General features: G+C 40.8%; 34 protein-coding genes, 3 long non-coding RNA genes and 1 other non-coding gene across 71 annotated transcripts; 18 read left to right on the forward strand and 20 right to left on the reverse strand.

The window, feature by feature from the left end:
• Positions 1 to 5,876: 5,876 nt before the first annotated feature.
• Positions 5,877 to 14,848, forward strand: pif1 (PIF1 5'-to-3' DNA helicase homolog (S. cerevisiae)). Of its 3 annotated transcripts, none has more exons than XM_085141572.1 (13): positions 5,877 to 5,996; positions 6,224 to 6,785; positions 6,936 to 7,059; positions 7,225 to 7,350; positions 8,127 to 8,280; positions 8,779 to 8,893; positions 10,011 to 10,117; positions 10,324 to 10,463; positions 11,050 to 11,156; positions 11,243 to 11,330; positions 11,474 to 11,619; positions 14,072 to 14,263; positions 14,584 to 14,848. In XM_085141572.1, exons 2-13 carry the CDS (start codon positions 6,234 to 6,236, stop codon positions 14,629 to 14,631), a joined length of 1,899 nt encoding a protein of 632 aa, XP_084997698.1. In that variant the 5' UTR covers positions 5,877 to 5,996; positions 6,224 to 6,233; the 3' UTR covers positions 14,632 to 14,848. The 3 variants fall into 3 exon arrangements, with proteins under 3 accessions (XP_084997698.1, XP_084997699.1, XP_084997700.1); XM_085141573.1 differs by lacking the exon at positions 5,877 to 5,996 and adding an exon at positions 6,003 to 6,024; XM_085141574.1 differs by lacking the exon at positions 5,877 to 5,996 and adding an exon at positions 6,124 to 6,145.
• A 763-nt stretch (positions 14,849 to 15,611) lies between these two features.
• On the reverse strand, positions 15,612 to 18,471 carry LOC146497999 (cytochrome b-c1 complex subunit 6, mitochondrial-like). The gene is made up of 4 exons (XM_085141577.1): positions 18,312 to 18,471; positions 17,885 to 17,944; positions 16,039 to 16,200; positions 15,612 to 15,963 (listed from the first exon to the last, which is right to left on the reverse strand). Exons 1-4 carry the CDS (start codon positions 18,357 to 18,359, stop codon positions 15,931 to 15,933), a joined length of 303 nt encoding a protein of 100 aa, XP_084997703.1. The 5' UTR covers positions 18,360 to 18,471; the 3' UTR covers positions 15,612 to 15,930.
• Positions 18,472 to 18,576: 105 nt separating this feature from the next.
• Positions 18,577 to 23,584, forward strand: nsun4 (NOP2/Sun RNA methyltransferase 4). The gene is made up of 8 exons (XM_085141576.1): positions 18,577 to 18,736; positions 19,978 to 20,197; positions 20,447 to 20,594; positions 20,682 to 20,836; positions 20,963 to 21,123; positions 21,244 to 21,368; positions 21,524 to 21,656; positions 21,792 to 23,584. Exons 1-8 carry the CDS (start codon positions 18,644 to 18,646, stop codon positions 21,933 to 21,935), a joined length of 1,179 nt encoding a protein of 392 aa, XP_084997702.1. The 5' UTR covers positions 18,577 to 18,643; the 3' UTR covers positions 21,936 to 23,584.
• A 3,513-nt stretch (positions 23,585 to 27,097) lies between these two features.
• On the reverse strand, positions 27,098 to 35,574 carry dmbx1a (diencephalon/mesencephalon homeobox 1a). Its single transcript, XM_085141964.1, has 5 exons — positions 35,141 to 35,574; positions 31,773 to 31,942; positions 31,044 to 31,222; positions 30,077 to 30,470; positions 27,098 to 29,964 (listed from the first exon to the last, which is right to left on the reverse strand). Exons 2-5 carry the CDS (start codon positions 31,924 to 31,926, stop codon positions 29,525 to 29,527), a joined length of 1,167 nt encoding a protein of 388 aa, XP_084998090.1. The 5' UTR covers positions 31,927 to 31,942; positions 35,141 to 35,574; the 3' UTR covers positions 27,098 to 29,524.
• Positions 35,575 to 84,626: 49,052 nt separating this feature from the next.
• Positions 84,627 to 93,362, forward strand: gadd45aa (growth arrest and DNA-damage-inducible, alpha, a). Of its 3 annotated transcripts, none has more exons than XM_085139867.1 (4): positions 84,627 to 84,699; positions 85,830 to 85,931; positions 86,051 to 86,276; positions 86,547 to 93,362. In XM_085139867.1, the coding sequence occupies exons 2-4, from the start codon at positions 85,831 to 85,833 to the stop codon at positions 86,658 to 86,660; spliced, it is 441 nt and encodes a 146-aa protein (XP_084995993.1). In that variant the 5' UTR covers positions 84,627 to 84,699; position 85,830; the 3' UTR covers positions 86,661 to 93,362. The 3 variants fall into 3 exon arrangements, with proteins under 3 accessions (XP_084995993.1, XP_084995991.1, XP_084995992.1); XM_085139865.1 differs by lacking the exon at positions 84,627 to 84,699 and adding an exon at positions 85,120 to 85,297; XM_085139866.1 differs by lacking the exon at positions 84,627 to 84,699 and adding an exon at positions 85,311 to 85,743.
• On the reverse strand, positions 91,819 to 124,257 carry gng12a (guanine nucleotide binding protein (G protein), gamma 12a). The gene is made up of 3 exons (XM_085139868.1): positions 123,872 to 124,257; positions 94,286 to 94,394; positions 91,819 to 93,504 (listed from the first exon to the last, which is right to left on the reverse strand). The coding sequence occupies exons 2-3, from the start codon at positions 94,376 to 94,378 to the stop codon at positions 93,379 to 93,381; spliced, it is 219 nt and encodes a 72-aa protein (XP_084995994.1). The 5' UTR covers positions 94,379 to 94,394; positions 123,872 to 124,257; the 3' UTR covers positions 91,819 to 93,378.
• Positions 124,258 to 126,035: 1,778 nt separating this feature from the next.
• On the reverse strand, positions 126,036 to 146,185 carry wls (Wnt ligand secretion mediator). 2 transcript variants are annotated; one of them, XM_085139864.1, is made up of 13 exons: positions 145,889 to 146,185; positions 141,879 to 142,151; positions 138,670 to 138,794; positions 137,482 to 137,643; positions 136,752 to 136,888; positions 134,060 to 134,228; positions 133,271 to 133,414; positions 130,607 to 130,704; positions 128,782 to 128,845; positions 128,032 to 128,175; positions 127,802 to 127,885; positions 127,523 to 127,691; positions 126,036 to 126,779 (listed from the first exon to the last, which is right to left on the reverse strand). In XM_085139864.1, exons 1-13 carry the CDS (start codon positions 145,992 to 145,994, stop codon positions 126,670 to 126,672), a joined length of 1,785 nt encoding a protein of 594 aa, XP_084995990.1. In that variant the 5' UTR covers positions 145,995 to 146,185; the 3' UTR covers positions 126,036 to 126,669. The 2 variants fall into 2 exon arrangements, with proteins under 2 accessions (XP_084995990.1, XP_084995989.1); XM_085139863.1 differs by lacking the exon at positions 133,271 to 133,414 and having other exon boundaries at positions 145,889 to 146,177.
• A 2,287-nt stretch (positions 146,186 to 148,472) lies between these two features.
• Positions 148,473 to 161,495, reverse strand: scinlb (scinderin like b). Its single transcript, XM_085139862.1, has 17 exons — positions 161,303 to 161,495; positions 159,074 to 159,260; positions 157,917 to 158,071; positions 155,583 to 155,744; positions 155,299 to 155,448; positions 154,804 to 154,893; positions 154,518 to 154,650; positions 154,095 to 154,183; positions 153,776 to 153,991; positions 153,552 to 153,685; positions 153,282 to 153,372; positions 152,092 to 152,262; positions 151,832 to 152,006; positions 151,250 to 151,365; positions 149,773 to 149,850; positions 149,614 to 149,674; positions 148,473 to 149,370 (listed from the first exon to the last, which is right to left on the reverse strand). The coding sequence occupies exons 2-17, from the start codon at positions 159,252 to 159,254 to the stop codon at positions 149,210 to 149,212; spliced, it is 2,163 nt and encodes a 720-aa protein (XP_084995988.1). The 5' UTR covers positions 159,255 to 159,260; positions 161,303 to 161,495; the 3' UTR covers positions 148,473 to 149,209.
• A 4,337-nt stretch (positions 161,496 to 165,832) lies between these two features.
• ccdc18 (coiled-coil domain containing 18) lies at positions 165,833 to 187,421 on the reverse strand. Of its 6 annotated transcripts, none has more exons than XM_085139859.1 (25): positions 186,953 to 187,421; positions 186,735 to 186,826; positions 186,266 to 186,402; positions 185,943 to 186,049; positions 184,696 to 184,824; positions 184,461 to 184,557; positions 184,245 to 184,366; positions 183,810 to 184,089; positions 183,550 to 183,637; positions 182,867 to 183,084; positions 182,486 to 182,596; positions 182,265 to 182,396; positions 181,975 to 182,109; positions 181,746 to 181,823; positions 181,516 to 181,632; positions 181,254 to 181,421; positions 180,606 to 180,748; positions 180,039 to 180,202; positions 179,717 to 179,930; positions 179,489 to 179,588; positions 179,239 to 179,376; positions 176,273 to 176,401; positions 175,602 to 175,739; positions 174,370 to 174,813; positions 165,833 to 174,287 (listed from the first exon to the last, which is right to left on the reverse strand). In XM_085139859.1, exons 3-25 carry the CDS (start codon positions 186,398 to 186,400, stop codon positions 173,535 to 173,537), a joined length of 4,140 nt encoding a protein of 1,379 aa, XP_084995985.1. In that variant the 5' UTR covers positions 186,401 to 186,402; positions 186,735 to 186,826; positions 186,953 to 187,421; the 3' UTR covers positions 165,833 to 173,534. The 6 variants fall into 6 exon arrangements, with proteins under 6 accessions (XP_084995985.1, XP_084995983.1, XP_084995984.1 ...); XM_085139857.1 differs by having other exon boundaries at positions 186,266 to 186,430; XM_085139858.1 differs by having other exon boundaries at positions 186,266 to 186,430; positions 186,708 to 186,826.
• Positions 187,422 to 191,602: 4,181 nt separating this feature from the next.
• On the reverse strand, positions 191,603 to 202,428 carry mtf2 (metal response element binding transcription factor 2). 2 transcript variants are annotated; one of them, XM_085141346.1, is made up of 15 exons: positions 202,405 to 202,428; positions 200,745 to 200,949; positions 200,506 to 200,587; positions 199,227 to 199,337; positions 198,970 to 199,070; positions 198,365 to 198,543; positions 198,171 to 198,266; positions 197,763 to 197,831; positions 197,388 to 197,511; positions 196,968 to 197,035; positions 196,673 to 196,843; positions 194,260 to 194,386; positions 194,021 to 194,079; positions 193,726 to 193,827; positions 191,603 to 193,541 (listed from the first exon to the last, which is right to left on the reverse strand). In XM_085141346.1, the coding sequence occupies exons 2-15, from the start codon at positions 200,823 to 200,825 to the stop codon at positions 193,166 to 193,168; spliced, it is 1,746 nt and encodes a 581-aa protein (XP_084997472.1). In that variant the 5' UTR covers positions 200,826 to 200,949; positions 202,405 to 202,428; the 3' UTR covers positions 191,603 to 193,165. The 2 variants fall into 2 exon arrangements, with proteins under 2 accessions (XP_084997472.1, XP_084997469.1); XM_085141343.1 differs by lacking the exon at positions 202,405 to 202,428 and adding an exon at positions 201,813 to 202,019.
• dipk1aa (divergent protein kinase domain 1Aa) lies at positions 202,379 to 212,950 on the forward strand. 2 transcript variants are annotated; one of them, XM_085141347.1, is made up of 7 exons: positions 202,379 to 202,532; positions 202,651 to 202,942; positions 208,189 to 208,323; positions 208,456 to 208,563; positions 210,012 to 210,188; positions 210,275 to 210,406; positions 210,496 to 212,950. In XM_085141347.1, exons 2-7 carry the CDS (start codon positions 202,889 to 202,891, stop codon positions 211,174 to 211,176), a joined length of 1,287 nt encoding a protein of 428 aa, XP_084997473.1. In that variant the 5' UTR covers positions 202,379 to 202,532; positions 202,651 to 202,888; the 3' UTR covers positions 211,177 to 212,950. The 2 variants fall into 2 exon arrangements, with proteins under 2 accessions (XP_084997473.1, XP_084997474.1); XM_085141348.1 differs by lacking the exons at positions 202,379 to 202,532; positions 202,651 to 202,942 and adding exons at positions 202,949 to 205,954; positions 207,749 to 207,845.
• A 135-nt stretch (positions 212,951 to 213,085) lies between these two features.
• Positions 213,086 to 216,895, reverse strand: rpl5a (ribosomal protein L5a). 2 transcript variants are annotated; one of them, XM_085141350.1, is made up of 8 exons: positions 216,760 to 216,895; positions 216,377 to 216,446; positions 216,169 to 216,284; positions 215,954 to 216,088; positions 215,657 to 215,859; positions 214,019 to 214,196; positions 213,381 to 213,469; positions 213,086 to 213,246 (listed from the first exon to the last, which is right to left on the reverse strand). In XM_085141350.1, exons 1-8 carry the CDS (start codon positions 216,760 to 216,762, stop codon positions 213,144 to 213,146), a joined length of 897 nt encoding a protein of 298 aa, XP_084997476.1. In that variant the 5' UTR covers positions 216,763 to 216,895; the 3' UTR covers positions 213,086 to 213,143. The 2 variants fall into 2 exon arrangements, with proteins under 2 accessions (XP_084997476.1, XP_084997475.1); XM_085141349.1 differs by lacking the exon at positions 216,760 to 216,895 and adding an exon at positions 216,707 to 216,755.
• Positions 216,896 to 225,076: 8,181 nt separating this feature from the next.
• gfi1aa (growth factor independent 1A transcription repressor a) lies at positions 225,077 to 230,227 on the forward strand. Of its 2 annotated transcripts, XM_085142065.1 has the most exons (7): positions 225,078 to 226,497; positions 227,619 to 227,822; positions 227,954 to 228,154; positions 228,705 to 229,102; positions 229,247 to 229,384; positions 229,584 to 229,749; positions 229,840 to 230,227. In XM_085142065.1, exons 2-7 carry the CDS (start codon positions 227,711 to 227,713, stop codon positions 230,016 to 230,018), a joined length of 1,194 nt encoding a protein of 397 aa, XP_084998191.1. In that variant the 5' UTR covers positions 225,078 to 226,497; positions 227,619 to 227,710; the 3' UTR covers positions 230,019 to 230,227. The 2 variants fall into 2 exon arrangements, with proteins under 2 accessions (XP_084998190.1, XP_084998191.1); XM_085142064.1 differs by having other exon boundaries at positions 225,077 to 227,822.
• An 87-nt stretch (positions 230,228 to 230,314) lies between these two features.
• On the reverse strand, positions 230,315 to 245,272 carry rpap2 (RNA polymerase II associated protein 2). 3 transcript variants are annotated; one of them, XM_085142059.1, is made up of 12 exons: positions 245,200 to 245,272; positions 241,300 to 241,345; positions 241,059 to 241,173; positions 238,789 to 238,887; positions 238,629 to 238,694; positions 238,446 to 238,534; positions 238,306 to 238,341; positions 237,182 to 238,220; positions 236,984 to 237,087; positions 236,700 to 236,780; positions 234,651 to 234,719; positions 230,315 to 231,056 (listed from the first exon to the last, which is right to left on the reverse strand). In XM_085142059.1, the coding sequence occupies exons 4-12, from the start codon at positions 238,879 to 238,881 to the stop codon at positions 230,912 to 230,914; spliced, it is 1,722 nt and encodes a 573-aa protein (XP_084998185.1). In that variant the 5' UTR covers positions 238,882 to 238,887; positions 241,059 to 241,173; positions 241,300 to 241,345; positions 245,200 to 245,272; the 3' UTR covers positions 230,315 to 230,911. The 3 variants fall into 3 exon arrangements, with proteins under 3 accessions (XP_084998185.1, XP_084998181.1, XP_084998184.1); XM_085142055.1 differs by lacking the exon at positions 245,200 to 245,272 and adding an exon at positions 245,015 to 245,124; XM_085142058.1 differs by lacking the exon at positions 245,200 to 245,272 and adding an exon at positions 244,902 to 244,989.
• Positions 245,273 to 245,393: 121 nt separating this feature from the next.
• glmna (glomulin, FKBP associated protein a) lies at positions 245,394 to 251,707 on the forward strand. Of its 2 annotated transcripts, none has more exons than XM_085142062.1 (18): positions 245,394 to 245,511; positions 246,866 to 246,991; positions 247,075 to 247,188; positions 247,277 to 247,385; positions 247,709 to 247,997; positions 248,132 to 248,231; positions 248,342 to 248,523; positions 248,686 to 248,739; positions 248,893 to 248,923; positions 249,365 to 249,454; positions 249,548 to 249,589; positions 249,729 to 249,802; positions 249,889 to 249,973; positions 250,067 to 250,176; positions 250,727 to 250,790; positions 250,912 to 251,047; positions 251,269 to 251,339; positions 251,441 to 251,707. In XM_085142062.1, exons 1-18 carry the CDS (start codon positions 245,458 to 245,460, stop codon positions 251,528 to 251,530), a joined length of 1,821 nt encoding a protein of 606 aa, XP_084998188.1. In that variant the 5' UTR covers positions 245,394 to 245,457; the 3' UTR covers positions 251,531 to 251,707. The 2 variants fall into 2 exon arrangements, with proteins under 2 accessions (XP_084998188.1, XP_084998189.1); XM_085142063.1 differs by having other exon boundaries at positions 245,399 to 245,511; positions 246,869 to 246,991.
• An 820-nt stretch (positions 251,708 to 252,527) lies between these two features.
• cdc7 (cell division cycle 7 homolog (S. cerevisiae)) lies at positions 252,528 to 259,914 on the reverse strand. 3 transcript variants are annotated; one of them, XR_014870968.1, is made up of 13 exons: positions 259,525 to 259,904; positions 259,202 to 259,289; positions 258,420 to 258,506; positions 258,179 to 258,314; positions 257,320 to 257,413; positions 257,003 to 257,145; positions 256,432 to 256,765; positions 256,127 to 256,234; positions 255,063 to 255,220; positions 254,716 to 254,798; positions 254,279 to 254,428; positions 252,640 to 253,514; positions 252,528 to 252,604 (listed from the first exon to the last, which is right to left on the reverse strand). XR_014870968.1 is itself a non-coding variant. In XM_085142061.1 (12 exons), the coding sequence occupies exons 2-12, from the start codon at positions 259,287 to 259,289 to the stop codon at positions 253,060 to 253,062; spliced, it is 1,566 nt and encodes a 521-aa protein (XP_084998187.1). In that variant the 5' UTR covers positions 259,525 to 259,914; the 3' UTR covers positions 252,528 to 253,059. The 3 variants fall into 3 exon arrangements, 2 of the variants coding, with proteins under 2 accessions (XP_084998187.1, XP_084998186.1); XM_085142061.1 differs by having other exon boundaries at positions 252,528 to 253,514; positions 256,702 to 256,765; positions 259,525 to 259,914; XM_085142060.1 differs by having other exon boundaries at positions 252,528 to 253,514.
• Positions 259,915 to 261,035: 1,121 nt separating this feature from the next.
• hfm1 (helicase for meiosis 1) lies at positions 261,036 to 277,238 on the reverse strand. Of its 3 annotated transcripts, none has more exons than XM_085142049.1 (36): positions 276,785 to 277,238; positions 276,319 to 276,360; positions 276,159 to 276,229; positions 275,888 to 276,020; positions 275,513 to 275,664; positions 275,284 to 275,361; positions 274,766 to 274,921; positions 274,480 to 274,680; positions 274,278 to 274,366; positions 274,135 to 274,178; positions 273,122 to 273,223; positions 271,739 to 271,884; positions 271,548 to 271,642; positions 271,287 to 271,420; positions 271,136 to 271,183; positions 270,873 to 270,953; positions 270,687 to 270,778; positions 270,383 to 270,489; positions 270,197 to 270,244; positions 269,988 to 270,085; positions 269,768 to 269,902; positions 268,400 to 268,485; positions 267,449 to 267,532; positions 266,755 to 266,912; positions 266,564 to 266,667; positions 266,082 to 266,273; positions 265,868 to 265,933; positions 265,653 to 265,777; positions 263,905 to 263,987; positions 263,635 to 263,741; positions 263,406 to 263,492; positions 262,716 to 263,021; positions 262,459 to 262,540; positions 261,868 to 261,979; positions 261,447 to 261,592; positions 261,036 to 261,285 (listed from the first exon to the last, which is right to left on the reverse strand). In XM_085142049.1, the coding sequence occupies exons 1-36, from the start codon at positions 277,236 to 277,238 to the stop codon at positions 261,240 to 261,242; spliced, it is 4,290 nt and encodes a 1,429-aa protein (XP_084998175.1). In that variant the 3' UTR covers positions 261,036 to 261,239. The 3 variants fall into 3 exon arrangements, with proteins under 3 accessions (XP_084998175.1, XP_084998174.1, XP_084998176.1); XM_085142048.1 differs by having other exon boundaries at positions 261,036 to 261,288; XM_085142050.1 differs by lacking the exon at positions 263,406 to 263,492 and having other exon boundaries at positions 261,036 to 261,288.
• A 259-nt stretch (positions 277,239 to 277,497) lies between these two features.
• LOC146498015 (uncharacterized) lies at positions 277,498 to 281,207 on the reverse strand. Of its 2 annotated transcripts, none has more exons than XM_085142073.1 (4): positions 281,104 to 281,207; positions 278,414 to 278,512; positions 278,225 to 278,340; positions 277,498 to 277,875 (listed from the first exon to the last, which is right to left on the reverse strand). In XM_085142073.1, the coding sequence occupies exons 2-4, from the start codon at positions 278,482 to 278,484 to the stop codon at positions 277,505 to 277,507; spliced, it is 558 nt and encodes a 185-aa protein (XP_084998199.1). In that variant the 5' UTR covers positions 278,485 to 278,512; positions 281,104 to 281,207; the 3' UTR covers positions 277,498 to 277,504. The 2 variants fall into 2 exon arrangements, with proteins under 2 accessions (XP_084998199.1, XP_084998198.1); XM_085142072.1 differs by lacking the exon at positions 281,104 to 281,207 and adding an exon at positions 280,353 to 280,867.
• znf644a (zinc finger protein 644a) lies at positions 281,071 to 305,119 on the forward strand. 3 transcript variants are annotated; one of them, XR_014870966.1, is made up of 7 exons: positions 281,071 to 281,180; positions 284,705 to 287,147; positions 289,927 to 290,520; positions 291,006 to 291,131; positions 293,120 to 293,222; positions 293,340 to 297,867; positions 297,954 to 305,119. XR_014870966.1 is itself a non-coding variant. In XM_085142051.1 (6 exons), exons 2-6 carry the CDS (start codon positions 284,708 to 284,710, stop codon positions 293,533 to 293,535), a joined length of 3,459 nt encoding a protein of 1,152 aa, XP_084998177.1. In that variant the 5' UTR covers positions 281,120 to 281,241; positions 284,705 to 284,707; the 3' UTR covers positions 293,536 to 305,119. The 3 variants fall into 3 exon arrangements, 1 of the variants encoding a protein (XP_084998177.1); XR_014870965.1 differs by having other exon boundaries at positions 281,120 to 281,241; XM_085142051.1 differs by having other exon boundaries at positions 281,120 to 281,241; positions 293,340 to 305,119.
• Positions 294,319 to 301,509, reverse strand: LOC146498017 (uncharacterized). The gene is made up of 11 exons (XM_085142067.1): positions 301,375 to 301,509; positions 300,958 to 301,043; positions 300,146 to 300,233; positions 299,503 to 299,959; positions 299,342 to 299,405; positions 299,147 to 299,213; positions 297,577 to 297,724; positions 297,384 to 297,444; positions 297,161 to 297,291; positions 296,981 to 297,070; positions 294,319 to 294,703 (listed from the first exon to the last, which is right to left on the reverse strand). The coding sequence occupies exons 1-11, from the start codon at positions 301,458 to 301,460 to the stop codon at positions 294,683 to 294,685; spliced, it is 1,299 nt and encodes a 432-aa protein (XP_084998193.1). The 5' UTR covers positions 301,461 to 301,509; the 3' UTR covers positions 294,319 to 294,682.
• On the reverse strand, positions 304,542 to 312,513 carry LOC146498018 (volume-regulated anion channel subunit LRRC8D-like). Its single transcript, XM_085142054.1, has 2 exons — positions 312,262 to 312,513; positions 304,542 to 307,953 (listed from the first exon to the last, which is right to left on the reverse strand). The coding sequence occupies exon 2, from the start codon at positions 307,949 to 307,951 to the stop codon at positions 305,462 to 305,464; it is 2,490 nt and encodes an 829-aa protein (XP_084998180.1). The 5' UTR covers positions 307,952 to 307,953; positions 312,262 to 312,513; the 3' UTR covers positions 304,542 to 305,461.
• A 254-nt stretch (positions 312,514 to 312,767) lies between these two features.
• On the forward strand, positions 312,768 to 323,379 carry LOC146498019 (uncharacterized). The gene is made up of 2 exons (XR_014870969.1): positions 312,768 to 319,416; positions 319,451 to 323,379. It is a non-coding gene; the product is annotated as an uncharacterized LOC146498019 (long non-coding RNA).
• Positions 323,380 to 328,403: 5,024 nt separating this feature from the next.
• Positions 328,404 to 336,527, forward strand: gtf2b (general transcription factor IIB). The gene is made up of 7 exons (XM_085142069.1): positions 328,404 to 328,534; positions 331,667 to 331,779; positions 333,088 to 333,221; positions 334,111 to 334,257; positions 334,693 to 334,822; positions 335,145 to 335,426; positions 335,995 to 336,527. Exons 1-7 carry the CDS (start codon positions 328,518 to 328,520, stop codon positions 336,126 to 336,128), a joined length of 957 nt encoding a protein of 318 aa, XP_084998195.1. The 5' UTR covers positions 328,404 to 328,517; the 3' UTR covers positions 336,129 to 336,527.
• An 89-nt stretch (positions 336,528 to 336,616) lies between these two features.
• LOC146498021 (serine/threonine-protein kinase N2-like) lies at positions 336,617 to 358,863 on the reverse strand. 3 transcript variants are annotated; one of them, XR_014870967.1, is made up of 24 exons: positions 354,833 to 358,525; positions 352,324 to 352,488; positions 352,012 to 352,147; positions 348,098 to 348,252; positions 345,087 to 345,216; positions 344,812 to 344,957; positions 344,447 to 344,654; positions 343,829 to 344,014; positions 343,501 to 343,610; positions 343,263 to 343,406; positions 342,103 to 342,178; positions 341,710 to 341,866; positions 341,212 to 341,338; positions 340,646 to 340,782; positions 340,239 to 340,314; positions 339,973 to 340,064; positions 339,708 to 339,884; positions 339,556 to 339,618; positions 339,396 to 339,472; positions 339,067 to 339,209; positions 338,854 to 338,961; positions 338,693 to 338,773; positions 337,566 to 338,604; positions 336,617 to 337,457 (listed from the first exon to the last, which is right to left on the reverse strand). XR_014870967.1 is itself a non-coding variant. In XM_085142053.1 (23 exons), the coding sequence occupies exons 1-23, from the start codon at positions 358,581 to 358,583 to the stop codon at positions 338,401 to 338,403; spliced, it is 2,919 nt and encodes a 972-aa protein (XP_084998179.1). In that variant the 5' UTR covers positions 358,584 to 358,863; the 3' UTR covers positions 336,617 to 338,400. The 3 variants fall into 3 exon arrangements, 2 of the variants coding, with proteins under 2 accessions (XP_084998179.1, XP_084998178.1); XM_085142053.1 differs by lacking the exon at positions 354,833 to 358,525 and adding an exon at positions 358,563 to 358,863 and having other exon boundaries at positions 336,617 to 338,604; XM_085142052.1 differs by having other exon boundaries at positions 336,617 to 338,604.
• A 1,035-nt stretch (positions 358,864 to 359,898) lies between these two features.
• Positions 359,899 to 395,454, reverse strand: LOC146498022 (heparan sulfate 2-O-sulfotransferase 1). Its single transcript, XM_085142068.1, has 7 exons — positions 394,833 to 395,454; positions 372,755 to 373,005; positions 372,573 to 372,658; positions 372,186 to 372,324; positions 371,310 to 371,407; positions 369,334 to 369,491; positions 359,899 to 364,313 (listed from the first exon to the last, which is right to left on the reverse strand). Exons 1-7 carry the CDS (start codon positions 394,954 to 394,956, stop codon positions 364,090 to 364,092), a joined length of 1,080 nt encoding a protein of 359 aa, XP_084998194.1. The 5' UTR covers positions 394,957 to 395,454; the 3' UTR covers positions 359,899 to 364,089.
• On the forward strand, positions 369,486 to 378,395 carry LOC146498023 (uncharacterized). Its single transcript, XR_014870971.1, has 2 exons — positions 369,486 to 369,726; positions 370,574 to 378,395. It is a non-coding gene; the product is annotated as an uncharacterized LOC146498023 (long non-coding RNA).
• LOC146498024 (uncharacterized) lies at positions 379,206 to 379,922 on the forward strand. The gene is made up of 2 exons (XR_014870970.1): positions 379,206 to 379,465; positions 379,802 to 379,922. It is a non-coding gene; the product is annotated as an uncharacterized LOC146498024 (long non-coding RNA).
• Positions 395,455 to 395,724: 270 nt separating the features above from the next.
• Positions 395,725 to 403,687, forward strand: selenof (selenoprotein F). Its single transcript, XM_085142074.1, has 5 exons — positions 395,725 to 395,845; positions 398,311 to 398,478; positions 401,875 to 401,938; positions 402,382 to 402,431; positions 402,551 to 403,687. The coding sequence occupies exons 1-5, from the start codon at positions 395,798 to 395,800 to the stop codon at positions 402,680 to 402,682; spliced, it is 462 nt and encodes a 153-aa protein (XP_084998200.1). The 5' UTR covers positions 395,725 to 395,797; the 3' UTR covers positions 402,683 to 403,687.
• On the reverse strand, positions 402,690 to 408,621 carry cldn18 (claudin 18). Its single transcript, XM_085142070.1, has 5 exons — positions 408,249 to 408,621; positions 406,713 to 406,877; positions 405,219 to 405,357; positions 405,015 to 405,128; positions 402,690 to 404,849 (listed from the first exon to the last, which is right to left on the reverse strand). Exons 1-5 carry the CDS (start codon positions 408,466 to 408,468, stop codon positions 404,753 to 404,755), a joined length of 735 nt encoding a protein of 244 aa, XP_084998196.1. The 5' UTR covers positions 408,469 to 408,621; the 3' UTR covers positions 402,690 to 404,752.
• Positions 408,622 to 409,162: 541 nt separating this feature from the next.
• Positions 409,163 to 411,537, reverse strand: LOC146498027 (transcription factor Sox-14-like). Its single transcript, XM_085142071.1, has one exon. It carries the CDS (start codon positions 410,875 to 410,877, stop codon positions 410,152 to 410,154), a length of 726 nt encoding a protein of 241 aa, XP_084998197.1. The 5' UTR covers positions 410,878 to 411,537; the 3' UTR covers positions 409,163 to 410,151.
• A 9,338-nt stretch (positions 411,538 to 420,875) lies between these two features.
• trnap-ugg (transfer RNA proline (anticodon UGG)) lies at positions 420,876 to 420,947 on the reverse strand. The gene has a single exon. It is a non-coding gene; the product is annotated as a tRNA-Pro (tRNA).
• A 2,412-nt stretch (positions 420,948 to 423,359) lies between these two features.
• Positions 423,360 to 431,203, forward strand: septin2 (septin 2). 2 transcript variants are annotated; one of them, XM_085139359.1, is made up of 13 exons: positions 423,360 to 423,513; positions 424,305 to 424,347; positions 425,024 to 425,138; positions 427,196 to 427,282; positions 427,378 to 427,501; positions 427,729 to 427,863; positions 427,984 to 428,101; positions 428,362 to 428,463; positions 428,945 to 429,090; positions 429,253 to 429,375; positions 430,390 to 430,450; positions 430,841 to 430,935; positions 431,064 to 431,203. In XM_085139359.1, exons 2-12 carry the CDS (start codon positions 424,324 to 424,326, stop codon positions 430,925 to 430,927), a joined length of 1,122 nt encoding a protein of 373 aa, XP_084995485.1. In that variant the 5' UTR covers positions 423,360 to 423,513; positions 424,305 to 424,323; the 3' UTR covers positions 430,928 to 430,935; positions 431,064 to 431,203. The 2 variants fall into 2 exon arrangements, with proteins under 2 accessions (XP_084995485.1, XP_084995486.1); XM_085139360.1 differs by having other exon boundaries at positions 429,253 to 429,336.
• A 3,115-nt stretch (positions 431,204 to 434,318) lies between these two features.
• Positions 434,319 to 439,941, reverse strand: stk25b (serine/threonine kinase 25b). The gene is made up of 11 exons (XM_085139358.1): positions 439,527 to 439,941; positions 438,592 to 438,822; positions 438,437 to 438,493; positions 438,212 to 438,320; positions 436,732 to 436,889; positions 436,420 to 436,605; positions 435,860 to 436,005; positions 435,640 to 435,745; positions 435,485 to 435,556; positions 434,755 to 434,891; positions 434,319 to 434,660 (listed from the first exon to the last, which is right to left on the reverse strand). Exons 1-11 carry the CDS (start codon positions 439,554 to 439,556, stop codon positions 434,621 to 434,623), a joined length of 1,272 nt encoding a protein of 423 aa, XP_084995484.1. The 5' UTR covers positions 439,557 to 439,941; the 3' UTR covers positions 434,319 to 434,620.
• Positions 439,942 to 441,137: 1,196 nt separating this feature from the next.
• On the forward strand, positions 441,138 to 449,796 carry mffb (mitochondrial fission factor b). The gene is made up of 7 exons (XM_085139366.1): positions 441,138 to 441,285; positions 441,891 to 442,111; positions 442,202 to 442,380; positions 444,181 to 444,272; positions 444,408 to 444,578; positions 445,608 to 445,683; positions 446,092 to 449,796. Exons 2-7 carry the CDS (start codon positions 441,895 to 441,897, stop codon positions 446,221 to 446,223), a joined length of 867 nt encoding a protein of 288 aa, XP_084995492.1. The 5' UTR covers positions 441,138 to 441,285; positions 441,891 to 441,894; the 3' UTR covers positions 446,224 to 449,796.
• On the forward strand, positions 448,431 to 454,126 carry LOC146498032 (putative flap endonuclease 1 homolog). 2 transcript variants are annotated; one of them, XM_085139361.1, is made up of 11 exons: positions 448,431 to 448,564; positions 449,997 to 450,063; positions 450,888 to 450,990; positions 451,181 to 451,235; positions 451,346 to 451,407; positions 451,489 to 451,625; positions 452,862 to 452,922; positions 453,048 to 453,179; positions 453,267 to 453,412; positions 453,551 to 453,695; positions 453,805 to 454,126. In XM_085139361.1, exons 1-11 carry the CDS (start codon positions 448,483 to 448,485, stop codon positions 453,859 to 453,861), a joined length of 1,047 nt encoding a protein of 348 aa, XP_084995487.1. In that variant the 5' UTR covers positions 448,431 to 448,482; the 3' UTR covers positions 453,862 to 454,126. The 2 variants fall into 2 exon arrangements, with proteins under 2 accessions (XP_084995487.1, XP_084995488.1); XM_085139362.1 differs by having other exon boundaries at positions 453,093 to 453,179.
• A 476-nt stretch (positions 454,127 to 454,602) lies between these two features.
• On the forward strand, positions 454,603 to 463,712 carry agfg1b (ArfGAP with FG repeats 1b). 5 transcript variants are annotated; one of them, XM_085139347.1, is made up of 12 exons: positions 454,603 to 455,102; positions 458,113 to 458,206; positions 458,471 to 458,586; positions 459,252 to 459,390; positions 459,557 to 459,710; positions 459,910 to 460,020; positions 461,764 to 461,908; positions 462,148 to 462,227; positions 462,332 to 462,424; positions 462,625 to 462,783; positions 463,327 to 463,421; positions 463,542 to 463,712. In XM_085139347.1, exons 1-12 carry the CDS (start codon positions 454,603 to 454,605, stop codon positions 463,599 to 463,601), a joined length of 1,746 nt encoding a protein of 581 aa, XP_084995473.1. In that variant the 3' UTR covers positions 463,602 to 463,712. The 5 variants fall into 5 exon arrangements, with proteins under 5 accessions (XP_084995473.1, XP_084995474.1, XP_084995476.1 ...); XM_085139348.1 differs by having other exon boundaries at positions 459,913 to 460,020; XM_085139350.1 differs by lacking the exon at positions 462,625 to 462,783.
• A 1,527-nt stretch (positions 463,713 to 465,239) lies between these two features.
• fbxo36b (F-box protein 36b) lies at positions 465,240 to 469,791 on the forward strand. Of its 2 annotated transcripts, XM_085139364.1 has the most exons (5): positions 465,322 to 465,419; positions 466,113 to 466,197; positions 466,335 to 466,443; positions 467,269 to 467,441; positions 468,987 to 469,791. In XM_085139364.1, exons 2-5 carry the CDS (start codon positions 466,174 to 466,176, stop codon positions 469,479 to 469,481), a joined length of 801 nt encoding a protein of 266 aa, XP_084995490.1. In that variant the 5' UTR covers positions 465,322 to 465,419; positions 466,113 to 466,173; the 3' UTR covers positions 469,482 to 469,791. The 2 variants fall into 2 exon arrangements, with proteins under 2 accessions (XP_084995489.1, XP_084995490.1); XM_085139363.1 differs by lacking the exon at positions 466,113 to 466,197 and having other exon boundaries at positions 465,240 to 465,419.
• A 4,180-nt stretch (positions 469,792 to 473,971) lies between these two features.
• grk7a (G protein-coupled receptor kinase 7a) lies at positions 473,972 to 482,350 on the forward strand. Its single transcript, XM_085139352.1, has 4 exons — positions 473,972 to 474,752; positions 475,983 to 476,438; positions 478,522 to 478,802; positions 478,957 to 482,350. Exons 1-4 carry the CDS (start codon positions 474,156 to 474,158, stop codon positions 479,294 to 479,296), a joined length of 1,674 nt encoding a protein of 557 aa, XP_084995478.1. The 5' UTR covers positions 473,972 to 474,155; the 3' UTR covers positions 479,297 to 482,350.
• The last annotated feature ends 1,952 nt before the right edge of the window (positions 482,351 to 484,302 follow it).

Raw genomic sequence — 484,302 nt, forward strand, 5'->3', positions numbered from 1 at the left:
ACATGATCAGTGCCAATACTCAGGAAGGCTGTGGTAAATAAAACAATGTTCAGTTGGTGCTAAGGGACCCAACGTGTACCAAGAAAGTATTGCCCATGTCATTACTCCACCACCAGCAGCCTGAAGCGCTGATACAAGGCAGGATGGATCAATGCTTTTATGTTGTTTAGACCAAATTCTGACCCCACACCAGCTGAAAGTTGTAGAAAAAATTGAGACTCATCAAACCAGACTATATTTAATCTAGTCTTCTATTTAGGTGAGTCTGTGTGAAATTATAGTTTCGTGTTCTTCAGCTGACAGGAGTGGGACCTATTGTGGTCCTCTGCCTCTGCAGCATGTCTGCTTCGAGGTTTGATATGCATACAGAGATGCTCGTCTGCGTAACTTAGTTGTAACAAGTGGTTATTTGGTGGTCATTCTCCTTTAAACTCTGACATTTTAGCGCAGACCATTTTCTGTAAACCCAAAAGATAGCCGTGCGGTAAAATCCCAGCAGATGAGCAATCTCCAAAATCCAAAGACCAGCCTGTCACAGCACTGGATCTGTGACCCAGTGTTTTGTGCTTGTGGTGATATTCCTTGATTATTGTTATTCATGGTTTTGATTCTCATTATTGTTTTCTGTTTATGTTATATTCTTAGTTCTAGTCCTTAGGTTTTGTTACCTTACCTTCCCACGTTTCATGTTAAGTTACTCTTGTCTCTGTGCGTAATGTTCGCTCGGTCATCGCTGTCTCTACGTTCGTGTGTGTCCTGTTTCACTTTGATAGTTCTGTGTCCTTTGTTAAAGTTTTCAGTTTTGCTTCCCTTTGGTCTCGTCTTGTCTGATCAGTTGCAGCTGTGTTCCCCACCTGTTGGCTGTTTCCTCATTATCCTCTGTGTATATATAGTGTGTGCTCTCCTTTGCGCCCCGTCAGATTGTCTGTTCATCGTTGCCTCCTTGGTGTTTATGTCTCAAACTTCTCACTCCTGGTGCTCAGGGGTTTTTTGGGGTAATGTTTTCTACGTTCCTCATGTTGTTTTGTTAGTTTAAGTGCCTACCATGATCTGCTTTTGTTTGCATTTTGTCTTTCACTATAAATAAAACTCACTCACAGCTACTCTGCCGTCACTGCCTGCACTTGGATCTGCTCTCTTCTCTCCACACGGTCCGCCATGTCAGACTGACACAGCCAGTCTGGCACCAACAACCATATCGCAGTCACCTAAGTTACCTTTCTTCCCCCATTCTGATGCTCAGCGTAAACTTCAGAAGGCGATCTGGACCATGCCTAAATACAATGAGTTGCTTTCATGTGATTGGCTGATTATATATTTGTGTTAATGATGAAGGTGTACCTAATAAAGCACTAAACAAACTTGCCTAAATGTTTTTAGTAATTGGTTATTTTCTCTCACTGGAGCCTTTTGACATTCTCTGTCTGTGGAAATGAAAACAAACATAACGTGGAGAGCTTCGCTCACTGTGTGTCACAGTTGGTGTACAGGTTGTTTTTAATATTCTGTCTCTTAACAAAAATTATTAATAACAAAAGAGCCACATAAAAAATACATACAACAATGGTGAGAAACTACACATTATTTATATGTACCTAGTGTGGGATTGTGAAAAGGCGCAATCAAGTGTCATCAGGCATATGTTTGGGTGGATGGGCTCTTTATTTTAACAGCGTACAAGTAAGGTTTATTTCTGCCTGCTCTCTACCACTGTGGTGAAATGCCACAAAGGCAAAAAGGAAGAAGAGAAGAAACCTAGAAAGAAATAGCCTAAATATTATGTAAAAATTATGTCAAGTGTAATGCAGGCATCAGTCAGTGCAAAATCTCACATTTATCTTATGAATCACTTTTATTTGGTTTATAATCTGATACAAACACATTTCCCACAGGTCGCCACCCGTAAATGAATTATGGGATTGTGGGAGATGTGAGCTACCTACAGTTACCATTTGCCACCTAATGGCGAAAGTTAAAGGTCAGATGAAAATTGCATATAATGTCCTGGGGTTTCATCTCTTTATATAAAAGCAGACCGATCCCAGACTGCCACCTTTAATGAAAATGTGTTCTAATGCATCAACTGCTGAGGGAAAATGGGTTGAAATGCATTTAAATGATCGCATGTGCACTTAAGCTTTTAAACAGCCTCTTCTGAAATGCATATTTTCATCTCCTCATAATGCTGGGAAACCAGTACTGATGCTGCCGGCTTTCTGTTTGTCTACAATACAAAGTCTTAAAACTTGGGCCAAGTGATGTGTTATGGTCACCATAGTATCTGCAGAAACATTAGAAGCCAGTGTTTAATGTACCACCGGTGCAGATGGAGTCCATTGCCCGAAGGGAATGCAACACCTCTGATTACATTTTAAATGTTAAGCAGCTGAACTGTAAGAGAGCGCAGCCTGATGTTTTTCATAACAGGAACACTCTCACTCAAAAGAATGAGCTCTACAGTAAAACACGTTCAGAGCTTTAAATGCGGTTTGCTTTTGCTTGCAGAGCCTCTAAAATTCCTCTGACGTTATAGAGCTTAAGGTTGAAACTCTGGCTGACTATCATTTTGCCTGCAGCAAGTTGCAATTTCAATGGACATAATCCCAGCAGTGCTAAAATCAAAAGAACGTGTTCTGGTCGGGACCAGAAGCTTTACTTTTTTTTTCTCCACTCTGGAACAACATTAAATTTGGATTTTTAATATCATGCCATAAAAAGTTTGAAACAAAATGGGTGAAATGGAATTGACAGACAGAATAAATGTTAAGGGCAAATAGTGACCCCAGAAAAAAGGCTGCATTATTAGTTTGTTTGTGAAATGAATGAGTATTTATATATTAAAAAAAAAAAATTAAAAATGTTCCAGACAGACAGGGATTCAATGTAAGATGAATATATGGTACCCGTCTGCCAAGTAATTAAATAATACATTAATCATATATTTAAATACATGTCAAGGTTGAGTGTCTGACTTCTTAAAGCGATCAGATGCCCTGATATTGCCTTAAAAGCACACAGTGTTCCCTGACAGAAATATCAGGGCATTCTGTTTGAAATTCATAGAGTCTGAACTGAGGTATCAGAGTTTTATGGGAATGTGCAGACACACTGCATCTTTAAATCAAGTCTTGAATATCGTCATTTGGCTAAGCCCTTCTCGTCCTTCTTTGCCACTCTCTCTCTCTCTTTGCTCTCAGGTGAAGTTTGGGTACGGTTCTGGTTTTGTCCTGGACTTATGTGAGGTTACTGCTGTCTCTAGCTCCAGCTAGCACCGCTGCTTAACATCTATTCATTACACTGAGATTCAAAAGGCCAGGTGAAACTTCCACTATTTCCCATAATTTGACTTTGCCTTCTCGTTCTCAAGGTTTGGCTGTTTCATGTAATAAGTAAAGACTTTCCTGAAAAACTACGATGGCTGCTGTTTGTCTCGCTTACCTGGAAATTCCCTGCATGTCTACCGTCCACTGTCACTGCTTCCCGCCTCACCCACCTGAGAGTGCACAAGGTAAGTATGAGTAAATAAGAACAATAAAATCTCAATCAGACTTCCTCTCTGGTGTCCCGATGCTCGGCCTCTGCACTGTAATTTCATTCTCTGTTTGAGCTCTTTTAATAAACTTGCATTGGTCTTCAGGGTTTTGAGTTTGAGTCCATTTATTCATGCAAATATGACACTGAGATACTTCATAAAATCTTTGATATGTTAAGTAACACTGAAGACATGACAATGAAAGTTAGATGCCACATAAAGCAATGTAAAAAAAAAAAAAAAAGATAATTTGCACCATAATCACATCAATATGGATGATCACAGCTAAGTGTAAGTGAAATGTTTAGTAAGACATTTTTCATTCACTAAAGTAAGCCTTTAAAAGTCAGAAGCAAAGGAAAATGGGAAAAAATGTGCAGTGATTTATTGAAAGACGTGCAAACACACATGGAAACAAAGTAGTAGCGGCAAAGAATGGGTTTTTACGATTCTTCAACACAGCCTGAACTTGCTTGGGCAGCTTTATTGTAATTTCTCTGAGTAGTCTTCTGGAATAGTTCTGCAGGGTTCTCAAAGGACATTCAAAGCTTATCTTTGGATGTTGGCTGCCTTTGTTCCATTTACCGTCAAGATGATCCCACACTGCTTCATTAACATTGAGGTCCTGGCTCTGGGGAGGCAGGTCATTTTATGAATCACAAGTGGACTGCATCCTGCTATACCGCTTTGACTTTTCACTCATTTTCACTCACCTTTCTTAAAAGGCCGTTTCCAAAGGAAGCAACTCAGATGCACAGAGAACGAGACTGGCAGCAAAAAGATTGAAGAGTAAAACTGAGATTTAAACACACAAAGGGAATGTCTTCATTCTCTGCCAAGGACTCATTACTCCACATTTATTCTATATGCACAGCTGTTTATAGTTGTTGTTTTTTTTTTATCTTTCATATAAGTTAATAATCCTCACTGTGTTAACATTCCACATGCATGCAAACTGGTGCTCTTACTATAGTAAAGTGAGAAAGTGATATTACTATAACTAATGTGATATGATTAAATATGTGATTAATACATGAGAAAAGAAATCTGCCTCCACAATAGTCATAATGTCAAGAGAAATACTATTAATGACTAAAAGAAATCAAAAGAAGAGAAGGACATTTCTTTTTCCAGATTCAAGTACTGGTTTGTTTCATTTATTTTCCTTTTTTTAGAATTACTTTACCAAAAAAAGAAGTTTGATTATTAAAATAATTTAATGTAATGAGTTACTAACTGGCTTTGTAGAAACAGGGTTGCCTCTACACATTACAGACAACTGAGTTAAAAAAAACAAACAAACAACAACAGTTTTAAATTGTTTCTTTAAACACTTTGTTGCTTGTGCAGTGTGTTGAGGAGAACTGAGGAAACAAATCACTGTCAGTATGGACAGAGGAGGTCAGGAGAGTGTCTACATCCATCTTTAAAAGACACTGGAGGCTTTGTCGTTTGGGACTGCATTTCAGCTAGCAGTGTTAATGATCTTGTCAAAATCAATGGAATTATAAACGCAAAAAGTATGGCCATATTTTAATCCACTGTGTAATATCATCTGTAAAGTGTGTGATTAGCAAGAGTTACATTTTTCAGCACGACCGTAATCCCAAACACTGCCAATGATTCATCCATGAAAAAAAAACCCACACCTTTGACACTATCAGTCATGGCTCGGCCTCCCCAGACCTCAACATTACTGAAGCAGGATTAACAGAGCAGAACAAAAGGCAGCCAATATCCACATACTGTATTTCCACGTGTATTTCACTCAGTCATCTCTGCACCTAGTTCCCATTTCCTAGTAACATATAAAATATAAAAATATTAAGAAACGACGTGTGATTCAGGACTTTTGCACAGGACTTTGTCTTTGTGGTTTCTTGCTAACTGTAGCGTGTCTTATCACAAAAATATTTACGAATTTATACATTGAAGATGATAGTCAATCAGAATTGATCAGAATACATTAATTCCTAAGATCATTATGTGACAAACACTCCATGACTTATTTTGTCAAAGTAAAAGACAAAGAAATAAGTAAGAAAAAAGTTGAAGAGAAAAAGCAGGAACAACTGGTTGACGCATGCGCACTTAAAGGTATATAAGGTAGACTACAAATGCTTCCGAATGACTCAAAAACAATCTGTTAAATGTATTTTCTGTTGAATTTAAAGTGAGAACAGCTGCTTTGTTGAGATCTCACCGGTCGGATTTGCCTGCCTTCATAGTAATTTCCGGATAGCCATGTGTATTTCACTCAAAAGTCAACGTCACGACAACGGGCTCACTGATTGGTCGCAGGAAGCAAGGGGGCGTCATTTGTCATCTCCCATTGGTTGTAATGTTAAATCTCCTCTCTCTGATTGGCCGGGAGCATCGCTTTGCTATTGGCTGATCTCACGCACCGACAATTTGAAAATCGGTGTTTTGCGTTCAGAAGTGCAGGAGCAGTAGACACACAAAGGTTAGCACAAATGTATTTAAAAACAGCGGTAAGAGGTTGATTTAAACCCGGATCGCATATTCAGCTTTGTTGTTTGTCTAGGTTGAGTAGTACAAGCACGGCTGCTTTTGAATTCAGGCTTTCTTAAACCATAGTAGCGTTTCCTCTTTGTAAGATTCATGCACTCTGGCAGCAACAGTGTTGTTAGTTTTATTGTTAATTCATGTTAAGTATGTTTTTGTGCTCAGAGTCGCTGTGATGTTATCGGGAGAGGACGGCGCACAGCTTCAGTGCACTGTGACGGTGGAGCAGCTCAACAGCTCGGGACAGGCCACCCGGAGGAAGGTCATCCGCAAAGCCTCAGTAATTCTGGGCCGGAATGAGCACCAGGAGATCATCCTGCGAGTCCACGACGGCAAAGTGCCCCAAAGCTACCATCTGAAAGAGTTCAAACTTTTCACCAAGTTTGCCAGAGATGGGAAGTGCACCGTGAAACTGGTCCCTGAAAACATCCAGGTCCTCATGTCAAACTGTCCAACTGACCAGCTTAGCCTCTTTCTCAAAACCCTGAGCATCAAACACCAGGCATGGCAGGGCAGCAAGCCTCTGAGCAACCGAGAGAAGCTCAAGGCCGGCCTGCCCCGCAGCTTCGAGGCCATCAGCCCCCTGCAGCAAAAAGACATCCAGAAAGTCAATGAGCTGAGAAGTAAAGTGGCTCCTAACGGACTGATGGACCGCACTAATAGGATGACAGCTGCAGGTACAGGACAGCAGGTCAAACGCTCCAGGAGTGACTGTAACTTCAGCCCAGTGAGTTGTACACACAGCACTCAGGTTGCCTCACAGCAAACTGCAGGATTGTTTCCCACAGGAGGCACTGGTGTCCTGAACACATTCTCTCTGTTCACACTGTGGGTTACACTTAAACAAAGATGACAGCAGATATTGTCATTATTCCAGGTAAAGGCCAACCCGAGTAAGAAGCCAATCCTCTCCTTACCATCACGCAAGCTTAACAAAGAGCAGGCTGCTGTTCTCAGTGCAGTGCTGAGTGGCAAGAATGTCTTTTTCACCGGAAGTGCAGGTAAAAAGTGCACAAAGATAAAGCTTCACAGTGATGACACTGAGAAACTACTTGTTTTGCCTGACTCTTCTGCTAAATTACAGGCTGCATCTTGCTTATAAAATCCCTCTTGTGACATTTTCATCAACACAGCTTGGTGTAAATATTGCTCGGTTGTGTTTTCAGGTACAGGGAAGTCCTTCTTGCTCAAGAGAATCATGGGATCTCTTCCACCAAAGAGCACTTTTGCCACAGCCAGCACGGGAGTGGCTGCGTGTCACATCGGAGGAACAACGTTACACAACTTTGCTGGTCAGTCAATTATCTGAAGTGTGTTAATATAATCACTGGGACTATCTGGAGCTCAATTTATTTCCCACAGCATCAACAAGATGAAACAAATAATTGGTCAATTTACAGGTATCATTTTTTTTAAAAGCTTGTTCTAAAACTGAAATGGGAAAATTAGTTATAAGCACAAAGATAATTATTCTGCTAATCATTTTCTTGGAGTCAACTGTTAGAGCAGCTCCTTTTCTAATCAGAAGGTCTGAAGATCCATGGCTCCCTAGCCTGCATGTATTAAATTGTCCTTGGGCAAGATGCTGAACCCTGATTTGCTTCCATTGGAGTGTAGTGCTTAGCCTTAAGCAAACAAAAAAGCACTCAGATCAATGTGAGTGTGGCAAGAACACCCTTTGAATGCTCAAATTGGATACAAAATGTAGAAAAACTTTATATAAGTACAGACTGCTTAAAATTACAGGTTTTAGTGGATATAACTGATAAATATGGATAATTGTTTTAGCTGTCCTTATAATTGGCCCCTTCTTTGTTTCTTTACTCAATTAATTAAAACCACATCCTTGGACTCATTTCAATGTCTGCTTGATGCCCCGTTTCACTTTATGAATCTTTAAATCTTTGAGGCGGGCTCCTCGGATATCTTTTCACTTTTTAACAGACCTTTTTAATTAAATCTTAATATACAGTAGGATGTGAGCTGAGTATTTGCAAGGGTGTTAATCATTTTTGTTCTTCCTGGCTATCTACTTTCTTTCCATTCTCTGAATCGTTGCTCTTTCCAGGTATTGGCTCAGGCTCTGCCCCACTGGAGCAGTGCATCGAGCTGGCTCAGAGGCCCGGGGTGCTCCAGCACTGGACTAGCTGTCGACACCTTATCATTGATGAGATTTCCATGGTGGAGGCTCAGTTCTTTGACAAGCTCGAGGCAGTAGCTAGGTGAGGATGGTGATTCAAAGATGGGCACCTGGACCGAGATCTAAAATGACTTTGTAATGTTAATTTATTCCAAAATTTAAATGTACATACTAGCATAGTCCATAGCAAGTGTTTGGTTTTGTTAGAGCTGAAGTCAAGAAGATCTTTTATTTTTTTTTAAATATTATTTTACTTCTTTATTTTGATGGCAGTAACAAGTCAATTTAAATTAGATCAGCAGTATTGTAAAAATTGCCTTAAAACAATGCACACATGTGGACCAAGAATTAAATACACTAAGGAAATCTCTGAAAAACAAACACAGCATGTCAGCACAAACACATCATAAAAACTGGTGGTGTGCTGATTTGAGCTTGGTTTGGAGCCACAGGACGTGGACACTCTGGTGTCACTGATTCGACCACGAACTCCTCTCTGAATCAAAGTATTCTAGAGTCAAATCTGAAGCCATTTGTCTGACAGACAAATGCTTGGCTAAAACTCTTTGAAATCTTGCAGGTCGGTGAGGAGGTCTACCGAGCCATTTGGGGGGATCCAGCTGATCGTTTGTGGGGACTTTCTTCAGCTGCCTCCAGTTTCTAAGGGAAAAGAAAAAGCCAGCTTCTGTTTTCAGGTCAGATCATAGTGGAGCCTCTTAGAAGTTGAGGTAACGCTTTATAATACAGCTTGTAACTAAGGGTCTAACTTCCCCCTGTATTTTATTTTAAATGACAATGTAAAAATATTTACCTACAAATAAAGCAAAGACGTAGGCACATTAGAATACGACGGTAACAAGTCAGGAAAAAGCATTATTAATTATGATGCAAGTAAATTTAAGTGTGTGTAAATAATTGGATGTAATGTGCAAGTACTTTTGAAGTGTTGCATAACTTTGGGTGTTTTATAGAAAAGGAAACCCATATTATTCTGTTATTCATTTTAAGTAATTTTAAATGGGGCCTAACTTCCTGGTATTTTACAGGATAAGAGACAGTCTTTTCCTGTACACTCGTTTTGAAAGTTATGTTTGAACAGTGACTGTGAAAGGAAACGTACGCTTGCAAATTTTGATGGTATTTACTTTTTTTCTTGTAAGTTGCTAATGGAAAATGGCCCATATTGCATTTAATTTGCTAAAATAAAAGGACATTTCAATAATAGAACATCCATTATGCACATCCACATATGTGATGTAAAAAGACTGATCCACTCCACACTACGCCCGTGTCCTGAAAAGTACCGCGTATTTGTGATGCACTATAAGGAAATGTTGTTGTTTTTTTTTCTGCAAAATTATCATAAAATTGCCATAACTTAAATTTTCTTAGAGTACAGGTTGCTGTAAAAGTCTAACCCCCTTACGCGCTTATTCTAGTATTTGTAACTTGCATTGTAATTTCAAATAAAATATTGAAAATCCATTTAATTACAGAGTGATTAGGCCCTTAGTTCCAGGCCTATTATTTAAAGTAAAAGAAGTTTGGAAAGAAACTGGCTTACTTTGAAGAGCAATTTTTAAAAGATGACAATATCATATTTATTGGATTTATTTGTGTAAACTAGATGTTAAAGCTGTGATTTCTATGCATTGTTAAGCATTTATTTTTCTGATGCTGAGACTACACTGAGTTGTTGCATTTTTCAACACGTCTATTCTGTTCACGAGCCAGATTCTGTTCTGCGTATTTCCTCGAGAGCATTAATGCATTTTCGGGGAAGATGAACTTTTCTACTTTCTGACCCTTCAGGCCAGGAGTTGGCGTAAGGTGATCCAGATCAATATGGAGTTAACGGAAGTGCGGAGGCAAACAGACCAGAGCTTCATCTCCCTCCTGCAGGCAGTGAGGGTGGGGAGGTAACCCTGTTTCATTATCACATTTTGTTTTGTTCAACTAATGCAATCTCACCTGAAATTGTATTACATCATGTTGTTTCCACTTATGTACATATGTTATAAATGTCCTTGAGGCTGTTAAGGTTTTTGAATTGCTCTGATTGGGCAGGAACATTTTTAAAGGAAGATTGTGGTTTGTTTGTTTTTTGTCAATTAACACAATTCAGGGTGACGGAGGAAGTCACAACCAAGCTGATCAAAAGTGCCTACCATCAGATTGAAAGGGACGGTATCCTAGCGACCAGGCTGTGCACACACAAAGATGACGTGGATCTCACCAACGAGAACAAACTCCAGCAATTACCAGGTCTGAGTTCTTCTGATTCTGCCCACAAAAAAAAGAAACACATGTGTTACTTTGTTTGGCTTGGATCCAATTGAAAATGGACAACACATGGCAACCTTGTTATAATCCATTTCCTCTCAAGAGTGTGGTCTATCCTGCCTGGCAATTTGAGAAATGTTTTATTTATTTATTTTCCAAACTGTTTCATTAACTGACATAGACATTTCTGATCGTCTGAACAAAAAACCATAACTTTGTGAAAAGCTCAAACTCTTTTTCCTGCTGTTTCTATACATGCAAGTTGTGTTTACATGTTTGTGCCTCCCCAAAAGCCCGGTTTCACCCAAGATAAACCCCAAACAGGTGCTTTCAGTCTCAACAGGGTGCTGATTTTGTCATTTCCTGTAGTGGTGTACCAGTATTTTCATGGACACAACTATTCAGGAAACTTTGGAGTGTATTTGGCTGACAGTAGCACCAGATTTTTTTTTATGTATGTTTAAGGTCTTCCTTTTCATTTTCCCCCATCACATTTACTGTCTGTTACCACATTCCTTTAAGAAGTGCCACTAGTTTTCAGTTGAATTAATCTCTCACTGCTCCTTAGGGTCAGCGCGTCTGTTTGAGGCACTAGACAGCGACCCAGTGCTGGTCAAGACTATAGATGCTCACAGTCCTGTCGGCAGGCTGATCCAACTCAAAGTGGGAGCTCAGGTGTGTGTGTGTGTGTGTTCCCAGAGAAACCATTTTATTTTACACAAACCCTTTTTAACACCTGCTTTACTGCTTGTATTTTTAAGGTCATGCTGACAAAGAACTTGGATGTTGCTCGAGGTCTGGTGAATGGAGCACGAGGTGTCGTGGTTGATTTTGAGTCTGGAAAACATGGTCCGTATCTAATTGTGAGAATATATTTGTTAAAAATCCTATGTAAGCAATGACAAGAGATGATTTTATATTAGTTTGACTTTTGTAGAAAACACACTTGTCTACATCCTTGGCATCTTGTCCAATGCTGTTTGTTTCCACAGGACTCCCACGTGTGCGTTTCCTGTGCGGCGTCACAGAGGTGCTGAAGCCAGAGCGCTGGGTGTTTAAGTCCGGTGGTGGGATCCACCTGAGCCGACAGCAGCTGCCACTCAAATTGGCCTGGGCCATCTCCATCCACAAGAGCCAGGTCAGTAAACATTCGGTGCTCACTTCCCGATGATGACCTTATATTTTCTTTGTAGAGCACGTTGTTTGTGTTGTCATGGGGCACCAGTGTTTTATGTGGGTTTGTCTTTGATAAACTGTTTACATGATTATTTAAAAAGTTCAAATTAAAAATTTGTTCAAAGCTGTGAAGCACGGTGGTGCACTGTTGCCTCATTTTAATCTACAGCCCTGCTTGGGGTCTTTCTGTGTGTAGTTTGGATGTTTTCGGGGGTTTGCATGTCATTTGTTGTAAAAGGAAAACCAGCAAAAAAAATGCCATGATTAGGTCTAATTCCAGCATCCCTGTTGAAGCTCAGCTTAGTTCATATTATTCACTTTGAAAAATTTATTCACATTTGGATCAATTTAAAAATCAGTTAATCACAGATTCCTGTTTGTCACTATGAGCGAAGTAGAGTTCCTCTGTTTAACATGTTCTGAATGTACAGCTTGATTTCAAAGGCTTTTTATTGTCTATAGCTGACATTAGCAAACATATTGTAAAAGTAACAAGTTGTTTTGGCTTGTTGGACACACCACTAATTTTTCTTTTCACATCTTAAAATATACCAGAATAATATCTTTATAAATGTAAGATGTTTTTTAAAAAAATTTTTTTTAATTTATTTATTTTTAATTATCTCTTCATTTTCTGAGATTTTAACACAAATTTACTTGACTGGCTCTCTGTTAAAGAGTTGGCCAGACCAGGATCTGTCCTCCTCCTCTCTCTTGTTTTCTCCCTTCCTCGCTGTTCTAATGCCACCTAGAAAGCACAAAAACAACAATATCACATAGAAAGTCCCTCTGGCCATTTTAAATCTTATAATGATCGTATAACAGGCAGAGAAAATTAAGTGCAACAATTCTATTTGAGGGGAAATTGCTATAGAGGCCCAATCTAACCACAAGCTGTAACTCAACAATTGCCAATCTTCCGCTCTGCTGCACCGACACACTCAATATCCTGACCTCCATCTGAGAATCTAGCTAAAGGTAAAAGGGTGATCTCTGGATAATTGGGTTAATTGGTAATGACCAATGAGTGCAAACGGGTGATCTACAGCAGACACGTCAGGGCACAAGGATATAAAAATTAGATACCATACCAATGTCTTCATAGTGTGACCTGAATAAATTATAATTTCAGGTTGGAGGTGTATACGCTGGTCAGGTGAATCTGAAAGTTGATGCTCCTGGCCTGTCACAAATCTTATACTGTAGACTAAACAATTACCCTTTGTTTGTTTCCGTCCAGCTAACAAAAAGCTGGGATCTTGTAAAATTTTAAAATGCAATGATTTTATTCACAACAAAACAAAAATACACATCAGATGTTTAAACTGAGACATTTTACCATGTCCTGAAAAATATTAGCTCATGCTGAATTTGACGGGGGCGGCAAATGTCTCAAAAAATGGGGGCGACAAAGGCTGGAAAAGTGGTATTAAAAAGAAACCGCTCGATGAACATCAGGTCAGAAACATTATTGGGTTTTTAAAAAAACATAATAATAACAATAATAATAATAATAATAATAATACTTTTCTCTCTCCAAAGTCCGGCAGCTGGTTTTCTCAGTGTTTAGATGTTTATGGACTGTTGCTAAAAGAAGAGTGGACGCTACACTAGAGCTGTGCGATATGACCAATGCATGAAACGATACATTTTTAGACATAAGTTGTAACGGCCGCTGTTTTCTTTGTGAATATTTATTACACGGCGTGCTGCGGGGAAAAGCCTGTTCTAACGTTTGAGTCTAAGGTTTATTTTTTTGCACCTGGCGGCTCTTTTTTTTACTTCTCATCCGTAAATAATCTGCTCGTTCACGTGATTCCGTTTATTTTGAAAAGTCTTAACAGGCTCTTGAGCTTTATTGTGAAAGGTTTATGTGGAACATAAACAAGCGGACACGCGATGGTGTTACCTCGTTGTTGCTACCGTTGTTGTGCACATCCCTAGTGTGGTTATATTAAATATAAGAGAAAGAGAGAACTTTAAGAAATTAATATAGCCACCACAGTGACCATCAAAACGATGAAAGAATATTGCCGTAAACAGTTTATTTTGCGACACCACAAAACAAACGATAGCGTAAAATGAAATAATAGACGTTTTTATATCGTCATCCGACACAGCCCTACGCTACACCGTGGCAAACATGGCCCTGTCCCAACTTTGTTTTTTGTTTTAAGAGCTGTCGCTGCCATTAGATTCAAAATGAGCTAATGTTTTCTTTAAATGGTACATTGTGTTTTTATTTGCATTTTAAGCAGCAACATAACAATTTGCTAATTGGGGTTTGTAGTTGAATCCTAGAATCGAGTAGTCAGCTTTTTGGGTTTTTCAAACACTGGACTTCCATTAGTACATGTTGTTTTTATGTAACAATGATGGTTATCATGTTGTGGTTTTATGCTTTTGTTTTGAAGGGAATGACGCTGGACTGTGTGGAAATATCTTTGGCTCGTGTGTTTGAGAGTGGCCAGGCTTACGTGGCCCTGTCTCGGGCTCGGAGCCTCGAGGGTCTAAGGGTCATGGACTTTGACCCCCGCGTGGTCCGGGCAGACCCAGAAGTCCTCCTCTTCTACAGAAAACTGAGGAAGGAAAGGTTGCTCATGCAGGTGAGGGCAAATATTACCTCAGCCTGTAGAAAATGTTTATTCGTATCTCACATTTTCTTTTTTCAGTTTCTCATTTTCATTTATTTATAGTAAAAGTAGCTGCCTGGCATTGGTTTAATGTTAAGCTCTGCAGTTTCACTTCAATGTTAAGTTTATGTTAAGCAGAACAAAATGAGACCAAATGTCTCAGGTAATATTTTGGAAAGCTCCTTTTTTCCCTAGTTGGTGAGATGGATCAAACTACACTGGAGTGCTGTGGATGAAAAACTTCATTCGCCAGCTGTACTTATGATCTTCTTTGTCCTCATTTTTCTCTGCAGGCCTCCATGGATGATTTTGTTAGCAACAATAAAGAAAATGCATGGTGAGGCTGGCTCTAAATCCACTCTAATGATATGCACTATGTGCATGAGTTATTGAGCTATTTCACCATTTAACCTTATTTTCTTGAGACTTCAATCTCTACTTGGAGTCACACTGCCACCATCTGCTCATCACTATACTTTTTTTCAGAGGTTATTTTTTAAATTATTTTTTTTTTACATGTATTCAAATAAAATTTTTGCCAAATTATTTGTGTGAATTTTTTTTTTATCAGTCATAAATATTTAAGGGAGGAAAAACACTGAACTCAAACAATGACGCTCCTTGGCTTTAGAGGTCTCGAGGAGAAAATAAAATCTATAGCTGCCTTTAGTCACCGAGTGGCAGCATCCACTCCTTACATTCTCCCACCCGTTTGGGATGATGTAAGGCATAGGTGTCAAACTCTGGCCCACAGGCCAAATTTGGCGAGCAGCCTAATTACATTTGGCCCGCGAAGCCATTCCAAATTATTAGAGCTGGCCTACTGGTATTATACAGCTAATATATATATTGTTTAGTATTAAGCTTTGCTTGTTCCATATTCAGTTTTTCAGCAAAACTTGTTTGAGTCCATAAGAAACGATTCATTCTTATATCTGGAGGAAGATTTTTTTTTCAATACATATTAATGTTAGCCCGCGACCTTGTTCCAGTTTAGAATTTTGGCCCACTGTGTATTTGAGTTTGACACCCCTGATGTAAGGGAATTAACAGTGTCTGTTAAAGCTGTGGGGAGAGAAAAATGCTCTGATCTAATTAACTTTTACCTCAACTGCTTTTCAAAAATTGCAAACGTGGGACAAGTGTTCCAGTGCATGCGCCATTAAATAGAAATGCCGTCAACCAGAGACCAATTTTGTGTCGTCGTAAACATCGGTGAGACCATTTAGCGTTGGTGGCTAGATAAAACTAATTAAACCATCAGTCATGGAGCCCTCCTGAGAATGCAGATGCTCTGAAAAGAAGCAGCTCAGACTAAGTGGAATCCAAAGACAACCTTTATTTTCTGGTCAGCAGAGTGAAGTCATGACCAAACCTGAGCCGGTTTCCATTACTGTAGCAGCATATTTGCTCTAACATTCCACCTCATCACATTTTCATTACAGCCAATCCCTTCTTTACACAAATTTTTAGAGTGTATGCTCTTGATGTCGATACTGCTATCAGCTATATTAGTATGCACTGCATACAAACAGGTGTCAGGAACGTAAGTCCAAGGGAATTCAGGAAAACAACAACAGGCTTCATTTGTAGATTATTTTACATTATCAGAAATTATATCGGGTCTACTGGACGGGTTGTCATTTCACATTGTGGAACAGCTTGTGTGCGACCTGCAGAGACAGAAAGTGGCACAATGAGCATCTTCACTAGGAGAATAATCTTTCCTTTGTCTAGCGCGCACTTACACAATGGTCCCGCGCATGCAGGAAGTCAAAGAGTTCTTCTGTACACTCCTCATCAGTGTTGGACCTTGAATTGACCCGGGTTTCACAGAGCTCCAGACGCTCCTTGTAGTGCACACAGTGTTCAGTCTCCTCACACTTGGCTCTTATCGCTTCTAGAGGGTCCTAAAAAGAAAGGAGGCCATGCTATTCATCAGGAAAATGATGGCAAAAACTCTGGTAGGAAAACCACAACTCTCAAACCATGAAGGTGATTTTATAATGAAGTTAGAGGTTTAATAAGCCAGGCTTTCTGTGTGCTCAAATAAAATGGGGCGTTTTATTCAATTCAATTTTATTTATTATAGCGCCAAATCACAACAACAGTTGCTTCAAGGCGCTTCATATTGTAAGGTAGACCTACAATAAATACATACAGAGAAAAACCCAGCAATCATATGACCCCCCCCCCCCCCCCCTCCCCCCTCCCCCCTATGAGCAAGCACTGTAGCAACAGTGGATATGAAAAATTCCCTTTTAACAGGAAGAAACCTCCAGCAGAACCAGGGTCAGGGAGAGGCGGCCATCTGCTGCGACCGGTTGGGGTGAGAGAAGGAAGACAGGACAAAAGACATGCTGAGGAAGCATCATATGACTCAAAATGATCCCTATGAGTGTTCCCCTACATCAGAAGCATGATTCAAATCTATAAAAATTCAATGTAAAGCTGTTTATTATTTCTGTAGAAAAATGTTAATCAAGTGATTTACTCTACAGAGCAATAAAACAAACCTTTTAAGCTAATTATTTTAACACTTGGGTGCTCTCAGTGCTGCCGTTTGCCTCTAACATCATGGCTGCGCTCAGAAATTTTAAACTGGATCCATTTAAACATTGAAGCTTACTGTCCCACAGCCTAATGTAGAAACTGCATTATTATTTTAGCAGATCAAAGTGAAATTAATTTGAATGATTGAACAGGTATTCTGCTGTCCGTTCTGTTTTCTAGTAGGTGCAATACTAGCAGTACAAAAGAGACTTAATAGCAGATTAAAACAAAATATAAAACATTTATACATGTTTTGCATCACCAAATGAACACACGCACATGAGTCAGTGAAAATACTTCACACTGATTTTAACTCACAACTCTGAAGATCACCTCCAGACTAGGTTATATGTTTTCAGCGTAAGTTACCAGGTACACAGAGAGCTGATTTCCTAAAATATAAAACTCTGATTTTAAGCTTGAGATCCCTCACTAAGCCACTAAACTTACCTTGTTGTGCACCACTATGCTCATCTCAACAGCCATAGTTCCATTCCTAGCTCTGCCAGTAAACATGCAAGCCTCCTTGGTCATTACAGTAAAGATTTTAAGACCTATACTATATCTAGTGATGTAAAAATCTGGTATTTTGATACATTTCTTTTCCTTTCAAACACAGAAAACAAACTGATTTCTCCAATATCCATTACTGGCATTTTGTTTTCTTTAATCAACTTATTTACACTGTTCAGATCAGCTGGTTATTGGGTTTGTTGTGCATCAAACAAGTTTTGCAAGCAGGGAAGCTGCAGAGTGCCCTCTGGTGGACAAAATATTCATCAACACTTAAACCATAGAAGAAGGGTGTTTCTTTTGTTTGTCTTTTTTAAATATATAATTCGTTATATAGAAATGCTGATACCAATACACAGACACATAGGTAATATCGGCTGATAATACTGGCCCACCGATAAATCAGTCAGACTTTGTATAGTAACCCATCCACGTATGAGGGTTTTTTCAACCTTTTGTCCTACATAAAAAGCTGTTCGTGACCAGAATACATGTTGTTATAATAAGTATTAATAAATAAACAATTACCACCAACTCTTCCTCCTCTTCTTCCTCCTCCTCCTCCTCCTCAGCAGGGGCATCTTCCTCCTATTCAGAGACATTCATATCAATGTTTTAAAATCCAGTTACAACCCAGCACAGCTTACAGATTTATAGGGCTTTTTTTACGTTTTGTGTACATTTTTATTAATTACGTTAGAGAATGTCCAGATATTGTAATCACCTAATAAAACTGTGCCGTATGAAACGCACTGAATCAGTCACAGTTAAAATAAGCAGTCTCTCAGGGTAACACCGTCAGCTGCCAGCCTCGTTTAATGGCGATAATTATATTTTAAGGAGCTGACAGTAAACTCGCAGGGTACACCGCTAAACTGAGCAGCAGAGTTGGGTAACTTCGTCAAACACACACACAGACCAGTCTATAAAGACACAATACGATATTTTTCGGTACCTCATCGTCGGGGTCCCCGTGTGTGAGCATTTTTTTCTCGAAAACCATGGTTATGTCTGACAATTTTACAAAATAAAACTCGGAAAGCTGAAACTCCTCGGTTTCACTACTTCTGTTCGAGGACGCGAGGTCGGTCACACGCCGGAAACTACTAGAAGGATAACCGGATAACGTTTCCTATTGGTTGACTGAAATTATTGATGTCCATGTGAACCAATAACAGATCTCCATTTTATATAAGGCCCTACCCCATTCAAATATTCAATGCGTGCGGAACCATTGTTTAACTGTCAGCACAAAGTCGGACGGAAAAAAAGCTGGGACACGGCAAGATGGCGCTGCTCTGGGACACCAACCTGCTGTTAAGAAAAGTTAAAGATTTAAGATGTTTGACACCCAGACGACACCGAGTGAAAGAGAAATGGGTACGTGCTCAACGGGAATAACTGACGTTAATAATACCAGACGGTATTTGCATTTAGATTTCGTGTGGCTGCTAAACACAGTGGAAAAGAAAAAAAAATGGTAAACTCTGTAACATATTGTATTATTTAAATAGTTTCGTCTGTTACTGTTACTGTCTTGGAGCAACTGTAACCCACATAATTTCCTTAGGGATTAATGAAGTATTCTCACTCTGATTCTGATATTAGGTAAAGACAGAGGTTGTACAGGTCTAAAGACCTTGAAAGTTAATATTTGCCTTGACCACCTTTATTCTTCAGCACAGCAGGAACTCTCTTATTAGTGAGATTGAGATCCTAATCTTTATTCAAGCTTATTGTCATTTCTTTAAGTAATCTTCAGAAATAGTTATTTGGGCTTCTTGAAGGACATTCAGAGCTCATCTTTGGATGTTGGCTGCCCTTTGTTTTGTTATCTGTCAAGATGATCCCACACTGTTTCAGTAATGTCGAAATCCGGGCTCTGGGGAGGCCCAATCCATGACTGATAGTGTTTCACTTTGTGTTTTTGTATCCAGATTTACTTTTATTATCCTGTTGCCAGTCAGACACTTCCTAGATGTGTTGCAAAGTGGATTAAAATTTGACCATACATTTCTGTGTTTATAGTTTCATCCATTTTGACGAAATCCCCAACACCCAACATGACTTTCAGATACTGTTCACATTGTAGATAATTTGGGGGTTTTAGCCCCTTTTTTTCTCGATTTGTCCAGTTTCTTTGGTCAAATCAGTCCAAAAATGATGTTTTATGTCTATCAAACTGTTTTATCTTTGGCATTTTTTACATTCATTTTACATTCAATTAAAGAAATTGGAAGAGATGATGTGTTTTGTGACAGCCTGGTTGTAACAAAGTGCCTAAAGATACAATTTAAAACTGGTTCTTTGTTAAGTTGTTTTTTATGTATAGACACAACCCTGGTTCATCATTTGAGTTAGGAGACTGTTTGTGTTCTGAAATGATTCATAGGTCAGTGTTGAGTGGCTTTACAAAAAGAAAACATGCCTCTGAAAATGATCAGGTACATATATTTGTATACAGATGTACATTATAGGTCTACTCTAATTTTACATGTATTAAAGCCAGCTTTCCACTCTCCTGGGCATTTAAATTTTATATTGAAATTGACACAAAGAGAGCATGGATAAAAATGAATTAACATTTATATTAAATGTCCTCCTCCTTTGCTCTCTGACAGGCTGCTACACGTCCCAAGTTCCCACCGACCAGACTGGCCGTGCATCACTTTGACGCCACCTATAGCACCCCTCTGGGGCAGCTGTGGCCCTCAGTGCGACTCGCCATGCTGTCAGAGAGAAAATATGGAGCCCTGCTCAATAATTTCTCCTATAACGCTGTTCTGACAGAGCTCAAAGCTCAGGGATGCGTAGATTTCATCAGTGAAAGAGAGAAAGACGGTAGGTGTGCTAGCCTCAGTCACAGTTATGGTTATTGCTTATTACTGATGCAGGAAATGCTGTGCTGTGGCAATCTCTGATGCTCTGAAGAGTTCAGAAAATTTTATGAAGCTAGCGCTGGAGTGTGAATGATGTGATTTAAGTTCATTTAATAGACTATTTACTAAAACATTTCACTGGGAAAAGTCAATATCTTAGTAATTAACACTATTAAAAATTCACTTATATCATCTGGCATATAATTTGCAGTTCCTTCTTGCTTGGAGGAAAAATCAGAGGAACCTAGTGATGTTTCCATGAAGAGCTCTGACGTTGATGGTGAGCAGCTATCTCTAAGCCCAAACATCAAGTGTTTAGTGTTTCCGAGAGGCGATGTAACACGATTCAAGCCTGCAAGGTGAGCAATATTTCCTATCCTGCTGCTAACAACAGCATCTTCTAGCAGCGTGCAGTCTGATCCTCAGTTCTCTTTTCTCCTCTTCAGGCCAGACAAGAACGGCCTGTTGGGTTACTACCTGATGGACGCAGCATCTCTGCTGCCCTGTCTTGCACTGGATGTTCAAGAAGGTCACAGCGTGCTTGACCTCTGTGCTGCTCCAGGAGGCAAGACCCTGGCTTTGCTTCAGACCCAGGCCATCAGTAAGTCAAAGTACTTTTACCCTTTTTCAGTTTGTTTTTTGAATCTCCGGGCCAAAAGTCTTTATCACCTATTCTCTACTTGCTGTTCTGCTGTTAACCATCCACCTGTTTGTGTTGATGTCAAAGGGTTTTTGTGCATAAATGACAGCTCAGTGTCTCGAACACTACGACTGAGGAAGGTCCTCCACAGCTATGTTCCTAAGCATTTTTTGACAAATGAGAACTTGCGCATCACGTCTTTCGATGGCACCAAATGGGGGGAAATTGAAAGCAACACTTTTGACAGAGTAAGCCAGTGCCACATTGTCACAGTCATCCTTTTCACATTTTGCTCTTTGTCATTATGTTTTTATTCAAAAGCTCTCAGTTTTGTTCAGCCTTTCCTTTTTTTCCCCCTCTAAATTCAGGTCCTTGTTGACGTTCCCTGCACCACAGACAGACATTCACTCATGGAGGACGACAACAACATATTCAGTAAGAGTCGGACTGGGGAGAGACGCAGGCTCCCGCAGCTACAGCTGGAGCTGCTGCTGTAAGTTTGGAGGAAATGTGAACAAAATGGGCTTTGAGGCTGTTAAAGTTTGCATGGTTTCATATAAATATGCGCACAATTAAGCAAAATAACAGCTGGTAGTGAGAACTTTTATTTAGATGTTATGTAAATCAAACCCTCTGTGTTTTCTGCAGAGCGGGAATCCAGGCCGCTTGTCCTGGTGGGGAGATCCTCTACTCCACCTGCACGCTCTCACAGAACCAGAACCTCAGTGTGGTTGAACAGGCTATCTACCAAGCTCGAGAGAAAGATGGCATCCATCTACAGGTTAGTGAGACACTTTTTTGTATCAATAAGAAACACATCAAAGTTTTGTGAGATATAAAACGCACAGAAACTGAAATCTGACCTCGAATAACTGCCCGTTTTTCTTTTATTTCCTCATATCTCGATCACATTCAGGTTGTGGATCTGAGGCCCCTGATGCGCATGTTCGGAAACACCTTTCACTTCGCTCCGGACCTCCACCTGGGCGAGATGGTCATCCCGCACCTAGCAGCTAACTTTGGACCCATTTACATGTGCAAGCTAAAGAGGCTGACGTAGGACGTGGACTCTTGCACAAGTTCGCCTGAGACTTTCAAATACTAAGCAACTCTGCTGCCAGAGTCAGCTGGATTTGCAAACTGCTTCTGGTGGACCCGGGCTTTCATCATAACTGTTTTCTGGAGCTTTTTGAAGCCTTCTAAGCCAACCATGACTCTCAGAGACGTTTCTCCTTTTTCCTCTGTTTTCTCAGTCCTATATGATTACTAAGCCTTAACACTGGGTCACCTTTGCAGGCTACACAGCACATGTAAATAATATCAGTTTTAGATTGTGCAGGTAAAGCATGAGACAAACAGGAAAGAGATTTTTCCTCTGTGCAGATTTGGATCAGTGAATTCACCAGACACGAGGACAGGTGACTCTGAGCGCACAATATCCTAACACTTTTTTTGCAGCTTTCTAGTAGGGTCCTTATGCTTTAAAACTAGCTGCACGAGCTGAATGACCTCTTTTTAGTTTCAAAGGGACGTGAGGAGCACTTCCTAAAGTCTGACCTGCATTGACCCGTCCCTTCAGTGTCCTCATCATTCATGCTGGTCATCATGATTGATGCGGAAGCACGAAACTGCTGTTAAACGAATAATTGACTGAACTTATTGACGATGTGGATGTTTAGGTTTTTATCAGTAAACCATTCAAATTAATGTAACTTAAAGTTACATTATCACTAGAATTCACCCGAGGGCACACTGTGCACCTGAGTGTTCTTTGCACAGATCTTTTCTACTGTGACATATTAAAGAGATGAATGAATGAATGCTTTATTGGCCATATGCAGGTTGCCCCGCAGAGGAATAGGACCCCCCCGACTTACACACACAACAAAGACATCACATGGGAATGCAGTTGGAGATCGGCAGCGTTACAGAGAAAACACTGAAAAAGTACACAACAATGGGAAAAGTACAAGAGGAAAAAAATAGACCTCTACTCATGCTGGGCACCTATGGGAGGACAGTATGAGAACAGGAAACAAAAAAAACAAAACTCCTCCGCACAAAAAAGCACATAAATGTCCACATTACAACATTGGAGCAGATGTGACACACAACCAGGATATGCATATGGTAGTGTGAGAAGAAGTCAAATAGTCATTCAATAAGTTGTTAGTCAGTACTGTACATCTGCACGTTCTTATCACATTTTGAGTGTGATAAAATGTTAATATTTAAGTGGTGCTCGTCTGATAGTGATCATAAGTTACAGGCAATAACTACAAGAAAACAATGGACAAAGGATTAAGATTACAATTAGGAAGGATGTGTCATTTTCTTTAAAGGTCTCCTCCACTCATATATAGCTATTTATGAGTTGCTGTTTAATTTTTGCCCTCTAGGTGTCAACAGTAGATCAAGATTACAAGTGTCCTGTATCTTCCTTGTCCACTAGAGGACACTGAGCGTTTATATGTGGAAATGCTACTGTAATTCCACTATGTGTGTTTGTCTTGCTGTACTTTGTCAGCTGCACAGGGATGATGTTTGTGGTTTGGGAAAAAAAAAAACACAAATTTCCATCAGAATTACCTGCTCTCTTTAGCTCTGCAATGAAAATGGGCTTGTCTTGTTCTTTGCTTATTCATCAGGTTTGATGGCTTTGCCTAATAATGCGATGTATGGCTGTGTGAGAGGAGGGCATAATGACAAGGCAGGTAATGACTTCTTTGACCATTTGGCTTCTCACATCTGAATCTGCACAGCTTTCATTACTATAGCTGGATTGAGTCCGTTTTTGCATCGGCATCACTCAGAGGTGAAATGTTTCCTCTTATCACAGCCTAATGTGAGCGCAGAGGTGCCTCTTTTTCTTTTTTTTCCCATCACACCGCCGATGACCCTTTATGTTGTCCTGGCCCAGGCAATGTAGCATGAAAAAAGGTGTGTGTCTCTGTGTGTGCGTGTTTCTTAACGAGTCCACCATCCACATCCCACTGTCATTAAGCTGCTCCGGAGCTGACTCCCATCCCCGTGCCGGGATGGACGTCAGCCATGCGGCTCCCAGATGAACATTAAAGAGGCAGCAGAGAGCTAAAATGGGACGACTCGCCCTGTTTTGCCCCTCCGCTTTTTTTTATTCCACAGATGAGTGCAGATAATTTTCTGTGCGATTGTGAGTGATTACTGTATTACTGCGGTAAAAGGGGGATGTATCGGGGAATGCAGGGGGAATTAATGACACATAAAAACTATTTTTGTATTGACTGCGTTCGTCCCCAGGGCCTCGAATGCCTCCTCGCATATCTTGTGATTACCTAAACGTATTGTAAATATGTGTTTCCTATGGGCTCCTACATAAATTTACATGTTTTAACACTCAGGAGACGGCAGACTGTACTCTCTATTCTGCCTGTCTATAGACTCGACTGGCTGCCTGCTTTATTATTGAATTAGCCAATGAAGCGCTGTGCGTTTGTGTCCCTATGTGTAAGCCTGCGTTAGGGAGACATGCTGTGTATTAGAAAGATGAATATTATGGATTTAACTACACACCCACATGCTTCCGCTGTGTTTTCTAGTACAATTTCTGTTAATAAACCTGCAAAAACACTAATGGTTTGATGTTTTCACCTTGTGCCTCGCGAGCTCGGAATGAATGTTAAAACTGAGCATCTACAGCAGGTTGTTTTAATAGTTAAATTGGTGTTTGTGCCGTCAGTGGTTCAAAGTGAACTTTAAGGTGTCTGTTTGGTAAAGACGCACATGGAGGAATGTTGCAGGTTTGCTGGTTGTAGTAGTTAAGCTGCTCTTCCTGCTGTGGAGATTCCAGCCCAGAGGTGAAGTTCAGACTCGTGTCCCAGCTAGCAGCGGGGCAGAAGATCTCAGCAGTGGGGGTCTTTGTTGCAGATACATTAATGTAGACTTGAGCCCAGCAGGATGCGCTCTCTACTGTTCTCAACCACAGAGTGCACAGAAATGCTATAGAGTGTGTGTGTGTGTGTGTGTGTGTGTGTGTGCGTTTTTTGTTTTTTCTTCTTCATTTTCAGAGTGCAGCTGTTCGTCTCTTTACTGTTCAGCTCCACAGCTCGCTCATATTTACAGGCATCCAGTCGTCTATTTACATTTTATCAAAAGATCATTTGCACGTTGTGTTTTCTGATGCTTGTGTGGAAATGTTAGAAACTTGAGAGAGGTGGAGACGGACTGAGAGCAGTTGGCCTGCCTTTTTCTTTAATTTTCAGAGTTTTCCACTTTGAATAATTAATTTACTCAACGGTTACACTGGAACAGTAGATCTACAGCCACAGCAGTGAAGCAAACCTCACCAATAGACACAAGGTTTTATACACACTGAATGTACTTGTTTTATTTGTTTTCAATGTGGTAAATAAAGATACTTTTTAAAATAAATAATAAAAAGAATTTGTGATGGATTTTCTACACACGTACAGGGGTCTGTTTTCAGTGACTATAACTACTGTGTTATCTGTTGAGTTTATCATGCAAAGGTTTTATCCATCTCACGAGCCACTAATCTGTGGCTTAAATATTTCACATGGACCTTACAGTTTGATCCAACAGGCCCATACCAACACCGTACCATTTAACGGTGGGCCGTGGGTTATTTTCATAAAATGAGGTTCATATACTAGACGTGTTTTCACTGTGTAATCTAAGCATCCGTCGACAGACTCGATGCTCCGTGAAGTGGCTGGGAGAGCTCCTGTTTGGTTTAGTGACGCCCACATTGGAAATGCACCCCAAGGTTTAGACTGCAGCCAGATTAAGAAGAGAGAGAATGGGGGTTTTCTCCTCTTTAAGAAGATTACCCGGGAAGGGGCGAGATGGCAGTCAGAGTGTTTAAGAGAAAAAGGACAAGAAGAAAATGGAAGATGAAGTGGAACTAAAGGAGGGTGGCCCTGGATACACAGTTTAGCCACCTGTTGTCTGCCTCTTGATATCACTCTCCTCTTTGTTTCTCTGTCCACGTAACCCATTTCCCTCTGTTTATGTCTGTGAAAGGCGTTAGGGAAAGTGGCAACGGTTGTTTCAACTTTTCGGCAGAAAATATGAGTTAAATGACGAAGCCTTTTTTCTTTTTTTTTCCTGTGCAGCTGTGAGTCTGATTGTACTTGTGCTTCCCTCTCCCTTAAGTTCGTGCTGGTGGTTTCCAGGAGAGCTTTGATGTGTATCTGGGCAATGCACTATTAGAGGGATTTCCCCGGGTCTGACAGCTCAGAGAATATGCTGCGAAATGGCAATGCCACTGGGCTAAAAGAATGCTGGAAACAGGATTAGGATCATATTCTGGCAGACCCTGTCACCTACTCAATGGGCCGAGATTTCCAACACTGGCAGTTTTCATTCTCGCCATGGTTTAAACCTTTGAGAGAACCATGGAGAGGAGGGAGAAAAAGCACTGATTGAATGGTACACTGTGATTTTTGTGTGGGGGTCTTGCTCCGAGGGGCTCTGTGTGTGTGTGTGTGTGTGTGTGTGTGTGTGTGTGTGTGTGTGTGTGTGTGTGTGTGTGTAGCAGAAGCATATTTTCATGCTTTTTACAAACTAAAAGTTTGCAAGACTGGATGGATTTTTTTACAGATACACACACAGCACACACATCGCCATCACTTGCTTTAAGGAAAGTAAATGAGCATCTTTAACTGCCTACAAATAAGTGGCTATGGCCTCAGTGAAGCCCTGAGTGTTAGAGATGGAAGCGCCTGATCCAGCATCAAGGGCTCAACACACTTGACCCTGCAGCAGTACAATCAAGCAATCCCTGTTCAGCCCCCAGGGTGTGTGTGTGTTGGGGGAGGAATGGGTGTTAAGGGGGGGGAAAGTGAACATTTGGAACAAGACTATTGTTATGTTCTCTGGTCCAAAGCCCCATGGGAGGAAATCCTGCCATGTACCTGGACAGATTCCTCCTCTGGATAACAAGGACATTCACTTTGGATGCAGACATATCAGTCACACATCAGCGTGCCCTTGGCCGAGGACACGCGCGTGTATGTAGTGTAATAAAACACAACAAGGTTTAGGGTGAGGTGTTACACCCACATTAACGCTGCTAATCTGGTGAGATCATTATCCCCATCTGTCCAAATTTTGGGAAGCGGTCGTTCATAACTGCAGCCGAGGTGCATTAGTTATTTACACACACGTATACACACACACTGAGAGGGACATATATTCAAGGCCAATTCATTTGAGAGCAGAACAATGTCACATACAATACATGTAAAGTTTACTGTGAGAGGAGCAAGGGCGTGCTTTAGAGGATGTGGCAGAGATGCCCAGTTGCCCTGTGTGCGTGTGTGTGTGTGTGTGTGTGTGTGTGACGGAGAGAGAGAGAGAGAGAGAGTATGGTTGGGTGGGGGTCTGCGTTTTGACAAACCATGCTGTTAAAGATATAATAGCAGCATAATCACCGCCCCAGGCTGTCATTCTTCAGGATAATGGCCTGCTTATTCATTGGGGATGCCGTGTGTCCCCACGCTGCTTTTTATTTCCCAGATATTTCAGATTACATGTTTCTTTCTTTGCTCCTGTACCCTTTGTCTTGTTGCAAATTCTCATGTATTTGTATTTTTAGAGTTCTTTAAATTTGACCTTGCCTCCGCTCTTTCATCGTCCCCGTGCCTTTTCTTTGCTTTGCTCGTTCTCTCTTCTCATCATCCATGTCTTCAGACTAAACTGACATATTAAATATGTACTTGCTTATATTAATTGCAGGACTTAAAGGTCCTTCGCTCAGTCAGTAGGTTTTATGTTTTGCTTATCTGAAAAAATGGTGTAACAATATTACAAATATAAAGCTTGATCATATGCTCGTCGTATCTTTAACTTCGTGCTGTTTAATGACTTTTTTTCAAGGTTTGTCCGTGAACACCCGTCCCGTTTACATCTTCAGCAAAATCAAGAAGTCTTCATTGTAAAGATCTTCAGGCAATGTTTTTATTTGAAGTTATTTTACAACAACACAAGTTCAAGTCTACATTATTGAGAGGAGCAAAGAAAACAACACTGCTGATGGTCCGGTCGCTCTCCTCCACCTTTACATATCTATTTAGCACCGGACCAAGTAGTTTGACAGAAACAGTCGGGGAACAGCATTAGAAACAACAACAGAACTCAAATAGAGTTGAGACAGCAGAACACAGAGGACTCAGGTCGATTATTCACTGAGATGTCTTCTCCTTCTTTTGCTTTTACACCTGGATTGATTGAAAAACACGGAGGGTGGTAGTTTTCCAGAAAATTTAAATGTGCTCAGGTTCTTCTTTTAAATTCATTCTCGAAGAAGGAAAAAAAAAACTTAAAATTTTAAATATCAGTTCAATCCAGGAGTGTTAAAAAGACAACCAAGACAGGAGGGGGTGGACAGGGCTGTCGGTGAGCTCAGTAAATACAATCTTACAATCTGACAAGGAATTTTATCTGAGACAGAGTCCATTATTATTAATTATACAACATAATAGGAACTTTACTATTACTTTACCAGTAAACATTAATAGATAGACTTTTTTTGTATTTTACATATTAAAATAATGTGCTTTTTTTTTTAATTTGAAGACATTATCTTCCAAAACACATTAACGGAAAACATCAGAGACGTGTGTGATTCTCATCAAGTGCTGACGGTGTGGCTTTCAATGAAAAGCTGCATGTTTCCTCGAGAGACTATTAAGGCGGGAATAATACAAGTCAAGACGATATTTAACCGAGTCCTAATATGTTTACCATTGTTCTGTATTCACAGAAGATGAACAAGTCATTGCAAAGTCGTGCGTCTGTCTCAGTCAACAGTTTTGGCATATGGACTCTTTGAATCTAAAAATGCTGCATTAAGTGTTACACATGTTCGTAATTGCGCTCGCCCCAGCTCCCTCAGCCCAGGGCAAAATGTAATTAAAACCTCTGAGAATTTAGTCACTGAAATCATTTTCTCATTATCAAGCCAGCCTCTGTACAAAGTGGCATATTAGTGGCTATTAAACTGGTGAATTAGTCACTTTTAATTATGGTGTTGAGGACAACATGACTCGGGTTTGTTTTTATTTATGTGCTGTTGTGTTTTACGTGGTATGTACATAACCACACGGCTTCACTGAAATGTCTCTTTGCTGCACGAGTGATTCCTTCCAAAGTGCCTCATTTATTCACATTGTTCTTGTAAACATTATTTGCATTGTTATTTTTCTTGTTTTGCTTTGTTTAAGTGAGCGCATCCAGCTGTTCACACCATTTTTCATGATTCTTTTTCATTTATTTAGGAAGGTCCAGCATTGCATGACTGTTGGAAGTATTTTCATTTTATGGAGTGTTGCATCTTACAGCAGTGCTGTCCATTATCTTGGGGGTTTTCTTTTTCCAACGATACGCTGAGCTGCAACAGAAGCTATGAGGAGTCTGGCAGGTGGTCGACATGTGGTGCGTTTTGAAGAGATGTTAAATGGAGATCCATAGGTCCAAAGCATTTTGGCATGTTTTATTTACGAACATCTCTGTATGTTCTGTGCCCATCGGCTGGAGGAGTCCTTGTATGCTTCCTAAAGAGCTATCACAGCCACACGGACACGCAGTAGGGTATGGTAATGTGCAGGCTCTGGCCTAGTTTACGCCATCTTTCACCCCTTCTGATTCTCAGTTAGACATTGTGTCCAGTCCCAGTGAGGCGGCGTGCTGCTTGGCCCTCAGACGCAGGTTCTCAATGCTGGTGGTCTTGCTGTTGTGGCTGGTGAGGCCGCCTGCAGTTGATGCCTGCAGCAGCGGGCTGTTCCACACCTGCTGTGCATGATGGGACAGGGACTGATAGTAGGACTGGCAGGGCAGAGAGCCCAGTGGCGCAGGGGGCATGTTAACATTCATTCCCAGGTAGGGAAGTGAAGACGGAGCAGCGAGGTCAAAAGCGGGGTAGTGCACCAGGTTGTTGGTGGCGGCCATGTGCTGGCGGAACTGCTCCTGCAAACGAAACAGACTGAGGGGGGACGAAGAGTAAGAGTGGCTCTGAGAGAGAGGACCGGTGCTGGCCAGGCTGCTGCTGGAGGACGAAGGTGTCACTGACGGAGAGACCAGGGGGGAATCTGTACAGGGACAAGGAGGGTTAAGAAAGTTTTACATATATGCTTTAGTAGTCAGCTGATTTAATGCATTAAGTTTGCCAAGGATAAAAGGACTTGTACTTAGTATTCTTACCTGGTTTAGGGCTGAGTCTTTTACAAGCTGGAGAGTCGTCCCCAGGTGTCACTGCCCTTTCACACTTCATTTCCTCTTTCTGGGATTTGCTCTCGTCCTCCTTATCGGTGGCATTATCCTCTGTTGCCGACTCGCTGCCTGAATGTTCTGCTGACGTGACGTTCAGCTCCATGTCCAGCGGAACAGGACGAACCACAGGACCCTCTGTCTCCGGGGAGGAGGAGGAGGAGGATGAAGGTGGAAGCTGGGTATCAGAAAGGATAGTGGTGGAGGGAGGCATGTCCTCCTTCTCGCTTCCTCCTTCCCCGGACACCTCCTTCTGCTTCTGAAGCTGCTCCTTCTGGAGGCTGCGCTGCTTCTTACGAAACTTTGCTCTGCGATTTTTGAACCAAACCTGGAGGATAAAGATTATTATAGACCGTTAATAGGAAACTGGGGTAGAGACTTTAGTGCATTGCGATAACAGATCCTCTATGTTCCAGAAGTTTATTGTTTTTATTAATTTGTTGTGTTCTTTATTTTGATCTTGTTGGGGGAGGGGTGGGGGGTTAAATCGAAAAATAAAAGATAATATGCTCAAGTGCCAAAGCTTTAAATTCACAATCAAGCTTAAAAAATGTTATGCTTATTAGCTGGCAGTTTTTTACCACTTTTTTTTAGGTTGTTTTTTTTTTAGGTTGTTCAAATGAACAATCTTTTGTGGATGATAATGCAAAACTTCACAATCTACAAAAGCCATAACACTGCTTATAAATATCATTTAGATACTGTTTTTATCACTGCTAATCACGTTTTTTATTGAAGTGTTTCAAGCTGTGTTTTTGTGAAATGAAGAAGTTTTGTTTGTTTTACTTAAAACTGTCTCCCATCTTTTATAAAATCTCTATCTCTAACGTCATAAACCCAACACTAATATAAAATAATATATTTTTATATTATATTTTTATTCTTCTTAGGACGTGCCTACCTGCACACGGGCCTCGGGCAAATTGGTGCACATGGCAAGTCGCTCCCTCATCACCACATCCGGGTAATGGGTCTTCTGGAAAGTCTTCTCCAGCGCTTCCAGCTGCTGCGCAGTGAAGGCCGTGCGGCTCCGGCGCTGTTTGCGGTGCTGAGAGCCGTAGCGAGCCTCCAGGATGATGTCTTGAAATGTGCAGCCGTTGGAAGAGAAAACACACGGCAAGTTTTATTTCACTGAACAGGGTGGGTTTGTGTGGCACTTTCATACTTGGGGCAGCTTATTTGTTAATTTAATTAATTTACTTATTGCTTAAAAAAAAGCTTGAGGGCTTAGACACGTTTTTAATATTATCCACTCTCTTCTTTTGCTTTTCCCAAAAAGGAAAAATAATATTTTTGTGATGGCTAATTATAAAAAAAAAGTCTAATACGTCACTAAATGTCTTTGTGGCTTACCACAGCACATATTTCACTTTATTTTTAGTTTAGTTTATTTAGTCTGATCCCAGCTATATCCCTTCACGGTGTAAGATGATTAATCGTGAAAGCGAATATTGACACCTAATTAAAAATATTCTAGAAACAACACGCCAACATGAGAACAATCACAGACGCGAATTTTGGCTCTATGTATACTTTTTTTTTCTTTTTTCTTTTTACAAAAAACAAACAAATTCAAGCTCGTTTCTATAAACACTGTCTCCTGCTTGTGTGTGAGCGTGCACTCAATTACCAGCTAGTCTCTCGGCCAACGTAAGCGCGTGCACGGACGGCCGGTAGTCGGGCGCGTGCTGCGCCTGTTGTGCGGCCTGCTGGTGCAGGTTGTACATGGCGCTGAGGGAGTTCATGGCGTGCAGAGAGTAGCCGTTCACCCCGTAGTGCTGCATGGTGAGAGGTCGCTACCTGCGGAAGGGAAGAGAAGGATGGGCATCTGGCGTTAGGGGAGGGCGCGTGACTGCTGATTGGCAGGCAACATTGTTGAACACGTGATCTAAAACCTTTTTTTATTAGAAGAACAAATGGTTTAGAGACATCCAGTTCAGATGAACTGTGACACACACACACACAGCGTATTTATTAGTAAGTGACAGTAGGCCCACGCACTCAGGGGCCAATAGATTTTAATGTTCTCACTCAGACTAAAGTGTTATCCATTAACATCCAATTACCGCTCTATTCAATCCATTAATTATACAAAAGACTTTTAATTGGGGTAATTATCACTCTTCGCCATAATGAACCGTGACGGATGCCTTATTCATGAATTTATTCCCGGCGTTTGTGTGTTCAAGAGAACCTAAATCCCCACTGAAAACGTTGCTTTGACAGATCAACGCGCTCATGAAATGTGTTAGGACATGATACAAGCTGATTTGTTAAGAGTGTCGGTGGTAAAAGGTGCAGCCAGATAGCAGGATTATTATTATTAGTAGTAGTAGTATTAAGTCATAAATAATCCGGTTAATTTTCAAGGCTATATTTTTCTTTTTTGTCCCCATATTTAACAGCAAAGGTAGTCATTTACTGGTAGTCTTATGCTATTAATAATAAGTCTTACAGGCCTGAACACTTGCAGCTTTAAAGGCAGGAAACTCATCGAAGGGAAATCGTCCACCAGGCAGCAATTTCCAAAAACTCGATTTTGTAGTTCTCCTTCACGACCGAGATTTTCATAGATGAGACCGCTTGAGGACACGATTAGATATGTATTAACACCAAGGAGGCTGACAGAAGGGGCTATCTCCGAGGCCCAAACAGTTATTATAACTATAACAGAGGGACCACAGGGAGAAGATATAAATCTTCCTGCTGGATGACAGCTTTGTAAGTGGCTGTAAGTTCTTGCGCTTAAACGGAGAACTCAAATAATATCATCAATTAAAACTTTAAGGGCGTGATTTAATTTCTTAACTGCTTTGTTTAACTAGATGAATTTGACTTGTTCGTGTAACAAATCAGAATATGCAGTAATACTAAGGGGCCAGTAACTCAGTACATGTTAGTGTGAAGAGTTTAAATTGTTCAATGCTGTGATGGATAACAGTAATTTATGACTTTGTTGTTAATTTGATTGCGACTATGATAAACATGTGATTCATTTAATTTCAGTTAGGTAACTTCTGTTTCTCCTCATTATTATTATTATTGATAATAACATATAAACAATTTAGGATGTTGAGCCAGTTTTAGCACACACGGGTTGCCGTTGTTGTAAAGCGTTTATTTCTGTTCCTCTCTTGGCTTTTTAGTGCCGTGTGCGTGCGTGCGTGCTCTGGCGTGTGCGCGCGACGCCCGCAGTGCCCGTTCCCAGCCTATTAAGTGGCTCCGGCGGCTGATGAATGTGATCAGAGGGCAGTGGGGAATAGTTTAATTCGCGGGGACAGAAGGTGCTTCGCTAAACATTTACTTTACTCCCCCAAGTATTTGAGTTGAATGGGTACCCCCTCCCTCCCCTTCACACACACACACACACACCTCCCCTTCCCTTCTCTGGCGGCCTCTTATCCCATCGCCCCGGGGCAACGTTTTGGCTGAGATGTATGGCTGCTCCGCGGGTAAAAATATGCATGTTGATCCCCATTTGGCTCCCCGTCTAATGGAAGTGCAAATAGGTTTCGACTGCGAGGCCCTCCATTTATCATCACCGCTGACATGGACGGACGTACAGTGGGACCCAGCGCTTAGCTCTGCGGCGGAGCTCCCTCGTGTGCGCGTGCGTGCATGCGAGCGCGTTCAGGCAGACTTCGGTTCTCAGCTACCTTTTTCTGCATTGCATCTTCTGAAATTAAATGAAATTAAGCCTCTAGTCGCAAAAGATTTAAGAAAAAAATAAATAAATAATGAATCACCATCCAGCAGAGTGAGAGCAGAAAGTACATGTTTGTATTTGTTTTAACCTGCATGCCTGCAGAGATAGAATAAAACCCATCTGTCATTGGTTTTAATCCACCAAAGCTGCAAATAAGCGTAGCGTGAGCTCATCTGCATGCTTTCACTGTTTTCCCGTGTTTAGTGGGCAGGTAAACTTCTACTTTATACCCGACTTCCCGTTGTTTCCAGCTTTAAAATACTAGTTATAGCCTGTATCTCCTGTCCCTATCAGATTCTGCACAATAGCCCGTCGCTGTGAGCCGTGTCCGCGGTGTTATTGTCATTCATAAGTCTCTCGTTGCTCCAGGCGCTGGGCCCTCCTGGCTGCCCTTTCTCAGTGCTTCGATAATGAAACCGTCATTATGTAAATTGGCATGTACAGTGCAACTCTTTGATCCGACTAAATTAGGAAAAATGTTATTTGCTAACAGCCCTCCGGGGACTGAGTCGACCTGACAATCTGCTCTTTGCTGTGTCACTAGTGTAAAACTGTCAGAGGGCGAGGAACATCTGTAATTTTTCCCTGAGCTGCTGTTATGAATGATATTTGTTACGTTCAGACCAGATTTAAATTTAGGTGTTTCACTGTCTATATATATTTAATTGTCAGCATTTAATTAACATTTTAAGCCATTTTAATCACACTGAAATTAAACTTTTGTTATTTTGTTGTTGTTTTTTTAAGAAACTGTTTTTGAAATATTACGGTGGAGTTCATAAAAGTAAAAGAAGACAATAAGTGAGACGCTGTCAAAAAATGAGGAGGCCTTTAATTTTGAGGTTATATTAATTTTGCGCACAAATAAATATGTACGCATATTTTTTTCTACGTTATCCTGTTAATTGTTTTCTTATGTGAATAGTATGGGGTGTATTTTCGTTCGCATTCAGACGATTACAAAAATAAATAACTAAAACAAAATTTAAAAAAATCATCCAAAGCACTGCTTTCATTTTCATCAAGTGCAAAAATAAACATGCAATTTGCAAATAGCTAATAGCACAACAGCGTCTAATAACCTGCAGTTCGTTTCATACAAACTTTACAAACATTATAAACTTCATATGACTCGCTGCTGCTCTGTAGGAGTCTGCTGTTTTTCTTTATATATATATATATATATATATATATATATATATATATATATACAGCTAAACAGACAGACACGACTAGATAAATAAGAGGAAGTTAAAGACTTTTTTCTGTTTTGAGGTTTGTTTGTTTTTTACCTCCTGCGCCGGTAGTTTTCTTCGTTGTCACCTCCTCCACAAACAGAAAGAACCCAAGCTCCTCCGTTTCCTCTTCCTCTTCTTTTCGGATCTTTTAGTGGCTCTGTCGGGTGTGTTTTTGCCCTCTTTACCGTCCTTTTTGTCCGCCAGTGAGATGACAAGTCAGCTCAATGGAAAAAGTCCTCCCCGCGTGCTGCTTCGCTCAAAGCCCGTCCGCTCGCGCTCCTCTTGCTCTCGCGCTCGTTCTCTCTCTCTCTCTGCGTCTCGCGCACAAGTGGGAAGCCGCCATCTGCTGGAGCGCGAGATCCCTGAGCTGGGATTTTAAGTAGAGCCTCGCTGGGGTCGTACGAGCTTTCTATTGGCTCTCGGTGCTGCCAGTTAAGGGAGCGACACAGCTGAGGGTCTAGTGGCGTGTCGGTGCACTGACGTCTGGAGTTATTTTTCAAATATGATCAATTTAAGCACATTACGCCCGCTGAAATCCACCCGTGACCGTGGACACATTTTCCCCCTCTTATTCTGGAGTTGATAAACAAACCTGTAACATGACAAGTGAAGGTTTATATTGGATACTTTACGGGAATGTAGGCTATGTTGTTTTACCATCGTGATGGAGTGGTGTGAATTACATTACTCTGCGAATATTTGAGGTGTAATTTAATACAGTAATTGTTTTTTATTTTTTTATTTTATTTTATTAAGCTTAAACCTTGAATCGGTGAGTAAAGTTATTCTCCCACGACAATTCATAAGGCATACAGAAAACACAACTATGGAGAAAAAAAGAAATATATTTAGGTTTTTTTTTTCCTCAAATCTGTCTTCAGACAGATTGTCTGCACTTCGTTCACGAATCCGATTGTCTTTCGTTAGTTTTAGAGAGCACAAGCATCCGACCCATAGTTTGTTTGCTTTTCGGCTTTTTCTCCATGCCGTGGAGGAGAGAGAGACTTTAGAGAGATGGCTAATAGATGCCAGGGTGCTGCCTTTAGCCTCTCTCCCGGCCTGGAAGGATTTGGGATGGGATAGGAAAGACAAGACGCCATCTCAGCCTCCAAAAACCCCTGTCTTAAAATGACTGCGGGTAAGAGGATTAGGGCAATAATGCCCTTCTCTTCTTGAAGGGTTTTCAGAGAAGATTTCTTCTCCCGGAGCAAAACCGTTTAGGTAGCGAATTAAGGGCAGCGCAAAGTATCCTTTTAATGTAAAGCTTGCATATTTTGTTGGGAGATTCTTTGGGAAAGTGCTTGGCCTATAACGCTTTTATTTCTTCCTTTTTAAAAGAATCTCTGACCATGTTTTTCACTCTAACAAATCTGAACGGTAGACAAAAGATTTCACGGAATAAAGAATATTAATGTTAACGCGTGCTGGCACGTAGAAAACACATCTGCCTCTGAGCGCGTCACTCACAGGAGCAACCAGCGGTGTGCGCGCCTGTATCAGAAAAAGTTTGCGTGGGTCATCTGAAAGTTAAACGTGTGTGTGTGTGTGTGTGTGTGTGTGTGTGTGTGTGTGTGTGTGAGAGAGAGAGAGAGAGAGAGAGAGAGAGAGAGAGAGAGAGAGAGATATTAAGGTAAAGGTGAGGGTCCACACGTATTTTTATTTATTTATTTGAAAGCAAAAATGGCGTTAGATGTGTATAAACAAAGCCTAACAATAAAGAAATAGTGGTATGTTTCAGAAGTTATAAAATTAATAATTGTAAATCTGTCAAATAATAAAATTATTATTATTATTATTATTATTATTATTATTATTATTATTATTATTATTATTATTATGTCATCTTCCTTTTTCAGTCTTTTTTATAAAAACCTAAAACCTTTTCATGTGTTCTTCAAAGTCTTATTTTTTTCTTTCCCCTCGCCTGAAAAAAATAATAAATAAAAAATAAATGCTCGTGTGCCTCTCTGGTTGTGTCTCCTTGGTAGGCTCCTATCACTCCGGTTTTCTCCGAGGTCTGAGAAAGAAAGAGGATTAACTTGTGAACCAATGGAAATAAGAACTTAAACGGGAGGTAAATCTGGCCACTGTCTCTTTGTGAGGACCGTCTCTAAAGCAATTAAAGCGAGAAAGAGTTTCTTCTCAGCGCCTCTCCACCTAAAGCTCCTTAGAGCGGCTAGAGCTGTCCAGCGCATCTGAGGGGCTTAAACGCCATAAAACAGCTCCCCTTACCCCTGCATCCAGCCATGCACCGCTGAAAGTGAGGTGGGCGAACAATGACCTCCACACGATGAGCAACGCCAAATTTGAAAATGTTCATTTTAGATGGAGAGAAAAAAAAGAAGAAAGAAAACTCAGGATGGCTCAGGATGAGTTATTGATTTTCTTTTCGGGTTTTACCCTCCACCTTTATCACATAACATTTAGCCCATTTGCATAACTAACAAATCGAGCTTTTTATTTGACAAAGAACAAAACTATCTTTAATGCGCTCACTTCTGCCAGCTAATTAATACTCTTAATGATGTTTCTGCAACTTCATGAATACATTAGGTGTGCAATCCAGCAAGCCTCAGCCTCTCCTGCACCATTCAAGGGTATTTCAGCATCTGTTCATCCCAGAGCAATTAATCATTTTGATGTGTAGTTTAAAACCGACTTCTTGCGGGAGACCTTTTTTTTGACAAGAATAACAAAGCAATTTGCCAGGAGCCACCTCTTACACACAATATTAGGAGCACTTCCACAGTAAGAGCTGCTTTCCATATATATATAAATATATATCTTTAAAAAAAATTGATATATGAATTTAAAGAGACAGCAACAATTTTGCGGTTTATTGTCAGCACCACACCTCTGAATCCTCCTGAAATCCCTTTTATTTGTGACAAGATCTCAGGATCTCCTCTGCAAATCCCTCCTCTAAAAGTTTTCAACCTGTCAGTTTCCTCTAAAAGCTGGATAATTCCCCCTCTTTTTTCTTCTGTCCATCCCCATCTCTCTTTCTTATTGCCCTCTTTTCCTCCCTTGTCTCAATCCCTCTGTCTCATTTATTTTCCCTGCCTTCTCTGCTCTCTCCCTCTCTCTGTCTCTCTCTGGCTCGGATCCCTCTGCACAAGGGGCCCCATTGTATAGTCCTAATCCAGAGGCAACACAGCTTTAGGGACATGCAGGGATAAAAGGCCCATCAAGCCCACAACTTTATGGGGGCAAATCTCTCCCTAATCCTTTGCTTTATCTAAACAAAAGCCCCTCTGCCTTAATCCACCTATGTGTTGAAAAGAAAGAGAGGAAGACACTGGAGAGTGGCAGAGAATGGGAGAGGGGGAGAAAAAAAGAGAGAAAACAAGAGATGTTGGAGAGAGAGAGAAAAAAAATCTCACGCGCTCTCGGGTTGAACAGGAGATCACACGGAGGAGGTAGAACTTTTCAGGAAGAGGTAAGTCATACTGACAAGCTCTCACCTGCGGGTAAGCTTCAAGTGTTAAGTGCTGCCAAACTGTAGCGCATCTCTCACTTAAAGACCCCAGCTCGTGTTTTGCAGTCGAAATGAACGAGGCTGGTGTGTTCATTAAGCAGGACGTTATTTTAAGAGATGCATTTGTCAAGAAAACACGAGGATCTCTTTATGCTGACAAGTGAAGATAACACCAAAGTGGACGCGGGCACAAATGTGTTAATGCTGTGTCCAATTTGGCCATGACTGAAAATAAAAGTGTGTCGATCAATGTAAACTCACGATGAGAAAACGTTGTTTAACAGGGTTGGGCGATGTTCTAAAAAAGCCTTTCAATCAGTCTGATTAATATGTGGCTTGATTTTGAGGCTAAAGCCTGCAGCATGGGCTCACACTTAACATTAAATGTGTATTCATTAATGCAAGCACCGCTGACTGTGCAATTTAAGAGTCCCAACAGTGTTTATGGGTTAGTATTATTTGTTTACTGAGAAGCTGCCTGCATACTGTGGTTTGGTATTGTCTTGCTGAAATAAGCAAAGATGTCTGGATGGCAGCGCATTCTGGTGAAAAAGCCTTTGCATATTATTAATATTACTATTCAGCAGTCCTGCCGTGTACATTAGTGCCCACTGTCAGCCTCACCCCCACCAAGCTGGACAGTCCCTCTCCTCTTTAGCCTCGAGGACATGGCATCTAACATTTACAAAAAGGAATTTCTGATTGAATTCTTTAGACTAAATAATGATTTTCCACGTCGCCCAGAGAAGTCTTAGATTTTCATATTTTTTCATTACATGGCAGCATTTTGGCTGCTCTTTTTGTTTGTTGCTTGCTTTTTGTCTTTTTGGATGCAGTTTGCAAATCCATGGACATTTCCATAGAATCATGTTGTTTTTAATGCAGTGGTGGAAATATCCCAGTGGTTCAGTGTTGGTTTTCAGCCTCACTTTCTGAATATTTTAATGATTTCCATGTGCCAAAGAAACCCAGAATTCTTTGCAATTTTATGTTTAAAACAGTTCTTCTTAAATTGTTTCTAAATCACTGCCCATCTTGTTACCCCTGTTTCAGCTGTTTGGGAGTTTTCCTGTTCTGCTTTGGGTTATATTCTCTAACTAGCCACCTGTGTTATTTTACAGGCTAAAGAAGATCAGTTTTTAATTCTCAGTTTTTCTCAGGTGTGGCTCCTTATGATACCACCTGCTTTGCCCCAGGTTGTTCTTCCAGTAAAAGAAATGGGTCCACCTGTACAGCTATGACTTATCTAAAGCCTCTCGTGCAGCCTGAATCCCTTCACTTCCTCTCAAACATCTGTCTTTACCAAAGAAAATCTCACTGTATCGGCTCCACTTTGGACAATCAAGCTTTAATCTGGAGCTGGATTTATCTGACTGAGTGCTCACAGAGTTTAAGTCATAGCTCTGAGGGATAGGTGGTGGGAGAAGCGAGATATCGTCAGCATTTTATGGAGCAAATTGATGTTAAAATAATGAATTTTTACTTAGTGAAATTTGTTTAACTATCTTCCTTTTTTTTTTAGCTAAATCTCAATTATTTACTCTTTAAAAAGACCCTTTCAGAATAAAATGCCCCACCACTCTGTCAAAGTTGTCAAAAGCATCTCCGCTTGTCTCCCCACTTCTTTTACTTTTAGGCACATTCAGCATGGCACTCATATTACATTCATTAACACCCTCAATTACCTTCTCCTCTTCGGCTTCATTCCTTCCTAATAGAGCTAGCATACGGCTAATGAAGCAAATAGTTGGGACAATTTAGTCATTAGAGACAATTAAGACAATCCATTGCAATCCATCTCAGACCAGGAGACACGGAGAGAAGTCAGGGAGAGATCCAGCGAGCAGCCACCCAAACCAAACATCGCTCTGTGCAAGCAGTCAGCCAGTGTAGAGAAAATGCTTTAGACTGGATTGAAGTAATTTTCCCTCCGGTGGCATCGCTCGTAATACTTGAACCATTATAAGTTGGCTGAAGGCATCTTGCTTTCCTTCATGCAGGGATTACACCTGGCCTCAGGAGGAGGAAAATGGTTCCCAAAGAGGCAGGCAGACGCAGAAGGAGGCAGAAAGCAGCCTTGATGCATTCCACCACAATAAAGTATAAATCCTCTTCTTCACAGCGTATTACAGGAATGAACATAAGGGATTGTGTCATTGTTGGCCTATAATCTGGCTTTAAACTCCTTGTTTTACAAATGGTCTTCTTTAAAAAGCTCTTTCTTTTTGCCGGGCGCTTCTTTTTTTTTTCATTCTTTTCATCCCGTATTAACCTGCCGTTCCCTCATCAGCACTTTTTAATTTTTTTTGTTCCCTTGCCTGTCACGTTTGTGGATCGTCTATTATAAGAGTCTATATTTACACAATTCCCTTCTTTGATGCATACATGTAACGTGCAAATGAGCTGTCTAATTAGACACAAGGAATGTGCATCCATAATGCTCACATTGCAAAGCAAGAGTGCATTTTCCGCTTGTTACCTAGTTGTAATCGTGTCACCAAAACAGATAAAGCACATGCAGGAATGTGTGAATTTCCCAATGCTTTTCTATGTGTCCTTGCCCTCCGAGGCTAAGGGTAATGTCCTATCCTGCTTTCGATGTGGAGATGGTGGCTGTGGGTTTTTTTTTTCTGCCTGCTGAACAGGCAGTCTGCATGAAATAACTCCTGATAGAAATGTTCAAGTTGTCACCCTCTCCTGTGTCTCCAGTGCTGTCTTTACTGAGCATGACGATTGCACGTGTTACACCTGAAAAATTCAAGAAATGACACAAATCAGTTGTCGATCATTGTGAAGCACATAAAACATAACAAATGTGTATAAAGCAGAATTCAATTTATGGTTGACTTTTGGTTGTTAAAGTGATTTAATAATGCAGTAAATGAAATACAAGTTATCAGTTATTTAGCACTTATTGAGTCTATTCTGCACTGTTATAATTTATTTTTTAACAGATTATTTAAAATAAATGCACAGATAAATCATTCAGTAATAATATCTCTTTCAGTCACAACTCATGCATGCTTACTAATTCAGCTTTTTGGTTACACTTTAGGACACAAATTAAGATGCAGGATATCTAAAAGGTTTTAGTTAAAATGCACTCTTTCTCAACATTAAGCCAATAATAGCTCCTCGGGGTTTCCAGGTAGACAAGTTTAGCCCCAACACCAGACCACATTTTACTAATTTATTCACAGGATCACAAGAGGTTGCAGAAGGGCAGTCTCTCTTATAGCTGCCACCTGAGACAGCTAACACGGTAATGTCACGTGGCATTGATGAGATTCAGTCACATTTCCTATACAAACACATTTTTAAAGTGTAGGTTTACATGAGCTTTTTCCATGTAACAGAGCATCCTGTTTGTCTTGACTAACAGGGAGTATTCATGCTTCTTTTTTTTAAACAGAGAAGGACATTATTGGGTTTTTATTAACGTGAATTAGCTGCGTTGATTGAGTTTTCACAGACAGATAGATTAGAGATACAATCAGCTGAGTCTGATGGGGGATGTGGATTGAAGTGATTTATGGAATATCAATATTTTGGCAAATTCAAATATCTGAGCAGAAAATTACTTATTTTTTTCCAGACACCCAGTCAGATTTAGCAGTTTTTTACCATAGCAATAAATAAGTTCATGACTAATAAGTTCATCACTAATGAAACATTTGATTGGTCTTCGTCTCTTCTGAGAGACGTGATCTCTCGCTCTTAGAAAGTCGCAGGCAGGTTAGGGTGAGACGAGGCAGCACATCTGGCTCCAGCCTTCTGTCCTCTGGCAGCGTCTCCTGTTTCCTCCTTCCTTCCTTATTTGCTCCTTATTTGAGTCTCACAGGCCCTGTCACCCCCCCCCCCTCCTCCTCCCCCTCCTCTGCTCTCTCCATTGCCTCTGAAAGGAACCTTGCTGGGCCCAACTGCCTGTGTAACGAGCTGGGCTGGGCAGTCACAGTGGGGTATGCTATTGTGAGTGTCTATGTGTTTACATTTGTGTATATGTTTTTGCAAGGGATCACCTTGTACTTTTTTTCATGGAGCCTCCCCCATGAAAACACACTTGAAGCGGTACTGGCTGCGTCACCCTTACTTCTACTCATCTCGTGTGCAAACACACAGACACACACCATCGTCACTCTTCTCAGTGATCCTCCAGCTCCCTTCCACAGCAGGGAGCAGAGAGAGGAGGTGGAGCAGGAGGCTAATGGATATGTTTGTTTACCTATTTGTCCTTGACATGATCAATTGATCAGCAGGCTAATTCACTGCCACCATGGACTCATTACATTTCCATTTAAATTGCTAATGGATTTCTTCGAGGCTTCATCTTTGCTTCCCATTTGCCCTGCACGTGCAGAGCGTGGAGGTACGGTAGAGGTGCGCGTCTGCGGAAGAAAGCACTCACCTGCATAAATCTGTTTGTAAGCATCAAGCAAAAGTTTCACTCCAGAAGGGAAAATCCAACACGAGTCACACTTTGTATCATTTGCGTCTCTATCTCAGTAACAAGTGAAGTACGACAGGGATAATTACCTGTATCGTGGAGCTTGTTTCGGTCATTGTTAAATAGATGTCATCAAATCACACCCACTCACATAATATACACACACAATCCCCTGGGAGAGATGTGAGCTAATTCCTGGGTGTTGAAAGCCTCTGATTATGGGTGGCTGGGAAGATTACTGTTAACAATTACTGATGTGGAATTAAATAAAGCAACAGCAGGACATCCTAAGCTAAGCACTTATTAACAACATGCTCTGATAACGTGGGGTCTTCTTTAGTTTGAATGCATTTTAACAGCACATCTGGATATCTGAAGACTATGAAGTGTTTGTTTTCACATGGGTGCCAGTTCAAAAGATTAGCTTGGGAAGCATTTCCTGCATTTCTTTAATAGGAAACAAAAAGAGAAACACTGCAAAATTTTAATTTCATTCTGAACAGATGGAAAAGTTTGAATCTTTATTCCAGACAATCACAAAAGTGTAGAAATGTTATGACATGTGAATTTAGCAGAATCATCAGGGTGTCTCCTGTTTGTTCCAGTCTTTAAAATAACCCATAGATGGTTTGTTTTTGTAAAACATTGGCTTTTAGTTTTTGACTTGCTTGTGAGGGAGAAATAGATGCAAGTAATGTGCGTTTCAATCACATGATTCATACTGTAGATACATGTATCCCATTAACCATTTATTGTTAGCTTCTCACTTAGCTTGATTGATTCATTTGTTTTTTGTATTTTTGCTGCATTTTTTCTGTTTGCGTTGTTTCCATTGTCTTTTATTCCACTTTTGTTGTGTTTCTTTTTCTATTTCTGTTTTGTTTTGTGTGCTTTTATAATACTTTTTATTTGATAGTGTTTTCTTTTTTCTTTTTTTTTAACCTGTCCAGTCAAACAGTTGTGACAAGCAGAATCATGGTCTGAAGGCTTTGTTGTTTGTTGTGCTAGTGCATTTAACCTCTCAGGACCTGCGTGCCCAGAAACCAGAGTTTTTAGTAACAAGGTTTAGTAACACCTTAAATCATAGCCTCTTTGTAAGTTCATTAGCTCCAAATGACACCACAATTTAGTAAAATAACCTGGTGTTCTATTAAATAAGGCTTTAAACTAGCAATTAAGACCACAAACTCTTCAATATAGTGTTTACCGTGATAATAAATTAAGTGAGACGTAGGGTTATTTTCTCAATGAGGGGTGGCCCTCTGATGATCATGAATGCAGAGGTCGGGGATGTAAGTTCTCCATCTCATTTGTGGATTCAGGAATCCAGTTACATACAAATGCAATGTCCACTGTCTGCATGCACATCCTCAGCCATTTGAATAAGCTTTTAAAGAAAGGTACACCTCAGTGACATTATTTGCATCATTAGTTATGTTATATATAGTTATATTAGATATGTTTTTTCTACTGAGTTCAGGCTGTCTGGACAAATGGACAGATGAACAGACGGACATGTGACTGACAGGTGCTTCAGTGGGACATCTCATGGGATTCATTTGTTTCATTGGCTATAATGAGCTTTATATGATGACTCCTCACCCCTGTCAGATTCCACCACGATCAAAAAAACACACATTCATCACCATCCAATTGCACACACATACACACGCACACACACACACACACACACACACACACACACACACACACACACACACACACACACACACACACACATGCACAGCTTCAATCAATGGTCATAAATTTGATCTTTGACAAGCCTGACATTTGCGCCCACGAGGGCTTTGGTCACTCTGTTTCTCCTGACCACTCCTTATGTAACACACACTCACACACGTACAGATATTTTCTCCCTCTCTTTCTCTCTCGCTGCTTCCTTCCCCTGACACAGTTGTCAAGGACCTCTTTGACCTCTGACCCCGTCCCACTTGGCACCGTTATTGATTTTTCCTCCGACCCTCTCAATCTGGGATGAAGAAGGGTGAGAAAGGGGGAATTAGTCGCCATAGTCAGGTATAGCGGAGGGGACGCTGAGGATGAAGGAGAGCGATCGATGTGTGCTGATGGCTGAGCTTGCATTAGCAGAAACAACAGTCAGCCATGGAGAAAATCAAGAGGGCTTGAGGCAAGATGTGTGAGCAACACTGATGCGGGTGTGAGAGCGGATGGAGGAGGTTGGAGGAAAGGGAGGAGAGGTCTTGTTATGTTTCAGATGCTTGAGAATTTGCCAGAACCACAAAGCCAGGTGATATGTGAGAAACAGATCTATACCAACTCGCTACAAAATCAGAATCAGGATGCTTTAATAATCCCAGAGGAAATGATAAATCATCCCTCACGTTAACTGAACATCTACAACCTGACATTTTTATGTTCCCACACCAATAATTTGGTGACTCTTTCTCACTTCCGTCTTAAATTTCCATTAGCTGCAAATCTCTGCTCATTTGATTTCATGCAACTTACGGTACTGTGCAAGTCTTGACCCACCCTTCATTTCTTTATATTTTGCTTCTGAGGACAGTGTGAAATTATGCATGCTGGTTCATGATGCTTTTTAAAGTCCTTTGTTTATGCTTGAAATTGCTACATACATTTAAAGGTGGCCTGGTGTATAGGTTATGTGTACAGGACTATTTTAAATGTGCAAATAATTTAAAATAGTGTGACTCCAAGCACCAAGTGCACATAAGAGATTGTCTGAATATGCTTCATAAATTTTAAATAGGTAATTGTTAAAACTCATGAATAGGAATATTAGCTATAGAGAGAACAACTGTAAATGTGCCGGTTTCTGCTGTTAAGTTGGCAGCTGTGACAGGAGAGTGTCAAGGAACAGACTCACCAAAAGCTCTTGGCGTCATTTTTCAAATGCTGCTGCGGTCATACCTAAGCTGTTGAACTTCCAGATGTGCTGCATGTAAAGTTGCTTCCTATTTTCCAAAATTCATCCATTTCAAACTCCCCTTGGGTTTTCCCATAAAGCATATATTACATCTGTGGGCCTACACCTTTCCTAGAGGATCTATAAATGGAGTATGTTTGTGTTTATCAGATAAAGCCTGATTTTCAATAAGATGAAACTCCCCTCACGTTATCGTCCTTTGTCTGTGCTTGTTTTTCCCAGTTTCTCTCACGCCCACTGTTCTCTTAGTGGTGAGTAAAAAGCATTTAAAGCAATCATACCCCCCCCCCCCTTTTTTTTTTCCTTTTTTTTTTTAAACACAGCTTGCAATAATCCGTTCTCGCTCCTCCACTCTTCATGGATCAGGTTAGAGATTTCACAGCAGTGTTTGGAGGTGACACACTTATACATAATCTTTTTTTTTTCTTATTTAATTTCTCACCATCCTCTCAGCTGATTCTCCCCCGTCACTTTAGACGCAGCTGAGAGACTGATTTGGCTTCCATAATCTTTTCTTGCGTCGCCCCCTTCCTCTACTTGAGGAAACCTCGAAATATCATAAGGAGATTATTTTATTCGTAATTGATTGAGTGGCTCCTCACCAAAGACCAAGATACTTCAAAGTGTATGAATTAAGACTTGGGATGGGGTGACTGAGGCGGAGAAGGGTGCGAGGAGGCAACGTGGCTCCATTAGGCTACTGCCGGGGGTCGAGCAGCTGAGCCTCTTTGGCTGGCAAATAAGAGCTGAGTCTGATCCTGTGATGGCAGCTAATTGGCTAAAGGGAAGACCTATTGGTCAGGGGAACATTTAGATGAGGGTCTTTGGCCCCACTGGATGACTCGTTGTTCAGCTCCAACTTGGTTTACAAAGGCAGATGGAGAGGAAGTTTGTAAACTTCACCTTTAGCTACTTTCTGGTGCACAAGTTTCGATGCAGTTCTTGGTCTGTTGGCAAACATTTTCTGAGCCTTTCGCTGTCATTCAAGTTATTGGCAAGAATTAGATGATAGACACAACTGCCACTCTCCTGAGAACAACCTGGCTGTTGTAGCTTAATAAGGCTGAATTCTACTTTCCAGCATAAGATGCAATGTGGCGTTTGTTTAATCTGTGCAGAAATGAAAATGTAAAACTTGCAATGACTCTGCCATTTTGTTTTTACATTTTGACAGTACTGGCTTCATGTTTAGCTCACCTGGTTGAGCAAATGTAATCTGGCAACACAATGCTATAAAGGCACAATGTGACAGCCCAGGTTTGAGTCACTCTCTTTCCCTGCTCTCCTGTTTGGTTTTCACTGTTTTGTCAAATAAAGGTAAAACAAAAGCCCCAAAAACATTAACTGACAACACCAAGCTCGCGTTTCCTCATGTGGTCATTATAATCAGTGCTAATTCTGACAGCTAATTGAATTTAGTGATGGTGTTTTGACTAAAACGTTGTTTCGTTTTAATCATAATTTAGGCATTTGCATTTTTTTAGTTTTAGATTAAAGCAGACTAAATCTAAAGTTGATTTAGATCACTAAAATGTAAAATGTAAAAGTTTGACATGTTTTTACCAGTGAGAGTTGCTCCACACAGTTTGCAAAGTGCCAATTTTCCTTGATGTCAAATGCAAAATGTGTCCAAACATCTGCTCTTCTCTTCCACGCAAACACTGACATTTTGTCACATTTTCATAAGGCTGCATGGGAACTGGCTGAATGTCAGGGCAGGTCAAATTGTGCATGTCTAACCTTACTGCACAAGGAGATAACTTGGACTTCTAACTTGGACTTCACACTCATTTTTTTTTATTGTTATTAATCCTTTATTTATCCAGGTAAAAAAAAATCTCATTGAGATTAAAAATCTCATTTCCAAGAGAGACCTGGCATCATGGCAACAAAAGTCAAAATACACATACCACATGAGTATATAACATTTAAAACAAATACAATATCCCATACCAACATGTGAAAAATATACAATAACAGATCAAATGAAGAGTACATTAAAAACAATCACACTGAGTAAAAGAGTTATTCTCTCGTTCCTTTAAGACAGACTTAAACTCTCCCAAAGTAACAATTCTGATAATTTCAGTTCCTTCTGCAGATTATTCCAGGAAGCAGGGGCAACGTATTTAAAAGCCTTTTTCCCCAATTCTGTTCTGATTTTTAGGTCAATCAATTGTATGATATTGTGAGAACGAAGGCTGTATTGGTTGTGGTTTTTACACATATAAACACATAAATAAGATGGAACCAGCCCAAGGAGAGATTTATAGATAAAGATCAACCAATGGGAGAGTCTGCGAATATGAAAGATGGACATTTAGCAGCAGCATACAAAGAACAATGATGTACACGATTTCCATAGCCAGTAATAAAATGTAAAGCACAATGGTACACAGTATCCAACCTCTTTAGGTAGTGGGCAGGAGCATTCATAAAAAGCAGGTCACCATAATCCAATAAAGGTAAAAAAAATAAAAATAAAAAAATAAAAAAAAACTTAGTTTAAAAAACTTAAAAGTAACTTAGTTTTAGTTTTAACTTCGACACAAGCCTTTAAATGTGAGTTTTAAATGACAAATTCTGATCTAGAATGATCCCTAGATACTTGTAAGATGTGACAATTTCAATTTCAGTTCCTTGAATTGTTTTAATCTTAGGAGACGTAGCTAACAACTCTTTGCCATTTGAGAATAACATGAACTTGGATTTCTCTGGATTTAACACCAACTTAAGTTGAATTAAATGGGACTGAACGACATCAAAGGCAGACTGCAGAAATTGCAGGGTTTGTGCTACTGAAGGGGATGAACAATAAATAATTGTATCATCTGCATAAAGATGAAATGTTGCATTTGACAAATTATCACAAAGGTTGTTTATGTAAAGAGAAAATAGCAATGGCCCTAATATGTAGCCCTGCGGAACTCCTTTGGATGCTTGGAGAAAAGAGGAAGAAGCAGCATGGACACACTGTTTTCTTGCTGACAAGTAATTTGACGTCTATAAAAGCTATCCTGCAGCTCCACTCTGAAATGTGCCGGTCTCCACATGCCTTCCTGCTAGATCCAAGCTCGTCACTTGGCCGCAGAGCTACTTTCGGCCCCTGGTTGTCTCCAAAGCCAGTTCAGATATCAGATTTAGCATTATCCTGCTGCTCCCTGTCAGGGGCACACATAGATCTCATATGATCACTTATGAAACTGAAGCAAGTCTTTGGGCTGTGAAAGAGAGCGGATGACAAGAAGAGTTTCTCCATCCTCCATTTCACATCTTTTCACTCCAAATTGCCCACTTCTGTCCATTTCCACTTTCCCTTCTTTCAGCTCCCTTCTTTCCCCTTTTCCTTTCTTTTCCAATCATCCTTTTGTCCTCCAATCAGCCCATACTTCCCTATCAGTCCTGACTCAATGCCAATCTTAATCCTCTTACCTCACGGCTCCATTACCCACTTCAGCCATTTTTGCATTTACACCAAAGAAAGAGGGGCTCCTCTCTTCTTCCTCAACCCCCCCCCCCAAAAAAAAAGCTCAGACCCCCAATCCCACCAAATATAGATCCCTCCACAGACTATCTCTCCATGCATATGATTTCATTTTCAATCAATGTGATATTTCTAAATCTGAATGCGAGAGGGGGCAATGAGGCTTTGGAGGGAAGGTGGTAAAATACCGGACCTCTTTGGAAGCCTTCATCCAAAATGAAAATAGCGTAAGTCCCCAGTTCCCAGGCGGGTGTGTCCGAGCTGCAGGATTATCTCCTGTTTTGTGTTGATTTTTAATCCCTAAATGCCACTTGTGCTCCCTTCAGTGCTGGTAATGAAATGCAAATGAAGCGCTGCACTGCTCATTTTCTTTAAATGTATTTGTCACATCGTAATTGATAATATAAGCGAAGAAGAAGTCCTCCACAGGCAGTTCCTTTTATTTATGTGAAACAGGGTTTTTCATGCTTACTAAATTATCGTGCCAGCCGTTTCCTGTTTAACAAGTCCATGTATGATCTCTTCTTTTCCTCCCCTTTCTTTCCTTTCTAATTTACTGCCACTCTCTCATGGGAGAGATTAACCCCTAATCCCCTCATGTCCCATGGTTAATTGATATGATTTAACTATTACGAGGCCCTGGGTGGTTCCACACTGTTACCTCAGAGAGAGCACTCCCTGCGCTTAAAACCATGACCCTCGTTCCCCCCATCCGACCCTCCTCTCACCTCCCCCTACAGTTTCGCTTTCTCCGTTTTTTCTGTCGTTTTTTTCCCTCTCATATCTGTTTCATCTGCCATTTTGCTGCACTTTTCCTCGTGTTTTCCCTTGACACCACCCTCACTTGCTCCCAACGGTCGCCACTCAGTAGCAGTTAGCAGTGCACTCTGGGATGTGACCCTCGCCATGAGACCATAAGTTCATCTGAAACACTGCCAGGACTTAGAGTCTTAAGTGGTTTGGGACGGATTGCATTATAAGCTGGACATGCTCTAAATTAAAATTAGAAGACTTTAGAAACAGTTTTCCCTTCATCCTCTTTTTTTGTTTGTTTTTTGTTTTGCTCACTACTGCGCAGAAGATGATGTGGAAAGCTCAAACATTAAAAATAATTATCTGTACAATATTAAATGTGTGCATAGACTAATAAGCAATTAAGTGATTGCAACATGCCTGGAAAATAACTTTTTTTCCACCCACTATTTAAAAACCCTAAGCATAATGGCGTTGAGGGTACCATAGTTTTATTTTGTGAGTGTTGTGAGGATAGCTGTAGATCTTTCACTGAGAGTATGTTGTCAAAACACTTGTAAAGGCAAGAGGTCATAAAGGCAAAATGTTGAACCACTATGTACCACTGTGTATAGTGGATTTAAAACTAAACCACAGTGGAAAATCCTGGGCTTTTCAGGCATTTACTACCACAAATCCAGCGATTAGTCTGCATCTCTGTTGCTCATAATCTCCAAATCTTGTTTGTGCAGGAGCACAATGCCAGCGAAATCCCATTTTAAAAAGACATTACAGTTTTTAATGTTTAACACTGTTTGTTTTAAATAAATAATGTAATTGTCTGTTTCCTTATGACGCTGTTCATGTGCCGTGTGTCACCATTTTGGCGTTAAGCACTAATCATCCAAGGCCTCCCACAATATTACTTGAAGAGTTCATCACTGGTGAGAATTGCAAGAAAAATTTTGGTTCACCAGTGGGCTCATATTCAGGTAATTTTTCTTTTAGTAGAACCCTTCCTAAAGAACATTCATTTCAAGTAAGTGTACATGAAAATACAAAACTCTTTTTTGTAATTTGGACCTGAATAATGACTAATACCACTGTTGTTTATATTGTAAATATTAGGCCACAGGCAGAATACAAACCAACAAAGCTAGCTTAGCATAATGAATGGAAACCTACTAATTAATAAACATTTGTTAATGAATTACTAATTAACAAATTAACATAATGCTACGTTAACATGCTATGTTAATGCTAGGTACCTGTGCTCTCCTTGTTTCCCTTCTCTTTCCATTGTTGAGGCAGCTGGCTGCCCCACCCCCCTCACCCTGGTTGGTTCTGCTGGAGCTCTCTTCCTGTTACAAAGGAGTTTTTCCTTCCCACTGTTGCCAAGTGCTTGCTCACACCTAATCATCAGATTATATTATTGTACTCTTTACCTTACAATATGAAGCACCTTGAGGTCACTGAATTGAAAGTTATTGCTAATTACTTAGCTTCCGTCCTAAAATATGAACGTCATAGCTTTAGTTTCTAAAGTTTCCAGGGTTTATTAAACCTGTAGTATAATAGTTAACTTTCAGACATGCAAGATATGCAAAGTTGTATTTTCTGGTCACTCCAGGGATTAATGGTGTATTGTAGATTTTCTAGAAACTAGATGGTTTGTGACACAAAACTACTGTTTCTAATTATTTGTGAATCATGCTTATGGGCAGTGAATAAAACTGAGGTTGTGGTTGAGTCTGTTAACTGACTAGGAAAACTATGCAAAAGTCAGTGGTGTATCAGTCTATGGGGTAAAAATATATATATTTGTCTTGCATTCCTCATATACATCATTCTAGCCCTAAACCTGCACCGAGCATGTTGACTCCATTATCAGTCCAGTGCTGAAATGTTACATCTCAGCTGCAACTTTCACCGCATCTCTCTTTTTTTCTCTCATCTCTTTTTTCCTTCTTCCTCTGTTCTCGCCCATCTCCTTCCTTTTTCACTACGCACATGTGACTCATGCATATCCAACACACACACACGCACACTTTCCTGCCTACCTGCAATGAAACCTGAGAGCACGTCGGTGAAATCACTGTCATATTTCTCAGGCTGATGGAACATTCTGCCCGGGCCTGAAAACATAATAAATAGAGGGCCGCACTGTCTGCTCTCAGCTTTAGCATGTATTTGTAATGTGATCATTCTCAAAACCACAGCCTCCTCATGTGCTTTAATGCCGGGTTGAGATCACAACATCCTTCTCAAAGGGTTTAAAAGGGTTGTAATAATAATATGTGGCAAATGCATGGTCCTGTTACAATACCGCTGCATAATAAAAGAAAATAGGTTTCAAAGCTGCCTGCATTCCTAACAAAATCCATATTTTTTAGAGGGGGGTTGTGTCTTGTTTTTAGATCTGCGTTGAACTTGTTTGTCACTCAGTAAGCTCTACTGCTGAGGGAATGTGTCATCAGAGGAATCGAGGTGTTTGGGGTTTGGAGTGTTAACGTGAGGACGGCTAACAGGGATGAGTGTGTCTGTGTCCATGTGTGTACTGAGGATTATGTGTGTGCACTGCCCTGCAGTTTACCTTTTGGCTCACCTAAATGTCTGCATCCACTCATCTTTCTTCTCCTCCCACTCATCCTACTGCCCTGCTCCCCATAGCCCCTCTAAGTCACTGAGGTATTTCCACAGCACTGTGTCAGGGTTAATATTTACTCTGATCTCATGGCCCAACCGGCCCGCATACACCTCTCATACCTCATTTGCCATGTTTACAACGCTGAATGCCAAAAAAATGAAACAAAATAACATTAAACTCCTGTGAATCGTTGTTTTATTCTTATCACCAAATTTTCTGTCACAGAGGTCTTTACATTACATCCCCGAGACCTGGCGTTGTCATATGGCGAGATTACGTTTTGGCTTTTCAGCATGTTATACGATTTATATCAATCAAGGACAAATATAGCATAATGTTTTGCTGTAACATAAAACCCGTCGTCCCCATATGAGGGCATACTTCTAAATATAAAGATGATGCTTAGTTTACAGCTAGAAAACATATGTTGGAGTTTCATGAGGTTAACTGCATTAGCTGTGGTGTAGTGACGTTGATGTTGTTCATGCATCATCATAATATTAATAATAAAGGATCAGCATTGCTACTGACCAATCACGTTCTTCTTTGAACGCTCTTATGAAATAAATGGTAAGTGTTTCAAATATTTTCTTTATTAATTTATGCACTGCACCAAATATATTGGAGGTGGGGTTAAGGTGGGTTGCAAAGCAGCTTGCAGACATGCAATAACTGTTGGCTGTATAAAAGAGTGTCGACTGAGCCATGAGTTGGTGTGGGCTTGACTTCATGGTTTTCCTAAACTAAGGTTTGTTTGTTTGTTTTTTGCCCAAATTTGCCAAGTCACCAATATGTTGGTCTCTGAAATTAAATGCTATTAAATCCAAGATGATATCTGACTCAAAAATAAAATAAAATAAAATAGTGGAGTTTATGTTTAGCACAGTGAAGTTGAATTAGTGAAGGACATTGCAGTTTGGATTAGTCTTTCCACCTCCGTCTGAATAATTACTGTTATTTTTATGTACCCATCAAATGCAAAGCGATGGACTGTGGACTTTGTAGCAGAAAGTTTTATTGCCCGTGCTTCTTTATCATCTACTAAAATAGTGGCTGGTTAATGTAATGCACTGGGCAGCAAATGCTACACATTTCAGACAGAGTTTGAGGTCAGAGGCTCACAGAGGCTCACAGAGAACTAGCACATAAAGCAGGTTAAAAATGGATAAGAAAGAAGTGTGAGGGTTTTAATTGATCTAAAAATAAATGCTTCTTTATTCTGAGGGACTTTTCTTGTGTCTTGTGAAGTGTTAAAAGACAGAAGACAGTGATGACATTTTTTATTGACCTATAAATGTATAAACTTCAGCAAAATATGACATCAGTTCCACACGAACGACTCAAACTCACATCGCAGAACATCATACACGTGCATTTTTGTGTTCAGGCTCTCTGTCATGTGTACGTGTCGATGTGCATCCTTGTGAGGTGGTGTGTGTGATGTTAGAGTGTTTATCTTTTCAATGCGGCGTCTCCATGGTGCTGAGCTGTTTCGGTCAAACCTCTGGGTCATAGGGTCGTGAACCCTGGGTAAACTTAAAGCTGCTGCCTCCCAGCATGAAAGGCTCAGTCAGCCTGTTCTCCAGGTCAGCTGCGGATCAACAATAAGGATGTTCCCTGAACATTAGGGAACATATTAGAAAATGACTGCATCGCTACAAAAATGAGCTCTGCACTGCAGTAATAAGAGTGACATAGGCACAACTTACTGCTTTTGTTCCAGCTAAACCGTTATCGGAAATAGTTTAGAAGTCCTAAACTTTGATTGTTTTGTGTGTTTTTTCCAGATTCATCATTTTCTTTGCTATTACAACAGACTCTCCTATCAGACTCTTAATTTGCCCCTGGCAGCAATTTGACAGTCAATAGAGCAACGACCCTCATTAAACACCTATTTTACATCCATTTAGTATCAACAGATAGAGAAAAAAAAAACAATCAGCACAGTCTGACTGTTGATTGAGAACAATGATGATTTAGTTAAACTGAAAATCCAATGTCTGCCTCCCTCAGCCCTGTGATCAGCAAAGAAAAACACCTTATCCAGTCGATCCTACGAGGGGGGAAAAAAGAAAAAGAAAAGCCGGCTCTTTTTCTTTATCCCCAAAGCAGGATAACAGCCTGCGTTAGGGGAATATCCACGCCTGCCAATTGCAGTAATGGCCCCTAATTCCAAATTAATTCAGTCTAAATGAACTGTCAGAGGGAGATTGATTTGTTGAAGCTGCTGTCTTGATGAGTGGTGTCGTGGGAGGGGGTGATTAGGTGCTGAGGCCTGCGTCACCCTCCCACAGCCTCGGGCCATGAGGCTTAATTTTTTTTTTCCTTTTTTTTTAAGCAGACCTGGACCTGAGCTGGCAACGCCAGCTGTTTCTGGGATGACAGGTAGGGGGACATGTGGCCGCTTGGGGCCGACGTCCACTGAGCGAGTAGAAGTGGGGACCAGGGGATCAGGGGTAAATTTTCTATCTGAATTGGTTGGACAAGTTGACGCTTAGGGGGAGGTTGATGAGGTTTCTAGATAGTCTGCAATGCACCTTGGAAATACCACATCCATCCAGTCCATCTCATTTTTTATTATTTCCACACTTCTGTCTGGCGTATCGCTTTGTGTTTCAACCATAAATTGAATCCCAAACCAAAAAGTTCCTCCTGCATATAGTTCCGGGCTTTTTCCATGAAGACAACCTTATTAATGGGCTCTCTTCAAAGTTAATTAGCTGTGGAAACGAGGCCAGGGGCACTGGCGTTTCTACCCCAGAGGACTTTGCTATCCCTGCTGATTCCCGGGCTAGGCTAATTATTTCCCAATAACCTTACTTACTGGCCATGCTCCCTCCTCTGGGCCTGAGCCTAACAAGCGTCACCCTGTGAGTCGAGAGGCTGTTCTGCTTGGAAGTTTTTAGCCGCCTGCCTCCCTGCATGCCCGCCATCCGAGAGATGATTTTCTCGTCTTCCTCCTTCTGAGAGGAAGCGAGTTCAGACGCTCTGGAAGCCCCAAACATGTGGAGGCGAGAGGGTGGTGGCTTTCTAAAGGCGCTGCTGTTTGATGTCGAAAATTAAATTCCTTCAAATTCGCCATTAACGCTATTACTTAAAGTATTGGACACACTCCTAAGTATCCCAATGGCATTATGCTTGCTGTCATTAATTTCCCCCCTCCTGTAGCTCTCCCTGCAAATATCAATATATATATAAAAAAAAACCAACAGCTAACCTTATTACTCTGGCTATTTAATTTGACTGTTTATTTACTTTCTTATTTATATTTTTATTTCCTCTTCCCGCAGCCAAAGCAGAATTGTGTGCCCTCATATATCGCACGTATGAATAAATATGGGCCACATACATATTCTGAGGGCTGAAAAGCTGTTTATCATGCAAAGAGGGAACATCAGAGGCTAAGAGGGGAGGTGGCTAAAATAGGGTGAGCTATTAGAATATATTAGAATATTGGAAACTAAGTGTGAACTTATGATCCTTTGACATACTTGAAGATGAAAGGAGAGAGAAAGTAATGTTTTTAAGAGAATCGTTCGAGGTAGCGGTTGTAACCGTGTAAAATTGCATTTTTCCAGGTGAAAGTCATGATATTTATCTACTGTTTGCTATAGACTCCAATAAATCCTGACTTATATCATATCTGGTCATTTATACTATCGTTGTCTATTGATTAGTGCATGTTTTTGCTTCTGCAGGAAGTGTTTTTCTCATCTGATAGCACTGCATTAATCCACCCCACCCCAAAGCTGTCACATCCCAATCCTCACTAAGCACACGGCCTCATGGCACTGCTCTGCATGTACATGTTAATGGTCAGAGAAACATGTTTTTCTCCTTCAGCAATACTGATCATAACAGATTAGAGCTGAGGTTTCTTCATAATAACCGAAGGGTGCATGATACGTATCTTTGGTAAGTTGCTTGTTGTCAGACATAGAGCTTTAAGTGCTGCTAATTCCTCTTAGGATCCAGAACAACACAAGCTAAGAGATGTTTTGTGTGTGTGCTTTGATATGAAAAATATTTGATATGCTTTGGTGCTCCTTTAATCTCTGACTATCACGAATATCTTTGTCAGACCAAGCACAAAGTTCTCAAATATGCACCAGATACTAGAACACACAGCAGATATTCAGAGAATAACATATTGAAATGATGGAGTTATGTGTGTGAGCACAAGTAATCCTTTGAAGACCTGAAACTTTGAAGGAAGTGGGCCTTTTCCAGTGTTCATTTAAAAACATATATAAACATACAACGCATTTTATTTTAGAGAAATTAATATAGCCTTAGACACAATCAGAGCAACAATAGTGTGTTTGCAGATAACCAGAGTTTTTGTTTAGCCTCTACAATCTGTCTTCATCAAATTTACGCAATTATTTTAATATTTAATTTTTAAAAAATCCATCTTAAATATACCTGTGTGACCCTGGTGATTAAAGGCTAATTAAATAATATGAATTGTGACCTCTGTATTAGATCGGTCTTTTAGGTTCTCTTCAGTGTTATGGTTCACTATCACAATATTAACTTACTGGATTTTTAACATTTTTTGGAAGGCTTTTTTTGGCTTTATTGTGATAGGACAGTAGGGAGGGGACAGGAAAGCTGGGAGAACACAGGTCTCTGTAACAGCTTTTCAGCATATGGATCACCTGCCACCCTGTTTGTTTGACTTTGTGGATTTTGAGTTGCAGTCTCATGTCAAACCTGCTGTTAGCACAGAATTTTACATTCGCTTGTCTTTATTGTTCAGAAACACTTGGCTTAAACTTTGCTTATTGTTGCACAAAAAATGGGTTTTTTTTTATATCATCTGATTGTTTGTATGTATTTAAATAAATGTGTTTTTCCTTTGCTAGAATTAGAACAACTCTGTATATCACAGAAGGGGAGAAAAAAGGTTTATGGCATGAACATAGAACTTATCAGAGGGGTTTTTTCTGAGCATCTATAAAACTCTGATTAATGTAGGAGATGCAGCAGCAGGAAACACCGTCAGCTGCATTTAACTGCCAATAAATTAGATACATTTTTAAAACATCAAAGGCAGGGCCGTGCAGAGAGGTTTAAAGGGGCGGGTGCTCAAAGTTAAAAAGGGGCACATTGAACCAGGCTGAATAACAACAACACACATTCATCAAGAATCTAATATGGGAAGGGCAGGGCTGTGTTGATCTGAGACTGTAGACATCAAAAAGTCCATAGGAGAGATGGTAGCTGATTAAACAAGTGTCATGAGATAATAACAAAATGCAAAGGAACCATAAGGCAACAAAAAACTGTGAGAAATCATTTAGGCTCTGCCTGTGAATCACTCTTTGCTTCTCTTCTTCCTTCCATCCCATCATTTCATATATCACTCTCCATTTGCTGTCTATGTGAGAACAAGGCACAACTTGCTATTGCAATAAACTATTATTTAATTATCCACACCTAACAACTCTTGCACTTAATGTTATAGCACTGCCTTTAGTAGCCTCACACAGCTCTACTGTTTCCTCCTCATGTCCTTACCAGCCATGTCTGGACAATGTTATATCATGAGTAATATTTTTTTTAAAAATCCATCTAAATAAAACACACACATGCACGCACACACAGTGACATTTTAGACCTTCTTCAGAATACTGTATATACTATGGGCATCATGGTGCTGATCCAGAATCCTTACATTATTATTTATTACTAGAGCTACAATAATAAAGCAATGAGGAGGGGGAAGTAATAAATATGAAATAATGTATTTATGATGATTCCATTTGTTTCACTGTCCACTCTGTGCAGGGCAAAGCTTATTACATTTTTAAACTGTAGAGATACAATAATTTTACTGCTGTAAAATCCAAATTTTGTCTTATTTAAAATATAAATCTAATATAATCTTCTTCTTAATGTATGTTCTTTAAAATACAGCGTGTTTTTTAATATATTATAATTATAATACTGCATAAATATGTGGACATGCATATTAGATCGTTTTTTAGTGAAATATAATCCCTCCAGAAAGGCAGGAAAAACCCGGAAACTTACTTTAAAACTAAATATGTTCCCTAAAACGGTGACAGAGCTACAGACCCATGACAGCCTTACACAGGTAGCCAGCAGCTATGACCAGCACTACTTGTGCAGTTAATAAAAGGACAGGTAATGTTTGTCACGCTGTTGCACACGCAGCACACTCGTTTGTTTCAGTTCGTCAGTTGCAACAAGACAGCTTACCAACGTGTACGTAATAAGCTAATACTCCTGTGTGCTGCACACTACAGTGTACGCTGTACACCTACTTACTGGTTTTGTCGCATCGGTCTGTGTCTCTGAGTTAATTTGTGTTTCTCCTACAGCTCCAGACTGCTAAAAATGCGCGTGCTCTTTGTGAGCTCGTTCCCGGCTCGTAACCAGCGCGTTCTGCCGTCAAGAGCGATCATTGGTTAAATGTGATCATGTGACTGATGCAAGCCAGATCCTTTTATTTAGCAAAACTGTGATTAATAGTTAAATGTTGTTGTTGTTGAGGGGCACAGACAGGATTCCGCACGCACACACATATAAAAAATAATAATTTTTTTTTTAAAAGTTGCCTCAACAAAAGGGCACTTTGGGCACCCATCAGGAAAGGGGCGGGTGCTCAAGCCCCTCTAGCCCCCCCCTCTGCACGTGCCTGATCAAAGGTTTCTTTTTAAAATATCTGGTTCTTTTATCAGACTGAAGCAAATAAAACTCTTGAGCAGATACAGCAGATCTCGTAATTGGTCCGTGCTCTTACTTTAAAGCCAGAGGCGATCACAGTTCTGAGGTTATGACACCCAAACTTGGCCTATCGGGTCAGCTGAATATGTAATTTGTGTTAAATGACTGAAGAAAAAATTCCTATGAGCTGAATTTCCATCAATCTTAGTGTACATCTTTTTACCTGTATGGAAGCGTGTATGTTGGAATGAATGTGGGATTCTGTAGTTGACTGTGTGTCTGTATGTTGGAACATGTATGCTTATCTTTAATGTGTGGCGTCTTGATGCATCCAGGTAAGTAAATCTCCAAAAGTTGATTCTGTTCATCTGGACGTAGCGTTTTGTGGGAGAAACGTTTCGTCACTCATCCAAGTGACTTCTTCAGTCTCAGCTGGCTGCAGGTTTTCCCAAATCTTATAAACAGTACATTTGCATAATGACTCATGACTTTAATGTGTGGCATTTATTTAAACTGTGAAGCACGTTACTATGCAAATAAATGTGTTAATATTATTAATAATATTAGTGTTAAATGATCACAATTACAGCTACAACTGTTTATCCATAGAAATACAGAAGAGGCAAAAAAAAAGAACTCTTGTCTTTCACGGATTGAAAATAAAACCCACACTTGAGTTCCCCTCTGCTCCTTTTCATTGTCTGTAATCTATTTCCACCAAAGTTTTCTTTTGTCCTCCCATAATGCACCTGGGGCCATAATAGAACCCAGTCTTCTCATTTCCCCTGATGGACCGCTGCTCTGCCTGACACTGCTGTCCACACACTCGTTAACAACTTTACTCCTCCTGCTGCCCCCGGCCATGCAGCGGATGGATAGACGGCCCCAGACGTCTCCTTGTCTAACTCTCACTCCATCTCTCTGCTCATCATCCCTCTTGCCGTACTTCCCGCACCACAAAAATCACCTTCTTTCCTCTCTGACTTATCACTCCACCCTGCCATTGTTCTGCTTCCTTGAGGGTTTGTTTGTTTTTTCTTGTTGTTGTTTTTTTTCTCCACCCTCCTGACTTGTTCACAAAGTCTGAGCTGTTCTGCTTTAAGCCCATTTTTCGCCCACTCAATATAGAGTGGGAGCTCGCTGACTGCATACATCCTGCACCGTGGCAGCTTAGCCTATCAATACTATTTAAATTCTCCTCGTGGCCCCAAACAAGCCGCTGCATTATTTATCAGGCGTGTGGTCAATCGCACATTATCAACACAACATTAGTAGGTAAATGGCGTTCGTGCAGCTGTTGAGTGATGTGGAGAGCGGCACGTTTGTCACACCGGACAGTCACTACAGAAGGTTTAGTCTCTGAATCCATTAAGCAGATCTCCTTACCTGTCTATAAGATATGTTTAAATTTTCTTAATTCAGTGCAAGACAAAGAGATAGCTGCGTATATAACAAACAAGAGTCCAGCTATTAGGGAGATAAAAAGCCATCTACAACACACCCAGACACACAGCAGAGACACGGTAACACTTTTTTTTCTTTTTGCCTCAGTTTCTTTTGTTGCTCCTGACAAAATGGAACAAGCTTGTTCAATCCAAAGCAGCAGCAGCACGACCATAAGTGTAATGTACTTCTAGATGTAGGAAAGAATGGGCTGCAATAATAGCCAGGTCCTCATTTAGTGTGGAAATGTTTTCCCATCTCCTGAGTTGAAAGGGGAAATATTCATTAAGGAATAAATCAAATGAGCCATGACTGCTACAAGGTTGCAGTGAAAATTCAATTTGTATTCATAAACAGCCACGAGCAAGGAGGTGATAATTCAGAAGAGTTGGGGTTACTGAAGCTGTTTTTTCGACTTGTTATTTAAAAAGGCCCGTGTTGTGTGCGAGTGTGTGCGTCTACGTCCAGCACGTACATATGTGTTTCATGCACTCGATCCCCTCATAAACTAATGAAGTCTTTTGGATCTATTAGCAACAACCTTTCTCTTTTTTTTTTGTTCCCGAGCGTTGTTTAAAATCTAAACTCAATCACGCTAAACAAGCAGCGGAGCTAACGCCGGTTCATTAACGTAACGAGATACAGCGAGTCTTCATTAGTGACACAAACTGAACAGTGACTTCATCATTAAAACTATTGTTAAACTGGTTTAAGTGAAAGCTCATCACATACGGCTCATCGTTCATAAAAAAATAATACCAGAAAATACTGGTGAGAGTTTCGGTGTGGACTGAGTTGTCTAAGCAAGACTGTGAAGACCCTGCGTCCTCTCTGGACTCAGTTGGTGTCCCCAAAGTGACCGGCTCACGATCATCTGATTCTTTTTTCTTTTTTTTTGTAGAATCAACTTTAGCCTATTTAATGCATAATTTTAAATTCATAATCTGATTAATTGCTGAGTTACAGACACCCAAGAGTATTTGGGCAGGTTTTAATCTGCCTCACTTTAAGCCCACATACATACAGTAAGTACAGTGGTGTGAAAAAGTCATGGTTTAAACAAACCATGACATGATGTGTTGTGTTGTACTGAAAAACAAAGTCACTGACATCTATCAGTCTGGGAAGTGTTACAGACTCATTTCTAAGGCTTTGGGCCTCCAGTGAACCAGTTTATACACAAACAGAGAAAAACTGGAACAGTGATGAAGCTTCCCAGGAGTGAACGGCCAACCAAAATTCTTCCAAGAGCTAATCGACGACTCCACAAGGTTACATTAAAGAACTGCAGGCCTCACACGTCTCAGCTAAGATCATAGTTTATGATTAATAAGAAAGAGACTAGCCAAGGATGGAATCCGTGGGAGAGTTCAAGGAGAAAACCACTGCTGACCAAAAAGAACACAAAGGATCTTCTCACATTTGCCAAAAAGGGGCCCAAAAGTTCAGACAAAAGCTGAACTTTCTGGGAGGTGTGCATCCCATTACATCTGGTGTAAAAGTAACACAGCATTTCAGAAAAGGAGCATCATACCAACAGTAAAATATGGTGGTGTGATGGTCTGGGGCTGTTTTGCTGTCCAGGACCTGAAAGACTTGCTGTGATAAATGGAACCATGACTTCTGTCTACCAAAACATCCTGAAGCAAACTCAAGCTCTACGGCAGGACAATGACCCAGAACATACCTGTAAGTCTCCCTTTGAATAGCGTAAAAAAAACTAATAAAATGAAGACTTTGGAGTGACCTAGTCAAAGTCCTGACCTGAATCCGATTGAGATCCTGTGGCATGACCTTAAAAAGGTGGTTCATGCTCGAAAGCCCTCCAATGTGGCTGAATTACAACAATTCTGCAACAATGAGTGGGTCAAAATTCCCCCTACAGCGATGTGAAACACTCATTGCAAATTATTGAAAATGCTTAATTGCAGTTGTTGCCAGTAAGGCTGACCCAACCAGTTAATATCACTTTTTCAGAGAGGGTTATGCACGTTTTGGATTTTTTCCCCCCCTTCCTTAATAATAAACATTTAGAAACTGCATTTTGTGTTTACTTGTGTTATCTTTGTCAAATTTTTAATGGTTAGAGAATGTAGCAGTAGTTTTGTTATTATAAATCTATTCAGCAGGGCCTTGTAAATAAATACCCTGCAGTACTGCTCTTTTTGATTCAATTTTCCATATAAGATTCAATGGTGATTCAGAAAACACATGTATGTTTAAACCTAAAAGGAAAACCAACATAAACTATTTTAGTAAGCCACAATGTGCTGTCACAATAGCCTCAGTGCACCTTTCTTTATCTGTTCTCCAACTCTCTGGAGCTCTGCTGGAGGCCTGAACAAATTCTTCTAAAAGAGATTTACTTATTTGTTTTGATGATGGTGGTGAAGTCGACAGATCTCCTTTAAGATCTCCCACTATCACTCTTCTGCACATGTCCAAACCATCTTTGTCTCCCAAATGCTCAACCTGAGCTGTCCCTCTGATGTAATCATTTCGAATCTCATCTATGCTGGCTCCTCCCAAAAAAAATCTTAACATTTTCATCTCTGCCACCTCCAGCTCAGTTAATGACTTTTAATGACTAGCACAGTAAATTATATCAATACCATCTTCTACAACTTCTTTTCACCCTTGCTCTTGCTCTCTTGTGCACTGTCCATTGCTTGGGATTTTTAATTGATTTTCTTCATTTGGGGAGAAAGCCTGTGTTCTGTGGAGTTGCTGCAGACAAGTTTGATGATATAATGCATAGGACAAGCAAAGCATTTAATTAAATAAGTTTAAAAAATCTAACTGGTCAGTATTTTGTAAAAGAAGCATCACAGCCATCAAAGAAGATTTGGGCTTAGTATCATCTTCTAAGTATTTTTAACATTGTCATTTCATTTTTTGTGTGTGTGTTTTCAACACCTATGAAACCCAACTTACAGTTGGGAAAGATCAAAGGGGAACATCTGGTTAGTGCACAACTCTTTTTTACTTTTTATCTGCCACTGGCAAGTAAATCCCTCCAGCTTCACAAAAATCTGAAAAAACAAAACAAAACAAAAAACAACAAACATATTTAGAGCAAAGAGAAAGGAGGAGAGATAAGAGATGGAAAGAGGATGACTACTCCACTGCGCTGGAGATGCCGCCAAAATCCATTACCTAAGTGTTCTTTATCTTTTCCATATGCTTTTGTTGTCTAATCTATCTCTGCAAATCCTGGATTCAGAAAACAGGCTAATGGATCAGTTCCAAGCCCAAGCACACTACTTCAAACGTGCATAGAGAGGAACTGTTGCAGTGCCACCCAGTGGTCGGAGGGCAGAAGTGCAGGTGTGGCTGCACAGACCAATAGATGACAAATAACAGAATTAAAGGATGGCAGACAGAGTTGCTAACTCTACTGTCTGCTCTGTCAGAGCCACTGCTTTGGCCGTCACATCCTTGATCCTCTCAGCTTTCTGTCCCCGCCACCGCCCCTCCCCCCAGATCTCTTCTTTTAAGGAGGATTGGAGTTTATTCCAGACAATCCACTCCAGTTCAAGAAGTGGAACGAGGAGGACTCAGGGAAATGCGGGATCATGGATGGGCTTCCAAAGGGGAAAATCGTATCACAATAGCGCTGTGGCTCTTATCAGATTTAGAGGAACGGGTGTGGGGTTTATGAAGCCAAGAGCTCGGGCTCAGTGGTAAACTTTTAAGTTGTTGGAGGTGGTGTACTGAATATTGAAATTGGTTTGTGAGGCCCTTACAGGCTTCTAAGTTTCTCGAAAGGACGGGAAACGTAGAGGCAAATTATGCATCCCTGCGGCCTGATCGGTTTTTAGTTAACAGAGAAACAAGATGCACTCAGCTAGATTCAGACTCCACATAAACATCAGAAAAGGACACATTATTATGAATGCTTCTACAGATTTAGGTGAACATCATGCTCAGAACCATCTGCTAACTTTATGTGAAAAGCAGGAATCTTTTTTTAGAGGGTTGATACTTTTGTTTTTCTGCAGTAACATAGGCAGGACACAGGCAGTTCATGTAACCGGGAGGAAACAGGGGGAAACAGTTAATCTGGATCTGTAAGTTAGCCAAACCTACCTAATAGTACCCCTGTTTGACTCTGATTAACTTGTTTAAACCTTACAATGACAGCATAAACAACATTTTTAACCTCAGCCTTCTAGGTTAGCACTGATGGGATTTATGATTTTTCAATGCATAAATGTCTCAGGTGTAAGGTGTCAAAAGAGCCTAATGCTCTTCTTCCTGTGTTTAATATCAGTTAACTTCAGATAAATGACTTTCTGGAAAACAGCCACACTGCTGTACACTTCTTTCATGCTCCAGCCCTCCACCACACCGTCGTCACGCCGTAGGCTAAACTAGCTGGTGATCAGTCCCAGTCATTAAGCCCAGCAGCAGCAGCATGCTGTGTGAACAAACATCCCTAATCACAGCCTCTTAAAGACTCCTAATGAGCCTCTGCTAATTAGGCCTCTCTCTCCAAGTCAATCTTTTCTCTCTCTGCCCCAGTCTGTTAGCCCAGCCTCATTTGTCTGCTATAGATTAGTGGACACAGGGGCCTATGTGCGTGTGTGTGTGTGAGCATGTGTGTGTGTGTGTGTGTGTGTGTGTGTGTGTGTGTGTGTGTGTGTGTGTCACATTGGCCCACATCAAGCTATTGAAAATCATCAGTAGTTAAGGTAAGGGTTTTGGATGGAAAGTCATCAATGATTAAAGAAGATCTTTAATCTTTTTCAAGATCTATTGTCCTGAGTTCATCTAAAAGAAAATAATAGAACAGATCTTACTTTTAGGTTGTTGTTTTATGACATTGTTGTTACTTTAATTCAATCATTAGCTACATTTTTGCGCAAGGTGATTAGCTTTTATTACATAGAGAAAAGTTTAACAAACTAAAAATTTAAAACAACGTTAAAACATCCAACTTCTGTCTCTGTCTTCATGTCTCTTATTTCTTTCAGATGAGTTTCCATGGAGGACAGATTGCTGTAAATCACTTTGTCTCCTCAACATTGCTCAAACATTCTCCATATCACAATAAAGTGTTTGTTTGATTTCTTTTATTGTAATTTTTTCTGGAACCCTAAATGTGTGGAAATTGTGCAGTGGTTTAAAAAATGCCTAATTTTAAGGGAGTGAACAGTACATCTAACAATCCTACATAATATACAGGTACTTATGTCAGTCTGTGTTTCATTTGGACATTTTTCAGGAAGCTTAACTGGGTCATCAGCAGCTCTTCCTCCACAGTGGGAGCACTCACTGCAAAAGCCCTGAATTCACATTCAGACTAAACGATACAAATCCTGGCCAGAAGACACTGGAAAGAAACCTCATTTTCTAACCTGTGTACCCCATGTGTGTGTGTGTGTGTGTGTGTGTGTGTGTGTGTGTGTGTGTGTGTGTGTGTGTGTGTGTGTGTGTGTGTGTGTGTACAAAAGAACAGATCTCAGAGAATAAGTCAGAAGATGAAAATTTGCCTTGGGATGGCACTGACCTCACACACCGGTTTCTCTTTTTTTCCTGTTTCAAATCTGTGCTCTTCTGTGCTCTGCAGCAGCTTACCTGGGGCTCAATGAGACCAAAGAAGTGTGCGAACCACATACTTGGTAACAAGGCTGTAAAATATCTTTCAGAAGAGCAGGAAAAACTTTCAAGTTTCGTGAATGACGATGCTAGGTAATGCAATGAACTATCTTCCAGGGATTGCGTTGCTGTTCGTTCAGTCACACTCTGAAATTCCCTGACAGACTGTAGCTCCAAGCACATAACCCACATCAGGTTGTTTTATTTCACTATGTGTAACATATCGTTGTTATTAGAACTGATCTCCATGTGCCACTTCAAGTTGATCTAAAAGAAGTCTGAGGTGAAATCAAACAAAGTGGTGTTAACTCTGGATGATGAGCATTAAGCCATAGGTCCAGGGCAGCAGGCCGTGACAGAGCACAGATCAGCTGCTAGACCAACAGCAGAATTTGTCACCTTCTGCAGCAGCAGATCAATGATAATTACCCAGCTGACATGAGTACAGCTATACCTTTACAGGATCAGGAACAGGGGGAGTGGGAGATGAAGAAGGAAGGGCGAAGGGATGAAGGGCTCTGGGCCACACTTAGCTCTGAGCTGATCGATACCGTGTGAGATATGGCTGTGACCGGCCCCGAGGCCCGGCCTTATAGAAGCTCAACAAGCCATTACTGTCGTCTCTCACAGGGCCTGGTAGCACCACGCCAGGGGTTGTGTGGACTAATGCATTATAGCAGCCAAAAACAACTTGGCAGGCAACACGTCACCATCAAAAATGCCATTTCGGCCATTCACCTCCAACAGAAGCACTTTTACATTATGATTGCTACAAACAAGTCATTTTCCCTTGTGTACTAAATCCGTGACACAGGGTGTCACCCTGTTGGTGGCTTCCTTCAGCACCACGGACAGCACTGACTGCCCTCTGCCTATTTATAATGAGTGGTCACAGATTAGAGCGTTTTATGCATCAGACTGAAAAACAAAGGAGAGAAAGTGGTTCCTGTTATTTAATAGTGATAATGAAAATCAGCTTAAAAGGATCAAAGCACATTAAATCCAAAATAAACATGGGACGACTGAAGCTTCTGTCATGATTGAGTGTTAAGGTTAGGGAGACAAGGACAGGGAGACAAAAGGTATTCGGGCAATTTAAGCATGGATTTTGCAGCAGCTGTGGTTCAGGAGGTACAGTTGAGTTGGTCTTAAGTTAATCAGAAGGTCAGTAGTTCAATCTCAGCTCCTTTAGTCTGCATCCCAAAGTTTTTTTTGGGCAGGATACTGAACCCCAGGTTGTCCCCAGAGAGTGTGAGTTTGTGCACAAACGCCAAAGGTGCTTATCCATAGAATAAAGTGCTGCATAGATGTGTGTGTGACTGAGTGTTTCAATGGGTCTTGTAGCACTTTGAGCGCTCCATTAGAGTACTATATAAATACCATTTAACGTTCACGTAAATATCTGACCCTGTCCAACCAAGAAATTAAAAAAATAACACTTTAAGTAAACTGACATTTTAGATAAATAGTCAATTAGATTTTAAAAGTGAGATAATATTAATCAGAAATGCTAAAAGCTGTATTTCTGAACTTTTAACCTATCAAGTTTATGCTAAGCTAAGCTAATAACTTTCAACCCAACAAAAAGACACTGAAGAAACAGCTAGCAGCAAACTTTTAGAAATCACTCTGGATATTAGATTCATTTGGTGAAACTTGTTTTTAAAGTGCATTAGTTACATTTAAATTATAATGGGGGTATCTCAACCTTTTCTGAATTCCATCACTCAGGAAAATGTAAGCGATTCACTGGTATTCCGACATTTTCATCCCACTTACCTGCTGGTACACGCGAGCAGCAAGTTCATCATCATAGGAAAGACGCTGTCACATCGTAACAAATTAGGCGGACAGGGCAACAGGGCAGCAGATTGGTACATTCATCACGGGAGAAATAGATCATGTCACGGCCGTCTGTTCTGCGGAGGCCTATCTGCTGCTCCTGTGGGCCTACAGACGTGCACTACATCAAACCCAACTGTAGGAAATGAGGCCTTCATGACAAGTAATAGGTTTTACTGAGTGGATGATGAGTATGTCTAAAGTATTTCAGGACATTCTCAGCTCTGATGGCACACTTTTTTACTTTCTCGCAAAAAACCCCCACAAAGTTCCTCGTGCTCGTGAGCAGTTATCAAAGTTGTTGGGAAAGCTCGACTACGCTCAGCGAGTTATCTGTGGCTTTGAAGGAAGGCTGAAAAGTTTGGTGGTGCACGTGTTGGAGCATTCTAAGTAATTCCCATTTTAATCTGACTTTTCTGTCTTTTGAAATGTATTCTCTCGGTTTTCATTTAAGCAAAACAAAACCTATCAGCGTTCTCTAATCAAAGTCCATTATACGGAGGGGAATGGCACTGCGCTCGTCTCAGTGTTCCTACATCCTTTTGTAAAGCGCAACTGATAAATTCTCTTTTTGTAACCTCTGCAGGGTTCAGTGGCCACATTCAATGACTGTGAGAGAGAAAGAGACAGGGAGAGGAAGAGCGACAGGCAATCATTTCTCTGTGCGAGCGGCAGAGCGGGTAGGCGAGCAGATGAAAGCCCATTTTCCTCTGATTAAGTCCTCTGAAAATATTCCATTTGTCAGTGCCACAGCAGCTGAGACAGGCCCTGGCCTGCACAGCCAGCCGACTGTATCTGTTGACTATGTAGCTGCCGTGATTTACATCGCTCACTGACAACATCATCATTTCCTCCTTTAATGTCCTCCTTCACTTCTGTCTATACCTCCATCCCATCCCTCTATCCCTCCCCTTGTCCCGCCACCTTGGCCACCGCTTTCCCTCCTTCGTTCGCGGCCCCCCCATCCCATCGGCAGTGCTTAGCGCCTGCCGCCCCCTCTGCCCCCTTAACAGCCTATTTTTGTTTGATCTGCCCCCATTGCAAGGTTGACTGCTACCAAAGAGGGGAGAGCAAAGAGGGACCTGCCTCTGTCTCTGTCATAGTCATTTTCAATGTCATAAATTTCAATTTCCAATCTTTCTGCTCCCCCCGCCCTCCTCCTCCCCCCTCTCATGGCATACCCATCATGGGAATTTGTCAATTCTGTTTCTCTCTGTCTTTTCTCTCTCATTCATTCTGACTCCCTCTCTCCAAACACCTATTGGCTATTATCCTGTCTCATGTCTTCCCCAGACTTCCGCCACACAGAATGCAATTTTCTCCCAGCCGCATCTATGATGAGATCCAAATGAAAGATCATTAATATTTTGTTCAAAAAGAAATGGAGTTGTGTCTCCTATTTTAAATATTGCCATTTTCCCTCCCTGTGCTCGCCTGCCGTTGAGGTGCTCTTCTCCACCTCCAACACATAAGGGCGATGCAGATGATCACTTTTTCTTTTTTCTTTTTTCTTTTTTTTTTACTCTGCACCCTCTTTCCCAGCTGATGATTGCATATGTGAGCATGTGTGTGAGTGTGAGCATGTGTGTGTGTATCCCTCTGTAAAAGCTGCAGGAAACCCGACAGGCATAACAAAGGTATTTGCTCTTTGTCTCTCAGAAGGTCTTTAACTTGGAGACACTGACAGGAGCAAATGAAGCAGCTGTGATTGTTGCTGTGTGAGAAAAGATGGAGTGGCACCATTAGCAGTGACTGGGGTACATCTCCTTGACAGACTGTAGTGTAAAAAGGAAGAAGGGGTGGAATAAACACTTTAAGATTTTTTTGAAGGTGCTCGTGAACAGCAGAGACTTTTTTTAGTTACTTAACTGAAACTAAAATGATTAACTTACACAGAGAGCTTCAGATTAGATCGTGATTACTTTTTGTTGCGAAGCGATTGTAAGCTTTTCTTAAGAGTTCATTTCTGTGCTGCGAAAGTATCGCACTGCTTTTGCCCAAGGACTCCAAAATCTGTTCAGGAGGTGTAATATTTCTAATCTTATTTCCTGTTTAGTATTTATTTTTCCCACATATGAAATTTGGGTTGCAGCAAGTCAAGAACGGCCGATTCTTTAGAATCTTATGTTGCAGATTTATAGTGATGAGTTTTCCTCATAAAAACAATTTAATAAACAGCAGTTCAATTTAGCTAAATTTTTGTTAAAAGCACCAGCTCTCGTCTAGGTATTTATCTCAAGGTGCTTTCTGTTGTCTATAACCCAACAGTGTTATAGACCCATCCTTACCACGTAACCTGCATGTACTGCCCTCAAAACTTAACTCCACATGGTATCATTTGCCTGTTCATTCCTCCTGTGCATGTCCAGCTGTTTTTTGTTTTGTTTTTTTGCCAAAGTCTTTGAATTCATTGGTGATTGCATAAAAACCAGTGTCTATGAGGAATAATAATTATAGCATCGATACTCACAAATTTCAGTAAATTCCTAGAAGGAGCCACTTACCTAGGTTACGTCCTAGGCCTACAAAGACTCCCTGCAGAAGTCTAAATCTCCTCAGCTCTACTCTTCAGGCCAAAGACAAAGGACAGGACAAAGATACAACTGCCTTGGTGACTTCAGCATATCTTTGTGAGCTGTATTGTGCAGCCACCAGAAGAGGGATACACTGTGGTCACTGCATGGTCACCAACAATACTCTGGTAGGCTGTTGTGTTTAAGTTATGCTCAGCTGTTACTAAGGAGCTCAAATTTTCCGAAGCAAATACCGCCCACAGCAGCCTAAACCACAGATAGAACACAGGGTGGTTACATGCTTTCATGTCGTTTACTCTAAATTCTGATCCTACCATCTGATCTTTGCAATTAAACTTAAGACACATTAGACCAGGCAAAATTTGTCCAATCGGCCATTGTCCAATATTGGTGAGTCAGTGTCAATTGGGGCCTCAGTTTTCTGTTCTTAGCTGAAAGGAGTGGAACCCAGTGTGGTCTTCTCCTGCTGTAGCCCATCTGCTTCAAGGTTTAAAGTACTGTGAATTCAGAGTTGTTCTTCTGCAGTTGTAACAAAAGATCATATGAGTTGCTGTTGCCTTTCTATCACCTCAAACGAGTCTGGCTATTCTCCTCTGACAGCTGACATCAACAAGGCCTGCAGAAAGTTCCACGCACTGGATATTTTCTCTTTTTCAGACCATTCTCTGTGAACTCTAGAGATAGTTGTGTAGAAACATCCCAGTAGTTTCAGCAGTTTCTGAAATACTCAGACAAGCCTGTATGTAACTAACACCCATGCCACATTCAAAGTCTCTTAAATCACCATTCTTCCCCCTTCTGCTCAGTTTGAACTTCAGCAGGTCAGCTGAACCATTTCTACATGCCTAAATGCGCCAAGTTGCTGCAATGTGATTGGCTGAGTAGACACAAGTAGACGTAAATGAACAGTTGTAAAGGTGGTTAGTAAAAGTGTTATTAGGGTCTAATGTAACACTAAAGTTCAGTTAGCTAACACAGTGAAAATATTTTTACACAGATCAGTAGATACTTGAAAAGAGTTACTATCTTTGCCAAATTGCATTGCACAGCATTCAGCATCAAAGTCTTTGAGTAAAAAAAAACAAAACATTGAAGGACCTCAAGCTTGCTGAGCGCACAAGACCGCAAAGACAAACAGATTTCCTTTTCTGAATAGCTGTCTCTGCAGTGCGACTGCGTGACTGCAGCTTCAGATGGCTTTAAAGACAAGTTTAATGGGGCTTTTAAAGACAAGAGACTACAAATTAATAAGCAAAGAATACACATGATTTCAAAGACAGAGAGGTGGTTTTAATGGGGAATGTGCACCAGAGGAAAAAAAAGGGAACCAATAAAGTTGTGAAATGTAATTTGGAAATTAATCAGCATTCATTAGCCCACGGGGCCTTTTCTCCAAGTCTCTTTCTCTCCCCATCTCTCCGTCTTTCGGTCGCTTAATGGTCCTTCTCTTATCGAGGCATCATGGGTAGCCCGCTCACTGCTCACCCAAGCGTTGCCCATTTGCCTGCTGTCTCGCCAGCTCGCTCTCTAACCAAACTTTACCTCCTACCTGACACCTCCCTCCCTCCCCTCGCTCATTAGCATTCCATTAGCATTTCATTTGCATGATTTCAATCAGGATTCAATTCACTCCGCTCTTTTTCTGACACTGTTGTTTTCGTTCTCATTCCTTAGCACTCGTGACAAGTTCTCGATTTGTGCTGTGAGTTGTCCTCCTGAACTTTTGCTTTTCATGATTTTGTCTCATAGTCACTTTAAAGATCCATTAGGTTGGGTTTTTAGACATAAAATTATATAACCATGACATTACATTTATTTGCAAGCCAGTGGTGAAACTCTCAGGGAGTAGAATAGATCACTAGAAGGACAAATCTTCTCTACTGTACTGTATTATGACAATGTCAGTAGTCTCAATTTGAATGGAGTTGAATTCATTTCGATCTCTTGGCTGGAAAGACACAGTAATTAGCCAGTTGAGCAGAGCGGGGCGAGGTCAGGCTCAGGCAATTAAGAAAGTGACAGCCCATCCAGCTCGGTGACAGGCCGAAGCCTCACACGCAGGCGCATTCACAGAAATACAAACGTATGCACAATACAGCGTCAGTATCCATGTGATGGCACGCTTTTAAGAAAGCCTCCCACAAGCAGCCTAATTAATACAAAGTCACTGGCTCTTCTGTCCGTCTCTGAAAGAAGAGTGAAACAAATGTGAAAGCAGGCGATTCACACTGACCACTAATGAGGATCAGTATTATTATTTTTAGTTATTGCTCAGAACTTCTAAAACAATATCTCTTTCTCACATTTAAATCTGGAAAGAGCAGCGTGGATGTCCAGATGATGGTTCACTGCTTTGGCTCACTGACTTAATGGTTAATGTTATTAATTATGGTTACATGTACCTGTATTTTCCATAAAAATGCCTTGGAGTCTTTATCTGTATCCATACAATATCATTTATAAAACTGGGAAAAAAAAAAAAAGAAATACAGCAATATTTTTATTGTGCTCATGTTAAAACTCAGTTGGTTTGTTGGCCCACAATGTGAATCAAAAATGTGAAAGAGACCATAAAATGATTAGATGACTATTTTCCTTCTAAAGCTATGGTGTCACTTTGCAGCAAGCTGTTCAAAGGATTAAATCCAGTCTGGAGCCTTTCTATGTGGAGTTTGTATGTTCTATGGCTTCCTCCCACAGTCAAAATGCAATCATAAATGGTTGTTTGTCTCTATGTGTCACTGCCTTCTTTTATTGGAATTAAAGGAGTTGCCCCCTACTGGCCATTATAAAAAATGCCAGGTTAAGAAGCTCCATAATAGCTTCACTTTCTACTGGAAGTTATGTCCATCTTCTAGACATGTATCCCAAAATCATGCAAGAGATCTGCTGTTTGGATGTGACATGACAGTTTTGCACAGAGCTCATCTGTGCAGTTCAATGTGTGTGTGTGTGTGTGTGTGTGTGTGTGTGTGACATTATTCAGTACTTTCTTTGTCTCCTATCTCTGTTGCAACCCCATTGCTGCAACCCCAACTCTCAATAATGTGTGTGTGTGTGCGTGTGTGTGTGTGTGTGTGTGTGTGTGTGTGTGTGTGTGTGTGTGCACGTGTGCGTAAGACATTGTGAGGTGTTCTGATACAGCGTGAGGCAGTTATAAATGGCCATCATTTCCCAAACCACTCTGTTCTCCATTGTGGAGCGCATGTCGCCGCGGGGTGGGAGGGAGATGATGTGTGCGTGAGAGTGTGTGTAGGAGGATGTAAGGGTGTGTGAGGGGGTAATAGAGGAAGTGACGGGGCTGATAGTCCCAGAGGAAAACTGTGAGTGCGGAGAATAACAGAGATGTACCACCGTGCAGTGTGGAAAGTCGTACTGAAATCAGTGTGTGCAGAGGAAGAGACATTCGTCTACAGCATCATGAGAGGCAGAATACACATTCAGAGTCAGGACTTTTGTATCGATGTTAGGAAATACTAGAGACCCAATTTATTACAGGTCCTTTTAAGAAACTGCATTTTTATTGCATCAGTTAACCCTAAATTTCTGTTGTCCTTCAGTTTTATCCTCCTCCACAAAAGTATAAAAACTAAGGAGTTCTCCACACTATGATGCTGATACTGAAAAACATGGCCATCTCTAACAAAAACCCTACATCACCATCACCAACTCCTTGTGTGATATTTGAAATTTGAGTTTTGGATTCCCTTTAACCTAAAAAAGATTTAATTCTGGTGAAGTTATGATTTATATTATAATTGTCAGAGAGTATTCAGTATGCCTCTTTTGGTTACTTACTGTTTTACTGTTAGAGCAGATCATCTGCTGGCAGGAAGGTCAGTGGATTGATGCTTGACAGCATGTCCACATGCTGAAGTATCCTTACTGCACCCAGAGTTGCCCCTGATGTTTCCAACATACTGTGAGTGTGTGCGTGTGTGAATGTTAGAAAGCACTTAGGTATTGATTTTGACTTGCAGTACAAAACACTTTGAGTGCTCAAATGAAGAAAAAGGTACTATATAAATACCAGAACATTTACTTAGAAAATTAGTTTTCAGTTGTGTCTCATGCAAATTTTACATTCTATTTAACTCTCTGGTTATTGCCCGCCTCACCCAAATGTAATCTCCTGTGTTAATTACATGTAATATTATTTACAATGTGCATAGCAAACACACTGTGTGGTTGCTATGTTTGTCGAGTTTCCCTTTATGGTCGCTGTTTGCCTTCGGTGGGGCTATAGCTAGATGCAGCCACAACTTATGGGCACTTGCAGTTGTTCTGGTGTTGTGCTAAAAAAATAAATAAATAACAAAGCAAGCCCACTTTAATCCCTGACTATGGCTCACGGTTTTGTCTCTTTCATCTCTTTTAAACAACATCTCCTGGTGATTAATACAGGAACAGGACTGGCTTTTCCCTTCAGGCTCAAATAGTTGTTTTTGCTTGAAAGTGACATGAAATGACTCAAAAAAAAAAAAAATTAAAGCAAAACTAACGAGCCTGTTTTGAAAATGTAGAAAGTGCAGATATTTGTTTAAAAATGTTCGGAGTAAAGGTAAAAAGTTTCCTGAAAAATAAATACTAAAGTAAAGTACAGATATCTGGAAATTCTACTTAAGTACCATAACGAAGTATCTGTACTTCGTTACTTTCCACCTCTGCAAATAACAAGCTGTAACATATAATAAAGCATTGAATATAAGCTAAAATGTCTTTGTGAGAGTAATAAACTAATAAACTGTCATTTAAATGCAAAGCGCTGTATTTTTGGTGTATTCTTAGTGTTTTTGTGAAGGTTGTGTTGCAGTGTTTAGATTTTTCTGGACTTGGTGTTAATGGTTCATATCAAGCGTTACCCTCATAACAGTCTTTGCAGAGGCCAGTCGTTCGGTGCTAAACATTAGCGTATAACTGTCTTTTGTTTTATTCTTATATCCATCTTTTCTATTTCACTGGGAACTCTCTCCAGCTTTAACACACACTCTCCATCTTAACTCGTTCTTGTAACTTAAGAATCTTTTGTTAATGGTAATTTGTTTTGGCAGCCAGAAGGTTTAGGATTTAAAACCGTTAATGACATTTGGCTCTGCTTGCCCGTTTTGAGTTTATATCATCCTCTTTTCTTTTCTTGTCTTTTCAATTTTCAGTTTCCTTACACAGTGAGTCCAACTATTGTGATTAAATTGGTCTATTGAAAGCAACTTTAGGAAAGATAATAGTTGCACACAGTCAGTCCACGGATATAATTGTTTTGTAGTGAGTGTCTTCAGCTACCTAAAGTGCGACAGTTCAGTGAAATCTCCTCGTCTTTGCTCAGTGCTGCACTTTACTTTCTTCCATTTCACAGCTGAGTGTCTAATCTTTCCTTACTAGTGCTGTATGTAAAATGCAAACGAGCAGAAGCCATAGTGATTCCTGCTAAGGTTACTGCTTAAGTGCTCGCTGCTGGATTTACCAGCATGCAAACCTTCCCTTTACACTGTGGCTACTGTAATCTGCAATAAAGGTTTCTTCCTGTAAAAAATATATATATGAATAGAAGCTTTAAATTTTAGTTTTAAATTACTGTAAATCTGTATCTTTGAAAACATAATTGTTTATGCTGACCTCTCAAGCTCTCAGTTACAGTTGTGCATCTTTAATTAAAGTTTATTCAAACCAGCCTTAAAATGAAAGCTGTCTGGACTTGAGTATTTGCTTTAGCTGTTTTGATCACTGTGGCACACGGATGTATCTAAAACTTAACAACAATCACTGAGAACCACATAGCACGTTCACAAAAATCAAAGTCTAAGTGACATTTGGCTTTGCTTGCCCATTTTGAGCTTATATCATCCTCTTTTCTTTTCTCGCCTCAAAGCAACAAACTAAACACAAATGTTTTGGTGTTTTTTTAATTGAGCACATCACTACTAAATTAAATTTAAAAATATATATGTAGTGTATGATTGTACAGTATTCAATTGTAAAGGTTGAATACTGTATTTTTCCTGTATTCTTATAGCAATTTGTCACAGTGTGTGATCAGCGCTCCTTTCCTCTTGTTCTCAAAAATATCAGATCCCAGCAGCACTCAATCTTACCCTCTCCCCTCTAAAAAAGGTTAGCAATTAAATGGCAAAAACAGCAGGGGACACTGTGTGTGTACACCTATTTCAGTACATTACAAATGTCTTCCACTTATTTCAACCGGGGGCCCGATATGGTTCTGATACAAGAGACAAGTGAGGAAAAGAGAGGGTCACTTATGGAGGGGAAATAGCTGGTGTTTGACAGGAGGCCTTTCTAAATCCCACACTCATCCATCATAAGTGGCATTTGTGTACTCTGAAGGCCTGATAATAGCCTTTTGCATTTTCACACTGCGCTTTGCCTTTTGGATTTGATCGGGGAGAGAGGGAATGGATGGAAATAGGTGAGGAGGGTGGAATGGGACACACACACACACACACACATAGCAGTTTCATTCGTTCTCTTTATTTTCCAGCCCTCATCATCCCGCTCTCACTCCTTCAAGGCTGCTTCTCCTCTCTTCCCTTCTACATTTTAGGAAAATCACTCTGAATTGGAAAAGGGACCCCGGGGCCACAGGCACAGGGTCCATGTTTCTTTTTTTTCTTTCTTTCTTTCTTTGGATAATTGACTCCCGTTGCCTGGTAATTCATCGCTTGCATATGCCAGCTAATTCATCAGGAGAAGAGAAGCTGCCGACCTCACAACCTTGCAAGCCCCACAAGCCCACACACCCCGATAGCGCGCAGACACACACACACACACACTTCATATCTTAAGAGTTTTCATATCTCACCCCACCACCACCAACACCTCCCCGTTTTTGCTAAATCGCATATATGCACACAGACAAACACATCACCACCAGGGTGTGAGTTTAGCCCCGTCCGCCTCCTCCACCCGCCCCACAAGAGCCAGCAGCCTGGAATGAGAGGAGGGAGCAAGCGGCAAGTTAGTGGATGGAAAACCTGAGATGATAGATGGGGTGCATTGTGGCATTATGAATGAATTATACCTCCCAAATACCTTGAGCAGCGCAGACTGTCAGCGTGTATCTATACTAATCTGGGAGAAAATATAGCTGTTTCCACATTAAAGGCGGCCGGCAAAGAGCGAGCCACAGAATTAATTGAGCAATCAGGCCATTAGAGGGAAACATCATACTGAGCCGTGTTTCCTGATGTAGTAACATTTATCACTGCTGACCAGAAATCTGCTTTCCAGGCTGTGTTTCTTTCTTTCTTTTTTTTCTCCTCTCTTCCTTTCTCTCTCGTTCCCTCTAATGTGGCCCATCTTCAAACAGATTAGGATTATTGTGACAAGACAAAGGTATCTTTTGTCTATTTCCATAGCTGTGTCAGTGGGTGCTGCATTTATCACGGTTGTCACGCAGTCTTAAGGCCTTCAGTTTGCACACCTTGTCCCATTTTTCTCCCAGTGGTGGGTCCATGTTAAATCTGCAAAAAGAAAGTGCACGACTTGGAAATGTCCCCTGATGAATGGTAGGGTGGACTGTCAGGTACATAGGAGGATTTGTTTGCATTTTCCTCCCTGTTGAGTTTAGTTTTATGTTTATCGGGTGGATCTTAACAAAACATCGTCATGTTTTTCTGTCTTTTCTTTTTACTTTTTTTTGCTCCTGAAATGTGCTTGAATATCTCAACTCTGAAGATGAGATGAGATGTTATCGGCTGTGAGTGCTCAACAATATTTAAAATACCAGATTAATAATGTATTTTCACTGTTGGAAATTTAATACAGCTGTTTTCCAAAATGTTTTTTTCCTATCAAACTAGGTTAGATTCATATCATTATATTTAACTGTTATATTTAACAATAAATCTCCTATCCTCATATACCATCATCAAATATGTATCATTGCCGATATTAGAAAATCGTACTAGTGGTTGAAAGTACTTTTTTTAGTCTTCTTCCCAGCATTATTTATCTAAATTTGGGGTTAGCGCTGTATATGTTTAATCATTATGATATCATGTTTATGAGACAGAGCCAAGCACATGAGCTAAATTAAAATATAAACTTATTCCAAGGATACTGAACAATTTCCAGTCAGCAGATTTTACTCACAGGTTCAAAGTAGCATAGTGTGAGTTGACCCACTGTCATTTTTACATTTCTGTGCATTTATCTGAAAGGTCTGCATATAATTAACACAGCAGAACATCCGGTTTGGAGGACCATTCAATCAAAATACTCAGCTAGTACAGTAACATACTGTGTTCATCTGTGATAAGGATGATGTAGTCCTGGAAACTTTGAGGCGATGCCTTGGTGATCCAACATCTGACATCTATCCCCCTCTACTGGACAAATCAGAGAACTGCACTGCCCAGTTCAAGCTGAGTTAGAGTTTTCACTGCTTATGTTGGTGAAATACATATGTAGAATAACTTATACGTGTTTTCACCATGACGCACTGTACAGGACACTGACATTAGTTTTGTTTTGGGGGTCAAAGTAATTTGAGTACATTGAACTTATTGTCATGTTCCAGATACCAGTTCGATTTTATCAGAGTTTTATGATATGGTGTGCTATTTTGTCAGTCTTCTGTTGTCCAATTTTGGTGACCTTGTGCAAAATGTAGTCTCAGTTTTCTGTTTTAAGCTAACAGGAGTTGTCTTCCACTTCTATAGTCCACCAAGGTTCAACAGAGGTTCAGAGACGCTCTTCTGCATACCTTTGCTGTAACAAGTTTCTGAGTTCCTGTTGCCATTCTCATTTCACCTCTGACATCAACAAGGTATTTTCACCAAGAGAACTGCTGCTTACTGGACAGTTTTCTATTTCTCACACTATTCTCTGGGAAAATCCCAGCAGATCAAAAACCATCTCTAGGGTTTCTGAGATACTCAGAGCAGCCTGTCTGACACCTACAGCCATGTCACAAATAACCTTTAAATGGACCATGTCTACAGGTCTAAATGCATTGAGTTGTTGCGATATGATTGGCAGATTAGATAGTTATATTAACAAGCAGTCAAACTGGTATACCTGTGTATGACATCGGTCCCTTTTGTGGTTGATGATATCACAGGAACACTAACGGAAAATTCTTATTTCCTATATTATTGCACCTATTATGAATTTTATCTCATGCTTTTAAGCATACTGCTACAAAACCATTCAAATATTTAACAATTATCAGTATGTTTACATTACAATTGCTGTGCTCTAAAGAGCTGTGGTGATGACGTTGATCTGTGGTTTGACCTCTGACGTACCTTAGCACCAAAAAAGGTTGAAACCAGTATCCAAGTCAGGAGGCAGATATCAGTCACAGATATCAGATATCGTGCTTCATTCTTGGAGATGGTCTTCATGTGTGGCAGACAGTGATGGAAGAATGATAGATTTCTTCAGTACAAATTATTTATACTTTTTGACCTTCGTGGCTTTGAGCCATTACACTGTAGGTCAGGAAAGCCGATTAGTTTTGTATGTTTCTGCAAATAAAACATGTTTCTAGTAGAGCTGTGCGATATTTCAAATTTTGGTTTGACCAAACCAAGTAAATACAGGGCCTGCATTGCCGATACTTTTATTCTACAAAGGCAGCTTATGGCTGAGCAGTGTGCCAAGACTGATGAGATGAGTCATTATTTATTTACACATTGAGAACATATTTTAATGACTGCTAAATCACAGGGATTTTTACTTTCTTACATAATGAGTTAATTCAACAAAACACACCTTTCAGCTTTTCATGTATTGTGAAACTGTTCCTGTCTCTGTAGTACTTTGTGTCAGCTTCTGTTGTTTAAATGTGCTATAGGCTATAAATAAAATAGACATGACAATCAACACCAAAAGGTTCAGATATTTTTCAACATGCATGTGTGAAAAAATATCTCTATATATTTATATATACTGTACTTAGAGGATAGAAACAAAGAATTGATCCTATCGCTACCACTAGTATTGATCTGATATCAATACAAGCACTGGCATTGATTCTATTGATATTTGGATCGACCCCCCAACTCTTGTTTCTAGTTAAGTCTTGTTCATTGGATACACCTGATGTCTTTGTTAAGCAGTAAAGTAGCTTAACTGTTTTCTTAATGTGATAAAAAATAATAATAATAATTGCATCCTTAAATAAAAACAATAGGACAAGAATAAATTTTTAAGCTTGATACTCCAAGCAAAACACATTTAACCATAAAGTAATCGTGGACTATGGTATGTTGAGAAATGTGAAATGTGTCACAGAGCAAAGATATTTCCACAGTAATTTTTGTCTGCAGCCACCAAGGGGCAGCATAACACCCCCTACCATCTGCAGAATGGTTTCCTTTAACTTTTTTTTTTATATATATTTTCCATGTGTTGTCCAGGAGTAACTTGCCACTTATCACAATGCGACCACTGTTGTTTAAGCTACCCTGAATATATAACTGTCCAGGTATCAGTAAGTAAGCTATGTACACACTGGTAGACTGTACCAGTGTTGTGTGTATCCTGTATCCAAGTGTCAGAAAACTGCATAAGCTCTTTATCCTGCTCTTGAGAAACCTGGAAATGCTCAGTGGAGGGAGAGAAACTGGGAAACTGTGGTATGAAGAAGCCATCTGATCATCCGCTGTTTGCACAGAGGTGAGTTACTGAGATGTTGAACAATCAAAACACAAGTGCATACAGGATATGGGATATGAATAGCAGCTTTCTTTTATTAATGTAAAGTCTGTATTCAGGATAACAGCAAGGCCAAGATAAGGCTCAAAAAAGTAGATGCTGATCAGGAACATTTACATGAAACTAGGAATAAAAATGCATTCAGATAAAATAGTTTTATTTATTTAGGAAATAGATTTTAAACTACACTAACCAACAACAGAATACAAAATCACACCAAATTACCCTACTTTAACTTTAGCCACAGACAGGAATGATCTATTGTGTCATTCAGTGGTGCGTTTGGATAACCTCAGTCTCTCACTGAATGTGCTCCTGTGCCAGCACATCATGTTATGTCATTATATTATATTTAGCTTTATTCAGTGACTAATGGTTTTACTGGGACAGAAAAGACAAGACTTCCAAATATACTAACTTTTAGAATTCAAAGTATTTATACAGCGCTTTTCACAGACATAAAACTCACAAAGTACTGTTAATGACAATTAAAACACAAATATTAGAACCATATTCAAACAGAATTAAAATTAAAAAACATAAATAACAAAAGAAAATTACAACAGAACGCCTGATTAAACAGAAAGATTTAGCCTACACTGCAAAGTCTAATTAGTTCCCAGAATTTAAAAAAAAAATTACGCAAACTCATTTCCTGAAAAAAACTAAGTAAAGCGTACTTAAGACTAAGTTAGGACAACTTATTTATTGTGAGTACACAGTATTAAAAATCATTTTTCTGAGTGAGCAATACGTAATGTTATCTACTGACATAAACATTTCTTAATGGGTTAACTTAATCACATTACGTTTTATCATCCTTGAGCTTGAGCAATTTCTAGTGCAACACTTAATCAATATAAACAAGGTATGTAAGTATGATTACAAAATAATAATTAAAAATATTTCTTTTGAGGCAATTAAAAATCAGCCCAACTTTTATTTTCAGATGCAATAAAGTATATCAACCAATATGCTGTCTCAAGGAGGCTCAAACAGCGTACCTGTTTTGCATTCAGACCCAGACGCTTGGTATGTTGTAATATTTTTAAGGATGTTTTAGGCATTACTGCCTGAATGACTGTCATGGATTTGGGTGATCCAATTGTAGGTGCAGCAGAAAGTCTTTAACATTGCCCCCAACTTTCTTAATTTGAGAAGCAGTGGATGTGGTTTGGAGATGCAATAACCTTCACCCTGCAGGTGACCATCCTCACTGACTGCACCATCTATGAAGGAGAGCTCATCTCTCCTGCTGCAAGGAAACAACTACATTCTTTAGAACACCAACTTATATTTGCTCTTCTTAAAACATTTTATACATTTGCTATAAAACAGACCTCAAGATAGACAATCAAGCTGCATTATTACACTGTTACCAAAAACTGTACATGTGATATAAACAATTATGTCATCCACCCATCAATTTTCTTCCACTTTTCGGTCACAGGGGCAGAAGGGACTCCTCCTGGTGGTACATGCCTGGAACATCTCACCTGGGAGACGCCTAAAGTTAGAAGCCCGAAGCACCTCAACTGGCTCCTTTTGATGAGTAGCAGTTCTAGTCTGAGCCCCTCTTGAATGATTGAACTTCTCACCCTCTCTCTAAGGGAGAGGCCAGCCACCCTTTGGAGAAAGCTCCTTTATGCTGCTTGTATCCACGATCTTGTTCTTTTAGTCACTACCCAAAGCTTGTGACCATAGGTGTCGGTAGGGACATGGATCAACCAGTAAATTTTTTCTTCACCACAACGGACTGGTACAGCATCCACATGACTGCAGCTGTGGCCACAATCCATCTGTCAATCTCTTGTTCCCCTCTCCGCTCACTTGTGAACAAGACCCCGAGATACCTAAACTCCTCCACCTGGAGCAGCAACGATGCTCTGGTGGAGCATCGTTGCTGCTCCTAAATTTCAACATCATTAATATAAATGACACTGAAGATTACAAATATATTGAAAAACCAATGGAAAAGCTAAATTATTTTATTTTCAACTATAATACAAACCCAGATTTTAAACATTTAACAGGATATTAATCTGGTTTAAGGGTTTCTTAAATTTGGCTTTAAATTTCACAACAAAACTTGTATCTGAATACAATTTTTAATAAAATAAATACTACTGTTGTTGGTTTGGAAAAGTGATGTAAAGGTGAGCTTAGCTACTACTAGCTTACTACATTTAACTACATTTAACCAACCAAAGTTTCTCTGTAATTACATTTTAAATAATAGTGGTCATAGTAAGGTTACACTGACAATCATCTCTTTCCCATTTACAATTAGTCCAAAATGCTGCAGCCAGATTACTGACTGGAACGAAAAAGAGAGATCTGTGTTAGGAGCCATATTTGCGTGTAAAGCCTTTAAAAAGTCTTGCAACTGTATATGCAGTATGCTGTGGCCATATATTCCCTCAAGACCATTAAGGTCTGCTTCTCAGTCACTTCTGATCATCCTGTGGTCATAGCTTATTTCAAAACTCTGGGGTGACATCAGTTCTCTGTCAAGCTATATGAGAAACTGATGTCTGGAACTGTGATTGGAGGATTGGTTGCTTTCAGGTTATTTCATGTAAACATTGTGAAAGTGTGTGGCATAAACCCATTTATACTATTTTGTTTTACTGTAAAGCACTTTAGTTTAAAATTTGCTTTAGAAAAATAAATATACCTACTTACTTTTAAACTGCTGTAATATCTCAAATATTGGGAAAATTGTAGGCAACCAAATCTTATGTACTCTATTATTTTATTTTTATTTTATTTAGTTATTTATTTATTTACTTTTGTCTCTCCATGATAAAAGAAAATTCTTACTTTAGAATCAAAGCTTAAATCTAAATGAAACAGGAAGGGATGGGCAGTGCTGTTTTGCGAAGGAACCGTTGCTTTAGTAGCTCAGGTGATGTAAGTGGGTCACAAGAGTCAGCTTGCCTCCACTCGCTGGTCTTTCTCGCGCCAGTCCTTTTAGATCTCGCGCGCGGTTTCGGTATGTTTTCGCACGCTCTACTGTCGACCAATCAGAGGGCAGCTTTCCTAAGCGGCGTCCCGTTGCCATGCAGTTGTCCTGAGGTCCGCTGTGTCCTGTCCGGGAGTGAGGGTGAGTTCTGCAGCAGATTTTTCACACTGTATTTCATTAAACACTCGCTTTCAGTGATGAAGTTTTAAACTTAGCGTGCAGTTTCGTGTCGGGCTGCTCTAACGTTGCTTTACGTCATTGTATCATCATAAAATCATACCTGTGTTGGACACGGTTTGGCTTCAGTAGTGGGTCACCGGCAACATTAAGGCTAAAGCTTTGTACATACATACATACATAGCTGCAGCCAGGTTAGTGAGGAAATATGAGTGAATAGTAGTTTTGTGTAATTGTTGGGAGGTCAGCAGACAGCTGTCGTTGCGGTAGTAACCCGACAGGAGACAGACACGCCTGCTGTCCTGTGTGTCCAATCCCACAGCAGGAGAATTAGCATACCACCAATGGTGAGAGCCGGGCTTTCTCTCGGACTCTTATAATGTGAAGTTGCCAGATTTATCTCTCAGTTGCAGCACAGTGGAGTAAAGATAAAAAAAGTGTGTGAAGTCGAGAAGACACTAGGATACCTCACCAGCACTGTACTGTTTGCGCTAAAGGTGGATTTGGATTTTATGTACAACATGACATTTGAGGAACTAAGTGCGGATTACTCTCAGGAAAGGTAAATAATTTGGATTATTTGTATTTTAAAGCTTGCTGTGGTTTATGTGCAGCTGATCGCATGCATTAATTAGATAAGTGCACGATAAAGATAAATCCGGGCGGGGGGGTTGCCTGTAGCTGCTGTGTGGACGGTGTTTCTCAGCGAGCTGTCGGTGCTACAGTCCGGTGTTTTTTCAGTTAACCGCTCCGGTCGCGAGCCCCGGTCTCCACTTAGCTAACGTAGCTGCTGCTGTGTGCTTTTAGGTGACCGAAAAACACCAGACTTCTCACTGGAGAGCTAATTAAAGCTAGTCAAAGGGACTCAAACCGCAAAACTGACAAGAGTTAGCTTGTTTTTTATTTTTAGTGGTTAAACAAACTTTGCACGGCTGTCAGTTGTGCTCGAAGTCAGGGAATACCGGCTGGTTAGCTAAGAGTCCGGTTAGCTAACGCTACCCAGACAGAGTACGGTGGGGTTTTCCTTGGGTTTATGTGTGTGTGTGTTAAAACTGCTGTTGCAACGTTTGTTAAAGTCAAACTGTGTGTTGCAGAATGGACACGGTGGCCAAAGCTTTGGAGGAAGTCCTCACCTCTGCGCTGCCACAGGGAGGCATTACAGTCGGCGTCTACGAGGCTGCCAAGTCGCTTAATGTGTAAGTGCAACTTATCTGTTCTGAAGTTTGTAACAAGTTGCCCCTGTGTGAAAGCAGCCCATGCAGCATGTACATGCATGAGCTCATAGACTAACAGCGCCTCTCTCTCTTTCCCACAGAGACCCTGATAATGTGGTTCTGTGCGTCCTGGCTGCAGATGAAGAGGACGTTAAAGACGTGGCCCTGCAGATCCACTTTACTCTCATTCAGGCTTTTTGCTGCGAGAATGACATCAACATCCTGAAAGTCAACAACACCAGGCGCCTGGCACAAATATTGGGTGGTGGGGGAGGTGGAAAACAGAGCGGGGGCGAACCTTTGGACCTCCACTGTGTCCTTGTCACTGTAAGTGTCTCTTCCTCTATCTATGTGGTTTTATAGCTAAAACCATAAGAATTTTGTGCACATGCCTGAAACTCTTACTCATATGGGAAACATGTCAGTACTTGTTCTTGTGAATTTAGTAAACATGAATATGACTCCTCCCTCATGACTTCTGAGGAATCACAGTGGAGGAAAATACCTTGAATCTACCAGCACATACAGGAACTATCTGTACTTTGAAGTAAACAAATGAACAGGCATTTACATACTTTTGTTTATATATATTTTTAGAGCCCACATTCTACATCATGGAAGGACCCAGCTCTGAGCAAACTGAGCAGATTCTGCAGAGAGAGCCGCTGCATGGACCAGTGGGTACCCATCATCAACTTGCCTGAACGATGAACTTTAACCAGCGACAAAAATGTGTCCAGAGACGAATTTTATCTGCACACAAAGAGAGGTGTGAACCCTGATGGACACAGATTACCATCCAAAGATCAAATTCCAAAGCACTGCTGATTTGGGGGGGAAGAAAATTCCTGGAAGAAAAGAGGGGAAAAAAAACCTTGCTGTCTGTATGAGGTGATGTATTTAAAGGATGAGGAGGAAAAAAAGCAGGGGGTTGGATTTTCACAGGACTGTTTGGAGTTGCGTCTGTCAGCCTTGGCAATCGAGATGAGGCGGCGAGGTTCTTGTATCATCACAAGATGGAAATGGCATGCTTTTTTTTTTTTCTTCTTCTTCTTTTCTTTCTTTAAATGTGACACTGGCTGGACACAGTACAGACGGATACTATCATGTGTTTGTTTGGTAAAGGACTCTGTGACGGAGAAGTCAGAAAAGTGTGGGGAAACCAGAACGCGGAGCCGTTGAGTGGACCAAGGCCTCGGCCTCTCTCTGCAGAAACAAAGCACTCGTTGAAACACTGGACCTACTGCAGTTTCACTTGTTTGATTAAAAACTGTTAATGTTCACTTTGCTGTTGTGATAATTTATATTTAAAAAAGAGAGAAAAAAAAGGGAAGGGCTACACATCCAGTGAAGACATTCTGTGTATCTAGTGTTTCTAATACCAGCTGGCTTCTTGCCACAAGTGAAATAGTTCCTTTGTTACTATTAAATTATTTCTAATTATATTTAAGTGTATTTATGTTTCTTTTTTCTTTTTTTTATATATATAAAATATTTGTAATATCTGAATACGAGACACTTATCTGTATTGGTGTCAATAAAAGTATTTTGTTTTTGGAACAAGAACTGCGTTTGTTGATCTCTCCTTTGCATTTCTGGAAATTTTAGCAAAGCCGAGCTGAAATGGGACCTTTAGCAAGTGGATCACATGTGGATCACAGGGGTCATGTTGGCCTCAGTGCCATCTCTGAGCTGAAGAGAACAATAATCCTCGCAGCTCTCTCTGCTCCAGCTTCTGCCTCGGTCAGCAGGACCTTGCTCATTCATCCAAACAGGTTCCCGTTTCACCAATACTCTGATTTGTTGTTGGCAGTTTGCATTTTCACTAGCTGACTTCCTCAGGAGGGGGGGGGATCACGTACCACACCATTTAAAAAATTAAATAAAATATTGAGAACTATTGCAGGTCTCTTGAGGGTTTGCTCAGAATACGCTGGCTTCTCCCCTCAGGACCAATAATGTGCAGAGAGTCCTTACTGGAAACAGGAGTGGAAAAAAACTTGGAGCGTATTCTAAACAAGGTTTTGGCACGCAACCTCGTGCAAGATGATCTGGAGCGCTCCCGCCACCCCCTCACCCTTTCCCTTCCCAGCTATGTCACATGCAGGTGATCTCTCTGGAGTTGAGTTTCGATGATGTCACAGGGCTGGAGTCAGGCGGGCAATCCCCTTCTAAAAGTGCACAGTCATAATCACGAGAAGGGCAGAAGCCTGTCCTTGAGTTGCACAATCCAGTTCAGCCTTTGTGTGAATTATTTACTGCTGCTCAACTTGACTGGCTTGCTTCTCTGTAGTCAGAGTGAATTTATTAATTCTTTGCCAGTTTGGTGGGTTTTGTGCTCTTCTTAAATCTCACAGTTTGTGCTGCATATAGCAGAGGACTGGACTTGAAAACAAAACCCACTGCCTCAGTAATGCTTCAGCTGTTTTTACTACATCACCCAGAAGCCTCCACTGCACTCAGAAATGCAAAGTGCACTTAAAGCCACTCCTAAGTGCTACCTAGATCAGAATGTTCCCCTGCCCTAGAAAATTTCCCACAGGCCCTATGGTTTTACAGTTTTAGCTGGCACCGTGTGAAAGGTCGCCCGGCTTGTGACTGCAGGAAGTGACGCTGACTGATGTAACGTGGCATCTCTGTGATGGAAAGAGAAAGGTTATTTTAAGATGTGAGCAGCGGAGGGCTGATGTAAGCCCTGTAATACCACTTTTGACTTCCTTTGAAGTTTATGCTGGATGTTTTTCCCTTTTCATGATCGGCACCTGGTGGTCGTGTGCTACTGCAGGGAAAAGTTCACTGTTGTTTAAACACAGAGCAAAGTTCAGTTAGCTGCTGAGTCACTCTGAACATCGAATATTTGGCTTGTGCTGACGTAACCTAATATCCTGAGGCAGTAATATAATGACTTGAGATTTGAACGTACTGTGCGCCGTCAAGATCAATTATCATTTTAATAGGTGCATCTAGCCAAAAATCAGTGCTGTTTAACCCAGACTCAGAGAGGTGTTGGTTCTTCTTTATGGCTATGTAAGGCTTTTTGATCAGGCTGCGTTATACTGAGATGCTATCCTAATGGCAAACAAATTAATATCAACAAGAGGAATGTTATTAATGGACACACCTGTCACAACAATACATATCAGCTGCACAACTGTATGAATATGACCCGTGACACATTTATCAGCACTGTTTAAACATTGCAGGGATGTTGCACAAGACTTGATTTACTCCAGCCAGTAAAGTGCTGTCCTGCTCTAAGGATTTTGCGTCACAGGGGGACGACTATCTCCTCGAGATGAAGTGTCAGAATATAGACGGGATGGACGATTACACCCTGAGGTATTTAGGAGTTGTTTCACTAACTGTGTGGGCTCGTGGAGCTTTTAAGCTGGTGGGTGCATGACAGCCAGAGCAACAAGTGAATCGGAAAAATTAGGTCACATCTATGGAAATGGTAAATATTGATAAGGTACATTTCACCAGTCGCACCTATCAAATTTCATGCTAGTTTAAAGTTGCCCTTATGTTTCATGAGCTCAGCTATAAGCAGTGGTGGAAACTTACATGACAGTCCCAGTTACATCGGCATTACCAGTTTAAACGTGGTTTTCAAAATAAAAGCCACAGAGAATTCTAGGAATGTAACAGATGCTTTGAAGTCTGATTTATTTTCAAAAATAAAAGCTTTCTATTTCAGTTTTCCTATATTTTGTTATATAACTTTAAATGGCATCTCAATCCATCTTTTTTAGCGAAAAAGCTGTGCAGCTTTTATAGTAGCAACAACCCCACCGTAATATTTCCAGAAATTGCATACTCTAAATCACTAAAACTAATAGATCGCATCAGGAGTTTCAGCATCATCATTTTTATTGTCACATGGGGCCCTCATGAAAGTTCCTGCAGAGTTTTACACAGCTTTGGTGTCAGTATGCTGAATCATACTGACTGAGAATGCCTATTAGTTTATAAGGGCATGCTGGGCCTTTAATCATGTTTGTATATTCTAATCTTATCATTGTTAAAGAAACTGACGCTGTTATATAAATGAAGCCAATTAGAAGTTTCTGAAATGTTCCAAAGGAGGAGTGTTGATAACACGAATAATAAAGTGACTGACATACAGGCAGCACTAGCGTGAAAGTACTCTATTATTTGCAGCGCTGTTTATGGGTGAGTTGTGCATTACATGTTGTAACTCAAACAGGAAAAGTACAGATTAGCTGGCAATGGAGAGATAAACATGCAGCTGGGACTACCAGAGGAACTGAGGTGCAACTGCACTCCACACCCTCCATCATCCAGCCTCACCCTGCCCTTCCTCCCACACATCAGCACATTCCTACACACTGACACTGTAACTGCCAGGACAGATTTTCACAGTGGGGCACATGGTCAGTGAGCTACCCTGCCAGCCGCTGCCCCCCCTCTCCCAACCCTCACATTGCTGCACAATGACAAACTGGGATTACTGCAGTGGCCTTCAGGGGCATTCATGCCTACAGATGTCTGTAAAACATCTTTAATGGATGCTTTAACATGCCACCCCACCAACAAGTTTTTAATCTTATCATAGCTTTGTCAACTTGAAATGGGCCTGTTTTTATTTGTCTTATGTGTAATGTTACAATGGCAGATGCTAACTGTAATAAGGTCAGGCTTCAGAGTCCAATGGTCATCTCAAGCACGCAACGCTGGCTGTAAGTACATAAGCCTCTGCCACTTTCTGTTTGTTTTGTTTATGAGGGCCAGCCAATCAGAGGAAAGCCCACTATTTTTTTTATTTTTGTTTGTTTGTAAAAAAGCACTATTTTCAGCTGCAAATCTGCAAAGGTACTTTAGTAGAGTCGGTTAATAAAAACATGGAGTTAGAAATGAGAACAGGTCCCCTCTAAAGTTTCCATTACAAGTCTCTATTTTTAATAGTCTGTACAATACTAACGACACTCATGTTTCCTGCAGTGACATTTGATCTCTGAGGGACGAGCACCGTGAGAAAACAAGAGGAGAGTTTCGCCTGTGTAGCTTTTGAACAATAAATAATAGGTGACATTGTTTTGGGTTGTTTGTTTTTTTTCATCACTACGTGGCTGTATGTGTGAGAACTGTCACATCCAGCCCTGTATTTCTGCAGTTGTTACAATAGCTGACAATATGCCATTCCTGTATGATCTTCCCATTGTGTGGAGCAGAAAACGTAAAAAGCTCTGTACCCACCAGCTGCCATGAAACAAGGTCAGAGAGACCCAAGAGGCCACCAGCAGAGAAGAAAAACAGACTCTCAGGCTAAGCAGGCTGTGCCCCAAAATAGTTACTATCCAAGAGTGGTGGAAATCAGAGTGTTGCACTTTCTATATTTAGCTTTGCACACGGTTTTTAAACTGCCCTGGTGAGAGGCCCGAGGTCTCTTCTCTCCCAAGTAAAAAATACACACATTTCTAATGGGAGGAAGTAGCACCAGATAACACTATGGACATGAGAGGCCAGCATCGGGTTTCTATTCTGCATAAATCTCATCATGGATAGTAGCAAGGCTATGCAGCACAGCACGTTTATTGAGATATTAGTACAGTAGTGGACTGTAGGAATGCTTCACTTTATTAATTTCAGTTAAGTCTTCATACAAATGTTGGAATATTAATAAAGACAGTTATCAAAATGCAGATTTTGACAATTAAATTAATCTATAAATGGTACAATAAGGCTGTTACAGAGTCACTGTGAATGGACAGAAATTAGGACATGGCAGTGGTCATCTGAATTTTTTCCTTAGGAGGCATACAGGACTCGTTTATTGCAAGTAAGAAGAACTGACAGCTTAGACAAAAATCATAAAAAATAACAATACCATTGATAGTAACACTAGATCTTGCTGATTTGAAGACCTGAAAGTACCCTTTGGAGAAGACAACAATACCAAAACTGCTGAAAAGCGGAGCACCTGGTAAGTGAAACACAATTTTAACAAGTTCTGCTCGTGACATGTAGACAAAACCCGATGGCACAATATTGTTACAAATCGCTTTCATCCCACAGATAAAAATTGATAGAAACATCTTTAAAGAAAGTACTCCCAAGTTAGAATGTTCTTCATCATGCAAGGCAAACATAAGTAAGGCTTTAGAGTGAAGAAGATTTGAATTAATACTATCTACTCTGTCTTTTTTTTCTTTCTTATTGTAAAATTCACCATAGCAGATATTTTTCTCCCAGCAAATCACAACATACAGCACATGCCAGACCGACACCCTCCATCCCCACAAACACAAAAGTGGAAAACTAGAGCAGTTTTAAGAGAGTGGTTTAAAAAAAATAAAAAGTAAAAAGAAATCAACGCACACACATTACGCCCACCTGGTGCCAAAACACTTAAAGATAATGATGTGCACGTTCACTTGACTAAGACACTTGTGATGAGCGAGCAGGCGGGACTGACACTGAGTAAAGATCGCTAGCACGTTTTGTCGTGAGCATCCTAAAAATAACGTACCGAAAGTTTTTACAAAGGACGGTTAAAACAGTCAAATTCAGACACCATTAAAAATATTTTTAATATGCAGTGTCATTGGTTTTCTTGGTCCCGAGGTTTTCATTACACAGTGTTGCTTCATGTAAATTCATGATTATCTTTGACCAAAGGTGTTTATATGGAATGAATATCAACATGACGGTTCATTAAATCAGCTAAAGGAAACACTATACAAGGTAATTATACTGCAAGGAGATTTTACACTATCAGATTACAGCTGTAGTACCAGAGAGGAACAGACTGAACTGAGCTGGATGCAGATTATGCAGAAGCAGCTGGGGGCTGCTGCAGCTGGGATGGGTTGTAAAATACTTTGCATTACTGGAATGTAACACTAAGTGTTACTGCTCCAATCCAAAATACATCACGGTAACATCTGAGCAGAACCTGCCCCTGAATTTAGTAATCCAAACCGTACAATACCGGTGGCACCTCTTTCTGAAGCTCTCACTGTTCTCCTTGGATGACACACTTTAAAGGGTAGGAGGGACACTTTGGCTGCATGAACCCATTTAAGGCAAACCAGGGAGACGAGTAACAGTCGCTGCCCACCGGAGATGACGTTGTGCACATATCAGGAAAGACCAAAATCCATCATTGAGGATTGCAAGTGCTGTTGGGACATTTCGACAAGGATATCTGCTTTGATATTACGTACTTGGAGGCAACGTATTGTTAGTGGTTAGAGCTCAAACTGAAGAATGGGTCAATATTTTCAGTGAATAATACAGGGCTGCTGGAACAGGCACACAACACATGGTTTCTGAACACATGGTAATGATTCGATCCCAGTCCACTCCTCCAATTTCTCCCAACACAAAGAAATACAGGAACATTAATAAGCCAAAACAAACAAACACACAAAAGAAAAAAAAACAGATAAAGGCTAGGTGACATCCACTACAATATAGTGCAGGGTTTTTTTTCCTTGAAGGGGTTGTCTGAAGCAGGGATGCCCGTAAGGAGAGGGTCATTTCTGGCGTGTTCGGTGCAGTAGTTCATAAGGTCTGCAGAGGCCTTGGATACCTGTGGAAACAATAAAAAATAAATAAATAAAAAACCCCATCACATATGAATGGCGAGAGCTTTTAATGGATGTCTTTGTTGCAATGCGTAAGCACACAAAGTCAATCCATTTGTAAACACAACACATATTTATGTACTGCTCAACAATTATATGTTCAAAAGCTTTGGATCTTTAGACTGGTTTTAGAGTACGGCATCACATCTATTTGAGATGAACATGTGAAATAGGGATATCCTTAAAAACTCTAAGCACCACTGTATCTGAATATGTGACCATCGTGTCTGTCTCTGCCAGGTTTGATGGAGTAAAGACTCTGAAAAAGGAATACAAATTACTAAACAAATTGTAATTTGTATTCCACAAAGTGGCTCAAATTCACGAGTTATCTCCAATGCTATTGCTTGTGTAGAAGCAACAACTTTTAAGAGAAGCAGTCGTGTGATTGGCTGGATAATCCCATGTACACACCTCACATTTGACCAAAAACAACAACAAAAACAAACAACAATTTTTCCCCACACTCCATTCATATGTTATTCTGCAGAACATAAACATGTTTTTAAATGTGTATTTTATTTGTTAAGGTATCTCGTAACATTGAACATGAGCAGTTCACTACACTTTGAGCCATTAATTCAATTTTATTTTATTTATATAGTGACAAATCATATGTAAAGAGAACATTACACCCCCCAGAGCAAGCACCCCTGGACCATATGTTGTTGGTGGAACAGATACATAACATAGAACAGGAGAGGTGGCTTGAATGAGGCACTGTACCTTTATCCTCTCAATGCTCGCCTCTATTCTCAGCTGGTTCACCGTCCGTCGGGCATGGGCGATGTTATTGGAAGGGTGAAGCTTTGAAGACATCCTGGGCGATGCAACACTGCAAGAAAGAATGGAAGATGACTGGATGAGGAGGAAGAAACAGACAAAGAATGCAAATATGTTTTTGGTAAGAATGCACTGATGTAAGAGGCCATAGTTTTGTTTTCAGTTCCTGCACTTCTATCGAAATGATGATTCCAGTCACTTGGCACTGAACGTGTCTCAGGTGTTCATCACAAGCTATTAAATGATTTGACCTTATGTAACGCATGTAATGTGTTGCATACCAACAGCTCTATAGCACACAGACAGGCCAAACATCCACATTTCCTTTGAAATATGCAAATTTTGTTTTGCCGGTGCATACTTGCAGCAAAAGTATGTGAGCTGCGCACACTCTGCTAACTAAGACAGTTCATGAAGATCAGAAAATGCATGATGTGTGTGTTTGCACCAAAGGCTACAAAGTGTTCAGAGTTTTTCTGATAATCATTAACACACAGAGCGAACAAGCCCGGACATAATTCACAATCCAGCTCCGATGTCGCTCTTGTGCTCTCTTGCTTCCTTTTATTGCCACGTGTCTGTGTTTCCCATAAAAACAGACTTATTTCCTGTAACATCTTTGCATAACATACAGATGCCTTCTTGTGACACACCTTGCTTTGACCAAAACCTTTCTCAGCAGAGAACAGGAAGCCTAAAGTACAGCTTCTCAGAAGTTTGTGTCGAAAGTTTGTGCAAACCGTGACGTTTATTTTAAATTAACAAACAGTGTGCGTGAAATATATAAATCAATCAACCTGTATGCAGTTACAAAAAGGCAATGCTTTTTCATTCAGGCCTTTTAAAAGTTGCCTTAGAGCGTATTTTTGGTTTTTATACTCTAGTTTTAGCTAAATACCTACAGGGCTCTATTTTCTGCTTTGCAGAGATACCCTGGTGTTAAAGCACAATCTTTACTGATTTAGAAACATGCAAACAGAAAAATACAAACAAGTATATTATTATTACTATTACTACTGTGTTTATGTTTTGGTGCACAAATGCTCCAATTACGGCATCCGCTCTGAATGGGCACAGGATTGTGTAACGAGGCCTCGGTCACAGTAACTGTAAATGATACAGGAAGGTGCTGTAAACGAGACACACGTGAACTTGCAACAGCCACAGACAGTCCTAAAGCCAGTTTTAGTCCAATGCAAACATATTGCAGAAAATGTTTATTTTGTTAGACCCTGTCTACAGGATGTCGTCAGTCCAGACAGCGTCTGATGCTGTAGCCAAATCACACTGCTTTTCATTTCAGGAACAAAGAGCGAGGGAGGAATAAAGACAAAAAAACGGAAACATGAAGGGACGGAAGAGTTCTCTTGGGAAGTGCCTGATTGGAGTTTTATTTCCATCCAGTGACAAGTAAAGACTTCAAAAGAGTGAGTTTGAGAGATGACTCAAAGTGCTGAAATGTTATCGATATCTTGTGAGACATCAAAGAGTCTTGCGTCACAATATGAGAGGGTAGAGACATCCTCATCTTCCTCACAAAGGCGAGCCACCAAAAGGTGAAGAGGACAAAAAAATCCTTTTATCTAAACATGTTGAGTCAAAGTCTTTGTTTTTTTCTTCTTTTCAATGTGTGGAGGAATTTTGTGCAAGGGACATGCCCAGGCTTAGATTTTTTTTATTTTATTATTATACTGAAGGAAGCAAAGATTTCTCTTCAGGCATTTTGATCCTCACTTCTTGACCCTAAAAATCTCCACAGGTATAAAGTTCCAGACTGTACTTTTACTTCACCTGCTCCAGATGGGCTAGCATTTTCCTGCTTCCAGATAAAATATTCTGGTATCTTGGCACTATCAAGCAAAACCGACTGCATAGTGCAATATGCAAACACAGTCCAACAACTGCTGATCAAGTACTACAAAGAAATACTGCGATAGCATGAGAAATGCAAACAAGCTTCACACGGCAGGTCTGAAGTAAAAAAACAAAACAAAACTTGGACTGGTCCTTTCTCTTCCTGCAGAGAGGCTAATCATCCATGTCTTGAGTTAAAGACTGCTATTTCAGGTTCAGCAGCAATTACACATTCTGCAAAAGAGAATAAAAGGGCTCTTAATCACAGATCAGAGGTGCAAGTAAAACCAAAGCAGATTTAAAAAGGTACCACATTTTATTTTGCTGCCAGCGTGATTCAGACAAATTCATTTAAAGGGTTTAAAGGGAGATTTATTCTGAAATTTTACCAAGTTTTTCTCTTTTCTGTATAAATGATGCTGTGCTATGTTAAGTGATCGTAACTTCTCACTTTTCTATGTGCACACTGTGTCTTAAATAAGAAAACTTCCATCATTCTGCTCACAAGTATGCAGTCATTCAGGTGTGTTTTAAAGATATTTCCAGGATTGGACGTCCTAGCTAATTCACCCCAAGATCAGAAGAACTGCAAACAACCCAAGAGCTGAATCTCAAATACAAAGTCTATGTCTGAACACACCACAAGACTTCTAAATGATGTCCTTTCGATGTACAGAGTGTTGATCCTTGGCCATAATGCATGCTGTGTTTGGTGAAAACCATCAGGATAAACAACTCCTCCCAGCTGTCAAGCACGGTGGTGGAGGCATAATGATTTGTGCTTGTTTTGCAGCCACAGATCCTGGGCACCTTGAGGTCGACCATGAACTCCTCTGTCCATCAAAGTATTTTACAGAAAAATATGCATAATGACACAAAAGGATATCTGTGTAGCTTCTCAGTCATCCAGGTCATGGTAATCTAAGGAGCTTGGAAAGAAAAGAACAGTTCCTTAGAGCTTCTTCAGAACTGAAGAGGCTTCTCAGATGAAAGGTGAAATGTCTTCAAGAAACTTAAAGATGTCCAGTTGTTTTTCTTTTCAAGCTTCAAGATTACACAAAAGGATACAAAAAGAACAATTATACAATATTTCTGTAATGTTATATCTGTCTCATAGAAAAGATAGCATCCAAATTCGTTGGCCTAATGAAAGATATTGACTATAAAAATTTGTTGACGCAGAATTTTATTGTCAGCACATCATATCACATAAATGTGTTTTTGTAACTGCAATACACTGCAGGAAACTATGTGGGCAACTATGCGCCTATATTGTCTGCCAAGGCTGCACTCAATGCTAACGAAGAAGAACGTGGCGCAAACAGCAAAACAGGAGGACTGAAGAAAATAGAAATGGAGATTTTAAAAAAGCATTTCACAGAAAGTAAAGTTAAATGCAGACTGTGCAACGTGTAGCTTTGCTTCCACAACAGCACTACTGCAGCACATGAGCATTTAAAACCCCAGCACCCTGGAGCTGTGATGTCAACTCTGAATGGGTCAGTTTTAGGGAATTACACTATGAGAAACTATGATATACAACCAAATTTGTGATTAGTAACGGTCCTTTCTAATTCTGTGTTGTTCTGTTTCACTAGTACTAAGCACAGGCGTGAAGATGAGTTCGTCTTTTAATGAGGCTCATGCACCTCTCAAATGGCTGAAGTCATGACAGAGAGCGACTTTTGCATTGTTATCAGCAGCTGGGAACATCATTTAAAAAATAAGAGAAAGCCCCACTGCAGAGCTTGTCCACTGCAACTGTGAATCCATGATGAATTCATCTGTTAACGTTGGTAACTTGTTATTTTGGAGTGGAAACTAAATCTTTTGGATTTAATGTGAAAATTTATTTGAACTTATGGACGGAAGCCATTTTAGTTTCCTATTCTTAATTGTTGTTTTTTTGTTTGTTTGTTTAAATACTACTAGCACTTTAATTTGTATTACTTAATACACTGATTATTTTAAAATTAATTTCCTGAGTCGTTGTCTTAATTTGCTGTAGGACAAGACAACACAGTGATTCACAGGTGGAAGGAATAAGGTGGGGAAAGGTACCTGGAGCCTGGAAGAAGAGATCTGCTCACAGGAAGTGGAGATAAGAGTTGTTAAAATAATCGCTGCATAATCAAATAATCAAAGAAAAACTTGCAGATTAGTCGCAAAGTAATCTTTGCTTTCAGGTCTAATACCAACCCATTATTTAAATATTAGTTGCTGTCAGTAACCCTCAAGTGTAATAAGTATTTAGACTGAGACACTTTTTAAAGCTTTGGCTCTCCACATCTGAAGCCTGGCATGTGAAGGGAACTAAAGAGACCTCCACGAATGTTATTTAAGATGAAATTAAGACAGAATTGAAAGTTTACTACTTTGTGGTGATCATTTTAATCAGCATGTGTGGTAGAAGGAAGAGGCAGGACTCCCATTGGGACTCAGAAGTGATTTCTGTAGGTAAAATGAGTCAAACAGTGCAGCCCCTGTGATGTGATGCCAGCTACCACCAGCAGCAGCCTGGCTGAAACTCTATGGGAGAGCACTGTGAACATGAGTGTGTGGCATTAACCACCACCATGTACATACAGAAGCTGAGGAAAAAAAATTTACCTTCAAGGATCAGAAAAAGACCACCTCTTTTACAGCACAACACACATGCATACAAGCAGGCAGGACCACCTACTGCACAGAGCAGCATGGGCCCGCCACTCTGCTGTATCTTACACACACAAACCTACCCGCACACATGCTATTCATTAGCACGGTGTTCAAAGTACCGAGAACAGGGAACCATTATGAGTCAATGCTATTAACAGCAACACTCAGAGATGAAAAACTGTGTGTCTCACACTATTACTACACTGCAGCTTAAACCCAAAAAACCCTCTTAAAATCGGCTGACGAATACAAATAACATACATTAAAGGCTAAAAGAAGAGTCAGTCTGTGTGGTCTCTTCAGTGAGTATCTCGGGCTTTTTAGATTGGAGCAGCTTTTGTAATAAAGTAACACTGCTTTAGGGCTTAAGTACTGACAGTTGTACTTCACACTTTAACTGACATAAGGTGATGAGAGGCAGGCAAGGATCAGCCTTTTACGCATGAAAAGCTCTACATTTAGTTGACCCAAAAATAACAGATTGGTAATTGCGGTAATTGCGACAGATTGGTAATTGTATCTGCAGAAGACTGCGTTCTTCTGCAGATACACCAACTGGTACTGTCTTCGGTAAATGATCGGTAGGACCTTTTCAGAATGGGTGTTATTATTTGGGCTGTGGAGGAGCTGGAGGAAAAAATGTCACAGTAACCTAAATGCTCAAAAAACTTGGATTAGTTCACTCCTGCGCGCATGCAAATTTGATGCAAAAAACGAGTTCTCACAAAAAGAAACTAAATAAAATTCAGACATAAAAATACAGAGCTAAGCAAACCCATGCAGGCCAGGCCATCTGAGCATGGAGTTTATAGCATAGTGGTGAGAATATAGTAAAAGACTTGGAGGCAACTATGTCTTTGATGATTGAGAATGGATGTTTGTAGTGAAGGCTTTTGAGGTCCTTTTAAAGTCAGAATCCTTTAAATTTTTATCAAAGCAAGCTCAGCTTTCTGACGCCACTCCTGCAGCCACAGTGATCCATTGACTTTAAATGGTAAATGGTAAATGGCCTGTATTTTATATAGCGCTTTACTAGGACCCCAAAGCGCTTTACATATCCAGTCATCCACCCATTCACACACTGGTGATGGCAAGCTACATTGTAGCCACAGCCACCCTGGGGCGCACTGACAGAGGCGAGGCTGCCGGACACTGGCGCCACCGGGCCCTCTGACCACCACCAGTAGGCAACGGGTGAAGTGTCTTGCCCAAGGACACAACGACCGAGACTGTCCAAGCTGGGGCTCGAACCAGCAACCTTCCGATTACAAGGCAAACTCCCAACTCTTGAGCCACGTTACATTCAGTAACTGCAACTGCTCAGTGTAGTTGTTTTACCATGGGCAGATTCGACCTTCACGATACCTCCTGTATTTTTAGTCTCTGCTGATGCTAATAGAACATTTCATTCTGACACAGGGAAACACATTTCATAAATTATTTTTTTTCCTGAAAGTACAGAACATGAAGGACATTACTGAACTGTCAGATGAAGAGCTGCAACCTAATCTCAAGTAAGGAAACAAATTGTACTGTCTTGCTGCCGTGTGGGAGCTATTTGTTTGTTAAATCAGATCGATCCTGCAATTACTTCTTCGCTCATGCAACAATTTTTACTAAAGAAAAAAGAAAAGCATAGACCATGCGCTCTGATGTCGTGTTTCTGACAAATTGGCTGCACGACGAGTGCTTTCTGCAGTATTAAACTACATCTGCTGACATTATGCATGTGCAAGCTGCACATACATGATTATGCACAAGAGCCTCTTTTTTATTTGCAAAAATATAAATCACATTTGATAGGTGATTATTTTAAAACTACTTGAAAATCTACTGTCCAGACTGTAAGTGTTAGTGCTTTTCCAAATAAAGCAGTGAATTGTGAAAATGCAACATACAGACAGATGTCTGCAGCTTTGAAAAAAGTTTAAAGGACTCCAGCCACACGTCATTATACTAGCTGTTCCCCTTTCCATACACACACACACACACACACACACACTTAATCGTGCTATCTTTCTCAACTACAACCTTCCCCCTGCCAGTAGGAGTTTTCTAGTCTGCAGGCAAAGCTAAAAGTAGATCTCTCATACTTTGTGCTGCAACTCAGCACTTTTCCAGCTGAGTGAAAAACCGTCTCCTGCTGTACCTAAAACATGTCCCTCAGAGCTACTCTGCAGCCTGCTTTACTATAAACACTGCCCTGTTCTCATAAGGTAACAGTGCTTATCAACCTTACTAATACTCAGTCATCAGTCCTGATGCTGAGTAAAGCGTGATTGTGCTTATAAACTAGAAGGGAGACTCTGGCTGCAGAGTTTCTCAGTCTGTGAAAAAGAAGGGGTGAGGCACAACACAGACGTGGCGAGCTTATACTTGTTTTATACTGTGAGAACCACAAGCCTGACATCACTACTTTCCCACCAGAAAACAGAAAGAGGTACTTATTAGGCTCTGGTTTGTCTGTCAGATGCTGTTTGGCAGTTAAAACAGCAATGATTTTGTCTGCCAAAGAGACATTAGAGACTTGGGACCTTTAACACAATTTATGCAAATTAACTGCACAACAAACTTCTTCTTCAGAAATGCTCATTAGCATTACTGTGTTACTGTAACATTTTGCAGGCCCTGACAACACACAATTTTGCCATTCTTGATAAGACTTGTTATCATACGCAACAGCTGGTACACGAGCACCAGGGCATCTGCCATCCTTATTTATGAGCTTTGCTGAAACAACTCATTGAGTCAGCAAGTCGCTTTACAGAAATGTTCATTAATAATTTAGCATCGCAGGCTTAGGGTTAGGTAACTTTTTAGCCACATGCAAATGTAAAACATTTTATTTAAAAAAAGAAAAAGCTTCCTTTGTCATTGAGTTCATCATACATTCAATTGTGCCCAACATATTCATTTTTTATAAGCTCTCCATTTGTGTATGCCAAATGGTTGAAAACTACACTTCCTATAATGCCATATTCAGTTTGCCTCTCAAAGACACCCATGTTAAAATGCCCAACTCTACAGCAGAATTAAACATGTTTACAGTTTGGTATTAAGAAAGGTTTCTTTTCTTTCCCTCCTTTATTACAACTGCATGAGACTGAATTTACCTATAACTCACCTGTTGAAATTATAAAAGGCATAAACGTATTATGGGTTGCATTAATAGAGACTTTCATTGACAAGGAGTTGATATATAGGCCATAAGGTATCAGCTACGGGTTGTTTCAACTTAAGCTTCAGTCACAGGGCCAAAGGCTGATCAGTGATCATCTGGAATCCACTGGTCAGCCAACAATCTGCAGTGATTGCTTGCCAATCAGCGGGGAATGACATACCTTAGCAGCTAGAGGTGCTAGGGGGCCACCACCACTTTCTATGTCTGTGCAATTGAGGCCTAATTTGATTCACTGTAATGAACCCTTCAAGCATCTTTGCCCTTGGGTTTCTTAGAGTATTGGTAATTCTTGGACTAATAAAATGCAGGTAATCGGATTAAACAACCTGACCAGTAAGTCTTTGTTTCAGACTTGATGGGTGAAATATTTACATTTTTCTTAGTTTAGAAAAATCTTAGTTCAGCATAATAGCCGTCTTCCATTATACTAAAATTATCAAAGAGAAATTCAAACCAATGGATGACATCACATTGGTTATATCCATCTTTTATACACAGAATGCAATGGATCAATATAAAGAGAAGGATGTTAATCTAAACCTAAGCTTAACTCTAAATGCTGGTGATGCTGGTGACTTGATCAATGTTAAGAAATTAAGCATTTAAAGCACTTTGGATGTAAAAGGTCTGAACAAAAAAATAATTGAAAAAAAAATAAAAGATATGCTTAAATTGCTAAATTTGGGAGGGTGGCTGCTGCTTAGTCACTAGTGATAAATGTATATAAGGGTTCCAGGTTTAGCATTTGCACATACATTGACAAGACACAGAGCTGCAGCACCACCCCCAGAGTTGCAGGTTTGGCTGCTAAGATAAGTGAAGCTGACTGACCCCACCCAGCATACTGGCTGCACACTCTGTCCACAGGGAATACTCGGAAGTTCAGTGTTCCTTATGATTACCAAGACTAGGGATGGGTATCGTTTAGGTTTTATCTGATACCGGTGCCAAACCGGTACTTTTGAAACGGTGCCGGTGCTTAAACGGTGCTCGAACCGGTGCTCGAACCGGTGCTTAAAGAATGGAGAACACAAAATTGGTCCAAAAACCTCTCATGTTCAGCTGTTTTTTTTGTAAAAAGATAACAATGTTAGCCTTTTCTGCAGCTATAGGGCATATATGGTATCACTCTTGGCTGGAAGCAGTGCTTAAACAATGGAAAAAACAAAAACTTTGTCCAAAAACTTCTCATGTTTAACTGTTTCCCACTTTTTATTTGGTCATTTTAGCCTTTTTGGCCAGGGTGAAGGGAGCATCTGCCATCAAACAAGAAGACAGCCGCATGTAGCTATGATGATGTTTGCTAGTTGACCTTAGATACATTAATGTAATAACGTGGTTAGCCTACTCAACGTAAATTATACACGAACAACATTAAGCTACTCACGCAGAGAAGAACAGCTGCTGCTGCCATCATCATCCTCATCATTTCTGCTACACTGGCAGGGCTAGGGGCCAGGACTCTACTCTTCAGCTTTTTGGGGGATGTTGCTAACTCTTCGTCCGATAACAGGCACCACACCTGCAGTAGATGCGCTCGGTGTGAGGTCTCGCAGCAAGCTATCAAATATGGCGCATTTTTCGGCTTTTAAAAAAAACGCTATGCGTCGCCAGGTGTTTCATCGGATTTCAGGTGTTACCTCCTTTCCACAGTATCACCTTAAAGCACTTGTTGCAGGCTGCTGAGTTTGCATCTTTTGCTGTGAAGTACAGCAAGACTTTTGACCGCTTCGCCTTGGGCATTTTTAACCTGTAGCTCTGCTCTAAAAGAACGTACGTACCTGGACCCGCCTACTATCCCCGGAAACGTAAAATGATTGGCTAGAATCTAAAGTGTATCACATCTCAGGGAAAAAAAGCACCGAAATAAAGCACCGAAATGTGCGCTGCTTTTCGGTCTGGTTACTACCGTTTATGTCAGAACAGGTGCCATCATGGCACCGGATACCGGTACCCATCCCTAACCAAGACTGCTTGATTGAGATCAGCTAACAGTCATTTCTATCCCTGCGCAATCAGATAGTTTCCAGGAAAAGCAGCAGAACCGTTCAAAGATTAATGGAAAGTTGTTCACATAAGACATGTGGTGCTAAACATAACACAGTATATTTCATGATACAGTTAAGTTCAAACCCACATACTATGGCTTCTCAGAACTAACTGCACATTCCTGTAACTTCTGCTGCAGACTGACTGGATCAACTAGTCTAATCACCTTGCAGTGTCTCCACCAGCAATTCAAGCTGCGCCTTACATCCATCCATCCATCCATGTCTGCATAATAAATGTAATGAGGGCTTTTAATTAACTTAAAAGAAAAAAAAGGGTATCAAGTATATTTATCTTTGGCCAGTAAAGTTTATTTCGATTAATAGTTTCAGCCATGACAGTAGACACTGTGTTATATATACAGATACATCTGAATGCTAGCAATGCAGAAAATCCACATAATCATCACTACTTCACATTTCAGGTGTCCTGAGACATCAGCATTCAAGTGACTGCCACGAAAAGATGTAAACCTTCAAAGAAAAAGACGAACAACCTGAAAATATGATGCCTCCAGCCACAGCTGTTGCCAGTAAGGAGGCATAAATAACAATCCAGCACACCGGAGCAAACTGCAACACAGTCCCACAGTGTCTAGACAGAAGACTAGACTGGACTCATTTCTCCAGGGTTTCTAAATCCTGAATTCATGCACAATTACTCGAGGCTCATTCTTGTCCAAATAGAGTATGAATGATTCCTTGTTTCAAGCACAGACTGAATGGCTGAGACGTTTTGCTGCAGAAATTGCAACTCAGCCCAGTTTTTCTACAAAGTCAATTCAAAAGCACTAGAAGCTACAAAGGTACAAGGAAAAGCTGCACATGAAGTCAGATAAGTTGGGTACATCCATGAAACGGCAAGTAAGAGAATCAGTGTCCTTAAACATGATGTTATTTAGGTCAGGACTGTGTGAACATAGCTGCTGTACAGAGAGTGGCTGATACAGCGCACAAGAGGAGCAGCATTTGTGTCAGCGTCTCTGACTGCCTGACATAATGACAGATAACAACGATAATTGAGAGGACAAGCAGGACCGGTATGTAAAAACTAAGCAGGGCCAAGAACTCACATGACGAAAGAAGGCAATCTCAACCTAATTAGATTCCACTCCAGACACAGCTCACAGCCCAGAGAGCTGTGTTCACACACTCACTACTTGATGTGAGTGTGTGAAAAAAATATATTTTTTAAAATTACTTTTGTTCTTGTTTCCTTTTCTGTGAACTACAATTTTTCATCACGATTAAAACAATGGCCCAAATTCTGTCTTTGACTTATTTGTCTTTCTCACACACACATCACTGAGTCATGTGGCAAAATCTGGCTCCCAAACTGCTGAATGGGCTATTTTCAGCAGGCAGGGTCAGCCATGTGGTGGCCCGTGGCTATTGTTGACATCGCAAATTATCAGTTGTGCAATCCTAAATGTGGGTGTACTGTGGTTTAAAGATTAGGGCTGAATGTCGACTAAGTGTAGCATAGGCAAGTGAAGGTTTAATAGGTACCTGCAGCAGGTGTGGTGGGAGTTGTGTTTGTGAATCCCAGGATACAGAAAAAAAATCTGTGACCTCCTTAACTGCAGCAACAAACATGGGTAACATAAAACAGTATAGTGCATTGTAGCATCTCAATTCAGATCAAACAGTTCTTGGGGAACAGCTGGAGGCAAGTATCCAATGGGAATCTATCAAGGATTTTTTTCTGTTTGCATTTGCACTGCTAATAAGAAATAATGTAACATCCTTTTATTTTCTTGTGATACCCTTTCAACCAAGTCATTTTCTCTCTTTGCACTGCTTTCTTTTTGCAGTAGATGCATATTAGCAAGTTCAAGTAAAATGAAGCCCAATACAGCCTGGAGTTCACTAATGCCGGGCTCACACTGTGCGATTTTGTCAGTCGCGCGATTCAGCTCCTGCTCAAACTGTACGATTGACTCGCAGGGGTTAGAAGTTCGTAGGTCACGATGCAGGGTCTCACACTATACGACCCGATGCTCTGATGCGACCCGAGTGCTCACACTGTGCGTCCATAAAATGAAGGTTATAACAGAAATTCTGTCGCTCGCTCTCCCTCTCTGTCTTTCACTCACACAGACACGCACACCACCGCCATCAACTTTGCTAAATTGCTAATTAAAAACACTGATCAGGCAGCTGTGATTGAGCAGCAATGTAAATCCAACTATTTTCACGGTTGTTGTGGTTGTGATAATTTTGTGAGGCCGCATCGAAAAGGCTCGGATGAGCTTTCCAAAGTTCTACAAGTACCTCCATCGCTTGTGTCCAGATCACACGCTGCACTGCCGTGCTGCGCCGTCTTTTTCGCTGACATTTGTGTTTGCGCGTGCGCGGTGTGAGAAACTGCGGAGACACCCTAACGACGGTCGCGAGGATTTTCCTCAAGGATTTCAAACCTGTTTGAAACCTCACGACCAAGCGATTGATGATCGGGAGCTGGTCGTGAGGTGTTACCCCACGTATACTACACGATGCACGACGCACGATGAAGGCCAAAATCGGGCCGATCGCCAAAACGGTCGCACGACTCAAAAATCGGCTCAAAATGGGCCAAAAATCGCACAGTGTGAGCCCGGCATAACAGTAATTTCTTCTGGGTATTGTTCAACTACTTTAATATTTTACTGATATTTACACTTTTTCCATAATAAAGGATACCTGTGCTGCATTCATGTGTTCAGCCTAACACCCTACACTTAATCTGGGCTTATATATGTCACTCAAAGTTCCTGTTATCCTCAGAAAGAATAAAAACCTACCTTTTTTATGCAAACACCGAAAATTTGGGGTACTATGCCTGAAGGTTCCTGGAACTAATAAAAGTGTCGTATATTAGACAATAAGTAGAGACAGCCTTGGGCTGTAACTTCAAGCAACCTTTCATATCAAAAGTGCAGTAGATAGTGATGTGCAGTATGGGTTGAAACAGATAAAATGATTAAAGGGAAGATCCAAAAAGATCACAAGTGGCTAACATGAGGGCCTCGAGAAAGAGTCTGCAATCTGCAATACGCTGAACGTAAGAGCAAAGAATGTGAGATATTTGGTCTTTCCATTGATGTAACTATCAATTGTCTCCTTGGATTCCTTCCATAGGAGGGCCCAGAAATAATGAAACAACTATGTAAACGACTTTGTTGATGCTCAACAGCCTTTCAGACATGACTCCTGGCTTTACATGCATGATGTCAAAATGCTAAGAGCAGGACTTAAACTGACGCAGAAAGTTGCCCTAGTGATATTGTTAGCAGCTAGAGGGTATTCTAAAAATAGCCAGCAGCTCTTTGTTGCTACTGGCTGGTTGCAATTGGTTCAGGTTAAAAATGACACCCAACTGTAGCTGAATATGACCAATTTGGGCACCATCCAGATTAGCAAGGACTCGACAGCTTCCATGTAGTTGCCCGTGAGCCTCTGGTTCCCCAGTAATGGGTCATTATCGAGCCTGGAGCAGCCCAAAACAAACAGAGGCCTGTGGCAGATAATGCCCTCCGGACGTCATTGCAGACGCACAGAGAGTGACATGCAGGAGACATGGGCGACCTAGGCAAAGAGGCTGCCAGGCAGCGTCTCTCTCTGCGCTGCCCTCGGAAAACAAACAACATTGTTCTGAAAAACTGAACAAAAGAAAGCTTAGTGCAAGCCGAGTGGAGTTTGCTGGAAATGGATGCAGGAAAGGAATGAATGGCGGGGCAGAGAGTTGTGCGCTTGCGACCGAGACTGAGGGAGAGATAAGAGTTTGTATGTGTGCAGGGGAGAGAGAGTTCAGCTGGAGAAAGCAAGCTGTGCAGCTGTGTGTATGTTGCATTTGGTCCTGTGCCAAATATCTGCTGCTAGAGACTGCTATAAAACTTAAAGCTATTGTGAGTGCTTTGCCTCTCGCCTCAGTCCCCCTTGCCTCTGAAAGCTACTATTCATGACGAAGGCAGAGAGATACTACACAATGGTGCTCCATTTCTGCTCCAACACTGCCTTGCCTATATGGAACAATAAACAGACGTATTCGGCCTTTCCAGGCACCACCCCTGAGCTCAACAGACAACATTTATGTCGCTACTGCACCGATGGTGAAAAAGAAAAGGGCAAAGGTGTGTAGTTAGTTATGCCGCAGATTCTGCCCGATCCCAGCTGGAGCTGATGCAGGAAGCGTTAAGCAACAGCATGCATGCATGGAATAATTGATAATGGTATAGACGTCACAGAGCTTATTAGAATACAACATAAAGGTCGTAAAGGAGATGTTTTTTGAGCAAAGAGGAAATGGGATTAGTCAGCTGGTGACATAAATGGGGATGAGTGTGTGTGTAACAAAGATTAGGTGTGTAAGGAGGGTCAAAGTCCATTTATACAAGTGTATATATGTAATGCCCCCTGTATGGCATTCAGGTATACACGTATATTATTTTAAAGCAAATTACTACAGAATCTGTTCTGAGGAAAGTTAAGCAAAATATAATATTCAAATACTAAATCTTTTGTTGTTGATCAACAGCAGCCAACAGCCATGTAGATCAGGACAAAGGGATCAGTGGTGGAAAATGTGTGTGTTTGTTTTTCAGGATGTTCACGTCAGAGAGAGAAAGAGAGAGGAAAAGAGAGAAAGGGGTTGAGAGAGAGGAGGGGAGCAAGGGAGGGCGAGCGCAAAAGAAAAGGGGACAAAGACAGAGAGATAGGAAAAGAGAGAGACAGACACATACAAAAAAGAAAAGAAGTAAGAAGAGAGGAAAAAGAAAAGATACATGGTAAATGACTTTGTTCTTCTTTCTACTCAAAGCGCTTTACCTCTCATCCACATTGTACAGGCATTTTTTTTCTGTGTAGAAGTGCTTTCTATCTAATATTCACACAGTCCTACGAGTTGCTCTCGACTCATTCGATATTGAATGCATCGAGAGAAACTCAGAGCTCGGTATCCTTGGAATGCAGACTGGAGCAGCCAGTGATCGAATCATCAACCTTCCTTGATGACCTGCTCTACTTCCTGAGCCACAGCTGTCCCTGCAACATACCTAGGCCCACTCAATAAACTGTAAAAACAGAAAAAATAAATAAATAAATTAAAAAAAAATATATATATACCAGCCTGCTCACATGCATCTACAGTGTATATATATATATATATATATATATATATATATATATATATATATATATATATATATATATATATATATATATATATATATACTGTAGATGCATGTGAGCAGGCTGGTGCATGGATATTCATAGGTGTTCCCTTTGCTTCTGCTGTACTTTACCTTTATCATTTCTGCTGAATCACTGTATACATTGGCATTGGCCTTAGCCTTTATTACTCTGTTTGCTTTTCTAACAAATGTTATGAGCCATAAATGCAACTGGAACACAGCTCCAGGGGAACAGTGAGCACCTGCATCTACATTTAAGAACACTTGTATTTCCCATTAAAATTGACATGAGCCACTTTTGTGCCAGTGCCTCATTAATTCAGCAGATCCCCAAGAAGCCATGCTCACATGGTGAAATTTATTTGTGTGCAAACTTCTCACCTTTGCCATTACAGATGAGAGGTCACGAGGCCACATGGCTGTGGACTGTGGATGTTTTTTTTCTACTCTGAGTATGAACTGCTTCCCTTACGGAAAACCTAGATAAGTGAAAAATAATCCAGAGGGCTATAGAAATCACAGAGAGGAGGTGAAACTGCACTTTAGAAGTGAGAAGAATCAGGCTCTTATAAAAATTTATAAACTATACCCAGGACACCGGTTTTTGCACAGTTTAAAAAACCAAACCAAACCTGAGCAACACCACCTGAGCATCAGCCTTCCTCCAGCTTACAAAAAGTGTGGGATGACTTTACGTGTCATGAAGAAGTCATGTGGGCTCATGTTTTATCTATTAGCAGTGACTGTACATGATTCAGAACCCAATGATCCCAATTATCTGCTGGTAAGAAGGGACATTACTGCACACGCAGGGACAGGAATGACAGGCATGTGGATAGCAGACGGATATCTCCACATGACCACTCAAGTTAAGTTGCATGAGAAGGCGACACACACACACACACACACACACACACACACACACACACACACACACGCATACAGAAAAGAAAACAGAAACAAGCTCATAGAAAGTGTCAGCAGAGACAAGAGAAGTGCTGATCCCTGAGTTATTATTGGAAAATGCAGCAGTCACTCTGATAAATGCATACTCCTTATTGTGCTGACATTAAAAACCTTATTAGACTTGATGCATACTAATATATTTCCTATTCCAAAGTGATTAGGACTATGGCGGCATAAGTACTTATTACAGTAAGCTCTACATGCATTTACTGTGCCACTGTTTCAAAGTCCAGGTAAATGATTTTATCATCACTTTATGACAGCAGTGGAGGCCTCGGATAGGGTTGAGCGGGAAGAGGGGAAAGGTCAGGAGGACAAATGTTTATGATCAGGAATAATACATACGTCAGCACACAGCTATGTAAAGTCAAAGACCAAAATTGGACATGAATCTTGCAAGTTAAAGTTCCTTTCTGCTTTCTCTTCTGATTTTCATGCTATTGTTAAAACATACAAAAACTCATATTAGCATATATAGAAAACTTGCAGCGATATAAAGGACACAACTGCTGCATCTGAAAAATAAAGCATTGCAGTAAACCTGTATTCTTTTCAATGGCCAAGAAGTGGTTACAGCTGCGGTTTGCAATTACACTTCTGGTCCTATAGAAATTATGAGTATCGGACTTGACCTATACACTATGTTGTGATGAGTTTATGGTCTCATTTCATGTCACACTGAATAAAACATTTATTCAGCTTGGTCAGTTTATTTTTACACGACCATTATCTCTGTTAGGCACAATGTCTAACGTCTTTGGATTGACAAGTTGCTAGCCAATAGGAGTGCAGTTTTACAGTAAGCTCCACCCTTCACTTGTCTTTTCTCACTTGTCAAAACAATGGCAATCTAGGAAACACTAGAGCCAGCATTTGCTGTAAATGTACCACAAATAACCATGTTGCATCTTGTGATGAGTCTACAAACCCACGCACACACAAAAAGGAACAAGTAACCATTTGAGATTCAGAAACTTGCAAGTGTGAAAAAATTTCATCACTGCATAAAATCCCACAAAAAACACCCAAAAGATAATGAAACACTAATGACATTCAGTAGGCATGTTGTCACTTTAAATTCCCCAACTGCAACAGCCTCAAATTCCAGTAACGCCACAGAAAAAAAATGGTGGTTTTGTTTTTGAAATGTCTTCCTTGTTCCTCTAATTACTTTTCAGACACTCAGATATAGATTCAACATGATTACAAGACATTTAGGCATCAGGAACAAAGGTTTAAATTATGACGGTTAAAATCCAGAAAAAGAGGCAGACAGGATCTCAGACAGCCCGTTGACTTATAGTTAGATTGACTTACAATCACCCCCCTACTACACATACACACAAAGGAGCCCGAGTTACTATTAATCAGGGGCCACATGAATGGCTGCTCCTCCCTCCAACCACCGTGACTCTGTTCATCTAACAGTTTCAAAGACATGTCGGGTGCAGGAAGAGGCTCACACTGTGGGTCACAGTGAGGCCACTTCCTCTGCAGCCCACCCCAAATCGCCTCAAAAATTATGTTTGCCTCCTCCTCATCCTCCCTTCGTCTCCCTTTACTTCCTCTCTCTTCATGCTCCATCCACTTCTCAGCACTACAAGGTCACGAAGTTCACCTGGCTCATTCATGCGAGTAGTTTTGTTTATTTTTTTAAATGGACTATAGTCATTTAAAGAGACTCCAGTGGTGGACAAAAATAATAATTAGTCAAGACAATACACAGAAAAGTGTGTGCCATATGGTCATCGTAGAGCAACACACAGGAAATCAACAGAGCGAGAAGTGCTTCTGCAAATAGAGCTATACACAGAAATGTATGTGTGTGTGTGTTAATCAGATAGACTAACTGCAGTAACAGTTCATGAATGTTTAAATTGCTTATCCTGCAAATGATTTCTCCACTGAGAAAAATAAAATCTCCACATGATCAGATAACGGTGTGGTCTTTTGCAACAAGAAGTGCAGCGAGAGGGAACACTGCCTATTGCGAACAGTTCAAAAAGGTAGCTGCACAAGGAGTCGCTGTACAAGAAGCATTCCTGGACCAAATGTGAGGCCTTGCTGCACCACGAAGGAGCGAGTAACTCTATAAATCACAGCCAAACAAAGCCTTGATGTTGGTTTAAAAGAAAGTGAATTTGACAAGAGTGTGAATGAGACACCTGACCTGAGCGAATGAGAAGACACTGAGAATGTGGACAAGAAGACAGACAGCGACTGTGCATCTCACAGACACCTGCTTCTGCTCCAAACAGAAACTGAGCATAACAGACAAAAACTGTGGGGCCCGAAGAGTTTTTAAAAGTGAATAAAGGGGCGCGGGTTTTTCTCTCAAACACAGCGAGGACGCTTGTGGATGCAGAGCCCTCTGCTACAGGTGTCGAGGAGGGGTCCCAGCCAGGCCTCTGTGAGGAAGGACACACACTGGCCTTTGTTTGGGATGCCAGCAAACTTCCCCATAGACTCAGAAAGGCCCCCAAAGCAATGAAAGAATCCATCAAAGTGACACTGTTTCTCCAGCCCACTCGCACACGCCCAGACAGCTGAATTTAAAATGCTGATTGGACTGTGAGGATTATGAATGATTCATTTGTCATTGGACCCTTTAAGCTAGGCTGCATGCTTCTGCTGCATCTTGAACTTTCCTTCAGTTAGGTAAAAATGGCATGCTGCTGACAGAGCACTGAACCCTACCCATATGTACATATTTAGGAGTTGCTATTACACCATTAATGCAATAAAGGTAGTCATAGCCAGCATTCCTTACTGCTGGAAGGCTGGCCTACCCACACAATCCTACAACGGGATATGCCCATATTTGGGCCTCAGTCTTAAGAAATCCTGTGCATGTCAGAGGAAATAATTTAAGGAGTGTTTGTGAAGTAAAAAAAAAAAAAGGTATACCTTCCTGTGAGTGGGAGAACTTCAAAGCATTTTATATCCAGTCCAACCAGACAGAAGTTTACATGTTTCTACAGGAAACTCTACATTTTTTATGTACTTGCCAATCACAAGTGGAACAGCCCAAATGGTCATTATGCTCCCTATCACGGTGACATTAATCCATGGTCATGGGGTTGCATATAAGACTATGCATGAAGAAATCACAAGTCAAACATATCTAACTCTGAAATAAGGTATTGCTCCTCTGACCTTTGTTATAAGATTAGAAATCCTTTACTGAGCCATGATCTTAACTGTATTACCAACAAACGGTACATTACAAAGAGACTAAGGCTCGTCTGTCGGCCTTTGCGTTAATGGCGCTCTGCTTGTGTTGGTTACTATAGAGTCCTTCCAGTAAACAGTGCTGATACATAATCACAGTGCACACACGCACGCACCCATGCTATCTGAGCCGTCTAACAAGACAAATAAACGATCCCTGATTCACGTCAGAGGTGCAACATATGCAAAACAGACAATGCATGCTCACCTTGCAGGAAAAATTCCCTTACATACCCTTATGAGGAAAAAAAAGAAAGGAGGAAAGAAATGCAGGCATACACAGTGACATGAGGAGTGTGTGCGAGAAAGCAATCAAGATAAATGGCCTAGTTGTCACACAGAGCTGGACTCATGAAGGTAAAGAGACTAATATAAAAAGCATAGCTGCTGGAAAAATTATGCTTTGAATGAAAACATATTTTGGCAAATACTTGCTTTTGCTGGGGTGGCATCAGCAGTAGGAGCACCAATGAAAATGACGGGCCTCTCAAGGGAGGCAGAAAAGCAGTCAGAGTGCACCACCTTGTGGCAGGAAGAAAGTACTGACAGCTGAACAACAGACCTCTTTAAGATCCAAGAAGTCTGAAGAGTTGTTTCTGGCCTGTTTCCAATGACTGTGACAGCATTTACTTTTGCTTTGGTCTACTTTAAAGTGGTAAAAGCAATCCACAGAAAACCTGTGCTCTCTGTTATTTATCCTCGCCATTACAGAAGGAACTGGCTTCAAATTATGTGAAGTATTCAAAACACACACACTGGGCTCTCAAGCAAAACCCACATAATGCGCTTTAAGGCCAACTCTTCTGTGAGAGAGACACTGTTTATTTGTTCTTAAAGAGGCCTGCTGATTGTTACGATGCTGCCAAACATCATCCGCTCCTGTGACATTACCACTGGGGAGGAAGCAGAGCATCACACAATAAAGCCAGAGAGGAACCCACATGGTGATAGTTTTGTTTTTTAAATACATATATTTTTGTTTATGACACACACAGCCATCCTGGGAATCAAGCCAATAAATACTTCTGTGTCCTCCCTCATTTACACATTGTTCCCCTACCCTTACAAGAATAATCTGTCTTCTCTCCATTCTCTTCTATTCACTGACAATAACATACAGGCATGTTTTTTTAAAGAAGAAAAGAAGAAAAAGCCTGAGGTAAGCGAGGCAAACAAAGTATTTACTTAATTTGTTAAATAAGTATTTATTAAATTAGTATTTGTCAGACAAGTTATTGTGAGAGTAGACCGAGGAGAATCCACCTTTGGTAACAGTATAACACACAGATTAGTTATCTGAAAACATCATTAATAAATGTGGGCAAAACAGAAACTACCTTGTTTTTATAACTATGTTATGAATACTATGTTGTTTACAGTAAGTCGGGGTTTCTAAATTAGCTAAAACTCTCTAATCTATCCTACATTAGTTGACGTTTTAGAGAAAAAATTTAAATAGGAACACACTTTTTAAGACACGGCAGTGACCTTGCATTATCAGAACAGTTTGCACTTTTGCTTGTTAATGTTTGAGGTAAACTGTTTTTAAATCTGCACCACTGAGCTGTGTCTCTTCATCTTCTCAACGTCATGAGCAGCACAAATCTTTTTATCAATTACAAGCCTCGCTGCTGAAGCATCCAGTGCCCATGTGTGTGCACTTTAACATCAGGACATGAAAAACACTGCACATTTACACGTTTTTCCTGGAACCTGTACCGTTTCCAATAGACAGTTTGGCAGAATATAACATTAGAAGATGATGTCAGATTATAGTAAAATATATTACTATTACTAGTATTACTATAGTTGTCTTTTAGGGCTGCTAAGATTACATTTAGGGGTCCTTAAGCATCCATAAAAAGACTCTAAGCTCGACCGTGATGTCTGCAAATCAAGTGAGACCCAAACTGTAAACTTTTTAATAGTAATTTTCATATTGTAAATGAGTTATAGATAGAGTTAAAAACTAATAATTATTGATTGAATAAATCCACTAGAATAATCAATAGATCCATGAACTGTTGCAATTGTTTGACTCACTAATGTCCAAGAACACAACTCGACTGGACTGTCAGGCAGAACACTGACTGTATTATAGATACACTCACTGGACACTTCATTAGGTACAGCTTGCTAAGGGTTAGAAGGGTTGGACTCTAATTGCAGAACTGCCTTAATTCTTTGTGGCACAGATTCAACAAGGTACTGGAAACATTCCTTAGTTTGGTCCATGATAGGTTAGGGTGATGACATAATGATGACCTCACACAGTTGGTGCAGATTTGTCGACTACACATCCATGATGTGAATTACCACCACATCCCAAAGGTGCTCTAATAGATTGAAATCTGGTGAGTGTGGAGGTCATTTGACTACAATGAACTCATTGTCGTGTTCAAGAAACCAGTTTGAGAGAATGTGAACTTTGTGATATGGCACAATGTCTATACTGTGGGCAATACTCAGGTAGGCTGTGGCAGGGGTTAAAGGGTCCAACGTGTGCCAAGAAAATATCCCCAACACCATTAAACCTCCACCAAACCGAACTATTGATACGAGGCAGGATGGACTCATGCTTTCATGTTTCTTACATCTAACTGTGATCCTACTATCTGAATGTTGCAGCAGAAATTAAGTCATCACATATGATAACATGTACAGTTTGGTTAAGCTTGTTTAAATTGTAGTCTTAGTTTCTTAGTTGACAGGAGTGGTAGCTGGTGTGGTGTTCTGCTGTTGTAGCCCATCAGCTTCAAGGTTCCATGTGATTTGTGCTCAGAGTCAGTTGTGCTTTCCTATCAACTCAAAGCAGTCTGCTCATTCTCCTGTGGCATCAACAAGACATTTTCACCCAGGAAACTGCTGCTCACTGGATATTTTAGGACCCTGTAAACCCTAGAGATGGTTATGTGGGAAAATCCCATCAGCTCAGCAGTTTCTGAAATACTCAGGCCAGCCTGTCTGACACCAACAACCATGCTACATTCAAAGTCACTTAAGTCACCTTTTTTCCCCTCATTCTGATGCTCAGTTAAACTTCAGCAGGCCGTGTTTACCGTGTCTACATGCCTAAATGTATTATATTGCTGCCACGTGATTGACTAATAACATATGTGTGTTAACGACTAGTTGCAAAGGTATACCCAGTGAAGTGTCTGGTGAATGTACATATGCGTGCATTTAATCTGCACACAGAATCAAAAAATAGTAAAAACAAAATGTCCACTGCATTTATACAAATTTGAAATAGCAAAAATAAATGAATAAATAAGATTAAAATGCACAAAACATTATTTACAAGGTCACATAGGAAACTGCTCATTAATAATGGCCCAAATGCATTTAATTGCTCCAGTTTCAATGTCTTGGTTTTAGTATTGAGACACTGTAGCAGTGTAGTACAAAGCCACCATTAATGCCGTCACCTGTGCTTTTCCCACTGTATGAAAAAGGCCTACTGAGAAAGCAATCCTCAAATCTAGGAAGCTAGAAGCATTTAACCCTTATAATTATGCAATTATTGGTTATAAGAAGTTTTGGCAATTCTCTTTTGTAGAGAGCAGAGCATTGAGCTCCCTAGCCCATCGACTAACCTTTACACTTTGTGGAACAGCTACAAATCTAACCTCACATTAAAGTGAGGTTACAAGGAACTTCAACCTTGGACATAGTTTACACTCCAAACACGCCTATCTTATCTGCTTTCCCTCTCCTGTCCAACCAGAGATCGGGATGAACAGCTATGTACTGGCAACAAACTGAGGCCTGCTCACCAACCTCAACACAAAAAGGGCTCATATGTCAATGTGTGCCCTTACAGCATCAGTTTTAAGGTATTGCTCAACAGTTAAAGAAAACAAAACTTTAACCTGAAGCTATAAGGAAAAGAAACAGACTCAAGATGGCATTGTTGAGTTGACTTGTTAAATCACTCTCACTATAGGCTGGTTTTGTGCAGACTTTCATACACCAACAAAAATATTCGTTCAAAATCTAGTTTTGGCTTACAGAGGCATGTTATTACAAGCCCGAAGCGCTTTGCAGGTACCATCAGTCACGGCATACCAAGGACTCTCATAAGTCACTGCCTAAAATCTCCTTTTTTAGAACAAAAGTCAGTAAAAAACAACCTAAAGTGGTTTTCACTGTTTTTACCGGAACAAATTGAACAAAACAAAACAAAAAATTGAGTCAAGCAAAATCTAAATTGTGCAACTCATTATGCATTTAAATGATAAAGTAAGCTGGTGATTTCAGTCTCTGAGGATGGAACTGTTAGGCAATTAATCAAAGAGTCCGAAGCCAGAGGCATAAATCAATAATAACCATTTAGGCAATTTATCAAAAAAACAAAAAACAAAACACAAAACACATGCTAATTCAAGTTTCTTGTTTTAATCTAGATGAGTTTTTTATTTTTTAAGTCTATTTCGAAGAGTTTTCATCTTTATTTTGGACAGGGCAGTACATCCAGCAAATGGCCCAGGACAGACTTGAACCTGAGGATCTGCAGAAGTGTGAGTTATATCATTGCTTCTTCTACAATTTTATATGACTGCCGACTCAATGTTTTGCTGCTGAGCTTCTGTGTATTTCTTACACTTGAAAAAAAAAATACCAAGAAAACCTAAAAGATATTTAAAACAACTTCTGTATATAAAACATTGGCAATAAGTCTGGGCAAGGGATGTCAATCATTATCCTTCCTCAGGCTTTAAACATTAGATCCATGAACAGTTGAAAATCTACATAAATTCTGATACTTCTATTCACTGGAACAGAGAAATATTTAAATATGTCGCTGAATAGAAACAGATAGACTTCATTCAGTATTATTGATCTCGAAGTAAGCATTTCTGCTTCATGTCTGATTGCACACCCTGTTTTTTGTTTGAGTCAATATTGTCTACACTGCTAAATAAGGCTTATTTTAAAGAAAATATGAGCTGTGTTACTGAGCATAAAGCTGCAGAGGTAAAGAAATCCGTGGCTTTTCCTCTCACATGGATGTTAGATGCTCCGTGTTTGGCACTAGTTTTACCTTTGTGTCTGTCACCTGTGTCCTCCACTCAGACTGACAAACACAATAATAGGATCTCTACAGCTTGAACCCAGCTTCAGGGACCAGTGTATCCTTGAAACAACAAGCAGACAGAGTCAGCAAAAGGCTGAGACACGGCGGTGAATCAGAATCAGAAAGCCTTGACACATTTACTGAAACGGGGGGAAATTAGGTCTGCGCGCTACCTTTCTTACCTATCTGAGATGGTTGCTATGACAACACTTCCTGCTTAGCAAATGTGTACATGTCAGGCTGATGTCAACCTGATTAGTACATGAGCACACAGAGCGCCTCACTTCCTGAAGGCAGCAGTGAATAAACCACTTTCATCTAAAATCACCTTTGAAACACACGAAATAAAAAAATGATTAATTAATAAAACAGCATCTTGGAAAACGCTTCGGCTATAAAGCACGTGTTTCACCAAGTTGGCCCCTTTTAGCCAATAAGAAAGGACTGAGTTATGCCTGGGATTTCATAAAAGCAAGTGACTGTGCTGCCAAACCAACACATGGGTGTGACTGTATATCCGCAGTGTCACCACCACTGAGTACATCTGCTGCTGGGTAGGGTGAATTTCAAGCAAACCAGACTCTGTAGGCTCAGCCTTGTGACTACCAACTTACACAATGCAGTGCATACACAGACACACACCGCAAACATCAAGCTGGAGCAGCTTTTGAGGCCCAGAGTGTATCTTTGCATACTGTATAGCTGAAGTGGAAGAAAATCATCACTGAAAAGACAACGTTGTGGAGTTCTTAGTGAAACAAAAGAGAGGAAAAACTGCATAAAACCCTAACATGAGTGACATTTTTCAGTCTTGTAAAAATAGAATAAATATATTTCTTCACATACAACCCAGAAAACTGTTTTACTTTTTTTAATATATATAAACATATATATACACTATATTAACCTTTGTCATCCTCATAACAAATCTTGGCAGCCATCAAAGATCTTGGCCTTTTACCAAAGGAAAATCCCTTGGACTGTGATAAAAACCATCAACCATTGTGTTTTTAAGTACAGCTTAAGTTACTTAAACAAAGGCTCTTTGTCTTCACTATATGCTGGCCAGTCATGCTTACACGTACATGTATAGGGACCCCGTAAATAGATATGACACCAGGCTCATAAAAAAAACAAAATAACAATAAAGAATAGTCTTCATGTACACAAAAAAGGAAGAGAGAGAAGTTTCATGTCCAGGAATGTGAATCAAAAGAGTTGTATAGACTCCTGTGAGACTGTTTAGACTTTTTTTTTTTTTAAGTCCTGGATTTTGACCTTCAGCGTAAGAGCAGAGATAACAGACTGCCAAATAAGAGTGGACAACACACATAAAACTATCTGTACATTTTATAGAAGATCCATCACGAATGTATTAATGAAATCTGCCATTTCACAATATTGAGCCTTTCTGTTTAAGCTGATATCAAACACCTCATCGCCTTGTTTATTTGATTTCTTCAGTATAAATGTTGCCAGTTTTACACCATTTTACCAAGACATTTAATAAAGTTTTCCTTTAATCTAAGGACTGTTTTGAGTTATTTATTAATAAAATGCTGCGGCTTTGCAGAGTAAACTATGCAACATTTTCGGTGTCTGACGATAATCTCAGGACCAGCTAATGTTTGTTTTTTTTCAACACTCAACAATGATTACTTCCGTGAAGACACAAAAGCAACTATCTGGCAATTACTGACTAATGATTTCAAAGTTTGTTATAGATTTGTGAATAATCAGTAATCAGATGATGATTACTAATTGTCAGTGATCAGAGAAAGAAAATAAGGACTTAAGTAGGAGTGAATTACTCATTTATACCACTGATGAAGGTTGCTTACTTCTTTAAAATGTCACATGGCGAGAAATGCATTTTTACTTCTCAGAAATGATGGTTTGAATAACTCTTAATATTCATTTTAGCCAACAAAAAAAAGCCTTTAAAAAAAGTGTGAAGAATCAGAAACAGCAAATTCCTCATACAGTACTGATCCAAAGTCTTTATCCACCCCTCATTTCTTTACATTTTGGTAGGAAAATTAGAAATAATTGTGTGATGTTTTTGAAGCAGCTGCAAACATCTATAAAAACACAGTATACAAGGCAAAAACAGAGTTTCTACAACTCTAACAAGCTTGAGAGTCAGTATTTGGTATGGCCACCTATATTCTCTAACACAGGCTAAACTCTCTGATGCAGCTTTCCTTTCATTTTAATTCAAATCAATTTTATTTATATAGTGACAAATCATAACAGCTGTTTCCTCAAGCTCCTTTATACTGTAACCAAAAGACCGTACAAAACACCAACAATCAGACGACCCCCTACGAGCAAGCACTTGGCAACAGGGTGAAGGAAAACCTCCTTTTTAACAGGAAGAAACCTCTGGCAAAACCAGGCACAGTGCCACCAGCCATCTGCAGCGACCAGTTGGTGTTGAGAGGAATAGTTTTCCAGGCTTCTTCAGGGACATCCTCGTCTTCAATTTAAACACTTTACAGCTGGTATGGCATGGTTGATCAAAAATCTGACCGGCTACTTTCAGTACTGGCTGAAATGCAGCCCTAAATGATGACAATCCTGCCCCCCAGCTATAGATACTCTCCTGACCTCCTCTGTACTCACTGAAAATTATTTGAACCAAATATTTAAAATTTAGATTTATCAATCCATAAGACCTGTTGCCAACGATTTTCAGTCCATTTCTTGTGTAATTTTGCACATGTTTGCATAAACATCTGTTTACCTTCATTAAGAATAGCCTCTTAGCAGCTACCCTTCCAATGAAACCATTTCTGGTGAGGCTTCAGGGAACAGTAGATAGATCAGCTGAATGACCACATGTATATCTCAGGCCCTGTATCAGGTCTTTCCTGAATTTTTCCCCCTATTCCTAAGGACATGACTTTCAGATAATGTTTATCTGCTAAAGATAGGTTTTTTTCTTTATTTTCAGATTTGCCACTTCTTTTTTGTCTCCGACTTGTCCAGATTCCTCACATTTTTAAGGGACATGCTGCACAATATGTTGATAAATCCCATGTTTTTGAATAATATTTCTTTGGGAATTATTATATTGGTGGAAATAATATTTTATACCTGTCAAACTGTGTTATCCATGGCATTTTTCGAGGATTCAACTAAAGTCAGAGAAGAAGAAATGGAAGCATGTGTTTTTGTCACAGGCTGCTAGTAACAAAGTACTTAGAAATACTTTTTAAAATTGGTTCTTTGCTATCACCGGTTTATCTCTTGAGTTAGATACATTTTTTATTGACCCATAGGTCTGTGTTAAGTGAATCATTCAAAGATCACTTTGTGTTGACTGTACTATCAAACAAATAAGATTCCTCTGAAAATGGTCATATACGGGGACTGGACTGGAAATGAGTGCAATAGCAGTTAATGACCAAAGAACAACTTTGAATGGCTTTCACAGAGCCTGGAGAAATATTGCTCAAGTCCATTTTAAAATTTTACGAGAATGTCTGGCTCCCAGGAAGCAAAGTATAAAGAAATGAGGGGTGACTCAAGACTTTTTCTGAGCATTGAATCTGTGCCTGCTAAAGTGATTAACTTTCTCTGACTAATTATTCCAGCGCTGAAAGAAATATCAGTGTTTCCGTGAGGTTGTTGTCACGTTACTTAAAGGACTCAGGAATTGAGAGGAGAAAGGGTGTGAATGTAATAACATGTACTTTAGCACAAATACTTTTAGAAACATATAATTTACTCAGTAGCCTGTAAGTTATGTCGATTTCTGCGTGTGAGTAACATGTTGAGAAAAATATGTGAATCTCAGCCCACTAAGGAAGTAGTGAGATCACTGAAAAGACACGAAAGCAGGCACACACAGGCACGTACACACATACCGCCTCCTACTTCAACAAAACTCTCCACTGCGGGGAATCACAGAGAGCTCTATGAGGAAACAGATCCTGGTCTTAGACGGTGGTCACCGCTGCATTTTCCTCCTGCTTGTCAAAAACTCGCTGCCAATCGAGTCGAGCAGCATTCTGTGTCAGAGGAGGAGATGCACGCCATTCACAGATAAAGGATTACAGCATTGGTGACAGCTGCATGTGCGGCCACATCCCACAACTTGGCTCAGATGGGGAAGGAGGAAGGAAACAAAACAAAAGTGATCCTCCATTCAGTCTTGCAGCTTACAAGGAGTTCCCCTCCCTGTTCCTCTCTCATCCAACCGCTGCGTTAAGCAGGACATGGTTCCCATCTCGATCACATAGCCCCCTTCCTCTGTTACTAATCAATTTACATGCATCACACGTCATACTAAATCCTGCCAGCTATCCAGCTAACCTACTCACACAACTACAAATGCAGCGGGTGCCGCTAAAAAGAAGCAATGGGGGTTTTTTTTTAGGTGATAACACATTGAAAACATCCCAAATCTCATCTGAGGAGCTGTTCTGTCTTTTTTTTTTTTAAAAAGAGCTGAAAATAAGTTTTTAAAAAAGGAGTCTGTTCCATGTAATAGCATAATAGCAGCCTTATGACTGGACCCAGCACTGTAGGGCTGTCAATCCCTTCATTAATGAAACAGTAAGTTTAAAAGCTTCTATAATGGGAATAAAGCAGTGGCACAGATTCGGTCACTTCATCTCTTCTGACTTCTGAGGCAGTTCACTCCTTCAAAATAAAACTTCATGGCATGTCAGGAACGTGAAGACAGGAAATGTATGCTCCTGGGCTTCCACTGTGTGCGGTGTGATCCACTCATGTCGAGAGGAAGCTTTGATGGCAGTGAATGGGGTACTAATGAGTTGGGCTTATCAATGGCTGGTCTGTATTCTGTCCTCCTAATGGCCTGAACTGTTGATGTCCCATGTAAACATCTCAGCCACTTCCCAGGCTCAGAACTGGTTCATGGTGGGCTTACACTAGTAATGTCCCTACCCATTATACATCTGATTTGCCATGAAGGAAGTGGCTTGGTTTTATTTTCTCTTCTGGAATAATCTATCTGCTTTTCAAAATAAGTCACTATGTGGCAAACACAGTAGGTGGGGCCTTTGGGGAATAATCAGGGCAGCAGGCAGCAGTGTGTTGAACAAACCTTCAGTTAAAAGCTTTTCACCTGTTGAATACCAAACGAATCGCACATTTCTTTGTAGACACACAACTGCAGAAATAACATTTGTGTGTCTAAACTGTCTGTGGTGCCACCTAAGTGTTGCACAGGCGGAGGGAGACTGTGAAAGCTGGCAGCTGACAGTAAATATGTCTCATAGTAGAACAGATTGAGACCAACTGTTGCTTCAGCGTAAAGCTCGTTATATTGGCTACTAATGTGACATTTTATCAACATGTTTGCAGTCTTACCTGGCCGGTGTACTGTGCAGTCAGGTATAGCCGTGTCTCCTTCCACTGAAGCCAAACTGTCTCCGTCAACAGACTGGGAGGAGACCTTTCCCTCAGCTCTGTCTCTCACGGCGCAATGTCAGAACTACACTAACGTGTTTACACCACAGACTGTGGAAAACAAGCTCAGCCGAGACCTCGCCGTCGACTTCCAAGCTCAGCTTTCACTTTCTGCGGACGTTTAGAGCTAATTTCTTTTAATTGTGGTTTACTTTTTTTTTTTTCTTCGCCAGCTTCCCCCTTTTCTTTCCTTTTCCTCCACTTGGACGCTTTGCGTCGAGAACAGCCGAATTTTGTCGGGAGAGAGGCGGACCAACCGAAACGCAGGGCGACCGCCAGCTTCAAGCCACCCACCGCTCAGACGCGACTTCCGTAAAATTTCACAATAAAATTAAAGTCGAGCAGTCTAAAGCTACTGCATTATTACATAGAATTTAATCTAAAAAGCTAAAGTTGCCCTTTTAAATGTAAATTTGCTGTTATTTCTGCATCAGCTGCCACGGATAACGAGAAATGCATTTCTAATAAACACTCTTAATTAGAAAAAATAAATTAAATTAAAGCACACAGGAAATGGTTTTTATTTTAGTCAGTGAGGTCCTGGTGTAAATATTCATTGAGAATTGGAAGTCTAAAGTCACGGGCCACTTTATTAGGTACATGCTAGTGCTTTGGTGGATTCCCTTTTCCTGTGTGAATTGCAGCCTTCGTTTTCTGTTTTTAGCTGACAAGAATGATATCTGGTGGTCGTCTACTGCTGTCTTTAAAATTCAGTGCGCGGTGCCTTTAGAGATACTCTTCTAGTATGAGCCTGAAGCAGTCTAGCCATTGTCATCTGACATTAACCAGACAATTTTAATCCAGATTTCTGGATATTTTCAAACCTTTCTCTGTAAACCCCCAGACATGGTTGTGTGGAAAAAATCCTAGTAGATCGGCAGTTTCCAAACTACTTAGAGCAGCTTGACACCCAACAACCACAAAGTCACTTAAATCTTTTTTCTTCCCTATTCTGTTGTCCGGTTTGTATTTCAGAAGGTTGCCTTGACTATGTTTACCTGCCTAATGCATTCGGTGTGATGACATGGGAATGGCTGGTTAGATATAGGCAGCTTTTCCACAATAACGCAGCTGGTGAGTATATATGAGAGAATCAACTCAAAAGTTCTGTCTGTATTGTATTACTTACTCTGAACGTGTTTAATCATGCTACCAAAGAAAAGAAAGAAAAAAAGAAACAAAACGACCAAAAAATACTCAGCACATTATTTAAAACACTAAATTAAACATCAACAGTAACAAAGACTAATGTAAAAAATAAGGATTAAAAAGGAAAACAAAACAAAGCATTGGTAACAAACTACACAGAAAAAACCAAAACCACTGAAAAACACTATTCACTGCATTTTGAGCAGTTTTTTTTATTTTTTTTATTAAATATTCTGTTGCCCCTTAAACAGTTATACTTGGTTTTACATCAACTATAATCCAGAAAGCAAATTTCTAATCAAGATATACTCAGTAGTAGCAACACAGAAAGCTGCATTCAGAGTACCAACGTCCCCTCTGGGACCAACATGCAGATATGCAAGAAAATTCTCAATGAAACACAGTAAAGATTTTCCCTTATTCTTAATGTTTAGAATAAACACTGAATCTGTTTCCTGTTACACCAAAAGTCTCCAGCTAACTTGACAAAAGTGAAAGCAGCACTGTCATTCTGCTGTTAGCCTTGCTGAGGCGCACTCTTTCCTTTCTGTGTGCAGCAGAGGTGTCCAACGGTTTATGCATCAAAACCCTTCACAAAAACACATTTTTATTTCTTTCGTTGGTCTGAAGTAAAAGGAAAAAGTCTTAACAATACACACATTAAGTAAAAGTTTTTATTTAAATCAGCATAAAAAGCAAATAAAATAGACTACACTTTAAAAAAAAGAAAAAAGAAAGTGTAATAGGCTACAATCAACTTCAAAAATATTGATAGAGCTGGATGCATATATTTTGTGAAGTTGAAAATAAGCACTTTATGAAAAATAGATATCTACATTGTAACCAAATAAACATACAGTATGCATTTCCCAATGTGGCTATGGTCTGTACATTTCCCCAGTGAGATAGATATATATTTTTTTCTTCATTTATTTTTATTTTTTTAAAAGGACTTGAATGACTAATTGTGACAACAGTACTCCATATGATCTACTTTCTATGACACATACGTTTGTGACAGGTTCTGAACGCCTTGAATGAGAAAACGCCCCCTAATCAAGCAGAAAATCAAACCACGTGTCTAAAACATCTTGCAGTCGGTCTTCGTCAGCTCAGGTTTTTAAAACAAATGGCACAGGAGTGCGACAGCGGCTCACGCCACAAAGAACTGCTTTTGTCTCCCTGTAAAGCAGCTTTTTCAGTACCAGACTTTGTGTGAAAGGTATTGTGCAACATTAACAAACACCACATAGTTTACAATAAAGTATGAAATGTGAGAAGAAATTCCACCGTGAAATGAACAGGACTGATAGGAGTGCTGATATTCAGCCTTTACAAATACAAAAAGACACTTTGGGAACATACTGGCTCTTAAACAACCTCGTGGTTTGATGCCAGAGAGCAATTTCGGGGTGATGGTAATGGCATGCAAGGTGGATTGTCGATCCCATTTTAGAGCCACTTCAGACATAAAGAGGAAGCCTGTTTGATTACATATACATCAGTGGTGGAGCAGAGAGTAGATGGGAGTCTGCGTAACAGTATTAAATCTATTCCTGGGCTTCTTTGCCAGTCATCTTGTAGACCACAGTGGGACCATCGAGATGCGTGATAGTTGTGGTCAGATGGAGGTCTTCGCCGCTGTTCGCTCCGCCATCACCTGCACATAAAACATCATCATCACATTTTTAAGGACATCTTTAGTCCTTTTTGGGGGTTTTCCAACTTTACATTACTGCAGGCAGGAGTCTGTTGCATATCAAGCTGCTTTAGCTGAATTTCATTTACATAAACACTCTCAGCTTGCGCAAAGCAGAAGTGAAACTAGAGAGCTGAAAAAGTAAATCAAAACATGGAGAGTGAAGCTTGGAGAGAGCTGCTCCTCCCATGAGACCCCTTGACGCACTTCAGGGAAAGCTTCCAAACTTCAAACCCTCTTTTTCTCTCTCTCATGCCACTGACGTCAGGAGATGGATGGATGGTTTTCATTACTTCCTTGCTCTTCGCCCCACCCCCTTTCTTCACTGTTCCCTTCTTTTCCGCCTGGAAGGAAGCCTGGTGTCCATTAGAATCTCACTCTCAGGCCAAAGAGACCCTTCTTTCCCCTGGGAATCAAGCCTTTCTCACTCACTCCAAAAAACAAACTTTGAATGAATAGGCAGCTTTACAGGAGGAGACAGATACTTGCTCTCTATTAGACTGAAGTAAGCTACTGGGGGCATTAATAAAATTCAGCTTTAAATCAATGAAGAGAAAGGGGTTACGTCTAGGAGCAAGCAATAAAAACTAGCCTTATCAATAAATTATTGCCATGATTTTTTAATTTTTAGAGACCAAAAAAGAAAAAAAAAAAAAAAAAAAAAAGCCGGGTTAATTATAAGGCAAGTAGAAAGGTGTACTTACCAGTGATGCACTGACCACTTGACTGCTCATCTCCATAGTGTTTGTGAGACGGTGCATAGAGAAACATGATGGCGAACACGTACAGATTCCACATGCCGTAGATGCCAGTGAAGAAGGCGCTGTTCACCTGCACCGTGTGTTCTCCCCAGTGCCAGTGCCCTTCATTCACCTGGACCAAAACCAAGAGAGACCATTTTTAATGATTTTGTCCTGTCAATGTTGTAACTGGCCCTTACTCTGAAACACAACAGATTTCGTAACTTTATGAATGAGACTCACCTGACTTATGATGAAGAAGATCACTGTCAGTGCAGCACAGGCCAGAGTGACCAGCATGAGGAATTTGAACCTAAAAATCAGACCCTAAAATGATGACAGTGGGATTACTTAGTAAGAAAACATTAAGCGTCACAACACTGTTAGGAGTGCATTAGTGTGTGTGTAAGATAATAAAGAACCTAGATCTAAACACACTGGCATGACAGACTAACTAAACCGCAGACACGCACCTCATAGTGAAGCTGTCTGGCCTTAGACATGGCAGGGAGGGACATCCTCTTGCCACTAATGTTGCGGAAGACTTGAAAAACCATGAAACAGAGGAAGAGAAAGTAGAGACACGCACAGATCCCTGCTACAATTATGAAAGCCATCTAAGGAAACTCTTGTCAAGGAAGTAAGTAGTAGTAGTAGTAGTAGTAGTACTAATAGTGAAAATAGATGAAAAGGTTCCACAAATTTAAACTTACAAAACACATTTTCACAATAATGTCTGAGGTGAAAAACTTAAAGTTATACTCATAAACCCACAACTCTATTCACGCAGTTAGGGATCATTGTATAATATATTTTAAAGCAGCCAAGGTGACCAAAGAAAACAAAAAGTTGTGTGCTGATGAATTTTACATCAATCAGATTGCCAAGCAAACAAAACTGGATATGCACACGTAAACACAAGAACCCTCAGCAATGCACATATGGCATAACTGAATGTTTTATCATATTAGTCAAGAGAATACAGTTGCCAGTTTGTGCAGAGGCCAAGTGCAGTTTGGAAGCTGGCATAGTATCAATGAAGAAATTAATCTGTTCCAACAAATGAAGCAGAAGATCAACCATAAAAATGTTTATTCATGCTAAACTCTAGCATGAGTTTAGTCTAGCATGAGTCATGCTTTGGTAATTTACTCTGCCATAGGGTCTCCACTGTCGTCATTTCTGCCTAATGAATGTTCAACATTTGGTCATAAAAAGGATACAGCCAGCTCAGTTCCTATGTCCGAAGCCCAGATGCTGTAGAAGGGATTTTTCAGCTGGACACCTCTAAGGAGGAGAAAAATAAATAAATTTAAAAAAAAAAATCAATAATAATCATCAAGTATGACAGAAATCTTTTTATATACAGACTAGGGCTGCCATGAGTAGTCGACTAGTCACGATTACGTCGACTATTAAAATCGTCGACGACTAATTTAATAGTCGACGCTTCGTTTGAAGCTTTGTAAGATCCCAAAAGACGCAGGAATAAGTAGTAGGATTTAAGAGTGTAATAACGGACTGAAACAGAAGATGGCAGCACTGCATGTACAAGGATGCTAGCTGCCGTTAAACCCCGAAGAAGAAGTAGCTCTGTCCCAGAATTCCTAGCGCAGCCCAGCTCAGTTTACAACAATGGCGGCAGCTAGTTAGTTTTAATATTACTCTTATTATTCTTTCTGGGTCACAAAATAAAGTTTAACATATTTTCAGGCGAGAATGTAGCTGTGTAAACCTCAAATATCTGCTCAGTTTATCAAGACACCACATATTTTCAAAAGCGCTCCGACGTTTTCTAGCTCGATAGCTAGCCGGGAGCAAGGCTCACTAGAGCAGGTGAGAACACCGGACTCCCGGCAAATCGTTTTCAAACCCACCGCCGTCTTTCGCTACTCAGGTTAAACATGATATATAAGTGACTTAGATAACTTAAAAGTGTTATTGTTTGGCCTTTTTTTTGTATTTTATTTGTTCCTGAGTGAATCGGTTTGGCTGAGATTAAAGTTATAGTTTTTACACAGCTGAATAAACGTCAAGCAGACAACTGATTATCAGAAGTGTGAGATGCTCGATAATATACTCCGGTGTCCTGTTATATTTCAGATAGCAAGGAGTTTATTAAACTTCACCAAAACAATCTGCAAATTTCATTAAAATTTAATAAACTATCATTTTGTATTTATTTTTAGTTAGCACATACCTTAAACACTTAAAGCTGTAAGCTAATGATAGTTATATAAGAGCAGATGCTGCTGGTGCAATAAGCTGTACGTTTTACGTCCAATGGATTTGATTAGTCGACTAATCGCAAAAATAATCGGTGACTAGTCGACTATCAAAATAATCGTTTGTGGCAGCCCTAATACAGACACACTTCAAAGGAGTAATATAATAACACACAACACATGGAAAAGAAAAATACTGGTACAATGCAGTACATTTAACTAATTTTCAACAATTAGCCATAGCAGTAGCAAATAAGGAGAGACAATTGTGGTTTGAAAAAATAAATTATATAGTCTCCTGATGAGTATCTGGACTCAATTAATAGTGTCGTGTAAATAAATCAAAAGACTTGCATAGAATATGCTCATTAGAGTTAAAACGGGGCATTATCTAGGGCAGCGGTCCCCAACCTTTTTTGCAACACGGACCAGTTTATGTCCGACAATATTTTCACGGACAAACAATACTCAACTCTCGCAGCCTGGTACCAAACGACTGGGGTTGGGGACCGCTGATCTAGGGTATATCGATTGGCTAACAGCTTATGAGTAATAAATCAGTAGCCAATGAGCATGCATCGTCTTCAGCTGTAATCAAATCAATCCATTCCCTGTACGTCTGGTTTCCAAACAGAGACAGCAAAAAACGCCCAGTTCAAAGGTTCATAAACAAGACTTGGCCAACCAATGAGTGAGGTCACGGTGGCTACGTCCATCTTTTATACCGTCTGTGGTTTGCTGTAAACGCACCTCTATAATGCAATGGACATACTCCGTTTTAATATGGTTATTTAAAACTGTGTTTAATGAAACTTAGTCTCACCTCTCACACATGTCAAAGATAAAGAGGCAGAAGGAACCAAACACGACAGGTCCGACCTGCTTCCAGTAAATTGAGAAACGGTTCCTCTCTGTCTGGTCCTGAAAGAGAAGCACAAAACAGATGTTTTTCACATTTCATCACTTACTGCATGCTACCTTCTCGAGGAATGGCCATGCTATAGATGAAACAGATGTCCTTTTATAAACACACCATCTTCATCAGATTTTTTGATTTGTGATTGATTGATTGATTGATTGATTGACTGGACTGCGATCTTAAAAATCAACTGTGACAGTGTGCTCACTGTCACAGACATGTTAGCCAGCAAATATAGATCTCACAGTCAGTGGAGGGTAATTTAGAAACTATGATAACTTCTGATACTACGAAGACATAAATCAAGCTTCAGTAGTTGCAAAATTCTCTGACCTGTGGCATCTCACATTTGATGATGCCTGTTCACAGGAGAAACAGGCTCCATCCATTGATTTCCAAGAAATAGGAAAAATACCAAATATTTCATCCGAACAACATCAAACACTACACTGTAGTTACTCAGATCATTAGCAGTACATTCAGTGAGTGTGAGGTAGACAGACAGGTGAAGGACAAACAGAAATACAGATTCTTTGATTTGTTAGCAAAACAAATTTTAGATGTAACTACTGAAATAGCACTGTGATAAATTACTCCGATTAAAGATTAATTCTAGAGGATATTTGGATCTGTGCAGTTATCCAGCATAGTTTTGTGACTTGGCGACACAACTTGTGCCTCAGGACTCCATGACCTCACACTGTAACCACTCTAGCACCTTTATGGTTCCTAAACACTTAAAGTGCAATAATACCACTGACAGTTGATCACTGAATATCAAGGAGGGGGAAAAAAATGTAAAAGAAAATTGAGCTACAACACTGGCATCCTATTACATAACCACACCCAGTGAGCACTTTAGAATGACCCATTTTTGACAAATGTTTGTAAAGGCAGACTGACGGGTAGGTGCTTAATTTTATACAACTGTGGCAACTGAGCTGAAAACACCTGAATTCAAAGATTAAGAGGTGTTCCTCAATACTTTTGTCCAGACACTGTACCCAGGATTAAGACGAAGATGAAGAAGAAGAAGAAGAAAATATCAACAGGCACCATCATAATATTGAGACTTCTCTGCAGAAGGACCCAAAAGGCTCGTCATGCTGCTTTACATGAAGAGATCCTGCTGTATCACGCCACAAGAAGAGCTTTAAGGAGACGACGTGAATGTCTTCAAGTAGTTACGGTAGTAAGCTACTTGAATCCAGAAAGAAAGCATTGGGAAAGGACTGAAGTTTAATGTTCAGCACAAGTTGACCAAGCTGAAAGAGTTCAGAGTTAATACACACCAGAGGTTATAAATGATGCCAAAAGGTGTGTCTATTAGATGTTGACAGGGAGAGATCTAATAAACTTTTGTGCAGCAGATACTTGGATGAGTAATAGCACGAAAAGGACAAGTGTAATTAATAAAGTCAGTGATATCTGCAGAGACCAACGCCAAGGATTTGGAAGTTGTTTGGCAACATAATAAGCACACCTGTCTAATGTATGGAATTTTTTAAGACAGCAGAGTCATCAATTATGTAATAGTCACATGACCATCTTTTTCTGTTTTGATTATTCAAAACAGTACACAAAACAGTCGGAATCTTTCTGTCGTTCAAATTTGTAACAACATGATCTAACACTTAAGCATTGTATAGTGATTTGCTGGCGTCTCTACATGTTTCAGTGCAATTAAGAAACACACACACACACACACCTAAATTAGAAACCAAACTGAAGTAGGGACCAGTAAGAGGAGCAAGCAGAGAGCAGGGAATGTCACTGTTCATTTTGTGCATTATTGCTAAGATTTGCTGAATTTTGTTTATGCAAAGTGGGCGGGTACTGGAATAAAAATTCTCTAGTAGTCTCACCAAAGTCATCTGTCAATGGGAGGAACAATACTGTTGTATGACAAGGTGGGAAATACATGAGAGCCCTACACAAACACAGCCTCGAATGTATGAAATGCCATAAATGTCAGCTTCTGATCTCACAAGAGCAACTGAACATCTGCATCACACATGTAAAATGTACCAGTCTCTGATCCAACAGGGGACTTTTAAAATATGATGTTCCCTTCTATTAATATCTGATAAAACCCATTTGAAAAATACAGTGATTGTGCATACATTGTTAATCATATCAGCTCAAGCACCGATCACGGCTGTCATGCAAAACTGTCTTGAACTTTTACACATTAACATACAGCAAAATTAGATAATGAACAGAATAAACAGGTTGTACAGAGCAAAACCTTGAGAACAAGCAACCAGGTTTAAGAACAGGCCATGGAACCACACCACGTACAAGCTCAGGTGTGTCAGGTAGAGATGCGACATTGCTGCAGAGGCTTTAGCGTGCTGAAGCCAACGAAAACAAGTGGAGCAGAGCCAGCCAGCCAACAGGAGAAAAGCCTGCTGTGCTACAGTCCAGAGAGTTGAGGCGGGCAAAGAGACGATGAACCTGTCTGAGGCAGACATGGAGCTGATCAAGACAATGGTCACCGTGTTCAGGTGACCAAAAAAAGCTGATGTCTGATCATCTCCGTGACTGCCTCAATCCAGGCCAGATTACAGACGTCAGATAAAAATGACCTGCGATTTTTTTTGTGGGATGACAGCAGCCAAGTTCAGGGAAGATTTTGATGGCTGGTAGACAGAGATCACACATCTTCAGTTCTTCTCTGCCCAGAACCAATGTTTCAAAGAACTGTGTTTCCTGGGCAAAACCCCTTTTCCAAACTTTATAGTGTGACGTGTAGGTTTTTAACATGAACCCAGGACAAGACTCAAGTTTTATTGTCCTTATTCAAAGAACAAAGCTTTAAGTCATGAGAACCATGTGGGGTTTTTTTGACATTACTGAAAACAAACCCAAACAAATATGCATATAATGAAACACTGAATTGAACTCTTCACATCTGTCATATTTGCTTGTTCTCTAGCTCTGAGAAATAAGGAAATTATATAAATTAAGAGTCAAGTCTTGCAAGTGATGAATATGGGGATGCAAGATGTACTTCAAACTAAATACACCTTTACACTCAGAAAGCACAGAGTTGGATCAAGAAACAATGAACTGCACAAGTCCTCTGTGATTACACATACAAGTGCATGGTGCTCTGCATTTTCCTACATCAATATGGGCTGGAGTGAGGAAGAGAAGACAGTGCGCAGTAGCTGAGGCATTCTCCTGGAGCATGCATGCAGTCCTTGCTTTTATCCGAGCTTGATCATCCTTTCATTCAAACACCATAATTCAGGATACTTAAATAAAAGTGAGATTAAGAAACCGTAAGTAAGATCAAAAGCGAGTCAGAACAACCATGCACAAGACCAAAGTAAATGGAGCTTTGTACAGTACCATGAGGTGCTCCCCGCAGAAGATGATCCAGAAGGAGAGCAGCATAGAGTAGAAGATGCCCTGCCTGATGTCTCCAAAAAGCAGCATCCATGTCCAGTTGAAGCCAACAGAAAACCACTCCACTGGGATGTTGATGAATGTCATGGAGATTCCTAGAGCCAAGATTACCCTAGGAAAGCAAAAAAAAACAACCATAATATAATACACATAATAATATGTGACTCAGCATAGGAAAAGCAACCCAAAGATGTAAACCGGGAATTTCAGCTAAGAGCTAAGCGATGATGCAATCAAAAACAACTGGACTTTCCGATATTTCCAGTGTTTATTATCTTAACTCCGCGGTCTATAGATTTCTCTCAAAACTATGTCAGAGGGGAAAAAAAAAAGTGTTTTGTACTTAATACTTTCTAATGTATAAAAATTAAATAAACATCATTTTGACCCAAATTCTTGTCCCGCAAACCTCTGGGCTATGAGGGGAAACCCCCCCGCCCGCCCGCAACCTTCCCAGTCAACAATCAACCACTGCACCTCCCACCCCTCTCCACCGCAGTCATGCTGGAGTCGTTTCCATCTTTAGCCTGTTGTGTTGATTTTTTTGAATGGACACAGTTTGACATCTTCATGTTAAAATTAATATAATAGAAGATTAATTCAATCTGTTTTTTGCATGTTTATTTAAAAGTTTTGGATTTTTTAGGAAAGAAGGGGGAAAAAAACAGTTTGAACTAGCCTGTTTTCATTTGACACATCAAATATGGTGGCATATAAATGAAGTTTCATTGAACATTTCATTGAATTTGAATTAAAGACTGGGGAAGTAGGACTCCCAGTGGGATTTATTTACATTTTTTGTTTTAGGCTGAGCATTTACTTAACCAGGCTTAGTAGACTTCAGGACATTGATTAGCTTACCCATTCAGCTACAACCACAGCATGTTCCCACAGAAGCTTGACTTATGTGTTTCTAAATCATGTATTTTACCTAAACAGCCTCATTACTGCTAGACCTTGAATATCTGTTTCATGAAATCTAGAGTCCACTGAACTGAGAACAATCACCACAGAGAAAGAGAAAATTAGGCTCATCTTCTTAGCAACTTGCAACAGGTCCCTGCATGTGACCAGCTGATATAACAAATAGTGTAAATAGACAGATAAGAGGGCAAAACAGAGCTACAGAAGATAGATGACCTAAAATATGTGGGTACAAACACCCTTATGATAACACTGTGGGCAAGAGAAGTAATCTGATACACGTTCTAAGCAATTTGACGCCAGACAGTTCTGCAAAGTGAACAAAGTGAAACCACATTAGACCAGTATGTATGGAATGTGTCCAGGGCACCATCGACACAGGCAGGAGAACTGGGACCTGCATATGCCCGCATGTGTGAAAAAAGTCAAAGGGTTTAGTTTGTAAAACTGAAGTGGCAGACATTTTTTTCCCTACTTAACATGGGACAGCATGAAAAGTACAGGTGTAACTAATAATATGAATTATTTCTTAAGTGCATTTGAGTGAGTCGGGCAATAGATGTGAGCAACCATCAACACTGTCATTTGTTTTCTGCCGTAGCAACTCAAAATGTCTGCTGCATTCCTGAGGAGTTGACATTTTCAGCACATGTTTCCAATAACAAAATAAAGATGTTTCATATTATCATGTGTTCCCCCTCACATCCATCCTCCTCACAACTTTAGAGAAAGCCTGAGGTTTACCATTCTGACACCTATGTGGGCTAGCATGGCAGGAGACTCTAGTAAAGCTTTTAAAGCATGAAAAAATCATCCACTGTCCACAAATAGGGTACAATTCGCACTTCCTGAGAGCCTGCTGGTCATCTGGGAATAAGAGCCTTGAGCTGGAAAACACAGAGGGAAGGAGAGATACACTGTGTGTGTGTGTCCCGGTAGCGGGTGTGTTCCCATTCCTAAATGCGTGTGTGCAGCATGTGTCAGCTGAGTGCTAGCTTGCAGATTTTGTAACGTGTTTCACGCTTCGCCTGGCTTTTCCTGTGGCGCAGAACGCTGCCTCTTACTGATCTGTCTTCTCTCCACAGCAGGGGGTTAGACAAACACTGGGCTCAGAGCATGACTTCAACTTGTTCACAGGGCAGCACAACTGCCTCCATGTGTTGCTTGAACCTTCATCGACTTGGCTTGGTTATAGAATTAATACAAATATTTGAGGGTTTTTTTTGGAATATACAAAAACAGCCATGAAGATTTCTCATGTTTCCCACATTGTTTTGCTTACACCACCTCATTGAATTTTCAGTGTGGTAGTTAAAAAGCCAAGTGCGAAATACCAACATTCCTAGATACCATTCCTCCTCAGACACTTGATGAATAACACCCTCTGATCTCAGTGACCTATACTGTACACAGCTAGTATGACCTACTTGTTCTTTTCATCCAGTTAATATGTACTTTCATCTAGTACATGCGCTGAAGCTGAGCTGTGTTATCATCTAACAATTACTGCAGGTCCTCAACATATCATTTATCTGTAATCACTGAGCCACAGTTAATTCAATTATTTGAATCTTCATCACTGGTCACCTGAGGATAGATGGATGGAGTGAAGAGAAAGGTGGATGGCAGCAGCAAAATTTAGGAAATGTAAAAAGAAAAGCTGCACTTTTTACAGATCATCACTATGATGCTGATAATGAGGGGGCCTTACTTCTCTAGCAGGACAGGAGGTCTGCTCATGAGGGTGATGCGTCTCCAGTACCAGATCATGATGATGAGGATGCTGGGTGTGAGGAAGGTCTTCATGGCAAACCAAACTTTGGTGAAGCCACCGTTCTGATGAATTCCCTGATGAGCAAAAAGAAACGCTATCAGTGTCAGTGCACGGTAACACTAAAAGCCGTTTTCCACTAATACCTACTTGGCTCAATGTGATTCGACCTCACTCCATTTCAGTTTTTTTCCCATTACAATTAAGTACAACATAATGTGTGGGGGTCAAAACATACAGCACAATAATGAAGGATGTCAAGGCGTTGGTATACCTGCTGCTCAATGTATTGTTTTTTGTGCAGTTATTTCCTTTGTTGTTGGGTTTCAAAAATTGCATTTTTGATTTTGTGTAGGCGACGCTCTCATGACTCATCAAGTGATGCTGCTGATTAACCAGTCCGTGGCATGCAGTCTGTTGACATACATTTTTGGATAGCCTCAGCCCCTGCTGTGCAGGTGCTTAAAAAAGGCCTGATAATAGATACTACCATCTAATGGAAAACCCTAAAAACTTAGGCGTGTTGAGCAGAGCAGAGCAGAGTAGGTACTAGTGGAAAAGGGCTATAACAGAACATCCCTTAACCCTTTAAAGCCCAGCCTATTGTATTTGATGCATGTGTTTTTGTGAGAGTTTAATGGGGTAATGACATGTCATTGTGAAATCTTACAACAAGTCGGATGTCTCTGATCTCTCCAATTCCCACATTGATCTTCTTCCTCTCGTTGACAGGCAGGCGAATGTTGAGGAGGTAGTACTTATGGGCCACGCTCCCCACTTCCATGAAAGGTAGCAAGTCGCACTCGTAGTAACGGCCCTCATTCTCGTGAGTCTGGAGTAAACAAGCATTTGAAAACACGTTTACCTAAAGAGACAAGCTACTTGAATTTATTTTAGGTAAGCATTAGCATCAACAGTTCTGAAACTGACTATATCCACAAGACTAGCTAAATGTAGCTTTGAGGCAGCAGTGTAAGTAAATACAGAGCATTTTCCATTCTTCTTCCCCACAAAAATGTAAGCACAAAAATAGCCTAGGCAGTGTTTTCATTGGAAATTTTGAGTATAAAATATCTCCTTAATACTTCAGTTTAACTAATTTACCCATGTAACTTGTCAGAAGCTTTTACAATATAAAATATATAAAAATAATATAAACATTTCTACCTGGGATGTTGTACCTTGGGCCAATTTTTTTTTTTTACCAAGGGTTCAATAGTCATAAATTTGGGTATTCTCACTAAGGCTAGTGATACAGACCTTTTTCATAATATGAAGAGACTTTGGATTCATAATATAAACTAATATATATAATAAACTAACTTAACTTTACAGATCATTCTTGTATAAGCTGATAAAAAGGTTACATTATTAGTACAGCAATTTATCCATCTAGTTTTGCAATTAATACCTAAACAGAGTATCTTTTCCATAAAAGCTTTGTACCATATTGCTTCATATTTCTATTTAACAGCAGTTGTGGAAAAATACTATAATACCTCTTCTTATTCAAGAGTTACCTCACCTTTTAACAAACCCCATTACCCCTTATTGCTAGACAATAACCGACTAAATATGATTCAGAGAGGAGAACCGAGTTCTTGGGTAAATTAAGGGTGATGCATCTAGTTCAGACATGTCTGTAAAAACAGCAGGGCAGACAGAGCTGTACTTTAAAATACTTTATACTTATACTACTAATTTTTTTAAGTACAGCAGAGAAATTAAGTTTGCACTGAGTTATTGAAGCTACAGGACAGAGGCAAGCCCAGACATGACACAACTTTGGCTCTGTGTGCCAAGTCAATAAAATGAGCAAGCTTTTGTAATTTAAAAGTCGAGCTACAGTCTTAACTACCTTGGTAGCGGTGAAGTTGCAGCTGAGTTTCCTCTGCTCGAAGGAGTGAGCCATCTCTGTCCATTCACTGTCCATATCATCTCTGTAGGCCAGGCCAACGTCAATGTACACCAATGATCCATCCTCTGGGGAATAATAATAATCATCATCATCATCATCACCACAACAAGAAGTTGCTTTTGCATTAATATAACACTTGATATACATACTCTAAAGACAATCCTGACAATAATAAAGAAGACAGAGAGAAACATTTTTCCCGATGGAAAGAACAAAAAAGGCTCTGAATAATACATATACACACATGTCTGCATTTTGACGTGTGTTGTGCCTCGTCACTGCACAAACCTGCTGCCTCTTATCATCCTTGCAATGAGATAAAATTAAAACGTGGTGACAGACAGCCACGGCCTTTTTCAGTATACAGCCACCAAATGCTCTTAGCAGTGGACGCCTAGCTTTTTTCCTTGTATGTGTCAAAATCTGTAGAATGTTTAAGAAGCAATCAGTGAGTTTAATCACTGGCAATCGGCACTTGCATCAAAAAGTCATTAAAGGGTACAGTTCAAACTGTATTCACGTAAAGTGCAGATCACTGGCGTGTTAAACAGTGGTCCTGCAAATCTGGAATAGTTCTGAAACACTCGTATTAATAAGATTATTTCTCAATATCCACGTGTTCGATATGGTTACTTCCAAAGTAACCATAGCAAGGTTACTTCCTAATACACCCAAACTTCAACAAGACCTTAAAAAACCCAGCCCAGTGAATCCAACAAAAAGATCCAAAGCCAAGCTATTAAAGCTGCATCTTTAGATCACATTACAAAGCCAAGTGTTCTCTCCTCCAGCCCTCCAGAGAGCCTCTTGTGCCGTTATGAAACAAGCTGGAATGAAGAGAAAGAAACCCGGTGGCCTCTGCTGTAAGACAGGGAGGGGGGGAAAAGGAAAAGAAAAAAAAAAGGAGAGAAGAAGAGGGAGCCAGATGAAAACTGGCAGCCGACTGTCTCTGTAATGCCCTCCCCTCTGCCATTGGTTGAGCCGGCCGCCCTCAAATGTCAGCTCGCTTCATGCAAACATTCCAGTCCACTCCAGCAGCCATTGCCACGGAAACTAAGCCTCCTCAACAGCTGTGTTATTGCTGGACCTGGGCCAGAAAGGGGGTGCTTGGTACTGGGTGGAGTGGGGCAGGTGGGTGGAGTGGTTAATAAGGGTGACGCTCTTCTCTGGGATGAACATTGTTACACAGATAAGGTAGTCAAGGAAGAGATGGCCTTGTGTTCCTTCGTCATACACCAGCAGAACAGAATCCACCCACCTTTGTGAGCTTGCTCTACTCGGGATTTAACCCTCATGGTATTTTGTTACTGGCAGATTAACAAAGTGGCTCCAGCGTTTCAATTGGGAGCTCACTGGCGTTTTAGGAAATCAGAATCAATGAATTGTTTTATGCAGTAAGTTTTATTGAATAAAAATGTAGACATGGCTTAATATTAGAAGTTGCGCCAGACAACATAAAACGGTGATTTGACTACCTGATTGTTCCTCTTTTATAAGATTAAAGAGCTTTCCGTAATGTGAGACACAAAAATGCCTCACATTACGCAATGCTTATGCCAATTTAGGCAGGCTGTTCGTTACCAGCCTCTTATTTTTTTTTCCAGTTTGTTGTACACTAGAAAAGGGATGTAAATCATAGGGTTTAAAATTGTCAACTATTTTACGTTTCAAGGTGAGATTCCTGCTTTTTCCAGCACTACCCGATTTCTACTAAATGTGGCACTCTGCTTCTTCTGCATCCATTTGTTCTCACAGCACCTCGCATAGCTCAGAAAGATCAAAATGAGTCGATGACATCTGGCAAAAAGGCTTGTTTGTGGTCCAGGCTGAATCACTGACTCATCTGTCAGACAGCCAGGCAGTAAACAACCCACAGCCCCCTGACACAACCGAGGCCAAGAATGTGAGCAAGTAAGGGATGCTGATGAGTAGGACGCCACTGTACCATGACTGTTTAGACAAGCCAGACGAGAAAGGCAAAGATTTTGAGGTATTTTGCCCTCTTTGTTGCTACAAATACTTCTCATCACCTTTGAGTGTGCTGGCCTACAATGGATTGTATTAAGGCTGACAAGCATGTGTCAGTCTAGATAAGCCTCTTTACATCAAACGTTCCCATCGTACTCAACCTGACATTCAAATACTTTGCTATGCATTGCAATACATTTGAAGAAAATTTTTCATTGAGATTCAAATCGACTTCCCCAGACTCTGCTGGTGATCCAGACTCTCATTAGACTTTCTCATCATCCTCTCTAATCCCTTCTTTGAGGATTCTAAGCACCCTGCCATGACACCAAACCCTGTCTTCTCTGAGGTGCTAGTTATTTCCCTTCTCCCCCTCCTCTGAAGTACTTCGACACATTATTAGAATGCTGCAGATCGAGCTGTGAACTAGTACACTTCACAACAATGTTGTTTTAAATTAGGAGAAGATGCAAAAAAAGTTTCCAGTGGGAGACTGAAGACATCAAAAGGCAGCCTGGATCAGCAGCATAAACAAAACCAATGACAAGTTTCAACCTTTTTTTCCTCCCTAACCCATTACAATTACATCTCAAACAGCTTACACATGGGCAATATCCTTATCAATCTAAGCTTATGTTAAAAAAAAAAAAAAGAAGGGAGAATTGGGATAATGAAATATCCAAGATGTATGGAAAACAAGGAAATGTAATTGGCCTAAAGCAACCAACACACTACCTGCCTCAACAGTGACTGACAAAGACCCTGAGATCTGCGAGGCTTTTGAGACGAAACAGCAAGACATTCATCTTTGTTTGCTGCCTTTCTGTGCCATACATTTAAGGTAGATGTTCTGAGGAATAATGGGTGTTCAGGGAAGGTGAAAGAGGGGGGAAAAAAAAAAAGAAGAAGAATTGTACTGAAAAAGATTAGCTATAGCTGACTTTTACAACGCTGGTGACTTGAGATTACAATAGTTGTGAATATTTCAGAGGTTAGCTTTGTCCAGAGCCTCTGTAAATATTTTCTTTTCAGATTGTGAAAGCAAGAAATACCACAGAGACAAAATATTGACAAAGTTCACGGCATGCAGAAAAAAAGCCATGTCCTTGAGACGAAACATGGGCTATGTTGTCCCATCCCTTATTTTCCTTTAAAACCCACAAGACACCTTTAGTTCTCACCTATCTGGTTGTACATCTTAAAAGCGATGTCAAACTGCAGAATGACCAGCATGAACTGGAACCACGGGCTCATCTCCTTGTTGGGAAGAGGAATGTGGACAGCAAACACAATGTTGTTAGCCTCGATCCTCTTGGCCATGGCTTCATCAAAGGACCGGATCTTATCACACTCCTTTCGACCCCAAGGCATGAACCATTTTGTTTGCTGCGGTTTGTTCAGTTTATCCACGCATTTTGTGGCCAAGTAGTGCACTGCTGTGGTGGGGCTGGGAGCTGGAAAGACAAAGTGGTAGAGGTTAGACAAACTGAAATACTGCAGGAGTTTTGTTTTTGCTTTTGTTTTTAAATGGTCCTACCAATCACATGAAATTATTTTAGCCCAAATATAATACATCAGTCTTCAGTGCTGCAGATTAAACTGTTCAAGGACAATGTTAAGATCTTAGGAACAGTTGCCAGTTTGACTTTCAGCCAAATCAGTACAAACACTTTGGTAATTACTTTTTTACACTGTTTAGGAAATGCCTATAAGCAAGGCTCTGTCTGTGAAGTGAGAGGGAGGGAAAATTCCCGAAAGCTCTCAGGCACCAATTACAGTGTTTACGCATTGAGATTCATGAGCTCGACAAGACTGCTGTTTGCAGTCTCTACTCACAGGAACTATTGTAAGAGAACAAAAACGGCCATTATCATGACAGCAAAGAAACTCTGGCATCCTGTTGTAGAACCTAGAGGCCTGATGTGAACGACACCTGAAAGGTCTGAGTGAAGGTGTAGACACAAAAAAAAGCCCCCAAAAACCCCAACATTAATTCAGGAAATAATGCGGAACAATCAGCAAATAAGTGAATCTTTTAGATTTATAGTGGTTTGGCATTTACCTGCAAGCCCTTATACATTACCAGCTCAGACAAAGGTCACTTTTGTATTTATACTCCTCATAGCTGTACTCAGACATACACACAGCAGTAGCACAATGAGCCAATGTAAATACACAGTACTTGCCACAGCAGTAGTGACACGTGAGGTCAAACTTTTCTGATGATTATAATTTGGCAGCATTTAGTAAATTGATTTTTAAAAAAAATGCATCCAAACAGCTGTAAATGACCACTTTGTAGGAAATCATTCACCTGCAGCGTATAAACCAACAGAAGAGTACTGAAAGTCGTTTGCTGTTGGAATCTAATCAGCCCATCTGTGAAGTCAAATAGTTACAGAAGTTACCACTCTTGCATTAAATGTTTACAAGTGTTAACTCTCTCCCTTTATATGGTGACGCTAATAGATGCATCTTGATGCTTGGTCACGGAGCATGCATTTCACATTTTCACATACTAGAATCAACTGAATGCATCAAACTACACAACTTCCTGTTAACGATTTGTTAGAAGCAGTCCCATTAAGACCAGCAGTCTCACAATAGGGTCACATACACATTAATCTAGTGATATTAGTTTCTGGACAGAAATGCTCCAGTTTTGTTCATGCTCCCCCAACCTTGTTGTTGTTGTGTTTTTTTAATCAATGTCGTCTCACGTGTACTGGCTTAGGTTGATATGAAAAAGGGTATTAAAAGTAACGTGAATTAGTAAAAACTCAACATACATGACCTTTGTCTTTGGGGAATTCTCTAAAACTGTCTTTTTTCTGAGCAACTCACAGAGATGCATCAGAAAAGCGGACATAAAACAAGGATAAACACCCTTGTGCTGTTGTTTACAGTGATAAGTAAATGTTATGCAGTCTGACCCAGTAAGATTACCAGTATGCCTTTCACAAACCACATTATGATGCCATCAGAACAGAAAGTAGTTCTGAAAGTGGATGTTTTTCATCATTAGTACAATATGGCCTCAACTTTTCAAATAATTTCATTCATACAATAAAAACTCTGAAAACCTAAGCCAGGAGGTCTGCACTACATTGCAGTGATGCAAACTTAAAATCAGAGCCATAAGTCAGACACTAAACTTGAACTGAAACAAGCAGTGAAGTAAGCAGATTTAACTTCTTTCTTTTTTTAAAAAAAAATTATTTATACACTTCCCACCGACAGACTGAATAAAAGAACAAATGGGTACCTGGGAGTTATGAAAGTCAAAACTAGGACAAAGGACATAAAAACATATTTATGCCTGAAAAATGTTTTTGATTTGAATACTGGCTTATAACAAGCAGGATGTGGACTCAAATCATGCAGATAAAACTTTGAAATGGCTTCAATCAAAAGATACGCAAACAAAATCTCACACTCCAAGATAAATATGCAAAATGCTGAGCAAATCTGAAACTACTGGGAAGTTATTAAGCTCTCAGTAAAATTCCTAGTATGGTGCCATGAGCTGTAATCACCGTCTAGGGTACTTGTAGGAAGTACTGACTCGTGAGGATGAGCATTCAGAGCTTTGAGTTTTCACATCCAGGTTGTAAAAAAGACTAGTGGTGTTTCAAAGAAGATGCAAAGCTCTCTTCTCCATCTCTACTGTTAGAAAGCACCAACTCACAAGTGGTAACACTGTTAGACCGATGTATTTTTCAACCTTTTATCGTGTCCAAAGGTGCAGTAGCCACAGAGGGAAGAAAACCGTGTGCACCTGTCCAGAAAGATCCTGTTACTTATCTGAACATCTAAACATATCTGCTCACTCCAAACCAAAAGCTAAAGGGCGGATGCCACGGTTTACACACCTATAGGCTCTCGCGCAGTCATAAAACTCCACCACGAGGATCTTTATCTGTGCTAAAGGCTGTTTGAAATTAAACATTAAAATGCACACAGAGCAACAAGGACGACCCACTGGAGTGAATTAAACCCAGTTATCTGGATCCCCTCGGAGTTCAATTATCAAGTGACCCCGTGAGTCCAGAGGCACACCAGCTCCTCCAGTCTCTATCCCAGTGTGTCCAGAATAATGGCCATCCCCTCAGCCCGCTGACCCCATGCCGTGTTCCCGGGTTTGTCGGGAAACAAGGGGAGAAAACCCCCTTTCTACTCAATTACCCTCGCCGCCCCCGGCCACCGAGCAAACACAAAGGAATCTGGCTTCATTAAAACCATCTCAGCCAGGAATGAACCAAACAGGCTAATTTATCAGCCATGTAGAGAGAGGGAGAGGGGGGACTGGCTGGTGGGTGGTTTCCAGACTCTAAAAGCAACACAGGCATCTTTCACATGGACCCAACTTCTATCGACCGTGCTGTTGCACTGCTGGTGGGGCTTGTGCGCGCGTATTTGAGTGGGTGGATTTGAAGAAACTTGACAGCAACTCCAATACAGACCTGAAGGCAAAAAATGCAACGTTGACAGCTGCGCGTGTATGTGTGTTTCTGTGCAGGTCTGTGCATGTCTGCCTCGATGCAAATGAAACTCGTAGAAGACGGGAGAAACATTAATGCTCTGCCTGCGAGGCCGTGGGGATTTGGGGAGGAAAAAAGGGGGAGACAAACGCAGGGGGAAGGAAGGAATGAAAGGAAGGTAGAGATGCTGCCTGGGGGCCCCCACACAGCAGATATTATATACGGCGAGGAGGGGGGAGAAGAGGGAGAGGAGAACATTCGAGTTGGGATCAAAGTAGTCGGGGGAAGGAAAAGAAAAGGTATCCCAGAGCTTTTCTGTGTTGAAACAGCCCATTAAAAGTGTGATGTTCTGCGTTATTTTTAAGCACGGAAACGAAGCCAACTGGTTGTGGGCACGCAGGCAGCGAACACCTTGAAACAAAAGCAGTGATTTAGAGCCGAGGTGCCATTTCGTCTCGAAAGGTAAAAAATACGGCTAAAAGTTAGCGCCCTTCGTCTTTTGTTTCACCGGGAGCGTTTATTACCGCTCCTATCAAGGTAAATAGCGATGAACTCAACTTAAAAGTTTTCCGTTTTAGCCTTTTGTACACGTTAACCTTTAAATACCCGCGAGCACGCGCGTACAAACACAGACGTTAGCTTGAAAAAAGCACGTAATAAAAGTACAGATAAAATTGAGGCAAGGAAAACGGGAAAAAAAAACAACTTACCAATTAAACCGCCGACCATGAAGGCAAACGCCTGGAACAAAAGCAGAATAACTCCCACTATCACCAACTTTTTGGTGCTCATATTCTCAATAATAGCCCCCGCCATGGCGAAGGAAATGTTGGATTGAAAATATCACCACCGAGCGAGAAACAGTAATGTTGGAAGGACAAGAGGGGGAGAAGAAAGCGATGCATCCACTGCAAGTAGGAAGGCAGGCTGGGCCCCCACCGCTCTGCTCCTGCCTTTCAATTTAGGAGGAGGAGGGAAAAAACAGGAATCACATGACCGAATAGCGCTCAGCTTTATCCCTCAACAGCCAGCTAAGATCAGGGGGAAGATCTGTGGAGCGCCACCGCATTGCATTAGAGGCTGGTAATGCAGGTTACTGTGTCATTGAATGCCTGTAATAGCGTCCCTGTTGTGTGGGACAGGGCTATTTAAAGGAAGGTTTGTGAGGTCCCATCTCATGTTTGGAGCCGTCGACACATTGTCCCCCCTAACCTATTCTTAGTCCAAGGTAGGAAGAGATATAAATATGCGGCTGCACAATACTTAACTGTGTTCTGTAAGTTCAGATTTTTCTGGGCACGTAAAATACTCAAAGGTTTAAGCCAACTAATGTTCGGCAGTTAAAAATAAAATAAAAAGTGTCACTAAATCTTCCTGGTTCCTAGAGCCAGTAGATCAGACTTTCGCTGCCCCTCCAAAAAATGAGCCAATTTAATTGCTTAGAATTTGTAATTAAGTCTTCACATTACATGTAGTAGAGCAGAGGTGTCAAACGTAAGGGCCGGTGGCCAGATTCGGCCCGCCAAAGATTCCCCACTGTATAGCTTTGGAAAATGTGAAGACATTTATATATTTTAACCTCTTAAATGTATTTCAGTTTTACTGCTTTTCCTATTGATGAAGACATATCCAATGCCCATTTGTATTACAACAAAGTAATTAACTATCCTTTAAACAATTAAATAGCAGGAAAAAATATTTTTTTCCCAGCATTTCTTTCTATAGAAATTCCTCCTGCAGTTGTAAGGAGGAAAAATGCTTCAAGCTAAACAAGCTGCTTCTCTGCATACAGACTGCTTTCATTTTGGCTTCTTAATTCAGTAATGGTGTGAGTGTGAAACTAATTGAATGGGAGCTGCTGAAAGATCCCTTTTGTTCACATTTAAACAGGTGGTTTGAAAGACTTTTATTGTGAAAATACTGACTTTTAGAAATAAAACCTTATCAGTGAAGGTTTGTCTCAACTAGTTTGTTGCACAGCTGAATCTGCTGGTGGAAACAGCAACTGGCCAGTCAAACTGCCCAGCATACATGCCCAGGGCCAATAAGCTGTTAGGTGTGTTGAATATAGTGCTGAGGAAAAGAATAAATACTTCATATTCAGACGGCTTAGTATGAGACCACTCTGCCTTGCTGCTTTTGCTAAGCCTGCTGTATGTTTTCCCCTTTTGTCCTCTATGTTGCCTTGTGTGTTCCTGGTAGGAGGTGTAAATTGGTGCAGCTTGGGCACCCGTGCAGTCCCCCTGGGGCACTTAAGAGCTGTCTATCTCAGTTGTTGCACACTCTTTCCATCTATTTATTGGTCCATCCAGTACAATGCTATTTGTTTGGTTGGCCCTGTCCATAATTATTCAGGTTTTACACCAAACATTCAAGCACTCAACCAACTGCTGACACCACTGACTAACACACCTCATGAAAGTAATTATGGTTTTTGTTTATTTTTGTTTAATAACTTTGTACATTTTGGTTAAAGCGGTGACTCTCACATTTTTTGTCATGGAGCTAGAATCACTGACTTATACACATAGTTAATATAGACCGAGGTACAAAATATGTCTCATACGACTCCTATAAAGTACACAGGACCTTTGGTGGCCTGTGCCCTCAGTCTTATTAGGCACACGCACACAGTCTTTAATATGAAATTATTTAAATGTTTGTGTTTTTGTAACCAGTGCTCATAATCACAGTATTATATCTTATCTTATCTTATCTTATCTTATCTTAAATTGGTTTTCCAGTAATCGAAAGATTTTAGGTTGTATTTTACTAAATAAGGCCCTTTCACCTGCTCCCTTATTTTCCAAGAATCCACCACAGTGGTTGGATCTGTATGTTTGATTTGGTGCAGATTTTATGCCATATGCACTTTCTGATACAGCCCTCCCATTTATCCAAGCTTCAAAGGGCTGGCACTTGGAGTACACTAGCTTTTGATCCCCCTGAAGCGGGGTTTGTGTCCTCTCCTGGAGGAGATAACATTGACTGTACCCAAATGTGAGTATACACAGCAGTGCAAAAAATAAAAATTGTGCTAAGGCCACTTCCTCTATTAAAGTGTGTTGCCATCCTGAAGAACAGTGCAGCTGTGAGCAGAGTTTTCATTTCTTCTTCCTGCTTCTACTCCTGTTGCAACAAGATCCCATTTTGCTTTATTCCCCATCCAACAGAGGGAAAACATTTAGTGATATGTGGCTGTTAGACCTCGCGATTTCTGTAGGCAGAATAATAAATACGCTGGTGGTGCAGTGCACTGGCTTTCAAGGCTCAAGAATGCTCAATAACCACAAGTTTGAAACACTGTGAGCTTTATTTAAAAGTCATCCATGTGAAAATCCCATTTAATAGATTTTTAACATGTGACATACACATACCATTGTGTGAATGGGTGGGTGACTGATTGTGTGAAGCACTTTGGGGTCCTTAGGGACTAGAAAACCGCATTATAAATACAGGCCATTTACCATTGTGTGACTCTTAAATTCATGAGCACAGATTCCCCCACCCCAAAAAAGCTCCGTGCAACTCATAGTAAGTATACAACTTTCCATTATCAATCATAAAACACCATGCATTTATGTGTACTGAAGAAGTAAGCTGTTTTGATATAGAAACTGTAAAGAAAGCATGAGAGAATGGCTCCCTCTGAACACACAAGTAGAACAGTATAAAAAACAGAAACAGAGGGTTTGTCCAGCTGCCTAAATGGCTTTCGTATTTTCTTATTCCTATTAGAGCCCTCAGTGGGTATTTGCTAAACATGTAAAGGCTTTTGGACATGATCAATCAACCATTTTGATCAATTAAACATAACTAGCAGAAGCCATCGTTTGCATGCAGATGTGATTCATTCCTGTTTATGAAGCCCAGTATACTGCACTGTTGCCGAGGCAGCTATTAAGGGTGATAACGACGATAGCATTGGTTTTTGGCACTTGGGGATTGAAATTAAAATGAATAAAAACAGCATTAGGGACTGCAGGATAGGTAAGGAGTCAGACAGAGACGGAGAGCCGGGAGTTCTGGGTTCAGAAGCGGGCACGGATTCGGTCCAATGGATCTGTGTCCCACATCTTGGGATCCCAAGCCTGGAACCAGCCAGTGAAAGTTGGAGGCTCTGCTCCCTGTTTGATGGTGGTGATGGGAATTCCTTTGCGGCCGGAGGGATCCGAGTCCACATATTCTTTTGCTGCACAACAAGAAGGAAGAGAGGGGAAGGGACAGGTGGAGAGATGGAGGATGAGAATGTGAAGAGAGGTGGTGTTAACCTCTGATCTTAAAGTTTTTGGTTTTTGATTTGAAACTTAAAATACTTAAGCACAATAAGTTTTCTGATTCTGTTTCACATGCAAGATGCTGTCAAACAGTATCTTGCGTGTGCTTTGGAAATCATCTTTTTCTTAAACTTTTTTTCAGTTGTAATGTAACAAACCTATTTTGGGAGCTCCTTCCTTTTCCACGTCATTGGCATCATTGCCAATCCAAATGTAGACCTAGAGATGGGAGAGATTTAAAAAGTCATAATTTTAAAAGTATGTCCTACAAAGGTTCTGAAAGTGACATTTCACACATGCCAGAAAGATCATCTCACCTGATCCCAGGTGTCAAGGAGCATTACATCATCAGTGGCCAGATCTGACTGAGTGAAGTCTCCAGGAACTTCTTCCACCTGAGAGATGGGACAAAAGGAAGCTCAGACTGACTGCCTGCAGGGTTTAGGTGCGTTCAAATGTCACAGTCCTTACCAAATTAGCACTATAAGCTGATCAGGCATAACATTAAGAGTAATGACAGGTGAAGTGAGAAACACTGATTATCTCTTCATTGTGGCAGCTGTTAGTGGGTGGGATATATGGCACTCATCCAAGATGGCGACAGTGTTCATGGCGGGCCGTCTCTTCGACTTCTGTTTGCTGTTTGTTCTTTTTTGTGTTGTCCTGATGTCTACGCGCTTTTCACATATATTAGGGAGCAATTGAACATTTTGTCTTTAAAGCTGAAGAGTTAGAAGCTGGAAAAATCGGCAGGTGTGAGGATCTGAGTGAGTTTGATGAGGGCCATATTAGGATTAACGAGGCCCTTGTGGGGTGTTCTTGGTCTGTAGTGGTCAGTATCTATCAAAAGTGATCCAAGGATGGACCAGTGGTGACCCATCGACAGGGTTATGGTGGCCAAGGCTCACTGATGCACTAGTGGTCTAATCCAACAGATAAGCTACTGTAGCTCAAATTACCCAAAAAGTTCATGCTGGTTCTGATAGAAAGGTGTCAGAATACAAGGAGCATCACAGTTTGTTGTATACAGGGCTGCATAACCACAGACTAGTCAGGGTGTCCATGCTGAATACTGTCCACTGCCTAAAGCACCAACAATGGACTCGTGAGCATCAGAAATGGACCACGGAGCAATGCGAGAAGGTGATCTGGTCTGATGAATCATGTTTTCTTTTACCTCATGTGGATGGCCATGTGCATGTGCATCACTTACCAGGAACACCTGGCACCATGATACACTATGGGAAGAAGGCGAGCTTGTGGAGGCAGTGTGACATTTGGGCAATGCTCTACTGGGAAATCTTGGGTCCTGCCATCCATGTGGATGTTACTTTGACACGTACTACATTCTTAAGCATTGTTGCAGACCATGTGTATCCTTTCATGTGAACGGTACTCCCTGATGGCAGTGGCCTCTTTCAGCAGGATAATGCACCCTGCCACAAAGCAGGAATGGTTTAGGAATGGTTTGAGGAGCACAACAGCGAGTTTGAGATGCTGACTCCGAATTATCCAGATATTAATGCTGTAGGATATGCTGGACAAACAAGTCTGATTCATGGATGTGCCACTTCCCAACTTAGACAACTTAAAGTATCTGTTGCTAACATCTTGGTACCACAGCACAGCTTCAGGGGTCTACTGGCATCCAAGCCTAGACCGATCAGGGCTTTTTTGGGAGCAAAAGGGAGACTAACACAATATTAGGAGATGGTCACAATGCCTGATCTTTAGTCAGATGTGACACCTTTACTCTAAAAAAAAGTTTGAGCTGCATTCTTCTCCCTGACTTACACTGAGTCTTCCAGTTTTGTTGGAGCAGCCAAAGAGACGCGGGGGCCTCATCCCGCTCTGCAGACTCTTTGACGTCTGGTAATCCTTTTTGCCTCCCAGAGCAGACCAGAAGTCAGCTGTGAGAGAAGAATACACAACCGACTTTAGCTACACGTAACATTTAATTGATGCTTAATTTGTTTGGACAGGAAGTGAATCACAGCCTCTTTGGGCCCCTGACTAATAAAATGCATCAGCTCTTTAAGTGTAATCATAATCAGACCTGAAATGTTAGTGTTCAGTATCACTGACGCCATCAGGCATCAATGCGAATGGCAAATAAAGGTAGAATTTGATGGCTTTACATAAGTAATTTCTTAGCTTATATACACTTTTACATTTTGTAAGTAACTTAAAAACAGCCAAACAGTCTTTTATCACTGAATTGTGAATCAAAATCAAAAAAATTAGAATGAGATTAAATATTTCCCATAAAATACCTCCTTTTTTTTATCTTCAGATAAATAAAAGAAAAGGCGCAGATTTAGTTTCTTTGAGCAATAAACAAGGAAAGTTCTCACTTGTTTTATGTTGGGGACTCACCTGGCTCCTTGCCCTCTGACACATTGCTGGGACTACCACCCAGGAAAGCCACCACATGCTTGGCGGCTTCCATCTCTTTATCGCTGGCGCCCACGCCACGCCACACAAACAAGCCACTTGGCGTTTTCAGCACAAAAACATCGTTGGTGTTCAGACTGGAGGCAGTAGCTTGGACCTGAGGAACCACACAAGTGAGAGGAGCAAATAAGAACTCTCTTGTACACACACACACACGTACAGTGTGTTGCAAACCAGCTTACCTCCACCGCACGGGTAGCATTGGAGGAGCTCTGCCGGATGTGGAAGAGGCGAGTGCTGGCGGCTTTCGTCTGTCCACCTTTGCGTGACGTTCCTCCACTGTGGATGATCATTGGCTTGTCCTTGAAGATGCTCATCAGGTGGGGAGGCTCCTGACCCTGTGACACTCTCACCTGTGGGTATTAACAAAATTCACCAGCAAAGGCAATGACTAATCCAGTTATTCCAGTTTAGCTACAGATTTTGTTCTTAGGGTTACCAACACCAAAGTGAAGTGGTAATCCAAGGTTCCGTATCACTATGTGCAGGAATAACAAGACTGAAATAGATCAATGCTCACTTGATATTCACTATAATTAAATTGAGTTTCACTTAAGTGATTTTTATATAAATGCAACACAACTGAAATTTTTTTGAAAGGTTTTAACTAAATAGCAATATAGCGTGATTATTATCTAATATTTTAAATACTTTAGTTTATTTTTAAAGAAAATACTCAATGATATCAGCTGTGTTGGCATGGTTGTGTGAGAAAATCAGCTTAAAACATGTCTTAATGTCTCCAGTATTGCTGAGAGTTTGATGTATAACCAGCACTAACTGAGGGTCAAGGTTTAGCCACGTTTTAATGCAGTTCTTGTAGTTATGGCACCTTATCTATTAAAACGTGCTGCAGGTTGGATCGGATCAAAATAAAAATTATAGAAACACTGCCCTCTGCTGGTTATCCTGGGGGGTGTTTTTTTCTTTCTTATGGGATCCTTATGAAGCAATTAGTTTTCATCAGCTACACTAAATCCTCTGTAATAGTTAATAAATTTGAAGTATCGGAAGACAGGCAGAAAATATTTGTTTTAGTCGTTGTTACACAGCCCATAAGTTAAAAATGGTGCGTACTAGTTATGTGGGAAGTGTGATGAGTAGATTCAAAGAAAGGCAAACGTTATATGTACGTATTAAGGTTAGTTTGAGAGGCATAAGCTCTTACTCAATGAAGGATCTCACATCACCTTTATCTGTTCATGTCAGTCATTTAGGGAGAAAAATTACGCTAATACAATAACTGCTCACATTATTTAGATTGTTTCTTTAACATTTCTAAGTCATACATTACATTACAGGGTCTTTCTGTGATTACACGCACTTGTTTAGTGCATGTGATGTTGAGGTGTGTAGTGGGTCAGGTTCTAACCTGAACTGGGGCTCCTCCCATTGAGTCATCCAGCTTCACTGTGAGGAACGCCGAAGCGGCCAGTTCGTCTTGTGTGCACTTCAGCCCCTGCCTGACACAGTAGCACCAACACAGTCTGAAACACGTCATTAACTCGTGCGTTTGTGTGTGTGAGTGTGTGAGATAGAGAGAGAGATCTTAGACAGGGTGTGGCACACTCTGCCACAGCTTTTACTTCATACTAATTTAAAGAGATTATACGCTTTATACATGTTTTGCTGTTTTACCCACCATGTGTATATGATGTGCTGCTCCCGTGATCCCTGTCTGTAGCTGTAGAGGATGAGGTAACAGTCGCCCCCATAGAAGTGACCATAGGAGGAGGGATCCACGGGCACATTTGCACCATCCTCGACACGCCAGATCTAGAACACCAGACCCAATCTTTAAAAAAAACCAAAACCTCACAGCTGTGTTTATCTGTGCTATTGTTTCACTTTTTAACACCCTCCTACCTGGACTTTGCCCTTGCCATCGTCCACCATGCCGTGCTGCGCTGCCATGGCTTTGTTTGTGTGTAGGGTGGAGGCATCAAAGGGAACCTGCTCCACTTTGGCTATGCGGCCAATAGTGTAGGCCTTACTGGGACCTGTGGTCTCATCCTTATCCCTCCAGTCGGAAAAGAACTGCTTAAAGAGAGACGTTTCGCCACCTGCAGGAAGTACTTGGATCTGCAAGTCAAACAGAGATTTGGCTTTACGGTTAGCTGCACTGTGGGATTTACAATTGGGTTTGTTTTTTTTGTCTAAGTTACTAAGTACATGTTGGCTTTACCGTTGTATTTTTGCTGTATCCCTTATCAGTGATGAACTTCTGACCTGCAGCCATGGCTGCTTTACGCTCCGACACAGTGGCTTGAGGGCCTGTTGGAATCAGATAAAACGAAGGAGGTGTAATTCACCTTTATGTTATTCAGAGTGAGAAATATCTGCGGATATTTACGTAAAGAGGCTAATTGCAGTGCAGTCATAAAACACAAAATTACTGCTGTAGACTTCCTGTTATTGTTCAGCAGTGCCAAAAATAAAACCAGCAGCATTTAAATATACCTCTTTCACATGTGTAGCCTTAATCAGAGAGACCAAAAAGGTGTAAACACGCGCTTTCCAATCATTTCTTTGTTAGAATTTGTGCAAAAAGAAGAAGAAAAAAGCACAAGAATGTTAGAAGTGTTATCACAAAAATGTTTTGCTGCACCTTTCCACACAAAGATGGTCTTGTCCACCCCGTTGTCCAGGATGTAGCACTCCTTTGGAGACAGCATGGCCTGTTTGAAGGGACTGGATGCAGCCACAGACGACATCGTCATAGAGCCAGATGCATCTGAGATCTAAAAGAAAAGGAAAGAGGCCTCATCAGGTACTGATTCTGATTTTATTTATAATTATAAGATGAAATTTCTTTTTTTCGCTATGAAATCTTTCCACCCTTGTATCAAAGTCAGGGTGTTCACATTTATTTGACTGTCAATTGTGTTTCTCACCATGTAGAGGGCAGCCTTCTTCCTGTTGGAAGTCTCCACCTTGTCGTCATCCGGAATACTGGGGGCGATGGAGGTTTTTGGTCCTAGAACCTAAACAGTAAGCAAAGGCATTAATCACTAAATGTTTATCATCATTAACACTGATTAAATGCTTTTTAGTGCAAATATAAACACAGCTTTATTCAGATAAAAAAATACATCTCTATAAATTGAAAGTATGCTCGTTAAATCAGCCCTCCCCTAACTCTCTCTATCTCATTAGGCATCTTGTTGTAAAGGAACTGTTTACTAAGCTGCCCTGGCACAGAGCTGGCGTATGAGCAGCACTTACAAAGGGCAGCATTGTGCCCCGTCGTTCCCACACTGACTAACTCCGTGGCAGTCGAATGCATTAATTGCACTTAAAGCTCCTGCTCTCAAGTGATCACCTCTGAGGTTAAAGTGTGGTGACATTTGCTAGAAGAGGGAGACAAGTGAGGAATGTGCGTGTCTGACCTCTATGATGGGAGCCGGCTCGTCCCCCTCCTCCACCATATGCACTTTGGCTCTGCCGTTCCTCTCATTATCCCTGATGTCGATGGTGACCTCGGAGGCCTTCAGCCGCTCGAAACGGTTACACTCACTGCCGCACCACTGATAGATGTCCTGCAGGAGGGGAGAACCCGGGAAAGGAGGTTTAAAGATGTGAAAGCTTAACTATTTCACGGAAACTGTAGAGGTTAAACTGCATTCTGTATATACAGTAGCAAACACACACACAAATAAAAGAAACAGCTCACCTTTCCCAGGTCAATGATGAAGCAGTCTCCTTTGTTGAAGCTGTCCCAGGACATATTCACCTCGGTTGCTCTGATGATCCTGCGCCCCTTAACGTGCAGCAGGCGTTTTACATCCACGCCGTTGGTCACTACATGTTTGAAACCTGAGGCCACACCTCCTTTCTGTGAAATCCAATGATGATTTGCATTAGGTTTTATCCTGTAAATATTCTTTCAAATCTAAGAAATGCGGGGGATGAGCTGATTTAAGAGAAGATGAGCTATCTTTACACCCGAGCTGCAGTTTTAGTTACAGCTACTACACACGGGCCAAATGACCAGGTAAGTCACAAATGTTCAAGGGGAGGACGTGTGGAGTCAGCTGACGGTGAAATGAGTTTAACACAGGACTGTAAAATCTTAAGGAACAACTGGTTCCTTAAGACATGCTGTCAATTAATGGCATAACCACATGTCATCACTCAGAGTTAACAAAGACAATGGGCGGAAAAGAAACTAACATGATGACTGAGGATAAAATGAAGATTGTTGTGTGCAACACTGTTGTACCTGGGGGATGGGATTATCACGTAATGTGCCGTCCTTGGTAGAGCCAATAAACAAAGCAAGTATTTAGAAAATATGCAAATGAACAGAAATACCCTCTGCTGGAGAAGAACAACACGATGATGCTTGTCAGTTTATAACCACACAAAAAATGAACCGAAATAGAAGTTGAATTAAATGTTTGTGTTTTGTAGACTTTTAAAAATCTCATAATGTGATTTTCCTCAACATGATCCTTCTGCAAGCTACTTTGCAACCTTCCTCACCCCAGTTTCTCATTTGTATGCTCTTTCTGACCTTACTCGGTGTCATGCCTGCCACCACTGTTGCCTCCTCTGCTGTGTTTGTTGTGTATCCAGAGCTTTACAACCAATGGAATTTGACTAAAGTGGTTTTTACTGAAATATGGGTGAAAACAACAACAAAGGAAACTTGCTTAAATTAGACTTTGAAAAAAAAAAAAACACCCAGAAGAGTCAGTGACTCATCCTCTGCTGCTGAGGTCAGATGACTGAGTGTTGTTAGACTCTCGGGGGGCGTGGCTACTTTGACCACCAAATGAAAACCACATTCATCCTGTTATTGGTCAGATGGTAGCAATTTTTTCCGTGGCAACAACGCATGCTCTGTTTATTGTCAGAATAGTTTACTGACAGTGAAGTTACCAAAGCTCTGTCGAGAATGTGAGGTTTGGTTCTGTTTCGGCTTCGCTGTGTCACAAACACAGCCAGTGTGCTTGGACTCTGCAACATATGCAGAGCAGAACTCTCCAACAAAAGTAGTAAGCAAGCATTCGGGCTAATTACATTTAACTAAAGCCACAAAGGGGGGTTGGGGTTATGAGAAACAGATGGCTGTTAAAAGTGGTTTAGCTTGTGTTTCTCAGTATCCTTATTTGCAGAGGCTGGTTGCCTAGGTTATAATCAATCAGTCCATCAGACACACCATCAGAGAGATATAGAAAAAAGGGGGAATGCTATGATTTCTTTGAACTTCAGGATCATCAGCTCATTTCAACAGCAAAGTTCACAGGACGCTGGTAATCATTAACACTGCAGACATGTTTCAGTCAAACAGAGTTCTGCAGCAGATCACTGTTCGATGTTTAAAATATTAGTCATCACACCTCTCACTGTTTACAGGACTTATATATTTTTATGGTTCTGTTATTTAATAGCGGACTGGGAGCAGAAAAAAAACTTCAAGAAATCATTACAGAAATGTCCCTTATTTAGTTACTAATTTAAACCAGCGGTTCCTCTTCTCCTATCAATAGCCTTTTAATAGCTGACTGGAACCTGTCATTTACTTGCTCGTTACCAGCTTCACTTTTTGGACTCTGCTAGTGTAGCTTTGCATGATTTTCAGGTCAAAATAATGCTTGTTTTTCTTATCAAAGTTTCTTCAGAGACATGTCAAAATGAAACCTGGTGTGACCTTAACTTGTCTGCCATTTTGCACGTGCGACATAATAATAAATAATACAGGGGAAGCCAAATAAGGCTCCAGTCACAGCCCCTTAAAACCACGGGTCTTGGGGGGAAAATGTGTATTCCCCACCGAGCTGACGAGTGGTTGCTCAATTTTTCTGGCGGTGGCTGGCGGTGACCAGTCAGTGACCCCCTTGGCAACCCACCTCACCCCAGTTTTCGTAATTTGTCAGTTGTTAGAGCAAAATGTGTATCTTATGATTGGTTGGCAAAAATCTTTTTTATTTGCTTTGTTCAGTCACAGATTGCCAGAGTCGCCTGTAGTTTGCATGAAGATCCCGACTTCCATAAAGCTCACCTGGTACTTGATGCCTGACTTGAAGTAACCCAGGAAAGTGTTGGACTCGTAGTTCTGCACCTCCCTGTACTGCACCGGGCCACCACCCAGGAAGTCATCCAGCTGTGAGGCAAAGATCGCTGCCGCTCCACTCTCATCCTGTGAACACTCATCCCCTGCAGAAAACACATGTTTGTAACTGGCTAGTTCTAGAAACAGTCCTGCAACTGCTTCGTATTCACGCTCAAAACTCAAGCTTCTTACAGAGAAATCTGCAGCGCTTTAGTGCAAGCAGTAACCTTATGCGCCCTCTGAGTCAGGACTGGAGACATGGTTATAATCGCATAAACCACATGAGCAGCAGAGCCTCTCTGTATCCTGTTATTACTGTCAGATGGCACACAACATGGATAAAACTATTCCACAAGTTTTATCTGACTAACACTGATCCCAGACGGAAGGATTAATTGTGTTCCAGTGTTATAAAGACTGTAATGTGTTGCAGATGGTTGGATGGCATTGGACGCAGACTGGCAGGGAACTACGCAAACCTGCAAAAAACTAGTACCCGTCTCTAATGATCTGCAGGGGCATTCCAGATGTGAGTCATCCAGCAGTTTGTTTTATGTGTCTGTTTTTGTTATGCAACCAAAAGGAAAAAAGAAAAATAGGCTTTTCCTTCGCTGCATTGTTCAGGGTGGTTAAAGTTGCACATCACTGAGTGTTCTGTTCACTCATAATTTAATTCTAAGCCACAAAAAGGGAACTGTGCAGGCAAGAGGAATTTCACAAAGTCCTGTTACTTTAAGCTCCTCACACAAGGGAGGATGTTTCAGGTCTAAGATCTAAAAACCTAAAGCAGTTTCCAAAACCAGGCTATTGTGGTGCAAGCTCATGATTAAGCAAGGGTATCTGCTCTCATTAAACACAAAGCTACACCTGTCTGTTTGTGAGTTTAAGTACTAAAAATTGCAAGGAAACGCAGCAGCTCTGGAGGAAGTGACTTTTTAAAACTCTGAATATATCACTTAAGTTTGTAGCCGAGAAAAATGCCAAACATCATACTTTATCATGAAACTGGAATGAAAACAACTAGATCTGCTTTGGTGCAATCAAACAGAACTAAGCAGAAGCTTCAATAAAGTGCAATACTGCAGTTTGCAGCATCCATGTCTTACCCAACCACATGTGAATGTTGTATGATGGGGCTGAGGTGGTGAAGAGCAGCAGGTAGGCATCTCCGGTGTAAAAGGAGCCGTACAGGGCTTTGGGAACCGGCTTGAGGTCCATGTTCTCGATACGCCACACCTGCAGCCCTGGCTTCTTCCCTGCAGTTTCAAACTCCTTATGGCTAACCATGATGCTCTGAGACACAATAAAGATTAAAAAAGAAAAAAAGAAAAAGAGGAAGTAAATAGTCTCGACCTTAAAGGAAGCCAGGTAGAGACACAGGAAATAATTTTAATGTTTTTGCCATGCAAAATGTGGCTGCAGTTGAACTCCTGGAAAGCCACAGAAAGCATTCTGAGAATGACAGAAACAGCAGACGCTGCTGAGAGCGCTCACAAACACAATGCAAAAGTTATTTTGTGCAACCAAATTTATGATGTGCTTCCTGAACAACAAACGCTAGATTGTGTCTTAACACCAATGGGGGAAGGGGGTGGTGGTAGGGGGGTTAACCACGGCAGTTTATAAATATACATTCTATCTCTCCTCTAAGCCTCTTCCATATTTGGACACTTACTGTAAACACTGAACTAGAAAGACGGGTTCTTTAACTATATCACGCACTGCTGCTCGACGTCTGTCAACCAACTTTCAATAATCATATTAGCCATGAACCGTACATCAATGACTCTCTGCTTAGTATCATATTTTATTTATTTATTTTGCACAACTCATTGAAAAAAAACCTAAATGGTCTGAGAAACCCTTTGTTGTTTCTAAAAAGTCATAATATATGCAGCATATTGTGACACCAGAGTCTGAGATAAAGTTATGTTTTTCAGAAATGACTGATGCAGGAACTTTGTACCATTATCAGCACACATTTAATCAGAAAATCATATCTCCACTAAAATAAACAATACCACATTCCAGGCTGACAGTGCTGCGTGACCTGTATTGCTTGCCTCATAAACTCCTATCATATTTTTATGGCTGATACTGGAGTGACTCTATAACATCAAGTTATACTACATGTCTGGACTGCTACAAAACACAGTGAGAAAGCTGAAGCACTGAGTCCAGGAACTCACAGGAGGTTCTTGTTAAATAAATGAATATTGTGATAAGGTTGAATGTTTGCTCCAAAGAAATTGAGAGATTATACGGTACAGATTGGTAGTTTGTCCAGATTACACAAGAGCCTGATTACAAGTGTGGCTGCAGGATTATAGTTGTTCTCTCAGACTAAGACTTCTCTAACTACACAGCTCTGACAACGTCCACTTCCACTGCTGTAAAACCATAAACCTACATTTAATTTACATCCCCTTCATCTGTGCTCATCACGCAGGCTGAAATATTTAATGTTACTGAAAGTTTAAATCATACCAAACAAACACAATCCAAGGAATCACGCATCATGATCACCACTTGCTGTTACTGTTTGCAGTGCTGTGTCTTAAACGAGCGGCCTGCAGCTCAGCTTTTAGTGAAGAAGAAAAAAAATGAGTGGACTTCCTGTAAGAGGCTGATCAATAAGTGCTGCATCATGGACAAAACCTCCAGACCCCATAAAGTGCATGAACTGGAAACAGATGCACTGATATTAACGCTAATGTAACACAGTAATGAGCACAATGTTGCATCTCTGTGTGGTGGGGTGGGGGCCATATGCTGGGAAGAGCATCTTCCACCAACTGTGCTTGTCTGCTGCAGACCTCTGATATATTTACATGTTTAAAAAGTGCATTTGTGTTAAGAGTGAAGTCTGTTCTGCTTCTTCCTCTTTTTTGACTATTGCATAACTTCTTAACAACCGCTGTCTATGTTCCAATTAAAGCTTCCGTTTCAATCATATTTCAATCACACGATAACGATCAGCAGCAGTATGAAAGAATATCGACTGCAATAGTTCCCATCACGAACTCTAACGCGTTCTCTCCTTCCTTTTCGCCCCTTTCGCTGGCTGCTGTGACTCAGGAAGAAGAGGGGGGGAAAACAACTACAACAACTGGAAACTTTCCACATCTGGAATTTCACTCGCTTTAAACGTCCCAATCCTGCCTGGCTACATGAGAGCGAAAAGTCAGCGATTATCAGCTAAGATCGCGAGCTGTTCACCTTTGATCTAAAGAAATTATGCAAGAATCAAAAGTGCAGAAATGCCACAGCGTGTGCACCCACGTAGACTGGGGTGGGGTGGAGGGGGGGGAGAGGGAAAAAAGAGGGAAACTCACAGTTTGTTTGAAGGATGAATCACACAGGAGAGAGAGATGAGCAGATGAGTCGATGGAGGTCGTAGATGCGGGAGTGAGGCGACACTCTATGGTTTTGATGTGCTGTAGATGACGAGACGGAGGAGGAGGAAGGGGAGGAGGAGTGGTGCTGGGGGAGTGTCCAGCATGAATACTTCTCAGGCGGAGAGAAGCTTTCTGAGAAGAGAGGATTGTGCTGTGGTGATTCAGGAAGAAAGTCTGCCTTTACAGTGCTGTGCCAACACGACTGTGGACTGCACAGCGCAGATTATAAAGCTTTCGTGTAGGGAAGGACAAAGTTCAGCATGCAGTGGAAGTAGCACCTGAATGCGTGACTTTAGGTTTGGCTTGAGACCGGTGTGACTGGAAAAACAAGAGCAGGGAAATGTGTCTGCCTTTAAAATCCTATAATGCAGAGGTATAATAGGAAATCAGATTCTGTGGGTTGGGAAACAGCGTCAGCGGCTATATTCAAAAGAAAACTGTGTGTTGATTTGAAATACAGATGTTAGTGACACTTCAACTTCCCCTTTGCTTGAATAAACCAGGCAGCCCTTGCAGATACAGGACACCACACATACCTCTAAACGAGAGCATCCAGAACATTCATTCGGTCTCATTAGCTTCAAGATAAACACATTATGTAAAACAACTTTTGGCTTTGTTACCATGGTGCACAAAACCCACGGGGCATGTCACCATTTGCACACATGAAAACACCAAACATGTTTGAAGGCATGCTTGCATAAGTCACACCCAGCATCTACCTGCTGTACCGACAGGTACACCGAAACAGAAAGTACACCCTCTTTCAGTTCTAATGACACCAATAAAAACTCACCTGGTCCACACCTTCTGAAATTCTTTAAATATAATGTCAGATGAACAACAATGTGTTGCATATTTGTTGTCATTTGTTTAACAAAAAGCGGTGTGTGAACAGTTTAGTACACCTATGATTTAATAGCTTGTACAGCCACCTTTAGCAGCAATAACTTGAAGTAATTACTTTCACTGTGACTTATCGGTCTGTCTCATTGGTTTATTCATGCACAGCTCTCTTAAGGTCCCGCCACAGTGTTTCAATCAGGTTGACGTCTGGACTTTGACTGGACCATTGCAACACTTTGATTCCTTTCTTTTTCTGCCACCCTGTTGTAGATTTGCTGCTGTGCTTGGGGTCATTGCGCTCTTTCATGACACAATTTGGGGCAAGCTTTAGCTGTCAGACAGATGGCCTCACATTTGACTCTAGAATACTTTGGTATACAGAGTTCATCACCAACTCAATAACTGCTGGGTGCCCAGGTCCTGTTGCTGGATAACAAGCCAAAATCATTACTCCTCCACCACCGTGCTTGACAGTTGGTATGAGGTGTTTGTGCTGATATGCTGTGATTGTTTTTTTTTTTCCAAACATGGTGCATGGTCTTTTCCATCAGTGGACGTTGGTGCAAAGCTTTGTGGTTTGTTCAGATGCAGCTTTGCAAACCTGAGCAGTGCTGGCATATTCTTTTAAAGAGAGCAGTCCTTCTCCTGCTAACCCTTCCAAACAAGCCATACAAATTCAGTTTTTCTTCTAACTGAACTGTCATAAACATTTTAAATGCTAATTGAGGCCTGTAGAGTCTCGGGTTTGTCCCAGTTTCTCTGAACATTTTACAGTCTGACCTTTGGGTGAATTTGCTTCGAGATTCTTCGAGAATGTTATACACAGATAAAAAGTTTTTAAAAAGTGCATCTTGCAAATGTGTATACATTAGAAAGTTTCACATAATATCATGCAGAATATTTCAGTGTAATCACGTTTTGTTTATTGTTCTTCTTTACCAAGGCTCACAAGTTGAGAATGCAGTGTGAAATTACAATGGCTTCTTGAGAACTCAGTGGACAGATGAAAGATCGTGCTTCCTCTCTGTATCAAACTTACAGCAGCTGACTAATGCTTGATTAGATTGTTGCAGCAACTACATGAGAAAACAACCTGGTAACAGCTGATTAAAGCTTCGCTTTGTTTTACAAGCCAAAGAGAGAAGGAAGCGGGTTCGAGTGGTCAACATGGCTAACCGGATATTTAATTCAAGTATGCAAAACTGTCTAAAATTGTGTGCACAGTTCGTGGTGTAGCTGTTCCTCAGCTGTGTCTGTGCAAACCTACAATAACTCGATTTAACTGATGCAGCTGAATGAAGAGGTGAAAAGAGGAAACATCTTTGCCAGTGAATTTGTGACTTTCTTTCCTGTGGGTTTAGTTGTTTCCTTTTTAATTTTTTTTAGATTAATTCGTTTATAAGTGAGAAATCCACTTCACCACTTTAAACTCATGTTTATCTGATCAGGCAGGGGGACCTCACTGGTGCCAGACTCGGTGGTCTTATCATTAAGCAGGGCGTGAAGTGTCAGCTGAAATGCTGCCTGTGGCTCATTGTGCCACACACCGAGAGCTGGCTGATGCACATCCTCGGTGACAATGCAACCACCACAAAACGGATTATACTCTCATCATCGGAGGCTTATTCGTCTGTTACAGTCTAGTGCCTGAAAAGACTACATGTAAAAAAAAAAACAACAACATTTAACCCAAAGAATGGTTCTGTTTTAAGAGATACACATTTATTTTTTGAGATTAGATAGGATGAAACAACACCCTGGCATTTACTGAGTCAACATATGAAAAGAGTAGGCTACTTAAGCAATATGGATTGATTCTTGCAGCACTGTCAGACTCTTAATGGGCACTTTAACAGAGTCAGAACTGATGCACAAGAACTAGTAACAACAGTAGGAAATAGCAGTTGCTGATTTGTGTCAGTCTTCAGACCCAACTAATGGTGACTCACATGAGATCACTATCAGACTGAGCACATCTTTCATGTGTGCAGCAATACTTGCAAACATTTGGCAGCCATCACTTTGCAGCTGCGGAGCTGCTAAGTAACCCAGGCTTAGTGTAAACACTGTGAGCAGATTGTAAGAACCAATCGGTTTAGTCAGTGCATCCAGTCAAGAAATACAGTGACACGGCTGTAAAATCCTTTATGGGCTTTTATGTTTGTATCTATTAATCAAATAAAAGATAACATGGTAGTAGGTGGATTTTATTCGACCCAAATGCAAGACACAGAGGCAGACCAAAAGACCAAAAACTGAGTCTTTACTTCAGACTGATGCAAAAACTTCAAAATGCAAAAGGTGACACAAATCTGGAAATACAGTTGAAATACAGTTAGCTCCATAATTTTTTTTTTTTGACAAAATCACTGTTTGTTTGTTTGTTTGCTTGCTTGTTTTGCAATTTTGTCTCTGAACAGAGGCACATCAGACAATCAAGATGTGATTGAAATGTGGACTAAGAAAAACACCTTCACAACAGCTAACATCTAAGTTTAAAATCAATTTGATTGTACGTTTTCTCACCAACAAGGGTTTGTCCATCAAGCGCTAAGTTGTCTTTTGCTTGGGGATCAAATATGTATTTTACTCTGTGACAAATTCACTTGTTTGTATTTTTCCAGAGGCAATCTTTGGACAGACGAAACCAAGGTAAACGATGGGAATGATGGGAAGAGAAAGGTATGAAGAAGGACAAACATCTTATAATCTGAAGTCTGTCACATTATCTGTCAGACATGGTGGCAGCAGAGTCTCGGCACGTGTATGTATGGCCACCAGTGAAATACGATCATCGGTGACTATTGATTATGCGACTGCTGGTACAAGTAGCAGGATGGCGTGTGAAGTGTACTTTCTGTTCAGAATTAGACAAAATGCTGCAAAACTGATCAGATATCACTTCAAAGTGCAAATGGATAAGGACCCAAATCATGCTGCAAAGTAACCAAGTCTCTCAGTGTAAAGAATCAGGCTGTTCTTGAACCCAGCAGAGCCTGCAGCAGCTAAAGATGGCTGAAGTAAAGGCCTAACTGAACATCTCAAGAGGAGGAAACACAGCATTTGGTGATTTCAGGCAGTCACTGACTGTGAAGGATTTTTCATTAAGTACTAAAAAACAATCCTTATATTTAAGACTTTTTTTACTTTGTCCAATGCATTTTGAGTCTCTAAAAATGGCGAGGTGTTAATAAAGTTCTGTAATTTCTTAACAGCTAATGGAAAATGTTTGTAAAAACTCTTGAACAAAATGTGAAAGACAGAAGGAAACTAGAAACACAACAAGTAATAAAAAAAAATGAAATTATAAAAAACCTAATACTCTACAAAAACCCAGAACCATGACAGATTGTTATCCTGACACTCGTTGGACACAGGGAGGTTCATGTGTAAACAGCCTCAGAGACTGTGCAAAACCTGGAAAATCATGCCTAATGTTTTTCAAAACCAGTTTCCACACTGTATTTATTTATAACTTTCAATACCCCACCTTCTTCTTACTGGTTCTTAGTTTTCCCTCTGCCAACACATTCGAGTTGCTTCTGACATAGCAGGAACTAAACAGTCAACAGTGTGCGTCGGCCAAACCAAAGCTGCTACAGGCACAGAGCCAAATCAACAAGTACAAGTACCTCGGGCTGTGGGTGGACAATAAACTGGACTGGTCATGCAACACAGAGCACCTGTACAAAAAAGCCCAAAGCCGACTGTACTTCCTCAGGAGGCTGAGGTCTTTTAACATCTGCAGGAAGCTCCTGAGGATGTTTTACCAGTCGGTGGTTGCTGGAGTACTTTTCTATGCTGTGGTGTGCTGGTGGAGCAGCACAGCAAAGAAGGACTCATCCAGGCTGGAAAAACTGATCAGGAAGGCTAGCTCTGTGGTTGGCATGAAGCTGGACACTCTGGTGACAGTGGCAGAGAAAAGGACACTAAAGAAGCTGCTGGACATTATGGACAATGCTGGGCATCCTCTGCACACGGCCATAAACAACCAGAAGAGTTTGTTCAGTGACAGGTTGCTTCTCCCAAAGACAAGAACCAACAGACTTAAAAACTCCTTTGTCCCACACGCCATCAGACTGTTTAACTCCTCTCTAGAGGGGAGAGGGAGGGGAAACAGGAGGACAAAGGAGGGGGGAACAACTAAGCTGTAGTGCCTCTCCACTTCACTGTGTAATACCTTTTGTGCAATACTTTTGTTAATAATCATACTTGAAATGTGCAATTCACTTGTATTTTTATTTTTATTTTTATTCCTATTTATTCTATTTATCCCCTTTGTATATTTTATCTATATATGTCTTTGTATTTATATATGTGTGTGTGTATATATATATATATATATATATATATATATAATATTCTTGACTCTGTAACTTCTGTCGGTGCTGTGCTTTTTGGAAAACAAATTTCCCAGAGGAACCTACCCGAGGGATTAATAAAGTTTTATCTTATCTTATCTTATCTTATCTTAAATGTCTGAAAACCTGGATTGTCATAAATAAGTAACTAGGAAACCTCTCTAGTACCACTCCTTCTGTGTAAAGGTTTAGCTGAATGAGGGAAAGGCCAGTAAATTGCAGCTTGGTGACTGTGGAGGGCTGTCAAAGGAGATAACAATAACCTTTCAGCAGCGTCAACCACAAATAGTTGTTTTTCCGCCATATGTAGTCACATGACAATCCCCCACCTGGTGACAAAGCACTGCTGCTACACGTGAAGTCCATGAGAACACAGCTGAAATGTGGTCTGAGCAGATAGAACAGAAACAGGAACTCCAACCTTATTTTCTTATTAATCTTGTTAGCCTGCAGCTCTGCTTCACCTTCAGTGCCCGATAAAAGCAGAACAACCCACAGAGCCAACATCCTGATGTGACAATGAGCAAACAAGGATCTCGTATTTCTAAACAACACGATTATTACTTTATTGTAGTCTGCAGTGCACAGTTCAGTGTGTTCTACCTGATAAACGCTGTTAACCAGTGTCTTGCCTTCTGTGGTTAAACTCGTGTGCCAAACAGACAGCCTGTGTTTGTGCAAATCTCTGTGGTTAACCCTGGCATACAGGTCTCGAGCTTTGCAAAGGTTCTCTTATGACTGTTTGTGCAAACTCAGTCAGGCACTATACTGTGCAAAAGTATAGTTGTTGTTTTTATATTTTCCTAGAAAAATAGATGCAGAAATCTATTAAAACATGTGCAAACATTCATGAAAACACAGTTTAGAAAAGAAAAACAGAGTTTGTACAATTCTAACAAGCTTGAAAGACCATCTTTATTCTTCAGCACAGCCTGAACTCTCTTAGTCAGCTTAATTTCTTTAAGAAGTCTTCAGGAAGAGTTCTCCAGGCTTCTTGAAGCTCTTCTTTGGATGTTGCCTGCCTTTTGTTCTGTTCTCTGTCAAGATGATCCCACACTGCTTCAATAATGTTGAGGTCCGGGCTCTAGGGAGGTCAATCCATGACTGATGGTGTTCCAATATGTGTTATTTATCCAGATTTGCTTTTACATGATTGAAGAGTGTTTGATGTTTTCCAGATGGTGGGTCAAAATCTCTGTGTTCAGAATTGCATTAATTTTGACAAGATCTCCAACACCACAGTTTGAAATGCAGCACCTATCCATTAAACAGCCTCCGCCATGTTTTACAGATGGCTGCAGACACAGATGTAGCTCTCTCCTACATGCAAACATATTGACAATGATTTAAACCAAAAATGTCTAATTTGGACTAAACCTGATGCCACAGGTTTAGTCCAGTTCTTGTGTTATTTGTCGAACCTCATCTTTTTCCCCATTTTTCTTCCTTAAGAATGGCTTCTTGATAGCCACCCTTCCACTGAGACTATTTCTGACGAGGCTTCAGTGAACAGTAGACGGATTAATTGAAGCGCCAGATGCCTTTCTCAGGTCCTGTGTCAGTTCTTTGGTAGACTTCTCTTCTTGGTCTTCCACTTGTCAAGAAATGCACAACAGTGTTAGTACACTAGTAATAGTAATGTAAAAACATTCAATTACTTAAAAGAAACTACTCTATAACTTTGAAGATTGAGGCATCAGCAGTCTCCCTCCCCATATCTGCTTATGCTTACTGAGTACCATATCATGTAAATGCATTATACATGAAGCCAGGAGGTGAAACACTGAAAATATTACTGCTGTAAGTGTAGGGCAGCCTTCACTAATGGAACACAGTATAGTCAGGAGAGAAGATGGTAAGCCCGTGTATACCTGTGGGAAATCTGTTTGCATTGTCATCGGATGGTTGGCTTTGTGGAAATCTGCAGTAACTAGTTTGGTTTGCAAAGTTCGAGCTTTGATTCTTAGAAATTGGGCTGTCAGTTATTTTGTGGGAGTGTTTGTAGCTGTGGGCACTGGGTGTGTACCAACAGCAGCAAACTAATCTGGGTTTTGTATTCATGCTCATTATATTCTCCATCTCCTCTCTCAACCCTTGGTATTTTTCCAGCTTCTTGTGTTCCTTAATATTAGAGATCAGGTCAGCAAGAATGTGCTTTAAGTAGTTGTCATTTATTTGAAATCTCACCAGCTATTTCCATACAAAAGTGTGATTTTTTTCTTATTAATTATACATATTCATCTATGTAATGGGAGCAAGATGTACTTCTACTTAGCAGTTTTAGAAAGTTCCACAAGGGAACTAGTGCTCGACTTTATAGCACGCAACAGACCCCAGTCTGAACCACATCCTCTAGACTAACAGAGTTCTTAAGAAGAGCTCAACAAACGAAAAGAGAACAGAAAGACTGGAGCTTCTGAAATATATACAGCTAAAAAAAGGCTGAGTTTCAAATTATCCACCAGCTTATATTCAGAATCTCTGAGCCCTGTTGTTACATGAGAACAGGCAGCTTGGTTTGATCAGATGGTTGTAGTCTTTGTCTCTAGTAGAAACACACACACACCTCACACAATACCCTCACAAAGAGAAAGCCTCTGACAAACAGCTTGGCCAGTGGTGAGGAAGTGCAAACATACACAGCGTCCATCGACGCCTCATACGTAGGGCGGAAATCATCCGTGGTCATTAAACCAGACTGTCCTCCTGCCACATAGCAAACACTTTTTTATGACCTGAAACAAGTGAGCACACCTCATCTAGACTGGGCTGAAATATATGACTATTATTTTGCTTTCCTGGTATCTGTCTAAGAAATGTCGTGTTTAACACAAAGAGATTGTTTGACATGCTGGAAGCATTTGCTTTCCCATCAACACAAACGTATTGAGTGAAGAAACCATTAGGGTTGCTCTGCTACCAGCATCTCTCAAATTTATATATATATATATATATTAATTTCTATAAAGAAAATATAGTACATGATCTTAAGAGAGGCTGTATATGGAACTAATTCTGTGTAGAGTGCAGTGACTTACTAGATAAGTGCAAAACAAAAGTGCACCTTCATTCAGTTTCAGTTTTTTGGTATTGGGACATAGCAGAATTATTTTTCTTAATACAAATTGAGCTGAAATGAGGAAACAGTGTCTGCAAAGTTAAGCAACTAAGTGCTTGTTTTCTGTATGACTTCATTTGTCTCTCACATCATTGTTCAGGAACCTCCGCACTTTTTTATAGCATTGCTAAAGCTCAATGAGGTTTGTGGCCATCTATTTATGCAAAGGTTTTTTAAGGTACTCCAAACCTTCTGTGGCATGACCTACTTTTAGTCAAGCTTTAGCTGTCAGACTGTTAGTATACTTTGATATACAGAGGAGCTAATGGTCGACTCAATAACTGCAAGTTGCTCAGGTCCCGTGGCTGCAAAGCAAAGCCTGAATCATTACCCCTCCACCGCCGTGCATCACAGTTGGTATGCGGTGTTTGTGCTGATATGCTGTGTTCAGTTTACTCCAAAAATGGAGCTGTGCATTATGGATGTCTCCAGTTTGGTCTACTCTCTAGAAGGCATCGTTCCACAAGTCTTGTAGTTTGTTCAGATGCAACTCTGCAAACCTGAGCTGTGCTGAGAGGTTACTTTTAGAGAAAAAAGACTTTCTTCTGGCAAATCTTCCAAACAAGCCATTTTTGTTCAGTCTTTTTCTAACTGCATTTTAACATATAACGTTGTTGTATAACATTAATCAAGTGCATTGGATTAGCAGCACCTAGCTGCTACTTGTCCTCTTAATTCCTGTAGAAGCAGTAAGCGCGTGCTTACTTTTTCCACACACTGTTTCTGCATTACGGTTTAATTTTCTGCCTGCACTGTTGCATTGTTTGATGGTTGCATTCATAGAAATCTGCATTCACAAGTGATTCTTAGAAACTGGGTTGTCAATTATTTTCTGGGAGTGTTTGTTGCTGTGTGGTATGTTTAATGAACACTAGGTGTGTGCTCCACTGATTTAGATTCTGAATTTCTCATGCTTATTGTTACTTAAATAGCTTATCCCACATAACCTCCCCACTCTCCTATTTTATTTGTTTATGTCTTATGCTTTTATGATTCTGTAAACTTCTTGCTTTTATGTTGCTTTTAAGTGTACAGCGACCTTGAGTGTTTTGAAAGGCGCTTTCAAATAAAATGTATTATTATTATTATTATTATTATCATACTTATTATTCTTCATGCTTTCTGTGGCACCCATTTTGAGTTTATGCTTTTATTTATGTTTTCAATGCAAATCACATTTTGCTTCCAAACACAATGGAATGAAATTAAACTGAAACCCCAATGAAGAAATGACCAGTTCACCCTGTCTGGGACAAGGATTACCAGAGCCTCGCCCTGGAGCCAAACCTGGGTAAGCTTCGGTCTTAGTCCTTTGGGTCCTCATAGACATAGCTCAAAGAGGCAACATGGGCCCACCCTTTTCTGGGTTCACCACTTGCAGGAGGCACCACTGTGGTTGAGTGCAATGTGTGCTGGGTTGTAGTCAAGGGAAGACATGCTGGCAGTTTGATTCCCGGCGGAGACGTGGAGCATCACGTCTGTGATCGGGAAGGAGCCTGAGCTAGTGTGTGAGGCCAGATATAGTCATATATATGTAGTTTCCCCTGGTGGTTGGGAGAGTTTAACTAATCCTGACTGACGTTTCCACTTTTTCGCTAAACGACAGTTCAGAGTGCCCAGCCTTCTTGGAGTCATAGCATGGGGTGCTGGAGGGTGCTCCACCTGGCAGTCTTTAACACTGGTCGTGGAGAGGCGTGGTTGGGAGGAACGGCATGCCTGATCTGAACGTTGTCTCCTACTGCTTACTTTTCCAGTCTTTTGTTGAGCTGTATCAACTTGCTTTAAAGATGTGGCGCTGCAACCAAGTTCAAAATGAGCTAGTATTTTTCATGAAACATTAACATGTCTCAGTACTATTGATATAGTTTTATTACGAATAAAATTTACAAGATTTGTAAATCATTACATTCAGTTGTGTTTTGTTTTTTAAATACAATTTTCTTTGGAGTTGTATTGCGTTGATGCAAAATTGCACAAAATCTGCAGTTGGCCCCGAGAAAGTGTTCTTCATACAGCGTTGTGTTCTTTAAAGCTTTCAAACAAAACTGTTATTTTCTCACATCTATACACATTTGCTAACAAATGTTCAAAATATCATAAACAATTTATTACCAAAAATATTCACTTGTCTGCTTTCACATGTGTATGAATTTGACGTGCCATAATCCATAGGGTTTAATATGATGTCAGCTCAATCTTTGCAACTATAATAGTTTGAACTCCCCTGGGAAGCGTTGGGAACATGAAATTGTCCAAAATGTCTTGGCATGCTGAACCAGTTCCTTCCACTGGAACTAAGGGCCTGACCCCAACTCCTGAAAAACTACCCTACACTATAATCCCCCCTCCACCAAACTTTACATTTGGCACAATGCAGTCTGACAAGCACCGTTTCCCTGGTAACCGACAAACCCGGACTCATCCATCAGGTGAGTTAATTCATCACTTCACAGAGCACATCTCCACTGCTCTGGAGTCCAGTGGCAGCGCGCTTTACACCTCTGCAACACTTTGCATTGTGCTCGGCGACGTAAGGCGTAGATGAAGCTTCTCGACCATAGAAACTCATTCCACGAAGCTCACTACACTCTGTTCTTGTGCTTTTGAGGTCTGTAGCGATTAACTAGTGAAAGATGGTGACCTCTGTGCCTCAGCATTTGCTGGCCCTGTTCTGTGATTTCACTTGAACTACCAATTTGAGGCTGGGTAGCTGTCATTCCCAGTGACTTTCACTTTGTTATAATATCATTAACAGCTGACTGTGGAATATCTAGTATGCCACCTGTGCAACAAGGTTGCACAGGTGGCATCCTATCATGGTACCACGCTGTAATTAACTGAGCTCCTAAGAGTGTCCCACAAATGTTTGTAGGAGTCTGCATGCATGGGGGCTGAATTTTATATACCTGAATTCAGCGATTTTGTTTGTAAATTAGTAAAAGCTGATCCCAAAACTCAATGAAGACTGATCATTGCTCCAGTTTGTGTTACGTAACCACAGAAGTGCAAAAGGCAGTTTAACCAGCTTGAGCCCCACCCTCGCTCAAATCAGTCTGAGCCAGAAATTGTTGTCTTCTGGACACAAAACAAGCAGTTGCTCTGGTAACATGACCCCACAGTCACCAACTACATGGGAATAAGCAAACAAAACCAGCTCTCAGAAGAATAACTGAGAATCACAAAGTGTTTTATATAAAACCCTTTAATTAAATTAGCTTATTTAAGAACAAATAAATATTGGTTATAAAAAAAAAATACATGAAACAAGAATGCTACAATTTGGAATAAAACATCACAGTGGATTATTTACAGTCTGCTATAGTAGTGGTCATCTTAATAATAATGTTGATGAATGCAGAAACCTATTTAAACAACAGAAATGCAAAACGACTCTCCTCCTCTCTGACGTCCCTCTAAAAACAACAATTAACATCCATCATTAGCACCTTCTCTCTATAAAGCCTCCTTCAGTGTCTATGTTTCATGACCTTTGATGACCTGTTAGTAATAGTGATGTTGTCCTGAATAAAACTGTAATTTCCTGTAACAGAGCAGATAATTCAGGGACACAGGTTTCATTTCATCACGGCTTTTCAGTGGTCTTTGATCGCTTGGTAAAAAGTGTAATGTAAACCAATCAGGGCTCAGTGACATTTAAATTTAAATGTGACGACAGCTGGGAGGCCGTTTGCTTTTGCTGTCCGCACCACCCCTTGAACCCATCGAGCAAAACCGAGCAAAGGAGGCAAAAAAAGAAGTGAAATTTTGCAGGAACTGTGCGTGTTGGTGAGTGTAAATGACCAACTAACTCACCGTTAAATGAGTGTTTTAACCTGAGGCTGTGTCATGTATGTGGTAGGTTTATGGATCTCCATAAAGAAGGATCTTCCTGCATGGCCAGTGTCTGATTGACAAACTTCAGCATGCCTGTCAGTGAACTCATATCAGCCTGTTCCTCCTGACCCACCAGAGTGCTCACAGACTCCCTCCTCGAATCACTGAGCAGCTTGCCTTCATCCCTCTCCATCACGATGCCTTCCACGTGTGGATTTCTGTCACTTTCTCTGTCCACCATGTAAGTAAGCGGGTTGAAGGAGTTATCAGAGATTACTGTGGCATCTGAGGCACTGAGGCCCTGCCAGCTGTGGTCCACTGTGCCTGGTAAAGAGGAAATTGAGTGTGACGAAGACTCCCATGGTTGCTTACTCAAAGCCTCTCTCAGTGTGGCTTTTACGCTCTCAGGGAGGTCCAAGGAGGAGTCAATACTGCTGCTCTGCAGCCAGTCACACGTTTGTCGGCTCTCCGAGAGATGAAGAGCCGAGGTGGGTTTAAGGTATGAGCGAGCAGAGGGCGATAAACACATCTGCGCATGTGTTGGGGAGCTTAGGTGTGAGGAATGGGCATGAGGAGGAGAGCTGGTAGTCGTCTGAAGCTTTTTGGGGGAGGATGCAGGGGAAGGAGCAGAGAGGCAGAGCTGGGGAGAGTCTGTGACTCTGTGCAGAGAAGAGATAGACGGGCTGTGATTGTACAGATGTTGTCGGTCTGCAGCTCGTCCCAAACTGGAGATCCTGGCCTGGAGACGAGCCACCTCAGACTCCTGCCAGAACAGGGGAACATTAGCTTAAAAAAAAAACTATCATAAAGAACTTACAACATGCAACTTTCATTATGCTGACTACCTTGATGAGGAGGGAATCACTGGAGGTCTCCACGGACTTCTCGGAGGCATGGAGCTGACTCTGGAGCTGGGCGGCCTCGACTCTGGTTTGATTTAGCACAGCAGTGAGATGCTCCAGCTGTGCCTGCAGACGACTGTTCTGGGCTCTAGTTTGCTCGTAAAGAGTCCTGCTCTGTTCCAGCTGAGTCTGGCTCTGAAGGAGCTGTGTCTGGCTCTGGTCTAACTGTGATTGGAGGTGAGTAGCTCGCTTCCAGGCGTGCTCAAGCTCCGTCTTAGATTGGTCCAGCTGGGCTTTGGTCTGATCCAAGCGGACCCTGGCTTCTTCGAGCTGGGTCTGGCTCTGCTGAAGTTTAACAGTGAGCTGTTCCTGGGAGGAGCGCATTGTGGAGGAGATCTGCTCCGAGACTTTGAGGAGCTGGCCTCGAGTCTCCTGAAGAGACTCCAGCTGGGAACAGAGGGAAAACAGATGCATGAGAAAAGTGCTTTGCTGCTTTTTTTTTTTCTAATGACAGAAAGTTTAAAATAAATTAGTTAAATGGAACCTGATATATGAAATATAAATATGAGCATTATTGTTTGACTGCTTCATGATGTGGTTTTGATGTGTTCTAATAAACTCACACTAAAAGTTGCAAAAGGACAAAGAAGGGAAACCAACATGTTCTCAGCTGTGCGTAACAGAGATGAAGTAACATGAGAAAAGATACTATAAAATAAGGAAATCATATGGCGTCACTGACGTGTAAAAGTCAAATATAAATAAAAAAAGAGGAAAACAAATCAGACTGAAACAGGAACAATATTTAGGACTACAGAACATGAAAAACCACAAAGGCTTAAACACATTGACTCACAGACAGGAAGCTGACAGAAATAGTGCTGACCAAGAAGTTTGGGCTCTATTAGGAAAAATCCACAATAAGTGTCGGAAATTTACTTCTCGACTCTCTGGAAAACTGAAGAGGTCGATAAAATCCAAATGTCACGCAGATTATTTTAGAGGCCAAAATAATAGATTGGGCTTTGTGTCACATAAATTAAATTAAGTACATTTCATGGAATTCAAGATTTATTATTTAAGTTATTAGTTTTTTATCTTTGTCCAGACTTAAATTAAAATCAGCAGATCTAAGGCAAACTACACGGCACACAACGTTGAGGTTTCCCATTAAAACAGTCTACAGTTAGTTTACTGTTAACAGCAGTCTGTCACCAGTCCTGAGACAACAGTACCTCTTTGCTATGCTGCTCCCTCTCCAGCTCCAGCTCCTGCTCTAAGCTGGTGACCATGCCCTGAAGCCTGGCCTCCGACTGCAGCCAGCGCGCCTCCTTCAGAGTCAGCTCCTCCTCTACGGCACACAGCTGGGCCTCCTGCACACACCCCACAGCCAAATTAATGATAGAAACAGATGTACAACAAGGAGAAGAGGGTTTTTCCTGCATAAATATAATTTGGTCTGCCACCAAAGGGAAATCAGTGGCCTTTAATTCAGTCACTCATGAACTCCAGCATACTTTATAAATAGCAAGAAAGAAGAGGAAAACAAGTAGACCTCTGTTAAGTATGGTATATTGTTTTTAACAGAAGTTAAGGCAGGAAGCCTTAAGACCCCTGTTGTTTAATGCAAACCAATCATGCTTCACTCCCTAAAGGCCGATTCTGAACCAGGAGAAATCCTGTAATGTCATTAATTGCTTAATAAATTGCAATGATGCTTCCTGCTGATAGCAGTGAACACACTGAGCATGAGCATCAAGATTGCTCAGTGGCAGACTAGCGAGCTGCTCTCAGGTCTCACTAAGTGACAGTTTGAACACCCCCACCCAGCATTACCTTACACAGGGACATGCAGGCAAAGCTACTGGATCTAATATGTTTAAGAAACAAAGTGTTTTGACGATACCGTCTCTTTGGTCTGCAGCTTGGCGGCATCCAGCTCTCTGGTCAGACCCTCACAGTGACCCTGAGTTTCTTCAAGCTCTTTGAGAACTTTCTGAAGTTTCTGCTGACATGCAAACAGCTCCTGAGACTCCTGACAACACAAACACACACATATACAAAAAGACAAAGTTGTGGTCAAAAGTTTACATGCACTCATCATTGGCATGAACGTCGAATGACTGTACAGGACTCTAGACTAACTTTTTGCCACGGTTGCACAAGCACAAAAGTTAAGTGCACCCAAATTTTTCAACCACATCGCTTAACATCGCAGTTTTACTGTCTATACAGACAATATTCATTTGTAGATGATTAACGAACAATCTTATCAACACAAAGTTCTTTATTTGGAGCACATTTCTACAAGAAAGATAAGTTACTGAAAAAGTGCTTGTGCTTAAAGTGCGCTGACACTTTTTGGCAATATTGTAGACAATGTTAAACTTAATCATCACATCGGCCTCCTCTGATGACGTGTTTGCTGCTGCCTGCCGCTGAAAGGCAGGCAGCACACTAAGGACATACACACATAAACGTACACACAAAGGACTACGGGACAACTACGGGACCACAGCCATTCATAGAGGTCCCGCCCCTGAATATCTCTGATTGGGACACACGATAGGGTAATGATGAGTGTTAGTTGTTGATCACACGGACTTTCAGAGTTGTGGAGACTTGTTTTTCTTTTTACTGGAACAGCTGGTTGCACTGGTGCGACCAAGAACTTTTTTTTAGTCGCACCATTGAAAGATTTGGTTGCATTTTGCGACCAAATGTCTGCTGTAGAGCAGGCTCTAGCCCTGCTGTACAGCAGACATTCTTTAATAACTTTAAAAACAAAAAGTGAGCACACAAGTTTGAATTTTTTGTGGATTTTCTTTGATCCAAACTAGGTCAAAAGTATAAATACAGACTCAAATATATACTTTCATCCCCATTATTATGTGGTTAAATGCCCCCATGTTGCACTTTGACCAGTCACTCTTGGCAGTAACCAGCAAGCTTCTGGCATAATACTGGGTGAATATTTAACAACGCTTTTGGGCAAAACTAGTAGAGTTCATTGAAATTGAGGTTGGTTTCTTGGCACTGATCCAGCCTTTAAATATTGTCCACAACTTTTTTAACAGGTTTTAGTTTGGGGAAGGCAAGCTCAATGCTAGCCCACTTTATCCATTTCAAAACCAGTTTTGATCTCAGTTTGGTGTAATTGTCCTGTTGAAACATCCAGTTTTGTCCAAGTTTCATCTGTCTAGCTGCTGATTTGAGGTTAAGTTGAAGAACTTAGAGGTAGTCTTCATTATTTCATTCACTTTGAGCAATGAACCAGTACCACAGGTGGAAAACAGCTCCACAGCATGATGCTACCACCACCATGCTTGAGAGATGGTACAGTGTTCTTAGGTATGAAAGCTCCAAGTTTACTCCTCCAAACATACTTCTTATAATTGTGGTCTCAATCTCTGTTTCTTCTGACTAGAAGGTATTTGACTCGTCTATGTGGGCAGCTGCAAATTTCAGTCGGGCTTGAAGGTGTGATGCTGAAGTTCCAGCAGTTTCCAGTTCATAGTAGGCATCAGCCTTGGTGGTACCTGGGTTGTTCCTGAACATCCAAACCAATTTCCTCTCATCTGAGAGTGATGGTTTCGGTCTTCTTCCAGACCTTGACAAGTTTGAATAACTTATATTTACCTCCAATTGTTTGAACTGAATTAGCAGTTGTGTAGACCTTCTTAACTTGTGCAAATCTACAAAACTCCTTCTTAGATCTTCTCTGATTTACAATCCAATGAGTCCTGTCACACAAATCCATTTTATGCTGGACAAGAGAAGCTAGCAGAGGTCAATCATGATCACTAATGAGAAGTTGATAAGTTCAAAGACAGGAACCACTTATTAAATATTTTAGTGAGTCTATGTATTTATTTGAGCCTGTGTGTATACTTTTGATCTTGTGTGGATTAGAGAAAATGAAAAATAAATTGAAACCTGTGCACCCGATTTTTGTTCTTTGAAGTCATTAAAGATGTATGCTGTATGACAGCGGTCCCCAACCCCCGGGCCTCGGACCAGTACCGGTCCGTGAGTCGTTTGGTACCGGGCCGCGAGAGTTGAGGCTCAGGTGTGAAATGTATGGTTTTCAGGGTTTTTATCGATTTTCAGCGTTATTTTGTTATCGTTTTTATCGTTAACTCTGTTTTCTTGGGTCTTTTCACGTGTGTTATGAATAAATCTTCTTTTTTTTGGTACCGGTACTAGTTTTATTTTGTTGTATTTATCCGCGACACCTTAAAGGCTGGTCCGTGAAAATATTGTCGGGCATAAACCGGTCCGTGGCGCAAAAAAGGTTGGGGACCGCTGCTGTATGATCACTCCATCCTGGAACCAGAGCAGTTCAAAAAAATCATTAAAATCCCCAAATTACCATGACTAGTGTATGTAAACTGTATATCAGCACAGTGTGTTATCTAAATCATACCAATCATGAGTTCATTTTCTAACTCTATAACTGACTCTAAACTAGATCTGTACATCTCTTCAGAGCAGCTGCTTCTGTTTACCCAGACTACAGCATGAAAATTAGATTTATGAAGTAACAACACAAAATAAATGCAAACATAAGGTACGCAAACATTTGTGGAACTGACTGTGTTTGATTAACATCTCATATTAAAGCTGCTCCATATCCAAATATCCTACAGTTTAATCTAGCTGCAAACAAGTTGATGAAACATGTAGCACAAAAAGACTGAACGATGCAAAAAGGGACGTAAACATCGTTCTGTTTTTTGTTTTCTTAGTGAGAAGAAGCACACAAAACATTGTCAGTTCATTCATTCTATTTTCCCCATTCTTCTAATGCCGGTCCAACTGAAAAATATCCCTCAAGGCAAGCCCAGTGACACACTTGCTCTGAGCTCTGACCTTCATGTTTCTGTCAGTGAGCTCCCTCTGTGCGTCCCTCAGCTCTCTCTCTCTGGCTTCCAGGCTCTGCTGCAGAGACTCCACCTTCCTCTCCAGCTCCTGCTTGTGCTCCTTGATGGCCACGTCCAGTTGGCCAAGCTGAACACAACAGGATGTCGAGAAAGAGGAAAATGATGAGTCATGGCAGCAAAATATGGTACGGATTAAATGAACTGTACATCAGCTATGGTTGTGTGCGTCTGGGATGTACCAGCTTTGCTCTCTGTTGGAGCTCCCCCTGTCTTTCCCTCAGGGCGTTGTCCATGTCTAAAACCTCGTGAGTTCTCTCCTCCAGCTCCCTTTGGGTCTCCCTGTAAAGTCATACACACAAATACTTACAGCATAAAAAGCCATTATTAAATGTTAAACAGCAAATTATTTTCTCTGGATAAATACACCAAAAAAGATCTCATCTGAGCACATGACGCCATGCTCTCACCTCAGCTGGACAGTCAGTTTTTCCACTGAGGCTTGCCGCTCATCTGAAACCTTTTGGGTTTTCTGTAAAACATCCTTGAGTTCCTGTAGTTGCTTCAGAGTGTCAGCCAACTCATTCTGCACCATCTGCAGCTGCCCCTCTAAGATTTCGACTTTCTGAGAACAGCTGCGCCGATCTGCCTCACTACGATTAAGCGCCTTCTCCAGATCCATAACTAGGAGGGTGAGAGGTTTGTTAAGTTGTGTTTGTGTTAATGCTCCTAGTAGTTAAACAAGATAAAATAATTCCACAAAACCTATGGAGAAAAACAAACACCTCTTACCAATGTCATTCTTGCTGAAGAGTTGGCTCTTTATGTGCTGCAGGCTCTCCTCCATACAGCTGATCTGAGAAGTCTTAACACCGACATCCTTCCTCAGACGCTCCAGCTCTGACTCCTTGGACACTAGCTCCTCCCTGCACTTTTTCACCTCTAATGTGAGATGTCTGCAGAAAAAAACAACAACCCACAAATTAAAAAAAAAACCAAAAAAAAACCCCATTATCTTGCAAGAAATTAGGCACACACAGTTTTATAAGATTTAATTCAGCACAGCTGGAAAGATGTCCATGTCTTGGGAGTAGGAGACCCTCCAGAATTTTTAGAAACTAAACTGGCTCAGCAAATATTTCTTTTGATTTAAACTCTTAAAGTGCTTTTATTTTCTTGCTCCTTTTAAAATGAGAACTGTAAGGAAACTTTAACAAACCTCCATACAAACTGCATTAAACAGCTACAAAAGCGAATGACTGTTACGCCCATAATACCAAGCTTTGCATTTTAAAAAGCAAACATGGTTCTTATAACTAAAACTAGAGCTATAGTTTCTCTCATTTTAGCTGTGCTCACCTCACAGACTCGGAGAGCCGTTCATTCTGCTGGTTTATCTCCCGCAGCGTCTTCTCCTTCCCCTGATTATCTTCCTGTCTCTTGCTTAATTCTTCCTGCAGAGACACTCGGGCTCGTTCCAGCTGCTGCTCCAGACCCGACACCTGCAGGCAGAGAGTACCAACAACAACATACACTTTGATTTGAATTATTGTTATTCCCTATCAATAAAAATAAACAGCAAACTGTTACAATTTTACAAGCCGTATAAATCAGGAGACGCATCAGAAAAGATAATTAAAAATAAAAGTTATCGATGAAGCGCATCTAAGAAAAGGTCTGAATATTAGGGTACAGTCACTTTTCTGTGTGTTCTGAAGCTGTGTAATCTTTAGCATTTTCCATACATTCAACTAAAAATATGACAATAACTCCTTTTTCTAAACAGCCTCCGAGCAGCAAAAAGGCTAAAGATACAATGAACTTTACGTGCATTTTTCCAAACCTGCACTATGGGATGCTGTATTGAAGACACATTAATGATTAAGAGAAAAAAAAGGTACCACTTATAAATACAAAGCATAAATTACAATAAAACAAGTATGCAAAATGCATTTTTCCCCAAGTTTACCTTCTAAGTGAGAAGGTTTTTGCTCCGTCTTAGCTCACCTGCCTGTGCAGCTGGCTTTGGCTCTCCTCCAGCTCAGAAACTCGAGCGCTGCTCTCTGTGAGCATGGTCTGCTGCTGCTGGAGAGAAAGCTGCAGCTGCAGGTTCTCCTCACTGGAGCTCTGACAAACCAGAGTGGTGCTGTGAAGCTTCTCCTGCAGAGAGGACACCTAAAAAGTAGGGAAGGAGTGGAGAACATGTGCCTCAGAAGTGGGTTTTGGATGAATTTGCATGAGTTTTCCTGCATTGTTACCAACACTGTACCTTCTCCTTGTTCCTCTCCAGCTCGGTCTCGTAGTTCTTCTTCATCTCTTCTATCTGCTGCAGGTATGAGTTCATCTCTTTTCTGCATGCTGACAGAGACGACTGCAGCTCACACACCTGGTGTAGAAACATATTGGTAGCTGCAGTTGTTGATGTGGTTTGATTTCTGGCTTGTTCTAGAAGTTCATGTCCAGTAAACCAAATCTGTTATCAGTGTTATTTGTACACACCTTGGCTGCAGAGCGAGCTGCCTGCTCTTTGAAACTCTGGAGAAACTCCTCGTTCTGTCTGACTTCCACCTGCTTCTCCTGAAAATAATATCATTTCAAGTTTTTCATTCATAAACAGAATATGTACTGTGATGCATGTATATTAAATGGTTCTCCGACTTCTACTGTCTACATGTCTTCTTCTGAAACAGAGGATGCATCTGTGGTCTTATGCTACAAGTGTTCTGACCTGTGTGAGCTGATCTAGAGAGTTCTGCAGCAACAGAGCTGTTCTCTGAGCCTCGTCTCGCTCCCTCTGGAGGGAACTCAACTCCTGCTCCATCTCTGCCACCCGAGGCTGAACCTCTTCCAGAGACAACTGCAGCTGCAGGAGATAGAAAATAATCTTACTACAAGGAATATTACAGTGCAGATTATCTCCATCTTTCCTCTTCTTTACCCTTTGGTTGCAGCACATTTAATATTACGCAGTATGATTAAATTCATAAGACAGAGGTAAAAGACAAAGCTGTAGATCACCATTTGTATTCTTTGTTGCTGCTCTGTGAACTGGTGAGAATGAGACTGCTGACACTTTTCCAGAGACTGCTGATACTCTCGTTGCTTTTTGGTCAGCAGTGACTGGTAATGCTGGACGCTGCTGGTCTTCTCCTTTAATCAAAATGAAAAAAGAAGCAAAGTGTGATTTGCCGATGACTTTCTAAAAGTAGAAAAACTACATTTGAATCATAACCGCGTACCTGTAATTGAGTCTCCAGCTCAGTGTTTTTCAGTGCAGCCAGACTGTAGGCTGAAGTCTTCTCCTGTAGCTGCTTTTCCAGTGCGGCAACTCGTGCCTTTTTCTTCTTTAACTGAGTTCAACAGAGACAGTTAATCTGTAAGTAACAGTCATGACTTTTGAAACTTGGAACAAAAGCTTACTGAGCTATAAAACTCACTGTACACTTTACAATCTAGTGATTTATTACCTAAATACTATACTATAAAATACTATACTGTACCCTTTGGTACATTTGGCTTGAGTTGTTCCAATAAAAAAATCAGTAAGTAGAAACAATACTGTATGTGCTACACTGCTGTTAGCACTGGTGTGTGTGGAAACATAAGAAAAAGTGTGTTACCTCTTTCTCGGTGTCTGTGGCTTGTTTGAGTTTGTCCAGCAGCTCTGTGTGGAGGCTCTGGTAGCGGGAGGCTCTCTGGGCCATGGAGCTCTGCAGGGAGGAGATTTCCTCCTGGGCCCTGCTCAGACGATCCTGAAGCCGCTCGATCAGGTTGCTCTGTTTCAGCCGCTCAGCTTCCTTTGACTGCAGCACTCGCGTGAGCTGCTGGTAGCCCTCACCTGCCGGGATTAACAGAGAGGACTGCAGTCGATGCATTTTTCTTTTTTCTGTTTTTTAAGGCATTTTTATAGATAGATAAATATTGGAATTTATTTTTAGCTTTACATTCCTTTTAAAACATGAAATCATTAACTAGTTCATAATTTATTCATTATACTTTGTTTTTAGTCACTCCCTTTAAGGGTTCACCACAGAGGATCGTCTGGCTCCATCTCATCCTAAACCCTAGCATCCTTTCCTCTCTGCATGTCCTCCTTCACTACACTCACAAGATTTACTCTTTTTATTTTTTAGATTAAATAATTTCAGAAGCTGGTTTTAAACTCTTGCATCTTTAAACTACATACACGAAGTGCAAAAAAAATAAACTGTTAGTAATCAACAAATAATTTCCCTTTCAGTTTGAAAAAAAGAAGATGAAGAGTATGTTGCAAGTATGAACTGATTAATCTGATTGAGCCTACCTGGCTTTAGCTTCATCAGGTGTGCAGCTCCCGTATAGTCCACTGGGGGCAACATGCAAGGACTGGCACAGATTTGCCCCAAAGTACCCTTTAAAAAAAAAAGAAAAAAAAAGTGTGACAACAGTAACCATGTCTTTGTTTTGCACGATCAGCCATAAAGGGTGACTTGTTTTGAGGAAGCAAATAAAATAATCACGTAGCACAACCTTGATTCAAAAACTGGGTAAGAACACAAACGACACACACAGACGTCTCCCCACCTCACGCAGATGCAGCAGGGCCAGTATGGCCTCCAAGCCGGCCAGCTCTGTCTGGCTCTGCTGAGCCTCTTTCTGGCTCTGGGCAACCTTCTGCTCCTGGCTGTGGGTCACAGTCCGCAGGTCTTCCAGTTCCCTCCGCAAAGAGGCCACATCCCTGCACTCTGCACCTCGCTCCATAAGCTGCCGCTCCAAGTGCGAAGCTTTATGTCCAGCCTCTTCGATTTGGGCTTGGAGGCTAGCAGCCGCAGCCTTAAACTGTTTCACCTCCTCCGTCAGCTGACTGTGAGATAGACGAGGAGAAACGATGCAGATTAAACATGCTATGCAAGCACACAGAAATGTCCTTATAAAATACAAAATCATACCTTTTATGATTATTAGAAATCCTGCAAGCCATCAAAGAACTTCATAACGATGCAGTTTAATTAAAAGTACCTAATTGTCTGTCTGTGTTCTGCCTTCTCCCTCTCCAGCTCAGTGCACTTCATCTCCAGCTCCTCTTTCTCTCGGTCACACTCTATGAGACTTCCTTTTAGTTTGTTTTCACTCGCCATCACCTGAAAACCACAAATCAAAACATATTTCTGATGTTAACATGCAAGTGAAACTGTGTTTTTTAATTTAAATCAATCAATATTTCAATAAACACACCCTTTTAAGCTTAATGGAAATTGTAGCCTTATAATCTTTGAAGGCTTCTTTGAGCTTCTCTGCATTTTCAAGTGCTTGATTCCTCTGTTGCTCTGCCCTGCAAGCCATGGTGTTGCACATGCGTTAGTAAAATGCAGTAAATAATTCAACTAAACATAAGACTTTTATTTTCACTCATATTTTAAACTGTACTGATTGAAATCATGAGCAGAGCTGAGCCTGGATATAAGCCCACCGTTTTCCTAACGCCGTCTTGTTTTCCAGCTCCTCCCTGAGTGTGCTCAGCTCTTCAGTAAGAGTCGCTACCACAATGTCGCTGTGAGCTGCAGCTTCCTGACAACACTCTGCCCTCAGCTCTGCTGCCCTGGGAAACACAGACAATACAGGTTATGCTATTAATGCCAAAATTAAAGGCACCGTTTCAAGAAACAAAAGGCAAACGTATTAAGTAAATCTTGAAAAGCTCGAATAAAGAGCCACATTTCCACCCAGAGTGAACTTGATCTTTTGGGGACCTTTTTTAAGAAACTGAAAGGTTCCAGCTTGACTTACTAAAAAGTAAATAGAAACAGAATGCAATGATTTGCATACTTATAAACCCATATTCTATTTTATTAACAATAAAAAAACAAATTACACGTTTAAACTGAGAAAATCTACATATTTGAGAAAAATAATAATACTCATTTTGAATTTGATGGCAGCAGTATGTCTAAAAAAAAAAAAACTTGGGACATGGTCATGTGTACCACTGTGTAGCAACCCCCTTCTTTAACAACAGTCTGGAAACATCTGGAAACTGAGGAGACCAGCTGGACTTTTGGGAGAGGAATGTTGTCCTGTTTGTTCTCATCTTTGCCTGTTCCAATTTGTTCTAGTTTTCATTTCATGATGCTCCAAATGTCTCCTGAAATATGCAAGGCCTTCCCTTCTAGATGGGAGCATATGTTGCTCTACAACCTGTATATACACCTTTCAGCACTGACGGTGCCTTTCCAGATGTGCAAGCTATTAATTTCACAGCCTCTGATCCACCTCCATACATTCAAGGATGCCCTTTGATGGCTTTACCTGACCACAAACAGTTTTCCACTTTTTGTTAGTCCATTTGATGAAATATTCGCAGTCTCACAACTTTACATTAAGGAACATTATTCTGAAATTCCTCCACAATTTGTAGATTATGTTTTTGTTTTGTTTTGTTTTTTCAGACTGATGAACCTCAGCCTCTCTTTTTATGGCCAATCATGTTACACACCTGCTCCCAACTAAACTGATTGTAAATGTTCCTCCAGCTGTTTCTTTTCACTTACTTTTCCACCCATTTGTTGCACGCATTCCAATTTTTTCAGATGTGCTGCTGCCATCAAATTCAAAATGAGCTAATATTTTTCATAAAAATCACTTTAAATGCTTGAGCTATGTTTTTTTATGTTCTGTTAAGAATAAAAAACCTTGTGGATATTTCAGTCAATGACATACTTAAGTTCTTTGGCCTGAGCCTCCAGCTCCGCTTCAAGCTGACGAATCTGTTCACTCATGACCACCACATTGTTGTGAACCCCAGCCCTAGGGCCCCTGAGGTAGACCTGCAAACAAACACAGATAACCCATGTATACACTTTCTGCTAGTTATTACGGGAGACTTGTCATATCATATTTGACATTTCAAGGAAAAAAACACTGAAATCTAACACTAATTTAACACTGCATTCATCTGCAGCAGACTAACCCACAGTCTTTAAAGATTTAACAAGCTCCACTTAAAAAAAATAAAATTTAAAATTACATGTGTAATATCATACCTGAGACTTGGAGGTAGCCATTTCATACTGCATTGCATCCAGGTCACTGATGAGCTGCTCATCCTGCAGAGTCAGACAGGCGTTTTCCTGCCGCACACAGCCAACCTTCTTCCTCGAAGCAGAAATGGACTCCATCTCTACAGAACAAGTGTTGAATGATGCATGCTACAAACAAAGGCATAACACAGGAGTGGATGAGAAACGTTTATTTTTTTTACCCTAGATCTGCTATGTAACACTAGATCTGCTCATTTTTTGAACAACTTACTCAGTTTTACGTGTACAGAAAATATAGACCACTAACCAGCCCACACCTGGGTAGTCACCCTTTATGCAAACAAAACTAGCCCACCAAAATAGTTTCTCTCATTTATGCCTGAGGGAACAATTACCGAATTCATTTCTTAGTGTTTCACTCACAAATAACTCCATTGCCCTTTACCTTTGACTTGGAGGAGGTTGGACCTACCAGCAACAATCCGTCTCTCAGCCGTCCCACAAGATATTATAACATCAGGCAGCCAGGACGGAACCTGTTCATCACCACAGCCATCTGACTGACTGCAGACCAGCGAGAGGAAACCAAGAGAAGGGGGTGGACGGCTCGAAAACAGAATCATACTACCTATTTGCAGGTTTCTGTTGCAAAAAACACCAGCTACAGGTTGGGTCTCTGTGATTACTCACCTCAGCTTCTGTGTAGGCTGAGCTCCCTCAAACCGATTAGCTCTTAGATGTCAAACATCAGACTATTACCGGCTGCATATTTAGCTTTCCGGCGCTGAAGCAACATTTACCGCCTGTGTGAACGGTTGAAAAGCTCCAGAAGACCTTTAACTTCATCAGCATGTGGCTATGTTTTAAGTATCCGAGGCTACACCAGCACAACTACGCTCGCTAAATGTAAACAGGGTTGCTAGATGGATCAACAGGTGGCTAACTCCTCAACCTTATCACTGTTTTCACAGCAAAAAGCCACCAAACGACCCACAGACAGCATTAACCTTTTAACTAAAATTTTACTTTTTATTGTTCTTACGCTATAAAAGCATAACATACGAATTCATCGTTTCTACTGTGATGTTCTAATGTTACCCAATGCAGTTGCAATGAAGGAGAAGGTATCCAAAACAGTTTGTAATTCCTAGTCTCCGCCTACAACTAACAACCAACCTTGCTATTGGGTAATACTGAGTTGCCTGTGAATTGATTGGTGAAGAGGGATAGCCGCGAACAACGGCGCGTGTGGTGTGCCAAAAAGTGATTTCCAATGTTTCTGTGTATTTTTTATGTGTAATATCTTTACGTATGTTCGTAAATAGACTTCGGTGAACAGGGTTTACAAAGGGGTTAAATATAGAATTAGTTGAATATAGTTGTATTTTTACAACTCTGTGTATTGTACTTACATTATAACCAATCCTTTATCCCCACTTAAAATATTTTTACAGAACCATTGTAATATTTGCTGCCATTTCTGCTGTCCTCTTGGCGAGCTTACTCTTACAAAAGACATTTTTAATGTTAATGAGATTTTTTTTTTTTTAACTGCATAAATAAAGGTTATATAAAAGTCACTGCCAAAAACTGATTGCGGCTTGCCCCTTGGCAGCCCCACTGTGGCCTCTCCTTCTCACAGGAACTGCCAACAGAGCAGGTATGAATGTTGCCTGATTGGACATACACAACTCACAAGTTCCTGGCTCTCACGGCTCCTGTGCAGCAGGTTTCCATCACGGGTTGCATTGAGGACAGGGGACTGTGCCTCACTGCCCTCCCCTTCTCGGAGAAACCCTTCTACAAAACAGTCGAGACAGGAACTTTATATATATATATATATATATATATATATATATATATATATATATATATATATATATATATATATATATATATATATATAATTGAAATTTTCTGTTCTACAATACAAACAAATGTTTGAACACCCTCACATTCACACACCCATCCATACATCAAACCTGCCTACATTATATTCAAATGTAGAAATGAGCATAATTCTCACAGTAATACAAAAATACAAGGAATTAGGATAAACAAGATTCTCCCCTTTCTCTCCTTTCCTTCTTCTTTTCCTTCTTCCTCATAAAGGTCCTTCACCTCCACTCCCTAAAATATCCATATATGGCTTCCACATATTCACAAAGTCCCATTGTTTGCCCTTGGCAATATATGTTAGTTTTTCCAGGCCTAGAGAGACTGCAATTTCCTTCTTCCAGAGTTCCGTGGAGGGAGCATCCATACTCTTCCAACATAGTGCAATGGCTCTTCTGGCTTGAAGTGGTCCATAGTCCAGCAATTTAGTTTTTTTTTTTCCAGTTGCTTAAATTCCCTTGGGTATATTCCAAGTACAGAGTTTACCTTTTAAAGAGATTTTTACCTTAAACACGTCAGACAGACATTTGATAACATCTTTCCAAAATTCCTGGATTTTAGGACATTCCCATGAACATTTAGTACAGATGTCTGGAATATCATTGGACATATGATAAAGCTTGGCAGGTGTTATATAGGTTATTGTTGGTTCCAGTCATTTTTATCCATGTCCTCTTGGATCTCCCTTCTCCAAGCATCCAGCTTATCTGCTGCTGAGTCTTTGGAGCAAAGCATCAATAAATTATAATATATAGAGAGAAAACCTTTTCCCTTTGTATTCTTAACACATACCTCCTTTTGTTAATGGTGGAATTCAGCAATCTTTTGCAATTTTGATGACAAATTATTTTTCAATTGTAAATATTTTTTTTTAAAAAAAGTGCTTTGGGGGTGTTAAATGTTTTTCACATAACTGATCAAATGTGAGCAACATGCTGTCTGCATATAGGTCTTTAACTTTTTGAATACCTTTATTTTTCCATATTTTAAATCCTCCATAATTTTTACGAGGCGTAAACTTTTCATTTCTCCAAATAGGGGTAAGATGGCGCCGCCATTGCGTGCAATAGGTTGGCAGCCTTATGAAATTTCCCCTTGTGGGACTAATAAAGGTATATCAAATCAAATCAAATATCAAATTGCGAAAGCGATGGAGGATCGCCCCCACATGTTTATGTGCTGCATGCCAAAATTATAATTGTATTATTCATGAAAGGGTTCTTTATATTCTTTTTAATGTCTTAGTGTCTGAAGAATATAGAAAAGTGTTTAAGGGAAGATCTGGAACAGATTTTTGCTCAATGTCAACCCAGGCTGGCGGTGTTGTTGGGCAAAAATAATGGGTGGCCGATGTTAGTTGGGCAGCCATATAATAGCATCTGAGGTTGGGGACTTGGAGACCTCCTCTTTCATAGGGCAAGTAAAGTAGTTTTAAGCGGAGCCTTGCCTTCCTATTATTCCAAATAAATTGGTTAAATAGTTTGTTTAAACTGTCAAAAAAAAAAGAAGTTGGTAGAGGCAACGGAAGTGTTTGGAAATAATACAAAAATGTTGGTAAAATTGTCATTTTTAGGATATTTATCTGGCCTATCATAGATACAGGCAGGTTTATCCAACGGTCTAGCGTTTCTGTGACATCTTCTTATAAGGGGATCATAAATGATTGAGGTTATGTCCTTGAGGCTTGGGGTGATCATAATGCCTACATATTTAAAGCCTGTTGTAGTTGTTTTAAATGGGGTGGCCACAACAGACCGCCTTCTTTCTTTCTCATTAAGAAACATTAATTCTGATTTAGTTATTACTTATTATGTTAAAGTATGAGACATTCAAGAGATTCTCACTCAAAATAGCTTCTTTCATAATTTAAACTAGGACATTATAAAAACAAACTATTATAAAAATATTTATTAACACAAACAAAAAACAACAGGTTGTTCAGGGAGACTTTAATAGAGGATTACTAACTCTTACTATCATATCCAGTATGGAAAAAAATTGTATAAATGTAGCATAATGTATTAGTTTTTCATTTGAATAATCCAAGTATGCAAACTAAATATCACAGGAGATATTATGAGACCACAAACACTGACAAGGTCCAGTTCAGAGACACAGGTTTAGCTGAGGTAAAGCCTAGAGGACAGCTAGCAGCTGCACCCATGAATGTCAGTACCCACCTGTCACAAAGAGCAGCCTTTCCATGCCTGACTCTGCATAACTTAAAGCATTGAAGAATTTTAAATGATGAGTCACCTAAAGAAATCATCTTGTGCACGGTTGTTATAAAGGGAAAAATAAACGTTTGCTGATCTGCCCCCCATAATTTCAACATTATAAGTAAATTAATGCAGGTATGAGAATCAGACCTCAGCTGTTGTGTCATACTGTTATGTCCCTGCCTGTTAACCTGTGGATCGTTTTCCTCTTGCTTTTTGTCTGTATTTTATTCAAATGCACCTATTAAAACTGTATTAAATGTAGGGGTGGGTTAAAAAAATGTGATTCAAATCTATTTTAGCTTGAATAACACGATGATTAATTAAATCCTGAATAGACTTTTAAATATAAATGTATTTTCCCAGAAGCACCAGAATCTCAGGTTACAGTTCACAAAGCTATTTCAACAACCACCAAACTGCTAAAATAGTCATTCATGTTTTTCTGTTTTATCCTCACTTTGACACAAATGCCTCTGCTGTGATGCTTACACCTCTGATGAAGTCTCACAAGTGTTGTACTTTAAATTATCAGATTTAAAATATTTCTGAGTCAAATTTGAATCGATTATAGAAATCAGTGGCGATACCCAGCCCTAGTTACCACAGGCGAACCTCAAAGTGGAGCTAGCTCCCAGAAATAAAGCAGACAAGAGGACACTGCAGGTGATCTCTCTCTCGCTGTATATTTTATAAATACCTTTTTAGACACTTGTGGTCCTGCCGTGAGTGCACATGTGGCAGTTAGACATGAGAAACAGGACAGTTGAAAATATCAGACTTTATTAATCCTTTAACAAAACAGGTTTTCAAAAATCACATCAACCTATGTAATGATGTATAAAAATGTAATAAGAAAAATCTCAAAAGACAAAGCAGACATTACATGTATGTTCTTTGGCTACAGAAGCCTGCTGGAAGCCAGTGGTAGCAACATGTCGGCTGAGACACTGAGTAGAGAGTAGCTTGAAATACACTGACTATACCCCTACAAAGAAGACATGTCAGTGTCTGTGTGTTTTAACAAAAGCAGAAACATCTCCAAAAAGAGATACCAACTGAATACTCACCTATTGCAATGATATACAGCATTTTATATTCCAGTGATTGTGTTATGACCCAGTTTAAAACAAGTAGGTTTTGCAACAGACCACAAATGAGACTTATCAAAAACTTACATATGGAAATATGGTCAAAAGTAATGACACATGGAGGGTCGTCTTAAAAATAAAATAAAAATATATATATATAAAATAAAATACTGATGAGCAACACTATGAGAACAACATACACTAAATCCTCCTACCTATGCATTGCAGTGACATTTTTGGGGCATATCCTGAGTGTGTAGACCACAAGGTGAACTTGACATGTAAGCAAAAAAAACAAAACAAAAAACCCAAGTGCAATGTTTTTTGTTGTACACACGCATGCACACACACGGACACACACAAAACTGAGAGCCTGAGTCAAATGATCATAACGATGAACTTTCCTTCTGTTGAGTCATGCGGTCCAGTTAAATACGCAAACAGCTTTAACAAGGACTAACATGCATAGGGAACAATTCTGAACTCCTGGTGGGTATAGAACATTCATTTTATGCAGGATTTTATTTTACTGTCAGACAAAATTAAAAAACAAAAAACAAGTTAGGTTCTTTAATTCAAATCAAAACACTTTAAAAAGGAGATTTATGTAAACAAAAACAAAGTGACACAATTGACCAAGAACGCCCTTATATATGGGCTTATGAATTTTAGAGATTAACTAATACGAATCCCACGCTTGAATTTAAACTATTAGGAGGAGACAAATACATTTTTAAAAATTGAGAACGTTACCATACATGACAAATACTGCCTTGTATAAGCTGAAATGATCCAACTGTTACTGAAAATGAGCTGGCGACCTAACGGATATTCTATCAACTTGATGTGTGAAGTGAATCCGTGATTAAAATAACAAAAAAAACTGCCCCGCTGAACAGAAAAGTCAAGAGACAGAACAAGTAGAAAGGGTAATAATCAATGTAGTATACTTCTATATAAAACAATAAACATTTGCAGCAGCACATCTCTTTTGCTTCGAGTTTCTCCTTAACCGCTCACAAACGAGCACACTTTCCAACACAGAGCTGAACGACATGCCTGCCAAAGGCACTGAGAGGTACTCGTAGCTGGGACTAGAGAGAGAAGGGGCACGACTGTGGGTGCAGATTATTATTTACCTCATTTGGTGGTGGTGGTGGTGGTGGTGGTGGGGTGGGGGGAAGGGGGGGGGAAAAAGCATTAGTTAATAAAACTTCCCCATCTTTCTCTTATCCTCCAAGATAACACTTAAAGATATTATTTGAAAAAAAAAATAATACAACGTTACAGTTATTATTAACGTGTCTTGAAATGAAAGCATATCACTGGATTAAGCACAATAACAGATCACTGAACGCCTACAGGTGCAGTATACAGATCAATGAATTGCATCTGAATAAAGGGGCAGTTCTCTGTAAACACTCAAACCTGTGAGTTGAAAAATGCTGTGCTATTGTGACACAACCTTGTGCTGTCCATGAAACTGTTTAAACACATATACGGTGTGTATAACTGTAAAAGTCACCCTGGACTGGACTGAACCAGTAGGCTTTACAGTAAGCAGAACTTGCTCCTGTCCAAACTAAATAAAGGCATATTATCAGTTAATGCTCTGAATACACACGTCCTCAGCACAGACATAAACGTCCCACGGGTGCTGGTGAAAAGTTAGAAGTGACGAGCGACATGTGAAAAACCTACGAGGCAGTGACTCCTTCCCACTCCACCAAGTACTGCACCTTGCCATCAAGGGTGACCCGTCTGGCCAGGACTTTGTACTTCTCCCCGCAGGCCAGACGTCCCGCTGCTCCAAAATAGTTGCTGATGGAGCTCTTTAGGTGGGTGAGCTGGCTGTTGGGGTCCATGCCGTGAATTATGTCTGCAGAGTGAAGCCCTGGGAGGGAGCTCAACAACTCTGTGGCTGAGGTGTGTGGGTCTGCGTAGCTGGGAGGGGGGATGTCTGGGGTGGGGGGCTGGGGGACCCTCCGTGGCCGTCCACGTTTCCGTTTTAAAGGTGGAGGGGAAACAGGCATGATGGGGGCTGCTGTACGCGTCTTGCTGGAGCTGCAGAGGCTGGATGGTGTTTGATAGGAAAAAGAGGAAGTTAAAAAAATGCTGTTAATTCAAAGAGCAACAATAAAAAACAGACTACAGAAAATTAGGAAAACAAGACTTTAAGGTCTACAGCCATGCAAGTCTGAGTTTGTACCCAGCACAATTCTACTTTCAGTGCAGAGCAAACATCAGGCAGGCATACCTGGACTGTCTTGAAATGCTAGTTGAGGTAGTTTCTGAAGTGCTCAGGGCGCCGATGGATTCCACATCTGAAGTTTTTAAAGACAGCAGAGACCTGTCACTCCTGGTGGTTTGGGGGAAGGCAAAAGATTAAAACATTATGGTTCTTGTTATGTTACAGTGAATCAAGCAAATCAAAGAATAAACACATTGTGTTTGTGATTGATAATTCAATTTGCTTTTGCCCGAATCTTCACCCTAACAAAGCTGAACAGTTCTGATTGCTTTAGAACTACAGTTTATAATTGCCTACTTACTTGATAGATGTAAAGTGATCCAAAGCATGGGGCTCTAACGGTGGCGGTTTCCTGATTTCCTGTCAAAGCAAAGGAAAAAAAAAAAAACCCAAAAAGATGGTTTCTTCTCATATAACACCAACAGTAAATGTCTAACACCTATACAAAATAACAATGCAAAAATACCCATCCCTCCATGCACACACCCCAGCTCACGCCCACTAAGACACACACATGCACACGTGCACACACAAACACACCTGGGACGAGGGCTCACTGGAGCGTTGTGGTTTAGCCAGAGTCTCCAGAGAGCGTGCTCCTTGCTTCCTCTTTCTTTTCTTCTTTTTCTTCTTCTTCTCTGTGCCATTGGTAAGAGCACTGGGACTTCTAGAGCAACAGCAAACATTCAGAACAGTTTTACATATAAAGGCAGTTGTGCCTGAAATAACAGTGAAACTGTTAGGCAGTTCATGTGTTATGTAAACTGTTAGGACACCCGTGAAAATCATCTCAAAAGGGGAAATTCATCTATAGATAGGAGAAAATTCTTAGCCACCCTATAAAATTTGGAAAACTTTGTTTTTGTTTATTTATTTTTTTTAAACAGAGCAAGAACTTTTCAAACATATTTCTAAACATATTTTCTTTAGAAATTAATAAGAGAATGATTTCAGGTTAAAAAAAAAAATTAGGGACAAGTTGGAGAAAGTTGCATCCTTTGGTCAGATTAGATTAAACTAGAGCTCTTTGACCACAGAGATGATGCTTATTTTTGGAGAGAAGGGAGAGGCACAGAACCCTAAGAACACTGTCCCCACAGTGAAACGTGGAGGTGGAAGTTTTATGTCGTGGGGATTTTTCAGTGTGTCTGGATCTGGGTTTCACATCAAGGTCAAAGGAATAAGGCAGGAAGGAAGGAAGATGTGAAGATTTTGAAAGAAATCCTCAAGCAGTCAGCAGCAAAAACTGGCTCTTTGCTTCATCTTCCAACATGACAACGACCCACAACATATGTTGCTCTTGGTAAAGAACGACCTCCACAAGACCAAAATGAGCTTTACTGACTGGCCTGTACAAAGCTCCGACTTGAATCCCTCTGAAAATCTGTGGGGTGAACTAAAGACTAACATCCATTTGAGAAGACAATCAAATCTGGAGGCGCTTAAGAGATTTAAGATTGGGCTGGGATTGCTCAGGAGTTGTGTGCGAGACTTGTTGAAAACAACAACAACAACTACTGCATGCTGTTATCAAGCAAAAGAAGGATAACTGAATATTAGCAACAGGGAGGCTAATATCAATCCTGCTAATTTTGGTGACATAGTGTTGTTTCATGTGCAAAGAAGAATAATTTCATTTGGAAAATCTATGTTATAACTTCCTCACTCTGTTTAACAGTAGTTGGAAAATTAAATTAACAAGGTAAAGGGGCACAGCTAAAAAAGTCTAACAGTCTAACAGCAGCAATTTCTAAATTGTGCATGTAATGATGAACTATAGAAAAACAAATAACAGGAGTTTTATTAGCAAATAATCATCTCTCTTTTACTATAGGTTGCATATAAAGGATGAAGAGGCTTCAAGGTAAAGTGGTGAAAAGTGAAGCCAACGTGAACCTGGCCATTCTTTCTGGCCAGCAGGGGGAGATTCCTGTCACTGTAAAAGATGTCACGCTATATGAAAAGTCCATGACCTTGTGGCTCTACATTTCATTTTATTTATGACTTGACTAACGATTTCCCGACAGGTTTATATTTCAGTCACTAGTTTCAAGTCTACTAGTCAAGAATACAACATGAGATATGACATGAACAACGATCCCATTTTGAGTCAGATCAAACATAAAGCAGCGCACAGCGACCAAGTAAATTAAAAGTAAGTACAGTATGAGTGTCCTCAACTTTTCGGTCAGCTCCTCTGAGTCTTGTTTCAAAAAACACAACATGGCAAGGAGCACCAAACACAAGACTTCAAAATGCTATTTCAGAAACCAATGAGGGGGGGGATGTCACAATGGCAAGGTCCATCTTTTATAGACAGTCTACGGGCTTCATGGTGACATGGCGGGAAAGTAGGGCTTTATGAAACAGGTACTGTATAGCTCCTGTTACAAGGTGTAGTTAACACTTTAACAGTAAATAAAGTGTTAAATAAACATTTTCATTGAGAAAAAAGGGAAAAAAAACTACCTAGGAAACTTTAGTGCCTGCATTTGACTTATGTGTCACTTCTATTGCACTATAATACTACTGCTGCTGCTGCTACCACCTTAGGGCAACAGATTCACACTTCAAAATTAGCTTAGCATGTCATCAATGTCAGCACTTCACAGGAAAAAGATCATTGAAGCTGCACCCGGCAAGGTGCAATCACAGTTCAGTATTTTTTTGGCCCCATAGCGTCATAAATATCTTTATCCCAAACTTCCTTGAAAAATGGTGATACAACTTTCAGGCTACTCTACATTACGTGGGCTAAGCTCCTCCCACCAGACAAGCATAATCGTTATAAGTACTAACAATAAGCAGATGTCAACTTTTTGTTTATATTCTGAATCTCTCTTTAGATCTCCCTACATGGACCTAGCATTAATGAGTTCTATACAGGATCGGGTTAACACAGTATCCAGTGGGCACCTTTAACTTTAGGGCATCGACACGTTTCATGTCTAACCTGATGGCGGACAGTGCTTTAGTGGACTTGCATCCCTTGATGGTTATCTCATGTGAAGCCTTCTCCATCACTCTGCTGGTTGGCTCGTCACAGTTGGGGGGAACAGGAGGAAAACGGATCCTCAGGCCAAACAAGTGCTTCTTTTTCTTCACCTCCTTTCCTGACATGAACCTAGAACACGGTGAAAGGGTGGCCATGTAAAAAAACATGGAGTCTGTGCAAATACTGGGAGATATTTGAGGCACTTTGATGTTGTCATCAGCATAAAGATTTCAAGAGCAGCAGATAAACTTACATGCAGCTATTATTGTTAAGCGCCTCCAGAACATTTTCATATCGCTCTGATCGTGGAGTGTTGGCGAGCTGTAGACACAGGAAAGATATTGTACAAGAAAAAACTTAAATATTTAAAAATCCAAATGGGGGCCGGGTTATTTCTATTTGGGAAATAACCCTCTACTAGGATTACCTAACAGTGTGGCTTTCAGACCACCAATCAACCTGATGCATTCAGCAGCTACAAAAAAAACAAAAAACAAACAAACAAAAAAACAAAACAAAAAACACTGACTTGTGTGGCTGCCAATTCCTGACATCCTGTTCCAAATCTAACAAGTAAACATGGATGGGACATGAAATGAAATATGAATAATAGAAGAAAAAAAATCTGTTGGTCTATAATTGGTCACTGGTGCATTACATAACTTATCCTTACCTCACCCAGCTGCAGCAGCTCCCAGTTATCATTGATGTACACCATCAGGTCCATTTCTGAGTCAAAGTACTTCTTCTTGTGGATCACACTCAGGTTGTAGAGGCTCAAGTGTGCGACATCCTTCCTGAAATATTTCAGTAAATACTGTTTCTTTCAGTCCGTCTTAAAAAAATAATAATACTAATATAAAGACACCAAATATGTTTGCTGGAGTCACAAGATTTAATTACAGAGGTGGAGTAAAAGTTTATCACAGCTCTCTAGCCCTGAGCGTCAAAGGTAGCAGAGCTTTTAAGAAGAAGAGTAAATGCATGCTTGTGTAATTTAATAGAATAAAAAGCCAGCTGTGTGTGTCAGAGTACAAGTTCCTCTTACCAGCTAAGAGGCAGACGACTGAGGTACTCCGGTCCACCATTGCAAACCGAACAAACAAACACATAAAACCTGAAGGCAAAAATAAAAAAGGCCTCAGGCAACAAGAACACAATATAAAGTTTAACATAAAAACCTAGCTATGCTCTAGCTGACTGTCCACTGAGATACGTTTCTTTTTACCATTCTGTTTGTGTGCACGCAGTTTTTCCCAAAACGTGACTTAAAAACTGAACATTACCCAGAAGTATGTTCACCATCATTTCAAGACCAATTTTAATAGGCTGCCCTTGTTCTCCAAAGCCACACTTTTGCAGGCCATTGGCGAGCAGACTTGAATACGTACAACGATACAGTCAAGATCCACTGTCGAGGGTAAACATTTACATTAGAAGCAGTAAATATGGTCACCTATCTCCGTAGAGCATTGGTATCTGTAAGCAATGGAGACAGGCTTCGTGGAACCATTGCTGACACATGTTGCACTGCAGCATCTTCAGGTACCAGCTGCAAGCAAACAGAATATGAACATTATAACTTTCGTGGACATGGGAACATTTCCATCCAAGCTCTTCACTCTTTCCAGAATATGCAACGTCACTCACTCTCCTGGACCGCCACAGTAGCAGTAGCACTGCTGGATGTTGGTTTTGTGGCCGTGGTCCCACACCAGCTCCTCCAGCACGTATGGGAAGGACAGGTGTAGTTCCATGTGCTGCGGCTCCTGCTGTTCCTGCTGCAGAAAGTCTTTAGCAGACGCCCCTCTTCTGTGTGGACCACCCGTCTGCAAACCAAACAAACATAAAACATGTTTTTCCCACCAAAATAAATACATAAAAAGAAAATTTGGTAAACACATATAAAGAGGTGCTTTTTAAAGCTAGTAAGCTCTTTAGAAAATTTTTAATTTCTCCATAAATATTTGGGGATTTTTCAATAAATAAATAGCCTCAGAATAGTTTAGCCTCATTCACTTAATTGGGTTTCTTAATCTTGGGATATTTTATTTTGGGATCATACAAACTTTAAAGCCTCAATCACTTTTATTCACTCTACAGCAATCTATGAAGTCTTTTATATCCACTTTGATTTACAAACAAAGCAAGTAATGCACTCTCCAAAACAGACATGTGTCATGTTAACAAACTCGTCTAAACCACCTGTTCAAGGTAAATGTTTGACGTATTTCTTCTTAAAGAAAAATCTGTACCTTAGCGAGAGAAGTGAGCTCACACTCTGAGCAAAGCCACTTGTCATCAGAGTCGATGACAGCAGCATCGATGACAGGGGAGTGACACCGCTGGTGGTAGCCTAAAACACAAATGAACACATCCGTAACGGCCAGAGATTAGAGCACAACAGATGAATAAATAAACTACTGAGACTGGCTGTTTAAATGGGTTACAAATATCATATAAGATAACTGTTTCTGGCTTATGTTGGAACATCAAAGACGATAAATGATACCTTGTCCACACTTGTCACAAATGACAATCTCGTTGGGTTCCTCTGAAGTTTCGTCTTGGCATATGGAGCACACAATGTCATCGTCGTCGTCATCCTCATCATCTTCTTCCCCTAAACAGCAGCAAAGTCATGAAGGTAAGCAACTAAAGTTTCAGATTAATGGTGGTATGACTAGGGGTATAATTTAGAGAAGCTTTCAGTCAAACGAGGTCAGAGGAGTACACCGAGTCATCACAACAACAAAAGACATCCCTCTCACAGCAACTTTTGCTGCTGTGAGGAGGAGGACTCAAATTCACCCAGCTGAAACTAGAGAAAGGTGGCAGGGAAAATATTTTACAACCTGGATAAATAAAATCCAAACTGTCTGGTTATGGGGGGTGTGGGCGAAATTGTGCTTCCATGTCCCTGAAGGTCTACACCAGGATACTAGAGAGAAGATTCTGTCTACTGACTTAACTTTTGATTCAGCAGGAACAAAGCAGCTTTCATCCTGATTGCGGACAGTTTGCTGCCTTCATCCTCCTGAGGATATTCGAGGGTGTGGGATGTTTGTAATAACTATGTGGCTTTTGTGGACCTGGAAAGGGGATTTCTATTCAAACCAATTTTTTTTTTTTTTCCATGTAGCGCCAAATCGCAGCAACAGTTGCCTCATATCACTTTATCACACTCACACTGGAATAGAATTTATAATACGATTTTGACTGCATGATTCTTTGTCATACTTTTTTAATATATCCCAATTCAACTATCGCGATCAGGTTGAGGTTAAAAAATAAATAAATAAAAATTATCTCATAAATGTCACAATGCCAAGAAAAATCTTAACCAGATACTTCTCACAAATCGTTTACACTCAAATGTGACGAATGTGTCTGATCATAGCTTCTTGGTGTCTTTCATTAATGCTTTATTCATTACCCAACCCATTTAAGAATAAAAATGAGGAATAAGTTTTTCTTAACACCATAATAGCTAAAGGGGCTTAAGTGGAGCGATAGCTGCCCGTCTGCATGTTAGCAATGCGCTGCGACTGTACTGATACACTCTACAGTTAACTGTCAGTGTGAAGAGCAAGAGATAAGCAAGTCCTGGAAGAGGCAGACAGGTTTGCACAGCACAAATTGTGGATAACTGACTCCCTACCCTCTTTGCAATGGCTTACAGTATCTTTACTGCATATTATCTAGCAATTAAACTAAAATATATTGCACATTTTAAATTTCCCTTTGGGATCAATAAAGCAATTCTTATGCACCTCGAAGCCAACATTCACCTGTTTGAATATCCTTCCAAAGAACCCAAGACTTTGACCGATCCTCAAAAACCACAAAACATCGGTGCCTGTCCCGATCTATCTGAAAAACAAAACAAAGAAAGATTTACTTGTTTCCAGATGCGACAGGGGCAGATTTTGCTGTAGATGACCTATACTGATTTCAAGAGTTTTTCCGCCAACGCTCTCCACACAGTCCATTTACCTGCATGCATCATATGCATCATCCTCACACTAACCTTTGCAATTGTTCCCAAGTAGAAAAGGCCATCTGACCACCGGGCCAGGACATCCTGTCCCTCTGAAAATCTGTCAGACATGCTGTCTTCTCCATACTCTCCCCTGGCAGAAAGGCTTGTGGGGGACAAGGACACAGCCTGCTGCTGCCGCTGCGGGGGATGAGCTCTGTGATGCACAGACAGGTGATCCACAACCCCTGAGTCTCTGAAAAACAGTGCAAGGCAAGAGAACAGAGGCAGACATGAATTTAGACTATGGAGTAAGCGGATATGGAATAAGTGCAAAGTTAATTTATGATAATTTTTTTTCTGCTTATTGTAAACAGATTGTAATTATTTATATGTGGTGTATTCTGATCCTCAAAAGAATACTAGTGCAATTTAATGTATGTTATTGCCATTTTTCTAACTGATAACAACCAGCAGAGTAACAGTCCTGTATGTGTAGCCCTCCAACACAAGGATGCATTGTGTGCTTGCAGAAGGGCTTACAAAAGAAAGAGTGAAACATGGCATTTCCTCTCCACTGGCTTTGAACAACAGGTGATTATACTCATAATTAGTGCTAATTGTTAATTAACCACATAGTCAGGAACATGGCTTCAATGCAATGAAAGACAAAAAACAAAAACCTAACCACCCTTTCAAAAATAAAGACCAATGTACTGAACACTTCCATTCGACTACAAGTCTCAGTGACAGCTGATACTTTGATCATACTAATAAAAAATGTGATATTTCTAGCTTCTATTGCAAATCTTATTAATTTCAGATATTAAGGAACTATTGATTTTTTTTTTCCTTCGCCTTTAAACCCTGTCCTCCAATGCAGGCTTTCCTTTGTTCGGATAATGAGTGGACATGTTCAGTGCCAGCCACTTAGCAAAGATGAAAAGAGACAGCTTGGGATGCCGCTGCACGCTGATATAATGTCTTGTATATTAAATAGTAGGCAGCTGGGCGAGCTCAGCAGCGGGAATAATCCACATGCAAAGCCGTAACCCCAGCCAGGTCGCTGACCGTCGGACCCACACCCCCCCTAACGCGAGGAAAACATGACAACAATACCTCATTCGGTCACCTCCGTTTCCACAAACGACTCGTACGACAAAAATAACCGGACAGAAGAGCCGCTCTTATCCCGCTCTTCGAGCAACTGAATTCACTTCTAAAGCGTGTCTGGAAAACATGCGGGGTTTGTGGCTTCCTCAGAAAATAACAAACGGTTCATTTTCCCCAAGCAAGTTCGCCATTTTGGTTTCCCGCTGATGATCGGGGAGTGCATTATGGGAAGAGCTTAAACGACTGCTGCTGGCTGTCTGTGCCGCGACGCTCACATTTTTTTTCAAACATTTGAAATTGTAGGCAGGGCATTTAGTAAGCAAAACATATCCGCCCCTTAAAGAAGCATATTTTTTATTTTTTAAATTATTTTAGTCGACGTTTTTCTGGAGGTGTTAGCGTAAATGTCTGCCTAAGAGAGACGTTCTATATATAAAATATGTTTACTCAAAAACATCAGAAGTTTAACGACACGATGTTTGATAAACTTGTGCAAAGTACGACCACTTCATGGCGCTACAACATAACATGACGCTAACAGGTCATTTTTAATCAGACCTCCTGGCCGGAAGTTATGTGCGCGTCTCCGCAATAAAACCTTTATTTTGAAGGAGGAAGCGGATGTTTGTGTTCCCCCTCCTTGCTGGCTTGACCCGCTTGTACCTCCGGAGTTTCGCAAACACGCAATATTGACTCGCCGTTATCTGCGGAGGGGATCTGGCTTCGGTGAGTGGGCTTGGACAGCAGTTTTGGTCAAATTAGTTGATCACGTGTAAACTTGAAAAAAACACATCTTATTGGTAGAGTTTGCGCCTGCGCTCTGAACCTGCGTTTTTTCCCCCAGCTTCAACTATGTTGCTTTGGTTGGAATTCAGCAGCTGCTGCAAAGAGAGCCCAGGCGCAGGCAAAGCGACTCAGAGCGACTCACGCCGTCAACACAAACCGACAATCTGAGCTTAAAATCGGATAACCTGTAATAATTTCCCTGTGCCCGTCGTTTGATGCTGAACACGCTTTGTCCCATGGGTTTTTGGATGACCCCCCACAGCCAGGTCCACGTCTTGAGATGATCTATTTTTGTGATGGCGAAAGGTCTGTTTCCACGGGCCTGGGTGAAAAAGTCTTTCTACTTTCAGGTAAGATTGCTACCCAGGATCTGTTGTGTGAAGCGGATTGCAGTTTAAAATGAGGTGATGCTGTGGGATTGTTTGAGCTCGCCGTGGTGCCAAATCACACTGACAGCTGGCAGTAAACGGGTACCTCCTCTTGCTGCTCGGTGTGGACATCAAAATACCTGATGAATGCAAAATGCAAAATACCTGATGAATGCGGGCCTGCTCTAGAAACAATAGGATCGTTTCCCTGGCACTGCTTTGTTTTTGACTGTAAAGATGCCAGGGCTTCCACTCAGTCTTTTCCTTGCCTTCAGCAGTGCCAGAGCAGCAGTAATTCCTTTGGGCTGGGTAATAAGGGTTGAACCTTCTGATTTGAGGAGCAGCTGCCAGCAACTTCTCTCAATACAGTAAGGAGCTTATGCAAGAGGAAGAGAGTACAGGGCTGCATTTGCTCTTAAAAAGGGTTGAATGCTGTTGCATTACAACATGCACAACCGTCAGTTTAATGCAGTCTACTGAAAGCTGAAACATGTTGAGTTCAAAGTGTGAAACATGTTGGCAAGCTCAGCTCATTTCATCTGGCTATAACCAGTAACCAATTACAGTAAACAAGTGTCTCCTGTAGGCCCGTGGTTTAATTCAATGAGATCAGTTGCTACTAAGCAACATGTCATCCTGTACCTGGCGTTGTTTTTTGAGGCCTGAGAGGACATCGATCCTAGAAGAAAAAAAGGATTTTGCATGTGTTTTCACTGTATATTGTGCATGCCGTGTGCACATTTTGCACAACAATTAGGCAAATGTGTTCTGTTTGTGGTCTACTCAAATCAGTTTCTCCCCATGTCCATGTATCTCAAACAAAAGGTCAGTGAAAAATGCAAACGGGCTCACCAATTTTAAGAAAAAGCCTCTCTAAGAACTTTCTAGGAAACCTGTATGCTCATAAAGCCACCACGGCAAAATATGCTCCTTATTGTCTTCCAGGTAGCAAGCTTACAGGGCAGGTTTCAGCAAAGCCATCACAGTTTACTGCAGAGCCGACATATATATGTCTCCTGGACCAAACTGTGCTGTCAGAAATCAAATAGCTCAGATGTCAAAGCCTGCTACATTTAAAAACCAGTTTAGTAAGACTTCACTGAGCACGTAAAGACACGTTTTCAATCAGGGATTATTAGCCACCTTTAGTGCGTCACGCGGGATTAGAGGCAAAAACTGAAAAGGAGAGCCAGCTGAGACGCTCTGTGGATTTCAGGTGGGATGAAATGACAGTGGCCATCACCGCAAATCCCTCTACATGATATGGGCCTTTTGTCTGGGTAACTGAGACCATCTGTTGACAGACAGTGACCCTAAAGCTTGCACTATGGATTTTGTGCTTTGTCACTTAGCTCAGTCGTGCATAGGTCATTCAGCTCTCAGCACTTAGTCATTTTATTTGACTTATCTTGTTTTGTTTATTTTATTGATTTATACCTTGAGGCTGCTATACAACTGCAAAACATGTGGAGTCTCTGTCCCTGTCTTTGTGATTAGTAATATAGTAATAAACATCTTTTTGACTCTTTTTAACCCTCATACGTGGCATCAGTTAGGTTTATGCATTGTTTTCCTAGTTAAGACATTTAGTGCATATCAGGTGTCATTGCAGAGGATACACTGTAAGGGACCAAAGGGTTTGATGAAAGATTAAGCTCTGTCCTGCTCAGCTTTCACACACCCCACAGACAGTTCACAGGCACGCATGACTCAAAGTCACTTGCTTGTCATGACCATGGAGGGCTGGGCTGTATCCAACATTTAATTTCCATGTGTGCACATAGGAAATGTTAATTCCCTTTGCAGAGAGCCTTTACACATGCCAAGGCATTCAGATGTGATAGCAATGTTCACTCTTTATCCTTATCGCCATCTCTTTCGTGGAGGCCAACTGTCTATTTAGTCATCTCTTCAGGGCACACAGTGTTTAAAAGCAAAGCGGTCGTGCAGAGGAGGCATCTGTCCTGCTCTGTTAAAAAGCAGCTGCTAAAGCTCAAATAAACTCCTGCTGTTGTCAGTAACAGATTGATGAAATGCACCAAATAGAGAGACAGGTAATTTGTTATTTTCCCGTACCCTAACCTTCTTGTAAAAGTATTTCATGAGATGCCTCAAATCTCAAAGGAATACAAATTAAGAGTAATTTGACCCTCTTTCTGTGTGTCAGTGCAGATCAGACGCTTTAATGTCTCCCACAGAGTGTATAAACCCATAACAGAGAGTTCTTCTGCTCTGTTTACACACTACAGTAATCATAGCACATGAAAGATAAAAAGGCTTTTGACTTGGTGCCTGCCACACTGCCAGGGTATTTTGCTGGGATTTGGAAACAGTGCTAAAGCTGAATGAGAGGCACGGCAAGCTGCCAAAACACACACGGCATAACCAGTTCCTGCCATGCAATCAAAGAGAGACGCAAAATTACTTTATCCTCCCAAGTGCAGTTACAGTCCTCGGAGGGAAAACTAACTGCAGTTTTGTTTGGGTAAAATTCGAGGAGTGTGGCCGACGGAGGCAGTCTGACCTAAATTCTTTTCACTGCTCCACTCTGCCTTCCAACAGTCCTCTTTGCTTTATCTTTTTGCTTACTTTTATTTAATTATTCTCTTAGTCTGTGTGCTGCCGAGAGGATCATTTCATTAACTGACTTCAGCTGTTGCTCCAGAGCAACATCAAGACCTCACAGAAGTGTCCTGTAACTTCTAATCGTAAAGTTTTCACAATTCTAGTTCGAGACTCTTTGACAAAGCCACAGACTTTTCTGCCATAGAAGAGATGGTGAAATGTGTAGCTGTGTTGTGTGGATTGCCAGGATAGTTGGCTTAGCAACCTTTGGCCACAGTGACCAAAGAACAAATTAACGAATTATTGACACAAAAACTTCACGTTACCCCTCGCAGGGACTTTTGCGATCCTCTGACTTCAGCATCACAAAATCAGTATTTACCCGCTGTAAGGAGTATGTTGGCATACTAAACTAGGATTTCAAACAAGGTAAAAGTTATAGCTGCAAATCATTGCCATGTTATCGTTTTTATTGTTGCATGCTAAAGTTACACTTTAACTCAAAGCACCACTCTTTATAAGTGTAGCCACGCAGAGACGCAACTATAACACTGCTATAGGTTGGTAATGAAGCAAATAGTTACTTTCTGTATGTACAGCTGGACTGTATGACTAACTTGGCATTTAACTTGATCTTTCTTCCTGTTTTCAACAACTGCAGCTGTTTTTGTTTCTGATTTGGTTAATTTCAGTTCAGTTTTTTATTCCATTAGAGGTGGAAATCACCAGATACCACATGATACAATATCATCACCATGCTTCACACAATACAATATTATTATTAGATTTATCTAGTTTGGTAACTGTGCCCTCAAAGTTGAACTTTGTCGGTGTTTTATCACAATAAGATTGGCAAGCATACCAATACTCACTAAAACCAGCCATAATTATTGTGAGATAGTCTATGGTAAATGGTAAAATGGTAAATGGCCTGTATTTGTATAGCGCTTTACTAGTCCCCGAGGAAGTCCCAAAGCGCTTTACACAACCAGTCATCCACCCATTCACACACTGGTGATGGCAAGCTACATTGTAGCCACAGCCACCCTGGGGCACACTGACAGAGGCGAGGCTGCCGGACACTGGCGCCACCAGGCCCTCTGACCACCACCAGTAGGCAACGGGTGAAGTGTCTTGCCCAAGGACAGCGACTGAGACTGTCCGAGCCGGGGCTCGAACCGGCAACCTTCTGATTACAAGGCGAACTCCCAACTCTTGAGCCACGATCGCCCACGTTTATGATTGAAAAGGGACCAAGTAATTAAGTGCAATCTATTACTAATAATACATCAATTAACTGTGATAAATCCTTTAAAATCACGTATCTGTTGAAGTCTGCATAGACTCAAATTCATTTTTAAAAGAAATTCACATTACATTTGCATTCAGCAGCCTTCCTGTTCTATAGAAATATAACCGGCCCATAAGCAGCCAGCTGACTCAAGTCCTCTCGAATTGTGTTTACTGACAAAGACTCACTCAGACTGATGGCAGCATGTTGCCAATCTGTCTGCATTTATAAATCAGACAGCAATATTTTGCAGTCAGTCCAGGTCAGGCTGCAGCTGTTTGCAGAAAAGTTGCTTCCTATCTGGCAACCTGTGCAATCGCTCTGTGATTAAAAGTGGTTGTGAATGTGCAACACCCACGAGCTCTGAGCAACCATATCATCACCACAAGTTCCAATCGGTCACAGAATGTGAAAAAATATCTTTTTATGGATCTAAGGAAGTTGTTATATTTTTAGTCCTTGACTGAGCCATTAGCTAGCTCTGAATTAGGAGGTAGCTTTGTGTAGCTAAGTGTGTCCAATGTTGGACTTTCACTTGAGCTGATTTAATGTAAGTTTGTTTGGCTAATCTCAGGATTAGCCAAACAAACTAACGTGCATGAGATGAGCCTTCTTCTTTGGAGTACTCCCTGAGTATTTTAATTTATTTAGTAAAATATTGATATCTGGTGTCCATGGTACAATACTAATCCATCCACATCCTCTAGCTCTTCTGATTATTTGTGATGAAAATGTATTTGTCGCTGTAAATGTTCATTAACAGGTGAAGGAAAATGACACAAATAGTCAGTTACTGACTTTTCTAATATCAGGTTGTTTTAAAATACGCTGTTTGTAGATTTTTTTTGTAGTGTAGTTTTCTTCAGAAGTTTCACTCTGCCTGATTTTTATCACGATGGCAAATAACTGCATTAACTTTCACCGTGTCACAGAAATAACAGGACGTCTGCTCAAAGGGGCATTGTAAGACATGTGATGTGTGCATCCTGTGACTCAAGCAGTAAGCTGTTACCAGCCACAACTAAAATGGTATGTCGCGCTGAAAGAATGGGACTCCCAACTCTAAAAAAACATTTTCTGGCTTAATGAGCTATTGTTGCACCTAGCAATAAACCACACAACCAGTACCTTGTTACTGGACAAGGTACTGGTTGGTACTTGTGAGAGTCCCCAACTCTCACTATAATAACCTTTTATGTGATCAAAGCTGTGTGATTACATCAAAACCATGGTTGTCTAACATGTTAATCCAGGTAATCCTAACACAAAGAAATGCAGGTTCATAACAAAATGAACTGCCGGGACCTAGATACTGTAGAGTTTCCAGATCTGGATCCATCAGCGCAGTTTTGTTTCAACTCTCCACTCACAGGCTCGGATCTCCTTTGTGCGGGTGAACTACCTGTTCCTGACATGGCTGACTGTGCTGGTGGGGAGCTGGGTGTTCTATGTGCAATACTCCGCCTACACAGAGCTGTGCAGAGGACACGAGTGCAAGAATGCCATTGTGAGTGACTGCAGTAGTTTAGAAGAGACCATGGTTTGAAAATTGCAAGAACTCGTCTCAGAAATCTTTGTGGCTATTAAGAAAATGTCACCCGCGTTACAATAATAATTGTGTTCCTCTTTTTTGTTAAAGTGTGATAAATACAGGAGGGGGATCATCGATGGGTCTGCTTGCAGTAGTCTGTGCGACAAGGAAACACTGTACATGGGCAGGTGTCTGTCAACACTGCCAAACAACCAGGTAGGCAACCACTGTACTTTCCATTTAGATTACTGTGTGTAAAATCTCACTGGTAGATGTCAATAGATGACTTCTGTTTTCTTACCACACCCAGTTGAAATGAACAAACCTAGTTGGTTGCTGTAGGACAAACAGGTTTTAGTCAACCAAGACAAACAAATACGTCAAATTTTGACTCTACTCCAAAACTGCTGCCATGGGCCAGCATGTTTCTTCTACTATTTCTGTATATAAACATTTTTCTAAACACTGTTAGAAAACCAACACATAATAACGAATTATTAATAAAAAATTAATTTAAAAATGTGCAGTATTTTTATGTTTTTACCCTCAATGTCACCTCAAAAACTCAGGACGTTCATTTGTAATGAGTGTAGGCTGTCGGCCCCTGTTTACCACAGCAAGCAGTCAATAGGCTAGCGGCCCACCTGTATTTACTTTGGAGGAGGCTATAAAATGTTGTGACAAGAGTCCAATACAGTCGATACAGTGGAGTTCACTTTGACCGATGACAGTGACACTGAGTCAACTTGTTGAGGCTATCCTGGACTTTTTGTCAGTAAGCACAGATTTCATTGCTACTGTTAGCCTCTGTCAGCTTCTATTAGCCTCTGTTAGCTCACCTGGTAACTATTTTTCTTGCAGGGTATTTTTTAAATTTTTTTTCTTTTGTGGAATATTTCTCTACAGCCATTTTTATACATTTATACATTTAAAGAATTTGCAATTGTAGCTATTTTTTTAGAAATAGAAATTTTTATTAGCTCTGTAGAATCTTCTTGATGCATGCTCAATCATCCAGGTATGTAGATCTCCAAAAGTTGATTCTGTTCATCTGGATGTAGCGTTTTCAGTGGGAGAAACCTTTCATCACTCATCCAAGTGACTTCTTCAGTCTCAGCTGACTGCAGGTTTCCCCAATCTTATAAACAGTGCATTTGCATAATGACTGAAACCAGCCCACTGAAGGAACAATGGGCTGGGAGGTCAGTTCCTTCATCATAATTATGCAAATTTTCATGACCATTGATCAACAACCGCTGATCAATGGCCATGAGTACCATTCACAGAGAGTTGGGGAATGGCTGCAATCACAGCACTGTAATATAGCGAAGGATGTACCCTTACCCTTATGTGAAAAGGGAAAGACCATCTCTGAATCAAGGAGGGGGGCCTAAGGGTAATCTTTCGCCATCATACAATGATAAGATTGGGGAAACCTGCAGTCAGCTGAGACTGAAGAGGTCACTTGGATGAGTGACGAAACGTTTCTCCCACTGAAAACGCTACGTCCAGATGAACAGAATCAACTTTTGGAGACCTCTGTAGAATATTAAAGAATTGATTTTTTCTGAGAGTTACATGAAAAGTTTATTCTTATATGAGTTCTCATTAGCAAAGGATAAAGATGAGTGATCAGTCAATTATCCCATTCTGCTTTTCATTAGGTATACACAGGAAGCTGGGGAGACCACGATGGGATCATCCACTGTAAGCTGGGGGAGGTTGTGCACTATGAGCTGGGTGAGGAACCAGAGCCACGGAGGGAAATCCCAGTGTTTGACAAGCCTACGAGAGGCACCTCAGTGGAGAAGTTTAAAGAGATGGTCTTTAATCACCTCAAGGTAAAAGAGGTCAAGTCATAAAAGTTGTGATGAAACTAAATCTGTGATTTAGCCTGAAACAGCTTCTTTCATTCTCTATCCACCAGTCCAAGCTTGGAGAACACGCGAACCTTGCTAGTCTCGTCAGCCAAATCCTCTCTGTCGCCGATGGCAACAGGGATGGACGGGTGTCACTGCCAGAAGCCCGCTCTACATGGGCCCTCCTGCAAATGGATGAGGTATCATAAGCTCATAATAATATAATTAACAGTGGAGAACAGTTTTCTGAGGCTTGATGTTAAGGCAGTTTCGTGCTCTGTTCTCTGAGGTGCTGCTGGGTCTGCTGCTCCAGGACAGAGGACACACTCCTCGTCTCATCGGCTACTGCGGGGATCTCTACATGACGGAGCGTGTTCCCTATGGACCCCTGTACGGTTTATCTCTGCCTTGGCCTCTGGTTTCTTGGGTTCCTAGTGGTTTGCAGCGCTCCATGGACCAGTGGTTCACCCCCTCCTGGCCTCGCAAAGCTAAGATCTCCATGGGCCTGCTGGAGCTCGTGGAGGACATCTTTCACGGCACCTATGGGAGCTTTCTGATCTGCGACGTCGCTGCGGCACACTTTGGTTACACTGACCGCCATGAGCTCCGTCTCACTAACACCCAAGCAGTGGTTTCCGAAGAGGAGTTCAGGCGCACCATGCGAGCACTGAAGTGCGAAACAGATGCCGACTGCATTTACGGGGCAGACTGCCACACATCCTGCGATTTGTCAGAGAGGCAATGCAGGGAGGAGCCATTCAGGCCAAACTTGGCAAAGGCTTGCGAAGCGCTGAAGGACTACCTCCTGCGGGGGGCACCGTCAGAGATGAGAGAGGAGCTCGAGAGGCAGCTGTACGCCTGCATGGCTCTCAAAGGTAATGCTGGACAGATGAACATGGAGCACTCACTTATCCTGAACAACCTGAAAGCCCTGCTGTGGAAACAGATCTCGCACACCAAGGACTCATGACAAGGAGGGGAAGTCACTCTGAAGGAGGAAATGGGTATAAAATAGGCTGTGATGTAAGAGTAGCAAACTTACTAAAGTCATTGTTAACTAACACTTAGGAACGGTCACACATATGGATGAAGCTGGAGGCCGGAAAAATTTATTTTAAATGATTAAATGACTGCATGTTACCGTCAGTCACGCTCATAGAAACACACATTGTGTATTGTATTGTGCACTACAGTGGAATGTCATGATAGCCCTGCTGGAAAAAAAATTCTTGTAGTTTTTACTGAAAGTCTCAAAAGCCGAGAGACTGAATTGCTGTTTTTGCCACAAAAAATCATGCTGATGAGTGCGCACTACGCTGGTAAAATAATGATTGTGAAATCAATGAACATCAATACCACAATTTCATATTAAAACCTAGAACTTGAGGGAGTTTAGGATAAGGGTGGACTTTTAACAAAGGACTTAAACTGACCTAAAAACCCAAACTGTGCTGTAGTGTCTAAACAAGAGTTTTCACATATTACTACTCATTCGGTGGACGATCAGCACTTCTAGAAACATAACTAAATCTACACAGGAGCAAAAATAAATCATAGTTCTTATGTGCGTTATCATGAAAGAATGTGTCACCAAGTGCAACAGTGCATGCGTTTCATACAATTGTCAAAAAGTCGGGACTATACACCGGATGTCCTTCCTGACGCAATCCTACAGGGATTTGTGTCGATCTTTCACTCGTTAGCCAAATGTGCAAAGCATTATACTGTGGAGCTACTAATTGCAGTAGAGGAGACCAGCGCAGATGCTGTAATTTTATATACCAGATGTTTTAAATGGGTGACAGGTCTTGAATCCATGCAGGTTAGTTATATGTAGCCCGCTGTTTAAATGCACATAGAATGGAGTTTGGCGTCATCTGAGGTAAGCAAGGCCTTTGTAGGGAAAACCTGGGAATAATGTTCAGCATTAATGGTGCCTTCACAGATGTGCAGGTTACCCATGCCATTTGGATTTATACCCACATACTATCATAAATGCTGATTTTACTTTTTTTTTTTAATAGTATACTGATAATAAGTAGTACTGTACGATTCTACGTCAGTAAGCTGTTGAACAGAGATTTCTCTAGATTCCCTCCAACCTTTAATGTTTGTCCTAAAGAAGCTACTTTTGGATTGTTGTGGATTTTGGTCCTCCAAACACAATCTAAAGGTTTAGCGATACATTCCAAGTCTTTACTTAGTGCTGGATTTTTAAAAATGTCACTCATCTGCATGATAGACTGAGACAGTATCCTGTATGGCCGATGTGAAGGTATCCACAGAAGTCTGGCTGTCTTATCAATGTGCATCTCCCAACTCTTACCCTTGTGAAGTCACTGCTGCATCACTGACCCACTCAAAAAACTATTAATGTATTTAATTTGTGAATGTTTGCCGTTTGTATTTTCCATTGAAAAGAGCATTTGTGGTAACGTACGACATTATTTATGGATTTTCACATCACAGTGCCATAGAGTTCATGCTGGTCCTTTTTATGAATGTTTACAGTTTGTGCAGAATATAAAATCTTGTGCTCACGTGTCATGCTGTGCAAAAGGTTTTCCATGACTCGTCACATGTTACTGAAATTAACGTACTACACCTGGATGTGTTAAGCCACTACAACGCAGATCAGACTGCTGCTGAGTTTGGTAACTTTAAAAAAAATGTTTACTTAGAAATGAAGAAAAAAACAAAACAGCATGATTTTGCACAATTAAAATGCATACCACTGCACTGTTTCCTTTTGAGTATTTCAGTCCGGTCAGTTAACAGACACCAGTGTGGTTCAAACATGATAACAGATGAGTAGTTACGAGTCTAACTTGAGGGAAAGGAGCGACTCATAATACTCGTGACACAGGACAGAGACGGCGTGAGTTTCGAATAAATTTATTTGTCTGAATTGTGAGCTGCATTTTCTCTGCAGAGGCCCTAACCGTCCCCTTCTTCTTGCTCTTGCGCTCGTAAGAAGCTGGCCTTTTTCTGGGCGACGCGGTCCTTCCTCTGTGCCAGAGATAACTTGGCGCGATTCCACCTGCCCGGAAAGAGACGACGACAAAAAACAACTCCATTAACATTCACCACACGAGAGAAAAAGTAACTACTTTGGCCTCGATTTGGCATGAAATAAGAGCAGTTATTGTTCCACGATGGTGACTGTCAACTCACCTCTTCTTCTTGACGTCTTTTTTGGGTTTCTTTTGGTGTACGGGGTTCGCTCTGATGGCGGCGTGTGCTTTTTTGTACATTTCTTCGACCTGAAAACAAAACAGGAATTTAATTTATGACAAAGCTGTTCATTGTGTACCTAATAGATTGTCGTTTCTCTTGAAAAATAACAGGAAACATCAGATGACATTATCACTGGAAGGGGGGGGCAGCACATGATATAGTCTACATGTAGAGAAGCCCATACTGGATCTTTGTGAGATCACTGCTATGAGTTCAAGTTTCCTGTTTGCATTTGATGCATTCAAATTAGATATTTGACATGCAAGCAATATTTAAATTACGTTTATGTAAACATCACCAAATGATCAAATCGAAGAGGAAATATTCATCTACATGATACATAACAGGTCAGACTTTTCTTTATTTTTATATAGTGCCAAAAAAAACAATTGCGGTCAAGCTTTTTCTGCATCACCGAGTTGAACACCACTTCGAGTACTGGAAACAGGAAACCAAATCTTAAATGCATCTGAGAGTGTCACCTCAGCGTTACATGATTTAAGCAGACACGAAACTAGCTGACAGAATCTGTTCAGGCCATGTTCGTAAAAATCACGCAGCAAGGGTTATGTTACCGTGTCTGGAGTGACTCCGTTCTTGATGAAGCGCGAGAACTGTTTCTTGTAGGCGTCCTCGTCCTCCTCCATCAGGTAGGACATGTAGTCGGCCACGTTCATGCCCATGATGTGTTTCCGATGCACCTCTGCGTTGAACTCTTTACTCTCTGTGTCGTAACCGGGAAAACGTTTCAGACTAAAAAACAGAAAGTGTGAAGAAACTGAGTTAGGCTATTAAAAGACGCCTCCGAAGAATCAAGTTAAAAAAAAATGAAACAAAAACCAGACAAAACAAACACAAGGTTCAAGGTAGTTCTGTTCTTTGTTGTGGAACAATGTGTTACAGCTGCTTTTTGTAATCAACCTCTGTGAAGTTGAACTGTCGCCATCAGGGGGCAGCGTTTTACCAGTGAGTGCTGCTGCTCCAACTTTGCCTTCTCACAGGCAGCGACCGCAAGGCCTGATGTAGACTTGTGCCAGTGATCTTTTAACCATTTCCCACTATTACCTACTGGGCTTGACTCAGTTTTCGCTCTTTTCCCATTACAAAACCACCTCAAGTTTGATTTTGACTTCTGTGGGAAATTCACATCCCAACTTGCCTAGTAACCAGAAATCCCTTTTCCCCCTACATGGGAACTTTCCATGCCATGCATCTCCCCCGATGTGTAGTTACATTTCTCAGGTGGTGCATGTCGTGTTACGCCCCAATTAAGGTTATAAATGGGGTTCTGGCTATGGTGCAAGTTACAACGTAGATGTGACGCAGAAGTATAAATCATGTGTGTTGGGTTGTCAGAGCAGCACGTCCAAAAGTCTGTGACCTCATTTGTATGCGACACAACAACAACAGAGGATGTTGTGGTGATGGTATGTACACCTGATGCTCGGTATATGGCATTTTGTCAGTCTTAGGGACTACAGTGGGGGGGGTTTGTGCAGCCATTTTCCTAATTGCCGGGTTTCAACAATAGTGGCTTTGATTTTAAGATAAGATAACCTTTATTAGTCCCACACGTGGGGAAATTTGTTTTGTCACAGCAGGAAGTGGACAGTGCAAAAGTTATGAAGCAAAAATTAGAATACAATAAGAATAAATACAGTACACAACTGTACAGAATAGAATAAAATACTATATACAGTAGAATAAAATAGAATAACATTTTTCGTGAGGGAGTAACTCTCATGACTCATGGTGTGACACTACTGACTAGCCAATCAGTGGCATGCAATCTGTTTGCGTCAAATTTTGACGCCTCAGATCACTTGAAACCCCGCCCATCAGGTACTAAAAAGTACCCAGAACCTGGAACTACCACCTAATGGGAAATCCTAAAAACGGCCCCATCCTGCTTCTCTCAGCCCCGTCTTGAAAAGGACAGTAAACATCAGCTAATGCAAATGAAGGACCAACTACATTTTGCTCAGCGTGCTTTTTATCATCATCGAGAAGCAGAGATGCACCAGCAAACTAAACGGACAAAATTTAGCTGGACGGAGACCAGCGAATAACCACGTAAACTCTAACTGGAAATATGTGACTGTAAAAATGTCTCAAAGAAAAACATGCACACATTTCTGTTCCTGCGCATGTTTACTGCAGGAGTGAAGCTGCAAAAAAAGTCCACCTGAGTGCGACTCTGACATCATACTGACCTGTGAGGAATGGCAAGTCCACCATCCACCGCCCCCTTTAATGCTCCAAACACCTTGTTCCCTGTAGTGGTTCTGGCCAGACCTGCGTCCAGATAACATGTGAAGGCGCCTGGTTGTCCATCCACGCTCTCTACGTTGAACTCGTCTCCTGTCACCTCCACCTGGCCCTCGTACACCTGGTCCATGCCGAACTTTTGCAGTAGCTAGGGAGGAGGAGGCGTATGAGAGGATGTGCAAAAACATAAATCTGCTCCAATGTATGGCAACATATATGTGTGTGTTTGTGTGCATGCTTACCCTGCGAGCCAGCAGCAGCCCAGTGCAGTAAGCAGCAGCATAGTTTGTAAGGCCCACTGTGATACCATACTTGGCCAGCTCATGAGAGTAAGCAGCACAAACGATATGGTCTCCCTCAATCTTCGCGTAGGCAATCTGGACAGCGCAGACAGAGCAAGATGAGACAGCTGCTTAAAAACACGTACCTCTCAAGTTTGAGTCTTTCTGGCACTGACCTGGCAGCAGATGTCCCTGTTGGAGAACCTGACAATCATCCGGTACTTGGGGGTGTTGTACTTGTTCTTGTCCTGCACAACCAAGCGTTTGCGGGCAAAATAGTCGGTTTTCCCCTCTGTCAAATAATAAGTAACAGCATGTGGTTTAATGGCGTATGCTCAACAGAAAGGGGATCTGAGCCTGTGTGCAATTCATGTTGACTTTTACCTCTCCTCCTCCTGAATTTGACTTCGTAGCGCTTGAAGTAGGCCTTGTTCTTCACCACTTTGACGAAACCCTGAGAAGAGACGAAGAAGCAACATGTCAGCAAAAGCAGAAAATACCATAAGTATCAAGCCTCCAGTTGTCACTATGGGCACAAAAGCTGTTTAACCGCTCGGAATAAGTCTCCACGAGGTCAGCTGAGGTTTCAGCAGCCATAAATCGCCACGCTGGAGCCGAGCGGCTCACCGGGCCGGAACAGCCCGACAAGCCGCAAATATCCAGCTCCATCTGACCCTCAAACCGCTTTAGACACTCATCTAACAACAAACACACCTCCACAAACTCAAACCGTCTCCACCCGGTGTATATGAGCATTATCCACTCACCATTTTGGGGTATTTTTTCTTCTTCTTTCCCCTCCTGCACTAACTAGCGGACTCCGGGACACGGAAGTCTGATGTCGCTGTCGTTGTTTTTTTTTTTTCCAAGGAGTGTCGCGGGTTGGCAGCGCCCCCTGCTGCACCGGAGACAAACAGCACAGGCCAACAGAGGGCAGCAGCTACACGGAGAGCACAGATCTGTGGAGGGCCACAAATACATCACATAGATCATTAAATAACTGTTTCGTTGTGTCATTAATGAATTAAAATGGCAAATATATTATTTTTATTAAATGTTTTTAATTATATAAATTAATATTTAATTAATCATTTGTAATTTGTAATTAATAATCCACTTAGAATAAGGAGAGTGAGTACCTTGGTCATTCCAGCGGGATCAGAGGGAGTAGAAGTGCTTTTCCCCCCACATTAAAATGAGTCAGTTAAGTTGAGTCAGGCATCTGACCAGGATGCCTCCTGCATGCCTCTTAGGTGAGGCATTCCGGACATGTCCTACTGTGGGCAGACTTAGGACTTGACTGGCTTGGGAAGGTCTCAGCATCCTCCCTGGATGAGCTGGAAGGAGGTGGCTGGGGTGAGACAAGTCTAGCTTTCTCTGTTGAGGTGCTGTCCCCACAAACTGAACCCAGGTAGGTGGTAGAAAATGGATGGATAATAATAATAACTTCATTTTGATTGCATTTTTAAAAAGCATAGTTAAAAAGTGCTTCCCAATTTGAATAAAAGCAACGCATTTAAGTTAAATATACCTGAGAAAAATCTTTCATTAGATCTATAAGAGATTATTACATTTATTATTACATTTAAACCAACGCCGTAGAAAGCAGGATGACATTTGCATTGTGTCAGGATTTTAAATTTACACAGAGAAAAGAAGAAAATAGGAAAAGCTTTGAGGTGACATGTGCAGGGCCACAGCAGCCCTGCGCATGTGCTCTCCACAGACACTCTGTGACACCAAGCGTCTGATGTGATAGCACATTTTTGGTGACACATCCTCCACGATGGTGAAATCAATACACGGAATACAATGTTGATGCATCGAGCTGGAAACGAGTCTGCCGGGAGGGTGGACTCTCAGTCCCCAGAGAGGTCGCAATGTCTGAAAGCTGAATCAGAATCTAAGGTAGATGAGCTGGCAGCCCAGTGTGCACATGCAGTTTGTGTGGCCTCATTTAACCTCTCTGGCATTAGTGTTCACCCCTCACAGTCTGCTTTTTGGGCTCCTCTGACTTCAGTTTTCACTGCTGTGGGCGTTCAGTCCTTCACTTGTAGTATATTGTAAGAGAAATCTTTCACTTTTCCTTGCCAGTCGTGGAGCTATTGTCTGGAAATAAGCACTTCTGTACCTGGAAGGTCTCTGGGCTGTTACTGGAACTTGTAAATTTTCCTTGTAAAAATTACAGAAGTAAAGAGATGCCAGAATAATGTTGCTTCTCTGCTTTTTTCCTTTCTTGTATTATCGCCGCTCCAGATGCTGCTTTGACCCTCACTGCCCTAACTTTACATTTCCTTTCCCAAAACAAGTACAATACATTCAAAAGCTCCTCCTGACTATATGGAGCCACTAGTGGGATTTTCTTCACCTCAACAGCTGTTTCCAGGGTCAGCATTGAACTCTCAGTCTCAGTGAAGGCAAACATGGCTGATAAATGCTCAAAGAGCTCAGAAAAATGGAAATTTGAACATTTTTATCTATCACAACGAGGGCAAAGTTTCGTCCAGCGGAAAACTCTAAATGGAATTTGTGACCAAAATGGTTTTTCTCTTTTTTCATTTGCGTATTTCCATCTTTGTTTCCGGTGAATAAAAAGCTCTTTCTTTCTTTATGAGAAGGAATGTGGCTAATGAAGTCAACTTAACGTCATGTTGTAAAACAAATGTCAAATAAAAGTGATCAAGAGCTTAAAGAATGCTACAATGCTGAGAAAATCCCACTTGCTGTGAGGCAAGTTAGGTAATACCCTCAATATTTATAATAGTGTCATTATTGACGTGTAAATGCAAAACAGCAGCTATTATTTCATATTCACTCCAAGATCTCTATTTATAATTCAGTCACATTGTAAAAGTGAGGTGGAGTATCAGTGACGCCATATGATGAGTGAGCTGTTACTGAGGGGGACGTGAGCAGCCAGAGCAGCAAAAGCTTCCATCCCACCATGTGAAACCACCTATTTCCAAAGAGCAAAGCAGCGCCCCGCCTATGGTGTTACTCTGCTGTGATTAATCTGATGTCATCCGCAGAGTTCATGGACGTGGAACGCATTCGGACATGGCAAGAAACGCAGATAAGAGTCAGAATATCAGGAGCAACGCAGAGAAAATCAGCACCTGACACCAGTTGCAAAACTCCGTGCGCATCAAAGCAAAGCGAAGCAGCCTCCCTTCTTTGCGTGTGTGGAAAGAAATTGATTTTAGGCTGGAGCAGGAAAGTTATCAACGTCAGCTGAGACCATTTGATTAATCAGAGCATTTTTCCTACAAGCTTTAAAATATTAACTTTATGGTTCCTTCTTCTTGTGGCCACGGTATGAGTATGTTTTAAATACCCAAATTATTTTACTTATTTATTTATTTGGTTTGTTGTGAGTTCATTTCCCATGAAGGTATGTTCAAAACGTTCTTGTTTGTTTGTTTTTTACATCAATTATTATTATTATTATTATTATTATTATTATTATTATTATTATTATTATTATTATTATTATTATTATTATTATTATTATTATTATTATTATTATTATTATTATTATTCATCCATTCTCTTCCTGTTATCCTTATCAGGGTCAGCAATTAACCTAACCCCACTAACTGCATGTCTTTGGACATGAGAAACCACGCAGAAATCCCAGATGGTGCAGTCGAAATCATGACCTTCTTGCTGTGAGGCAACAATGCACCACTGTGCTTTTTATTATTATTATTATTATTATTTGACATTAAGGACCTCTTCAGAGGGTGTGCTGGGTGCAGAAGGTAGCATTGATGGGGAGACAGAGAAGGGTTTGCCTTTGCATCCACGACCTTTGCTCTGAGATAGCAGAGCAAAGGCTGTGCTTTTACGTCATTCGTGTACCTGATGGCTGCAGGTGCAGTAAAACTAGAAAAGCTTCTTCTTCATCTCTAGCATTTTCCTCTGTCACACCAACCCTCTCCATGTCTCCTTTGTTACATCCATGTATCTTTTCTATGGTCTCCACCTGCCTGGCAGCTCCATATTCAACAACCTTTGTCCAGTGCATCCAGTATCCCTCCTCTGTGCATGTCTAACTGTGTTGTTATTCATGATATCTTTTTGTTTTATTTATTTTTTTTGCCTGATAAACTGTCAAACCCCAATGATTTTGAGTTTACTACAAAGCGCACACACATGCACATTTGAGAAGTTGCATTAAGTGAATTTTTGCTTTAAAATGACTTAAACATGCCTTTTATATGAGCTCCAGAGTCATTAATTGGCTTCCAGGTATTATAGGGGCCCAACAAAATTTCTGCCACCCCATCCTCCAACAAGGGCAGGAAGACAATCCTGCTCTTGCACATCTATGAATTTCAGTTCATCATTGATGCAATAGGAGTTGATCTCTTGTGTTTGGTTTATTGTTTCAGTATCTTGGCAGAGCATCTTGTAAATTTGTGCAGAAGAGTACTCTGTAAACAAAGCTTTTTTTTTCAATCTCAAAGATACATCGGGGCTGGTGTGAGCAGCAAAGCAATCAGAGATAACTTTCACAGACTGCACAGTTTGTCAAAACGGGCGTATGCTCTAAGGCTTTCACACCTCTACAACTCACTGAGTCATGATGAACAATGAGATATTCACAAACACTCATGAAGAAAAACAATCACATAGAAAAATGCCTTCATAGGGTCGCATGCTTCACCTTCTTGTGGCAGTGACTGATCAGACTTTTCCTTTTCCTTGGAAGCACAGAGCACTTGTTTCTTGGTGTCACGCTGCTCAGCTGACCTGTCTCTACGGTCGTCGAGTTTATCCATCAAAATGTAGCAATTCTCAGTGTGCACAGATGCCCGTGGACTTGCAAAATGTTGCAGTTGTGATTCGATTTTCTAAGAGTTAAGTAAAGTGCAATGTGCTCGTAAGTGAATTTTGTCACCTGTGCCACAAGACGTGTTAAAAGGCCCCCACAAACTGACTGTTTGCTTGATCTTCCTTTATATTCAGCTTAGACATGCAAGAAACACATTTGGCCAGGAAAAACACAGAACAAGCAAAGAAGTGTAGAGAAAATAATCCATTTTACATGCCAGCGCTGATTCAATGTGGGTAAAATCTTTATTTTATGTGGGTAGTTGTTAGTTATACGCGGCTTTTCTTTTATCAGCGCAGTATTAGACTGCAGTGTCTTCTGTGGTACCAAACACACAGTCAACAGACTGCTTTTGTGTCGAGGGGGAAGAAAAAAATCCTGTTAACTCTTTAGCTCTATGAACAGCTACTTTGAAAAGGGGAAGCAGTGATCTTCTGCTTTTCTGCTCGAGTGAAATAGATAATATCCCTCACCGTCACTCTCGGTGCAGATGTCTCAGTGTTAGATAAGAAAAGTCACAGTCACTCTTGTGGACAGCTTGCTCATGGCCGCTCAAGCTCTGTTTCTGCAGAACTGATTTCGCAATTAAGACAAGCACTTGTCCAGTCATGCCTCAGCAGTAGTAGTGGTCAGCAGTTACTAAAGGTTCACACATGGGCTGAGGGTGTGGTGGGCGGAACAAATGGTAACGCTTGCAGTGCATTTATCCTCTCTCAGAAGATGCTCCATGAACTAGTTTTCCAAGTGTGGAATGTTTAGGATTTCACTTTTATTTTTTGAGGGCTTCTGCACTGAAGTAATATCAACAGGAAACCATTCATTACATGTAAATCATGCTTTCATCCCCAAAAGCCAGGACATAGATTTAAGACAAGACTTTTGTGGTTGCAGTGGACTAGAAATGACTTGCAGAAAGTCACACATCAACAAATGTGTTCGCAGGCACACCACAGATAAGAAGACTGCACTTTGTTGAAACACAGCACACTCTTTCCTGCTCGTTTTCTCACTGCTTATTGCATGTATTTTCATTTGCATACAGACACAGTTTAATGTCTCCCTTCCCGTCTAAAGCCCATGAAGAAAAACGGGTGGAGTGAAATCTGCAGCGTGCACACACATCATTAACCCTGTGATGTTCTTGCCCATGCATTTTGAGATTTTTCGGGGTGAGACTGAGAGATTTTACATTGCAAGGAAAGCTTTTTGCCCAGGATGACACGCTGAAGCAAACAGGCAAATAATGCAAGGATGCACAAATGCTAAGCAAAGCCAAATCAGTTCTGCTGAAACTAAATTGAGCCTGCTAGCTTTAACACAAGGAAGAGCAGAGATGAAGTTTTTGTGTGAAAAATGCCACCTTTGGTCTCGTCTACCCGGCTGTGACCAGTGTTTTACAACCTGTGAAAAAAGAAGGAAAAAAAACAGTCATACTGGTGTTTTCTCTGTGAAAATGCATCAGTGTGATAAACCATAAGTTCAAACAACTTAATACTTGCAGCATGCAAAGAAAACGCCTCCTAACATCACTTTTTACAGTCTTTACCCTTGAGTTAAAACACATGAGCTTCCTGCATAAAATCTGTATAAAATTACTTCTTTGCTTTGAATCCTGCCGTTTGGAAGCTGTGACCTGAACTGTAGGGTCATTAAGACTCAACCGTGCCTGTTGAACTCTGACCTTTCGAATGGTTGCCTCACCTCCACAGACATGCAAACAGATACAATGACCAGGAAACACCCAGCAGCTTTCTTCACGTCCAGACACCAATGTCCTCACTGAGTTTCTCGGTATCTCGGGGTTGGGGTGAGGTGTGTGGAGGGGGAGAGAAATTTACAACCAGAAACAGTTAAAACAAGGGGAGCTGCTGAATCCAAAGTGATGAATGAGGGAGGTGATTTGTGGGGTGTTTACTGCACAACTCGGAGGATTTGCTGAGCAGTTTCTTTTCACTGTTTTTGCAGGCTTCCGAGGCTTTTGTGTCCTTGGGATTTGGCACCACTGCAGATCCCGGGGTGCCCTCTGTGATCCTCTAGTGTCATATCAGAATATGAACCCAATAAGTAAAACTTTGACAGAGACGAATTGGTTGGAGCAGCTCAAACGCCGCTCGCAGCTGCAGACTTGATTGAGAGTGTGCAAGTAAAGGCAACACATTTCTTGATCGCCTGTGTAAAAGAAGAACTGTCTCGTGTTCAGCTGCATCCAGTAAATCATACATTGTTTTAGTACTCTGTCCCTATCTGGTAGCTGCAGGTGGACCCAGCTGAGAGCTTGATGAGATTTGGCTGGTAATTCCCAGTGGGGTGGGTGGTGGGGGTGGTGGTTTGGAGGGGGGGGGGGGGGGGGACAGTTGAACCCAAAACAAGGACTAAAATCTTATTGTGTAACTGAAGGAAAAAGAATGAAGGAGTTTAAAAGAAAGCCGGTGGGGGTTGGGGTGGGGTGGGGAGGTTAAATGGTGGTTAGAGCTATGGAGCCAAAGGAACCTGTGAGGGGATGAGATAGCGTGATGTGGTTTTCATTGAGATGCCACAAGAGTCCGGAGGTACAGAGGTGAACGCTCCGTGCTGAACACATGGGACTGAAGAGGGACATAAACCAAGGAAAGTCAGTTTAACCACAACAGGTTATTATGCCATGAATCCACTGCAGAGTGGGGCAGTTAGTAAAATCAGCCTCATGTGGTTATGTTCTGCAAAAGGAGAGAGCACTGCTTGAAATGATTCTGTTTTCTGGTCCGACAACAAAACCAAAGAAAAGAGGACTGAATGACTTTTCTAAGAACAAAACTTTTTTTTCCCTCATTCAGTTTCATTTCGACTTAATGTGAGACTTCAGCTTTTTGATGAATCTCCACGAAACAAACACGCAATCAATGGGAAAGTAAACAGTCTGGTATGCCCACACTCCATTAAAAATAAAGGGGGGGGGGGGTATGGTACTGTGCATTAGTTTGTAGCATGGACTGTATACCAAAGATGGACTTAGCCACCCCCCTGGTTACCAAAATCCCATTAGCTATCACATCCTAATGTTCCAAGCCAATCTAATTGTGAAAATGTGACAGTCATATGGTAATGCATACCCTGTTTAATCCTCCTTTTGACACCAATAAGGTCAAACATGATGAAACTCAACGTCAGATTGCAAACTTTAAATTAGCGACTGAAACTATCAGCTCATCATGAAAGTGTTCACTGAGGTCACAGAGCGAGGGCACCAAAGAGCCACTTTCCAGAAGACTCATAATGAACTACATGGTTTGGTTTCTTTTGCAAACTCACACTTGTCATTATAGGGGGAAAAGCAGGTGTAAGGCACTCCTGAATTTGTTTTGTTTCACCAGCTACAAAGATTTTGTTCTATATATATAATCTGTGGACTCATACTCCCAAGCCTGGATTCTAGCATTCTGGGAATCACCACTTTGATTTTCTGGAGCTAGAAGTCTCCATATTTGGACAAGAGAGTGGAATGTTAGCTAATGCTAGCTAGTTCAGCTATAACCATGCCTCCTGCAGATATCTGCTAATTAGTGATAAGTAACGTACAAATAACATACTAGAAATTCACTCAGAAACACTTGACAACAGACTGGTTGGATAGGCTGCAAGCACATTAAGCAGAGATCAAACGGTATTATTTGGCACATACTTGCAGTGCAAATGCTCCAAAAGGCATCGGCACCACAAATACTGTCAAGGTCCACTTCAGACAATCAAAAGCAGACAGCTGAAGGCTCCTTTAGATTTTTTCTGAATATGATAGAGCAACATTTTCTTATTTTGTCCCTTGGTCGGGAAAAGACTTTTAGAAAACACAAAAGATAAATATTTTTTGTCTATCAAGGAAAGTTCAGAGCTTCTATCACACATTCTGTACCTGAAGACTGCAGCTTCCAAGCCTAAGCTGGACTGATGTTGCTCATTTGCTTATTATTCCTCTGTTCGTTTCATCTTTACAGCATAGTTTATATTTTTTGTAACCTTGTAATAGTTTCCCTTCTTGGCCAGGTCTCCCTTGAAAAATATTATTATTTTTTTAATCTTAAGGGCCTTTTAAAAGGAGGATATCTTCACAGCAAACTTCTAGTCTTGATTCATTTTTGGAGCCTTAAGCGGCATTCAGGAACTGCCGTTTTTAGTACTTCTTGGTGGTTTCAGTTGTCAGCCCTTCATGCTGATGGCTGGGTACAGATGAAAAATGTGAGCTTCAGCTACCAAGTAAGGCCAACGTTTAAACAGTTAAGCTAGTAAGACCAAAAGACTTGATGGCTTTCTTTAAAATCTTTGAAGAACCCATGGTTGTTATCGATAGTGGCCAGGTTTGACTGGAGTTATACAGGCCTGACTTCACCTGACATGCAAGAGGCAAAATCAAGACATGTGACAAGTCACAGTGCATGCTGCACCTCTTCTTGTCAACATTCACATGCATGTGGTGCGAAAGCTGTAGCCTCAAGTATATTTAAAACCATGAGGAGTCCCCCCACAGCCTCTGTCTTTCCTCGCTATAGAGCCAAAAAGGGGGTTCGAGGTTCAGCTTGAGAAAATAACCTCATGGCTCAGCAGCACAAGTCTTTATTTAACCCCGTGGGACTGTGACTCGCAGGTAGACAAGGCTGATGAGTGGCGAATGAAGCAAAGAAGCAAAGCAAAAAAAAAAAAAAAAAAAAGTTAAAAAAAGAGACCCTCCTCCTCCACCCCCTCTCTGTGATCGCTGCGATTGAGCTTCTATTTCAATCACATACTTGCTGTAAGAGTTAAAAGAGCAAGAATCAAGGCCTGTCTGTGTTGGGGGGAGGGAGGGGGAGACACACAAGAGGAGCCTGTGGCAGCCCTGATAGCGTCTTCTCACTCTGCATGGTTTCCTGTTCTGAGTCAGTGTGTAACCCTGAGTTTGACTGTTGTCACTTGTCTGTCCCTCTGCGTGTGTGTCTCTCTCACTTCTCACAACTTTAAGAATAATCAGAGCGGCTGATATTCAAACAGGGCGATTTAAATGTGCGATTGAGCTGGGGTTTTTTTTTCTTTTTTTTTCTTTGCTAGGTGTAATTAAGCAACCATGAAGCAGAAACAAATGGTGAGTTTGAGGCTAGGGCTTTTGTTGATTTTATAGCTGAAGTATTTTTCTTTTGTTTTTGTCTTTTGTTTTATTCTTTTTTTCAGTGAGTGCAATAATGAAAGTAAACGTTGGTAACTTATCAGGAAAAAATAACGGCAATCACACATATGAAACCGATGTAAATTTGTTTTTAATATCACAGAGAAATGGACAGAAATCTGGCTCGGAGTGCGGGCTGTGAGTGACAGTCGCGAGAAGGAAATCTAAAAAGGCAGCGGGATTTATTTTTATGCGACGCAAATGCAGAACGAATTTGGCACTGGGGGACTCTTTTATCAAAAGATGAATCAGTGTTTTTGTTTGACCGTCATGCTTGACTGACATTAAAATTAATTTTTGAGGGTGGGGACGAGATCAGGAGGGACAAGGAGCTCGCGCACGCGTGTGTGTGTCCATGTGTGTGAGTGTGTGTGTGCACGCGTGAATGCGTTGAGACAGTATGAGAAGTGGCTCTCTGACAGTCAGACCCAGTGCGGACAGAGATCTGGAGAGTGTGTGCTCTCGAAGCCGGGACATTAGTGCCTGCGGTGTCAGTGCCGTGTGAGTATGGGACATGTGCGCTCGGCTTCGTGCCTCGGCTATCTGAGTTTTGCTTGCAGGTCTCTAACTTGCTGCAGCTGCGTCAAACAAAGTCTGTTCCCACAAACGGATAAAATCGATACCGCTTTGCTTTAGTATGACCTTGAACCCAAATCTTCGCAATGATTTGCATTTTGAGCCCGACAGATTTCTGCTTAAAGGGGGAAAAATTCGCTTTTGTGATTTTATTATTATCATCAGTATTTACACATTTTTATCCTCTCCAGCTGGCACTTGCATGTGACTCTTCTTGTACTTTTGTTCAGTGGACTGCTTAATTGGGTCTGTCTATTAGCCTGGAGGAGGTTTTAATAATGTAAAACAATAAGGCTGAAGTCAGTGCGGGTAAGCTGAAGCAGAGCGACTGTAAAGGGATACTTCGGCTCCCCACCAACAGGCTGTTGCGCATAGCGGCCGTGCGCCGTCTCATTAACGAGATCACTTTACAACCAGTCAAACAAATAGGTCATTATCCATCACTGCCTGCTCTGCCTGTATTCACCAGCCTCAAACACGCAACTCTCATGTCTCACTTTATCCAAATTATATATAATCAACTGATTTTAATTTATTTACTTATGATAATTTCAGTTAGTTTATGCTTTGAATATACAAACCTCAACTTCTCAGGACACCAATCAAATTTTTGCTCCAAATGTATTTTAATGCCTTTACAATATTGCAAATGAAAAAAAAAACAAAAAATATGTCATTATACTTAAAATCTTCAAAATTACTTTAAACTTCTTTACTTCATAAAAATATCAGTGAATATTATTACACTATATGCTTTTAATTTAGGCCGTATGTAGTTTAAGTCGACGTTACTCTACGAGCTACGTAAACATACATAGACTTCCTCTTCTGTGATTCAGCTGACGTCCGTTACAGTAAACTGAATTGAAGCGCAGTATGTGGTCTTCAGACGCATATCTACTCTTTGAGGGGAAGGTGGCTCCACTTTTGGTCACCTGCCCGGCGTCACCTGGTAAACGATACGGCTTCTCTGCGCATGCGTAATAGACTGCCAAAAATCCTAACACCGTATCGCCTGACAACCAATAGTGTTCCAATCTGTCCAGAGATAAAGTCAGAGCAGCGCTGAGGGGACAGACGTGAAGGATTTCGGACCCGAGCAGCGCCGAGCTTTAAGGCTGAAGAAGAGTTCAACAACATGCCGAGATCTTTCCTGGTGAAAAGCAAAAGGGCCCACAGCTACCACCAGCACCGCTACTTCGACGATGACTACAGTAGACTGGACACTATTATGGCTGATGTGTGCGCAGGTGGGTGCATTTGTGCGTAATTACGCACGAAACTTGGGGATGAAAAAGAAGTCGTCTTAGTGGGAATTCTGAAAATTCAAGTGCACAAATTCATAACTCCTTTCATTGATTATCCTCTTGTGCCAATATAGAAACAAAATCTCAAGCCGAGTTCGATTCCAATCTGGAGCAGGAAGACGTGAGGACCGGCGCTGACAGACTGTCCCCTGGGTCGCGGCTGAGGTCCCCGAGGTCTCTGTCCTCCAGCTCCCCGCTGAGCTGCGGAGGCAGCGCCTGTGACCGGTCCTCCGACTGTGATTTCTGGCGTCCCCCGTCCCCCTCGTCCTCACCAGGTCTGTTCTTATCAAGACAAAAATATCATCAGTTTGTATCTGAAATTTAAAGAGTTTTTCTCTTTCTCTTTTTAATCCTTCGTTTCATTTGGTGTTGGGTTCGCGAGATGTCAAAACCTTTACACATTTTCAACCCGACTTGTTCAACTATATTTGTGTATGATTAATTATTATTATTATTGTTATTATCATTATTATTATTGTTGTTGTTGTTGTTATTGTTGTTTATTAAATCAGAAATTATTTGGGCTATAAATTAAACATAAAAACTTTAAGGTTTTTGATGAAGTGATGAAGATATGAATAATTATATTTCATATCTTCTATTTCACATATAAAATATTTGGTGAAAGAATCAAAAGGACACTTGTGATTAGTGACCGGACACGCGACCCAATAACGACTTAAAACTTTTCTGTTTTGTTCTGCTTTGGCTTTTACGCACGGTATGGAGTCATGTCCAATAAAGTGCAGTGCATTTTCCAGGTGTCCATTTTTTTAATGCTGGACATTATTTGAAGTTTTTAAAGATATCCAAATTAACTTTCAGATTCTGAGAAATGCTCCACTCCTGCAGCGGAGGACGGTCACTCGAACATGCCAATTTTCCCGTACTCCTGGTCGGCATACTCAGGAACCGAGCTGAGACATCTGGTTCAGGGGTCTTATCACCACCACCTCCAGAGCCACAGGGAGTCCCAGTCACCTATCAGCATCTACAGGGGAGAGGACAGCGGCAGTGAGTCCCTTTATGTACAGCGGGGCCTCGCGGCCGGATGTTACCAGGGTTATTCTTCAACGGCCCAAATCTGCAGGATGCGGGACAGAGACGAGCTGTATCTGGATGCGAAGCAACAGGCCCGCGTGGCGGAAATCAAGTCTGAGAACGATTTTATCCGCGCAAACCTCGAGTCGAGCGGATCATACAAGTGCATTAAATGTTGCAAGGTAGGCGTTTCCCTAATTTCACTTAAAGTCATCATTTTCAGTTTTTTATTTTGTTCACTTTTCCCTTTCGTTTCTTTAGCATTTTCGCTGTTGTTTTCCCTTCATTTTGGGTTTGATTTGGAATCATCCATGTGTTTTCCAAAGGTGTTCTCCACGCCTCACGGGCTGGAAGTTCACGTGCGGCGGTCGCACAGCGGCACGCGGCCGTTTGAGTGTGGGATATGCGGAAAAACCTTCGGACACGCAGTGAGCTTGGATCAGCACAGAGCGGTTCACTCGCAGGTATGGGCCTCCAAGCCGGAAATAAACCAGTGCTCACGTCCCCTAAACCCGCTTTAGATCCACATCCTCGACGTAAAGGCCACAGATGACATTTTCTTTTCCCACTACAAACCTCTCTGACTTGGATTTAACTGCATTTCTACATTTAAATCTGATACTTCCAGGTTTCTCGACACTGACAGAATGCTGTCTTTTACAGGAGAGGAGCTTCAGCTGTAAGATCTGCGGCAAAAGCTTCAAGCGCTCTTCAACCCTCTCTACGCACCTGCTCATCCATTCCGACACGCGGCCTTATCCTTGCCAGTACTGCGGGAAAAGGTTCCACCAAAAGTCAGACATGAAAAAACACACTTTCATTCACACAGGTGAGACGCTTTAGCAAGTCAAAGTAATCAAGACGTGCAAAAAAGAAAAAGAAGACCTAACATTTCCCCATTTTTTGTCCCTGCTTGCAGGTGAGAAGCCGCACAAGTGCCAGGTGTGCGGGAAGGCCTTCAGTCAGAGCTCCAACCTCATCACGCACAGCAGGAAACACACGGGCTTCAAGCCCTTCGGCTGTGACCTCTGCGGGAAAGGTTTCCAGAGGAAAGTGGACCTGAGGAGGCACAAAGAGACGCAGCACGGACTGAAATAAGCAGGAGTTCACGAAACTTGTGGCGCTTTAAGTTTGCTGTAATTGGTTTATTTCCCCCCTACTTAGCCTAAGATACGCTGATTGTTTATTTATCTGTTGTGTTTTTATTATTATGAAGAAAAAAACAACTAAATAATTTCACAAGCTTTTATAAGCTTACCGTGCTGTTTTAGTCAGCCTTTTTAACGGATTAAATATTAACTTAAGGAGCGCAGTTGTCTTTTTTCCTCATATTTCTACATTTAATTACCGGTTAAACACATGTAGTTTTTATCCACAAACATCTACTCTACCGGCTAACCCACCGTTCACCGGTCCACTCGTTTGACCCGTGAACAAACGAGAAGCTGTGCAGACCCATCAATCACGTCTCGGAGTTATATCTCAGATATTAAATAGCAGAAACGTTTCGCTGTATGCGCCACCTGGTCAAAACCAAATATTTTCAGACAAGCGCATTGCTGGCATACCCGTATAATAAATGATATTATGGCGCCATAAAACCTCCATGTAAAGGAAGTCGGGAGAAATAGCGCTGGTTTTATTGCAGGAGGAGCTCCTCTAGCAGCAGCAATAAGCAGCGTGTCCACATGGCGTTTTCACTGAGGGGAGAGAAAAAAAAAGCTGGGTGTGATTTATTTGGCCCCGCCTACGTTAAACATCCACAGCTTTAAAACTTCAAGGATCTGATTTGGGCATATCTCACCACAGATTGTGTGCGCAACACCAACAGTCTCCAACAACATGCAGGATAAAACACACAACTTCCTGCTACTATTATTATTATGGATACATTTATTTTGTGGAAACAGACAATCCAGAAAACAACAGAACAAACAAACAAACAAACATTTGTCACACAGTCAAAGTTTTATTGCTTTATCCTATCTGTGTCAGTGTGCAGAGGATTTAAACAGCTGGACCAAATTCAGAAGGTCCTGCTCCTGCAGACCCAGCTCCACCATCAGTGTGTTCAAATACTCCACAGATGCCGAAGTCTTCAGGGCTTCTCGCACCAACGGAGACACCTCTGACAACCTGAAATGTGAAAAACCGACAAATTAAAACCAACTCAACACTAAATGGGCGACTTATCTTCCAACACAAACGCAATCCAGTTCTTCGAAGTTACAAAAGGGATCTGTAAGCATTATAAAGACTACCCTAAAAGTAAAAGACGACATGTTCAGCCTTCGATAGCGTGATGTGTAAAGTTAGCAGTCACTTCTTATTTAAGCCATGTTCTCACACAAGCCTCTCTTCGCCAAGGTGCCGAGTGCTATGAGAAAGCAGCGGTTGCTGACTCATACGGATAACATTTGTTGAATAAAACGAACTCGAAAGTTTTTCCTCAGCAAAGTGATCAGGTCAAATAGAATTATTGCAGACCTGAGGCAGAAAAATATCCTGCTTTTTTTATTCATGAAAGTGTTCACACACACACACTATTAAAAATCTGGCCATCGACTACATTTTTAGAGCTGTAAAGACGTGCTCTGAATGTCAAGCAGAAAGAGACCGACATGAGAGAATAGATTTTAAACACTTCACAGCGTATGTCTACAAAAAGAAAAAAGAAAATCACACAGCGCCTTGGGCCAACACTATCGTGTATATTCATATGACACAAGCTGATACTGTCGAGTGGTCAATCCTACTTTCGTGAACATAATAATGCTCAGTCTCTGCTGAGTCACTGTAAAAGGAGTGTATGTTCAGCTTTGTGGGGGTTGCTGAGAGGCTTACTGATAAGTGGTGTCTGTGCATATTATTATCAATCACACAGAAAACAAAATGCAGCAAAAAACAAAACTAGATGTCGGCTAAAGAGGAGTGGAAGCTTCCAGGCTGCTCAAAAGGACGCACATGCAGGGGGAACGTGTGCATGTCTGAAGGCCCATTAATGCTGAGAGACATAAACAGGTATGCTGCCATCAAGGTGCTGTTTTTCCCAGCAAGGCCTCGCTTGTGTCAGCAAAGCCACATATGCATGAACAAAAGAGTCTAAACTGGCTCATTTGGCCCATTATGAAACAAAATAAGGACAAAAGAGGCTCTGAATTGTTGAGTAGCTGAACGCCTAACAAATTTGACTTTCAGTGTTGCGTCATCAAAATGAGCATATATTTGTTTAAAAACAAACAAAACAACTGCTGTGCCTCACAGCAAGAAAGTCCTGGGTTCAAATCCGCCGATCACATGGGTGCTCCCTGTGCTCGTGTGGGTTGTTTCCACAAGCGCTCCGGGTTTCCTCCCACAATCCAACAAAATTCATGATAGGTTAAGTGGTGATTCAACATTTTACTGCAGATGTTAATGTGAGCGTGAATGCTTGTTGCCTCTGTGATGGACAGGCAACCGGCCCATCGTGTGTCTCTCACCCTACGACAGCTGGACAGGCTCCAGTGTTTTACTGTCCACTGTTTTTGAAATAAATCAAAGTAAATAATTATTGAATTTTTTTTAAAAAAGTAAATAAATGTGTGTTTCTATTTGGGAAATGCCTTCAGTAACATGGAAAATTACACTGTGAGATTCATCTTTTATCAGGTTAGACGGTCAAAGTTTCCACCAATTTAAACGAGATGCACTTTATCTGTTCAACCACTTGCTCTATCTTAAGACCGCAGCTCAGACAAGTCATGGCTGACATGAAGCCAGATTCACAGTATCAGTACAAAAAACAGAGTATTTGTCAAGTTAGTGCAAGAATATTTCCCTCCAACACTAAACTCACTGTCTGTAGCCCTCTGTCATCTCTCTCCAACCTCCATCCCTCTCCATCATCCTCCCCCACCCACGCCTCTCTACCTGCCCTTACCAGAGAGGAGGTACACTCCTGGTCAATCTCCGGTTCAGCCCAGGGTCTAGTGTTGCAGGTGGGGCATCCATTATTCAGCTGGGCTGAACAATAGCAGCCAGACTAGCTCCACAGCTGCCGTGCAGCAGACAGATAAGACAGCACACCAAATTATTCATGATGGAGGAATGGAAGGATGGAAACCGATGAAATCATAGAGCACCAGTGTCACATCTGACCAACGAAAGGGTAATATTTACAAATGAATGTTGACTGTTCAGAAGTGGAGTCAGCATGTTCTTAAAATCAAATCTGGAAATGTATTACAACAACTGTCAGAATTAGAGACGGACACCGTTCCCAAAACCCTTCTGTGAACCCTTTGGAATTACCAGGATTTCTGCAGTGATTACTCATAAAAGGCGGCCTGAGCTTCATATAATTCACAATGTGACAAACACACGTTGTGAGTAATCAGTGCTGAAATCCTGGTAATTCCAAAGCATTCACTAACCTTTTTACCCTTTTATCTTTCTTTTTTTGCAACAGTAAAATCACTTCAGACCCCAGATGAGAAATCTTGCTTCTGTTTTACAAGTTGAATTTTATTCCCTTTATTTCCCTAAAAATTACACAACAGTTTCTGTCGGGCAGGTTTCAGAGGCCTCTTGGCTCTCCAAGGTGGCAGATCACCTACAGTACCTAAAGCTGTGCAACACTTCTTTTAAAGTTCAAGACGACACACAGTGTGCCGTGATATTAAAGCAAACTGACCAGGAACCATTGAGGGAGTAATAAATCAGAATCAGCCGTCAGGTGAAAGGTTTCCCAGCCCGGGGCAATATAAAGGATACGCAGGAACTGTGTGCCTTCTGTCCTCCATCACGGATCTGGACAGAGGTAATCAGGTGCAGATAAGGCCATGAGGCGTCTCTGTGTACTTAGACGGGAGCAGCACGGAACTGTCCGTGAACTGCCAGCAACACAGACACACACACACAGACCATATGGTAGGTGCCAAACTATGCCAAAGCACACAGCAGTCTGTCAAATGCACCATGATGACTTCTTATTCTTTTCTTTCAATTTCAAACAGTGTTAAAAATGCAGATTGCTGTTGCATCTCTGATTTAAGCACTTCTTCATGCACCAGACTGGAAATAACATAATGTTAAATTCAGTATGTGTCTATATGGGTCCTCTTCACCCAGTCATACATTATAATCGTGGCGATCGTGGCTCAAGAGTTGGGTGTTCGTCTTGTAATCGGAATGCTGCCGGTTCGAGCCCAGTTCGAGTACAAGACACTTCACCTACCGCCTACTGGTGTTGGCCAGAGGGGCCGATGGCACGATGTGGCAGCCTCGCTTCTGTCAGCTGTGGCTACAACTGTAGCTGCCTCCACCAGTGTATGAATGTGAGAGTGAATGGATAGTGGCATTGTAAAGCGCTTTGAGGGGTCCTGAAAAGCGCTATATAAATGCAATCCATTATTATTATAATGCTCATTTATTGCTTAGAAATCTGGTTCCTGCTTGTTTTACAAAAAAAATAAAAGAATAAATCTTATCATACACCAGCACAGTAAACATTAAATACACACTTTTCTCATTGTCAAGGCACGCAAACATTTGCACACACGGGTAAAGACGGCTGATGTGGTCTATTTCCCGAGAAACCATGGTTCTTCATTTCCTTGCAATGTTTTTTTTCTCTCCAATGTTCAACTGGGCTTACTGAGGAGCAGCTCGACAGCTGACATTAAACTTAAACACACACACACACACACACACACACACACACACACACACAAACACACAGAGAAAACTTACAGATGCAGAAGCACCACAGCTATGAGGGTCCACTCTGGAGTTTTATGGATGATGTTTTTGTTGTTGAACCTGTGAACATAAAGCACCACTGTTAAGTACAGTGTGTGTGTGTGTGTGTGTGTGTGTGTGTGTGTGTGTGTGTGTGTGTGTCTTAAACAGCACATTTTATGGAGGATGCACAGCAGTTCCAGTAGAGATACTGGAACTGCTGTGCATCCTGGCCCATGGCGAGAGCCCATCGACATTTCAGAATTCAGACTGGAGCAGCTGGACATCAAATCATAACCCGCTATATGTTCTGGGCCACAGTCACCACACATCTGTGTCCCTCTGCAGATAGTCTGCAGAAATGCTTCATTCTAGATATAAATAAACTAGAAATATAAATTGTGCACAGACCGAGAGCAACAACCAAAAACACTGCATGCAGCAGTGATTTATGTCTTTCTGTCAGCGCTGTGTATATTCTTTGGTTTGAGCCTCTTGTTATTGGGGCCTCTTGACAGCACAAAGACAATTCCCGGAAGCAGGACCGTGGCGGTGTTGCTCCATAGCTTGATGTGCGTTTAAATCACAGACACAGTGATTTAACAGCAGGCCTGTTGAAAACATCCTAAGCAGCCAATGGCAATGCAGGGTGTGTCTAAGGCAGGAAATGCTCAATTCTGGCACAAGTTTAAAAAATCCCCCCCCATTTTTTTCTTAAAACAGAGCTCTGTCATTCTTATAGAGAAACAGAAGCCATACTGCTATGCTGACTGAGTAAAAACAGCAAGCATATATAATAATTAATTCTACTCAGCTGCTTCAGTTTCAGAGTCCTGGTGTCATGCATGCTGGCTCGGTGTCACAGTGTAGCTACACTTGGAGAAGAAAGACTGTTGTTGTTATCAGTAACCCCCATTTTCCTGTCAAATACCTGTGTGGATGTATAGCATGTGTGGCACACTGTGAGATATATGACATTTCGTAATACTTATTTTGATGTGCAGGAGATTAGAACACTCTCGGAAAATAGCCATAATTCTCTTTGAAGCAGACATTTAGCCCCATCACATGAAAAAAGTACAAGTTTTAAAGAGTCAATAAAACTATTGCTCATCATACTTCATGTCTGCCTGTAGGGGGAAGCAGAGCTAAACAACTGTGTGTTGTGGAATTTAGATGAAATCAACTCATTAAATACACGTTAGACTCATTTCTTTGAGTTCTTCTGAAGAATAAGAGCGATTCCAAGAACATTCATGGCATGTTTTGCTCATACAAGGAGATAAAAGAGGAGATCTAAATCACAACAGATAACCAATCAGTTAGTTTCCTGTTCTATGTAGCTTGGTTTTCAGTGTTTCTCAGTAGATCCAATGTGGTGTGATAACAGTTAATTATGAATAGAGTCCAAATACAGAGTCGTGTTTACTGCTGTGTAGCATCTTTTTGGAAGAGGTATGTGTCTCATTCTTGTCTGATATGATATCCTAGCTGCTCAGTCTTGATCCTAATATTTTCACATAATCGTGAAATGTCTCAGTTTAGGCATCTGATATGTTTTCTATTCTTTATAAAATCAGTGTTTGTGAGATTTGGAAATGGTTGCATTCTGTTTTTATTGACATTTTACGCAGCATCCCAACATTTTTTGCAGCTGGGGTTGTATGGCATGGCAATAATAAATGCTCATAGTTGTGCAAAAGCTCACTAATTTGCAAAAGTGAAAGATTTAGGTTTATGATAAAGAGGGTAACGGGACACGTCTATATCCTGCAGCTGTTCAAAAGTAAACTGCCATTCAGTTACATACAAACAATCAAGTTTCACTATTATGTTTCTGAGCTTAATAAGAACCCACAGAACAAGGCACAGTTTCAATGCTAGGTTTCCTTCCCTTAATACGAATTCAATTTAACAGCAATTTTTGACACATTTCTAGAGCTCATCCACTATAAACTCACACCTGCCTCGCCTCCCCTCTCCTGTGTGCGTGTGTGTCCGTCCTTTCTGGTGGCAGACTCTCAGACAGCACATATCAGGCTGAGTGTGTAGTGTACTGACCTGAACGTCCGCACCAGGTTGTTCAGGTCGGTAGTGATGTCAATCATGGTGAGATGCAGTGGACCTACAATGTTTCTGAGGCTGCACAGCACAACCACAAAACAAGACAAGAGAAAAGAATTAAGATGAACTGATCATGAAAATCATGATTATGTGCAGCCACGTCAAACTGTGCAGCAGTGAGGTTCACGGGACCTTCACAGCTGTTGAAGAAAAACCAGGAAAAGAAATTAATAAGGCTCTGTGTGCCACATCCAAGAAATAAAGGACAAACAGACACGCACCAGCCGGAGAGTTTCTCCACTGTGATTCGTTTCTGGATGAGGTTCTGAGCATGAGAGTCAACGAGCGGCAGGACCGGATCCTTGATGCTTTCCTGGACTGTCACCTGGTGTGGGGACGGTTTAAGAACAAAACTCACTCTGTGAGCTCACCTAATTTAAAATCAAACTCTTAAAGCAAGTCTTTTAATATGCACTTACCTGCTTTCTATTGGGCTCCTCTTTCTCGTCAGGCAGAATCCACGTGCCCTTATAAAATTCCCTGACCCGGAGCTCCAGATCCTGGGTCTCCCTCCGCAGCGTGTCATAGTTTGGAGCTGCAGCTGACGGCCTCTTCTTGTCCTCGCTGTTGTCGGCTGTCACCTCATCCTCAAGGTCATCTTCATCCAACTCCTCTTTGCCTTCTTCTTCTCTTACCTCGGCATAGGGAGAACCAAGGGAGTGATCGGAGCCGTACAGGAACGTTAATGTCTCATCGGTACACCACTCCTTCAATGTGTTTTTTAGGCAATCGAGCAGATTCATCCGTACAGAGTCAGGTTTGACTTCGGCGTGGTTCTTCAGCAGATCTCGCAGCCCAGCTGCCCCCCTCTTGCTCATACCCACCTGCGTGATGTTGAGTTCTTGCTGGCCGTGGCTGTTCTGATTAGTGGCAGGAATTTGTTTACTTTCTGTTGGAGGGTTTGAGCGAGGAACGCTGTGAGTTACCGTCTCCGATAAACTGCACACGCTCATCTCAGCTGTAGTCTCTTCCACACCAGAAAGCTCAGATAACTCTCTCTCTCGTGGTGCCGCCTGGTCCGTATGTGTCACCTGCCGCTTGTTGGGTTTTTCAGCATCAGTAACTTCAGTTTTACGCACGTCTGCCTCTTTTCTTTCCTCATCTTCTATCATACTTCTCTGTTCCTCTGTATTCTGATTCTGAGGAGGTTCGCTCTTTTCTTCATTCCCCTCTTCGTTGTTTATCTTTGTTGTTTCAGAATTCCTTTGTTGTCCTTTCTCATCCTCATCTGAGCGTTTAGGCAGGTCACCCCAGTGTACCCGGGGTCTCTGCTGCTGAGAGACCACGCTGGAGACAAAGTCCTGCTCATGTTCGTCGTCACTGACATCACTGTGGCTGCCTCCAGCAGGATGATCCCGAGAGCCGTGAAGCTCCTCGTGCTGAGCAGCCACGGGGTTCTCGACGTCCTCCTCTTTTAGACACTTCTCAGACAGCATCACCTCCTCACCAGAGCTCCCACTGAATGCACACATGTAACCCTGGATCAGTCTTTCTATTAATAAGGCTAAATATGGAAAACTAAACAGTGAAACTTATTACGTACCGTTCTCCTTGCTTCAACAACTTAATTTGAGGAGGACTGAGAGAGAGAAAGGGAGCAAAGACATTATACAGAACATCACTGCATTCAACGATAAGCTCAATCAGGTGATTTAGGACAGAGATGAGAAGCAGCACACACACCTCTCATGTTGCCGAACCCAAAGAGGCGTCTTTGGTATTTGTAGCTCAAACGCTTTGGAGGCTTTGTAGCAGAAATTACTGCAAAAACACTAAAGACAAAAGAAGCAAAGACCAAAATGTGTTTTTAAGTACACTCTGGCAAGTGTAAAAAACATAAAAACAATTTCATGTAGAAACACTCACCTTGCGCTCTGTGATGTCATACACTTTATTGGTCTTAGTAGAAATTTTGTATTGTTGAGATGGGATCTAGAAAGTGAACAGCACCACAGACTCAGTCATCACATATGAGACATGGAGATGTTTATTATTTGCAAACAAAATACAATATCAGTGGCCTTACCTTGCCCAGTTTATTAGGACAGATGGGATAACCGCACAGCTTAGCAATAGACCTCTCCTCTACAGTATCTCTGTAATTAGCTGGGGTGATCATTTTTGCCTGTGAAGTAAAGAGAACTCGGTTACTTTGCAGCTTTTCTCTGGTTTACATTTGTGTAAAATTAATATTGCGTGACATTTTAAATTATCTGAATATTGACATGTAATCTAAAGTCTGTCATCAGAAATGGGAAAAAAGTGTGTGTTTACACAGCGTATCTCAGCTGCCATAGGATGAGAGGCAGAGTCCACCCTAGACTGGTTGCCAGTCCATCACAAAGCTAACACACAGATACAGACAACCATTCACAGCTCCGACCAGCTAACCAATTATGGATGCCTTTGGTCTGTGACAGGAAGCCTGAGTATCTGGAGGGAATCCACACAGACACAGGGGGAACAAACTCCACACAGAAAGGCACTACAGAATGAGATTATGGGTTAGCGAGTTATGTCGAACTTGAAGTCAGAATTTTCTGTGCCACGAAAGTGTCTCTCTTTTCACCTGGCTACATCACCATGGTAACTAATGCCGAATACATTAGGTTGTTTATTTTATCCTTCTATGCTTCTATCCTTCTATTAAACAAATATGTAAGACTGCGTTCTTCCATTTGCGCAACATCTCTAAAATTAGAAATATCCTGTCTCAGAGTGACGCTGAAAAACTAGTTCATGCATTTATTACTTCCAGGCTGGACTACTGCAATTCATTATTATCAGGATGTCCAAAAAACTCACTGAAAAGCCTTCAGCTAATCCAAAATGTTGCAGCAAGAGTACTGACAGGGACTAGAAAGAGAGAGCATATTTCTCCTGTTTTGGCTTCCCTTCATTGGCTTCCTGTTAAATCCAGAATTGAATTCAAAATCCTGCTCCTCACATACAAGGTCTTAAATAATCAGGCCCCATCTTATCTTAATGACCTTGTAGTACCATATTACCCTATTAGAGCACTTCGCTCCCACTCTGCAGGCCTACTTGTTGTTCCTAGAGTATTTAAAAGTAGAATGGGAGGGAGAGCCTTCAGTTTTCAGGCCCCTCTTCTGTGGAACCAGCTTCCAGTTTGGATTCGGGAGACAGACACTATCTCTACTTTTAAGATTAGGCTTAAAACTTTCCTTTTTGCTAAAGCATATAGTTAGGGCTGGACCAGGTGACCCTGAATCCTCCCTTAGTTATGCTGCAATAGATGTAGGCTGCCGGGGGATTCCCATGATGCATTGAGTTTTTCCTTTCCAGTCACCTTTCTCACTCACTATGTGTTAATAGACCTCTCTGTATTGAATCATATCTGTTATTAATCTCTGTCTCTCTTCCACAGCATGTCTTTATCCTGTCTTCCTTCTCTCACCCCAACCGGTCGCAGCAGATGGCCGCCCCTCCCTGAGCCTGGTTCTGCCGGAGGTTTCTTCCTGTTAAAAGGGAGTTTTTCCTTCCCACTGTCGCCAAAGTGCTTGCTCATAGGGGGTCATATGATTGTTGGGTTTTTCTCTGTATCTATGAAGTGCCTTGAGGCGACATTTGTTGTGATTTGGCGCTATATAAATAAAATTTAATTGAATTGAATTATGCACTAGATGCCATGATTGACATTTTTCCACAGCATTAATATCTCGTGTTGTCTGTAACAGTTTTGCATTTTATTGTAATATTTTTGCTGTTCGTTAGAGACTTTTGACAGCATTTTATCATTATCACCTTATAACGTCTGATTAGACAGCATTCACAGGGATCATTCTGTGTGGAAAAAGAGTAGAACATGACATCCCGTAACAACAAGCCTAGTTAAACATCATCATAATGATGTCCATTATCTCTGTCTGGGGTTTTAAGCTTTGTCAACACCCAACGCAAACAAAGCCTGGCTGTAGTGAACTTAGCATACTCCTCAGGTCCTTCTTGCTGTGAGGCAATGGCACTGCTACCAGCGAGGCGGTGTATTCAAATTCATAACAGGTCTAAATAGCATGCTAGAGCCAGGCTGTGTTATACTGGGCCAATGGCAAAACCTCAATCATAGGGATCTCATGGCGATTATAAACCCTGGAAACTGCAGATTGGGCCATGTTCTGAGACTGAGATTCTAATTAATCTGTCATAATTAGTATGACAGAGGCTTGGCAGTGATGTAAGGATAACAGGACCTGTGCGTGAGAGCAGTGAGGAAAGACTTCGTCTCCTGGTTTGCCTAAAGCTTGTGCCCTGTCTAAAGTCACCGGTGACACATACACAGTCCACTAGGAAGTCCTCAGCCACACTGTCGTCCAGGAGCCGCTCCACCACCTTCAAAGCTCTCTTCTCCAGCTCCAACTTCTCCCTCAGCTTCTCCTTCAGCTCCTCTCTCCTGACACAAAGCACACATGTGAATAAGTGTCTGTGTTTACTCCACAACCAACAAATGTTTGGTAATGATTACTGGTGCAGCTGAAGCGTCCAGTAGAGATGTCCTGGTGGAGTAGGGGTTTCTCACCTTCTCGCTTCTTCCTCCGCGGTGAGTGCTTTGACACGTTTCCCACCTGCCTCACAAACAACAACAAAAAATTGAATATACGAGTTAACCCTCTGGATTCCATAAAAATCACTACCCTCTCAGCTTGTTTGTGGCCAAAAATGGCCACCCCTTGTTTACGTTTACAAAATGCTATAAAATTCATATATATTAAGAAAAATTCCCACTTTTTTTTACATGATTTTTTAGATTAGTACCAGTGCTGTTCATGAAAATCAAAATTTCATTCAAATTCATAATTTTAACCCTTTAAATACCAGTTAGATCACATAATCCTAGGAACTCATAAATGGAAAAAATCACAAAACCCCAATTTTTTTCCAAATAAAACATGCCATCTGATTTACTTTCTAACCATGATGGAGGTTAGATGTATAACAATAATTAAAAGTATCAATGACTTTTATACATCTTTGTTTTTTTGTGCAGTGACAGAAAAACATAAAAACTTCCTCTCAGCTTGTTTGTGGCCAAAAATGGCCACCCCTTGTTTACGTTTACAAAATGCTATAAAATTCATATATATTAAGAAAAATTCCCACTTTTTTTTACATGATTTTTTAGATTAGTACCAGTGCTGTTCATGAAAATCAAAATTTCATTCAAATTCATAATTTTAACCCTTTAAATACCAGTTAGATCACATAATCCTAGGAACTCATAAATGGAAAAAATCACAAAACCCCAATTTTTTTCCAAATAAAACATGCCATCTGATTTACTTTCTAACCATGATGGAGGTTAGATGTATAACAATAATTAAAAGTATCAATGACTTTTATACATCTTTGTTTTTTTGTGCAGTGACAGAAAAACATAAAAACTTCCTCTCAGCTTGTTTGTGGCCAAAAATGGCCACCCCTTGTTTACGTTTACAAAATGCTATAAAATTCATATATATTAAGAAAAATTCCCACTTTTTTTTACATGATTTTTTAGATTAGTACCAGTGCTGTTCATGAAAATCAAAATTTCATTCAAATTCATAATTTTAACCCTTTAAATACCAGTTAGATCACATAATCCTAGGAACTCATAAATGGAAAAAATCACAAAACCCCAATTTTTTTCCAAATAAAACATGCCATCTGATTTACTTTCTAACCATGATGGAGGTTAGATGTATAACAATAATTAAAAGTATCAATGACTTTTATACATCTTTGTTTTTTTGTGCAGTGACAGAAAAACATAAAAACTTCCTCTCAGCTTGTTTGTGGCCAAAAATGGCCACCCCCTGTTTACATTTACAAAATGCTATAAAATTCATATATATTAAGAAAAATTTCCACTTTTTTTGACATGATTTTTTAGATTAGTACCAGTGCTGTTCATCAAGACCAAAATTTCATTCAAATTCATAATTTTAACCCTTTAAATACCAGTTAGATCACATAATCCTAGGAACTCATAAATGGAAAAAATCGCAAAACCCCAATTTTTTTCCAAATAAAACATGCCATCTGATTTACTTTCTAACCATGATGGAGGTTAGATGTATAACAATAATTAAAAGTATCAATGACTTTTATACATCTTTGTTTTTTTGTGCAGTGACAGAAAAACATAAAAACTTCCAAAAATGGCCACCCCATGTTTACATTTACAAAATGCTATAAAATTCATATATATTAAGAAAAATTTCCACTTTTTTTGACATGATTTTTTTAGATTAGTATCAGCGCTGTTCATCAAGACCAAAATTTAATTCAAATCCAGACTTTTAACCCTTTAAATCACAGTTAAATTACATAATTTTAATGATTTACAAAGGGATAAAAGCATAAAATCCCCATTTTTTTTCTAAATAATACATGCAAACTGATTTATTTTCTAACCATGATGGAGGTTAGATGCATAGCAATAATTAAAAGTATCAATGAGTTTTATGTATCTTTGGTTTTTTGTGCAGTGACAGAAAAACAAAAAAAATCCCTCTCATTTTGTTCGTGGCCAAAAATGACCACCCATGTTTACGTTTTCAAAATACTATAAAATTCATATATATTAAAACATTTTTCTACTTTCATTGACTTGATTTTTTAGATTAGTATCAGTGCTGTTCATCAAGACAAAAAATTTAATTCAAATCCAGACTTTTAACCCTTTAAATACCAGTTAAATTACATAATTTTAATGATTTACAAAGGGATAAAGGGATAAAGGGATAAAAGCATAAAATCCCCATTTTTTTTCTAAATAATACATGCAAACTGATTTATTTTCTAACCATGATGGAGGTTAGATGCATAGCAATAATTAAAAGTATCAATGAGTTTTATGTATCTTTGGTTTTTTGTGCAGTGACAGAAAAACAAAAAAAATCCCTCTCATTTTGTTCGTGGCCAAAAATGACCACCCATGTTTACGTTTTCAAAATACTATAAAATTCATATATATTAAAACATTTTTCTACTTTCATTGACTTGATTTTTTAAATTAGCACCAGTCCTAGTCATGAAAACCAAAATATAATTAAAATTTAGATATTATACGCTTTGAACTGGGTGTGGTTCCCAATCAGCCAGAGTTCACACCCAGTTTCACACCTTGGCTCAGGCGATTAGAGGATCATCAGGGGGTCCCTTTGTCCCTCTTGGGGGGGGGGACACTCCCACCTTCTTGCCATATTGCCAGAATAAATGGTCTGGAAGCTGTTAGGTTTACTTACAGCAGTAGCAACGTCTGCACCTGCATAAACTCCAGGACACGTTTACAAACAGTGTTTGTTGTTGTTTGCGCTGCAGCTGCAGGTTTGAACTGTGCAAAATGTCCTGTGATTGGGGGTTTTTTTGTTTTTGTTTTGTTTCTAGAGTTAATATTTTGGGTATGGTCTCTTTTTATGAAAAATACAAGAGTAAAAGTGCTTTTCACATGTGCTTCAAAGCTAAGTTTGACTGGGAACCTCAAAGCTCAATATCCTGCATCCACAGGAATTCACTGCAGCCTATGTAATGTTTGATGCGTCATTATTTATTCCAGTCTATCTTGCAAATACATGTTTGTGCTGCAATGTCATGCACAAACACAAACTATCAGATCCTTAAGACCAAACCTATGTCAAAATTGTTTCATTATATTGGTCCATTGGAGTGTGGTAACCCATCAACCCCACCTAGTGGAAACCAAGAATATTACATGAAATTGCTTGCTTGGCAGAAAATGGCCCAAGGATGTCATGTGGTAGAAAAAATGAAAAACTACAATTTTCATGTGTTGAGTTTAGAATGAAAGCAATTTTACCTAAATTGCATGCTATAGTACTGCCAGTAACAAGGAATCAAAAAAGGTGGTTATAATGGGTTTCAATTGGCCAAAAATGGCCACAATCAGTAAAATGGGAACAATTTGGTGTATAGTGAATATTATTGACATTATTAAGGAGCTGATGTTGAAAAATAAAAAATTTTAATAAAATACACACCTTTGGAAAGTTTCATTCCATTTGCATTAACAGAACAAAAATGGTTGAAAACCGAAAAGTGAAGTGGCCAAAAATGGCCAGATAGAGACCAGAGGGTTAAATGAATCTCTGAGGTAAGAGATGTTGTGACTCTACCAACCAACCAACGGCTACACAAGCCAGCTGTGAGCGCTCTGAGATCCGTGTAACTCTCCACAACGCTGTAAACACCTCTCTAAAACCCGAGAAACAAAAAACAGGCTTTTAACGAACCCTTTTTGGAAGTTTTTTTGGAGTTCCCGCTCCTTCTTCTCTCATCCATCTCCATGCTGTTTCTGTTTTCTACGCTTTCAACTTTGACCTGTGACGTGTCTCCATCTACGGCAAGCCAGGGGGGACAATTTCGCGTTCGCGCGGTGCGTCCGTAGCGTGTAGTGTGTGTGTGCTTTTTTTTCCACCGGGCTGTTTGTGGAAGTTGAGCTGAGGTACGTGTCCCCTTCACCTCGGTCCCGTTTGCGTCCACACCAGCGGTGGCGGTGAATTTGTTTGGCTAGCCACTGTTCGGCTAATTCGGAGCGGGGTTAGCATCCCTGCTGCTCTGCTGTGTTTACAGTCACACAGGCTCAGAGCTTAACCTCTGACACCTTTGGACCTGTTTTTTTATATACTTGAAGTTTCCCCTGTTTTGAGGACTTCTGCATGAGGACAACACCCGTATGAAGACAGCAGGGATGGCTCTGGAGCAGCTCAGTGAGGTGGTCCAAAGATGTGTAAGTATTCAGTGGTACTTGTAACCCACATCCACTCCTTCACTCTGATATCAATTCCCTAAACAGCTCGTCGGCACAGTCACTGGCACCAACCTGGATGCTGGTACCCACTCACAGTGACAGAATGCACCCACAGACTGAGCTTACCTGGGTTTTGAGTCTCTCACTAGAGCATATTCTAGATCAGAGGTATTCAACTACAATGTAAGGAGGTCCAGTTTGAGAACATTTCCAAGTCCAAAATATAATCAAGTTCCACATGATTATAAGTGCAGTCTATTTTAAATTAGCCAAACAGTTATACAGTGTCAGTATATGGGCAATAACTGGTTGTAATGTAAAGCAAAGAAAGTGTAATTCGGTATTTCAACAATATTTATTATTCATTTCTCTAATGAAAAAAAAGTTCATTTTTGGTTTCAAGTAAAATTATAGCTTTTAAAAAAAAGTTGTCTTCAAATAAAGTGCTTAATTTAAAATAATGAAAAGTTGTATTTTGAATTTCCCCACTTTGTCTTTTTTCTAAATTACATTTCACATGTAAACCATCTCACTTTAAACCCTCCTTTTCTCCCTGTCTGTTTCCCTGACTTAATTCCTTTGGCTTCTGCCTCTCGTCTCTTCTCCGAGTTGTCTACTTTTACACGTGCTCTGAGTAAAGGATTTGATTGCCTGAGTAGAGTTACGTTGAGTGAGTTAAGCACGCCATTGGTCTATGTACTTCCATCCAATGGCTTTGCTGTCTATATATGACCATAAAGACAAAGTAAAAGGCGGCACATAGTAAAAAGAAAGGGTTCATGAAAATCTAGTAGGTCTGAGTCCGTAAAGAATGGCGTAGGGGTGGTCCACCTGTTGGTGACTTAGATTCTAGATGTTTTCTATTGTTTTATAAATGATTTGTTCATTGTGCTTCTGTTTGTTGCTGTTTTGTGCTCATTTGTTTGTCTCTTCATTTTCCTTTTCTTCATTTCCATTTCATTTTGGTTGTTCTGTGTGTCTCTCTGTGGGATGTACGCAAGTACATACATACAGCAGCAGTGTATAAATGCTCAGTTAGTGAAGACGGGAATGGAAGAGAAATCTTCAGTGGATCATGGGAAGTCCCCCAGCAGCCTGAGGTAGCAGCAAAACTAAGGGATGGTTCAGGGTCACCTGATCTAACTGTAAACTTTATCAAAAAGCCTAATCTTAAAAGCAGAGGGGGGTGACTGTGTTCTGAACCCAAACCAGAGTGTAATATGCCAAGATTGTGTCTTTGAGATATTTGTTAGAATATAATATTTAATAAGTAACTGTTTAAAATGTCTGTTTTCTCTATTTTTACCCACTTGTTTGTCTCTTTTTCATGCAGCAGGCTCTTCCAGACGACAGCTACACCACCGAGGATCACAACATCTTCACGGTTGCTGGGCAGACGTGTATCGAGGAGGGAAACAGCGCGCAGGTCCTCAGTATTGTGCTGGATGAAAAGAATCAGGTAACGTTTCTCAAAGTTGACACCAATCGCTGCTTCTCAGGTTTGTCACACACTCATCGGTGTAACTGTCTTCATCTGTGCAGGAGATCGTGAGATGCATGGGTTGGAACCTGCTGCCTCCGCTGATCCAGGTCCTGCTGAAGAAAGAAGACAAGAATCTTCCTCAGTGTCTGGCCATTTTTAACCACCTGCTGGAGGTCAGTGGTCAGGAGTGGACTTAAGATAAAACATCACTGATGAAAACTGCATGAATTGTAAGGGTAATCTTTGTGGTTGTTTTTGCAGACGTGCAGACCGAAAGAGCTGCTGATCGGCCTGTTGGAGCAGCTGGAGCAGGAGGATCCTGATACAATAGCAGAGAGTCTCCATCTGCTCTTGAAGCCTTTACAGAAAGGTAAAGAATCTTTTTAGTCATCTTTAATGCCACTCTTCTTACTGGTTTTTTTCTTGTCTTACATACAGTCAGGCACATATGCAAACTGTTGTAATTCCTACACCGTTCACCTGATTTGGATGTAAATACCCTCAAATAAAAGCTGACAGTCTGCGGTTAAAGCACATCTTGTTCGTTTAATTTGGAATCCATTATGGTGGTGTATAGAGCCAAAAATGTTAGAACTGTGTCGATGTCCCAATATTTATGTTGCATATTGCTGTTTGGATGCTTTTTCTTGCTATTATTATTGTGGTGTATTCTCTTTTTCTCGCCTCTTACAGTGCTCGTGCGCCTGGGCGGCCGTAAGGCATCATCCTTGGGCATGGCGCTGTCGTCTGTGCTGGACCAGGTGGCCAAACTGCCTCTCCCTCACACCAAGGAGCAAGAGGAGGATGACGTCTTTTCGTTTTGCCGTTGCTGCACTGACATGATAGATTTCGTCAGACCTTTTGTTCAAGAAGTCAGACATAACCTGCCGAATAATGAGATGCAGAGCGAGACTACAAACAGGACTGTGGGCAGACAGGGGAAGGATAAAGAGGATGAGCTGCGGACAGAACTTCTGAAGTTGTGAGTGAAATAAAAAAGGGGTTTTCCAGTTCAGACTCACGTTTCATAGTCCGACATAATGTCATAGAAAAGCGCTGCAGGGCTCTTGAAAACTGATGATGTTGAGGCTTCCTTTTTGTTTGTCTCCTCTTGAGCTGTATGAAGAGTCTGAGTCATCCTCTGTTGGAAGTACATCTCAAGGATCCTGACACGCTGGCTCTGTCCCCCCTCAGGACTTTTGCCACCGAGATTTTGGTAAACCCATTTTTCAAACGTGTAAATGGTGTCATTGCTGGTTTCTAATATGTCATCGGTTCGTCACGTACTTGCATATCGTGGTAATCGTGGTTTTCTGTGTCCTGCAGAACATCCTCGGTTCTATTGGGGAGTCCCTCAGCAGTCTCGTGCACCAGCCTCTTTTGAAGAAAAAGCAGGTTCCCGGCTTTCTCGAGGAGGAGGTGCGTTATCCCAAAGAGTCTTTGGCCAGCTTGGCTCATCTGGTGTTTGTCCATCACCTGGCTGCAGATACCTTCCCCACTGTTTTCAGGTATTTTGAAAACATATTTTTCTCCTGGGATGCACAATGTGGGATTATTCACACTTGGCTTGAAATGAATCTGTACTTGGGTGTTTCAGTAATTCTACATTAACAAATACTGAAACATTTAAATAATGTTAATGCTCCCAACACTCCGTATTCTCTCTGCAGTCCCGTGTTCAGTCTTCGATGTAACATCGAGCACGTCTCTGTCCTCCTGTCCAGGTAACATGACATAATAATGTGTCGTGTTATAATCTTTGTTAGCGTTTTACAAAAGCTGTAAAATATGAATATACACATATATAAACACACATATATACCATAAGTGTCCACTTTAATGATCAACCTGTAATCAGTGATATCTATCTTTCATAGAACTGAGGAGTCCAAGCTTCAGAAAGGACTGGTAGGTGACGTTTTCACTTATTTATTAGTTATTTATTACATAAATTATAATGACCTTAATCATCCAGGAGTCAATACATGACTCCTGGATTTAATCCTATATATTTCCATGGTGCTATTTTAATTAAACACAACATGTTTAAAAGCTTATTAAAAGTTTGTTTTCTTATGGTTTGATATGTACGGTCATCATCTTGGATGCTCATATTCAACATGGACAAGTTTTCAAATAATGACGTTAGCATTTGGAGAGGCTTTAGACTCTAAAACTTGAGGTTCCCCACATTTTTTCCTATAATAGCCAATCAGAAGAAGCCAAAGAAGAAAAAGAATGAGGCTGTAAGGGTCGTTACCTGCCAGTGTAAATGGTCACTGTGTTACTTAAATCTTCTTCTGCACATTAAAAGCAGTCATCAGTGTATGATGGATGTGCATCACACAGGAGCTGTATGAGAAAAGTCTGGTGCGAGTCGAGGACGGCAGTCTGCGTGCCGACCTGCTGGAGATTAAAACCTTCCTCACAGTCCCTCAGGTGAATGCAGTCGCTTCATTATAGACCTGTTGGGTCTACTGTTGTGTTTTGTGTGCGTCATATAATGTTATTAATGTCAGTGTTTAATTTCAGAACTTAATAAAGGTCATGACGATATGTCCAAAGCATGAACTGGTAAGTTTTTAATCAATTTTGATGTGTTTAAAATCTAATGTCAGATCATTTGATTTGAAATCGGCTTTCATTTGTGTTACCTTCATCTCGTTTTTGGTACCTAGAATGAAACTTTGACGATACTTCTTTTTGTCTTCAGAGAACTAAAGGACTGAAGGTTTTCCAGCTGAGCATTGATAAGTTCAACACTGAAGCCAAGTACAGATTCTTCCAGTGAGCTCCGCCTTTCTTCCCTGAAAATTAATCAGAAATGTGTCTTTTCCACTTCCCACTGCAAGCGACCTGTGTTCTTGTTTCAGGTACACGTTGAAGACGAGTAACCACTCAGGAGTTGAAGGCTACATCATTAAAAATATCAAGAATCAGATAGACATTGCCCTGCAGGTGAAGATGTACATTAAAGCAAAAAATGGCAGTGTGGGCCATGTTTAAAATTTCTTGGGGGACCTAAAAGAATCTTTATCGCTCTGTCTCCAGCCAGGTAACAGTAACGTCTGGTTTGAAGGCATTCAGCTCATGCCTCTGCTGCGTAAGGTTCTTATTCTTCCAGATGGCCCAGAGACTGACCTCCTGCAGTACCTGGACAGGTCTGTGCACACACACTAATGCGGGTCACAGGAGTGTGACAGCCAGCCCCAACACGCACTGTTAAAAAGGGTCATACACACTGTTTAAAAGAAAGTATTACATTGTTCAATTTTGTTTCTTCCTGAGAAAATATGAGATGTTTAAATTTAATTGGACACTTCTGTGTAATCAAGAGGAATTCTTATAAGTCTTTTTCTCGATAAGATTTTAAAAAACAAACATCCTTTGGTGCTTTTTATATTAAATTGTGCAATAAGTATAAACAAGGTAGTATTGCTGTTGATTTTATAGTTTTTAAAAAAGGCCAGTAAAATATACTCACTGGTCATTTATTAAATGCACTTAAGTTGCTGCCATGTGATTGACTGATTAGATATTTGAATTAATGAGCAGTTGAATCGGTGTGGCTGGTTGAGTGTACGTGTCGCCCTGATCAGAAGTCATTATTTAACAACAAAATCTTGGACTTTATGGACGAGAGTAGTTGAAAGTTTTGGAAATGTCTGGAAGGTAGATTAAGAAATAGCGCATGTGTGTGTTGATCTCTAGAGTCATGGAGTCTCTAAATCTGCTGCGTTACCTGGTCATCAGAGACAAAGTGACAGAGAACCAGGTGAGTGCACTGTTGAGCTGAAAACACCAAAAATTACATTTTAAAACAAGCCGTTCACCTTTATGATGGCCTATAAGGGTATATAAGCTTTCTCTATCTGTGCTTTCTGATGCTGCTGAAGACCGGCATCTGGACAGAACTGTATAAAATAGAAGATACGTTCATGAAGCCCCTTCGTGTTGGTGTGAACATGTCCAGGGCCCACTATGAAAGAGAGCTGCAGAACACAATGGAGGCCAAGAAGAGCAAGGCTAAAGGTCAGATCAGCGACACTTACTTTAATTTCCCGTTTCTTAGTACAACATAGAGACTCTATGCATGCACAGGAGGACTTCTATTTTGTAGGTAGCTTGGCTTCATTTTTCTCAGGCTTCTTTTGTACTCGTCCCAACTCAAACGACTTCTTAATGGCACTTTTCAACATGTAGCATTATCAAAAGTGTTCAGAGGCTTTCTGACAGCATTTGTTTGTTCACAGAAGAGTCTGTACTTTCTGTGTCTGTTGGTGGTGAGGAGCTGCCCAGCATGACCCCAGAGTCACAGATTCAGGTGAGTAACACAGTCAGATGGCATCGTATCACATATTTATGTGTGTGGGGATTAAGAAAGCACTGTGATGTTCCTGACTGCATTTTCATTGGCCCTGCCAGGCTCTGCACTCTGCCCTGCACACGTTTGACATGATTGAGAGCGTGTTGGCACGGATAGAGGAACTCATCGAGGTGAAGGACAACCTGTAACCACACAAGCTCATCATCTCAAACAGAAAACTGTTACTTGTTTCAAAACAAAGTGCTAGTGCACTGCTGGTCTCTTTGTTTTACAGTGTAATTATAAAATGTTGCATACATTGTCAATTACAGGTTTAAAAAAATGGCAAGTTTGTAAGCTCGGTAATAAACTTTCAAACTTTTGTACTTGCGGGTTAAATCAAGTGTTTTTATTTTTGGTGAAAGTGTAAAAAAGTTGTGGTTTGGTAAAAGTAATTTGCAACCTTTGGAAGCTTCAGTTTCTCCTGCCATCACAAAAATATCTTAAGTTCATGCAGCCTGTGTTGCCCAGAACACTCTAGCACAAAGAGATGTTATAGGTTATAAAGGTTAAAAAAAAGACTCGGCAAAGTAGCTCGCAAAACAATACATAAGTTTACAAAGTGCAAAAGGGTAAACAAACTTAAAGTAATAAAATGGATCCCATGTAACAGAATTGTTTAAAAGCAAGTCTATAGAATTTAGATTTAAGCAGTGATTCAAAGGAAGTCTGGCTCTGTGTGCTCGATCTTCTCAGGTAGGTCATTCCAGATGTGAGGGGGCCTGAAAAAGCAAAATCACCTACAGATTTAAATTCTTGCCTTTAGCACAGCCTGAAGGGTCCAACCCGAGGCTGTGAGCAGGCACACGTGGGGTCAGAGGTTCTGCTACGTACATCGAGGCCACAGGCGAGTTTTGACGAGAGAGAGAGCAACTTTTCATTAATGCCAGAGAAGAGAGCAGCAATAGTCCAATCTTGAGAAAATAATTCCTTTCATTCATTCAACCATTTTTTAAAAACTTTGCAAAATTTGGTGATATTAGCAATTCATGAGCATGTTATTTCACTACAACCCATATTTTTACCCCAGGTTACTACAAAAAAATAAATAAATGCTGAACTGTTTTCTTGGGTCCAGGTAACAAAAAGTGGAAAATAAAATCCATCTAAATCAATATAACCATGTAACCTGAATGAGAGACATCATTTTGTTTTTGCCTTTATTATTAACCTGAACTGGGAAAAACTGTTGACGCTTTGGTGTTTTACATAAATAAACCAAACTCAGACATGCACACACTAATGAAGCAGAATTCACACACTCGCAGGATACAGATATGCACCTTCAAATTAAAAGCCTTTATGGCAGTGATAACTGTAAACAAAATATGGATTATTCCCTCTTTAAAAGGTCAAGAGTTATAGCAATATCTGCGATGTTTCCACCATTTTAAAATGCCCTTCTTCACAGTTCTTTAGACTACATCATAGCTGCTGTGAATATAAGAAATGTTTATTTTGAGGTGCACCGTGTCAACCACGAAGCCAAACCTATTTTATATAAACATTTACATTTAGGTAGGAGCATTTTTTAAAGAGGGCTGATGGGAGGGGGAAAAACTGCAGCACATTACAAGGAGTGAACGTTCTCTCTCATGCTTACGTGCCTTTTCTGCACCTGAACCACAGCCTAGGACATCATAGTTTTACTGGTTCCTGGTGCTCTCACAGCACAGTCTCACAGGTCTTTGAACATCGGGTGTTGAAGAGCCTGAGCAGCTGTGATCCTGGTGGAAGGGTTCAGATCCAGTAGCTTATCCAGCAGGTCGTAAGCCTCATTGGGAACTCTGTCCCAGCCACGCTCATCCTCCTCCTCTTCCACCTTTTCCTGCTTTGGAAGGCGAGTTGCGGTGTCATTACCACCTGAATGTTTGTGCTTGTTCATTTGACTACACAAGAGTTCTGCAGGAGTTTCATCTGCTTCCTTTTTGTGTGGTTTGAGTGTTCTTTCAGTTGGACGGTGTGTAGGCGTATCATCTTGGATCTTGTGATGATGAGTGTCAGTGGAATCTGCCGTAGCCTCAGGAAGTGGTGTGACTTTGTTATCTGGCGATGGCCTCAATCCTCTGAGCGTCTCACACAGGATCCTGAGGTCCTGTCGAGGGAGCTCCCGACTGCACACCACCGCTTTACCTGAATCAGATTCAAGCCCATGAAAATAAGATTACTCTGTACAGAGGTTTTTTACAACCCTGTTTCTGAAAATGTGACACTAAAATGTAAATGAAAACGGAACACAGTGATTTGTGAATCTTTTTCTTCCCATCTCAGGGCCTAATAAAAACAATAATTCTATACTGTGTGAAATATATTTGTAAAAAATAGTCGAGCTAAAAAGGTCATCCTAGATTCTCAGTCTTTCTGAGGTATGGAGATTATCCAGAACATCTCTGAGATGTTTTGGAACATCTGCATACGTCTTTTTCAGGGAAGGTCCTGCTGAACCTCTTTTCGTATTCATTTCAGCAGCTCGGCTCCAGGTGTTAAACTAAGATGTTTGCAGGCCAGAGCTGTCACCTCCTGAATGCATTTGGAGCATCATGAAATGAAATGAATAGCCATGAATTCTTAAATCCTAAATCACGTGAGAGAAGGAAACATTTCAGGTTACAGAGTTTGCCACAAGACCTTAGCAGAAACATGGAGCTGGCATCAAATTTAAAACAACACAAAAGGTTTCATGTGTTGTTCTGCACCATTTTCAGTTCACTATACTTCACTTTTATATTTATGCAGTGCATCAACTCTGGAAACTGTGCTGCAGAATATTGTTCCACTGCAGAATTATAGTGACTCTGTTGGTGATGAACTGCCTGCAGGATTAGTCACTGCAGTCTTGCAGGTGCAGTGAGGATCTGCGTTCTGCAGAAGCCCCAAAAGAAGACATTTATACGCACCGAACGACTTGCCAGCCTTGATGGTCTCTCTGGAGCCTCGTAGGGTCATGATCTGAACGAGCGCAATCATGTCATCGGTGGCCTTAAAGAACGGGTAACGGCCACTGAGCAGTGAGAGCAGGATCACACCAGCTGACCACACGTCTATGGCTGCAGTGCAGGATGACAGGACAGGGGAGGGTGCAAGAGCGCAGATTAGTAAGAATAAAAAAGAGAACATCCCAAATTTGCTATTTTTAAGCAAGTTTTGGAAAACCTGCCTGGCTCATATGACAGGAAATGTTACCAAGCATGAGAAAACAGATTTTTTTTTTTTTTTTAGTACTAGAGAGCATCTCTGAACATACAGCACCTTAAATCACGTTCAACAATAGATACATATATTTCTTTTCTTTGCTTTTAAACATGTATTATAAATAATGACTTCAGACACCCACCCGTGCCTTGGTTGGGACACTTTGTGAGGACTTCTGGTGCTCTAAACCCTGGAGTTCCTGCCCTGGGCGCCACCTGCGACTTTCTGCAATCAAAAACAAGGACAGGAACGAAGTATTAGAAGTGACACAAAACAGAAACTAACAATTCTTCCTTTAGTGGAAGTGGATTGGAACGAGAATTTAGTTTTAATAATAAATAATTTTTGTTGTTGTACAGCTGACACAAGCACCATTAAATCATATTTCATATAAATGAAAGAAATCATATAAATGTTTCACTGTCTAGAATAATGCCCAAAACATGTGCAAGGTAAACAGGAGGTGCAGGAGGATGTTTTGTTAGTTACCTGGACAAGCAGACGTTGCAGACCCGATCAGTGAAGTAGCAGTTACAGGTTAGGCCTCGCTGTACGGGTCTCTGACTGCTGCTCTGGGTCCTGACAGGCAGGGTGGCTGAAGAGTACTTACGGCTGGCTGCGTCCTCTGTTTTACTTGGTTTTACCAGCTAAAGAGTAATGATGATTCAATTTTTAATGTCACCTCCAAAACACTCAAGGTCACCTTATATCACTTAATAATATATAATAAGACCCAGCAGGAAAAGTTGCAGCAGGGAACACAGTGTAGCTCAGTGTGGGGTTTGATAGCACCTAATGCTATCAAACTGAATAAGCTTATATAAAAAAGTAATTTTATTTCTGTTAAGCAGTCCTACATGTGAACATGAGAGACAAGAGTTGCAGTGCTTTGTCACAGCATAAGAGAAGCCTCTAAAAACCCATCTTGTTCATGCTGATGAAAGCTAATGACAGTAAACCTGTTGATGAGCCACGGGGAGTGGGAGGGAATGAAAGTCTGGAGGTCAGTGACATATGCAGCGCAAAGACTAAAAAAAGCTTTCAGTGTTAACATTTTAAAGGTAATTAGTTGCAGTACAGGGAGGAAAAATAGCATGTTTAGGATTAGGATGGCTGTGTCATGTTCAGTGTGAACTGCAGAACTGTAGATGAGCAGAATATGTTTTTTGGTGTTGCACACCATGCTGAGCTATGGAAAGCTTTCAGCCAATAGCTCTTTCGGAATCACCCTGTTGGTGCAAATATACCATTTATGTCTCTCAAAATGCACTATTGTTGTTATCGTTTTCTTCCATCACTTCATAGTAAAACAATTTATTTTTGTAACAGGCTACTAGAAACAAATACACTGGTTCATCCCTTTAGTTAGGTGCCTTTTCTATGCTTGGATCAAGGGTCAGTGTTAAGTGGATTAACAAACAAAAATGTGTTCCTCTTAAAATGCTCGGGTCCAGCCAATGTCCAAAGAAAAACTTTTCTTGCAAGAAAATCTAAAGATATGAGTAGCAACTCAAGACTTTTGCACAGTACTGTAGTTTTCCCCCATTGCTTACCTCTGTCCTAATGGCAGCGTGTTTGGTGTTGGAGAGAGCTGGTGTGCAGCTGTTCAGGTTCCTCTCTCCAAACACAGTCCGTGGCGCTTTGCGTAGCTCTATCAAATCCTAAAGAAAACCAACATGGATGATGACATAAGAAAAACATGAACAATGGAAACACAGATGTTATAAACATCCAAGTACAGCTTAACCATACTTCAGTCTTGTGCAACAGAGTGAAGTGTAATTAGAGTAAATTTTATCACTGGACAGAAACACCTAATGAAGATAAAAATGATGGTAAATAAAATAAGTGCAGACACCTTTGTGGGCTTTGTGCGAGAAGTGGTCACAGTGGTGGTAGCAGAATGTGCTTTTTTAATCAGTGCTTTTCGAGAGGTTGAAGAAGATGTGGTGGTGGAGGAAGATGCGGAGGAATTTGTTGGGTGTATTTGCTGCCGTGCAGGCAGTGGAAGAGAGGTGGAGACTGTTGTGGTTTTTGAAGAGAGTTTAGGCGGTGCTTTGCTCCGCTGTGCAGCCACTTGTTTCCCTGTGGACCCTCCACCTTTCTGTGATGGTCTCTTTCTCACCACCTTCAATAGCTCAATCTGGGTGTCAGCTGTACCCTGTGCCAGGCCGAAATCCACCAGTGCGTACCTGTGCATATGGTTACACAAAAACACAAAACACAAAAGCCAAAATGTAATAAAGTGTATGTGGAATTTATTAGTGTAATTTACTTTTTAACATACATTCTAATCTTATAGCTGAGTGATGCTCCAGCACTGTATCAATATAGACAACACATAGCATCAGATCATTAGCCTTACATCAGAATATTAGCATTAGAATTGACAACAGATAAAACATTACAAATGTTCTGCAGCTACTTACATTTTGCTCTTTCTGTTGTAGAGGAAATTGTTTGGCTTGATGTCTCGATGAATTATGCCAAACTGGTGGATGTGTTTCAGAGCCTTTAACAAGTGGTAGATGTACAGGCGGACCTCTTCAAAAGTTAGCGACCCAATGATGTCCTGGTGAATATGTTTAGTTTAAATCAGAAGTTTTAAAATACATTTTAAAGCAACAGCAACATAATCAGGAGAAGAGACTGATTTAGAAGCTCAGATTGTGTCCATTAAAAATAAATAAATCACTTCAGTATAAACACTGCATGTCACTGCAGTAACATACGACAAAGTACATACCACAATGGCTTGATGCTCCATGTAGGGCATTACAATCACCACATGGTCCTCCTTCCTGAAGCAGTATGTCACTCCCATCACATTCTCTCTGCCTCTGCAAAGTGGATTAAGGGCACAGCTCAGAAGACAGGCGTCATTTCATTATAATGTGTTATGTCTGCAAGAAATGTCAATCTCGGACATTCACGTCCAAGAATCATTACAGAAGCACTCAACCACAAATGCACACTCATTTATATAAATTGGTGTGCTTTATGCTGCACGTCTTGTCAACCCCAGCCAGCAGTGTGCCAAACTGCGTAGGTTAAACTGAATCATAAGATGTCACACAAATGAGAAACCCACACACCGATTTACCACGGCACAAAAATAAACTTAAAAGCAAGAAATCAAATAAAATTTGGTCTTTTCTGATTTTACATTTTTGGGATACTCAGCTCTTTCACAAACACAGTAATACTAAAAGAAAAGTTAATTTGAAGGTGTGCTACCAATTCCACATGGAATTATAGGAAAATTAAATAATAATCAAATTGAATCCCTGCATTATCTGTCAAAAAATAAAAACATACACTCACCAGCCACTTTATTAGGCACACCTATTTACGCTGCTCTTTATTGAAAATATCTAATCAGCCAATATCATATCAGCAACTCTATGCATTAGGCGTGTAAGAAATGCCATATATGAAGGTGCAACTCAAAGGAACTCTATAATTTAACCAGGTCCAGGTCTTTAAGAAGGATTAGTGACAGTGTACAGGGTTACAGTAACACAAACTAAATAAATAAATAGATGTTGATAGAAAAAACATCTGTGTAATGTCAATAAAATTCTAAGTTACTTCACTGGACTCACCCTGCAACAGTGAGACACTGAAGCTCAGCAGCAATCCGTGTGGGATGGCTTGTTGGGATGAGATGCTTCAGTGCAAACATCTCTCTCCTCCCATCTCGCATCTGCGTCTCACCCAAGTATACTGAGCTGAATGTACCTAATGAAGACACACAAATGTCATCAGCACTTCTCCTTATGAGGTTAGTGATCGGCTAACAATCCTTCTCCCAGCTGTATAAAAACTCCAAAACTGACTACGTACCTTCTCCAATTTTGTCTATAATGCGGAAAACCTTGGCTAGCTGAGGAACAGCTTTGTAAAGAAACTCAACATCCATCTCCACGTCCGCTGGAAACAAACAAGACAAAAAAAATCCACTGTCAGAACACCATTACTAGTGTGGTGTATATGGTCAACACATAGAAAGCAATACGAACGGGAGGGGAGAGAGATAGAGTATCGATACAGCTGTATAAGCCCGGCTTAATCTCAGGGTGGTGGGTTCGAGCCCCGCGTTGGGCGTTCGCATTAAGGGCAGGGATAGCTCAGTAGGTAGAGGCCCCATGATCGGAAGGTCGAGGGTTCAAATCCACTGAACGGCTACCCTGAGGTACCCCTGAGCAAGATACCGTCCCTATGCTGCTCCCCGGGCACCCACTGCTTCACTGAGTGAATGTGTTAAATGCAGACGGAGATCAATAACTGTGACATAATTTGGAGTTAAAGAAAAATACTGGCGGCCACACTGCTACCCCTCAGCCTTCTAGTAGATGCACTTATGGTAATCCTACAATCTGAAAGTAAGTTTAAAAAGAACAAAGAAAGCAAAATAAATATAAAAAATATGATATGATTGTCTTAAAAATGAAATCTGCCTAGAGTGAGGTTATTAATACTGTGTGCAAACCCTAAGCTACAGTGACAAACTATAGCTGAGCACACAGATTTTAATTGTATATCAGCTATAATATAATAATGTAGTTCCAATATAAGGATGCATTTCTACTGAATTATTTCTGTCATATCACAGTTGTCCAACTCACGAGAGATTTTCCGTTTCTTGTGACTTCTGTCAGCTTCTACAAGGCATCCGTCTGTGCTGGGCTCAGCGCAGGCAGGAGAAAACTCCATCTGAAAACCAGAAAACAGGAACATCGTTAGAGACACTTACAGATGGAGCAAACACTTGTGATTTAAGTTTGGTAAACACTTTATTTAAAATATTCTGTAGCTGTACAAGTCCTCGTTACTGTAAATGTCTGCAGTTATAGTTTTTTGAAGAGCGCGGTCTGACTTCCTAGATACCACTAGCATATTGTTAGCTCGCTAACTGCAGCTGCTAGAGCAAAAACACAAAGAAACTTACCGCTTCAGTTGGTTGTAAAGTCCAAAAGTGTCTCAAATTAACACCTCATGAAGTCACTATACAGCCCCGACCAACATCTCTACCGGTGAAACATCAATTATAGGTTTATATTCCGCTCTGGCGGTGGCTGAAGAACTTTGTACAGACTTTAGTATTGAAGCGTCTCCGCCAACAACAAACTCCGCGCTAAAAGTGACGTCAACGAAATCTCGCGGTACAGCATCAGAAATCACGTGATACTCCAAGCACGCGGACGAGAACGATTTAATTACAGCTGTGATGTATCACTGCATGACTTATTTAAAACAAAAACTGCTGCCTGTAAATTACACGTTACACAGCCAAATAACAGTTTAGTGTTTTCTGTGTATTTTCCTTGTTACTCCGTTATGAGTTGTTGCCTCATAAGAATGGCTGTTGACAATTTTGACCAAATTTAAAAAGACTAAAACTAATAACATTTCCTGTATATTTTAGGAGCCCATTCAACACTGATTTTTGATTAAAAAATATAATATTCAATTGAAATAGTCGAATATTCTTTTTCCCTTTCAAACACCAAAAAACCAGATGAAGTTTTAGAGCGCCCTCTGGTGGACAAACTGTGCCTCATCAAAACTCTTAACATGGTTGAGGGGTGTTTCTCACATCACTTTACTTTTTTCCCATTTATCAGCAGTTATAAATGCAGAAATCAACAGATTGTGAAATAGTTCATATTTTACAATAATATCGTCCCACAGATAAATTGGCTTTAATATTATCTAATGCATAATTTCAGTTCTTGTTTTTCTTGTTCATGTCTGGTTATTTTCACTTCGGTTAGCAAACGTGTTTTTAACACCTCCTATAGGTTTATCATGTAGCTGTGGTTATATTTTTAATAACCTTGGATATATAGTACTGTGCAAAAGTCTTGAGTCCTCATTTCTTGCTTTTACTTTGTTTTCAAGGAGACAGAATTCCTTATACTTTTTCTCTCCAGGTTTTCAAAACCTCATTGGACATTTTTCTTAGGAGGCTGCTTTTTTAAAATCATTTTCAGTCTTTTCAATGTACCTGACCATGTTTAGTGAAATGAATTCTTTTGTTTGTTAAGCCACCTAAAACAGAACTATAACTAAGCATAAAAAAGTCATCATCATCTAATACAAGGTATAAACAGCCAACTTAGTGAAGAACCAGTTTTAAATTGTATCTTTAGGTCCTTTGTTACTAGTAGGCTCATTACTTTCACAACAGCTAGTTGAATCTGCAAAAAAACAAATAAATCTAAAAATAACAGTAAAATACTATTTTTGCACCACCATGCAACAAGATTTATATGTAGAGACATGTGAACATATTCCTTTGCATTAAGTTGAAATTAATACTTTCACTGGAGTACGCAACAACTTGAATGGCAGTCTTTGAATACACACCTATGATACTAAACAGTTGTCACAAAACTACTTGTAATTAGTCTACAAGTGAGTTCACACATTGAGAAATTACCCAAAGACTCCACTGAATCCTCCAGTGAACGCAGGCTTTATTAAGTAAACAGTGCACATAAATACAATCACATCAAAAAACCCTTTTGAACTCGTTTCATTTACAATACAAAATAAGAATGAATTTGCAACAATCTATAACTCCAGGTGAAAATCTCACAGGAAACAGAAAGAACCTTACATTAGGGACATGTTTATATCAGAGTGTGTCCACCAGTACTTCTAAAAAATTCCATCAAAAATGCCAACAAAAGCATCTTCCTCTTTGCTGCTGGTGTTGAATATATGCAAAAGGGGAAAAAAAGGGAAAAAGGGTATTTATTAATCCTGTAAGGAAGTATGCTTATCCCATATCCCCTGCATATAGGATCACTTTTTTTATTTGCTGAGAAAACATGCACTAGGTGTGAATCAAGGCCACTTTTTTACCTTCTATTGAGAGATGAGCTGGTGTTGGGTGGGGCACTCAATGCTGAAAAGAAATCCAATCTCCTAGTCACTTTTGCCTCCTCAGGCTGTTTTAGAAGTTTTAATGATGTTTTTATAGTGGTTTCCTCACTGAAAATATTTGGCCTCTGGACAACAAAAAGAAATAGAGCCATGATTCATGTCTGCACATTAGCTCGACTGCTGGCGGTTACATTTGAGAAAGGTGAGGTTAGAAGCATTAACTGAAGTCAGACAAAAAATAGCACAAGTATGAGCTTTACTGTACTAACTGAATAAATAGACAGTTAAATAGATAATAGATAACTAAAAGATGTCAACAGACAGAAAATGGTGTTCTCAGTGTTTTTACATATAACAACTAACTGCACAAATACACATGTACACATTTGTTTGCACATACATGCACTTTTGGATTCCACTTGGGTGTGATTCTCTTCTGTGGTGTGAATGTCCGGCTGACTGGTGAGGGTCCCGCTTTTTTGATTTCAGGACTGACATTTGTTAAAGTCAACCTGAAATAATCATGAAAAACATTTATTACACGTGTATTGTTATTAAACAGTCCAACCATCTTCCATGCTCCTTGTTTCTCATGACAATGTGACAAAAGAGAAGAATAGACACTTTTTGCATGTGATATCAAGTTGTCATTGTAAATCGTGTAAAAACTATAAACTTTGACACTTGTATTTTACTTTACATTTAATCTACACTATTAAGATTTTTAATCGACTAAAACTAAAAGAATAGAAAAGAGAGGGCGGCTGTCTCCTGAATCCAAACTGGGAGCTGTTTCCACAGGAGGGGAGCCTGAAAGCTTTTACTTTTAGAAAATCCAGGATCAACAACTGGAGTCTGCAAATATGACTAATTTTCTAACGGTTACTGGTACTATCTCACTACACATACAGTATGTCACACAGTTTCTGGTTCCTGGCTTCCTGGTTATACCTTACTTGGTGGTTAATGGTGCATAAGTTTGTGGTCTTACCTCAGTGGTGTTGTCACAGCGGTTATAGAAGGTTTGATGTGTGAGTGGCTGAGTAATACTGGTGCTGAAGCTGTAACATAGCCTACATAAAGACATATGTATAGTGTTAATTAAACCATAAGAACATCTGATGTATAATCCCACATGGGCATGTGTGCTTAAGGGTATCCAGTGATATTAAAACATCACTGTGTTCATGTCACAATGAAGTCTTAATAACTGGAATGTGTGAGAAGCTGATTTTCAGTTTACTCTACCTGGTGTGCGGTTTTCATCACACTGCTGAATTTGAGGTTGTGCAGTTGTGTATGAAGTCAGTGCTGGCTCGCTGGCATGCATCAAATTATCATCATCAAAATCGCCCCAGTCATCCCACTCGTTTCCAAGGTCAAAGTTGACAGTCGGTATCTGGAGGGATGAAGTATTTTTGCAGAGAGCAGCCTGTTCTGGCAGTGCGGTGGAGCTCTTTGAGTGACCCGTGCTGGTTGTATTGATCTGATTTAGATCCTGTTGAGAGTCCTGACTCCCAACACTCATATCTGTGGTCATCCACACCGAGGAACCTCAACACAGAGGAAGATAAAAGCATGGTCACATCATCAAATCTTTCTCAACTGTGTGCATTTATAAATTCAACTTGAAAAATAATATTTATCTAATATCTTTTTAGATATATTCTTCCATCTCCCACGCAGCTATTGATTTCAAAGCTGACCGTGGTTGGGTGATACTCGTTAAGTCTACCATTTAATCTTGTGTATGCTGAATAAACGTGTTCCTGAGTATGTCTGAATTAATTAATATGTTTCCTTTTGTTACTACAGTCCACATAACAATTGTCTGCACTTGGACCTCCTCTGAGCAGAACTTAAAGCTGAGCAGAACAAAAACATGTGAACCAACAGGATGGTCAGTCTGCTACTGAGTTTGAAGTTATTTAACAATACTTTGATGGTGAGGATGAGCTGCAGCAGCGTTTTGGGAAGGCCCTCCCATCGTTGTGTACACGTCCTCCACATAATAGTCATCATAATCTCAAAAAATGAAAAGAAAGAAAACAGCTGATGATATAACATATCATGATATCTGATATAACACGTCACACAAAGAAGATATGATAGAAGTGACATTCAAATGTTAAGGAATATGTGGAGCTTAGTCATGTCACTCGTTTACCTCCGTCAAGGTCATTCAGGCTTTCTACGTCAGGTAGTTGAGCTTCACTTGCCAAGTCAGTCCCAGACTGAGGTCTCACTGAAGCTTTACAGAGATTTTCTTTATTCCTTCAGATGGAAAAAAAAACAGAGCTTGAAAGTAATGTGAGCCAAGTGCGTCTTTGCTCATGATTGTTGAGAATCTAATGTTCAGTTTCTTTTAAGGAAACTATTAACATGTTTGCACATAAGAATCAAGATAAATCTGTAATTTCAGTGTGGCTGTGTGTACCATGAAGGGGGTGGAAGCATCTCTTTGGGTTTGTAAGCAAACCTTTGCATGCTGAGCGACACAGGCTCCTCAGCCATTCTCATCTAAAGAAATAAAACAGAACATCACTCATATTATTAATTAGCTCAGGAATACAGACAACGTGCTCGCCGTGTGCAGAAGATGGTTTTCTTTACAAAAATATATATATGCCGTTTTCTATAATTAGTTATTTTGGTGCAAAATATTACAGAAACCCAAAACCATGCTTATGCCCTCATAGTTATACACAGAGTATATCTGCCGAGGGAACTTTGGACTGAATGAGCTTTGAAACATTTTATATTTTATATTTAATAAAAACCATCATAAAGGGTAATTAGCAACTGCTAATCCAATACAGTTAATTAACTGATCATCAGCAAGTGTGAGCACCTCTATAAAAGCAAACTTTTTGGCAGTTTACTAGCATGGAGTATTTATGTGTGTGTTAACACAATGTCACAATATTCTCAAATTCACCCCAAGATTAGATCATGCAGTGTTCAGATGTTAAACACTGAAGATCGTGGGAGTACAATTAGAAAAAAAGACTGAACAAGTACAGTGTGCTTGGAAGGATTTCCAGGAGGAAGCCTCTTCTCTATAAAAAGAACATGGCAGCACAGCTTAGGTATGCAAAATTGTCCCTGAACAAACTACAAGACCTCTAGAACAATGTCCTCTGGACAGACAAGATCAAAGTTTTCCATAATGCACAGCACCACAATCATCAAGCATATCAGCATAAACACTGTAAACCAGCTGTCAAGCATGTTGGTGGAGAAGTGATGATTTGGGTTTGTCTTAAAGCCACAAGACTTGGGCACCTTGCAGTCATTGAGTCCACCATGAACTCCTCTATATACCAAACTTGTTCTAAACTCATATGTGAAGTCATTTGTCTCACAGCTGAAGCCTGGCTGAAATTGGGTCATGCGCGATCAAAACAAAACAAAACCACAGCAGCAAATCTACGCCTTCTGAACCAAGGCGTAGTAATGGCCCAGTCAAAGTCCAGGCCTCAAGCTGATCGAAAGACTGTGGCAGAAGAAATAAAGAGAAATGAAGCAACGCTGTAAAGTAGAAGTTTTAGAGCTCGACTTATTGGATTTTTAAGATCGATACTGATATTTGGTGATTTAAAAATCCTGTTATGACTGTTATGTAGCACTGTATGCACTCTATGTCATGTATGCATTCTGGAGTATCACGACTGAGTGATCAGTATTAGATCCCCAAAAAATAAACTGAGTGCCATAACATTTGTTAGGTGTAGTTATTTAGTCCCGTGAAGACTTTCTTTTTATATAATTGTATTTTCTGTATGCCAAATACAACTTTAATGCACATACTATGTGCATTATATATGTTTCAATGTCCCTTATTGCTGCTAAACAATTTCCACTTATAAATCCACAATAAGGATTGTTTACATTGCATATACGTCCTATTCATATAATAGGACATATATGTAAGTCTGCCATGTGGATAGTGCATATCTTTTTTTATTTGCAACTTGCATACTTGACTGAAATTTCTTTTAATTGTTTTATTGTAACTACTGGTGACTGGAGTAAGAACATAATACAATGTTATTCTGCTGTACTGTTTATGACCTATTGAGATTGGTTGGATATAGCACACCCTCAGACACACAACACATTCAAAAGTCTAGATAAAGCTACTGAAAGTATGAGATGTGGGTTCAGATGTGGTATTTTGCTCACTTTGAGTCGCTTAACAGGGGTCGGCGCAAATGTGTCACATCGGCTCCTCAGGTCTTTCAAATATGAAGTGAAACTGGTTTCTTGGTTTGCTGACCTCTTTCTTGTCACAGTAACACCTACTTTACCTTGGGAGGACATGCATGAACACTGTTGTTGGCACGCTGTGGCAGGAAGGACCTCTGCACAGACAGATTCATAAAATGCATCATACTCACAACAGTCATGGGCACAGAAAGCCTTGTTCTTGCAGAAGTGGTTGCAATGTCTTTTATTGCCCATATCTGCAAAACAACATTTAAAAAGTAAAAAAAATATATAAAATTTGAAGTCTGAAAAAAATATATCAACAAACAAAATATGCATTTGCCTCAGAAGAAATACCATATTTATAAACCGTATCATAATAAAGCATGAAAAAGTAATCTGTACCAAAGCTACAACTGCCCTCTTCTCCCACAGATGTGCCGTTCTCCCTGTGAGTTGCAGCCTGATTTGTTGATAGTGGTTTCAGCACCGATTGCGGTCTCCTGGCATCCGGCGTTGTGTTGTGTGGATTTTCAGTCCCAAATCTTCGAGCTGCAGAGTAGTACACTGTGAACTTCTGCTGGATGTCCAGACCCACTACAGCGGAAGAAACGCATGGTAAATCCTCTCCTTACATATATTCAGTCCAGTATAAGAGTCCATACACCATAATCTCTGAAATTAGACTTTAAGTTTTAATTTTCCAATACATTATATTATTTAGCTTACTAAAAATACAATTACAACAGCACTGTTTGAATACAAGATGAAGAAAGGACACAGTGAGCTGTTATCTTCATTTAAAAATATACAGAAAATTGGAACAAAATGACATGTTGCTGTTTTCCTCTTTTTGGTTACAATGTAAATGTGCTTCCATGGTTTACCATATTCTGAACTGATAAGATGCACACTGATCTCATCTCCTTTCATAGCCTTCGCCACGTCAATCTTCTTTGACCAGCTACCACCCTTCAGCAGCATTACGTCCCTGGAAAACAAACAGCATATGTTGGCATTCCATATTTTGGCTTCTTTTACAAAAGGTGAAAGTCAAGACATGGTATTTTATCCTCACGTGAGTTTCTGCAGAAAGACGACATTGTTATCAGCGTCTCCGATGACGACGGAGGCATGATGGTGGTCTTGAGCTGCTCTCCTGGTCAGCAGCTGTGCTTGGTTTTTGAGGCTCACTTTAAGCACAATCTCTGCTGTGGTGCTGCTGTACCTTGGAAGCTATAAATCACAACAGCTTTACAGGAACATGATACAGAACATACATGGAAATAAACACTTAAATGTGTTGATATGGGTGAAAACAGGTACAATTTTGAAAACGATTTCAAATAAAAGCCAAGAAAATATAAATAATTTAAATGCTAGACCTTCAGCAAGCTAACAGTATACTGTGCCATTTTACATATTAACAAGTAAGAGATTATGTTGGCTAAAACGCATTAACGAGGGAGCCGTGGCTAACAGAAAGCTCAAAATAATCTCCTTTGATTCTTTGTAGCCGTGCCCAGAAGAAATCACATTCACATTAACTGCCCTCTTGAAGCTCTCGTGTGAGCAGAGGCACAAATTGTCAAGAATGAAATATGTAAATGTGGTTTATACATCCACCACAACAAAAATCAAATTTTAGTGTATTTTTCTATTTTTCATTACATTTATGATCAAATATTTATGATTTATGATTTTTTAAGATCAACAAATATGAAGTGCTCGTGCCTTGTGCCGTGATAACAATAGTTTGCAATGCCATTTACCTGCTCCAGCATTACGTCATACTTTGGGAGGTGTATGACAGACTCTCTGATTTGGTTTCCAAATGGCGGATGCCTATTGAGAATCTGTATAAAACATAAAGTTTGCAAAGGTTACACCCAAACACTTTCAGCAGACATTAAGTGCTTGAGGAGATGCTTAACATTAACTGAGTGATTTTGAAAAAACAGAATTACACTTTATATCACAACAAGTGTGTAACAGACACGCCGGTTCACCGTGTCCATTTCACATTTTGCCGCTCCAAAATGTGAAATGTACGACCATGCAGAAGTTGCAGTAATCTGCAGTAACACCGGAGGGAGATATTTTTTTTAAAACCAACATGAAAATAATCATAGGAAAGCGTTTAAACAGACACATTTAAGTGTACGTACATATTAGTTTAATAGAGTCAGATGATTAAGGACACTGGAATGCACTTACATTTTTAGTTCAATACCAACTTTCTGGCTTTAAATATATTATCTCCTGCTGATAATGCAACTTCTTCATGTGTGTCCATCTCACGCTTTGCCTCTCCACGTGAAATGGACAGGCATGAAGAAGTGTCCATTTCAGGTTTGGAGAGGCAAACCTGAAATGGACACAGTGTCTATTACACGTTCTGTGTGGTTAAGAAACTAGGTATTGTTGTCTACTCTTGTTTTTTTAGTTGTTGTTTTTTTTCACATTAACCTAAAGTGTGAAAGAAAAAGTGGCATCCTGTGAAGGTAAAAGTAGGTGGGTGTAGGGTGGTGCAACATCCTCATGACCTGGCCAAAGTTTGTAGTCACACACATGTGAACCAAAATGTACCACGTCAACCACACACCCACTGAACAACAAACTGAGCACACAAATTAAAAGCTTTAGATTATTTAGATTAGATTAATTATTAGATTATCTTCAGATTATAAAGCATTTTGCTTTTAAGTATTACACAGACTTACCAGCTCAAGCTCTCTGGCGTTGGTTTGCTCTATTTTGCTGAATGTGGTGAGTCCAGCATGCACCATGGCAGTTGACAGAGTTTGGCCTGAAACACAACGCATGTTATTAATTAATTACTATAAAGTGTAACGGCAATATACACTTACCTATTGTGTCACTTTATTAGGTACACCTGTTCAACTGCTTGTTAGCCCCAATCAAGGTGATTTGCTAAAGTTCAAAGTGAACATCAGAATGGAGAAAACATTATTTAACATGATGACTTTGAACATGCTGTGGTTGCTGATTGCAGATGGGCTGGTCTGAGTATTTTAGAAACTGCTGATGTACTGTGATTTTCCCACATAACCATCTCTAGGATTTACAAAGAATGACCTGAAAAGAGAGAGTACCCAGCGAGTGAGTGCCAGTTCTCTGGGAGAAAATGGTCGACGCTGCAAGTGGGAGAATAAGCAGACTGCTTTGAGCTGATAAGAAGGCAACAGTAACTCAAATAACTACTTTTTACAAAGAAGGAATGCAGAAGAGTATCTCTGGAACCTTGAAGAACTACACTGGGTGTTACTCCTGTTAGCGAATAACAGGAAACTGGAGGGACTCACAAAAATGCAGAGCACTGGAAACATTTTACCTGGTCTGATGGGTCTCAATTTCTACTGCAACATTCAAAAAAGCAGGGTCAGAATTTGTCATTAGCAACATGACATCAACAGTAGGGTGGGGGGTGGTGTAATGAGGTGGCATTTTATTCGCACACTTTGGGCCCCTCGGTACCGGCTGAAGTTCTTTAAAACACGACAGCCTCCCTGAGTATTGTTGCTGATCATTTCGAGCCCTTTATGACCACAGTGTACCCATCCTCTGATGGCTGCTTCCACAATGTCACAAATCTCAGATCATCTAAAACTGTTTTTTTTTTAACATGACATGAGTTCGTTGGACTCAAATGACCCCGGGGGTCACCAGATCTCAATCCAATAGAGCACCTTAGGGATGTGATGCAAAAGAAGAGTCACATCATGGATATGCAGCCGACAAATCTGCAGCAACCGTGTGATGTGATTATGTCAATATGGACCAAAATCTCTGAGGAAAGTTTACAGCACCCTGTTGAATCTGTGCCATAAAGAATTGAAGACAGAAATGAAGGCAAAAGGTAGTTCAACCCAGTACTAGCAAAGTGTACCTAATGAAGTGTCCAGTGAGTGTACGCCTAACAGAAAGAATATTTGGTTTATTAATATTTCCATTATGCAGCAGTTGTGGCATAATAATATTTCTTCTAGTATTACTGCATGAGCAGTTGACCTACAATGCAGTATGCTGTATCAATTTATAATGCAAAAAGAACATAGCGAGGCATCCACCTATCTTTTCCAGCTGTTTGGAAACATAGGGTGAGTTTTCCCAAAGCTTTGCTCTGAAGCACTTAGCCAGGATCAGGGAGTTGACCACAGCAGAAAAAACAGCCTTGACCCTCTGACTCAGAAACTCAGACAGACCTGAATGGGATCATAATAAAATCAAAACTTAAAAACATGAATACAGGCAACTCGTCTTTGTACGTTTCTTATTCCCTGAACGTACATCTGCTGATGCGCATGCCAATCCTGAAGATCTTTGCTGTGTCCTGTGTAAGTCCAAAATCTTGAACTGGGATGGAGCTTAACTGAGCCTGAATCAAACTACAAAGCACAATATTTATGTACATGGACAGTCAGTAATACAATTCTTTAACACTGCAAATTCTGAAAAATATAAAATCAAAAACTATCGTTTTTTTTTTTTAAACCTACCAGTTTACTTTCATCTCACTGGTTTTGATCTTTCCGTCAATGGGATACCTGGAAAAACGCATAAAGATTTAGTTTTCACTGGCTTGTGTCTATCTCACCCGCCCCTCCCCCTACTATGTATTTCCCGTATAAAACAAAGTTTTTGATGCTGTGCATATATTTGTGCATCCTATAAATGTGTCTGACCTGATGGTGACTCTGTTTTTGTCCCTGTTCAAACCATTCAAGGACCTTTTCTCATTCATTCTCAGCTGGATGTCACTGAACTCTCTGCTCTTTGACAGCAGCTCAATCTGTACACACAATACAAGGACGGTGAATACTCATAATGGTTATTTTTTCTCTAGCTGAGTTTAGTTTAGTTGTGAGAGGCAGCAAGAGAAAGAACAAGGTCAGGCATGCTGTTCCTGCAAAATGTCAAGGATAACACTGTATAGAGTCAATCTTGAATAAATGCATTTACATCAAATACATAGTACAGAAAACCTACCAGATCAGACAGGTTTTCAGTCCCAGACACTTTACTGAACTGTTTCATGGTGTCAAAGGCAATGCAGTACCTAGCCATCAACCTGCCAGCCTCTGTGAGAGACAGAAATAAATTGCTTAACAGTTTCAGGTTTTTAGTATTAGACTTGGCTGCAAAAAAGGACATGAAAACAGCCTGAACATCTACCTGTCGGTTTGATGGTGATATCCTCATCCATAGAGATCAGCCCAACAGAGGACAGAGAGTTGAGATTCTTCAGACACAGTTCTAATGAAGATGACAGAAACGGTAGATAGCTTAAATTTCAATAAGGGAACAGATCTGACACTTACATTTGAGCAAAAAAACAAGCAAACTCAAAACCTCTTTAAGCAGCCGGGTTACTGTGGCTTGAATCTTTTAGTATTTTTCTAAAAGTAACCTACAGTTTCAGAAAAGCTACGGCCCACCTTGCAATTTTGCTTCAATTCCACATCTGTCTAGGTCGGCAGAGAATCCTGAAATGAAAATGCAGACAAGCTGACACTCACTGGTTTTTAAAAAAATTAACGGACCTCACAGCTGATTAATAACAAGCAGAAGACAGGAGAAGGCTCTAACCATAGTGTGTGGGGTTCTTGAGGGCTCTGATGTAAAGGAAGGTGGATCGAATCCAGTCCAAAGCCATTTTGACATCACTGATAGTCTGGAGAACAATCTCAGCATTCAAGTGCTCCACCAGGTGGCTGTGTAAGCTGTGGAAACAGAGTCTAGTGTTACCCCATGATCGTTTCACCTGTGTGCACTTGTGAGAGAGCGATATGAAGAAAAAGAAGAAAAAGACAGAAGGGATTTTAAAGAGAGCATTACTACTGGTCCTACCTGCTCTCAATGACTTCTATCCCATTCATAAGCTTCAGGTACTTCTCTCTGGTTTGAATCTTGGTCATGATCACAGCAGTAGCAGATGTGTCAAACTGGAGGCAGAAAGGATGAAAGTGAAAACACATCATAAAACCTAAATATAATAATGCATTCATTGCTGTTATATTCTGTCATAAACATGTCATTGCCTGTGGTCTTCCAGCACGGCCTATCATCTGGAGCAGATCTGCCTCGCTGTACTCCTGACAGGAGCCTGCAACATACTGCATGGTGGATTTGATCACCACCAGGTGAGCTGGTAGGTTTACCCCCATGGATAAAGTCCTGGTGGTAACTAGGATAGTAGAAATGAGAGAGCAAACACAAACTGAGACACCAGACTGGTTAAGTTATTCTACTAGTGCTCAGTTTGTTATGATCTAAGGATCTGACTGACATTGGAGTTTTTGGTTTTTCACTGTTATTCCAGAGTTATCATTACTAGCATCGTTGGGTTAAGTTTTCCATATTTTTCTTAATGTTTGTATTTGTCTAGTTTAGTATTCATTTGTGGAGTTTTTGTTATCTTTGTTGTTTTGTTTTATTTCCTGTATTTCTGGTTTATTCCGCTAGTCTTGCTTTCGTCTCACGTTCGGTGAGTTTTCTGCTCTTTGTGTTTAGTCTTCTTGTTATTTCCTGTGTGACTCTGTGTCCACTCCCCAGGTGTTCATATAAATAGCGCTGCCTGCCTTTGTGTCCTCTCCACTGTTCTTTGAATTTTTGGATTTAAGTTTGTTTCCCTTTTGTGGACTTTTGTACCCTTTGGACTTCAGAAACTGTATTTGTGCCTTAATTAAACAACACCAGCATTTATTCTAGTGTTGGATATGAGTGTTAAATATTGTACTAATATACCTTTAAATGTAGTATTTTTAAGTACTATTGATACTTAATTACTTCATTGTATTTATTTGGATTAGAGATGATTTTTGCCTTAATATATTTTAAAATTTTCTAAGCCTTGAGATAATTTTACTGAAGTACATGTCATGCTATCTGATATGCGTTTACATTTTTGAACTGCTGCAACAAACGAATTTGAGAAATCTGTGATATATGACAAAATATATTTTATCTTTTACTTAAATGTTTATTCACTGTTGCTTCTGTTTCTAGTTTTTTTTAAATTATTTCATTTTTGTTTTGTTGCATTTTGTTTAAATTAATTAGCTGCTATTCCTCATTTAGGATACTTTTTTGTACAGGATACGTTTCATATTTTGGCTGTTGTCACAATTTCACCACTTTTAGGACAAATGAAGTATATCATCTTAAATATATACACTATTACCATCAAAATAACAATATTTCTTATTGTTGTTATATAATTGATACATATTATGGTACAGAAACTTAAGTTATTTTTGACACAACCCTGTGATTGGTTCAAGGAGCTGATGTGCAAAAACAATTACTGTGGTACTTGTCCTTCCTGTTTGTGTCAGCAGTGTGACAGGGGAAAAAAAAGTATCATGTTGCACACTTGTGTGGTAACATATTACTTCACAGCGCAGGATAAAACTGTGCCTCACAGAGGACAGGCAGGTCTCCCAGAGTGAAGGCTTCTTCTATCAACTTCCGATCAGACAAGTCAACTCCTGCGTGATGGTATCCGACTCCTAACGCCACCAAATCTGGGCCGCAAACAAAGTTACCACAAAGTTACCACAAAGTTACCACAAAGTTATGTTAGACATTTGACATATTGCATATTCAAAACACAAAGTTTTCAATAAGCGGGGTTACACACAAGTTAAGCACGATTTGTCTGTGTGCAGTGAAAGTGGGTGTGTTGTGTCAGCTTATTTCACTGAAACTGTATTTTTTTGGGGGGGGTTAATGGTTGGATTTATGAAAACACAATCAACAAAAGTGGTTAAAATATCTGAGTAAAACATTTGTCTCAAACATCATCTTAACGCTGAAAAACATGAGAAAAACACTTAAAAGATTTAAAAACTTGGCTGAAGGGATTTGCTCCTGTTCAGCCACTAGATTTCAAATCCTACAAACCAAATTTGTTTGGGGCAGTACATTAGCTGTAATCTCTCACAACTACCAACATTTCAAAGTATGTAACATTAACATAAAAACGTAAGAAGGGACATTGTCTCAGCAACAGTATATCACCTCAACTTTCAAATAAATTCATAGATACATCAGTAGATTACACTCTATATACACTGTGTCTGCACTACAAGTGTCTTTGTCATCTTGTTACTTTTCGGCCATACACGAATATGTCACATAATCATCAGTTGTTAATGTCAAAACTCACGTAAATATGACCAAATGCAACATCTGCATTATTGAATGTGTTTTCTCCAATTCATCGTACATAAGTTAGATACAAACGAGATCTGTGAGTTCTGTGCAGGCCATTCAAGTTCTTCGAGCTCATTTCTTTAGACCTTATTTTGTGTCAAGAGGATGTTGAAACTGAAACTTCAAAGCATCACTGAGCATATTGCAAACCACTAAAGGAGGCCCCAAGGTCATTTTTCTTTTAAAAAGTACCACTGATAACATGTTTCAGATACCTTACCTCTCAGTTTAGAATCGAGAATGGAGTTTGCATATTTCATCAACCTGCAGAGTCAAGCAGATCACACAAGTTCAATCAGAACAGCCTGCTCTGTAAACTTGCACATGCGCGGATGTTTCATTACAGATCATTGAACATCAAACCTTTGCTTGTGCTCGATGCTCATGATGAATCTAGCATCTTTAGCCAGAACTGCGGCTGACTGCTGAGTTCCTTTCCTTGTAGAGCAAAACTACGAGACACAATTTTCAGATAATGAGGCAAAAAACCCAAAACCTGCATCTTCCATCATGTTCAGAAAGAAAGCATAAACAACATGCAGCGTGGATACATTTTACAACCCACCACAAGTGCAGGCTTCTGCTCAGCGTACGTCTGTATGATGTTGGCTATCTTGTAGTTAAGTGACAAATCAAACTTGAACTCAGTTTGATTTGGACCACAGGGGAATCCCAGCACCACCTTCCTTAGCTTCACCGGACGGTAGCTCTCATCCATATCCAGATATATGGCCGGGCCGTTCTCATTTGACAGCCAGTTTGCTATCTAAAAACAAGCAGGAAGTTTGAGAATCCACAAGTTACTGATCTACAAATGAGAGACAATGCAAACAGGTACAGCAGGTGCTTACATCAGATACATTGGGTATGGTAGCAGACACAGCCACAACTCTCATAGAGAGGCTGGCCTCTGGATACTGTGAAGTCCTGAAGGTGTGTACTGCCTTCATCCTGCTCACCACCACTTCCAACGTGGCACCGCGGGTTGCATCCTTCACGACATGCACCTGGTACAAACATATTTTTCATGTGTGGAAACGGCTCAGGGATATTTGAATGCACGTAAAATACAAAATCAATCTTTATGTTTTATTATTAACATAAATGAGTGCAAGTCTAAAAGAACTAGGCCAGTGTCTGTGTACTCCCATAATACAGACTCCGGGAACAAGATGTTCCATCATTTTTAATGGATAACCTCAAGTAAAATAAAGTGCTGAGGGCAGAGGATAATTATGTGCTATCGTGCAATGTTCCATCATAAGACACAAAGTAGCCAGTGCATCTCCCATTGTGCAGGAAAATAAAGAGGCAAGAAGTAACATCCAAAAACGGTTTTGTGAGCAAAATATGTGACAAACACACTGACCTCGTCGATAAGGAAGAGCCTAACTAGCTGCAGCAAACAGTTATCCTTCCACTTTCTGGTCATGCTGTCCCACTTTTCCTTAAAAATATAAATGATCATGTATGAATCCATGATGCATAGAAATATAACAATATTTAAATAAGACATAACATCTTATTTTACATTTCCCCTCCTTTTCTACCCTTTATTTTGCATTTGCATTATTATGCTGCTTCATATTGTCACATACAGGTGTGGTCAGTATGATGTGGGAGTCCTGAATCTCAAAGAAGTCATCGATCTCTGTGTCACCAGTCAGCTCCTTGCAGGTCAGCCCTAGAGGACTAAACTTCTTTTTCCAGCTCTCAAAGCACTGACTGCAGAGAGCTTTGATAGGGGCCACTGGTGAAAACAAAGAATGGATTCTTTATACGAGAGCTTCATAAGTCAAAAATCCTCCCCCCAAAAATTACTGGAGTAAAAAAATCAGAACATGGTGAAAGTAACACACATATTCAAAGCCCCTGTGTGTGATTATAGCTAGGTGTGCCATTTCAACGCACTGAATAGATGTGAATGAGCAGTGGGATTTAACAGCTTATATCCAATAATACTGCATGCTCACTATATACAGCTTTGACATCTCTCCAGGGCTCTGGTGTCTCCATTAGCAGGCGAATGATTGCCAGCTCGAACAGCACTGTTTTACCAGATCCAGTCGGAGCACAGGCCACAAAGTTTTTATTTGTGTAAAGAACCTGCAGACAGACCAAACACACATACACTGGAGGACACAGTGCCAGGGGTAGTTTACATTTACACAGGTGTAAATTGACATTTAACCAGATGTGTTTTTCATGATTTCTGTGTATGCAGATTTACAAACAAATGCTTACGTCATCCAGAGCTTTGGACTGAACGTAATTGAAAAAGGGAAACTCACTGAAGACAGATCTGAACTTAAATGCTGTGTAACAGGTTTTAGGAAACATCACTTTGATTCAGACACTACCTAACAGCTTCAAATTGTGTCAATTTGAACAAGAAAAAGGATACGTATTTCTGAAACTGGGCGCAAAACTCCAGATCCAGAAGATCCTGAAATGACAATATTATTCAAGACATTATAAATTTTCGTTAATGCAAGATTTTCATTGAAACAATTACACGTTGAATTGAATATGCAGCATTTGGTAGTGTTGTACATTTGTGACGAAAGAGAATCTGCTGATTCTTTGCAGACCACAATGGGTTAAAATGGCCTCTATTGTTCCCGTCCACTGCGTCTACTATTCACCACCTAGTGACCAGTATGTTTCATTACACTGGAGCAATCAATGGGCAGAGCTCACCTCATTTCACCTCATCACACCCAAATACACCATGGCAGCTGCTACCATGGCCAGACATTGGCATGTTGATGAGCTGCAACACTTTACAGAAGCTATATGAGCTGTATTTAAAGAGCTCCTACACAGTGAGCGCAGCGTCAACCTGCCAGTATATCAGTGCAGTGTAACACCTTGGATTAGGAGCGGCCGAGGCGTCATGGGCGGAACGAAACCTTTCTTTGTGCCCTTGTCCTGCGTCTCTGCGAGTGCCGCCTGCTGCGGGGGTCGGCCACTCGCTGCAGATGAACCCATGGGAGGGGGTGAGAGGGTGGGCTTGGAGGGGAAAGGAGGAGCTGCGCGGCCAACTGTCGCCTGTGGCGGCTGAAGAGGAAGAGGAAGAGGAGGAGGAGGCGCTGTCGCCATGGTAACCTGACTGAGAAAAGTTTGAGGTCTGGATGTTGTCTGATTGCTGCCGCCACTGCTACTGAGGTCACCTGTGTTTAAAGAGTCACCTCCACTGGTATACACCTGAATATTGAACAAGCTGTTGTGGGAAGGAGGAGGAAATAAAGAAATGGAAGAGAAGAGAGGTGGAAGCAGATTAGATTTATAGGGGGCTGCACAATCAGGTAATAAGGCTAACATGGAGGATGGCTTAGCATCTTCTTGTGTTCTTATGAGTCCAGAGATTAAAGAGTAAATCAGCACTACGGTACATATGTATAAAAAATGGAAATGTGTGTTTTATAAAGTGAATGATAGTAATCCTGTTAGTTTAAACATCCCACGGGCCATATAAACCAGATCAACAAAGAGTTGACTTGCTTTTTATGGCGTCACATGGGTCACATACTACAAATCTGCAGTTAAAACGCCTTGAAATCAAGGAACTGTTACGTTTCTACTCATCATTAAACACATGCAACACAGTAAATGTCTGAAAACAATGTGCACATAACTAAGACTTTCCTTGTCCGTAGAGGCAGGCTTTTGCTGCAGTCCTGAGACAACCATCTGCTGAGGCCCACATGACCAGAGTCCTGCAGGGTTTCATCGCCACCTCTGCCACTCTGACAGCCACCCTGAGAGTAATCCCTGAACCCTTCACCTCCCTGGAGGCCATCGCATTGGCTGGTGCTGCTGCTGCTACCTCCGTTAGTCTTCTCAGTGTCTTTCTTATCACTGTTAAAACTGCAGGAACTGCTGATTGTTGAAGGTAGCACCTTAAGGCCAGCAGATCCTTTAAAAAGAGGCTGAAACTTATGGGTTGCCTCTGAGAAACCTGCAAGTCACATTGAAGAATGAGAAAGAGTTGAATCCAAGTTGCTGGTAGCTGTGATGCGTTTCCCTCTAGAAAAATTAATAAAGCCGCCTTCAGTGCTTTGATTAGATTAAAGAAAGTTAACATCGGGGAATTAACCTTTCCATCTATACCTGAATATATCATAAGACCCAGATTCAGATTTGTTTATGCAAAGTCAAAGAAAACTGGGAATGCTTTCAAGCCTATTCAAGCCACTGAGTGAGTGAGTCACAGAGTTAAATTTAGTAGGGCTTCAATTGGCCTGATACTGAGCAGTTTACTCAAGTCAAGTGAAAAGGAATTCAACCTAATCCAGAGCACAACATACTGTATCGTGTAGAGAGCGATTCAGCCTCCTCTTGTATATCCTGAGTGGCTGGAATATGTGTAAGAGATGGAGGCTCTTCCAGCTGCCATGGACTGACCTCCTGGTGCAGTGGTTTTCTGTCAGACAGAATAATTCAGATTACAGGGGTAAAGACAAAAGGGAATATGTGGGGCACCTTTTTGTACTTACACTTCATGGACAGCGGGTTTGTTAAAAAACAGACCATCCAAGGCCAAGGTGCAGTCATCAGAGTCCAACATCTCATCAGATAATACAGCTATGTACTCACTGAATTTGAATACAAACCGGTTTAGGGGTAAATGATTAAGAGGAAAGAAAATAGAGATTCAACAAATGCATATGCACAACTGACCTGTTCGCTATAAAACCTAGATTAGAGAATGTGGGGAAACTGCCATTGTTGCTGTCAACCAAAGGACTTTGGTTTGTGGTAAAGATTAACACAGAGCTAACAGGTTTATCTTCATTTTTCTTTCATGACCTCAGAGGCTCAATCAAGCCTCTTAATGATGTAGTTATACCATGTTTATGCCCGTATGGCCTTAAAGTTTTCAATCCCCACAGTATCATAGCATTGGGCAGATAACATGGGAATGATTTAGCTTTAATATACAGTTCTGTGCTATAATCTTGAGCCTTCCCTCATTATTAAAAATATTTTGATTCCAGATTTTCTTGGTATTAAAAAAAAATCATCTGAAAGTGTTTCAACGTTTTCCTTTGGACATTGGGTGCTTTTTCAGTCCAGTCCTTGTACCTGACCATTTTATGAATTTTTTGTTGTTGTTTGTTAAGCCAGTTAAAAATAACCTATGACTCACTGAAGCATTAAAGGGTACCAGTGTCGTGTCTACAAATAACAGACAATTTACAAAAGAACATATTTTAAATTCTATTTTTATGCACTTTGTTACTAGCAGCTGGTCAGCAAATAATTTCTTTACATTTCTGTAGTACAAAAAATACCAAAGATCACAAAGTTTGACAGGCATTAAAATAAAATTCTTGCATCATAAAGGTGCTTTCCAACGAGCTGTTAGCTGAAAATGCATCAGATCTCAGTACTATGTGCAGTATTTTCCTAAGGAAAATAGTAAACTGGGCAAGCAGAGGACAAAAGAAGAAGTATAAGACCAACAAAACTATCTATAGCACATGAACAGTATCTGAAAGTCATAACCTAATTTTGATCCGCCAAGCAATATCATCTGGAAAGCGTCTGATTGACAACACCTTCGTTTTTGAACATGACAATGATCCCAAACACACTGCAGATGAAGTAAAAGCATACCTGTATATAAACACACACACATACACACACACACAATGGCACACTATCACACTATGGATTCTCCTCCCCAGAGCCTGGACCTCAACATTTTTGAGGCAATGTGGGATCATCCTGACAGAGAACAGAAGGCAGCCAACATCCAAAGACAACCTTTGAATGTCCTTCGAGAAGCTTGGAGCACTAGCAAGACTACTTAGAGAAATTACAGGAAAGGTGCCTAATTCTGCCTGCCTAATGCTACGTAATTTCCCCAGGGATTAATAAAGTATTCTGATTCTGATGAAGTGAGTTCAGGCTGTGATGAAGAATAAAGGTGGTGAAATATCAACTTTCAAGCACGTTAGAATTATATGAACTCTGTTTTTTTTGTTTTTGCCTTATATACTGCATTTCCATGTACGTTTGAACATGTTTCAATAAATCACTGCACCTACTGCCCACTTTCCTAGCAAAGGCCTTTTGCACAGCCCTCCTGTTAGTCATAATCCAGTTGATATCGATTTAGCATTTAAGCTAATACAAGTTATTAACAGATTTCTTGAAAATGTTTACAGCATGACAGCTCACCTCCTGAACAAAGCCACATAGAATCTGTTTGCATTTCATTTGCATTTAAATGAAGGTGTTTAAGAGCAAAATACTTACATTACTACTTTTCTAGGTTGTTATGTTAAGGACACCTGATTGTCGGCAGCTTTAGTTTAGCTAACATGTAAGAACCAGCTAATAACAATAAATTATGCAGACATTTTGACGGTTCACCGCTTAGGTAAGTTAAAAACAATGTCTTTCTTAAAAGGATGACTGTGTACCCACCTGTGATAACAGACATTACTCTGCAGATACGAAGACATTGTTTAGTCAGGCCTGAGTTTAACCCCCTGACCTCACTCCACAGTGACTGACAATAGTTTTAGTAATACGTTTTCCTTTTGACAGTGCTTAACTCAGCTGTAGAAAATGCCCTTATAAGCAATCAGGGGCAGGTATAAGAGTGGTTACACGATTTATTTTTATATTTTGTCGCGTATGTTTAAAAAAATGTGTCTCAAGTCTTTAAACTACGAGGCAGAGAGTAACAGAACCGGCTAATAACCGGCTACAAACGCAACAAAGACCCAAGAGAAGACAACCATGGGGGGGGGGGGGGGGGGGGGGGGGGGGGTAGTGCTAACATTTCTCCTGTGTTGGCATACAATTCCTGTCTGTGCGTCAGTAGCAACTTTAAAAAGCAAAACCAAATGTGTGCTTAAAATAATCCAAACCAAACCTATCAATTTATCTTATCAATTAAAACTGTGATTACACGACATCAAGCCCCCCCAAAAATCTGCTACCCAAAAGAGATGGTCATTAACTCTGCTTTTATGCCTCCTATCTGGACTGAACCATTACAAATCTCTCGGGGGAGCATGAGGCCGACTCGAAACAATACGCGACGAAATAATACTTGACGAAAACATGAGCTATTGCTATAGCTGTAATATAAAACAGTCACAGGATTAAACGTTATTATTTGGATAAAAGTTTGTCCTCTTACACTAGAGTAAATTACGTGTACGATTACCCGTACGAAAGAAATGATCTGTCCCACACCAGACCACCACAGGAAAATGGCGACTGTGAAATAGATGGAAGACGAAAGTAAGAAATTATTCAATGCAGCGTATAAATTGCGCCCTGTTTTCATCCACACCGCTCAGAGGTAACGTTTGTTTGTTTTTCATCATTTGGAATGGTGTTTGTATTATGAGTAGCGAGTAACGATTGTCATTAGCTGGATTTTAGCCTGAGGAATAGGTTTTGGTGTGGAACAGCCTTAATGGAATGGTCTGCAGCTCCTGCAAGCAGCATCCAGCAACACATCGTGATATAAACGTCAAAGAAATGTAATGATCCTTCAACGGAACATTTGTCTAGATGATCATATTTGCTCTGAAAAAAAGGCATATTCAAAACGGACACCAACTGTCGTGGGCTGGCATGTACCTGAACAACTGTGCTGAAAGTTTCAGCTCTATACAAAATCCAACACCGCTCACCAAAAGCCATTTATAAGGTCCATCCCTGTGCAGATTTGGTGCTACTACGTACATGTTAGGATCACCTTTGTGTGCCACAGAAGCATTCACTTGGTATGACACTTTTATTGCCCTTCAAAAACAACACCTCTCGCTCCTTCGACCTTGTGGTGTTAACAATGACCAGAATTAATTATCTAAGCTAAGGATCGAGTGTATTTTGTATTTAGTTTTATTTATTTTGTAGACAGTAAATGCTGATTGAGCCATGAAGTCAACTCTGGTAGCATAGCCAAACGCTTTACTTTATACATCTAAATAACCAAGAACTACAAATTACACATTTAAAAATATAAATATTCAATGTTATTTTGAACAGTTTCCTGTTTTGTCAAGTTTATACTATCTGCTAAAGCATGCTACAAGCTGCATGTACAGACAACGCTAACTACCACTGATCTATATTTGCATTTCTGGGCTCCTGTTAATGATTTTTACCATTGAATGTTTGTTCTCTTGGTTGCTAGTGTCAAAAAACAAACATTTTTCTTTTGGCAAATTTAAGATGAATTTTGGCTTTAGTCCAAAACATAACCCATTCATTCACCTAATGTGTAAGAAAAAGAAGTACTATTTATAAGAATGTAATTGTGTTTTACTTTGAAAAATGACATGAATAGTCAAAATACTCAGTAAAACAACAATTAGTGGCTCAGCAGTGTAGTGGTTAACACATTTACCTAACATGCAAAAAATGGGTGGAGACACAGGGTTGTGTCAGGAATGGTTTCCAACATGAAAACGTGTACAAAATCTGTGTGGATCGATCTGCTGTGGTGACCCCTTGGGAATACGGGAGCATCTGAAAGAAGCTTTTCAATTAAACGAATAATGTTCTTCTTGCGGATTCTATGCTTACTGCACCATTTTTCCTACCTGCGCCCTTGAGGTTCAAAATAAACATTTATTCATGTGCAGCGAGGTATGAAAAAGTTCAAAAATATTAGCTAACGGTAATGTGCAATTTAAGTGTTACTTCAAGATTTCAAAAATGTTTTGTTTGGTGAGTTAAAAAATCGATGTTCCAATATGTTGCCATATTATTTTTTCCTTAAACAGTTAACCACACACAACAACTGTTAGGGTATTTACTTAATTGTTTATGCCCTGCCCTACTTTGTGTTTAGAGAGGTTGGAGAGGCAGAAAAATTATATGATGTCAATATTCATAGCAAGAAGGGTGTTTCTCCCATCTCTCGAGTTTTTAAATTATCGACCATTATGAATACTGATACTGATAGGTTTCCAAATGGCAAATTTTGGCCAATAATATTGGCATGCTGATAAAAACATCCGGTTTTAACCGGTATATATGTTTTATGCTTGACTATCAGTATAATAAGTTACGTGATGAATATCTAAGTTATAGCTAGCTAGTAACCATCCCTGGCATGTTCGTGACTAGTACTGTAGTAAGCAACTGTTAATAGATTTATGCTTAACATGGTTTCGTAGTTGTGTCCATTTGCTGAGGTATTTGTCTATGGAGAGCCAATGGAAAACCCCTTTCCATTGGCTCTCCATATGCCCAATGGAAAGGGCCTATGGATGACAGCATTGCTCCCATGCTGTCATCCAAAATTCCAATTGCTCGGTGCTCAACGTGGATGACGCTGTGCATCAGAGGACTGTTGACTGGTTGACAAGTGGGCTGGAACTGGGAAAGGAGCAATAACTGAGTTCAACAGGAATGGGAGGAGTGTGACAAAAACATCAATGATTAAAAAAACAACAACAACAACAACTCCATGAAAAGTACGGCTTTCGTGTTGTTCTTTTTCTAGTTTTACTATGGTTAGGAGAGTAAATGGCGAGTGTTTTGCCCTGTAGAGGTCTGCTTGTGACCAAAGAGATCATAAGATGGAGCACCAAATGATTTTTGGGTGGTTTTTTTTACATTTGTTCCATAGGTATATTATCTTAAAATCTTTGTCTGTGCATCTGTCAAATGGTTTGGTAAGCTTCATCCATTAGGTACCCAGATATTTCCCAGCTTGCACATCAGCCTGCTTACCTGAGTTTATGGGTACTTTGCATGGCCGACATTTATGCTGGCTGAGCCAGCAGACCTCATGTTTGCTCCCTTCACCCATGAATGTGATGGAAAAACATAGTCATTTTGCTCCTTGTTATTGTACCAAAAGAAAAACTAAATGCTTGGTTTGCATTGCTGGGAATAAGCCGGACTTGTTTCCAGTGGGTGTTGGACTTCACCAGGACTTGTCACAGTTTCTATTCTAATTTTAATGGACAGAATCTTCAGGTGGAAACAACAGGTGCCGGAAGGCTTTCACCTTGGTGGCTTCTGCTTTTTGTAAACATTGTGGTTCTTTTGGCTTCATCAAGTGGTTGCCTCCAGCTCACATTGAAGCAGTTTGCAGCCCAGTGTTAATTGGAAGAAATGAGAAATGAGAATTAACACTTAACACAAGTCTGTGGCCATGGTTCTCAGTCAGAAAAGGATAGAATACCCACTCCAGGTCAGGGACAAGCTGGGTCATTCACTGACTCAGAGTAGAACCACTAAGGGGCTTGTTTGGGCATCTGATTATAGTGTCTCCTGGGTGTTGCAGGCATGTCCTGGAAGAAGGGCATGTCCTGGAAGAAGGATATGTCCTGGAAGAACGACATGTCCTTTGAGAGGTTATATGTCTTGACTGTCATAGGAACACTTTAAGGAAGTGGCTGAGGAGAGGGAGATCTTAGTTTCTTTGTTGGCTGAATAAGTGGTAGCAAATGGATTGATGGATGAATGGTTAGAAAATAGTTGGTTAGAAAATACCTGTATGAGAGCATTAACGTATAGTTTACTATCCTAACGTGATCCCTGATTTAATCCCCCATGCACACCTTGCCTCATGTGACCTCAATAGCTCACGTATGATGTGAAAAAATTACCATACAATTTTTTAACACAGAAGTTTTCTTTTATTTACAAATATGTGTGTACTATGAAGAGAAAGTCAAAAAAGCTACATAATTTCCAGACCAATGGTCTATTTTCAGGCCAGAGGTTTGAACTGAATAATACTATACTATTTAGTTGTTTGTTAGTGAGTATATTTAAGAATGTCTTTTCTTTTTTAGGTCATGGCAGCAGAAATGTCATGTCTGACAGGTGTTGATGAAGATGACAAAGATGCAGATCCTGAGATCAATGCCCTCACACTCCTACAGGAACCAGTGAGAATGGCGCAAGAATCCGCTGCTTGCACTGATTCCTTTGGCAAGCCTTCCCCAAAACAAAACAATGTCCTTGATGTTCTGTCAAATGAAGATATGTTGTCTCCGGTTGGCTTGGGAAATGGACCTTCTTCCCACCAGGCTACACAAGCCCATGAACTCAATAGCATTTCCTCTGAAAAAGAGGAGGAAAAGAGTATCACGCCTCTAAAAACTGTACATGAAATCGACACTGCAGGAATTTGGGGATTTGATGAGTCACCTGAGAACTCATTGGATAATTTTAGTAGCACCAGTGACCTAAATTGGGACCCACACAAAGAGTTTATGCAGTTTCTTTGGGAAAACCATAGTGATTCCCCTGGTGAGGAGACTAAAGAGGAAGTCTCTCCTGCTAATAGCCAAAGGAGAAGGAAACGGAAAATGGACATGGTTGTGATGGTAGATCCTTCAGAAGACCTTTACCCTGAATTGAGCCCCAAGTCATCTGAGGAACTGTCTGAGGCTGAAGGCCAAGAAGATTCCATTCCTGTCAGAAAAGTCAGAAAGTCAAGGAAATTCTCTAAGTCACAGTCATCACCAACGGGAAAAGTTTCAAAGTATCCAAATGGAACAGTAAAGGCCATCAAGGAAATTCTTTACAATGGACCTTCAAGGAATTCGCATGAGAACAACATGAAACACGGACTTTCTCCATTGAAGGGAAGACTCACAATAAATTCTCATTCAGAGGGGAAGCCGTCCTGTTACCCATGCTCAAAATGTAAACTTATATTCAAGAAAGAACATCATTTGCATCGTCATATGAAGTCTCATGTTGAACCTCCCAATATTTCACCAAAGCCCTTCATATGCCGAGAGTGTGGCCAGTCTTTCAGACAAAGTGGTTTGCTTATTGACCACATGTCCATCCATAAGGACAAGAGAACAAGACTTACTGAAGAGATCAAAGGTGTGAATGATCGGAAAAAAGATGATAAAAACGCTAAGTTTTTCTGCCCTCAGTGTCCATTTGGAACAAATTGCCCTAACACATTTGTTCAACATGCAAAGACACATGAGAAGGACAAGAGAAAGTTTAGATGTGACAAATGTAGCTTCAGGACTCTTAGTGAAAATGACCTTAGGAGACATGACATTATGCAGCACACTGTTATTACGGTTAGAAAGCAAGTGCAGGAGGATGATCATGGAATCTTCTCGTGTGATATTTGTTCTTATAGAGCTTTTAGCAAAAATGTTTTTAAGAATCACCTTCTCAGACGCCATCAACAAAGTTTTGAAGAATATGAAGCCGCACAGCATAGAGAGAAAAACGCACAACTAGGTAAGGAGCAGCAAGTGCCTACTTGTAAAACTCCTGTCGAAGATGCAGAGTTTACATCTAAAATCTCTATCAAAAATCAGATTGCCTCTAAAAGAGCTTGTTCACCTAATGGGTCCAGTGACATTTCAGACTTATTCAGAAATAGCAAGCTTAAGAGAGGCCCCAGGTCTCAAGTAACAGAGTCAAAACTGGACAAATCTATTAATGTTCTCCTGTCTCGACAAAGACATGGAAAAAAGAGTTTAGAGCAGAAGAAGGAACGCAATAATTGTAGTAAACCTGTTCAGGACAGTGACAAAGATGGTTGTGATGAGTTGTTTGAAACATTGACAGTCAAGGATGAAGAATCAACTTTATCCCCAAATGGCTCCAGTGTGACTATAGATCCCTCGACAGTCAAAAAGACACCATCTAAAAGAAAGATGTCCACCCCATATCGCAACACCTCCGACCAAGACTCATGCTTTATCTTACCAAAACCTTTGCCAAGTCCGAAAAAAGTCAATCCTGAAGAAGTGGCCAACTATGATGAAAGGGATATTTTCCAGTTTAAAGATACAGATGCAAACAGTAATCTTTCTGACAATGGCATCAAAAAAGAAAAACAAAACATCATTTACACATATAGCAGAAGAATGTCTATGAGGGGTGCCCTTCAAGCATCTAAAAGGCTTTTTGAGAAGATAAAGACTGAAGAGCAAGAACAGAATGACCCTGAAATCAAAGAAGAATGCATAGAAACAGAAGTGTTTCAAGAAACCTTTGAAGCCCACCAAATACCATTGGGAGAATCCTTCGGAGATGATTTGTCAGAGTTGGAATCGGACCGCAAGAACTGTCCTTATTGTCCTGCAGTATTTGAGTCAGGTGTTGGATTGTCAAATCACGTCCGAGGGCATCTTCATAGGGTAGGGCTCAGCTACAATGCGCGCCATGTTGTGCCTCCTGAGCAGGTGGCTTGTCAAGACAGGAGGCCGCGAATCCGACGGAAGATGTCAGCATTACGCCGATTGAAAAAAGGTACTCGAGTGCTTATTGCATGTTCTTCTTTAAAAGAAAAACTCTTGTGAATTACAGCTTTCCTTATTACTACTGTTAAAATGTGTTCTTGCCAAGTTGTAACAGATACTGCAGGAGATCTCAAAATGTGGTTCCAAAAACTAAACCATCAACAGATTAATCAAATTAATTTGAAGGTACCACTCGCCAATTAGTTGGAGTTTTTCTCTAGTGACTGGTTGTTACTGACCAGTCATTAACTGCAAGTTATGTATACTATGTATACTTAGTTATGTATACTAGTGAGGGGCGATATGGAAAAAATATCACGATATGAATTATTTTATATCCCAATGACGATACATATCACGATATACCGCAATATTACCGCAATGTTTCCAGTGATTCTCTGAAAAGTTTGACAAAGATCTAGACACATTAATTCTTAATTAGGGGTCACTCGGAATTACTACAGCCAGAACAGTAGATGAAAATATTTGTTTTACTAACATGCATATCATATATGTTGGTAAAACTAATATATATATATATATATATATATATATATATATATATATATATATATACATACATAAATATATATATATGAGTACTACATGCATGTATATATGTACATAATGTACTTTATGCACATTAAATATGTATCAATGGCAGACTCATACCTTGGGCTAACATGTCTCCAGTGTGGTCATGTGGAAAGTACGCAGTCTGTAAACAGCGAGCGCAGAGGGTGACGAGGTCACGAAAGCTGTCCTTCTCAATTACATAAACAGGGGCCATGCCTTTACAAATGTAACGCGAGATGGCTCCTGTGATTTGTTTATGGCACTGGGATGTTTTCTCAAACGGCAAACGTACCTTGTGCGAAAGACTGCTTTATCTTCAGCAGTTTTTCTTTTCCAAACTTGCTTCCGTTGTTCCATAACTTGGTTTAGCTTGGATTTTCTGGGTTCTTGAGTTTTCCTTTATGTACCTTCTGTAGGTGATAGAAGAGATTTGTTGTGTTGCCATCGGGTGCGGGATTGGTTTTATAGCATAGCTTGCAAATGGGCGTCTTATGGGAGTCTAAATGACTCGGGTAAAGTTTGTAGCATGCGTGCTTGTTGTTTTTGTCTGCTTCCACTTGTCTTTGCACTAGGATGATGTTGGCGTAAATGTGCAGTCATATTCGTTGTGTTCCCACTAGTGCTGTCAGTGTTAATCTTGTTAAAATGACATTAACGCGATAACGCGTCAAATCTCCGTTAACGAGTTACCGCATGCGTGGGGCTGGACGGCGTCAACACGTTAACGAGCTAACTGCGCTGACGCACTAGTTCCCACCAATGTAATTGAGCATTGCGTGGCACATCCGACATACTGTTTTACTTTCGTCCATGACGCGCTTACCATCAGGGTCATGCTTCACACGAAAATCAAGATAGTTCCAAACGCCAGATCTGAATGAGGGTGGGGGAGGTTAAATTTCGGGTAGCGTTGAGGCAGTTGCCATGTTGCAACGAGCTTAGCTTCTGTCTTGCTAGCTTGTCCACCCCAACAAGAGCACGCTGCGCTCAGTGGATCTGCGCTCGACAGTGCAGCCTGGGCGGAGTAGTGGAACGCAAATCCACTGAGCTCTCAACACAGACAGCATTGTCAGAAGGAAAGTTGAAAAAATAAATTAAAAATTTTGTATCATTCGATACATATGCGTACCAAACCGAAAGCACTGTATCGAACGGTTCAATACCGGTATTGTTGCACCCCTACAAAAAAGATCATTTTTTAATACTATATTTTCTCTTGCATAAAGTTAGAGTATGTATAGTGACAAGACAACACTAATATATTTGCCACAGGCTATTTAATGATATATCTTATGTAATAATTTATAAAACTAGGTTAGAAACGATAGAAACAATAGAAGACAAATGGCACGATAGACATTTTTCTATCATGCACACGATATATATCGTCACATCGCCCAGCACTAAAGTACACTATGTATAAATAGGGTTTTCTGCAAGATGGTCAGATCAAATGAAATGTTCGCTCCACAATCTACTGTAGGCTTCCATTGTTTGTGATCTGTCACTGCAATCCAGTGTCATCTTCTGTCCACATCAGCAGCAACAAGAGAAAATTAAAGATTCTCTTTCTGGTCTTGGCGATTTCTGCAGCCAACAGTGCAGCAGAATATAAGCATTTTGAAATACGCTAATTCATATGTAAACAGTATAGTGTCAAAGGTCATTTCAGTAAGTTGTATCGGTAACAATCAACACTGACAAACTCTCAAGAACTGCTTTGTGAAAATCAGTGGGGCTGCCTTCTTCCAAATTCTCCATCTTGTTTTGGTGGGGGGTAGTTAGCCGCCTGGCGGCGTCCGTCTCCATAATGTAGTGGTTAGCACATCTGCTGGGCAAGTGGAAGATTACTGCGTTGATTCCAGCCAGAGACACAAATCCCCTTTGGTTATCTGGCCTTTCCTGATGGGAATAGTTGGAAGGCCTTCTGGGGTAAAAACTCCGCCAAATTAGCATGCAGAGCTACCTGCTGTGTAACTCCATGTGACAAAGCGCTAGCCAACAGTAGCTAGCTACATCCGAGATCTTGGCAGTCATTCTTTTGAGATACCTGTATAAAACCAGTGGAAGGAACTGTGAGCATAAAACATAAAACCCAACTTGCAAACTGGATTTAAATTATAGATTAAAAGTCGTTCAGTGTTACAAAGTTCAAATGTCTGATATTATACGGTGCAATGTTTTTGTGCCTAATTTTATTTTATTTCTCTCAGCATTACAGCTAGAGTCGAACTCTGAGACCGTGAAGAGCATTCATTCTTGTCCCTTATGTGGGGACTCGTTTGACAACAGGACTGGGCAGTCAAACCACATACGAGGCCACCTCAAAAAGCTTGGTAAAAGCTTTGCATCAAAAAACAAATCCCCATTACTTTTACTACGAGAGCTGATGAGGGACAAGAAGGAGTTCCAGAGGGCCCTTCAGATTGTGGGAAAGAGACGGAACCATTTCCACTATGGTGCTTCTTCAAAGCTGTCCAGTGCTGATCGTTTCACATCGCCCCATACTGGAATCACAAAAAGTAATTCCGATTCAAGCGTTTGCACTGAAGCCAAACCACTGATACCCACCTTTTCTTTAGCAGAAATTGAATCTGAACAAAGGCAACAGGAGACGAATTTGGATGTTAAAAATTCGTTCTCAGGCACAACTGCCTTGATAGGAATTCTAAAGAAAAGGAAGTGTCAGGAAGATGCCAGACTAAAGGGATCCTCTCAGATATCCAGAAACATGATAACAGTTTCTTCAAACAGTGAACACAATTCAGGAGCAAAAGTTGCATCTTCACTGCCAAACCAAATATCTGGTAAGTAACAATGCATTGGACTACCATTAAATTTAATTGTCTAAGCTTGTGCATGTTCTAAAACTCAGATTTGCAGTAGCTGTTTTTTGTCAGGATTTCTTTGTGTGTTTGTGAGTGTGCATGTGTGTTGAAATTAAGATTTCATCAGCATAAATGTAGAGAATAAGAGTATACCTTGTATTGTGGATGAAACGGAAGCGCCTGTTACACGAAATACAGATTAACTTTATTCTTGTTTTATTGCCTTGCAGTTAATAGTATAATATTAAATAAAGTATTGACACTTAGGCATTCCCAAGTACATTTCTTTCTTGTCGCAGATGGCTTATTTGCTAAAATGTGATGGAAACTGTTGAAAGCTTGATTTTAGACGTGATAAACTTACCAGTGTCTGTTTCTACAATTCATCAACATCTCCGACGAATAAGTAAACCTCACTAAACCTCTGTGTTTATTTTCTTCTTATTGATTTTGTCTTTTCGCAGAGAAGGGCGAATTCAACAGGAAGGTGTGCATCCATTGCAACGCAACGTTCCACAGTGGTGTTGCATTGTCAAATCACCTCCGGGCATATGCAAAAAGAAAAAGGATCGCCTTACTCGAGGGAACCAGTAAGTGCCACTAGTAAAATCTTTAGTCAGACTACGCCCTGTATGCTTTCTTCTTAAAACCTTTACAATTACACTTACCATTCACGCTACTATGTCCCCATAAACTGCTAATCCAGTTTCACGCCAGAATTTTGTCTTAGCCTTCTTCCTGACTAGGTCTTATCAGTAACAAAAACATCAAAACTCAAAACAGCTGGGCTCACAAAACAAGTGATTTTATTCTTCCTCTGTGCATACTCTTTGGCTTCTCCTGGTACTGAATAATCTCCTTTTACCCTTTTTGGAAGATTGGGAATAGTTGCAAAAGCCAATCTGTTTTCTGCAGTGTTGACCACAGTTTTAGTAGCAGTTCCACTTCAAATAAAAGAAATATAAAAAAATCTTTGGTCTTGGAGCATTTACCACAAAGAAGTCTCCTTCTGCTTTCTTTTTACACTAGCATCACATCAGATCGCATTACCTTCAAAATATTTGTTTTCAAGTGTACCCAATGCAAAGAAAGTGAGCATCTACTTATAAAAAATGCTCTACTGTTGGTTAAAACCTCCAAAGAAAAGTACCTTTTAGAATTTAATAGATTTCTGCATAAATGTGACCAAAAACAACTTCAGATTTTCAAGTCCTAAGATGTATTATTTTAGTATTAAGTATGTGAACCTCGTGGATTATCAGTTAATATGAAATTGGAGTCAGATGTTTTCAATCAGCCAGATTACAATCAGGTGTGAGTGCAAAAAAAAAAAAGACGTCTGTCAGAATCTGTGTTTGTGGAACGGCATCATGCCAAGAACAAAGGAGCTCTCTGGGGAACTCAGGAAGAGGATTGTTGATGCTCATGAAGCTGGAAAGGGTTACAAAATCATCTCGAAAGAGTATGGACTCCACCGTTCCACAGTCAGACAGATTGTGTACAAATGGAGGATATTCAAGACCACTGTTACACTCCCCAGGAGTGGTCGACCCACAAAGATCACCCAAGAGCAAGGTGTGTAGTTCATATGATCATAAAGGACCCCAGGGTAACACCACTTCCATGCTGGCAAATGTTCAGGTTCACTAAATTGTTAAAAGGACAACACCAAACAGCAAAGCTGTGCATGACAGGGAGAGGAGCAGATGGTTGTATCATGGTTTGGGCCTTGCTTACTGCATCTAGGCCAAGATGCCTCTTCATCACTGATGGAACAATGACTTCTGAATTATTCCAGCAAATTCTAAAGGAAAACCAGGACATCCGTCTGCGACGTAAATCTCGAGAGAGAAAGTGGGTCGTGCAGCAATACAATGACCTTCATCACTAATATTTGTACTTAAAGGTTAAAGAAGAATAAAGACTATGCGGCCAAGTCAGAATCCTAACCCCTAACCTAGCAAGAATGTTAGAGCAGACCGCAAAAGCAAAAAGCATAGTTTTACCTCTCTTATGTAACGTTGGATTATTGAATAAAAGGAATGATGTAATATTTTTTATCTTGTTTAACTGGGATCTCTTATTCTGGCAGCAGGTCATATTTATGCAAAGGGTTCACAAACTTTCAGGCACCAACAGCAGCAGAAATCTCAGCCTGATAAAACTGTGTAGCTGGAAACCAAAAGGAGCTGCGATGTCCAAATCTTAGTTATATTTAGTCCACCAGTGGTTATTTGTGTGCTCCCCAAGGTAAGAATGTAGGAGGGCATCAGCTTTTTGGAGCTTTAGCAGAGATTTTAATTGCAGAGCGACCTCTTGGTGGCTTCAAGTTGTCAGGACCCAGTTTTCCTGCAGGCGCACATCATCACGCTTTGATCTTGGGCCCTTTCTTAGCCACACTCGACCATGTATAATACAGCAAAAGTCAAAAATGTCCACACATTCAAAGCCCATTCAAAGAACTCTTGCTGAAATGTCATTAGACAATTTTCCAGTGTTCATCAGATATTTTCATCCACTATAATGTTAAATATACTGTAGTGTTAATGTCGGCTGTAAATGAAATTCTGTCTTTCAGCGATTGACTGTAAAGCAGTTAGGACACGCTCAAGGCCTGGGTCAAAAAAGAAGACACTGCCCTTAACTCAAACGCCAGAGGAAATGTACAGGCTCACCTGCAGGTAATGTGTTTGCTTTTTTTGTTGTTGTTGTTTTTAATCCCCAATTCATTTTTTCCCCAGTCTCAAGCTGCCAGATAACCCGGTTGCCTGGTTTTGCATTTCTTTTTGTGTTTCCAGGTTCTGTGACCTGGTCTTCCAAGGTCCCTTGTCAGTTCAGGAGGACTGGATAAAACATTTACAAAGACACATAATGAACACTAGCGTCCCTCACACTGGGCTAGGCATGGTAGAGGTCACCTCGTTGCCCACAGACACCCCAACCTTCAAGACTGACCAAGATGGCTCCTTGACAGTCACACATGCTGTCTCATGAAGCCAGTGGGGACCTTTTTAGATTTCACTAGACTGTATGTGTATGTATATTCGATGTTCACTTTTGGTTTTTTTAGTCAACAAATTACCGGCCAAAAGTACAATATTGCCTGAGATATTGTACACATTTGGACAGATGAAAAAAATCAATTATTTTGGATATTGTTACCCTGTCTGTTTTTACATGGTCCATTTTTTTGGAATACAATTCCAAGTGGACAGACTGTTTTGTTTTATGCAGTAATGTAGTGTGGAATCCATTTCTAATGAAGACAACCTTTACCTCAGATTTCTCATGGTTTGAGTCAGTTTCTGGGAGCACTTCTCTTCTGTATCAATATTCACATCAAGTCATGTTTCCTTTGTATTGCAACACGGTCAAATCAAAACCCACAGTCTCTTTTCAGGCCAGAGTTACTGAGAGAAATATTTTGAATGAAAGTGCAAAACAAAACAAAAAAAAAAGAGGAAAAAATGAAAAAGAAAAAAAATGTCTGAAAACTTGTCATGCATAGAAAGAGTGTTTTATAGTATTTCAGTAACTGCATTGTTTCTAACACAAGATTTAAACTGAAGGTGGTTGAGGAAGAAAAGAGGTAAAAAAAAAGAGAGAGAGACCTAACACGCACAACCCGTGCTGACCAAGCCCTTCATACATGTCACCTATATTTAATGTTTAAATATACTGTTTTGAAATAATTTAATTTTAAATGTACTATATCACACAGATACAATGCTTAAAACATTTGTGTTGTTCTAAATAAAAGACAAAGAAACAATCTGACATTTTTCAAATTATTTACGCATTCATGCTTTGTTTTTGTTTTTTAATGTAGCATATTTTGATGTGGACAGTACAAAGAATGAGTGTTAACAAAACTGCAAGTTTAACCTTCTACAAGCACCCAGATGGAGATAGTCTGGGAGCAGCTGTAGTCAGCGCAACGCAAGGCAGATGAGAAATGGGAATCCGTATATAAACAAAGAAAAGCTGCATTGTGTTCACAGGCCCACAACAGCATGTCTGTCAGCATTAGACACGAGTACTGGGACAGCAGTTTTGTGTGGTAATGAAGAGTAAAGTCGACTGCTCTTCATCCGCAGCATCTCAGTGTAAACAGTCTCATGACAACTTCACGTAAGTTCTGTCATTCGAATGGGCTGCCACCCTGAAAGAAAAGAATTCGTTTAGTTACATCTGTAGAGCTCCAGACATGCTGAGTGCACACACTTAATTACTAGTAATTACTCCTAGCTCCGCAGGCTATCATTTGCTTCTACTAATCAAGCTAGTGTACGGAGAGTGAAAACAAATGCATTAATAAGATTTATGGCTTCAGTTACGTTTCACTTGATACATAAAGATAAAGTTTGTTGCTGACTTTTATGTACAATGTTGCGTTTCAATTTGGCTTTGATGTCTCACTTCACACAAAAGTGCATTAAAGTTACTGCAAGACAGAAGATTACATTCCCTGCACTTACCTACACACTAATAAGACATATTTTACTTATTTGAACTAATATGAATCATGAATATCTTCTGCATATGAACTGTCCCCCATTAAGAACTGATTTTTATCTTTATTTAAAAAATAGCCAATTCATTTTAGTATTAAGTTTGAACTCATTAAATTTGGTAAGTAAAAAAAATCATTTGCATTTACCCAATAGTCTCATATTACTTAAAAATATCAAAATACATCATGCAGTGGATGACATCTGTATAACTGATTAAGATCCGTAGCCCAGAGATCCTGGATAAATGTATAGAAACATAAGGAAAGTGATAATACCAGGCCCAAATATAAAGTGAAGACTTTCAGCTTGGGTTTAACAAAAATTATGCCTCAAGTGTTTAGGAAATAGAACCAGTTTCATACACAGACTTCCATCTACAGATGGACAAACTCTAAATATAAGGATTGTTTTTAATACATGGATAAAAATCCTTTGCACTCAATGACTGCCTGAAGTCTAGAAACCCATGGACGTCCTCAAATACTTTGTTTCCTCCCTTGAGATCCTGTACAAGGCCTTTACAGCAGCTGCCTTCAGATCCTGCTTAATTGTGGGTCTTTACCTGTTTGTTGTCAGTTTTACCTGAAAAACATGCTTTGTTGTTTTGAGATCAGGTGACTAATACTCTTGGGTTGCTTTTGTCTAATGCTGTCTAAGCAGTTTGGCAGCATTTGTGTAAATTAGAGCAGAGAGTATAGCTGTGTGCACTTCACAGTTCGTCCTGATACTTCTATCAGTAGGTATTTCATCAATAAAAACTATAGGCAGCCATACATCCCTACATCTTAACACTGCCACAACCACATTTGATTTGGATGAGCTGTTTCTCTCCTTGCCCATATATTTTTCTTCCCATTATTGTTCTTTAAGTTCATTTTGGTTTAATCTGTCAAAATATTTCTTTCCAGTTGTACTAAATAAAAGACAAAGAAACAAGCTAATGTTTTTCAAATTACTTCTGTATTCAAGTCGGGGGTTCTTTATGTATCAAATTTTGGTGTGGAAGCTACAAATAAGTATTAACAAAACTGCAAATTTAACCTTCTACAGTACTGTGCAGACTCTTTCTGGCAAAGTTTATTCGAAGCTGTCTGTTCATGACCGTAACTGGTGGTGTGCACCTTGTTGCAAATCCTCTGTATTTACAAGATGAATTTTGATATCAGACTTTCTTCACTTCATTGCCTGATTAGCTTTGACTACATGAGAGGGTTTTTCTTTAAAAAAAAACAAAAAACAAGGAAAGAATTCTGCAACAGACTGTTGATTTAGCCACTCTCTCTTTTTTCCTTTTGTTATGTTATCTCTCTGAAAGGTTTATTTCTGTTTGGCACCCTAAGAGATGCCCTCCGTCTCTAACACTGATAACTCTTTGGACCTTATATTTAGAATTCCAGTGAACGCCTACAAAAGGCAACAATTGAAACCAACTCCAGATCTTTCACCTGGTTAATTTGTCATGGAGTAAACAGGGAGCAGGCCTCAAAACTGGCCATGAAACTACTTGTCAATCAATTGTCGAGTTACTTTTGAGCCTCTTGAAAATGTCTGCAATTCCTAAAAAGCGGACACAATACTTTCGTTAAAACCTTTGAAACCTCAGATCTTCATAGTTTCACTCAAAATCCACTGCCATCTTAAACAGGGGCAAAATTACCAAAATCCTATTATTGTCCAAACACTGGATAGCTTCAGGTACTCGTTTTAGAAGCATCATGTAGAAGATTGAATTTTGAGTACACTTAGTCCACAATTGGACAACTTGAGAAAATATTAGGTCAAAATAACCACTTTGTAAAAACGACTGTTTAAATATTAAAAGTCTAAGCCCCAGCTGCTTTTTTTGGCTTGGTAGATTAATGTTAAGCAGCTCTGCCAGCACACTGTGTACACTCTAGATAGTTTGGAAATCTCTTGCAAAATACCTTCAGGAAGTGTTCAAACTGTGGTTTGAGCTCCTTCATCATGGCTTCTGCTTTGCTGAGGCAAGCATGTCTCCTATGCACTTCAAACTCCTTCAGGAAAGTCAAACAATTACAGTAAACAAAAAGGATATTTGATGAAAACACATCTGTGTTATTGCACTTGTAGGACAGCAGCATTACCTTTGTGCGAGAGAGGTGTTCCTCAGAGGTGATGTGAGCTTGCACTTCAGCAACAGATGTGGATATGTAAACTTTGCAAGCGGCACAATGAAACATTTCCACCTTTGTCATGTGGTTATTTTCCTGTAGAGCTGACAACACGATAGGGGTGAGTAAGATGAAAGTATTTCTTTTTTAGTCTGTCATGAACATCATGACTTTTCATTTCAAAACATGTATTTACTTTGAAGAGCGTTGTCCTCTACCGCTTGGCTACAATAATGGCTCTTATACAGCATCACTTCCTGTAAAAAAAGAAAAGATCTGTTGGACATCTATCTATGGATCTATAGTACATGCAGAGTGCAAACTTATGATACAGAAGCCAGAATACATGACTGGGAAATTCGTTTTACCGTTTGTGTCAGTGATCGTACCTGAAGGAACGCTATCATTACGTCATCGTATTTATTATTCTGCTGAATGTGCTCCAGGGTGTCCCAGTGACATTTGCTGTCCAAATGATCCTGCAGCTCCTGCCCATTGGCAAGCTCAACCTCACAAAGGTCACAAGTGATGGGCGTTCTAGAAGAAAAATGATTTGGGCAATTTAAAAATATTTGGGCATTAACTAATCCAGACTGCCCCAGTAGGAGGTAAAAGGTCAAAATGGAAAATATTATGATACGAAGCAGCATCTGAAACAACCATTTCAGCGTAGTGCTTCAGTCCCACTCTTCAACTGATCTGCTACATATTGCTTATTTTAAATATGTGTCTTTACAACACATGCACTGCCTGAGGTAACTCAGAGTCTCTTGCCTCCTGACTGTATACAAAAGAGCGACAAAACTGCTGTGATGGAAATGTACATAAAAAAAATAGGAACAAGTCTGTGTGATAAGGAAAGTTAATTTTTTTTACGTTACAGCTCATATTCATCAGGACTTAGCAGGGCTTTAGTCAGTCAGTCCAACACATCATAAACGATGCTAGCAGGCTCTGCAGATGCTGTGTTTAACCTCTGTAGTACCAAAACAAAGCGCCAGCACAGCCGTTTTAGTTTGCACAAAACTAACCGTGTGTACTTTTATCAGGAACTGATATACACATGCCCACATTTTGACTGACATTTTATTTAGTTAAACACAACTGTTTAAGCAGGTTTATGCAAGAGCTGTAGAGTTTAGTCAATCAGGTTTAACGTATTAACGTCTTGTGGTAACTTTCAGGGGTGAAAGAGGAAGCCAAGGTGGAAGTGCCAAACTGTAGTTCCAGCTTTAGCAAGAAAATGAACATGTTTACAGCGTGGTACCGAAACCAGAATTTCAATGACGCAGCTCATCGAGCTTACTGCAAAAACCCGTGACTCACAAGTCACAGGTTATTGTGATGTGTGTAAAGTACAGAAAAAGAGAGAAAGGTCTATTATTAGTTGGCTGTATTACACAAGACAATGCGAATTAAAAGGTCAACGCCGAATGTGGTTAGACCTTGAGCACATTTTGGGCAAGGACCTATTTGATGAGCTTTATATGAAAATTTGAATACATTCTGAATATTGAGGGAGTAGAGAAGCTTTTGTTTGTGAAGGGATGCATCCCTCACGATGACGTGACTTGAGCTTATTGGTCCTTCAGCTGGATGAGCTACAAAGTATAATTAGCGTTTTCAGTGGGAGAAACGTTTCGTCAGCTTACTAACTGAATTTGCTTCTGTGCACTTGTACAAATATGGTTACTTCTGGTTCCATAAAACCAACATGGGAGCGGCCAAAACGCTGACATCACTATGAATACTTCCAGCATTACAAACTTCAGCTGCAGCAAAAACTAATTCTGCAAACTCAGCTGGACTCGGTGCGTCTGACAGATTATTAACACTAGCAAACAAGCAGCAAGGTTACAGACTGACCTGCAACATTTGAACTAAACTGTATTTGAGTACACGGTGAGAGGAAATGTGATTTCACTTTGTCAACTTGACATCAGAAGGAACAGTGCTTACTTTTCCAAAGTCACAGTTTGGCGCGTGTTCCTTGTCACCTTTGTAGAAGGTAGGTCTTGGTCCCGTCCTGTAGAACAATATAATACAGAGAATTACTCAGACAATGTGACGTGATTAAAGCATCTAGTCCATTCAGCCATTTCTTGCTGTTAATTTGAAATAGTGAGACAAACAAGGTAATCCAGCTACTATTACCTTTTTTCATATAGCCCACCTGATGCTGATAGTCCTGTGACCTCGGTGGGGATAATCTAATAGTCTAAAGAGGACAGAAAGGATCGGTTATCACACTGGATTCAGTTGAACCACAGTAGCCAAACTGCATAAAAATTATTCTGTATTCTCAAAATCTATACCTCCATCTTATATCCTGGTGCTGTTATCGTCTCCTCCCCATTGGTTCTCTGTCCATAAGGCACAGGAAACTGTTGGGTGGAGGAGCTGTGAATACGCCTGTCAGGGGTGCCACCTCTCTGGCCCAATACTTCACTCAAGGAGCCAAAGCTTGAACAATTAAGTGATTCAGCTTCTGGGCTATAAATCTGTGGTTCATGCTTTCTAATTCCTGGACTGAGACCTGGAATTTCTATAGGTCTGGTTCCAGTGCCAAATTCTCCTCTGTCTAGGGGTCCGCTTCCTTTGGAGTAGGTTGAGCCCCAGTGTTGGCCGTCAGGACAGTCTCTCGCTGAAGTTAAAAACTGACGCTCCACACTGTTATCCTCAGTGGGTGGGGAGAGTTTGTGGTCTTGGTCCGGTGGCATCTCAGGTTCAGAGTCTGACGACAAAGGGTTGTAAGGGTCATAAAGCCCAGTCCTAAAATGAGGGTAAGAGGGATTAATTAATTTTTTCATTTTTTTTGGAACAATGACTGAACGTTCACACATTAAACAAAATGTTCTGGCAGACAGCCACTATTTCTACATTTTAATTCACTACACGAAAATATGAAGCCTCAAATGTGGGCAAGCCTTGACCGAGGCTACAGGAGACACAACTCACTTTTCTGTACTGCTTTTGTCCTGAGAGTCTTCATCTTCATCACCAATTGGTTTGAATGAAGACTTCCATTTGTCAACTGAGGATGAAGCTGCAATATAAAAATGAAAAATGAAAAATGAAGGCAACGTATATGTTCAGAGAATACACACCTCCAGATAATGTAATCTAGTTAGTCTGATTACGGATGAAGTCAATGAGTTCATTGTACTCAAATAGCCTCCGGAGTCACCAGATCTCCATCCAGCAGAGCAGCCTTGGAATGTGGCAGAACGGGAGATTCACATCAAGGATGTGCAGCCGACAAATCCGAAGCAACTGTTTGACACTACATTGTCAATACGGAGCAAAATCTTTGAGAAATGTTTCCAACTCCTAATTGAAACCGTGCAACGAAGGATTGACGCAGCTCTGAAGGCAAAAGTGCTTTTAAGGTGTACCTGATAAAATGTCCAGTGAGTGGTAACTTTCAGAGCCTCTGCGTTCTTATATGGGGACATTACATTTTGGGTTTTCTGGGTGTAATTGATTACTAATGAACTTGTGATTCTGCTGTGTGTAAAAAGACACGAGGTGACGTCTGCACTGCCCTAGTTCCTGAAATCTTTTTCATTATAATTCAAAGTCACGTATTAGACTCAGAAATTAATCAAGTCAGGCAAAAGGTAAACAAAAACAGCAGTTGTATTTGCAGAGTGGTTATCTGCGACGCAAAGACAAAGGAAGCTTAAGCGTTGAGCTAAAGAGTGATAAAGCACCTCTGTGAGGACGCGTGTTCGTGGACGTTCTTGCATGCATACAGAGGTTACCCGTACCTTTCTGTGCTGCTTGAGTGTTAGCAGCCATGTCTGGTTGTCCTCCCGATATGCGTTTCATAGCATCTATAAAGTCTTGGGGTACTCTGTTCATCGAATGAAACAAAAATAAGCATAAAACGTCACGTTTACGCACGTAAACGCAACATTTAACACTGAATGTAGCACCGGCTAGCCATTCCTGCTATTAGCTTTAGCTGCACAGCTAAACTCACAACAATTTGTTGACAACAAAGCTTTATGCACCGTTCGCTGGTAGAATTAAATGCTTGCATCGTTAACACCCGCTAGACAAAAGAAAAACTGAGTCCGAAATTGAATTAACAGGCACCTTAATGTAGGTTGTAAATCAGAAACTTTCCCAAATAACAATTTTAGCCCAGTTTAAAGAGTGCACAGAGTACAGACTCTACATACCGTGTAGTCAGCATTTTATTAAATCCTGAAGTAGCTCCTTTGCTTCTTGCCTGGGCCTGAAACGTTTCCACATTGTGACGGTTCATTATTTTAAAAAATAGCGGATATGCTTTTTTGGTAAAGCTAAAGCTGGTTCGCCTATTAAAAGGTTGTTTAGATGATACTTAGAGCAGCCGACAGATGGTAGCAAAGTGCAGCAGAGAATGGATCGATTCATGGATCACATTCATTCTGATCCGACCTTAGGTGGGCTCGAGAGGTAAAAACCCTTTCATAATAACTTACATTCACCTGATACCCGAATAAGTATTTCTAATCAACTACTCATCGGCAAAAATGTGTAATCAGTCAATCACATACAAGTCAGTGTAGCCATCAGTGGCGGTCCTAGCCTGTTTGGTGCCCTGGGCGAAAACCCCTTCTGGCGCCCCCCACCCCACCCCGCCTCCTTATATTAAGGATTGTACATTAGCATATTTTACTGTAAAAACTGTTATTGGAACCATACTGAATTTAACAAGATAAACATACACACACACACACACACACACACACAAATATATATATATATGAAGAGAGAGAGAGAGAGTATGCATAGTATGCAAATAGGACAAATCAGCAACTGACAATGACTAATTAATATTGTGCTGAACACAGTCCAAAAGATTCAGCAAGCTACATCAGTGTCTACTGTTTACTATCACAGCCAAGTGGCTAACAAACAAAAAAAGAAAATGTGGGGAAATCTTCTTGGCACACTTTGGACCCCTTATTACCAACTAAGGATTATTTAAATGCTACAATCCACCTGGGTATTGTTGCTAATTCATCTCTGTCCCTTTATGAACACAGTGTACCCATTGTCTGACAACTGCTTCCAGCGAGACAATGAGTTTACTGTACTGAAATTGTCTTTACAGTCACCAGAAATTCAAAATGCTCCCCAAAGAAGATATCAATTTGAATTAAATGTTATTTTTAACTCTATAAAGAAGTACAACTACATTCAGATGTTTCAGTGTCGCATGTCTTATACATGTGTACTGAACATATAGCCTACTGAAGATAACACGTTCTCTGTGCATATTAATTTTTTGTCATTTGTCAAAAGCTTAAAAAAAATCTCCTTTTTTGATTAGTTTAAAAGTGTTCCCCTATTAACTGTGTTTAAGTCTATTAAAACAAGCAGGACCTCAGTAGGGTCTTGTAGACTGCTTGCTCATCTAATTATGTATAGATGAATGTACAATGTTGAATTCTTTGAGTGTTTATAAGTTAAAAAAGATTTACAGATAAGAATAGGGGGTTAAACAGACAGCAGTGTGAAATCTGAAAGAAGTTGTTTAAGAATGAATGTGTGTTAGCACAGGCAGACAGAAACATGACACTACATGCGGGCATGTTTAGTTCCAGAGGGGGATATCTCAAGGACAGGTGTGTTCTCGTAATTCTCAGAAAAATCTGGTCAAGACCTACCTAGAAACAGTGCTGTTATTGTTCTTCCTTTGGAGGGATCAAACACATTGTTACTTGTCTGCAGTACAGCACCAAATCTAGCCCCTGCTTCTCAACAGTCTGATAGGATTCACATTTCAGAAAATATCTCGTGCATGACAATATGGAGGAACTCAAGACATTTACTTTATCAGTCATTAACTTTTAGACATCGGATGACTAAAAACACATTATGTGAACTCAGTTAACTTCACTGGAGAGTACACTGTGATCATACCATTACTTGGGAACTGCTGAGGTCAATGTAACATTGTCAGTTGTCTCTTGGCAACATTAACAAGAGCCGTGACTCTGGGGCCTTTGTACTCAGGCCCTTAAGGGACGTTTTAAATCTTTCTTGAGTTTCTGCTGCAGACAGGAAGCAGAAAAGGGTGGAGGGGAAAAAAACTGTTTTTCCAGGAGGAAAAATGTAGCGTGAAACAAACAAGGGTATAATAAAATGCAGGAATGAAGTACTTACTGAGAACAAGCCATCCTTAATATTTTTGGTTCTTCCTGTATATTTTCTGCTGTCCCTGTGCTCATTTTCTTAACTGCTTTCAGGGCTGTGGGGACTTTCACAGGGTGAGAGATGGGTAAACAGTGGGCAGACTGTCCATCTTCACAAGGCTAACACAGAGAGGCAGACAACCACTCACATCTACGAGTACCATTTTAGAATCACTAATTAACCTGAAATAACTGTGAGAGGAAACTGATGTACTTCATACAGGACAGCTCCATTAGAATCAGGAGGTTTGCAGACATGATCTTTTTTGCTGCGAGGCTGTGAATCCAACGAGAAACAGAAACAAGTGTGAGCCAGGTCAGAAAGAAAATCCAAATTAACTTCGAATAAATCATAGACTGTTCTTAAAAGGTTTATCTCCCTACTGGTTTGTTGGATTAAACACAAACACTTGAGTTTGCCATTAGCTTGTACTTTTTGGGAATTTTTTTTGGAGCTTTGTTAGTGTGAAAAACTTTTTTTAATAGGTACACCTGTGGTATATTCACGTAGACATGGTTAAGCAAACCGAATGGGGAAGATAGGGGACTTTGATCGTGGCACGGTTATTGGTGCCAGAGGATGGAGGAGAATGAGCTGACATGAAGTCAAGTGTTACAACTGAGGTATGCAGTAAAGCAACTTTCAAGGCACATCTGTGAAAGAGATGGGTTACACCAGCAGAACTAAACACTAAGTGCCACTCCTTTTACCTAAGGACAGAAAACCGAGTCTACACACAATTTACACACAAAGAAAACTGGAAAAACATTTCCTGTTCTGATGAGTCTTGATTTCTGCTACACAATTCATGGTCGGGTAAGAAAACACTCCCAGACTGACTGCTGATTGAAGCTTCTATTTAAAACCAGTTAGAACAAAGTTTGATGATGGTTTTATAGGCTGAAGTCAGGGGGTTGTACCAAGGCCCAGTGTAAGGATCATTTTGAACTGTGACTCAAGTCCAAGAATAGAACAATGAAAGTGGAAACAAGTGGGGGGAAAAAGTCAATTTTGAAAGAAAATCTGTTCATTTTCCAGTGATACAGTTTTAAAATGTTGTTAATCCACCTTACATATTTAAAAGAATAATCTCCAAACTTACAGATTTCACTGCAGGACAGCAGCAAGTGTCATGAACCTGAAGGAGATCGATAATCATTAGACGTTAATCTGGACTGTTGTTTTATTGTACAATAAAAATGTGAACTTTGAGCAGAGGCTCAATCAAGGTGGTACAGCAGCTCTGAAGAACACATATATCAGGCCTACACAGAAGTACATTGACAAGAATGAAGGCAGATGTCATCATCTTTACATGATTGTGACACGTGGGACCAGTAGCTCAACACAACAGATTCAAATCACACTTCAAAACATGGTTTCAAAAGCTAGTCAACCGATTTCCCTTTTATTAGTTCTCTCAGCAGGACATTCACCAATCTTTACATCATTAGGGTTTCAATGTGCAAATGAATTACTGGAGGCTTTCATATACAATCTTTACTACAGTGGGGTAAAAGTTCATTTCTGGTCTCCACCTGAGTTTACAACTCAAATTCTTTCAGCTACATATGTATGAAGAAAAAAAAAATACAGTGTTTACATGATTTCAACAAGTTAAAAAGTACCTTGATAGTTTCAACACAAAAAGAAAGAAATCTGACAAGATATCATAAATTATTAATTTTTGTCCTGTTGTTTGTGAAAGCCCTCACTGTAAAAAAAAACAAACAAAACAAACAAATAGCAGCAGTTAAGGCAAAAAGATTGTTCCCAATGGTTACATTTATACCTGAGTACCTAAAACAATAATGACAAATGTATGTAATGTGCCACTGAAATGGTTTTGGTCTATAGAATAATATACAAAGAAGCTGGATTTTTAATTACTCAAAGCTATCAAAAAAGCATAATAACAATGTTGCATTAGATACATACTTCACAATAACAAAAGCTCTTTTCTTATGCTGTATTTAAACAGAAGCAACTAAGACAGCCTAAAAATACTAATCAAGAAATGCATGGATAATACAATACAAAAATAATGGTTGCAGCCATCCGTCTTTTTAGGTGGCTTTTGTGCTAAAAGGTTTCTCGACTGATACTTTCTTTAGCGTCCACGGGCAGTGTGTCAAAAAGATGGTCCTCCACGATGAGGCAGTTTCTGCGCAGCAGGCGGCAATTTCCTAACTGGGCGGGCAGTCTGTCCAGACAGTTTCCTTTGAGCTCCAGCTGAGTGAGCTGGACTAGCTGACCCACAGCCTCTGGCAGCGTCGTGAGCGCATTGTGCCCCAGACACAGCACCTTAAGCTTGGTGCATCTGAACAGAGGCTTGGGCAGCCCCTCCAGCTTGTTGGAGTTGATGGCCAAGTGCTGGAGGTTGTGGAGGAGACCCACATCTGGAGGAAGCACCGAGATGGAGTTATGGCCCACCTCCAAGTGTCGCAGTTTGGGCAGAGTGAACAGGGCAGCAGGGAGGGTCTCCAGTTTATTGTGAGAGAGGTAGAGAGCCTCCAGAGACTTGATGTGGCCGATGGTGGCTGGAATGGTGATTATTTTGTTGTGCCACAGTTTAAGGCACGTCAGCCTCTTGAGGTGCTGGAAGCTGATGATCTCCTCTATGGTTCGAATATTGTTGGATTTCAGGTCAAGTTCTTGTAAATTGGTTAAGCTGAAAATGGCATGGGGAATCCTTTCAAGTTCACAGTTGTGCAGCTCCACTTCAATCAGATTTGTCATCTTTTTCAAACTGTTTAGGACCAGCAATTTTGTACCATCATTGTGAACCATTAACCGAACCAGATGCGGAGAAAGCTCTGTTATGTTTGTGGGGATTTTTGTGAGGTTGCTCTTCAGGCATAGCGCCTTTAAATGCCTCAAATCTCGCATGGACTCCAGGCAAATCATTTTGTTATTTTCTGAGCTCAGGTTGCCAATTAGGTTAAGCTCCCTCAAGTTCCTAAGCAAATAAACCCAAGCCGGGATCTCGGCAACGTCGGTGAACTTGACATGAAGGCAGCGAAGATGGTCACGGAGGAAAGCAAAGCCCGTCTGCTCAACTTTGGCCGGAGAGTTGCAAAGATGCAGCTCTTGCAAGCTGGTCATCTGGGAGACCTTTGCTGTGAACCTCACGTCAGGAATCAGCTCCAGTCTTAGCACTTCCAAATCTGTGAGGTCAAACACTGCATTCGGGAGTCCAGAGAGCATGAAGAGGTGCAGCTCCTGCTTGTCCTGTGCATTACGCGTGACAAGCTGCTTTAATTTTTCAAAAGTCCACTCGTGGTTGAGGCTGATCTCCCTTAGTTTATTTTCACTGACCTCAGACAGAAAAACGCCAAAGCGCTTGGAGTAAAGTTGGTCATACTGGTCAATCATGTGTAAAAGGAATGCAAAGTCATTTTTGACATCAGGAATGTCACTAAAGCTGCTCTCTTCCCTGACCTTCTCAAACGAATACTCTTTCAGAGGTCGCCGGAACACCCAGAAGAGAGAGTACAAGCATGTCATCCCATAGATCATTATCAATGCCACATAGGTGACGAGCAGTTTGCTCAGCATGAAAGCCATGTTGTGTGTACAAAAGAACTTTGTATATCCTGTTAAATGTTTTATATCAGGCTTACATTCATGTGTGAATTCTATTTTGGCTAAAAAGGTTGAAGTGTAGCACAATATCAAAATAAACTTCACAGATTTGACAATGGTCTGTGCTACATAAAGCTTGTAGATAAAATCGCTGTCCTCCACATGGGCTCTGAATTTTCTCACCTTCTCAAAAAGAGCTTTGGCCTGCTCCCCATCTTTTTTATCCAAGATCGTCATGCTACTTGGGACCTCCGCAATAGGCTTATCTGCAGAAAATTTCACCCCAAGCATGGGTGTGGATGGGCTCACATTTGTGCTGTCCTCGTTCCCCTCTAAAGACACCTGCTTTGGTGCTGAAGAGGTGCCGGTCAGCCTCTGTTTGTTTTCCTCTGAGTCCTCGCAAGCAGTTTCAGACAAAGCCTTTGTTGTCCAAGGAGATTCAAAACACCGTCCCAGAATAGAAACAAAATGCTCAATCTTCGAACTTGTTTTGGGGTACTTGAACCAAAAGTTGCTACTGACCATGAGAATGAGGGTGTGGATGAGGGTGAGGTATGGAAAGTATTTGGAATACCAGGGCAAGGCATCATGGTAACACTTTTGGTTGATAAAGACATACTGTTGAAAGTCCAGGTTTGTTTTGACCCCTGTTGGAGGGGCTTGTAATGCATAAATCTTACTGACCGCTTCATCCGTTAGGTCCTTAGTGACCGGTGGGATGGTTGTTCCTACAGGGGCTCTGGTGGATGAGGTTACATCCTCAGGTCTCTGCTGGGGCAACGAGCTTGTTCCTGAGGTTTCCTCTGCATTATCTATATATGGAAGGCAAGCTACTTGGTCCTTGGTGATCTGCATGGTCATTGCAAATACGGCCAGCATGAGCATGATCAGACCCAGGTAGTCCATGAAGACGTCCCACCATGGCTTTAAGATGCGGTATGTTGGCTGGATGTCGTTCAGGGATGCAATCTCAGTGAGAGTGAACATCGCTGGAACAAAGAGACAAAACTCAATTAATTTTACTTATACTATTTATTTTATGGGTTTTTTTGGCACTAAACTTGAACAAAACAATTAACTGATTAATTCTGATTATTTATAAATTGGTCAGTTACTTTTCTAGTTCATCCTCATCATGATCGTTAATGAAAGCTGATTGTGTTTGGGGTGTGCACCATGCCTGTCGCATAAAACATGATATTCGAATATATATATATATATATATATATATATATATATATATATATATATATTTATATATAAAAAACCTACAGACCTGTAACCCTATTTAAACCATACGTGTCTCGGGACTTTTAGCTTAAACCCCCACAAAGTTTATACCACCACAAAGACACATTGTGATATGATCACTGAGGTGCAGCAGTGCTATGAGATGCATTTAACTACAGCCTTTGTAAACACTGTGGTCCAACAAAAGGACCTTTTCCATTAAAACCTACTCAGATCAGCTCGCCAAAACTTAACTGGTTTTCCATTACAATCCAGTACCACATAATGTGCGTGGTCATTGTTATAGCAACCCATCCGTGCATCCCTTGACATAATTAGTATGTGACACGAAGGCTACAACAAAGATGAGCGTCGAGGCGATGATATAGCTACTGCTCGGTTTGTGGCTTTTCGTGTGGCAGTTTTGATTTTCATGAGAAAGAAACTCTCATGACTCATTGAGTGACACCACTGACCAGCCAGTCGCTAACATTCAGTCTGACGACGTCACATTTTAGTACCTACTTGGATCGCTTAGAACCAGTGGCCAAGTAGGTACTATTTTAGCACTTGGTACCAGGTACTATGGCCAACTAGAAAACCCTGAAAACTAGCGAACCGTGGCGATCAGATACTAATAGTAAAAGGGCTAAAGATGCAAGAGGAAATTATGACACGAGTGCAGGATATTGTGATACTTGTGCCCTGTGTCCTTTTGCAAGAACAGATGACTCTGTCCAACTACTTTAATATTAGTATTTCAAACGGTATGTTGGTATGATATCCCATGCTTGTAAAATCTGACATTTTGCTGAGAACTCATGACCATAACAACTGCACAGGGCTCACTGACAGTAAAGATATTTGAAGCCAATCTGTCAGCTGGACATCTTGGAGATATTTTAAGTCCTCTTTCAGTTCTTGTCATGAGCAGCCCGAGTAAGAAAACAAACAAAAAACCCTTCCAAAATAACTTGACACATTTTGTTTAGAGGACAAAGTTGATGTGGATTTATGCTTCAACAGGAAATCTAAAACCTACGCCGTAACTATTGTGATTGGCCTGTTCAATACTGTTGATTTCTCCTATACATGCTCAGCTACTTTTTCACTCCAGTTTTTGAATTTATCAGTGAGATGATAACAATCACTGTCTCAATATAATAATAATATATTAGCATAAATATAAGGATTCTCAAATGTCAGAAAATTCCTGAGGGAATGTACAAAGTTGTGGAAAAGCTTGAGCGACATATGTTTGCCCCTATAAGGAGAAAAACAAACAAACACCAGGTATGAAAAAAAAAAGAGCGGGAGGGAGATAAAGTCCCAGCATTTAATTTGTTTCCATCATGGCCTCAACTGCATATAAAACAAATCTAAATCCATAGCAGGTTACCAAACTGGAGACTAATTTCATGCACTCAGCTAAGTCTGCTGGAGTAACACATTTATCCTCCCGCTACATGAGCCATGAATCAGTGACTACGAGTATTAAAGTGCCCTATCATTTTATCATGGTGTGAACTACATTGAACTCTCACTTCCTTTTCATAGTGTTTAAGCACCAGGCCAAGACTGTGCTAAATCCAGACATATTACAACATGCTGTTTTTGGAACAGAGTCCTTTGATGAAGCCCCAAATCCACCAGTGTTCTTACTCACTAAGACCTTTGGCAGATGTGCATTTCCTTTAGTGATGCATTGAAAATTGTTCTCTTACTTAATGAATGTTGCACTTTTTACATAGTTTGGAAAACACATTAAAACATCATAATATGATCTGCATTCAAATCAGCAATTAATCTGCTTTGAATGTTTCAACATCCTTCAGATATATACAAGTCTTTCCTTAGAGAATTGTAATTTGCAATTTAAAAATTCACTTAGCGTGACAGCCTTACATGTTACAGGACGTTTTAACTAAGGCTAACAGCTTGTCTGTGTATCGGCCACGAGGTAATCCCTTGACCATTACTCGCAGCTTTTAGTTCTATTCAGCATATACAGCATTTGTTACAGTCACATACATGAATGACCATCTCAAACGTCATTACTGTTAATGTGCTTTTCCCTCAGTTTCCACAGTAAGAACACAAAATTGACGGTCACATTTTTGTATGAAGGATTGTGCATGTAGTTTTGGTGTGGCCTAATGCTTCCACTGATCACATCGGATTGCTGGCTCTACTTTTTACTGTGTGCCCATAAAGAAAATGCTTCTTTTTTTTTTTTAACTACGATATCCAATTGTTTTATCATACTGCATGGATATAACATAGAAATGAATGAACATAGAAAGAAATACTGAATGAGAGGTTGCATTTTGTTACAGCTACCACTATGACTTAACACTATTAGATGCGGTCACACTAACAGCTAGGCTGTTAATGTATAGTCAATATTAGAATGGTGTTGTTTCATAGTGCCACATTATTAACCATATATTTTACCTAAGACATGTGTATGGGAAACCTGTGGCTATAAATAAAACAGCAGTGTACTATAAAAGAAGTTCAACACAACCAAGCTTTCTTTGTGTTAGTTTGCTCGACAAAATCTAAAATGCAAATCCCAGTCAGAAAGAAAGGGTATCATGATGATGGTTATCTCCGTTTTTCTGTGAGCCGGGCTTTCTGTTTCAGGCTCTTTGCACACTCACAAAAAGTGGGCATTTTTTATCATAACTCTTCTTCCACACAAAATGATCCCTGTGAGTGCAACCTACTCCAATCAGAGACATTAACGTGTAATGAGCAAAAATGGTGATTAAAAATCTGCAAAGAGTATAAAAACAGCAGTAAAATGCAAAGCTGTTGCAAACAAAGAGATTTACACTGCAGAAAAATCTTGAGCTTTGTGTCACAGAGCCGTAAAATAAAACTTGTAATTGAAGCACTTTAGAGCTTTCAAACTTTAACTGGACCATTACAGGTTACTTACATCAGCCTAAAAAAAGTACACTTGGAATTTGTGAAATTACTTTTATTGATTGAACAGGTATTCAGAAGTCTCTGACTTTAAGCTCAGCATATGATGCGAAATGTTGCTTCTTAGTACACCACTGTGAAGTCATCAGGAATCACCATTAATTGTTGTTAGTGGCAACTGTGATAGCCTATAGATAATATATAGTTATATTTATTTCTATTATATGTCTCTTTTGTTTTGTATACATTCCTCTTGATTGTATACATTTCTCCTGTGTGTCATTTGTTCCTGCTGTTTTACTATTTATGTTTTACTCCTGTACAGTTGGCATGGAGCACCCATAATTTCGTTGTACGTGTACAGTGGCAATAAAGGGCTATTCTATTCTATATCCTTGCAAAGCGGAGTGAGCAATCTTTATCAAACTGTGGCAAAGCTACAGTGAGCTTGCATTAGCAGCCCTCCCCCAGTCTTTTGCATATGGGCGCAGTAACAGATCCAAACAGATTAGAGAGGGGGAGGCGTTGCATGAGAGAATGTGGGGCCCCCAGGAAAGGGTGGGGCCCTCGGTCATTACAGGCGGCCCTGGCATCAAGGACGGGCTAGTGGTGGCGATAGTTTCCTGATTAAACTCGTAGAGGAATAACGCTACTCGGTTCAGGGTGAATTACGACTTTCACCACGTGACAGCAGCCCCTTTGCTCCAAGTCAAGATCATTGAGGACTGAGCAGAAGTTTAAAGATGGCCAGACTGAACTTTAGGTCATACCTGAGGTTACAACACCAGCTCCAGGCACCACGATATATTTAACTCGGGGAGACCTGCGCACCCACATGGGACACCAGTCATCTCTGCCACAGTTTGACGAAACTGCTGATTTTTTTGGCGCACGCAATGGTTCTTTCTGGTTCTTTCTATTTCTTTCTTTATTTGCGCAGTAGGTAGTTTGCCGCTGTGCGGGATCAGGTGATTCACCCAGACGCGTGAGAAAAGAGAAGCAGCATGTGTCCCCGCGTTAAACATTCACATCAGCCTCTAATCTCCGTTAGTCAATTAACAACAGGTTGCGGGTTATTAAAGCGATTTTATTTTTAGTAATGTGTTGAAAAGATAACGAGAAGAAAATATACTTACTGCCAGCGAGGCGTTATCTCAATCCAATTACTTCTTCTTCACCCCGCATGCCACTTTTCGCTCCCCTCTCCAGGTGCGTCTTTAACCTAATTTCTCGGCCCCGTTTCAAAGCAAAGGGATGACGCTGCTCGCTCACGCAAACCAACAGAAAACATTCGTTTGCAGCCCTGCGGTCTGTCGGCGGGTAGCCCTCATACCTGAACCCGCCTGACTGCCCGGGGCCGTCCGTTTGTTACTAGACAGTAAGCGCAGCCTCACCTCCGGGTCACTACATTTCTAAGAAAAAAACGACTGATCCAACATGGAGCTGCGCGGACCGCTGTTGCGCGTGCGATGGGCGCTTCTGATTGGAGGATAGCGTTCACGGCAACTTCGCGAATGCTCCACCCACCAGTTCGTCTCCCGGTGCTGCGTTCACTGTGGCGGTGGGGAAAACCGGAAAAGTCACAGACGGTCAACGGCCGGCCGCAGCACTGCCCGTACGAGTCCGCGTTACGGCCGTGCAAGTAGTACCACGACAGGGGTCGCGTGGAGTGTTTTTATACCTGGTCTAAAATTAAACGTCAACTCGGTAGGAGAAACATAAAAGTGGTATTTTCTACAAATAGTGTACACTTTCACTTAAGTTACAGTAAAAAGATAATTTAAACACACACACACACAAGGCAGGGGTACACTTTGTTACTGTGACTATGTATCAGATTCATTCCTGATTTCCAGCTCTTTCTGGATCTGGCTGGTGATGGGTGAAGGAAGTGTCTTTTCAGTAGAAATGCATACAGGTTTCAACCGGTCGAAGGCTGCTGGCAGCTGTGCTCACGCTACTTCTGTACTCTGAGAGGGGGGGGGGAGGAGAAGGCAGGAGGAGAAAGACATGAAAGAAAGACGACTCAGAGTACATGATGTGTGTAAAAGAAAAAAAGAAGAAGAAGCGCAAAAGAGGAAGTGGTTTCTGACTTAAACACGTGTAGAAGAATTACAGCGATGCATATTTTTGTCTCTGTAGAAAGCAGGTAGAATCCATACAGTGGAGTATATCAAATGTATTATTTCTACAGTGGGGCCAAATATTTGCTCAGAGTAAGTAACACCATCTTGTGATGGCTGTGTTTGCACAAAGACAAGTGAATGAAAAAAGAAAGCGGACTCACTTAACCTTCTGATCTCACAAAGTGCTGTTACACAACTCCCAGTCACTCCATGACCACCTTTATAACCATTCATATGGTTTAAATTTGGCCACTGCCCTCATGTCAAACCTCTTTTCGTTTAGGTGTCTGTGGTGAGGATTATGGCCGGTGTGGTGAGGCTTACAAGTGGCATAAATTATTCAGCATGGATCTCTTTCTCAGATTTCTAAAGAATGCACTGCACAACATCACACTCTTGCGTCAGCCTTTGCATTAGTAATAAATATGAAATAACTGCACATGTATACATGTGAGGTCCCTGTGTAGAAGTAGGAAAAATAAACATACATTCAGCTTCTTTTAAAGCCACAAAGCACCAACAAAGACAAACAAACAGACCTGTTTCTATGGCAGTTAATTTCCCCCACGTGCACTGTAAACACACAGCTCTCACCCACACACAAACACACACACGCACAGAGTGGAGAGGGAAATTCAGCCTTTGGTTAGTTAGACTAACTAATCTAATGCTGGCTATGTGCTGGGGGAGGGCTTGGGATTGGTGGATGAATGCGATCAATAAAGATTTGTTGGGTATACTTAGAGAAGAAAATGTAGTAATATGACAGTCATAAAGAATGATAATGTGGTGATGCAGCGGGAAAATGATGGATAACAACCTCTGAGGCCCTGAGGTAGTTGTTACTCTGTGTGCATCTGCATGTGTTTGAGACAAAGAAGCAGACTGAGCACATTACCATTTTTATGTCATTATGCTGTGATTTGTAACTATTTCTCCAAGTGGAATCTGCACAGAAACAGCTGGCCCATTCAAGGGTTTTCGCTATCAGTGATATTAAAAAGCACGAGTCAGGCAAACATTTCACTAGAAAGACAAAGATTATACTGAAAGACAAACAAAAAATATTTGAAAAGGCTTGGGGGGGCACTTTTGGTCCATTGTAAAAGATTTGAATATAACAGAAGATCAGTGATTCCAGTAATTTGGTGAAACAGTATTTTATCTTGAGACACTGAACATTTCTTTACAATTTGCTTCCAAGGAGCCAGACGTTTCTTGTTTTTTTTTTTTAGTTAGGAATCATTAAAGCATACAGAATGACTCTGAATGACTCAAGAGATGAAATGAGTTGTGTCCACACATAACAGACAGCTTAGCAAAGTGTCAATTTTAAGTTCAGAGACCTGCATGGAGCCAAGTGTCGTTCCACCCACTTGACCTCTGTCAGACTCTCAGCCAGGTTCCCTGTAACACTCCTTTGCATAGGTTCATTAACATATGACGTTTCATATAGGTATACATGTGGACAAAGAATACCTTGTCTGTGTGTGTCGTGTAAGTGTGTGTGTGTGGGGTCAAGATGTGACCCTGTGAAGACTCCCCAAAGCTGGTGCCAGGAGTCTAGCGGTCCATCTAAACAAAAGGCTCTTATACTTAAGCAGATACAGAGTAGGTGTCCTTCTATACCATAAATCAGTAAGAGCAGATATAACCTCTCTCCTGACCTTAAGTTGTGTGTGCATGCCAGAGTGCTCTGGGAGGCACACAGTCTCCACAGACTACTAAGGATCAAACCTCTACCAACATGACATTGATTATAAAACTCTAAGCATATATGAGTAGATATTTCTAAGCATAAATGACAATCAACAATACAAATCTAACACAGGACATGAGAGCTGCATCTGGCTTTTCAGTTGATCCATCTAATGTTCTCTGAAGCCTCATCAGAAATGGTCTCAGTGGAAGTGTGGCTGTCAAGAAGCCATACTTAGGGAAGTGAAACAGGGAGAAAAGGCTGAAGGAGCACTTAAAGCCACACATTAAGCCTGATAATTTGGACCGTTTTGAAGGTGTAAAGTGAAAGATATTTTCAAAGGTTAAAGGGATCTTGAGTAAGAAAGGCATTTTGTAACCTCGTGCCATAGCCTGCTTAACTGTAACCATTTTCCGCTTTCAGCAGTGCTTCTCTAATGGAGTGACCAGCACAGTCACAAACCTCACAGACCGCTGAATTCTGCACATGTATGTATGTTATATTTGTCATTGTTAGTAAATTACCATTAAGAGAGACATTTTCCCATTGGTCTTCTTTTATGTTTCTGCGTTGCCTCTGTTTTGATCATTGCTAATAACATTTTTAAAATATTCATAAAGCTATTGCATATTAAAAGATTTATAAACGCATCACATGAGGCCATGTTTCAGGCAAATATCATTTGTGCAGCAAAAAATGAGATTATCTCGCAGTGCACAGCTGTCCTCTGTATCATTTCCTGAACAGCCGAAACACATTGGAGTGTTCTTTTCTTTTTTTCTTTTTCTTTTTTAAGTCATACTGGTAGGATAACCATACAAAAGCTTTTTTTTCAATGAGCCAGAATCAGTCATGCTTTGCAGATATAAGATGTATACACTCATCAAAGAGTTACAGTCTCAGAGTCGTGGTACTGTTCAAGCAAATCTGAACCAAATCATGCTGAATGATGATCAATAACTGTAAACATGCTAAGCATTGCCGAGCTCTCGTAGCATGTGCATATTCCACACCTCAGTCACTGCTTTTATTTTTTAGCTCCATCTGGTGTTGTCCTGATGCACGCTGACTGTCCTGGCTTATGCGCTGATGTAATGAAAATGCAGTTGCTGCAGACTGCAGCTGAACGCATTTTCTTTAAGCAACAGACATTAATATAAGCTGCAAACACAATTATATTTGTGTTTATCTCACTCAGGTTTAGTTGCTTCAGATCCGTATGTCTTTGTTATTTTGCTACCGCAAAACCTGAGTCTTTGCGACTGTGGTTTCCTGCATATGCCAAAGAATTATTACACAGACTGGTACTGAGTCACACAGACAAACTGACAGCAATCTGGCAGACCTTTGTTGCCTCTTATGAAAAAAACTGTGCAGTTTAAAGATTTGTTTTAAATAAAGAAGTGTGAAAGATTCAGTTAACTTTTCTCAACCATTGAGCCACCGATGGGTTTGTGTTACAACACAGGCTAACCACAGTCACAATTTGTGTCACAGTCTGGTGCAATGTGAGGTTTGTATTTATTAGGTTATGCAGTACCATGTGTCTGTTGCATAGGCTGGTTTGGCCGGTAGTTAAATGTTTGCCTTAGTGGTCTATCTGTAAATGTGAGGGGTATAGTGAAGTTCAACATAGCCACGATTTCTTTGTGTTTGCTGGCTCAACACAAACCAGAGATAACGGGATAGGAGGAGATTGCCGATATTGCTGGGCTTTTCTGCCGTGTGGATCCATTAGCCCTAAGGTTTGAGTAGGCCTACTCTCTGTGGTATCCTCTTACAGGAAAAAATTCAAAGGAGATCACCACATAGTCACCAAAAACTTCCAAGTACGGAAAGGCCCAGTGCCAATTATCACCACTTGTCTCCAACATGTCTGGTAAAGAACAGTGGGCCCATGACTCTTCTTTCTCACAAAACGATCCATATGAGTGCCTCCAATCAGAGATTTAAAAAACAAAAAACAAAAAAACATTTAAAATATGACAGTGAAACTTTAACCTGCATACAATTAGACATTAAAGGTTTATGATTCATGGCAAACTACCAGACTCAATGCTATGTATTTTATTTGTAGCAGTTACAAAGGACACTGCTGTTAAATTGAGTTGCACTAGCCAGTATTTTATCTAAGGTGCTAGAAAAAATCTTGTTTGATAGCGTTAGTGTGTTCATCTCTTCCCTGGATAATCAGTTTGGTTTCAAACGAAAGCGTGGCACGGACATGTGATTATATGCACTCAAGGGAACATTCAGTTTGAATAGGGTTTAAACTTCATCTGCCCTTATGGGTTTCATTGATGCCTCTAAAGCTTTTGATCGAGTGAACCCTGGAAAACTTTTTGATAAATTGAAGCAACGGGGAGTTCCTGGATACATTGGATTCTGTCTTACTGGTACGCTCATAACAAGATGCAGGTTAAATGGGGAAGCAGGATTTCTGCCTCCTTTTGTGTTAGCAATGGTGTCAGAAAGGGTGGGATTTTGTCTCCAATTTTATTTAATTTATACGTTGATAATGATTGTCCATACAGCTGAGAACCTGTAACACTGGATGTATATTAGGTAAAACATTGATGAATCATCATACGTATGCTGATGAACAGGTTGTTTTTAGTCCAAGTAGTGCTGGATTAGAGTAGCTTCTTAATACATGTACTGAATATGGTGTGCTATATGATATAATGTACTATGCTGTTAAAAGTACTATCTTGACATGTAGAACCAAGCAAGATAAACAACTGAATTTCCTTGTGTTTAAACTGTCCGACAATAAAAATAAAAGGTGAAATACCTTGGTCACTTTATTACTGATCAAATGAATGATGATGATGATGATGATGATGATGATGATGACATATATGGACAACGTGGAAACTCTTTGTTCAGGCAAATACTATTACAGTATAATTTTAGCAGTGACAAAGCTGACAGTGAGTGGTTCCTGTTACTCATTCAGTCTGAGGAAGCACTGGTTGAAGTGTTTGTGTATTTATTGATTTCTTTTAGGAATATTTCTTTAGGAATAGTAGTGGTACAATAGTTATGTCAAGCTATATAGTTTATGTCTTGCATATTTCCAACCATATCCATAATCACATACTGTGTATGCTACCATTGTGTATAGTGTATTATCTTACTTTTTTCATTGATTGTACTTATTTGTATTTTTGTATTTCCTTCTGATATCTGAACCTGAGCTGAGGTAACACAAAAATTTTCATCAATAAAGTCTTATCTTATCTTTTAAGTAATTGTGTATTTTATGTATATCATGGTTTTATATCTTCAAAAATATTTTTTCATTAAGGATTATATGTTGTGTTTTGTTTTTGTTTTTTTTTCTTTAACTATGGACATAAAGTCTGTCAATAAAGACTGATTGATTGATTGATTGATTGATTGATTGATTGATTGATTGATTGATTGATTGATTGATTGATTGATTGATTGGTTGATTGATTGATTGATTGATACCGTCCCACGGTGTAATGAAGGAGACATGAAAGTCACTGTAGTTTGTCAATAGTTCAAACTGAAATTAATTTTATTGACGAAATTCGTGGTGTTCTGTGTTTTTGCAGCTGGAGTCAGAAACAGATTAGAATCAATTGTCGGATTATGATATTACTTTATGCAATGTTAGACCCCTAATTAAAGATTGTGAATTATTATGTAGTTTTAGTTTGCATTATGCTCCTGAATTAGAAGAAGGTGATAACTATTACATTTGGTAAACTGATTTGCATTACATTAGACTGCTGATTTATTGTGAATGGATGATATTGTTTTATGATGCATTATATTGCTGAGTTATAAGAAATATTGTTCACAGAAAGTCATCACCTTACTTGTCTGATTAGAAGAGAACAGAGCATTCTGCCCCATCTCACCAGGAGCAGATAAACAGGGAGCCAAGGTTGTAGCTTAGGCGCTGTGTGAGAAAGAATGTGAATGTTTAGGCTTTTATGATTAGGTGGGGGCCACTAGAGGCTATAAGAGTTTGATCAAGGCTCCACCATTTTGAGATCTGATGCTGTCTGTTGTATGGTGTCCATCTCCCACGCGTGTGTTCATTAAATCATCGTTTGACTTGACCCGGCCGGACCAGTGTTGTTATTTTGGTTTTCCTCCTGTATCCATTCCCAATATTTGAATCCGTAACAGTTTTGGGGGCTCGTCCTGTGGTATTGGGATGGAAGTTTTGGAGGTTTGGACGGTCCAAGGTGGTTGAACGGGCAGGCACGAGCCAGTGGTCTGACGTGAGTGGGCAAGCCGGCATATCTAAAGGTGAGGCACAACCTGTTGAATGTAAATCCAAACTGTGCCAAATTGGACTGTATAAATTAAAAGTCTACTCACTGAAATTACTGGTGAAGGCCTGTTTTGATTTTGATGAAAAAATCTCATGAGTTTTGAAACTTGAAATAAGCTTAAAAGTAATAATACTGGGTTAGAGGCCCAAGGTAAAGGAAAATAATACTGAGTTAGAGGCTCAAGGTAAAGGAAAATAATACTGAGTTAGAGGCTCAGGTAGTTTGATAGGGAATTGGTCATTTTGTGAGTTAGAGGCTCCATTGGTCTAAAGGATTGCATCTGTGTTGGCCATGTTGAGAGTTAGAGGCTCCATTGTCCATAACGTTGCATCTGCGTCAGTCATACTCTTGTTTTAGAGGGTTGACGGCGGTTTAAAAGTATTATAAATTTTGTGAGAACGGTGGTTAGAGGCCACTAAGAGGCGCATAGCCCGGAGGTTACGCTCCCTCCTGGCGACCTTGACCTGTCGGCGAACAGGGTTAGTTCAGTTGGCTTGACTGTGGGGTACAGGGCATCCTGGAACAAGCTAGGAGTTAGAGGCTCCTTATCTGCGCTTTTTTGGACACTTTAAATTGAGTTAGGGACTTTAGAGATGAGGCCAGATACAGTTAGAGTCTGATACTGGTTAATTGATTACAAAAAAGTTGGACTTTCTTCGGTTGGACCCGTTATCTTAAATTTGTCAAAATTGTGTAGGCGCTAAAACTTTCAGGCCTGAGAGTGATTGTAAATATAAGACGTCTTTGTAATATAATAGAAAGTTGAGTGTGAAACGAGGCTGTGTGTGACGACAGCGCGCTGCAGCGCTGCGAGCTATTTTTAGATAGTGTGTGAACATGCAAATGAGGTGGCTGCTGTGAAGCCCACAGAGGACTTCCTGTTTAGCGTGTTATTGAGTTTTATAAGTATGATTTGCAAACAATGATACATGCCTGTAATTAAAACGCTGATTTTGCTGATTATAATATTACAAATAAAGTTTTGAATGACTACGGTGAATGTTTGATGTTTGGCTGAGTTTCGCAGCTGCTGGGGGTAAGTGACCGGAAACTTGCATGCCCATAAAAGGCAACTGCCTGACTGTGTGAACTATGCACCAAGAGAGAGTAAAATCTAGGCAGATGAACCAAATGGATGTTTTAAGAAAAATAGTAAATGAATGTTTTAGTCTCTTAATACAGGTGGATTTCTCTCAACCTGGAGACCTGAGTACAGCAGCAAAAGGATAGATTAATAAAATTGGGACGACACACAGGCCAAGCTCTGGCTCAAAATTTTACAGTTTGACCTCTCACTTTGTCCCCACCCGAAAAAGAAGCTTAAAGGACATCTTCTCCTCCAGTTATCGGTTACCATCACTGGAAATTTTCAGGCAAGTTTTTCACTGAATTGTTTTTGGCACCATGTGTCCCTGAATCTCACAAGCAAGCTCTAATTCCTGGCTGAAGACATGGAATGCTGTTATTTAAGGTGGGAAATCAAAATTTGGGAAACAAAATTAAAAACATACACAATTAGAGAAATGCCTTGTTGGAGAAAAAAAGTTAAAATAACCCACCCACAAACGCTTACACACAATGAAGAAACAGCTTACATTCATGAACACGTGAAGATTTTCCAGCAAGTTTAAAGCAGCGAAACTTAACATACACCTGATGTTAAATGATAAAGTCTATCCACTACTAACAATTAAACTCTCTGGGTTGCAGGACAACAACTTGACTTCAAAATGACAGACACTGGTATGATAAACCAGTGATGAAATAATAAATTTAGTGGTTAAAAGAGTCGAATTGTGACATGTTTTTTTTCTGATTGATTAATATAAGTGATTACTGAATGAAATAAAATTCCTTTTTTGAATTATTAAACATGATCCTAAGAATTTTAACGTGTACCTGTGTTGTCCTGTCAACTTGGTGGGTTAGGAGTTGATTATATAGTGAGAAAAAACAAAAAAAGGGGGGGGAGAAGGCTGACACAGGGCCTGGCCCCTCTCTGAATAACACAGCCAAAACAACATCATTTTCCTTTTCGTCTGTTTTTGTTTTGTTTTTGTTTTTTCTCTTTATGCTTAATTACAGGCTGCTTTGTCGGCCCGGAAAGCCGAGGCTGACCTGGACTCCTGCTCTCCCCTCTACCATCTTTGCTCTCCCTTCTACCATCTTTGATGTGACCCTGACCAAATGCTACAGCAGCTGGACTCACAACAACAGCCTGAGAATGTCAACAGTGCTGCAGGAAAGAGATCTCATGCAGCGGAGACGGAGAACGTTAAATCCAAGGCCCGTTTCACGACACGGGGGAGATTTCCAGACAGCTTCAGCTGACAGAGCTGTGACGAGACGCCTATTAAGCCCGGATGAAAAAGTGAGGCCGAGCAAAAGAATGCTGACCTTAACAACTCTGCATTAAAACTGTGCAGGACAGTGACGGACCAACACGGATGATCGGGCAGCAAAAAGGGCGTGCCAGAGACACGAGGAGTAACTGAGGTCAGGAGGCACCTCAGATTGGACAAAAGCACCAGAAGAACATAAGCTGGAGGCACAGGTGTCGGGGCTCGGCCAGGAGCTGACCTCTGAGAAGAGCCGAACAGCAGAGCTGCAGAAGGCCGTGGAAGCAAAGCAAGGAAAACATCAATAAACTTCAATCTGACGTGTACGGAAAAGACTCTGAGGTTTCTGCCCTCAGTGAGAGCTCAAGACATCAGAGCAGAAACTGAGCATGCCTCAGGAGGAGCTGGCTGCTAATCGAACCCATCAGTCAGGCTTGGAGTCCCAGATACAGGACTTAAAATCAGGCCGGAGCTTGCTGGAGCAGGAGGTTGCCAAACCTGATGAGAAGCTCCAACACAAGGAGCAAACCCTGAAGGAGCTACAGAAGCAACAAGGGTCAAGTTAAGGAGGAGCTGGACAAGGAGAAGATGTAGGACACTGGAGAAAAGGACTGCCTCAATTGGGGCCAGAACCAGTATGGAGAGAACTTTGGGCAGCAGCACCAATGGACCCAAACGGACTGAAAAGGGGGAGGGCAGGACCCCAGAGCGCGCTTCAGGCCTTGGTTTACCCAGAACACCAGAACAGGAAAGTGATGAACACAAACACACACAAACACACACATCTACACACACTGACTCAGAATTAAGAGAAACACACATATGAACACATATGCACTCGTTGATTGACTGAGAAATGACACACACACACGCACACAAATCGAAATGCTGATTCAATTCACTGAGAAGTGATCCACACACACACATACACATGTTTGTGCAATGAAGAGTGATACACACACGCTGTTGCAATGAAGAATGCTTTACTAACAAATGCTATGCTGATACGCAAAATGCTGCACACAAATGTCCAAATACAGAATTTGTTACAACAACAAGAAATAATTGATTGTTAATTGGTTAAATGCATTTCATGTCACCCAGAGGGCATTTGTGTAGATTTAGGGGACAGGGTCTAGAGCAGTTTGGTTATGAAAACAATGTCTGTGAGTGATGTCTGTTTATGGCTCAAGGCCTCGACTGAATTGTTTACTGTGCTTCACACAGCCTGATAAGGAGCAGTGGTACAGAGTGAAAATGATGAATTAACGGTGTGAGTCTTATTTCGGAGTGCCACATTTTTGTGATTGAGATTTAATTGAAGGAGGAACACACTGAAAAAATTAAAAAAAAATAAAAATAAAAATAATAACAATAATAAAATATAAAATAAAAAGAAGAAAAGGGGGCCAGCCCTTGGATTTACGTAAGCATCCCACGTGTATTTAACACAATCGCCTCAGGCTTTAAAGATCTGTACAAAATTCAACAGGAAATCATAGCTTCCCTGTATTTCCTACATTGTTGGCATGCTGGTGAGTGCTGTTGCTCCACAGTAAGAAGGTCCTGGGTGCAAGTCCACAGTCTGGTTAGTTTGCAGTGGTTTCTCTCTGGGTATTCTGGTTTCCTGCCACAGTGAAAAGTCATAAAGCTGTTAGAGTTAGGTTAATTGATGATTCTAAATTATCCGTGAATGTAAGTGTAAATGGTTGTTTGTTTCTAGGTGATAGACTGGTGACCGGTTCGGGGTGCACCCTGCCTCGTAACCTATCACTTGAGAGTTATTTCCCAGCCCTCGTGCAATTAGGATAAAGATAGGAGGATGGTAGTTGTTGTAGACCCATTCAATTTTTATGGTAACCAGAATTTAGACTTTGTTGAACCGTAGGCAATATGAAGACAACATGTAGTATTTAAGGGACCAAGTAGAATTTGGATAAAAGTTATTGAATATTGTTGAAATAAAATGACAGAATTGTGAAGGATTAAAATATTCCAGGAGCTCAACTTACTCCATCTGAACATGTTTTAATCGTGTTATATGAACACAAAATGCACAGGTTTATTGAATATGAAAAGGTTGTGTTGATTTAACTCAGTTGTTTAAGTTTTTACCAAAGCAAAACATTTGTGTGCAACTAGTGTCCACTATTGAATCAAATAAGTCCAACACGTTTTTGTCAGTGCAAAAAGAAGTTACGGTACCTGTATGCCTACACAATATTGTCCCGGGACGGAGGAAAACTTTCTGGTGAAGTTTTGGTTGATTTTGGGTTTTGCTTAACACTAGGTTGATTTTATCAGTGAGGTCTGGATTGTTTTCTTTCTCTAAGAGAGAGAAAGGTGGTTTTATGCTTGGACATGTTTCCAACGGGCCCCAGTATTTGTTATTATATGAGTATTTTATTGGGTACGTTTGTCTTTGCTTTTGTTACAGTGCACTGAAATAAGAACATCTGAGAGGAGTGATCCACCGGTGGTGATATTTTGGTATTTTGTGAGTTCCTGATTTAACAAATCAGCTCTTTAATCCAGGCCTGAGAGATTGAACTTTAAAGCGCTATAAAACATTCTTACTGAAAACAGTTGCAAAGTATTTTTCTCCATGATTATAATGGGCTCTGGAGAAATTCACTTATATGGGACATTGATCACATGAGAAGTCCTGAGCCTAAAAGGATTGCAGCGAGTCAATCCAGTCCAAAAAACAAGGAACTGTTTTCCTTTAAAATGATGACGTCATCTTGCTGGTGATGGAGGCTTGATTAGGTTGCGCGTGAGACTCCATTATCAGCAATATCTGGTATGAATGTGTGTGAATGTATGCATGTGACTGGACTGTGATGGACTGACGACTAAAAGTTTTAACTGACTTGATACTGAGACAAAAACGGTACCGACTTTAGGATTAGTAAATGTCCACAAACAATTCACCCCGCCTGTAAAAGAAGGGTGGATGTTTTGTCTCGCTTTGTTTTGTTTTTGCAGGAGTAGAAGGAGGACAGAGACTAAAGGGGGAGGCTGTAGCGTCACATGAGTGTGAACTGCAGACTTAACCCTTTGGTTGCTAATTTTGAGCTACTGATGTTTCCATCAAGAAAATTGGGTTTTATTAGCTGTGTTTCGATTAATGCAGCACATTATATTGTTGGGAATGTTAAATGCTAAAGTGAAGAGAAGCTTTGATTTCACTCAAGACTGAACATGTTATTATTAACCATAGCAGGCCACTGTAAAAAGCCAATTAATTTTGATAGATAAAGACAAAAACTCTATTGATGTCTATGAATAACAGGGGAATGATAGACTTGTCACATTCAAAATAGAGATATGTAATAACAAACCTTGGTCCACGTCATTTAGGTTCTCCATTGAAATAGTCAATAATTTAGAAAAGTAAGATAGAACCGACAGGGGCATGTGCTGAGATGTGGTGCTGCACAAGAACAAGAGCAAAATAAAGAAAAATTATTGTGTTTAGCTTTGATAAATTAAAATTAAAATGTATCATTACATTCAGAGGATCAATATGAAATTTAATATATGCTAATTTTGTATGAAGTACATGACTGATAACTGTTCTGTCCTGAGCTTTTGTTTTTACAGCACCCACTTGACCACACCAACAGTTTCTCGCCACCAAAAGGGGGTACTTGCAAAGAATAGGGAGGAATATCATCAGAAGTGGGAAAGGTAAGCCCCGATGGGGGTGATAACACCATTAATTTCACGTATGGTCAAATTCTTAAAACTTGACCCCAAACATGAAAAATTCTTCAAACATTTAGAGACAGAGTGGAGTTCTAGATAAACATAATGTAGCAAACCACATAAGGATGGAGCGTTGGAATCAATAAGATGGTGAAATAACACACAGGAAAAATGTTGATCATGTTGATTATGTTTATTCCAGTGTGCAGAGATTGGCTAATCTGACCAGGAAATGTTATAAATGGATTGTCGGAACAATCAGCGTTAAAATCACCTTTGACAGTCCAGACTAAGATGGCGTTGGACATCTTCAGGGCGGAAAAGGGTTGGTGTGACCAAGGTGTGGTTTGGCTTGTTGTATGTATATTTCATAATGATACAGCTCTGGATGGACCTGTTACCAGGGCATGGAAGGAGGACAGACTTATTAAATGAGGAGAAGGAATTTTCTGGGATTGGAGATCCTGTGGGTGAGTGGTTGACTAAAAGCATGCATAAAATAAAAGCTATTTTTTGTTATTGATTGGTAATAGATTGATAATTGGCCACATTCACAGTTGTATTGACTTGTAGTGGACGTAGTCTACTTCATGTTTAAGCATTCTAATTAACAGATTGAAAATAGTGACATTAAAGGAAGAATATGCAGCACCACCCTGTCAAATGCCAGTGCCGGTGGGGCTCAGTGATGAATCAGGTGAGCTTCATGGCTGAATTAAAACATAGATGCCCCTGCTGTGGTCAGTAAGGGATAAAAAGGGTGTGTTTTACTGTTATTTTAGCATCAGTATTATTGTTACATCAGAATCATATAACAAGCATTGCATTGAACATTTATTGAAGCTATTGACATATTAACATTTGTATTACAGTGATTGTGATAACCCCATGTTAATCTTCTATCTACAGGTGTCAAAAGTAGTCAACAAGTTCATGTTGAAGTGAAGTTCATGTTAATACAGGTTTTGTTTGTAGACGATTGTGAAGACGCAGGCTCTGGGCGGAGCCAGGAGTTGAACAGATCTAACATGACAATTAAATTGATTTCATTCCCTAACACTGGATAACAAGACTGGAGCAACGACACTGGACAGGAGAAACTCTGATACTTTTTGAGATATGAGGTCACTAACCTTTTCTTTTAATTTTCTAGCTTCATTGAATGGACACATGTTAGAATTAGAAATGGCTAATTTGTTTGTCTTTTATTAGAATGAGTGGTTTTAATCATTTTTATACATATCTTGCAAATGTGCTTATAATGAGTTGGCACTCGGTCTTTTGAAGGTCATAAGCTTCGTTCGGCGATAGTCCGGACTGATAAAGTGTAGGAAATGCCTTGAGTGCAGCGGGCTAAATGCAAACACGCTTACACACACATACACTAAATTAGGATAAGTCCTTGGGACATTCTGAATATTCTAAACCAATTCTGAACCACCAAAAGATCAGTAGACAGCAACATTAGATTGTTAGAGCTAGGAAGAGAGGTGTTTTGGTTTTCTGTCTCTTACAGAGAAAGGAACAGACACCAGACGAGGTCACAGATATACGAGGATCCTTGGCAGCAGAGACAGATACGGTGACTGCGGAAACATCAACTGGGTTCAAGTGTCATGGCATTTTGGGCTCCAGCTGGTCACCTCAAAAGGATGGATCCCATAAACATAGCAATAACCATGAAGGGGTTGACGGAAATCCAGGAACACCACACCAACGACGTTCGAGAGGCTGTTGGTCATAAGGAGAACACCTTTCTGTTCCTTTTCCTGGGGAACACAGCTGTGATCCCAGAATACACAGATCATTGTTTGAAATCGGGGCAGAATAATCCCCTGATCTGTGCAACGACTGAAGGGTTGTCTAACCCCTGAGGTTGAAGGAAACAAGAGCAGAGGATCACCCGACTGGAAGACACTGGTGCCTACAGCAATAAAATAAAGGTTAAAAGCTCCTCGGACAGAGGTTCTAGTCTGAGTACGTTTGGAGGGTATAAGGTAGCACCGAAATAAAGCTGTGGGAGAACTGGGGAGTGATGGGAGTATCATCTGTACCTACTGTTGTTGTTGTAATAAAAGTTTTTCTTGCATCTGAACTGCGTAAACACAGAGGTCATCTCACATATGGTTCACCCAACAGGGGGACAAAGGGCCTGAGGAGTAAGGAGAAATGAACCCGGCAACACTGGATTGCAGGGTGGAAGTGAGCTCTTTATGTCTAAAGAGCTCATCAGGGGGAATTGTCGGATTATGATATTACTTTATGCAATGTTAGACCCCTAATTAAAGATTGTGAATTATTATGTAGTTTTAGTTTGCATTATGCTCCTGAATTAGAAGAAGGTGATAACTATTACATTTGGTAAACTGATTTGCATTACATTAGACTGCTGATTTATTGTGAATGGATGATATTGTTTTATGATGCATTATATTGCTGAGTTATAAGAAATATTGTTCACAGAAAGTCATCACCTTACTTGTCTGATTAGAAGAGAACAGAGCATTCTGCCCCATCTCACCAGGAGCAGATAAACAGGGAGCCAAGGTCGTAGCTTAGGCGCTGTGTGAGAAAGAATGTGAATGTTTAGGCTTTTATGATTAGGTGGGGGCCACTAGAGGCTATAAGAGTTTGATCAAGGCTCCACCATTTTGAGATCTGATGCTGTCTGCTGTATGGTGTCCATCTCCCACGCGTGTGTTCATTAAATCATCGTTTGACTTGACCCGGCCGGACCAGTGTTGTTATTTTGGTTTTCCTCCTGTATCCATTCCCAATATTTGAATCCGTAACACAACATAACAACATTTATTTACGTTTTTATAGGTGTTTATAATGCATCACATTCTTGTGAAAGCCACTTTGCACTTCATTTAGTGGTTTTAGTACGGTTTGGTCAAATAAACAGACACGTTCATGTCACAGAAAACTCTAACGTTAGGCTCGCTTAGCTCGCTAAACCATTAATGTGTTGTCATTGTACGTCATTCTTGACAATAAATGAAAATCTCCTAAAAACAAAACAAATATTGCGTATTTATGTAACGAATTTTTACAGCCCAACTTAAAAGGAAGGCTACCTGTATTTAATTTGGTCTTTTTGTCTTCCCGTACTCATATGGGCACGTGATCAGAAGAGGTTATAAATAGAGGTGCCGCACTCGTTTGTTTCTTTGAATCTGAGACAGAGCGAGGAGTGACATGGCGTCTACAAGCCGGTAAGTGGTAGAGCCGAGTAAATGTAATACATATACTTTCTTTGCATATGGTTCTAAGAATATTAATTCATAAGAACAAATACTGGTGTGCGTCGTGGTTACTAAAGCTAAAACACTATACGTCGCTGTGCTTACCGATCGATGTTCGTTTCATTATGCTAATTGTTAGCACAGCTAGTTAGCTGGCTAGCAGCTAATCATTAGATGTCACCGGAAGTCGGTGTTTTTGTTGCACAGCGATGTGGTGCTGATGCTCCTGCTTTTTGCCACGTTATCGTCTTTGCATTGTAGACTTGTTTGTCCACCATTTCAACTTTTTTCGTGTATTACAATGGTGTGTAGCTGAAACTGAAGCTAATGTGTTGTTGACGTTACCACTCAGTGAGCAGTTGTGAATCATTTGTAAACACACGCAGTTTCCCGTGCAGTCCGTCTACCTTTACACAACAGTGGTTTGACGTACCCTCCTTTACGCACGTATAATAAATTACTGTAGTTTACCAAATAAGTTTTGCATTTAAAGTTTCTTACGTTATTGATTTTCCTATCAGTGGCACCGTAAGGATGTGCGTATGAAGGAGTAAAATGCAGTTGATTGAGCTAATTTGACTGACAGTTTCACATCCACTCTTTTAATGATTGCTATTGTGAAGTATTTCCAGTTTACCTAGCAAAGATGTAAAAACCCGATGGATGCTTTTTTTTTTCAAATTCAATATCGGACGTATGTAATATAGGGTTGGGTGTTATCACAGATTTCTAGAATCGATTCGATTCCGATTCACAAGGTCCCGAATGGATTCGATTTGAATCAGGGAAATTTTGCCCCAGACAGTAAGAAATATTATAATTCTTATCATTTATCAGTACATATACATATTTTTATACCTATAAAAAGAAAGCTGATACTTGTGAGACTTTATCAAAGGTGTAAGCATCACATCAGATGCCTTTGTATCAAAGTAACTTAGGATAAAACACAGAAAATCGATAATCGAAACCCACCCCTAATGTAATATAAATCAGAAATCCACCAACAGTGAAGAGATTACCATCCATGATCTAAAAAAAGTGGATTACAGTTTAATTTGCCAATGCCAGAAATGTACATTTGTGTATAACACCTTGTGTGGTTACAGACCCACCAGCGGTCATGTATTGACAAGCATCTGTCAAAGAGATGTGGATTTCTCTTGATTAAACAGATAAAAAAGATACCTATTTGTTTCATCCACCCTTAATCAGAAACCTCCCACTCCTTGACTGTTCTGTTACTTTTCGGCATTGCGGCGAGGAACAACACCCACTACTGTCACAGATTACCTAAACTAAGTAAGAATGTATAGCTATATATATAACTCAAGGCTATCTCCTTTCAACTAACCGCATTTACTTTTGTTCAATCCACCCCAGACACATCTGGCCAGTGAACGCACTGAACATTCTCATATGATTTGTTGTGACACATTTTTTATTCGCTTGACATTCACTTGAATTTTTCTGTGTGAAAACAAACCAAACCACGGGGATGAGCTACAAGTTTGCAAACTTATCAGCTGAGTCAGACCAGGGTAAAATAATTGTGTGAAATGCCTCAAAAAACTTTTAAGCTGCTGTTTTTAAAAAAAAAAAAAAAAAAAAGAGTTCAACAATCTCAGGCTCAGTGGGAGAGAGAGTTCCAGAGTCTGAATTGTTTCTCATTTAGTTCTCAGCCTTGTATGATGCACAGCCGACAGGCCCCGATCACATGATTTCAGGGAACATGCTAGGGATGTAAAAGTTCACTGATGTACAATAGTGCCTGTCCATGCATAACCCTAAAAGTCAAACTCAGGATCTTAACGTGGATGTTAATGGGGAGTCGGTGCAACCGAATTAACAACAGTGTGAAATGTGAATAGCTGGAAGACTCAGTCAGAACAGGTGTTTTAAACAACCTGCAGATGTTTATGGGAGGCTTTACTTAGGTATGTGGACAGTTTTAGTAATCCATATGTGATAAAGGGATGAAGAGTGACAGAGTGGAACTCAACAGGACACTATTTCTTCAGTGATCAAAGAGTGAGACAGATTTAACCTGAGCATCCACAGCAGTTACTAATTTCTTGATGTAGGAAGTTGAGGATTTTAGTGTGGGTGGCTTTTTATCTTCAGTTTATTTTAACTGTCCCGTTGTGTGGTTGTTGTTGACCAGCATTTCTGCTGCATCACCTAAATTGCTCAACTTTTGGTCAAGCGTAGTTTGAATTTTGTTAGATCTTTTTTCCTGTTCTTCATTACACCGCATTTCTGCTAACGTCCAGCTGATTAATGCTTGTTGTGAGCCATTCGTTTTTTTCTTTTAGTCTTTTATTACCAGTTCAAGCTTTTTAGGGGGAGCACACAGAGTCTTGGTTGAAGTTATTTTGTGTACAAGTCAGTTTGATCGTGCCAGACCACTATGCTGCCATCTCCGGCCCCCTATTTCTTATCATGTTTGTAAATCCCAGCTTTTAGACCGAGTAGAGCTGTAAACATCCATGCGGCACACACAATCTCATATTACTGTTTATACCAGTATATTACTTTGTGTGTGTATTGTTCCCATGTCTTGTTCCATGCCCTGTTTTGTTACAGTTAAAACAAAAAACAAAAAAACACTAGGTTTATGATTGAATTCAAACCTTTGAACACTAGTGTGTCTTAAAGATTATCAGAACAGTGAGATGAACCTGTCACCAAAACAGCCTTGTGTTTAAAGTACTGTTGCTAGCTACTATCTTTGTGTTTTTGATGCTGTTACTTGCTTTGTGAGATGTGTTGTTGGTGAACATTCAGTTAGGCACTTCTTCTGAAACACAAAAAGGGAAAGGAAACTGAAAAGGTGAAGTATATTTAGACTGTAACATAGTGTGTATGTATGTAAATTTGCCCTCTCAGAACAGTTGGTGTTATGTTCCCATGTTTTACTCTGAGTAGTCTTTTATGAATTGGCCGTTTGAATCTTTATTTTTCATTTAGATTTGACTTTGTGGGTAAAAGTTATGTTTAGTGTCATGAATTGAACACAAATTCTCTCTCTACCCCTCCCCATCTTTGCCTTTGTTTTTAAACTTTTCTTGCTTTTGACCTCTTATCTGTTTGTTTCTGCAGCCCAGATGTTCTGGCCCTTCCCAGAGTTCAGTGTCCCAACCACCCTGATGCCTGTCTGGTGGAGGACTACAGAGCAGGGGACATGATCTGCCCTGAATGTGGCCTTGTAGTAGGCAAGTATACATGGTTTTAGATCAAGCTTCCACTGAACACATCCTGTATTTGGTTTCCTGTACTTGTTATCTCAACTAAACTGAACTGAACTGGGTTTTTTTCAGCACACATCTTCCTGAACTCATTTGCTTTGTCATCATAGTTCAATTCCAAGCTATGCAAGGCCACATTTTCCAAAAGTGTATAAGTAAATTAAATATTTTGTTTAAAATTATCCATAGATGTCAGGTGACATGACAGGTTTTTGTCTTGTGGATAGAGTTAAAGTAGGGAATGTGTTTTGTGTAAAGGTTCAGATATAGTATGAGAGGCAAAAAGCTTGATGCTTGCTATTAGACAAAGCTTTAGGGAGCAACGAGCTCTCCTCTAATGAGCCCCTTCAGGACAGAGCAGGTTAGCCGAGAGAATAGAGACGCCCGCTGCCCTTTAATGCAAGCTTAAGTGCCCTCTGTTCCCGTTTCCATAGCTTTGGTTAGCCTCTAAGGAGATGAATGTCACTTTGCCTCGAGATATTAGGAGTACTGATGGATGGCAAGAAAAACAGGATTAAAATATCAAATCTAATCTTCAACCCCAGTCCACAGTTCCTGGAAGAGACAGTCATAATAACTTGAAGAATGCAATGGCCTTGTTCAGACAGTTTGCCTCATTGCTGATGTCACACCCCTATCTTTTCCTTTTTGGTGTAAAATAATTGAGCCATATTCAAAACCGCAGTAGTAGTAATGGAGCGTAGTAGGAGAACATGTAGTGGAAGAGCCAAAGAAAGACAATAGAGGAGGACTGACATAGTAGCAGCAGTGTTTGAAACTTAAATTCTGAGCATGTCTTTGAATGAATTTGCTTATATTATTGCACCATCTTCTGGTAACTTATTTCAGAGGATGAAATATTACCAGGCACAAGGAACAGCAGCAGCCATCAAAGCTTTTCGAGTGTTGGTGAATCCCTGAAAACCTTCTGTTGTGTCAGTTATATCTATCAGAGAGTAACCCTTTTCAGAGCAGTGGATGTGACTTCAAAACAGATAAACGAGCAGCTGAAGATTAAGTTGTGGGTGTTAGGTAGTCAAGTTGAAAGTAAACTTTAAATCGTAAGCATTTTAATTTCTGGCATCAGTTTGCAGAAAATTATATAATCAGCAACAATTTAAAAGCTGACGCTTCATCAGAAATGCCTCATTCAGTCCAAGCTGTAATACAGTGAAATGTTTCAGCTCAAGAACTTGATCTTGATCTATTGATAGTTTGAATAGTAAATGTTGTATTAAATGAATATTTATTCAGTTATCCAAATCATATGTTCAGGTGATCGTGTAATTGATGTGGGCTCAGAGTGGAGAACGTTTTCTAATGAGAAAGCCCTCAAGGACCCATCCAGAGTGGGAGACGCCCAGAACCCATTACTCAATGGAGGGGACTTAACTACCATGATCAGCAAGGTGAGACTGTTTGAAATAAAAAGCCAACCTTTTGTTTTGACCCTATTAAAGATGGCTGCTAGAGTAGCTTTTCTATTAGTATGTGCTCGGATTGCCTTGGCACAGCTAGACACGGTTTTTAAGGTTTTCCTGAGACTAAATAATTGTACCTGGTAGGAGGTACTTTTTTAGTTCCTATTTGACTGGGACAATCCAAGGCGATCCAAAAATGTGATGTCAGCAGACTGTATGCCGACGAATAGCTAGTCAGCGGCATTACTCAATGAGACATGAAAGCATCTCCATCAGGAAAATTAAAACCACTATTTTTGAAACCCTGCTAAACCTGGCTACACAGAAACTATACCGTGGTCCCCGAGTCTGAGGAAAAGCCACAGACAGAGCAGCAGGTATAGCATCATGATGTCACGGGACGTCATTAGCTCTTCTCCTTTACACAAAATTTCTTCTGATTAGCTGTCCTGTGAGCCTGAATGACCATATTAGGGGATGTCCCCTAATTTTGACATCATAAATAGAATTAGAGCAGTGTAGGTTCTGAGCTTTTGGCTCAGGGATCACTTTCATATAGGCGGACTTAATCATTTAAATATTTTCAATGTTTAATTCTGTTTAAAATAAGCATCCACTGTAACAGAATGTACAGTACTTAAGAAATGCAGAAAAAAATAGCAAAGCACATTATTGTTAGATTGCAAATTACTTATTTACTGATATTGCTGAACAGAAAAATTACTTTTAGTGGCTGAATGAAGAAGTCAAGTGTACTGGCTCAGTTTGGGTACAAAAATATTGAGTGAATTAAATTTTTAGCTGTAATTTATTTGACGTTACTATGGTTTCACATGAAATAATTTCACTGGTAAACGTGCACCGTTTACCTCCACAGGGAACAGGAGCTGCCAGCTTTGATGAATTCGGGAACTCAAAGTACCAGAACAGGAGAACCATGACCAGCTCTGACCGGGCCATGCTCAACGCCTTCAAAGAGATCAGCACCATGGCGGATCGCATCAACCTGCCGAGGAACATCGTAGTAAGTAACAAAAAATAATAACCTGTAAAAATATTTTCTGCTGTGGCCTAACAGTCGCACTGAGAGCAGAGAAAGTTGCTCAGCACAGATAACTTCATCTGCTTTTTGTCGTCATTGTGAACAGGTGACAGACTGTGAAATAGAAAGTGAATCTAATGAGATGTTAAAAGTTAACAGAGTGCTAATGGAGAGCAGAAAGAAACATAAATCCCGCTTGTGTGCAAAAAACTGCTTTTGTTTTTGTTTCCTTTGTTCTTTTTACCAAAGTTCTTGTTGTTGTTTTTCGCACTGAAGTCTCAGCTGAATGAAATGACTTCCCTGTTTTAAGGTCATGTGATGACAAACATCACACTGTTAAAATGCAGTTAAATTCTAACAGAAGCATAAAATCCATGACACTGAAATTAAAGTGTAAATAATGTTTTTCCCCCTCAGGACAGAACAAACAACTTATTTAAGCAGGTTTATGAACAGAAGAGCCTGAAGGGCCGAGCCAATGATGCCATCGCGTCAGCCTGTCTCTACATCGCCTGCAGACAGGAGGGTGTGCCGCGAACCTTTAAAGGTCAGAATAAATTTGTCTTGTGTGATTTTGAGTAATTTACTATCTTTGTTTAAATGATTATATATAACTCTGTGTTGTGTTCTGGACAAAATGTATTCACATAAAGAACTTATGTGTTTTCTTTTTGCTCGCTCACTCACATTTTCATGGAATAAGCCAACACAGGACTGTTTGTTATTCATGTGGTGCCATCAGTAAATGTTATTTACAGGAGTAGTCAGGAGGCAGAAGTGTAGGATGTGCTTAAGGATAAAACCTTAAAAAAAAAAAAAAGTAATTTCAGTCCATCCAACCACCCCTAAAAATCTCCTTTCCTCTGCAGAGATCTGCGCTGTGTCCCGGATCTCAAAGAAAGAGATCGGTAGGTGCTTCAAACTGATCCTGAAGGCACTGGAAACCAGCGTAGACCTCATCACCACTGGGGACTTCATGTCCCGCTTCTGCTCCAACCTCGGCTTACCCAAACAGGTGCAAATGGCAGCCACCTTCATCGCCAGGAAGGCCGTGGAGCTCGACTTGGTGCCTGGCAGGAGCCCCATCTCTGTAGCTGCAGCTGCCATCTACATGGCTTCCCAAGCTTCAGCAGAGAAGAAGACCCAGAAAGGTAAGAGATTATGGACTGGAGTTAGACAACAGGTAGACTTTTCATGCCATTTTTAAGTCTTGATCCACGCCTCGTTTCCTTATATTTTGCTTCCAAGGAGAGGTGAGGTCTTGAGCAATAGGTCTCCAGACTTTCTGAAGGCCTTTCAATGTTTTTTTTGGGCATTGGCTGCTTTTTAACTCCTCTTCAGTCCAGACCTTGTACCATTTTTGGAGAAAGAAACAGTTTTAAGTTGTTTCTTTACTAGCAGTCTGTCAGAAAAGCCCCTCTTGTTTTCATCATATATACAATGCTCGTTTCTGTTCAAAGTTAGAACTTTTAACCGCTTTAAAAACACTGATCACAGGTTTTAGTCCATGTGCGAAACGACCAGTCAACCTAGTTCCAGGCCACTTGGCCATAAGCCGTTTTTATGAAGCTCCTGGTGCAGTTTTTGTACTGATGTTAATGTCAGAGGAGTGTTAAAGGTCTGTATTTACTGTCAAGAAAGCTGTTAAGAAAAATGCACTGGCGCCATTCCTCATATACTTATAGTAATGGCTGAATTGTCTGTCATGCTCTTCCACAGAAATCGGAGACATTGCTGGTGTTGCAGATGTGACCATCAGACAGTCGTATCGACTCATCTACCCACGGGCTGCAGAGCTTTTCCCCCCAGACTTCAAATTTGATACACCTGTTGATAAACTGCCCCAACTGTGAAGAAAACTCCTCTCGTACAGCACAACAATTTCTGCTGTACCTACAAGATCATCACCATTATTATTGCTGTTTTTTTTTTTTTAATGATGCGTGTTGGTTTTGGAAGATTTCTCTTGTCCTGCCTTAGACGACACCAAAGTCTGACAGGTGCAACGGACACACATTCCAGTGCTTAAATAAACAGCTTGCAGACTGTACTTGCAGTATTTCATTTGAGTGTATATACTGTACAATGTATATATGTCCAAGTGGGAAGTGTAACTGATACTTGCAATTTTAGGCTGATTTCATACTGTACACAAAAAACTTGTTTTTTTGTAGAAAATTACCAGTTTCTATTTTGTTAGTGTGTTTGAATTGTTCTGGGTAATTTAAATAAAAATAAAATTTCTCTTTAAACCAGGTCAGTGTTTGGATAAAACAAAACTTTCTGTGTATGTGGAGATGACCTCAAACTTCCAGAGACGATGGAAAACCCAGAAACAAAGTCACTGTTACAAATGTTTAATTTGTGCATTCGTGATGGGCAACAAACAATGACTGCAACAATGCCTTTGATTTTCTTTGTTTTTTTTTACACCGGAGGATGAAGATCAACTGCTGTGAGTACTTGGTGTACCATCCATAAAGTTCATCTGTTCTGGCAACAACATGCACAAGCAAAAGAATAAAAAAAACACTTTGTACAATCTATTTTCATTAAGAAACGTTGATAATTAAAAACTATTGATAAAATTAGTGCTTTCAGCTTAATTGTGTACATACAGTATGTATATATATTTATATAAAATATACCCTGCCCTCCCCCTGTAGCGATTCATAAACAGCTCTGCAACATTTGAGTCAGTTTATACAGAACAGCCACACTAACAGAGTGCCGTGCCCCCTATGTCAGCTACAACATGTAACCTGAACAACAGGAAGCTTTCAAATGGCTTCTGGATGGAGACCTGAAGTTACTATGAGCTTTGTAGCCTCATTTCCAAAGCAACAGCTGAGGACACCGACTTCTGCACAAAACCACCTCTTTAAATCTGCCTTTATGTAAACTTTCAGTGTGTCAGATTGTTTAAACTACAGAGAGCCGCTCCTCTGCTACTCCAGAGGAGGACAGGATGAGTTTGGTTTCGGTAGCTGTAACTGGGCGAGACGCTTTAGTGTCTTTACTGAGGTAAAAGAAAAAAAAAGTCAAGTCCAACACATGGTTGTTCTGTAAGGACATGAAGGAATCAAAGAGCAAAAACAAAGGTCATAGGATGTTACGGTTTGATCGCGATGCTCGACTGGATACTGTATCAACTCCACAGCTGGTCAAAAGCAGCGAGGCCACTAGAGGGCACCAGACAGAAGATAATTTTAGTGTTTTTCATCATTTTTTTCCCCCAGCCAAAGGGCATTTTAATGAACTCGGCTCAAAATAAACAGTAATTCATTTACCAGTTTGGGCGGTGTGTAAGACATGGAAGCTTCAGGTGGACATGCTGGGAGGAAAAGGAGGTAAACTGGACCGCTAGACCTAAAAGAATATGTAGTGAATACTCTTACTCGTTTTCAAGTCAAGAAGCAGTAGTAGTAGTAGTCGTCAAGATGTTTTGTTGTTCTTGACTATTCAGTGATGATGCTTTAAGCACTTCAAATTCAATGAGCGTCACTTTCAGATGCGATTGCTGCAGAACTTTACAGTGAGATAAGGTACAGCGAGGGCTTCGAGACTAACGAAAAAACCAAACCAAAACAAAACAATAAAATAAAATATACGACTGAATATTATCTGTACAGATAAAAAAAAAATTGAAAACAGTGACTCTAAATAGCATGACTGTGATGTTGCCGTTTTCTCAGAGTTCATGTGGAAAACATTCTCAGTGGTCAGACAACGGACACGATGGCAGTCTGTACAGGAGGACATCCCGCCTGCTTCACTCTCCAACAACAGAATTCATTCTTTTTCCCCTCTCCTTTAAAAAGAAAAAAAAGTTCTTCATGTGGATATAAAAAAAAAAAAAAAAAAAAAGAAGTAGTAGTAAGTGTGTGTCCTCAGGAGGCATCTGGACTTTCTTCTCAATGGCACACAGTTCTGCCCGAAAGCTCCTCCCCAAACATGAGGGGCAGGGAAGAGTTTGTTTTTTAAATCCTTAAACAAGAACAGACAAACAAAAAAAAATGGGATCTACAGTCATTGCTGTGCTCGCTGGTTCACAGTGTGTGTGTGTGTGTGTGTGTGTGTGTGTGTGTGTGTGTGTGTGTGTGTGTGTGTGTTTTTCAGGCGAAGCTAACACCAGTCAGCGATGTAATCAAAGTCAGAGAACAGGTGCTGCTCCTCGGAGTTCAGCACTCGGGGTTCCCTGGGCGGGGTTAAGATTGGAGCCTCTGAGGTAAATTCATCGTCGAAGTTGCTGACGTCACTGGAGCCCAGGATGGTCGGGACGAACGGCGGCTTCACCTTCTTGGCCAAAAGCCCGGTCCAATCGATGGTCTATCAATAAAGACAGAAAGAGCGAGTGGGTAACAACAGCGTTCTTTTCTTTGATTACCACAGTGATAACTTTCTCTTTGCCTCTTACCCTGAAGAAAAGATGTTTCTTAACCTCCTCTGCATCCTTTTCTCCTGCTCCCAGCCGTCTTTCTGGGCTCCTCCTCAAAAGCTGAGCACAAAGACAAAAAATATAATGTTAAAGTTTACACCCAGGAGCACAAAGAGACCATTTCTTGTCTGTCTACACACCCTCCTCATGATGGAGATGGCCTCAGTTGAGAGGAACCGTGGATAGCGGACTTCATCGTTGACAATACTGTCAAATACCTCCTCTTCATCGTCGCCGGGGAAGGGTGACTGAAAGAGAGACGTGCCAAGGAGAAAAGAAAAAAACCTGATGTAAGGAACATATTCAAGAAATAAATGATTGATTCTTGACATCTTGACGAAACACATGCTCACCTCTCCAACCAGCATCTCAAAGATGAGGACGCCCAGGCCCCACCAGTCCACGGCGCGGGTGTACGACGTTTCAGTTAAAACCTCGGGAGCTAAAAACTCTGGTGTGCCACAAAACGTGCTGGTGCGATCCCTGAAACCCATTCCTGAAGGCAGCACAGAGCACGTCCATCACTCCAAAACAAATCTACATGTGTACCTCCAACAACTGATGGAGCAAGTTCATAACTCTGCTTCTCTGAAGATCTTACAGCACAGGAGTGAACAATCTACCACAGGGTTATGCTTTCAATAACTCTCAAAGTTTCAATTTGACATCATCATCCATTTACCTTCTTTGCAAAGCCCAAAGTCAGCAATCTTTACATAGCCCTCTGTATCCAGGAGCAGGTTATCTAGCTTCAAATCTCTGAAAATTGCAATGAGAGCAAAAATAACTTTCGGGACCCTGACTTTGAACTGAAGTATTACTGTAAATTTCTCAGGCCTTACCTGTACACAATCTTATGGTCATGTAAAAACTGTAATCCCAAAACAACGCAGGCTGCATAAAACCTGCAAAAAGGCACAAAAACACAGGAGATTTAGACGACGTGCCGCTGTGAGAGTTTGTGGTCCTGCCCACACGTTAACAAGACACTCACACAGCCCTGGGCTCAGAGAAAACATCAGCGTGGATGTGCATCATCAGGTCGCCTCCAGCCGCGTACTCCATCACAAAGCAAACGTGCTCCTGCGTCTGGAAACACGCAAACAGGTTGACCAGGAACGGGTGACGGACGCTGTTGACCGTTTCAAAGATCCTCTTCTCGCACATCAGACTGGAAAAGAGAGGAGGAAGCTGAGTCACCACATTACACCGAAGTGACCTGACAGTGGGGGGTTTGTGAAAGAGCTTTAAGTGAGTACCTGTCGACCTCATCACGAGCCACAATGTCTCCTTTCTTTAGAGCTTTGATGGCAAACATCTCTCCAGTGCTTTTGTATTCTGCTAAAAGCACCTGTGGAGGAGATGAACACTTCAGTTTTTTGCCTGCTTGATTTGGCTACTAAAAGTTATTCAGTCCACAGAAAATTTATTGCAAACATTTCTTTTTTTAAAATGACTAAACATATTCTTAATATAGTAGAAATGTCAAGAAGATAATCATCAGCAGCATTTTTATTCAAAGTACCTTTCCAAAGTGACCACGTCCAAGGACTGCCACGCATTTAAAGTCTTGGAGACTGAATTGGAACGGCTCTTCTTCCCTAGAAGGAGACCAGTGCATACATCAGTGTACTCACTCACTCCAAACCAACCTGCATTAAACTTTAAAGTTACAGCAAAACAAAACAAAATAAGGAAAGAGACACCACCATGAGAATTCAGTGACATGGAGCCAAAGCCAGGGGGCAGTGTTTAACCCAGTGTAATTTGTTTTGAGTACTAAGTAGTTTTGTTCATTTCAGATTATATTCTGACTGAAGACACACAGAAAAATAGTGTATATATCAAATAAAAAACAAAACAAAAAAAGTAACAGTCATCAATTCAAAGCTTTAAAGTAGCATATACATGGCAAGCAGTGACCCTCCTTACCTTATCTCTGTGTCTTTCTGAATGGCTGTAAGCTCCAGGTCAGGATGCTGGAAGTCATGGTGCACCACTCCATCCATATCTGGCTTCATCACCGTGCTGATTCTCTTGTTGAGGAAGTCAAATGAGGCGAGTGCATCCTGCGGAGAGGAAACACAGGAGAACAGAAGGACAGAAAGAGACACACAGGGTAAATATGAAAACAGTGCTGGTCACCTATTTGTTGTGACTTTAAATTTAGTCTTTAGTGTTTCTCTGTAGATGAAAACTAACGTTGGAGAAACAAAGGTTTTCTATTAAAGAATCTAACTAACAAAACATAATTCAAAAATCATTTCTCTCAGTGCGTAACAATCTAATATTTCCTTCCTTTTTTAAAAAAAATTTAAATTAAATTTCACTTGTTTGGCAACAACACACTTCCTTCCAGCTGACAGGAATGAGGCCCAGCATGGTGTACTTTTACCCACAGGAGATTCTCAGAGAGCTCAGCATGACTGCATCTGTGATTGTATCAGCTCGCATGCGTCTTATCACCACTTCTTGTAATTCCTTAAACAAAACCATACCTGTACTTCCCCCTTGTCAGAAACGCTGTGATGCACTTGTGGTTCTCGGATGTCATCCGGTATGGAGTAACGTTTGGGCCCTGGAGTGGGCTCTTTGTCAAAGTCCAGCTTGGTCACCAGCGGGTCGCTGTGTAAGGGACAGGAGTACAGCAGTGGTGAAAGTTCTACTTACCGAGCAGCTGTGCCCATAGACACCCATGTAAAAATGGCAAACACTACAGCATTAAAATGCACGTTTACATGTTTTAATGTAATCATCCAACTGATCACATGACCTGTTGGTGTGGTACAGCCTATCCGAGAAGTTCTGGTGAGTAAAAATCTTTGCAATGCAGCCATACACTTTATGGAGTTATGCAGATGCTAAACACGTTTGCTAGCATTAGTTAATTACTTAGCACCCTACAAGAAGGCAGAGATCAAAAATAAAATAGCAGATGTCACAGTAGCTATACACATCTTTTCTATACAGTCTGTAGTTGCTGTATGGCTGCATACCTGCTGGGTGTGGGTGAACCAGGCAGGCTGCTGGATCCAGTCTCAGCCGCCTGTGGGCTGAAGGAGTTTGTGCTGACGGTTGGTATGGCTCTTCTTACCAGACGGCCCCAGGTGGCGATGTTGATGTTCATCTGAGGGGCTCGCAGAAAAGTTTTACCTGACAAAGAGTAAAAGACAGGAAAAAAAACTATAAGAAAAAAAATGAATAATTGAAGAAGAGAATCAGGAATATGCAACCAAATAAGTAAGGGATCCGAGGAAATTACATACAGTACTTAGTAAATGTATGAACACTGGAGAATCATTGAATATATTTAAACACGCAAGTCAACCAAGAATCCATCACTGCTGCCTTAGAAATAAGAACGCGATGGCTTCACAGCAACGACTCACCTTGCTGTTTGGAGAAAATCTTCTTTTGTCTTTGCAACTTTGGTCGTCTCTCTATGACAGGGTTGAAAAATGTTACCTGAAAACAGAGAAATAAAAAAGTAATTTCACAAAACAAAACATCTGTTTCCTGTGCATTCTTTACTCCTGTGCAAATACACATGTCTGTAGTTATGCACAAGCATAGGACATGCTGTCGCAAGACTAGAAACTAACACAAAAGTGTGCCAAATCATGCACACCCGTAACACTTTACAGATTTCTGTCAGGATTAGATCACACTGAAAAAGCTCCACATCCAATCTTACAATCTTACATCCAACAGTAAAACCTTCTGATTTTATTTTAAGTTTTATGCATGAGTAATTTTACACACAACATCTATTAAACTACACTTCTGATGCAGACACTGTTTGAGGCAAGTGACTGTCATTAGTTTGTTTTTATCTGTGAGAGATTATTTAAACCCCGTCTTGCAACAAAAGCTTAACAATCACACTTAGTTTACGTCACGTTGTTATTTCAGAACTCAACCTTCAGGCTGCTCCAGATATCATTTTATTGGCAAGTTTTTTGTACTCCTGGATCTGTTTGATATCGAGGAGATGGGATACCCTCAATATCAGCTGACTGAGTGCAGAAGCCCCACCCACCTGCTGCTTAAACCTTCTCTTTACAAGGGGCAGCCAATCAGAAGAAGGCTGGCTTAAAGGCAGAGAAGCTAAAAACTTGTTGTTTTGGAGCTTGTTTCAGACAGTGGATGAACCCAGTGATGAAACTGCTCTAATAAAGACAATGAAAAAACAAAAACAAAAAACATGGAGTTGGACATCTCCGTAATACGTTTGAAATATTCTTCTGTGGACAGACTTTACCAAGATTCCAGTCTAGGTCTTCTCAGAGTATTTATTTCTTATAATTTACAATTTTTTTCAAGTTTAAAAGTGAGCTTTTATAAGCAAAAAGATCACCAACTGACACACTTCACCATGTTTCCAATTTTATTTCCTATAAGTATGTATGTCTATCCATACATGCCCTACCAGATAATGTATAATTGTGACCAGTCAAAGCTAATTTACTACTTAAATTACTTTTTTCAATTTTTAGATTGACTACTTATCCCCCTTTTATGGAATTAAACTGAAATGGTGTTTGTATACCTCAGCAAACAGCATTCCCTGTGGCTCCAGGTACAGACACATTCCATGACGTTGGTTGTCCAGGAAGTCCTCCAGCCGCAGAAACTTGACAGCACAGAGTGAACGCCAGTCCCGCCAGTACACAGCGATCTCCAGCTCCCGGGACTGCAACGCAAAGATGTGAAACTCAGCGTCCGTGCTGTATAAACACAGAGTCAACAGCGCAGGTGTAGTTCAAGGGTGGAAATGTGTGTGTTACCCGGTCCAGCTCCAATGTAAACTTCTGGTCCCACGCCTGATTGCTGACTGGTTTCCAGCTCGTCTGTCCTACCACTGTGTTGTCCAGCTTCAACACTGCACTGATCTCATCTGAGGAAAAAGCACTGAGCTGTTAACAAAACCCCAATTCTATCCCAGTTGGTATTAAACAGGCAGTTGTTTCACTTCACCCATATTACAGTTTCAGGTGCGATTTGCTCTGGGTCATGCCCACACTTTAAGTAAACAGATCATTTGTTTGTGAATCAGCACAATATCACAATTCATCTTTCGGTAAATATTTTGTGTACGAGATCAGATGTACTTACTGGAGAGTTCCTCACTCTTGGTCAAGTTCCTTGAGCTCACGCCGCGGTTTCGGTTTGCTCGGCTGATGAAGGACGAGCGGGTCTCGCTGGGGCTCCAGCCAGGCAGCGGGACAGATGCAGCTTTGGAACGACCTGGGACATTTTCCAGTAGATCCTGACAGCCCATTAGCCTGACATCTAATGTGCCTGGAGGTGAGCGAGGACAGGACACACATGTTATGCAATTGCTCCTGCACAAGTTTGTTCCCACTTCAAGTGACACCATGTACTGGTATAATGAGCTAGCCCAGTTTACTGTCTGCTCCTAAACTGGACTATAATTTGTGCACCTCCAAATAACTAGGGGGGAAAAACAAAACATCAACCAACCAACCAGATATGATTGGCTAATAATCCATCTTCTTTTTTTGATTCAACAGCAAAAAGTACACACTGTATTACAACCAAAAATAAAAACCAGTCCACACAGATCAGCTCAGTATACTTAAAAGTGGATAAAACTTTAAATTAAAGGGTAAAGAAACAAACAAAAACAAACAAAAAACCAATAGGCCACCTTTAGAAACTGAGTCCTATTTGCACTGTTAGGGATTAGGAACAGCTCAATAGTCCAGTTACCTGTGAGTGCTGCAGGCTTGGTCACGGTGCTGTACTGTGGGAAGATGATACTGGATCTGGGACTGAGGGCTGGTGACGACAGCAGGGACAGCTCTTCTATGATGCTGTTGCTGCGAGGATGGTTTTTAGGCAACTCAGCGAGGCGTTGCTCCAAGGAATATCGCAAAAGGTCGAGCTTTTGACTGGACTCATTGAAACGAGCCTGGGCCTGAAGGAAAGGAAGAGGATAAGGCAGCGAATTAAGACAGATTGAAAGGAAATTATTTTACTACAGCAGTCCAGAGATCCATTTCATCTCAAGTCTAAGATTCTGTGATCTCAAAAGTGACAGATTTTGACTTGTTGTCCAGTTTTACACAGCCTACCTCTGAATGTGCCCTCTTTTCTGTGACTTTTCCAGAGCCCAGAAGTTTCATGACATTCTTGGCTCCCTCGGCTACCGCAGCCTCTATCTTGGCGTGGTGACACAGCTCCTCCACCCGCAGGTCTAAAGGGCTGATGATGGGCTTTTCTGGAGTACAAGGTCACACTTGAATCATTCATTCTGATGACATTGGATTTATAACCACTGTTTCTGTCTTTCTGGTTTAATCTCCTCAGAAAAAAAAAAAAAAAAGCTCTGAAGGAAGGGAAGGCTCACCCATCACATCATTGTTCTCAAAGCTCAGCTCGCTGGCCTGGCTGGCCTTGAGGATCTGCATCCTGATGAACTCAATCTTCGTCTTGCTGTCCTGAAGCATCTGCTGAGCGGCTGCTAGCAACTTACGATCCTGTGAGTAAAATTGGAACTTAAACCATCACCGCTCATTAGGGAGGTATTTTATCTCTACAGACCATTGATGACCGAATCAGAGGATTCAATAACATTTTGTCTAAATGCACCTAATCCCTCTGCACGTGTCCTGTTTTGTTGCATGTAACACAAAAAGCCCAGACACCCGTTCGTGCCGTTAATTGGACTTGAAGTCTAAATGACAACATGGAAAATCTTATTCACCAAAGAAAAAAGAAAAAAAAAAAAGTGTGCACGGCTGTGTTTGCTGAACCTTTCCTACGTGCAAACACACATTGGAGTAAGCAAACTCCACCCCAAATTCCTGTTAAGTTTAAATCCTGGTTGTTGATATCTGCGCTTGCAGGAAAGGCCTCCGTTCAACAGGCACTTCCTCTCTGACATCAGGAGAGGAATAGTTCCAACTGGAAGGTGCCTCCGTCGGTCTGACAGGGAAAGGTCGCTTACACCCGCCCCAGCAAGCCAGACAATGCAAATCAATTTACAGCTCCCTGCTTATTGCATTACAGTTTTCAAACTACACTCACCAGAATTTCAAGTGTCCTCCACCTAAACAGTTTTATTAACAATATCCTGCAATAAAAAGCTAAATGGTATCATTTCAAAGCAGAAGAGTTTTCGGTTTTTGGTGGGTGGTGATTACATGACATTGTCTATGTACAGTAAAAGCAAGGGGCCTCATTCACAAACAGTTGGTACTCACAAACTCAAAGTTAAACCACATGATTCACACACAAATATGAGATTCCTCAAAATATCCTTAACCTCAGTTTGCTTCATTACAAATGTAGAACTGCTTCAAGCAGAGTTTATGAACACAGACGCAGCTCTCTTCAGTGAAAAATAAAATAAAAGTATTCACACAGTTTACCTAAATGACATTAATATAACCACACACTGGTTAAAAAGGCAATAACCTATCATCACACTAGATTCCAGCATTTTTGAAGTTATTCCCAGTTATGATTGCAGTGGGCCACTCATCTTGGATGGACAGATCAGGTGGTCCTTGGTCTCCACCTGCTACCGGACACTACAACCTTTATATTTCTAACACACTGTCAGTCCTGAGAACTCGGCTCTTTCAAGCTTCAAACTCAACACACTTTTGTGTCACTTTCTTCAGCTGTGAATTCTTTTCTTCTTTAGAGTCTAAGCGTCACTCTGACAGCAGTTCCACCACTCTTTGCATGGTACACCTCTAGGCAAACGTGTCTCCTTAGAGAAACCAGGGAGTGGCAGTACGCTAGCGTAGCGCAAACTCTGTCAGGTTAGGATGATTTTGATTCACTTACACACACACGGTGACAAAATGAGTCGGTGTGCATGTTTCATGAAACCAAAGACACCATGTCTGTTTTTGTTAAGGAAATAAAACCCAAAATAACAAAAAAAAAAAGTTAGAAATAATGTTATTACAGTGCCGCTAATCTTCCTTCGACTCTGCTTAAGCCCTCTTTGGGGTTTGCCAATGATTCCAATTCAATCCAGAAACTCCAGACTACACCAAACCATCTACTACACACTGGCTTGAATTACTACTGACGGATACAAGGGCCGAGCTTAACACGAGAGGCTCTCGGCTGTTATTACCGGTCTTCGTGACTTAACGCACACCTCCCAACTAAATTATAGTCCTCCCTGACTCTGAGGATTCGAGGACACACAAGGACCAACAGAGCTTTGTGAACAAACAGCGGTGTATATGACACACAGTATGTGTCAGCGCCTTCTCCCGTTTCCTCCTCCCCTACAGTGAAGCTATAAAAGCAAACCTGCCATGCAGCAGCCTGGTATTCATAATGGCAACAGGCCAGCCGGCTCCAGTTAACATGCGATTATGCTCACAGCACCTTTCTGCAAAGACTTTACCTTAAGTAGTCTAAGCACTTGTGATTATGAGTCTGGAAACTCTGACAACCTGCGGTACAAAAATTACACTAAGTATTGTTTTGGAAAAAGGTCAAATCAGATACTCAGATTAACCAGCAAGCCTCATCATTTGTTCATAATGACTTTTAATTAAGCTAGATTTATACTTGTAGAATCAAGGATTTTTTAAGAGTAGTGAGCCCCTTAAGTAAATTCATTCATCACTGTGATGAAGCATGCTAAAGTCCAGGTAAGGCAGACACACTTCGCGCTGTCATTTTCTGAGTAAATACACAATTACATGTAAATATGTGAAAACTCCTAACAGATCAGTGATAATCACACATTTCACAGGAAAATTGGTCCTATTGTTATCATGGCAGGGAGCCACTTGGTGGTGGGGGGGGGGGGAAGCAATCTACTGAAATGCTGACAGCTCACAAGAAGACGGCTACAACGCTGAATCTGTACTGTTGCATTTTATTAGTTTTCCAAAGTAGTAAAGATATGTCATCTTTTTTAAACTGTAAAGAATCACAATCATTTGCCATCCAAATCACCTGGATTGAGATGACAAAAACACTCCTACTGCAGTTACAGGTGGTGTTTTTGCTTACTTGCTTTCTTTAAGCTGCCAGGAGCAGAACATTTTGTTTTTAGTTGTTGAATTTAAATGAGGTTCAGGCTAAACCCACACAGCTCAAAACGGCACTATGCCAACTGGTTTGAAGTTGACTGCCTGTTGACTGTATAAACACACAATATGTTTAGTTTGAGGTAATAATGTTACCACCCAGCAACATCATAGTTTGTAACTGTGGCTAATATTGTGCTTCCAGATCTCAGCATTGTTATTTTTACTGAACAAAAAACAGAAGAAGCAGTCAGCTATGTAGAAGTGAATCTATTCATTAAATAAAGTATCATCAGAATGTGTCCGACATGAACCAGAGCAAGCCTGAATCTCCGGGTAACCCTTCGCCTACCTTGGAGGACCCGTTGGAGTACATCTGAATCATGTTTTCGGCGCCCTGTTTGACTTTTAGCTCAATGTCAACCTGCCGTTTTAAGGCCGCCAGTCGGTTGCTGCTGGTGCACATTCTTGCTTCGCTGTTAGGGGTACCTGGTGTTAAAGGGCATTCTGGGTAAAGGAAGAGGAAAGGGAAAAAAAATTAGCATCTTATGGCCATCTGGAAACAATTGTGGACATTACATCAAGCATGTTACATTTGGCACAAATATACAGAGGCTACAAATATTAACGGAGCATGTGTGCACCATTTTTTATTAAGCTAAACAATCCTGCAGCTCCGCAAAATGATTGATAAACTGCTTATAAAGTGTGTCCTGTTGCAACTTCAGTGGACACCTTACATGCTCAGAAGGGTGTGCTGTTTACGACTTGATGAGGTTTGTTAGCACAATGCTTGACTCAGCACAAAAACTACTACAGAAGTCAACAACATTAGGATTAAGAAATCTATTGTGAGCTAAGCTTTGTGGATTTTTTAAACAAGTTTTTGCTCAGAACGGAAATCCTTCAAATGTGAAGCCACAATTATTCAGTCTGAGTTTGGATTTAATGCTTTGGTATTCAGGAGTTGTAATATGAAAGGCTGTCATTTCTGATCTCAGCTCATTGACTCTCTCCTGAAGTCTGCGCTGTTCCAACAGCACAGGGAAACCCCTGCGGCCATCTCTATTGTACGCAATTTAAAAAAAGGAACAACACACAAGTGTGAACATGCAGATGATTGCCAGTACTAGTGCCTATACTGTTTATGCAAAGTCAAAGTAAACCCAAAAAAGGTACATGTAACAGAATATCAACTCTTAAAAATGATCTATGTCCAGATCCCACAGGCTGCAAAGACTAAACAATAATCTGTCCATAGATCTGTAGACATTTATTTGTTTTTCCTTTTACACATAAATGCACACAGGCAAACACACACAGATACTTAAACCCACTGTTGTCTACTCTCAGAGATGGACCACAGACCTGGTGGATAGGTTCACTGTTTTGTTGTGTTTTTTGGTCAAGTCTGAACTTGAAAGGTGCAGGTAAAAAATAAATAAATAAATAAAAACCTCTCCAAGCTGATCATTGCAGCCAAAAGCAGAGCAGAACATTCACTCTCACTCTCACACACACGGGTGAGGTGGGCAAAAAAACCTGCCCGACTTCTCCTGACTTGACTTGCAAGTTGAGTTTCAGAAGCTATGTTTTCATAAAGCCAGTAGTCTTAGAAAAGAGTCAGAGCATTCTTTAAGTGAGCCCACATCTGAAGCATGAACCCTTCCAATCTGTTGAAAGGTCCTTTAACATAGTACTCTTCATCATGTATTTAACTTCTAGCCTTTAAGCTCAGCTCTGTTTTTTAGTGAGTTTTCCAAATCCAAAGACACAAAACGTGTCACATGACATAACCAAAGACCAACAGTTCACTGAAGGTGTCAAGACCCAAAATAACACTGGCAAAGAAACGGCATTGTACTTTGAGACAAAGCCAGATGCAGATAACAATAACCAGCAGGCAGGTCTGTGATTCATTCAGTCCGAATGCTTCATCAAAACACCCTCTAACGATTCCTTTGAGCACCTGCGGGATACGGGCAAAAAGGAAGTAACTTATTCTTTGAACTAGAAGTCTAAATGATTCATCTAATGAGACTTAATAAGCTGAGAGAGCGCTTCACTGCTGAGGTTTCTGTTAATGTGGAGGAGGGGAGGATGCTAGTCCTTCCAGGGTAACGCTTTGATATGGTGACACACTTGAAGAGGTAGGGCTAGACAAGAAAAGCAGAGTATTTGCAGAAAAGCCTGTGGAGCAAGGTGAGAATTTTAGAGGTGCTCGGGGCAAAACTGTCACAGGACATCTATTTAAAAAGACACATGCAGAAGTGCTGCTTGTGTCATCTAGTACATGTCTGGGGCTTTCCTCTTCGCCTGGGGGTGCGGTTTGGCTGAGGTCGCATCGAGCCAAGAATTCAAGGACTACAACCCCCGCCTCTTCCAAGAGTGATCTAGTCCCTGCTGGGCCATAGGACAAGATAGCTGCAGGGCTGATGTCACTGCTGGACAATCGACAAGGGGAACCCTCCCTCAGATTAACCCCATCTGCATCTGATGAGAAGGCAATGAGACATGTTTACACCGTCTAAACTAGTACATCGTGAGTGGGAACCTTAAACCTGTGTGTGATGAGCGGTAGGCAAACAGATTGGGACTTAATAACAAACAATGTTGGAGTTAGTTTTCTTTATGAATGAGATCATATGTGACAGAGGGACTTGACTGGTGTCCCCTGCTGCTCACACAGAGCGCCTGAGTGCGAGTCAGTCCATTTCTGGCCTCCTCAGTTGAGTGGCGGAGAATAACCAGAGCCCCCTCAACTTTCTCCTGGAACAGAAACACATTCTGGGCTGCTTGGAGAGACAGAGCAACTCCTTCCTGCTAATTCAGGAAACAAGAGCTGAACATATATCAAGAAGCTGTCTCATGTCTAAGGAGCTGAACTGCGCTCAGTCCCTCTTGACCGTTTTTGCGATGGCCAGCGACATTCCACTGGCCTCGCGTCACTTAAAAAGAAAGCCCTTATTCACCAGATAGGTCGCAGAGTCAGGCTAAATTTATTTTCACTTAAGATAACCATTTAACAAGACAACTTCCCTTCCCTCCTCCAGCAAACAAATACACACACTCACACATCCCTCCTCATCAACTTCCTATTGTCAAATGAGCCGGGACAACGTGACGGCGACAGGCAGACAAATACCATTCCTTCTCTTCCTGAATTTGCGCAGACATTTGCCACCAACAGCTACCCTAAAAGGCAGCTACTGTGACAAAAAGCGCACTGAATGCACAGATGCTGCTGTGGTCCACTCTCTCCAAATTCCACTGTTGTCAACAAATGCAAAGGAGCAGGCTTTCAACAGCCTCGGAGAGGAACAATCGACAGCTCATTGTAACTGCCACGGGAATGTGGAATGCAACAATGTCAGCCTCTGGAGAGTGAGTCACCTCCAAACACTGAATGTGCTCTGTGTGTGTTTACATAGGTGCTCGTCTGACACAAAAGAGACAAAATTATTTGGTGCTGTGCATTTACAGCTAAACCGTAAGACTGCTACACATACATTAACTGGAAGAGTGGTCTGTTGCCTTATGTGACCTGGATAAACTCATAGCTGAGAATGAATTTAGCTTTAAAAAAACAAACACTGGCTGCAAACAAGAATGCCAGCGTACGATTATGACTGCAAACAAGACGACAATAAATGTGAACACATTAAGATATAAAGAAACAGAGCTTCATAATAAGACTTTAATATATAAAAATATGTGTCCAAGATCATGACTCCTGGACTGTGCTGTCATTTGCAACAAGCCAATTAGGACTGGAGCTACAGTTTATTTTCATCAGTGCTTCATCTGTTAATTATTCAGCGAGTTTTCGGCCATATAAGACAATTAAACAAACACTGTGTGTATATGAAAAACTGTATGTGAAGCTTAAAGTAAACTTAACATCAGGTATTTGATTTTAAAAAGACGCTGTCCATCTGATGGTGGTGACACATGGGTGTATTGATTTGGTTACAGTTTTTACCAAAGCTTAAATGAGAGTTTTGGCCCTGTAAACCTGATGTAGGCAGCTTTTGTAATTATTAAGTTATGACAGACTAACAGGACGTTTAAGATGGAAAATATTCATTGTATGAAGGCTAATCTTTGCATGGCATTATTACATTTACTTAAGTGGCTGTACAAAAACTTAGGTGGGAACATTATTTTTCTGATGGTTAATTATTTGACCACTTATATTAACCCCTTCCTACTTTGGTACCATCTATTGAATCTGACCCTGCCCTCCTTTAGTGCTTGTGTAATTACCTAGCACTTCTTCGGGGTCTTTTACCACAATGTGGGCGTTAAGTTCTTGTAGCTCCTGATGAAGCTCCTCGACCTTTTTGTTAGATTTTTTCAGCATGTTGTCAACATAAGCCAGGCTCTTCTTATCTGTGGTGACCTGAGAGGCGGAAAAATGAGAGGAGACCACCTTAAAGCCTTGAAAAGCATCTCCATTAACTTAATCATAAATGTGATGTTATTAGACATGGGAGAGATAGAGGAAACTGCATAATATATTTAGATTTAAACATTTTGAGGGAAACAGCAGATACTATACTATATCTGTGACATTACCTTTCGCAGGTTCTCTGCACCCTCTTTGATCTTTAGTTCCTTACGGATCTCACGGCGGATCTGCTCCTTGATCTCATCCAGCTTTTGTTGGACCATGGTGTCCGACAGGTCCAGGTTGTGTCCCAGACCGAGGCGCTCTGCCACCTGTTGGCCCCGGGCATCCCCCTGGAGGAGGAGAAGGAGAAAGAGGAGGAGGAACAAAAGAGCAGATAAGGTGAAGATGTGGAATGTAATTAAGAGTAGTTCAGCAAGGGAGGAGAAGAAGAAGAGAAAAGGGATGGTAGGGGGGGAAAAAAAGAGGAGGAAAGGACAAGCAGAGGTCAGTACTGTGCACACTGGCATTTTAAACTAGCATTTAATCAACAGGTCTTATCAATGTTAAACTATGAAGGAGAGAACAAATCTGCACTGCATTAAAGTGCAGAATTGCAAAACAGCTGAAGCTGTTGCTTCATAACATGCATGCATTTCCATCTCGTCATGAGCTGGTGCTCATGACGAGATGGAAACACAAAGGAGTTGTTAAAAACTGTTTCGGCCCAGCAGTTAAAGTTTCTCACAATCACAAGCAAAGTTCATGTGAAATCTGAAGCCCTGAATGCAAATATTCACAAATCTGAATTATTCCTGGTCTTTGTGTGGTGACTACACATGTAAGCATGACTGATGAGCAGACAGAAGGGATTTGTATTTTATCTTAAATACAAATAGCCAACAAACACCTGGTAGATTTAATGCATAGGAAGATCATGGTAATGCACCTTAATGTTGGTCATCAAACAGCATTTAACAGCAAAAGCAGAAGAACTGTCCCCCTCAGAGTGATGAAATGTTTGAGACGTGCTGAGATTAGAAGGTACTGTACAAACAAGAGAAACACGCACAGCCAGAGAAAATCTTTCAAAAGCTCTTGGAATTCTTTTTAATAATAAACGAAAATCAGGTCCAGTAGGAAATGCACCAGGTAAAGCCAGCAGGTCACATGACACAACTACGTACAGTCAGAGGTCTGCTCGTATCAAAAGTTATTTTTGGCTTTTTGATGCAAGATAGTACATCTTATGCTTGACACCCCACTTCAAATGTTTTCTTCTTTTAATTTTAGGATTTTTCTTTTTTTTTGTCAACTTCATGATTTTGTAGCTAGATACAGCAATCATTCATAGCCTTTAATGCACACATCAACAAATAAAGATCCTTGAAAAGAACTGGAAGAAGTCCACTTGCAGAGTGAAGCATATTTCACCCTTCACCTCTGTTCAGCGAGAAAGCACACGAGCCAGTTTCTTTTTCTTTAACTGACTATTTCAGTCAGACATCACAGCACAGGTGTAGACAATATTACAATTATGCAATCCTCCTGTTTGCTGAAGCTTTTAATATTTATTGATTACCGTCAAAGCTCTGGAGCCCAAAGAGGCGTTTTCCTGGACACATAAATTTATATGATCTCATCACCAAGAGATTGCCAGTCTTTTCTATTTTAGACCTACTCTCAACTGCTCTCTTACTCACAAGAGGCCGCCGCAGCGAGTAGCCCCGCATGTTTGATTTGACAAGTTTTTATACCAGATGCCTTTCCTGAAGCAACTCCATAGGGATGTGTGTGTTTTCCCAGGATGGAGCTGGGGATCTTTTGCTTGTGTAATAGAGAAACCACAATACTGATCCCCCAAACACTAAAGGAGATGTTTGGGGGATCATCCCCCCCCCCCCCCTCCACATTATAAAATGACTATGTGAAATAAACGTGTCACATCAACTACACTGAAATTATCCATTAACAAAACACGGGGGTTCAGAAATTGGGCGCAGGCAGCCCATTCACGGTGTTCTGGCATCACTCCAGCATAGTGGTGTGTTTTGAACTTGAGCTAGCCGCTGTGCGTGTTGTTTTCCCTGCTGCTGTCAGTCACCAATGACCTGCATCCTTAAAACCATCACCTTAACTAAAGAGGGATTAGAAGCCGCTTCCTGAACACTTCTGCTCTAGAAGGTCATAGTACAGCATAATGATCCACTAGTATGTGAGCATCTAAGGTCTGATTATCAGCATATTACATTTTATTATAAAGTCATTCAAGCAAAAGTTATTTGGCTTGAAAAATATCTCCTTATTTTAAATATGAAGTTGTCAGCATGACCTTTTAATTGTGCTCCATGGCAACAATGAACGACCGGCATTTCATTTTAACCATTAATTAAAGCAGCCAAATTGCAATTCTTTTGGGGGAAAAGTAATAAAATAATAATAAACAACAGATTCAACATGAGATAAACTCACTGCCTCGTCCTGAAAGCCCCTGGGCTGTAAGCAGAAGGACATTAACTTACTCTATCCAAGAAAACAAAGAATGATTTGTTAAAATCTTTGTTGCTTTCAACCCATCAGTACGAAATTTGCAACCTCATAACTGTAGTTAGGTTTAATCAGAAATCTTCAGTTTCAAGGTTTACTACTCTTTAAACTTGCTAATGAGAGGATGCTGAAAGGATCATTCTGTCTTACCACAACTTCATCGGTTTCAGCCAATTCCATCTCTAGATCCATTGAACAAACCGGTCCACGCACGTTCTGCTGACCAGCCACGATCATCTCATCAACTCCAGTGGATTTCTGTTGTCTAATAAAGCTAATAGTATCCTCTCCCACGGAGGTGAGACGAGCGTAACCAACTGAGGCTCTGCCCAAAGCCACAATCATTCACTCCACTATGATCCGATTTTCTCCAGCTTTTTTCCCTTCCCTTCTTCACACTTTCTTTCTCCTACAGACTATTGACATCAGCAGGGAAGATAAACCGTCTGAGCAGCGATGGCCAAATCCCTCTTAGCTTCTCACTCTGTGAGGTCAGAGCAGCCCAGAATGGGACCTAATCTGACTCCATGCAGAGGGCTGTGGCTAAAATTAACCCATGTTAAAAAACAACGCTGGCTGTCTATGGCAGACCAGAAAGCAGTGTGCCTGCCATAGACAGCCTGTGTGTGTGTGTGTGTGTGTGTGTGTGTGTGTGTGTGTGTGTGTGTGTGTCGGTGATGGTAGAGAAAGAAATTCTCAAACAAGACTGTGGTATATTGTCCTTTATCCAAGCTGCATTTCTGGTTTTCCACCTCTCTTCACAGTTACTTCCTTTCCAAGGATTGAACCCCTGTTTCACATTAAAAGATATTTCTAGGACCATCACCATGTACCTGAATTGATCATTACACAAGGTACATCAGGAGCTAACCACATGTACATGGACCAAACCCTGAATCAAATCCCTGGCATATGACTGACAGATTAATATTAAGAAAAACGCATCACGCTTGGTAAGATGAGGGCTTTCCAAAAGCTTATTCCTTCCTTTCCCCCATCCTGGCCTCTCTTCTATAAGTACTATCTTTAGAGGAAACTATAGTTTGCACATATCCTGGTCGACTCATAGGTAAAATGGAGGTCACAGCTGGGAGGGGGGTGGGGGAGTCCTCTTCTTAAGCTGGCTGCTCTGCAAAACTTGTTTGCACTGTAGCTGCATCTGCCCAATGTGGAATGACGATAGCAGGAGGACACCAGAAGAGGCCTATTTTACGGTACAACAATGCAAGGAAATCCATGAAAGGCCAATCAGATAAGGCAGAAATTAATCAGCTAGAAGACCCCGCGGGGCCTGTGTTTTAATTTTGAGATCAAATAAAAGAAAAAGACCAAGCTCTCCTCTCACTGCAATACCTCTCTGACTTGCTCCTTTACCTGTAACTGCTCTTATGATCTCTTGACGCTAGAACGTATCACCCCGTAAGGGGGAGTGACATCATACCGGGAACTCGAGACTTACTAAGTTCAAAGACGAGCGGAGCAGGAATTGTAAGCAAATGTCTCCACTCACGCTACAATACATACAATACATATGATGAATGGAGGGAACTTGCCAGTGTGGCTCTGCTGGCTGCACTGTGAAACATCCAAGGCTTCACAACAAATGTAAACAGTACCAAAAACCTTGTGGATACATATTTTAGTTGATGTTACAGAAACAGTCCTGCTGGGAACCACTTAATGCGTGTCTAAGGAAAAGCACACAAAAAAGGTGCCATATTCTTAAATGAGTAGGGCAAGGGTTACCTACAAATGTTGACCTTTGTTAATGAGCTCCTTTAGGGCTCCGGGACTTGAAAGGCAACTGAGGTAAAAGCAAAACATTTGGTCTGCACCTCAGGTAGAAGTAGAAGTCTAACAACAAGAGCTCCACTCACACAAAAGGACAATGCAAAGGTTGAGCCCGCTATCGAAGTCTGTGCTAAAAAAGCCAAGCCCTTGCCATTTCTGTGCGAGGCCTAATCGCAGCCTACAACCCGACACCCGGTCTATCTTACCCCCACAGCTGGCTGCAGAGCACTGGCCACAGCCCTGTACTCTGTGCTGTCGCCAAAAATAGCAACACCAGCTAATAAAGATAGCTCTTACAAGTGCAACCTTCACGCAAGCAGTGTACATATCCCACAGCAAGTCAAACAGCAGGGAACGCCTCACATGTCAGGTCACAGCAGCTAAAGGTCATTTCTGAGCTCCTCAGGCAGTAGGTGTCCAAAAAACCTGAATGAGAGGTAAACCACTTTCCTGCACCTGTCACCCTGCTGAGTGCATGTGGTTCGACTCCAATTTCCAGAAGCAGGTGTTTAAATTTAGCAGAATGCCAAAGATAAAATTAAAAACTACATGTGGCTTTTAACAGGATCAAGACCCCAGCACCGGAGACACCAACATGTCCTACTGTTATTTATTCATGCACACAAATTTGACACTGCCTGCCTGTTACATTATGCTCACTGTTGTTTTTATCATTCATCATCACCCACACATGACCATAAATGTGCAGTGTCAGATTTCACTCCAGATTATATTGCTAACCTTTGAGAAAGTAAAAGTAAATCTTTTTATGATTTAACCGGTGTAACAGTTCTGAAACAGAGACCGAAATTGTTATCCAAATGTCCACGATCCTCTTACTGTGATGGAGTTGTTAAAAGTCTGGTTGAAGTATTAATACATCATCTAGTTTTAGTCGTTACGGTGAAGGTTTTGCTTTTTGTTATTCGTTAGCTCTAAAGAAAAACAAAAGGTACAAACCAAATTACAGTCACACTCTTTATAACTACACAAATCAACCAGTCCTCAAAGTAAGATTAGTCTGTGAGCTTAATCTAACTTACATACATGTCTGTCCTTACACAACATGTACAGCATTCAAACACGGCTGCTCCCAGGCAATCCTGTTTAAATATAATAAGTATAAACAAGTATAGATTCTGTGTTGTATAATCTACCTAGATCATGTGTCATGTATAATTTAAGATGCACAAATTAAACACCTCATCAGTCTGAGTCATCCATACATGACAAATACAGCATTAGGTTCTCGCACCCGTGGAGGTGAGGCAGCTTTCAAGTTGAACACGAGTTTTGGAGGTCACGCATAAAGTAGTGCCATCGGATAACGAGCTGTATGGATGAGCTGTTGCACAACTCAACAGTTTTTCTGATATAAAGATGCACTTGGAGGAGGGGGGAGTGACGTCACTCGAGTGAAACCGTATTAATCAGTGAGTCATAACTGTTCACGCCGAACAAAAAAAGGGAGAGCGTAACACTAACTTCCAGCCTCTTTTAAAAACAGAAACTAGCATTACTGTTGCAGTTTGCACTAAGCTGGCTGCTGTGGTGTCGCTGGTTATACGTTCAACCAGTTTATAACGAGCTTGGGAAAGAAAACTCAAATCATTTTCTTTACAAAGACGACTTTTTTCTTTTTTTTTGTCTAGTTTTACCACATTTTCTGCACACTGCCAGTATCTAAACACACGGCGGCAACGTTTATTTTCCCAAAAAAAGTAACGCAGGTTAACTTTAACGTTAGACCTGTACGTTTACGTTAAGCGGCCACTATTTAAGAGCTTTTACGGTTACGCAAACGCTAAACCTCGTTAACTACAACAGGGTCCGTTACATTAAATAACACGGCGGTTTTCGCACAAAATTCCCGGTTTGAAAGTTAGTTTGGACAATTGTGTGCCAGGCCTCAATCCATGGATAATTCCCAGACAGCCTTCTGGGACCTAGCAGAGGCCCTGCAGTCCTCTAACACACGACTAACTCACAGCAAGCCTCGTTTTAAAGCGTTTTAATTGTTAGCTAACTTCTAACTGCGCCTCTGGAGCAAGTTTGCGCACTTTTCGCAACAGTTGTCAACTTTTCCTACCTGCACGGAGTCGGCGGCCATCTTGGTTTTCGCCTTTGAATCAAATCCTACAGGGAGAGCGGAGGGAGGGGTGGTGGGACTCCAAAAACAAGCCTTGTTTTAAGTTTCCCTCTCTGGCGACAAAAAAACTTCACTATTTTGACCAAACCATCGGTCATCTCGGGTACACGGAGTTTCCCATGCCGTCTTCACACTTCTCTGACGCGCTCGCACCGTCCTAGCGGAGTCCAGGAGGGTGGACTGGCGCTCATAAATAAAAAGCTGAAGCATAAATCTGTCCCAGTGCAGCTGGAGAAAGAGGCGGTGGTTAGAATAGAAGAGTCCGCCCAGAGGAGCTGCAACACTGCCGGGACAGCTACTACACACATGTGATCAGAAACTTTGTAAAGGCTGGCCTCACCTCAGGCTAACATCCCCAAATCTTCCCCAAACACAAATAAAGAAATTAAACCAAGGCTTACATATGTGAAGCAGCCGTATTAGAGATTAAAGGTGGAGGAGTAACACCAGTCAATTTAAATAAAGTCCTGCAACTATTTATATTTATTCAAAGTTGAGAAGGTAAGTGAAAGTACACTTTAAAAAAAAAATAAAAAAATAAAAATTTAACCCTAACCTCACTGGCCACTCTAATAGGTACAAATGTTCAACTGCTTTTAATCTAATCAGATAATCACATTTAGGCATGTAGATGAAGTCATCACAGCCTGTTTAAACCCAGTATCACAGTGGGGAACAAAGGTGATGTGCGTGACTTTGAAACATGCAAATCTGCTGATCTGCTGGGATTTTCCCACACAACCATATACAAAATGGTCTTAAAAATAGAAAATATACAGTGACGGTCAGTTCTTTGGCTGAAAATCCCTTTTTGATGACAAATAATCACTCATTACAACCAAGGTATGCAGAAGAGCATCTCTGAATGCACAACACATCCAATGTTGAAGCACAAGGCAACAAAAGATCACACCAGATGGCACTCCTGTCAGCTAAGTTCATAACACTGAGGCTACAGGTCACGCGAGCTCATCAAAATTGGTCATTGGTCACCAAAATTGGTCTGATGAGTCTTGATTTGTGCTGCGATATTCGGATGATAGCATCACAATATGGTGTAAACTGTATGAAAGCATGGATCCATCGTCCCTTATACCACTGGCTTAGGCCGCTTGTGGTGATGTAACAGTGTAGTGGATATCTTTTTGCATAGCAGCTGATCGTTTAAACATCACAGCCTACCTGAGTATTGTTGCTAACCATGTCCAAGGATAAAAATAACACAAAAACATATGTCAAATGTTAAAAATCTTATTTTATTACAAAAATGATATGCTCATTTTGAATTTGATGCCATATTTTTCACAAAGTTGGTACAGGGGCTCCTTTCCCACTGTGCTTCCACTTCTTTTAAACATTACTCTGTTGCTGTGGTTTTGAAGTGAGATCAGTGGCTGATATGTCGCACCTCAGTGAGAAGACTTACTGCAGCATTACATAACCCACAGAGGCACACTCTTCATCACCAGCCATATGTCCCAGAGACCGGACTTACTTTTTTCTCTGTACTTATACCCACACTGTCTCATATATTTATTAGTTGTTTTGTTGGTCATAAACTGAGCACTGTCAGCATATTGTACATGCAAAAGAGACTAAAGACTTTTAAATGTGATGTTCCTGTTTAAATTCCTGGAAAGGTCATTCTCCAAAAGCCCACTGAGGACAGGAGGGGGCGGAATAGATGTTACTGTGATGCCTTTCATATACATCACTGATACATCATCAGTATTCACACTCTGTGAACTGCTCAGGCGTAGTGCATGGTGTGGGAGGGAAAGAAATGGAGGCGATTTAATGTGCTGGCAGGTTTGTTTATATTTATTGATATCTGCCATTATCAGACACGTGCATGTCTGCGTTGCACCTCCCCGGAGTTCCACCTCTGTTATCTCACTGAAATAATACAGATGTGGGTGTGTTACAACACATGATAAACGATTATTATCCAGATTACGGAGGTGATGGTGAAGTTTTAGTGAGATGGCTATGGTTCAGACAGGATTTTAAAAAGAAAAAGGAAAAACAACCCTTTCATTCACTCCATATATTTCAAGTTAGCTTGTTTTTGCCTTCTTTTTTTTTTTAAAGCAACCCCATATATATGAGTTTATGGTGGTGTGGTGTTTAGCACTCCTTCCTAAAGGTAGTGGGTTAAAATCCACCAGCTAATCTACCAGAGTTTAAATGTTCCCCTTTGCACAGGAAAGGCTAATTGGTGATTTTCAAAGTGAGTGTAGGTGTGAATGGTTGTCTCTCTGTGTTAGCTCGGCAATAGACTGCCAACCTGTGGAGGATGTACCCCATCTTTCACCCTGTGACAGCTGCAACCACCCCCACAACCCTGTGCTGGATAGGTGCAAGAAAATGAATGGACGGCGTTATTACTAATAGCGGCAAAGCATAAAAATACACTTCACAGACATAAAGGGAATGATTCAGGCTAGCTTGTTTATTTTCCTTTTCCATGTTTCTCAGGTCGATATCCACAGCCTGCGTGTGAAACTCTGCTCATGCATTATTCTTAGTCAAACCTGCAGTGATGCAACACTAAGCAAAACATATTGAATGGCGTTACATAGCACGGGTTTTACAGTGGGGAAATGGACATCCAGTAAAATGGCTCCTGGTTTAAAAAAACAACTAAATAAATAAAAAGCAAATTAACTCTACTGTCAAACAAAGCACGAGATGTAGCAAATTCTAAAACTACAGGTAATGATATTAAAAAGCAGGCACTGACACAGAATATTGGAACGCTAAGGCACCGAGCTCAAAGACAGTCTGACTGATCAGTGGTGGAGAGCTGGATGAACACCTCCCGCGGTATCGGTTGGATGAATAGGAGCAGGTGAGTGGAGGAGAGGCAGATCAGGTGACACTACTGACAAGAAAGGACAGGCATGTGGGAGTGGCAGTGACTGACATGACAACAGAGTTAGCGCATGGAAAAATTACCCTAGTGACTGAATGAAAACCCCAGGATGTGACAGCTTGGCTCATTTTAAATTCTTGACCAGCTTTGCTAAACTGAAAGAATCCCCCGGCTCACTTGATTACCGGTAAACGATAAAATAAAGAAAAAGGAATCAGTAGAAAATCTGGTATCTGTAGTGGTTTTATACATTTGTTATATGTATAAATAACAAATGTATAAATATGTCATCCAATCAACTGGGAACCTCACATCTGACACTGAAAAACACAACGCTACATGACTATATGTTAAATGTTGTGTATGTATGGGTGTGTATTAAAGGTTTATTTTAGGTTGTTTACATGGAGCTTTCAGTAGCAGACTGTCGTAAAAACAGGCAGTCCCTGGTCTAATATTAAAAGGCAGCGTGTAACTGAGGCTTCAGAGTAAGAGGGGGGCATTGTCCATGTTAATCTAGGTCAGAGGGCCAAGACCAGGAAGCTGTAACTGGAGAATGATTTGAGATTACCGGGGATGAGTCCAGTAGCTGATGCCTGTCCAGGGATTATCTGAGAGCATGGGTGAATAACTCTGAGTGGCAGCACTGGCTCACATAAACTTTCCCTGGCCTGTGGTGGCTCCTGTTTCAGTGCCCTCCGTTTATGAAGCTCAGCTGCAGGAACTACGAGAGGAGGAGGTGCTGAACACGTGCTGGAAATATAAAGAGGTTGGCACACAACCACATGTCACTGCAATCATCAAACACTGTTTGGAAGTCATGTGAAAATGATAAACACACACTCAGAGACAGGAGTGAACCTGGGGGGCTCTTTATCGCCCCCTGCAGGACACCTGAAGTAAGCCAGCTTGACTTTTCCGTTTATCTGTATCACCTCGCAAAATCCTTGCTCTGCTGTACACAATGATGATGATGATGATGCAAAAACATTTGAAAAAGAAAAAAAAAACCAAAAACCAGTCATGAACCTCAGGTAGTTTTTTTTTTAAAGTCTTCTTTATATTGTTTGTCAGTCAAAAGATGAAAACAGACATGGCAACCGTGTTGTCTTTATGTTCAATCAGAAAAACCTGCAAAACAAGGCGAACTCTAGAGAAGGCACACAAGACAGAGTGGTTAACTACAGTATGTCCTCAGATGGCAAGGGAGCATCCATTCACCTGGATATACAAATACAGACAGTGACAGCACATCCAGGAAGAAGCTGAGGCTCTTTCCCATCATAACAAAGTATGCCTTTTTAAAATGCTTGTAATTTTCATCGTTTCCCTTACACGATTAAAAAAAATAAACCCCATCAGAGCCCAAATAAAGCCAATTTATCAAGTAAATGAATGAAGACTGATCTCTTATCAGCCTTTTAAACGTACCGTAATGCTGCAGCTGGTTATGTTAGCGTGGCATAAAAATCTATGAGAAACAGTCTGGCTTTGACTGGGAATGCTCTTTTGAAGCTCCTGAATTAATGCATAATTTCCCCACTTGTAAAAAAAATGGAAACGTTTGGGCTCATAGTGGAGTTAGGTGACACCCAATACAGCAGGGGAACTTCCTCATGTCCACTCTTCATGCTTTAGTTGCTAAAAGTCTGAAATTTACTGGTACAAAAGTCGCATTGAAAACAAGGAAAAGCACATTTCCCCAAACAGATTTTAGCAGCCTCCCGTGTTTAAATGCTTCTACGTGACAAAAATAAAACCAACAACACGTCCAGACTTCTGTAACCTATCTGCCAGGAAATGCAATGGATTTAAAAAGTTGTAAATATTTACAGAAGCAGCAAGTTCACCTCACTTCAATAAAATAAGGTGTAAACGTTTCCTCCGTTACCCTCCATAGGAAAAGCTGCACATTTACAAGAGTCACACACTTAGTATAGTATAAAACATACACGCCTGCCCCGGGAAACAGTCCGCGTTCACAGGACTTTTACTCAGAAAAACCTCAAAAGGCTTCATTCAAGTCCAGCAACACAGCAACGTTTCTTACAGTACCGTCTCTTTAAGTTAGTAGTGGTGATGAGGCGTGAGGCATGTCGTTTCATCGTCAAACGTCTTTACGTACAAACCAAAAATGTAATAAAGAGATAAAATACAACCAAACACAACCAAACAGTACAGAGCCAATGAGAATCTTCTGGATAGAAGAACAGTGAATCCAATCAGGAGTGGAGGGATGATCAGCTGTCGGCCGGTCGTCTTTAAGACGCCAGCCGGGAGAGGCCCTCGGCATGGACGACCTTTGCCGTTGAAGTGAAAGGGAGTGGAGCAGCTGCCGGTAGCGATAGCAACCTGCCGATTGAAACGTGAGCTCCTCGTCCAGCTGGCCGGCACAGCCGCGAGTAGCAACTGCTGCCACTCCGGTCGCTGCGTCACAGCCGGATTGCTTCTCCAGCTCTGCATCATGCTCTCAAACGAGGCACACGGTAGTCCTGAAGTCTCACCTCACTCCCACTTCTGTTTGTCTCAAGAGCGCACGACTGAGCATGGACGAAGTGTTCCATCCTCCTCCAAAGCACTCCGCTCTCTTCTCTAGTTTTTGGGGTAGATTTTTTCATAGAAGAAATTTTGGGCCAGCAGGTAGAGTTCCCCGTCCTTTTCCCGGACAGCATGCGCCCTGACGAACTGGAACTGCTCCAGGGCAAATTCATAGAAGTCGTTCTCCATCTTCCAGATGGTGGACTGCTGCAGCTTGGCAATCGACTCCTTTGTGGGCGGCTTCTTCTCGCTGGTCTTCCTTAGGTGGGATTTCTTACCTGTGATGCGAGTGAGGGGGAACAACATGGGATTAAAGGACATGAACTCAATCATTCAGTACTTAGTACATAAGCGGCCTGTTATATTTACTGGTAATGCATTTAAGTGTTACTTTTGTTAGTTTTGCAGAAGCGATTGTTGCAGTTCTGTTAATCCACTGGCATTAACAACAAGCAGCTTCAATTAGAACAACACCTTTTCTTTTTTTCAAGATCCTTGAACAGTTGCCATTTTCACATGAAACAGCAGCAGTTTCTTTTCTGTTTAGGCGCGTGGCCTTCATTAAAGTGACTTCCTGCTGCTTTGTGTCAAAATGGCTGCCGTGACAACAACAACATTAAAGCATACTTAGTGTGAGCTTTTTCTAATATAAACTACACAACCGACAACAACAAAATCCTACATAACACTGTTATCTGTATGTCCAATAAACAGCTAACACTAAACGTGTGTGTCTCTGTGTGTGTGGGGGAGGCTGTCTTAAAGGGCCAGTTCACCTAAAAATAGGACTTTTATTCATTTGGATTGTGCTGGTGTGTGAAGCACAGTTATTTAAGTCTTTTCTTCAGAAATGTAAAAATAAAATACATAAGTGTGGGTGGGTGGGTGAGGGGGGGGGGATTGGGGGCCACCTCCTTGTAGGCAACAAAAATTGCTTCGACAAGCAATTGCAGGTAGGCATGGTGACCACTTTATTTTGCAAAACATCACATAGGTCACCGGTTGGGAGGCAACCCATCTCCAAACAAGACCGCAGTCACTTTCAGACAGATCGGCAAACGTTTGTAAACAATTGTTGTGCAATTTCTAAACAAATCGTAACATGTTACAACTGTCAGTCTTTGCAGAAGGGGGACTTGAATTAACTGCTTATATTTTGGTTATATTCCTATATTTAAGCAAAGAATAATCAAGATGGATCAGACTCAGCAGATTTTATAGCCAGTATCTCAAAAACAAGGCAACTTGCACCAAAATGACACTATATTGCCAAAAGTATCCGCTCATCTGCCGTCACAAGCACTTGCGTGAAATCCCAATTTAATCCATTTGGTATAATATGATATACCCATTCCATAAAGCTCTCTACATACAGTTCTTGAGCTAATCTGAAGTCCACATGAAGTTTGAAGATTTGTAGCGTTGACTCTACAGAAAGTTGGCCACCTCTGCACATTATACATCACAGTATATTTTATACGGCTGTGGCCATGAAAGTGATTGGAACACCTGAATTAGATGATTTGGATGGGTGAATGAATACTTCTGGCAATATAGTGTATCTAAAAGGAATAAATAGCCCTACAATAAAGATGAATAATAGATAAATATGACTTTGCAGTTAACTGTCCATTTAACTCTGGAAACAGGCCACTAAATAGTGTCAAGTTTATTTGCTCTGTATTAAAAAAAACCCAAACAAACCCAAAACAAAAACCACGCACTGTAAAATAAGTAGTTTTTTTTAAATTAACTGTTAATTGCCTGACACTTGACTAGGCACAGTAACTATGCACCATCACTGTGCAGTAGTCAGAGAAACAAAAAACAAACAAACAGAAAGAAGCACCACAAACTGTCATGCGTTATCTACAGTCCTCCGGTTTGACCCGATTGAAAGTCACAGATAACTTACTAATGCCAGAAACCTGGCAACCACGTGCTAGCTGAGTAATTTAGTAAACATTAGCCGTACCCGTGCACAAAGAAATGAGACCGATCGAGACGACATGACATTTGAATGTGAGACTCAGTCTTCAGATTAATTGATTAATGCGCTCGGGTATATTGAATCATTGTGCATCGGCGTGATTGTCACACCAGACCCTATTGTGCTCTCCATTATTCATTCTGGCTGCACTCATTATAACTAATCTGTAACTACATCAGTGAAGCAGCACGACTGCATTTTGATCACAGCTGAATTCTCGGGAGAGCGATTCAAAGCGCTAATGAGCAACCGCAGCACGTAAACACACAATATTTAGCCCTGAAATTGCAGTGAGAGGATTGAAGCAGCAAAAAAAAAAAAAAAAAAATTAATTAAAAAAAAAAAAAATTATATATATATATATATATATATATATATATATATATATATATATATATATATATATATATATATATATATAAAAATTTTTTTTTTTTTTTAGGGGTGCAACAATACTCCTATCGATATTGAACCATTCGATACAGTGCTTTCGCATATGTATCAAACAATACAAAATTTTTAATTTATTTTATCAACTTTCCTTCTGACGATGCTGTCTGTGTTGAGCGTTCAGTGGATCTGCGCTCGACATTGCAACCTAGGCGGATTCACGCAACCTAGGCGGATTCACGCAGATTCACTGACCGCAGGGCAAGCTAGCGAGACAGAAGTTAAGCTCTCGTTGCAACATGGCAAATTGAACCTCCCCCACCCTCATTCAGCTCTGGCGTTTGGAACTATTTTGGTCTTCATGTGAAGTATGACCCTGAAGGTAAGCGCGTCATGGACAAAAGTAAAACAATATGTCGGATGTGCCACGCAATGCTCAATTGACTATGTGCACGTTAGCATATGCTACTTCCGGTGCGGAAACTCCTGTGGGGAGCTTTGTTTCCGGTGTCCTATTCGCGCCCTGTTTACGGTCCAAAACAAGTTAAGCAAATAAATAAATAAAGCGGCGATTTACATTTCTATAGGTGGTGTATGCCGTACAGTGCAGCGAGGAATGCCCAGACCTCTACATTGGAGAGACCAAACAGCCACTTCACAAGCGCATGGCACAACACAGAAGAGCGACCTCCACAGGACAAGATTCAGCTGTCCATCTGCATCTTAAGGATAAAGGACACTCTTTCGAGGATGCCAATGTTCACATTTTGGACAGAGAGGACAGATGGTTTGAAAGAGGAGTGAAAGAAGCCATCTATGTCCACTGTGAGCGACCATCTTTGAACAGAGGCGGTGGTTTACGACACCAACTCTCTGCCATCTATAATCCAGTTTTGAGATCCCTTCCCAGACGCCTTAAGGCCCACTCACACCCTGGGCCATCTGACCTCAGGAATTCGCATGATAAGGTGGGGCCAGGTTTCACAATGAAATCACCCGAAACTCTGGCTGATTGGGACCCACACCCAGTTCCACACCTTGGCTCAGGCGATTAGAGGATCATCAGGGGGTCCTTTTGTCCCTCTGTGGGGGGACACTCCCACTAGGGTTATATCTGGGACTCTCCACCATTTGACCTTAGAACTGAAGAAGCTTCTCGGATGAGAGGTGAAACGTCTTCAAGTAACTTAAAGAAGTCCAGACGCTTTTCTTTGCAAGCTCCTTTGACTACATTTTCTATAGATGTCTCGGGCATTTACCCAATATATCTGTAAATGATGTTCATCGACTTGTCGATATTTTTCCCCCACGCCTCAGGGGAAAAGAGAAAATGGATTCAAATGTTATATTTCTCAGCTGTCCCTCGTTTATGCGGGTGTTATGTTCTAAAAATAACCAGCGATAGGTGAAATCAAGTAGCCAATTTTATTTTTTGACGGTGCAAAACGTTTCGTGTACATCGTGGACATACAGCACTGCACTTCAGAGTCACACTGCTAGCGATAGATGCAGCGATTCTGTACTGTACAGGAGAGACGGAGGAGATCGTCTGCAGCGATCAGGACGCAGGACGTAAAAAAGCATGCAAATTGCACTAAAAAAATCTGCGAAACAGCGAGGTGAAAGGTGAACCGCGTTATAGCGAGGGACCGCTGTAATTTTGAGGGTAAGTCACAACATACCCTTCGTAAATACTAATGTATAGAAACCGTTACCAGCAATCATTAATTTTTTGTGTGGCTTTTTTTCACGGTTTGTTAACATGCTGTGTAGGTGTGTACTTGACTAGCTGATATCGACATAACGGGGAAAACATCTGGTTTGACTATTGTTCACCTGTAGTTTGAATGCTGAACATTTGCCTGTTTAAATCATAAGACCAGTCACTATACAGATATGTGCTTCTGAATGTGGACGATGTGTCTTCTGCATGGGGTGATGCAGTTCTGCTTGTGTTTAATGATGTAAACAACTGATCGATCTAAACTCTTTAAACGTCAAAATTGATCATTAGATTTTTATGACACAACAGTGGTGAGTGTTCCCACCTTCTCCTCTTTGTAACTTAACGCGATCGTTCCGTTTTCGAGTTTTGGACATCAATTTTGGAGTATATCTTGACCGCAAAGTAAAGCTACCGGAAATGTACAACCCCACATCCGGTCTCAAACCAGGAAGTTAGCATTTTCTCGTGCACAGGGTCAATTACATTGGTGGGAACTAGTGCGTTAGCGCAGTTTGCTCGTTAACGTGTTGACGCCGTCCAGCCCCACGCACGGGGCGATCCACGGTAGCTCGTTAACGTCATTTTAACAAGATTAACGCTGACAGCACTAGTGGGAACACAACGAATATGACTGCCCATTTACTCCAACATCATCCTAGTGCAAAGACAAGTGGAAGCAGACAAAAACAACAAGCACGCATGCTACAAACTTTACCGGAGTCATTTAGACAGCCGTTAGCACACGATTCTCCTTATGGGGACCTGATATGTTTAATATGCTGCTGAGAATATAGCCCAGAAGAAGCGTATAGTATAGCTTTTATTTTGGAAAGAGACATTTCTCTGTAATAAACTCTTTTCCAAAGATGAGTGATTTCTCGATCAGATAGATTTATTTTTTTATTACTTTGTTATTTCAGCAGCATTAAATTTAAAAACTGTACTTTTGAGTTAAAATATATATTTATAATTTTAATAAATGACAAATTAAAAAGGCATGAACATTTTTTTTGTATCGAAAAAATATCGAACCGTGACACCAAAGTATCGAACCGAACTGAACCGTGAATTTTGTGTATCGTTGCACCCCTTATGTATGTATGTGTATATATATATATATATATATATATATATATATATATATATATATATATATATATATAAATAAAAAACTGTGTGGCATGAGCAGCACCTGTTTTGTACAGCTCAGTGGCTCCTTTGAAGAAGCGTGGCAGCGCGGCCTCCAGCATCATGACAAAATCTTCCAGCTCTTCTGTTACGCCGACCAACAAGTACTCATTCACCAGGTTGTACTTTGCCTGCTCCAGAGCCCACTGACTGCCCACGTTCCTACACACAAAAAAAGAAAAAAAAAAGACATGTTTTTCTTTTCGATGTGGATATTTTCTCTTTATTCTCAGGGAGTCGCTGCTCTGCTGGATGGGAAAAAAAATCCCACACAGCTTGGAAAAACTGAGCAGAAATGGAGGGGAAGAATGATGTAAGGCCTGACACGGAGGAAGAGGAGGTGACGGAGAGAAGAGCAGCAGAGAGGAGCTGAACGACAGACAGGATGAACGATTAGGTGAGCCGTGAGTCCGGAGAGGGTTGAGACAACAGGAGAGCAGAGCAAAAAGAAAAAAGAAAAAAGAAAAAGCTTGGTAGTGAAAATAAAATAAGGATTGTTTAAACCTATAAAGTAAATTGTTGGCAAGGCCTTCTTAAACACATCAATCTATGACTGGCTGCACTGACCTCACCTTTTTGTCTTCACTATTTATTTAATGTTTCCAAGGGCCTTTCCATTACTTTAATATACTGCTCTCTAAATCCCAGACACTCAGACCTTCAGTCAGCAAGAGGGTAGATGGTTAAAAGATGGAAAGCAGAGTTGGCAAAGGATTAGGCAGGATGAGTAGGGTCAGCGAGAGACTGATAAAAAAGGAAGAAAACACAATGTAGAGAGAACGGCTCAAGGCAGTGAGAGCTACTGGAGACCTTGAGAAGAGAGTGTAGCAAAGCAGAGAATGACTGAATGTGGTGCTCTATTGAACAAAACCGATACATCACGTCTTTTTTAACAATTTCATCTGCATGCACCGAGGAAAAGACGTGGTCAGTGACTTTGCTTGTTTGTGTTATTGACAACAAACCCAGAGAAAAATATCTCACCGCTGCATTTATTCCTACCCTAACAGTGGTGTTAAATCTGAACCCAACCAAGCATATTTAACATTTGATACTGTGCAAATGTCTCGAGCCAGTCCTGATTTATTCCTATTTTGCTCCCAAGGAGCCAGACTTATAATGCAGTTTTTTTTTTTTTTAAGTGTTCTTGAGCAATGGTTCTCCGGGCTTTCACAAGTTTTTCTTCAGACATCGGCTGCTTTTTCGCTCATTTTCAGTCAAGTTCTTGTACCTGACTGTTTTAGGAGGAACCGGTTTTATTTCGGAGGCCAAGAAGCAGACCCAGGACACGCTGGAGGGATTATGTCTGTCAGCTGCCCTGGGAACGCCTTGGTGTTCCACCGGACAAGCTAGAGGAGGTGGCCACGGAGAGGGAGGTCTGGGCTTTTCTGCTAAGACTGCTGCCCCGCGCCCCGCGCCCAGATAAGCGAAACAAGATGGATACATGGTTTAATAGTCTATCTTTAACCACTCTTTTATGAAAACACTAAATCTGCCCTGTCAACCAATTTCTGCAGTTGAATCCGTAGAAAATACTGAAGATAACACAGTTAAACTGGCATAAAACAGTACTTTTGCACCAACAAGGGAATTCCCAAAAGAACTATTAGCCAAAAACTCAGCATGGTGTGCAGTGTGTCCTTAACTGGGATACTTTACTCTCTGCTGTAGTTTTTTCAGGTCTGCTACTACTTCTTTTGTTCTCATCTTGTCTGCTTTGCTCATTTAAAAAAAAAATTAAACACACAATGCACACCTCGAAGAAAACAAAACAGTAGTGTATTGATTTATAGCTACACTATTTTATTAGGTACATAAGCTGTTTCATTAAGCCTGTTCATTCCTGTTTTTGGTTGCAATATAACCAGATCTCTTCTGTCAACATGCAAATGTCTAAAAAAAGGACACACGTTTGATAATCTCAGACTCAGTGTGGTCTGAATGCGACACAGCAGGAGCAGCAGGTGTTTGAATTCTCACCAGCATTCGGAGTAGTGACCACAGAAAAAGGGAATCTGGAGCCAGAGCTTCTCGGGAGCGCAGTCCGAGCCACCAGCTGATACACATTCATCGAACGTCTGAAACACAGAACATGAAAAACACCAAGAAAGTAGACGAAAAGATAAGTGTTCCTTCATATTAGACCTTCACATCCCTTAATGCACTTAGAAACAAAAGGAAGACGACAACATTCCGAAGTGGCTTTATGCACAAATATAATCCTGAAACTACACCGAGCCTTTAAAAGTTACTTTAAGTGGTTATTTTCCACAGTTTAGTCAGAAATTCAATTCTCCAGTAATTTTTTTCTTCTAGTTCAAAAGAAAAAAACAAAACACATTTGGGAGAAATGAAACAGAGGGAATTTTGTTTTAACTGGAATTACCACCTCACAGTGGTATGCTAGTTAAGTAGCTGGTAACAACCCAGTCTGGTCACATTTTATGTCACCACTTCATTGGATTTTTCCGTTAGAGGCATTTGTGTGAAATTTTGCAATAATTAAACTGCGAATTCTCAACTTTGGTGAGGTGACACTGATCTTGACTACTAACTTTTAATGAGCTCATCCTCGAGTCCAAATGAACATTTGTGCCAGATGTAATTAGATTTTTTTTGCTAGCATTCCTGATGTTTTTCCATTTACAACCACGGGATTCAACCACGGACACCCCAAAAACACTCAATGCCTTGATGACTGTCGGCAGCACAGAGGCCTCAAAATGCTGAGCTCTGGAAGATAAACGCTCAGTTCGATCACTCAAGCCAAAAATAAAGTGAGGTTTCATCCACAGATCCCTGTTATTTAAATGAAAGTGAATCCATTCTTTAAATAAAAGAATAAAGCTGTTTTACCTTCTTGTCTCCTTGTTTTCTGCGTCTCAAGCCGGGCCTGTAGTCGTCCCCGAAACGTAAAAAGTAATAATAGGACACCAGCCTTTCAATTGGGTCCCTAATCACATTTATGTAGATGGGCTTCTTCTTCACCCCGAACCTGAGGAGAATTACTCGTTTCAGAAAACTCACCAGGAATGAAATCAAAATGCATGAAACTGAATTTTTGTTTTTATGCAATTTTGTTTTCTTAAACATTCAAATCGCTACAATTTGCTTTTCACTCTGAGAGTGAACAGCTTTAAGTGACCACAAGGTGGAGTCAGCTGATCAAAGCCACAGCAGGGTGGATTAACTGGTTACAGGGCTGTGGAGAAAAAAAACTATGTGAAATGAAGGCTTCTTTACTTGGTGAAATCCAGGAAGGAGACGTGTCCGTGGTAGAAAGCCGGCTTCATTTCCCTCCATTCAGTCACATTCTTTACAAACCGCACCTGAACAAACCAGAATCAACATATCACAATAATGACCTCCGTAGCAGACAAAGATGATCAGGTGTAGGAAGATGGAGGAAACGCAGGTCCCCTGACCTGGTCCTGGAGGGACATGACCGGGTTGTTCTTGGTGGTGTTGATGTGCAGGACGTGGTAGTGGTTCTTCCCACACAGGTCGTAGGCGATGTTGGTGAAGGAAGTGCTGGCTGTCTTGGGCACCCGGTTGTAGATGATGACCACGTCATCCTCGCTGTCAGACAGCGCTGCGGCTGAGTCCCGCTCCCGCAGGCTGTCTTGCGTGTGCCTCTGCTCGATCTCTCGTACCTCGTGTCTGGCGATGGCTCGTTCTGGGGGAGACGAACGGAAATTAGAAAAAGGCGAGTTCAAGATGCATAAGTTAGATTTTTTTTTTTATGAGAGTTGCCTGAAAGGAAAGATTAAAAAAGCCCTTCAGTGAGTTACTGATTACTCAAGCTCCAGGTGAAGCTGTTCTCAAGCTGAACTTGACCTTTGACCTCCCTGTGAAGCAGAATAACAGCAGGAACTTTTCCGTGAAAAAGGTCTAGCTTGTTTGTTAAACTACTGATCGATTTAAGAGAAAAATAAGACTACATGCTCCAGTTTGATTTCAGAGCATCCCAAATCCTCAAAGCTTTGTGTTTTCTTACTTACAACTATGATCCAACACTCTGTACTTGATATGCATGCTACAAATATAGTCTTTGATTCAAATCTGATCCACTTGCACCTTAAAATATCGTGTTTCCTTGTCAGAAGCGTCAGCGCTGTGTGAGAGACTAAACTGTAACTTCATTAAAAATGGATTTTCATTTCACCATCTGTCGGGAGAGCTTCAAGATCTTTCCCTGCTTCATGCTGAGGATCAAGAGTAATGTCAAACAGGAATATTAGGTAATCATTTTGTGAGCAGCCCATTTCACACTGTGGTACCGCTTCTCTTGTTCGCTAATCAGATTCATCTTTAATATCAGTCCTCTACCTTTACTTTCACTCTCCTCATTTAACTGCAGAGTGGACTGTGTGTTTGCTCATATTTTAGATCAAATAAATGTACCTTCATTTGGACTAGCATGTAGAACAGGCTCAGGGTAATGGGAAATGATTCTTCTGAGAAAGGTGTCACATAAAAGGGAGTGGGAAAGGGAACAGTAAGAGGTGGTTCAGGGTTAGAGGTTGGCAGTTATTTGGTGGCTAACTGGACATTTGCAGGACATCAATGTAGCTTAAATGAGAAGGGTGGAGGGTTTTTTGTGAGGCGTGGGGGGGGCTGTTTCCACCTAAACACTGCACGAATCTGCAGAAAAGCCAGACCCCAGTAGCTCAGTGTGAATAGATTGAACACAAAGAAGGCATGGCCTTTGTCGTCCTTGGGCTTTTCTTTATCTGAATTCGCCTCAGATTGACGGGTGTTGACAAAGCCTCAGAGTGCTCTGCAGGAAGCATGGAGAGAGAAGAAGGGTGTTTGTACGAGGAGGGGAGGCAGCACAACACTGGAGAACCTAATACCCGTGGGAGCTCCCAGCAGAGCCACTAGGCTCCTAAAAACCTTTCCTAATGCCGTGCCTGGCAACTGAGACACAGTTACAGCTTGGACCTGGCCTGGACGTCTTTCCAGGCTGGCATCTGGCACCAAAAGGCCAATTAAGATGTCATCTGCGATTCCGGCAGCCTCTCCTTCATCTGTGTGAATGCGAACATACTCTCAGCCCCTGCTCTTACACCTTCCCGAGCAGCTGTTAATGTTCCGCTCATGAAAGCGAGATCTGGTTTCTGACGGTGCCTCGCCGTTTCCGCATGCTCACAACTGGACTGACGGCGTGGAGACGTGCCAGGTGGCTGTAATGGCTGAAGGCTGTCAGCGTGCAGAACAGCTGTAATGGAGATACTCATTCGCATGTCCGTCCAAAGCGCGCCTTGGCCAACAACAACAGAAATAACAGTTGCTATGTTGAAACTTTACCACATGGGATCAAGTGTCGTTTTGGATTATTTTTAAAATGGAGTACTGCGACAGCAAAGAGAGAATGGCAAAGACAAAAGAAGAGTTTTAGGGGTGTGCAGTGCCAGGTGTCTTAAGGACACACTCTTTATTCTCAAAGGTTTTGACAGAGAGTTGACTCATGAATGATGGGAACCTTAAGATAATGGTTATTCCAAATAGTATATTACATTAGGGCTGTTCGATATAACGATATATATCGGTTGACTATATAGAAACGTCTATCGTGGTGTCGCAAAATAAACTGTTTACAGTAATATTTTTTCATCGTTTTGATGGTCGCTGTAGTGGCTATATTTATTTCCTAAAGTTCTCTCTTTCTCTTATATTTAATATAACCACACTAGGACGGACAAGCGCCTGTTTTTATGCGTTGTCGTTAGCAACAACGACGGTAAAACCCTCGCGTGTCTGCTTGTTTATGTTCCACATAAATCTTTCACAATAAAGCTCAAGATCCTGTTGAGACTTTTCAAAATAAACTGAATCACGTGAAAGAGCAGATTATTTACGGATGAGAAGTTAAAAAAAAGAGCCGTCAGGTGCTAAAAAATAAACCTTAGACTCAAACGTTAGAACAGGCTTTTCCCCGCAGCACGCCGTGTAATAAATACTCACAAAGAAAACGGAGGGCGTTACAACTTATGTCTAAAAATGTATAGTTTCATGCATCGGTTAAAACACTCAACTCCAGCTACATGACACGCAGCTGGAAACACTTCCCGCAAGTCGAGCTGCCCGAGATTCACAGAATTTACAGAAAATGTTACATTTGTGTGATTTATATCGTTATCAGATGATAGAATTCTTATATCGGGATATGAGATTTTGTTCATATCGCACAGCCCTATATTACATCTTAGTTATTTTTCCTATACTTCCCACAATGAGGTCTATAAAATTTTGGACAATGACATACTTTGTTATTTAAGGGCTGGCAACCACCTGCTTCTAGGGAAAAATGTGCATTCTGCCTCCGGCTGGCAAGTGGTTGCTGGAGGTTGCTGGCAGTTGGTGGTGTAAAAGTTGTTACAAAGAAGTATTCGGTGCTGCGACTATTTGGATCACTAACAGGTTGCTGAGGTCGCCAGGAGTTTTTATGGAAGATGCCGACTTGTCTCCAAACACTTGCAAACTAATTACACGATGACAGTCAAACTCTGAAAAGCTCGATGCAAACTTAAAACATGGGATTGTTCACCTTCAGTGTAAAAGCTGAACCTTTTGAAATGTGTCGGTTGCTGTGTAAAGCATAACTTTTACTTTGAAGGTGAATGTTCTCCGTTTCTGGTTCGTGTCACTGAGAGAATCACCTTGTAATTATTTTTAACCTGCAAGGGGTTTTTAGACCTGTGTGACCAGCCCTATGTGGACAAAAACAAACAAACAAAATGAAAAAAAGCATAATCACTTTCAAGTTTTATGACAAATATAGACGAATGTAATTCCTCAATGGTTAATCTAATATTTTTATTAAACCTGAGAGCTTGCACTTCAGCTCGTGCTCATTATATTTCTGTATCTTCAGTACTGTTTGGCAAATAGCTAAAATAATAAAATAACCCGTTTTGATAGATGGGGTCACATGACGTTGGGGTTTTCTCTCTAATATTGTAGGCTCTTTGCTTTACAATATAAAGTTCCATAAAACTGGCATTTCATGAATTAAAATTAACTAACCTGTAAATTTGTGTTTGATTTGTGCTATTCGTGCTGGTTATTCAGAAAACGTTCATCATCTGAACTTAAAAGCAGCTTTAATCCACATATCTGCCTCACTTCTCACATGCCAAATATATTATGAATGAAAACGTGTTTCCAGTGCTTACAGCTTAAAGAAAGAAAAAGAAACATCTGAAATATTCAACAGCAACTTTTTCCAGTGCTCGAGTTACTCTAAATAATCCACAGGCCTCACTGTCAGGAGTGTTTTACTGGGACTACTTTCCATTAAATAAAATACTCCCAGTGAGAACTGAACAGACAGCGAGGTCTGTGGATTATCCAGAGCAAGGAGTAAGTGCTTCGACTGCATCTGCATATATTTAAAACAACACGGTTTGAAACTGTGTGCATGGCAAACAAAACCCCGTTCAAAGTAGAACCAAATTAGCCCACATGGTTAAAATACAAACACAAATCAATGGAGATAACTGTTAAAATGTGTTCCCACAGGCTTCGGCTCTGTCCGTCTCAAACCGCAGACATCAGAGAGAGAAAGAAAGAAAGTGAAGAGCGTGCAATTTGCTTTGCCGTGGAATAAACACACTAATGGAAGAGTATGTGCAGCTTCAGCTTGCAAGGAAGTCTTTCAGTGTCTTGCTTTTAAAACTGAAGGATAGAATAGTGAGAAAACACCGGGGGCTACCGTGTCCCTAACTACAGTGTCTTGAACTATGTGAAGGGGCTGTGAGCCACTTGTTAAAGACACGGCGTTTTGTGCCAAATTTCCAACAGTTAACAAGGAGGCGAAGGGGACACGGAGAGGGCTTCTTGGGCTTTGTAGTAGACGCCCTATTCATTGCAAGATTGAACACACTTGGCGCAAACCTCCATATCAGAGGGCGCCCCACACACAAACGTAAGCTTAGCGCTCCCTTCTGAGGTCATTTAATTAGAGAACAAAAGCCTGAATTACTATGGCCACACAGCAGGCTTCTTTTCATTCCACATTTCCGTCGATTTCCTCCCCTCAAGCCGACTATGTGCATTAAAAGCTAATTATGAACCGTGACGCCAACACGGGTCTTAAACATTGTGACAACTACAAGCCTATTACTCTGAGCTTCATTCAAAGTCAGAGACAGGAGGAAGACAGAGTGCTGGTAGCTGAACATATTTACTAAAGCAATTTAACGCCGATTAGACCCAGGCATTTGAAATCATCATTCATATTCGCCGCCAGATCTGCAGAATGTGACAGGCCGTCATGTATTATTGCTATCACGTCAGATCTGATGGGATAATAAAAGTGGGGGAGAGAAGATGATCCGTTCTCCAAGCAGCTCATAAATTTACCGTCGCTCCGATACGCCAGTTGGAGCTCTCTGCCTCTTCCCCTGAGAAGTTTAGCCCCTCGAACCGAAGCCTTGAGCTAGGTGGGTAATAGAGATCGGCTATCAGCGGCAGACTGAGGTCTATGGGCTTGTATGGTTCTGCTTGGATGCCGCTGGATTGCAAAATCAATGAAGGATGACAGGCAGGAGATCTAGGTTGATGCTGTATAAAAAAAAATTGAGTTAGTCTGCTGCTGCTGTTTCTCCTCGCCCCCCTCTATATAGACTTGGATGCATGCTACTGTTTTGCAGTGCCAGGTTTCCAGGGGGACAGTTATGTCACCACTGCAGCACTCACGAACATTTGGATAAATTGTGCGCTTCTGAATTTCTAATATAATTCAGCCTTTGGACACATTTAGCAGAGGGTGGATTATCAGAGGAAAAAGGAGTAAAGTCAGACCGACAGGGAGAGATTCAGGGCCGACCAAACGGAGCAGAACCTGCATTGGCATTGTTAGTTAAGCGATGACAAGGAAATGAATGAAATGAAACATGCTGTGAGAGGAATCTGTTGGTGCAGCTTTTCAGCGCTGCTGGCAGCCGCAGAGAACCGAACACAGAGACAGATAAACAAGGCCGCTTGCACTAAGTGGCTGTGAAGGTGTTGGGTGCATTCAAACGAGATCAGAATGACAGACAGGAACAGAGACGTGCAAAACCCACGCACACTGGAGCGCATTATAAAAAAAAAGGAAAAAAACTTCCTTTAAACTTTAAAACCACACATGAAAACTTTTATTTAATTGCATATTACTACAGTGGGAAATAAACCAAAACAAAAACAGAGAAGTCTCCAGCAGACTGAAGTGCTAAGGAAATGGGGGTAATTGCTAACGCCGTGGAACTTTTTCTCCGCTAGATTTGACACACAAGTGCAACATTGACGCTCAAAGAAAGGTTTCATTCACTCGTCGCTTCTCCGCAGTAGCGTACAGCTGGGGGAGACAGAAGGAGGCGGGGGCTTTGTGGAGAAGGAGGGAGGCCAGGACGAACCAGGTCTGAGATGGAGACAGACAAAAATGTGGACAGAGAATCTGCTCACTGTTTATTATGAGGCAGAGCTGGAGCAGCAGGGATGCCACCAGCCTTGAGACTGTCTCTTGAAACGAGTCAGTCCCTGCAGAAACTAAAATGTTTACATCCTTGAGCAAATAACGGGTTTGCTCTTCAATTCTTACTTTTCCATTACAATTTATATAAGAGGAGTGCTCTAAGTGACAGCTAGTTCTAACTTGTGTTAGCACTAATTAGCAGCTACAGCAGTGTGAAAAACTAAGTACACCTTTACTACTTCCATAGAAATTAAGGGGATAAGTAGCAGCTCTGTTCTTTTAATCCAATGCACTTGATTAAGTGTGAACATCTCTATAAAAGCAGGCGTGGAGCATTCAGGAGGGTTAAGAAAACACCATAATCTTCCGAGGTGTGAACATCCCAGCAAATTCAGACCATGCAATGTTCAGAGAAACTAAAAAAATGAAGACCTAGATTTCAGACTCTACACGCCTGTTAACATGTTACAAATTAAAATTCACGACAGTACGATTTAGGGCTGCTCAATTAATCGAATTTTAATCTTGATTACGATCTGGGCTTTCAACGATCATTAAAAATGACTGAGCCGATTATTAGCCCCTCCCTCGTGCTTTACTCTCGCGCTGCTCTGTGTGGCAAATCGAGCGCACCTCTCTGCATTTCGAACACGTGTCACAACAATTAAGAGCAGCGGTCCCCAACCTTTTTTGCGCCACGGACCGGTTTATGCCTGACAATATTTTCATGGACCGGCCTTTAAGGTGTCGCGGATATTTACAACAAAATAAAACTAGTACCGCTACCGAAAAAGAGAAAATTTATTCATAACATACATGAAAAGACCAAGGAAAACCGAGTAAACAATTAAAACGATAACAAAATAACGCTGAAAACCGATAAAAACCCTGAAAACTATACATTGCACACCTGAGCCTCAACTCTCGCGGCCCGGTACCAAACGACTCACGGCCCGGTACCGGTCCGAGGCCCGGGGGTTGGGGGCTGCTGATTAAGAGGACCCGAGGGAAGCTCGGAAAGCTAAGCAGAAGTTATTTGGAGAGGAGAGTGACTGCCGTTGGTTGAAAAGAGAGGTAAAAAAAAAAACTTCAGTGGTGTGGAAACATTATGGGTTCGCGGAGTCAGACGTGGATCAAGTAGACATAGTGTTTAAACTTTGCTACAGTGTAGTAGCTGCACCACAGAGCAACACTGCGAAGTTCACTAAACATAGATGTTTACATTTTTCATTATTTTTTTATATTGCAAATATTTGCACTGTTATCAGTATTTGCACACTATTTTATATTATTTTTTGAAAATCTTTAAAGTCATTATTCAATACATTGTTATTGTTAAATAAATATCGTCAAATAATCGAGATCTCAATTTCAGTGAAAATAATCGTGATTATCATTTTTGCCATAATCGAGCAGCCCTAGTACGATTAGAAAAAAAAAAGAAGACTGAACTAATTTAAAGTTTGTTTGGAAAGATTTCCAGGAATAGCCTTTTCCCTCTTACAAAGTTGCATCTGACCAAACCTCAAGACTTCTGGAAGATGTCCTCTGTAGTCATATCTAGAATCAACTGTGACAGCTAAAGCTTGGCACAAACTGGCTCATACGACAGGACAATTATCCCATGCACAGCAACAAATCAACAACAGAAAATGAAGCTGCTGCAAAGGTCTGGTGAAAGTCTAGACCTTAACTGAAATGCTGTGGTGCAAACCTCAATGAACTGAAGCAACGTTATAAAGACGAGTAGGGCGAAACAAGAGTCGCACAGTAAACGATAACTTTAAATTTTTGTTGCAGAAATTGTATTTAGTCCAAGCTTAAAACTTGCTAAAGCAGCAGCTTGCTAATGGCAGAACATTAACCACAGGATAGCTGCATGGTAGCTAATCTATACATCTACAGTCCCAGTATGAGCGATGATTTACTGGTATGTTTAGCCAGGATAATTCAAGTCAACATTTGACGGGATGTCAGTGACAGCAGCAGCACAGAAACACACAAAAATTTATTGTCTACAAGAAGATGTAATGAGCCTCCGTTTGGTCTGTTGTCTAGATTGATTGTAAAAGGAGGGGAAGTTTGATTAAGAATGCTTTAAATGATGGCGAACAATGCATCAAAGTCAGATTTTCATATAAGTAACAGGAAGGCTCCACTATTTCAAACCAACCAGGGAGGTGACGTGTGAAAATAAAACGTCTGGCTACACTGCAGATCCTAATAAATAACACGTTTCACAGTGACGCGATATTTCCCGCCCAGGACCTGGCACCGCTGCTTTCCGAGGCTCTATAAATGCTCACAAAAGAGTTTCTCGGTTTAATTGTTTGTTCTGCTTTTACTAGAAGGTGCAGAGACGCACGGTTAAGGTCAGATTTCCACCTATAACGACCCGAGGGCGATGGAAGCGCCCTCTCCTTCAGAGAGATGCTGCTGCTTCTGCGTCGGCCCTGGAATTGAATTAATCAAAAACAGTCCACGTAAAGGTCACGTATCCTCCTGTAAAGCTTCAAAACGACATTTTTTCCCCCGCTTCCCGACAAAAGTAGCTGAAAACAAGGGCATCTCTGTCATGAAAATACCCACAAAGCATCCCTCGGATGGGGAGACGATGACAAAACGCACCCTTGTCAGCGCAGACAGTGGTTAGGTGGTATGGGTCTCGAGTCCACAATTACTCCATTGAATGTCATTTAGGAGGAAGACGTTCAGACTACAAACTACAAAAGTGCCCTTTTTTTGGCAGAAAATGCTTTGAAAGTGTCGGCTTTAACTGGGGAGTTGAAATACAGATGATGATGATGAAGAAGCAGGATCAAATTCAAATATTACACCGAGTCAGCCCCAAACACATGCGGGCCGTTTTTATCTCCTAGTCTAAATGCGAAACATGTCTCCACACTAATGATAACAATCCAGGATAGATGGAGGTGATAATCATCATGGTTCAACCTGCCATTTCCCACCCTAATATGTCTTTGGCGCGATCGAAGCCAGTAGTGCTGTCTGACAGGTGAGCCAATAATGTCTGGGAAAAACCGAAGGAGTAAAGGCGGCCACGTTCTGTCTGCTTCATCAGAAAACAGCCAGTCAGATGAGATTATGGAGCAATTTACACAGATGGCAGATCCCATCATTCCCCTGCCTTGTTAAGTAAGGGCGGGTCTGACAGGTTGCAAAGGGGTGGGATGGGGGGCGATTGATTGGAACAGATCTCATCTTGGCACAGATTGTCAGTGACTAAGCAGTGGGAATTAGCCAACATTTTCAGAGGCAGCTGCGCTTCAAAGGGAAGGAGAATATTATGTGGGTAACTTGTGTGTTGTTGAGAGGATGAGCCAGTAAATGCATTTGCTAAAAGGAGAAAAAAAACACGGCAGGAAGGTCTCTGTCACTGCTAAAGGCTTCCTCCACTCACAAACGCTGCAGTCAAATCTGTGCAGAAACCTGAAGCGACTGAATGCATATAGATTTGCAGTCTTCCTCAGAGCAGTTGTATCTTGATATAACAACGATGTTTGCATAACAGCGCAGATCTGGTTGCAAGCACAACTCAGATATCCTGTGTTGACTGTGCTTCTGCGCCTCTTCGCCTCGTAACACGTAATTAATAATGCATATATAGGAGTCTGGGGAAAACTCCACACTCTATTAGATAGAGCTGTCAACAGCTATTCATAGGTTTAATAATGATAAGTGGGTGGGACAGGTGAACATTTATGTTTGTCTCTCTTCTTTCATCTCTTCACGTAAAGCATCTGCAGGCCAAGGATGAAGAACCAAGTTCACCATCAGGAGATCAGGTCCCACTCCGCTCTTCAGCTGCAGGTCTAAACTCAGGATTTTCAGTCAGCATTGAGTCTCTGTTTTCTATTTCCAGTTTGAAGTCTATAAACCTCACCGTGTTGGATCGATATGAAACTTTCAGCTTTGTGTAAGGTCGTCCGAGGATATAAATACACATGGCTTCTCAAGATGCTGATAAAATAATCCTGCCCATTTTTCGGGTCTGTCAGAGTTTGGATTGCTCAATAAAATCCTTCGCTCGACAAAACCATAAGCCAGATGGAAGAAACTCGAAGTGGACATAAAAGAATAAAAAAATCATTGATCCTTTTGATCAACGTCACCAATTCTTATACAATGTGCACATCTGAAAACATCTTTCCAAAGAAAACGTCTTTCCCCAGGTGTAAAAGCATAAAAATGGACTTTCAGGTTAGCAGATGTGCAAATGTTCTGATTTTAATGATGTTTTTGTGTAAAGACTGCAAATGAGGCAAGCTGAAAGAAGCCAGGCTTTCTTTGTGTTTACTGGCTTGACAAAACCTAAAAACCTAGTCGGAGATAATGAGGATCACGACGATGGTTATCAGCTTTCTCCGTTAACTCGGGCTTTCAGCTTCAGTCTCCATGCTTCAGGCTGCATAAGAAGGAGCCATTTGAAGCTCTTCTTCTTCACAAAACAGATCAATTGAGTGCTGACTACTCCAATCAGAGACATTACCAGGGGAATGGGTGATAGAGATCTATGCAGAATATTACAGTGTAACAGTAAAATGCAACACTGGTGCTGCAAAAAAGGTGAAAGAGAGTAATGCTGCAGATTAGTCGTGAATTCATGATCATTGCAAGCTCAACCAGTTAGATAAATATAAATTCTTGAGTTAATGAATTCATTTATTTTTACTGCTAGGCGCTGCAGTTTATTTCTAGCTCTGAAACATTTATCTGTATGCATGCAAACATTAAATGTCACGCAGTGTGTTCAGATATGACTCTTCCTAATAAAGAAGATGTAAAAAAAACAAAAACCCAAACAATAAAAACTGTTGCTTTAGTTTGTTACCAGATCAAAGTAAAATTAGGTTTACTCTGATTAATAAATAACATACAAAGATAACTTATAAATTTGGAAATCAGAGCTGTAGATCAGGTCAAAACATTAAAACAAAAATCATTTAAGTATTTTCTGCATCTCCAGCTGAATGACTGCGATTCAGAACTCATTTAGGAGGAAACTCAGACTCTGAACTTAGCCTGAACCTATATGTTACCATGACGATCTACCTCCTTTAGCGACTCAGACTTTAAGCTAACGCGCTAATGCCCACCCCCGTAACCCGCTAGTGCAACACCTGTGTCCTTGGTTAAACCGTCTATGGCCGTGATGCATTGTGGTTAACTAGGTGAAAATCAACAGTGTGGAAATTAGAGTATCTGAGATGGCCACATGAGGCCAGCTCCAAAAGAAAGCCAATCCTCACAGAGCACCAAAATTACCCAACATCACAGCAGGAATAAACATGTTTACAGTCGGGTACAATAATGGTTTTGGTTTCTCTGAGTCGTTTTCTCGTTTGTGCAAATCTGTGGGTGGGACTGGGATATTTAAGTCCCCAGTCTGAACTGGACAAACGCTTAAAATTTACATCACCATGGACACAGCAAAGCGTAGTCAGTGAACTGGACCTTTCAGCTGCGTTTGCGATGTTGGCGTCTTCTGGGCCGTTCTTACTTAAATCAGATATCAAATAAAATAAGAAGGTTAATTATGCTGACAGGTTGTCCAAGAAGTCTGTGCTCAGTTTTCAGCGAGAGTAAGCTGCCGAGTCAGCGCTTCACCCTGTCATTCATGCAAAAGTCAAAAATGAAACTCTAGACTGTAAAATGGGAGCTTCCCAACCAACGAGACCAGCTTCTATATAAAGTCTATGATGCAGAATTCATATAAAAGAAATAAACAACTTTAGGTCTGCTAGGTTACTCTTGGTACAGCCTCTCAGGCCACTTGGATGCATTTATAGTCTGATTTACTGATTAAAAAAAGGAACACCACACTAGGGCAGAGTGTTAAACCTTTAATGCTGTTTTCAGTGAGGGTTTCACAGGGCTGCATTCCTATTTTATTTAGGCCGCATTAGAATACCAGTTTAATTATGGTATTTGAGAGCAAAATGCAAAAATATGTAAATGGAACCCGACTGAATTAACAAGCGACTGTGGGTGGCATCCGTAATAAGTGTAAACGTTAATATAGCAACAGACTCTTGAAGCTCGTGCACATTTTAACCATGTTGTTCACGATTTGAGGCAGCTGTGGCGGCTGGTGGTGTAAAAGCACTGAGTGCTCAGTGAGGGTAGACGAGGGCTGTATAAATAGTTATCCATTTAATTTACATTTTTAAAAACAGTGTAAAGGGAAGGGATTGTCACGTGGAAGCGCCGTGACCTCTGAAGAGGCAACAGGCTGTTAGTTGTTTGGTCACAACAGTCACTTTCCCACACCGTGCCTGTAATCAGCACAGATTAAAGGTTAAACCCTTTTTATTTATTTGCTTACGTGTTGCTGTCAAGGTTACGTGCAGTTCTGAAGAGAGAGAGGAATATCAAAGTTTTAACTTTTGCCGCTTGAAAGCCTTGAAGGAGTAACTCTTGAAGGTGTTTTTCTGAACTGAGCGGTTTCTGCGTCGAGAACAAAATGACTGGGTCAGTGAGGTGGCCTCTGTCTGTGCAGCTATCATCAAACCGCATCTTTATTGATATACACTTAGGTGTCAAAACTCGTCATGGAGGCTACAAATGAGGTCGTAAAACGACGTCTTTATGGAGGGAAAGGGTTAACATTTGGCAGCACGGTGGCTCAGTGGTGCAGGCCCTTCACGTCCTTCATGTTCTCACCTCTCCTCAAGACTCTACTCGAACCTTTAAACAACCCTTTGAACTACTCCATACCCAGCTGGACTCCTTTTACCCAAGTAAGTCAGCTAAGATGCTGCAAGTGTGGCATGAAGGAGATTTGGGAGTTGTTTGCCTAGTATGCCTAGTAATGTCTACACTAAAGAAGCTGCACTGATGTGCTCTTGTAAATAAAAAAAAGGGGGGGACTGAAAGGACACTTGACCTGCACAACAGCACACAGGCCCTTTATTACTTCCTCCAGGCAATGCTCACGTGTAGCATTGAATCAATCGTGTCAAGCCGGCATCCAGTCTGTTTGATAAGGTCACAATTAGCAGGAATCTAATCCAGTGCACTGCTTTAGCACATTAGTATTGGCCAGGAGGAGCAGGGCGCACAGAGACACTACGCTAACGAGAAAAAACAAAACTGCTCGATCAATCAATCTGGTGCGTGGCGTTCACGTTGATGAAAAACAGAAAGGGACGCAGACACACGAATCTACTTATCCTCCGAGTGTTGGACCTGTGCGTCCTGCAGCCCAGATACTTCATTAGTAAGTGCTGCACACGCACAAACACACATCTCAACCCAGGTGTTTGTACTTATTTGTATTCTGCCTAAAAAAACAAACAAACAAACAAACAAAACTTTCTAGCTGAATGTCAGGCGCTCCATCACTGACAACAAGAAGGGAAAAAGTGCAAAAAAAAGGGATATAAAGAAATGGATGAGAAGAAGCCTGATTGGAAACAGCGTGGTGGCATGAAATTAACAGCTCTTCCCCGAGGACGCGCGGTGCTGGACATGTCACAGGTGAACGCGCAGAACGGCTTTGAGCCCACTCTGCGACAATTAGAAGCAAAGTTGAACCGGAGGCTGAGGAAGAACAAGGGCAGCGCTGCTCAGTCTTCCTTCCTCCTACATCCCTCTGTGCTCTGATGAAATGGGTTGTAAAAATGCTGCAGGCTTGCTTTCTTCATTTTTCTCTCCCCCCTCCCCTCCTCCTCTCCGTAGAGGCTTACGATTTCCACCAGCCATGGCTTTAAATATTTTTGTGTGACAATGAAAATTAAATCATCTCTTGCGTTTCACCCCCCTCCACCTCACTTCCTCTTCCTTTGATGGCGCCTTATTTTCCAAATCCGGCAGCAGATATTCTCATTTCATGCGCTCGTCCAGTGGGGTTCGTAAAACACAAGAGGGATTTGAATATCACAAAAGGGGCTCAGCGAGCAAATGAAGAAGTTGTTTACAAGTATTGATCCAGAAAGAGCTAGATGAGAGCAGTGCCATTATAAGTCATTATCACGGCGGGGTTTTATTAGCCCCTTGCTGTTTCTCCTGTCAGGAGGAGGAGAAAAATGAAGCCCCGCTAAAGGAGAAGCAAGGAAACTGACACCTGCTGTCACGTGTTTACAACCACGGGCTCCGTCGTCTGTCAGAAGCGCAGAGGATTAACTAAGTACGTCCCGGTTTTTACGCCTCCGGTGTAAATTTGTTCATGTAGCATTTAATATAATTTAAAAAAGTAGTGCGACAAGTAAAGGACAGATTATTTCTGAGATCAGCATTAGGAAAAGTCACATTAGTACATGTTAGCATGTTAGGGATATTAGCATAATTACAGGTGAACAGAAAAAGTTAATGGAAAAGGAGGCAATATTTCCATGTTGTAAATGTAGTGGGACAAACCTATTCATTGAGATTAAAGTGACAAAGGGGAAAATTGTATATAAACAGATTTTAAAGACAGAGGTACCAGCGAATGTAAACAATGTAGATGTATTTTATTTTATTGAGGAGCTGCAACAGAGTGAAGCCAGGCTGCTCCTGATGAACAAGAATCTGTGTTTATATTTCGGAAAAGTCCCAAAACATGACGTCATCTCAATCGGCATATCCATTAGAGCCCGACTGATTTATTAGTGAGCCAATATTATCGACCGATATTAGCTAACTATGTTCATCAAAGAAGAAACCCAAGAAACACCCTTCAGACATGTTATGGGTGTTGATGTTGAAGTTTGGCCACCAGAGGGCACCTTTACGCTCCAAGCCTGAGTTAATTAATAAAAATCGTGCGATAATGATCTAAGGTATGTGTGTACGACTCCTAGACATGTTAATCAATCTGGATGAAACTTTCTTTGTTAACTGCCTCGGTTTTAGGATGAACAATAGCTATAACTATAACTGGATACTTACTAATTATATCAGCAAATATCATTATTGGTCTTAAAAGTGCCATATCAATCAGACTCTACTATTCATGAATAATAAGGTGATTATGAGCTAAAGTACCAACTATTTTCTTGACACTGTCTGTTTATTTTAAGCTCTTTTTTGTCAAATCCTGATTTTTCTTTTATTTAATGTATACATTTCACCTTAAATGGCCTTAAACACGTCGTTATACGTCATCTCTCAGGGTCAGTGTTCAGTTCCATTTTAATTAAATAATATCTCAGCAGCTGTCAGTCACACCTCCCGTCGTCAAAATGAGCTTGGTCGATATAACATGACTGGCAGGCTTTCCGCGTCGCGTGATGTTCAAAGCCAATTTTATCACGTTGAGTGAGCTGACACCTTCCCCCGGCAGTGATGCCGGAAAATATGAAGACAGTGAGGAGGGAAGAGCCTGAGAGGAGGTGGGAAGGGAGTACTGGGGATGGGCCAGCCGAGCGGTAGTAGAGTGGGTTGCTCTTCTAGAACAGCCTCCAATTACATCCAGGGTGTGAAACCGTCCATAACACCCCGATTAGCCTGTCTGTCATCCTGCTCCGGCAGCAAAGGCAGAGCCGGCTCCGGTTGCTGCTGCGTGCTCCACTTTGCAGGAACACATTTCCTGTCGCACAAAGTGCACGCCAGGGGCCATAAATCCTCGGCCTCAATCAGAGCCTGCTTCTAACAATACAGCAAAGAGCCCAGTATGACCATTAGTACACTCTGCCTCCCAGTCTCCCATAACAAATCCATCCCTGACACCTAAGCCCATCCCTTCAGCGGGCTCCTCTCCATTAGCTGCTCAAATGGCACGTATCAGACAGTGACTGAGCAGGCAGGTCCGGGCGATAGGCGCTACCGGCTGCTTGTGGTAGCAGATGCCAAGGTGCAGAGTGAAAGCAAATGACTTATGCACCCTCCCCCCTTTAAGCTAAAAACAGAGATGCAGGGTGTCAGGGAGAGTTCAAATGGAATCTCAGTGGCATAGCCAAAGAAAGGACGAGAAGAGATGAAGAGAAGCTGGAACTGACACGTTCAAGGAGGTTCAGGTTTAAACAGGTCTAGTTGAGCGCTGCCAACGCGTCACCAATTAACTTTAGAAAGGAAGCCACCGTTTGGTGTCGAGTGATTCACAGACACCGGCTGACACCCTCTTGACAAATGTGTAGGAGTAAAGGGAGACATAAAAAGAGTGACGATTCAAACACAACTGCAGCTCGATCTCCAACATAAGCAGCAGGAGGAGGAGACAGCGGCAGGCCGGCTCAGAAAGCTATCAAGCTGTCTAATTAAAGTCTGCGAGGGCGTGCGTGAGGACAGGGTAGCGGTGCCTGACCGATGTCCTTCCAAGAGCAAATTCCTGACCACGTCCCCCTGTTCCCCGAGCGCTGGAGTGTGAGGGTGGGCTGTGAGTGCCCGGCATAACAATCAAAGTCAAATTCAAACGCGGGCCCCGCAGCGATGGGCTGCGGCAACAAACGAATGCTTAAACGTCTCACGTCAGCTCTGCAAACACGCCGACAATGAGCGCGAGGCTTCCTTTTTCTGCATTCAACAGCATCTCTCTTCTCTCTTCAGAGCTCATCACAGAGCCGCTTGTGTCTGGAACTGAATATCACCACGCAACAGATGGAAATTGAATTCCTTTAATCAGGGTGAGTAACGGCCAGTAAAAAAAAAAAAAGAAAAGCAAAAAGCGATGATGCCGATGGGGGGAGAAAAAAAAAGAAGAAAGTCTTTGAGCATGTGCCCTGCTGGGAGACACGCAACCCTCACATGGCCTGCAGGGCAGAAAGCTGAAGAGGTCTTTTTGTTTTTTCTCCAGTTAGAAGGGCTACGAGGTGACACCCTAATAAGAAATGTGTCTGTTTCCAGAGCCCTCGCTATCTAACCCTAGAATGAAACTGCGACATATAGCTGCACAGCTCAGTTCTGATTGATCTAAAAACCTTTAAAAAAGGCACAGAAGCTGCTGAAAAGCCGAGCCTCTCCACGATGAAAACTCCATATTTATGAATATTCTCCCCGAGGAAAATATGTTTAGCGTGGCTTCAATTTATAAAAGCAAGGTAGCAAGGACAGGCACAAATAATGATGCACTCAGCTATGTAATGAACATGCTTTCAGGCAGAAAAGATGGGAGAAGAAGAAAGTGTTCCTGAAAGTGAAAGGCACCGCTATCCATTCATCAAGACATTTCCAACAAAATAAGGAGGCACTCACAGTTTTGACAAATAAAAATTATTCAGCTGTGTCACGAACCTGGCAACGATTTACACTTACATCTTTGTCACCATCAGTCATTTCTCTCTGGTTTAAGGTGATTTAAAAAAAACCTCCAAAAAAAAAAAAAACATGTCGTTTGGCTTTGGCTTTTAACCACCTCATTACATTTTGTCAACTTCAGGAGAAGATCCAGTCCCTGCTGAATCAAATCTGGGCGCTTGTCTCCTGTTAGGGAAACATTACTCCTGATTTTCAGTCTCAAACCTGAGAACAAAGCAGAGTGATATTCTTCAAGGTCAGGCGTGAACTGAGAGGAAATTAATGACAACTCTGACGGGGCGAGAGAAGCCTTGGATGCTTCTCTGTTTGGCTCTTTATTACAGAAACTTTATTTCCCATCCATCCCTGTACATCCCGTCTGCGTTACCGCTGACCCGCTCGGCAGCCGAGCCGGTGAGAAGCCAGAGAGGAATCCTGCCAGAATTATGGATCGGGGCCCACAGCGGGGCATGTTTGTTATGCAGGAAGCTCCTCTAAGTGAAACCTTGGGATGAAGATTAGCTTGGAAACAAATCACAGCTTGTCCGCCCTGCGGGTGGTGTCTAATGGGAGAAATGATTCAACCTGGATGCTGCGTAATTCGAGCCCACGCTGTGAGGAGCACGTTTCCGTTACTCAATCCCACAAAAATTTCACAGTGAACAAGTAATAGCGTGACACGGCATGATCACATAGATCTTCATCTTTTCAAAACCCCCCCATTTTCAGTTACATTTAGACCCCACCTTCTTTTTTCATTGTTGCACAGATGCATCTGTAACAGGCGTACCTGGTATTGTGACCGGACCCCTGGCTATTTGTCAGGACATGAAGGCATCAGTCACAACTATTTGGCTATGCAGCACATAATTCAGAGCTCCGTTATACAGACGTCCACTGAGTCCAGTCATCCATCAGACTGCCTTTTGCCAAGTCAACAGATTCTCGTGGCGGTGGGCGGTCAGGGAAAAGGCCTCTCAGGTTGTGTTTCAGCTTTAGCTGTGTGTGTGTTTGGGTTTTCGCTGGGTGTAAAGTATAGCTCTTTACGGCAGCAGTAAACTATGTCACAGACCAATATAGCCATCTATTCCTGCAGGACTCCTGATTGTTCCAACATGGGAAATCTCAGCTTTGTTCAATTAAGATTAAGCCTCCGCTAAGGAGGTCGTGGTTTTTGGTTTGCGTACACACAAGTCATTCTGCCTGTATACACGATAGCTCCTAAACTTTTGAACAAATGGCATGAAATCTTTGTAGGGGTGTAGAGTGAGCTTATGTTCACAGTCCATTACAAGTTACCTTAAATTCAACAAGGTATACAAGGTCGACTTAATGATTTATTGGTTAAAAATTGTCAACAAGCCTTATAGCTTAGACACTATGATTGAAGAAGTGTGGTGTGTGCTGTCCATATACGGAAAGTACCATATATCATGCCGCATTTGACCTCTGACCTCCCTTTAAGGTCAACAGATATATTTGAAGGTCAAATTGATTAAATAGTCCTATAGGAGCAAATAACAAAACCCTACACATTGCTTTAGTTTTTAACTACACTAAAAACATCTTGAAGCACAAAGAAAACAAAAAGAATATATAAAATAGAACACTATTACCTTATAAGTAAATACTGCACAGGGAGAATCCGCTGCCTTGGCGGATGTTAGCACCCTCTGAGTGCTTCTTGTTTATAACCTCGCCAGAACGCCTTCCAACATCAACTCATCTGATAATATCTAACTATTAATCAGCTGCCCTAAAGGTGGACCTATTACGCCTGCCTTTTTTTTTCCCAGACACATAAATACTGCTGCGGTGTTAAACATGTTTAAACACCGAGGTTAGTATATGTGAAAGTAATCCCAGTAAGCCAAAAGCTCAGGCTTCAGACAGTTTTTATCCTACTCTTTGATCTATGTGATGTCAAGGAGAAGAGATATCCCTATTATGGTTATCACAGCTCTGGCTGTGAGCACAGAAGCTCCACCCACCAGCAAACCTGTTTATGAAGGGCAGCCAATCAGAGGAAAGTTTTCTCAAAGTGGCTCTAGAAGTTTGTTTCAGATACCAGAAGAGTCTCTTCCACTTACTAGAGCACCTACTCCACTTGGTTTCGTTCTTTTTCCATTACAATTGAGTACCACCAAATGTGCGTGACACCACATTTTCTACTCAGCTCACTTGAAACCCCGGCCGAGCAGCTAGTAAAACAGTACCCGTTACCAGGTACTATCACCTAATGGAAAACCCTAAACACTGAGTCGAGCCAACTACATACTAATGGAAAGGGGCTTTAAGAGGCTCCAACACGATTCAATATCAGGTAAATAAGGATTATTTTGAACTGTGAATCATGCAAAGCTACTCTAGTAGAGTCCAGGGTATAAACATAAAATGAAGTGAGTATAATAAGTCCACTTTGATATCCAGGATTTGAGGCTGTCAACATCTAATTAGATTTTTTTTTAATCCAAGCAGATTGTTGTGGTCTGCAGCAGATGTCATATAATCTCATTAATAAAGTGAATTCCAAAAAAGTCCCCTAACACACACACACACACACACGTTTCCAAAGACAAATGATATAAATATGAAACTACAATATTTTTTATTTTACACCTTCAGCCTGCCAAGCTAAGGTAGTGCTGATAAAGCTACTTTCAGCTGCTGTTAGTCACCGGGAGTCACCTCCGGGTGATTTGTGTCTCTCCTGGGACTGAACCAGGCATCTCACTCATTAGACAAATGCGTAAACCTCTACACTATAGAACCACTTAGGTTAGGCTGGTTATGACCAGAAAAAAAAACAACAAAGAAAAATACTGACAGCTTTGACTATCAACAAGGCTGAAATAACATCCTTCCCAGGGTAACAGCTGCATGACATTCTGTGTTTTTATTCTAAGGTCAGCCTGGGCTGACAAATGGTAAAGGCCCTGCTTCTTACATAGCACGTTTCTACTCTGTGTGAGCACTTCTTAAACAACATCACTCATTTACCCACTCACACACTGGAAGAGCCAGAGATCGAACCACCAGCCGTCGGATAAATAGATCACCTCCTCTAGTCCGTAACACAAAAGAGACGTGACCACAGACCACATGCCATAAAACACGTGACCGGGATACACACACAATGATCAGTATATTACTCAGTTTCACAAAGCAAAGGCGACACAACCAAATGATGGTGCTCTGCCCAGAAATCGAAGCAGAAAATATTCAGGTGGCTTCATAAGTCGATCCACTCATTGGTAAACCTGCTGCTCACAAGTGGAATTGGAGCTGACTTCAAAAACCCCACAGATGTTCGAACTGCTGTCACGCAAGTGTTAAAAAAAAAAAAAAGAAGAAGAAAAAAAACACCTCTCATTTGAGAAGGTGAAATGGAATTTTTGCCTGAAAATACGTTTTCATTTTTAATTTACAACCCTTAAGTGAGGATTTGCTGGTAACCCACAGCTCTGGGATGTTACATGGGCCATATTTTACCTTCTGAACAACTGACTGATGAAGGTTGCAGTTGTGGGACAGGGTCCCTTGTCGTGGGCTAGACTTTCTAAAAATCAGCTCAGAGGAGGTGAGGGAGTCTCCCTCTCAGACCACTTAAACTTAAAAATAGTGAAAAGTTATTACAGGTTTCTTTGTGTAAGGATGCCAAAGAGATTTTTCCTTCACCAGTTTAAACGGTAAGCCGTGCCTGAGCCAGCCCATGCGCCATCAGGACCCTCAAACTGCCTCGCCTGGATTGAATTCATTCCTGCTTTCACCTCTGCCACTGAATTACACCTGTGTTTTTCCCTGCTGCCACATGTCAAAAGGTCCCCCGGCTGCCTTCCCTTCAAATAGATGTGGTGTGAACCCCTGAGGTACGCTGGCTGCACTCTCACAGTGTCTGCACGGCTTTAAAAAAAAAATCCCCAAAGTGGAAGCACCAGAGAGATAATCCTCCAATGTCCCAGATCTTTACTGGGACTGAGCCCCTGGTGGGAGCCAGCGAGGGGAATTGAAGGCAGCGGCGGCCACGTTTCAATCAGAGGAAAGAGTTTGGTGATGGGGGCATGAGAGGATTTGCAGCAGTGCGGTGTCCCCCATGAATACAAAATATTACTAAGAAGTACTTTAAGCAAAGAGCTGCTTTCTGCCCTGTGAACACTGGGATATATTCCTCACTCACCGCCCTGGCCTTACAGTCTGCGTCCAGGACCATCACAACCCAGGCACAGTTTACGGTCACATCTTTCTAAATTAGATGATGATTCCTCTGACAGAGAGCTGGGGGATTTACACATATAAGTCATTTCCCAGGGAGAAGAAATCTCTGATTATCTGTGTGTGATTTTTTTTAAAGTGAGGAATCTTAGATTTCTACCCGGACTTCTGAAAACTCTGAAGATCAATTTTCATCACTTGCATCAACTCTAACAATGGAAAGGCCAAATCATAAGCACAGAGAATACCTGTCAGATTAACCTCCAATGAAAACAATACTGTGTAAACACCATTATGCATCAAGTCAGGGACAAAAAGCGCCCCAGTCTTCTGTCTCACACTGCACTGCATAAAATGAGATGAGAGGTTGACTCAATTTGCATGCACTGCTTTTACTGCACATACTCAGAGTCGTTCGATATTTTTGCCTCACAGTCATGCAAAGTTCAGCAGGACAGCTCCCAGATACGAAAACACGTCCTGACTGTGAACCTTTGTCTGGACCATGTGAAGCATATGTGCTGGAAGCTCTGATTGACCCAAATGCAAAACAATGGTGATGCCCACATCTATACAGGGACCTCACTCTCACACACAAGCCTGCAGTGGTCCCTGACAGGACGGGATCAGAGGCTCGGAGGGCCCCGTAAACTTACCGAGCTTTCCCCGGGACTCCTCCAGCTTCTGGATCTGGTTCTCCAGGAAGAACATGGCCACTGCGAACGCCAGCAGCGCCAGAAGCTGCAACTTGGGCGGCATCATGACTCTGAGCAGCCCCATCAAATCATCCAGAGAGAGATGATGGTCAGTCCATGCTCAGAGGAAGAGGAGGAGACACCGAAAACACACACACAGCAGCGACGATGGTGGTTACAAAGCCGCTGAGAGTGTGTGCATGGCCCTCTCTCTCTCTCTCTCCCCCTCCGTGTGTGGATATCTCCCAGCGTTCAGATCCTGTGGTTACCTCAAACGCGACGTGTTCAAACTCGGATTGGTTATTTCATTCTGTTAAATCTCGACAGAGCGGGAGGAGGGGTCGCGGAGCCTTAGAGATTTCTCCAGAGTACGTATTTGTCCCTCCGGGATTTGTTCGCGATGGTACCAGCCGCTGTCGCCTGCGTCCCCCACACAGAGCTGTCCCGTCCCATCCAGTGTGTTCACAGCCGCACCACGGACACACTGTTACTACCACTCAGGCCATTGGGTGTATTAACAGTCCACCACACAGCAGAGATCTCCTATTCGTCGACTCTCTCTGCCTTTTCCTCTCGGATTGGACCGTTTTCCGTTGTGGGACCCGGAATTGGACACCAGGGGTCGCACTTCCATTAGCAACCATGAAATGACCGAGGCGAGGAAGAATTTTTTTAGGCTGGCTTGGTTTATGCCAAAATACAAAAAAGCATAAAATTAAAAAGAAATATTATTTTTACTTCAAATATTTACACAATATGCTTACTAAGTTTTTTTGTATGTATTTTATCATTAAAGGTTAAAAATGATAAATAAAAGTCAGAAATGATTATCACTAACGTTTATCGGACAGGCGCGACCACGGACCGACCTTCAGTGGAATAAAGAGGTCCTAATAGTAGTTTTCGCTAACAAAGCAGGCTCCAAAATGTCGGGAGAGGTGTATCTCCTGTGGCTCCTGTCGCTGTTACAGACGGTGAGTTTATTAATTGTGAGAAATGGCAGCGCTGGCCGCTGTCATAGCTGCTTACAGTGAGTGTGAGCGGCTGCGGGGCTGTTTGCTGACGATCTTTAGGTTCAGCTTTTAATGAGCCACATCCTGCTGCACCCAGAGCTTCAAACTGACGTGGCTTATCCTGAAAACAGCACCGAGTCCCGGGGGAAGTGATACCTTTATAATGTGCTTGTTAGATTTTTGCTACTTATTATGTAGTTACTTTTTCGAGTCTTGTGTATTTTAAGGAGAAAGTCGATGACAAAGAGAAGACTTCCGGTGTACTAAATTTACTGTACCTGAGCGCTTCTCAGTGCCGGTGCCGTGCTGAAAAGTGATTGGTAGTATTTAAACTGTTGTAAATGATTTATTTTCTATCAAACATACATCATATAAATGATATCCAGTCGTTTTGAGCTACAAGGAATATTTCTGTCACAAGGTAGAATCTGCAAGTTTTTATGTGCCCTTTATTTATTTAGGTAAAAAAAAAAAAAGCTTCATTGACATTTGCTGTCTTTTTCTTTGTAGAGAGTGAGATGTAGCCAAGATGGCAGCACAAATAGCAAGAAATATAACATCATATTTCTATAACGATATTAAAAATGACTGGATTGGTTATAATGTAGATCATAGAGTGGGTACAATAAAGCCGGGTCATAAAGATGCTTGTGGAACAGGTCATTTTATATATAACTTCCTTCATAAACCCTGTTGACTACAGTCTATTGAATAATATAAGCAAAAGCCTTTGACATAAAAACACACACACGGAATCATTGGAAATCACAATTGTTTGCACTACAACAGTTTAAAAGCTCGTAGTTTATTTAGAAGATAACCTTTCATGCTAAAGTTAGAGGGAGACAATCATCAGAATGAGATCTTCCTCGACCCAGATATGAAAGTGTTTGTGGGGTGGTCGAATGTAAGAGGACACTGATGCGAAAGCGAATCACGTTTTCCTGCCGGGGGCGTCTTCAAGGAAAGCTGACAAAGTTGATTAACAAACAGCAGCCCGGTGGTCTGTTATTCACAGGCTGATTTAGGCAATTTAACCCTGAAATCCTCCACGCAAAAGACTTTTGCTACTTCAGGTTATTGTTATGCGTTTTAAACTGGTGTGTTAGGTTCTTTGGAAATCTCGTTCAAAGGCATCTGGCGTATGAAATGCGTGATTTTATGTTTGTTTCTGTTAGAGTAAATATGCATCATTTACAGTTTAAAATGATTCTTATTTTATCTTATACTGGGGGCTTGGTGGAAACCCCAGTTCATCCTTTGATGATAAAAGCCCGTCCTTTAAGCTAGCTTTCTTCTGATTAGCTGCCCCTCATAAACAAAATGTTTAATCAGCTGGTAGGTGAGCTGCTTGCCTGAGACGACCATGTTAGGGCATCCTCGCTTTATGACAGCATACCGAGCCAATAATGGAGAAAAAACCAAACAAACTGAGTGTTTGGAGCTGTGTGAAGCCTGAGCTTGAAAGTACCACACACACTGTCAGGTTAGGTGGTACTCTCTATCACGTTAAGGAGACACACAGAAATATAGCATGGGGCAAAAATCATGTGACATAATTTTGAACTACGTAGGAGCTGACAGCGGGGTATAAGAGTTTCTAGCAGAGTTTCCAGTCCCTTTCAGGATTCAGTTGAATATTTTATTACTCGTTTTAAGAGTCTCAATGGTTTGACGCCCACTTAACTGAGCTTTTGAGACCCTACACTTCTATCAGAGCACTGAAGTCTACAAACCATCTGCTCTTGGATATTTCTAGATCCAGGCTTAAAAGCAGAGGTGATAGAACCTTTTCACTGTTGGTTCCTAATCTTTCTAACAACTTACCTTTTCACAAAAGAGCTGCCTGCTCTTCCTATCATTTTCAAACACTTTTAAAAACCCATTTGTTCTTGCTTTGTACCCTGGCTTTTATTCTGCAAACAGTCTTGTGTACTTGTTTTATTAGATTTTTAGTGTGTACACATTGTACACACATTGTAGTGACTGTTAAGTATAGTGTATATTTTGTATAACCTGTACAGCACTGTAGCGTGTAGCATGTTAATGTGTTTCACTATACAAATATTACACAGATAACTCAATGTTCCCTGAGTGACAGTAGTATTAATACCCTTTGAGGTACCCATTTAGATTGTACTTTGGATAAAAGCTACAAATTATAATTGGTGAAGTATATACTTTGGTTTTACTCAATAATATAATTCAGCTTTTAATAATATATTTTCCAGATAGATTGATATCTAAATTTGTTTTGAGATGGCATAACTGTCCTAGTACTCTAAAATCTTATATGACAAAGTACTTAATTGTTGCTAATTTGAACTTTTTAGTTGTAGTTGTGCTGTTGGAACCTAACACTTCTGTCCTTTATGAAAACGTTTGTTTCTTCCTGCCTTTATTTTTGTCCTTTTACCTCCCTTCAGCTGTCGGCATACGGTGCCGATCTTTCGTCTGAGGCTTGCAGGGAGCTGGGTTTCTCCAGCAACCTGCTGTGCAGTTCCTGTGACCTGCTCAGGGAGTTCAGCCTCGCCAAGCTCCAGCCTAATTGTCAGCAGTGCTGCCAGCAGGAGGCCCAGATGGACGGGCGCAAGGTAAAGAGAAAAACGGACGGCTCACGGATCGGGTCGACAGAAAGCAACTGCCTGTCTAGATTAAGGCACAGCGTGGAGTGTGATACAAGGAGATTCAGAGTAGATGAAGTGTAACCACAACCAAGGTTAAAGAGCATATAGTAAAATTAAAAATTCACGTTTCTTAACTGTGGGGGTCTTGAGCTATGAATGGATGCTTAGTTTTAAAGAAGACATTTTGTTCTGTTCCTCAGTTGTTTGCAGAAGTGTTTACAGGACCTCTGTCGAAATGTGTCACGTTTACTGACAGGGTCATGTCCCTCAACGCTCGAACTGCTACTAAAAACAGCCGCGCTTTACCCAGCCTTCTGGTTGACACTGTTTGCAGCTGTGCCACACACAGCCAGTTAATAGCTGTCCGTCTCAATCTTTCTCAGATGTTCAAAGTCGAGGCTCCTTAACCTCAGCTCGGGGTCGGCGTGTCAGGTGTTGCCCTGTCTGTAAGCAGTGAGGGCAAGTTACTGTATGCTCGCTGCCCCGGATATTACAGCTTGCTTGGGAGGACTCTCTGCTGTGCTCTGGCAGATAAACACTGACTTAAGTGATGGTGGAAAAACGATGTAATTTTTCCCTGATTAAGCAGGGCCCCCAGTGCGTGTGTGTGTGTGCGGTATCCTAGCAACAGCACCTTGGAAATGTGCAGCACACACCTCATTACACCTCCTGATGATAACTGTGTTTCAGACAGACACTTAGAGCAGAGATTACTCCTCTTCAGCGCTGGAGTGAAAATGTCACTTAGAAGAGCAGTTGCCCATCTCTCGCTGCACTCGGAGGTCTCCGATGGAAACGACAGCGTCACTAAGCACATTTTTATCCTCAGACGGCGACAATTATCTGCCTTAAGAATTCCTTTCAGCGTTTCAATTGCCATCAGCGCCGTATTGTTAACGCTTTCGGCCAAATGGCTTACTGCACAGCCTGGTCTATTAGTAAGATTCACCGAGCACGGAGGGCATTTCGCTTACTCATCTTCGAATGTGCTCTTCTCTGCAGACCACCTGGGTGCAGCAGCACTTCAGCTCCTCTGGGTGTGAATGATGTATTACATCTCTGTAGAACAGCTAAACCTTTATGAGAGTGTCTCAGACCTCTGTGGTGCGCAATTGATGATGGTAACACTGGAGGCCTTCGTTTCTTGACTTTAAAGTGGACTTGTGCTCGTTTCCAGCTCGATTTATTATTAAACTACACTTGACCACCTTTAGGAAATTCTCATTTCAAAATAATCCTCATTTATATACTGCTCAAAAAAGTAAAGGAACATTTTTTTAAATCCCAGTATAGCATCAAGTCAGTTAAGCTTCTGGGATATTGATCTGCTGTTAAGTTGCTGAGGGGGTTGTTAATCAGTTTCAGCTGCTTTGGTGTTAATGAAATTAAGAGACAGGCAGTTACTCTAGGAGGGCTGGACAGGACGGTTAAAGTCCTTACCCCAGCAGCAGGACAGCAGTCTGCTTCTTTGGGTAAGGAGGAACAGGATAAGCACTGCCAAAGCTCCAAAATGACCTCTAGAGTCAAACAACTAGAAACAGACTTCATGAGGCTGTGTAGTCAAATTGGGATTTGCCATAGAGTACCAGAACTGGCACTGGTGCCCGGTGCTTTTCTCAGATGAGAGCAGGTTCACCCTGAGCACATGTGAAAGACCTGAAAGGATCTGGAGAAGCCGTGGAGAAAATTTGGTGGTGGGTCAGTGATGGTCTGGGGAGGCAAATCCATGGAGAGACGGGCAACAGCACCCTGACTGCCATTAGGTATCTGGATGAAATCCTTGTGCTCGTTGTCAGAACTTACGTTGGTGCAGTGGGTCCTGGATTACTCCTAATGCATGACAGTGCCTGACCTCATGTGGGGAAAGTATGCAGGCAGTTTCTGGAAGATGAAGGAACCGATACCACTGACCAGCCCCACACTCGCCCGACCTAAATCCACCAAAACACCTTTTGGACGTTTTGTTTTGGTCTGACACCACTAAGTTGCTCCTCAGACTGCCCAGGAGCTCTTTGATGCCCTGGTCCAGATCTTGGAAGAGATTCCCCAGGACACCATCTATTGTCTCATTAGGAAGTTCCACATCATAGTTTCAGTTAGATTTTTGGGGTGTCTTTGAATCTAGCCCTCTGATTGCTGCATTTGATGGAAATGAAAACAAACACATTAGCCAGTCCATATCTGGCAGTATTTGTTTTCTCATTCAGATCTGATGTTTTCAACTTTTAGCTTTAGTTTTTTTGAGAAGTGTATTTTACTGAGCCTCCCTGCAGCCCCTCAGATCATCATCGGTCTGAAAGAAGCGATTTAAGCTGTTTTCTTCATTAAAAATCATACTTTACAATACATTGGCTGATTTTTGAACAAGATTCTTGTCGGCTGCTTACGTAGTGTTTGGGCCCCCACAAAAAAGCTTTTTTTTGCTGGACAAACAGCAAAATGTTCTGAGATCAGCGACTAACTGATTACTCAAAAAGAAGTGTTAGAATTATGATCAGGAATGGTCCTGATCATCATGGAAAATATGGATTATACGTTGTCTGTATATTTCCTGTAAACCTCTAACGTAATCTGTTCAGATGAGATGATTTATATTGATCTATCAAAGCTGACCTCTAAGTCAGCTTATTTTGACAGGATAACCATTAGCTTAAGACATGCCAGAGGTAAAGTTCAGCTTTTAAAGTCAGATTCTTTATTTATTTATTCATTTTTAGCTTTGAAATCACTGATGGAGGGGGTGAGTAGTTAATTAACAACACTTTGAAATGTTAAAGTGCTGCAGTAGGTCTGGATAAAGCAATCCATCATTAGTTTCCCGCTCCCAACCGAGTCGTGACTTTCCACCGATCTTCTGATCTGCCATGTGTGGTAAAATGAAAAGCTTGGAAATTTAATTTAAGCTGTGCCGATGGTTTACAGACACACAGAGGAGGACGGGGAGAGAACAGGAGAGGATCTTAGCCTTGCATGCGTAATTTAATTTGCTGTGCAAACCGGCCAACCAGGCCATTTACCACTCTCCTCCTTGAAAACAACACGCAGAGCGTGGCCTTGAAATACTGCTGTGACACTCCAATTTCCTCTAACTTATTGTGTGTTGGTGCCGGAGGTTTGATTACAAGTGAGCCCTGCACAAACCGCCATCCATCAGCCCCACTCCATATGCACAGGCTCACAGCTTAATGACCCCCAAGGAGTCGCCCGGACACATTTATGAATCAGTCTGCCTGAATCAAATTACTCCTTCGGGCAGACAGTCCATCCCCAGCGGAGCTTCGGTCCTCTCAGACTGTGTGCAGGCGTTTATGTGTTGGGAGGAAATTTCTCGGACTGCCTCACGTTGTGTTTCTCTCTGTGCAGCTCTACGCTGGAGCCATCCTCGAGGTGTGTGGATGAAAACTGGGGAGGTTCCCTCAAGTCCAAGGTGAGTCCTCAGTTGGGGCATCATTACTTGTTTTGGAACAACAGCTTTAACTGAAACTGATCTTCTTCCTCTGTGTGAGTCTGTTTTAATCAGTGGGAGGGACAACAGCACTAAAAAGCCAGCAGGACTGTTTTCAAACAGCCTTTTGAAGCATTTGTTTATCCTTTGTCTCTCCCACATGGAGACGTGTGGTTAAATCCGGTGTCAGGTTGCAGCGGTGTAGACGCTTCAGCTCATGCGCGGGCAGACGTCTGGAGCCCCACTTGTGCCATATGTCTGTCGTTTGCTTGCTTCAGCTGTGTCCCTCCTGTGTTTACAACAATCTCTTCTGCTGTCAAAAATCTATTTCGGGGATGTTTCGCAGTGGTCACTCATTCCAAACCTCTGAGCTAAAATATAAAGAGTTAACTGACTCATTTGTCTCTTTTTCCATTTCTCATCAGCTTTTGTTAGGAGTGAGAAGCCAAAGATGTTCAAAGGTCTTCAGATCAAGGTAGCCGCGATGAATCGTGTTGCTAATGTACCAGCATTGTTTGACACAGTAATTATTCTCAGGAGATGCAAACCAGATTATGTTGATCAAATAAGCCTTTCTCGTTCTTCTCCCCGCAGTACGTCAGAGGCTCAGATCCTGTACTAAAGCTTTTGGATGACAACGGGAACATTGCTGAAGAACTCAGCATCCTCAAGTGGAACACAGACAGCGTGGAGGAGTTCCTGAGCGAAAAGTTGGACCGAATATAGACACGAGTTTAATTTGTTTTGTTTTTTTTGTTTTTTATAATTTGGAAGACTCAGTTTCCCCAAATTACAAATAATGATTTATTCACTGCTTGTAGTTGAATCTAGCTGTGCAAATAGTTTCTCTGTGAGGTCTGTGCCTCCACCTTCAGGTGAGAGGGATTTTGTTTGTGGTGCTCTGACACATTCGTACAAATAGCCATCCATAACTCGTCTGTGATCAGGCTGCTGCTGTAACAGGTGAACTCTTGCAGCTGTTAATCTGATTTCCCACGTTTTAGTCACCACAAATGAAATCTAGTTCACCTCCGTTTTATTAGCTCGTGGCAGAAAAACTCAGGAGACATGAAAAATTCATCAAAATCTCTCGCCGTGGTTGGGGATTACTAGAGGCAAGTGAGCAGATATGATTTGTATTTTGTGTGAACTGAGATGTCTTAGTTATTTACCAATTTGTACACAACTTGGCCTTGATAGATGGTTTCTGAATCTCTGATCTGTATGACTGTTTGTTTTTTGTTTTGTTTTTTTCTATCTGAAAATCACGAGTCATCTGGATTTCACCAAACTGCTCACGTGAGAGTGTTCAACAGGATGAGCTTCAGTTCAGTTTTACTCATTAAGTACTGATCACACATTTAGGTTTGAAACGACCTTGCACATAATGAACTGTATTGTCTGTATGTGGGACTTCCTGTTCCCGTCTGTTTGATATTCTTGTATCTTTTTTTTTGTTTGTTTGTTTTTTTGAATAATGCTCAACATTGCGACTGATCGCATTTGTAGTCAGAGTAAACAAATTCTAGGTCCTCTCCAAATGCAGATGTCTTTGTAGAGGCACACGTTAGTGAAGAGCTCACAGGAAACCAGTTTTGGCATGTGAGATCTGATGTAAATTTGTGTTTTTCTGCACCATCTGCTTTGAAGAGAAACTGCATTTGTTTTTGGAAAGCTTTTTATGTCCAGGTGATGGTCTAAATATGCAACAATAAACAGAGTCACTGATGATTTTTCTCTCCATGCTGTGTCCTTTCCATTAGACATTTCCATGCTAAGTCATTTGTACTCACCAAACATCTGACTGTACTGTGGGTACAGGTTTTAGATTCATAGGTATGACTTGACTGACATCTAGTGGTTATTTATGACATCACATCAGTCCTCTGATGCATTGCCATTTTTAAAAAATTATTTTATCTTAACAAATTTTGTTCTTATTGAATGGCCTTTTTTGTTATTATAAAACTGTAAAAACATTTTTTTTTTCAGCTGCTAGTTTGGGTTTCAGTAGAGATGTTTCCATGTCAACACCAAAAATAACGATACAGTTACAGAGCCATTAAAGCTCTTGGTACTGCACTGGATCCAGCTGTCTGATGGTTTCACAGCAGAACCAGTTGAAGATGGGGCACCAGCACAATGTAGGTGAATTTCAGGCAGCCTGAGTCCAGGTGCAGTAAGCTTCTAAGCGCTGTTAAAAGATATCTGCCTGGTTGCTTGTGTCAGCTTTAAACTTGCCTGACCTTATTACAGATCTCCCTTTACAACAATACATTTGTTTAGGAAACGGTGATACAGTGGCCTGATTTTACCAGGTCTACCTGTTCCTTGGACCTATCTGCAAAATATACAGCAGTAGTAAAAGTTTCTATACATACGTCATACTTTAAATACCTGCATGTATAGTCAGTAAATGCTTGGAGCGACCACAACCACTTGGTGCACATATTTTAGGAATCACTGTTTTATTTTCAGACAGATAATGATTACACAAAACTCAAGTAAAAAAAAGAAGCTTCAGTTACATGCAGCATCTCAGCATCACATAACCACTGTTATGTCCATGTAAAAAAATAAAAATAATAATATAGCCAAAAACTCTTTCCTTGCACCTGCAGCTGGACAGATGTGAGACACTGCTAACTTCTATTATCAGAAAATAAAAACGTACAATTGAATGTGTATATGAAGCAAATGAAAATAAATCCCCTTATAAGGCAAACTGAACGTGTTAAGCTGGAAACACAATTCTATAGTAAAGTCAGACTACACGTGTTTACGCTGTGGCTGAGGTTACACATACTGGTGCTCTTTCTTGCCTCCCTCTGAGCGGTGGTCCATCACTTCAGTTTTGTTGTTGGACTGAGGTTTGTACACAACCCCTGGGTAACTGCAAAAGAAACAAATGGCAGGAAAAAATCTGCTGTGAAAATGTTTCTCATGTCCAGATAAAACTGCAGCAGAAAGTAATTTAAAAACAAAACAATCTTTGCATTTTTAAAAGGTTTGCACTCTCATTAGTTTCTGGCATTGTACGTCTATGAGGGGACTTTACCGTGGTTTCTCATTTTTTATCATCTCTCTGAAAGCGAGAGACTTCAGGATGCCACCAATGAGCAGGACGCCCCCGCCGATCCAGCCAACAAACAGTGCTGGGCCAAATGTGTAACTGGTAAAAAAAAAAAAAAACATTACATTGCGCACACACTATAGGAATTATTTGGAGAAATAATTACATGCAAGCAAAACAGCATCATACGTGATTATTCCTACTCCGCCCATTCCCATGTTCATCCCCTCTCCCATCATTTCTTGTGTGTAGCTGGTGTAGGTGGACGTCCTGAAACTTTCCACAATTTGATTGGCATACACAGAAGCTCCTGCAATGCCACACACACCTGAGAGAAGGAGAAAAACAGGAGCTCAGTAATTTATTTACCTCTGCCACACTCTCAGCTTGGTCAAATACTGCTATAATGACTGCAGTGGATGCTCTTATTAAACATGAGGTGTTTTAACTAATGAGGTGCAAATAATTCCTGTGGGCCTCAGACTGATCCAAACTGCATTCTGGGAGCCCATATCAGTTTATTTGACCATTAGATCAAATATACAGTCTGTGCTGTAAATTTCAGATGTCAGATGCAGTTAGCTAGAGCTTTAAGAATACTTCCTGCAGTTAAAGTTATCTCCTGGATATGATGAATGTCAATACTTCTTTGCAAATACTGTAGTTTCATGAAAGAAATTATCATAGAAACTGTACAAATTAAAGTAAATACAACAAAAGCACAAAATTGTAGGTTGTATAGATTACATTAGTGTAAAAGAACCTCATTAAAATTAAAGCATCACAACATTTGTGCAGCATTGTCCTGTAAAAATGTAAAATAAATTACAGCATGGTTGCTTTAAATGTTACAGCAACTTGCTGGCAACACTGCTGCAAGTATTTTACTTACTCTTACAGTGTAGCTCAGTATGGTGTCAGTGGATGGTTTTATCTAAAATCAGCCCGGTCTGAGGAAAGTTTACAACTGACCCATTCAGAATCTGCTACATTTGGTGGTCCCGTAACTTTAACATAATCTAATGAAAGTGTACAAAATTTTAACTTCAGTTCACATATTGTTCCAGTTACAGGCCCTCAAAGTATGTAAGGATGGGTAGAACGTGGCTCTTTTTAGGTAGCATAAATTTTTTCAGTATTTTTGAGCCCTCATAACTTCATAAATACACCACATTATTATTTCATGGTTGAAAAAAATCTATAACAAAAACCATTTAAACTCTATTGAAAACTGAAACCGAATGAAAAAATGTAATTTGGGTAAACTTCAAGGGTGGTTCGTACAAGTTATCTCATATGAAAGAGCTCCGTTTGACCTTTTTACCTGTTCAGGCCAGGCTCAGCTTCAAGTTGCAATTACTTCTATGTCAAAATTGTTTTCTGTAACAATGATTTTAAGCCATTTACAATGGATGTCCCTAATTGTATGACTTTCAGCACAGAGGCCCCGCCCACCTGCCTGTTTGTGAGGGGCATCCAATCGGGTTTTGCAATGTGCAAGATTTAAAAAAAAAGATGATTTTGAACCATTGGTCATACAAAGATACTCTGGTGTCCAATAATAGAACCCCACCCCTCCCCCCCCCCCCAAAAAAAAGAAAGAAACCAAAACCAATTCAGTTTAGTTTGTACTAGAAAGTAGAGAAAAGGCTTCATTTGAATTTCACAGAGGTAAATAATGACCTGCGATGACGAACATGATGCCAGCAGTGAGGCTCATCTTAGCCTTTGCGCTGTCTGCCATCTTGTTCATTGTGAGGCAGCTCAGGGAAAAGACTGATATCAGCATCCCGAGCACGCTCAGCACCACACCCACTATCATCAGAGCTCGCACCGCCTGGAAGGTACCTGGTGGACAGAAAACACGGAGACCTTAGCGCGTTACATTGACTCCAGTCAACCTAAGACCACTGATGAGTTCAGTTCAAGTCTTATTATGTCAAAAACTGTAGATGGCTTCACAAAAAAACACTTACGGCTTCTATCTGACAGGTAGGCTTTTATACTCAAATGACTAATTCTTCAAATACAATGTGTCTAAAGATTTGAAGTGTGTTCTCTTACAGTAGATGTGCTGTTGGGAGGTGCCTTTGCTTGTTGTTTGTTCTGCTTTCTGATAACCGAGTCTCGGCCTGGCCTTTATGATAGAAGTGCTAATGCAAACACTAATAGGTGCAGGCCCAACCCTCACAAAAACGAAGGGTTTGATCTCTTTTTGTTTTGTCTTAACTTCCTCTTTACTTAGTCTGAAACGTATCTACATCCTACACGACAGTCCAAAACTTCTACAGACACTTTTTAAAAGTCAGGTCCATGGCTGATGAACATGGTGAGGTTTTCACCCTATTATTACCAGTGGGGCATTTCACTTCTCAGCACTTTTCCTTTTTTTATTTTTCATTTTTGTCCTCACTTCAGTTTTAGTTGGTTTCCAGTTTGGATTTGCTTTTTAAAATGATCATTATTTGTTTGTTTATCCATATGTGTATTTTTTATTTTAATATTCAGGGTCTTTGTTAAAAGAAAGTTTCAAATAAATGCAAAAATAAGTTTTTACAGACATGATAATATACCTGTGAGTTAGGTTTATCATGTTTTTATGTTGACCAAAATGAGTTTCCGAAGTGCAAAACATTTTTTTCCCTACAAGTTCTTCAACCTAATAATTACATTTTACTTTGTAAAGAGTTCAGGGAGGTTTCTAAGTGAGGATGTTAATCAGCCAATGTTGTTCACTTCATTATTTTACAGTTGTTGTTTTTTTTTTTTTTTACAAATTTGTTGAATGAAAGAGACGCAGAGAGGGAAGCGATCTTTTTCCAATGCTGTTTCTTTTACATGTTTCATCATGGCCGAAATGTTGATGTGAAACAACCTCCTCCTGGGACATTTGAGAGGAAGCATATGTTGGATCTCGACATACGGCCTTGTCCTGAACGTCTACCGAGCACTCAAGACATTTTAAAATAACCAAATTACAGAATTGCTTCTATGATCAGTGAAAATGTAACATCTCCTTTAAGAGCAGAGACGGAAGAGTGTTCATTTCCTTGTTAAGAAAAACTCCTGCGGCTGTGGTCTTGTCAGTGAGGGGAAAAATAATTCCCAGCCTGAATATGTTCAGTGTTTAAGACAACAATGATTTAGACTAATTTGAAAGCAAACAGTCAGTCACCGGATAGGATGTGAAAATTAAGGCTTGAGAGAGCCTCGCCATACCTGAGTAACCCAGAAGGCCGTAGAGCGGGCGGCACTCTGTGAGTCCGGCGGAGGTCGTCTCACAGTCTTGCCACAGACCCTTGTAGGTATAAACGGAGGTCACAACCTGCCCCTGCCTGTCCTTCACGCTCCAGTTGTTCATGGCTGTGGCTGCAATGAGGGCAGCTGCACCGATGAGACCCAAGATGAATCCACCATTTTGCAGAACTGAAGGCGCCATCGTTGTGTGGTGGTTCGGAAGCTGGAAAATATACACCTCGGAGATGCAGTGTGTGTGTGTAGATTAATAGATACTACTTAAAGTATAGCTGGACATATAACCGAGTGTAGATTAAGGTGTCACAGTTGTGCCGTGTGATGCAGAGAATCAAAAAGTGCAAAGAGGTGCTTTGTAGTCATGGTGGTATAGTGTGGTGGGTGGAGGAGACTGGGTGTTACCCCTGGGTGATACGGCAGCATGGGTTGGGCTACCAAGTGGTGCGAACGCAGTGGCGATAGGAACACCTGACACCTCTATGAGTGTTTTAATGTAAATACGAGAAAGAACGTTACTATTCCTGCGAATTACAAACTGTTTGTCAGTCTAGAGTCGTTAGTAACACCCTCACACTAGAAAAAAGTCCGGAAAAACAAGGTACAGATACACACAGGTGAGCGGGAACCGATCAGGGTGGCCAAAGCTCACCATCAGCTACACAGGAGGACTTAAGAAGTTTAAGAAGATTGCAGGCTCTCCTCTGTCTTGAGCTGCAGTGTCCCTGCTAAAAGTACAGTGAGGAATATTTGATGCATTTCTACTGTGTAATGCTGAACAAATGCACATTTAGACAATAAAGAACACCTTGTTTTTTTTTTTCATTTACACTTCCAAATACAAGAGATTTGCTTGCTGAGCTTTTGTACATGAAGACCAGAGCTCACTGTGAGTTCACTTTCTTGTATATTGTAGACGTGAAACAATCTGGTACCTCATACAGTTTCCGTGATTCTGCTTATCACTTGGTCAACAAACGGGAGAGGAGATAAGTTCCTATTATTCGCTTATCATCATCACCCTGGCTCACTTTTGCTTAAACACACACACACTTACACACACAGAGTCATGCAGTAGTCAAACATGACTGGACTGGAAAATGTAATTTTGTAATGTTTGCAATGTTTGTCAGTTGCTGTGAAGTGTCTGTGGTGTTTTAGTATCTGTTTGTCTTTAGTGTAAGTCTGTAAAACAGCTTATCGGGAGATAAGTGGTTAGAGCTTAACACAATCGCAACAGTGAAGTAATTATTACAGCTCATGTGTGATGTAAAATATGATTAACAGGGTTGTGGATCACCCCCAGTGACTACAACTACCAGCTTCTGCTTAATATTATTCATCAAACAGAAACTGACCCACTGCTTTACCTGGTTTAACACAGTCTTAATGCAGTTCTAAACATACATATATAGACAGTCCCTCTGAAAACATTTATTATTGCCAATTCAGAGTACAAATCAATCAATCAAACAAAAACAGTGAGAACTAATGAAAAATACAAAACCTGACTGTTTTGGAAAGGGGGGAAGGGACAAGTCTATAACTTCAGCATGGTGGTCCTATGTTATGCATGTCCACTGTATTTAAACTGAAATGATTTTTATTACAAAAGAGTAACAAATTAGCATCATCACCACCCTCCCCCTTCTCTAAATACTTTTTTTTTTTTTACTCTATTTACATGGAATAAGGAGTAATACAGGGACTTTTATAGCTTTTTTTAATCAATCCGTGATTGAAATATCTGCGCTGACACTTTAATATTTAAATGTGGTCATCTAAGCCTGAGTCTCTAAACGACCTCTTCTTCTTTCTGTGCGCAAACTTTCCCCCTCCTGCCCATGCGTCTTTATGTGTATCCAGTCTGTCACACACTGGAGCTGGGTGAAGCGTACGAGTCCATGCCGCTCTTGGTCATCCCTCCAGGAAAGAGGATATATGCCACCTGGGGTTGTAAACTAGCTGCAGACCAGGCGCCACAGTTACACGGCATCATGTATCCCGGGCCGGAAGGCGATGGGTGAGTGTGGGTGTGCTGTGCGGGGCAGGGCAGACCCCCAAACCCTCCAGTCTGGTATCCAAAGGTGTGCGCGCTGTAGGGCACGGCGCCTGCGGTCAGGGAGTGCGGTATCTCCGCCATCCGCTGGACAGCTCCGGTGCTGAAATGTGCCACCGGCTCCAGGAGAGAGAATGAGGAAGCAGCGGAGGCGGGAGCCAGGAGAGCTCTGGCTTTATCCCCGGGGACGAGAAAAGAGTCGATGGAAAATCCTTTCAAGTGTTCCGCTGCGTCCCCAAGTAAAGACGGCAGCGGGAAAACGAACCGGTCCCTCTTCAGGAGACTCTTAGGTTTGCGCCGGGGTCTGTACTTGTAATCCGGGTGCTCCTTCATGTGCTGAGCCCGCAGTCTCTTGGCCTCGTCGATGTAGGGACGCTTCTCAGAGTCAGAGAGCATTTTCCACTCCGCTCCGAGTCTCTTGCTGATTTCAGAGTTGTGCATCTTCGGGTTTTCCCGGGCCATCTTCCTCCTCTGACCTCTGGACCAAACCATGAAGGCGTTCATAGGTCTCTTGATGTGATCTAAAGGTTTTGCCATCGCAGGGAAAGACGCATTAATTAAAACACCTACTGACCGCACTTTAAATTCACCTACTCCTTCAAAAAGCTCATGTTTCTCTAGTGAGTAAAATGGAAAAGTGCGAAGAACTCTCGGGAATAGCCAGAGAAATATTTTAAGCTAACACTAAGTCCAAATTGACTGAAGCGTTTACACAAAGTGGAGCTGAAAACTACATAAAGCCAAAAGCCTGGGCGTATGAATGGAACCAAGAGGAAGCTTGTTATGGAAGATGCTGGGCATGTCATCCTCCTCATCATCACACCACTGTCACGGCGGGCCAAGCCAATGGGAATGAGAGAGCGCACTGTAATCCTCTCACAAAAAAACTGACTGTGAAGGCCTACAACATTTGAGGGGCACCCCCTCTTCTCCCTCTCCAACAGTTTTTAGTCTCTTCAAGTCTCAACTGAGAGAAGCAGGGATGAAAACCAGCGAAGAAGCTGGACTGCAGAAAACTAGAAACTAAAAGGATTTGTATGAGGGGGTTGAAAGGTGCGGCTGCTTGTGGCCCTGAATGCCTCATTTGCACAGTAATAATCTTCATTTCAAAGGAAGTCAGCTACCCTTATTTTATTTTATTTATTTTTATTTATTTTTATTTATTTTTATTTTTATTTTTATTTTATTTTATTTTGACAGGTTTTCTGAAACTGTGCCACAGTTAGCACCACAGTTGTTCTTGGCTACAGTGTTTTCTTTTTCTACTCTCAGTTCTGTTTTAAATTTTGTGCTGTCCATTCAAAGTATTCTTGCATACCTCTTTTGTTAATCCACGTTGAACCAGCTCCTATTGTGTTTAAATGCATGGTGGAAAAAACACAGTGTCTAAAACCACTGTGTTTTAGACACTGTGTTTAAAAAAATCCCAAAAAGCCCAAAAAATCCAACTGCAACTTGTTAATTCCCCTCAAATTGCTAAAACTTCCAGATTCCCCTCCAACACGGATGACACGGCTCTTGAAATATGGCCCTGCGTTAAACTAAATTAAATGGGAATGCCTGCAGGTCTTGGCTGGTGGGCCAAACCCCAACAAGCCCTTGCATAATAAGCTGACACCTTTAAAATGCTTCCACTGGCTTTATTGAGGAAGGACCAGTACATTTCCAAACAGGTGATGATCAGCCTGAGATGACTTGAGAAAAATAAGTGCTATTTCATTAGTATGCCTTAAAGATTTCCCCATATTCAGCTTGGCTGACTGTCTTTAGAAAGAAACTTGTCGGCAAGGGTCTTTGCCTCAACATCTTACTTTTGCATGCCATGGTTGTGAAACTGACAATGATTCAGACCTCAGTCCGATCTTAACAAAACGCTCCCAAACTCTCACCCTCCCTTTTTCCTGCAGTTTTCCCACTTTGCGATGCCACCCACCGTGGCCCGATCTCTGTTCTCTCCAAACTCGCTTCCACATTTGCCGCAAAATCAGTTTTTACTCTTACCTTTTACATCGCTCATTTGAATTCTGTCCAATGACACAATGCAGGTTTATTATATATCAATATGTGCGTGAGTGGCTCACCCCTCCCTCCTTCGTACTCTGTGGGATCAATATTAATCAGAGCTGTAATTCACAGGTCCTGGGTGACTCCATTGATTGTTACAGGTTTTTATCATTACTATACCTTATCTGATCAAATGTATGCTTCAGCTTTCTCATCTGTTATTGAAGTGACATTGGTAGAGACTGAGCAGCAACTTAACTATGAATTATATGTAGTTTATGTGCATATAATTTATTATTGCCTAATATAAAAGGTAACCCTAATGGTTTAATGTATAGACAGTGTTGGGGAGTAACGGAACACATGTACCGCCGTTACGTATTTAAAATACAAAATATGAGTAACTGTATTCCGTTACAGTTACCGTTTAAAAAGGTGGTATTTAGAATACAGTAACTTTGTTGAAATAAATGGATTACACGGTGGTACTTCCCTGTTTCATATTGTGGCGGGTCAGGACTGTTTGGGTTTTGTTTGACAGCTACTTCTGTTGTTCCAGGCGGCAGCGTTACGGTTGCCATGGTTACAGGGTGACGCTCTCTCTGCCTGTTTCCTGGGTGAGCGAGGCCTTTTTGTTGTTGTTGTGCTAAGCTAATAGGCAGAATGCTACCGGTATAGCTCTAAAGAATGTAGCATCATAGGCAGTGTAGTCCGTGCTGCAGGGAGAATGGACTGCCATACACGTTATGTGTCTGTGAGCGAGGGAGGGAGAAAAAGGAAAAGTAGCCTATGAGCTGTCATCGAGCAAAAACGGGAGCTGGAAGCATGTAAATATAATAATAACCACTGCAGCCAAGAAGATTGCCTGACGAGCCCAGTTGTAAGTAAGCTATTAAGACTCGACTGTACACCGTGTTCGTGTTTTCCTCCAAAAACAATAAGTTCCGTTGGAGCAGCCTTTCAACGCCTCTCTCTGTCTCTTGCTAGCAAAGTTGACCCAGACAACAAAGTAAAGCTAGTTTTCGGCTACTAGCCCGACACAGAACCCACCGTATTAGCCAGAGGTCCCTTTACTACGGTTCGGAGCCGCGGACCTTCAGTAACAGTAATAAATCACAGCAATAGCGCATTCATGTAGTTGTAAACAGCATGATAATATATTAAGTAATCCAAAGTATTCAGAATACGTTACTCTCATTGAGTAACGTAACGGAATACGTTACAGAATACATTTTAGGGCACGTATTCTGTAATCTGTAATGGAATACATTTTAAAAGTAACCTTCCCAACACTATGTATAGAATACATGTACTGTAGAGGCTCAACATATAACAGGGTTTCCAGGCCCAAAAATGACTTCTGCAAAACGGATTATACCCACGACAGAAGCAGGATGTGTTTGTCTGTGAGCAGACCTGCGGTGGTCAGCTGAAGCTCAGGGTTTAGGTTTCGGTTGCAGCGATGAATTCAGATATCAGGGTACCAGCGAGAAGGGGGTGCTTTATTTCATTTACCTCCCACAATCAAAGGCGCCGCAGGCCTCTTCAAAGGCAAAATAAATGGACATAAAAGATCCGGTAGGGCACAATGCGTCAGTGGTGGAGATGATAAGACGTTTTCGGGGAGTGTTTTTTTTTTCCCCTGTGGGTTCCCTCGCAGCAGACGGGCTGGAGGGATAAAGTGATTGGCAGCAGGGGACAGACAGCTGATCTGTCTCCTCATAGCTGTGCTGTTATCTCCCGTGCGGTAGGTTCAGACGGGCCTCGCACGCAGGAGGCGCCCGCTGCCACACAGAGACAATTATTGCTTCTGCAGAGGGACCATGTTTTAGAGAGTTTGCCACTGTTTGAGAACAACAACGTGCAAGGTAGACTGCACGAAGGGCAGCGCGGGGAAACTATCTTTGTCACTGGTATATGTCGTTTTTCTTTATCCTGCAGAAAGCTCTCTCTGTTGTTTTAGTTGGGGGGGAAATAAAAATAAATAAAAGAAAAACGTGTATTGTGTCTGTGTTTGGAGTGACTTCTAAGAAAGGGCAGTGTTTCAACTCTGGAGAGATGATGGGGGGGAAATGGGTAATAAGAAAAACTGCCAGCAGCACAAAATGGCTGTCGTAATCCGGTTATCCCCAAGGCTCTAAAGATACCGGTCCTCTCCTTAGGAGTCTATCTTTTCTTCTTATGTCAAAACTGTCCTCTATGCACTCAGGTGGATTAAGGAGTCACACTGTAGAAAGAAATTGACAGGTACAAAAAGACCTGGGGGTGAAAAGGAAATGAAAGACGACACGGAGAGGCAGGCCAGGCACTCGAGCCGGGGAGTGTGCTGGCGTCTGACAAGAAAAGAATCCATCAAGTCAACTTAATGTTGAGGGAAGAGCAGTTTCCTGCTTATTTACCACATTAATTGACTGCATATTTATTGGCAGAGCTGATTAGTAATCGCATAAGTCTTTAATCTTATGAAATAGCTTTTTAAAAAGATGAAACACTGATGGGTTTGACAGGTATATTGTTCACTGATGTTCCAGCATAGTTTGTGTTGGGCTTACAGTTTTTTCTGATTGCTTAAGCACATTTTTTGTAACTATTGGCTATTTTTGCAAAACTCTACACACAAATAAGAAAACCTGTCACCCAATTATCAAAACATTGTAGTTCTCTTGCAAAAGCGAACACAGCTAGATTAACTCTTCACACCTTCGTAAAAATGGTGTTTTCGTATCAAACAGTACACACAAGCCATCATCTACTAAGCACACAATGCGCCAACTGCACACTGATGGTATGAATACAAAACACATCTGGCTTTTGCTTTCTCTGTGTACAGATGTCAATTGAACATTCTGCCTCTGCCCCCAACATCTGGACGTCTAGCAATTCTGTAAAGTAACAATTTCAGTATTTTTGCATGTATGGTACTGTTGTGTTTCTCATTAGAGTATGGCAGTGCTACAAAGTACTTACCGATTCTCATTTCGAAATGTCCTAATGATGCTTGCCACAGTGTAGCGGCTCAGTTTAGGCTGAACCCGTTGGCCAGCTTCCCTCAGGGTCATCCCATGGTTGATGACATGGTCCACTATTGTAGCCCTGATGTCATCAGTTATTCTGTTTCTTACTCTTCTTACCCTTCCTCTTTCCCCTCCTCGTCCTCTTCTTGCTCCTCTTTGTCCTCTTCCTCTAACTTCCTCTAACCCTCTTGCTTCTTCACCTCCACGTCCTCTTCCTCCAACTTCTTCACCTCCACGTCCTCTTCCTCCAACTTCTTCACCTCCACGTCCTCTCCCTCGGCCTCCTCTGATTCTCACTCTTCTCACTCTTACTGCTCCTTCCATTGTACTCCACATAGACAGCTTACCTGTGGCCTGTTTATAGTGCTTAGGCTGATTGCAAAGTGGACTAATTATCTAAAACAGTTTTCACATGTGAAAGTGTGCCAGACAGTTGGCAAAATAGTGTTAATGATAGCCATACATGTGTATAATTTTGCTAGGAGTGTGTTGGAAATTTGGTAATTGAGTGTAAGCAGTGAGTTGTGCCTACAGTTTTGCAAAGTGTGTGTTACAAAATTGCAAACTGAGTGCAAAGCAGTGTTTGTGCTTTTAGTTTTGCAAACTCAGTGAGTGGTTTTGCTATAAGTGTTAATAGTTTTAGGAATTGTGCTATAAGAATCACAGTTAGGGTTTAAGCATTCAGAAAAAACTGTAATAGAAGCTCCTCCAGGCTGTCCCTAAGAGAAGATTACATCCCGGATAGGTCACGTCACGGTGCATTGTTAAAATAAAGCCCCCACTTTGAATTCACTGTTTTAACTGGGAGTCAGTTGGCTAAAATCAGCCTGTTTTAATCGTTTAACGTGGTTCAGAGGAACCTTACCTTCTTACAGTCATTGTTGGGATGTTCTGGGGATTTTTCCTTTGGGGAAAAGGGTTTATTGGAAAATTGCATGAATGGCTTTAAAACTCTTACTACAATCTGCCCAACCTTGTCTGCTGGGAGGTGGATCAAAGCTGCTGTAAAGGCTTATTAATAGGAGAGTTTGGGCTGCTCTGACAAGGCTTGGAACTACAGCACGGCCTGATTTTACTGACTGAGTAAAGCTCGTGACGTGTAAACAACGGCTCCTTTCGAGCTCATGAGAGCAAATGAAAAGTTGAGCTGGGGCGGGATCATTTTCTTAATGATATGAAAGGTAGTTACAGGAGCCTATAAAATATGAAGGGAGAAACATTGTTACTTGAATTTATCCATCATCCCCTCCAATCAGCCAATCAGACGGCAGCCCCTCGATGCATTTAGGCATGTAGACATTGTCAAGATGACCTGGTAAAGTTCAAACTGAGCATCAGAATGTGGAAGAAAGGTGATTTAAATCTCAATCTCTGCCATGACATTCAGATGGTAGTGTCATAATTTGGTGTAAAGAACATGAATGCATCAACAGCTCAGTAGAGGTGGGAATCACCATACATCCCACGATACGATATTATCACAATACTTAATGCACGATACGATATTATTGCAATTTTTAAAAATATTTTGCGATATTCAGATTCTGTACATAAAGGTAAACTTTATCAATATTCATTTTATCTAATATCAAAGTCTCGCACTCAGTCTTTCTCTCATTTCAGTCAGTTTTATTGTTGACAAACGGAACGGTTTGTATTACAGTCTAGTCCAACTTAACTGAATCAACCATCTGGTACAATTATAGCTATTCTGAACTATGCTATTTATGAAAACTATGCAGCCCCTTCAGCAACTGAAGAATTTAAAAGTAAATCAAAACAAAATATAATTTTACATTAAATAAAAAAGTTTTAAACTTAATTAAAATAAAACATGTCTTAAATTAAAATAAGTAAACTGTCATGTTTATTGCTGCCAAAAAAAAAGTTAAACACATTTGGACAGTGAAGGAATGTCAGGATTCTTGCTCAGAAAAAGGATCAACATGCTCTGAAGTCAGAGCACAAAAACCTTTTTTGTAACAAAATATCGATTTCTGCTGTCCCAGTATCGATACATTATTAGCAAACAAAATATCACGATACTACACAGTATCGATTTTCCCCCCACCCCTACAGCTCAGGCTGGTGGTGGTGTAATGGTGCGGGGAATGTTTTCTTGGCACATTTTGGCTTCCTGTAGTACAAACAGTATTGTTAAAACACCACAGCCTACCTAAGAATTGCTGTTGACCATGTCCATTCTTTTATGACCACTGTGTACCCATTTTCTGATGGCTCCTTCTATCAGTGCACCATGTCACAAAGTTCAAATCATCTCAGTTTGGCTTCTTGAACAAGACAGCGAGTTCACTGCACTTAAATGGCCTCCACAGTCACCACATCTCCTTTGGGGTTTGGTAGAAAAGGAGATTAATATCATGGATGTGCAGTCCAGCCTAGTACTAGTGTAGCCAGTAAAGTGACTAGTACATGCATTTGGGCAGATGTATGTTTTTCAGTACTTTCAGCCCAAATCCACAAATGAATTAAATAGATTAAGCTGTGTGAACTCCCCACCCCCGACCTAATTACTTAAGTAGTTTGAGTTTAAGTGACTTTTCTACCCGTTCTCTCTCTCTCTCTCTCTCTCTCTCTCTCTCTCTCTCTCTCGCTCTCTTTTTTGCTGATGAACAATTTTAATCGATTTCTTTGTCAGTTAATGTTGTAGCTTTCTAAGTGCATGCACCAGGGAAGTACCATTGTTCTCTGTTTGTTGAATTGATTTCCAAGTCAGTTCCTCAGCCTGTGATTTTTTTTTAAAAAATACATTAATATAATGAAAGCTGAGACACCATATGTGCAGTGGGTTGCTGGGTTATCATGTATCATGGGTTATGTGTATCATTGCGTCAGTATAGATGGGTCTGTCTACTGCAATGTTATGTTCACTGTAAACAGATAAGAAGACATCTTAAAGTGATTTACCAATGCTGTTAATACTAATGCTGGTAGTCATGCAGCCTAAAGAGTTTATACATGAGAAGTAATGAGCAATGGTGTCATTTCAGTAGTGGAAATAATTATTTCTGCCTAACATGGTGGAATTACAGCACTCCACTGCCTAAAGAAAAGATTGTGAAAACAAAGTCATTTGTGACTTTTTTATTATCACTTAATAAAATAATAGTAATGTAGTCATGATTGACAGTATCTCAAGTGACTTAATAAGCACTTGAATTTGACCAATGTGACATAAACCACACTGTACAATCAACAATGTTTTAAATATTTGACTTTTAAATTAATTAAAGTTTGTAAATTCAGTAAATTTGATGTAATAACTATTTCAAAACCAAAATAAATCTTGGATCAGTATCTTAATATTTACGAACATCTACCACAGATATTCTACTTTATGCCCAAGATACAGTAATCGTGGCATCAAATGGATTCAGACTGAAAAACAAATCAAATAAACCTGTCATGAACTTTTCTCTTTTCTGTAGACCAAACAATGAATAAACTCAAAAATACATTAGCAGTTTAATTGATGGTCAAAATGAAATTCTTGGTTGTACGCCAGTATAAAAATGGGGAAAGTTTGCGTAATAAATCAAAATGCTGAGCTTGTAATCTCAGTCATCGCTTCTATCAACGAACAAACTCAGCAGAGAAGAGCGAGAAAATTACTGATTTATTGACAAAAAGTCTCCTGTTTACTTATTTATTTTTAAGATCTCAGTGAAGGGTCGAAGAAGCAGATAAAGATCATCATATGGAGAAACTGCTCGGGTGCCTTACCACATTAATCTGCCGTGCTTTGCTGCACATCAGTGTGTGTGATCTGAGTGTGCACTGATGGTGTTTGAGAAAAGGTAAGCTGAGTTTATCTAAGGTTCTGTTTTTTTCTGCTGGTGAATTTGTTTCCATCTGATGACGTGGAAAGCTCTGACGCGCTCAGACTTAAAATTTTTGTCGTTTCAGCTGCAAATAAATACACTGAAATCCCGAAACATTCAAGTCTAACAAGAGTTTCTGACACTTCTGAGCGGCCCATTAGGAAACGTTTCAGCGGGAAAATCCCCAAGATTTTCAGTGCTCCAGGGAGGATTTCACTAAATCTTGTGCTTATTCTCATGATACTTAGGAAAAGTAAAGCGGTTTTAATAGCTTTCCCCTGACACATTGATGGTAGAATATGCTTTGGCTCTGTGGCAGATAGCTTCAATCCGAGGTCGACGGAGAGGGGGGTGGGGGATTGGCTCGTGTCTGCCTGCCAGTACGCTCTCATAAGGCCCCATCTAAACCAAATTAATACACTTCCTCCAACATCTGAGGATAAACCTGAAGGCCACATTACTGTGGCAGCCCCTATCAGCCAGCTTGTAATACAACCGAGTCAGCAGTCAATGAGATACATTTGCAACCAGGCATTTGTCAGCGACTCAGTGCCATTGAGGCAAGAGATTTAAAATGTCCTCCAGTAAATTAAGTGCTGCTTGAAAAGTGAAAGGTGCCGGCTAAGCAGGCAGCTGCTTACTTTAAATGACACTCTGGTTAAAGGGCTGTGGCGACGGTAGAGAGAGGAGAGGAGTGCTTGCCTGGGTTAATATTGTTGACAGAAAATGTTAAACATCTGTAGAATATCTACATATCTGCTACTGTAAATGTGATCAAAAACCAGAGAAGAATTTGTTTCCCTGTTTGTCTCAGATTCTGCTATGAAGTTTGTTTTCCACTGAAAAAACATGATGCTGAGAAAAGAGAAGCTGTGGCTCTTTGCATGGATCTCTCTTGTTTGCACTCTTTCACAGGAACTTTTATTCTTATCCAAAGCAGAACTTTAGCTTTTTGCCATGTTGTCGAGTCGAGGAAACAAGCACATGAAATATATTTTTAAAAAACTTCATAAGACGCCTCATCTTATGAAGCCAATACATATGACAGACTGAGCTGTCACTAAGGAGCTTATAGAAATAATGGAAATAGTGTAGTTTCTGTAGCGATGATGTGAGTGCTGTTACAGAAAGGGAAACAAGCTGGTATTTCCCAAGACGTCTTCTGGACTCAGCCTAAGCAGAGGAGTGGCTTTCTTGGATTACATTAAAACGGGGAGAGCAGAGGTGTTGGCACAGTGTAAGGTTTGATAAGCTACTACTGGCTGAAGACAGAAAGACAGCCTTCAATCCACATGAATGTTTTCTAAACTACCTTTATTTATTTATTTTAACCAGGAAGGCATTTAAAATATGTTTGATCTAAATTTGGTTCAAATGTGTATTCATGACATTAAATTTTCTAAATGATGTTTGAGAAATATTTTCAAAAACAGTATTAGGCACACCTACCTGCAGTACTCGCAGTAATCCACAAGAGATCAGTATATCGCTGAGTGATAGGAGACTCAGGAACGTACACACACACACAGCCCAAGTCTTTTGAGAAAAAGCCTTACTACTAATATCAGTTACATTAGAACATTATTAAAAACCAAAAGTTGAACGTAATACACGTCTGTAAGAAACTGTGAAATGGTGCGTCAAAAATAATTGTGATTTACGGCACAAAAACATTGGGCTCGTCCGGGATTTGAACCCGGGACCTCTCGCACCCAAAGCGAGAATCATACCCCTAGACCAACGAGCCGCATGTAAAGGACGGAAGAAGTATAATTTATAAAATGTAACAATCACAGCTGTCTTGGTTTTTACCAAACGTTCTATAAATTCACTGTCTAGCATGTAACATGTAACCTTTGCTTAAAATTCATGTAAGAACTAGTTCCTGTTAGGTAACGTTACTTTAGCTCGGTGACGCACAAGCATTTGATGTCCAGCTACCAAAGTCATAATTAATTGGATTTGACACATCATTGATTAGGTATGACTTAATTGAACTTCATTATGGAAGCCATCAGTGCATTTTTATTCTACATTTAACATGAACTGGTGTAGCTGTAGCTGTGTGCTGGAATGGGCAATATGACTTTGACATGATCCTGGACATTTGCAGAAATGTGCAATTAGAGCTATCACATCATTTTCATCAAACCGTGATCTCTCTTTTTTCTTTTTCTCAAAGGTTTCATAAATGAGATGTAATATGGAGTCATCCATTAAAGATATCAGTGTGTAACTGCATCAGGCTGTAAAATTCTGTCAAATAAATGTAACGAATCCCCATTTGTAAGCAGGATATGCAGGATATGATTCTGGCATATTTCATGATAGCCTTACATGTGCTGCAAAGACTGTATGTTGTGAATATTGAGAAGCCTCCTTTTAAAGCAAACTGACACAAGATAATCAGCTATGTTTTCCTCTTGAACCTATGATCGGTGTGCTTCACTGTTTATAGGAACAGTTAGGAATCATCGGTATAGAAATGTGACCCTTCCCCCTGAGAGTGCACCCACGCTTTACCCAAACACCCAAAGTGCTATCAGATCCTTTCAGCCTGTAACCGTAGATAGAGAAGTTAGACAACTCAGATAGATAAATCAGACAACAGTTAGTTATGTGAAAGCCATTTTGTTCAGAAGAAAAAGATCAGGATTGTCCCAGCCTGACTGATTGTTTACATTTTTAAGCTACACTCCAGTGTTATTCAGACAGCTCTGCAAACAGGGACTGGTATTAATGAGTAATAGATTCTAGTGTCATATCAAGTCTGCTTATAACTTACATTATTTACTGATTCCCTTACAAGGACAATCAGCATTGTTTAACAGGATCTCTCTCAACACTATCTAATAACAGGAGTTTCTGACTCATTTGTGCAACAGCTGCATTGCATTAGTTTGGCATCATTGAGGAAAACATACCAGCAATGACAAGTATTTGAAACAGGCTGACACATGGAAATGTTTCTCAGTTTACACCCCTATCTTCAATATAACCTACATTACCCAGTCTCCTCAGTCTAGAGGGTCTGCTGTTAGGTAACATAACTGAGATAAGGAGATGGGCAGACAATAGCGGCATATTAATTCCATTATTAACATCGGTGGGAATAAGTAGAAGTTGTGCTAATTCCTTGAAGCTGCTCCCCATTGAGGGAGAACTAGAGTGTGAAAGAATAAATATCTGAAAACATCACAAAAATATATCCATAAAAATGCTACAAAGCCTGTCTCTCACAAGATCGTCCACCTTCATGAAACCTCAGCTAATGAAATTGTAGATGTTTCACAAAATGTAAAATATTTTATAATTATTTTACGTTGGATTTATTAACTTTGGATGGTTTGGACAAGTGGAGAGGAGGAATAGTAGGTATAGCAGACAAAAGGCTTCAGTTCATGAGTGTAGTGAAGGAGGACCTGCAGACATTGGTGTGACTCAAGTGAAGTCTAGAGATAGGTTGAGCTGGAGGCAGATGATCAGCTGTGGTGACACCCAATATGTGCAGGTGGAAGAAGAAGAAGACTTCCCTATGTTGAACTTACCATAAAGGCTCAATCTGAGCTGCATCACAGACTGGACTACATTAATAATTCAGGGTAGCTCCTATTATATCCCCTTTGGGAGTCTAGCCCGTTAATAACCCCCATGCTCTGTCTGATGGGCTTTTATTTTTTATAATGTACTTCTAATGGCCGATCTTGTACATGACACAGGCTCCTGCTGACTCACAGGGGCAAAGTCTTTTTTTGTCTTTTTTTGTCAGTTTCAGACTTCAGTGTTTTCGGTTCAATTAAGTTTTCGTTAGAATCTGTTTGTTTTTTCCAGTTTAGTTTCTATAAGTCTGAACATGTTAAAGATTCACCTTAGTTTTCATTGATACGAATGTTAGTTTAATCCTGTTATTATATCATAGAGGACATTTTTCAAGGGCAAAATTTTAGATCAGGTATTACAGCCTTTTTTATTTTTTTATTCCAGTCTTTTATTAACCTATTCTTACTGAACATCTGCAGCAATGACTTAACTATATTGACAAACACAAAATAATCTTCCTCTCTGTTTTTATTATTTTTATTTACCTATATTTTCTAAAGTCTAGTTTTTTTTTAATTTACCTTTTTGGCACCTAGTTTGAGTTAGTTAGCAGTTTCAGTGGCTCGGCTGAGGGCTGAGCCTGCTGCGCTCCTCTCGCCCAGTGCATTGTGGTCTGTGTGCTAAAGGAAGCTGCTGCAGCGGAATCTGAAGAATTTGAGGTGTCCGCCAAGTCTGCTGCTCATCGCTCCCTGTACTTCCATCTACTCTGCAAGGTAACCGTGTACTTTTCAGCATTTAACCAGTTATTTATCACCGAGTGTGTCGGCGCCGTCGCTGTTAAAACGACGAAGCTAACATTAGCTTATTTGATTTCCTGCCCGGCTAGTTAATAGTAATTAAAGCTTAGCTTAACAGTGTACTGAGCTGCTAGCTCGGGCTGCTAGCTTGTTAAACAGCGTTCAATTGACTGTTGATAACCCGGAGGTTTGTTACCGCTATAGCAAAATTTTAAAATCCCCGAAGCTGGTTTATTAAGTAATATCAGTCACATTTAGAAAATCAGCTGACTTGTAATGCTAACTCAACTAAACTACCTCGGAAACATATTTAGTTAATTAACCGGAAAAGAAATGCTCGGTTATATGCAGAGAAAACGTCTTCTCCCTCGTACTGTGGGTGTGTTTCTCACAGTTTCAGTTCATTCAGGGGTTTTCGAATAAGATACAACAGCCTACAACACAACTAGCAAAAGAGACCGATATGATGGTAATTACAGAAAGGTGGGGTTTGAAGGCTTAAGCTTCATCTCTTCCCTCAGATCATAGAGCTGTAGTGGGATGCAGCTGTAATGCAGACACCTAGAGCAGGAAAGCAGTTTTTTTTCTGTGGTGAGACACAACACTCTCACAAGCCACTCCGAGCAAAAAACAGACTTCCTGTCTCTCATACTCTGAAGCCTCGGAGTATGTGACTGCATGAGTCCAACCCCCATTTTAGAAGAAGGGTGAGAAAAGATTTTTTTGTGTTGGTTGGTTTATATCTCTGTTTTTGTCTTCTCTTTCAGCCTAAACAAGGAGGAAAAAATGTCTCAAGCTGACAAAATGAAGGTAAATCATATCAAACAAACCAACCAACCAGTTTTTCTATCTGAACCAATAGGCATGCTGTAATACTAGATTCCTGCCTGTACTTCAGTGACTGCCTACTCCATTGCAGTAGCTTTAGTGGTAGTGAAAAGGAAACACAATATGCCCACTGAGTTGAAACTTCTTGTTTTTTAGGCATTGATATTACTGTCCTGTTAAAGGGTACATTGTCTGCGTGCTACTCATTATCCTCATGACTCACTCATGCAGTTTTCTTTGTACTGAAAGGGCTAAGGGCAGTGTAAAAACACACTGCTTATCAAGCTCACTCATCTTGACCTTCTTCCTGAAAGGATAAGGAATGGAGGCTTTGTCCACCTTATAAACAGAATAAAGAAGGTGCTGCTTTGTATTACATTTGAATTTTCTGGTATACAGCCTGGCTAGCTGCAGGGATTGGTAAATGGCTTCCTTTTGTTGAGCTGCGTGTAGAAAATGCTGGATGAATGGGGTGGTGCGAGGTCTTTTGGAAATAGCCTCTTAAATAACCCCGGTCACACTCAAGCCTGCTCAGTGATTTAAGCTCGCTGCATATAATTAGCTGTCGCCTCACATTTATCCTGCTCAGTTTAATCGGAAGTAATAATCATTTTACACTCCTTTCTTTTTTACTTTTCCTCCCTTTTCTCCTCTACAGCAGGGGCAGTTCTCAAACCCCGAGACCCCGGGGTATGTTGGATTCGCCAACCTGCCTAATCAGGTTCATCGAAAATCTGTAAAAAAGGGCTTTGAGTTCACCCTTATGGTTGTAGGTGAGTGCGCTAATGCTTTTCCCACCACATTTTTCACGTTGCTGTGACGTGACGCTGTTTTTTATTTCGTCTGGAAAATGATAATGTATCTCAGCGATAAGAATGTTAAAGCTAGAGTAAACACGGCCACTTTGTGGAATGTATTTTGTCTTTTTTCGCTCATGTTATTGGGTTAAATTCATGTTGGGATCTTGGATGCTCGTTTGAACAATATGCAGTTTTTGCAGTCTGAGCTCTTTTTGACTTCCGTAGATTTTTTTCGTTTGTGTGTCGCGAGCACGCCGGTTGTTTTGTGTTCTATCATTCGTAGGCGTGCACTTGACTGTCTTACTGTGCATGAAGTTTTTTTTTCTGCGCAGACGTAGTCATCGGTAAAGCTGCTCAGCTGATGTTGGCAGCAGTGTAAACTCTTGCTCTGGTTCCTGTGACTGGGTGAACCCCTGTGCTTGCTGGGAATGGGGGAGGGTCGAAGCTCCCCTCAACACTGCTCATCCTTCTTCTTTAAAATAAACCAGAGAGGAATGTAGCCTGTGTGCCTCCAGGGACTTATTCAAACAGTGGACAGCGAGGCCTGCTGGTTCTTGTAATGCAGTAATATACCCTCTGTGTAACCCCCCCCGTTATTAAATTAAATCAGTGTTTACCTGGTTGAGCGGCTAGATGCTGCTCTTCTCCACGTATAGAAATAATAATGTTGCAATGAAAATGGAAAGCATTGATCTCTGTACTCTCTTCCTTTCCCACATGCACTTGAACTTGCAGTTTGCATAATAAATATGTCAGTTTGCTCCCTTACAAGACCTCCTGGCAAATTGCCACTAAAGAAGACCTCAGTAAATCTTTTGTCACAGCCTGGCGGGAGCAGCAGTAGCAGCTGTTTAAGACTCTGTGTCTGTGCTGACTTCTGCTTTTAGCTGGATGTAACCAAGAAACTAAACATTAGTTTCTTGCCTTTACGGTTGCTTTGAATCTTTTTTTCCAGACAGCAGGCAGAGTGTTAGACTGAAGCGACGCGGCAGATCAGATCAGATGTTTGTGTGGTGTGCAGGAGGTTTTTCTTGGCCAGATTATCAGACTGAGTTACTATTGTCTTTCACTTGAGGAACACCTACTATTGGTATTTGGATGCATGGCTGATGTGTATTCATTCGTAAATTATATCGACTGAAGCATTCAAATAACGTTGTTCTCATTAAATACAGTTTGTTTACCCTTTGTTTATTTTATTAAAGAGCTGTAGGTAATATAGTTTTAGAATCACATCAGTCCTTTCCCCTGCGATAGACTGGATACCTGTCCAGGGTGTACCTTGCCTGTTCACCATAACAGCTGGGATAGGCTCCAGCTTCCACCTGACCCTGAATTTGAAAAGTCATAAAGAAAATGGAAAAATGGAAATTTCACCACACAATTGGTGTTATGTTTCCTGTTTAACCTGCTAATTTGGAATTCTGTAGATTTCTATTTGGCTTTTGAATGTCAGGTCTCTTTTGTGTAACCTCTCTGGTCAAATTAAGGTTCTTACCCTTAACTCGTGAACAAACTCGTATCCTTCCCAGCTTCTGACAAGGTTTCAGCCACCTGACGGCTGGGGAAAGATTAATGCTGAAGTCAGATTTAGAGTTTGGTTGATGTGTATTTCCATCTTGTGTGAGATGCAGTGTGTGTTACACACTGCGTTTCCTGCGGCGCACTGAGGACGTCTTTGTTCTTTTGGTTGAAACTGAGCTCTGCATTAGAAGAGCCCTTGCACTAACCAGAGCCTGACTGTGCATTTGTAATTATTAGCATTGTGTTAATGCTAATAATTACGGACCGTGGTGGTCAAAGGGCCCGGTGGCGCCAGTGTCCGGCAGCCTCGCCTCTGTCAGTGCGCCCCAGGGTGGCTGTGGCTACAATGTAGCTTGCCATCACCAGTGTGTGAATGGGTGGATGACTGGTTGTGTAAAGCACTTTGGGGTCCGTAGGGACTATTAAAGCGCTATACAAATACAGGCCTTTAACCATTATGCAGCCCTCATTTACTTGTGACAGCTTTACCTTCCTGTTATCTAAAGGTGAATCTGGACTTGGAAAATCCACCTTGATCAACAGCCTCTTCCTCACTGACCTGTACCCTGAGAGAGTCATTCCTGGAGCAGCAGGTAAAACACACACACATTTACATGCTGAAAACACAGATGATTCATTTTTTGTGAAGCAGTTTGAGAAACCTGCATTTGATCTTTCCTCCTTATAGAAAAAATAGAAAGGACAGTTCAGATCGAGGCATCCACTGTAGAAATCGAGGAGCGAGGAGTGAAGCTCCGCCTCACTGTGGTTGACACACCAGGATACGGAGACGCCATCAACAGCCAAGACTGGTGAGAAATCCTTGTAGGGTGGAGGCTGATGAGTAGATGAGGTATTTTTGGATTTGAATTGCTATCTTATTCCTGTGATCTGCGAGTGGTGATGACCCACTAACGTTAGATGGCTCAAAATAACACTGTAGAAATCTTAAGGATAGGGGAGAATCTATTATTAGCCAGGCTTTGTGTTTGCTTTTGTTCAGTATAATTTCTAACTTTTTCTTTTTTTGTCCATCCAGTTTCAGCACCATTATCAGCTACATTGATGACCAGTTTGAGCGCTACCTCCACGACGAGAGCGGCCTAAATCGTAGACACATTGTTGACAATAGAGTTCACTGCTGCTTCTATTTCATCTCCCCACTCGGCCACGGGTGCGTCCTGCTATGCCCACTTTCACAAATACTGTATAGGCCTAAGTCATTACAGTGAAGGTCCTCTGTTCACGCAGATTCTTTGTCTCTCGTTGACCCTCTGTTTCCTTTCCCTCCCAGCCTGAAACCACTTGACGTCCAGTTCATGAAGGCCATTCACAACAAGGTCAATGTGGTTCCTGTCATCGCTAAGGCCGACACACTCACCCTCAGAGAGAGGGAGAGGCTCAAGCGCAGGGTGAGGACACCAGAGTTACCCATTGTTCAGGGACTTTTTCCATTTCCTGACTTGAAGAGTAGTTACAGTATCATGTTATCATACTCATCGCTTTATCCAGTGGGTGCATCAGAATATTGCAGGTACTACTGTATCAGCAGATCCTGAAAAATGAATCTGAGGGTTGTTATCTCGGGTCTGGAATCAAAAGAAAGCAGAAGATCATCATCAGTTTAACATAACTGCTAATAACTGTTGTTTTTCACTCTCGTGTTATCAAGATTCTCGACGAGATCGACGAGCATGGCATCAAAATCTACCATCTTCCCGATGCTGAGTCAGATGAAGATGAAGATTTCAAAGAACAGACGAGGATCCTCAAGGTACTGACTTCATTATCTGTGCAAGATTTCAACTTTGGAAAAAGGCTTCTTTCTGTCTTCTTCCTACGTAAATAGCGATGGGAGATTTGAACAAAACACAATTTCTATGTTTTCTGTGAATCAACTTGTGAGATGGCACGTGTGCTTACAAACAAACGCATCAAAATAAACACTGGGTCAAGGTTCAGTGTGTTACCCGGAGCAGACCACAAAAGCAAAGAGGAAAGCCATCAGGCAGCCCTTTCCAACAAATATAAATTTTTTGTAAAAACAGTAAGTTTATATGTCATAAATGCAGGATTTGCTGGTTTAGGTGGTTGGTTAGTTAAGGTGAAGTGGTAGACGACCCAATCCTACTCTCCTGGTCATCTTGTGAACTTCCAACTATCAATTTAGGGATTGGTTTTAAGTATCATAATTATCCATGGTGTGTGGTTGAAACATGACAGCAGAAATATGAGCTACTGCTCCTCTTCTCCAGGCTAGCATCCCATTTGCAGTGGTAGGTTCCAACCAGCAGATTGAGGCCAAAGGGAAAAAGGTCAGAGGTCGTCTGTACCCTTGGGGAGTGGTGGAGGTGGAGAACCCGGAGCACAATGATTTCCTCAAACTGCGGATCATGCTGATGTGAGTGGTGAAGTTTGTGAGTTGACAAAACTGTGTAGATAAAGTAGTCTCATTTTGAAACTGCTGTAACCAGACGGTCTCCGCCTGCCTTTGGAGGGAGTATGGCGGTGCCTGAGCTCCCTGCAAATCTGTTTATTGTTTGATTTTTCCTCAATCCCACAGAACCCACATGCAAGATCTCCAGGAAGTAACCCAGGACCTGCACTATGAGAACTTCCGTTCGGAGCGCCTCAAACGGGGTGGCAGGTTGTCCTCCCATGGTTACATTCTGCCTATGTCTCCTGCGTACGTACTTCCCTGTCTGCTTGCTTTTCTGCACCTCCCCCTCCTCAAACAGCAAATCTCTGAGCTGTGTGTACATTTACATCCAGTAAAGTATTGTGGAAAAAACACACACACATGAGGTGAAACTTAACAAAACCCAGCTAAACCAACCAGAAAAGGAAAAATAAAGAGTTATTGCTGTTCATTGGGTAGTCCGGTCATTCATTTCCTTTTTCCAGTATCAGTTCTGTAGTACAGTAGTTCTAACCCGTGATTTTTGCATGTGAACTGTAATAGACTGTAGCAGAGGTAGTTGGAGGTGAATTTAGTGACGTTTGCTTTAGTGGGTTGTTTTATCTTGTGTGTAGCAAATCTGTGCAGGTTAGAAACAAGATTACTGTGTGTGTAGCATTTAACATAGTGTGGGTAGCTCATTATTTAACCCCTAACGTAGATCCAAAGGACTGTTTTTAGACTTCTTCTAAAGGCAACACAGAATAAGGGTGTGGTTTTACTGTCTTCATATTTGCCGTGCCATCTGTCCAAAGATGGTGTTTGGTGTTGAATTGCCTTATTCCCAGTGAGTGCACTGATGGAGGTACTGTTTTATTTTTGGATTTTCTTAGTTTGGGGGAGGTCCTGCTCTTCCCCTGACCTTTGCACCCACTGCTTCTCTCTTGAATCTTCATGCTTTCACCTCTGTGTAGTTATTTGTTGTAGCTGCCAACTCTTCTCTGAGAAGCCTTGTCCCTGCAAACAAAACTAACCCACTGACCCGCTTTTCTACTTCCTCAGTGTGGCTTTTGTCGTGTTTGCTTAACGCTGCTTAAAATGGCAACATTCTCTCATGCAGAGAAAACAGTTTTTCTGCAGACTAAATAATCACGCTTCAAAAATCACTACAAGAGCATTTATAACCTCTCCAGTTGTGCATTTGCTTTAATGATTATCTTTTTAATTGTGTCCTGCATAATGAAGTCATTGATCTTTGCAGCGCACAGCATTGCAGTAACTATAGTTGTGTCTGTAAAGCAGAAAGGGACCCGAGCCGGAGGAAATGGACAAGGATATGATCCTGCAGGAGAAGGAGGCTGAGGTGAGATATTTTAGACTACAAGCGTTGTTTTCAAAGAAATGTGTTGTTTAGGTTTCCTAAAGAAAGTTTTCGGGCCAAGATAAAGATAAGGCACATTTATTGCTTGTGTTTGCGACGGGCAGCCAGTCAGAAGATTTGTTGACTGTTGCAAACAAGTAGGCAGGTTTTAAAGGGGGAGGAGATGAAACGGCATATTTCAGACAGGGGATGGAGTGAGGGTGTGCACCAAGGTCCAGTATAAAACAAATAAGTAGACAACCTTGCAGAAACAACAAACAATATTATATGATAGACTATATAGAAAACCCCCCAAAAATGCCTTATGTCACTTCAAAGTCGCAGCCATGAGAGTGTCCTGATTCACACCTTTTGATGTTCTGTGTCATTCAGCTGAGGCGAATGCAGGAGATGATTGCCAAGATGCAGGCCCAGATGCAGAAACAAGGAGACGGAGAGGGAGAAGGCCAACATGTGTGAAACTGATGGTAAGAGGCTGTGGGGAGACCCGAGGCCGATTCTGTTGCAGACGCATCATCAGTTATTTTACAGCGTGCTAGATTTCTTCAGATGTCCAAATATTAATATTCTTACTTTTCTTTTTTTTCTGGATTAGATATTTGAGCCACTGCTCGAGTTTGACCAGAGAGATGGAAAAGGTGTAAAGCTGCCTGGTCATGACTCCTCTTGCTTGCCACTATTTTATTATTATTATTTTTGTAATTTCAGCTCCACATGGGATCTGGAGTCATTTTTTTTTTAAATGCATACAGTAAACTATATTCAACAGTGTTACATTTATATATTCACACACGGTTCCATTTTTTTCTTTTTTCTTTTTTAAATTGTACCACTTTAGAAGAAATCGTTTACTGAAATGAAGTCATATGACCAATATTTTAAAATGCTTGCATATTTTATATTGGGAGATAGTTAATTTTTTTTCCTTTTGTTTGCTGTTCAGAAAACCAAAGTATTGCTGCTTCTATGCGAAGACTTTAGTGCTGAAGCGTCTGTCGGAGCACATGCTAACACATGAGTGTCATTGAGAGAGAGATAACTGTAGTAGCAGACGTAGCTGAAAAACCTCTTTTATTCCATTGTTACATGACTGTGTCAATGTTATTCCTGTCAGGAGAAATCATTATTTAACAATTTATGAGTTCACCATACATGCTTGCCATTAAATGGGACCTGTCCTGCTCAGTATTGATGTTAACCCGCTCATGTGCATGCGATTCTCAACCCATAAAAAAATTATGATAAATTTTAGGGCAGTGTTTCATCCATTTGTGCTTTTCTCAGATCGGTGTCGGCATGTTCAACTGCCTTCGAGTGTGGTTAAGCTCCTTTTGATATGAATTAAACTGTGATCCATAACCTTTTATAGTCTTCCCCATACGCCAGACAAATGAGGCGCGAGGCCTCTTTGGTGCTTTCACTTAACTAAATGCATTTAGTCCTTCACGTGTGTCGTCCTCAGTGTAAAGTGAAGTCATGTGACAGGAGCAGTGAGCGAGTTTATTGGTACAGTGAGATTTAAGAAGTTGAAACTTCTACCTGTCCCTACTGCTGAACGCTTTGTGGTTTTAGCGACCACAGAGTTTAAAGGCGACCTGATGAGGTCAGTGTAGCCAACGATCCCCTCACCAGCCGAGATGCGAGTCCTGACATTCCTTTGTGCTGTTTGTACCTGACAGATTTTGTTCTTGATACATATATTGTAATAAAAGTTTTATTAAGTATCAAACTTTTTTTTTAGTCTGCTTTTTTTTTTAAACATTTCCCCCCCTATTTTCTTTTTGTTTTATTTCTAAGGGAGAGCTGTTCAAATAATAAGATTTAAATAACAGAAAGAAATGTAGGTGTGTGTAATCACTGCGTTTGTGTGTATACGGAAAGACAATGGACACAGTTTCAGTCATTTTTGTGCAAGATTTAACGTCTGTGAGAATAACTTACCAGGTAAGTTTGCAGTGTTAGGGAAGATCAGGTGACTGCCTGATTACCGTTGGCTGAATTTAAGCTGCTCGTGTTAAAGCATTTTGCCAGACTATGACTAGACGAAAGCAGCCATGAGCCACAGTGCGATTGGTCATGCAACACTTTGTAAAATTAATTTTTCTAAATCCATAAAGAGAGGTATGCCTCAGAAGCAACACAACTCTACTGATTACAGATTCTGGGTGTATGATACACTGGATCTTAGACAGGCAACACTTCCCATTGAAACCTAATCAGTGCCTGCTGGTGTTCAGTTAGACCATAAACTTTATAAAATTAGAGGAGCCTGAAGCTGCTCGTCATGCACATCAGGTGATGCTCTGCTACGTGTTTTATTTCAGTGAGATTAATTACCTCTGAAAGAACCACCGTGATTCTGCCCTCACAGTAACAGGGTGTCACTAATTACTGAGATACTGCGAGATATAGAGGTTAATTACCAAACCTCCAAGCTTATATTCCCATGTGCAAGAGGCGTGGAAAAGGAATCAAATGATAGTGTAACAGCATTTCCTTTTTTAAATAGAAGATTACCTTTTAAAACATTAATGAAGCATCTGCAGCACTGGACTAATGTGAACCTATAGGCTACGTTAAAGCTGATACTGATAGTCTCGAGCCACCCCTCATTTCTTCATGTTTTTCTAGGAAAACTAGAAAAAGGTGCAACACATTTTTATTAACACAATAAGGCAAAAAAACAGTTCTAGCAAGTCTGAAAGATGAAATGTACCTTTATTCTTCTATATGCTTTTTAGATAGGATTACATGTTGGAACAAAATCTGACTTTTCCTGGTTTATAATTCCATCATTTTTGACACAATCTCCATCGCTGCTGGTTGAAATGCAGCCCTTGAATGGTTCATTGGTGCTGGTCATTAAAAAAAGAAAACGTTCCACTGGCAATGAACAGGTGCAAGGACTGGACTGAAAAAGCAGCCAAGGTCCAAAATATGTTTTTGAAAGATGTCCTTGAGAACTACTGCTCAATAGCACTTTTGAAATTACAAAAGTCTGGCTCCTTGGAAACAAAATATAAAGAAAAGAGAGGTGACTCAAGACTTTTGCACTGTATTTAAAATTAACCTATTATGTTTCTAGGTCCATACTTTCATCTTAGACCATTATTCCAATATCTTTGGAAATCATTGTTACAAATAATCCTCAACCATCTTGTATTTGTACCCTTTTAGTTAATTGTTCTCTCTGAAACAACCTTGTTTCCTTCACCCTCCCCTAAAACCAGCTTTACTCTCAATATCGTTCTCATACACAGGCTTGTATGGCGCATGGGTGGGGCTTCTGTGCTCACAGCTAAATTTATGTACCCGAAAAGACCATAAAAAGAATATCGCAACGCACCATACAGAATCAAGAGTAGGAAAAAAACGTCTGAAACTGATAGCAGTCTTAAGTCTGGGCTCTTTTTAGCTCACTGACGTAATTACACTGCTCAAAACAATGAAGGTAACCTTTAATGATCCCAGTATAACACAGAATAGTACAGGGATGAAATCCCCAGAGCCACTGTTGGACTTTATGCTGGTGAAGCAGCCAAATACTCAAATACTGTCCAGGAGCTCAGCATCACGCTATCATTTTCATTTCTAAAAGCACACAAAATGAATTCACAGTGGTTCGAGGTTCCAGCCTGGCCAGGTTGATACTCCTGAAGTGAGTTGGTGTTATACTGTGAGGATTAAGTGTTCCTTTTTGAGCAGTAAACTTAAACTTTGGCCAAGTGTAATCTGAGCATCAAGCATGTAACAGCATATACATGACAGAAAATAAAGGAAAGTATTATAGGTCCTCTATAAAAAAGAAACACGAGCCAGTAGTTAAATTAATGACATATGACAGCAAAGATAATGGAACATTTTTCATAGAATTTATTATAGTTGTTTTTTTTCCCACTAACATGGATACACAACGCTCTAACTGTCATGGCTTTTTTGTCTTAAATACTCTCCGCTCATAAAGAAAAACTGTAAAAATATTTAATTATAACTAATTAAAAGATCTCTTCAGGGACTGGACTTGGAAGGGTGTACAGGTATGAGGGGATGGAGGTGGGTGGGGATTCGTCTGTGGTCCTTATCTGAGAAGCTGTGTGGATTTGGGGGGGACTGAAAAAGGGTCGAAGGGTCACGTTACATCCAGCGAGGCTTTCACCGCGAAGACGGGGTGGTGTTGCCATTTAAAGAAAACCTAAAAGAACGACATGAAGCAGCAGGTCAGAATAAGATAAGTGTGTATTTGCTGTTTAATATTAAACAGCCCGGCTGAGACGGCGGTGCATCACCTGCACACTCTCTCCATCACATGTGTAACGAGACGGTCAGAGATGCCCGGACAGGACTCCTCTGCCAGGTTGAAGGCATTCTCCAGTTCCTCAATGGCTCCTACTCCGCCGCCACTTGCCCGCCGCTTCTCCTTCAACTGGTGGTAAAGGAAAAATCAAACAGGAACGATTCAGTATGCCATGCGGCGATAAAACGTCCTTCTGTTTAGAGTAAATATAAAGAAACAGGTTATGTGGGTGCAAGCTTTTTATTAATATCATAACAAGGCCCACTTCACTCTTACCTGTTAATGGTAAAAAACAAGGCAGAGATTCACAGTGTCATGATGTTGGCCCTTTGTCTAAATCAGCAACGTTAGCCACAGGTTACAATTACTATATATATATATTGATTTATCCTCTCCCAATTTCATCCACCTGTTTGTGCCCCGTTACCCACGTGTGCTTCTTTTTGTTTATCTAACTGTTTGCTAGGCAGGAGCTAAAATGCTTCTTGATGCTGAAGGTTGCCAACACCCAGTCTAAATGAATCTAAACGCTGCTGTCGGCTGCTTAATTACCACAAGGTGTCGCCACACTAGGTAATGCTGCGTGTTTGATTTGGCAGTCTTACATCGGATGCCCTTCTTTTTGGACCCCAGTGACCTTTCAATTGTCAAGCAAATATTCCGACTACTACATTTTGTCTAAATGAATCTGAGATTGTATAAAAAGCAACAGTATGGCCTACCTCTCTGAAGGTGGGTGTTACCAAAGCAGACAAGCACTGTGACTTTGGTTGCCTTTTCACAGAATCTCCTGACTGCAAAGAGAAAAACAGAGTGTAAGAAGAAAGGAAAAAAGATTCGACCTGGTGTTTCCGTCTCTCTGCTCAGTCTGCCTTACCTCTGAATCTGTGTGCGTGTAGCCCTTCTGTAACTTGTTCATAGAAGTGGGCCTGACTGTGGGGAAGGTCCACATGGGACACTGATCTACATCACCATCAGCATCCCTGAAAGAAGCGGGGACAGAAAGAGGAAGAAGATTGAAAGGACGAGTCAAACATACCCCTGACGGATACACCCTGATTGTTAATGCAAATAAGTGTGATGTTCTTGAGACTAACATGTCCGAGTCGTCCGAGCTGGACTCCTCCCCGTGCCCCTCCGATTTCCAGCGGCGGTAGCGGTCAATCAGCTCTGTCAGATAAGCTGTCTTCTTGGTGTAACGTGTGATAAACTTGTGTTTCAGAAGCTCTTTGGCTGTTGGTCTCTGTGCAGAGAAGAAATTCAGTTCGATTCAATTCCATTTATACAGCATCAAATCACAACAACTGTTGCCTCAAGGTGCTTTATATTGTAGTGAATAAAAACATGAGGAGCATAAAAATGTCCAACCAGGGGTAATATCACTCAGCCCATACAAGTTGGAGTGCTGTTGTCTACAAACACATGCTAAAGCAAGCTTCAGTGTCAAATTACTCGGAAAGGTTTTGGTGCCTTTCAAGAGCGCACTTTGGATCATGTTGGAATATTTGAGAAACAACCAGAACAATCTCTAATTCCTATTAAGGACCAGACATGCTAATCCAAAATACTTGGTAGGATAAAGAATTCATGTTCAGCTTCTCTCTGCAGCAGTTATTACCAGATGTATGATACTGATGTATGTTGGTGTTTTACTCACAAAACGGGGGTCTTTATTTAGACAAGCCTCTACAAATTCTTTAAAGGGTTTGCTGTAAGGGCCTTCCAATGTGGGTGGAGTGTTTTTGGGGATTAGAAAAAGGACTCTCATGGGGTGTAGATCAGAGTTGGGGGGTTCCCCTTTGGCCAACTCAATGGCGGTGATTCCCAGAGACCAGATATCAGCCTGAGTGGGTAAAGACATAAAGAGCTGTTTAAGGCATCAAAATTCAGTTCCCGTTGGTTAACAACAAAATGATGTCTCTTCATGCTCTCAGTGTACACACAGCTTGTTCACAAACGTTTGCCTCACCTTAAAGTCGTAGGCTGACTGCTTAATGACCTCCGGGGCCATCCAGAAAGGCGTGCCGACAAATGTGTTCCTCTTGATCTGAGTGTCTGTCAGCTGCCCCGCCACCCCAAAATCTGCCAGCTTCACATCACCCTGCTCTGACAAGAGCACATTGGCAGCTGGGAGAAAGGCAGAAAAGACAGACCGTTAAAATACAACCTAAAGTATCTGGGTCTGCTTTCTGTATCTGTTACAGCAGTCTGGTTAATATAACGTGCTAAAAATAAGATGAGGCCAGAACATCTGAGATAATGAGTAACAATGTTGTTACAGCTTATTCAGGCCAACTCTCACTTTTGAAATCCAAAATGAATTAATAATTAATTTTGGATTTTGGAGACTGGAGTGCTGCATTTAATTTCACAAGCAACTATAGATAAAAGGAGAAAAGGAGCACAAGAACACAAATAATACGGAGAATAAATCCACCCCACCGAGTAACACACCAAAGTTTTAAACTCCTTATTTGTGCGATTACTTAATTACAAAGTGTTACATTCTTTCATAACAAGGAAAGAACAGAGCAGAAAAGGCTCCACACACAGAAATATGTAAAAGTGTATACAAGTCGCACACGCAGCATGTTGTGAGATTTCGAGCTCACAGATGGTGTTAAAAATGTACACAGCTCGTTGGCATATTTCAGTGTGTGCACTTCTTCTCTGCAGCATCTGGTTAAGGCCGGCTGTGCAGCAGCTCTCTTATCACAGCGTTCAGTTGTTGACATAAAACGTTGGATCACAGCATTGAGTCTTGTACTCACAAGAGCGTACTTTACAAAACAGCTCTGAATTATACCCGAGTTTGTACCAGCGCAGAACTTGACAACTATGTTAGCTGTTAGCTGACACCTATGAGACTCTTTGGGTGTGTTCACACCTATAGTTTGTTTTCTCTGGTATAGTTGGTGAGTTTGTAAACTTGGAGTTCTTCCCTATGATTTGGTATCTTTTCACAAAGAGAAAAAAAAAAAAAACACGTCAGGATGTTCAGTCCGCTCACTGGACAGATGTGTAAATATAGAAAGAAGGTGCTGTGTCCTCGACTATCAGAGAATACATAGAATTTACTTTCATTTCACAGACAGCTGCTAGCCCATACAGACCTTTGCACATCTCTAGTACCTTGCTGTATCTCTGAAAACAAAGCATACGTGCCTACAGGAAGTTTTTTTTTTAAATCTCAAACTTGTAACCTGGTAGTTTGTTTGGGTCAACTACCAGGAACATATTCACATCATAAATAAACTATTCTGGAGTTCATTTAGAACTGCACCAAGACAACCTCTTCCAAAGGGTCTCTGTGTGGCTGTTTTGGTCTGTGCCCGAGTGCGATAACTGGGTTCACATCTGCACAAACAAACAGCACCAAGGGGGAAAATGAACCAGAGTTTGATTTAAAAGGACCGAACACCGTAAAGATCGAAGTGAGCGCTCATTACCTTTGATATCTCTGTGAATCTTCCTTTCAGAGTGCAGATACTCCAGCCCCTTTAGTATTTCCCTCAGTATAGTAGCAATGTAAGTTTCTTCAAGAGGTCCTGGACGGAGCTAGGATGGTGACATTGCGACAAAAGGATGAGTTTTCCTTCTCGAGTATGAAAAGTGCACTATTGTAGGAGTTGTCTAAAACTTTGTAAGCTGCATAAAAATAGAAATCGACTTACTAGATCCAGAGCAGATCCTCCACCTAAATACTCCATGATAATCCACAGCTTTGTACCCTGTGGGAGGAGGAAACAATTGAAGGAACAAACCACTGTATGTGTTTGTATATTTAAGAATCTGGGCAAGTGTCACTTCAGTATTTACATTATCTCACCTTCAGATATGAGCCATAATACTTTGTAACATAAGGACTGTCGCACTGGCTCAGCACCGTGATCTCCTGCTGAATGTCTTCTATCTCGTCCTCTGCCTCCTCCAGGTCTATAATTTTAATGGCCACCACCTCCTTTGTGCGGTTGTTGATGCCTTTGTAGACCTCTCCAAACGAACCCTTGCCGATCCGCTCCTGCTTGGTGAAGTACTCCTCAGGGTCCAACCGAGTATTCTGGCCCAGTGAGAGCAAAAGAGGGATTTAAGTACAGAGTATATACCACGGTGACAACCCCCTGTAGTTTAATGTGTGTGCTTATGAGTGGGCAAGTCTCAACACAGAAGCCATGTTCACAGTTGTCCCTTATCTCCATATTATAGTGTTTGCATGCGCTGCCCAAATATAAAATGTGATTTATAATTAACCTTCTTATCTATGTCAGTGCCCATCTATTCAGTCACATCCCTATATAATTAACTAGACTCTAGATCGAGCTTTGTGCCAGGATGTAATTTAAGAAGTGTGACTCCTGAAAGTTCAGTGGTTTTGTCTCTCCATAACAGCAGGAAATGAGCAATGATTTGCGAACAAAGACGCCTTCAAAGAAGTCACTAAGTGCAAAAAATATTATCTTAATTAAGACTTAACTCTAAACGCCCAACTCTGAAAAAATTAAATGTTATTACACACTCATACGAGATCAGAGATTATTATTACATATTTGTCATTTGTTGATGGCAGTCAGTTGTACACCTGACTGTGACACCGACAAGAACATTATATATACATAAATTCACATCTGTGCATACTAACACTTGCTTTTATGGCCTAGCCCACCACCCGGGTTATTCATGGAAAGCCTGAAAAGCCATGGGGGTTCGGCTGGTCTTGGATAAGAAGCAGGGAGGTGACAGTTGAAGAAAAGATCATTTCTCTACCTGGTTCTGCATGTCTCGAAGGTGTGCCATCCCCTCGGCTGGTTGGACGGGACAGGGACGGCCACAGTCCTGTCTTTCAAAAGTCAATAAATTGTCCTTTCGGGTTTTTTCTCCCCTCGTAGCTGTCTAGGAAGCTAGCTAGGCTGGCTAGCCAACTAGATAAACACCCAGTCTGCAGGCTTTAACGGGGCTGTCACTCCGCGCACTGTTTTCGGCCTCCGGGTAAAACGGAGGACTGAGCAGCCGAGCTACTGACCAAGAGACTCCATGAGTGTCGGTGGTCCGAAATAGAGGGGAAAAATAGCTCTTTCCGTGAATTAATAATTAATTCATTTCAAGGAGCGCTTAGCCCGTTGTTCAATTGAAGCTTGAGGAGGACAAAATAATGGCCCAGATCGAGAACGCATGCGCGTTTTTTTTCTTAAATTCGTTGGAATTGTGGGAATTGTATTTCTACATGCTTCAGAGACACGCTTCTTCAAACCTTTCAAGTTTTTTTTCTTAACACGGTACACGGAAAAATTTAAATAAAATAAAACTACATTCACAATTTTAATTTAAAAAAAAAAACACGTGATCTCTTGGAAAATGGTTTTACCTACGCTCAGATCTAACCAAAGTCCCATATATATATACATATATCTCACATTATACCATACAAGCTGCCAGACAGCATTAGAACACCACTGAGGATTCATTACATACAAAAATAGAAAATCAACAAGTTCAAATCAATTTAAAGCTGAAATAAGTTCAAATTACATTTTGTGGAAATGATTGTGTGTGTTTTCTGCGTATGATTGATAGCAGAGGAACTGGAAATTCAAATTAGGGCAAATCAAATTAACCATATGCAGACAAATGATGGTAAGATTCACCCAAAGTGTTATGTGGGAGTAAATCTTTGTGTTTGTCTCTGTGATGAAGATATAATAGTATAAATTTGAGCACAGTGGATAGTGTGGACAAAGACGACAACACACATATTAACAAGACTGAGTAATATATTTTGAATGGATGAATGTTTATATTTTGTTTTGCTTTTATTTATTTAATCAAACCTTTATGCACGAGCTGTCATACATAGACATCATACCTAAAGACATCATCCAGAAACTGCCGACAATCTACAATATCTATCTACAATACAAAAGGTCCAGCTTCATTAAAATGCAAGTTTCATTTCCATCAGACTTTAAACCTGCACTCGAAGTAAACCATCTAGCCACCAAAACACCCCAGTAACAACTGGCCGGTTGGTGCATTTTTAACCCAGACATTGAAGCAAAGTCCCGCATCTTAATCGGCCCTGGTGTGACCCACACACAGACTATTTACCCCGCACACTTTGTTGGGATGTGGTCACCCTGACCACCCTGTTTTCTTTTTTTTCCCGTGACGTTGGCTACTTTTATTTGAAATACATTTTATTTTTGCAGTTCAGACCAATTAAGTTATGGGACAATAAAAATAAATAAAAGACGTCCAACTTACGTAAATAAAGCAGGTTAAACTGCTAATTTTAAATGTCCATTTGTTTTCACCAACTCTTGCGGCTCTCGGTGCACTTCATAGTAACCGCCCCGGCGGTCACGCGGGGTAGCGTTAACAGCTACACCCACACTAACTAGAAGCGTTGAGGGCTTTCGCTGAGCCCGTCTCGGTTGGTCCTTTGAGGAGCCCCTGATGCTATTTGTATGACAGCACGAACAGCGTGTTGGCGCATGTCGGTTTAAACCCAGGTGGTAAAACCATAACGGTGAGTATTGACAGGACAGACCTGTGGCTAACCAGCATGTCAGTGCAGACAGTCAGCGGCTTACAGCGCAGCGTTTAATAAGCTAAAATCGATAGCGTCGTCTATTAACGCTTTTCAAGCATAGCGACAAGCTAGATTGCTAACATACAAGCTAGACATGGCGTCTTACGTGGATTTTCACTCAGTGACATTGAAGCGGCGTGCCAGCAACAGCTTCACCTCATGTCGCTGTTATGTAACGACGTAACATGAAATGCTATTTCTCGTAGTGTGCTCATTAGCTTGGACCTAAACCCACTACCTTACACCGTCTGGAGCAGGTGCTTTTTGCACAGGCTAATGATCGTGTTTAAAGTTTAGGTAGCACCATTTGCTACTGAGCTAATTGGCTAAATTCAGGGTTAACTGCAGCATGTGTTTTATTGTAAATTGGCATGTAATAAAAAAGTCAGGCAAGATATGAGCCTTGATCTGTTATTTAAAATGGGGCATTAAGTTGAGCTTATATTTTTGAACTCTTAGCTGCAGTCACACTCACACCCACACTTTGTTTGGTTAGTATCTGTATGTGCGTTTCATTTGTTTCCCATTTTGTGGGTTATCAGCTGGATGAGTGGGGCAACTTTCACTAGCCCCTCTGCAGAGGTGGCTGAGATGAATCGCATCCATTTTGAGCTGGAGTATACAGAGGGCATCAGCCAGCGCATGCGAATCCCAGAGACCCTCAAAGTGGCCCCAGAGAGCCAAGCGGGATCCATACCACTTCAGCAGCCTTTGCCCATTCACACAGCTCTGATGCAGGTTCCTGAGAGGATTGTTGTTGCAGGTGAGGATGACAGTTGGCAGTCATGTTTGAGGTATTATGTTTAAAACATGTATATGCTGTATAAAAATTTCATGGCCAATTTTTCTGTAGGTGATGAAGGGGATCCTCGATTTGCATGTCCAAGAGACTTGGATCTGATTCAGTCCATTCCTCCTGTGGACCTCCTGAACATGAAGGCCCCTCCACGTGTCCTCACCCTTACCGAGCAGCCTCTGGATTCGCTTGAAACAGACCAAACTGTTAACTCACAGCGCAATCCCAGCCAAGCGGTACGTTTTCTTTCAGAGTAATCTCAGCTTCCTTCTCAGGATATTTAATTTTCTTCTCTCATTATATTCAAAACTTTAAGTGGATCCATAATGTAGTGGTATACTATATTTGCCTTATGCTGACATTATGGTTCAGCAGTGTTAGTGCATTGGGACTATGCTGGCACTCCATTGGCTTGTCTACTTGCAGAGAGTGTCTGTTGTCGATTGAGGCACTGTACAAAATATGCGGTACAACCGGTCTGCGGGCTACTTTTGCTTGTGCTGTTGTCAGTATGTTAGCCAGCTGCTGAGAAGAGTGAAGTTATAATCTACAATGAGCTGAAGTGGTACTGAGTGTTAAGCAATGTAAAGTATTCACTGCACCCACTGTCTGTGCTTCTCATGCGCTATCTTTTGGTCTGTGATTTGTTTTATTTTTATTTTTTTCCTCACAATCCTCCCATTCCTGGTGAACTCCATTGCTGCTCCCTTCCCTGTTCCAGCCCACTTGTCAGTCAATCAGCATTTGACTAATGCAATTGGCATTGGCAGAAAAACCAATGAGTTGAACAGAAAAATGTGGTGCATTTTGTTGACCATTATGTTGCTGTTCAAAAAATCATGACAACCACTTTAATAAAAGTTAAAATCTAAAATAACAAAACAACAAATAATGGGTTGTAGGGCCAGCAGCCGAAGCAGGGAAGTCCAAACCTCCCTCTCTCCTCCAGTTTATCCCGGGGAAACGTCCAGGTGTTCCCAGGCCAGGTGATTAAATATAGTCTGTACAGCAGGTCCTGGTTCTACCCCAGGGCCTCCTCCCATTAGGAAATGACCAGCAGAGCACCTCACCCAGGAGGCGTCCTCCTCAGCTGGATGCTTTTGATGTGGAGGAGCAGCGACTCTACTCTGAGCCCCTCCCAAATGACTGAACTCCTCACTCTATTGCTAAGGAAGTGCCCACTGACCTTTTGGAGAAGGCACATTTCCACTGCTTGTATCAGCAATCTCATTCTTTTGCCTTTAAAAGAACAGTAATACTGTTAACAAAGAGATCAGGTCGAGATGAGCAGATTTATGGCCTTTCTCAACAATGAATCGCCATCTGGTGGCAGGTGGCTGCATAGCAATTTACCTGCATTTGGCTTCAATCAAAATTTAAAACAATTTAGATTATACTACTAGTACGTGTGATAATAGCGAGGATTAGTTGTCTAGTCAAATAGTCCTGCAAATCCCAACTTTAGGGAAATGTTTATGCAAATGGACATGGTTGCGGTACCATATATTACACATCTAAAGTGAAAGATCCCCCCCCCCCCCCCCCCCTTATGAATAAGTGAGCAGCAACTAGTATACACAGCATTATTTCTACTTTATTAGTACTATCAGTTTAGATATTCCTTGATGGTGGTCTTGAAGGTGTTGCTGACATTTTTTATCCCAACATACTGGTCCTTGCTTACAAAAATTGCCTGGAGTTGTGGGATTTATGAGACGCAATGAAAACTGAATGTGATTATTTATTTATTTTTTAGCTTTAAGGACTGTCTTTGTGCTGTGCTGCACTTCTTCCCATTTTGATTTCTCCATGGTTTGTGGTTCTTAAGACACAATAGAAAAATAATGCATTGGTAATTGGTGAAGAGTCATTAATAATCGCACATTCTTCTGTAGGAAAAACATCAATCAAGTGGCCAAAATCACAGATTTATTTTTCCAGTCAGTTTGGCTGAACTAAGTGTGGTTCATCAATCAGCAATCGTGCGTTGCTGCAAACTGAACTTGATGTTATTTCAAATTTGTATTTAACAACAGGCCAGCTTTCATGGTCGGACTCGAAGGGAGCGCAGCGCGAGTGAGAACGTACCCGGCCGTCACAGCAGTCAGATCAGCAGAGGCGATGTAAGGTACGGGCACAGCTACGTTTGAAACACTGCTTCCCCACCGCTGCCTTTCCAATGCAAAGCTTTCTTTCACTCTTGGTTGATTTATAAAAATGTCTTCTTTCTTTTAATGTTTCTCCCCACCTATCTCCCTGCCAGTGTAACCCCTTCCCCTTCTGCCCCCCCAGTCCGTTTGTGTCCTCCCCTCTGTTCCCCCGAGGATGCAAACATCAACCTGTTTACAGCTGCTGGGCTCCTGACGTACATCCAGTCAACGACACGCCGTGCTTACCAGCAGGTCCTTGAGGTCCTTGATGACAGCCATCGCAGGTATGTTTTTTCTTTCTTCATTTCTTTTTGGCTGAATTTATTACAAATCTTTGCACTAAGAAAGATTGTTAAAGAAAGATGCAGGCTTGTAAACTGAAAGTTGATAATAAGCCAGTTGGTCCCTCTCCTCTTTAGTCCAGTGGAGGTGGCATCCTTGTTTTCCAAATGGAATTTCAAGTTTTTCACCTGATCACAGGTTTCCACTTCTGCCTTAAGTTACTTTTGTGGATGTAATGATGAATTACACACAGTGATTTTAAGTGTTCCTGAGCCCAAGCTGTGATTCCCATGACATGTCTGTTTTTAATGCAGTGCTGCCTGAAATTCTGTATTGATTTTCAGCTGTTTGACTTGATTGGAGATTTTTGTCAGAATGTCAGATTTTTTTAAAATGATATTATGTATTGGAGATAATGAGTGGTTCCTCCAACGGTTTCTGTTTAGTACCACTTACATTTCCAGCCTTTTGTTGACGCAGTCTCAACTTTATTAGGATGTGTTGCTGCCGTCGAACACAAACTGAGCCAGTTTTTTTTTTTAATGAGTTTGTTGGAACATTTGACATGTTTTCTATGTTCTGTTGTGAATAAAAATGGTTTTCTGGGATTTGCAAATCATTGCATTTTGCTTTATATTTTACACAGCATCCCAGCTTTTTGGAATTGGGGTTAAAGTTTTAATACAAAAACATCTTTGTAATGTGTTCAGTTTCTGAGCTGAGAAAGAAGTCAAATATAAATGTTATTACCAGGGATGAAGCAACTTTTAAAAGAACAATTTGATCATAGCTGTTTGTTGTTGTTGTGTGTCATTGTTTCAAAGTCCGTGAGCCCTTTACCACACTGTTTTAAGCACAAATTCAATCATATTAACATATGAAGCTGAGCACATTCACCTATGGCTGACGCCAGCAGTCATAGGTGAATGTGATCTGCAGGTATATAGTGAGTAGGCATCAAGTTGAATACTGGTCACAAACTCATCGAATCCCTGATTAAAGGCTGAATGAAGATGTGTTCATCTCCACAGGACACACCTGGATCTGGCCTTGGATTTAAACCCTGATGAGTCCGGCTTAGTGGATGCCTCCTCACTGAGACGACAGGTAATGTCTCATATGCTTGCTTTCTGCATAATTTATGTATTGTCCCAATGTATTTATCTTACTTTCAGGTTTACAGTAAACTATGATATGATGTATGGATATGGCTCCTTTTGAAGGATGCCGACAGAGCTGCACGCAGCAAGTGTTCAGTTACAGTTATTAGACACTCGACTCTAAACAAACAAAAATAAGGAACACAAATACTAACTGAAGAAGTAAAAATCTATACAGAGATTTTATTTGAGAGTGGGAGTATTGTTTAATTGTTAGGGGCTATATTTCTCTGTGCACTGCAATGAAACACAGCCAGATGTGGAGATTTCTCTGCGCATGTTTCAGTAAATCTTAGGCCCAGCACAGGAAGTGTTTCGCCTTTTTTAAAATGTTTTAAAAAAAATGTTTTTTCAGATTGTGAAGTTGAATCGGCGTCTGCAGCTGTTGGAGGAAGAAAACAAAGAACGCTCAAAGCGAGAGGTGATCCTGTATTCTGCCACCGTGGCTTTCTGGCTCATTAACACCTGGATCTGGTTCCGTCGCTAGATGGATTCTCCCAAAACACTGGAAACCAAAGCACATCCCTGTTAAAGATGTGATCACTGATTTATAGCAAATTCTATATGGAGATTTATCCTAAACAGGTCAGTCTCGGCACTCATGACGTAAAACATGAGGCAGAAAAACATTGTTTTCTGTTTGTCAAGTTGATGTGACAGAATTTCACAGTAATCGTGGGCTTAGGCTACGTTCACACTGCAGGTCTTAATGCTCAAATCCGATTTTTTTATTTTTTTATTTATTTTTTGTCTGCCTGTTCACACTACAGATAAAATGCGACAGCAAATGCGCTCTAGTGTGAACGCTCAAAGCGGCCCGCATGCGCAAAAGAAGATGTCACCCACAACGCGCTCTGTTTAGACCCAGAGCAAACAGTATTGTTCGACTGATGGCCCTTAGTATAAAGACTTCGGACTTCACGTTTCCCAATTTTTGCTTTAAGTTATTTTGTTATTTACATAATAATGTAAATAACCTAATAATTATCCTTATTGCTGTTTTAGAGAGGAGCGGTGCTTCAAAGGATAGTGGCAGATTTCTGTCAGAATCTGCAGATTATGCAGTACAAATAAAATGTTCACGTTTCTCCAACGTTGTCTTCCCAGCAGTTTCACCGGATGGCCAGGAAGCGTTCGCGATGTCTTATCGGGCGCTGATAATTGGCATCTGTCTTGTGTCAGTTATGTAAAAGACGGATTTAATGCGACTTGACCGTTCAAACAGCAGTCGCTTTCTGAAACATCGGATATGTATCGGATTCAGTACCACATACGAAAGTGACCCAGATCGGATTTGAAAATATCGGATTTGTGCCGTTCACACTGTCATACCATGATCGGATATGGGTCGCATAGGGTCAAAAAAATCGGATTTGATGCGCTTTCGCCTGCAGTGCGAATGTAGCCTTAGTGTCTCGCAGCACTAAAATTAGAAGTAAATAATTTTTTATAAACTGGCGAATGACTGGCAAGCCAAAGCACAATGACAATGCAGCTGAACGATTTAGCAGCACCAACAACCACTTCAGTTAAGGTAATGCTATCTCCATAATGTGTCCTATTTGAGAAGCTTACTCCACTGTCAAACCTATATTTTTGGTTTGGATCAGCCGTAAATGAAATATGGTACAAATTACACAAACAACTGTCAGCTCCTACTGATATAAATAGTTTATGCAAATATTACTGTTTGCACCTCTAAACTTGACAAATCCATTGCACATAATGAACTGGTGTTACAGTTGTGTAAATGAAATCTTTTAACCTGAACAAATTATTAGATGTTACTTAAGTGACAAATGTTTTGGGAACCGTAGTTGCAAGACTGAACCTGACTTTTCTGTTGAAAGCAGGTCATAAACTACCATTCTTCCAGAAGTGTCAAACTGAACCGATTGACTCTAAAGATGCCATAACGCTGACCCTTCGTTACTGGAAAAACTTCTGTGTACATTACAGCATTTGAAAAGCCTGTCTAATCTGTCTTTAATGTTATTTATTTTAACGTTTTTGTCTAGGGGTTGTGTCATCTTGATTATTTGCTAACCAAAGTAACAAGGGTAGGGTACTGTGAAGTGCTGTTTTTCCATGCTGTTATCTCATCTTTGTTCCCACTAAGTCACCTGCAATATTAAAGCATGGAATATGACATTTTATACATAATTTAGTGTGATACAAAGAGCCCGTGTGTGTATGATCGTCCAATGATAAGAGGTCGATCTTGTTGAAATTATTTAAAAAAAAAAAACCCATCATTTTATTTTGATAATAATATAAATATGTATTTAACGCAGGTTTATTTATCACATATAGTACTGATGTGTCAGCAAAGAGTTGCTGTTAGTTTTTCTTTGAAGTCTGTACCTACATGTCTCACTTAAAGCTGGATGTTGGAGTTAAAACTTTAAATTATTTTGTAATATAAGAATACACTTGATGTTTGTAAATATGTTTGCTGTAATAAAAGATGGATGTCAGTTTCAGCCGTGTGTGTGTTCAGCGCTGACTCCGACATTCTCCATTAGGTGGCAGACATGCAGCACCAGGAAGAAGAAGATGATGTGTTTTTAACTTGAAAGGCATAACTTGAGAGACGTCTTCAATTAAAACTTTATCGACAATCTACTATTCAAGGGATCCTGCTCTAATTATCTGGGAAACTCGACTTAACTCACTTTAAATCACTTTTTCGCCTTTTTTCCTGGAACAGTAACACGAAGAGGAAACTGTCGGTGGTGACGGCACAATGGGGATCACTAAACTGGCTGATCTAATACGCTCAGATGCTCCTGATGCCATATCGTATAAGGATATCACTGACTACACAGGTACAGACACGATCGGTGATGGTTTCAGCAGCAGGTCTGGCTGTTAAGGTCTGCTGCAGCTGCTAGCCGCTAATGTTAGCACTCTCCCCCTAGCTACTAGCATCGCTAGCTGTAATTATAGCACCTGACATTAAAGAAACGTTTTTTTAAAGTATTACCAGTCCGCGTACCACGAATTAAAAGCTACTGCTATAATAATCAGGCATTCCGAGGTAGTAATTAATAACTTACCCGTGTCCGCACTATTTCTCTTATGTTAATCAGCTAACTCGACAGTCCAATCAAAACATCTGTCTTAGTATTTGTTTTAATTCAATGTAACTTTATTAGTGTAGAAAACACACACAGCATTGCGTGATAACTGTGTTATTAATACTATTCGCCTCACACTTTGAGCACCATAACACAAGGAATCAAAATTTAGCTGAACTGTATATGAAGTGGTCCACAGTAGGGGTGGGGGAAAAAATCGATACTGTGTAGTATCGTGATATTTTGTTTGCTAATAATGTATCGATACAGGGACAGCAGAAATCAATATTTTGTTACAAAAAAGGTTTTTGTGCTCTGACTTCAGAGCATGTTGATCCTTTTTCTGAGCAAGAATCCTGACATTCCTTCACTGTCCAAATGTGTTTAACTTTTTTTTTGGCAGCAATAAACATGACAGTTTACTTATTTTAATTTAAGACATGTTTTATTTAAGTTTAAAACTTTTTTATTTACTCAAAAATTATATTTTGTTTTAATTTACTTTCAAATTCTTCAGTTGCTGAATGGGCTGCATAGTTTTCATAAACTGCATAGTTCAGAATAGCTATAATTGTACCAGATGGTTGCATTCAGTTAAGTTGGACTAGACTGTAATACAAACCGTTCAGTTTGTCAACAAGAAAACTGAAATGAGAGAAAGACTGAGTGTGAGACTTTGATATTAGATAAAATGAATATTAATGAAGTTTACCTTTATGTACAGAATCTGAATATCGCAAAATATTTTTAAAAATTGCAATAATATCGTATCGTGCGTTAAGTATTGTGATAATATCATATTGTGGGATGTATGGTGATTCCCACCTCTAGTCCACAGTCCAGCTCTGTTTACTGCTGAGAAAAGCCATAAAAGAATAGGCAAAGGTAATCCTACCAGCAATTTATACACTACAAATCAGCGCTGCATGTTAGCATGTTGTTGTTATTATTATTATTATCAATACTGCTATTGCTGGAAATTTTTTTCCATCATAAATTCCTGACAAGTAAATGGAGTACAGTATTTGACTTGGCTTAATAGTGTAAATCATTTCAAGTGCGTTTAGGTGAATTTAATCAAGTGTAATTTGAGTGGATGTTACTAAAAAGTAATTAATGTCTAAGGGCAAATTTAAACTGTTGTGTATTCACGCTGTTGTTGTATTACTATACTCCACAGGAAAAGTAATCGCACTCGATACCTTTATTGTTGTAAATCAGTTCCGTGCAGCAACGCCTTCACTGAGGTAAGTATGTTGTGATGCTGTTCTGTCCTATTAAACTGAAGTAAACGTTATTTTTTCTATCTCTTTACTGTTTATCATGGTGTATTAATTCCTTATATCAAACCTAGTACACTGGGTGCCTAGAAAAATACAAACACTTGTAGAATAGTAGACATTTGAATTAAAATAATCCTGCAATAACATTTCTAAAGATTTTAATTTTTTTTCTTTCATTCATTTCACTTAATTTGTTCTTTTAAAGTTTGCACTGTGTTATCAGTGCATGAGATTAAAAATATTAGAAAGGGCTTACAAAAATCACCACATCCTACAACTATACAGCCAATTAGTGTAAACAAGACCTCACTGACACCAGTAAAATACACTCACTGGTCACATTGTTAGGTACACCTTGCCAGTATTGGGTTGAACCCATGTTTATCTTCAGAAAAACCTTGATTCTTTGTTGCATAGATTAAAGAAGGAGCTAGAAACATTCCTCAGAGGCTTGCTGACAGGAGCGGCACCTTGTGTGGTCTTCTGCCTATCTGCTTTAAGGTTCAGCGTGTCATATGCTCAGATATGCTCTTCTGCATACCTTGGTTTTAACAAATGATTATTTGAGTTAATGTTGCTTTCCTATCGGCTTGAAGCAGCCTGGCCATCCTTCTCTGACCTCTGGCATAAACAAGGCGTTTTCACCCAGAGAGCTACTGCTTTTTGGATATTTTCTCTTTTTCAGACCATTATCTATAAGCCCTCGAGGTAGCTGTGCAGGAAAAAGTCTTTCTATTCTTTTTTTGTCTGTGTATATTTGTGAAATGCTCTTGATTTCTCTTCTCCAGCCCCCTCACAGGTCTCTTCTTTCGCACACTCACTTTCCTGGAACATGGCATAAAACCGGTCTTTGTGTTTGATGGAAAGCCTCCTGGGGAAAAGAAGGCTGTTGTAAGACACAACCTGCATGTATAGTTTTTGACTTAACATGATACTAAACATTTCCTGGCATGTTTAAGAACACTTTAGGTCAGAGAGACTAGTCTAAAGTAAATATTTTCAACGTGTAGGTAAATTTGATCACTGCCAGATAACAGAGATACAGACGACTGTGACTGATTGAAAATTGTTGTTTCTGCAGCTTGAGAAGCGAGCCCAGACGGCAGGTAGGAATTACTCAAACCAGACGGGCACAGGTAGGTCTGTGCAGAAAATGCACAAAGACTTGAGTTTTCAGTGGTTTTAGAACAGAGGTGATCTGCTGGGAATATTATTTTGATGTGTTTTTCCTCTGTGCTCACTGCAGCGTCATTACAGACTAAAGAATGTCTTCAGCTCCTGAAGTATCTTGGTGTACCTGTTATCCAGGTACGACCTGCTACGTAATGAATATGTTTGTTCTTCCTCCTCTGCAGATTTCTCTTCATGCATGTCACTTTTGTCTCTCAGGCTCCAGGGGACGCTGAGGCACTGTGCGCTCAGCTGGTGAGAGAGGGAACTGTGCACGCTGTGGCGTCAGAGGACATGGACACGCTGCCGTTTGGAGCCAATATTCTTATTCGTCAGCTGAATGCAAAGAAGGACAGGTAGAAACTGTGCAGCTCACTTTGAAATATTTCTTCTTTTTAAATATAAACAAATTTAGTAAAGGTTTGCAATGGTTGTTGCATTAATTTAGTGTTCATGATCAGATACAAAGCTTTATGAGGCTCTCATACGTGTATTTACGTAAATTATGTCAAATGATTAGAATCTCAAGTTATTGTAATAACCTGCTCACTTGCACTGATTTTCTGTATTTATAGTAGATGAGACGGAGCTCCATAATGACTGTACTTTCTGGCAGCAGGTGGTGAACTATTTTAAACCACAGCCACAAGTCTCATAAGAAAAGAAAAGGAAATCTGCTCCTTACTTTTTCTTGCAGACAGCAGTGGACTGTCAGACAGAAAAGGGCTGCTTGCAGCTCATTAGCAGGTAGTTTACACTCAGTTTCTAAGCCAAGTTGAGATGTGGTGTAAAATATAAATAAAAATAGAAAGAAAACATTTGAAATTCTTATAAGTATGATATTAATTTCAAAATGGATAAATATATAATGTTGAAACTTCATGCTAGCAAAATCTTTTAGAAAAATTAGTACTGTTGCAGCAAAAGACTTGTTAAAAACAGTTGGTGTAGATAACATAAAACATTATGTAGGAGTAGCCAGTGGATAATGGATTGTTGAAATGACTCCACTCTACACCCCTACAAAGTTTTATTCATTCAAAACATTTCGAGTTATCTGTTACAGACAGAATATCGCGCACGCAAATGCTACCAAAAACATGACCTTGGTGGAGATAACAAACATTAATCCACTGAATTTGCTACACAAGAAAGCTGAAAGCTTTATAAATGGATGAACTACTACACGTCTTAAGGTTTTCTGATATCGTTGATCACGCACTTTGCTGATAGCATGCAAAGCACAAAATAATCTTTTAAACTGTACTCAGAGAGATACCGTATCAACTGAGAACAAATGGCATGTTTGATAAAAGCAAATATTATTATTTTTTAAAAATCTATATATGTTACATGTATGGAATAGTTGTGTATTTCGCTAAAATGTTTAAAAATATAGGGGTAAAAAAATATATAAGAGACGTTATCATTGTACATAAAACATTCATTTTCATGTCTTTTGTTTGGTTACTTATTCTTAATGTATTATTTCTGCTCGTCTTTGTTTTGGTTTTAGATTTTGACATCTAGTTGTGAACTAGTTGATCTAGTTGAACTTAATGTTTTATTTACACTCTTTTTTTTTTTTACAGTGAAGTCATTGAATACTCCTTACCTAAACTATTAGAAAAACTCCAAATTGGTCATAAGGAGGTAAGATTGAAACATTTAGATTTCTCTGGAAGTATGTAATTTATTGTAATATATCTGTATTGGACATACTGCTATAGAAATGCACTTTAGCTGTCTTATTCTCTTATTTTGCATTTGTCTGCCAGTTTGTTGACTTGTGTATTTTGCTCGGCTGCGACTACTGTGAAAAGATACCCGGTTTGGGTCCTAAGAGAGCTCTGACCCTGATCCAGAAGCACCGTACCATAGAGGATGTGGTTTTGCATATCAACAGAAAGGTATCGGATGGTCTTTGTAGCTTTGGCTTTACTTCTGTTACAAAAGAACATGTGACGTCTAACAAGCCAGTGATATCTGGCCTTTAGACCCATCCTGTACCAAATATGTGGAAATACAGAGAAGCAAGGAAGATTTTCTTGGATGGGCCACAAAGCTCAGCTCCCGAGCTCATCTGGACCGAGCCAAATGAGGAGGCCTTGGTTGAGTTCCTCTGTCACACCAAACGAATTAAGTACGTTTTTTTTATTGACCTTTTCTATTGTGCTTCTTTTAGTGTGTGTATATATGTGTATGTATGTATGTGTGTGTGTGTGTGTGTGTGTGTATTACATACATATGAAAATTGAAAGTCATCTTTGTTTGATTCTAGGGAGGAGAGGATCCGTAATCGAATGGTGAAGTTCCGTACGATGCGGGAAAATAAACGGGAGGAGAGGGAAAAGGAAAAGGCAGAGGGTGGTGGGAAGCAGACTTGCATTAAGGACTTCTTTAGGGTTACCAGAAAGCGAGTGCAGGTGAGCTCAGAAAACAGTGATGCAAATATAAATCAAAATGTGTGCGTTTTTAGGAATGAAATGGTAAAAATAACTTGGATAAAATTAGCTTTTCTTACTTTTCCTCTAGCCTGTGGACAATGCAAGCTCCCCAACCAGCAACAGAAAGAGACCAAAGTCAAAATAAGCATGTGCCAGTTGTCTACGCCACAAGGATGGGAGTGTTCATCTCTCAGTTCATCTCTATCTGGACATCTCAAAAAATTATGGACCATTTCAACATGCAGCTTATCTGTCATCCCAATCTTGAATATGCACCATAAGAGAAATGTTATTCTGTTCATTTGATCTTGGGTCACAGTAATATTTTTACAAATGTAAATATTTTTATAGGAAAAAAATCTTTTTTTTACAGGATTTATCTTATCAAAGTGCCTTTTACTTTTTAAGAAGAACTCAAAATAGGCATCACACAAGACAGCTCCTCTGACAGTACAGTAAAGTGATCTCATGTGAACAGTATGATCCACAACAATGGAAATCACTGGGTAGTTCTTCAGTGTGTCCAGCAGTTTCCTGCAAAGCCACCAAGAAAAGCAGAGCAGGAGGTGGATGGCTATGAAAGGGAACAGTGTGATCACTGTCAGGGAGGCCAAAACTGGAGACAGCGGATGTCTCATCTCTAGATATTCAATGAGCACCTGTTGTGTAAAGTGTGCCAAGGCAGGGACCAAAGACTTGAATATTAAAACGTGTACAAGTGGTATCATGTCTGAAAGAGACACTGAAGTGTTTAAATAAATGCAAAAATGTGTAGAATTTATGTTCATGCTCTTTATGTTTTGTATTTTTATATCAGTTTCAGTTTGCCTTTTTAAATTAAAGCAATCTTTGACTGTGTTTTGTTGCGCGATGTGCTTATGAGCGGATGGACACTGTAAAAGTGCTGTGTTTTCATAGCACATTATTTTCTGAAGCACTTCCAAAGGCAAGTGTTAATTTTAAACCACAATACGAGGCGTCATTCCAAACCAACAGATGGCGCCAGTGGATGAGGAGCTGCTGGGGCTCACTTTTTTCGCGTGTAGGAGAAGAAGTGTGCCAGTCGGTCCGTAGACCTCTCACAGCAAGGTGTCTCTCAGACCACAGTTACCGCCGTCGTACGCGGCAAGTTTGTCCTGAAGACACCCGTCCTGCCCCGCGTCCCTTGACCACACTCCCCCCACCCCTAGGTAAAACAAGCCGTTTTAGTTTTTCGGTCATGGCGACGAGTGCGAAGCGTAAGCAGGAGGAGACTCATCTGAAGATGCTCCGGGAAATGACTAGCCTGCCCGCGAATAGGAAATGCTTCGACTGCGACCAACGCGGCCCGACCTATGTCAACATGACAGTGGGCTCCTTCGTCTGTACCACCTGCTCCGGGATCTTGTGAGTGTCCTTTTGGGCCAAAGTGTTGTATTTATTCTTTAGTGTCCCACGGTTGGACGGCGGTGGGGACACCGGCGCTGACTTGGCGGTACACTAGCTAGTTAGCTAGTGTTAAAGTGAGGACAGGTAACGTAGACGTTACCTTCGGTTCAGCCCGGAGCTGTCGGGCTGGGATGGGAGGTGTTAGCAGATTGGATTGTTTACATCTGTGCTTTAGTGTGATAACATATGTTATTAGAAAACACAAAGGGTGAGTGAGGGGACTGTGTCAGTGGCTTGATTGTCTGTGTGAGTGTGTGTGTCTAGGGTAGCACGCCTAACGCTGGGTTCGTAACTTTGGCTGACAGTCAAATATTTGACCACCGGGTTCAAAATCGGCACGTCATGGGGGGGAACCTCCTCTAGTTGAACTTTAGCTGGACCTCTGAGAAGGCTTGTCGCAAGAACACACACACACACACCCAGATAAGCAGAAGCAGGGTGGGTCTCTGAAGTTGGGAAGTAATTGAAGAGCAGCTGGGCCAGTGGGTCGCCTGCAACTGCGACTGAACCACATCTTCCTCAAAATGTCAAATCATTGTGAAATCAGGCAATAAACCGGATATGCTGTCCGCCCACACCCATTAAGTTGCTGATACTGAGGAAACATTTCTGCGTATCCTGCTATCAGTACACAGCATGGAAATTACTTAAGACAAGGTGTTGCCAGCCACTGCTTACCCTTTAAATTGGACATTATGATAGTCTTTAGCCCTGTATTCAATTCTTAAATTCTATTAGAGTAGCTCCGCATGATTGACAGTTCAGCATAAAGCTTGTCTGTCTTATGCCAGGCTTCAGTTTATAACAAGTCTGTCTAAAACAAGTTTAAAACTAATTTTCTTCTAATTGGCAGCTCCTCACAAACAGAAGGTTTGGACAGCAGGTGGGTGGGGCTTTTATACTCACAGATGGAGCATTGTCCCTGACCATATTACCATATATTCGGTTTTGCTGACATCATATGCAACCCAAAATGGAAAAAACAAGCAAACAAACAAACAAAATGCGAATGGGATTTTAAATATGTTAAAGTATTAGCACACCAACTAAAAAAAGTGATATCAAAAGACTGGGGACTTGTATAGGGTGTACTCCCACCTTTTGCCCTATGGTGGTTGTGTTAGGGTTAGGGTTAAGCAGCTACAGGAAATGTTCGTTGGAAGTTGTTGCTGCTAGTTATAGAGTTTGTCATGTAATTTTTTTTTGTACAGTCTGCACTTCAAGTGATGAATCATCGTGTTGAGTAAATATGTGTTCGTGAGTTAATAGTTTAGTCAGATTGTGAGTGTAGATGATTGTGACTCAGAAGAACAGAATTTATGAGGAGTCGCTGCAAGAAATCTTGGTATTCACATTTTTTTTCTGGCAACTGGAAATAATTAGATGAATAATCAGTTTCTCAAAGTGAGCTGTGTTCTATGTGGACAGGTCTGTACAATGATTTGGTATGTGCAGACCAAATACTAACTACTGTACTTTCCCCCATGTTTAGTGTGTTGAAGGTCTGTCAAGTTGCAGTTTACATCAATTTTTACATCAATCCTGGTTTCCAATGACAATGTCTCTTTGTTGACCTGATTTCAGCCTAAAAGGAGCCTTGTTTTACTCCTTTTATGTTGATATTGTGTGTGTGTGCATATATTCTCTCTTAGCATTTAAACGTGTGATCTTTGTCCTACACAATCAATCAATAAATCACAACATTCTTTTTGGTCATGTTTACTCTTTATGCTAAAGTTCACAAACCAGTTTGTGTACCTTCTACTAACACACATGTTTTTGTTACATTTGGATTTATATGTGTCGCAATCCCTGAATACTCACTAGTGTTACTACACGGTTATTTTGTACTGATTTTTCCACTTGATTCAGATCAGCTGATCGAGATTTGTTTTAACTTTTTTTTCCCCCATGTGTCCATGGTAAATATGGACAGGGACTTTCTTGTTTCAAAACATTAAACCAAAAGTAAGTTTGGGTTTACAGCTTATCCATCCATCAGTTCATTTTTCCTCCATCCATATTCTTTCCTTTATACACATCAGGCTGGCAGGGTGGGCTGGAGCCAGTTCCAGCTGTCATGGGGCAAAAGGTGTGGTGCAACCTAGACAAGTCACCAGTCTGCAACAGAGCTAATACAGAGAGACAAGCAACCATTCACACTCACATTCACACCTATGGACGGTTTAACATTGCTGATTAACAAACTCCTGCATCACTTCTGACTGTGGGGGGAAGCTGGAGTGATTTCAGAGAGGGAGAACGTGCCGACTACACACAGATTATTTGTTGATATGTTGATATTATGGCATCTGCTAGAAATCCCTAATAAATATGTCACGTGTAATTAAACTATGTCAGTAATGTTTGGGATATCAGTGAATTTACAATTACAATCCTAATATTTGAACCTAAAACTATACTAAGTGCAAACATACTTTTTTTGTTGTTGTTCTGTATTTTAGAAACATCTGTCCGATGTGCTTGGCAGGTCCCAAACAAAGCTGCTTTCTAAAGTTGTCCTTACATGTACCACACCGCAGGAGAAACTCATTTTCAGATGCATTGGAAATGCTCTTCTTAGAGACAGGAGACATGATGACCATTCTGTCTCCCTGTGATTTCACCGGACGTTTCCGCGCAGCTTTTCTCACGCTGGTGTAAATCAGCACTGTGAGAAATCGCACAGACTTTGCACAGGGAGCGGGTTAAAAGGCATTTAATGTCTGGCTCCACGGGACATGTGTGTTCTGCATCTATTAATGATATGAAAAGCTCAGGGCTGCTGTTGTGCACGTGTGAAAATGACTATAAAGTACTCAAGGGTGCGTTCACTCTGACAAGAAGATGTAATGAGGCATCTGTGGTTTGGGTTTCTGTTTGCTTTTTCTTTGCAAACGAACAGCACTGGTTGGCATCCTGCTTCTTTTGTTCTTTAGCTAACAACATATACCTCCTCCGCCCACAGGCGAGGACTGAATCCCCCACACAGAGTGAAGTCCATCTCTATGACCACATTCACACAGCAGGAAATCGAGTTCCTACAGAAACACAGCAACGAGGTATCGCGCACACTTTACAGCAAAGCGCTCAGCACTGTCATTTACACTGTCGAGCATTATTTTGATAATAATGTCCTAATTTAGCAGTAGCCTTCTTTATTCGAGTTATTGGCATTCCTTTCTCCTTTTTATATACTCACATTTCTCTCCGCCCCTTCCCCCTTTTCCCTTTACTCTCCCTCACCTCGTTCATGGCTGTGCCACCACCCCCACCACTATCCTCTCCTTGCCTCCCACTCCCTTCATTCCTGTGCCCCCCTGTAGGTCTGTAAACACATCTGGTTGGGCCTCTATGACGACAGAACATCAGTCGTTCCAGATTTTAGAGAACCGCAGAAAGTAAAAGAGTTCCTCCAGGAAAAATATGAAAAGAAGAGATGGTAACATAACCTTGTTTTATTTGTTTTATCAGGTTTGAGCAGTGATATTTGCATACTTTATTTAACTTATATATATTTTAACTGTGTGCAAACATTGGGTTATGTTATAAAGGTAGTAAATACTTTAGAGTGCTAAGAATTCACAAAGTTCTTGTTCAGTCCTTGCTTGTTACTGTCAGCAAAGAAAATGATTGCTGAGCTTTACCTTTGCCAAAAACCATTTTGTTGCTGTGGACTTGGTTAACCATATGTTTGAGTTTGGCAGCACATTCTTCATTGTCTAAGGCTTTCTTTTTCTTTATCATTTTGCTGCTTCTTCTGCAGAATTTTTGGATTTCAAGCACAACTCTCAAATACTCATGTACAAAGCGCGGGGCCAATTTTATCTTCTTTTGAAATACTGTCCTTCTGCCTTTGTCTCAAACACTTATCCAACTTAGTGTCACAAGGGTCATCAACCCTACCATTTATCCAGCACTATAACTAAGTAAATTAAGGTAACAGAAACCATATATGTGAAAATCTTCAGACCATATGCTTCGTTTGAGACCTAAAATGATATGTTCCAATAGCTCTTCAGTATGACCATCATGTTATCAAAGCTGTGTGTGCTGGGACTAAATATGGCTTTTGCTTCGTGCTGGTGCTCTTCCCTGGATTTTTAGGTATGTTCCAGCTGACCAGGCAAGGGTAGTAGCAAATGTTCAGGCTTCTGTGTCCGGCTCCTCAGCAAGCAGCACTGGCAGCACACCAGAAGTCCAACCCCTCAAAACCCTGCAGCTCAATAAGACCCCTCTGCGCCAGGTGAGACGAATGCACACAGAGCCTCTTTCCACCCATCAGCCACTCTTTTCCTTTCTCATTCAATTTTCAGCTGAAGAAAAGTCTTGTTTTTTTTGTGTGTGTGATTTTTTTTTTTTTTTTTTTTTTTTTTTTTTTTTTACAATTTTTTCCTGACTGCACCACCCAGTCTCCGGGGCTAGCTCGTTCCCAAGCTCAGAGCGCTGCTCAGGAGAAGAAATTTGACTTGCTCTCAGACCTGGGTGACATTTTTGCTGCTCCACCCTCTCAAACTGCCACCCCTACCAACTTTGCCAACTTTGCACATTTTCCAAACCAGTCAGGTAAGATGTCTTTCATGATTCTCATAACATATACTGTTGTTGTCGTTGTTGTTGTTGTTGTTTTTTTTAATTGACATCCAACTAGTAAATACAGATATGCGAACACTGTGTTTTGTCATTGTCCCTTACATTTTTCTCCTGCCATTGTTTTTATTCCCACATTCATTGTCTGTTGTTAATTTTCCCTTGTGTATGGCAGCAGCACCTCAGGGTAATTCAAATACCAACTTTGCCAACTTTGACGCATTTGGAAACACTGCAATTCCATCCCATCAGAGCACATCATCTCCCTCAAAGTCCTTTTCATCAGGTACCACCCTCCCTGCCATTTTCCCCCTCCATCTTATCCACATGTATGCACCCTTACTACAGTTTTTCTTTATTCATCTCTCACCTGCTGTGTCCTCTGGGCCAGCCCGCTGTATCCAGGAATGCACTCTGGATGCTCGAGGTTTTTGTTGGTCTTTGTTACTGTTGCTATGGTTATCTCGGATGAGCAGTTGTATTTATTGTGCTGCTTTCTGGTCTGCTTGGAGGCCATTTAGAGGATGCGTGCACAGGCAGTGCCCTATAGTGTAACGGTCAGCCTAAACTGGAGGGTACATGACATCTGCACAGAGCTTGCATCCATCCTTTGCTGACAACATTGCACATCGTGTGGACGCTAGCAGACCATTGCCAGTGTGTAAAGTATAACGCTGGGCTCAGACTGCACAATATTTTTCTCTCCTACTATGGCCATCGTTTCAGCTTAGGGAGTTACAAACTCATAAAATCCTACCTTTCCTTAACCCTTTCTCGTGTCGTGCTTGCTGGACACACTTCACCAAGTGTGTGATATCATCGGGAACCAGGCTGCAGGCTGGCGGGATTCAGAGAATGTAAACAGACGGGCGGGTATGTAAAATACCATCTGTCTGCTCCATGTGAGCGTTCCAGCCAGAAAAACTGGCAACATCACAGCTGAGGGGCAGAGAAAACTAGACAGTTTGTGGAGAGCTTGTGTTGTTTAACCTCACAGAAGACACAGAACTGTTGTTGAAGACCTTCTAACATCTTAGTGTTCAGGTTGGTATAACGCGAGGTGTCCCAGAAACAACCTCAGTTTTTATTCAAGATGACATGTTATTAGACAAGAATATAGCCCGTTTTTCCCCCAGACTTAAAACGATGTCCCTTATTGTCCACTAGGACCAAAGTCTCATATCCCAATATGAGACATTTCTCATCCCGATAATGATATATATCACAAAATAGTGATTTTTCTGTAAATTCTCTGAATCTCGGGCAACTTGACTTGTGTGAAGTGTTTTCAGCTGAGCGTGGTGTACCTGGATTCGAGTGTTTTGACTGATGCATGAAACTATATTTTTAGATATAAGTTGTAACGGACGCCTTTTCTTTGTGAGTATTTATTACATGGTGTGATGCGGGGAAAAGGCTGTTCTAACGTTTGAATCTAAGGTTTATTCTGAGCACATGACAGCTCATTTTTTGCTTCTCATCCGTAAACTCTGTCCATACTCTTTCACGTGATTCTTGCATAGGTGGTAGAAGACATTTGCCGTGTTTGAGTCTGTGGTGGGGACCAGTTTGCGGCATAATTTGCATAGTACGGTTTTCTGGTCAGTGTCAGACTTTTCATAACCAAACCAAGGTAGCCCCTCGTTTAGGAATAAGATCCTTGATTTTTTTTGACTGGTCCTTCTGTTTGGAGCTACCTGGTTCTGCCTCATCTTCCCAAATATTGCTGTAAACAGTGTATTTTGCAACACCACAAAACAAACGATAGTGTCGTTTCGTCATCCGATATATTTCATCATATCGCACAGCCCTATTGTCCACGTAAGGCCATTTGACAAGTGTTGTGAATACGCCTGCACGTCTGTTTAATTTGTGCTCATTTGAAAAAGACATCCCTAAAGGACAGCGAAGGGAGGTTCCCAGCGAGAGAATTGCTGTTGATCCTTTTAATTATTTGGGTGTGTGTTTTTGTGCATGTGGCACTTGATGTTCGACTAGTTCTTTTATTGATGTTAATATTTGTTAAAAGGGGGAGGAGTGCCAATTCCGTCAGTGTCTAGTGCTGCCACTGCCCAGTGTCAGACAGGGAGCCAAAGAGAGGACCGCTATGCTGCTCTGGCTGAGTTAGACAACGAGCTCAGCTTCTCTGCCTCCACAAGCAGCAATGTGCAAGGGTGAGAAAGTGACACACACACACACAGTGAGATTTACCAGGAACAGTGAATTTGTTCATGTGGCCTCTCTGCCAAGCTGAAAACACTCTGAAAAGTATTAGAAGAGTATACATTAATTTGATAAGTGTATTTATCAGTGTGATGAACACTTGATGCGGATGCACAAGTGTATGTTAAAAAGGCTGGTAATGGCTTTCATATCCTTTATTAAACATTCAGTGACATCATTTTTTTTACAGGAACATATTTGGACCAGCACTGGGTTCATCGCCAGCTCAAAACCCGCCTGTGTTACCCAGTATGCAACCTGGCTTTGGAGGTGCTCATGGTGCTCACTACTACAATGATGCATACAGAAATAAAAAACATTTACCTCTTGTTCATTTAGCTTAAACACTCATTTTATGGCTGTTTTCCATCTAGCTGTCCCATCCACAAATCCTTTCGTTGCTGGAGCCATTCCTCCAGAAATGGCCACCAACCCTTTCCAGACCAATGGCAGAGCTCCAGCTGCAGGTGTGTACGCACTTAGAGTTTAACGTACTTCACTATAAATGTTTCTGTTTTACTTAGACATTTGTGTTACTTTGATGTAACTCAGTTACATTGCCTATTAGCTTTGTGATTTGCCAAATTATCTAGAATTTACTCCTTGTGTGTGTGTTGTGGGTATGTGTGTACACTGACCGTGCACACATGCTGTGTGTGTCTCGTAGCCTCGTTTGGTACTGGCTCTATGAGCATGCCTGCAGGCTTTGGGAATGCGTCTTCCTACTGCCTCCCCACCAGTTTCAGCGGAAACTTCCAGCAGCAATTCCCTGGTCAGGCCCCCATCCCTTACTCTCAGCCAGGGGCCTATCACCCTCAGTCTAATGGTTAGTGGTCTTCCACATCCCTCAGTCCTCTTACCCTAAGTGTCTGTGCAGTAGCGGCCATTAATTTAAAGTTTTTTTTTTTGCATGCTTTTCTGTTTTTTGTTTTTATTTACATAACAGCTCTCTGCATTAAGAATTAATTTGAAGCCTTGCTGCCTCAAATTAAAGTGCAGCCTAGCAGTGGCAGCTACTGCACAGTGATAAAAGATTGCATTTAGTGTACAAAGCTTTAAGGTCTGCTATAGTTCAGAATGATGACAATAAATAAAACTCATAAGGCTCTGTTTACACCTGAATGCAATCCGGCATGCCAGGCCGCGGCTTTCTTTGCAATTTAATTTTTTTAGACTCCCTTAGAATTTTTAAAGGCTTGACTCTTGTCATTAAATCATTGTAAAGTGGTTGTCTTTATGTCTTTATGGCCTTTATGGCATGATGATATAACTGTTGTAATAAAATAAAAGGAAAATACTGGGTCTGCAGAGTGCTGGACAGAGCAGTCCCAAATGCATTTAAACCCCTTTTCCTTTTGTCTTCCCCCAGGCCCTGGATACCCAGTCTACGGTCAGAACAAGCCCTCGATCACACCATTTGGGCAGCCCATAGCTGTCCCTGGCATGTCCAATAACCCATTTGTGGTGAGCATGCATTGCGTTCTCAAAAAGCTGTCACACTAATTAAAAAATGGACTGATTGGTTTTTCTGAAAGACTAATTTTTCTCAAATCATCGATGTTTTTGGACTCTCTCTTATTTCAGGCAGGAGCACCAGCCGGGCCATTCCCTTCAGGGGGTTCATCCACCAACCCTTTCCTGTAGCACAGCTCCTGGTCCTCTCCACCAGAGGGCAGCATGCAGCACATATTCAAGGCACCCGTTCAGTCACCACAAGTGGCAGTACATTTCTAAAGAAGACTTACATTTTTCTTTCTTTTTTTTCTTTATAAAAAAAGTTTACAACACTATGAAGGACTGCAAAGGACTTTATTGAAGACCAAGAGACTGTTATGAGGGCAAATGTACTGTTTGATTATATACATTACATGATTTTATTTGTTTTGTTTATAGCTGTACGCTCTGTGCATATCACCATTTGTAATCACAATTAAGTACATGTATATGTATAACAAGGACTGAATTAACAAAGGTGAGTATACAGACACCTTGTGGAAAAAAACAAAAAAACCCACTACACACTATCTATGTAGGGTAAGGGTATACATTTTAAGACTATTAACAGGGTTCCATTTAAGTCCATGATCTGTATTTGATGCAGGTGCTTCTTTTTCAAAAGGGATATCTCTTTATTCTAGCTTACTGCTACTATACTGGTACTAAGGTGTTTCCTTTTAACATGCAGATCCAGAGTGCAGTCCGTAAGAAACAAATGTTGCCTGTATACCCAGAGCAGCAGCATCTTTTTAATTTAAAGTAACATCTCACACAGGTTAATGGGGCACAGCAGTGATCCTACACTATTAGTCAAAAATATAGCCTAAATTTTAGTTTGAAACTAAGTGCAAGTCTTTAGTTAATTGGGCTGGCAGACAGCTCAAGATGTTTACAGCTGAAAGGATAAAAGGACAGGCATGTCTGCTAGAGCACAAAAGGCCTTTAATTAAGTACTTCTTGTTTCTGTTACTTTACCTAATTGATAAAATATTTAGTATACTCTAGCAACCTCACTACCGCCGGTTGAATATGTCAGAGGAGATGCTTCAGATATTATATTTTAGGAATATTGTAAAGAGAAAAGGAAAGACTGTTAATGAAAGTTTCGCCGTGTGGGTGTGATCCAGAATGGTTACCTCAAAAAACAAAACAGAGTTGTTCACATGAACCTAGATGACTTGTCCTATTGACAGGGAATGACAGGTTTACCAGAGCCTGCCTAGGCAAACATATACAATATATAAAGTTAAAAAAAACAACCCTGTAAGCTATTCAGCGCACTCCCTCAATATCTGTCCTCTTCTTTGCCTTGTTTTTTGAAAAGCTTTTGGAGAGAAGGACAGAATAAGGAGAATAATAAGGATATAAATAACCAAGTTTGCTTTGGAATGAGGCAAAAGAAAAGAACATTAAATCAGGGACTACTACATTACTGGATCATTACTGTGACTCTGGAGGGTCTCAGTTGTACCGCTTATGACTAACAATGAATTTGATGTGTTTCTTGTCTTTACAAGACTAGGTAAGTATATGTGTACATATATAAATATATGTATAAATAAATTAAAAAGATTTTTAACTAGAAATTGTGTCTTATTTATTTGATACTAAAACATGTAGGACTGTTTTAATAAGTCTCTGAAACCTTTGATCATTTACTAATTTCTTGTTTGTAGAGTGTAATAAAGTCCAGTTTTTGTTGTTTTGTTTTGTTGTTGTTTTTTAGCAAAATGTTTAAGCAGCTAAGTTTATACTAAGGTTTCTTTAAGTCATTTAAATTTTGTTTAACATGAAGCGAAATGCTTTTTTACTCTCGGTTACTTAGACCGTTTGACAAAGTTCCGTTGCCATGCCAACATATAAACTGACATGGCTTCCCTTCTAACAGACCCCTTGTTTGAAGTCTCTGGACGGGGACCTGCACCCATTCAGTGCTTTTATCATTTTTCTGTCACTAAGTCAGATGTAAGTAATGTCAGCTTTGATAAGGGCTTAATTTTTTATTTTCTAAGAAGCCGTTTGCGCCCATGTAGCGACTTCGTGGCAAGAATAAACGTTCAATTAAGGTTATAACGACGGTTAGCTAACTTAGCTGTAGCCAATAAACTTAAATTAACATTAGCAGCTCTATCGGTTTAGCATCCTCACCTGTTTGCTACTTATTAACTGCAAGTTACAACCTACAAGGTAAAACAGGGATGTCAAACATAAGACCAGAATCGGCCAAGACGAAAACTCAAATTAGGCCCACTGGACAGCTTTGGAATAAGTGAAGGGACGCATACATTTTGGACTTTTAACTTAATTTGCATACGTTTACAACTTTTTCTATTTCTCCTGATAAAGCCCTTCTAGTCCAACAGCAATGTTCCCGTTTTTATTTGTTTTTTAAAGTTATTTAATTAATTTCTGAAAAAATCTTGTCTTAACCGCGTTGTCTTAATGTACTGTTGAAATTGCACTTATTCTTCTTATATTAACGTATCCCAGGGATTAAATGTGAAGTTAAATTTATTTACAATGACTGAAAGGGGAGTTTCACTGGTCCGGCCTGCACTGTATATGGCTCACAATGTAAAATATGACACTCCTGCATTAAAATGTACAGATGTCTGAATAGGTGTTGTTTTTACTGCATTGCTTTGCTTTTCTACTCAGGACATGATAGTATACAGTACAATAGAAAAAGGATTATCCCTCTTTACAGCAGAACTGGCCCATGGGCCCCTCACCTAACTGTTCAGTATGTGTTTCACAATTGTTTTACTCAAATGTTCTTTATTATATGTAAATACCGTAGAGTTGTATGTCTATAAAAATGGAAAAATGGTGGTTGTAAATATCATGATCATAAGTCATACTTTGACCTGCTATTCCCAGGTGGTATGGAGATGGTGGAAGATATCTCCAAGAATTGTAGACAGGTACTCCAAGCCAGGGGAGCTGAAGCAATCCCATGAGGACTTCTTGGATGACACTTGGCTGCACAGTAAGGCCTGATCACATAAATCATAAAGTACATCACATAAATATGGCTAACCTCTAGCTTTTTCCTTAAGTAAAGAAAGGTAAACACAATGTAAAATATGCATCTTATGACTGAACTTGGTCATGTTCATTAAAGACTTTTAACAGTGAAAAAAAAAAAGAACACACACAGGTGTAAAAAAAATTGTTGCCATACTGACAGGTTAGAACCTAAACAGAACAGATGGTAATGGTGCTTTTCTTACAGGGAGTTTTTGTAGTTAGGGTTATTAGAGATATTTTGCGTGTTTGAATTATCATTGCAGGAACAGCACAGGTCAAGCAAATTTGTTAACAATGGCTCAGTCAGTCAGCAACACCAGGATGATGGTGTTGTGCCACAAAAGTGATTGTCTGCCAAAAGAAAAAAAAAAGAAAAAAGTCTTGTCTTTTTCAAGAGGGCAGAAGAAATTGCCCATAACAAATAACAGAACAGTTCTAAAAAGATATTTGTGTGAGTGTCCCAAAAGAACTGGATTGATTATAATGTGGAATGCAGAGTAGTTATAAAAACAGGTAATTTCTCTATTTTATATGTAACCCTTTTGTAAATCCTGTTGTCTATAGCCTGTTTACCAACATAAGCAAATATATTAGACAAGAAAAGCACACTCAACCAGTCACAAACCCCTGTCACCCTGCTTACTTTTGATCCTTTTCATCATTTTGGCTCTAGCCATTACTCCACATTCCCGGTGTGTCACATGAATGTCACACACTGTATTTACTGTATGTGAAAACAACCTTAATGCTTGTATATGGATGACAAATAGAGGCTTCATTCTAGGTGAGGTCCGCATGGTTTTCGGCCTTCGAATCTTAGAGTACACCACAGCTTTGTGCCGAGGCCATTATGATTATCTGGAGCACTTGTCTGATTCCTTACTTCTGCGGATAATAAATTATCTGGAGCTTGAGGATGTGGGTCAGCTGGGACGAACATCACGCAGGTTCAGAAAGGTGAGTTTAATAAACATGCAAATAAACTTGCTGACAAAAATAAACTGCATCATTGGATATTAAATGTGACATCTGTTTAGGGATGGGTATTGATAAGATTTTCACGAATCCGATTCCATTTTCGATTCTGTTTAATGATTCGATTCTTTATCGATTCTCTTATTGATTCTTTTTTTTTTTTTTTTTTAAAGGCGAATACTAAGGTCGATTAGCTTAGAACTTTGTTTTATATCTTCTCTTTGAACAAGATAGAAATTTAGGAGTAACATGACCTTACAAACCCAGCAGTGTGATCTTAAGAGATCCACAGCCTACGGCTCTTCAATGGGGTGTCACAGGGTCCCCGGGGAAAAAAATTGTAAATGTAAAATAATAAAATAAATATTCTTCTGTAGCAATAACAAAGTATAACATAAATTATTCAGTAGCAATTACACAAGAATATCCAGTAATGTCCCTGCCTACAATTAAACACATTCACTTACCGAAAATCGGGGGCATCTGCTGTGGCAGCCTTTTACCACAAACTTAGTCACTGCTCGGTGACATTCGTCTATCCTGGCCTGAAAGGAGACGCTACTGGTAGACTGCAGCGACAACTGCCAGCATCTGAGCCAGCCAGACTCTGTCTGTCTCTCTCATCATGATCACCTAAATGCACAGTAATGGCAGGTTTTGTAATAAGGCAGATCGCGCTAACATAATATGCACTGTTAGTTGATTATTTACCTGCCGCATTAACGGGAGAGGACGTGCAAACGTTACCGCTGCTGCTGGGTTGAGATTCACGAGTCCGGAGCGGAATTAAAAACACAACATTCATTTAAGGTTATCGCGTGTTTTGTGAGCAAATGCTTTTGCATATTCGTAGTGTTTCTCCCTTAAATGAAATATCTACTTTGCAATTGTTTGCAAAAATGGCAAACAATTCCAAGGAATTGAAACAATGGGAACCGGTTCTCAACAAGAACCGGTTTTCGATACCCATCCCTACATCTGTTTACCCTTGCACATTTTGTCTTCTGCCGTAACAAATCATCAGGTCTTAAACTGAAGTTGCATTTTATTCATATATTCAGGGGTGCACATAAGTGGTCCGGAGGTGCACATTCGCTGTCAAAATAAAAGACACTAAAAAAGGCACTGTTTTTGTCCGCTAGAGTGGGATTTTCACGCCATATTCTGCACCACATGCACGTTCATCATTTGTTTGAAGCCAGCCCACCTCGTGCAACCACTTTTCCGAGAATACACGCTTCTTTTCCGGTTCGGACTCCTTCTGACATTTCTTTGGAGGTGAACACCAAAGTAATTGCTTAAAGGAGCTTGCTTCTTCGACATCTTTAAGAGTTCTAAACAAATGTCTGTCCTCCTCCAGAAAATCTTATGTACGCAAACGCGCGTTGCAACTTCTTATCTGGTGCGTGTCTTTTATTTTGACAGGGAATGCACACCTGCGGACCACTTATGTGCACCCCTGCCTCTGTTGTTTTTACTGTCTCTTATTCTCAACACACATCATATTTTGTTATGCCTGGTCTTCAGCTGTGTGGATCAGAGGACTTTTGGGAACAGGCGGTGCATAGGCATTGCAACACCGTTTCGGCTGAGGTGGCATCTCTGGCAGTAGAAGTGGGGTGGCGTACTATTTTCTTCACCAACAAGTTACAGTTGCAGAAGTTGATCAGCCGCAGGAGGCTCAAGACCGAGGGGCAGACTCCTGACTCAGACACGAATGAAGAAGAATCTCCTGGCGAAAGCTTGGAGACAAATCAGGCGTTCTGTTCTGAGGAGTCTGACCTTGACATCTGCAGTCTTAAACTTGGCACTGACACTGGCAGTGGCTTGGATTCCAGCTCTCGCTGTGATGTTGACCCTGATCCTGGTTCTGAACCACAGTTTGGCTCTGATTCAAGCGACTCTGTGACTGACCAGTTCTTGGAGGGAACAAGGTATCAGGTTGAAACCCTTACTCAGAGCAGAGTACTGAGCAGTGGAGTAGGAGACTACAGTACAGATCCAGACAAGATACTGAGTTAATCCTTTTATCAGATGTCCCCTAGTCATGTGGTTTAGGTTTACTGTTAAAGTAATATGCTGTTTCTGCATATTCAGCTTCCATAAAATTAGTTGTGTGTAGTTTATCTAAAGATGTTTTCTTTCATTGATAAAATGTAAACTAATTTTTGTTTTATGCTTGTTTTATCTTCTGCAGTTTGTTGTTCCATAACTTTTCTCACTTAGCAATTGAGCATAGTCCAAAATTGCTGTAAAATACATTGTGGAAGTGTGTAGCTAATGTAAAACATTGTAGGTTGAAAATATAAATAAATTTAATCTAAAACATGAAGTTCAATTGTCTGACTGTCATTTAATTTTGAGTCTCAGAATAAACTTGCTGCTTTGTTAGTATAAGGATCAGCTTTGCTCAGAGAGACGTGTTAAGTAATGATGAGGTAATTACATGATTATTCGTAGATGCTGTCACAGAGAAAAACTAACACATTATTTTGTACCATTTTGCAGGTGATTCAAACACTTCTTTGACAATGCAGTTAAGTTAGCAATTATCATAGGTTAGCAGTAATCTAGGAAATAAATGAGCCTGATTTTATCAGCTGACATCAACTGGATTCTGTTGTACTTCAGTTTTACTGTGAACATCACATTATATATTAATATTTATCCTGTCAGTGTTACATTCTTAACAAGGAAGAGTTGCTTCAGCCCCTGTGAGGTCAAGTGGTGTTATCCAGCTAGCCAGGAGATGTTTACTTGTTGCTCTCCTATTGGTTGGGGCCTACAACACTGTAAAAGGGAGGAGCTATGAAATCCTTGTCAGGTACTCAAGTATCTGTCCAATCATGCTAGTCGTTTTTTCTTTTTTAATTAAAGGGACACAGGCTGCTAAAGCTAATGGTCCATTCTGGGTTCATTTTGGGCATTGTTCTTCTCTACCTTGTCATGTAAGGTTGACTGGATTAGTCACACGACAAAACAGGATTGTTTCTGCAGCTTTTGGGTCAAGTTTAAAATGAACCAAAAGCAAGAGGGCCACTTTCCCAAATGCATCTGTGCAGATGGATGCCTGTATTTGTAACTAAATATTGAATTGTTTTTGGGCAGGAAACCGTGGGCAGGGATTAGCCAGAAGGAAGTATCAACCACCTGTGCTTCTGACCTGCAATGTGTCTTCTTAAAGGGACACTACTGTGTCTGTTCTCTTGTCTCTGCTGGTGATTCTCCAAGTCTCTGAGTCCTTTTGACTCTGACTTACAGCTTCTAGAAGTCACGTTCGTCATCTTATGGGGTTTTTCCAAGTGACTCTACTGTCTGATGGATGCGTGATTACAGAAGGGAATCTATAACTCATTTTGCTACAATCAAGGTTTCAGATCATAAAAGTTATAACTCTTATTTAGTAATCTTCCCATTGAGTCTTGAGTTCATGATGTCATTCAGACAGTTTTGTTTTAAAATTCCTCGGTTTGCAGATGAGCGCTCCTCTGATTGTTTTGCTTTCTTTAGTCTTCCTGATAAAATCATGATAAACAATCAGAATCACAAAGTCACCCGTGTGAGCTGATGCGCTGCCAGATGGTAATCTGGTGGTGAACTCATTTCCTCTCTTCACCAGCAAATTCAAACCTTTGGTTCACATGAAGTGAGTGTGCCTGAGTAGGCAAAATTCTTTGTTAGCTGGTGACTGCCAGGGTCTTTGCAGATGTTTGCATGGTTGTCTATTTTTTGTGACTGCACAGACTTGTGTCAGAGACACTGCAATTCAATGCACTAAATATGGATGGTGGGCGCAGACGTATAATAGGAACGACACCTCCTCTGTGATTTCTGCAGCCATCTATCTGTGTCTTTGTTCACAACTGATGATGCAGTTTATGCTGCATTTTTGATAGGGTAGTTATTTGTTTCAGTCACACACATATATATCTATATATCTTTCTATTTTGACTGGATCAAAGATGATGTTTTCAAATTTCTGTGAAATCAAAAGGCTCAAGCAAACTTCACCACCATCATCCAAAGTCAGTTCCCCCTTCTATAAGAAGTGGTCACTCTTTATAGGGGCTTTCATGTGCCATTACCTCTACATCAGGCTGCCTTTAGAGTCTCTATCTAAAGCATCTACACCTCAGCTTTTGGTTTTGGTCTTGAAGCTTTCTAAGAAGGAACAGAGAGGACAATAGACCATGAAGTCTTAATATTTTAGGGTTTTCTATATACTTCATGTGTAAGCTGTCCCAGAAAACCACATGTAACCACATAATTTCTTTAGGGATTAATAAAGTATTCTGATTCTGAAAATAAATCCCCCCCCCCCCCCCCCCCCCCCCCCGTATAACATCTTTGTTTTACGGTATTCCAACCTGTTGCTCTGGGAATATTATCTATCCACTTCTTCTTTTTGTGGAGTGGTTTGAAAAGGCGGTAAGAGGATTGAGTCAGACCACGTAAAGACCACATAATGGACCATGTGGGAGACAGGATGAGAATGCTCTGCCTTTCTTAACCTTTACTACCTGAGGCCAGGCTAATCATCCTAAGGTTCAAGGAGCAGGCTGCTCAGAGATTAATTATGTAAACCAGAGAATTTCAAAAGTAGAGCAAGGAAAATAGTACAAATTGTATGTTCAATACAATACAAAACATACAAAATAGAAGAATGTATGTTCTTCTGCTTTATTTTTAATCTCACTTGCATACTTGGTTATGGCTGGTCCCATACATATGTTTGTCTGAAGGAGTTCATGAGCTCCGTGACAGTTGGCTGGATTAGGAGAGATTGTTTGTAAAGTAAGTGGGAACCTACAGAGTGGCCGTAGATCTTTCAGCTTACCTTACTCTGACTTCTCTGACCTAGTAAAAGATGAAACCTTTGGTCTCTTTTCATCCCCTCAGGAGGCTTAAAGTACTTCACAGACACTGATCCATTTACAAGATGATTGACTTTTGACTTGCTGACTACTTTAAAGTTTTCTTCAGCAGGCAGATCCCAATATGATTATTTTTAGTTAGAGTTTAGTGAATTACCAGTGAACAAGGTCTAAGTTTAATTAAGGTCTTTCCTCATTGTAACTGCATACAAATTTAGATGACAAATCTACAGCAAATTGAAATTTTGCTAAGGAAACTACTGTTTTTGCTGTGAGATTTCCTGCCCTGCCACACTGCTTGCTCTTTGTGGTCTTTTTGAAAAACAAAAGTTTAAAGATTGAAGATTTCAAACACTAAGCAAAGCTCTTGATCTTCTGTGGGGCACTGAGAGCTTGAGGCCATTTGAGAAAGGATTAGCTAATATTATCCAAGGTTTATTGTACTGAATTAGCCTGCATTATTATAGCTGGCTGGTAGGACTCCTGCCAACAGTCACAAAAGGAAAATACAAAACTTTTCTTTAATTTCAAGAAAAAGTTGCAACAATTAAATTAAAATGTTGACTTAATACATTTATTATACCATTTATAACATATGCATATTATTTTATGGTATAAATTATATATTTATCTGTGTTGTATATACATATCTATGTGTGTGCACTGGAATGTACCCTAATATAGCAAATTTATCGCAATTAGAAAAATATCAGTGGTTGGCTAATATACATATTTGGCCTTTCCTTTGTTGTCTCTCTGTTAGGCGGTAGCCAAGTCGCTCACACGATTAAGGTCGTATTTGTCAGGCTTTTATAAATTGATCACTACCGAGCTACTGGAGCCACACTAATCCAATCCTGTATGTTTCTTTGACACATGTACACTTCCAAAGCTGGGACCACTACTGATGTGTGTTTTTCTCTCTGTTGACTTTTACTCATACAGAAAGTACTTTGCATTTTACATTATATATAGCAAATAATGTATATGCTATAATTTTCAAGATTCAAAACTCAGTGTTCTAGCCTTCACATGCAACAGATTAATTTATGATGGTCTGCTCCACATGTCTGTTCAACAGCTACTCAGATCAGTGAGCTATAAAATCGTATTGTGGATAAATGATAACACCCTAAGCATGAACTAAGTAAACATTTGGCTGTTGTCTAAGAAAATAGAGTCTTGTGATAAGCGTTCTCTTGAATGTCCTCAGTAGGTGTCATTGTGACGTGCTGATCAGTGATGAATGAGGTGAATCATGAGAATGAAAGTGTGATGGCAAAAAAAGAAGCAGACAGATTAGCAGCAAGCTCTCTGATGTATCTGCTCTGTTGAGTCTGGATGAGGGGAAAGAGAAAAAAGTAGGATGCTGATGAACTACATTGCTTGATCGTGACTCACTCTTCCCAGAGTACTTTATGCTTATTTCTGATCTTTTACTACCTCAACATTAAATGCATAGTCAACACTGAACTACTCAAAGATTACTGAACACCATGAATAAATATATAGGGCTACAAAGCCTCTTACGACAGAGCCCGCTTACGATTCCCTTTCCGTGCTCAGCATCCTTGAATAGACCACACAAAGATCCTTAAGCCAAAATCCCTCCCTGGTATTTAATTCTAAATGAGTAATTACTGGGTGTGTCAGTGTGTCTTAGGTTTGCAGGTAGACTGGGTAAGGAAGCTCATTTGCACGGTGGCTTTTGAGCAAATTGCGCCGTCACACAGACACACATTCTGAAAGTGTCAGGGTATCCATCGGCACCCACTGAAGAACTCAGTTTCTTAGAGGGGACAGACAACATACAGCTGTCAAGATGTGTGACATGGGGGGACTGGATAACCTGGTGGCCAACACGGCCTACCTAAAAGCTCAGGGTGGCGATGACAAGGAGATGAAAAAGCGGCGTCGCAGCTTGTCTCTCCCCAAGCCTGAGGCGTGCACGTCAGTACGATCTACCATTGAAAAGGACTTTACAATGATTTGTGAAAGGCAGCCTATTGGCAAAAAGTTTTTCCGCGAGTTCCTTGCAAGTAACAATGAGTTTAAGCTTGCCGCAACGTTCTTGGATGAGTTGTATGACTGGGATCTGGCTGAAGGAGCAACAAAAGACAAGGCACGCCAAAACATCATGACCAAGTATTGCAAGGCTGACTCCAAGAGCTTTCTGACATTTCTTACTGGAGAGGCTGCTGACAAATGCAAATCTGTCACCAATGCCAATTTCGAGGAGGTGATGAAAGGCAAGGTTCAGGACAGTGTAAGAGAATTTCTGAAAGGAAAACCCTTCACAGATTATCAGGCCAGCCCGTTCTTTGACAAATTCCTCCAGTGGAAGGAGTACGAGAAACAGCCCGTCAGTGACAAATACTTCTATGAGTTCAGAACTCTAGGAAAAGGAGGCTTTGGAGAGGTAAGCATGCAAATACATCTCAATTAATTTATTTGAGTTGCAAGAGTCATCCCATTATGACCATAGAGTATGGATGAAGCTAAACTAAGCTGAAGAGGTGTGCTCTACACATAATTACACATATAAGTAAATCACATAATTATCTTTAAGTTTTAACATGTCTGAGACTGACCATGAAGACTGACCAGGCATTACAGCTTAAATTTTGTCTTGCGTTTCACAAGGTATTACTTTGTTTAATTGGTTTAGGGATTGTGTCTTTTCAAAACACCTGAGGATTAAAGAACATATGAAAGCTTTCAACTCAGTAACTGAAAGTGCACTTTAATTTAAAATATTATATTTTTAAAGAAAAAAAAGGCTGTGTAAGCATATTAACTGAGCAGTAATTATATTAGTGGATTAGTGGAGTGCAGTATGAAATTATGTAAACGGCAAAAATAAAATGTATTGAGAGGCACCAAAAATATATGTGTGTAAAAATGCTTTTATCTCATCGTGGCTTAGGCTGACAGTGTCTAATGCACTGATAGAGGACCCACAATTGAACCCTGAGGAACTTTTTTACTGTCAAGTCAAGCTCTGACAAACAGGCTTAAATAAACAAACATATAACAATGCAACTTGCTCAGAAAATTAATACAATAGAAGTCCAAAGAGCAATTTAGTCACCAAAAAATTATACTATATCTGTTTAATGTAAATGTGGAGATTTTGGCGATAACCTGGTGAAGATTTGCTGTGACTGTTATTGCTTTGTGCTAAATCAGCATACACAGTGGTTGAGAGTTAAGCAATGAGTCCAGTCTTTTCATTTAGCTAGTAAAGTAGAAATTACCTTTGAATTATAAACAATGATAAGTGAAGTGACTTTTCAGATAGTGGGCCTTGACTGCAAGAGAGGTGTCAGATTTGGCAAGGCATCACTGGCAAGGGTCAAGCTAGATTATCATCTTAAACATTAAGTCCTGCACCACTCTCCGGATTTTAAAATTATTTATGATCATATTTAGTGTGAAATTCTGAAATAGGAACATTTAAGTTTTAAAGGATAAGTCACATCTATTTTCTTGTGTACATTTTGTTAATACTAAAGTAGAGAGTGGGAGCTATCCGATCAGTCAGTGAGCTACCAGGAGACCAGGCTTTTTTGTGTAGTAAAATGAATTAAAATGATTTGATTAACATCTGGAAGCTAACATTCCTAACAAGTAACGTGTTTTCCTCCAGGTATGTGCTGTTCAGGTCAAGAACACGGGCCAGATGTATGCCTGCAAGAAGTTGTGTAAAAGGCGTCTGAAGAAGAAGGGAGGTGAGAAGATGGCCCTGTTGGAGAAGAAAATCTTAGAGAAGGTTAACAGCCTGTTCCTGGTCAACTTGGCGTATGCTTATGACAACAAGACCCACCTGTGCCTTGTCATGACCCTGATGAATGGAGGAGACCTCAAGTACCACATTTACAACATGGGCTACGATGGCAAGGGTGTGGACAAGGGCATTGAGATGAAACGCATCATCCACTACACAGCGCAGATCACCACTGGCATTCTGCACCTGCACAACATGAATATAATATATCGTGACATGAAACCAGAGAACGTGTTGCTTGATAGCCAAGGCCAGTGCCGACTTTCAGATTTGGGTCTGGCCATAGAAATCATTCCAGAGAAGACTGTCACCCAGATGGTGAGTAGATGTCCCACACGACAGTGATGTTATAAATTTAGATGGCAGGGTTTTCTTTTCCACTTTTAACAAGATGCAGAACAACAAGTACACTGAGTTTCACTCTTAAGCTCTCAGAAATCTGTTAGCATTAGAGCCACAGCCATATGATGCCAGGACTGATTATAGGATTTCATAGTAGCTCCACAGTGTAGTGGTTTACACATTTCCCTAACAAGCAAAAGACCCCTGGTTTAATTCCAGGAGGATTGCATCAGGAGCGGCATCCAGTGTAAAAAACTCAAACATGTGGAACTACCCACTGTGGTGACTCCTTGTGAATGAGTGGGCAGCCAAAGAACGGTAGAAAATATCTACCATAAATGGGCTGTTAGTCAATGCATAAGGCATATTTTGCTGCTCGCAAAATATCCTGTGCTGACTCATGCTCTTATAGACATATTTTTGTCAACTCATATACATACACAAGCTTTGATTTCCACCACGTCTTTTTAAATTATCCGAAGACAGGTGGAGGTAAGATACTGGACAGATGTCAGTCCTGGTTTGGCGTTTACTTTAAATCCGGACAGGGATTACTGGATTCCTTAAGGATCTGTGCGATGAGAGTCTCTGAATCGATTATATAAATCATTTGATCCTTTAGCGGTCAGATTATAGCTGGGCTATTTATAGGCCACCATTTTGTGCTGTGGTTATGTTAGAGATCTTGCAGGTGCAGTGCTTTTAAAAGTACCGCTTGCTAAGTGTAAGAAGGTCTCCCTGAAGAATCTGGTCACAGGGATTTAGTTATTTCTGACACCTTAGCTGTGCTGCACTGTCTTTAAACAGCACATACATAGCATATCAGTCTCTTGCTTTACTCCCAAGAAAAGGAAATAGAGATACAATGTTCTCACTGAGTTCACAATGTCACACCAGTAGTTGCATAGTTAATTAAAATGATAATAATAATTGTGATTTCCTGACAAAAACATGTTTTTGACAAACGGTAGGTAATGCTAACACTAAATTATACTCCACTGTACACATCTAAGGACCAGGGTTTCTTTAGGACTTACTTGCTGCAGCAAAGAGTAAGCTCTTGGCTATATGAAAGTCCAGTAAGCTCATTATCACGTAGTCTGATGCTCCTCAGCCAGCCAAAGTGACTAGGCTAACCTTTACAGGCAAGGCTGGCTTTGGACCCCTAATCCTCTTAGTGGAATTACACAAGTCTGTCCCAGATTAGATTGACAGATCCAGGTAAAACGTACGCTGAATATGTTTAGATGTGCTAGTTTGCAAACACGTCTAGAACGGTTCTTTAAAAACACTAAAAACACACTAAAATCAGATGAACTTTGATTTAAAATTTATGACATGAGTGTTCATACATGGGTGGTTTTTTTATAGTTTCACAGGGAGCAAATTGGAAAATGAATGCATTTCACTAGTTTTGCATGCTTGGTGTCTTGTAATATAAAATACATAATTAATGTTTAAACAGTAAAGTCAGTCACAGGGCAGACATGTAACAGCCAATAGTGAATCCTGTAGTTCCTACTGTTTACTTGCAGTAGCTTTTTAAGTTTTATATCAGTTTACTGTATATGTCCATTAGTAATTCATGGCTATGTGCGGTCTGGTATTATTTCTGCTGATAGCTATAGTATCCAGAAATGGCTGTCCCTTATATAAGTGGCCGGACAGCTCTGTCAGTGCGTAGACATACACAACTCTTGACAGGTAGTAGGCTTAGCAATAGGATTAAGCTCCTGGTCCGAGGCTACATGTGGGCTCATATAGGGAAAGCAAGGATGACATGGGAGCAGAAGGGCAGGGAGAAAGTAGGGAGTAGAGTGACAGGTGAAAGTTAAAGAGACAAGACTTATTAAAGATTTTTAGCTCTCTTCTTCTGTTGAGGGGTATGGCCACATGCTGTATAATACTATACCTACTTTTTGCTTGGTGTTAAGTGCTTCCTCCTTAAATGGTCTCACAAGTTTCAAGTTTCGTAATAAATATGAAGCACCTTCCATTAGGTCAGAATATCTAATGAAGTGTTTTTTGTATTTGAATCTCATATTCGTCCTTCATCCAGGCTGGTACTGGAGCCTACATGGCCCCTGAGCTCCTGACCAAAACCCCATACAGGACATCAGTGGACTGGTGGGCCCTGGGCTGCAGTATCTATGAGATGGTGGCTGGCTACACACCTTTTAAAGGCCCTGAGAGCAAAAAGGAGAAGGTTGAGAAGGAAGAGGTGCAGAGGCGCATCCAAAATGAGGAGCCAAAGTGGGAGCACAAGTGCTTTGATGCAACAACCAAGGACATCATCCAGCTTTTCCTCAAGAAGAAAATGGATGAGCGTCTGGGTGTGAGGTAAGTGGCTCTTTTATCCAAGAGGTTTATTGCCATTTGTGAACTTAATGCTAGTATAATGGATGTCTAAACGCTGCCCTTGAGTTGCCACATGGATCGGACATTGCAATTCACAAAATTTGATGGAGAAGTGTATTTTTTGTCTTTTCATTAGGAACAACATGGAGGATCCCAGGAAACACGAGTGGTTCAAGACCATCAACTTTCCCCGCCTGGAGGCAGGGCTGATTGACCCTCCATGGGTCCCCAAGCCCAACGTTGTCTATGCCAAGGACACCGATGACATCGCCGAGTTCTCTGAGATCAAGGGCATCGAGTTCGACGCCAATGACGAGAAATTCTTCAGGGAGTTTAGCACAGGCGCTGTACCCATCCCATGGCAGCAGGAGATGATCGACACTGGACTATTTGATGAGCTCAATGATCCCAACAGGAAAGAAGGTGGAGGAGGTCTCGATGATGACAAGAAGTCTGGCACGTGTATAATGCTGTGAGCAGCCACATTTGATATGAAACAACCGTGTTAACATTCAGTATTTTGTTTTCTAAACTCATGTAAAAAAGAAAAAAGGTTTTACGAGAGGCGAACACGAGTGTCTCTGTCGAGAAAGGCGCACCGTCCCTCTCTTGTAAGGATGTCCATGGCATAGGGAAGCAGTAAAGTATGAAGGATTTGACAATGTGTTTCGAGCACTGTCGCTCAGGTTCACAGCTTCTTTTTCTTTTCTAATGTTGTAGCTTTGCAACGACTTTGACCATAAATGACTGCTAGGAGAAAGCGTTACTAAAGTTTTCATTAATGACACGCATTAGAGGAGTAAGAGGAGCAAGTTAAAGCAATATGTTTGTGCCAGAACTACCTTATTACTTTTTATAAAGTTCCTGTCTAAGAGGTTCAGCGAGTGTGGTTTTACCAGCTGAAGCAGTGTTGTGTTACAAGCAAACAGGAACAACCACACATGTAGACGTTCAACAGAATTGGAGGAGGTTCATTTGTAGCGAACTGTAGAATTTCAGAGCACTTTCCTTGCTGTCATCAGATCACGCTGTTTCTACGACGAAAGTGCTTTTTATCTAACACCATGCAGGGCTCGCAAAATCGCTAGCCCGACGTCCCAGGGCTAGCGATTTTTCCAGTCGGGCTACCAAAATCTATCTCTGCCCTGCCCGTCGGGCTATTGTAGGAAGGAAAAATATATGTCAATGCTTTTGCATTCTTTCGGAAATGTAGCTGGGTAATTATGTCATTGGCATCGGTGAGCCACTGTCAATATGTGACATATTGAAATCGCGTTTGAATTTGCGCTTGTTTTTTGCTTTGACTTTGCAATCGCGCGAACTGTGTATAGAGAGCGACAGCACTGATTGGTGAGTGATGATAATTTGCGCACCAATTCCTCTGACATCGTCTTATCAATCGTTAGCTTACTATGCAAACATGACAAGTGAAATCTCCCGCAGCTTAAACATGTGAGAGGTTGATCGCGCAGAGAATCGCTGAGCGTTATGTGAGTGCGCGTGTAAAAGCAGCAGGATATATATTTTAGTTCTGCTGAGCCAAATAAGACAGGTCAGCGTGAAGAAGTGACAGCCAAAGGAAAGCTTACCACAAAACGGAAAAGTTATGACAAATCAGACTATAAGGCAAAAAGAAAGTGGAGCTTTATGGTTTCATGGACAAAAGAATTTCTGTGGATGTAATATGACGAGCTAAATAACCAGGGCTGCACATAAGTGGTCCGCAGGTGCGCATTCGCTGTCAAAATAAAAAATGCGTACAAGATAAGAAGTTGCAACGCGTGTTTGCGTACATAAGATTTTCTGGAGGAGGACAGACATTTGTTTAGAACTCTTAAAGATGTCGAAGAAGCTCCTTTAAGCAATTACTTAAGTGTTCCTCCACCTCCAAAGAAATGTCAGAAGGAGTCCGAACCACAAAAGAAGCACGTATTCTCGGAAAAGTGGTTGCAGGAGGTGAGCTGGCTTCAAACAAATGATGAACGCACAGAGATGTGGTGCAGAATGTGCCGTGAAAATCCCACTCTAGTTGACAAAAACAGCCTTTTATATGGACGCAAACGCGCGTTGCAACTTCTTATCTGGTGCGCGTCTTTTATTTTGACAGCGAATGCGCACATGCGCACCACTTATGTGCACCCGTGTAAATAACATAATGTTCTGCCGGGTGTGTTGTTGGTTTTCCCTCGATTTCTGAGTCGAAACGCGCCTTTGTTACTGGGACCAGTAATTTTAAGAAAGGCCCCCATTAGAACCCGTGAGAAATGCAAGAAATGCATTATTGCTCAGTCTGCAATATCTTTCCCAGAACAAACACCAATTGCAAATAACATACTAAAAATAAACCTGAAAATCTGTTTAGAACAGCATACTATGTTGCAAAGAGTGAACTACCACTGGCACAATTTAGCAGTCTTTGCAAACTTCAAAAAGCAAATGGCCTAGATCTTGGTTCCACTTGCCTCTTACCCGTGACTTCAGTGGAAATTTCAGATTGAGGATCTGACACAGACTGATTCATGTTCTACACAGTTCTTACAAGTTCATAGAAATCTCTGTTCAATTAGAACCAAGTATTTGAGTTGATGATTGTAAGTTTTATACAATGTTGTAATTTGTGTTTCAACAATTTTTTGATTAATGTTTTGTTTCCTTTACAATATTATACATTAAAGTATAATATTGTAAAGGAAACAAAACAGGAAACAAAACATCAATCCAAAAATTTGCTCTCTTTTTTATTTGGGCTACTTAAATTTATTTTGGGCTTCCAAAAACTGAAGAGTCCCTGCCCGAAGGGCTACCAGGGATTTTGAAATTTTGTGAGCCCTGCCATGTGGCAGACATAATTGTGTTTTTTTAGTCACCTGTTGTGATCCTAAATCTGACAATTAGGATTGCATTTACACTGAATGTTTTAGTTTTATAAGACCAACTGTTACAATTGTATGTATTGTATATAAAGAAACATATATATATATATATCTATGCACAGAGAGAAAGGAAAATATTGTATGTAAGTAATTTATAATATAGAATTAAATGAAAGAGAGTGAAGAATACCAAAAACCTCTTCAGTGAGTCCCTCTGCTGTTGGTGCTGTGAGCCTCTGCTTGTAGTGAGAAATGGAGACTCTCGCTCTGGGATTTTGAGGGAGAGATGAGCGCTGAAAAAGCAGCTCATTGCTGCACATAAAAGATTACAATTTAGACAGATTGAGCAATAAATTCCTGAACCAGGAATGCACAGGTTGCTTTATACTGGCCCTGAAACGCTAACTCGGGGCTCCTTTCTTAGTTTGAGATGATGCTGTTTTGGTTGTTGGGCTGAGTCTAGAGACTCTAGAGACTCTAGAGAGTTTTTAAATTTCCAGATCTTGCGCAGAGGTCAGTTTATACAGGTAATTTTAATAAGTACACGATGCGTGTAAATATAAAATGAGAGGAATTGCTACACTAGACGATGTACAGCACAGCAGACATTTCCTTAAATCGTGACTCATTTGAATAAATTTAAATGTCTTTTAAAAAGTGTCTTTCTTCACTCATGAATATTCATGTGTTTGTCATTTGTTGTCACCTTGAAGCCTGAACATTTCCACCACCAGCGTCAGAGAGCGGCCCAAATCGAGTCATGCCACGCATGTTCTCTGGGCTAAATATAACCACAGGGAAAGTGCTGCGGAGAACTCTGGAGTAAAACCTAAAAATATCAGTCGCATTAATCCCTTTAGGATGCTGACTACATTCAGGCTGTGCTCCAAACTGGCATGTTTAGCTCGTAGCTGATAAGGCGATAACCAGTGTTATCCTTGCGCCTTCTTCGCTCAAATTCTGTAGCATCTCAGCTTTACTGCAAAGAATCTGAGCAACAATCAAAAGTTAAATGTGATGCAGCTGTAAAACATTTCACAGCTTCATCACGTTTGGTCTCTCCTTTTTTAGTGAAATATGAATGAAATTAAAAGTCAACCTTTAAATGTATCCTGGTGGCTGTGATGGTTAGAAAGGGAAAAAATGAAATGATCATGGAAGACACTAACATGTGAAACACTCATTTATGTGTGAGTTCTTCATGTCAGAGCGGTTTATTTTACATGTTTGCCCACCTCCTTCGTCCATACAGCTGAAGAAGTGTACTTTCTTTTGTCTCCAGTACCAGTTGTTCAGCCCAACTCAAGGACGGTAAGAGCTTAGCAGAACTTAAGGTGGATTCTTGCTGCAGCTAAACCCTGACAGATTATCTCATGTAGCAGGACTTGGGTTCAAACTGCTGTTGACAACGAAAGGACTGAGCTGCTGCTGCAGCCCAGGGGTGCTGCAGGAGCCGGGCAGATGAAGGCGCTGTGAAATTAGAGTGGACAGGTGTGATCCGAATGCCTCTACTGATGTATTCTGACCTCTACAGCCATTTCAGACTCAGTTACAGGTCTGGGCTTTTGCACAAATACCAGGCTAGACTAGGTTTCTGAGAAATGAGGAAAAGACTGTTGAGGTTATAAAGATGAACAAATCTTTACAGACTAATGATTGTTTAGATTTTATTTAACCATGTACCTACTAAGTTCAAATGCCACACCAAGACCTGCTCCCTTGCAGTTCGTCATCCAACAAGCAGCACTGTGTTAGTGCCACGCTCACGCCTAAACTGTTCTTGCTTCTGGCTCCCTCGTGTGCCAGCAAATATGTGCTGCAACTGCAGTGAGAGTACTTAGAGGCTGAAGATAAACAATCCCAGGCTTCAATAAACAACTGTGGTCCCTCATTAGCTCTCTTTCCAGTCCCAGAGGTATGAAGCAGAATTGGGAATTTAAACAAGTACAATTATGTAATTTTATGATGCATCCAAAAATACAATTAAACATTCCTTTGTTCAGTCACAGGATTGGTGAAATTAAGATGTGCCCTAAAAATGAATTGATACATATATGAAAACATGTCCTTGTTAAAGATTAAATAAGTGTTTCGAGGCCAAACCCAGACAGTATTACAACAATAGTGTCTGGGTTTGGCTCTGGGCATCAGGTGTCTGAGTTGTTATCGGTTCCTCCAAAGACAGAATCCCCCTCCATCTTTACACATGGCTTCATTTATGTAACTGTCCCTGGACAAAAGAGGTCAGATCATTGTTATTTCACAAGAGGAAGAAAAGCTGCTTCTGTTTTCAAAAATCTCCCGTTTCACCGCATCCCAAAGGTGCTCTGTTGGACTGAGATCTGGTGACTATGGCGGTTTGAGTACAGCGAACTCATTGTCATGTTCAAGAGCCCAGTTTGACATCATTTGTGCTTTGCGACATGGTGCACTATCATGCTGGGTGCAGTCACAAACACAAACTGTGGTCAGCAACAATGCTCGGGTAGGCTGCGGTGTTTAAAACGATACTCAGCTGGTAATTTTGACGATCAAAGTGTGGCATTAAGTGCAGCAAGAAAATGCGGCAGGTGGCTGAACTGTTGATACAAGGAAGGATGGATCCATGA

This window comes from Neolamprologus multifasciatus, chromosome 18, assembly GCF_963576455.1.
Source record: "Neolamprologus multifasciatus chromosome 18, fNeoMul1.2, whole genome shotgun sequence".
Lineage (NCBI taxonomy): Eukaryota > Metazoa > Chordata > Actinopteri > Cichliformes > Cichlidae > Neolamprologus > Neolamprologus multifasciatus.

Bases quoted from the DNA above. Each gene is read 5' to 3' on its own strand.
- pif1 (XM_085141572.1), top strand. From the start codon at position 6,234: ATGTTATCGGGAGAGGACGGCGCACAGCTTCAGTGCACTGTGACGGTG. The intron at 6,786-6,935 runs GTGAGTTGTACA...TCATTATTCCAG, and splicing joins GTGACTGTAACTTCAGCCCA to GTAAAGGCCAACCCGAGTAA. The intron at 14,264-14,583 runs GTGAGGGCAAAT...TTTTCTCTGCAG, and splicing joins AGGAAAGGTTGCTCATGCAG to GCCTCCATGGATGATTTTGT.
- LOC146497999 (XM_085141577.1), bottom strand. From the start codon at position 18,359: ATGGTTTTCGAGAAAAAAATGCTCACACACGGGGACCCCGACGATGAG. The intron at 17,945-18,311 runs GTACCGAAAAAT...GTCTCTGAATAG, and splicing joins ACGGGGACCCCGACGATGAG to GAGGAAGATGCCCCTGCTGA. The intron at 16,201-17,884 runs GTAATTGTTTAT...CTTTCTTTTTAG, and splicing joins AAGAGGAGGAAGAGTTGGTG to GACCCTCTAGAAGCGATAAG.
- nsun4 (XM_085141576.1), top strand. From the start codon at position 18,644: ATGGCGCTGCTCTGGGACACCAACCTGCTGTTAAGAAAAGTTAAAGAT. The intron at 20,198-20,446 runs GTAGGTGTGCTA...TATAATTTGCAG, and splicing joins CAGTGAAAGAGAGAAAGACG to TTCCTTCTTGCTTGGAGGAA. The intron at 21,369-21,523 runs GTAAGTTTGGAG...TGTTTTCTGCAG, and splicing joins CTACAGCTGGAGCTGCTGCT to AGCGGGAATCCAGGCCGCTT.
- dmbx1a (XM_085141964.1), bottom strand. From the start codon at position 31,926: ATGCAGCACTACGGGGTGAACGGCTACTCTCTGCACGCCATGAACTCC. The intron at 31,223-31,772 runs GTAATTGAGTGC...GCACATTTCAAG, and splicing joins GTTGGCCGAGAGACTAGCTG to ACATCATCCTGGAGGCTCGC. The intron at 29,965-30,076 runs GTAAGAATACTA...GTCCCTGTACAG, and splicing joins AAGACTCAGCCCTAAACCAG to ATTCCCCCCTGGTCTCTCCG.
- gadd45aa (XM_085139865.1), top strand. From the start codon at position 85,248: ATGTACAACATGACATTTGAGGAACTAAGTGCGGATTACTCTCAGGAA. The intron at 85,298-85,829 runs GTAAATAATTTG...TGTGTGTTGCAG, and splicing joins GCGGATTACTCTCAGGAAAG to AATGGACACGGTGGCCAAAG. The intron at 85,932-86,050 runs GTAAGTGCAACT...TCTTTCCCACAG, and splicing joins GCTGCCAAGTCGCTTAATGT to AGACCCTGATAATGTGGTTC.
- gng12a (XM_085139868.1), bottom strand. From the start codon at position 94,378: ATGTCTTCAAAGCTTCACCCTTCCAATAACATCGCCCATGCCCGACGG. The intron at 93,505-94,285 runs GTACAGTGCCTC...TTGTTTCCACAG, and splicing joins CGAGCATTGAGAGGATAAAG to GTATCCAAGGCCTCTGCAGA.
- wls (XM_085139864.1), bottom strand. From the start codon at position 145,994: ATGGCGGGGGCTATTATTGAGAATATGAGCACCAAAAAGTTGGTGATA. The intron at 133,415-134,059 runs GTACTGTACAAA...GGTTTTGCCCAG, and splicing joins TCTGCGGGGAGCACCTCATG to GAAACACAGTTCTTTGAAAC. The intron at 130,705-133,270 runs GTAATCTGGCCT...CTTCTCTTTCAG, and splicing joins GTCATTTTTATCTGACGTCT to GACCAGACAGAGAGGAACCG.
- scinlb (XM_085139862.1), bottom strand. From the start codon at position 159,254: ATGGTTAGCCATAAGGAGTTTGAAACTGCAGGGAAGAAGCCAGGGCTG. The intron at 153,686-153,775 runs GTAGGAGGGTGT...CTGGTGTTCTAG, and splicing joins ATGGCAAGGGCAAAGTCCAG to ATCTGGCGTGTCGAGGATGG. The intron at 152,007-152,091 runs GTAAGCTGGTTT...GTGGTTCCTCAG, and splicing joins ATGCTACCCGTGCGGTGGAG to GTCCAAGCTACTGCCTCCAG.
- ccdc18 (XM_085139855.1), bottom strand. From the start codon at position 186,885: ATGATTCTGTTTTCGAGCCGTCCACCCCCTTCTCTTGGTTTCCTCTCG. The intron at 183,638-183,809 runs GTGGGGAGACGT...TTTTTTTTAAAG, and splicing joins CCCTGCTGCATCTGCGTGAG to GGTACTTTGGGGCAAATCTG. The intron at 182,597-182,866 runs GTAACACACTTT...TGTTGAACTCAG, and splicing joins CCACAGACACCGAGAAAGAG to TTAAAGAAGAAAAAGGCACG.
- mtf2 (XM_085141343.1), bottom strand. The intron at 199,338-200,505 runs GTGAATGTTGGC...GCTGCTGTTTAG, and splicing joins TTGGAAGGATATTCAAACAG to GGGAAGAAGATGATGAGGAT. The intron at 199,071-199,226 runs GTATCATTTATC...TTTGTGTTTTAG, and splicing joins TTGTGACAAGTGTGGACAAG to GCTACCACCAGCGGTGTCAC.
- dipk1aa (XM_085141347.1), top strand. From the start codon at position 202,889: ATGGCGAAAGGTCTGTTTCCACGGGCCTGGGTGAAAAAGTCTTTCTAC. The intron at 208,324-208,455 runs GTGAGTGACTGC...TTTTTGTTAAAG, and splicing joins ACGAGTGCAAGAATGCCATT to TGTGATAAATACAGGAGGGG. The intron at 208,564-210,011 runs GTAGGCAACCAC...GCTTTTCATTAG, and splicing joins CAACACTGCCAAACAACCAG to GTATACACAGGAAGCTGGGG.
- rpl5a (XM_085141349.1), bottom strand. From the start codon at position 216,748: ATGCTCATATACACCGGGTGGAGACGGTTTGAGTTTGTGGAG. The intron at 216,447-216,706 runs GTGTGTTTGTTG...GTCTCTTCTCAG, and splicing joins GACGGTTTGAGTTTGTGGAG to GGTTTCGTCAAAGTGGTGAA. The intron at 216,089-216,168 runs GTCAGTGCCAGA...TGCGCTGTCCAG, and splicing joins ACAGGGACATCTGCTGCCAG to ATTGCCTACGCGAAGATTGA.
- gfi1aa (XM_085142064.1), top strand. From the start codon at position 227,711: ATGCCGAGATCTTTCCTGGTGAAAAGCAAAAGGGCCCACAGCTACCAC. The intron at 227,823-227,953 runs GTGGGTGCATTT...GTGCCAATATAG, and splicing joins TATGGCTGATGTGTGCGCAG to AAACAAAATCTCAAGCCGAG. The intron at 229,103-229,246 runs GTAGGCGTTTCC...TGTTTTCCAAAG, and splicing joins AGTGCATTAAATGTTGCAAG to GTGTTCTCCACGCCTCACGG.
- rpap2 (XM_085142055.1), bottom strand. From the start codon at position 245,069: ATGGAGATGGATGAGAGAAGAAGGAGCGGGAACTCCAAAAAAACTTCC. The intron at 241,174-241,299 runs GTGAGAAACCCC...GCTTTGTGTCAG, and splicing joins GCGGAGGAAGAAGCGAGAAG to GAGAGAGGAGCTGAAGGAGA. The intron at 234,720-236,699 runs GTCAGTACACTA...TTATGTTCACAG, and splicing joins AACCTGGTGCGGACGTTCAG to GTTCAACAACAAAAACATCA.
- glmna (XM_085142062.1), top strand. From the start codon at position 245,458: ATGAAGACAGCAGGGATGGCTCTGGAGCAGCTCAGTGAGGTGGTCCAA. The intron at 246,992-247,074 runs GTAACGTTTCTC...TCATCTGTGCAG, and splicing joins TGCTGGATGAAAAGAATCAG to GAGATCGTGAGATGCATGGG. The intron at 247,386-247,708 runs GTAAAGAATCTT...CGCCTCTTACAG, and splicing joins CTTGAAGCCTTTACAGAAAG to TGCTCGTGCGCCTGGGCGGC.
- cdc7 (XM_085142060.1), bottom strand. From the start codon at position 259,289: ATGGAGTTTTCTCCTGCCTGCGCTGAGCCCAGCACAGACGGATGCCTT. The intron at 258,315-258,419 runs GTACGTAGTCAG...TGTCTTCATTAG, and splicing joins TATAGACAAAATTGGAGAAG to GTACATTCAGCTCAGTATAC. The intron at 257,146-257,319 runs GTATGTACTTTG...CATATTCACCAG, and splicing joins TGGAGCATCAAGCCATTGTG to GACATCATTGGGTCGCTAAC.
- hfm1 (XM_085142048.1), bottom strand. From the start codon at position 277,238: ATGTTAGCCTTATTACCTGATTGTGCAGCCCCCTATAAATCTAATCTG. The intron at 270,490-270,686 runs GTAGGTTTTCTG...TTGTGTGTACAG, and splicing joins CTGAAAACCTGTCTGATCTG to ATTGAGCTGCTGTCAAAGAG. The intron at 261,980-262,458 runs GTAAGACCACAA...TGATTATTTCAG, and splicing joins GCTGTGACAACACCACTGAG to GTTGACTTTAACAAATGTCA.
- LOC146498015 (XM_085142072.1), bottom strand. From the start codon at position 280,390: ATGTCTTCGTATCTGCAGAGTAATGTCTGTTATCACAG. The intron at 278,513-280,352 runs GTGGGTACACAG...ATTCAAATTCAG, and splicing joins AGTAATGTCTGTTATCACAG to TGAGTACATAGCTGTATTAT. The intron at 277,876-278,224 runs GTATGTTGTGCT...TGTGACTTGCAG, and splicing joins ATCGCTCTCTACACGATACA to GTTTCTCAGAGGCAACCCAT.
- znf644a (XM_085142051.1), top strand. From the start codon at position 284,708: ATGGCAGCAGAAATGTCATGTCTGACAGGTGTTGATGAAGATGACAAA. The intron at 290,521-291,005 runs GTAAGTAACAAT...GTCTTTTCGCAG, and splicing joins ACTGCCAAACCAAATATCTG to AGAAGGGCGAATTCAACAGG. The intron at 291,132-293,119 runs GTAAGTGCCACT...TCTGTCTTTCAG, and splicing joins CGCCTTACTCGAGGGAACCA to CGATTGACTGTAAAGCAGTT.
- LOC146498017 (XM_085142067.1), bottom strand. From the start codon at position 301,460: ATGAACCGTCACAATGTGGAAACGTTTCAGGCCCAGGCAAGAAGCAAA. The intron at 300,234-300,957 runs GTACGGGTAACC...TTTATATTGCAG, and splicing joins CACTCAAGCAGCACAGAAAG to CTTCATCCTCAGTTGACAAA. The intron at 297,445-297,576 runs GTACGATCACTG...CTTTTTTTACAG, and splicing joins TAATGATAGCGTTCCTTCAG to GAAGTGATGCTGTATAAGAG.
- LOC146498018 (XM_085142054.1), bottom strand. From the start codon at position 307,951: ATGTTCACTCTCACTGAGATTGCATCCCTGAACGACATCCAGCCAACA.
- gtf2b (XM_085142069.1), top strand. The intron at 334,823-335,144 runs GTCAGAATAAAT...TTTCCTCTGCAG, and splicing joins TGTGCCGCGAACCTTTAAAG to AGATCTGCGCTGTGTCCCGG. The intron at 335,427-335,994 runs GTAAGAGATTAT...GCTCTTCCACAG, and splicing joins AGAGAAGAAGACCCAGAAAG to AAATCGGAGACATTGCTGGT.
- LOC146498021 (XM_085142052.1), bottom strand. From the start codon at position 355,027: ATGATTGTGGCTTTGGGCAGAGCCTCAGTTGGTTACGCTCGTCTCACC. The intron at 338,962-339,066 runs GTGAGCATGTGT...TCTCTCTTTCAG, and splicing joins TTGAGATGCTGGTTGGAGAG to TCACCCTTCCCCGGCGACGA. The intron at 338,605-338,692 runs GTAAGAGGCAAA...CTTTATTGATAG, and splicing joins AGAAACATCTTTTCTTCAGG to ACCATCGATTGGACCGGGCT.
- LOC146498022 (XM_085142068.1), bottom strand. From the start codon at position 394,956: ATGGGGCTGCTCAGAGTCATGATGCCGCCCAAGTTGCAGCTTCTGGCG. The intron at 372,659-372,754 runs GTCAGGGGACCT...TGGTTTGTTCAG, and splicing joins TCATGTCCCTCCAGGACCAG to GTGCGGTTTGTAAAGAATGT. The intron at 364,314-369,333 runs GTGCTGCTCATG...CTCGCATCACAG, and splicing joins CACTGAGCTGTACAAAACAG to GTAAGAAATCCCACCTAAGG.
- cldn18 (XM_085142070.1), bottom strand. From the start codon at position 408,468: ATGGCGCCTTCAGTTCTGCAAAATGGTGGATTCATCTTGGGTCTCATC. The intron at 405,358-406,712 runs GTCATTATTTAC...TCCTTCTCTCAG, and splicing joins CATCATGTTCGTCATCGCAG to GTGTGTGTGGCATTGCAGGA. The intron at 404,850-405,014 runs GTAAAGTCCCCT...TTTCTTTTGCAG, and splicing joins ATAAAAAATGAGAAACCACG to TTACCCAGGGGTTGTGTACA.
- LOC146498027 (XM_085142071.1), bottom strand. From the start codon at position 410,877: ATGGCAAAACCTTTAGATCACATCAAGAGACCTATGAACGCCTTCATG.
- septin2 (XM_085139359.1), top strand. From the start codon at position 424,324: ATGTCTCAAGCTGACAAAATGAAG. The intron at 427,283-427,377 runs GTAAAACACACA...TCCTCCTTATAG, and splicing joins AGTCATTCCTGGAGCAGCAG to AAAAAATAGAAAGGACAGTT. The intron at 427,864-427,983 runs GTGCGTCCTGCT...TTTCCCTCCCAG, and splicing joins ATCTCCCCACTCGGCCACGG to CCTGAAACCACTTGACGTCC.
- stk25b (XM_085139358.1), bottom strand. From the start codon at position 439,556: ATGGCACACCTTCGAGACATGCAGAACCAG. The intron at 436,890-438,211 runs GTAATGAGCGCT...CCTTTCTCCCAG, and splicing joins GATTCACAGAGATATCAAAG to CTGCCAATGTGCTCTTGTCA. The intron at 436,606-436,731 runs GTGAGGCAAACG...TTACCCACTCAG, and splicing joins AGTCAGCCTACGACTTTAAG to GCTGATATCTGGTCTCTGGG.
- mffb (XM_085139366.1), top strand. From the start codon at position 441,895: ATGAGTGGGGCAACTTTCACTAGCCCCTCTGCAGAGGTGGCTGAGATG. The intron at 442,112-442,201 runs GTGAGGATGACA...ATTTTTCTGTAG, and splicing joins TGAGAGGATTGTTGTTGCAG to GTGATGAAGGGGATCCTCGA. The intron at 444,273-444,407 runs GTACGGGCACAG...TCTCCCTGCCAG, and splicing joins ATCAGCAGAGGCGATGTAAG to TGTAACCCCTTCCCCTTCTG.
- LOC146498032 (XM_085139361.1), top strand. From the start codon at position 448,483: ATGGGGATCACTAAACTGGCTGATCTAATACGCTCAGATGCTCCTGAT. The intron at 450,064-450,887 runs GTAAGTATGTTG...TCTCTTCTCCAG, and splicing joins GCAGCAACGCCTTCACTGAG to CCCCCTCACAGGTCTCTTCT. The intron at 450,991-451,180 runs GTAAGACACAAC...TTGTTTCTGCAG, and splicing joins CTGGGGAAAAGAAGGCTGTT to CTTGAGAAGCGAGCCCAGAC.
- agfg1b (XM_085139347.1), top strand. From the start codon at position 454,603: ATGGACACTGTAAAAGTGCTGTGTTTTCATAGCACATTATTTTCTGAA. The intron at 455,103-458,112 runs GTGAGTGTCCTT...CTCCGCCCACAG, and splicing joins ACCACCTGCTCCGGGATCTT to GCGAGGACTGAATCCCCCAC. The intron at 463,422-463,541 runs GTGAGCATGCAT...CTCTTATTTCAG, and splicing joins TGTCCAATAACCCATTTGTG to GCAGGAGCACCAGCCGGGCC.
- fbxo36b (XM_085139363.1), top strand. From the start codon at position 465,324: ATGGCTTCCCTTCTAACAGACCCCTTGTTTGAAGTCTCTGGACGGGGA. The intron at 466,444-467,268 runs GTAAGGCCTGAT...GCTTCATTCTAG, and splicing joins GGATGACACTTGGCTGCACA to GTGAGGTCCGCATGGTTTTC. The intron at 467,442-468,986 runs GTGAGTTTAATA...CCTGGTCTTCAG, and splicing joins CATCACGCAGGTTCAGAAAG to CTGTGTGGATCAGAGGACTT.
- grk7a (XM_085139352.1), top strand. From the start codon at position 474,156: ATGTGTGACATGGGGGGACTGGATAACCTGGTGGCCAACACGGCCTAC. The intron at 474,753-475,982 runs GTAAGCATGCAA...GTTTTCCTCCAG, and splicing joins GAAAAGGAGGCTTTGGAGAG to GTATGTGCTGTTCAGGTCAA. The intron at 478,803-478,956 runs GTAAGTGGCTCT...TCTTTTCATTAG, and splicing joins GATGAGCGTCTGGGTGTGAG to GAACAACATGGAGGATCCCA.